General features: G+C 41.3%; 3 protein-coding genes and 1 non-coding gene across 11 annotated transcripts; 2 read left to right on the plus strand and 2 right to left on the minus strand.

Annotated features, from left to right (window-relative positions):
* Positions 1-7,364: 7,364 nt before the first annotated feature.
* NEK11 (NIMA related kinase 11) lies at positions 7,365-291,210 on the minus strand. Its single transcript, XM_060099965.1, is given in 16 exon segments — positions 7,365-7,543; positions 95,724-95,784; positions 122,723-122,786; positions 122,788-122,875; positions 180,636-180,750; positions 185,190-185,283; positions 187,081-187,200; positions 189,788-189,873; positions 193,415-193,493; positions 193,587-193,736; positions 214,122-214,277; positions 215,213-215,275; positions 226,774-226,892; positions 248,466-248,631; positions 288,273-288,537; positions 291,088-291,210. Coding segments are annotated over 15 exon segments (1,710 nt in total). The 5' UTR covers positions 288,443-288,537; positions 291,088-291,210.
* Positions 35,755-35,861, plus strand: LOC132491537 (U6 spliceosomal RNA). Its single transcript, XR_009532743.1, has one exon. It is a non-coding gene; the product is annotated as a U6 spliceosomal RNA (small nuclear RNA).
* Positions 291,211-291,395: 185 nt separating the features above from the next.
* ASTE1 (asteroid homolog 1) lies at positions 291,396-312,227 on the plus strand. Of its 5 annotated transcripts, none has more exons than XM_060099039.1 (7): positions 291,396-291,843; positions 292,454-292,625; positions 292,770-293,504; positions 293,859-294,092; positions 306,746-306,956; positions 308,724-308,913; positions 311,755-312,227. In XM_060099039.1, the coding sequence occupies exons 3-7, from the start codon at positions 292,788-292,790 to the stop codon at positions 312,077-312,079; spliced, it is 1,677 nt and encodes a 558-aa protein (XP_059955022.1). In that variant the 5' UTR covers positions 291,396-291,843; positions 292,454-292,625; positions 292,770-292,787; the 3' UTR covers positions 312,080-312,227. The 5 variants fall into 5 exon arrangements, with proteins under 5 accessions (XP_059955022.1, XP_059955023.1, XP_059955019.1 ...); XM_060099040.1 differs by having other exon boundaries at positions 292,770-292,930; positions 293,318-294,092; XM_060099036.1 differs by having other exon boundaries at positions 292,770-294,092.
* A 12,140-nt stretch (positions 312,228-324,367) lies between these two features.
* On the minus strand, positions 324,368-435,314 carry ATP2C1 (ATPase secretory pathway Ca2+ transporting 1). Of its 4 annotated transcripts, none has more exons than XM_060099031.1 (29): positions 435,076-435,166; positions 434,637-434,818; positions 397,601-397,664; positions 396,217-396,327; positions 394,647-394,763; positions 391,735-391,824; positions 389,704-389,739; positions 386,390-386,451; positions 385,717-385,825; positions 374,127-374,282; positions 373,304-373,372; positions 372,241-372,316; positions 369,349-369,415; positions 358,053-358,177; positions 356,621-356,718; positions 353,170-353,265; positions 352,991-353,080; positions 350,993-351,097; positions 346,179-346,335; positions 342,980-343,150; positions 341,795-341,892; positions 333,232-333,282; positions 332,129-332,295; positions 330,787-330,855; positions 330,039-330,155; positions 329,084-329,231; positions 328,463-328,558; positions 326,868-327,009; positions 324,368-325,156 (listed from the first exon to the last, which is right to left on the minus strand). In XM_060099031.1, the coding sequence occupies exons 3-29, from the start codon at positions 397,634-397,636 to the stop codon at positions 325,026-325,028; spliced, it is 2,790 nt and encodes a 929-aa protein (XP_059955014.1). In that variant the 5' UTR covers positions 397,637-397,664; positions 434,637-434,818; positions 435,076-435,166; the 3' UTR covers positions 324,368-325,025. The 4 variants fall into 4 exon arrangements, with proteins under 4 accessions (XP_059955014.1, XP_059955015.1, XP_059955016.1 ...); XM_060099032.1 differs by having other exon boundaries at positions 434,637-434,704; positions 435,076-435,160; XM_060099033.1 differs by lacking the exon at positions 397,601-397,664.
* Between the last annotated feature and the right edge of the window lie 135,578 nt (positions 435,315-570,892).

Consider the following 570,892-nt stretch of genomic DNA (forward strand, 5'->3'; position numbering starts at 1 on the left):
GAGGGACCCAAGGGAAAGCAAGATGGGATCCATGTCTTTTATGACCTAGTTTTCAGAAGTCATACATGACTGCTACAGGAATCTCCTGGCCATAAGGCCACCCCTGATGCCACGTGAGAGGGAGTTGCACAGAGCAGGATACCTTCCAGAGGTGAGGACCACTGGGGCCAACTCAGAAGCCGGCCACACACCTTCCTCTCAAACCTGCCGTGGTCACCCTTACACTTGAACCACCAGCACAAAAAGATGGCACATTCCTGGAGCCCACAAGGCTTTGTGTTCTTCATGTCTGTAAGATCTTTGTCTCCTTCTTTCTTGCCTGAAATATTTTCCCCAGCTTTATTGAAGTATAATTAACAAATAAAAACTGTATATATTTAATTGATATACATATACATTGTGAATTACCACAATCAAGCTAATTAACATATCTATCACCACACATATTTTATGTGTGTGGTGAGAACACTTAAGCTTTACTTTCTTAGCAAATTTCAAGTATACAATAATACAGTATTATTAACTATAGTCACTATGTAAAATCTCCAGAACTTATTCATTCCATATAACGGAAACACTGTACCTTTTAACCAACTGTCCCTGTAAGTTTCCTGCTCCTGAGTGATCACTCAGCCAGAACAAGTTCAGTGGCCAAACTCAGAGTCTGAGGGTAAGGAAATACTCTCTTCCCATGATAGTGGGAAGAACTATGAAGTTAAAAGGGAGCAGTCAGCGTCCAGGGAGGGGTGAATTGGAACCAAAAATTCAATCTTTCAGAGAAGGAAAAAGCATAATATTTTGGAAAAAAAATGTTCTAGCTGTTGGAAGTTTGTCTCCCAACTAAACTTACAAATCTACTTTGCAAATACTCTGTTGGAGTCAAGCTCTCCGTTCTGCATAAATGTTAACAACTCTGATACTCTTAATGAGTATTTATGAATATATTATTTCATAATGTATATTTGTTGGACTAAATTTCTGAATTTCCTTCTGGAGTTAGGGGAGAACTGAGCGTCCTGAGGGCACTGGGGATGCTGCTTACTCTGGGGTCCCACAGGTGGGTTCATGAATGTGAAGTGGGTTGAGGCCTGGTTGGGGGACGCAGCTGGTCCTCAGCACAACTCGGTTGCCTTTTCAGAGCTGCTTTCTTCATGGCCTCTCAGCCGACTGTGAGCAAATTTTTAATCAGATGCTGGCTGAAAATGGCTAAAAGTGTTTACTTTTGGGGTGTGTTTGCGTGTTAGTACTAGAATCTTAGCTGCCTAAGGAAGTCTTCAGGGATGAATCTCCACTGATGGGAGATCAGGCAGCCTAACAATAAATAATTCCTCCTCCAAAGTTGAGAGCATCTTAACAGCGTTTAAAGCATACCCACACATTACCCCCAACCCCATGAGCAATTTCCTGCGATTCAACATATGAAATAATCTTGCTTATTTTTTATGGCTACCTTCAGACAAAGGCAGGAAACTGAGACTCAGAGGAAATGACTTGCCCTGGATCACACAGTAAATGACAACAGTGGGGCCAGAATCCAAGTCATCTGGGAGCAAGTTCAGTTTGTTTTCCTTACACGAAGGAAGATCATTTTAAAACACTCTTTGCTGTGTGTCCACCCCGCCCCTCCCCCGGCCCCCTCTCTCTGTCTCTGTCTCACCCCTTCTCCTTCTCTTCCTCATTTTTCATTCTTTCTCCTTTATCATCTTGGTGGCCTGGTCCCCTTCCCTTCTGACACAGTAGTTAACACACATGAGTTACCCATCATCTTGAAAGAGGAGCGGGGTGTTTCCATCCCCCTCCCTTTGAGTTACTGTCTGATTTGTCTGCCCCCTTTATCCTGATCCCATATAATGGACCTAGAGCTTTCACTCCGGCCTCAGCCCCAAATACATTAAATAATTAACTCCATCACTCTCCTTTGTGTGCCTTATCTCTGCATCACCCAAAATAGCTCGTGGCATTTCCTCTGCATAAATAGAAAGCAGAAAGGTCAGCTGGCATTTGTGAAATATATATATTTTTTACAAAGCCGAGAGCTAGCAGGGCTTCTTTATTCCCTCATTCCTGTGCCTGATCCATAACAAGCAACTTCCTAGCTCTCCAATTCCTCAGTCAGTTTCCACTCACCATCTTGCAATTTGGTCAGTGATTAATACCCACACTGAGTATGGCTGCGGGACAAAGCATTTTCCCAATGGTAAAATGAAAAAGGAATTTTCTAGTCATCTTAAATCCTGTTCTGCCACCCCCAGTGAACCAACTAGAAGGTAAACACAGTGAGTTTCTTTTATAAGACATGGAGCTCTGATCCAAGATGGTGTTTCTTCCTAGCTTTCCTTTCTTCGATGCCTGATACAGTGCACAGCACAAATCCTGGAGGATAAGGTGTTCTCCTTCTGCACCTGTCTTCCTAGCCATTGTAGGGGACCAGAATAGGCCACTTCCAAATATGCCACTTTGGCATGAGGATTATTTTGAGCTGAAAGTAAACAGTAGATGCAGGAAGAGCCCTCTGCCTTCCCACGTTCTGCCTAAATCATACATTTCCCATGAGAAAAGTGCTCTCCCTGGACCAGGGAGAGGAGAACGTTCTTATCGCTGGAGATGGGGCACCAACGCTGAGATGAATCTGTACAAACAGACCTACTAACCCAACCCTTATCTTCCATCAGCTTCCCCGTGTGTCTCCTAGTCACTGCCCCACAATTTACCCCTCCTCAGAGCTCAAATCTCTTTTCCTTTGTTTTGTCACATCTCCACAAATTGATTACTGCTCTTTCATCAAAACAGTACATAAGCTGTCTGGCTTGTTTCTCTGGTGTTTTCACTTCTTTCTAGAAAGCACCCCCCTCACCTCCCCAACCCCGTCACATGCCATGTAAAAACATTAAGATCAAATAAAACGTGTATCCTTTTTCTCCTGCTGTCTGTTGTCAGTTTATTTTGTAGGCCCCAGCTACAGCACCTAGGAGGGTAGAGGAAGTCTTTTCTTCCCTCCAACATGTTCTTAAACCAAGGATGTTGTTCCCTGGACATGTTTATTTGTTTGTGAAATATTTGAGAATCTAGCTATTTCCTCTTTTGACCCAGCAACTCACCCAAGTGTCAGGGAGGAAGAAATTTCCCCTCTGCCCCTCTTGAGTTCTTGTGGCTGGACTAGTAATAAAATTAACACCAGACAGATTAACAGGAGAAAAAGAAACACATTTTAATTCATGTGCCTGAAGGTCCCATAGAAATGGGACTTAAGGAGTGGGGCAGCTTTTATACTTTTTAGACAAAGAAACAATACATTTGTTTGTTTGTTTGTTTTTTGCGGTACAGGGCCTCTCACTGTTGTGGCCTCTCCCGTTGCGGAGCACAGGCTCCGGACGTGCAGGCTCAGCGGCCATGGCTCATGGGCCCAGCCGCTCCACGGCATGTGGGATCTTCCCGGACCGGGGCACGAACCCATGTCCCCCGCATCAGCAGGCGGACTCTCAACCACTGCGCCACCAGGGAAGCCCAAGAAACAATACATTTGTGAGGAACTGACAGGACAAAGAAACTTCGTTTGGGGTGCCCAATTAGTGAAGAATCTAAACAGAGCTTGCGCTTGGGTAGTAAACTAAAAGAAGTGGTAAGGTTTGTTTATACAGGCTTCTCTACCATGTTCCCTACCTCTGGTGATAAAGGTATCCTTCTTCCAGACGCAGGGAGGGTACCTTTCATATGAGATTTATTTCCTGCTTTTCAGGGAGACGCAGGAGGGTCAGAGTTTCTTTCTTGCATCAGCTGCTTCTCAAGCAACTTTAATTCAAAATCAACAATCTGTCGTGGTGGCATAATTTAGGGCTGCCCACCCTGAGCCCCAACACAAATATTCCATTCTAACATGAAAACCATCAGCAAGGAGATTCAGAAACTTTTATTAACTTGGTTGCTACCCCTCTTTCAGATGTAGTTGAATCTGTTTGGTCATAAAAGAGCATGGGAGCTACAGGGAGCTCCTCCTGGCGGTGAGGGCTCTTCCTTGTTCGCACGAGGGGCATGTCCGCATCTGTTACCCTCAGCAGAGTGGTCACGTGCTCCATCCATCCCAGGCTTCCCAGGGCAGACGTGGCTTTCAGTGTTCCCCCCTGGAAACAGCCACAGTTTCTGGATTTTGATGTGAGCAATGTGCTCAAGTTCAGAATTCTGCTAAGTCTCAGATCCCACCTGCAGGGAAAGAGGGCAGAACGGGCATCTTTGGCTTTGGGAAGAGGCAGGATGAAGATCTATGGTGGCCCTCGTACTGGGGTACAGAGGCTGAATCTCAGAGATGGAGTTTTGGGTGGAATAGAAAAAAATACCTTTATTGCTTTGCCAGGCAAAGGGGACCACAGCAGGCTAATGCCCTCAAAATTCTGTCCCCCGACCTGGAGCGGGTAGTGAGGAGTTTTACAGTAATAGTTCAAAGAGGGCATGATCATCTCATGGACATTTTTCTGATTGGTTGGTGGGGAGGTAAGTGGGAGTCAGCATCATCAGCCTTCTGGTTCCAACCAGTCTGGGGTCTGCATGCTTATGGGCAGCATACAGTTAACTTCTCCCACCTGGTGGGGGCTTCAGTATCTGCAAAACAGCTCAAAGATATTGTTATGTGTATCTCTTGAGGGGGAACCAGGACCCTGCCGCAAGGCTGCACTGTTGTTTCTTGGCTGCTCCTCCCTTGTCTCTGCACTCCCTCCCTTCCCTGATTAGCAACTGTTTGAACCTGCCCGTTGGAACCCAGGGAAGGTCAAGGAGACTGAATGAAGCCTATTTCCTGTAACCAAGAAACAGGGACACAGAAAGACTTTCGTGCCCAGGAGCCCCACAGGGTCCTGCTCGGTTCCAGCCCCAACACCTCTTCATAGGGCACTGGAGTTGGAGGGAACACAGAACAGTGATGTTCACAAGCCCTTGATTATTGAAGTCATGGCTCACTTGGGTCCCCATGATTCCTTGGGTTACTGGGCAGAGGTGGGAATGAGGCTTAGAGCACAGCCACTAAGCACCCTTGTCCTTAAACTGACCGCACCAAGTTCCCTCAAGTTAGTCACACTCACCTTTTTCGTCTCCATCAGTACATTTTGAGAGTATTCACAGTGAGACATCTGGAGTCTTTGGGCTCTTCCTCCCAATCCTCAAACCACCTTCAGAGATGTAAGCAGATGAATTATGCCCCAACTAACAGGAGAAAAAGTTACTGCTCCAGTGAAGGGAGGTGGGGAAGAGGGCAGCAGAAGGAAGGGTCTGGAACAATGGTTCTGATTGTGGTCCTCAAGCAGGCAGCATCAACATCACCAGGCACTCGTTAGAATCTCAAATTCTCAGGCTTTGACCAGATCTTTTGAATCAGAATTGCTGGGTAATCTTTTTTAACAAGCCCTCCAGGTGATTCTGATGCTCAGATTTGAGAAACACTTGCCTAAAAGACCATGCATTGAACTGGGGACACAGCCCCATCCATAACGGGCTAATAAGGCAACCATCCCTTCTGTCTTAGTGTCCTCAATCTGAGGCAGGAGCAGAATAGTGAATCTCAGTGCTTCCTTGCACCAGATTCACCCAGGCAGCTTGGTAACAAAAGACAGGCTTTGGTCCCTTATCTTCCCAGAGAAAGGGAGGAGATTGGGACTGGGTATTGATAAAGATTCTCTCCTTGACCAATCCTGGAAGCCCTATTTTTTTTTTAATATTTATTTATTTGGTTGTGCTGGGTCTTAGCTGCGGTGTGTAGGCTCAGTTGCAACACATGGTTGCGGCAGGCGGGCTCCTTAGTTATGGCATGTGAACTCTTAGTTGCAGCATGCATGTGGGATCTTGTTCCCTGACCAGGGATCGAACCCGGGCCCCTTGAATTGGGAGCGCAGAGTCTTACCCCCTGGACCACCAGGGAGGTCCCTGGGAGCCCTCTTTTGACTCCTCAACCTTGGACCCTGTCTTCAGCCTCGTAAGTCAGTTTAGGGAGAACCCCCCACCCCTGATGTCTGATCACCTAGTCTGCCTCCAGCAGGAACACCGTTAGGTCAGTTTAGCAACAATCCCCCCTGCCTTGGATGTCTTCTCTTAGTAACCTTCTACCCTGGATCCCCACCAGTGCCCCCACCCCTCCTTAGCTGTAAATGCCCTGCTGTCTTTGCCGCATGAGGAGGTGAGTCTCACCTGTCTCCCTACTGCAACAGTCTTGGCACCTGGTCCTGAATAAAGTCTTCCCTATGGGTGTAACAAGTGTCAGAGTAACTTTTCCTTTAACACATTTTCTTAAACGTGTGCATGTGTAAGAAGCTGCTCAAGCAGGTCTGATATAGCTCCCTGGTCAGAAACCCACATGCACTGTGGTTACGAGCTTGGACACTGGAGTCAGACAGATCTGGGTGAAACCTAAGCTCAGCTTCTCTGGACTGCACGACCTGACTGGTTACCTAACCCGAGCATCGTCAGCTGCAGAGTGGGGAATTTCTCTCTCCCTCCCTCCCTCCCTCCCTCTCTCTCTCTCTCTCTCTCTCTCTCTCTCTCTCTCTCTCTCTATCTCTCTGGTGAAAAGATTGAATGAAGTAAGGTCCTTACAGTAGTGAGCACAGCACTGGTCCATAATAGGCAACAAACAAACCAAATCTTAGCTGCTTTAAGTAATAAATATCCTTAGATGGATGTGCTACATTCAATAGGATACTTCTGGATAAGGACAGGGTAAAATAGGTGATTTATTTTGTAACCACGGAAAATGTATTTATTATGAATAAAAGTCTTCAATACTCCATGGATGAGTCTGGGGAATAAATCACAGAAAGGAATCACTTTATCCTTACACATATGCCCTTCTTGCTTTTTAAGCATTCAAGGGCAAAAGCGGGTCAAAAGCAGGTCACCTGAGACAGGTACATCTGACCCACGGGCAGCAGCCCAGTGTGGCTGAGGCTGGGGTCCAACATCCTTCAGGGGCAGGTGCCCACAGACTGTGGAGACCCAGAGCAGTCGGGTGCTGAGCCTGTCCTCCAAGTGGAAACAGTGAAGAGCAGGTACTTCTCCCAGGCCAAGGTCAGGGTGGTCCAACCCCGCTGGAAACCCCAAGGGCACACAAGCGGGAATGCTTTTCAGGAAGCCAAACTTGACCCATCTCACAGTATAGACCCAACAACACTAATTAGCCCAGGTTTACTACTCCCTAAAGGAGTCATTCCATTTGACAAGGGATTGAGAGTAGAGACAACAGCTCCAGCTCTGTACCCAGTTCCCAGAACAGAGTCCAGCATATGTGCTGACGGATGCTCACAGGCATTTGTCCACTTGAAGCTGCTTGTTTCTGACATTTGCTTTGCGATGGTTCTGGAGAAGAGTGGCCCTTTCTCTGCTTGTGATCAGCAACTGCTCCTCAAAGTAGAGCCACTGGTCAACCTCAGAACAATCACTGGCTCGAGGCACGACTGTTTCCAGAGCTGCCCAGACCTCTGCCTTGCTGGCTTTCTGCTGCCTTGCTCTCTTGAAGTAATTGTAGACCTCCTCAAACACCTCCATCCCCAGCTTCTGCACAGCTGATCTGCCAAGCAAGTTAGGAAAGAGTAAGAAGTGTTACATATTGAGATCATTTTAGAGAAAATGTACTGTCAGCCCTCCATGTTGCGGGTGGTTGAATCTGGGGGTGCGGAACCCGAGGACACAGATGGCCGACTGTGCTGCCATTTTATACAAGGGAATTGAGCATCCGTGGATTTTGTTATATGTGAGGAGAGTTTCCTGAAACCAATCCTCTGTGGATACCGAGGAACAACTGCATTTTAAAAGCATTTAATACACAAATAACATTGTAACCCTGGGATTTAGAGAAAAACAAGACCTTGAACACTCAACAATATTCAACAAATACTTCTTGAATGTTTATTACATGGCAATTACCCTTCTAGGAACTATGAATACAGCATTCAACAAGTGAGGCAAATTCCGGCCTTCATGGAGCTTACCTTCTAGGGCAGTGGCCCCCAATCTTTTCGGCACCAGGGACCGGTTTCTTGGAAGACAATTTTTCCATGGACGGGGGTGGGTGGGGATGGTCCAGGCAGTAATGCGAGCGATGGGGAGCGGCAGATGAAGCTTTGCTTGCTCGCCTGCCCGCCGCTCACCTGCTGTGTGGCCCGGTTCCTAACAGGCTGCAGCCCGGGGGTTGGGGACCCCTGTTCTAGGGTAGAGAATAAACAGGTAACTAATAAGATGCATACATAATATAATATGTGGTGCTAAGTGCAATGAAGAATAAAGCAGGGTGAGAAATGGAGAAGGTGGGTGGACACGGCAGCCCTCTCTGAGGAGGGGTCGTTGACAGAGACCCACAGGAAGTGAGCCAGTATTGGTGGGAAGAGATGAGGGGATCTTGAGGCTGAACCGTGCAGAAGAAATGTCCAGAAGGCGAGTGTGTCCAGAGTCAAGCAAACAAAGGGAAGAGGATGGTTGGGATATGAAATCAGAAATAATGATAATGAGAACAATCAAATGATAATGAGGAGAGAGAGGCAGAGGAGGGGAGAAGAATAGTCCTATTACCCACCCGCTAGGCACTTTTCTACCCACTTACCCTTTACAACAGCTCTGTAAGGGAGACATTTTTTAAAATCCCTATTTTACAGATGAAGAGACTGAGGCTTAAAGGCTTAAAGGTAATTTGACCAAGTTCCCATGGAGGCCAGCGCTCACTTCCATACTTGCCCCAGTCCTGGTCCATGTGGAGCCACAATCTGTGTTATAATCATATTGCCACACCTGGAATGTTTATTTTGCCTCTGTTTCCCCTCATCTCTAGCCAGGGTCGTAAACTAAAGGCTTATGGGCTAAGCTTGGCATGGGACGTGTTTTTTTCCATCAGCACCATGTTCTATTTTCTCCTGTTTTATTCATATTTTTTACACTTGAATGTGAAAATCTTCAGGCTGGGCCTGCCCTCCACACTCTCTATTTTCTGCCTCTTCTTCACTCACCTCCCTCACTCCTGACCATTTTATCCTAGGCTGCGTCCACCTGCCTGACTCAAGGGCACTCGAGTGTCGAGAATTTTGTTTTACAGTTCACAATTGTTAATGGTTCCATACTGCTCCACTGAATCTGTGTGCCGACACTTTCCTAATCACTCCTCCACCATTCATTTAGTTTCTTTTCACAATAACACTGTATGGACACCCTTAGGAACATAGCTTTTTCATTTAGGGGAATCTTTTCTGGCATCAAACTTCTAGAAGTGGAGCTAATTACATAAGTGTGTCCACCCCTGTGAAAATTCATATATACACTTATGATTCATGCCCTTTTCTGTATATGTATTGAGTTTGATTAAAAAATAAAATATTTTGTGAGAACAGATTAGGTTGATGTATATAGAGTCATCCCTCAGTATTGGCAGGGGATTGGTCCCATGACTCCCTGCAGATAACAAAACCCATGGATGCTCAAGTCCCTTATATAAAATGGCATAGTATTTGCATATAACCTACCCACACATCATCTCTAGATTACTTAAAATACCTAATACAATGTAAATGCTATGTAAATAGCTGTAAATACAATGTAAATGCTATGTAAATTGTTGCTGGTTTGCAGCAAATTCAAGTTTTGCTCTTTGGAACTTTCTGGATTTTTTTTTTCAAATATTTTTGATCCCCAGTTGAAGTCACGGTTGCAGAACCCATGCATACTAAGGGCCAAGTATAAATATTTTTATAACTTTAACTGTGAATAAATGTTTCTTTATTCTTCATTTCAATGGATTTGGTGAAAAGAAAAATCAGAGGTTGTTTTTTGTTTTCCAAAATTTTTAAAGCATTACTGCTAGACAGTAATGATGGTAATGTTGACAATAACATTGAAGGCATTAATCACAGACGCTTTCATTCATTTTTTATGCCCTTGTTGTACAGTAATATTCAACCTTGTAATCCCTAGAACACAAGGATCTGGGTTAGGTATTGTGGCAGATAAAAAGAAGTAATTGATCCTGCTCTAGTTTAGAGACTTGTAATTACAATGCAAGATATATGCATCTTAAATTTTTTTTTTTTTTTTAACTGGTTTTTTTTTTTTTTTTTGCGGTATGCGGGCCTCTCACTGTTGTGGCCTCCCCCGTTGCGGAGCACAGGCTCCGGACGCGCAGGCTCCGGACGCGCAGGCTCAGCGGCCATGGCTCACGGGCCCAGCCGCTCCGCGGCATATGGGATCCTCCCAGACCGGGGCACGAACCCGTATCCCCTGCATCGGCAGGCGGACTCTCAACCACTTGCGCCACCAGGGAGGCCCGCATCTTAAATTTTAACTAACATTTTTATAGCACTTCAGAACTTGCAAAATGCTTTTACATTTATTATCACAAATGACCCTTGTGAACTAGACAATACATTGATCATTTATCTCCATTTTACAGATGAGAATAAGTAGGCTGACTTTCACAAATTAACACAACCACTAGGTTGATGGAACTTGAACTCAAACACAAGTCTTGGAACTTCAAGTGCTAGAGAGATAAGCAGCCCTAGGGCCCCACATCCTCCAGCTTGTGTAGGTTTCCCAACTCTGCCAAGAGATTATCAGAACCAATCCCAGGATGCCTCACATCCCTAGTCACCTCAGCCACTCGCAGAAATCCAAGCTTTCCTTGCTGACATGCACCAAACCATGGTCAGATCCTACCACTTCCCTGCCTCACAGACTCATATAACATTAGGGTCTGATCTCTTCTCTACTCTCATTTATCAGGTTGTGTATAATCTGTCTCCTGCTTTCTTCCACCAACCTGCTCTGTCTTGTCCACAGTCTGTCTTAGCCACTAGGCTCCAATCACACCTATCTCCTTTCTGTTCCTTAAATACAACCCAAGCCTTGTTCCCACCTCCAGGCCTTTGCACTAGCTGTACCCTCTTCCCTGAAATGCCTTTCCCTTTGATCTTCACATAACTGCCTCCTTCTTGCCATTCAGATCTCAGCTTACATATCTCCTTCTTGGAGAAACCATCCTTGACCACTGAGTCTAATGGATCCATCCAGTTATTCTACAGGATCACATTGCCTGAACCATTTGCACAGCACCTGTTACTCTCTGGTATTTTTCTTCTATCTTTTTGTGTATATTTGTTTACTGTTACTCCCCTAATTATCCTACTCCCCTAATTAGCATACAGATTCCATAAAGGAGGGACTCAGTACCTAGAACAGGACCAGGCATGCAGTAGGTGTTCAGGCAATACTTGGGGAATGAAGGAACAACCCAGACAGCCACTAATTATCATCAAATAGTGTCTCATGAAAGTTTACTGTTGGGAAAATCAGGGAACACCCAGTGGAGGAGAAGGGGGCACTGTAACAACTGGAGAACTGTGGGTGGGAGCCAACCGTGGGAGCAGTGGGAGAACAGTGAGGCGGCCTGGCATGTACGGAGGATGCGCGAAGAAGAGGGTGAGAACCACATGAACACAGCATTAAAGAAACCTTAGCATGTAATTATTAATATTAACCATTGATGATAAAGAAGCCCCAAAATGTTCCCTGAAAACATAAAAAAATAACTAACAGTTCTTGAGTTTTCTCTGTGTGCCAGGTTCCATTCTGAGCATTGTCTCAGATCATCCTTTTAAATCCTCATAACAACACTATGGATAGACATGATCGTTATTGCCATTTTACAGGTGAGATAGAGGAGGGTATTAAATAACTTGCCCACTGCCACCTAGCTTTGAAGTGGTGGAGCTGGAATGTGAGTCCTAGTAGTTTCACTCCAGAACTCATTCTTTTCATCACTATGATATGGACTTTGGATTCAGAGAGACCAGAGTTGGATCCTGGCTCTCCCTTTCACTGGCTGTGTGATCTTGGGCCAGTTACTTGACCTCTCTGAGCCTTGGGTTTTTCATATTTAAGTGGAGGTTACACACACACAGACACACAGACACACAGACACACACACACACACACACACAGATTTTAGCAGAGTACCTGTCACCTACCAGGAACCCGATAGCCATTGTTTTTACTATCATGTACATTATTGTTGCTTTCCCAATGGTGAATTGCACAGTAATCCTATTTCAGTTTAACTGGAAGTTTCAAGTAATTTTGTAGTTCTACTGCCAGTTAAGACACTATTTTAGGGGACTTCCCTGGTGGTGCAGTGGTTAAGGCTCTGCACTCCCAATGCATGGGGTGGGGGTTCGACCCCTGGTCAGGGAAATAGATCCCACATGCATGCCACAACTAAGGAGCCCACCTGCCACAACTAAGGAGCCCACCTACTGCAACTAAGGCCTTGTGCAACCAAATAGATTAAAACAAAAAAAGATACTATCTTAAATATTTTTTATCTTTTCTAACTGAATTTGAAAAAAAATGACATAAAAAGTCTGGTAGCAGTGGGAGTTTAAAAAAGAAGTAATTTTGTAGAAGTAATCATGAAAATCGAGTTTAGGAGAAAGCATTAAGAAACACAGATTATTCTTCAGACAGTTTAAGGAAACTTGAAAATGACTTTACAGAATATAAAAATTCCTGCACATCACATATGTATGAGGTACTGCAGGAATAGAATGGCGCCATGAGCTTTCCCTTTAACACCTCTATCTTAATGATCACTGGTGCTAACAAGTACCAGGAACCTTTATGAAAGATAGATTTTGTACCCCTTCTCTCCATGTCTAGTATTTCAAATGGCTGTCTATGAATCTGGTGGGCAGAGACAGGACAGATCTCTGCACAGAGACAGATGACGGCATTTTCCATGCCTGGGCGACATGTGGCACCCCCAGATGGGACGTGTGACTTTCAGGCCCTTTGTGAAAATGGTATTGCCTTCTGCTCTGTGCCCTGGGCACAGATTCTTGTTTGTTGGGTACCCTGCTATAGCTAATCATTCCTGGAAGGGTTATTTTATTTGTGATCTAAACATCTTCTAGTAAATGTAGATGAATAAACTGTCTAAAAAGCAAAATCCATCTAGGTATAATTTATGAGACACACATAATATATAGGGCATTGAAAGGTTGAGAGTAAACAAATCTAAAAAAAAGGACATGCCAGGCAAATAATAACCAAAAGAAATCTGGGGTAGCTATATTAATATGAGACAAAATAGATTTTAAGGGGAAAAAAGCATTATTAGAATAAAGAATGCCACTAGACAATGAAAACCATTCAACTTACCAGGAAGAAATACGAATTCTAAACTCACACGTATCTAATAAAGTAGAATCAAAACACATCAAGCACTACAGGGAGAAACTGTCAGTTACATCCTCATAATGTAGGATTTCAATACACCTTGCTCAGTTATTGATGGAAAGCATTTGAAAAATTAGTAATAGAAAATCTGGATATACTTAATAAGCTAAATTTAATAGATATACATAGGGCCCTCTCCCTCCTGATGATTAGAGAACCTACACTCTTCCCAGACTCTCATGTAACATTTACAAAAACTGACCATATACTAGACAATTCAAGTCTCCACACATTTCAAATAATTGATTTTATACAAGATCTAGTTATCTGACCACAATACAATTGTTAGAAACCTGTAACAAAAATATGGAGTAAACAGTTCTGTTTGTAAATTTATTTATTCTAAATAAATTGTGGGTCAATCAAGAAATTAGGCATGCCATTAAACAAACTTATTTTAAGCCAAAAGAAAAGTGACAGGTGTGTTAGCATTGTAAGATTGCAGCATAAATTTACTTTGACACTCGGAAAATAGGCTGTAATATTTCTGCAATGATGTGTTCCAGTATTTTAGGAATCATAAAATAGAAAATTCTATTTAAGGGGACTCTCTTGCTGTTATCTAAGATTTGGAAAGAGAGGGGAGTGTTCCTTGTGTTGTTTAAGGGGAAAAGGGAGTTCTAGGTTTGTTTTTTCAAAGGGAGGGGGGCAGGAACCATCCCTTTAGTTAGGTGGCTATCTCAAATAAAAAGAACTTACATTTTCAAATGAAAAAAAGTATATTTTAATCCTTTTTCATCTATTTGTCCTACGCTTCATATCCTTGATCAATGTTATCCTCTTGTTCAAAGTATTTTAAGTGTTTAAGAGATCCTAAATATCATCTTAGTCCAGATGGTTCATTTACAGGCTGGTGCTCTTTGGGCTGGATCACCACCCTGCACAGGCCAGTGGCAGACACAGGGGAGCTGAAGGAAGCCTCCTACGGTTCTAAAGAAGCTCCAGCAGCCTGGGGAAATCCACAGTATATATATTTGGCTGATTCTCCAGCTGAAAAACCATTAAACTGCAGGGGAGCACTTCGGCCCTCCCCTGCCTAGCTCCTCCAAACTCAATCTCTCATCCCCCAAACTCCTTTACTGACCTCTTCTCATGTTTACTTGTTCTTTGTAAGCAATATATTTATCATATCTATTTATTTTCCCACCAGCTATTGATTGCTCTGTGTGCTCTCTATCTCTCTCTCAGGGGCTCTAAAGAAGAGGTCTGTGTCTGTGTAGTTCTATAAGGATGGCAAACAAAATGTCCTCACATTTTAAATATTATTTTAGTTTGGAAGCCGTCTCACACTTAGAGAAGAGTTACAGGTATAGTTCAAAGAACACTTTTTTGACTTAAGCCTTTTGAGAATAAGTTGCTGACCTGATGCCCCTTTCTCCCATACTTCGTGTGTATTCTTTACAAATAAAGATACTCTCTTACATAATCACAGACCAGCCATCAAAATCACGAAATTACCACTGATATATTACTGTCATCTAATTCTCTAATCCATTCAGGTTTCCCCAGTTGTCCGGTAATGCCCCTTATAATAAAAGGATCTGGGTCAAAATAATTATGTTGCATTTATTCGTCAAGTCTCTTTAATCTCCTTTAATGACCTTGACACTTTCAAAGGTTTGAAGCAAGTTGTTTTGTAGACTGTCCATCAATTTGCATTGTCCTTGCCCGTGGGACTTACCAAGTCTAGCTATCCCTCCTTTTACATATTGGCCTGAAAGACAGGAGTAGAGCCTTCTATTACCTCAGGGCATTCTTTGAGAGCTCCACCTGCACCCCTTCAAGAAGGTTCTCTCTTCTCTAGAGTCCAAAAAATGCCCTGGTGGTAATAGTATCTTGGTGCTTAGTTCATGATTCCTCCCTACAGCTTTGTTCCCAGTGTCCTGTGAGAAATAAGGGATCTCCTAAGGGAAAGGAAGCAGCTTGTGAAGTAAGTTTCCAGACATTCAGGAAAGAATTCCCTGAACATTCTACCCACTTGATATCTCCACTTGAGTGTCTGGTAGGCATCTTACAGTTATCACGCCCAGTTGAATTGCTGATCTTCCCTCCATATCATCCTAGTGCTGCAGCCTTGCCCATGTCTGTTCATGTCAGTTCCTGCCTTCCAATTTCTCAGGCCACAAACCTTTAGGTCACCCTTGATTTGTCTCTCCCTGCCACACTCCAATGGTCCACTGTCTCTCATAATCAGACCAGTTATTAAATCCTATTGGCTCTCACCATTTCCATCACTACCACCCTGGTCCAAGCTGCCATGCTCTCTCACCTGACTGCTTCAATAGTCCCTCAACTGGTCTCCTGATTCTACCTTCACTCCCCTAGAGTCTGTTGTCAACTCAGCAGCCAGAGTGACCCAGATCCCTTCCTCCTCTGCTCAAAACCCTCTTTTGGGCTCCCCATCTCACCCAGAGTAAAGTCAAGGCCCTTCTGGTGGTCTAGAATATCCTGAACGATCTTCCCGCCATACCTCTGCAAACACATCTCTTCCCTCCCTCTCCTCACTCACTCCATTCCAGCTACACTGACCCCCTTGACCTTCCCTGAACACACTGGGCACATCCCATGCCAGGGTCTTTGCACTTGCTGGTCCCTCTGACTGGAATGCTCTTTCTCCAGATATCCCTATCTCTTTTCTTCATCATCTCCAAGTCTTTGCCCTGGTGTCATCTTTTCAGAGACCTACCCTGACCACCTTCTTTAAAACTGTAAACTTTACCCCCATTCTGCACTGCCAGTCCACCCTGCCTGCTTCGTATTTTCTTCTTAACATTGTTACTTTCTACTGTACTCTGCTTCCCCTTCATGATTTGTCAATCACCCCATTTGAAAATAAGGTCCACAGGGCAGGGATTATTTTCACCTTTTTTGTTCACTGATCCCACTGCTTGGAATAGCCCTGGCACAGAACAAGTACACAATAAATACTTGTCCGATGAATGAATATATACCTTAAAAGCCAAGTAAGGAAGGAATAAGGTGATGTTATACAATTTTATTTTAAAATATTTGCATCTGAGGTGGGGGTCAAGGTGGTGAAGTAGGAAGACCCTGAGCTCCCCTCCTCACGTGGACACACCAAAGTTACAGCTACTCACAGAGCAACTACTGCTGAGAACAACCTGAAGATTAGCAGGACAAATTTTCCACAATTAAAGACATAAAGAAGGAACCACAATGAGCTGGTAAGAGTGGCAAAAACGGGTCCAGCCATATCCCCTGGTCGGTGACCCACTGGCAGCCACAAGCCACTGGGCTGCACAGCCAGCAAGGGGTCAGCCTGCTTATGAGCATGATCACAGTGGTAGGTCCCACCACATCAGAAGTGCACACGTGGCTGACGCAAGGAGCACCCCTAGGGCACATAGGTCCGAGGGGAGTGTGCTGCTGGGCTTCACAGGACGTCTCCTGTAAGGACGTCTCCACTTCTCCAAGATCAGAAGACATAATGGACCTGCCTGATACATAGAAATAAACACAGAGAAGTAGGGGAAATGAGGAGGCAGAGGAATATGTGCCATATATATATATATACACACACACACACACACACACACACACACATACACACAATGGAATAGCCACTGAAAAGAATGAAATCTTGCCATTTTCGATAACTTGGATAAATCTAGAGGGTATTATGCTACATGAAACAAGTCAGACAGAGAAAGACAAATGCCATATGATTTCACTTACGTGTGGAATCTAAAAACAAAACAAATGAACAAACAAAAAGAAAACAGACTCATAGATACAGAGAACAAACAGGTGGTTCCCAGAGGGGTGGGGTGGGGTGAAATAGGTGAGGGGAATTAAGAGATACAAACTTCCAGTTATAAAATTAAAAAGTCTCAGGGAGGTGTTGTACAGCACAGTGAATGTCATCAAAGGTGCTCTAATAGCTTTGTTTGGGGACAGATGGTTACTAGACTTCTTGGGGCCATCATTTTGTAATGTATTTAAATGTCGAATCACTATGTTTTACACTTGAGACTAACATAATATTGTACATCAACTACATTAAAAGATAAAAATAAAAATATATGCATCCCTAGTATTTGTTCTAAGAATTAGCACATAGTGAAATTACAACCTAATTCTGCAAAGTGTAAGATTACTTCTGTGATTCTTTTTTACTTCTGTGATTTTTACTTGTTTTCCAAATTGTTTTTTAAGATAAAACTCTGATCAAGTGTAGTTTTCAGTATTTCTTATGTTATTTTCATCCTATTTCAAGTGGATTGGCTTTATGGGGCCTGTACGATCATCTGTGGATAAAAATGACCTCATATTTCTCTGAGTGGAAAGGAACAAGCTTTGTTTTTTGTTTTTTTTAATTTATTTTTTTAATTAATTATTTTTAACATCTTTATTGGAGTATAATTGCTTTACAATGGTGTGTTAGTTTCTGCTTTATAATAAACTGAATCAGCTATATGTATACATATATCCCCATATCCCCTCCCTCTTGCGTCTCCCTCCCTCCCTCCCAATCCCACCCCTCCAGGTGGTCACAAAGCACCGAGCTGATCTCCCTGTGCTATGCGGCTGCTTCCCACTACCTTTCTATTTTACATGTGGTAGTGTATATATGTCCATTGTTTTCTTAAAATAATTCTGTGTGGAAGGGGCTGTGTCCCTGCCGTCCTCTTTCACACTTTCACACCGCGGCATCTGGAGAGCTGCTTAGCCGGCTGCCCCGCCGCACGTGCGAGGCCTCGGAGAAGGATGGAGGGAGTGAGCAGCCGAGGCGATGCCCTTCTACCGCCGTCACCCTCTGCCGTGAGAGTTAAATACGGCAGAGAGCAGCAGCTGAGGGCATTATAGCCTCCTGTTCTAAACGATATTTTAGCTTAGCAGCAGAAAATGTTTGACACTATCCCCCCTCCTAGAAAAATCACAAGCAGTTTCTGTTCAGGGAGAAGGAATGAGTTTCCACCCGTTCCGCAGCATCATCAAAGCTCCCTTAGCTCTGTCCCTTAGTAAGGACTAACAGGAAAGTCTCTCTCTTACCTTGGGGTTGATTTGCTTTGCAAACCTTTCCTCTGCCCAGTAGAAGTTCCCCAATAATGGCTACATTTACATTTTTGTTTCCAGATTAATTAACCACGTGAGGAGTGTAAAACTGAAAACAGTTTTCTGATCTGCTCCCTCACTGGGCTTGGGGCCCCCTGTGGACAGAGGGCCTTTCTTAGTCATCCTTGTACCCAGCATGGTCCTGGCACAAACCTGCCCCTATGTTATTTATTCATTCAGCAGATTTTTTTTTTTTTTTTTTGCAGTACGCGGGCCTCTCACTGTTGTGGCCTCTCCCATTGCGGAGCACAGGCTCTGGACGCACAGGCTCAGCGGCCACGGCTCACGGGCCCAGCCGCTCGGCGGCATGTGGGATCTTCCCAGACCGGGGCACGAACCCGTGTCCCCTGCATCGGCAGGCGGACTCTCAACCATTGCGCCACCAGGGAAGCCCTCAGCAGATTTTTAATGAGTGCCTAGCACATGCCAAGTTCTAAGAAGCAGCCATAAGCCTGTGACCTCACAGAACTCATAGTTTAGTGGCAAGATGACAGATATTAAACAAATAAACAAACAAATAAGGTAATTTCAGATTTTTGTCATTGCTGCAAAGAAAATAAAACAGGGAAATGGAAGAGTGAGAGCAGTGTGCCTAGAATAGGGTTTGAGCCCCGCAGCAAGGTGGCGGCAGACAAGGCGCTTCTAGGGGGCCTGGTACAGGCCGCTTGGTGACTGCCAGGCCCTGTCATTTTGAACCAGCTCCCCCATCTTCTTGACTGACCCTCATGCAGAGGAGGCAAGGCCCACCACGAACATTTGTGGGGATACAGCAAGAGGACCAGTGGAGGCCCACACATCTAAATATTTATAAGTTATGAACCAAGCTAACAAACTGTTAAATAAAATATGACCTACCTTCTTACCCTGACAAATTAACTTCATAGAGACCTAGAAGGCCAGCTTCAGTATTCTCGGACTCCTCCAAGTTCTGCAATGGAATATGACAGAGCTGGGTGTGCCAGCCCCCCCGACCCTCATCCCTAGATGTACATCCCGACCCTGCCCCCATCTCTCCCCAGCCTGGCTCTATCTCCCACTGTGAGGGGTCTCTGCACACACATTTGACACCTCAGCCCCTACGTCCAAGAGCCATTGATGCCTTCTGCAGATAGCCAGCCACCTCAGACGTCGGGGTGTGCAAACCGGCAGCACAGACCACCCCGGGGGGGAGGGCCCTGAGTCAGAGGCCCGCAGACTCTGGAAATGAACTGAGGTCATTTGGGCCTAAGAGAATTGCAGGGTTCCAGGTGACTAGGGCATGGTCTAGAAGAGGAGACACAGGCCCTGAGTATGCAGGTCCCCTTGGCCCCATGGGCTCCTTGCTCCATGGGGAGGGATAAGGCTGGAGGATGACCACAGTGGCGGCCTCGACAGCCAGGCCCAGGGCCTAGGGATGGTACTAGAAGGGAGGTTACCTTTGCCAATGTAATTAAGGAAGGCCCCTCTGGGGGGCAGGCATAGGAACGACATTTGAATGGAGACTTGAAAGGTAGGATGAGTCATCCAGGCCAGTATCTGGGAGCAGGGCATTCCCAACTGAGGGAAAAAGAAGTGGCCAGGCAGGTGAAGCTCTGTACGGAAGAAGACTGGGGTGGCTGAGGCCTAACTCAGGGGAGAAGAGTGACAGGAGATGAGGGCAGATGGTGGGGCAGGGGCAGCGACCTTGGAGGCTGAGGTAAGGAGTCCTGCCTTGACCTGGGTGCACGGGAGCCTCTGAAGAGCTGACACGATCTGAGCCCTGTTATAACCAGATCACTCTGGTGCTGTGTGAAGTGGATGAATCACAAGGAGCCACTGTCAAGGGCAAATCAACAGATTTGAGCACAACGCAAAATGCTTCAGTGCCTTTGATGTAAGGATCCTTGGGGTTAATTCTTCCCCAAATTTTCGAACCAAGAAAACTCTCCTACTAAGCTGGCTGCTGTTGACTCAGAGGGTTTCTCCTCTTGTGTAGGCTGCCTGCCAGCTCAGAGCTGAGTTGGTGCTTATTTGCAGGGTAAACTGTTCATTTATCAATCTGGCATCCAGTCTCAATTTTATATCTCCTACCCATATACATGTTTTCACAAACTTGTCTCAGAATAGCAAAAATTATAAGTAAAAAACAATAGTAGTTAGAAACATAGGGAGATTTGAGAAGATGGCAGAAGAGTAAGACGTGGAGATCACCTTCCTCCCCAAAGATACATCAGAAATACATTTACACGTGGAACTGTTCCTATAGAACACCTACTGAACGCTGGCAGAAGACCTCAGACCTCCCAAAAGGAAAGAAAGTCCCCACGTACCTGGATAGGGCAAAAGAAAAAAGGATAAACAGAGACAAAAGGATAGGGACGGGACCTGCACCAGTGGGAGGGAGCTGTGAAGGAGGAAAGGTTTCCACACACTAGAAGCCCCTTCGCGGGCGGAGACTGCGGGTGGAAGAGGGGGGAAGCTTCGGAGCCACTGAGGAAAGCACAGCAACAGGGGTGTGGAGGGCAAAGCAGAGAGTCTCCCACACAGAGGATCAGTGCCGACCGGCACTCACGAGCCTGAGAATCGGTGCCGACCGGCACTCACCAGCCTGAGAGGCTTGTCTGCTCACCCGCCAGGGCAGGCGGGGGTTGGAAGCTGAGGCTCGGGCTTCGGTCGGATCCCAGGGAGAGGACTGGGGTTGGCGGCATGAACACAGCCTGAAGGGGTTAGTGCACCACGGCTACCCGGGTGGGAGTCTGGGAAAAAGTCTGGAGCTGCCAAAGAGGCAAGAGACTTTTTCTTCCCTCTTTGTTTCCTGATGCGCGCGGAGAGGGGATTAAGAGCGCTGCTTAAAGGAGCTCCAGAGACGGGCGCGAGCCGCGGCTAAAAGCGCGGACCCCAGAGACGGGCATGAGACGCTAAGGCTGCTGCTGCCGCCACCAAGAAGCCTGTGTGCGAGCACAGGTCACTATCCACACCTCCCCTCCCGGAGCCTGTGCAGCCCGCCACTGCCAGAGTCCTGGGATCCAGGGACAACTTCCCCGGGAGAGCGCACGGCACGCCTCAGGCTGGTGCAACGTCACGCCGGCCGCTGCCGCCGCAGGCTCGCCTCTCATCCGGACCCCTCACTGGCCCCGGCCTGAGTGAGCCAGAGCCCCCGAATCAGCGGCTCCTTTAACCCCGTCCTGTCTGAGGGAAGAACACACGCCCTCAGGCAACCTACACGCAGAGGCGGGACCAAATCCAAAGCTGAACCCTGGGAGCTGTGCGAACAAAGAAGAGAAAGGGAAATCTCTCCCAGCAGCCTCAGGAGCAGCGGATGAAAGCTCCACAATCGGGGCTTCCCTGGTGGCGCAGTGGTTGAGAGTCCGCCTGCCGATGCAGGGGACACGGGTTCGTGCCCTGGTCTGGGAAGATCCCACATGCTGTGGAGCGGCTGGGCCCGTGAGCCATGGCCGCTAAGCCTGAGCGTCCGGAGCCTGTGCTCCACAATGGGAGAGCCCACAACAGTGAGAGGCCCGTTCACCAAAGAAAAAAAAAAAAAAGCTCCACAATCAACTTGATGTACCCTGCATCTGTGGAATACCTGAATAGACAACGAATCATCCCAAATTGAGGAGGTGAACTTTGGGAGCAACATATATTATTTTTCCCCCTTTTCCTCTTTTTGTGAGTGTGTATGTGTATGCTTCTGTGTGAGATTTTGTCTGTATAGCTTTGCTTTCACCATTTGTCCTAGGGTTCTGTCTGTACGTTTTTTTTTTCTTTTAATAAATATTTTTTATTTTAATAACTTTATTTTATTTTACCTTACTTTATTTTATTTTATCCTCTTTCTTTCTTTCTTTCTTTCTATTTTTTCTCCCTTTTATTCTAAGCTGTGTGGAGGACAGGCTCTTGGTGCTCCAGCCAGGAGTCAGTGCTCTGCCTCTGAGGTGGGACAGCCAACATCAGGACACTGGTCCAAAAGAGACCTCCCAGCTCCACATAATATCAAATCGTGAAAACCTCCCTGAGATCTCCAACTCAACACCAAGACCCAGCTTCACTCAACGACCAGCAAGCTACAGTGCAGGACACTCTATGCCAAACAACTAGCAAGACAGGAACACAGCCCCGTCTATTAGCAGAGAGGCTGCGTAAAATCAAAATAAGGCCACAGACACCCCAAAACACACCACAAGATGTGGACCTGCCCACCAGAAAGACAAGATCCAGCCTCATCCACCAGAACACAGGCACTAGTCCCCTCCACCAGGAAGCAAACACAACCCACTGAACCAAACTTAGCCACTGGGGACAGACACAAAAAACAATGGAAACTCCAAACCTGCAGCCTACAAAAAGGAGACCCCAAACACAGTAAGTTAAGCAAAATGAGAAGACAGAGAAACACACAGCAGAAGAAGGAGCAAGGCAAAAACCCAGCACCTAACAAATGAGGAGGAAATAGGCAGTATACCTAAAAAATAATTCAGAATAATGATAGTAAAGATGATACAAAATTGTGGAAATAGAAAGGAGAAAATACAAGAAATGTTTAACAAGGACCTAGAAGAACTAAAGAGCAAATAAACAGAGATGAAAAACACAATAAATGAACTTAAAAATTCTCTAGAAGGGATCAATAGCAGAATAATTGAGGCAGAAGAACGGATAAGTGACCTGGAAGATAAAATAGTGGAAAAAACTACTGCAGAGCAGAATAAAGAAAAAAGAATGAAAAGAATTGAAGACAGTCACAGAGACCTCTGGGACAACATTAAATGCACCAACATACGAATTATAGGGGTCCCAGAAAAAGAAGAGAAAAAGAAAGGGACTGAGAAAATATTTGAAAAGATTATAGTTGAAAACTTCCCTAATATGGGAAAGGAAATAGTTAACCAAGTCCAGGAAGCACAGAGAGCCCCATACAGGATAAATCCAAGGAGAAACATGCCAAGACACATATTAATCAAACTATCAAAAATTAAATACAAAGAAAATATATTAAAAGCAGCAAGGGAGAAACAAAAAATAACACATAAGCGAATCCCCATAAGGTTAACAGCTGATCTTTTAGCAGAAACTCTGCAAGCCAGAAGGGAGTGGCAGGACATATTTAAAGTGATGAAGGAGAAAAACCTACAACCAAGATTACTCTACCCAGCAAGGATCTCATTCACATTTGATGGATAAATTAAAACCTTTAAAGACAAGCAAAAGCTGAGAGAGATCAGCACCACCAAACAAGCTCTACAACAAATGCTAAATGAACTTTTCTAGGCAGGAAACACAAGAGAAGGAAAAGACCTACAATAACAAACCCAAAACAATTAAGAAAATGGGAATAGGAACATACATATTTATAATTACCTTAAATGTAAATGGATTAAATGTTCCCACCAAAAGACACAGACTGGCTGAATGGATACAAAAATGGATATATGCTGTCTACAAGAGACCCACATCAGACCTAGGGACACATACAGACTGAAAGTGAGGGGATGGAAAAAGATATTCCATGCAAATGGAAATCAGAAGAAAGCTGGAGTAGCAATTCTCATATCAGAAAAAATAGACTTTAAAATAAAGACTATTAGAAGAGACAAAGAAGGACACTACATAATGATCAAAGGATTGATCCAAGAAGAAGATATAACAATTGTAAATATTTATGCACCCAATATAGGAGCAACCCAATACATAAGGCAAATACTAACAACCATAAAAGTGGAAATCCACAGTAACACATTCATAGTAGGGGACTTTAACACCCCACTTTCACCAATGGACAGATCACCCAAAATGAAAATAAATAAGGAAACACAAGCTTTATTCCATCCAAAAACAACAGAATACACATTTTTCTCATGTGCTCATGGAACATTCTCCAGGATAGACCATATCTTGGGTCACATATCCAGCCTTGGTAAATTTAGGAAAATTGAAATCGTATCAAGTACCTTTTCTGACAACAAGGCTATGAGACTAGATATCAATTATAGGAAAAGAACTGTAAAAGATACAAACACATGGAGGCTAAACAATACACTACTGAATAACGAAGTGATCATTGAAGAAATCAAAGAGGAAATCAAAAAACACCTAGAAACAAATGACAATGGAGACACAATGACTCAAAACCTATAGGATGCAGCAAAAGCAGTTCTAAGAGGGAAGTTTATAGCAATACAATCCTACCTTAAGAAACAGGAAACATCTAAAATAAACAAACTAACCTTGCACCTAAAGCAATTAGAGAAAGAAGAACAAAAACACCCCAAATTTAGCAGAAGGAAATAAATCATAAAGATCAGATCAGAAATAAATGAAAAAGAAATGAAGGAAACAATAGCAAAGATCAATAAAACTAAAAGCATTTTCTTTGAGAAGATAAACAAAATTGATAAACCATTAGCCAGACTCATCATGAAAAAAAGGGAGAAGACTCAAATCAATAGAATTAGAAATGAAAAAGGAGAAGAAACAACAGACACTGAAGAAATACAAAAATTCATGAGAGATTACTACAAGCAACTCTATGCCAAAAACTGGACAACCTGGAAGAAATGGACAAATTCTTGCAAATGCACAACCTGCCAAGACTGAATCAGAAAGAAATAGAAAATATGAACAGACCAATCACAAGCACTGAAATTGAAACTGTGATTAAAAATCTTCCCACAAACAAAATCCCAGGAACAGAGGGCTTCACAGGCGAATTCTATCAAACATTTAGAGAAAAGCTAACACCTATCCTTCTCAAACTCTTCCAAAATATAGCAGAGGGAGGAACACTCCCAAACTCATTCTACGAGGCCACCATCACCCTGATACCAAAACCAGACAAGGATGTCACAAAGAAAGAAAACTACAGGCCAATATCACTGATGAACATAGATGCAAAAATCCTGAACAAAATACTAGCAAACAGAATCCAACAGCACATTAAAAGGATCATACACCATGATCACATGGGGTTTATTCTAGGAATGCAAGGATTCTTCAAAATATGCAAATCAATCAATGTGATACACCATATTAAAAAATTGAAGGAGAACAACCATATGATCATCTCAATAGATGCAGAGAAAGCTTTTGAGAAAATTCAACACCCATTTATGATAAAAACCCTCCAGAAAGTAGGCATGGAGGGAATTTACCTCAACATAATAAAGGCCATATGTGACAAACCCACAGCCAACATCATCCTCAATGGTGAAAAACTGAAAGCATTTCCACTAAGATCAGGAACAAGACAAGGCTGCCCACTCTCACCACTCTTATTCAACATAATTTTGGAAGTTTTAGCCACAGCAATCAGAGAAGAAAAGGAAATAAAAGGAATTCAAATCAGAAAAGAAGAAGTTAAGCTGTCACTGTTTTTCAGATGACATGATACTATACATAGAGAATCCTAAAGATGCTACCAGAAAACTACTAGAGCTAATCAATGAATTTGGTAAAGTAGCAGGATACAAAATTAATGCACAGAAATCTCTGGCATTCTTATACACTAATGATGAAAAATCAGAAAGTGAAATTAAGAAAACACTCCCATTTACCATTGCAACAAAAAGAATAATATATCTAGGAATAAACCTCCCTAAGGAGACAAAAGACCTGTATGCAGAAAATTGTAAGACACTGATGAAAGAAATTAAAGATGATACAAATAGATGGAGAGATATACCATGTTCTTGGATTGGAAGAATCAACATTGTGAAAATGACTCTACTACCCAAAGCAATCTACAGAGTCAATGCAATTCCTATCAAACTACCTCTGGCATTTTTCACAGAACTAGAACATAAATTTCACAATTTGTATGGAAACACAAAAGACCTGAATAGCCAAAGCAGTCTTGAGAACGAAAAATGGAGCTGGAGGAATCAGGCTCCCTGATTTCAGACTATACTACAAAGCTACAGTAATCAAGACAGTATGGTACTGGCACAAAAACAGAAATATAGATCAACGGTACAGGATAGAAAGCCCAGAGATAAACCCATGCACATATGGTCAACTTATCTTTGATAAATGAGGCAAGAATATACAGTGGAGAAAAGACAGTCTCTTCAATAAGTGGCGCTGGGAAAACTGGACATGTTAAAACATGTTAAAGTATGAAATTAGAACACTCCCTAACACCATACACAAAATAAGCTCAAAATGGATTAAAGACCTAAATGTAAGGCCAGAAACTATCAAACTCTTAGAGGATAACATAGGCAGAACACTCTATGACATAAATCACAGCAAGATCCTTTTCACCCACCTCCTAGAGAAATGGAAATATAGACAAAAATAAACAAATGGGACCTAATGAAACTTCAAAGCTTTTGCACAGCAAAGGAAACCATAAACAAGACCGAAAGACAACCCTCAGAACGGGAGAAAATATTTGCAAATGAAGCAACTGACAAAGGATTAATCTCCAAAATTCACAAGCAGCCTATGCAGCTCAATAGCAAAAAGAAACAAACAACCCAATCCAAAAATGGGCAGAAGACCTAAACAGACATTTCTCCAAAGAAGATATACAGATTGCCAACAAACACATGAAAGAATGCTCAACATCATTAATCATTACAGAAATGCAAATCAAAACTACAATGAGATATCACCTCACACCAGTCAGAATGACCATCATCAAAAAATCTAGAAACAATAAATGCTGGAGAGGGTGTGGAGAAAATGGAACCCTCATACACTGTTGGTGGCAATGTAAATTGATACAGTCACTAAGGAGAACAGTATGGAGGTTCCTTAAAAAACTACAAATAGAACTACCATATGACCCAGCAATCCCACTACTGGGCATATATCCTGAGAAAAACATAATTCAAAAAGAGTCATGTACCACATGTTCATTGCAGCTCTATTTACAATAGCCAGGACATGGAAGCAACCTAAGCGTCCATGAACAGATGAATGGATAAAGAAGATGTGGCACATATATACAATGGAATATTACTCAGCCATCCAAAGAAACAAATTTGAGTTATTTGTAGTGAGGTCAATGGACCTAGAGTCTGTCATACAGAGTGAACTAAGTCAGAAAGAGAAAAACAAATACCGTATGCTAACACATATATATGGAATCTAAAAAAGAAAAGAAAAGAAAAGAAAAGGTTATGAAGAACCTAGGGGTAAGATGGGAATAAAGACACAGACCTACTAGAGCATGGACTTGAGGTTATGGGGAACGGTAAGGGTAAGCTCTGACCAAGTGAGAGAGTGGTGTGGACATATATACACTGCCAAACATAAACTAGATAGCTAGTGGGAAGCAGCCACATGACACAGGGAGATCAACTAGGTGGTTTGTGACCACCTAGAGGGGTGGGATAGGGAGGGCGGGAGAGAGGGAGAAGCAAGAGGGAAGAGATATGGGAACATATGTATAACTGATTCACTTTGTTATATAGCAGAAACTAACACATCATTGTAAAGCAATTATACTCCAATAAAGATGTTAAAAAGAAAGAAAAGAAAGAAAGAAATATAAGAAGTTGCAACTCAAAACACTGGTACCTGACCAGTAATTCTTTTGGCAATGTGTACACTGGAAGTTGTTTGTTTCTTTTGTTTTGATTGTTTGGTATATTGTAATTGAGGGACAGGTAGCATGGAGCTTTTAAATGCACGTTAACCTTTGCTACTAAAAAATTATAGCGACTTGTTGAGACTCAGTTTCTAATCTTTACAAGCAAATGAATGCCATGGCTTTTCATAACTCTCCCAACTTTATTACAAGAATGTCATAAAATATTTTAAGATATACAAAAATGTGTAAAGTATAATACAATGAACACTTACATATCCAACTCCCAGTTTAAGAATTCAAGCATTAGCAAAGGCAGCTGAAGCTCTGAATTCCCTCCCTAATTATAACCCCTTCCCAATCCGCACTATTCTGAATCTTGTGCTTTATCACCACCAAACATTTAAAAAATGCTTTTATTATATATGTAAGTATGTAACCTTAAAACAAGTAGCACCGTTCAGTGTGTTTTTACACTTTAAGTGGTATCATACTTGGGTTTTTTCTTGCCTTTTTTGCTCAAAATTTGTGATATTTATCCCCTTTGATGCTGGAGCTCACTGATTATCTGTATGCCATTCCATCACTATTCTGCATTTGTTCTCCTGATGAAGTACCTTTCACGTTGTTTCTACCCCTCCCCCACCTCCCTATCACTTTTACTTACAAAGCTGCTGGGAACATTCTTTTTTTTTTTTTTTTTTAAACATCCTTATTGGAGTATAATTGCTTTACAATGGTGTGTTAGTTTCTGCTTTTAACAAAGCGAATCAACCATACATATACATATGTTCCCCTATCTCCTCCCTCTTGTGTCTCCCTCCCACCTTCCCTATTCCACCCCTCTAGGTGGTCACAAAGCACCGAAGTGATCTCTGTGCTGTGCAGCTGCTTCCCACTAGCTTTCTATTTTACATTTGCTGGGAACATTCTTGCATACCCTCCTTGGATTCATTATACCTTAAACTACAAAATATACACATGCATGGAAAACTGAGCCTTTCAAATACAGTTCCTACATAAAGTCATTATTTTCAGAGTGATTTACCATCACTCATATTTGATCCTTTATAATGGCTCCAAAGTGGATATTTTATAAGAAGATGCAATCCACAGAGGGATAGAATGATTTAAAAGTCAGAATTATGGAACTTTTGAAAAGCCCTGCAAAGTACCAAGGAGTCTATCTAATCGAACACCTTCATTTTATAGACGAGGAAAGTGATTGCAGGATGGGGAAGGGGCCTCCCCAGTGGTGAGCACTGGGCTTCAGAGTGGATCCTATACTGGTCTCCACCATGATGGACATACATGTGAAATAAATATAATATAAGTAAATCCCTTGCTTTTTCTTCTGTTCTCTAAGACCCACTAAACAATGCATCATGAGACGTGGACCACTCGTAAGTCCTTCCCGGCTGAATTATGACTGTGCTTCCCTTGGTCAATTCAAACCACATTCTTAAATTTTCAAAAGTCAATTCCACCCTAGCTTTGCTGGAGTCGAAGCAAACATCAAAGATAAAATAGATTTTCTAATCAAACACAAGAATAATTGGATTTGCAAAGGGAAATAAAATCATAAAGGAAAAGAAATTAGAACATAAATATGTTTGGAAGAATTTCTCAGAACAAGAGTTATTACAGTTGGGAAACTATGGGTTTCCTTGGAGAAGAATGAATTTTAAAAGCTGCCTGTCATTTGATGAGATTCCGTAAGAATTCCCTCTTTGACTAAACTTTAGTCAGGCTCCTCTGAGTCCATCCTTTCCTCAACAAGGCCTCATCCTCGGCTGCAGTCTCTGTCCCACTGGGCCCAGCTCAGCAAGTATTCCCATGCCCTTCATACCTAACCAATTCCCCTTAGTAATCTTCCATCCACTGACCCCTCCCTGCCCACTGGCTACACATCCACAGCTGCCCCTGTTGTATTCAGCATGGAGGTCAATCTCTCTCCCTTATTGCAACAGTCTTGAGTAAACTCTTCCTTGCCTGTTTGATTTCTGTCTGGTGCAATTTTTCTTGGACAGATTCATGTCTCAATGCCAGAATGTCACTGGGTCCCAGAATACAAACTGCCTATAATTAGGAGGACCGTGTCTTGGTTAACCTGAAAAGGTTTTAATTTCTCCATCAAATCTGAATGAGATCCTTGCTGGGTACAGTAATCTTGGTTGAGGGTTTTTCCCTTTCTTCCCTTTAAATATGTCCTGCCACTCCCTTCTGGCTTGCAGAATTGCTGCTGAAAGATCAGCTCTTAACCTTATAGGGATCGCCTTGTATGTTATTTGTTGTTTTCCCTTGCTGCTTTTAATATTTTTTCTTTGTATTTAATTTTTGATAGTTTAATATGTGTCTTGGCATGTTTCTCCTTGGATTTATCCCGTATGGGACTCTCTGTGCTTCCTGGACTTGATTGACTACTTCCTTTCCCATGTTAGGGAAGTTTTCAACTATAATCTCTTCAAATATTTTCTCTGACCCCTTCTTTTTCTCTTCTTCTTCTGGGACCACTACAATTTGAATGTTGGTGTGTTTGATGTTGTCCCAGCGGTCTCCGAGACTGTCCTCCATTGTTTTCATTCTTTTTTCTTTATTCTGCTCTGCAGTAGTTATTTCCACTATTTTATCTTCCAGGTCACTTATCCGTTCTTCTGCCTCAGTTATTCTGCTATTGATCCCTTCTAGAGAATTTTTAATTTCATTTATTGTGTTGTTCATTGTTGCTTGTTTCATCTTTAGTTCTTCTAGGTCCTTGCTAAATGTGTCTTGTATTTTCTCCATTCTGTTTCCAAGATTTTGGATCATCTTTACTATCATTACTCTGAATTCTTTTTCAGGTAGACTGCCTATTTCCTCTTCATTTGCTTGGTCTGGTGGGTTTTTATCTTGCTCCTTCATCTGCTGCATATTTCTCTGTCTTCTCATTTTGCTTACCTTACTGTGTTTGGGGCCTCCTTTTTGTAGGCTGCAGGTTCCTAGTTCCCGTTGTCTTTGGTGTCTGCCCCCAGTGGGTAAAGTTGGTTCAGTGGCTTGTGTAGGCTTCCTGGTGGAAGGGACTGGTGCCTGTGTTCTGATGGGTGGGGCAGGATCTTGTCTTTCTGGTGGGCAGGGCTGCGTCCAGTGGTGTGTTTTGGGGTGTCTGTGAACTTAGTATGATTTTAGGCAGCCTCTCTAAATGGGTGGGTTGTGTTCCTGTCTTGCTAGTTGTTTGGTTTAGGGTGTCCAGCACTGTAGATTGCTGGTTGTTGAGTGGAGCTCAGTGTTAGTGTTGAGATGGAGATCTCTGGGAGAGCTCTTACTAATTGACATTACGTGGGGCCGGGAGGTCTCTGGTGGATGAATGTCCTGAACTCGGCTCTCCCACCTCAGAGGCTCAAGCCTGACACCCAGCCAGAGCACCAAGACCCTGTCAGCCACACGGCAGATGAGTGGTTTATTACCGAGGATATTAAAACACAGGAACCAACAGCCAGATGAAGAGATTCATAGGTGAGATCGAGAATAAAGAAACTTCAGTCCTCTTGGAGTTTGGAGCCCAACACTGTGGCACATGGAGGCATGCTGCTTCACCAACCTGGAAGTTCTCTGAAACCCCTCCTTTTGGATTTTAATGGTGGCTTCACTACACAACATGGTTGATTAAATCCCTAGGCACTGGTGATTAATTCAAACTCCAGAACCACTTGGTTAACCTGAGATGGTCTCAGTGCGTGCCTGACACAGAAGCACTATCACCAATGTTGCCCGTTCCATTGTCAAAAGGATCCTGGTTTAGACAATAAATTATATGGCCACCCACATGTGATGTGAAATTTACTGGCTAAACTGTCACTGAGAACCTTAATGACAAGAGGACCTGTTGGACTTAAAAACGGTGTTACAGCAACTACAAAGGACACAAGAAAGCAGACTCTTTAAATGAGAACATTCGTTTTTAGTCCTGACTCCCTAGGCATAGTTACATCTGACTTTATGTCCCAAATTAAAATGTTTCTCCATAAATAAAAAATGATTTTCCTCACTTCGTATTTCAAACATGTTCACCCATTGCCTTTATTATACCTCTCCCTTGATGACTGCAGATGGGTTTATCACAGTACATTTTACGAGACATGCATTCCCGAGTGAGAGGGAGGGAGGGAGGAGATAGAGCCTGGGAAAGCCCATGAGGCACAGGTCTTAGGAAAAACAGTGGCGATAAGGGAAGCACTACCTCATTCTCCACTATCATTAAAGGACTGAAATGAATTTGCAAAACAATAACTGAAGCTGACACCTGCTCTTGACAGGTGGGAGCAGATCAAGATTGAGCTGTGCTTTTACTGCTGTGGAAAGAGGGCCAGGCAGGAAGGAATCCCCTACTGCCTCCCACCTGGAAACGCTGCGTTTCTTGTCTTCTTTCCTAACACCAAAGGAGGAGACCCCTCATTAAGGTGAGGTTTGTGAGAAATTTTGAGCAATGTTTTTTTTAGTTACTTCCACTTATTTGAAAATATCTGCAAGAGACCCTTATCCTGCAGAGCTCTCCCACATCCGATGGGATGGGGTGAGAGCTGCACACCCTGTAGGCAAGACCTCAGGCTCTGGCTTTAGGGTACAGATGGGCTGGGGGGTGGAGGGGAAAGGGTTGGATTAGGATAATCTCCAAATTTCCTCCTACCAGGAAAGTCTAAGATTCTCCCCTCTGCTAGGTTTGTTCGCCCCATTTTACAGGCAGGAAGATTTGAATGAGGAGAGCGCAAGGTCACTGAGGGGGACCTCTTGACTTCAGTGTTCAGTAAGTGACCTGCAGGACAAGATTGCCAGTTTAGAAAGAGGAACAAAAGCCGTCAGAAGGGTGTTTTACCCATGCTACTCAAAGCACGATCCTGCCCACAGCGTCACCCCTCACAGGAGCTGGTTGGAAATGCAGGCTCTCAGGCCCCACCCAGACCCGCTGGATGAGAATCTCCGTTTAACAAGACTCCAAGTGATTCGTATGCACTTTAGAGTCTGAGAAACACTGGCTGGAGCTGTGGATTACACTTTGAATAGCAGGACTCCAAAAAGCATTTCAAGCTATGAAATAGCTTTTGAAGAAAATTCTGATGCTTTTATGGGATCAGGCCAGCTTTCCAAGCTCCAAGGCATCACTTCCCATACCAGCACCCTCTACAGAATTACTAAACTTAATTTTTTACAATATGAATTTAAATCTGATAAGAGCAATAGAAAGGGGGCCTTCATGAATTTGGGGCTAAGCGTGTGCTCTCTCTCTCTCTCTTTCCCCCTCTCTCTTCTCTTTCCTTCTCCCTAAATCTCTGATGTACAGCTTTGCATTAGTAATAATCTTGGATTCATAGCACACTCTTAGCATCGTGTTTGTCTTAAGAGGAGGACGCCAGCCTTGTTTGGGTTGGAGATTATGAATTATAGTTTGTTTGGCAGTTTGCTGGGTTTGCTTGCCCATGTTTGCCCCTGACTCCTAATTCTGCATCAGCTAGAAGTCTCTTTGCTTAAATAAGCAGGAAACCTCTTTCCCTTCAATTTAGGAAATACTGTATTCTAATTTTATCTTACTGATCATCTGACTAAGGAGTGAAAACCAAGCATAAACCTGTGTTAATAATTTTCCCACCTTTTCTTTATATCTGGGGGCAGATACTGCAGAAATCATTTGGTGTGAAATGAAGTTTCAACTAGTTCTAATATATGGGTAGTCTTGGGAAGAAACAGGAAGAATTATTTGCAGGTTTTAGTTGAACTACATGAAATTGCTACTTTTACAAGTTAAAAAAGTCAAATATTGGCAATTTCCTTTAGTCAACCTAGTTAAAATGTTTCAGTTAAGAATTTCTTGACCTAAGAAATATTAAGAGAGTTGACAGTGCTATTTGTGGACCCTGGGTTGTCTCTTTTATTTGGAGATATTTTTTGGAAGTTGGGGCAAATGTTTTGAAGACTAGACAACCATCTTTCTATTCTAAGTAGGCAGGGAGACGTGGGCTGTGGGAAGGTCAAATTTGGTTATGGATTCAGGATGAATGTATGTGTCCTAGAAGGAGGCTTATAACCCTCTGCATCTGTGAAATATGTAAGTGGTGACACAGAAATATAGATAGTTGACACACAAACTAAGGTAAGTTTATTTTCTACTTCCTTTTTATGTCAGGTGTAGTTAATACTTGAACTCTGACAGGGGTATGAAAAGAAAACTCCCTCCTCACTACGTTAGCATCAGTCTTTAGCTGAACGTGAGAGAAGAAGCATCAAAGTGAAGTGTAAGAATCTCATCCCTTTCTGGGTTAATTGTCACAGTTACACTATAGGCCTGCTGTGTTCCATGGCACGCTGGGCATAATTCTGTGATCGGCCAAATTGCATCACATTCTAATTATGTGTCCTGTCCTGGGATCACACTTTGAGTTGAAGGTGGAGACCATGTCTTATTCATGATGATGTGCCCAGTGGCTTCAAGGCAGCTTGGCACACAGTAGTTATCAATAACTGTTTTATGCCAAATTTTAAAATTTGTGGAACAAATGATAACTTTTAATATCTCATCACATTAACAAAAATTGAAAATATTACATTAAAAATCTTTGTGGATTACAGAAACCAAGTTGGCAATAAATATCAAGGGTCACATCCTATGAACAAATAATTATAATAAAATCACATACCCTATGAACCAGTAATTACAAGACATTTATCTTAGGAGAGAGCCTGAAATTCAAAAAAATACATTAGGTAAAAAAAAGTTTGTCAACATTATATATGAGTTCGAAAACCTGAAAACAAGTTAAAAACCCAAGAGTAGGATATAATATTATAGATAAATGATATTTTGGGGAATATTTAATAACATTGGAAAATGCTCAAGTAAGGAGGGGAAGAAAAACCATGACAGTAATGTCCTTTTTTTTTTTTAAACTTAGCATCACATCACAAAGATGTCCCAAGTATTCAAAATTCTGGCAAAGTAGTGTTTGTAATGGTTTTAGAATTCCATTGGATACAAATACAGTAAGTTAGTAACTATGTTTTATAAACGTACACATGTACACACACACTAAAAATAACATTCATGGGGTAATATGCATATTGTCTGGCACCTTCTTTTTTTCAGGTAACAACATAATCTAGACAGCTCACCACAGAAGCACACGCAAACCTTCCTCAGTTCATTTTCGCGCCGGGATACTATTCCATTGCAGAGACATGCATTGATTTTTCAAAACAACTTGTATTGATACTTTCAGCTCTTTATAGCTTTTTGCTATTAAACAATCCTGTGGTAGATACTTTTGACAAACATTTCTGTGCATTTATGCAAGAACATTTGTGGGCTAAATTCTGAAATTGCTGGATCAAAGAGAATGTTCACTTTAAGAACTTGAATAAACTTTGGCAAAGTGCCCTCCAAATTGTTACACCAATGAACACTGTCTTGAACACTGTATGAAGGCACTGCTTCATTTTAAAATGGAAATAGGGGATGGGATATATTTGTGTGGGTGTATTTGAAACAGAGCTCATGAGCTCCTGCAACACATGGAGCCATGACAACTGGGTCTCCCTCCCTCCTTCCCTACGCCCTTGTCACTCTGTCTTCCCTCCCTCCTTCCTGCCTTTTTTCTTTTCTTCCATCCTTCCTTCTCCTCCCCTTCCTTCCCTCCACGTTCCTCCCTTCCCTCCCTCTCTCCCTCCTTCCCTCCCTTCCTTTCTTTCTTCCTTCCCTCCACATTCCTCCCTTCCCTCCCTCCCTCCCTCTCTCCCTCCCTCCTTCCCTCTCTCCCTCCCTCCTTCCCTCCCTTCCTTCCTTTCTTCCTTCCCACCTTATTATTTGATCTAATGGGAGGAGAGATGGGGGAACATTAGAGTGAAGACCAGTGAAGAATTCGTGTGGCAGTTAGAGAATTAGAAGAGAACAGGAAATGGGCTTAGCTGGAGGTAGGGTGCTCCCTCTGGGAGGACATATGCTGAAACTGGACCCACACAGAGGAGGGCAGCATGGCCCCTGCCTAAGGATGACGTGCAATTCTGTGACGTGTTCCGTATTTTACAGTAACTGTGAGGTGAGTGTGCGCTCACTAACCTTATTGTGGTAAGTGTATCAAATCATGACGTACATGTATCAAATCATCACCTTGTACATGGTAAAAGATAAACTGAGGCATATTGAACACTTTAAGAGTTTATTGAGCAAAAATAGATTTGAATGGAGTGGCGTTAAATCAGAAGTGGTGAGGAGCCTCCACTGACAGGAGCTCAGGGAGATACTTTACAGCGAAAAGGTGGAAGCACAGTGAGGAAATCATTGACTGGCTACAGCTTCAAGCCTGATTGGCAGTTTGTGCTCGGTTGTCCTTAGGTTTCAATTCCGTAACCTTGAGGCATTTACAGGATTAGATTTTGGTTTGCTGATGTTGGCTGCATCAGCATCAGAGCCACCACAGACTAATGACCTATTAGTTTAATTCTCTTAGTGTACACCTTAACCTTACACAATGTTACATGTCAAATATATCTTGAGAAAGCAGGAACAAAAGTCGGAAGCAGACTGTTGGGGGGAATACAGTGCACAGAAATCTGCAGTGTGGACAAGTCGGACATGGGTGAGGACAATTTGGATGTGTCTCTAATTTTCATGGGCATAGAAAGGATTCGCGGAGGATCCTTGTTTACGATGCAGATTCTGATTCCGTAGTACTAGAGTGGGGCCTGAGATTCTGCATTTCTAATGGGCTTCCAGGTGACACTGATGCTACTGGTCTGGGCCCACACTTTGAGGAACAGGACTTAGTTGACAAAGCTCCCTGCCAGAAACAACAAGCAGAAGCATCAGCAATCAGTGGGGAGCAGGTGAGCATTACTGTTTAGAGCTGGGAACGCCCCCTGCAAATGTTACAAGGTGATAAAATAATGAGCTGGCTCAGCCTGTCACTGCTGCTTCATCCACCAGATCCAGCCTGGCCCACAGCAGCACAAGGACCAAACAATATTTCATTAAACCTATGCTTACTTTCCCCACTCTTACAGGAACCCTTACTTTTAAATCAGATCGTATTTTATTTGCTTCATCTCCAAAAGTCAATAATAACTTCTGTCACACAGAGTCCTTCAATATTTCCTTGATTCGTGTAATACCTGGTATTGCTGACACTGCCCCAGGTTTAAGTGACAATTACCTGCCTTTGGTTCAGTCGAGGGTGCCCATAGCCTGCAGCTGGAGGGATAGAGGCCCCGCCCATTACTTTCTTTATCGGATGAGAAGAACAAAACGGAGCTACTGCCCAAAGACCCAGCATTAATGTGTGTAGTTTCAGTTGGGCTTTACAGCACTGCAACTTCCCTTGGGATTAAACCACTTGAAAGCTCCTCCACAACCTCCCCGGGTTCCACCGAGATATTTTCTGAAGCGTTACATCCGGCAAAGCTAAGGTTGTTAATGTATGTTTAGGAACCAACCAGGATGCGTTTATATTTAATTCTTCCTGTGTGATCATTTCTCTACCATCAGTCCTTGCAAAGCAAGAGAAGTTTAAACGCTACAAAAATTCACAAGCTGCAGTTGACAGGAACATTTTTCACCTCTCTGATCCAAGCCAGACAAGTACATGATGCTGGCAGGCTAGCTGTTCCCTCTCTCAGCTCCTGCCCAAGGATAGGGAGCCCAGATGATACCCAAGAATACACACACACACACACACACAATCACTATACAAACAAGAGCTCCGGGTTGAAGCCTTAGGAAAACTAGTTGATGCTTGTTCTCCTTTTCAAAACATAATCAAGATGACAAGACTCAGACAAGCACAGGTCTTAAGAACTCTGTCATCTGATGAAGCTCTTCAATGTATCCTCTGTGCTTATACCTAGAAAGGTGTTTGCATTTAAGAAATAGGTTTGATGTGAGTGAATGTTGTATTCCTCTAAAGCCTTGGGGATATGCAGGGTCAGCTTTCTGAGTGATAGATACAAATTAAGGATCCATGAGAAAAAGTTTCTAATGTGCTTGTATTCACTTTAAATTTTGCTCTAATTAGGGATCATTAAAATATATGATGGTTAGCAGTTAGGTTGTTTTATGCTTGATTCATGCTTTCATTTGCATTAAAAAGTTCTATTTAAGTAGAAAATCAGAGAGGCACAATGTTTCTTTCCTTTTTCAAGAAATTAGGATGTTTGAACTCTATGTTTATAATAACCACACAACGATTGTCTACCTGGTGTAAGAAAGAAAACAAACAGCTTGTGTGTGTGTGTGTGTGTGACACTTAGGATTTCATTAGTTTAATTTAGCTCCTCACTCACAGAGCAGACCACAGTATCAAAAGTATTAGTCCACGGGAGATAGCATTTAGAAGAAAATATCTCTCTAAATTCCTGTTATCGTTTCAAATTCCCAAAGGTAAATTTTCCAGCCTTCTGAGAGAAGTAGCATATCTGATGTTGCCAAAACCCAGATGCAAATAAATATATCAATATAGGCGCATTTTACACATAATTGAAACTCTTATTTTTCAATAATTTCATGACACCGAATACAACATTTAAAATGTTGATATGTGTTCAACATTCACTATGATCTTCCTTTTTTTTTTTAATGTGGACCACTTTACTTTTAAGTCTTTATTGGATTTGTTGCAATATTGCTTCTGTTTTATGTTTTGGTTTTTTGGCCATGAGGCATGTGGGATCTTAGCTCCCCAACTGGGGATCCCCTGCACCAGCACCCCCTGCATTGGAAGGCAAAGTCTTAACCACTGGACCACCAGGGAAGACCCTACTATGATTTTCTTAATGAGGGTTTTATAGTGCTCAACACCCTTTTCTACCCTCAAAATAATAAGACAAAAATGAAAGAAATGGTGATAAATATATGTGTGTGTAGTAGACTAGTAAGTCATTTCTTGACCAAAAAATTAAAAGTTTTACCATTATTATTGCAAAATATTTCTATAAGGAACATGAGCAATACCAGAGAAACTGGCAACCTCTTACCCTCAGTGTGAAAAACAAACAGCTTTTTTAGAGTTATCTTTACATATACACACATAGAAAGCCATATAGGTCTTTATGCCTTTATATGGATGACTTAAAAGAAATATGAAGGGGGAGCGTAGAGAAAGGCCTGTCCCAGGACCACTGAATGTCAAGGCTCTTTTCCACTAGGATGCTGAAGGAACTGCTCAGGTTTCATGGAGCAGCAAGAAGCACATAACCCAGGTCCGCTCCAAGGACGCCTCTGCCTCGGTGGCTGGAAAACTGTCCAGTTACAAAACTACTGCCTCAGCTCCAAACCCACTCCTCCCTCCTCTGCATTAGGATGCTAAGCCCGACTCTGCTGACCATATTTTCGCTTTGCCAGCTGCTCCCTACTAGGCTCCGCCTGCAGGGGGTGCCAGAGGGAGACAAGTGAGTGGCAGAACTTACCTCCCATCCCTGTGAATGTCAGGCCTACGCCGCTCCCCGCCAGCAGCCAGTGAATCCATTTCTGGTTTCTCGGACAGTTTGGAAGATACACACTGCTTGAGATGCGTCATTATGTTGTTACACAGCTCCTGTATTTTCTGTATTTGTCATTTTTTTCTGCACAGATACAGACTGTACTTCCTTCTACTGATGTTCAGAAGCAGCCAAGAAACATCCCGCTGCAGCTGACACTCAAAACGTGCAAATGCCAGAGCCTCTGACATTGCTTTTCACTCTTAAGTTTGAAAGGGTAGTTGTCATGTACAAAGTAAAAGTTAAAAATTAAAAAAAAAAAAACCACTGAGATGCAAGAGATTAAAGACAATACAATCTTTAGAAGGTAATAGCTAAGTTGTTCATCAGTGAATTCGTCTATGAAATCTCTCCCCATCTAGTCCTGAGAATTCATCTTTGAGGCCCCACTGTCTCCTATGAACACCCCACGTCAAGCCTCACATGAAAGCCCTGCTCCTTACTGCAGCCCTAAGTATTATCCAGAGAAAACAAACCTCTGGTTGTCTGAAAACTGCCCTTAAAGCCCATTTTCCTTACGTGTAATCACAGTCCATCTAGGGGATTATTAGAGATGAGTGAGCAATCTTTTGGAGACTTGGGGATGCCATAAGGAAGAAATCCATTTGTTTGATGCCTCCCTATTTCATTCATTCATCCACTCATCCTTTAGTTACTTATTGAGTACCTAATCTTTGTGCCAAGGGACCAAAGAATCCTGTCTAAATCATCTCTGTATCTTTTTTCCATGGACAAAATGTAATAAGGAAGTCATATAATCATATCTGCCTTTCAAAATATACTGTTTCACCCTCACATTTCTGAACATGAGGGGAGTTTTCTTTACAATGCTCTTTAGGCTGTCTGGCAAAAGACTCACCTCCTAAGTTAATTTACTCACCACCTATCCTTCCACTTAGGCAGATAATCATGTCACACACACACACACACACACACACACACACACACACAAATTACACAGCACTTGCCTTGTACCCAAATAACCTAGTCTAAAAGAATCTTGGTATGATTTGGGGGGTAATGAAACCTCATTGTCTGGGAGATGTGTTTAATGAGAACACTTTCCTGGTCTTCCTCCCTTGTTTAATGGGGTCTCACAGCCAGCATCATGGTGTCCATGATTGTGGGAGATCAATGTTAGCCTGCATCTGAACTAGGAAATGACTCATTTATGACTTTTTAAAGTAATCCAAGTAACAGCTTCAGAAACCAACTTCGTGTTGCTTTGGTTTTCCCAAAGACTCAGTTGGGAAAGAATGTATACCAGTGAATTTTCATATGTTTTTCCCAGTACCATGGCAGGCAAAATATTCACACAGAGACCAAGAGTCCTGATATTCTGGAGAGATACAGGTCAAGCAAATAGCAGAAAGCATTCTGGGGGAATTAAGTAGCACCTAACATTTTACAGAGTGCATTAGAGAGGGCAGAGTTATAAAAACTAGCCAATAGTGACTGCACTTAAATTGAATTGGTAAATCCTTAGGTGCAAATATATACTTTTACAAATTATATAAAGGGCCCTGATACAAAGAATAGATCATCTCAGTCCAGAATAGAGTGGGACATGCAGAAGACATGTAGCATACAAGGAGGAGAAAAATCTGTACTAGACTGGACAAGTCATGCTGTAAAAGGGTAATTGCCAAGTCCTAGGGAAGGAGGTGGAAATGTACTGTGCTCACTCCATCTTGTCCTCTGCACCCTTTCATTTAGCCATCAGATTTCTGCATTCATAAATTGTTCACATGCCAAAGGTAAAGGTAAAGTTGATCACATTCCGCAAATACGTGAGATGCCTTTAGACAGTTCTGAGTTAAGAAACCCCTCCATGCTTTAATATATCAAGACTTTCTTGGCTATTATGGATAACATATATATATATGTATATACACATATATATACATATATACGTATATATATATATATATATATATATATATATATATATATATATATATACGTGTATATGTATATGTATGATAAGTCTTACATGGATAAGGCCTGAACATTGGCCAACCAGCACAGCAGAAGCCCTTCCTGAAGACTGATGAGGCTCCACATTGAGTTACTGATGGATGTTATTCTGTGTCCTGCTTATCTTAGAACATCTATAATAGTGATTGTACTTTAGCACTCCTTGATTAGGAATTGACCATAAAAATAGAAAGTCAAAACACAGTTAGTTAATTAATGCATGGCAGTAGGGAAACATACTCATCAAATCAGCCAAGGGCATCCCTGTCATTTATTCCTCAGAGACTTCAAATCAAAATCTGCCTTCAGTTTTGCTCTTAACCCTTCTTCAAGGGTCACATATTTTTAATAAAAAAAGTAGAAGGAAACATTTAATTCTAATTAAAATTGACAGATTGTAAAGTCTCTAGGTACTCCTAGTCTTACTTTTGAACACAGTTAGATCTCCTAGAAGACTATGTGGTCTAGTTCATCATATGACAGCTTTTTATCACCAAAGAAGCCACATTTATGGACTTCATATCTGCATTTCCTGCAGGATTGTTGAGGATGTGACTTCACTCAGTATGCTCTATATGGAGACAAAAGCTCTGTCTTCCCTGAGGAACCAGTAACAGTCACATTATTGATAATGAGAACTAGTAACTCTGTCATGTTTCTCTGTTTTCACTTGGCTTCCTGGAAGCTCAGAGCCATACCGTACACTAGCCACAGCAACTATGGTCATACATTGACTACCCCTCACTTCTCTCTGATCTTCATTTTCTATACATATTATTTTATTAGATGCTTATTGTATATTGCATTTGATGTAATCATGAATTAAATAAACTTCTCTCGGGTGTAAGAGGTAAGCTCTGATCAGCAAAACATGCTATTCACATGTATCAACTGGTAACTCGATTTTCAGATCCTTTGACAAAGAGTTAGAGAATAAATAAAGTTTTAAGTAAAATTTCAGTCTCTCATCAGCAAAGCCTGTGTCTCCTATTTCTGTCTTCACTCCATCATTCTCTGCAAAGAGCAGGGGCTCAGTAAATGCTACTGAAGGCAGTAAGGATTAACATTGCTTATTGAGGGTTGGGTTCATACTTCTTGGAATTTTATGTGAACTGGGACTGGAACTTGATTCCAAAATAAGAGGTATAGGATTAGAAGATAAGTGGAGAAGATTTTAATTTCCCCTCTGAGGAGTCCTCTGATCTTATAGAGTTGTGAAGACTTGTGGAAATCTGGGTGCATGATTACAAGCTGTCCTGAGGCTTCTGCATCAAGGGCCTGGTGGAGTTCCAGAGAGTTTGGCAGCATTACAGCAGCAGGGGACAACCCTTGGCCCAGGACTCTAATGGACAATAGTCCAGGACCAATGACTAGAGCAAGAGACAAGAGAGACAGAGCCCTATGCCTGAGCAACAGCCTACACCTCTGCAAGCTGCATTCTCTCACCTGCCCTGCTCCCCTCAAATCTCAGCCAGTTCTCTGCTTTTCTCCATGACGTACATTGGAACACTGCTGTTGAAAAAATACACTAGAAAATAATCCTTTCTTCTTTCCTCTTGTGAGATAATGCAAAGGCGGAGGTGCCCTGCCTTGTCTGAAATTCCTTTTGTCAGTCTCATTTCTGCCCTGACGTTGTTGAAGCTACACAGTTTGACAAGAGTAAGACAGGACCACATGAGCTCAGCTTCCTGCCCATGTTGCTGTCCAGGCTGGCTCTGTAATCGAGCAATAGAGCAGGGCTCCAAAGCCATGGCATAATCAGCACTGCAAAACAGAGAGGCTGAGACACCTCTGACATGCTTGAGAAAAATCTATTCCTGTGTCTAACATGATTAGTCTGTGGAGAGACCTGGTTGATGAGTTGAAAAGATAACTGTGCCCATGGATTAATTACTATTGTTAAAATAACCACACTACCTAAGGCAATTTACAGATTCAATGCAATCCCTATTATAATACCAATGGTATTTTTCAAAGAACTAGAACAAATAATTTAAAACTTTGTATAGAAACACAAAAGATCCCAAATAGCCAAAAAAATGTTGAGAAAAAAGAACAAAGCTGGAGGCATCATGCTCTGTGATTTCAAACTATACTACAAAGCTGCAATAATCAAAACAGCATGGTACTGGCATGAAAACAGACACATTGAGCAATGAAATAGAATGGAGAGCATAGAAATGAACCTACACTTATGTGGTCAACTAATCTACAACAAAGGAGGCAAGAATACACATGGAGAAAAGACATCATCTTCAGTAGATGATTCTGGGAAAACTGAACAGCTACATGCAAAAGAGTCAAATTGGACTGCTTTCTCATACTATATACAAAAATAAACTCAAAATGGATTAAAGACTTAAACATGAGACCTGAAACCATAAAACTTTTAGAAGAAACATAGGCAGTTTTTCTTTGACATTGATCTTAGCAATATTTTTTTTTAGATCTTCTCTCAGGCAAGGGAAACAAAAGCACAAATAGACAAATGGGATTACATCAAACTAAAATGCTTTTGCACAGTGAAGGAAGGAAACCGTTGACAAAACCAAAAGACCATCTAATGAATGGGAGAAGATATGTGTAAATCACATATCCAGTAAGAGGTTAATATCCAAAATATACAAAGAACTCATACACCTCAATATCAAAAAGCAAACAACCTAATTAAGAAATAAGCAGAGAACCTGAATACACATTTTTCTAAAGAAGACATACAGATGGCCAAAAGACACATGAAAAGATGCTCAACATCACTAATCATCAGGGAAATGCAATTCAAAACCACAATGAGATATCACCTCACACCTGTCAGAGTGGCTATTATCAAAAAGAAAAGAAGAAAGGAGCTTCAAGATGGCAGAAGAGTAAGACATGGAGATCACCTTCCTCCCCACAAATACATCAGAAATACATCTACATGTGGAACAACCCCTACAGAACACCTACTGAATGCTGACAGAAGACCTCAGACCTCCCAAAAGGCAAGAAACTCCCCACGTACCTGGGTAGGGCAAAAGAAAAAAAGAAACAACAGAGACAAAAGAATAGGGATGGGACCTGCACCAGTGGGAGGGAGCTGTGAAGCAGAAAAGATTTCCACACACTAGGAAGCCCCTTCATGGGCGGAGACTGCAGGTAGTGGAGAGGGGGAGGCTTCAGAGCCACGGAGAAGAGAGCAGCAACAGGGGTGCAGAGGGCAAAGCAGAGAGATTCCCGCACAGAGGATGGGTGCCGACCAGCACTCACCAGCCCAAGAGGCTTGTCTGCTCACCAGCCAGGACCGGTGGGAGTTGGGAGTTGAGGCTCAGGCTTCAGAGGTCAGATCCCAGAGAGAGGACTGGGGTTGGCTGTGTGAACGCAGCCTGCAGGGGCTACTGTGCCACAGCTAGCCGGGAGAGAGTCTGGGAAAAAGTCTGGAGCTGCCAAAGAGGCAAGAGACTTTTTCTTGGCTCTTTGTTTTGAGGTGCATAAGGAGCTCCTCCACTTAAAGGAGCTCCAGAGATGGGCACGAGCTGTGGCTATCAGCACAGATGCCAGAGATGGGCATGAGACACTAAGGCTGCTGCTGCTGCTGCAGCCACCAAGAAGCCTGTGTGCAAGCACAGGTCACTATCCATACCTCCCCTCCTGGGAACATGTGCAGCCCGCCACTGCCAGGGTCCCGAGATACAGGGACTACTTCCCCAGGAGAACACACGGCATGCCTCAGGCTGCTGCAAAGTCACACTGGCCTCTGCCACCGCAGGCTGGCCCCGCATTCTGTACCCCTCCTTCCCCACAGCCTGAGTGAGCCAGAGCCCCTGAATCAGGTGCTCCTTTAACCCCATCCTGTCTGAGAGAAGAACAGACGCCCTCAGGCGACCTACACGCAGCAGTAGGGCCAAATCCAAATCTGAACCCCAGGAGCTGTGCGAACAAAGAAGAGAAAGGGAAATCTCTCCCAGCAGCCACAGCAGCAGTGGATTAAATCTCCACAATCAACTTGATGTATTCTGCATCTGTGGAATACCTGAATAGACAACGAATCATCCCAAATTGAGGTGGTGGACTTTGGGAGCAACAAAATATATTTTTGTTCCCTATTTCTCTTCTTCTGAGTGTGTATGTGTATGCTGCTGTGTCTGATTATTTCTGTATAGCTTTGCTTTTACCATTTGTCTTAGGGTTCTGTCTGTCCTTTTTTTGTTTGTTTTTTGTTTTGTTTTCTTTATTTTTGGAGAGTTTTTAGCGCTTATTATCATTGGTGGATTTGTTTTTTGGTGTGGTTGCTCTCTTCTTACTTCCTTTCTTTCTTTAATTACTTTAAAATTATTTTAATAATTATTTATTATTTTAATTATTTTATTTTATTTCATTTTATATTTTTACTTTTCCTTTCTTTCTTTCTTTTTCTCTCCCTTTTATTCTGAGCCGTGTGGATGTCAGGCTTTTGGTGCTCTGGCCAGGCATCAGGGCTGTGCCTCTGAGGTGGGAGACCCAAGTTCAGGACATTGGTCCACCAGAGACATCCAGCTCCACATAATATCAAACGGTGAAAATCTCCCAGAGATCTCCAACTCAATGCCAAGGCCAAGTTCCACTCAACAACCAGCAAGCTACAGTGCTGGACACCCTATGCCAAACAACTAGCAAGACAGGAACACAAGCCCACACATTAGCAGAGAGGCTGCCTAAAATCATAAAAAAGTCACAGACACCCCCAAAACACACCACCAGATGTGGACCTGCCCACAAGAAAGACAAGATCCAGCCTCATCCACCAGAACACAGGCACTAGTCCCCTCCACCAGGAAGCCTACACAACCCACTGAACCAACCTTAGACACTGGGGGCAGACAGCAAAAACAACGGGAACTATGAACGTGCAGCCTGCAAAAAGGAGACCCCAAACACACTAAGGTAAGCAAAATGAGAAGACAGAGAAACACACAGCAGAAGAAGGAGCAAGGTAAAAATCCACCAGACCTAACGAATGAAGAGGAAATAGGCAGTCTACTTGAAAAAAAATTCAGAATAATGATAGTAAACATGATCCAAAATCTTGGAAATAGAATGGAGAAAATACAAGAAACATTTAACAAGGACATAAAAGAACTAAAGAGCAAACAAACAATTATGAACAACACAATAAATGAAATTAAAAATCCTCTAGAAGGAATCAATAGCAGAATAACTGAGGCAGAAGAACAGATAAGTGACCTGGAAGATAAAATAGAGGAAATAGCTACTGCAGAGCAGAAAAAAGAAAAAGAAAAAAAAAAATGAAAAGAATTGAGAACAGTCTCAGAGACCACTGGGACAACATTAAATGCACCAACATTCGAATTAGAAGAGTCCCAGAAGAAGAACCGAAAAAGAAAGGGACTGAGGAAATATTTGAAGAGATTATAGTTGAAAACTTCCCTAATATGGGAAAGGAAATAGTTAATCAAGTCCAGGAAACACAGAGAGTCCCATACAGGATATATCCAAGGAGAAACATGCCAAGATACATATTAATCAAACTATCAAAAATTAAATACAAAGAAAAAATATTAAAAGCAGCAAAGGAAAAACAACAAATAACATACAAGGGAATCCCCATAAGGTTAACAGCTGATCTTTCAGCAGAAACTCTGCAAGCCAGAAGGGAGTGGCAGGACATATTTAAAGTGATGAAAGGGAAAAACCTACAACCAAGATTACTGTACCCAGCAAGGATCTCATTTAGATTTCATGGAGAAATTAAAACCTTTACAGACAAGCAAAGCTAAGAGAATTCAGCACCAGCAAACCAGCTTTACAACAAATGCTAAAGGAACTTCTCTAGGTAGGAAACACAAGAGAAGGAAAGACCTACAATAACAAACCCAAAACAACTAAGAAAATGGTAATAGGAACATGCATATCGATAATTACCTTAAATGTAAATGGATTAAATGCTCCAACCAAAAGACATAGACTGGCTGAATGGGTACAAAAACAAAACCCATATATATGCTGTCTACAAGAGACCCACTTCAGACCTAGGGACCCATAAAGACTGAAAATGAGGGGATGGAAAAAGTATTCCATGCAAATGGAAATCAAAAGAAAGCTGTAGTAGCAAGTGTCATATCAGCCAAAATGGACTTTAAAACAAAGACTATTACAAGAGACACAGAAGGACACTACATAATGATCAAGGGATCAATCCAAGAAGAAGATATAATAATTGTAAATATTTATGCACCCAACATAGGAGCACTTCAATACATAAGGCAAATACTAACAGCCATAAAAGGGGAAATCGACAGTAACACAATCATAGTAGGGGATTTTAAAACATCACTTTCACCAATGGACAGATCATTCAAAATGAAAATAAATAAGGAAACACAAGCTTTAAATGATATATTAAACAAGATGCACTTAATTGATATTTATAGGACATTCCATCCAAAAACAACAGAATACACATTTTTCTCAAGTGCTCGTGGAACATTCTCCAGGATAGATCATATGTTGGGTCACAAATCTAGCCTTGGTAAATTTAAGAAAATTGAAATCATATCAAGGATCTTTTCTGACCACAAGGCTATGAGACCAGGTATCAATTATAGGAAAATTTCTGTAAAAATTACAAACACATGGAAGGTAAGCAATACACTACTTAATAACCAAGAGATCACTGAAGATATCAAAGAGGAAATCAAAAAATACCTAGAAACAAATGACAATGAAAATACAATGACCCCAAACCTATGGGATGCAGCAAAAGCAGTTCTAAGAGGGAAGTTTATAGCAACACAATACTACCTTAAGAAACAAGAAACATCTCAAATAAACAAGCTAACCTTAGACCTAAAGCAATTAGAGAAAGAAGAACAAAAAAGTTCTGAAGTTAGCAGAAGAAAAGAAATAATAAATATCAGATCAGACATAAATGAAAAAGAAATGAAGGAAATGATAGCAAAGATCAATAAAACTAAAAGCTGGTTCTTTGAGAAGATAAACAAAATTGATAAACCATTAGCCAGACTCAACAAGAAAAAGAGGGAGAAGACTCAAATCAATAGAATTAGAAACGAAAAAGAAGTACCAGCTGACACTGCAGAAATACAAAAGATCATGAGAGATTACTACAAGCAACTCTATGCCAATAAAATGGAAAACCTGAAAGAAATGGACAAATTCTTAGAAATGCACAACCTTCCGAGATTGAACCAGGAAGAAATAGAAAATATGAACAGACCAATCACAAGCACCGAAATTGAATCTGTGATTTAAAATCTTCCAACAAACAAAAGCCCAGGACCAGATGGCTTCACAGGCGAATTCTATCACACATTTAGAGAAGAGCTAACACCTATCCTTCTCAAACTCTTCCAAAATATAGCAGAGGGAGGAACAAAACTCATTCTGCGAGGCCACCATCACCCTGATACCAAAATCAGACAAAGATGTCACAAAGAAAACTACAGGCCAATATCACTGATGAACATAGATGCAAAAATCCTCAACAACATACTAGCAAACAGAATCCAACAGCACATTAAAAGGATCATACACCATGATCAAGTGGGGTTTATCCCAGGAATGCAAGGATTCTTCAATATATGCAAATCAATGTGATACACCTTATTAACAAATTGAAGGAGAAAAACCATATGGTCATCTCAATAGATGCAGAGAAAGCTTTAGACAAAATTTAACACCCATTTATGATAAGAACCCTTCGAGGAAAACATAGGCAGAACACTCTATGACATAAATCACAGCAAGATCTTTTTTGACCCACCTCCTAGAGAAATGGAAATAAAGACAAAAATAAACAAATGGGACCTAATGAAACTTAACAGCTTTTGCACAGCAAAGGAAACCATAAATAAGACGAAAAGACAACCCTCAGAATGGGAGAAAATATTTGCAAATGAAGCAACTGACAAAGGATTAATCTCCAAAATTTACAAGCAGCTCAATATCAAAAAAACAAACAACCCAATCCAAAAATGGGCAGAAGATCTAAACAGACATTTCGCCAAAGAATATATACAGATTGCCAACAAACACATGAAAGGATGCTCAATATCACTAATCATTAGAGAAATGCAAATCAAAACTACAATGAGTATCAACTCACACCAGTCAGAATGGCCATCATCAAAAAGTCTACAAACAGTAAATGCTGTAGAGGGTGTGGAGAAAAGGGAACCCTCTTGCACTGTTGGTGGGAATGTAAATTGATACAGCCACTATGGAGAACAGTATGGAGGTTACTTAAAAACCTAAAAGTAGAACTACCATAGGACCTCGTACTAGCACTACTGGGCATATACCATGAGAAAACCATAATTCAAAAAGAGTCGTGTACCACAATGTTCCTTGCAGCTCTATTTACAATAGCCAGGACATGGAAGCAACCTAAGTGTCCATAGGTAGATAAATGGATAAAGAGGATTTGGCACATATATACAATGGAATATTACTCAGCCATAAAAAGAAACGAAATTGAGTTATTTGTAGTGAGGTGGATGGACCTAGAATTTGTCATACAGAGTGAAGTAAGTCAGAAAGAGAAAAACAAATACCATATGCTAACACATATATATGGAATCTAAAAAAAAAAAATGGTCATGAAGAACCTAGGGGCAAGATGGGAATAAAGACACAGACCTACTAGAGAATGGACTTTAGGACACAGAGAGAGGGAAAGGTAAGCTGAGATGAAGTGAGAGAGTGGTATGGACATATATACACTACCAAATGTAAAATAAATAGCTAGTGGGAGCAGCTGCATAGCACAGGGAGATCAGCTCCGTGCTTTGTGACCACCTAGAGGGGTGGGATAGGGAGGGTGGGAGGGAGACACAAGAGGGAAGAGGTATGCGGATATATGTATATGTATTGCTGATTCACTTTGTTATAAAGCAGAAACTAACACACCATTGTAAAGCAATTATATTCAATAAAGGTATTTTTAAAAAAAGACAAGAAATGACAAGTGTTGGTGAGGATGTGGAGGAAAGGGATCCCTCGTATACTGTTTGTGGGAGTGTAAATTTGTGCAGCCACTATGGATAACAGTATGAAGTTTCCTCAAAAAATTGAAAATAGAACTACAATATGATCCAGCAATTTCACTACTGGGTGTTTACCTGAAGAAAACAAAACACTAATTTGAAAAGATATATGCACCTATGTTTACTGCAGCTTTGTTTACAACAGCCAAGATATGGAAGCAACCTAAGTGTCCATTGATAGATGAATGGATAAAGAAGATGTTTATATATATATATTATATATATATATTTATAAATATACACACACACATATATATATACACACACACATATATATACACACACACTATATATATATAAACATTATATATATACACTGTATATATACATTTTATACACATATACATATACAATGGAATATTACTCAGCCATAGAAAAGAATGAAATCTTGCCATTTGCGACAACATGGATGGACCTTCCTTGAGGGTGTCATGCTACGTGAAATAAATCAGATGAAGAAAGACAAATACCATGTGATTTCACTTATATGTGGAATCTAAAAAACAAAACAAATGAACAAATATAACGAAACAGAAACAGACTCATAGATACAGAGCACACACAAGTGGTTGCCAGATGGGAGGGGGTGGGAGGGATGAGTGAAATAGGCGAGGGAGATTAAGAGGTATGAACTGCCAGTTACAAAATAGACGAGTCACAGGGATGAAATGTACAGCACTGGGAATGTAGTCAATAGCTATGTAATATCTTTGTATGGCTACAAACGGTAACTAGACTTATCATGGTGATTATTCTGTAACATAGAGAAATATCGAATCACTATGTTGTGCACCTGGAACTAACAGAGTGTTGTGGGTCATTTATACTTCAACAAACTCATAGAAAAAGAGTTCAGATTTGTGATTATCCGAGGTGGGGGGAGGGGGAACTGGATGAAGGCAGTCAAAAGGTACAAACTTTCAGTTATAAGATAAATAAGTACTGGGATGTAATGTAGAACATGATGAATGTGATTAACACTACTGTATGTTGTTTATGAAAGTTGTTAAGAGTTATCACAGGAAAGAAAAAATTTTCTTTTTCTTTTATTTTGTATCTGTAAGAGGTGATGGATGTTCACGAAACACTGTGGTCAAATTGTATGTAATTCAAATTGTTATGCTATACACCTTAAACTTATATAGTGCTGTATGTCAATTACAGCTCAATAAAAATGGAAGAAAAACAAATTTTAAAAGAATTTGATTATATAAATGTGCAGTGTTTGGAAGGCATTCAAGAGTGTAATTAGTAATACACTGTCTACTCAAATGTTTTAAATTGATATCTAGCCAACTGAAATAAACTGGGTCTTTCGAATGAAAAAAAAATGATGAGAGTCAAAACTCAACAAATATAGCAATAAACATGAGACTTTCTCCTTAATCTGTGGTTCCTGGTGGTGTTTAGGGTTTTCAGCACTGAACAGACTGTAGATATTTCAAAATAATATAGAAACAGCTGTGTTAATTCATTCTAATTTTATCACAAACATGCTTACTTGTTTCAAAATAATGCCTATTGCCTCCAGCTAGGAGAAGTACAAGTTAACTATAATTCAGGCATGGTCTTAATGGGAATCAAAGACATGGAACATATTTGATTTATGGACCTAAGAAGAAGAAAACTTGAACAAGGGAGAGTAACCAGGAGACACCGGGAAGACTGAAGAAGCCTTGGTCCATGAACACCAACATGGCCTCAGAAGTCCTTGAACTTGTGCCCCCCCTGCACCCCAACCCTGGACATCTGTTCTGAGGTTGCCAACAGCTACAGGGCCTCTTCAGGATCATTTGCTTGGAAGCAGGATTTCAAATCTGTGAAAAATATTTTGTGAAAAAATCTAACAGAACAAGCATTTTCACTGTCAATTAAACACAACCTCATAAGTCAGGGCTGTAGAGTGGCAACTGGAAGGTCAGGAAAGAGGTTTGAGCAGGGAGGCAGGGTGTCCACTGAGTACTCAGTAGAGCGCTATTTGATACCCATGCTAATGATGCTTCCATTTCACAGGTGAAGAAACTGGGGCTTGGAGGCAACCTCTGATACCTCCCCCTGTTACTGAAATAGGACAGATGGAATTAAGGTACAAGTGTGTTAAACTTCAACTGGTACACACACACACACATACACACACACACATCTAGAAAAAACAGATACAGAAGACTTCTTGGGGGAAAATGAGATCCTGAGGACACAGGAATGAGCAAAAGCCCAAAAGCAGAAGGAAAGGCTGAGGTGCTGGCCCGAGAACATTTCATTTTGCTCCCAAGAAAGGGAGGAAAGCAACAGATGCCAAAAAATGGGGATTGGAGACCCCTGGGGGGCACAGTGGACACTGGTCTGTACCTCAAGATCCCTCATCAGGAGAAAAGTCTGGTTTCCCAGCAGCCGGGAGCACCCTGGCAGTCAGCCCTCTTGGGGAATTGCCCTCAGCTGAGCCCAAGAGCTGCCTCGTCAGGGCTCACACCCTCCCTGTGTTCCTGCAGCTGGTGACTGGTGGGTACAGGGCTCCTGAGCTGAGTCCCCTCAAGCCAATGTGGGACAATTTTGCAGGCAGGGCCATCCCAGCTTCAGTGCACCCCATACACCGGACGTGGCCTTGCTGACCCCAGCTCAGCTTATACCTCTGTCCAATCTTGCTTCCTCCCCTCCCCATCACGTGTGGATCCAGGGAGCCGGCCCCCGTAGGAAAACTTTCTGCAGGAAGATCATCTCAGAGCCTGCTTTGCAGTGAGTCTACCTGTAACAGGAGGCGAAAGAACATTTTTAAGAACAGGGATGCCTAATGATTATTTGAAGTTGCTTAAGTCCTTGTGACATGAAGCCTTTACCACTAGCTTCCAAATCATCAAAAAAGGTCCAGTGCCTTTGTGGATGACTTGGGTGAGTAAGAATGTTAAGGTAAATGAATAAAGAGGCTAGATTTTCAGTCTAAGCCAATATGGAACAGAATGGAGGCAACAGAGAGAAGATACTCATGATACCCAAGGACTTGCAGATGTCTCAGGAAGGGCTGTGAACTACAACAAGACACGGACTTAGGACTTGAGCCTAAGCTGCCCAGACCCTGGATGAGCAGGACAAGCTGGCTGACACCTGGGTTACAGCTATGGGGCTGAACCTTGCCTTCATAGAAAGGGGAAAGCCATTCCTAGGGCAGGCAACAGGCACAACAGGTCCACTTGAGGGAGAAGGCATCAGTTGAGCAGTGCGAGGGCCTGTCCATCCCTTTGGAGGAGATGAGCCCCGCCTCTGAACTTCCTGGGTGTTGGCTCCACTTGGGCAGCACTTGGCATTCACCCTAGTCTTGTGCATCACACTCAGGGTGTCCAATCTCCCTAGGCAGGGTGTAAGGTTTCTCCCTTATGAACCTCACGACACTTAGAACCTTGCATCTCACAGACCCTCAAGAAAAGCACAATTAGTTGATTGCAGACCTTGGGACAGCTGAGTAGGAGGAAGCTTGGCTGGCTCTTTATAGGATCTCTTAAACCTTACATGTATATTTGGAAAGGCTGCTCTTTGGGGAAGGAGCCCTTGTTTGCCTGTCACCAAGCCTGCCTTACACACAAGCTTTTGTTTGTTGTTTTGAAATTGAAATGTTGGTTTCAATCAGCAGTTCCTTCAGAAGTGCTGCCTGACACCGACCTTTTATTAAAGAAATGGAATGTTGGAGGCATAACTAACACCTCTTCGATGAGATTTGAAAAGTGGAGGAGAAAAGAACTATTGCTTCATCTATTTCTCCACTGAAGGGTTATTTCAATCAGTCAGACAGAATGAGCTTTATTCATAAAGCACTTGGAAAGCCTCAAATAGTAAGTTCTTTGTGTTAAATACCTACATTTATTTGACATGGAGAAACCTGAGCTCAGGAAATAAGATGCTGCCGAAATACAAACATCCACCATTCCTTCAGCTCTATCATCTCCCACCTCCTCTCCCTCCTCCAGCCAGTAACTCTTCTTGCCTGTTCACTCGGTGCCAGCCCCTGTATGCCAGTACTGTACTACTGTACTTTTCAAGGTACTATACTGCAAGATTAAAAATGTTTTCTTTACTTTTTGTGTTTGTTGTTTTTTATGTATTATTTGTGTGAAAAGTATTATAAACCTATTACAGTACAGTACTATATGGCCGATTGTGTTAGTTGGGTACCTAGGTTAATGTTGTTGGACTTAGGAACAAATTGGACTTACGAACATGTCTTGGAAGGGAACTTGTTCGTATGTAGGGGGCTTACTGTAAAGCTTCCTAAATTCCAAAAAATTTACCAAAAGCAAGTAACATAGACCCCACAGTGAAAGACTACATTTACAAAAAAGATAGACAGACAGACATAGAAAGATAATATAAAATATAAAATACAAAGGTTTGATGTACTCTGTGGGGAAATTGAAGAGAAGGCATTCTCATACATTACTGGTAGGAATGCAAAATGACATTTGGAAATGTCTACCAAAATAATACTATGCATTTTTCTTTTGACCAAGCAATCCCACTGACAGAAATCTCTCTCAAAGAGAAACTGGCAACAAAACAAAAAAGCTGAATGCACAAGATTATTCACTATAGAACCATTTGTAACAGCGAAGGACTGGGAAACCCATATGTCCATCTAGGGGACAGGGTGAATAGACAGCAGTCCATCTGCACAAAGGAAACGTTGAAAGCTATGAAAAGGAATGAAGTATACTGCTATATACTACTACGAAGTAACCTCCAGGATACACTCCTAAGGGAAGCCGACAAAAGTGTGTATAATGTGCTACCAATTTCTTCAGAATAAAAATATTTGAATATATTTTATAAATGAAAGAATGAGCCATAAAAGTTTTTTTTTAATTATTCCTTTTTGGGAAAGGGAGCCATTAGGGTATGGACAGAGACTAGTCTTCATTAAATATGCCTTTTTATGAATTTGACTTTGGACTCATGGAAACACTTTACATAATCAAGAAACAAAAGTAATAAAATAAAAGCAGTTTCTAAAACTTTAAAACAAATAAGTCTTTGTATACCCACACAGAAACTAATGATACGGCTCAGTAGAGATCAGTATGTGTGCGTGAGGGAATCACTGAGGGGAAGGAAATAACAGTGTGAGTTAGAGAGAATAGTGCTTGGAGCTCACACAGGGCCAGGCCAGTGCCTCTTCATACCCACCAAGCCAACCTGATAATTCACTGGCCACTGGGTGGAATACACAGAAGTTTCTTTCCTCGGTCATGGGCAATAATCAGGGATAGTTTAATCGCTGCTCTGGTCCCACATAACAAAGCTGAATCAAACTGGTTCTAAGTAACTTAACTGAAACCTAAAACAAAGGTCAAGACTCTTTACTGGAATACAAAAATATCCAGGACCCAACAAGGAAAAATTCCTGACATTCAATAAAAATTACCAGGCAGGGCTTCCCTGGTGGCGCAGTTGTTGAGAGTCCGCCTGCCAATGCAGGGGACACGGGTTCGTGCCCCAGTCCGGGAAGATCCCACATGCCGCGGAGCAGCTGGGCCCGTGAGCCATGGCCGCTGAGCCTGCGCATCTGGAGCCTGTGCTCCGCAACGGGAGAGGCCACAACAGTGAGAGGTCCGTGTACTGCAAAAAAAAAAAAAAAAAAATTACCAGGCATACTGAGAAGTAGAAAAATATGATCTATAATAAGGAGAGAAATAAACTAAGCAAAACCAACCCAGATATGACACCAATGTTAAAATTAGCAGACAAGGACATAAAATAGTTATTATAACTGTATTCTCGTTGTTCAAATAGAGGAAATATTAAACATGTTAATCAGAGACATGGAACATATTTTTTAAAAAGACCCAAATCAAACTTCCTGAGATGAAAACTACAATGTCTGAGATAAAAAATACACTGGATGGGATTAATAGCAGTTTAGACGTTGCAGAAGAAAACATTAAATTGAAGACATAGCAATAGAAACTGTGCAAAATGAAACAGTTGGGGGGAAAAGCCTAAAAAAAATTGACCAGAGCATCAGTGAGCTGTGGGACAACGTCAAGAAGCCTGATATCTGTGTCATTGTAGTTCCCAGATTGGGGATACACAATGCGTGCAGACAATAGTTTGTTTTTCTTGTGCTCTCTGTATGAACTGGCAATGCAGAGGTGATTCAGTGTTATGGTCCCCACAAAAGGATCCTACCTCTCCAGGGCCCAGATATTTTTCAGGGCATCAGCGTCCAACAGGAGAAATGGGCTCAGAAGACCCCCTGAGACCTTCAGGCCTTCTCCATGGCTTTTCCTTCTTAGGCTGGTTTTAGTGAGGTGGATCCTAGCCCTAGAACTTGGTCCCACTGAGCAAGATGGTGGAGGTCACTCTTACCCCCAGTGTCCCCAGGCACTAAAGCAAGAGCCTGACAGGCCCCTCACAGCAAAGTTCAGCCTCAGAATTTCCTGGGTAGTGAGTCTCTAACATTTGGCTTCTTGGGTCCAGAAACCTTAGGGATAACTGTTCTGAGGGGCCTGAGACTTAACCCCAAAACTGTCTTTTTGTGACAATTCTGTGGAGAATAAAGGGATTCAGAACAACAAGGGTCTAACACATGACTATTCATAGATCTGCATCCATGTCCACAACTACTATCAGTTACATTTGGAGCCTATGATGTAAGTGATGAGCCCACTTATGTGATTTTCTGCAACAGGCAACACTACAAGGACAGAAAACAGATACATGGTTACCAGGGGCAGGGATGACAGGAGAGATGGACTGCAAAGGGGGAGCACAAGGGAAGTTTCGGCAGTGAGAAAACCATCTTTCAGTCTCGATGGTGCTGATGTTTATAAAACTATAGGTACTTATCAAAATTGATAGAACTGTATAATTTAAAAAGTGAATTTTATTGTATGCAAATAAAAGAGTGATGAATTTGTCAAACCTCATAGAACCATACTCTAAAAAGGGTGAGTTTTACTAGATATAAATGATCTCTTCCTTAATAAAATAAATGGAAAACAAGTAAACAAAAAGTCTAAAAAATTGAGGCCTTAACAACATACATATATAAATATATTTTTATATAATACTTGGCTTTTGTTAAGATTGAGCCCAACTCACATTCTGGTAATAAACTCTCCCAGGGTGAAATCCTCTTGAATCAGTGCTTCTCAAACTTTAACATGTACGTGAATCTCCAGAGAGTTTATTAAAATGCAGATTCTGATTCTGCATTTTTCACAAGCTTCCCAGTGATGTCAATGCTGCTGGTCTGTAGGCCACACTTTAAGTGGCAAGGATGAGGACACCAGCAAGGTCACCTGATATATAAAGGCCAAGAGAATCATTCACTCAGATTGAACAAGCCCTTCATGCATGACTCACTGCCTTGGCCTGTGTGAGTTACAGGATTTGTCCCTTGGCAACAGTGTGTCACTTACACACTCAGTGCTGAAAGCTGACCAGCTGTCATTCCATAGGTCCTCCTCTTTAGCCTCCAGTGGAAGCCTGGGGCCAGGCCTGGAACTGAATGCAGTTGACAGTGGTGAAGAAAGCTCTTCTTAAGAGAAATCCAGAAACTCCTGCCCTGAAGGTAGAGGCTTCAGGAGGTCCATGAAGGGGAGGCCCAGATTGTAGTACAGAGGCCCAGCCAGCCAGCCACCCATCCTTCCAGCCACCCATCCATCTATCCATCTACGTATGAATAGCAACATCTCTTCAAACGTCCATGGAAATTACTCAGCCAGAAAGGAAGTCCACATTTATTTCTTGTGATTCTGCAGATATTCAAATGACTTTGATTGGCCCCCCACCTAACAGCTGCTCAAAGTGAGTGCTGCCTGGGCCCCAGCAGGGGCGTTCCATTTGTGGACAGTCTCCCAGCAGGAGTAAGAAGTGGCCCTGACAGGAAGCCAAGTGTTGGAGGATGGTAAATGGCTGGCTTTTATATTCAACAACTTCATGACATTTTCCCAGCAAATTGGCACTTCTTTTTGCATGCTAAAAATAATGCTCTATAAATGGCTTCACAGACAGCTTTTTTGCTCACAGATGCTCTCAGGTATGAAACATCACTTAGCAGGCTAACACATTACAACACCTTCAGATATTTGCTTAAGGCTTTTCAAAAGGAAGCAACCACATGTATATCCAGAGTCTATTTTAAGTCATTAACATTTATTGAGTACTTACTATGTGCCGTGAAGTATCCTAAGTGCATTTCATACAGTCATAATCCCAACGAATACTCAGAACAACCTCACGAGGTAGGAGCCATCACATTTTATAGATGAGAATTCTCAGGCACAAGGAGGTTGGGTACCTTGTCCAAGGACACACGTTAGTAATGAGAAACAGGGGCATAAATCCCAGCAGCTACTGTCCCCTGCCCTGGTCTTCCCTCCTGACCACTATGCTAGGGTCACCCTTTGCCTGACACTGCATGTATTTATGCTCACTAAGCCCCAGGGCTCCCAGCTGAGGGATCATGAAGGAACACTGCACTACAATCATCACCTGTTCCTCCCCACTTCCTTACAGAGCCTCACTCTCACACAAGGGAGGATGAAGCCATTTGTCTAGTACCCTGAAGCCACACACACTGGAAGGTTTGTTCTTACCTAGGTCCTACCTTTCTTATGTAAAGATGGGGAAAGCTGTAGAGGAAGTAAACTTGGTTCAGGAAATCAGGAGTTCAGTTTTGAACATGCTGAGTTTGAAATGTTTCATTAACATCCAAGGGAAGTAAGAGCAGGTTAAAATTCACATATTACTGAAAGAATAATGGATGAAAAGATGTGCTGTCATACAGAGTGAAGTAAGTCAGAAAGAGAAAAAATAATACCGTATTCTAACACATATATATGGAATCTAAAAAAAAAAAATGTCATGAAGAACCTAGGGGCAAGATGGGAATAAAGATGCAGACCTACTAGAGAATGGACTTGAGGATATGGGGAGGGGGAAGGGTAAGCTGGGACAAAGTGAGAGAGTGGCATGGACATATATACGCTACCAAATGTAAAATAGATAGCTAGTGGGAAGCAGCCGCATAGCACAAGGAGATAAGCTTGGTGCTCTGTGACCACCTAGAAGGGTGGGATAGGGAGGGTGGGAGGGAGATGCAAGAGGGAAGAGATATGGGGACATATGTATATGTATAACTGAGTCACTTTGTTATAAAGCAGAAACTAACACACCATTGTAAAGCAATTATACTCCAATAAAGATGTTAAAAAAAAAAAAGTTGTGATGGATGGTACGTTCTTAAAAGCAACATGGGAGAATAGATGGGAGTGGAGACAAAACAAGGTTTGCCATGAGTTGATTGTTGAACTGGCTGATGGGTCCGTTGGGATTAATTTGACTACTCGGACTACTCCTGTATATGTCTGCAACTTCCAAAAATGAAGTTGTTAAAAATTCAGAAGGACACAGCATCACATACAGGATACCATAAAAAATGTGTAACTTGGATCTGATCATGAGGAAATGCCAGACAAATCCAAATTGAGGGACATTCTACACAACTGGCCTGTACTCTTCAAAAATGTCAGTATCATGAAAGATGGCAAGTAACTGAAGATCTGTTCCAGAATAAACGACACCAAAGAGGCGTAACAATGAAATGAAACGTGTGATCCTGGTTTGTATCCTGGATCAGAAAAAACAATTGCTATAAAGGCCATTATTGGGGCAATTGGTAAAATTTGGATATGGATTGGTATAGCAAATAGTATATCAATGTGAAATTTCTTAAATTTAATAATTTACTCTGATTATATAAATGAATGTCTTTGTTCTTAGGAGCTGCACATTTAAATATTTAGAAGTAAAGAATTATGGTGAATGCAATTTATTCTCAAATTACACTGTAAAAATAATTACAATAATTTATATATATAATATAGATATAGAGAGATTGTGCAAATGTGGCAAAATAATAATCGGTGAATCTAGATGAAGCAGACATAGGTGTTCATCATGCTATTCTTACAACTTTTCTTAGGCTTGACATTTTTCAAAAAAATTTAATTTGATTTACCTGATGAAATTAGTATCCCTATAATACACCCCTTGCGTTCCCTTCCTTACAGCCTTTTGAATAAAAAGCTATCTTCTTTACTCTTTAGAGATGGGTACCAAATACTTGATTCTTCTTTAAGAATGCCTCTCTTATGTATCAGTTTTACATGCATTAAGTCACTGACTCATCTCAGCAGGCCCTGCACATACTCCCCAGCTGCTGGGGGGTGCCCCTGGGGGTCGGCCCTCTGCCGTCAGCCCCTGTGGGGATTGAGTTGGCTGAGTAATTCCTTGTCACAGTCCCTTTCTGGGGTAGCCCACATCCAGTGCTTGGTTGACCTGGGATCATATAGGCCTGACCCTCTCACCCCCAACTCAGGGGAGCCTTGCAGGGCTAGCCCAGCTTTACAGCTCTCTGCAGAATCAACAGAGGCCTCCACTGAGACCACATCACAACTTGGTGTGTCCCTGTGCCCAGTCTGCATACTTTGCCCTCCTTTCTGAAGATGTTGGACTCAAGGACATCCCCTCACAGACCTCCTGCACAGAAATCCCCAACCTTAAGTCCACTTCCCAGGTACTCAGCTGTGGCAATAATATGATGACCATTTTGCTATGAGAAAACTGAACCTCAGTAAAAACCACTTGTCTAAGCTCAGAAAGCCATCTACTGGTGAAACTAAGACTCGGACTCCAAATGTGCTGGCCTCCAGTTCCCCCCTTCTCTTTACCCTTCAAATCCTACATCTCTGTTAAGGCCGAGGCCAAGTTCCCTCTTCCCCCAGAGATATCCTCAACTTCCTTTCCTCACCTTGACGCTCTCACCACCTGCTCTGTTTGGCACATGGCTATGGTCCCACTTGGGTACTTTTTTTAACCATCACCTCAGATTACATAACCACTGTGTTGTTATTTAGTTTTTCAGTTTGAAGTTTGGTGCTTTCCCTGCATTATAATCTCCTTGGGGACAAATGTCATTTATTGTTCTTTGCATCCCGACAGTTGCTGTCCACATGCTGAGGCTGTGGCCAGTACATTACCGTGTAGGGAAAGAGCGCAAGATTCCACCTCTTCTGACTGTCCTCTAAGTCTTAGAACCTGAGGAAACACAACATTCTCAGAAGATCCTCAGCCCTGCAGCCTCAACTTCCTCTTCGCCTTTTCTGGAATGGTGTGGGGCTTCATGACATGGAATATAAGGGGATGGCACGTTATTCTGCCAGAGGAGCAGTACCATCCATGAGGGAGTAGCCCAAGCTGAATCCGTGAGCCAGAAAACATTTGGTCAAATTCAGTCAAACAGTAAGGAAGAAAACAGCAAAAGGGGAAAAAATTCATTGGAATGAATCTTGGTCACTTATTTTGGCAAAACTGCTTTCATTTTAATTATGTAAAGCATTTTGTAATGTGCTAGGAAGTGAGATGTTGTATACTTTGCAAAAGCAATGAAGTCTTAGATAAAAAATCTGACAACACCACATTATTAAATTTTAAGGGCGAAATAAGCGAGTTGCTTTTCTTGTCTTTGAAAATTATCGACAGGGAGCTTAGCAAAAGCCTTCAACATAATCTCCTCCCAGCAAGGACGAGTGGAATGAGGAAGGGGTGGGAAAGTTTAGTTCAAACTCCCTCACTTCCAGATCCTGGGAATCTCTTGTTGCCATGGTAACTGTGTTACTAGGTTACCACTCAGGTACAGGCAAGACTTGAAAACAATCGGCATCTAAACACATTATCAGCTTGAGGTTTGGAAATAATTTTCAACACTTTTTTTCTCCTTTGTTTCCAAACATCAGCCTATATGATGATGTGTTGCATTGCAAGAAAAATATCGACTGAAAAATAATTTTTGCCAAACTTCTTAACTATTCAACCAGCACCAACAGAGGAAGTAGATTTTAGAGAGAAGCTTCTGAGTTGGAACATCTACAGGAGGGGTCCACAAACCATATAGCCCACAGGCCAAATCTGACCTGCTATTTGTTTCTGTACATCTTGTGAGTTAAAAATTGCTTGAACGTTTTTAAATGATTGAAAAAAAATCAAAGTAAGAATAATATTTTGTGCCACCTGAAAATTATATGAAATTCATTTGCAGTTTGAAAACTATGTTTTACTAAATCACAGCCATACTCATTAAGTCACATGGCTGCTTCTGTGTTATAGGAGCAGAGTTGTAATGGTAACAGAAATCATATGGCCCATGGAACTTAAAATATTCACCATCTAGCCCTTCACAGAGAGTTTCCCACCCCTCATCTGGAGACATGGAGAAGTTAGACTAGGAGGTTGGGGTCCCTTCCCTGCCAAGAAGTTTATAACAGGTGCTTAGTCTGTTTGGGTTGCTAGAGCAAAGCAGCACAGGCTGGGTGGCTTATAAACAACAGACATTTTTTTGCTCACAGTTCTGGAGGCTGGGAAGCCCTAGGTCAAGGCACCAGTGTGGCCACCTTCTGGTGAGGCCCTCTTCCTGGGTCATAGCTAGGGCCTTGTCATATGGCAGAAGGGGTGGGGATCAATCTGGAGCCTCTTTTATAAGGCACTAATCCCACTCCTGAGGGCTCCACCCTCATGATTTAAGTACCTCCCAAAGGCCCCACCTACTAATACCATCTTCTTTGGGGGTTAGGATTTCAACATGTGAGTTTGGGGGTAACACGTTCAGACCACAGCCAGCACCTTGCATGCAGATTCAGGCCTCTTCAACTGAGCTGTGCACACCCCATTCACTGCTGCTTCTAGAAAAGCACAGCTGTGATTTTTGTGGTGAACGAACAGAATGGCGCCACATGACTGACCACATTCTGTCCATACGTTCTACCACTGCACTCTCCATGGGGTCAGGTCACAGGCTAATTACTCCCACAGGCATTTCACCGTGGCCCTGGCCGCTGCACTGTTGAAAACTGGTGGTCCTGCTAGTGTGTCTGGAGCTGAGCTGGTGACACTCCTTGTGCCTGAAAATCAATGCACAGCCCTTACTGAATTCATCAGCACATCAGCAACTTCAAGGCAACAGTCAAGGGCAATAAGAAGACAGAAGGTATCACAGGTGAATTCTATCAAATATTTATAGAAGAGCTAACACCTATCCCTCTCAACCTCTTCCAAAAAATAGCAGAAGGAGGAACACTCCCAAACTCATTTTACGAGGCCACCATCACCCTGACACCAAAACCAGACAAAGATGTCACAAAGAAAGAAAACTACAGACCAATATCACTGATGAGCATAGATGCAAAAATCCTCAGCAAAATACTAGCAAACAGAATCCAACAGCACATTAAAAGGATCATACACCATGATCAAGTGGGGTTTATTCCAGGAATGCAAGGATTCTTCAATATATGCAAATCAATCAATGTGATAAACCATATTAACAAACTGAAGGAGAAAAAACATGATCATCTCAATAGATGCAGAGAAAGCTTTTGACAAATTCAACACCCATTTATGATAAAAACCCTCCAGAAAGTAGGCATAGAGGGAACTTTCCTCAACAAAATAAAGGGCATGTTGGACAAACCCACAGCCAACATCATCCTCAATGGTGAAAAACTGAAACCATTTCCACTAAGATCAGGAACAAGACAAGGCTGCCCACTCTCACCACTATTATTCAACATAGTTTTGGAAGTTTTAGCTATAGCAATCAGAGAAGAAAAAGAAATAAAAGGAATCCAAATCAGAAAAGAAGTAAAGCTGTCACTGTTTGCAGATGACATGATACTATACATAGAGAATCCTAAAGATGCTACCAGAAAACTAATAGAGCTAATCAATGAATTTGGTAAAGTTGCAGGATACAAAATTAATGCACAGAAATCTCTGGCATTCCTATATACTAATGATGAAAAATCTGAAAGTGAAATCAAGAAAACACTCCCATTCACCATTGCAAAAAAAAGAATAAAATATCTAGGGATAAACCTACCTAAGGAGACAAAAGACCTGTATGCAGAAAATTATAAGACACTGATGAAAGAAATTAAGGATGATACAAATAGATGGAGAGATATACCATGTTCTTGGATTGGAAGAATCAACATTGTGAAAATGACTCTACTACCCAAAGCAATCTACAGATTCAATGCAATCCCTACCAATTTACCACTGGCATTTTTCACATAACTAGAAGAAAAAATTTCACAATTTGTATGGAAACACAAAAGACTCTGAATAGCCAACGCAATCTTGAGAAAGAAAAGCGGAGCTGGAAGAATCAGGCTCCCTGACTTCATACTATTCTACAAAGCTATAGTAATCAAGACAATATGGTACTGGCACAAAAACAGAAATATAAATCAATGGAAGAGGATAGAAAGCCCAGAGATAAACCCACACACATATGGTCACCTTATCTTTGATAAATGAGGCAAGAATGTACAGTGGAGAAAGGACAGCCTCTTCAATAAGTGGTGCTGGGAGAACTGGACAACTACATACAAAAGAATGCAATTAGAACACTCCCTAAGAGCATACACAAAAATAAGCTCAAAATGGATTAAAGACCTAAATGTAAGGCCAGACACTATCAAACTCTTAGAGGAAAACATAGGCAGAACACTCTATGACATAAATCACAGCAAAATCCTTTTCGACCCACCTCCTAGAGAAATGGAATTAAAAACAAAAATAAACAAATGGGACCTAATGAAACTTCAAAGCTTTTGCACAGCAAAGGAAACCATAAACAAGACAAAAAGACAACCCTCAGAATGGGAGAAAATATTTGCAAATGAAGCAACTGACAAAGGATTAATCTCTAAAATTTACATGCAGCTCATGCAGCTCAATATCAAAGAAAAACAAACAACAAGAAGATACACAGATTGCCAACAAATACAGGAAAGAATTCTCAACATCTTTAATCATTAGAGAAATGCAAGTCAAAGCTACAATGAGGTATCACGTCACACCAGTCAGAATGGCCAACATCGAAAAATCTACAAACAGTAAATGCTGGAGAGGGTGTAGAGAAAAGGAAACCCTCTTGCCCTGTTGGTGGAATGTAAATTGATACAGCCACTATGGAGAACAGTATGGCAGTTCCTTAAAAAACTAAAAATAGAACTACCATAGGACCCAGCAATCCCACTACTGGGCATATACCCTGAGAAAACCATAATTCAGAAAGAGTCATGTACCACAATGTTCATTGCAGCTCTATTTACAATAGCCAGGACATGGAAGCAACCTAACTGTCCATAAACAGATGAATGGATAAAGAAGACATGCCACATATATACAATGGAATATTACTCAGCCATAAAAAGAAACGAAATTGAGTTATTTGTAGTGAGGTGGATGGACCTAGAGTCTGTCATACAGAGTGAACTAAGTCAGAAAGAGAAAAACAAATACCGTATGCTAACCCATATATATGGAATCTAAAAAAAAAAAAAAAAAAAAAGTTCATGAAGAACCTAGTGGCAAGACGGGAATAGAGACACAGACTCATTGGAGAATGGACTTGAGGATACGGGGAGGGGGAAGGGTAAGCTGGGACAAAGTGAGAGAGTGGCATGGACATATATATACTACCAAACCTAAAATAGATAGCTAGTGGGAAGCAGCCGCATAGCACAAGGAGATCAGCTTGGTGCTCTGTGACCACCTAGAGGGGTGGGATAGGGAGGGTGGGAGGGAGGGATATGCAAGAGGGAAGAGATATGGGGACATATGTATATGTATAACTGATTCACTTTGTTATACAGCAGAAACTAACACACCATTGTAAAGCAATTATACTCCAATAAAGACGTTTGAAAAAAAAAAAGAAGACAGAAGCTAATCCACCTTGGCCACAGGGTAATTCCTCATTAATTAGAGATAAATTCAATTATGACATGCATAATAAAGAGTTGTATTCCTAATGACAAGATGATTTACAGTTTTAATATGTACAAGGAATTCCAGGACAAAGCCTCTCTCAAAAAGTACTATTTAAACAAACACAATTATTTAAAAGATGAGCTTTTTGTACACAGGGGAAAATGCATCTATAGAAAAGAAAACATTCTTGGGGAGCCCTTGGCCAGTATCTTTCAGCAGGTTTGCTCTGATGACTGAGGAATTTTTTCTGATAAGCTTTGTTTTCCCTTTATCTTAACCTCACACCTGAGCAGTAGCTTTTTTGCAGTGGAAGGCAAGGTGCTGACCAGAGGGTCATCTGCAGCCTTGAACTTCAGCAGAATGGAGCAGAAGGCCAAAGCTGGGTTCAGAAGGTAAAGAGTTGTTAATGAAAGCTGCAGAGTTAGGAAATCTGCTGAGAGAGCCACAATTTTTACCAAGATACCCTGGAAGTTCTTACAGAACATGTTGGAACTGATGGGAAAGAAATAATCCACCAACTGAAACAACATTCCTTTCCCACTAAGAAGCTAAGGCTGCCCCCAAGTGAGGGGCTGGGTCATCAGAGCTGGATCTTCATGTGGGCTGAGGGAGGGGGGCAGTGTCCTGTTTCTCCATCTCTTAGACCTCAGCCCATCAGGAGAAAACTTTGAGCCCTAAGATTCATTTATAAACTACTGTATATCCACATAGTTGCTTTGTCTGAGAAGATACCCACGATGTGAAACTCCAGCTTTTCCCTCATATAACACATGACTGTCTGCTTTGGGGACCAAATGAGGAAGTGAGGGCCAACTCTCATTTTGTGTATTAGTAAAGCCTTTTCCCTATATTTTTAAATTAAAAAGATTAAATGCAAATTCTATTATTTCTTACACTGCCCTTCTTTGTACACCCGCTTGGGGGCATGCACCCCACTTTGAACTTCTTGTTCTTACAGACACCATCAAGATGAATACTGTCTTACTTCACTTTGTCAGAATCTCTGGTCTTTCCTCAGGCTCCATCTCTAGATGCCAAATCACTGGTGTGAACTTTGTAAAGGGCACGTTACAATTAGCTAAGTAAACAACACGTCCTTCCTGGTATATCACAGGTAGGTCCTGGCACCTGACAGCTCCCCTTGCTCTCAATCGGGAGACCCCCCCCCCGCCCCCGCCCCCGACTCCGAGAGAAACCTGCTTCAGCCTCTGTCACCAGAAATGGCTCCATGGCAGCGTCCTCTCCCAATGGCTGTGGCCCGATGTTTGCTTCTCTCCAGGGAAGGCTCTTGTGAAGGGGGTGACTGGGAGGCACAAAGGTTCATTTCATATTCATGTTGGTTGCTTTTTATAACCGTCTTTCCTAGAACCTGAAATGTTACTAAAACAACAAGCATACCATGCCAAATAACATGCAAGCTCAAAAATCAGTTCTGCCAAGATGGAAAGAAAGGCGATGTTTCCCCACCTCTCCTAGAGAGAGCTGGCAATCCTTAGGACTTATGCAAATAAAGGTCAGAGCAATTTCCCCAGAGCTGCAGTTTATTTTAATATGGCTACTGTTCCCCTCAGTAAGGCTCTCAGCATCACGGGGAAAGATGCTGAGCCTTGAGCCCAAGCAAGGGTAGAGGACGGGGCAAAGAGAATTTCAAGCAACAGGCCTGGCAAAGCTTGGTGCTCAGAGCAAATCCTTTTTCAGTGTTTCTTACTGACCAGCCTTTCTCCTTCCGTCCCACCTTCCAACATGAATAGCACTTGCTTTATTGTCAAAGAAAAGGACAGCACATTCAACATGAATTAGATGAAGTCACAGGCTTCATCTAATAGGAGGTCACTGAGTCCCAGAGTACATTCTAGGCCACTGCTAGAGATCCTGCTAAAATGTGATATGAATCAGCTAGGGATTCTGTTAAAATGCAGATTCTGACTTAGTAGGTGTGGGTCAGGACTGGGATTCTGAATTTGTAAATGCTCCCAGGTGATACAAGTGCTGCTGGACCTGGGACCACATTTTGAGTAACAATGTGACAGGCTAGCTAGTAATCCGTGGGATCCAGTGCTAAATGACAATGCAGGGTCCATTGTTCAAAAAGCAAGGGAAAAGCTGGTTTCTTTTTCTGCATCTATCTTGGGACCTGCCATGGTGTTTCTTACAGGATATTTACTTCATGTCATCTTCGCTCGGGAACTGGGCTAGATGCTCTCAAGGAGTGAAGACCCTCACAAGGACCCAGGGGCCTCCCTGATCCCATCCTTCCAGAAGTCATGCCTAGCCGCCCCCTGCCCAGGGAGTAGAGGGCAGCAGTGGGGGGAGGGAGGGGGGAGGGGAGGGTAGTATCAGGGAGTAGGTGCTGGTCGGAGGACTCTCTCCAGGGAGCCAGCTCCTGAGCAAGGCTCCAAGGCCCTGCTATGTATTCCACTGTCCCATCAGACTTCATTTATAAAATACAAATTCAAAATTTAAATTATTAGGAATTGCATTAAACCCCAAGTGCAGGCCCCCCTCCTGAGCCTGGGGCCCTACGCTTGTTGCACGCACGTGAAGCTCTGATTCCAGAGCTCTGCTGTCTTAGATGTTTTTTAAAAATCAATGAATCCTCAATCTCTATGTTGATTTTTTTACAATTAATTTTCTCTTTGTTAATTTCAAGAGCATTTTCATGCCCTTGGAAACAGCATGTACATGTGAGATGCCCACACAATGTCAGGGGCACTGATGGTGTCACAGATCGGGAACTCTGTACTGTCACCTCTCGCAGGGCTCTCTGAGCCACAGGCTGGGGACCCAGCCTTTCTACTGAGTCTGTCCCTTTCTGACTACCTTTGATTGATCCTCACCTTTGCTTCACCTCCAGCTCTTTCTAAAGAATGTGAATCCTGACAAGAAGCATTGTTTAGACAGCACTCTCCTCCTTTCAGGGTTTCTAAGACTGAAGAATGTCCACCAGCCAGTCATCAAACAGAGGTTATACCAGTGGTGATTTTTAAAGGTGGATGTGTGCACAGCGGGGGGTAGATTTTAGAGAAAACTGACCACTCTATCCTGCCTGTGGGAAGTTCTGAAGATACTTGTCTCTGTGCACCTCTGAGAAAAGCCCTGCAGTGCGTGCTGTGTGGTTGGGACCCAGTGGGTCTTCCCTGGCTGTGACTCCAGCCAGAGGGCAGCAGGGGATCAGTCTGCAGCCAAGTCCTACCACGTCCTGCCTCTTCCACCCACTCCTTGCCTGGGCTATCTGCTTCTTAAGAGGAACTACGAGCCCATTAAAATACAGGGAGTGACCAATCACGCTGCCTGAGCAGAGGAGGGCACCGCGCTCACAGCTTACCATAGGTCAGCATCAAAACAGAGGGCCAGATGTTCGGAAAAGAAGGCGGTGACAGGAAGTGTCACATGGACAATTTGAGCATTTGCTCCCTTTTCCCTCCCCATCGTACTTCACTGGAGCAAGAGGACCTTCCGCTCTAGGAAAACGTACCTGCAGGCAGATGTCAGGACTTGGTGGTTCGTGATGAGTTTTCTCGAAAACCAACTCCCCTCTCCTCTCCTGTGTCCCTCAGCCTGGGGCCTGTCCCCTGCACGTTCTACTCCAATCTGTTCACCATCATGGTCGGCTCCCTCTGTTCTGCCCTTTCCTTGGTCCCATGTGTCAACTGTCGCCCCCACCTTTCCATCCTGGGTTCCTCCACCCTCCTGTCCCGGGGGTGTGACTCGTATTTCTATTGCCTTTTTGAAGGGTCATTTCTATACAAATTCATTCCAATTCATCATGAACAACAGCACAACAGCAATAACGGCTAAACATTTTTCGGTGAATAAGTGCCAGGCCCTGGGCTAAGCATCTTACCTGCTCTCATGGAAGGTTCCTAGGAAGTAGGTTCATTTTTCAATGAGGAAAGAGGTTTGAGATGTTCATTTCACACAATTGATAGCCTACCCAGCTGGAACTTGACACCAGGCCTAGATGCTGGCCACCCATGTTTAATCGTCCTAGAGGGAATACCCACTCCATGGCGACCACTGCGCTGGGTGTCAGCCAAGGTGCTCCTCACCAGGTTCTGTTTCCCAATACTCTTCACTCCCTCTCCACTCCCCTACCCTTTTCAACTAGCTAGTAACTCCTTGACCACAGAGATTATGTCCTGTTCATCTTTTTTTTGAACTTCTTAATCCATTTTTAAGGGTACAACTCAATGGCTTTAGTACATTCATGATGTGTCTATCTCCAAAACTTTTTCATCACTCCAAACAGAAACTCTGTAACCATTAAACAATAACTCACCATTCTCCCCTCCCCAACCCCCTGGTGATGTCTAATAGGCTTCTGTGTCTGTGAGTTTTACTGTTCTAGATATCGCATGTAAGTGGGATCATACAATATGTGTCCTTTTGTGTCTGGCTTATTTCACTGAGCATGATGTTTTCAAGTTCACCCACATTGTAGCCTGTGTCAGGACCTCCTTTTTATGGATGAATAATATTCCATTGTATGTATATATCACTATTTGTTTATCCATTCATCTGTTGATGGACATGGGCTGTTTCTACAACAACAGATGAATGGACAGACAAAATGAGTGTTATGAGTAATGCTGCTGTAGGTATTTTCACAGAGGTTCTTTGTCAGGTTTAGGAAGCTCCTTTGTATTCCTAGTTTGTTGAGTGTTTTTATCAAGAAATGGTGTTGGATTTTGTCAAATGCTTTTCTGCATCTACTGAGATGGTCATATAGTTTTTGTCCTTTAGTCTATGAACATGGTGTATCATGTTCAATCAATATTATTGATTTTCTGATGTAAAACTATCCTCACATTCTTCAGATAAATCTCACTTGGTCTTTCTATGTAATCCTTATAATCATTTTTCTATTGCTGTGTTTACTTTACTAGTATTTTGTTTATGATATTTGCATATATATCTACAATGAATATTGTTCCATAGTTTGTTGTTTTTATTTTTTCTTGTGATATCTTTGGTCTTAGTATCAAAGAACGGCCTCACAGAATGAGTTGGGAAATGTTCTATCATATTCTATTTTTTGGAAGAGTTTGTGAAACTGGTATTAATTCCTCTTTGAGTGTTTAGTGGAATTCACCAGTGAAGCAATCTGGGCCTGGTCTTTTCTTTGTTGGAACTTTTAAAATTACTAATTTGACCTATTTGTTACAGGCCTATTCAGGTATTTTTTTCTTCTTAAGTCAGTTTCAGTAATTTGCATCTTTCTAGAAATTTGTTCTTTCATCTAAATTATCTAATTTTTTGGCCCTTATAATCATTTTAATTTCTTTAAAGGTGGTAGCAATGTCTCCCCTTTCATTCCTGATTTCTTAATTTGAGTCTTCTTTCTTATTTTCTTGGTCAGTATAGCTAGATATTGATCAATTTTTAATATCTTTTCAAAGAAACAATTTGTGGTCTCATTGATATTCTCTATTGTTTATTTCATTTATTTCCACTCCAGCCTTTATTATTTTCTCCCTTCTGCTTGCTTTAGGTTTAATTCGATCAAGTTTTCAAGTTTCTTAAGGTAAACCATATATTTTAGATGCTCAGTAGGTGGGAATTAAAATCAAAGGTAATGTAAATAGTAGCTGTGGTCCTTAACCTGTAAAGGGCTTGCAATCAATTGGGGAAGGCAGGATATCTATCTAGATAATCAGCAGAATTAGAACTGAGGAGATGTACCCTGGTACAGGGACTACAAAGAGGTATAATGAGGATCTATGGAAAAAGCACCAGCCTTCAGATTAGGGGACCACAATTATCATTCTATTTCTAACATCACCAGCTGCATGGACCTCCAGTCACCTCTCTGGGCCTCAGTTTCCTCACTGTATATCTAAGCATTTCACTAGACTAAGGGTCTTCTTTCATTTCAAACATTCTATGATCTGGTATAAGACATATCCCTGGACCTCCAGGGTTACAGACTTTACTTGGGAAGGTAACATTTACACTAACAAAGATAAAGAGCTATCAAAGGGACCAAATGTTAAGAGGCAAATGGCTGGGACCAACAAGAAATGTTACGGGCATTATAGAACATCAGGCACCACCATCCTGAAATTGTTCCTGTGGAAATAGGAACAACTGTGGAATATTGGCTAGTGAGGCTTATAACACTTGATACCACCCATGGGAGTGTTTTGACAATGAGATGAAAACAAAATGATATAAAGAGACATTAAGCAACTAGAAGCTGTGTTTCTTTTTTTTTTTTTTTTTTTTGGTGATATGCGGGCCTCTCACTGTTGTGGCCTCTCCCGTTGTGGAGCACAGGCTCCGGATGCGCAGGCCCAGCGGCCATGGCTCACGGGCCCAGCCGCTCCGCGGCATATGGGATCCTCCCAGATTGGGGCACGAACCCGTATCCCCTGCATCGGCAGGCGGACTCTCAACCACTGCGCCACCAGGGAGGCCCGAAGCTGTGTTTCTTAAGAATGTAAAGCACAGCTCATGATAGTAATATTGTCAGGATCCCTCCTACTTCTGTGGTCTCTTACAGCAGAGCTATTTTCCCTGAAGATGTGACAGCTTGATGATCCTGACATTTCACCAGCAGAGAGAAATTCTTCTCTCATTTCTTCCAAAATCTCCCTTTACTCATTCCAGCTGCTGGACAAATGACCTTGATTGTAAAACAAAAACCTGTGTTTACCCTCCCTGCTAAACAACCTACCATGTGGGTAATGAAGAGCTGATGCAGGCAGTGCAGGGGTGGATATTTTGGCAAACGAGCTCTCCCTTAATCTCCCAGCACATTGCTTAGTCAGGAATCCTTGCAGACACTGCCCTTGGTGCACAGCACATTCAGAATGCTTCTCACCTAATCTCCTTCAACCATCCTCTTTCTCTCAATTGCCTACAGAATACTCAGCGAATAGCAATTCCTTGACAGACAACCCTCTTTGCCCAGATTATTGCAACGGCACGTCTTCATAGCCCTCATTCATTCTCCTCCTACTCGTTAGAATGGCGTGTGACCAAAGATTTGCTTAAGGGTTGGCAAACTTTTTCTGTAAAGGGTCAAGTAGTAAATATTTTAGAATTTGCAGGCCAAAGAATCTCTCTTGCAATGACTCAACTGAAGACAGCCACTGGCAACAGGTAAATGAATGAGCATGACTGTGTTCTAGTAAAATTGTATTTATGGAAACTGGTAGTGAATGAGATGTGGCCTGTGAACCATAATTTACCAACCCCTGGTCTAGATAATGGAGAATCATCATGATTCTAAGCTGGAGGTGACCACAGGCCTCTTCAAGCCAAATTCCCTCATCTAACGGATGAGGAAACCGAGGCCCAGAGAGGTCAATGTCACAGAGCTGTAAGGGGAGGGGCAAAGTCAGGACTAGAGCCGTGATTTCCTGACTCCCAGGTGAGTGCTCTTTCTAATCCCCCACAGAAGCGCCACATCCAGATAAGGATTTTCATGTGCTGATTTTGAAAAGTCAGGAGATCAGCAGACAAAACCCCTCCTCCAAAGGCTCAGATTTGGAGAGAACATTATATCTGTCACATCATGTCTCCTCCTCTCCGATGATGGCCCCGTGGCTTATTATAGGAGAGGCTGTGAACAAGCAGGATGCTATGAGAGCAGTTCTACTTATTGAGAGGCTTAGCTGACCCATGTCTTTGTGAAGACTTTCCTCAAGCATCTCCTATGATGATAATGGACCTCAGGATGTCAATACAATTGGCTAAGAATCTTTGAAGCAGGCTGGTCTCCATCTTCACTGTGTTACCCCAAAACCCAGAGATGGAGTTGTACCACCCAGATCTCCTTTCAAGGAAGGACATGTTGCCCAGCTTCCAGGAGTGGGGGACACAGGCAGCCTGCAGCTGTGGTCCCTGCAGAAGCTGCCTCAGCTGCAGAGCTGCCTTGCCCAAGATCACACCTTTCCCACGTGGCCCACACTTAACAACTGGTCATGGTCGAGGTAGAAGCCCTGGTCATTTTGTCCTGTGCAAACAATCCTGAGTCCTGAGCTCCCCATGATTTCGGGTAAGGCTTGTCAAGCCCCACTGCTCTGCGACTTCTCCTCTGCCTCATCCTGCTTTCCTCCTCTCCTGTCCACAGGGGCCAATCCTGCATAAATGTCCTGCCCACTCAGCTCCATGTCAGAGGCTGCTTCCTGAAGAACGCAAGCCATGACACATGGGGACTGGGGCTTGGTGGGGGGGCATGGAGGTGGTTGTCTTGGAGCCTTTAACAAGCTGAGTACTTGATAAGAGTGATAACAAAAATGACAATGTAACCATCCTTACCCTCCCCTCACCCCCCCGCCAGCCCCAGCCTTTCAGAGAATTGTTTCTGTAGGAACAGGGCAGAAGTCACAACCTAAGGAAGTTGTTGCTGACCCTGCAGCAGCAGCTGAGTCCCAGCCAAACCCCAGGAGGAGGCTGGAGAAGAAAGCAAACAAGAGGAAAGGGAAGAAGACGGCCTAGGAGAGAACAACCTCCAGATGCTTCCAGTAGGAAGGGAGCCAGGGCACATAAGGATGAGTGCTTGAGCTGCCTTAGGGGACTGGGGTCTGAATCCTGACTCCGTGATGTTTGGTCAGTTACAAAACTTCTATGACTTAGTTTCCTCACCTGTACAGAAACAAAATCTGATTTTTAGGGCTCTAGCAAAGCTTAAAAGCAATGATCTCTGTGAAGGTATGTTGCTGTCGGTAAAGACTGAGGTGTACGAGGACACTGTCTCTCTTGTCCCCAGGGCACCCACCCCACTGCTCTGCACAGGGTAGCTTTTCAATGAGTGAACAGCACTCACTGCCTCTACCAGAATTAATCAGTTGGAAAAAAGGTGGGCCAGCTCGGAAAAGGAAACCTGCTGCTCATGGGGAGATGATAAATACCAGAAGATAGGAAATAAATAAACTTTCTATTTTTACTCCATGGTTATTTCACACAACAAATATTCAACTGAATTGCATGGAAAATTAAAAACAACAGGAGTTCAGGGGTTTGCAAATGTTCATTTCCTTTTGAATACACAAGAAGACACCTCTAAGAATAGTACCTATCAATTAAAAAAAAAGGGGGCTGTCTATTTTAGGATTGAGGCACAGCAATTAAATGTGCATTCAGGGTAAGAGGTGTGTGGAGGCCAGACCCTAACTATTTCAATTGTGCTTACCCTGTAGCCAGTGTTTGGGAGTTTCATTATTCTGGGCTGCCAATGGTGGAGAATCTTGGCTTTAGAAACAAAACCCGCTTTTCTGTAACAGCAGATTGGGCTGGCTTCACACTGACTCAAATACTTAAGGTAAGTACATCGGCACTCCCCTCTTCTTTCAGTAGAAGAGAATCACAGAAGTCATCCATGGTCATTGCAGATAAATTAGAAAACATGGAAGGAGAAAGCTCCTCTGAGAACCATTATTATCACTTTGGTATTTCCAGTGTGTGTGTGTCTATCAACTATAGTTTATTTATAACACCTTTCATGCTAATGAATATGTAACTACATCATCATTTTTAATAAACTGAGAAGAACTTCTTTGTTCTAGAAGATATACCAGCCCCCATTGCTAGGCATTTATTTTGATTCTCAATTTTTACTATTGTAAACCACACTGCCATGAGAATCCTTGTATATATTTCTCCTTACACACAACTCTGGTTATTTCTTTAAGATAAATTCCTAGACATAGACTTGCTGAGTCAAAAAATATTTTATTCTTTCAGGTTAGTTTAACCTAAATGTTGAAAGCAAACCTTTTTCTAGGTTGTAAGTAACATTCTCTTCAATGGGGTCATAAATATATTAAAGAGGGAATGTGAGACATCCTTATTAAAAACTTGATTCAATTTATGAAAATGTCCAATATAAGCATTGTCTTTATAAAGCCTTGGCTGGATGTGAAAGACCAGTGGTTCTCAAAGTCCCTGGACCAGCAGCATCAGCATCATGTGGGAAATTGTTAGAGATGCAGATGTCTGTGCCCCACCCAAATCTATTGAATCAGAATCTCTAGGGGTGGTGCCCAGCAATCTGGTGATTCTCATGCTGCCCCACCACCTGGAGTTCATCATTTCCTGCCTGGAGTTCTAGTCATTTGGTCTAGAGATGGTGATACCCCTAATAACCTGAAAGTTCCCCAAAAACATGAACTATGTCTGATACTGCTCTGTGAGTCCTATGATGGTTTTATGCCAGGAAACTCTAGATAAATGTATCATCGTTTGCGATGCAGCCTTACATTTCCAACTTTTCGCATAAATAACCTAATAGAACTTTTAAATGAACTGCATAAGAAACCCTCTGCCCTAACAAATGAGTAGACAGTCTCCAGCCAGTGACACACTTTTACTGACCCAACCAGAAGTGGCCTCAAAAAGCAATTGGTCTGGTGTATAATCACTGCGGATAGAATAGCTTGATGTTGCTCCTTGGAGAATGAGTTGTCTAAAGTTCAAATGACTAGGTTGACTTGTCATTTACTAGGGCCACTAACAGCCACCTCACCCAGGAAGGCACGCCGATGGCCGTCTGTGCTGCATGCAATCAGACACACCGAGGAGCATTACTGAGCCTCTTCTGGGGTTGAGATGGATGACAGGGGACCTTGTCCCTTCCTCCTCTTCTAAGCTGATGGTGTGGAATTTGAGTCTCAGCTGAGGACTCAGCTAAGCAGATTCAGGACCAGGCTTTTTGCTTCTGCAGGCAGGCATTCCATAGTGCCCATTGCCAGTTGGCACTGCTGTGGTCCTCTGTTCAGGTGAGAGCACAGGACAGCTTCTCACTTTTCCTTAGAGTGTCAATCCTGACAACTGCTGCTGAAACAAATGGCTCCCCCTGCAGTCAGCAGCACAGAAGATAAACTGAAGAACAACCACCTGGATCATCTACTCCTGTGAAAACCGAAAGAGGAATTGTTTCCATAGGACAATGCCAGGGCCATCTCTCCACATCGCTAGGCATTTTTAAGACCTATCCTTATCACAAGAAAGTTCATTACCATAGTAGATAGTCATTATTATTTTGGGCTTCGCATTCCTCTTTCCTGTTTAGGAGAACCTTCTCCTTCGTGAGGCAGAGGCCAGCTCCCACTAAAGCAGCTATAGATGCCTGACTATAGATCCCCAGCCTCCGTGTTGTCAGGGTGCAGGCATGCAGCCAGCCTCTGATGTCCTCCCCAGACTTACTATCAGAAGCTTGTATTGAGGAAGAGTGGAGCTCGAGGAGGCCGTCCAGGCAGGGATGGGGCCCCAGCCATGGGCAGCCTAGTAGCCACACCCCACATCCATCGCTAGTGGCCTTGAGGATGCTCAAGCCACCCTGTGAGGAGCTCCATGTGGAGGGGAGCTGAGGCCCCAGCCAACTCGCTGTGTGAGTGAGTGAGTTGCCCGGGAAAGGCATCCTCTGGCTCCTATCAAGTCTTCCCATGATTGCGGTCCTGACAACATCTGACTACAACCTTGCAGGAGAACCTGAGCCAGCACCCCACAGCCAAGCCGCCCCTGGATTCATGACCCGCAGAAACCACGAGAGGTAATAGAGGACTACTGTTGTTTTCAGCTAGTGTGTTTCTGAGTAGTTATTAATGCAGCCATAGTTTAGGCACCAAGCTTTTACAGAGGGTCAGGATAAGAGACTAACATATGAAAAATGTTTCTGCATTTACCTTAAAACAAGTTTTTTGTTTGGTTTTTTAAAATTAATTAATGTATTTATTTTTATTTTTGGCTGCATTGGGTCTTTGTTGCTGTGTGTGGGCTTCCTCTAGTTGTGGCAAGTGGGGGCCACTCTTTGCTGTGGTGTGGCGGCCGTCTCATTGCGGTGGCCTCTCCTGCTGTAGAGCACAGGCTCTAGGTGCGTGGGCTTCAGCAGCTGTGGCACGAGGGCTCAGCAGTTGTGGCTCGTGGGCCCTAGAGCGCAGGCTCAGTAGTTGTGGCGCACAGGCTTAGCCACTCAGCAGCATGTGGGATCCTCAGGGACCAGGGCTCAAACCCATATCCCCTGCATTGGCAGGCAGACTCTTAACCACTACACCACCAGGGAAGTCCCTTAAAACCAGTTTTGAAATCACTGTTTGTTGTGTTGCTTCATGGTCACCGTAGAAGAGTATGGTGTTGCTAAGTGTTAGTAAAGACCTTAATAGGAAAAAGTAGGTGTCCTTTGGAGCTGGATAAAGAATCTTAAAATTCACGTGGGAAAATGAATGTCAGAGGATAAGAATATTTGAAAACATAAGAAAATTAGAAGATAACTGTCTTATCAGACATTAAAACATTCCATAGAGACAGTGTAATGAGAACACTGTGGTATTGACAGAGGATTAAGAAGCTAGATCAGTAGGCCAAAAATAGAGTCAGAAACAAATAATATCTGGGAGTTAGAATATAACAAAAAAGAATTTAAATTAAATGGAAAAAAAGTAGATTTTACTCGTTTAAAAACATCAAGTGTGAAAAATAAGACAATAAAAATTCTAGAAGAAAATTTAGGAGGCTATATATAAAACACTCTTTAGGGATGAGGGGGAAGATGGCGGAAGAGTAAGACGTGGAGATCACCTCCCTCCCCACAGATACATCAGAAATACATCTACACGTGGAACAACTCCTACAGAACACCTACTGAACGCTGACAGAAGACCTCAAACCTCCCAAAAGGAAAGAAACTCCCCACGTACCTGGGTAGGGCAAAAGAAAAAAAGAAACAACAGAGACAAAAGAATAGGGACAGGACCTGCACCAGTGGGAGGGAGCCGTGAAGGAGGAAAGGTTTCCACACACTAGGAAGCCCCTTCATGGGCGGAGAATGCGGATGGCGGAGGGGGGAGCTTCGGAGCCGCGGAGGAGAGCGCAGCAACAGGGGTGCGGAGGGCAAAGCGGAGAGATTCCCACACAGAGGATCGGTGCCAACCGGCACTCACCAGCCTGAGAGGCTTGTCTGCTCACCCGCCGGGGTGGGAGGGTCTGGGAGCTGAGGCTCAAGCTTCGGTCGGATCACAGGGAGAGGACTGGGATTGGTGGCGTGAACACAGCCTGCAGGGGGTTTGTGCACCACAGCTAGCCGGGAGGGAGTCCGGGAAAAAGTCTGGACCTGCCAAAGAGGCAAGAGGCTTTTCCTTCCCTCTTTGTTTCCCTGTGCACGAGGAGAGGGGATTAAGAGTGCCGCTTAAAGGAGCTCCAGAGATGGGCGCGAGCCGAGGCTATTAGTGCAGACCACAGAGACGGGCATGAGACGCTAAGGCTGCTGCTGCCGCCACGGAGAAGCCTGTGTGGGAGCACAGGTCACTGTCCACACCTCCCCTCCCAGAGCCTGTGCAGCCCGCCACTGCCAGGGTCCTGGGATCCAGGGACAACTTCCCCGAGAGAACGCATGGCGCGCCTCAGGCTGGTGCAACGTCACGCCGGCCTCTGCCGCTGCAGGCTCATCCCGCACTCCGTGCCCCTCCCTGCCCCTGGCCTGAGTGAGCCAGAGCCCCTGAATCAGGGGCTCCTTTAACCCCGTCCTGTCTGAGTGAAGAACACACGCCCTCAGGAGACTTACACGCAGAGGTGGGGCCAAATCCAAAGCTGAATCCCGGGAGCTGTGCGAAAAAAAAGAAAAGAAAGGGAAATTTCTCCCACCAGCCCCAGAAGCAGCAGGTTAAATCTCCACAATCAACTTGATATACCCTGCACCTGTGGAATACCTAAACAGACAATGAATCATCCCAAATTGAGGAGGTGGACTTTGAGAATAAGATATATTATTTTCCCCCTTTTCCTCTTTTTGGGTGTGTGTATGTGTATGCTTCTGTGTGAGATTTTGTCTGTATAGCTTTGCTTTCACCATTTGTCCTAGGGTTCTGTCTGACCGTTTTTCTTTTGTTTTTTTTTTTTTTTACTTAAATTTTTTTTCTTAATAATTGTTTCTTATTTTTTACTTTAATAACTTTATTTTTTATCTTACTTTATTTTATCCTCTCTCTTTCTTTCTACTTTTCCTCCCTTTTATTCTGAGCCATGTGGATGAAAGGCTCTTGGTGCTGCAGCCAGGAATCAGTGCTGTGCCTCTGAGGTGGGAGAGCCAACTTCAGGACACTGGTCCACAAGAGACCTTACAGCTCTACGTAATATCAAACAGCGAACATCTCCCAGAGATCTCCATCTCAACACCAACACCCAGCTTCACTCAACGACCAGCAAGCTACAGTGATGGACACCCTATGCCAAACAACTAGCAAGACAGGAACACAACCCCACCCATTAGCAGAGAGGCTGCCTAGAACCATAATAAGGCCACAGACACCACAACTCATACCACCAGATGTGGACCTGCCCACCTGAAAGACAAGATCCAGCATCATCCACCAGAACACAGGCACTAGTCTCTTCCACAAGGAAGCCTACACAACACACTGAAACAAACTTAGTCACTGGGGGCAGACACCAAAAACAATGGGAACTAATAACCTGCAGCCTGCAAAAAGGACACCCCAAACACACTAAGATAAGTGAAATGAGAAGACAGAAAAACACACAGCAGATGAAGGAGCAAGGTAAAAACCCACCAGATCTAACAAATGAAGAGGAAATAGGCAGTCTACCTGAAAAATAATTCAGAATAATGATAGTAAAGATGATCCAAAATCTTGGAAATAGAATAGAGAAAATGCAAGAAACATTTAACAAGGACCTAGAACAACTAAGGATGAAACAAGCAATGATGAACAACAAAATAAATGAAATTAAAAATACTCTAGAAGTGATCAGTAGCAGAATAATTGAGGCAGAAGAACGGATAAGTGACATGGAAGATAAAATAGTAGAAAAAACTACTGCAGAGCAGAATAAACAAAAAAGAATGAAAAAAACTGAGGACAGTCTCAGAGACCTCTAGCACAACATTAAACGTACCAACATTCGAATTATAGGGATCCCAGAAGAAGAAGAGAAAAAGAAAGGGACTGAAAAAATATTTCAACAGATTATAGTTGAAAACTTCCCTAATATGAGAAAGGAAATAGTTAATCAAGTCCAGGAAGGACAGAGAGTCCCATACAGGATAAATCCAAGGAGAAATACGCCAAGACACATATTAATCAAACTATCAAAAATAAAATACAAAGAAAATATATTAAAAGCAGCAAGGGAAAACAACAAATAACACACAAGGGAATCCCCATAAGGTTAACAGCTGGTCTTTCAGCAGAAACTCTGCAAGCCAGAAGGGACTGGCAGGACATATTTAAAGTGATGAAGGAGAAAAACCTACAACCAAGATTACTCTACCCAGCAAGGATCTCATTCAGATTTAATGGAGAAATTAAAACCTTTACAGACAAGCAAAAGCTGAGAGAGTTCAGCACCAACAAACCAGCTTTACAACAAATGCTAAAGGAAATTCTCTAGGCAAGAAACACAAGAGAAGGAAAAGGCCTACAATGACAAACCCAAAACAATTAAGATAATGGTAATAGGAACATACATATCGGTAATTACCTTAAATGTAAATGGACTAAATGCTCCCACCAAAAGACACAGACTGGCTGAATGGATACAAAAATAAGACCCATATATATGCTACCTACAAGAGACCCACTTCAGACCTAGGGACACATACAGACTAAAAGTGAGGGGATGGAAAAAGATATTCCAGGCAAACGGAAATCAAAAGAAAGCTGGTGTAGCAATTCTCATATCAGACAAAATAGACTTTAAAATAAAGACTATTACAAGAAACAAAGAAGGATACTACATAATGATCAAGGGATCAATCCAAGAAGAAGATATAACAATTGTAAATATTTATGCACCCAACATAGAAGCACCTCAATACATAAGGCAAATACTAACAGCCATAAAAGGGGAAATCGACAGTAACACATTCATAGTAGGGGACTTTAACACCCCACTTTCACCAATGGACAGATCATCCAAAATGAAAATAAATAAGGAAACACAAGCTTTAAATGATACATTAAACAAGATGCACTTAATTGATATTTATAGGACATTCCATCCGAAAACAACAGAATACACATTTTTCTCAAGTGCTCATGGCACATTCTCCAGGATAGATCATATCTTGGGTCACAAATCAAGCCTTGGTAAATTTAAGAAAATTGAAATTGTATCAAGTATCTTTCCTGACCACAACACTATGAGACTAGATATCAATTACAGGAAAAAATCTTTTAAAAACACAAACACATAGAGGGTAAACAGTACACTATTTAATAACGAAGTGGTCACTGAAGAAATCAAAGAGGAAATCAAAAAATACCTAGAAACAAGTGACAATGGAGACACGATGACCCAAAACATATGAGATGCAACAAAAGCAGTTCTAGGAAGGAAGTTTATAGCAATAAAATCCTACCTTAAGAAACAGGAAACATCTCGAATAAACAACATAACCTTGCTCCTAAAGCAATTAGAGAAAGAATAATAAAAAACACTCAAAGTTAGCAGAAGGAAAGAAATCATAAAGATCAGATCAGAAATAAATGAAGAAGAAAAGAAGGAAACGATAGCCAAGATCAATAAAACTAAAAGCTGGTTCTTTGAGAAGATAAACAAAATTGATAAACCATTAGCCAGACTCATCAAGAAAAAAAGGGAGAAGACTCAAATCAATAGAATTAGAAATGAAAAAGGAGAAGTAACAACAGACACTGCAGAAATACAAAAGATCATGAGAGATTACTACAAGCAATTCTATGCCAATAAAATGGACAACCTGGAAGGAATGGACAAATTCCTAGAAATGCACAATCTGCCAAGACTGAATCAGGAAGAAATAGAAAATGTGAACAGACCAATCACAAGCACTGAAATTGAAACTGTGATTAAAAATCTTCCAACAATCAAAATCCCAGGACCAGATGGCTTCACAGGCAAATTCTATTAAACATTTAGAGAAGAGCTAACACCTATCCTTCTCAAACTCTTCCAAAATATAGCAGAGGGAGGAACACTCCCAAACTAATTCTACGAGGCCACCATCACACTGATACCAGAACCAGACAAGGATGTCACAAAGAAAGAAATGTACAGGCCAGTATCACTGATGAATATAGATGCAAAAATCCTCAACAAAATACTGGCAAACAGGATCCAACAGCACATTAAAAGGATCATACACCATGATCAAGTGGGGTTTATTCCAGGAATGCAAGGATTCTTCAATATACGCAAATCAATCAACGTGATACACCATATTAACAAATTGAAGGAGAAAAACCATATGATCATCTCAATAGATGCAGAGAAAGCTTTCGACAAAATTCAACACCCATTTATGATAAAAACCCTGCAGAAAGTAGGCATAGAGGGAAATTTCCTCAACATATTAAAGGCCATATATGACAAACCCACAGCCAACATCATCCTCAATGGTGAAGAACTGAAACCATTTCCACTAAGATCAGGAACAAGACAAGGTTGCCCACTCTCACCACTCTTATTCAACATAGATTTGTAAGTATTAGCCACATCAATCAAGGAGAAAAGGAAATAAAAGGAATCCAAATCGGAAAAGAAGAGGAAAAGCTGTCACTCTTTGCAGATGACATGATACTATACATAGAGAATCCTAAAGATGCTACCAGAAAACTACTAGAGCTAATCAATGATTTTGGTAAAGTAGTAGGATATAAAATTAATGCACAGAAATCTCTGGCATTCCTATACACTAATGATGAAAAATCTGAAAGTGAAATTAAGAAAACACTGCCATTTACCATTGCAACAAAAAGAATAAAAAACTTAGGAATAAACCTCCCTAAGGAGACAAATGACCTGTATGCAGATAATTATAAGACACTGATGAAAGAAATTAAGGATGATACAAATAGATGGAGAGATATACCATGTTCTTGGATTGGAAGAATCAACATTGTTAAAATGACTCTACTACCCAAGGCAATCCACAGATTCAATGCAATACCTACCAAACTACCACTGGCATTTTTCACAGAACTAGAACAAAAAATCTCACAATTTCTATGGAAATACAAATACCCCGAATAGCCAAAGCTATCTTGAGAACGAAAAATGGAGCTGGAGGAATCAGGCTTCCTGACTTCAGACTATACTACAAAACTACAGTAACCAAGACAGTATGATACTGGCACAAAAACACAAATATAGATCAATGGAACAAGGTAGAAAGCCCAGAGATAAACCCACACACATATGGTCTCCTTATCTTCGATAACGGAGGCAGGAATGTACAGTGGAGAAAGGACAGCCTCTTCAATAAGTGGTGCTGGGAAAACTGGACAGGTACATGTAAAAGTATGAGATTAGAACACTTCCTAACACCATACACAAAAATAAGCTCAAAATGGATTAAAGACCTAAATGTAAGGCCAGAAACTATCAAATTCTTAGAGGATAACATAGGCAGAACACTCTATGACATAAATCACAGCAAGATCCTTTTTGACCCACCTCCTAGAGAAATGGAAATAAAAACAAAAATAAACAAATTGGACCTAATGAAACTTCAAAGCTTTTGCACAGCAAAGGAAACCATAAAGAAGACCAAAAGACAACCCTCAGAATGGGAGAAAATATTTGCAAATGAAGCAACTGACAAAGGATTAATCTCCAAAATTTACAAGCAGCCCATGCAGCTCAATATCAAAAACACAAGCAACCCAATCCAAAAATGGACAGAAGACCTAAATAGACATTTCTCCAAAGAAGATATACAGATTGCCAACAAACACATGAAAGAATGCTCAACATCATTAATCATTAGAGAAATGCAAATCAAAACTACAATGAGATATCATCTCACACCGGTCAGAATGGCCATCATCAAAAAATCTAGAAACAATAAATGCTGGAGAGGGTGTGGAGAAAAGGGAACACTCTTGTACTGCTGGTGGGAATGTGAATTGGTACAGCCTCTATGGAGAACAGTATGGAGGTTCCTTAAAAAACTACTAATAGAACTACCATATGACCCAGCAATCCCACTACTGGGCATATATCCTGAGAAAACCATAATTCAAAAAGAGTCATGTACCACAATGTTCATTGCAGCTCTATTTACAATAACCAGGAGATGGAAGCAACCTAAGTGTCCATCATCAGATGAATGGATAAAGAAGATGTGGCACATATATACAATGGAATATTACTCAGCCATAAAAAGAAACGAAATTGAGTTATTTGTAGTGAGGTGGATGGACCTAGAGTCTGTCATACAGAGTGATGTAAGTCAGAAAGAGAAAGACAAATACCATATGCTAGCACATATATATGGAATCTGAGGAAAAAAATGTCATGAAGAACATAGGGGTAAGACGGGAATAAAGACACAGACCTACTTGAGAATGGACTTGAGGATATGGGGAGGGGGAAGGGTAAGCTGTGACAAGGCGAGAGAGAGGCATGGACACATATACACTACCAAACGTAAAATAGATAGCTAGTGGGAAGCAGCCGCATAGCACAGGGAGATCAACTTGGTGCTTTGTGACCACCTAGAGGGGTGGGTTAGGGACGGTGGGAGGGAGGGAGATGCAAGAGGGAAGAGATATGGGAACATATGTATATGTATAACTGATTCACTTTGTTATAAAGCAGAAACTAAGACACCACTGTAAAGCAATTATACTCCAATAAAGATGTTAAAAATAAAATAAAATACTTGGTGTCAAAAAAAAAACACTCTTTAAAAAAATTGGGACCGATAAATTAGGAATTTGCGGTTAACATATACACACTACTATATATATAATAGATAACCAACAAGGACCTACTGTATAGCACAAGGAACTATACTCAATATCTTATAATAACCTATAATGGAAAAGAATCTGAAAAAGAAACAAAATACACAAACACACACACACCCTCACACACACATTTAACTGAATCACTGTGCTTTGCACCTGAAACTAACACAAGATTGTAAATCAACTATACTTCAATAAAAAAGGGGAAAATATATCGAATTACTATGTTGTATGCTTGAAAAAAATTGTACTTTTATTTTGATAACATTTAGATTATACTTACATCATTTTGGTCAGTTGTACACCAATAATATTTGAAAAAACAAATCTGAAAAAACTGTTTAAAAAAAACAAACGGAAAAGCTAGAATTTATAAAAGTTGAGTCACATTTGCCTACTTAAAAAATAAAAAATTTCCCCCACCAAAAATCCCAAAGAAACCATAAACGAAATTAATAGACATAAAACAGACTGGAAAAATTTTGCTGCACATATGATAGAAAAGGGAGTAGTAATGTCTTTATGATAATTTACCTTAATACATTGAGCATTAAATCAAGTGCAATGGCAGTGACTATTTCTCTCCACACAAATGGGTATGGGATATTAAAGATCCTAGTAAACACCTTTTACAAGGAAAACACTTTGTTTAGGAAAAATAATAAAAATTAGCTACCAAGATAGTTCATTCACAGTGTGATTTGAACTGCTCACCATTCCCGGTCAGCCTGTTGCTGCTGCCTGTTCCTGTCTCTGTGTTTCTCCCTGTCCTGTCCCTTCCAACTTCAGGGCCTTCCTCCCCACCTTCCCATCGGCACACCTATTCTCATATCAGGAACGATCTCGGACGCTGCCTTCTCCTTGAAACGTTCTTGATGACTTCCATCCCCCAACTAAAGACAATCTCCCAACTTTCTGAATCCTTACTCTCTTGTTGTATGGCTATTTAGGCCCTTGTCTTGGTTCTATTCTGAAATCATAAAACTTTAGCAGGAGGATCCAGGCCTAACACATCATTGCCACCTAATACCATTCCTCTACAAAGTATATTAACTTTGATGAAATCCTAACGTGTGAGTAAGGAAGGAATGCACGATTGCTGAGTTTCTCTCTTAGCTAGGTAAACTTGATTCCTGAAGCTTTTTTCTAGGTAATAGGAATATACAGAACGTTCTTTGCTAAGAGTGTGCTACTAAGAATGATTAATAATATTGTTTTAGGAATTTATTTAAATTACAAAGCCTTTCTCTACCTCCTTCCCATCACTACACATCTGCCAAATGAATGTGTCTGGCATGTGTCTGTAAATTGCCACTAATCCTGAATCTATTGCAGCCTTTCAAGTTTTAAGAACTTCTAGAAACTATTAAATTTCTGTAAGACATAAACAGAAGAGATAGTGGCAAATTTTGTGCATTCACATCAAAATGATCCAAGTGGTTTTTGATCCAAAATATCCCCTCTCTCCCCCAAATGCAGTGGTTTTAATGTGTCAGTAACCAAAGATAAGACACTATGTTGAAATCACTCTAATTATTATAAGAAATTCTTTTCTGTCAAGGTGAAAAACACAATAGTGCAAGGTTAAATGGCTGTCAGTTATCCCTACACTTAACAGCTTAGAGTTTGAAGAGCTTAAGCAAAGGAAGTTTCAAAGGGATTCAGAAACTCTGATGTCTTCTCTGGTCTGTATCAGTCACATTGTTTAGTAGAGATTAAACAGTAATTACCAAGGTTCAATGGACGATTTGAAGGGTAACAATTTTCAAAAAGCCAAACTGATCAGACGTGTCAGCACACTAAAGAAATCATAATGGGCAGAGAGGTTTGGAAGAATCTCTTGTATTCTAATAACTTCTGTGACAACATCCTGCTTGGATGTACAAAACAAGCCTTTTTACAAATAGCTCACCCAACTTGTATCATTCTGCTGATGACTTCTCTCTAGAAGTACAGCTAATTTCCCAATCATTAAAAAGTGCTAAACTTCATATGTTGCCTTGGTTCATAATCTGATTACTAAGAAACACAGAGACAGAATTTTCCTTTTTAAGGGAAAACAAAGGTCATCTTCTGCTCCTACTGGCTAGTGATGGGCCTGAACAGTTACTATAGCAACACCATCTGTTGTCTGTAGAACGAAAGCCCATTACCAGTTCCCCAACTCAAGTCACTTCTTTCAAAGCATCCTCCTTATTGTTTGTTAAAGCTAATCTTTTCTGACCATGCTTAAGAAAAAGTGGTATCCTAGTCCACTGGATAAAGTTCAATCTCATTAATCTGGCACCAAGGTTCCACATGGCCCTGGCCCTGTGTATTCAGATTTGCTGATCCCTTCCTCACACCTTACATTCCAGGAGCACCGGCCTTCTTGATAATTCCATGAATACATCCAGTTGTTTCATACTTCTGAACCCTCCACTGCTCGATCCTTTCTAAAGGACACTTCCTCTTCCTGACCACTTGGCCGCTCTACTCACCTTTCCATTTATTCATCTAATGATTATTGAAAATTACTGTGTGCCAGGCTATGTGTTAGACTCTGAGAACACTGTCATGAATAAGACCTTGTCCTGCCCTCATGGACCCAGGCAATCACAAGCCTCCTCCTCCTCTGTGGAGCCTTGCCCCAGCTGCATGCCCACAGTGGACCCCTCCCCTCCACTTCCCTTGTTCCCAGTATGCATTGTCCTCATCACAGTGCCCTGTAATTACCTGCCTCCTTGGCTAGACTGGAAGTTCATCAAGGCAGGGACCTTGTTTTCTCCATCACTCTGTGATACCTGGCTTATGATATGTGCTTTATAAACATTTGTAGGGAAGAAAGGAGGTGGGGAAGAGAGACTGCACATTTCAACCATGGAAATTTCATGTTTTGAAGTATCTGCCCTCAGTGAAATGGCTACTGCCTGCATTCTTGGCTGTACGCAGAGACCCCATTTCTGGCCTTTCCTGTTCTGTTAAAAAAAAATGTTTTGCTCTCCTTTCCTCTCCTAATTCTACCTGGGATCCCTCAGCATCCTGTTCATGACTGACCTTTCTTCTTACACCCCATGGGAAATGTTGAGGGGAATTTAGGGCTTCAGAAATGAGGTGCCTCCATTTGGGAGGATATGTCCTCCATGTGTTAAAGAAGCACCTAGTGGGTGATATTGTTACAAAACTTTGCACTGATTTGTCCAGGACCCCACTTGGTGGCTGGGACCATGTTTCAAATAAGCTTCAGCATCTGAGTCTTCATACAGTGTCTTGAACCCACCTAAATGTCTGACACAGATGCTGAGGATGAAGAAAAAATACAATATTGGTTCCAAGGAAGCTCAGTAACTCTTGTATATAGTGCCAGATAGCCCAGCTCACACTGACATCACCACAAAAAGAGAGAAAAAAATTCTAGAAGCTGTTTTCATTTTGGCTTATAAGCAAGTGCTCTGTAATTTTAAGAAATAAATTTTTTATTTTATACTTTAGTAACATTTTGTTTGAGTTATAAATGAGGGTGGGTGTGCACGATAAGAATCTCAGGGCTTAAGGGCATTAAAGCCATGGCTCTCAAAGTGTGGTCTGGACCCAGAACACAAGCATCACCTGGGAACTTGTTAGAAACAAATTCTGGGGCACACAGAACACCTGCGTCTTCCCAAGTGCTCTAAGTGATCCAGATGCCTGCTCAAGTGTGAGAACCATGGGTGTAAAGGCTTTAACCTGACCTTGATGTACAGAGGAGACTCAGATACTGAACCTGTAATTCAAAAAGCCATCTTCTAATTCGGAATCTCTTGAAACTCCACAAATGCTACCTCATTAACCCTCTCTACTCCCCAGTGACCCAGGAAGGGGAGGCATCACTGCCCCTGTTTCACATGAAAATAAAACTGAGTCTGGGGTAAACTGGCCACCAGCAGCATTTTCAGGGCTACAAAGTTACGACTTTCTTGGTCCAAAGAACCAGAAGGACATTTGCATCTGTAGTTCTCTCCTCTCTTGTTGAGGGTTGGAAGAAGCTCTTGAAAATGTTTGTGGAAGATAATTACAAACCTGTCATGCTCAATGGGCCACTGGATATTTCCAAGATGCATAGGCTGATGCTGCCTGTAAGTGAAGCATGGCTCAGTCGTGGAGGGTTCCTGCTTAAGTGACAAGGCTTATACTCTGACATATTGAAGTTTCAATTGTCCCTTGGATCCTGTTAACATTTGGATGTATATCAACAGCCATGATGGTTAATAAGCTCTAACTATTATTGCAGCTGGTGAATCTCCCAAAATGTAGTTAGAGCAAAGCAGCTACTGTCTACTTGAGCAATCTCATGTCCAATGACACTACGTGAGGGGATTTCTTCACGGCTCCTATGCAAAGACAGAGAAGCACCTGGAATCCAGAAAGCCATCATACTCTCATCTGTAATGAGTACCTCCCCAGACAGGTGTTTCAAAAGCTTGCTGCCCGTCATGTCAGTGTCCGCCAGTCCACCCCTCCCTGTCCTCCTTCCCACACACACTTAGGAGTTTAGCTGTCACCTTTCTCTGTCGCTGAATCACTCACCACTCACCCATCAGGTTTCTGCCTTCCCAAACTCACTAACAGCACTCACCTGGCTCCCAACTTCTCTCCTGTTCCCTTTGTTTCTGCAGATGTATATCAGCTTTATTCGTTTGCTGTCACTTTAGTGGCGCTCCAGGCAGAGATGAATGTGTATTTTTATTCCATGTTCCTAAAGCTCATTTTTATAAAATCATACAGTCTAGAAGGGAATTTAGATATCATCTATCCAACCCAGTACTTTTTTTTTTGCAGTGAAATCTTTTTTAACACAATCTTATGTAGAAGTCTAATTTATAAAACAAGTAAGAGTGAAACTGTTTTGATTGAAGATGGGAAAGGAGCACAGTCTGCATCTAATTTCTCTTAAAATATTTAAAAATATTTGTTAAGGGGCTCTTCTGCACCAGGCACCATGTTAGACAGGGCTTCTGTCCCTGTGCTGCTCAGGGTCCCCCTTCCCACTTGCTAGCTCCTGGAGGTCCCTAAGGAGCCCAGTTTGAAAATTACTGAGCTAGTCTAACTGAGGTCCAGAGAGAGAGTGAGTGCTTGGCCAAAGGACAGCCCTCCTGGTCTGCAAATTCTAACTTGGGATAATTGTACCTCATAAGTGTTACTGATGTACAATTAAACAAGGCACAGGGTGATGGCCAGGAGAAAAAATTGGGGAGCTGTGTTATAAGTGAGGCTTCTCACACAGAGATGTGGAATATGCTAGAAAAACGTTATAAATTGTGCATAAACTCCTAACAAAACAGTGGTGAATGCTGGCACTCCTGAAAACTTCATCTTTATTCCTGCCATTCCCTTTTTTTTTAACTTTTTATTTTATTTTATTTATTTTTTTTAACTGATATATTCTTTTATTTTATTTTATTATTTTTTTAAATTTTTTTATTAGTTTCTGCTTTGTAACAAAGTGAATCAGTCATACATATACATCCGTTCCCACATCCCTTCCCTCATGCATCTCCCTCCCTCCCACCCTCCCCATCCCACCCCTCCAGGCAGTCACAAAGCACCGAGCTGATCTCCCCGTGCTCTGCGGCTGCTTCCCACTATCTACCTCACGTTTGGTAGTGTATACATGTCCATGCCTCTCTTTCACTTTGTCACAGCTTACACTTCCCCCTCCCCATATCCTCAAGTCCATTCTCAAGTAGGTCTGTGTCTTTATTCCCGTTTTACCCCTAGGTTCTTAATGACATTTTTTAAAAATTCCATATATATGTGTTAGCATACGGTATTTGTCTTTCTCTTTCTGACTTACTTCACTCTGTATGACAGACTCTAGGTCTATGCACATCATTACGAATAGCTCAGTTTCGTTTCTTTTTATGGCTGAGTAATATTCCATTGTATATATGTGCCACATCTTCTTTATCCATTCAGCGGATGATGGACATTTAGGTTGTTTCCAGCTCCGGGCTATTGTGAATAGAGCTGCAATGAACATTTTGGTACATGTCTCTTTTTGAATTATGGTTTTCTCAGGGTATATGCCTAGTAGTGGGATTGCTGGGTCATATGGTAGTTCTATTTTTAGTTTTTTAAGGAACCTCCATACTGTTCTCCATAGAGGCTGTACCAATTCACATTCCCACCAGCAGTGCAAGAATGTTCCCTTTTCTCCACACCCGCTCCAGCATTTATTGTTTCTAGATTTCTTTTTTTTTTATTTTACAAATTTAATCAGTTATACATATACATATGTTCCCATATCCCCTCCGTTTTGCATCTCCCTCCCACCCTCCCTATCCCACCCCTCCAGGCAGTCACAAAGAACCGAGCTGATCTTCCTGTACTATGCGGCTGCTTCCCACTAGCTATCTACCTTATGTTTGGTAGTGTATATATGTCCATGCCACTCTTTCACTTTGTCACAGCTTACCCTTCCACCTCCCCATATCCTCAAGTCCATGCTCTAGTAGGTCTGTGTCTTTATTCCTTACTCCTATGTTCTTGATGACATTTTTTTCCTTAAATTCCATATATATGTGTCAGCATACAGTATTTGTCTTTCTCTTTCTGACTTACTTCACTCTGTATGACAGACTCTAGGTCCATCCACCTCATTACAAATAGCTCAATTTCATTTCTTTTTATGGCTGAGTAATATTCCATTGTATATATGTGCCACATCTTCTTTACCCATTCATCCGATGATGGACACTTAGGTTGTTTCCATCTCCGGGCTATTGTAAATAGGGCTGCTATGAACATTTTGGTACATGTCTCTTTTTGATTTATGGTTTTCTCAGGGTATATGCCCAGTAGTGGGATTGCTGGGTCATATGGTATTTCTATTTGTAGTTTTTTAAGGAACCTCCATACCGTTCTCCATAGTGGCTGTACCAATTCACATTCCCACCAGCAGTGCAAGAGTGTTCCCTTTTTTCCACACCCTCTCCAGCATTTATTGTTTCTAGATTTCTTGATGATGGCCATTCTGACTGGTGTGAGATGATATCTCATTGTAGTTTTGATTTGCATTTCTCTAATGATTAATGATGTTGAGCATTCTTTCATGTGTTTGTTGGCAGTCTGTATATCTTCTTTGGAGAAATGCCTATTTAAGTCTTCTGCCCATTTTTGGATTGGGTTGTTTGTTTTTTTGCTATTGAGCTGCATAAGCTGTTTATAAATTTTGGAGATTAATCCTTTGTCAGTTGCTTCATTTGCAAATATTTTCTCCCATTGTGAGGGTTGTCTTTTTGTCTTGTTTATGGTTTCCTTTGCTGTGCAAAAGCTTTGAAGTTTCATTAGGTCCCATTTGTTTATCTTTGTTTTTATTTCCATTTCTCTAGGAGGTGGGTGAAAAAGGATCTTGCTGTGATTTATGTCATAGAGTGTTCTGCCTATGTTTTCCTCTAAGAGTTTGATAGTGTCTGGCCTTACATTTAGGTCTTTAATCCATTTTGAGCTTATTTTTGTGTATGGTGTTAGGGAATGATCTAATCTCATACTTTTACATGTCCCTGTCCAGTTTTCCCAGCACCACTTATTGAAGAGGCTGTCCTTTCTCCACTGTACATTCCTGTCTCCTTTATCAAAGATAAGTTGACCATATGTGTGTGGGTTTATCTCTGGGCCTTCTATCCTGTTCCATTGATCTATCTTTCTGTTTTTATGCCAGTACCACACTGTCTTGATTACTGTTGCTTTGTAGTATAGTCTGAAGTCAGGGAGCCTGATTCCTCCAGCTCCGTTTTTCGTTCTCAAGATTGCTTTGGCTATTCGGGGTCTTTTGTTTTTCCAAACAAATTTTGAAATTTTTTGTTCTAGTTCTGTGAAAAATGCCAGTGGTAGTTTGATAGGGATTGCATTGAATCTGTAGATTGCTTTGGGTAGTAGAGTCATTTTCACAATATTGATTCTTCCAATCCAGGAGCATGGTATATCTCTCCATCTATTTGTATCATCTTTAATTTCTTTCATCAGTGTCTTATAATTTTCTGCATACAGGCCTTTTGTCTCCTTAGGTAGGTTTATTCCTAGATACTTTATTCTTTTTGTTGTAATGGTAAATGGGAGTGTTTTCTTGATTTCATTTTCAGATTTTTCATCATTAGTGTAGAGGAATGCCAGAGATTTCTGTGCATTAATTTTGTATCCTGCAACTTTACCAAATTCATTGATTAGCTCTAGTAGTTTTCTGCTAGCATCTTTAGGATTCTCTATGTATAGTATCATGTCATCTGCAAACAGTGACAGCTTTACTTCTTCTTTTCCAATTTGGATTCCTTTTATTTCCTTTTCTTCTCTGATTGCTGTGGCTAGAACTTCCAAAACTAGGTTGAATAAGAGTGGTGAGAGTGGGCAGCCTTGTCTTTAAAACTTTTTATTTTATATTGGAGTATGGCTGATTAACAATGTTTTGACAGTTTCAAGTACATGGTAAAGAGACTCAGCCATACATACACATGTATCCATTCTCCCAGAAACACCCCTCCTATCCAGGCTTCCATATAACATTGAGCAGAGTTCCCTTTGCTATACAGTAGGTCCTTGTTGGTTATCCATTTAAAATGTACCTGCCATTCCCTTTGAAGGGACTACTTTTGGTCAAACAACTGTGGGACATATATACAATGGAATGTTACTCAGGAATAAAAGGAACGAAATTGAGTCACTTGTAGAGACATGGATGGACCTAGAGACTGTCATACAGACTGAAGTAAGTCAGAAAGAGAAAAACAAATATTGTATATTAACGCATATGTGTGGAATCTAGAAATATGGTGCAGATGAACCAGTTTGCAAGGCAGAAGTAGAGACACGGACATAGAGAACAAACGTATGGACACCAATGGGGGAAGGGGAGGTGGGATGAATTTGGAGCTTGGGTTTGACATATATATGCTAATACGTATAAAATAGACAACTAATGAGAACCTGCTATACAGCACAGGGAACTCCACTTTGCTGTACAGTAGAAACTAACACAACATTGTAAAACAACTATACACCAATAATTTAAAAAATTAAAATAAAAATTCACTGTCAGATTTCAAAGAAAAAAAAATCTCACCCCTTTTCACCCAGGACCTATAAGAATAGAGTCATCCATCCTTTGGTATCCCTGAGGCATTGAGCCCCTGTGAATACTAAAACCTGTGGCCTCTCAAGTCCCCTGTACACAGAGGCCTAGTACAGTGAATACAGATGGCCCTCAGAGCTGAAGGAGCTTCTGTCCAGGGCTGGTTGAATCTGGGGGAGTGAAACCCACAGATAACAGACTGTATCCTCTGCTATTCCATCTGTGTCAGGTGACAATTTATCATCCAATGCTAGAAGTTATCACAGTTGGGTTTGTTGGGTTAAAAAAAGAAGAAAATAAAAAATAGCATTTTATCCTTGAAGCACAGCAATCCCATTTATAGAGACCAAGAATGCTAAAGAAATTTTGGCTTTGTTTTTCAGACCAAATCTCTTCTAGTAACTGGCTGACCTTCAGAGTGATGGTCCTTTCAGCTTGAATGAATATAGTGTTTCTATAGGACGAATGAGGTAGAAAGATTCCTCTCCCAGGAGACCTATAAAACCTATTATTGTGCCCTGCCAGGCCACCATTGGATCACAGTGGACCACTGAATTTAATGATTTCATCCTTGGAGATCCAGGGTCACTGAACAACAAGGATAAACAATTCTTCTTTGCATTTCCTGGCCCATGGGCCAGACATAAAACCTCTGTTGGCCTCAGTCTCCTCATCTATCAAATGAGGTTGGATTGAAATATGTATGAGATTCTTCCCAAGCTTTCTACTTGTTGAATATTCCATTAGAATCAGTAGGTATCAGTATATTTTGGAATCTAAAGAGATTTACTCACCTAGAGTGGTGCAGCCCAGCACATACTCCAAACATCTGGCCAGTGCTTCAATATCACTGTCCTGTCAGAACAAGAGAGAATTACTTCTGTGGGTGGTAGACATGGAAAAATGTTCTCGCCACACATAGGCAAGACAAAACACAAAAAAATCTAGTTGCAAACTCATTGTACAATATGACCCTATTTTTTAAAAGAAAACTCTGTATCTATAGTATATCTACTGATACATCTCTTCCCTCATATAGATATTGCTCTATCTCTCTGATGGGAAGATTATACACTAAAAATGTTAACCGCGGTTTGACTGCAAGGTGGGATTAAGGGGGTATCTTTATTTTCTTCTTTGTGTGTTTATGTCTTTTGTAAATTTTTATAATAAACAAATATTACTTATTTAAACTATAAAAACAGTAAATAATATTAGAATGAAGAGAAAAATTTCTATTCAATCTATAATCAGTACAACAGGAATCAAGTAAACATATTTTCTTGGAGAGCATCTCTACTGCTCTTCTTTGGATATTTATGGTCTTCAAGGAGACATAAATCTAAGAATCGTACTTCTTATTTACTTTAACCCTCAATAAAAGTCAGGCACCCACATGAGGATTTGAAGGGGCGGGGATCCCAGAACTGTATTTGATAACAAATATTATCTTTAGTGCAAAATAAGTATCTGTCCAGGAGGCTGGAAATATCCAAAAAAGCATCATAATGATCGGGGGAAATGTAAGCTCTTAATTATTTTCAGGTTTGTGGTTATAATGAGAGAAATTAATAATTTATGGCTCACCTGCTCTATATCAAAACAAGCAACACATTTCATATTGTAGTAATTGTGGATTTTAGAAAAATGCACTGTAGTAAATAGACTACCCTAAAACGTTACAAAAATGTGTTGGGTTTCATTTTATAACATCAGGTAGGGTTTGGGCAGCCACTTTTTATGCATGTGGTAAAACCTAGCATCACTTCATTTTCCAACGTATAGAAGAGGAGTGATGCTGAAGGCATCCCTGGTCAATACTGGTCAATGAGGCCAAAGCAGTAATGGGAGACTCCAGCGCCCAGCCCAGGAATAGAGGGCAGGCACCAAGCATAGAAACAGAAGAAGGAAAAACAGGTCCCTCCCTTCTTCTGTACACTTGTGGTCTCCAAACTTAACAGGGGCAGCCTTGAGTCAGACAGGAACTTGGCAGGAAGAAAAGCTAAGCACACATCTGCAAATGCAGGTGATGATGCCAACCAGACAAGCTGGACCTAAACCTGGCTTCTCCACTGACTGTGCTGGTCAAGGCCAAGTGGCTTGACTTCCCAGGTCTTAGTTTCTGCATCTGTGAAACTAGTGGTTAAGTCAGATGATGGTTAAGGAGGCTTCCAGTGCTCAAACCCTATTTTTCTGGCTAAAGAGCCAGATGCACAGAGAGTGTGGTAAATTGCTTTCAAAGCCCATCCTCGTGCTCCTATGCCATTCCTCACATCAAGAGGTGGCGATCTTCTGCCATCCCTGGAGCTGGCCCTGTAGCTTGCTTTGGGCCACAGCACAATGCAGAAGTAATGCTGTGACTTCTATAACTAGGCCTTAAGAGGCATGTAGCTTCCATTTTTTACTCTCTTAGAAACCAACAACCACATAAAGAAGTCCAGGCTGTCCTCCTAGAGAGATCATGTGGGGAGAGTCCCTGGAGCATGAGAGGCCATAGGAGGAAAAGAGAGGCCCCCAGCCAACAACCAGCACTACCGTAGGACACACGAGTGAGGCCACTGTGGACACCCAAGCCAACCTCTCAGCCAAATGCAGCCTCAGGAGAGACTCTACACAGTATCACGTGGCTCAGAACAGCTGTCTTGTGAGCCCTGGCAATGCGCAGAGTCAGGAAAAACAAGAAGTCATCATTTTAAGCCACTAAGTTTTGGGATGTTTTGTTGTACAGTAAAAGATAACTGAGGCATGACTTTGAGTTCACTCAAATCAAATACTCATGTATTTTCTGCTCTTATGTCCCAGCACCAGCACAGACCCTGCCATGCAACAAACGCTAATTCTCATCTGTTCGGGTCTCCTCCAGCTTCTGTGATTTGCAAGGAAGGAAAACAGAAAAATGGCAGGAAATCTGGGTTCTCCCCTACTCAAAGTATTGTACTTCATTCCTGGGAGAGTGGAGGAAAAACACACTGCTTCTTAATTCTGCATCCTGGTCAAGTCAGTTAACCTCTCTAAGCCTCAGTTTCTTTAATTATAAAGTGATGAGAATAACAGTCTCCATCTCACACAGGGCTCTATGAGACGCAAATGAAATAATACAAAGCCTTTACTAGAGTGTATGGCTCACTGGAAATATCCAGTCAATGGAAAAAGAGAGTTCAGTAGAAGAGAATGGGATGGGGAAGGGACAGAGACATGAATGATAAAGAGGTTCCACTCACTGTGCGGGCCACACAGCATGAAAAGTCTCAGGAAGCAATTGAGTGGAACCAATGCAACAGAAACAAAAGAACCAGAGACAGGGCTGCAGGAAGCACCCAGATGGCTGTGATACATCACTCACATCTTCCCAACACAGAGGTTAGGAACACTGTCCATGGGTGTGGGAAGGGCAGAAATATTTCTAATATTATAGAATGAATGAATGAATACTAACTTTTATTAAGGTCTTAATATGTGCTATTGTTGTACCAGCTTACATCTATTAATTCATTTAAACTCTATCAGGTTTGCTATTTTTCTTCCCATTTAACAGTTGAGAAAACTGAGGCACAAACAGTTTCCATAATAGACCAAGTACACGCAACTAGTTAGAGGTGCAACCGGCAATGTCTCCAGGGCCTGACCTCTTAGCTACTCCACTACACGTACACAGAGTAGAAATCAGGGCTCCAAACCCAGAGCAGCCCACGATATTGTTGGAGGAACTAGGGTATAGACTCAAGAGAAGACCTAAGAACAATTCCTTGGGAGATATATATAAAATAGAGTGCAGCCTGGAAACAAGATGCAGCTAAAGGAGGGGAGGTGGGAAGGGTGGGTTCTTCATCAACAGATTCCAACTTCATATTAAAAGAGCAGTTTAAGCAGAACAGCGATTCTCTAAATATGGCCTCGACCCAAGGGGTGTGCCTTCTCACGGTGGAGCAAGCAATTCCAGCCGTGATCCAGGTGGGCATTTGGGACCTTTGCTGACCTCCCTTCCTGCCCCTGAAGACAGTAACCCCAGAGGTCATGGGCAATGACTGAGCTGAACCTTCATTCCCAACAAGGGACAAGTCATTTTCTATCTCTAGGCTGCAGAACAGGGTAGTACAATTTAAACTGCCAACTACACCCATTGAAGACTTTGTAAAATTTTGAAATAATTTCAGACTTACAGAAAATTTGCAAAAATAATGTGAAAACTCCCACTTACCTTCCTCCCTGATGTCATTGCTATGCCATATTTATGTTATCATCCCCCATCTATGCAGACACACCAAAGTTTCTCAACCTGGCACTACTGATGTTTGGGCCGGATAATTCTGGCTGGTGTGCTGGAAGATGTTTAGCAGCATCCCTCCCCTCAACCACCAGATGCCAGACACTCCCATCAGCCCTTCCTTTGACCCTGAAACTAAAAAACCAAAAATGTCCCCAGACACTGCCAAATGTCCCACCAGGAAAAAAATCTCCCCTTGTGGAGACCCACTGACATACATACATCTCTATCTCCACATACATATTTTCTCTACTGGTTAAATCTGGAACAGCTTGAGGATCAAAATAAGTGATTTTAATGGGTTATAAGCCATAGGATTAAAATAAGAAGCCAATTGTACCTTTTAACATTTGAATGAAATTTTGTCTATTTTGACAAAGAGACAATTTATAACATAGATCAGGTTCTACACTTTTCACATTAAATAACATTTAGGAAAGGAGTTAAGGAGCTTGTTTTACTGTGTTACGACTTAATGTGGCAACCAGCTCATTCCTAGTGTTCCAGAAATTATCATTTAATGAATACGAATGACCTCAATAGAAATACACTCATCCCCATGAGTAAAGGGGGAAAATGGAAATGAACTGCATGCCTTTCTAAAGATGTTTCCTGGGTCTGCACTATGTTTGCGCTTAGCAAGAAGTTCAGTCATGGAAAAGACCTTTCGGGAGTGTATCATGGCAGGTGCAATGTGGGGATTATGCTGCTGATTGGAATTTTTGCATTTTCTCCTTGTTTCACAGTTTAAGTTGATCTCTGCCTGAGCTCAGTGGCCTGTGGAACACCCGTGTCTCCCTGGGGGCCACATTACAGTGTCACCAGCCTTCAGTCATTCCAGCCAAATGCCAGGAAGCTCATTTTCAAATGTTTTGAAAATAACCTAATGGTTCCTTGGCTGATGAACTTAGATGTTCTTCAAGTTTCCTTCCCTCCTAACCATCAACCTCTCTAACAGGAATGTGCCTTAGAGGCTCGAGAAATATCTTTTTAAGATTCAGCTCTGAAAAACTGTCCCACAGATTCAAGTTCAGTCAAACACCCAGATTTGTTTCAGAAACAGATGCAGTAATTTGGCTAATTAATTAGAAATTGCCTCTAAGGGGGAAAGGGTAGCTGTTATAATATGTTCTCTAATAACTCATATTTATTTTTTAATCTGGAAAATATAGAAAATTATCAAAAGAAAATAAATATCACCCCAAATTCCATTACTATTAACATATACACCAACAAAAATACACACACAGTCTTTTCTAGGTAGATCTATCTTTTATATATTTGAGATTATACTATATATGTATGGTATACATAGAATACACAGACATATACACTTTTGTTTGGATTTCTATCCTATGCTATTAAAAATTCTTTAGATACATAATTTTAATAGTTACACAACATTGTACTATAAAGCTATATGAATTTATTTATCTATGTCCCTGTCATTGGACATCTAGATTGCTTCACTTTTTTTGTAAACAACATTGCAGTGACTACCTTTGCACCTAAATCTTTGCCCCATGTTTACAGTTATTTCTTTAGGTTAGCCATTCAGAAATGAAATTATTGAGTCAAAGAGTGTGAACATTTAGAAACCACCCTCTTTCTCTGCTCTGGCCCTTTTCTTCACGTTTCCACCCACCCCAAGTAGCTTATTTTCTCCACAATGAGCTTCGATGCCTTCATACTTTTTTCAACCTTTATAAAATGTGCTTTCCTTCAAGAAAATATATGATAGATTCATTATTGCAAAGATGATTGATAAGGCTTATATGTTATCTCGGGATACTTGTGTTTCAGTAAGGGATATAGCCTCACATCAGAGGAATTAATTTCTAATAGCAGGAGTGTAGGCAGCAGCAAGCAGGCATGTCAGAGGAGGAAGTCAGGTGGTGTGTTCACAGAGTTGGAAAAATCACATTTTTCCATTTAGTTATCAGCCAGTTCTGTCTGACTAAATAATCCAGATTATCTCCTCACTTCAGAGCTTTCACCCTAGTCGTGGTGAAAGATTTAGTTTATACACATGTGCGTACCATGTACACACACACAAAGCCACTTTATTACTCAGTTTTGTTCAATTCAGGTAAATTGTATTAAATACCAATTATGTTCCAAATGTATACAAAGTTGAGGGAGACAATATGGCCACAGCCCACCATTTTGGGACAGATAATCCATTCCATATCCCTGGGGTACTCCTGCCAGTACCCTAGTGACTCATTGCTCTTTCGGCAGTAAATTCCCCCATCAAATCCTCCTTTGATGCATGTCCTCCATGCTGGTAGGATTACACAAGCCGGGTTGAGAAACCCATTAAAATCAAACAAATATAAACCCAACAGCTACCCTAACTCAAGGCCATTTCTTGCCTGGACCACACATCAGCCTCCTTACTTCTCTTTCTGCCTCCTCTGTGGCCTCACTTTAGTCCATTTCCTTCACAATAGCCACAACTTCGTCACTATGTACAGAATAAAACCCAGACCCTGGGCTTCCCTGGTGGCACAGTGGTTGAGAGTCCACCTGCCGATGCAGGGGACATGGGTTCGTGCCCCGGTCCGGGAAGATCCCACATGCCGTGGAGTGGCTGGGCCCGTGAGCCATGGCTGCTGAGCCTGCGCGTCCGGAGCCTGTGCTCCGCAATGGGAGAGGCCACAACAATGAGAGGCCCGCGTACCACAAAAAAAAAAAAAAAAAACCCAGACCCTGCCTCCCTTACAGATTAAAGTACTATCACAGCTGGCCACACCTTGCATGACCTACCTCCTGATGATCTTTCCAACATCATCTATTTCCACTTCTCCAACCAACTGTGCTCCAGCCATGTTGATCTCTTTCCTTCAAACACAGTAAGATCTTTCCCGTCTTGGGGTCTTCTCACTGGTTGACAGTGCTCTTGCCTCACATGTTACATGACTGTCTTTCTCATCCTTCAGATCTCAACTTTAGGTCACCTGCTCAGAGAGTCCCCCTATTTGAATTAGGTTTGTTTCTACCATCACTCTGGTCGACATATCATAGTGTTTGTTTCTTTCTTTTGAGGAACTTAGCCAAAGATATACTTAAAAGTTTTGTTTGCTAGTATTTGCTCCATGAGGGCAGGGACCATGCCTGTTGAGTCATTATTAACTCAGAGCTGACAACCAATAAACCCTTTCTGAATATGTTGATGAAAGAAAAGCAAACATTGGGGTAACGAAGTCAAACAAAATATTCCTCTGTTTCTACCTCACCAGCAGATTCTACCTAAATTCATAGCTTCTCAATCCTGCGAAAACTTCTTTTTTAATGTCTTTATTGGAGTATAATTGCTTTACAATATTGTGTTAGTGTCTGCTGTACAACAAACTGAATCAAATATATGTATATGTATACATATATCCCCATAGACCCTCCCTCTTGAGCCTCCCTCCCACCTCCCTATCCCACCGCTCTTGGTGTCACAAAGTACTGAGCTGATCTCCCTGTGCTATGCAGCAGATTCCCCCTAGCCATCCATTTTACATTTGGTAGTGTATATATGTCAGTGCTACTCTCTCACTTCGTCCCAGCTTCCCCTTCCCCACCATGTCCTCAAGTCCATTCTCTACGTCTGCGTCTTTATTCCTACTCTGCCACTAGGTTCATCAGTACCATTTTCTTAGACTCCATATATGTGAGTTAGGAATATATATGTATTTGTTTATATTTATACATATATATCTATCTGTTTTTCTCTTTCTGACTTACTTCACTCTGTATGACAGACTCTAGGTCCATCCACCTCATTATAAATAACTCAGTTTCATTCCTTTTTATAGCTGAGTAATATTCCATTGTATATATGTGCCACATCTTCTTTATCCACTCATCTGCCAATGGACATTTAGGTTGCTTCCATGGCCTGGCTATTGTAAACAGTGCTGCAGTGAACACTGGGGTACATGTCTCTTCTTTTTTTGTTTGTTTGTTTTTTCTTTTTGCGGTATGCGGGCCTCTCACTGTTGTGGCCTCTCCCGTTGCGGAGCACAGGCTCCGGATGCGCAGGCCCAGCGGCCATGGCTCACGGGCCCAGCCGCTCCGCGGCATATGGGATCCTCCCAGACCGGGGCACGAACCCGTATCCCCTGCATCGGCAGGCGGACTCTTAACCACTGCGCCACCAGGGAGGCCCCATGTCTCTTCTTGAATTATGGTCTTCTCAGGGTATATGCCCAGTAGTGGGATTGCTGGGTCATATAGTATTTCTATTTTTAGTTTTTTAAGGAACCTCCATAATGTTCTCCATAGTGGCTGTATCATTTACATTCCCACCAACAATGCAAGAGGGTTCCCTTTTCTCCACACACTCTCCAGCATTTACTGTTTGCAGATTTTTTTGATGATGGCCATACTGACTGGTGCGAGGTGATACCTCACTGTGGTTTTGATTTGCATTTCTCTAATGATTAGTGATGTTGAGCATCTTTTCATGTGTTTGTTGGCAACCTGTATGTCTTCTTTGGAGACATGTCTATTTAGGTCTTTTGTCCATTTCTGGATTGGGTTACTTGTTTTTTTAATATTGAGCTGCATGTCCTGCTTGTATATTTTGGAGATTAATCCTTTATCAGGTGCTTCATTTGCAAATATTTCCCCCCATTCTGAGGGTTGTCTTTTTGTATTGTTTATGGTTTCCTTTGCTGTGCAAAAGCTTTTAAGTTTCATTAGGTCCCACTTGTTTATTTTTGATTTTATCTCCATTACTCTAGGAGGTGGGTCAAAAAATATCTTGCTGTGATTTATGTCATAGAGTGTTCTGCCTATGTTTTCCTCTAAGAGTTTTATAGTATCTGGCATTACATTTAGGTCTTTAATCCATTTTGAGTTTATTTCTGTATATGGTGTTAGGAAGTGTTCTTTTTTTTAATTTTTGAATTTTATTATATTTATTTTTTTATACAGCAGGCTCTTATCAGTCATCAATTTTATACACATTAGTGTATACATGTCAATCCCAATCGCCCAAATCATCACACCCCCACCCTGCCGCAGCTTTCCTCCCTTGGTGTCCATGTTTGTTCTCTACATCTGTGTCTCAATTTCTGCCCTGCAAACCAGTTCATCTGTACCATTTTTCTAGGTTCCACATATGCATTAATATACAATATTTGTTTTTCTCTTTCTGACTTACTTCACTCTGTATGACAGACTCTAGGTCCATCCACCTCACTACAAATAACTCAATTTCATTTCTTTTTATGGCTGAGTAATATTCCATTGTATATATGTGCCACATCTTCTTTATCCACTCATCTGTTGATAGACACCTAGGTTGCTTCCATGTCATAGCTATTGTAAGTAGAGCTACAATGAACATTTTGGTACATGACACTTTTTGAATTATGGTTTTCTCTGGGTATATGCCCAGTGGTGGGATTGCTGGGTTGTATGATAGCTCTATTTTTAGTTTTTTAAGGAACCTCCATACTGTTCTCCACAGTGGCTGTATCAATTTACATTCCCACCAACACTGCAAGAGGGTTCCCTTTTCTCCACACCCTCTCTAGTATTTACTGTTTTTAGATTTTTTAATGATGACCATTCTGAATGGTGTTAGATGATATCTCATTGTAGTTTTGATTTGCATTTCTCTAATGATTAGTGATGTTGAGCATCCTTTCATGTGTTTGTTGGCAATCTGTATATCTTCTTTGGAGAAATGTCTATTTAGGTCTTCTGCCCATTTTTGGATTGGGTTGTTTGTTTTTTTGAAATTGAGCTGCATGAGCTGCTTGTAAATTTTGGAGATTAATCGTTTGTCAGTTGCTTCATTTGCAAATATTTTCTCCCATTCTGAGGTTTGTCTTTTTTTATTGATTATGGTTTCCTTTGCTGTGCAAGAGCTTTGAAGCTTCATTAGGTCCCACTTGTTTATTTTTGTTTTTATCTCCATTACTCTAGGAGGTGGGTCAAAAAGGATCTTGCTGTGATTTATGTCATAGAGTGTTCTGCCTATGTTTTCCTCTAAGAGTTTTATAGTGTCCAGTCTTATATTTAGGTCTCTAATCTATTTTGAGTTTATTTTTGTGTATGCTGTTACAGAGTGTCCTAATTTCATTCTTTTACATGTAGCTGTCCAGTTTTCCCAGCACCACTTATTGAAGAGACTGTCTTTTCTCCATTGTATATCCTTGCCTCCTTTGTCATAGATTAGTTGACCATAGGTGCATGGATTTATCTCTGGGCTTTCTATCTTGTTCCATTGATCTATGTTTTTGTTTTTGTGCCAGTACCATATTGCCTTGATTACTGTAGCTTTGTAGTATAGTCTGAAATCAGGGAGTCTGATTCCTCCAGCTCCATTTTTTCCCTCAAGACTGCTTTGGCTATTCAGGGTCTTTTGTGTCTCCATACAAATTTTAAGATTTTTTTGTTCTAGTTCTGTAAAAAATGCCATTGGTAATTTGATAGGGATTGCATTGAATCTGTAGATTGCTTTGGGTAGTATAGTCATTTTCACAATATTGATTCTTCCATTCCAAGAACATGATATATCTCTCCATCTTTTGGTATCATCTTTAATTTCTTTCATCTCTGTTTTATAATTTTCTGCATACAGGTCTTTTGTCTTCTTAGGTAGGTTTATTCCTAGGTATTTTATTTGTTTTGTTGCAATGGTAAATGGGAGTGTTTCCTTAATTTCCCTTTCATATTTTTCATCATTAGTGTATAGAAATGCAAGAGATTTCTGTGCATTAATTTTGTATCCTGCAACTTTACCAAATTCATTGATTAGCTCTAGTAGTTTTCTGGTGGCATCTTTAGGATTCTCTATGTACAGTATCACGTCATCTGCAAACAGTGACAGTTTTACTTCTTTTTTTCCAATTTGTATTCCTTTTATTTCTTTTTCTTCTCTGATTGCCATGGCTAGGACTTCCAAAACTATGTTGAATAATAGTGGGGAGAGTGGACATCCTTGTCATGTTCCTGATCTTAGAGGAAATGCTTTCAGTATTTTTGTTTGTTTGTTTGTTTGTTTTTGCGGTACATAGGCCTCTCACTGTTGTGGCCTCTCCCATTGTGGTGCACAGGCTCCGGACACGCAGGCTCTGTAGCCATGGCTCACAGTCCCAGCCACTCCATGACATGTGGGATCCTCCCGGACATGGGCACGAACCCGTGTCCCCTGCTTCAGCAGGCAGACTCTCAACCACTGCGCCACCAGGGAAGCCCATGCTTTCAGTTTTTCACCAATGAGAATGATGTTTGCTGTGGGTTTGTCATATATGGCCTTTATTATGTTGAGGTAGGTTCCCTCTATGCCCACTTTCTGGAGAGTTTTTATCATAAATGGGTGTTGAATTTTGTCAAAAGCTTTTTCTGCATCTATTGAGATGATCATATGGTTTTTATTCTTCAATTTGTTAATATGGTGTATCACATTGATTGATTTGCATATATTGAAGAATCCTTGCATCCCTGGGATAAATCCCACTTGATCATGGTGTATGATCCTTTTAATGGGTTGTTGGATTCTGTTTGCTAGTATTTTGTTGAGGATTTTTGCATCTATATTCATCAGTGATATTGGTCTGTAATTTTCTTTTTTTGTAGTATCTTTGTCTGGTTTTGTTATCAGGGTGATGGTGGCCTCATAGAATGAGTTCGAGAATGTTCCTTCCTCCACAATTTTTTGGAAGAGTTTGAGAAGGATGGGTGTTAACTCTTCTCTAAATGTTTGATATAATTCACCTGTGAAGACATCTGGTCCTGGACTTTTGTTTGTTGGAAGATTTTAATCACAGTTTCAATTTCATTACTTGTGATCGGTCTGTTCATATTTTCTATTTCTTCCTGATTCAGTATTGGAAGGTTATACCTTTCTAAGAATTTGTCCATTTCTTCCAGGTTGTCCATTTTATTGGCATAGTGTTGCTTGTAGTAGTCTCTTAGGATGCTTTGTATTTCTCCGGTGTCTGTTGTAACTTCTCCTTTTTCATTTCTAATTTTATTGATTTGAGTCCTCTCCCTGTTTTTCTTGATGAGTCTGTTAATGGTTTATCAATTTTGTTTATCTTCTCAAAAACCAGCTTTGAGTTTTATTGATCTTTGCTATTGTTTTGTTTCTATTTCATTTGTTTCTGCTCTGATCTTTATGATTTCTTTCCTTCTGCTAACTTTGTGGGGGGGTTTTGTTGTTCTTCTTTCTCTAATTGATTTAGGTGTAAGGTTAGCTTGTTTATTTGAGATTTTTCTTGTTTCTTGAGGTAGGTTTATATTGCTATAAACTTCCCTCTTAGAACTGCTTTTGCTGCATCTCATAAGTTTTGGGTCATCATGTTTTCATTGTCATGTGTTTCTAGGTATTTTTTTATTTCCTCTTTGATTTCTTCAGTGATCTCTTGGTTGTTTCATAGCATATTATTTAGCCTCCATGTGTTTGTATTTTTTCCTGAAATTGATATCTAGTGTCATAGGATTGTGGTCAGAAAAGATGTTTGATATGATTTCAACTTCCTTAAATTTACTGAGGCTTGGTTTTTGACTCAAGATGTGATCTATCCTGGAGAATGTTCCATGATTACTTGAGAAGAAAGTGTATTCTGTTGTTTTGGGATGGAATGTCCTATAAATATCTATTAAGTCCATCTGGTCTAATGTGTCATTTAAAGCTTGTATTTCCTTATTTATTTTCTGTTTGGTGATCTGTCCATTGGTGTAAGTGGGGTGTTAAAATCACCTACTATTATTATGTTACTGTTGATTTCCCCTTTTATGGTTGTTAGCACTTGCCTTATGTATTGAGGTGCTCCTATGTTGGATGCATAGATATTTACCATTGTTATAGCTTCTTCTTGGATTGATTCCTTGATCATAATACAGTGTCCTTCCTTGTCTCTTGTAATAGTCTTTAATTAGGGAAAATAACACAGAACAACAGAAAAGCAAAGCTAAAGTAGAACTGCATAAAAAAATAAAAGTAAAAAACAAAAATTATGTTATAAAACACGGAGATCCCAAAAGACTAAAAAAAATAAAAGAACTAAAACAACAACAAGCAAAAAAAGATAGAAAAAGAAACCAAAAAAAATAAAAAGCCAGACCCAACTACAGAATGAATCAAAACATAATAAAATTTATAGTAATAATTATGTTTCCCTGGGGTCTCAGCTGTAAGTGTCCTTGCACACGCCATGAGGCACAGCCCACCTCTGTCTCCCCAAGAGGCTTTCCTGCCTCTGGGCTGGTCTCTGGACCTGCTGTGGTACCTCTGGCGACCCCTCAGACTCTGATCAGGCCCAGTTCCTGCATGTGCTGCCCCCAGAGTCCACAGCTGCCAGAGCTAGACCGTTTGCTTTCATGGGAACACTCATTGTCTACTCAGATATTCGATAGACACAGGGGCTACCTAGCTGACCCCGGGGATTTAACCTGCACATTGTACAGCTGCTGATGAAAAGATTTTCAATCTTCTTCCTCAGTCACCCCATCCCTGGGGTTCAGCTTTGGTTTATCCCCACCTCTGTGTGTGGTCGACCCACAGGAGTCTGGTCCAGAGGCTGCCTTGGATCTCTTGGGTCTGCCCCAGTGAGGACAGGGCACAGAGGTAGTATGAGTGCTTGGATCGTGGGAGCCCGGGCAGTGCCAAATGCACAGGGAAGCCTGTGGCCATGGGCGCAAGAGATGTGGCCCAAGTGAGGCCTTTTCTAGTGCCCAGCATAAGGCCCATGAGGGCCAGTCCTGGCCGGGGTTTTACTTGCACCCAGCAGCAGGCGTGCAAGGGTCATCCTTGAGTGGGCTTATTCTTTTAATTGCCCTGCAGCTGGCACTTGAGGGCCAGCTCTGAGGGAGCTCTTTTTTTATTGTTCAGCAGCCAGCATGCAAGAGCCAGCCCTGAACGGGCTTCTTTTATTGTCATTGGCAGGTGCCTGCGTGTGGGGAGAAAGAGGCTACAATAGTGGCTCCTCCCACTGCATGTGACTCAGCAGTAACACCCTGCTTCCATGGCAGTCCTGTCTTCCTCCATAGGCATTCCCTGTTGTGGCTTTCCTCCCTCCCGTCCCCTCAGTCTGTCTCCCCACAGCCAACAGCAGTTCTCACTCTGGGCCTGTTCTCCAGTCCCCATGCACCAGCTCCCAGCCTGCTTGCACACCTGTGAACACACGTCCCAGTCGGGACACGTAGGGCCCGGGTACAGACTGTGTATTTCTCACTCTGTCCCGTCTGCCACAGATCGGCCGCTTCAGCAGCTTCTGACAGCCTCAAATGCTTCCCTTCTGTCCGCATCGATTTCCCCATCGGGGGTTTCCCCAGTGGAGAGGGGGTTTCCCCGAATTCAGGAATCTCTCCTCTGCGTCAGCTCCCCCACCCTGGGGTGCAGGTCCCATCCCACTTCCTCTCCTCCTCCTTCTCCCTTCTTATTTTCCATCCTACCCACTTATGCAGGAATCTTTATAGTCCTTTCTGGTGTCCAAGGTCTTCTGGTAGTCTTCAGCTGGTGTTCTCTGAGAACTGTTGCATCTATAGATGTATTCCTGACGCATCCGTGGCGAGAGATGAACTCCACATCCACCTACTCCTCCACCATCTTGAATCTTCCACCCCCTGAGAAAACTTTGGATACATTTCTCCCACTGAATTTTTTCAGAGGCGTTTATTTGCAAAGCTTCATTCCAAGCCAGCTGACTGTGTATCTTCTGCTTCCATCTGCCCTTTCTTCTTGGTTCCCAGTTGTTCTATTATAAGGCTATTTTCTGCCTGCTTCTGAGGTGACCCCAGAGGCAGATATGACCTCACAGTCTCCCCACAAACTACAGCTTCCTCTGGTGGAATCCTTGTCATGAGCCTTCTGGGAAACTTTCTGTTGCAACCTCCCAAATGGTCCCCAATGAGGAACTTTGCCTTTCAGAAGATGGCCACTCTGTGGGTTGCAGTCATTGCTACAAACTTTCCTCCCCTGTGGCCACCACAGGGCATACACCCTCAGGCACTGTGGGACGCACAGCTTTTTGGGGGATAAGAGCCACCTGTGGGGTGCCTGAGCAGCAGGCTCAAGAGTTCTCAGCCCAATTCAGCTTTGTACTCACTGGTCTCCCAGGCTTTCCTGGCTTCATGGCTCATCCTCCCTGGAGCAGGTTCACTAATCTTCCCACTTCCACAATCTAGTAGACCCTATGTTATTTTTCTATAGATCCTGTGATCCTACAGATCCCTACAGACCCAGGAACTGGACCCCTTATTGTCTGGGTCACAGATTTATCCACCTTGGCCTCAACCATATATGTATGCATACATATAATTAGAGGATTCTGATTCCTGGAAAACATAAAAATCTCATAAAGAATTCAGTGGTGTAAATAAGCAATCCAGGAAGATTTTCTATGAGCAGTATTTTGTTGTAATATGACACCTGTATAGACACAATGGACCAAATTCTCAAAAAAATTCTCATCTGGATGATCTGTAACAGAACATGAGAGTAAACATATAAATAGTTAAAAGGTTAATACCAAATCAGAGCTACACAGCATCTTACATTTTTATCTTTAGTTCTTAGAGGCAAGCCCCAAATACTGTCATTTGTACATATCACAAGCATTGTTTTGCTCCTTGAAGTTTCAACCTTCGATCTGAAAGTTGCTAAGATGCTGTTTTGAAAATATATAATTAAACTATTATTCAACCATAGTTCTATATCAATATTCTTGCTAGAAAAAAAACCCCACCTTATTTAGCATCTAAATTACCTAAAACAGTTTCAGCTACAAGTAACTGAAAACCTACATAAAATAACTGAAACAAAGAGTCCTAGTATGTTACTTTTCAAGTATTCTCAGAGCCCTCTCTTTCCCAGGAAAATATATCCTCATACTTTATGGCCAGAATCAATTGCATGTTCATCTTAAACCAATTGCTGACAAATGGAGCCTGATGGCCAGACTTCTAGAATGGAACAGGATTTACCTAAATCATGAGGGAAGGGTGGCCACTGGCACAGAGCTGAGACTCTGACTGAATGGACCAGAGGAGAGGGGGCACAGCCTAGTGGTTCAGAGCCTGGATTTTGGAACAAGACTGCCTGAGTTTAAATCCAGCCTTGCCACTTGCCAGCATGTGTCTTGAATAAATTATTTAACCTATAGGTGCCCCTATTTCCCCATCTGTGTGATGGGTTGTTGGGAGAATTAAATATGTTAGCATTTTTAAAGTGTATAGATATGTGCCTGGTACATATTAATATGTGTTTGTGAAACAAAATGCTCAAGAATGTGTGCTGGGTGCACAACAAATATGCACAGCATCTTGGCATGAACCTGGTTTAATTTTCTGCTCAAGCTGTTGGAATGGATCACGGCAGTTGAAGACATTTCTTTCTGAAGAATTTTGTCTCTCAAGCTGTTGCTGATGGTCATGTATCCAAGAGACTCCGGTCATGGTGTGCAGGTCAAGCTGAAACCCGGTTTCAGAGGAGAAAGGTGAAACAAGGGCGGAAAAGAGGCTCTGCCATCCCCTTAGGGAACAAAGCAATGAGAACCCACACAGAGAAGCCTAGTCCCATGAGGCATGTCTGTCCTGACTGTCAAGACAGTTGGCCTTCGTGTGGATGAAGAGGAGATGACCGAGGGACGAGCCAAAGAGAGGCCAGGCTGGGGACGTCAGATGCTGCATCCCTCACTCCTCCACTTGCCCTAATGAATGCCTTCCTCTTGTTAAATGAGAGAAAAAGAACTGTAAGTTGGCTAAAAACAAAGCATCTGTTTAAGAGAAATTTTGAGCAACTCTGAAACTTAACGAGTTGGAAATAAACCAATGGGAGAGGCTTTAGTTATAAAGTTGGGTGAATGAAAACAATTTACACAGCTCTCTTTGAGGCTGAATATATGGATAAAGAAATAAAGCATTGTTATCAGTAAAATGGTAACTAGTATACCTGTCCCTCAAGGAGTGAGCAGTGAATAAATGAGTGACAGGCAACCAGCTGCCATATGACCTTAGTTTGGGAGCAGTTTGGGCACCAATAGCCCCTGAGTGATTGTACATCTATTTTCGGACATTCTCAAGAGCCTCTTGAGGCTTCTGCTTCCTGCTTCCACACCTTGAGGCTTCTGTCTCCATCCAGTGCCTTCCATGCTCTCTGGGCAGGCAGCCAAGCTGACTCCCAAAGATGTGTCTAAGGAGGTGCACTCTAACCAACACAGACACAGACAGTTTCACAGCTACAAAGTGTCCTGTTTCCAGAGGCTGAAAGCTGCTCCAAGCTAGTGGAAACAGACACCTTCACGTGCTGCCAGGCCTGAGACCACAGTCTCCGTCTGCTGAACAATCCCAAGCAGCAGAGATGTATAAACATAGGTACAAGATGGATGTAACCTTCCATTTCAGGTCCAGCCATTGAGAAAAGCACAGCCAAGTCCATCTCACTCAGACCCCCAGGCATGTCCTCCTGTTTAAAGGTCCCTATGTCCGCAGGGGTGAGGGGCAAAGGGGCTGATCTCCTTCACCTCCTGGTCACCTCCCTTCTGAGAGCCATCCCACAAGGTGACACGAAACCATACAGAACCCTCTTCCCTACTCACCCTCAGTCATTCTGGACCTGCTTTCTTCCTGAGATATCTCATTTGAGGGCACACAGGAACTCCTCCAAGCTGAAAAGTCACGCTTGGGCCACAAGCAGCCAAAGAAGTGACCATGATGCAGGCTAAGGACTCACACATCTCATTATGTGTATATGAATATCATAAATCTAGTGTAGTTCTTTTATACTTTTTCTTCTACAAAAGAAAATGTAGAAGAAACGTGTTATTTTTACTGAAGTAAAATCTGCATTCAGTAAAATGCCCAGATCTTAAGAGTACAATTTCAAAAATGTATATACCCATGTAGCCACAGCCCAAAACAAGATAAAGCACACCTCTCTCATCCTGAAAGTTCCTTCCTGCCCCCTTCCAGCTAATCCCTACCCTCTGTAACCACAGTTGTTCTGGTTTCTATCACCATAGATTCACTTTAAGACTTTATTTCAGTTGCCCGTCACTGGCTTGGCCTTTCACTCTCCTTATCGGGCCTTCACGATGTAACTACAGCTGGCCTGACATCTCCAATCTCAGCCACCTTCTTGCTCACCCTGCGGTTTCTCCAACTTGCTGAGCCCTTTCACGCCCAGGGCCCTCCCACGTCCTCCTCCCCTCTCTGGGGTGCTCCTCTCCCAACCCCCTTTCCATACATGGAGGGCTGCCTTTTCCCATCCTTCAGGTCATGGCTGAAAAGTCCTCTTCTAGAAACTTTTCTGACCCCTTTCTAGGTCTCCCCATGCCCCCAGTGCCCAGTTCCTCTATTACTTCAATTTCTTCCTTTCCTAGTCACGCTCATCTGTTTGTGGATGGGCTTATGCGCTACCTGTACCAATAGGCACTCATTCATTCATTTATTCCACAGTATCTACAGAGTATTTGCTCTGGGCTTTCTAAGCACTAAACTAAACACTGTTCACGATGCTGGGAATATAGCAGTGAAAAAAAACCCAACCAGAATCTCTGCCCTACTGGCTTGCATTCTAGTGGGGGGGGAGACAGACCATAAATGAATAAGCAAACAAACAGTGGTAACTCAGATGTGGATAAGGATTTGAGAGAAAAACAAAGCAGGGAAGGGAAAAGGGCATTCTCAGGCCAGCAAGTGCTATTTTACATAAATTAGTCAGAGTCCTCCCCAGTAAGATGGCATAAGAGGACTTGGAGGCATAGAAGCAGCAAATCATTTGTGTATCTGGAGGGGAGGGTATTCCAGGCTTCCAAAGGCAGGAACATGCCTGGTGTGTTCCAGAAACAGGAAGACGGTTAGAATGGCTGGAGTGGGGTGAGCAAGGGCAATTTTCATAGCGATGGGAGGATGGGGAGCTAGAAGGCCTCCGACCACACTCTGCCTCTTATTCTGAGTGAGGTGGGGAAAGCTCTGGGATACCAGTTAGAAATTACCTCAGTGATCCACTGGGGAGGTGACAGTGGCTCTGGCAGTGGCGTAGAGGTGCTAAGTGGTGATAATATTCTAAACACACCTTAAAGGTCCAGCCAAGAGGTTCTGCCTGTGGACTGGATGTGGAATGTGAATGAAAGGGTGTGAGTCATGGCTGGTTCAAGAGGCGCTGATTGGGACTGAGGCTGGGTTTTATTAGTCGACTTTGGGATACTCTTAGTTCAGGACGTCCACTAGAAGTCCACATGACTTCTAACCCCACTCCAGGGCAAACTGGAGATGTGAGTCTAGGGTTCCAGGGAGACAGAACTGAAGAAGACACAAAAGGGGGAGGTGACAGTCTGTGGATAGGACTTAACTACATGAGGGGGCGTGAGATGCCCATGAAGGTGGAGCTGTGTCTGTTTGGTTCACCACCATACATCCAGTGCCCAGAACACTCAAATAGGTGATGTATAAAGGAATGATCCGAGCAAAACCCCACCCACTTTCTTTTCTGCAAGTTGCTTTATTAAGCTATTGTCCATCTCCTTCAAACCAGATCCACAAACAGCCCTGAAAAATGTCGCTAAGTTACAGAAACCAAAACACCAAGGTGACCTTATCCATTTTCTGCACACTCAGATGAACCTTTGCATCTGAGTTTGATCTCATTAGAAGCCGAGCCCTTCCTCATCTGCATTCGTAATACATAGGAAGACAGTAGATGCCGTTCAGCACAAAGCCATAGGCCAGAGCTGATGGCACCTTTGTGGAGGCTGCCCAGAAATCAGGACGCTGATGTCCTAACTCATATCTCACTGCCAATGACCACCTTCTGCCCAGGAGAAAGGCCTTAAGGAGTGTGTATTGATGGGAACAGAGCCACATCTGCAAAGCTCAAACTGCAAACAAGCCCCGCCCCCCAACCCAGCTCCTGTAACACCGAACGTGCCTCTGTCACTGCATTGGGGACCGCTGGATGTGACTGTCAGCGTGTCCATATTTCACCACTAAGGCCTGTTCCCTCTGCATTATCAAAGCCTCCTAACTGCAGTGTTGCTCGTCATTGCCAGGTTCGCGGCAAGTCGGCATCGGCGGGTTGCTTTAGGGTTTCACAGACACTCATGGGCATCCACTACAGAATTCTCAAGACATTCTGGGTTACAGTCGGGAATGTAAAGAATGGAGAGAAGAAACAAGAAAGCGGGGCTGATGGAGTGGCGCCACGACGCCTACCCGAGACCGTGGGCAGCGGGGTTTTCAGGAGCTGGTGAGGAGGGTCCTCCCCTTGCTGCCCCTCCCCCGTTTCTAGAGTTCCAGCAGCTGGAGGGGAGCCTGCCTCCGTCACTCCCCTCCCTCCCAATAGCTCACAAGCTCTTAATGAACTGCTTCTCTCACCACAGCCCAACAGTCCCAAGGAGAAAGTCCTGCAGTTGAAGGAGGGTTGACTGGAACAGAGAGAGAAAGAAGGTCATGTTCCGAAAGGCAGCCCTCGCGACACACACTCCCTTACTGCAGATTCCTATTTCTGACTCCAGTTCTAGCTTTCTTCCCATATAAATCCCAGAGAGTAAGCAGGAACTTGGCCCTGTGTTTTGAACATAATTTTAAATCAACAGATGTTCCATTTTCACACATCCTGGGACCGTCCCTTAGGTCCCAAGCATCTCCTTATCATCTCCTTTACCAAATTCCCCAGTAAGTGCTATACTCACCCAGAACTCATACCAGTGGACACAGGAGTGTTTACTGATTCGAATTCCAGCTCTGGCAATGCACTGAGTGGCCTAGGAAATTGGTTATTTTTTCTGCTTCAAGTTTCCTCATTTGGAAAATGGGATGAAAGATGTTACTCCCAGAAACTGCTGGTGAACACACCATGGGGCAAGGCACATAAAGGACTTATCACAGCACCAAGCGCGCTGCAAGGTGGCTGTTTATTCACCACAGCAGTCGCTTTCTCTGGTACAATGTGGACCCATGTGCTCCCAGATCAGCAGGTTAATGGAAGGATAGCACCTCCAACAATATCCCAGGTGTGTCACGCCCCTTTCCTCCCAGACTGAACACCAAAATTCTCTCTCCAGATGTAGAAACTATTCAGAAAATAAAATTAAATTTCTCTGTGTAACTGAATCACAAAACAGTGGGCTGGGCCTTTTGTTTGCAAGGGCTGTTTAGGAGGATTTTCCTATCCTTTGCAGGCTCTCTTACACCCGTGTGGTCAGGGCACTCCAGCTCTGACAACAGAGAGGGACAGGAATTGGTGTGTGTACGTGGAGAGGGGGAGGTTGGAGAGAAAAGCCCCGAAGGTGCCACTGCAAGTCAGTCAGTTTTGCGAAAACCTGCGCAAACCTCTGCACCTCTGACCCCAGCTCCAGGAGCAGCGCGGCCGAGCACCGTGCAGGTCGTTGTCCCTCGCTCCCCATCTGCCTGTGCGCCTCAGTCACCCACCGACAAGGAGGTGGCAGAGGGGGTGAGCTCTGGCCCGTACCCTGGAAGGATCGCACAGACCCTGCCCTCCTGCCCAGTGTGCTTTGTCTTTATCCACCTATCGCCTCCCTTGCCTCTGTGCTTTGGCGTCAGGGTGAAAAGTGTAGGTGTGATCCTAAGCACAACAGTGGATCTAATTTCAAAGATGCTGGGACTACACTCTTCTACATGCCCCCTGTGCTGTGCCCCAGACAAAAGCAAGGTTTTGCTGGCCGCTGTCTGACAAGCAATGAGCTATTCTTCAACCTGGACCAGAAATGGTAGAGTGAGAAGGGGGAATGACCATGATGGATATGAGGGCTGGAATAGGGGCAGGGACAGAAACTGTCACATCAGGGTCACTCCTTCAGCAACACACATTGGGTCTACAGACGCCTGTTACCTGGAAGGTATGACACCTAAACTGTGAGTTCACTAACGCTTCAGCAGGGCTGGCTGCTGTATCGCCTGGGCCACAGGCCAGGGGATATTGATGGGGAAATGATTCAGCAGTAGGGCTGGCTGCTTCTTAGAAGTGATGACGACTGAGGTAATTCAAGACAAGAAGTGTTTCCTCCCATGCATAAAGCTAAATTAATTAGGTCTGATTATGCAAAATAAGAGGTAAATCGGTCCTACTATTTGGACTCAAGAGTTCTGGCACCTTCTATAAAAATTTTAAAAAATAAATAAAAAGAGTAGGAGGAATGAAATCTGTATCCCATAACAGACATGGGAGGCAGGCTCATTTTATTTCTAATTTTCATAACTCAGCACTTTTCCTAGAACTGGCACCAACTTTGCCTTGTACACAGGTCAGTAATTCTCTTCAGTAAAACAGGTCTCAGCTGAGGACCAGATAATGCAATAGCCCCTTAGCTAGTCCTTCAGACGATTGAGTACAGTGCATTTTCTCAGTCATCATGCAGGAGCAGGGATTGTTATTGCTGTGCAGGAGAAGACTGTGTAAAGGAGAGGCTGCAACTAGGGGCAGAGAGTCCGGCTCTGCTACTTACTGGCTGTGCCACCTTAGAGAAGCTCCTGGACCTCACCAAGCCTCAGTTTCCTCTTATGCAAAGTTAGGATAACACAACGGTTTCATCTTTCAAGGGACCTGAGTTTTAAAGTCAGTGCTTCATACAATAATCAATTATAGACAAAATACTCTGTTTCTTTTTGAGCACCAAATGAAATAGCTAGCTTGCGCTTGGGGAGTGTGTTGTATGAAAAACATGTGTCCTTAAATATTATAAGTCTTGGGTAATAATTCAAAGCACCAAGAGGTTCACAATTGGAGAGACACACAGGATCTGAGGGGCACTGGGGACTCTGAATTTATAGCTCTCAATCCGGGACATTCCCTTTATGACGGAATTGTCAGGCAGAATTGCCTGGAGTCCCTAACTTCTTCCTACTTCAGCTTCTTCATCACCCTCACGTTCTCCCCTATTTGAATTCCAGCCAGTGAAATTCTAGTTTGATTGACTTCAACCAGAAGACACATCATCACATACACTTGCATTGAAGGGTTGTTGCAAGAACTGAATGAAACAATGGGTCTGTGGCAGCCACGGAAGGGCCCCTGACCTGTCTCTTTGAGGGCAAGCCTACAACCGGTTGTGCGGAGAGTTGACAGCCCCCAGCTGCTGCCGCTTCAGAGTCATTGCACGTTCATGCCAAGGCCACGCTCTTCCTGGGCAGCTCCCAGCCACTGCGAGCATGGCCGACACACCAGAGCCAGGCCATGTCTGCCCATTTTGAGCTCCTCTAACGGGCAGTCTCTGCCCTGGGGCACCCTCTCGGTGCAGCCAAGGGTTTTTTCACAACTGCATGGCAGGCCAAGGCTCTCACCCCATCCTTTGTTCTCCCCTCCCACCCTTGTCCTCAAAGATACAGACCAGCATCACAGCTTGAGGCTCTTCCTGCCCATCTCACAGGCTTTTCTCTCATTTCTAGTTCCATCTTGTCACCTGCTTCCCATAGGACCTAAACTGACATAGCACATAAAGTACTGAGCATAGAATGAAGGTTCTGGAAACGTTCGCTCTTATTGTTATAATAATTATGGCTTGATTAAACGAATGACTCCACTAACAGAAGATGCCCTTAGAGGTACCTACTCCCATGACAATCTGCTCCAAGAGTCCTCAGTGGAATCTTACGCTTTGCTTAGCCTGTACCCATATCTCTGCCCCTGTGGTGCCATTCCAAGGTCATTCTTGCTTTTTCTAATGCTTCACTGTGCAGAGAGAATTTCAGAGTCACTGGAGGATTTGGTGAAAATGTATTAAAAATTTAAGAATTAGCTGGGAAATGGGCCTCTACAGCTCTTCATCTTACCAAGAACAAACACCATGGTCCTAAGAGCCTTCTCCAAACGAGTGTCAATGAAAGCCACATTCACTAAACAGCAGAGCCTTTCCCAAGGGAGTTCTGAGTCACATCATTATGGCCCACCTCATATGTGCCTCACCGGTGCATGCGGGACATTGGTTAGTCATGGAGAGGGAAATGACGGTCAAGGGAGGAAGGGAAAGACGTAAAGTTCTACAGAAACACCCAGCAGTCCACAGCCCTAAAACATGTCCATTACGGCACATGAAACACTTTTCAGTGACAGGTCCCACAAATACTGTTGAGAACCCTGTTATGATGACAGCTATAAATTCCATTCTCTTGAGATCTGAGTGGCTGGTTCCAATTCAGTGACCACAGACTTCACAGAGGAGCCATCAACAGCATGATAAGGGCTGGTGATAAAGGGGCTACTGTTGCTGTGCTTATTGAAGCAGAGAAACAACTGACAAATAGGTGTTTCACAAAAGTGCTCTGGAGAAACCGCTGCTGAAAGATTGTCTTGGGTGGCACAAGGGACCCAGCAATCCAATGAAACCCATGGCTGTCTTTCTTTTTGAAAGTACTTCTTCCATTAAAATGGAAACCATGTGGGGCTTCCCTGGTGGCACAGTGGTTGAGAATGTGCCTGCCAATGCAGGGGACACGAGTTCGAGCCCTGGTGTGGGAAGATCTCACATGCCACGGAGCAACTGGGGCCGTGAGCCACAACTACTGAGCCCGTGCTTCTGGAGCCTGTGCTCCACAACAAGAGAGGCCACGATAGTGAGAGGACCGCACACCGCGATGAAGAGTGACCCCCACTCGCCGCAACTAGAGAAAGCCCTTGCACAGAAACGAAGACCCAACACACCCAAAAATAAATAAATAAATAAATAAATTAATTAATTAAAAAAAACATTTCTAAAACACTAATCTTAAAAAAAAATAGAAACCATGTGACTTCTGTTCCATTTGAAGGAAGAGGATATCAACTCTGACCTGATTACTCACATAAAAGCCACAGGTATGATGACCACCTAAGCAGACCTTGGGTGCTTGGGTCAAGGGAAAGACTAGGGAAAGGGGAGAAGAGGCAAATCCCAGAGAGGGCTGCAGGTATCACCTAGTTTACAGAGCCAGCAGTGACTGGGTCTTAGCACACGGTTCTATAACTGTAATTTGTTGTTGCTAATAAAATAACCTAAAAAGAGAAGGGTAAATACCCATCACAACCTCACACTCTCCACCTTTGGGGAAGGGGAAATTATATTGAAAAACAAATGGGGCTGTAATTACCTGTCTCTAATACAAATTACTCACTCGACATGTCCCCCCCTGCTTCTGTTATGCCAAGTTCATTCTAGGGTGATATATTTTATGTACTAGAAAAACCACTGGCTTGGAAATGTGACGGACCTGGGCCTGAAACATGGTTCTGACCCTTTTCCAGCTGCGTGGCCATAGGCAAGTTACTCCCTCAGAAATTCAGTTTCCTCATCTGGAAAATAGGAATAAGAGTAACTACCCAAAAGGGTTTTGTGAAATAAAACAGCAACATATATGTGAGAGGCCTTAGCATCTTGTCCCAATAGATTATTTAAAATCAGTCACAATCTATCAAACCACATGTTACAGAGGCAGAGCCCAGAGAGCAAAATTGCTGCCCGATATTTATCATTGGCCCTAATAAATAAGAAGGGATATTTTTTATACTGCAGTTGTAAACTCTCACTTTAGTATTAAAGAGTTTTGGAAGTATCATAAAAAAGCCACAAGATGGCTACATAGCTTTATCATAATAACAGCTAATATCTCATGATTAATTACTTCATTAAATTCTGGGCACTGTACTAAGTACTTTTTTGAAAATATTTTATTTATTTATTTATTTGGTTGTGCTGGGTCTTAGTTGTGGCCGGCAACCTCCTTGGTTTTGGCTCGTGGGCACCTTTGTTGCAGCTCACCAGCTCCTTAGTTGTGGCACATGAACTCTTAGTTGCAGCAGGCATGTGGGATATAGTTGCCTGACCAGGGATCGAACCTGGGCCCATGCATTAGGAGCACAGAGTCTTAACCACTGTGCCACCAAGGAAGTCCATATTCTAAGTACTTTACATTGATTACTTCATTTAATCCCCAAAACTATTCTGTGAGGTAGGAACCATTATTCTCTCTTTTTACAGATTAGAAAACTGAGGCACAGTGGAGTTTAGTAACTTGCACAAGGTCACATGACCCACAAGCAACAAAGGCTAGACTCGTACAGGCAGTTCGATTTCCAGCCCTGTGTTTTAACAAGTTCTCTAAAGATGGGACTTCTGGAGGGGCTGGCAAAGTTCTACTTCTTGACCTGGGTGGTGTTTGCCATATATTTAATTTCTTTGTTTTCTGAAGTCAGTTTTATTTTATTTAAAACATTTTAAAGTAATAATATTAGTAGCTAAAATTTCACCACTTGACTCTTTGGACAGAAATAGAGGATGTGTTTTGCACATCATGTGCCTTGCAAGCACAGGCACAGAATGAAGTTTCTGTAATACTGTAATGACGTTTGTCTCTGTTGTTTAGGACAGTGGCACAAAAGCTAATGAAAATTGTAATTTCAATTCGTGGTAGGAGGTGTTTCTGTTCACAAGTCCATTGGAAAAAATGGGGAAATGGTATAAAGAAAGTGTTTTCATTTTGGTATGCTGAATCCCCACTGCCTGGACTCTTTTTCTCAATATTTATTTGTTTCTCTCTTCATGTATTTGTCTCTCAGTTTCTCTCTCTCATCCTTTCTCTGCTCAGCCCCATATCCATACCCTTCTATTCCCTTCTCCCTGCCTCTCTCTCCTTTTCTTAAGGAGAATTTGAGAACACTTCTTACTGGCTTTATTTATTAAGTATTATGATGAATTGCTTAGTCTTCATTAGAAAGGACTGAATGGATTGTGTACCACCTTCAGTTAATCCTCCTGAATTAAGTCTTCGCTGACATAGGTGCCCTTTGATTGACTTTTATCTTACTAGCTTAATGGTTCCCAGTTAGTTAAAAGCTTCTGTACCTTATGGAAGTTTAGGACTGGGAAGATTATCAAGTTATGGCCTAAAAAGAAAATCAAGTATATGAACATAAATTGCCCAACGTCATCTGCTTTTTATTCATGTAACTCTTGCTTTGCCCCTCTCCTGCAGCCACCCAACAGTGAAATCACATGCAGGGCTGTTTCTTGGCCTATGACTCAGATGGGTCTAAGTCTTGTCATTGTTACAGAATCTATGGCAAGGACACAGACTCAGATATTCCAGCACTGTATGTACCGGGGGACCTCAGAGGCTGGAGTGGCCAGGAAGACCATCTCCTAAGCCCAGGATCTCTGGGCCTCATCCCCAGAACTGATTAGTGCACTGAGACATGATTCATAAATCTGATTACCAGACAGAAAAGTATTCAGTATAATTTCAAATATCCTCTTCCCTCTTCTAAAGACACATGTGCAATGTTCATTCGACAGCTGTATGTGGGGTGCTCCTCAGTGTGCAAACAGTGTAGTGTGTATCATCACCTGAATCAGTACTGGGTGCTCCAGCCCTTCCCTCATCAACATATCCAGACCAGATGCGTAGAATTCCACAGGGCCCTGCCTACCCCTCAGCCTTGGAAATCCAGGCACATCACGTGGAGCCTGTATAACAAACACTAGTTCCCCATCCCCTGCTTGGGTTCTAAGACTTTCTTGACTGTTTCTGGGAAGTCACAGCCTGCTCAGCACCTTGGACAGCCCCACCACCTCTACTGGGAGCAGCGTGTACCTGTTGGTTTGTCCTGTAAGCAGGCTGGGGTCCCTCATCCTCGAGCTCTTGAAAACACTGTTTTTTCTTCCTCCCCCTCCTTACTTTCTTCAGAACAGGAGTCAAATGTATCATCATAATACTCTTCAGCCACAAGTGGGTCTTCTAGGATCTCTGAAATAAAGAATAAACAAAAATCAGGTCCCACCAGTCATTAAAATTATGATGAGTCTAGGACCTCCCTCATGTTTTCCCAGAGACGTATATTTTGTTTGCACTGACAAAGCTTTCATGGAGTGTAGAGCTGAATCTTAGCTTCCTGAACGTACCTAGTGGAATGTAATAAAAACTCAGCACAGTTAACCAGTGGAGGAAAGGAGGGATGACTCTATTTGCAACCACTCTTTGAAAGTGGAAGAATAAAACCATGAAAAGAGAAGAAATGATCTCTTCTAAAGTCTTTACCTTCAGAGGCATGAATCATTATTACAAACGAGGGGATTTAGGAGCAAAAGCAGGGTAAGATGCCTTAGCTGCAGGACCCTATTACACACTCACATAAAGTTTTTGCAGAAACAGTTGGAGGGGATAAACGTCAGCACTCTTCCTGGGAATTTCTTTTTTTAAAGAGAATACTAGTAGGGAGACCAGGCAAGAGGGATAGGATATATAGCAATGGCATTTTGGTAAGCTGAGGAAAACGTTAAAATTCTTTTCTAGCAGGCTATGAAGGCTTTTGAGATGGAGTTCACTCTGGGGTATTACTTACTCATATTGATATGCAGCATTTATTAAAAAAATAAGTAAAGGCCACCCAGTTAAGCTGATACCAAGAAGTGGCTACCTAAGTAACTGATGCAATATTATTACTAACTAAAAATATAGTTGGTGCTTATAATGGTCTTCAACCAAGAAAGGCCAAGAATGGATCACAAAAAAAGCATAGTGACATCAATTTCAGTTTGCTAATGGGGACCTAGAAATAGAGAAATATCCTTGGGGAGGGGAGAACACTAAATAATGGTAGTCTCTCTACCTCCTTAAAACCATGGGCATTTTAGGCTTTGCACCATACTCTGACTTATAAACAAAATTATTCTAAATTGTAACACAGAGCACTGTTTTTCATCCCATTGTTGCTATTTTGGGGGGTCAGAGAATCAAGGTTTGAATTTAGCTCTACAGCCTCTTAGATGAGAAACTTGGGTAAGGGATATGAACTAGCTGAGCTCTAATTTTTCCAGTAAAGCTGACATAAGGGTAATCTAACAGGGTAGCTATGAAGATTCAATATGATTCTTATGGAAGCATCTGTGTGTAGGGAAACTTTATACAAATGTTCCCTTAATTTCCACATCTGTAAAAATGAACTTTTCATTAACTGATTCCAGAATCCCTTGAAAGTAAAATACTTAGTGTATGTAGAAATCCCTGACAAAAGGATACTTTAAAATCTTTGCTATCTATAGTTTCCCATAGAACACAAGAGGCAGTACCAAGGCATCACAACTGGTCAGCTCAAAAAACAAAAATTACATATATTCAAAACTGCCTTTGCCAGTTCTTTAGGAAGGATCTTACTGGGAATCTCACACTTTCTCTTAGTAACGCCAACACAGCCTGTTCTCCCCTCAGATCACCTATTATCACTTGAGCAACAGATGAAACAGACTATTTGTATATAGGGGCCATGTTTAATACAAATCATTATTTGACTCACACTCAGAATGACAAGAGGATCACCACAAGAGAAGTATATAAAAACCAAAATCTACCAAGAGGACAATTCAGGTCTCCAGTGTTGCCCTCAAGCAGCGGCACATGCTCACTGAGTGGAACGGTGGACAGAACCATGTGACTTCCTGCATTTTTCTCCCCCTTGGCCTCTCCCTGAGCCTCTGTGTCTCTTTCACAGAGATGTCCATTCTCTCTGTCTCCCCACTTCGTCTCAGTTCCTCTCCCATTCCCTGAGTCTCTGTCTCTCTGACAGTTGTGCATTTGCTGACTCATTCATATTTTCTCCCTCTTTTTCTCTATCCCCCCAGCCCCACTTTCAGGCAAGAATATTTGCTTTCAAGTTGACTATGAAAGAGTAAGAAATATCATTTACATTGTTGCCCAGTATACAGAAATTTGCTTGGATTTGTGTATATATAAAAACATCTTTATAGTTAAAACAAAATCTTCATGCATCAAAATTTACCCATACTACAAATGATATACTCTGACATTTCACATTCTATTTAATGTGTTTTTGGGGTTTGTTTTGTTTTGTTTTTTTAGAGTCACTATTTTTCTTTAATTTTTAAAAATTGAAGTATAGTTGATTTACAATGTTGTATTAATTTCTGCTCTACAGCAAAGTAATACAGTTATACATATATATACATTCTTTTTAAATATTCTTTTCCATTATGGTTTATCATAGGATTTTTTGTGTGTGTGGATGATTTCTGTGTATATATATATATATATATATTTTTTTTTTTTTTTTTAACATCTTTATTGGAGTATAATTGTTTTACAATGGTGTGTTAGTCTCTGCTTTATAACAAAGTGAATCTGTTATACAAATACATATATCCCCATATCTCTTCCTTCTTGTGTCCCTCTCCCTCCCATCCTCTCTACCCCACCCCTCTAGGTGGTCACAAAGCACCAAGCTGATCTCCCTTTGCTATGCAGCTGCTTCCCACTAGTTATCTATTTTACATTTGGTAGTGTATATATGTCCATGCCACTCTCTCACTTTGTCCCAGCTTACCCTTCCCCCTCCCCATATCCTCAAGTCCATTCTCTAGTAGGTCTGTGTCTTTATTCCCGTCTTGCCCCTAGGTTCTTCATGACCTTTTTTTTTTCTTAGATTCCGTATATATGTGTTAGCATATGGTATTTGTTTTTCTCTTTCTGACTTACTTCACTCTGTATGACAGACTCTAGGTCCATCCACCTCACTACAAATAACTCAATTTCGTTTCTTTTTTATGGCTGAGTAATATTCCATTGTATATATGTGCCACATCTTCTTTATCCACTCATCTGTTGATGGACACTTAGGTTGCTTCCATGTCCTGGCTATTGTAAATAGAGCTGCAATGAACATTTTGGTACGTGACTTTTTTCGAATTATGGTTTTCTCAGGGTATATGCCTGAGATATTGGGATTGCTGGGTCATTTTTAATGCTAGTTGCAACTTGCTAAACTGATCTCTCAACGACAATTTGAAAAACACTGGTTTAGAATGCTGACTTTGGCATCAAAAAGACCCTCATTTAAATTGAGACTTTGACATCAGCTTCATAACATTAGGCGTTATTTAAACTTTCTGCCCTTTGGTTTTCTCATGGGGATGGTGGCACCCGTCTCATAGAATCGTTGTGAACATTACATTGTATGATGGATGCAGTGTGCAGTGCACATGATATGTGCCCAATAAATGTGGGTTACTGATATTTAACATAAAACTCTGTAGTTTTGTCTGTAATGCTCAACACCAGGAAGAAAATAAATATAAGGCAATCACAAATAGATATCAAGTTAAAAATTTTAACAATATTTTAAGTAGAATCGCGTCTCAAAATCCATATGGTACCCAACTCAAATGGCTTCTCCTGCTGCCCTCCCTGCTGCTGGGCCCCAGAGGGGCCCTGGGCATTTCACACCCTCCTGTCCTCCCATTGTCCTTCCTGTCCATTAATTGGTTCCATCCCGGCTCCCTCCAGGCCACTCACAGGGAAACTCTACAACAGGGGTGAATGAACTTGTTCTGTAAAGGGCTGGATAGAAAAAGTGTTAGGTTTTGCAGGGTATACAGTCCCTGTCACAACTACCCAACTATTTGTAGTCTGAAAGCAGACACGGACAATACATAAACAAATGAGAGTGGCTGAATTCCAATAGAACCCTATTTACAAAAGCAGGTGGTGGCCAAATCATACCACAACTCTACCCCACAGACAGATGTTTCTCTTGTTAAATATTGAGCCCCACCTCCCATAACATGGCTCCCTCCATAACAGTCAGTCCCCTTCCCTCTCCTACCAAGGATCCCCTCCCAGGGAGGGGAGGAGGGAAGAAATGGACAGGGAGAAAGTGACTAAGTCATGAAACAGACCTGGATGAACCCATCTCCAGTGTTTCTTAAGCACGTACCACTAACGTGGTGCAGCTCAGAAAAGGGTGCATTTTCAAAGGGAAAAGTCCAAAGAAATAAGTCAGCTCAAACTGTGTGTGTCGAACCCTGTGTTTTTCTGGCCCTGGCCCAATGTGAAGCCTTGTTAGGCTAAGGCTCATTTCTGCTGTCATGAGGGGAAAGTGGTCTGTGATAAATAGCTTTCATTTTTTCGCACCCTGAAGTCAGCCTCGTGACAGATGCTCAGGAGTGGCATCTGGATCTCTACTTCACTGGGCGGCAGTGACGGAGCATGTTTATGAAGGAATCCAACAACGGCTGCCTGATCTTGAACGCAGCTGTTGCAAATCCATGCTGGAGAAAAAGAGAAGCAATTACCCTGTTCCAGGAAAAGGATGCTCTTTGTCAGACCCTTCAATTGAGAACCTAATAAAGCCCTTCCTCTAAAACTAAAGCAAGTAGCAGGATCACCTGCAGGGCTTGTTAAAACACAGAGCTGCTGATCCAGCAGGTTGGGAGTGAGGCCTGAAAATGTGCATTTCTAACAAGTTCCCAGGGGATGCCGGTGCCTCTGGTCTGGGGGCCACACTTTGAAAGCTACTGCTCTAGGATGTGACTATTTCAAATAAAAGTACTATCATATACTATTACAGAAGCACCATAATAAGATGTATAAGACTCTATAATATCTCTACATCTTCTAACATTTATATGTTAGACAAAAAAATGAAGAAATACGCTTTACTTTAGAAGAGCTCAAATTGTTGTGCCATTAGTTGTCTCCACGACTCACAATCTCTGTGGAGTTATAGGGGACTATTCCCATTTCATTGATGAGGAAGAACAAAACTGAGTCAGCATTCCAAAGTCACAGCACTTTACAGATTGTAAAAGCACATTCTTATCCGTTATTCCACTTGATCATTGTAACAGTGATTCAAGTTAGACCAGGACAACATTTTTATCTCAATTTTTAGATAACTAAAGTGAGACTCAGGCTAATAATAAACCACAGGTCACACAGCTGCATGCATGGCAGACTGGAATGTAAATTACCTGAATCCTATCTTTATTCCACTGCATTAGTGCTATTTGATGGTTAGCTAGGAGTTTTCATCTTTATTGGTAAAACCATGTCATATATAAAAATTGTGATTATCTTCCTCATAACTCTGAAAGATGTTAGACAACAAGGGATATACTTTTGACTTAATGAGATAGAAAAATTGAAGCTTAGTCATCCTGGTAAATTATCTGAAGGCAGCTGGCAATAGTGAAGGCCAGGGGCCCTCGCTCAGACTCAGTCCAACTGTCACTCAGCCCAACTCTCTCTCAGATGTGCTCAAACTGGACCGTGGGTCAGGATCACCTGGAGGCCTTTGTAAAACAGATTCTTGGCCCCAAAGTCCAGTGTTTCAGATTCAGCTAATCTGAGGTGGGGCCTGAAATTCTACTCAATGATGCTGCAACATATTCTGAGAACTACTGCTCTATCTTTCGGAACTTCAAGGAGAAAATGACATACAAGTGCAATTGTTTAACGATAAATTCCCCAATACTTCGTCTGTTATTGCACCTGCTCTTTAAACTTCTAAAATGATCAGGAAATGCAATAAAGAAATTTTTTAAGAGCCAATAAGATAAGAACTTTGCCTAAAGGCAAAACCAAATTTCCTTTAAAGGAACTTAGTTATGTGGGAGGGATTTCTCAGCCTGTGAGCCCACCATCACCCTAAATGATTCTAGCCATCCATATGCCTTGAGCAAATGCGGGTAACAATCTTAGCAGAATGGTTCTCAAAGGGTGGTCCCCAGAAGAGCAGTAACAGCATCACCTGGATCTTATTAAAAATGCAAATTCTTGGGCCTCCCAGACCTACTGAATCAGAAACTGCACTGAGGGTCCAGCAATCCACATTTTAACAAGTCCTCCAGGGGATCCTGATGCACACTTAAATTTGAGAACCACTAGTTTAGCACAACGTAAATAGTATGCTCCTGGAGGGCAGGAGTCCACATCTCGTTCATCATGGTATCTCCAACCCACGGCTCAAAGCAGACACTCAAACTTCTTGTTGAGTAAATGAATGTCAACATCTCTAAGAGAGAGAACTTTCAAACTACCACATAGTATCTCATGCAAAGAATTTCCTAATGTTTATTTTTGGGAGGTGCAGGAGAGGGGAGGAGAAGATCGGGAGGAGATATGGATTTTTTTCCCAAGAGCCCTACTCTCTCCCTCTCTCTCACATCCTCTGATCTTATATCTCAGATGGAGTCATAACTCCAAACAGTAAAATATGTCTTCCTCATACTACCATCTCCAGCTATATCCCACAGACCTGCCAAGTTTGAGGCCTCAGTTTAAGATTGCCCAGCCTGTGACAGCACTCGCGTTGGACAGTGGCTTTCTCCAGGTGCCCCAGACTCTCCTCCAGCTGCAAGAACACCCTGCCTCTCTCTGTATATCTAACAATACTGTCAGAATTGATTAACGTTTCATGACCAAATGACTTGTGATTTGGGAAATCCAACAGACTCACTTGCACGTTTCTGCCTCTTCTCCGAGGAAGTCAACAATATCCACAAAATACTTTTTAAAATGGTTCTCGCTATATCCTCTACACAGGGAGGGTGGGGGTGAGAATTGCTTCATAAAGAGAGGATGCTCTGTATTTGAGCTATGGTGAGGCAAGCTGGGGATGAGTATGGGACCTTGGTAGCAGGCAGCTGCCCAGAGATGCCCTTCTTTATTTTTTCTTTCTTTCAGAGTTTTCTGAGGAGGCAATGGCTTTATTACACTGAACCAGAAAATACTGAGCAAAGTTATAATAAAAATAAACTGATTTATCGTAGATCTTGATGTGGCCACTCCAAAGACCATGTTCAGTGACAGTTCTCAGAATGACAACAGTCATTATTACACTGACAAGGCAGATCTCATAATTTCTTATTATCCCAAAAATGGCATTTGTGGATGTGAAAAAGATTGCCCTAGTTCATTTTTTAATAAAAACATTTTAAATAAAGACATCGTCTCACACGCAGGGAAAACCTGTGATTAATATGCTACAACATTCTCAAACAACAGGGTAAAAGACAATGCCTTGAGAAGGCACTTAGATGCAGACATTGTCTTTGCTGAGCTGGCTTGGTTTCCCCAAGGAGCTCCATCTTGGGGAAGGTGCAGACAAATTAGGGTAAAAAGACAGAAATGGAGCCCAAGTTAACTGGTGATGTCTGCTGCTTCTGAGAAAGACTGCAGAATACTGACTAGGAGGGTCAGCTATAGAGTTAGACAGAGGTTCAAATCTGTTGCTCATTGACTGTGTGACCTTGGGCAAGGCACTACACCTTTCTGGTCACAGTTTTCTGATTTATAAGTGGGTGTAGTGAATGCTATTGTTGTCCCACCCAAAGCTCCTTATCAAACACCCTCCATCCACTAGTGTTACCCGGCTCATCCTCCAGCTGCTATGAGCACCGACTGCTGTGCTAGTCTTCTAGGTTTGCCACGACAGAATGCCACACACTGGATGGCTTAAACAACCGAAGTTTATTATCTCATAGTTCTGGAGGCTGGAAGTCCAAGATCAAGATGCTGGCAAGTTTGGTTTCTCCTTGGCTTGCAAGTAGTTGGCCCTCTGTGCACTGGTGTCTCTCTTGTGTCCTAATCTCCCCCTCTTATAAGGACACTAGTCAGAATGGATTTGGGCCCTGTCCTAACAGCCTCCTTACAATCAACTTAATCGCCTCTTTAAAGGTCCTATCACCAAATACTGTCACATTCTGAGGTCCTGAGGGTTAGGGCTTCAACATATAAATTTTAGGGGAACACAGCTCGGTCCATACCAACTGCTAATGGAGTACAGATGCCCCCTTCTCCACACAACTGCTCTCAGATCAAAAAATTTCCTTACCAAAGAGGTTAGGTCTCACCTCCACCCCAGGTGCAGTTCTGGCCAATGACTGACTGATTCAAGGTGGAACCAACTCTGTGGTGTCATTCATGCCATGAGCTACTATGCAGCTGGACCACATCCTTGCTCAGCAACTTCCACTGCCCTGTGCAGACATACCCCCCACCCATCCCACCCCACCCAAAAGACACATACGCCAGAGTGACCATCTCAGCCTCTGCTTCTAAGCAGCCCAACCAAAGACTTGGGGTATTATAATAATAATACCTTAACTCATAGCTACAACATACAATTTTATAAAAGCTACGCGAGGCTATACAGTAATGTAAACACCCCTTAAAGGAAAGTAGCCAGATGCCAGCAAGATTATATTCTATTACATATTTAATCCTCAGACTTTCTAGAAAACAATAGAGCCCATTCCCATGGATACTTCTAAAGGGAATCCTTTGTCGGCTATCAATTATATCTCTGACAGCTAAATTTTTTAATCTCTTGAGGTCTAGTCTACCTGCCCTGCTTAAGGTCTACTTTTTTTTTTTTTTTTTTTTTTTGCGGTACATGGGCCTCTCACTGCTGTGGTCTCTCCCGTTGCGGAGCACAGGCTCCGGATGCGCAGGCTCAGCAGCCATGGCTCACAGGCCCAGCCGCTCTGTGGCATGTGGGATTTTCCTGGATCGGGGCATGAACCCGTGTCCCCTGCATCGGCAGGTGGGCTCTCAACCACTGCGCCACCAGGGACGCCCCCAACTTCTGTACTTTTAAGAGCGCTCTCTCCTCCTAGAATTGCCTTGTCCAATATGGTACCCATTAGACACATGTGGCTATTTAAATTACAATTAAATAAAAGGAAACAAAATGACAAATTCATTTCCTTATTCACACTGGCCACATCTCAAGTGCTTGAACGTCTCCTGTGACAAGATTATAAAGCATTTCCATCCTCGTAAGACATCTGCAGAACAGCGCTGTTCTAGAGGCTCCTCCCCTGCTGGGTGGCAGCCTCCAGTTGGAATTTGGCCAGATTGCTTTGAAGCCCTAGGATGTGGGTCCCTTCACCTATCAGACCCTCCATCCCTCCCCTGACCAGCACGCCCTCCACCACCACCAACCCCACCCTGCAAAAGGGAAGGTGGAAACACAGGCCCCCTAGGGCCTCCAGCTCTCACAGTCCTGGGCTCAGCAGGGCCAGGCAGTGGCTCCATCCCATCTAGTCTCAGCCTCCTTCGCCTGCCCTTGGAACCATGTCAGACCGAGCCTTCTCATCTGTGCCAAGCTTCTTTTACACAGTGTCTACAAGCGGGGCTTTAATAGATGTCCAGCCCCCACTCTTCACCCCAGAGAAAGGCAGCTCATGGACCTCCCAGCTCCCCACAGCAGACACTGTCTTTCACGGCACAGCAGGGATTAAGTCCACTTTACTAATTATATCACTAACTCTAAGTGGAACTAAATCTCAAATACAAACAATACATTTATATTCCTGGAGGCAGATGTGCAGCAGTTGCTTGGTTTTATATCTTTTTGATGCTTTCTTCTCTCACACAATAAGCTATAGGTTAGTACTAGTACCGTGCCCTTTTCTAAAATAAACCCTCAAAACTAAGGCTAAAATTAGCCATGCTCATTAGTTTAGCCTGCAGCATCACACATGAGGCTGTGAAAAGAAATAATTTTCTTAGGCAAAATACATATTCATGACCCTTTCTGCATGGAGGGCTAAATTAAGTACAGTACAGTGCCACGTATAAATATATGCAACAGCAGGTTCTGCTGTAAGTTTTTCTTCAAGAGACACCCCTCTATATGATCAAGTGCACCAAAGGGGCTACACACACACACACACACACACACACACACACACGACAGAAAGAAGCTCCATGATACATTTGGAAGCAGGTCTCCCTCAAGCTCTCAAGTCTATGCTTTTTTTTTTATAATAGATCTTTATTGGAGTATAATTGCTTCACAATACTGTGTTAGTTTCTGTTGCACAACAAAGCAAATCAGCCATATGCATACACATGTCCTCATATCCCCTCCCTCTTGAGCCTCCCTTCCACCCTCCCTCTCTCACCCCTCTAGGTCATCACAAAGCACCAAGCTAATCACCCTGTGCTACGCTGTTGCTTCCCACCAGCCAACTATTTTACATTCGGTAGTGTATATATGTCGATGCTACTCTCACTCCGCCCCATCTTCCCCCTTCCAGCCCATGTCCTCAAGTCCATTCTCTATATATCTACCTCTTTATTCTTAACATGCAATTAGGTTCATCAGTACCATTTTTTTCTGTTTTTAAGATTCCATAGATATGCGTTAGCATACAGTATCTGTTTTTCTCTTTCTGACTTCACTCGGTATGACAGAACACCTCACTACAAATAACTCAATTTCATTGTTTATGGCTGAGTAATATTCCACTGTATATATGTGCCACATCTTCTTTATCGATTCATCTGTTGATGGACATTTAGGTTGATTCCATGTCCCCGCTACTGTAAACAGTGCTGCAATGGACATTGGGGTACATGTCTCTTTTTGAATTATAGTTTTCTCAGGGTATATGCCCAGTAGTGGAATTGCTGGGTCATATGGTAGTTCTATTTTTAGTCTTTTAAGGAACATCCATACTGTTTTCCATAGTGGTTGTATCAATTTACATTCCCACCAAGAGTGCAGTAGGGTTCCCTTTTCATCACACCCTTTCCAGCATTTACTGTTTCTAGATTTTTTTATGATGGCCATTCTGACTGGCTTGAGGTGATACCTCATTACAGTTTTTATTTGCATTTCTCTAATAACTAGTGATGTTGAGCATCCTTTCATGTGCCTCTTAGCCATCTGTATGCCTTCCTTGGTAAAGTGTCTATTTAGGTCTTCCACCCATTTTTTAACTGGATTGTTTGTTTTTTTGATATTGAGCTCCATGAGCTGTTTGTATATTTTGGAGATTAATCCTTTGTCTGTTGCTTCATTTGCAAATATTTTCTCCCATTCTGAGGGTTTTCTTTTTTTCTTGTTTATGGTTTCCTTTGCTATGCAAAAGCTTTTAAGTAAGTCCCATTTGTTTATTTTTGTTTTTATTTCCATTACTCTAGGAGGTGGGTCAAAAAAGATCTTGCTGTGGTTTATGTCAAAAGATGTTTTTCCTATGTTTTCCTCTAAGAGTTTTATAGTGTCTGGTCTTACATTTAAGTCTTTAATCCATTTGGAGCTTATTTTTGTGTATGGTGTTAGGTAATGTTCTAATTTCTATGTGCCAAAATGATTCTCCCTTAGGCAAAACTATAACATTTCTCTGAAACATCTTTCCTGGTTTGGAGAGCAAAAGCCAAAATAAGTAGATAAAGTCTGTCTTTTCTCCAGAAATGAATATAGACCAGGAAATCCACTCTCTCAAAGGGAAATATAGGGAGATTGAGCAGACCCTGAAAAAGCTGGTATGTATGGCTTGATACTGTGTTTTTGGCAGAAGACATCAAGTTCTGTGACTTTAGGCAACTGGCTTAAGCTCCCTGAGTCTTAGGTGTCTCATCTGTAATATGCAGATAGTAATAACTCACCAGTCTAAGAGCAGGAGTCCGAACTAGATGATTCCAGCTTATTTTCCTGCTCTAAGTGTTGCAAAATATGACATGGAGTAACAGACCAGACCAGTGTGTGTATGAATCGCATGGGGAACTTGATGAAACGTGGATTCTGATTGGCAGGTCTGTGTGGGGCCTGAGAGTCAACATTGCTGACATGGTCCTCAAACCACACTTTGAGGAGCCACCAAATGTTTGTCAAGAAGTGAGATGACAACTAAGACTTTCACGAAGCTGAAGAATTTAAAGTGCTGTCAAAATGAAGCCTCTGCCTTTTCTCTGATTTTCCTTTGGCAGTGTTTCCTCATTAACAAGAGGCTTGGGTACCTCAGAATGCATTTAGTGATTGGTTTATTGGCGGAGAGAACACCTTGTGAGTCTGATGAAATCCTGGAGTTATAATTTCTCTTTTCCACCTCATTTCTCCTGGAAAATATTTGTTTCCCCCTGGCAGTGTCCCTCTGTTATCTGTCCAGCTGTAAGTAGTCAGGAAACTGCCAGAAGATGTCTGCTTGTGCTAAGATGCTCTGGGCTTGCCAACGTGAACAGGCAAACTGAATACGGCAACATGGGCCAATGATCACAAAACACAAGGGAAATCTACTGCATTGATACGGTGGACGTGTCTTCATTTAAATGTTTTTAATTAAAGGAAATGCATATCATACACATCGGTTTAGAAAAATCTTCGTGGTCCTACTCAGGAAAAGCTTCTATCACAACTTTGGATTTTCCTGTGTGACTGGGTACTTCCTGTTGAATGTGATATGGTCTTGGAGAGCAAGGTAAACTCAAGTTTAAAATGAACTCTTTCCTGGTCTGTAAAATCTAGAAAAGCTTCCATTTACATGTCCCCAAGTATTATAATTAATAATAATATTGACTTCCCTTCGTATGACCCTCCATGATTCACAAACTGATTTCAAATATATTCTGTCACCTCAGGCTCCCTTACTACATGGTGTGAGATGGGTGGTGTTATCCCCTCGTGTCCACACAAGGAACATAAAATTTAGGGTTCCTTGACCTCTTCAACTTAGTTTGAAAGTGGCAGACCCCAAACCATGTCTTCACATTCTAGATCTAGTGCTCACTTGTATCAAATCATATTGATTACATAATTCTGCTTGGCTACTCTCTGAAGGTGAACACTCAATTTGGTCACATACTTACAAATGCAACCACATCTGCATAATGTGACATTAAAAGTTCATTGCAACTTCTACCTCTTTTCCACATGCCAGCTTTCCCTTCTTTTCAACCACTATCCATGCCACACACACGCCACTAACTACTACAGAGCACCTTCAAATAATATCTAGAACCCTGGCCAGAGGTTAAAATGTGACTTTTTAAAATGTGAAGTCACTAGAAAGAGCCTTCGATAAAAACTACTTGCATTAGTTATCTATTGTTGTGTAACAAATTACCCCCAAACCATGGCTTAAAACAATAAAAAATGTTTATTTTCTCCACATTTTCTGTGAGTCAGGAATCCAAGAGTGGCTTGGTCAGGAGGTCCTGGCTCAGGGATTGTCATGAGGTTTTGGTTAAGAAGTCATCTGGGGCGATAGTCATCTGCAGGCTTAATGAGGACAGGAAGATCCAACCCTAAGTTCACCCACGTGGCTCCTTGCAGGAAACCAGTTCCCAGCACGCGGACCCCCCCCCCTCCAAGGGAAGCTTGAGTGTCCTTGCAACATGGCAGCTGACTTCCCCCAGAAGGAGTGACCCTAAAGAGCAAGGCAGAAGCTGCGCTATCTTTGCCACCTAGCCTTGGAAGACACACTCTGCAATTTCTACACCATCCTATTGGTGTCATGGGTCAGCCAATTTAATGTGTGTGGGGGGAACCATACAGGGGCGTGAATCACTGAGAGCCATCTTAGAGGCTGGCCACAAAAAATAACCTAAAACTTTAGCTTTTCTTTCTTTTTTTTTTTTTTTTTGAGAAAAATATTCATTTTATCTTCATGTATAAAAAGTTGGGTTGTTATACTGAGGTTACATAATGAATCAGTGACAGACTTTACACTAGAACTTTCTCCCAATATCCAAGTTGGTGAAACTTCTACCTTTAAAAGACAGTAAATAGAAAAACATATATGTAACAAGATTGGGTTCATAATTAGGACAAATATGGACTTGAACAGACAGATCCTATTGAAATTTCACATGGTTCCCCAAGTGGTCAAAATCATATTTAGGGGAGTAAGTATATAATTATTTTCAGCATCACATCATATTGCTAGAACACTAAGTATTCACATAATTATGGGGAGAAAATAACACAAAACTAAGATGTACTGCAACCTACATGAAAGTGAACATGGACTAATTAAACAGAGAAATGTCCAGAACAAGGGATGCTGATCAGGGACATTTAATGTGATCTGTATTAGTCACAGTATTCCAGGGAAACAGAACCAATAGGATGTGTGTGTGTGTGTGTGTGTGTGTGTGTGTGTGTGTGTGTGTGTATAGAGAGAGAGAGAGAGAGGAGGGGATTGAGAGACACAGAGAGAAGCAGAGAGATGGAGAGACACAGAGACAGAGACAGAGAGACAGATTTATTTTAAGTAAGTGGCTCTTGCAATTCTAGGGGCTGGCAAATCCAAAATCTGCAGGGCAGGTCAGCAGGCTGGAGACCCAAGCAAGAGTTAATATTGCAGTCTTGAATCTAAAGGCTGTCTGGAGATAGAATTCCTTCCTCCTCGGGAGGCCTCAGTCTTTTCTCTTAAGTCCTTAGACTGGCTGGATGAGGCTTGCCCATACTATTGAAGGTGATCTGCTTTTACTCAAAGTCTACTGATGATTTAACATTGATCGCATATGAAAAATACTGTCGCAGCCAACATCTAGACAGGTGTTATACCAAACATCTGTGCACCACAGCTTAGCCAAGCTGATACATAGAATTAACCATCACAGGATCTAATACGAGTATTCTTTTCCAATTTGGATCTGACAGAGAGGGTGAATGAAGTTGGCAAAGAGAACTCAGATCTCCCACTCAGGCTGCAAATGTCCCAGAGAGTAGGATTCCAGGCTACTTCCAATACTGAGGGACATCTGAACACCTAAATGCTGACTTGGGGACCAGTCAATCCAATTCTTAGGTTGGATTCCCAAAAAACAGATGCTGGTTTTCATCAACGTTTTTTGTTAGAAAGGTTCCCAGGAGAAACTGGCAGGGGTGGGAAGGGGGACAGGGAGGAGCAGGAGGCCACACAAAGAGGCAGGACGGAGCAGAGTCCCACGAAAGGTGACCTTGGCTCAATCCCATAGAGCTCAAGAGACAACTGAGACAACCGGCGGGAGGCACTGGAGTGTTTATATGCTTGCACACAGTAGCCGCTTTAAAAATTCTGCCTCCAGGGGACTGGAGGGTGGGAGCAGGATGTGGATTCCCAGACACTCTGGCTCTTACTGAGCAGCTTGGGGAAATGCAAGAGAGTTTTGCAGGGCTTTGGGGGCAACAAGTAGACTTATGAGAATCTAAATTCACACTCCTCATGTGCTGTAGGATTTCCTAAGACATTAACACTAAATTGGTGTGGAGCAAATATACAAGATGCCTGCCAGAAAAAAAAGAAACAACTCTGAAGGGACATTTCTACAATCTGACGTTTAACGTTTTCTTGGAGAAAAATCCCCTCTGAAGATAAGCCCGCAATACAAAATTACTTGCATGTTCAAAACAATGTTGCAATGAACATATAATTTTGCAAACTTGTAGGGGTATTTCTAGAGGATAAACTATTACACGTGAAAATGCTGGGTCAAGAGCATTCCAGTTAGAGAAAATCCTCCCAGACTTGTGCATGGTTTGCTCTCTCATTTCATTCAAGTCTCTATAAAATGCTACCTCCCAAACAAAACAATAAAAAAGCAATATAAGGAATAAACATAAAGCAAATACTTATAAAACTACTATCTAGGCGGAGGCGTGACTGCTGGGCTTGGCGCTGCCACAGCACAGCCAGCTAGACCTTTAGCATACAGTTCTGCATTTCCAGCTGCTGCACGGCGGAGAGGTTGTTGAGGCCCTGCAGTTGCTCCTTCTAGTTAGTGTGGAAGAACCTGTACTCTTACATGTGCACCACCACCTGACTCAGGTCCAGCACATCAAATGCTGGGCATGGGCGGTAGGCCAGGCCCAGGCAGAGCTAGGAGACTGAGAAGCAGGCTGCTGAGGAGGCCACATTGCAGCAGGACTGTGACTGCGAGTGGAAGCTACTCATGCCACAGACCCCAGAGAGACCCAAGGACAGGCACAAGCTGTCTCTGAACACCTTGTGATAGAAGGAGGCAGTGCACAGGTAGTCCTCAGAGCTGAAGCTCATGATGCCTGGACCAGGGTCGGGAGAGCGCTGTGGCTGGAAGAGGAGAGCTAACTCAAGAATGGTGTCCACGGGTTCGTGCCCCGGTCTGGGAAGATCCCACATGCCGCGGAGCGGCTGGGCCCGTGAGCCATGGCCGCTGAGCCTGCACGTCCGGAGCCTGTGCTCCGCAATGGGAGAGGCCCGCGTACGGCAAAAAAAAACAAAAAAAAAAACAAAAAACAAACAAAAAAAAAGGGCCTCCCTGGTGGCACAGTGGTTGAGAGTCCGCCTGCCGATGCAGGGGATACGGGTTCATGCCCCGGTCTGGGAGAATCCCATATGCCGCGGAGCGGCTGGGCCTGTGAGCCATGGCTGCTGAGCCTGCGCGTCCGGAGCCTGTGCTCTGCAACGGGAGAGGCCACAACAGTGAGAGGCCCGCGTACCGCAAAAAAAAAAAAAAAAAAAAAAAAAAAAAAGAATGGTGTCTACATCAATCTACAAGATCTCTCCCAGATATCTCCATATCAGTGCTAAGACCCAGCTCCACTCAATGGCCAGCAAGCTCCAGTGCTGGATACCCCATGAAAAACAACTAGCAAGACAGGAACACAACCCCACCGATTAGCAGAGAGGCCGCCTAAAATCATAATAAGGTCACAGACACCTGAAAACACACCACCAGATGCAATCCAGCCCACCAGAAAGAGAAGATCCAGCCTCATCCACCAGAACACAGGCACCAGTCCCCTCTATCAGGAAGCCTACACAACCCACTGAACCAACTTTAACCATTGGGGGCAGACACCAAAATCAACGGGAACTACAAATTGGTAGCCTGAGAAAATGAGACCACAAACACAGTCAGTTAAGCAAAATGAAAAGACAGAGAAACACAGCAGATGAAGGACCAAAGTAAAAACGCACCAGACCAAACAACTGAAGAGGAAATAGGCACTCTACCTGAAAAAGAATTCAGAGTGATGATAGTAAAGATATCATGTCTTGGGTCACAAATCAAGCCTTGGTAAATTTAAGAAAATTGAAATTGTATCAAGTATCTTTTCCAACCACAATACCATGAGACTAGACATCAATTACAGGAAAAGATCTGTAAAAAATACAAACACATGGAGGCTAAACAATACACTACTTAATAACAAAGTGATCACTGAAGAATTCAAAGAGGAAATTAAAAAATACCTAGAAAAAAATGACAATGGAGACACAACAACACAAAACCTATGGGACGCAGCAAAAGCAGTTCTAAGGGGGAAGTTTATAGCAATACAATCCCACCTTAAGAAACAGGAAACATCTCGAACAAACAACCTTACCCTGCACCTAAAGCAATTAGAGAGAGAAGAACAAAAAAAACCCAAAGCTAGCAGAAGGAAAGAAATCATAAAGATCAGATCAGAAATAAATGAAAAAGAAATGAAGGAAATGATAGCAAAGATCAATAAAACTAAAAGCTGGTTCTTTGAGAAGATAAACAAAATAGACAAACCATTAGCCAGGCTCATCAAGAAAAAAAGGGAGAAGACTCAAATCAATAGAATTAGAAATGAAAAAGGAGAAGTAACAACTGACACTGCAGAAATACAAAAGATCATGAGAGATTACTATAAGCAACTCTATGCCAATAAAATGGACAACCTGGAAGAAATGGACAAATTCTTAGAAATGCACAACCTGCCAAGACTGAATCAGGAAGAAATAGAAAATATGAATAGACCAATCATAAGCACTGAAATTGAAACTGTGATAAAAAATCTTGCAACAAACAAAAGCCCAGGACCAGATGGCTTCACAGACGAATTCTATCAAACATTTAGAGAAGAGCTAACACCCATCCTTCTCAAACTCTTCCAAACAATTTCAGAGGAAGGAACACTCCCAAACTCATTCTATGAGGCCACTATCACCTTGATACCAAAACCAGGCAAGGATGTCACAAAGAAAGAAAACTACAGGCCAAAATCACTGATGAACATAGATGCAAAAATCCTCAACAAACTACTAGCAAACAGAATCCAACAGCACATTAAAAGGATCATACACCATGATCAAGTGGGGTGTATTCCAGGAATGCAAGGATTCTTCAATATATGCAAATCAATCAACGTGATACACCATATTAACAAGTTGAAGGAGAAAAACCATATGATCATCTCAATAGATGCAGAGAAAGCTTTCGACAAACTTCAACACCCATTTATGATAAAAACCCTGCAGAAAGTACACATAGAGGGAACTTTTCTCAACATAATAAAGGCCATATATGACAAACCCACAGCCAACATTCTCCTCAGTGGTGAAAAACTGAAACCATTTCCACTAAGATCATGAACAAGACAAGGCTGCCCACTCTCACCACTCTTATTCAACTTAGTTTTGGAAGTTTTAGCCACAGCAATCAGAGAAGAAAAGGAAATAAAAGGAATCCAAATTGGAAAAGAAGAAGTAAAGCTGTCACTGTTTGCAGATGACATGATACTATACATAGAGAATCCTAAAGATGCTACCAGAAAACTACTAGAGGTAATCAATGAATTTGGTAAAGTAGCAGGATACAAAATTAATGCACAGAAATCTCTGGCATTCCTCTAAACTAATGATGAAAAATCTGAAAATGAAATAAAGAAAACACTCCCATTTACCATTGCAACCAAAAGAATAAAATATCTAGGGATACACCTACCTAAGGAGACAAAAGACCTGTATGCAGAAAATTATAAGACACTGATGAAAGAAATTAAAGATGATACAAATAGATGGAGAGATATACCATGCTCCTGGATTGGAAGAATCAATATTGTGAAAATGACTCTACTACCCAAAGCAATCTACAGATTCAATGCAATCCCTACCAAACTACCACTGGCATTTTTCACAGAACTAGAACAAAAAATTTCAAAATTTGTTTGGAAAAACAAAAGACCCCGAATAGCCAAAGCAATCTTGAGAACGAAAAACGGAGCTGGAGGAATCAGGCTCCCTGACTTCAGACTATACTACAAAGCTACAGTAATCAAGACAGTGTGGTACTGGCACAAAAACAGAAAGATAGATCAATGGAACAGGATAGAAAGCCCAGAGATAAACCCACGCACATATGGTCAACTTATCTTTGATAAAGGAGACAGGAATGTACAGTGGAGAAAGGACAGCCTCTTCAATAAATGGTGCTGGGAAAACTGGACAGGGACATGTAAAAGTATGAGATTAGATCATTCCCTAACACCATACACAAAAATAAGCTCAAAATGGATTAAAGATCTAAATGTAAGGCCAGACACTATCAAACTCTTAGAGGAAAACATAGGCAGAACATTCTATGACATAAATCACAGCAAGATCCTTTTTGACCCACCTCCTAGAGAAATGGAAATAAAGACAAAAATAAACACATGGGACCTAATGAAACTTAAAAGCTTTTGCACAGCAAAGGAAACCATAAACAAGACCAAAAGACAACCCTCACAATGGGAGAAAACATTTGCAAATGAAGCAACTGACAAAGGATTAATCTCCAAAATTTATAAACAGCTCATGCAGCTCAATAGCAAAAAAACAAACAACCCAATCCAAAAATGGGCAGAAGAATTAAATAGGCATTTCTCCAAAGAAGATATACAGACTGCCAACAAACACATGAAAGAATGCTCCTCTTGGTTTCCTGGTGCGCGAGGAGAGGGGATTAAGAGCGCCGCGTAAAGGAGCTCCAGAGACGGGCGCGAGTCGCGACTGAAAGCGCGGAGCCCAGAGACGGGCGTGGGACGCTGGGGCTGCTGCTGCCGCCGCCAAGAAGCCTGTGTGCGAGCGCAGGTCACTGTCCACACCGCCCTTCCGGGAGCCTGTGCAGCCTGCCACTTCCGGGGTCCCGGGATCCAGGGGCGGCTTCCCTGGGAGAACGCACGGCGCGCCTCGGGCTGGTGCAACGTCACGCCGACCTCTGCCGCTGCAGGCTTGCCCCGCACTCCGTGCCCCTCCCTCCCGCCCGGCCTGAGTGAGCCAGAGTCCCCGAAGAGGCTGCTCCTTTAACCCTGTCCTGTCTGAGCGAAGAACAGACGCCCTCCGGCGACCTACACGCAGAGGCGGGGCCAAAATCCAAAGCTGAGACCCAGGAGCTGTGAGAACAAAGAAGAGAAAGGGAAACCTCTCCCAGCAGCCTCAGAAGCAGCGGATTAAAGCTCCACAATCAACTTCATGTACCCTGCATCTGTGGAATACATGAATAGACAACAAATCATCCCAAATTGAGTAGCCAGGAGTCAGTGCTGTGTCTCTGAGGTGGGAGAGCGAACTTCAGAACACTGGTCCACAAGAGACCTCCCAGCTCCACATAATATCAAACGGCGAAAATCTTCCAGAGATCTCCATCTCAACACCAGCACCCAGCTTCACTCAACGACCAGCAAGCTACAGTGCTGGACACCCTTTGCCAAACAACTAGCAAGACAGGAACACAACGCCACCCATTAGCAGAGAGGCTGCCTCAAATCATAAAAAGTCCGCAAACACCACAAAACACACCACCAGACGTGGAGCTGCCCACCAGAAAGACAAGATCCAGCCTCATCCACCAGAACACAGGCAGTAGTCCCCTCCACCAAGAAGCCTACACAACCCACTAAACCAACCTTAGCCACTGGGGACAGACACCAAAAACAACGGGAACTACGAATCTGCAGCCTTCAAAAAGGAGACCCCAAACACAGTAACATAAGCAAAATGAGAAGACAGAAAAACACACAGCAGGTGAAGGAGCAAGATAAAAACCTACCAGACCTAACAAATGAAGAGGTAATAGGCAGTCTACCTGAAAAGAATTCAGAATAATAATAGTAAAGCTGATCCAAAATTCTATTTCCAAGATCCAAAATCTTGGAAATAGAATAGAAAAAATGCAAGAAACAGTTAACAAGGACCTAGAAGAACTAAAGATGAATCAAGCATCAATTAAAAACACAAAAAATGGAATGAAAAATACTCTAGATGGGATCAATAGCAGAATAACTGAGGCAGAAGAATGGATAAGTGAGGTGGAAGATAAAATAGTGGAAATAACTGCTGCAGAGCAAAATAAAGAAAAAAGAATGAAAAGAACAGAGGACAGTCTCAGAGACCTCTGGGACAACATTAAACGCACCAACATTCGAATTATAGGGGTTCCAGAAGAAGAAGAGAAAAAGAAAGGGACTGAGAAAATATTTGAAGAGATTATAGTTATAAACTTCCCTAATATGGGAAAGGAAATAGTTCATCAAGTCCAGGAGGCACAGAGAGTCCCATACAGAATAAATCCAAGGAGAAATACACCAAGACACATATTAATCAAACTGTCAAAAATTAAATACAAAGAAATCATATTAAAAGCAGCAAGGCAAAAACAACAAATAACACACAAGGGAATCCCCATCAGGATAACAGCTGATCTCTCAGCAGAAACTCTACAAGCCAGAAGGGAGTGGCAGGACATAATTAAAGTGATGAAGGAGAAAAACCTGCAACCAAGATTACTCTACCCAGCAAGGATCTCATTCAGATTTGATGGAGAAATTAAAACGTTTACAGACAAGCAAAAGCTGAGAGAGTTCAGCACCACCAAACCAGCTTTACAACAAATGCTAAAGGAACTTCTCTAGGCAAGAAACACAACAGAAGGAAAAGAACTACAATAACGAACCCAAAACAATTAAGAAAATGGGAATAGGAACATACATATCAATAATTACCTTAAATGTAAATGGGCTAAATGCTCCCACCAAAAGACACAGACTGGCTGAATGGATACAAAAACAAGACCCATATATATGCTGTCTACAAGAGACCCACTTCAGACCTAGAGACACATACAGACTGAAAGTAAGGGGATGGAAAAAGATATTCCATGCAAATGGAAACCAAAAGAAAGCTGGAGTAGCAAGTCTCATATCAGACAAAATAGACTTTAAAATAAAGACTACTAGAAGAGACAAAGAAGGACACTACATAATGATCAAGGGATCAATCCAAGAAGAAGATATAACAATTGTAAATATTTATGCACCAAACATAGGAGCACCTCAATACATAAGGGAAATATTAACAGCCATAAAAGGAGAAATCGACAGTAACACAATCATAGTAGGGGACTTTAACACCCCACTTTCACCAATGGACAGGTCATCCAAAATGAAAATAAATAAGGAAACACAAGCTTTAAATGATACATTAAACAAGATGGACTTAATTGATATTTATAGGACATTCCATCCAAAAACAACAGAATACACATTTTTCTCAAGTGCTCATGGAACATTCTCCAGGATAGATCATATCTTGGGTCACAAATCAAGCCTTGGTAAATTTAAGAAAATTGAAATTGTATCAAGTATCTTTTCCGACCACAATGCTATGAGACTAGATATCAATTACAGGAAAAGAGCTGTAAAACATACAAACACATGGAGGCTAAACAATACACTACTTAATAACGAAGTGATCACTGAAGAAATCAAAGAGGAAATTAAAAAATACCTAGAAACAAATGACAATGGAGACACGACGACCCAAAACCTATGGGATGCAGCAAAAGCAGTTCTAAGAGGGAAGTTTATGGCAATACAATCCCACCTTAAGAAACAGGAAATATCTCGAATAAACAACCTAACTTTGCACCTAAAGCAATTAGAGAAAGAAGAACAAAAACATCCCAAAGTTAGCAGAAGGAAAGAAATCATAAAAATCAGATCAGAAATAAATGAAAAAGAAATGAAGGAAACGATAGCAAAGATCAATAAAACTAAAAGCTGCTTCTTTGAGAAGATAAACAAAATTGATAAACCATTAGCCAGACTCATCAAGAAAAAAAGGGAGAAGACTCAAATCAATAGAATTAGAAATGAAAAAGGAGAAGTAACAACTGACACTGCAGAAATACAAAAGATCATGAGAGATTACTATAAGCAACTCTATGCCAATAAAATGGACAACCTGGAAGAAATGGACAAATTCTTAGAAATGCACAACCTGCCAAGACGGAATCAGGAAGAAATAGAAAATATGAACAGACCAATCACAAGCACTGAAATTGAAAGTGTGATTAAAAATCTTCCAACAAACAAAAGCCCAGGAAAAGATGGCTTCACAGGCGAATTCTATCAAGCATCTAGAGAAGAGCTAACACCTATCCTTCTCAAACTCTTCCAAAATATAGCAGAGGGAGGAACACTCCCAAACTCATTCTACGAGGCCACCATCACCCTGATACCAAAACCAGACAAGGATGTCACAAAGAAAGAAAACTACAGGCCAATATCACTGATGAACATAGATGCAAAAATCCTCAACAAAATACTAGCAAACAGAATCCAACAGCACATTAAAAGGATCATACACCATGATCAAGTGGGGTTTATTCCAGGAATGCAAGGATTCTTCAATATACGCAAATCAATCAATGTGATACACCATATTAACAAACTGAAGGAGAAAAACCATATGATCATCTCAATAGATGCAGAGAAAGCTTTTGACAAAATTCAACACCAATTTATGATAAAAACCCTGCAGAAAGTAGGCATAGAGGGAACTTTCCTCAACATAATAAAGGCCATATATGACAAACCCACAGCCAGCATCGTCCTCAATGGTGAAAAACTGAAACCATTTCCACTAAGATCAGGAACAAGACAAGATTGCCCACTCTCACCACTCTTATTCAACATAGTTTTGGAAGTTTTAGCCACAGCAATCAGAGAAGAAAAGGAAATAAAAGGAACCCAAATGGGAAAAGAAGAAGTAAAGCTGTCACTGTTTGCAGATGACATGATACTATACATAGAGAATCCTAAAGATGCTACCAGAAAACTACTAGAGGTAATCAATGAATCTGGTAAAGTAGCAGGATACAAAATTAATGCACAGAAATCTCTGGCATTCCTATATACTAATGATGAAAAATCTGAAAGTGAAATCAAGGAAATACTCCCATTTACCATTGCAACAAAAAGAATAAAATATCTAGGAATAAACCTACCTAAGGAGACAAAAGACCTGTATGCAGAAAATTATAAGACACTGATGAAAGAAATTAAAGATGATACAAATAGATGGAGAGATGTACCATGTTCTTGGATTGGAAGAATCAACATTGTGAAAATGACTCTACTACCCAAAGCAATCTACAGATTCAATGCAATTCCTATCAAACTACCAATGGCATTTTTCACAGAACTAGAACAAAAAATTTCACAATTTGTATGGAAACACAAAAGACCCCGAATAGCCAAAGCAATCTTGAGAACGAAAAACGGAGCTGTACAGTACAGTGGAGAAAGGACAGTCTCTTCAATAAGTGGTGCTGGGAAAACTGGACAGGGACATGTAAAAGTATGAGATTAGATCACTCCCTAACACCATACACAAAAATTAGCTCAAAATGGATTAAAGACCTAAATGTAAGGCCAGACACTATCAAACTCCTAGAGGAAAACATAGGCAGAACACTCTATGACATAAATCACAGCAAGATCCTTTTTGACCCACCTCCTAGACAAATGGAAATAAAGACAAAAATAAACACATGGGACCTAATGAAACTTAAAAGCTTTTGCACAGCAAAGGAAACCATAAACAAGACCAAAAGACAACCCTCAGAATGGGAGAAAATATTTGCAAATGAAGCAACTGACAAAGGATTAATCTCCAAAATTTATAAGCAGCTCATGCAGCTCAATAGCAAAAAAACAAACAACCCAATCCAAAAATGGGCAGAAGACCTAAATAGACATTTCTCCACAGAAGATATACAGACAGCCAACAAACACATGAAAGGATGCTCAACATCTTTACTCATTAGAGAAATGCAAATCAAAACTACAATTAGATATCATCTCACAGCAGTCAGAATGGCCATCATCAAAAAATCTAGAAACAATAAATGCTGGAGAGGGTGTGGAAAAAAGGGAACACTCTTGCACTGCTGGTGGGAATGTGAATTGGTACAGCCGCTATGGAGAATGGTATGGAGGTTCCTTAAAAAACTACAAATAGAACTACCATATGACCCAGCAATCCCACTACTGGGCATATACCCTGAGAAAACCATAATTCAAAAAGAGACATGTACCAAAATGTTCATAGCAGCCCTATTTACAATAGCCCGGAGATGGAAACAACCTAAGTGTCCATCATCGGATGAATGGATAAAGAAGATGTGGCACATATATACAATGGAATATTATTCAGCCATAAAAAGAAATGAAACTGAGCTATTTGTAATGAGGTGGATGGACCTAGAGTCTGTCATACAGAGTGAAGTAAGTCAGAAAGAGAAAGACAAATACTGTATGCTGACACATATATATGGAATTTAAGAAAAAAATGTCATGAAGAACATAGGGGTAAGACAGGAATAAAGACACAGACCTACTAGAGCATGGACTTGAGGATATGGGGAGGGGGAAGGGTAAGCTGTGACAAAGTGAAAGAGCGGCATGGACATATATACACTACCAAATGTAAGGTAGATAGCTAGTGGGAAGCAGCCGCATAGCACAGCGAGATCAGCTCGGTTCTCTGTGACCGCCTGGAGGGGTGGGATAGGGAGGGTGGGAGGGAGACGCAAAAGGGAGGGGATATGGGAACATATGTATATGTATAACTGATTAAATTTGTAAAATAAAATAAAAAAAAAGAAAGAATGCTCAACATCATTAATCATTAGAGAAATGCAAATCAAAACTACAATGAGATATCATCTCACACCAGTCAGAATGGCCATCAACAAGAAATCTAGAAACAATAAATGCTGGAGAGGGTGTGGAGAAAAGGGAACACTCTTGCACTGCTGGTGGGAATGTGAATTGGTACAGCCTCTATGGAGAACAGTATGAAGGTTCCTTAAAAAACTAAAAATAGAACTACCATATGATCCATCAATCCCACTACTGGGCATATACCCTGAGAAAACCATAATTCAAAAAGAGACATGTACCAAAATGTTCATTGCAGCTCTATTCACAATATCCCGGAGCTGGAAACAACCTAAGTGTCCATCATCGGATGAATGGATAAAGAAGATGTGGCACATATATACAATGGAATATTACTCAGCCATAAAAAAACGAAACTGAGCTATTTGTAATGAGGTGGATAGACCTAGAGTCTGTCATACAGAGTGAAGTAAGTCAGAAAGAGAAAGACAAATACCGTATGCTAACACATATATATGGAATTTTAAAAAAATGTCATGAAGAACCTAGGGGTAAAACGGGAATAAAGACACAGACCTACTTGAGAATGGACTTGAGGATATGGGTAGGGGGAAGGGTAAGCTGTGACAAAGCGAAAGAGAGGCATGGACATATATACACTACCAAATGTAAGGTAGATAGATAGTGGGAAGCAGCCGCAGAGCACAGGGAGATCAGCTCGGTGCTTTGTGACTGCCTGGAGGGGTGGGATGGGTAGGGTGGGAGGGAGGGAGATGCATGAGGGAAGGGATGTGGGAACAGATGTATATGTATGACTGATTCACTTTGTTATAAAGCACAAACTAATTTAAAAAATTTTTTAAATGCAAAAAAAAAAGAAACTAATAAAAAAAATAAAATAAAATAAATTTTAAAAAATAAATAAAATAAATAAATAAATATTTTTTAAAAAGAAACAAGAAACAACTCAAATAAACTACCTAAACTTACATCTAAAGCAATTAGAGAAGGAAGAACAAAAAAATCCCAAAGTTAGCGGAAGGAAAGAAATCATAAAGATCAGATCAGAAATAAATGAAAAAGAAATGAAGGAAACAATAGCAAAGATCAATAAAACTAAAAGCTGATTCTTTGAGAAGAGAAACAAAGTTGATAAACCATTAGCGAGACTCATCAAGATAAAAAGGGAGAAGACTCAGATCAATAGAATTAGAAATGAAAAAGGAGAAGTAACAACTGACACTGCAGAAATACAAAGGATCATTAGAGATTACTACAAGCAACTGTATGCCAATAAAATGGACAACTTGGAAGAAATGGACAAATTCTTAGAAAAGCACAACCTTCGGAGACTCAACAAGGAGGAAATAGAAAATATAAACAGACCTATCACAACCACTGAAAATGAAACTGTGATTAAAAATCTTCCAACAAACAAAAGCCCAGGACCACATGGCTTCACAAGCGATTTCTATCAAACATATAAAGAAGAACTAACATCTATCCTTCTCAAAATCTTCCAAAACAGAGCAGAGGGAAGAACACTTCCAAACTCATTCTACAAGGCTACCATCACCCTGACACCAAAAACAGACAAAGACGTCACAAAGAAAGAAAACTACAGGACAGTATCACTGATGAACATAGAAGCAAAACTCCTCAACAAAATACTAGCAAACAGAATCCAACAGCACATTAAAAGGATCATGCACCATGATCATGTGGCATTTATCCCAGGAATTCAAGGATTCTTCAGTATACACAAATCAATCAATCTGATACACCATATTAACAATTTGAATAATAAATACCATATGATCATCGCAATAGACGCAGAAAAAGCTTTCAACACCCATTTATGACAAAAGCCCTGCAGAAAGTAGGCATAGAGGGACCTTAGCTCAACACATTAAAGGACACAAATGACAAACTCACAGCCAACATCATCCTCAATGGTGAAAAATTGAAAACGTTTCCACTAAGATCAGGAAGAAAACGAGGCTGCCCACTGTCAACACTAATATTCAACATTGTTTTGGAAGTTTTAGCCAAAGCAATCAGAGAAGAAAAATAAATAAATGGAATCCAAATTAGAAAAGAAGAAGTAAAGCTGTCACTCTTTGCAGATGACATGGTACTATACATAGAGTATCCTAATACACTACCAGAAAACTACAGAGCTAATCAAAGAATTTGGTAAAGTAGCAGTATACAAAATTAATGCACCGAAATCTCTGGCATTCCTATACACTAATGATGAAAAATCTGAAAGTGAAATTAAGGAAGCACTCCCATTTACCACTGCAACAAAAAAAATAAAATACCTAGGTATAAACCTACCTGAGGAGACAAAAGACCTGTATGCAGAAAATTATAAGACACTGATGAAAGAAATTAGAGATGATACATATACTTGGAGAGGTATACCATGTTCTTGGATTGGAAGAATCAACATTGTGAAAATGACTCTACTACCCAAAGCAATCTACAGATTCAATGCAATCCCTATCAAACTACTTCTGACATTTTTCACAGAACTAGAAAAAAAATTTTACAGAACTAGAACAAAAAATTTCACAATTTGTATGGAAACACAAAAGACCCCAAATAGCCAATGCAATTTTGAGAATGAAAAACGGAGCTGGAGGAATCAGGCTCCCTGACTTCAGACTATATTACACAGCTACAGTAATCAAGACAGTATGGTACTGGCACAAAAACAGAAATATAGATCAATGGAACAGGTTAGACAGCCCAGAGATCAACCCATGCACATATGGTCACCTTATCTTAGATAAAGGAGGCAAAAATATACAATGGAGAGAAGATAGCCTCTTCAACAAGTGATGCTGGGAAAACTGGACAGCTACCTGTAAAAGAGTGAAATTAGAACTGTCTAACGCCATACACAAAAATAAACTCAAAATGGATTAAAGACCTAAATGTGACGACAGACACTATAAAACTCTTAGAGGAAAACATAGGCAGAACACTCTATGACATAAATCACAGCAAGATCCTTTTTGACCCACCTACTAGAGAAATGGAAATAAAAACAAAAATAATCAAATGGGACCTAATGATACTTAAAAGCCTTTGCACAGCAAAGGAAAACATAAACAGGACGAAAGGACAACACTCAGAATGGGAGATAATATTGCAAACGAAGCAACTGACAAAGGATTAATCTCCAAAATTTACAAGCAGCTCATGCAGCTTAACATCAAAAAAACAAACAACCCATTCCAAAAATAGGCAGAAGACCTAAATAGACATTTCTCCAAAGAAGATATACAGATTGCCAACAAACTCATGAAAGAATGCTTAACAACATTAATCATTAGAGAAATGCAAATCAAAACTACAATGAGATATCATCTCACACCAGTCAGAATGGCCATCATCAAAAAAATCTAGAAACAATAAATGCTACAGAGGGTGTGGAGAAAAGGGAACACTCATGCACTGCTGGTGGGAATGTGAATTGGTACAGCCACTATGGAGAACAGTATGGAGTTTCCTTAAAAAACTAAAAATAGAACTACCATATGACCCAGCAATCCCACTACTGGGCATATACCCTGAGAAAACCATAATTCAAAAAGAGTCATGGGGCTTCCCTAGTGGCACAGTGGTTGGGAGTCCGCCTGCCGATGCAGGGGACGTGGGTTCGTGTCCCGGTCCAGGAGGATCCCACGTGCCACGGAGCAGCTGGGCCCATGAGCCATAGCCACTGGGCCTGTGCATCTGGAGCCTGTGCTCCATGGAAGGAGAGACCATGGCAGTGAGAGGCCCACGTACCACAAAAAAGAAAAAAAAAAAGAGTTATGTACCAAAAAGTTCATTGCAGCTCTATTTAAAATAGCCACGAGGTGGAAACAACCTAATTGTCCATCATCAGATGAATGGATAAAGAAGATGTGGCACATATATACAATGGAATATTACTAAGCCATAAAAAGAAACAAAATCGAGTTATTTCTTGTGAGGTAGATGGACCTAGAGTCTGTCATACAGAGCAAAGTAAGTCAGAAAGAGAAAGACAAATACCATATGCTAACACATATATATGGAATCTAAGGAAAAAAATGTCATGAAAAACCTAGGGGTAAGACAGGAATAAAGACACAGACTTACTAGAGAATGGACTTGAGGACATTGGGAGGGGGAAGGGTAAGCTAGCACAAAGTGAGAGAGTGGCATTGACCTATATACACTACCAAATGTAAAATAGATAGCTAGTGGGAAGCAGCCGCATAGCACAGGGAGATCAGCTCGGTGCTTTGTGACCACCTGAATGGGTCGGATAGGGAGGATGGGAGGGAGGGAGATGCAAGAGGGAGGAGATATGGGAACATATGTATATGTATAACTGATTCACTTTGTTATAAAGCAGAAACTAACACACCACTGTAAAGCAATTATACTCCAATAAAGATGTAAAAAAAAACTACAATGAGGTATCACCTCACACCAGTCAGAATGGCCATCATCAAAAAAATCTACAAACAGTAAATGCTGGAGAGGTGTGTAGAAAAGGGAACCCTCTTGCACTGTTGGTGGGAATGTAAATTGAGACAGCTGCTAAGGTGAACAGTATGGAAGTTTCTTAAAAAACTAAAAATAGAACTACCATACAACCCAGCACTGCTGGGCATATACCCTGAGAAAACTAATTCAAAAAGAGTCATGTACCACAATTTTCATTGCCGCACTATTTACAATAGCCAAGACATGGAAGCAACCTAAGTGTCCATCTACAGATGAATGGATAAAGAAGATGTGGCACATATATAAAATGGAGTATTACTCAGCCATAAAAAGAAACAAAATTGAGTTATTTGTAGTGAGGTTGTCTGTCATACAGAGTGAAGTAAGTCAGAAAGAGAAAAACAAATACTGTATGCTAACACATATATATGGAATCTAAAAAAAAAAAAAGAAAGAAAAAAAGTTCTGAAGGACCTAGGGGCAAGACAGGAATAAAGAAGCAGACATAGCATCAGCCCCGTGCTTTGTGACCACCTAGAGGGGTGGGATAGGGAGGGTGGGAGGGAGATGCAAGAGGGAGGTGAAATGGGGATATATGTATAGGTACAGCTGATTCACTTTGTTATACAACAGAAACTAACACAACATTGTAAAGCAATTGTACTCCAATAAAGATGTTTTAAAAAAGAAAGAATTGTGTCTACTTCTACACTGAATTTTTAAATAAATGTTTTATTTAGATGTAAAAAAAAACTGCTATCTAGGTCAAGAAATTTAGAATTAATGAGTGCCCCAGAAATACCACTCACATTCATATATTCCATATCCCTTCCTGGTTATAACCCTGCTCTTCACCTTAGAAATAACCAAATATTTTTACTTTTATGGTAACCACTTCCTTGATTTCCTTTAGTTTCTAAACTTTACATAATTCTTAAATGATATAGTTTGATGTATCTGGTTTTGATGGTTATGAAAAAAGAATTATACTTCAGGGATTCTCTTGGTTTTTGCTCCTCTTATGTTTACAAGATTTATCTGTGTTGTCACAAACAGTTGAAGTCCGTTTACTTTTATTGTTGTATAGGATCCTATTGTACCAATATACAACAATTTATTTGTTATACTATTAATAAACATTTGCATTGTTTCTAATTTGGGGCTATTACAGCATTCTTATGAATGTCCCAGTGTACACATGCGTATAGATTTCCAAGTAAGAGCCCCAGGAATGAAATTGCTGAGCCATACAGTGTGCATATTTTCATCTTTATTAGATGATGCAGAGTTATTTTTCAAAGAAGAAGCACCATCACTCCAGTATTGGAAGTGTTATTTGTCCTTGCAGTTTCACATCCTTGAGAACACTTGGTATTGTCAAACTTTAAATTTTTGTCCATCTGAGTAGTATGTAGTGGTATCTCAGAGTGGATTTGAGTTTTCATTTCCTGATTTACTCTGTATGGAATTGTAAGTTGGAAGTTATTTTCTTTCAGCACACTGAAGATGCCAATGACTTATGCTGTCGTTTATTGCTATTAAGTCAACAGTTAGTTAACTGTCACTCCCTTGAAGATAATTCCTTTTTATTTCCCTCTGGACTCTGAATTTCTGAAACTTTGGTTGTCTGAGGTTTTAATATAATGTATCAAGCTGTAGATTTCTTCTTGTTTTCCTACTTGGTATTGGTGGATCTCTTGAATCTATTGAATGATTTCCATCATCAATTCTGGAAAGTTCTCACCTATTATCCTTGGTTATGTTTCTTTCTGAAACTCCAATTAAATGATTTGAGATCTCACTGTATCCTCCATGTCTTTCACCCTTTCTTTTGTAATTTCCATGTTTTGTCTCTCCATGTTATAGTGTCTCCAACTTCTCTTTCCATTCTTTAATTTCTGCTTTAGCTGTGTCTAATCTACTATTTTTTTATAACACCTTGATTGGAGTATAATTGCTTTACACTGGTGTGTTAGTTTCTGCTTTATAACAAAGTGAATCAGTTATACATATACATATGTTCCCATATCTCTTATCTCTTGCATCTCCCTCCCTCCCACCCTCCCTATCCCACCCTTTTGGTGATCACAAAGCACCGAGCTGATCTTCCTGTGCCATGCAGCTGCTTCCCACTAGCTATCTATTTTACGTTTGGTAGTGTATAAATATCCATGCCACTCTCTCACTTTGTCACAACTTACCCTTCACCCTCCCCATATACTCAAGTCCATTCTCTAGTAGGGTGTGTCTTTATTCACGTCTTACCCCTAGGTTCTTCATGACATTTTTTTCCCCTTAGATTCCATATATATGTGTTAGCATACGGTATTTGTTTTTCTCTTTCTAACTTACTTTACTCTGTATGACAGACTCCAGGTCCATCCACCTCACTACAAATAACTCAATTTGGTTTCTTTCATGGCTGAGTAATATTCCATTGTATATATGTGCCATATCTTCTTTATCCATTCATCCGATGATGGACACCTAGGTTACTTCCATCTTCTGGCTATTGTAAATAGAGCTGCAATGAACATTTTGGTATATGACTCTTTTTGAATTATGGTTTTTTCAGGGTATATGCCCAGTAGTGGGATTGCTGGGTTGTATGGTAGTTCTATTTGTAGTTTTCTAAGGAACCTCCATACTGTTTTCCATAGTGGCTGTACCAATTCACTTTCCCACCAGCAGTGCAAGAGTGTTCCCTTTTCTCCACACCCTCTCCAGCATTTATTGTTTCTAAATTTTTTGTTGATGGCCATTCTGACCAGTGTGATAAGATATCTCATTGTAGTTTTGATTTGCATTTCACTAATGATTAATGATGTTGAGCACTCTTTCATGTGTTTGTTGGCAATCTGTATATCTTCTTTGGAGAAATGTCTATTTAGTTCTTCTGCTCATTTTTGGATTCGGTTTTTCTGTTTTTTTGTTATTGAGCTGCATGAGCTGCTTGCAAATTTTGGAGATTAATCCTTCGTGAGTTGATTCATTTGAAAATATTTTCTCCCATTCTGAGGGTTGTCTTTTGGTCTTGTTTAGGGTTTCCTTTGCTATGCAAAAGCTTTTAAGTTTCATTAGGTCCAATTTGTTTATTTTTGGTTTTATTTCCATTTCTCTAGGAGGTGGGTCCAAAAGGATCTTGCTGTGATTTATGTCATAGAGTGTTCTGCCTATGTTTTCCTCTAAGACTTTGATACTTTCTGGGCTTACATTTAGATCTTTAATCCAGTTTGAGCTTACTTTTGTGTATGGTGTTAGGGAGTGTTCTAATCTCATACTTTTACAAGTAGCTATCCAGTTTTCCCAGCACCACTTATTGAAGAGGCTGTCTTTTCTCCACTGTATATTGTTGCCTCCTTTATCAAAGATAAGATGACCATACATGCGTGGGTTTATCTCTGGGCTTTCTATCCTCTTCCATTGATCTATATTTCTGTTTTTGTGCCAGTACCATACTGTCTTGATTACTGTAGCTGTGTAGTATAATCTGAAGTCAGGAAGCCTGATTCCTCCAGTTCCATTTTTCGTTCTCAAGATTGCTTTGGCTATTCGGGGTCTTTTGTGTTTCCATACAAATTGTGAAATATTTTGCTCTTGTTCTGTGAAAAATGCCAGTGGTAGTTTGGTAGGGATTGCATTGAATCTGTAGATTGCTTTGGGTAGTAGAGTCATTTTCACAATGTTGATTCTTCCAATCCAAGAACATGGTATATCTCTCCATCTATTTGTATCATCCTTAATTTCTTTCATCAGTGTCTTATAATTTTCTGCATACAGGTCTTTTGTCTCCTTAGGTAGGTTTATTCCTAGTTTTTTTATTCTTTTTGTTGCAGTGGTAAATGGGAGTGTTTTCTTAATTTCATTTTCCAATTTTTCATCATTAGTGTATAAGAATGCCAGAGATTTTTGTGCATTAATTTTGTATCCTGCTACTTTACCAAATTCATTGATTACCTCTAGTAGTTTTCTGGTGGCATCTTTAGGATTCTCTATGTATAGTGTCATGTCATCTGCAAGCAGTGACAGCTTTCCTTCTTCTTTTCTGATTTGGATTCCTTTTATTTCCTTTTCTTCTCTGATTGCTGTGGCTAAAACTTCCAAAACTATGTTGAATAAGAGTGGTGACAGTGGCCAACCTTGTCTTGTTCCTGATCTTAGTGGAAATGGTTTCAGTTTTTCACCACTGAGGAGAATGTTGGCTGTGGGTTTGTCATATATGGCCTTTATTATGTTGAGGAAAGTTCCCTCTATGCATACTTTCTGCAGGGTTTTTATCATAAATGGGTGTTGAATTTTGTCAAAAGCTTTCTCTGCATCTACTGATATGATCATATGTTTTTTCTCCTTCAGTTTGTTAATATGGTTTATCACGTTGATTGATTTGCGTATACTGAAGAATCCTTGCATTCCTGGAATAAACCCCACTTGATCATGGTGTATGATCCTTTTAATGTGCTGTTGGATTCTGTTTGCTAGTATTTTGTTGAGGATTTTTGCGTCTATGTTCATCAGTGATATTGGCCTGTAGTTTTCTTTCTTTGTGACATCCTTGTCTGGTTTTGGTATCAGGGTGATGGTGGCCTCGTAGAATGAGTTTGGGAGTGTTCTTCCCTCTGCTATATTTTGGAAGAGTTTGAGAAGGATAGGTGTTAGCTCTTCTCTAAATGTTTGATAGAATTCGCCTGTGAAGCCCTCTGTTCCTGGGATTTTGTTTGTTGGAAGAATTTTAATCACAGTTTCAATTTCAGTGCTTGTGATTGGTCTGTTCATATTTTCTATTTCTTTCTGGTTCAGTCTTTGCAGGTTGTGCATTTTCAAGAATTTGTCCATTTCTTCCAGGTTGTCCATTTTATTGGCATAGAGTTGCTTGTAGTAATCTCTCATGATCTTTTGTATTTCTGCAGTGTCAGTTGTTTCTTCTCCTTTTTCATTTCTAATTCTATTGATTTGAGTCTTCTTTTTTTCTTGATGAGTCTGGCTAATGGTTTATCAATTTTGTTTATCTTCTCAAAGAACCAGCTTTTATTTTTATTGATCTTGGCTATCGTTTCCTTCATTTCTTTTTCATTTATTTCTGATCTGATTTTTATGATTTCTTTCCTTCTGCTAACTTTGGTGTTTTTTTATTCTTCTTTCTCTAATTGCTTTAGGTGCAAACTCATTCATTGTGTTCTTAATCTCAGTGTATTTTTGTTTTCATTTTTACAAGTTCTATTTGGTTCCTTTTCCAAAAGTCTATATGGTGTTTATAGTTTCTTTTTTCTTTTTTTTTAACGTATTTTTTGGGGTATAATTACTTTACAATGGTGTGTTAGTTTCTGTTTTATCACAAAGTGAATCAGTTATACATATACATATGTTCCCAAATCTCTTCCCTCTTGTATCCCCTTCCCTCTCACCCTCCCTATCCCACCTCTCTATAGTTTCTTATTTCCTTCACATATGTTCTAGCTTATTTCAGCATAGGAAGAATCATTTTTTTATAGACTGTGTCAGATAATTCCAGTATCTTAAGTCTTTGAGGGTATATGATATATGTATGTCTAGCCTAGTGAACACTTGTTGGTACTAACAAGCCTGCATTATCAGAAGCAGAACTCCATTGTGTTTTATAATCATATTTTATTTTTATTTGTTTTTTGAAATTCATTTTCTAACTTCTCTTCTAGAATGTTACATTCTGTGACTTAAATTTTTTTAAACCACTTTATCCTAAACATCTAGAATATTCCTTTGCACAAAATTTTTAATTTGTTTAATAAAAATATCAATTATTTAAAAATACTATGTAATATTTCTTCAGAACTCTTATGCCATGTTACCAACAATGTATTTAAACATTCTGTTTTTTCTTCACAGTTTTGGTAACACTGTATATTCTCAGTCTTGTAAATCTTTGCCTGTTTCACAAAAAGTGACATTATTGTTTTAATTTTTATTTATTTAATAGTTAATGAGGTGGAATCCATCTTATTAGCCATTTGTGGCAGGTCTTCATGAAATTGATAATTTCCCTTGCTCATTTTTCTTTTTTTATTAAGTATAGTTGATTTACAATATTGCGTTAGTTTCAGATGTGCAACGAAGTGATTCAGTTATACATTACATATATATTTTTTCAGATTATTTTCCATTATAGCTTATTACAAGATACTGAATATTGTTCCCTTTGTTATACAGTAAATTCTTGTTGTTTATCTATTTTATATACAGCAGTTTGTTAATCCTAGATCCTTAATTTATACCTCCTTCCTTTTCCCTTTGGTAATCATAAGTTTGTTTTCCATATCTATGAGTTTGTTTCTGTTTTGTATATAGATTCATTTGTATCATATTTTAGGTTCCACATATAAGTGATATCATATAATATTTTTCTCTGACATACTTCAATTAGTGTGATATTCTCTAGGTCCATCCATGTTGCTGCAAATGGCAATATTTTATTCTTTTTATGGCTGTGTTAAGATTCCATTGTATATATACACCACATCTTCTTAAACCAGTCATCTGTTGATTGGCATTTGGGTTGTTTCCATGTCTTAGCTATTGTAAATAGTGCTGCTATGAACTTTGGGGTGCATGCATTTTTTCAAGTTAAGAGTTTTTGTCTTTTCTGGATATATGCCTAGGAGTGGGATTGCTGGATCATACAGTAGCTCTATTTTTAGTTTTTTAAAGGAACCTCCATACTGTTCTCCAGACAATACTACAATTGGCAGGGTTATGCCTCCAACTTTGTTCTTTTTCCTCAGGATTGCTTTGATAATTCCGGGTCTTTTGTGGTTCCATATATATTTTAGGATTATTTTTTCTAGTTTGTGAAAAATGGCATGGGTAATTTGATAGGGATTGCATTAAGTCTGCAGATTGCTTTGAGTAGTATGGTCATTTTAACAATATTAATTCTTCCAATCCAAGAGCATGGGATATCTTTCCATTTCTTTGCACCATTTTCAATTTCCTTTATCAACACTTTATAGTTTTCAGTGTATAGTTCTTTCACCTCCTTGGTTAGGTTTATTCTTAGTTATTTTTTGACACCATTTTAAATGGGAATTTTTTTAAAATTTCTATTTCTGATTTTTCATTGTTAGTGTAAAGAAATGTAACAGATTTCTGTATATTAATCTTGTACCCTGCTACCTTGCTGAATTCATTTATTAGTTCTAATAGATTTTGTGTGGAGTCTTTAGGGTTTTCTATATAGAGGATCATGTCACCTGCATATAATGACAATTTTACCTCTTCTATTCTGATTTAGATAACTTTTCTTTTTCTTGTCTGATTGCTGTGACTAGGATACCCAGTATTACATTGAATAGAAGTGGTGAGAGTGGGCATCCTTGTCTTGTCCCAGAATTTGGTGGGAGGGCTTTGAGCTTTTTACCATTGAGGATAATGTTGGCTGTGGCTTTGTCATAAGTAGCCTTTATTATGTTGAGATATGTTCTCTCTATGTCCAGTTTGGTGAAGAGAATTTATCATGGATCAATGTTGAATTTTATCAAATGCTTTTTCTGCATCTATTGAGATGATCATGTGGTTTCTGTCTTTTCTTTTGTTGATGTGGTGTATCACATTGATTGATTTGCATCTGTTGAGCCATTCTTGCAATCCTGGAATGAATTCAACTCGATCATGATGTGGTGTATGATCCTTTTTATGTATTGTTGGATTTGGTTTGCTAATATTTTATTGAGGATTTTGCATTTATATCCATCAAATATATTGGCCTGTAATTTTCTTTTTTTGTAATGTCTTTGTCTGGATTTGATATCAGGGTGATAGTGGCTCCATAGAACGACTTTGGGAGTGTTTCCCTCCTCTTCAATCTTTTGCAATAGTTTGGGAAAGATAGGTATAAGTTCTTTGTATGTTTGGTAGAATTCCCCAGTGAAGCCATCCAGTCCTGGACTTTTGTTTGCAGGGAGTTTGGTTTTGTTTCATTTTTTGTCAGCAGTGCCACATTGCTTGCAGGATGGGTTCTCAGTTCCCTGACCAGGGACTGAACCTGGGTCATGGTAGTGAAAGCTCAGCATCCTAAGTACTAGGCCACCAGTGAACTCCCTTGCAGGGAGTTTTTTTTTATTATTATTATTTTTATTACTGTTTCTATTTCACTTCTAGTGATTGGTCTGTTCAAATGATCTTTTTCTTCTTGACTCAATTTTGGTGGACTGTATGTTTCTTGAAACTTGTCCATTCCTTCTAGGTTGTCCAATTTGTTGGCATATAACTGTTCAGAGTATTTTCTTATGATTTTTAAAATTTCTGCGGTATCAGTTGTTATTTCTCTTCTTTCATTTCTTATTTTGTTTATTTGTCTTTTCTTCTTGGTGAGCCTAGCTAGAGAATTGTTGATTTTGTTTATCCTTTCAAAAACCAGCTCTTGGTTTTACTGCTCCTTTCTATTTTTTATCTATATTTTATTTATTTCCTCTTTGATCTTTATTATTTTCTTCCTTCTGCTGACTTTGTTCTTCTTTTTCTAATTCTTTTAGGTGGTAAGTTAGTTTGTTTATTTGAGGATTTTTTCTTGCTTCTTGAGGAAGGCCTGTCTTGCTATGAACTTCCCTCTTAGAACTGCTTTTGCTGCATTCCATAGATTTTGTAAGGTTGTGTTTTCTTTGTCATTTGTCTCTGAGTATTTTCTGCTTTCCTCTTTGATTTCACTGTTGACCCACTGGTTTTTTAGTAGCATGTTATTTAGTCTCCATGTGATCTTTTATTTCCCATTTTTCTTTCTGTGGTTGATTTCTAGTTTCATACTGTTATGGTCAGAAAAGATGCTTGAAATAATTTTTATCCTTTTAAATTTGCTGAGGATTGTTTTGTGTCCTAATATGTGGTCTATCCTAGAGAATGTTCCATGCATGCTTGAAAAGAACGTGTATTCTGGTTTTTTGGACGTGGTGTCCTATAGATATCAAGTCCAACTGTTCTAATGTGTCATTTAGGATCTCTGTTACCTTATTGATTTTCTGTCTGGAAGATCTGTCCATTGATGTCAGTGCCATGTGAAAGTCTCCTACTATTATTGTATTCCTGTCAATTTCTCCCTTTTTGTCTGTTAGTATTTTTTTATATATTTAGGTGCTCCTACCTCGCTCATTTTTCTACTGGGTTATTTTTCCTTTTCTTAGTGATTTATGAATTGAAATATAGATAGATATCATGTATATTTTATATATTATAGATTGTAAACCTTATAAGAATTATAAATATTTCTTAATTTATTTCTCATTTGTCTTTTAATTTTGTTTATTATGGCTTTTGCTATATAAATGTTTTTGTGTTTTTATATAGGCAAATCTGTATGTCTTTTATGCTTTCTGGGTTTATTTCATAATTATCAGAAATTTCTTACTCCAAGATTATGAAATTATTCTCCAATAATTTCTTCTTTGATTAATGTTTTATACTTTAAATTTTTTAATCTATTATAATTTATTTTTGTGTTGTATAAGGCAGGAATCTAATTTTGTTATCAAACATGCAATTGTTTCAAGACCACTTATTTAAATATATTTTTCTTCACTAAATAAAGCAATGCCATTTTCATACACTAAATTCACATAATTTCAACTTACAAAGGGCCTTCAATATATTACTTCACATAATAGTCACCATATGAAACATGTGTTTCCATTCATTCATTAAGAAAATGTTTACTAAGCACACTTTACACATGCAGGGAAACACTTACTTACATTTACCAGTTTATTGTAAAAGGATACGAAAAATGACAGAGATAAACATCCAGATGGAAGAGATTGTAGGGCAGTCTCATGGGAAGGGACATGGAGCTTCCATGCCCTCTCTGGGAACCCCACTCTCCAAGAACCTCTGTGTGTTCACCACCTCAGAAGCTCTCTGAACTCCATATTTTTGGGACTTTTGGTGGAGGGGGGATTAACTCTATTTTCAGCCCCCTTTCCCTCTCTGGACAATGAAGGGTGGGGCTGGAAGTTCTAAGCTACTAATCATGGCTTGGTCTTTCTGGTGATCAGCCCCCATGCAGGAGACCACCAAGAGTCACATAATTAGAAAAAAAGACATGCCCATCTGCCAGGAAATTCCAAGGGATTTAGGAGCTCTGTGTCAGGAACCAGAGTCAAAGAACAAATATTAGAACAAAAGATGCTCCTAGTGCTCTTTCACTTAGGAAATCACAAGGGTTTTAGGAGCTCTGTGCCAGAAATCAGGGCAGAAATCAATCCATATATTCTATTCTTTGTGGTTATCATATAAAAACAAAGTTGAGAGGATGCATCCAATTGAATGGTCCTAGGTAGGATGAAATTTTCTTAGAGAAATAAAAAGGGAAAATATATTTTGTATTTTGTAAATCATTGTGGTCTCTCCTATGTAATCAGTTAAAGCTACATTTAAATCATAAGCAAAATTCACAGTTAAAATGGTACAATAATTATTACCAAAATATTTAACTAGAAAAGACAGTTTATACAAGTTTTACAAATGCAAATAGCGTGAGTATTATATTGCTTCACTCAATAAAATGAAAATGATTATTTTAAACAATGGGGAAGGGGAAAATGATCAGTGTTAAAGTGAAAAAAAATGTTATGCATTTCTGAATTAGATCTGAATTAACAGGGCTTTTCCTACTGAAAAGCCCCAAGGAAACTTATAGGATCTAATAAATCTTGTCAATGGATGAGGTGTATATATGGAAATACAAATTTGGACCCAACAGTGCTTTTGCTGTGCATCCAACTAGAAAACTAAAATTGTATTTATTTCATCAGTACATTAGGTACCTTTGGCAAATGCACCTAATTTTTCACAGGCCATTCAACTAAAAATAACTTTATATCTTCCTGAGAGAAAATAAAACAAAATAGGAATATATTCATTTAAGAATATAGCTAGATAAACTAAAACAGAGATAGCTATATGTATACTTTATCAACGATGACATAGAAAAATCCATCAAAAGACATGCTGTAAAATCCCATGCCACCAGAGAAAGAGCACATTTCACTGTTCACCATAACTCCCAGTGTCTGAAGGTTTTATCTCCATGACAATGAGAGCTAGAAATTAACCTGCTCTAAAGCATTGATTGCATGTGCTGATGCTACAGCTCTCCAAGGACAATTTTTCCAAAAAGTTGAAGAGTAACACAAAATAATTAATTAGACAATTTGCATTGTATTTGGGATTCCTCAGTAATGAAAAACTGCTCACTGAGCAAATGCTGGAGCACAGAGTTTGGGTGAGTGGTTTAGAAACTCCCAGACTCTTTGGAGGAAATATGTAGTATGTGAGTGTGCTGCAGCACACAATTAACCCTGCAGGACAGTTTCAAGATCTTGCATCCAGTTAGCACATAAAATGATGTCGATTAAAGCATAAAAGTGCATCATCTCAGTAAGATTGCAGATTTTTATGACCATTACAATAACACTGGCAACATTACTTCTGCTTTTTAATGATTTCACACCCATGAAATTCAAATAGAGTAGGGTTTTTACCTTAGAGCACCCTATTCATGAAAAGGGCTCCTGCTGCTTCATTATCTTTTTTCTAGTTTATTAAAAATTTATTTAACAGGGCTGTACAAATGGAGAAATTATTCATGAGATCCAGGAATATTTAATGATCACTCTTTCAATGTCTCCCTTTATGCCCAGAGGAACAATTCTCACAAATGTGGTCCAGGAACACTGAGAGTCCCTGACAACCTTTCAAGGGATTCCAAAGCTAACTTCATAACAATAGCAAGACGTTATTTTCCTCTTTCACTCTCATCCGCTCAGGTGTACACAGTGGAGTTTTCCAGACACTATGTGACATGTAACAACACGATAGTCTAAATGCAAAGCAGATATGAGAATCCAGCTGCCTTCTATTAAGCCAGTTACTTTTTTTAAATTATGAAAATGTAAACAAATGTTGCCCTTCTCAATAATTCTTTTTGGAAATTATAGCTAATTTTCATAATATGTGACAACGTGGATAAACCTTGAGGACATTATGCTAGGTGAAATAAGCCAGTCACAGAAGGATGAATACCATATGACTCCACTTATTTGAGGTTTCTAAAATACTCAAATTCATAGAATCAAAGAAAGAAATGGTGGTTGCCAAAGGCTGGGGAGAGGAGGATATGGGGAGCTACTAATAAATGTGCCCAGAGTTTTAGTTCAGCAAGGTGAATAAGTTCTAGAGATCTGTTGTATGACACTATCTATGATCTACATTAGTATACTGTACACTGAAAGCTGTGTTAAGAGGCTAGATCTCCTGTTAATTGTTCTTCCCATAATAAAATAAAATTTAAATAATTAAGATAAAATAGGGAAAAACTCTAATAAACAAACAAATCAATAACTAAAAGCAACAAATGAGTGTAGGTCCTACCAAATAGTTAAACATATCATGCACTACAATCATAACAGATTTTTAGTGAGGGAATGAAGCCTCATATTAATGTAAATATACAAGCAGGAATTTGATGTAAAAAACTGGTGTATATTTCAATTAGACATGGAGAAATAATCACTTATCAAACAAAAAATAATTTTAAGAATAAATGCGCTATTTTTGTGAACATGCAACAGGTTTATTATTGCTATTTTTAAGTGGCTATTGTTTAAATTCTCATAGGTATAACCACATAAACAAAAGCTCTTTGGTGTCCTGAATAATTTTTAAGAATGTAAATGTGTCTTGACATCAAAAACTTTGAAAACTGCTAGCCTAGGGTTTATTAAATAGCTGGCTCTGGGCTGCATCTGTTATTTTGTTCATCATCCCTGAGAACAAATTCCCAAAGCAGATGGTGGGAAGAAACTAGGCTTCTGCATCAGGTAAAACTAATGTCAAATTCTGGTTTTGATATTACTGGCTGTGTGACTTCATGCGAATCATTTAACCTCTCTGAACCATAGTCACCTCATCTAAAACAGAGGTGATATCATCAAACTATTTCCCACAAGAAATTTGCCAATTACAAAAAAAAGAAAGGTACGTTTACAGGAGACACCACCTTCTGCAAGGAAGACGCCACCTCATCCAAGTGATCAAGGGTGGCACATCAACATCACGTACTCTACCCGACATTATACACTGAGGTCATGTCACTTCTATGTTAGTCTTTTCCAGAATGTGTAACCTCAATCTAACTGAGAAAACGTCAGACAAACCCACAGTAAGAGATATGCTACAAAGTAAGTGACCATTACTTATCAAAAGTACCAAGGTCAGGAAAGAGGCTGATAAACTGAGGGCTGTCACATATTGAGGCAGATGAAGGAGACACAACAATAAGTACCTTTGGGGAGGGGGGGACTGGTAAAACTGGAATAAGATGAGTATTTAGTTAACAGTATTGTTACTTTTCCAGGTTTTGATTACTGTACTTTGGCTAAGTAAGACGTTAACTTTAGGGGAGCTGAGTGAAGGGGATACAGAAACTCACTGTACTATTTTTTGCAAGTTTTCTGTATGTCTAAAATTATTTCAGAATAAACAGTTAAAAAGTAAAGTAGTCAAATGGAGGCAATCATGTCTTCTATACAGCACAACGTGGGTTTAGAGGTAACCAGTGTAAAATGTTTTCCACCGTACCTTGCCTACAAATGGAGGTTTTTATTTTCATTCTTCTTTTTTGTTCAGTAGTGATATGCTTAATTTTTTCCCCTGTGACAATTCTTCATTTTATATTTTTAGCATTTGTTGCAAAGCTGGTCTGGTGGTACTGAATTCTCTTAGCTTTTGCTTGTGTGTAAAGCTTTTGATTTCTCTGTCAACTCTGAATGAGAGCTTTGCTGGGTTGAGTATTCTTGGTTGTAGGTTCTTCCCTTTCATCACTGTTAATATAACATGCCACTCCCTTCTAGCCTGCAGAGTTTCTGCTGAAAAACCAGCCGAGAGCCTTATGGAAGTTCCCTTATATGTTATTTGTTGTTTTTCCCTTGCTGCTTTTAATATTTTTTCTTTGCCTTTATATTTTTTTAATTTATTTATTTTTATTTTTGTTTTTTTTTGGCTGTGCTGGGTCTTCATTGCCGTGCACAGGCTTTCTCTAGCTGCAGCAAGTGGGGGCTACTCTTTGTTGTGGTGTGCAGGCTTCTCATTTCAGTGGCTTCTCTCGTTGCGCAGCATGGGCTCTAGGCAGGCGGGCTTCAGTAGTTGTGGCTCATGGGCTTATTTGCTCTGCAACATGGGGGATCTTCCCAGACCAGGGCTTGAACCCATGTCCCCTGCATTGGCAGGTGGATTCTTAACCACTGTACCACCAGGGAAGGCCTGTCTTTAATTTTTGTCAATTTGATTACTATGTGTCTTGGCATGATCCTCTTTGGGTTTATCCTGCCTGGGACTCTCTGCACTTCCTGGACATGGGTGACTGTTTCCTTTCCCATGTTAGGGAAGTTTTCAGCTATTACCTCATCACATATTTTCTCAGGTCCTTTCTCTCTCTCTTCTCCTTCTGGGACACCTATAATGCAATGTTGTCCCAGATATCTCTTAGACTGTCTTCATGTCTTTTCATTCTTTTTTCTTTATTCTGTTCTGTGGCACTGATTTCCACCATTCTGTCTTCCAGGTCAATTATTTGTTCTTATGCCTCAGTTATTCTGCTACTGCTTCCTTCTAGTGTATTTTTCATTTCATTTATTGTATTGTTCATCTCTGTTTGTTTGTTCTTTAGTTCTTCTAGGTCTTTGTTAAACATTTCTTGTGTCTTCTCAATCCTTGCCTCTATACTTTTTCTGAGATCTTCAGGATCATCTTCACGGTCATTACTCTCAATTCTTTTTCCAGTAGGTTGCCTATCTCCACATCACTTAGTTGTTCTTCTGGGGTTTTACCTTGTTCCTTCATCTGGGACATATTCCTCTGCCATCTCATTTTGTCTAACTTTCTGTGATTGTGGTTTCCATTCTGCAGGCTGCAAGACTAGTTCTTCTTGCTTCTGCTGTCTGCCTTCTGGTGGATGAGGCTGTCTAAGAGGCTTCTGCAAGTTTCCTGATGGGAGGGACTGGTTCCTGCCCACGGGTGGGTAAAGCTGAGTCTTGTCCCTCTGATGGGCAGGGCTGTGCTCAGGAAGACTTTTACCAGCTTGTCTGCTAATGGGTGGGGCTGTGTTCCAGCCTTGTTGGTTGTTTGGCCTGAGGCATCCCAGCACTGTAGCTTACAGGTTATAGGGTGGGGCTAATGGCAGCCTCTGGGAGGGCTCACGCCAATGAGTACTCCCCAGACCTGCTGCTGCCAGTGTCTTTGTCCCTGCCATGAGCCACAGCCGCCTCCTTGCCTCTGCAGGAGACCCTCCAATACTAACAGGTAGGTCTGACCCAGTCTCTTATGAGGTCACTGCTTTTATCCCCTGGGTCCTGGTGTGCATGGAACCTTGTGTGTGCCCTAGAAGAGTGGAGCTTCTGCTTCCCCCAGCTTTCAAAGCCAGATTCTCTGGGGGCTCCTCCTCCCATTGCCATACCCCCAGGCTGGGAAGGTTGACAAGGTGTTCAGGACTTTCACTCCTGAAAAGTGTTGGAACTTCTGTGGTATAATTGTTTTCCAGTTTGTGGGTCACCCACCCAGCAGGTGTGGGATTTGATTTTATCACGATTGCGACCCTCCTACTGTCTTGTGGCTTCTTCTTGCCTTTGGATGTAGGGTATCTTTTTTGGTAGTTTCCAGTGTTTTTTCATCGAGGTTGTTCAGCAGTTGGCTGTGATTTTGGTGTCTACTTAAGAAGGGGTGAGCTCAAGTCCTTCCACTCTGCCATCTTGAGCTAATGCCCTTTACTTTTAAAATTTTTCTTTTATATTGAGTATAGTTAATTTACAATGTTGTGTTAGTTTCAGGTGTACAGCAAAGTGATTTAGCTATACATATGCACATATCAATTATTTTTCAGATTCTTTTCCCATATAGGTTATTACAGAGTATTGAGTAGAGTTCTCTGTGCTCTACAGTAGGTCCTTGTTGATTATCTATTTTATATATAGTAGTGTGTATATGTTAATCCCAACCTCCTAATTTATCTCCCCCCACCACCCTTCCCCTTTGGTAACCAGAAGTTTGTTTTCTAAGTCTGTGAGTCTGTTTCTGTTTTGTAAATAAGTTCATTTGTATCATTTTTTAGATTCCACATATAAGTGATATCAAATGGTATTTATCTTTCTCTTTCCGACTTACTTTATTTAGTATGATAATCTCTAGGTCCGTCCATGTTGCTGCAAATGGCATCATTTCATTCTTTTTCATGGCTGAGTAATGTTCCATCGTATATATGTACCACATCTTCTTTATCCATTCATCTGTTGATAGATATTTAGGTTGCTTCCATATCTTGGCTATTGTGAATAATGAGTGCTGCAATGAACATTGGGGCACACGTATCTCTTCAAAGTATGGTTTTCTACAGATATATGTCCAGGAGTGGGACTGCTGGATCATATGGTAGCTCTACTTTTAGATTTTTAAGGAACTTCCACACTGTTCTCCATAGTAGCTGCACCAATTTACATTCCCAGCAACAGTGTAGGAGGGTTCCCTTTTCTCCACAACATTTATTGCTTGTAGACTTTTTGATGGTGGCCATTCTGACCAGAGTGAGATGATACCTCGTTATAGTTTTAATTTGCATTTCTCTAATAATTAGCAATGTTGAGTATTTTTCACGTGATCTTTGGCCATCTGGATGTCTTCTTTGGAGAAATGTCTATTTAGATCTTCTGCCCAATTTTTTTTTTTTTTTTCGGTACGTGGGCCTCTCACTGTTGTGGTCTCTCCCGTTGCAGAGCACAGGCTCCAGATGTGCAGGCTCAGTGGCCATGGCTCACAGGCCTAGCTGCTCCATGGCATGTGGGATCTTCCCAGACCGGGGCACAAACCCGTGTCCCCTGCATCAGCAGGTGGACTCTCAACCACTGTGCCACCAGGGAAGCCCCTGCCCATTTTTTGATTTGGTTGTTTGTTTTTCTGATATTGAGGTGCATGAGCTTTTTGTATATTTATTTTCATTGTTCTGCTCAAAACCTTTCAGTGGCCTCCCATCCTTTTGTGAGAAAAGTTTCTATTTCTTAGACTAACATACTCAAGATTCCACATAGCCTGACTCCAAATTATACTTATAATTTTAACTAGTTTTTTATTGTGGTAAACTAACATAAAGTTTACCTTTGTAAGTGTACAGTTCAGTGGTATGAAGTACATTCACGCTGTTGTGCAAACCATTACCACCATCTACCTCCAGAGCTTTTTAATCTTCCAAAACTGAAACTCTCTATGCATTAAACAATAACTCCCTATCCCCCTCTACCCCAGCCCTTGGCAACCACGATCTACTTTCTGTCTCTATGAATTTGACTGCTCTAGGTCACTCATATAAGTGGAATCATGCAATTTTTGTCCTTTTGTGTCTGGCTTATTTACTTAGCATGTCTAACCCTGTATGACCGTGTATCCCATAATCTGACTTCATCCCCCTCTGCCCCACTCCTCACAACCTCCCTCCAGCCCACTGGCCCTGCTGCTCCTTGAAGACGCCTGGCAGACTCTTGCCTTGGACTTTGCACTTGATGCCTCCTCTACCAGAAACACTCATGCCCAAGACGCCGAATGGCCCACTCACCCACTTTCTTCAAGTCTTTATTCAAAATTCAACATTGTGGCCCATCTAAAATATCAACCCCTCCCTGAAGCTTCCTTTCCCCCTTCTTGCATCATTTGTCCTCTTGAGTACTCATCACTTTCCCACGTGCTATCTATTTTACATATTTATCTTATTTACTGTCCATGCCACACACACACCCCCATTGAATACAGGTTCCACAAAGGCCAGAATATAATGGCACCTATGAGGGTACAAAGATAATGGCAATAGGAAATTCCTAAAAGGAGCAATTCCAGAATTCCTAAAAGGAAGCGCAGAAAGAAGGGAGGAAAAGTAGCTTTGAAGTTATTTTTTCAGAACAGATAAGGCAACAGCTTTTGAAGCTCAGGGAAGCAAACTGCCACTTACAAAAATAAAGTCTATTATAATAAATCTTTCAGAGGAAAAGAAGCACTACTGACTAGTTTTTTGATCGCTGTAAAGAACAAAATTTCAGTCACATAGGAACTGAAATAAAATGGATATTGTTTAGGCCACACAAGCACCTTGGAGACAGTAACTCACAAAGCACACTTCTACATTCCAGGCTATGTATCGATAATAAACAGACCATCACCTAGCAACACATAAGAAATACACCTACCGTGGTGGCATCCCAGGCCAGCTCTTTGCTGGCTGTACCATCAAGCCTCTATCTGCCTATCGAGGCCTCATGAACTCAGGTTTTGGTGACCTGCTCCACAGATGTCACTAATGATTCTTAACAATTTCACCTGACACTTCATCTCTAATTAAATCCTATTTCCTCTTTAGTCTTGTGTAATCTGCTGTTGGAGCACTCCTGATTCATTGATATGACCCACTGGTTGGGAGGGAATTATTAGATAAAGTCTGAAAGACCTCCGGGGCCTTTGCTTGCCATACATTTCATCTGAGGCAAGACAACAGTCTCTCAGACCTGGGCCCTGATGTGATCTGGAGATGATACCATCACCAAACACCTGTAATAACATTGTCTCCTTAATGGAAAGCTGTCACAACACAGAGGAGAAACCTCTGGAGTGAAAGAGTTATGGGCTTGGGGCTGGATCCCAGTGCAAGTTCAAAACCTCTTCTATCTTTACCTCTTTCCACTTTCCCTCAGCTGTAAAAAAGGGTCATTAATAGGTGTTGTCAGTATTTGAGAATTTCAGCAAACTGATCCTTCTTCCCTAGTAAGAACTAGAAAATGGGAAATACAGAGTTTTTTGTGTTTGATTTTTAGAGAGCTGAAATATAAGATCAACATTTAATAACTGTAGTGATCACTGAAACAGGCTTCTCACCAGAATTACCTGTGGAACTTTAAAAACAATTTAGGTGCACAGCTTTTATCCTCGGGCAGTGCTGTCCAATGGGACTTTCTGTAATGATGAAACATTCTAGAAATGTGCGGTCCAGCACAGGAGCCACTAACCTCATGGGACTCTTAAAGCACCTCCCCCCATTTTATTGAGATATAAAAGACATATAATATTATATTAGTTTAAGCAGTTGAAGTGTGACTAATGTGATTGAGGAACAGATTTAAAATTTTTATTTACTTCTAACTAATTAAAATTTAAATAACCACATGGGCTAGTGGTTATCAAACTGGACAGCATAGTTTTAGACAAATTCTTCTGAGCGTGCGCTCCTCAAACCAGCAGCAGCCGTGTCACCAGGGAACTTGTTAGAAATGCAGACTCTTGGGCCCTGTCCCAGACCTGCTGAATCAGAAGCTCGGGGGTGGGGTCCCACCCTGGTGTGCTGGTGAGAGTTTAATGAAAGAGAAGCACTGATTAGTAGCATTTGCCAATGCTCCTGGTGTAAATACTCAGCATAGCAGATTTCAGGCAATCACTGAACATGAGATTGGCTGGAGAGGTACCCATGAGCTCTGAGAGCCCATGCGGGCTAACTCCTGCATGCCACCAAGCCAGTAATCTGTATTTTAGCAAGCTCTCCAGGTGGTTCTGATGTTTGGTTGAGAACCACTGATGTAAACCAGAGCCTAAGAAGACAGAGACCATGGCGTTTGTGTTTTACATTTTTCATGAGGGATTTCAATGAGCAGCCTGTTTGGAAAGCCTGACTCAGAATACATACGAGCAAGGGCACTTGAGGAACCAGGTGGCCTCCTCAGCCTCCTGTACATGAGGCAGCCTGACACAGACTATTAAGACCTGCTCCCTCCTGAGCCTCGGCCCCTCAGATGGAGGGTCACAGCCAGGCTGCCTTCCTTTCCCTTCAAGCGGCCATTCCAAACCCCCCACCTTCTGATATGATGAGCGACATCACAGGCATAGCCCACTCTAGGGGCAGACCCAAGGTGTAAGCAACCCTGGCCCTCTAACCACAGCTTCTGCTTTACTCTCCCACTTAAAAAGAGGATTGAGAATCATATTATTACTAGGATAATCTAGAATTTTTACTTTAAGAAAATATCTTACAAATTTCAGAAAATATCTGAAGATACCTTATAGTTGTTTACATATCTGAAGATACCTTATAGTTGTTTGGACATACAAGAGTCCAAAAACACTGTTTTGAAAAAGCTACTATGTCACATCTAGGACATACATGCCCTTCTTTAAAATAAATATGGCCTGCCTGTCTCACCAGATTTGTGGTAAGAATTAAATGATTTAACTATGCACATAAAATCATATCTGGAATATTCTAATTCCATGTGCAGCCAGCCCTAGGGAGGCAAAATCATACATTCATTAGAAATGAGCACAGACTCTTCCCTAGTTTAGCAATCTATGCTATGGAAAAGCAGACTGCTGAAATTCCTTTATATTCTAACTAAAGGAAAAAATAATAGAAAGAATTCAGAGCAACTTGTCTAAAACCAGGAGGTCATTCATACATACAACCTCCGAGGTAGAGTACAGAACAAATCCCTGTGATTCAGAAAAGCTCCCTCATTTCATTACAAACCCGGAGCAGAGAGTTCCATTAAAATAGCTGCATGTGGGCTTCCCTGGTGGTGCAGTGGTTGAGAGTCCGCCTGCCGATGCAGGGGACACGGGTTCGTGCCCTGGTCCGGGAGGATCCCACATGCCGTGGAGCGGCTAGGCCCGTGAGCCATGGCTGCTGAGCCTGCGTGTCCGGAGCCTGTGCTCCACAACAGGAGAGGCCACAACAGTGAGAGACCTGCGTACTGCAAAAATAAAATAAAATTTTAAAAAACTGCATGCGTTACTTGAATATTTCATTGCAAAAGTCATATAGTTATGCCTACCAAGCTCTTTATTTTGATATACTGAGTTTGGCCTAAATCCCAAATGAGACTACAGTGGAAAAAAGAATGTATATTCTTGTCCTTATTATGCTCCTTAGCACAAAATATTTTTACATTTATAATGTTTTTAGAGAAAATAGCTAGAAATTTTAGCCGCCAGTTTACAGGCTCAGGATGGCTGGCAAAGGAGCATCTTTTAAAGCAGTAACTTTGTCCTAGGTTCTGCTTCCTGGTATAACAACGGCACCCCTGCCCCGTGAACAGGAGAACACACATATCTGTAGAGACTCAGCTTTGGCTCTGGGGGCTGCCTATGGTCTTGACAGAGAAAGTAATTTTTCTTGGTGCTAAACTAACTGGTCCAGATGGACATAATTAAGGCCAAATTAGGGGAAACTAATGAGCCTGAGTCATTTTACATTTCCCATATGCAAAAACTAGAGCAAAAAAAGTATTGTATTCCAAATCATACTTAATTCATAGAGTGAAGGTGCTTATAAACTAGAATCAGAAGGTCTCCTGGGTGGTTAAAAACTGAATTATCTCATCACCAATTGCAAAGGTTTTATGTGGAACTTGAGAAAATACCGCAACTTGCTTTGATGTGGTATGTTTTCAGTAAGAGATTGTTGTGCACTTTCTATGTTTCATGTACTATGCTAAGTTCTTTGTGTATCATCTAATTTATTTCTCACTTAACCCCCAAAGATTGAGTATTACTATTACTCCCATTATATGGATGAGAAAACTGAGGCTTGGAAATATAAATTTTTTGCCCAAGTTCACACAGCTGGTAAATGACAGAAGCGGGGAAAAGATAAAGTCTGGTTCCAAACCTCTTTCAATACACTCATTGCTTCCAGTCCAGTGGGGTCTTATGAAATATCTGTGGTTATTCCAGAAGTTTCAGTCATTCTTACCTTGAACATATTGGAGGTAAGGTTACTTGAAGTTAGAGAAAAGTATTGAGTTATAGACTGTTTACCCAAATACTATTTTTGTCACCTCAAGCATATGGATGACTCAGATGAACTACTGCTGTCGCATCTACGGAGAGTGTCTCTCAGCTCTCCTCCCACAAACTTGCTGCTTAGCTGCAGCACATGCAGCGGGCTGTCAGACTCCACCTGCAGCATCTTGGGGTCCTGCTGAGCACTGGAGCTGGTGGCGATGGTAAGGCACAACATTTCTGCCCAACGCAAGATTCCTCTTTGGGAAATCTTTGATCTAAAAGCTCCCCATCTTGCTGATGGAGGCTGTCTCAGAACTTTAATGAAGTCTGAAGCTCTTCCTACCCGTCTCCCTCCTTCCTGCCCACCTTTCCAAGGTATCAGACCTGCATCACAGGCTCTCTCTGCCTACTACTGATCCCCTTCCATTTTTCTTCCAGCAGACGTTACCCTCAATACATCTCTTGTACTTCTACCTCAGTCTCGGGGTCTGTTTCCCAGAGGACCCGACCCACCAACCATGAAAAGTATTTTCATATGGGGGCCTGACCAAACCTGCTATTAAAAAAGAAAGAGTAATCCACCAACCAATGCCTGCTCACACTGTCACACAAAGTTTGCCATGGATTCCATGGGGAGACTAAACAGATGCAAACAAGAGATGTGTGCCCCTGTGACACAGACTATGCTTCCCAAAACCCCGCCATTCCCTTTAGTGGGAATACACTCAGCAAATATGTTAAGGAGTCTGGGAGGATTACCTTATGGTGATGTGACCACTTTTATTAAACTAAATACTGATCTATTATTATTGCAGAAGAAGAAACCATATTTTTGGCACTGTTGGTGGCTTCCGTGAGAGATTTTTTAAATGTAGGAGTATCTATAAAGAAAGAGGAAAAGGTTAGGCTACTTAAAAAGCAGACATGGAGGATTTCTATTCCCAGGTCTCCAAAACACCTCCTTTATTTTTCATCTTTCCAGTATCCATCTGGGAAAATTAGATTACAATCTCCCTCAAGAAGAAGGAGACAAAAATTATAGGTGAACACCAATGTACACAAATTAGCCTCTTCTGGTAACTTGTTATTCTACCGTTTGCCCAATTGAATTAATCTGTGCAAGAAATGTATGCTGTTTATGACAAAAAGCATTTAGTGTTCTTATAGGATTTTCCCCCTAGATTTAGTCATTCATCCCACAAATATTTACCAAGCATCAACTCAGAGCCAGTCAGCGTGTCTGCAATTGAGAATAAAAAGATAAACCATATAGCACAGGGAACTATATTCAATATCTTGTAACAAACTATAATGGAAATGAATCTGAAAAAGAATATATATGTATACATACACACACACACACACTCACACACACTTGTAACTGCATCACTTTGCTGTACACCTGAAACATTGGAAATCAACTACAATTTTTTAAAAAGTCATGGAAATACAAAAAAACTGAAAGATGAACCAGAAGGCATGGTCCACACGCTCACTGAGCTTAGAGCCTAGCCCGGTGCTCTTCAAACTTTAATGTGCAGACGAATCACTGGGATTTTGCATCTTCTGATCCAGCAAGTCTCGGATGGGGTCTAAGATTCTGCATTTCTTACAGGTCCTCAGGATGGCAGTGATATGAGTGCAGAGACCATGCTTTAAGTAGCGAGGAACCAGCTTACTAGCTCTCAGATGCGGGGCTGTGACACACTCCTGTATGTGAATGCTTTTCAGGGGTATCATCAAATGTGAATCAATGAATATTGTCAATACAATAGAAAACATATACTCTCACCAGGATACCTACTGGGTGGAATTCTGAACTGAGATCAACAAAATGTAGGTGTATGATTTACTGAATAAAAAGTAGGAGACGAGGTATGGAATGACATCAGGATGGTGCCAAAGAACGCTGGCATTACCAGGAGCAGTAGCGAACATGGCCTATGAACATGACTGCACAGCCAGGGCACTGGCCCACGTTCTTCATCAATGACACAAAGCTCAATTTTAAGCATTTAAAAATTTTCCCCACACCTGCTTTTTCTTAACCACTAGGCACTTTCTAGCCCTCTCAAGTACACCACTAAAATTTCTCATCCAGGGCACCATAAACACACAAAGGTTAGCCTTGTTCAAAATGTGTAATCTTACAAATAAAAGGAGGCCAAATGTATAATTAGAGGCCACATGTCATAAGCAACTGCTTGTGCAAACTGTCAAATTATATCTTAAAATGGGGTTGTGGGGAGGTGGAAGGTAGAGGGAAAGAGGGGAGTTAATTTAATTCTAAGCTGTTTGAAGCCAGGAAAACAGGCCACATGGAGTTAAGCTGGGGAGAGGAGTTGGGTTTGCTCATTTTTCCTAGATTCAAAAGAGAAAATTAATCCAAGATATAAAAACAGTAAAGTCACTTTGATCTCTACAACCCCAAAAGTCCAGGTGCAAAATGTAGTGAAAAATAGCAGGCATCTTAAACTCATCTACAACTCTGTACTTAGCCAGCTCATCTTTAATAGTAAAAAGAAACTCCCATTAATAATTTAAAGGAGCCATGCCAGAAAAAGTAACCCAAACAAGTCCAGAGTTAGCAGGAAAGGATGGTCAAGGTCAGCTGTGAAGTGGGGTGTGTAGGGTCACACTACACATTCATGATTCGTATGACATGCAGTCTGCCATGAGGATGCCAATGCACAGAACGGCAAGGGGAATTTACAAACACCCCATCCTGCAACCTCAGAAACGAGTCCAGCTGGAGAGCTCTAAATGCTGACAACATCACAAACATTCTGAAGACAAACATGGAAAAATGGTTTTTTTAAGAGTAAGTCAAATTCATATTACCGCTCACACACAGACATACTACTTTGAAACATGACAATCATTGTGGATATTTTTGTAGGTTTCCTGGTTTTCTATTTTGAAAAATTTTTTTAGAAGCAAGAGAAAAAGAGAAGTCAATGGAAAATGCTGCTAGTCATGAGTGACAAAAGGAATTAGATACTGCTGTAGTTCCTTGCCAGAAAGGTTTTGTTATTGGTTTTTTTTTTCTGGATATATGTTATTTCACTTGGAAAAAATGAAAGTTTAACAAGCAACTCTAGAGCTGATAGTGAGGAGGCCCTCACTGCCACAAAACAGAACAGAAAGCCCCTTTACAAAGATCAGAGACGACAAATTTAAATGACTATTACAAATAGCTAAATTAAAGTCTGGCCTTAACCCAGAAGCAGAATATTTCAATCACTTAAACAAAAAATTAGCATATGAGTCAAAGACACTCGTGTGACTTGGAAGTAGGCACTGTCCAGTATTGCTGTGTTCATTTCCTATGGCTTCTTAACTTCCCTTGGGTATCATGACAATGCTCTTCAGGGTGGTGTGCAGGAGCCCTGAGCACAACTGTGTAATTGCATGCATGGAAAACAATTTCATCGACTAAAGGAAAACCACACCATGGTATGTCCAAAATGCTGTCTGAAACACATATTATATGAGGTTTTAGTCTATTATATTTTGTGTCTATCTTACCTTAAAGCCATGATGGATGCTTATTTAATTTTCTGCTTAATTGATTCATTCCAAACCTGAACCATGATAGGGCAAGGCAAAAATAACCAAAAACAGATGCTCTCTGCTCTACCAGCAGAACCCTTAGGTTAATAACTACTGTCTAATTTATGTTTAGCTAAGGGGTGGATCATGGAATCCACATACAGCTTTCCCAGGTGAGAACATTATTTTGAGAATGTTATTTTGAGAGGTCCATGTTGTGGGGACTGCTTTTCCTCTTATTTCTATTATGCCTGCTTAGGACACAACAGTGAAGTAGCTGATTGGGCAGGTGTTATTCTGCATCCACTTCAATTTTTCAATTGGTATATAATCTTTCACATTTCAACCAGAGGTACCTACCCAGCTTATCATGCAGAAGAAGCACTCTGAATTATTAATTATGCCTCAGGGTGAGGAATCAGCACATCTTCATTTGATATTAGCTTCATTCTAATTATCCTCTAGAGCTCAGAAAATTAGGAAGTGACTGCAGGGGCCTATTCCTGGGAGTAAATGTGAGAGTCAGCAGGAAACACAAATGTAACTCAGTGGAATACATGACAAATATGAAACAGAATCACCATCCATTTGTATTCATCAATCAAGTCTCTAAGATGGTTAGAGCTCTGGAAGTGATGGGACATCTGGAAACATGGACATGGCCTCCAGCACGTCGTCGTCTTTTCCGAGGGCTGACAGGCCAAGCAGACCCACCAGTGTCTCTGTCTTGGGTGGGTTTGGAGTCTGGGCTGTTATGTTTTGTTCAGTTATCTCAGGCTGCTTTCGTGGGTCCTAGGTCTTCTTAGACCTATTGGTATGGGTCCGCAACCACACCAACATGAGCCCTCCAACCAAAAAGACTGAGAGAGTAGCCAAGTGATTCCAGCCCCTCATCTTCTCATTTCCTGAGAGAAGACCCCAAACTCTATTAACACTCCTTGTGGAAGACAATGTTGCTCGGTTGACATTAGAAGAAAACCCCATGAGCATTTTATGGACTAAGGATTTTGTGTCCCAAATAACATCTAGAGATCCTCTTGGTTGCCTTCTAGCTCCACGACTTCAGGCCAGTCTCTCTCAGCCATTCATTAGCTAAAATGTAGGCTAATAAACATTACTCATGTTTCCTTTTTCCTTTTTTTTTCTGGATATTATATCAATATATTTTTTAATTCATCAACCTTACTGAGGTATAATTTATGGACGATAAAATGTACTCAGTTAAAGTATACAGTTCAATAAGTTTTGACAAATATATACATATGGGTGACCATCACCACAAGAGGCTCCTTGTGCACTTTTGGAGTCGATTTCCAACACCACGATCCCCAGGCAACCACTGGCCTCATTTCTATCACTAGAGATAAGTGCTGCTAGTTCTAGAACTTCATAGAAATACATAGATACACACATATCCACATATATAAAAATATTCCCACGCGTCCTCTCTTGTACAATATTTATATGTAAACATATTCCATAGGAATTCTTTTGTTTGTGGCTTCTGTCTCTCAGCACAGTGTTTTGATATTTACCCACGTTTGTGTGTATTGATAGTTTGCTTATTTTCATTGCTGAGCATTACACTGTATGGATAAACTACAAGTTTGTTTATCCGCTCACCTGTTGATTGACACGACTTGTTTCTACTTTTTGGTACTATAAATACAACTGCTAAGAACATTTGTGTTCAGATCTTCTTGTAGACATGTTTTCATTTCTCTTGGTGACTATCTAGAAGTGGAATTGCAGTAAGTAAACATTTTCTTTTTTTAAATTAAAACAATAAAAATATATCATTGTCTGACAGAGTTCAAATCACCTTAACATTTAAAGAGAAGAGATGGCACCATAAGTCATAGGTCAGCCTACAGCTAAAATAGGGCATGTGGTCTTCCTACGAGCAAGCAAATTACTACCCCCTTGAGGTCTAAGCTTTCTCTGAGCACAGTGAAGGGGCTCAGGACTTGCTCAAGGAGTGGCTTAAAAGGAAATTAAGGAAAATTTAGATTTCCTTAAAAGGAAATCTAAAACTCATGTTTGGCTGACAGCTCTGAGCACTTTTTTTCTGGTTCATGAGGGCCACGGAAACAACTTACTTCAGAGCATTCACAGTCTTACACATGTTAGTAGTGATGCTGTTTAACTCATGTAGAAGGGGAGGTCCTTCATCCGGTGTGAGTTTCCAGCTCATCTTCATTATGACAAAGAAGACAAGAGAGGATGGACAAAGCCCTCGGCTTCTCTGCTCTTCACCACAACAGCCCAGCTCTGCCAAACTGATGGAAGGTGGCTACATACACCCAAGGCTGCTCCCAGAGGCCGGCCAGGCTCACTGGAGGGTCAGCCTCACCAACGCACATGTCATCCAAGGGCAGCTTTCTGCAGGCTAATGCAAACTCATACCATGATCTGCAAGGTCAGCTACGGTGTCCTCTACACTTGATCCAAGTGCGCCAAGGTCCAGGGAAGGAATGGGCTGAGACTCAGGCAGGTTCTCTGAAGCTGGGTCATCAAGTTCCTTGCAGAAGGTAATGAACAATTCATGAGAAGCTGATCAGAGGAAACAGCATTACCACAAATGAAACCATATTCTTGTTTAGAAGATGATTTAGAAACAAAAGCCTACCTAATCCTTTCCCTTAAACATGATAACATTTTCAAATCTCAAGAAGGCAGCTTGGGATGAGAGGAACAGCTCTGAATTAACTCAGTAGGTGACCTTGGGCAAATCATATAACCTCCCTTGGCCTGAGTGTCAGGGTCATAGTGAGTGTGAGGTGGACAGGATGTCCAGCCCTGCTCAGCTTCCTCATCTCAAGACTAGAGGTGCTGGCTTCGATAATGTCTTTTAAAGCTCTCCTCCAGCTTTAAAAGCTCTGTGATTCTATGAATTTCAATTTCCTAAGAGAAAGAGATCTAAGAGGTGACATGAAAGAGTTTCCACTTCAAAAAAATAAAAGTTAAACTTCTCAAATGTTTCAATAGGCATGTCAACTAATCACTCTGTGTGTGTGTGCGTGTGTGTGTGTGCGTGTGTGTGTGTGTGTGTTTGCCACCCAGAGCTAATGCTGAATTGACCTGTTTTCCTGGATAAATGGCTTTCATGGAGAACTATTCCAAGAGCGTCTTCTTATCAAAAGGAGAAAGTTCAAACTAATCTTAAATGAATAAGTAAAACATAGCTGTGCTACACTGTGATGTGGCATCTGTGGAAATACAGTCATAAAATATTTTTAAGAAGTCCATTTTTTGTACTGTATAATAATTGTTACAGGAGGTGAAACTGGCTCCAAATTTCAAAGGATCACTGATAGTGCAAAAAGCAGAGACTGCACGAAATGTGCCTTTGTGTGTACTTCAGAAATTATTTGAAAACAAGTATTTAGACTCTCAGTTGACTTTGATTTTCTGAGGTTCTCTCTGAAGAGAACAGAATTGTTATCATTGCTTCTCTTAGAAGGAGCAAGATTTGATCTGCTCTTTGATCCCCAGGTCTGTTTCACATTTGGAGGCCTGATCTGCCACACAATTTTCACAGAAACCATCACACCTGCATACACCCCAGGATAAAAGAAAGACTGGGCTTAGTGTGTGCATCGTGGTATCTAGTTGTTTTAAGCTACCATCCTTTAAAGAAACGGTGCCAACATGATTCCACAGTCAACTACGCTTCAAGATTTCAAAGCCCAAATTCAGTGGAGCAGAAAATTCCTGCCAGCGTAAAAGTCCCCATCAGTCAGGTTCTGAAAAACAAAGCAAGCCACTCTCCTAAATGCCTCAAAGAATTGTTATAACATTTAAGAGGTGACACGGCCAGCCTGTCTCTCCCCTAACAGTGATTCTATCTCCTACAACTGCTTTTGAAATATAATGAGGTTTGCTTCAGCCAGACAGACAGAAGGAAGAGGACTAAAGAACAGAGCTCCAGCGAGAGGAGGAAGAAATTAAACCACAAATGTGCATCTGGGCAAAGACGGGAATGTGTGCCTCTTCCTTCTTTCCTTCTTAATCATGTTGTTCTTTAGCCTCTTGCATCTGATTAATCCAGCTTATTTCTCACATTGTATTTCATCCTTTTCAGCTCACTGGTGTTTTTCCGTGAGATGTCTAGACCCTTCAGTCCACCTGCAAAGTGTCAGCTACCCCTCCTTGGTTCTCTGAATATACGACGCCTGCCTCACTCCTGTGCCTGTGAATGTGATCAGACTGGTCTCCTCTCTGCCTGGCCTCCTCTCTCCATCCTCCTCCAGGGGGAACAAGAAAGCCTTCCCTCAGGTTGCCCCTCCTTTTCTTCAATTCCCATTAAATGCTCTTTTTTCCTAAAGAGGTTATAAGAAGGTCCGCTCATCATGGCTTTTCCAGATCCTCCTTCATCTGAAGCTATTTTCAAGAACCCCAATTTCTGTCCATTACTAATCAGTGTGCGGTCCTGGCCCAGCAGCATAGAAATCACCAGGGAGTTTGTTAGAAATGCAGCATCCCAGGCCCCACCCCAGACCAGCCAAATCAGAATCTACACTTCAAAAAGACCAAGAGGTGATTCAGGTACATTTTGAAGTTTGAGAAGCATTGCTAGAAAACGTAAGAATTTGGAGGAGGGCTAGTAGACTGTGGACCTGAGAGGTCAAAGACGGTTCTCCTGAAGAGGCGGTGACATTTGAAAGAGAGAAAGTGGGATGCTACTGATGGGTCAGAGGGAAATGGCTGATGTAACTGCACAAAGGAGGGTGAGAGACCTGGGGTGCTGAACAACCCTGCACGCTGGCCAGAATCAGCTGAAGGAGGGTCTTCTCTTCAAGAGCCAGGGGCTGCCTGGAGCACTTCCTGCCTCCATCAATATGCAACTTAGGAAACTTGCTTCTGGAAAGCCCAGAACCAAAGATGTTGGTGATACTGAATCTTACACGACCAAAGAATGAACCACCATCTCTGGTCAAGACAGCGGCAGGCACCTCCCTCCTGCCTTTGCTCCTTGCTGATGGACGGGGGTGGAATTGGGAGAAACTAGGCAGACACTGTGGAGGTTATGAGTTGGGACTTCATATAGTCTCTGTGAAATCCTCACTTTCCTCATTTGAACTGGGCCAAGATCTGGACTCCCATGTTCTGTAGGATAATATAGAGCTAATAAAATCTTAAGCGACTTTAGGATCCCCCAAGGGCCCTAATTTTTAGAAGGGACAAGACCTCATACAGTGTTGTTGCTTCACACTAATAGTAATCATATTGGAAATGAAAAAGAACACAGAAATGATTCTTTTTAAGGCCAATGAAGAAAAGCAAAGAAGTTAAGTAAGTTATCTAAGTAAGTTATCAGAAATTAAAATGTAAGATCGTACTTGAAACTACATTTTTATTTGCCATATGCTAACTTTAAGAATAAAGTTATTTAGGCTTTATAAAACAAAATATTATCATGTCTATACTTCTCAATCTCCAGTCTCTGGGGGTAAAATCCCTTAGAAGCAGGGGACCCTGAGCATTCCAGAAAAATGTCCTGGTTTTAATCAGCTGAATAAACAAGTATTTTACACATATTAACAAATGCAGAATTCTTATCATCATGCCAGACTCTTGTTGGGGATGTGCGGGAATCTGCAGCCTCAATCCTGAGGGGAAGATGACATACCTCCACAAGTCATCACTCCAGGGCCTCGAAAGTATCTGGGGAGCTGAAGGAGGGTGCTCAGTGTTTTCAGGGGGCTTGGTGGTATCAAGACCCTTCCCCGAGTAGGGGTCTGACACTGCTGCCCCTCAGCTGGCAACTTCTCCACCCTAAGGTTCTGTGAACAGGAACCATCTCACCCCCACACCTCTGGGGCCAGCCTCCCTGGGAGTGAGAGATGGTGGAGAACAGGGGTTGGGATGGAGCAGCGTCAGCACCCACATACTGTCTGCTAAAGGGCCCGATGGACAGAGACTCCTAAGGTCAATGTAGGCTGGGCCCCCATCTGCTCCATCTTTGGGTTTTCAGAACTCTAAAGCACTACCAACCACTAAGTAATTGAGAAAAGTGGATCACCAATCAGAGGGAGGCAGAAAACAACGTTCCCATGCTCTGCCTTGTCTGCGAGTGAGCTCTGCCCAGGGCTCCGGCACACCCCAGGGTGCGGAGCCCTCTGATTACTGAGCTACAGTAGAATAAGCATCCCCAGACCTCAGGGATCATCCCCACAGCCTCAGGGGCTTGGTTCTTCCTGCTAAAGGAAAGAATCTCCCTCAGATACAGGAATCACCAATGAACAAATAACCAAAATTTGAGACGATAGAGTTTTCCATAAAAAGGACTCCTTCCCAAATTGCTTTTACCAAAGAGCTAGGAGGTTGGTGTTGGTGTCTATTATCCAAATCCAACCCTGAAGAAAGACTACCTTAAGTATCAAAGTCCACACCAAGGCCAATGAAGATATTTTTAACCATTAGGGGATGGTATTCAGAGGCTTAGGATGCAGAGGACATGAATTTGGGGTGCATTTCATGTGAGTCTGCAGCCATATTATTGGATATGTATGATAATTCTCCAAAGTTTGAAAGGGGTTATTAACACAACGCACGATGATATGGATGGGAGACAGAAAATAAAGAGGGAAGGAATGACAGAAAAAGGACAGTGGACTAAAGGAGTAAAGCAACAATAGCACGGCTGAAATTCAAAATTAGATAGACACACATTTGTTCTGCAAAGTCATACTTCTAACTCCTCAGTTGTTCATTCAGTGCAGATTAAGTCATTCTTACACAGCAGGCACTTGGTACAGCTGCTTTGAATTAGTGCCATCACTAATTGTTGGCCTACGTTCTAAAACAAATCCCAGTCCAGCCTGGAATTGGGCAGAGTTGGTCTGGATGCTTTTTTTCCCTACCTTGTCCCTTTTCCTACCCAACTGGCCCCATGAATCTGAAGAATCTGAGGCAAGAAAAGGTCTTTTGTAAAATTTAAAACAGAAGCACACTCACGTGGAGCACATCCACAGTCAGCTGCTGGAAGTTCCAAGATCTCAGTTCTTGCATTCGTTTGTTGTTTTCTTCATATTTTTCTTCCAAAAGCTTTCTGCATAAAGTGAACATTAAAAAAGAGCTGCAATTTGCTAAAACCACATGTACGTTACTCAAGTGTGATCCCTGTTTCAAAAGGCAGACTGGGGTGTAGGGCAGCCAGGCCCGCGGTCTCTCCCTCATCACGTGAGTGCGGTGTAGCCCCACTCGATTTCCTTTAAAGCACACAGGATGTTCACCCTCAAGAACCCAGAACTCAGGGGAAGAGGGTGGTGTCATCCTTGTGTGCTCTCGGCCTGTGCTGACAAAGGACAGGAGTGTGTCTCCGATGCCTGGTAGAGAGCCCAACACATATGAATAACTGGGTAACAAACCCATAGATGCAGAAAACAGATCTGCATTTCAAAGAATTTATGGAAAAGAATATGAGAGCCACTGTGAAGGGGAATTTTTCTCAGACATTTTCTATTTCCTCTACAATAGAAAAGTTGAATTTAATAGACCTGCTATTAAACTGGAGGAAAGATTTGAGTTCTTGTGATTAGTTGTATGCTAATTTATCCTTAGATTTCTTGAAAAATCACTGAATACCCCTGTAGTCAAATTTTCTTGTCTAAAAAAATTTTTTTTTTCTTGTCTATAAAGTGGGTACATTATAACCCTCATAACAATGGAGTCATTTTCTACCTAAAACACATGACCCTTCTCAAATCCTAGAAACAATAATCAAAACCACTCCAATGCAATTCATTCATAAAATCAAGAACAAACTTATTTAAAAATCATTGCCTCTAATAACAAAAATATTAAATGCCATGAGGAAGATCTATGACTTTTTTGCATATTAAAAAATAGTTTTAATTTGAAAAATAATTTGTAATGTGCAAGTTATTAATTTGCCTTTTTAATCTCTTCCTGTCAGAGATTTAATTTTCCTTTCACCCTCAACCAATGACATGAACCATGGTACCGTGGAAATATTGCCATTCCTGAGGTGTTAGAAATAGATCTGGGACTGTGAGTTGATGCAACAGTCCAAACAACTTTCATGACTATATTTCTTCAGCAAAATCCACACTTAGTGGTGTACTGGTTTGCACATATCTTCCAACTGAACACTGAATGATATCACGTTGGACAGATTTAAGTTTCAGGTCCTTTTTTGTCTCTCTAGTTCTTTGTTGGGGCTTCTAAGCCACCAAAAAATTGGCAGAGGAAGAAAGAAGAAGAAAAATTAGACAACTGGGTCACATACCAGCTGAAAAATCAGTCTTTGAGAAATTGGGAGTTTGGGGCTCTTTGGAACCCCCTTTTCATGTGTAAACTCTAAACACTTGTGATCTCTCACACCAGCAGCATGCCCAGAGCAGACTGTGAAGGGCTTTACCTGACGGAACAGAGTTGTTTCCAGGCTCCTTGCTAAAGCCAGCAATTTCCTGCAGGTACACAGCAGCCAGGGCTCTGGGCAGAGGGGTTTAGCAAACACCTGGGGAGTGTGCAGAGAATAGTGAGGCCACCTTATCACCCCCTCACGGTGCTGTGTACAGAAGGTGTCAGTAACAAAGAGGCTTCGTCTGGAGGCTGACCTTATATTTTCATTCCTAATAACCTCCCTGATATTCAATCCTTCTTTTCACACAAGTCTGAAAGCCTGCTATTAATAGTGCCTGGCATCCAATAACCATCTATGGCTCAATAACCATCTTTTGAGGGAATGAGTGAATGAATAAACTGATAAATATATAATGAGAATGTGCATTTTCTTGTTGTGGTTTTTGCTTTTCTTCAGCAAGTTCCTCTAGAGCCCTGGAAAGCAGCCCAGGGCCCAGGGCACTAAGGGAAGGTCACTTACCTTAGCTTCCTGGCCTCCTCATCAGCTGCCTGGACCTTCCTCAGCTGCATCTTCTCTCTTGGTGTCACCTTCTGTACCTCAGACAGCGCCCACAGGGTCTGCAGGTGGATCTTTTTCTGCCTATAGATAATAAAGATTCCCATGTGCAACCCATCCCAAACATGCTCAGAAAAATTAAACAAGTATTTTACAGAAGTATCATTACACTACTGAGAAGGGAAAAGCATCTCAAGGCATGCCAAGTGAAAACAAATAAACTCTGGGTAGATAATTAGCCAAGAAGGACTGTGGTTAATTGGCAATATTTTTTAAACTAGATTTTTGTTTAAAAGCAAATTATGTACTTTGCAAATTTCTTCTCATTTCGTTGCCTATGACTGGTTTTCATAGTGCAAGACAAATTAGGATCTTGGTCATTAAGGAGTAAATAGACTGACAGACTAATTCAACCATGTGGATAAGACACAGTTTTGGAATTAGGAAGGGTTTGAATCCCATCTCTACCACTCATTAGCTCTGTAGCCTTGGGCAAGTTACTGAATTCCTCTGAACTCCAGTTTTCTCATCTATAAAGAATGGGCTATCCTGAGTATCATATGAGATAATGTATGTACAGTGCCTGACATATAAAAGTATCCCAGAATGGTAGTATTATAACAGCTAAAAGTTATTGAATATGCCTTATCTTCTAGGCTTCATACAGTAGGTATTTTTATGGCAGCATGGCATAGTGATTAATTGCACAGTTAAGAACATTCTCTAGGTTCAAATCCTAGCTCCCAGGCTACATGTTCTATGCCTCTGGGCAAGTTACTTGACTCTCTATGGTCGTTAAAATAATAATAATAATAGTACCTAATTTGTAGGGTTGTTGTGAGTTTAAATGAGTTAATTCATGCAAAGAGCTTATAACAGAGCAAAGCGTATGGTCAATACCCCTGAAAATGTTAGCCAATATTATTCGAGAACCTCTTTCTTCAGTTAAAGAAATGTGCTTACATTAACCATGTATTGAAAGGTCTGCAACCACATTCTCAATGGCATTTGTTTCTGTGCCTGTCTTGGTTAGGGCCCAATAGCGGAATGCCTTTTGCACTCAACTCCCTCCTTAAGAAACTCTATGAGGGCTTCCCTGGTGGCGCAGTGGTTGAGAGTCCGCCTGCCGATGCAGGGGACACGGGTTCGTGCCCCGGTCCGGGAAGATCCCACTTGCCACAGAGCGGCTGGGCCCGTGAGCCATGGCCGCTGAGCCTGCGCGTCCAGAGCCTGTGCTCCACAACAGGAGAGGCCACAGCAGTGAGAGGCCCGCGTACCGCAAAAAAAAAAAAAAAAAAAGAAAAGAAAAAAAAAACACTATGAGGAAACTGTAATGACGGTTGTAGGCAGTTCTCGTCCCTCTGGGATACAGTTCAGACCAGAGCCTCCAGGGACCATGCAGTTTTCAAGAATCCACATGCTTTGTTTTGTAAAACCAGATACAGCCCCTCAAAACAGTCATAGATCTTGAAAATAACAGTGACGATTTGAAATCAATATCTCATAATGTGAAAGATCACCCGAAGAACTGGATTCAAGCACACTATAATTGTAAGCACAGTCAGGCAAACTGTTTCAAAACTGCAGTACAAAATGACAGCTAAAGTTAGTCCAGTATTTTAAAAATAAGATACCTACTACTCTCACATATCTTGTTAATAAAATAAAATGAGAAGTTCCAGGCATTGCTGAAAAAAATAGGTAGTAACCCAAGAAAACTAGGTTATAGGGGCATGCCTAAAGATTTATCTCCTGAGTTGCAGGGTATTTTACCTGGAGGTCATGCATTAAACAAAGACTGAATACCTTTGATGGACCAATTCCCTCAGCTTGAATGTGGAGATGGAAAACAAACATGGCACAGTTGAGAAACCACTGAACTGAGGGTTAGAGAAGCATATTTGTGTAATTTGGCCTTGAAGATCAAGCTGATGAGGGCTACCATTCTCACTTCACTGCGCTGCACAGCTCTGGGAGGGACTGTCATTCTCATTGGGACAAAATTAAATAGCGTTCCTTCAGCAAAATTATAGATTTGGTCTTATCAGTGGTGCCCCCTGGAGTTGTGCAGTACACAGCCTGCACAGCTGCACATGGCTGTTCTGACATAAACTAGTATTCTGGGCTCTTGTAAGTTATGGCACAGAAATTTTGAATGAGGTAGGAGAGACAAATGAGATCGGGAAAAAATTATGGCTCTTTGTGAAACACACATTCTCTAGTTCTTATGTATATCTCAAGAAAGTAAATTTTGGCTTATTTTCAATTGTCCCAGGACTCCATAGTGTCAGCTTTTCAATAGATACTCTGCCAGTTCCTGTTAAACAACCAACATGTGAAAGCCATTTATGCTTAATCTGAATGTTCATTAGCATAAATATCACTAAACGTTTGAGAGATGAATTTCTCTATATACTTACAATGCAACTGCAGAGCTACCCTGCAGATCTGTAAGCTGTGCAGAGGTTTAAACTTTTATGATTTCAATTTGCTACCACCTGGGGCAAAGGGCTTTGGCACATCAAGTTACTGAAGCTCCTTAATTTCTTGGCAAGACTTAAGTGAATTCTAGGATACTCCATGCTGTCAGCTTAGCACTAATAGATTTTTAAGACAAATGCATTTAACATTTACACTCAGTGGGCTTTTTAAAAACAAAGCAATTACTTACACAGCATTAATTATATAAGCTGCCTCCTTCTGACGATTCAAATTCTTGTCTTCCAGGGTCATTTCCAAATATCCGCACATCAGGTGCTGAAAAAAAGAACAGCCGTAACATACCTTAAAGTCTCTTCGGGGATGAAGAGGCATAAAATGACCAGTAGCCTTTTCTGATGTGTAGTATTACTGACCCGTGTCTGAGGCTTGAAATCAAACCCACTGGTAACTATTTTTCCTTCTGTAACAGGTTTAAAACATTACACAGCAGCTCCTGTGGGGTCAGGCTCCTGTCCATCTTTCCAACTTCATCTTGCTCTGACTGCTCTCTTGCTCCCGGTCACCCAGCCACAGGCAGGCCTTCCCTCAGCTCCAAGAACACACAGTTCTCTCCCACCTCAGGGCCTGTAGTGGACGATGTCTCCACTCCCAGTGAAACCGAACAGGACCCTGTGAGGCTCCTGGGCACAAAAGCCTTTCTGTGTCCCCTATTTGCAGGGAATAGGCTTCAGCCTCTATGACTTTCCCTGAGTTCCAAAGGGCAGGTTCAAACATTTGCTAATCAATGAACGGAGGGAATGCAGAGAGAAGGGAGGAGCAGTTAAGAAATGATAGTGCAGGGACTTCCCTGGTGGTGCAGTGGTTGGAAGTCTGCCTGCCAATGCAGGGGACGTGGGTTCGTGCCCCGGTCCAGGAAGATCCCACATGCCATGGAGCGGCTAGGCCTGTGAGCCATGGCTGCTGAGCCTGCACGTCCAGAGCCTGTGCTCCACAACGGGAGAGGCCACAGCAGTGAGAGGCCCGTGTACCAGAAAAAAAAAAAAAAAAAAAAGAAAAAAAAGAAACAATAGTGCAGCCTTGGGACAGGGTCCTGGTTCCGCCTCAAGGGATACGCATAACAATACCTTTGAGTTCTTCTGCAGAACTAAAACCCCCAACAAATGGAAGATGTTAATTACTTGATGAAGCATTCTTCATTCCAGAGAGAAGGTCAGAGTTTGATAACCTGGAGAACCACAGAAGCTCATCAGAAGACCACCTGAGGCCAGATTAAAGGAGTGCAGGCCCTGCACACACCCTGATCCTTAACAGCAACTCTGCCCTTGAACCACTGCTATAAAACTCCTTACCAAATCCCCCTGAGTTGGAACACACAGTTTTGAGGGCATGGGTCTTCTGTGTCCCCCTTTGCCTGACAAAGCAATAAGCTATTCTTTTCTACTTCACCCAAAACTTTGTCTCCAAGATTTGATTCAGCACTGGTGCACAGAGGCTGAGTTTCGGCATCACCAGGGCCAGGACTAGGGTGAGACCAGCAAGGCACTCACCTCAGGTACAAAGTTAAGGGGCACAAAAGACTCAGTAACCAAGATAAATAATATTTTAAGGCAGTATTATAAAAAAACCTCACCATTAATGACAAAAAGCCTTGGAGAATACAATAGCAAAAGTTTAAAAAGTGACAAGACCCGGTCCTGAACTTGCACCATTCTACTTCAGTTTCTAACCGAGCTGAACTTCAGTCTGCTTGCCAGCAAAGCCAATTTAATGATACCAGGTCATGGTGAAGGAAAGTACAGCGTTTATTACAGGGCACCAAGCTAGGAGAAAGGGTAGCTAATGTTCAAAAGACCCGAACTCCCTGATAGCTTTCAGGGAAGGGTTTTTAAAAGCAACATTTGGGGTGAGGGTTGCAGCTCATGGACTTTCTTCAGATTGGTTGGTGCTGAGGTAACAGGGTGGTGTTTTAGGAATCTTAATCATCAATCTCTGGTTCCAACCAGTCTGGGGTCTACATGCTGGTTGTCATCATAGAGTCACCACCTGGGTAGGGGTCCTAGTTTCTGCAGAACAACTCAAACATATGCATTGCATTAGATTATTATGTCTATCCCTTGGGGAGGAACTAGCATCCTGTTTTATCACTGAACTGTTGTTTAGGCTATCATTACTCTTCTTGCTCAACTGCTTTTCTTTTGTTTCTGCATTCCATCAATTCTCTAATTAGTAGCTACCTGAGTCTGTTTCTTGGAACTCAGGAAAGGCTTAGAAGACTAAAGCCTTTTTCTACAAACAGTGGACACTGTTTCAAGAAACAGTGGACCTGGAGGGACTTTTATACCTGAGTTGGCCCTGCAGGGTCCTGCTTGGTTTTAGCCCCACTTTCATCCTAGCCCCATTGGATCCTGTCCTTGAACGTTTGATATTTTGTTACTATGGAATTTTTTTTAGCATTACTTTGGATTTTTTTAAAAAAACACTGCATTACAATATTATTTATCTGGATTACTGAGTTTTTGGTGTCCTCTTTAATTTTGCACCAGGGCAAATGCCTCATTTGTCTCACCTTAGTCCCAGGGGATCTATTGGATGCCTTTTGACTTTTTTGTTTGTTTGTTTGCTCACACACCCTTCATTGTGGTTTTGATCCCAACAACCAGCCTCTTTTCAGAAGTCTGCCCTCAGGCTAGGGGAGAGCTATACTCAGGGAGAGCTGAAAGCACCGTGGAGCTCCCACCACTTCCTCCTCTTGTCCTGCTCACCTCAAATCTTTAGTGCTTCCCCCTACAGGGGACATCACCTAAGTCAGAGTTTTGTACCAGCCACTCCCCGTGATCACAACACTCTCCCTCAGGCTCTTTGTAGGGCGAGCTGCTTCTCACCATCTCACTGATGTCACAATGTCACCTGATCCTTCTCTGACCACCAAAGCCCTTCCCTTCCCTTATTTCACAGCATGCTATTTTCTTTCTTCCCAGTTCTTCTGATAGTTTACAATTATTTTATTTACTTGCTTACATTTTCTTGGTTACTGGGTCCTCTTACTAACAGTCAAGCTTCAAAAAGACAGGAGTCGTATCTGTTCCTGTCATTTTGGCACCCCCCCCACCCAGTGTCAGTACAGTGCCAGAGCTCAACTAATGACTGCACATCAAGTCAGCATCCCTGTTTCCTGTGCCTGAGAACTGGACACTGATGAAAAGGTGTGCCCATTTGTGAAGGTGAATGACTGCTCTGTGGGTCCACTTAAAACTATTCATAAAAATTAAAGGAAGTCTGCCCAAGGGATTTGTATTGTAAAAGCCTACGAAGTCTAAAAACAAGAAAACAAACAAACAAAAAAAATCCTGAGAAGACACCATTTTCTTTTTGCTTACCATTGAAGGCAGATTCTCTGCATCAAATTTTTTAATCTACAAGAAAACAAAATAAACTCAGCTAATTGATAAAAAGTATTAGTAGGATACAAAATAAGGAATGGAATAATAAAGGCCCAATGAAACCCCCAGATTTTGTATCATTAGTAGTACATTCTTGCACTAGCAGGGATACACTTACAAAGTGTAGAGGTAAGATTTGTAAGCCAAGAGCTCTAAGAGTGGATGCTGCAGTTAGGCAAAAAATCACAATCCAAACTTCTCACATCTGGGGCACCAGGGAACTGGAGTTCACACACCTTCCTTGGCAAAGAGATTGCCTACTAATAATTTCCCCCAGCTTTAAAAAAAAAAAAAAAAACTCGTTTCTCCTTTCTGACTGATTCTTACTGCATCTTATTTCCACAGCACATCTACAAGTCCTAGAAGGTATATAAATGCTAATATGTGCTTCCAGGTATCCCTTTCATTTTAAATACCTGTAGTTGTTCAGCAGTGTAAGGAATTTAAAAAATTTCTATAGCAGATGGTCTCAATGAAGGACTCTTGTTCAACATGCTGTAATGTTTAAAAAGAAAATTATTGTTCAAATGAACTAAAATATAAGTACAATTTAAAATTGCTTCTGCAGCAATACATTTCTTTCCGTACCTTTCCATGATGGCATTCAGCTGTCTTGGGTAACTCTCAGGGAGAGAAGGAGTGTCGCCTTCAACAATTTTTAAAACGATGGATAAGAAATTGGAGCCAATGAATGTATGAATCATGCAGCACATCTCATACAAAATGCAAGCCAGAGACCTGAAAACACAAAGAATTTGAATGAGGAATAAATGTCCTCTTTTAAATTTGATCATCATACAAAACCTCATATGTATTAGGGCATTGGTTGTGAGGCATTAACATACACTTCGTTTTCTATTTAAATACATGTTTACTGAAAAAAAAGGAAAAAGTGTAAAAAGAAGGCACAAAATGTAAGTCTGAATGAACACTTTTTGTCAGAGGAGAGCAAACAATCCAACAGGAATATGCCTACACATAGTAGGGACTCAATAAATATTTGATCAAGGTAGTAAGAAATTTTTGAATCCACCTCTCTGAAGGAAAAGTAAAATGCAGGTAAATATTGTCTTCCTAAGGCAGTTCAATTAATGTTATATATGCAAAATAAAATTTAAATTTATTAGCCTAGCCTTCCCTCTAATATGTATCCAAGCATTCTGAAAAGGAAGCTGGCATCTTTATTAGTTTTCTAAATAGAATCCGTTTGCAAGTAGGGTGGGAGAGTGGTTGCCTGCAGCACACATTAACTGTATAATTCTCCCTTCAGGAGTATGAAACAGAATATTAAAGTTCTAGATTAGTCCAACACTAATTTGTGTTAACTATGCAAATCAGTCATCTCTAAACTAGCAGAAAAATCTTTTAAATAATCTACATCATTAAGAAAACCAAGGAGAAATTTCTGCCTGAACTTAGTGTTAAGAAAGAACTTTTCTCCTGAATAATGGGCTATTTTTATCTTCTAGCTATTCTGAATTATGTAACTAGCCAGGTCTCCCTTTTCTTATTATTTGCTTGAAAGATCAGAAATAAATTTGCCATTGACCTTGTGTAAGCTGTGTTTTATGTAACTTCACACACTGTCCTGCTTTCTCGTGAAAGGCAAGGTATATATCCATCCATACATACATACATGAATACCATCATTTTAACCATTTTGTGGGTGTTCAAGAAAATTCTGGATATATACACTGAAAACGTTTCTGTTCCAGTAAATAATAATAACACTAAAAATTTCAAACGGATTGGTACTTTACATATTACAAAGCACTTTGATATTTATCTCAACAGAGCATCATAACTTCCCAGTGTAACGGAGCCAATATTATATTTTTCCCATTTTATACATGACAAAACTGGCTCAGAGCAGTTAAGTGACTTGGCCAAGGTCACACAAGTGACCCTGACTGACTCTTGAGTTATGTATTTTTCTTTCCAAATCTGAGACTATTTCTATTATAGAATGCTAGAAAGAGGCGGACATTAGGAGAAATCTCACGATATTGACTAGAACACCAAGATCAATGTCAACCTTATAAATTATGAAAATTATTTGAAGCTCAATAAATTTTCATCCATCTGTAAGACTATTAAATGGTATTTGGTATAGTAGCACATATTTAGATTTATATACCCAGAAAAACAATTTCCTTCAAATAAAGGTGAAATAAAGACATTTTTAGACCAAGAAAAACTGAGAGAATTCATGTCAGCAGGAAAGCACTAAAATCCTAGAAGGGAATTCTTCCAAAAGAAGAAAGATGATCCCAGACAGAAACAAGGAATGAAAAAAGGAATGAAGAGCACTGGAAAAATTAATTTTCTGAATATATTTAAATCAACATTAACTCTATAAAATTTAACTATCTTATGGGATTTTAAATTATGTGGAATAACCTTTCATGACAAAAATAATGCAAAAGACAGAAGAGGGTAAATGGAGTTAAAGTATCATAAGGTCCTAATATTACTGGGAAAGTGGTAAAAGCAATAATTTTTACTAGACTGTAATAAGTCAAGAATGCATGTTATAACTGCTAGGATTACCACCAAAAGAATAGTAAAATAAGGTATAACTGAAAAGCATAAAACTAACAAGTTACTAGAGGGAAAAAATATCAAACAACAAAATTCAAATTAAAAAAAAAGCAAGAGGGACTTCCCTAGGGGTGAGTGGTTAAGAATCCACCTGCCAATGCAGGGGACATGGATTCAAGCCCTGGTCCAGGAAGATCCCACATGTCACAGAGCAACTAATGCCTGTGCGCCACAACTACTGAGCCTGTGCTCTAGAGCCTGCGAGCCACAACTACTGAGCCTGTGTGCCACAGCTACTGAAGTCCATGTGCCTAGAGCCCATGCTCCACAACAAGTGAAGCCACCGTAATGAGAAGCCTGCGCACCAAAGAGTAGCCCCCGCTCGCCACAACTAGAGAAGGCCTGTGAGCAACAATGAAGACCCAACACAGCCAAAAATAAATAAATAAATTTATTTTTAAAATTAAAAAATAATAATTTTAAAAAGCAAGAAAGGATAGAAAAGGGAACATAAAAAAGTGGTATGTGAAGATTAAAAAAGAAGAAAAACTGTCATTAAGCATTTCAACATGATTGTATACATTTAAAAAGTCAAAAGACACTACAAACTATTAGAATTAATAATCGAATTTAGCCATTGTTAGATACAAAGGTCATTTCTATAAGCCTGCAGTAAACACATTTTAAAAACAAAATTTTAAATGTCATTTACATTAACATCACAAAATGTCAAATACATAAGAATAAATCACACATAAGATGTGCAAGACCCTACACTGTAACCTCAGTACACTGCCAAGAGAAATTAAAGAAGATCTAAAAAAAAAAAAAAAAAAAAAATAGGGAGGGATAGATCCACACTCTTGGATTGGAAGATTCAATTTATGAAGATGTCCATTTTTCCAAGAATGACCTAGTGCAATATCGATTCAAATCCTAGCACATTTTTTTGTGGGAGTTGACAAGCTGATTCTAAAATTTACATGGAAATGCAAAGGAACAAGTGTAGCCAAGGCAACTGAAGAAGAACAAATTTGGAGGTCTTGTATTACCAAACAGCAAGATTTATTATGAAGTTTCATTTCTTACGAAAGTATGATATTGGCAAGGAAGAAAAAATAGACCAGTGGAAAAAAATAGAGGGCTCAAAAACAGATCTGCATATATTCAATCACTTGACTAATGCAAAGATGACTGCACTGTGGTAGAGGAAAAGATGATCTTTTTAATAAATTATGCTAAGCCAATTGAATATCCATATGGAAAATATTGTATATTGACTCATGTCTCACATCATACACATGCACAAAAATCAATTATAGGTGGATCTAACTGAAAGATAAAATCATAAAATTTTTAAGAGAAAACAGGTAAATGTCTTCCTGATCTTGGCATAAGCAAAGATTTTTTAAATAAAATGCAAAAAGCACTAACAATAAAGTTAGGGACTGATAAGATGGACTTCATTAAAATTATAAACTTCTGTTCACATAAAAACACCATTTGGAAAGTAAAAATGAAGATACAGAGTGGGAAAAGATATTTGCAATTCAAATATCCATCCAAGACTGGTATCCAAAAAATTCCATAAATCAAACAATCAATCTTCTACAAATCAATAAGAAAAAGGAGAGAATCCAAGAGAAAAATAGACAAAAGATTTGAAGAGACACTAAATGGCCCCAAATCATGAGATGTTTAACATTATTAGTCATTAGAGAAATGAAAACTAAAACCACAGTGCACAGTCATCAGAATGGCTAAAATGAAAAAGGCAATTATCAAGTCAGTACCTGTTAGGCTATTGAAAAAGTTTTCTTGAAAAGAAGAAAGGGTAGGGCTATACACTAATATAATCATCAGATTGAACCAAATACTTTTACCTGTGTGGGTATGTGTAAAATATTGGTGTGCTGTGAACTGCCCCAATATACTTCTTATTTCCCCAGAGAAGAGTCTAATTCTAACTTCAAGAAGTTTTCTTATACTGACACAATATAGAGCTACAAGGGACTCTCAAGATTTGCTAATTCCGAACTCTCACTGTATTGATGAGAAACCAAAGCTCAGAGAGCGGGAAGGACTTTGCCTGGAAAGGTGCCATGTTAGATCAGCTTGTTTGATACTGGTACTAGTTCTCATTCAATATTTCTTAAAAATGTTTTCTAAAAAATTTATATTGACTACCCCCTGCTATATAATCTATTGTATAGGTAATAATTTGAACACTGAAAAAAAAAATAAATTAAATTCTTAGGTCCAAGAGGTAGAGGCTATCCAGGCACCCACACATACTCTTCTGAGGATGCCACTCAGCCTTGTGGGCTCTGAGTCTTCTTCAGGACTTGGGTTGAAGCAGAACAAAGCCAGACAATCTCTCCTGGCTCTGACAGGTCTGAACGGTTAGATGAGAGCAATGATCCCTGACCCAGGACACTTTGAGCTGTCTTGGGAGCAGACTTTTATATTGTTTCCACCCATAATACAAATGGCAACAATAACAAGGATGATAATAATGAAAATGATAGCTGAAATTTTAATGAAATTTTAATGATGGTATTTACTATAAGCCAGGCACCATGTTCTATGTTCCTTACATACTCAAACTTATTTAATCATCCTCACAACAGTCCTAATGAAGTAGGAACTATTATTATCATTCCCATTTTCCAGATGAGGAAACCCTAAAACTGGGTAAATTGTTCAAGGTTCCATACTGAGTGGGTGGTAGGGCTAGTACAGCAACACAGGCTGTCTGACTCTAGAGACAGAAACTCTATGCTATCCTGACTTTCAGTGCTATACCAATCAGAGCATTTCAGGTCCTTAAGGATGTCCTTCAGTAGGAAATCTTGACTAGCCCTGAGAGAAGCCTTTCAGGCAGGGGCTGACTTCCCTGATTTCAGGTCCCATCTGGAACCATAATCCACCATCAAAGATCCCTGGGGCTTTAGACAAGCCATGCAGGGTATCAGACCCTGGCAAATATAGAAAACACAGACAACTAGATGTTCTGGGGCAGAAGGAAAGGAAGGCAGGCAAGTTTGGTCTTTGCTTTTCTGTTGCTTGGCAGGGAAAGAGGGTTAGTTGTCTATTAAGGCACAGTGAGTTGATCACAAAGTCAAACCCTGGTTTTATGGAGACATAACTCTACCTGAGTCATACTTGATGAATGTATTGAGGATTATAAAAGATGTGGAATTATCTGGCTAGACAGACTATAGAACAATTAGATCTAGAGGACAACTCAGTAATCAATTTTGATGCAAAACTATTCTTTTTTGGAAATCCTCTCAGCTACACTGAAGGCATGCTGCTTTCCATTTACCTATTTTATTTTGATCTACTGATATTTGCTGGGCTGGAGCACATGGAGAAGACTTCATTTATTACCCAGTAACTTGTGGAAAGGGACCTGCTATGGTCCCAGTGCACATGCCTGGCATGGGAGCCAGTAACTGAAATATGAGACAATCTGATTGTAGAAACTACCATGACACTTGGGGAAAAAGATTTTTTGATTATCCTGTACCAGTTTTACAATCTATTTTCTATGTATACTTTTTATTCTAATAACTATATGTCTGTGTATCTGTATCTCTATGTTTTTATTTTCTCCAGTTTCCAGCCAGGCATTTCTACATGGGAATGATTACATTATCTCAAGCTCATCAGTTCTATTCTTTTTGAAGACTTTTCTCTTGTTTGACTCCCAGGTCTTAAATATGGCAATGCAAGAGCAGGGGAGGGTGGGGGGCGGGGAGACGAATTGAAAAAAACAAGAGGTATATTTAACTTAGAAGTCTGTAATTTGCATTCCTTTCTTTTTCCAAAATAGAGCCAACTGTGAAGAAGTAAGCAAATAAATCCCTGAGGGGGTGAATGTGGCAGTGAAAGGGAAAGCTGGGATCAGGTGTGAACGAAGCAAATTATACCTGAATTCCATAAACTTGCCATCTGTCAAAGTCCACCAGAGCTGCCCAGCGGATTTCTGAAGCACAGATTGCTAATGAATTGCAAATTTAACTCCGATTTTGTCTTGTCTCAAGGTAACTAAATTTACCCTTTGAAATCTGCCCTGACTCTGCAAAGAGAAACCTACCACACAGTGGTGCATGACTCTGGTTAGGGAAATTTTATTGAGCTTCTAGATAATATTTTTACTTGATGTAATCCTAACATATCCATCTAGAAAAGAGTATACATAATTCATGCAGGCGAATAAATAGAGTAATAGAAATTTAATACAAAGACTAGCAGGTTTTGCTTTAGTGCGTGTTACCCTAAATAAAAGTCTTTACCGTGGTAATGTTGAATATCAACATAAACTCAGTCTAGATATGATAAACAACACTGAGCTGCTTGAACAAATTTTAAGAAGCATATTATGTTAATAACTAATGTTTATTAAGGGCCCATCACATCCCAGAACCTCTATCAGTTCTTCCCAAGCTTTAATATGCATACAACAAATCTCCCAAGGAATTTGTTAGAATGCTGATTTTGAGTATTTGGGGGGAAATGGTGGTTACAATGGAGCATAGTTTCTGTATCTTCCTTGAATCCCCATGTAAAACAGAACAGCTAGATAGAAAAACTATAAACCAGGGCCAACATTTTCAACAAAGTTAGGTGACAGTGTGTCTCCTTGAATCTCAAGGTACAAGTACATGGAGACAAACCACAATTGCCACGTGACCTGCACAATATCAGCAACTGTGTGAGAAGAAGCAGAGAGAGTCAATGGAGTGATTGGAAGACCCAACAGTAGAAGACCCTCAAAAGAGTCAACAGGTACTCACTGAAAAGCACAGGGGGCCAATCTAAGAACAGCAGCCAAAACTCATAGGAGTTCTGCCCAATCCAAAAGCAGGGTGAATGCAAGAAAACCTTAGGGTAAGGCCTGAAGGGGCTGGAGCAGAATAGCTCAGGACTATCCAGTAGAACTTTCTGCAATGATGGAAATGTTCTGAATTTCTGACTACAATAACCACTAGCCACATGTGGCCATTGACCACTTAAAACATGGCTAATGTGTCTGAGGAACTGAATTTTTTAAAAAGCATTTAAAAGGAAAAGTGAATGCATGTGTGCTCACCCCTTCTTACAAGAACACTGGAGTCACAACTAACTGCTGAACAACCATTGATTAAAAAAACGCTGGAACCTACCATTAAAGACATCCAAAGACAAAGAAGCAGCCACAACAAGATGGTAGGAGGGGCACAATCGCAATAAAATCAAATCCCATACCTGCTGGGTGGGTTACCCACAAACTGGAAAACAAATATACCCTAGTTCTCCCACTGGCGTGAAAGTTCTGAGCCCTATGTCAGGCTTCCCAGCCTGTGGGCCCGGCAATAGGAGGAGGAGTCCCCAGAGAATCTGGCTTTGAAGGCCAGTGGGATTTGACTTCAGGACTTCCACAGGACTGGGGGAAACAGAAACTCCACTCTTGGAGAGCACACACAAGTCTTGTACACACCAGAACCAAGGGAAAAAAAACAGTGACCCCATAAGAGACTGGGCCTACCTGCTCAGCAAACCTACCTGCTAGTATTAGATGGTCTACTGCAGAGTCAAGAGGTGGCTGTAGCTCACAGCAGGGACAAAGACACTGGCAGCAGCAGTTCTGGGAAGTACCCATTGGTGTGAGCCCTCCTGGAGGCTGCCATTAGCCCCACAAAACAGCCTGTAGGCTCCAGTGCTGGGACACCTCAGGCAAAACAAGAAACAGGGAGGGAACACAGCTCCATCCATAAGCAGACAGGGGATTAAAGTTTTATTGCGCACAGCCCTGCCCACCAGGGACAAGACCCAGCTCTACCCACCACCAGTCCCTCCCATCAGGAAGCTTGCACAAGCCTCTTGGATAGCCTCATCCACCAGAGGGCAGACAGCAGAAGCAAGAAGAACTACAATCCTGCAGCCTGTGGAACAGAAACCACAATCACAGAAAGTTAGAAAGAATCAAACGGCAGAAGAATATGTCCCAGATGAAGGAACAAGATAAAACCCCAGAAAAACAACTAAGTGAAGTGGAGATAGGCAACCTTCCAGGAAAAGAATTCAGAATAATGATAGTGAAGATGATCCAGGATCTTGGAAAAGAATGGAAGCAAGGATTGAGAAGGTGTAAGGAATGTTTAGCAAAGACGTAGAAAACTAAAGAACAGACAAACAGAGATGAACAATACAATAACTGAAATTAAAAATATACTAGAAAGAATCAATAGTAGAATAACTGAAACAGAGGAATTAATAAGGGACCTGGAAGACAGAATGGTGGAAATCACTGCCATGGAACAGAATAAAGAAAAAAGAATGAAAAGAAATGAAGACACTCTAAGAGATTTCTGGGACAACATTAAATGCACCAACATTTGCATTATAGGCATCCCAGAACAAGAAGAGAGAGAGAATGGACCTGAGAAAATATGTGAAGAGATAATAGCTGAAAACTTCCTTAACATGGGAAAGGAAACAGTCAACCAAGTCCAGGAGTGCAGAGAGTCCCAGGCAGGATAAACCTGAGGAGGAACATGCTGAGACACATAGTAATGAAATTGGCAAAAATCAAAGACAAAGAAAAAATATTAAAAGCAACAAGAGAAAAATGACAAATAACATACAAAGGAACTCCCATAAGGTTATCAGCTGATTTCTCAGCAGAAATTCTGCAGGCCAGAAGGGAGCAGCACATTATATTTAAAGTGATGAAAGGGAAGACTCTACCCAGCAGGGCTCTCATTCAGATTTGACAGAAAAATCAAAAGCTTTACAGACAAGCAAAAGCTAAGAGAATTCAGCACCACCAAACAGGCTAATGTCTAAAGGAAGTTCTCTAGGCAGAGAAAGAGACCAGCAACTTAAAACAACCTTGCACATATATAGACTGCTATATCGAAACCTCATGGGAACAGCAAACCCAAAAACTACAATAGAGACAGACACAAAAAAGAAAAAGCAACCCAAAAACCACACTAAAGATGGTCTTCAAACCACAAGAGAAGAAAACAAAAGAGGAATGGAAGAAAAAAGGCCTACAAAAACAAACCCAAAACAATTAAGAAAATGGCAATAGGAACATATAAATGTATATGGATTAAATACTCCAACCAAAAGACATAGACTGGCTGAATGGATACAAAAACAAGACCCATATATATGATACCTACAAGAGACCAACGTCAGACCTAGAGACACACACAGACTGAAAGTGAGGGTATGGAGGAAGGTATTCCATGCAAATAGAAATCAAAGGAAACCTGGAGTAGCAATACTCATATCAGACAAAATAGACTTTAAAATAAAGACTGTTACAAGAGACAAGGAAGGACACTACATAATGAGCAAGGGATCAATCCAAGAAGAAGATATAACAATGTAAATATATATGCCCCGACATAGGAACACCTCAATATATAAGGCAAATGCTAACAGCCACAAAGGGAGAAATCAACAGTAACACAGAAATAGTGGGGGACTTTAACACCACACTTTCATCAATGGACAGATCATCCAGAGAGAAAATCAATAAGGAAACACAGAACTTAAATGACACATTAGATCAGATGAACTTAATTGATATTTATACAGCAATCCATCCAAAAGCAGCAGAATACAAATTCTTCTCATTTGCACATGGAACAATCTCCAGTATTGACCACATGCTGGGCCAAAAAGCAAGCCTCAGTAAATTTAAGAAAATTGAAATCATATCAAGCATCTTTTCTAACCACAATGCCATGAGATTAGAAATAAACTACAAGGAAAAAAACTGTAAAAAAAAAAAAAAAAAAGAAAACACAAACACGTGGAGGCTAAACAATATGCTACTAAACAACCAATGGACCATTGAAGAAATCAAAGAGGAAATCAAAAAATACCTAGAGACAAATGAAAATGAAAGTACAATGATTCAAAACCTGTGGGATGCAGCAAAAGCAGTTCTAAGAGGGAAGTTTATAGAAATACAATCTTACCTCAGGAAATAAGAAAATGTCAAATAAATGACCTAACTTTACACCTAAAGCAACTAAAGAAAGAAGAACAAACAAAACCCAAAGTTAGCAGAAGGAAAGAAATCATAAAGATCAGAGCAGAAATAAGTGAAAAAGAGACAAAACAATAGCAAAGATCAATGAAACTAAAAGCTGGTTCTCTGAAGAGATAAACAAAGTTGATAAACCTTTAGCCAGACTCATCAAGAAAAATAGGAGAGGACTTAAATCAGTAAAATTAGAAATGAAAAAGGAGATGTTACAACTGACACCATAAAAATACAAAGGATCATAAGAGACTACTACAAGCAACTGTATGCCAATAAAAGGGACAACCTGGGAGAAATGGACAAATTCTTACAAAGGTACAATCTCCCAAGACTGAACTAGGAAGAAATCGAAAATATGAACAGATCAATCACAAGCACTGAAACTGAAACTGATTTTAAAACTCCCAACAAACAAAAGGCCAGGACCTGATGGCTTCATAGGCAAATTCTATCAAACATTTAGAGAAGAGCAAACACCTATCTTTCTGAAACTGTTCCCAAAAATTGCAGAGGAAGGAAAATTCCCAAACTCATTCTGTGAGGCCACCAACACCTTTGGTATTCTATGAGGATACCAAAACCAGACAAAGATACTACAAAAAAAGAAAATTACAGACCAATATCACTGATGAATAGAGATGCAAAAATCCTCAGCAAAATACTAGCAATGCAAATCAACAATACATTAAAAGGATCATACACCATGATCAAGTGGGATTTATCTCAGAGATGCAAGGATTTTTTGATACCTGCAAATCAATCACTGTGATACACCACACCAACAAACTGAAAAATAAAAACCATATGATCATCTCAATAGATGCAGAAAAAGCTTTTGACAAAATTCTACACCAATTTATGATAAAAATTCTCCAGAATGTGGGCATAAAGGAAACCTACCTCAACATAATAAAGGCCATATACAACAAACCTACAGCTAACATCATACTCAATGGTGAAAAGCTGAAAGCATATTCTCTAAGATCAGGAACAAACAAGGATGTCCAGTCTCACCACTTTTATTCAACATAGTTTTGGAAGTCCTACCTATGGCAATCAGAGAAGAAAAAGAAATAAAAGGAATACAAATTGGAAAAGAAGAAGTAAAACTGTCACTGTTTGCAGATGACATGATACTACACATAGAAAATCCTAAAGACACTACCAGAAAACTACTAGAACTCATCCATGAATTTGGTCAAGTTGCAGGTTACAAAATTAATACACAGAAGTCTGTTGTATTTCTATACACTAACAATGAAAGATCAGAAAGAGAAATTCAAGAAACAATCCCATTTGCCATTGCATCGAAAAGAATAAAATACCTAGGAATAAACCTACCTAAGGAGACAAAAACCTGTAATCCAAAAACTATAAGACGCTGATGAAAGAAATTGAAGACAACACAAACAAATGGAAAGATATACCATGTTCTTGGATTGGAAGAATCAATATTGTCAAAATGACTATACTACCCAAGGAAATCTACAGATTCAATGCAATCCCTATCAAATTACGAATGGTATTTTTCACAGAACAAAAAATCTTAAAATTTGTATAGAGACACAAAAGACCCCGAATAGTCAAAACAATCCTGAGAAAGAAAAATGGAGCTGAAGGAATCAGGCTCCCTGGCTTCAGACTATACCACAAAGCTACAGTCATCAAAAGAGTATGGTACTGGCACAAAAATAGAAATACAGATCAGTGGAACAGGATAGAAAGCCCAGAAATAAACCCATATTCCTATGGTCAACTAATCTATGACAAAGGAGGCAAGAGTAAACAATGGTGGAAAGACAGTCTCTTCAATAAATGGTGCTGGGAAAACTGTACAGGTACATGTAAAAAAATTAAATTAGAACATTCTTCAGCACCATACACAAAAATAAGTTCAAAATGGATTAAAGACCTAAATGTCAGACAAGACACTATAAAACTCTTAGAGGAAAACATAGGCAGAACACTCTCTGACATAAATTGCAGCAATATCTTTTTGACCCACCTCCCAGAGTAATGGAAATAAAATAAATAAACAAATGGGACCTAATTAAACTTAAAAGTTTTGCACAGCAAAGGAAACCATAAACAAAATGAAAAGACAACCCAAAGAATGGGAGAAAATATTTGCAAATGATGTGACCAACAAGAGATTAGTCTCCAAAATTTACAAACAGCTCATGTGGCTTAATATCCTCAAATCAAACAACCCAATCAAAAAATGGGCAGAAGACCTGAATAGATATTTCTCCAAAGAAGACATACAGATAGCCAAGAGGCAAATGAAAAGATGTTCAACATCGCTAATTATTAGAAAAATGTAAATCAAAACTACAGTGAGATATCACCTCACACCAGTCAAAATGGCTATCATCAAAAAATCCACAAACAGTAAATGCTGGAGAGGGTGTGGAGAGAAGGGAACTCTCCTACACTGTTGGTGGGAATATAAATTGGTACAGCCACTATGGAGGACAGTATTGGGGTCCCTTAAAAAACTAAAAATAGAGCTACCATATGATTCTGCAATCCCACTCCTGGGCATATATCCAGAGAAAAACATGGTTCAAAAGGATACATGCACCCCAGTGTTCATTGCAGCACTGCTTACAATAGTCAGGACACAGATTCAACCTAAATGTCCATCGACAGAGGAATGGATAAAGAAGATGTGGTACATATATACAATGGAATATTACTCAGCCATTAAAAAGAGTGAAATAATGCCATTTGCAGCAACATGGATGGACCCAGAGATTGTCATACTGAGTGAAGTAAGTCAGACAAAGAAAGAGAAATATTGTATGTTATTGCTTATATGTGGAATCTTAAAAAAAGATACAAATGAACTTATTTACAAAACAGAAACAGACTCACAGACTTACAGAACGAACTCACGTTTCCCAGGGGAGAAGGTTGGGGAGAGATAGTTAAAGAGTTTGGCATTGATTTGTACACACTGCTATATTTAAAATGGATAACCAACAAGAACCTACCATATAGCACAGGGAACTCTGCTCAATATTATGCAACAACCTAAATAGGAAAAGAATTTGAAAAAGAATAGATACATGTATATGTATAACTGAATCACTTTGCTGTACACCTGAAACTAACACAACATTGTAAATCAACTATAGTCCAATAAATTTTTTTTAAAAAAAGATAATTTACACTTTGAGTGAACAGCTTTCATCATCTTTGATAGTCTCCAGAGGCTCTTTTAAGATGGACGGAGCCTCAGAAGTAGCAGAATACCCCAAATTAACAGAAGGCCTGCCTTTCTCCCATTTTTCTCTACCAGACTTCTCCCCATTACTGTCTGTTTTCTGTCGCAGAGCCTGGTATCACTATAAGACCGTCTTTCCTGGTAGATTGCCTACTCTTTGCAAATATCCCTTCCCCTTCCTTCTCCTGGGGCGTGGGCTTCCTTCCTTGTTGATATTGGGGTTGGCCACATGATCTACCCAGTCTCTAGTGTGAGATATGAAGGGGAAGCTTCACATGCAGGTGCAGATATAGCACAGCCCCTGCTCTCTGTCTTACCACTAGGCAGGCTCATTCCAGACCAGGACACAGCTTGAGTCCTGGACCTGGGGCACTGGAGCAGGAGCAGAGCAGTCTTGCAACCTGGAACAGAGGCTCAGGTAACGTGTAGTCCTCATGTAACATGAAAATGAAATACATTTTATAAGTACCTGAGATTTTTGGGGCTCTTTGTTATTTCAACAAAGCTGACTTATATACCATCCCCTTGTTTAACAGCTTTCAGCAGCTTCTCATCCCACAGAAGGTAAAGTCCAAGCTCCTTTGCATGGCTCCATGGGTCATTCACCACGTGAACACTGACTGTCTCCTCAGCCTCGTGTATTTATTGCCACACACACACACACACACACACACACACACACACACTTCGTCCTCAGTGAGTCGGAGGACACCGAGCATTACTACACTTCCATGTCATTACAGTGCTCCCAGGGGCTTTCAGGAGTCAGAGAAGGCCCAAGTCACTTGCAACTACTTTCAAATTCTCAGTGTATTTTCTAAAATGAAAAAATACCAAAACAGAGTTTCAAAAAGTATGATATATTATGAAAATTTTACATTTACTAGATTAACACCTTTAACATATATAAACTCATTTGGATATAACTGCAAACACATACATTTGAGGTCCATTGTGAGGGAGAAGGCTGAGGGGAAATGGCTCTTTGGGCCAGCCTCTTTCCCTGCACAGCCCACCCCTCCCCCCAAAGTGGGCATCCCCTACCTTCAGTGATGGGCACTGGATCTTTCTTCCTGAAAGGCATTTTGTCAAACTTTTCTCCATCCTTCCCTGTCCTAAGCAGCATTATCCACACTCTGAGACTGTAGCTGATGCTCTGCACCCTCACCCTAGAAGTGAATCACTCACTCCTTTACACACCAGAGCAATGCACACACTCCTTGTATTGCACTATAACAACATATGACAATTTGTTTGTGGCTGCCAATCTTTTGAGGACAAAGACCAGAACTTACACATCTTTTTTTTTTAATTGGAGTATAATTTCTTTACAATGTTGTGTTAGTTTCTGCTGTACAGTGAAGTGAATCAGCTATATGTATACATATATCCCCTCCCTCTTGGAACTCCCCCACCCCATCCCACCCATCTATGTCATCACAGAGCACCGAACTGAGATCCCTGATGATCTACAGCAGGTTTCCACTAGCTATCTATTGTACACATGGTAGTGTATATATGTCAAACCTAATCCCCCAATTCGTCCCACCCTCCCCTTCCACCCCAGGTTCACATGTCCATTCTCTACGTCTGTGAAGAACTTACAAGTCTTGATATTTCTTTCTTTCTGTGAACAACCCATGGGCAAGAGGTAAACTGGCTTTCTGGGTGGAAAGGTATAACCTGATTTGTAGCATTTATTGATTTCTGTGGGGTTGAGAAGAGATGTGGATAGCAGAGCCTTGCGAGCTGGTCTGAGTTGGCTGCCACATGCCACTGAGTTATGTGAGTGATGGAGAGATGGTGCTGGAGTCAGAAGGTGGTCCAGGGCTGGGATGAGCGGGAGAAGGGAAGCCAGGTGGAGTGGTGGGAGAGTCTGAGGCACATGGAAAATCTGCTGGTCCAGTCTCTCAACTGAGGCCCAGGTTCTCGGGATCCATCCATCAAATGCACTTGCAAGGAGGGTAGTAGACTGCTTTCCTGGCACAAGAAGTGTGGCCTCCTCTCCAGCCATTTCTTGAACTTCTCAAAATAAAGAAAATGAACAGTGCCAGCTTGTCATAACGGAGACCCAGACTACAGGCTGTGTCTCAACTCTGCTTATTGTCCTCCTGACAAAGCCCTGTTCTACTCACCACTATAAATAATAAAGCACCTCAAAACTTAGTGCCTTAAAACAACAAGAGTCGGGCTTCCCTGGTGGCGCAGTGGTTGAGAGTCCGCCTGCCGATGCAGGGGACACGGGTTCGTGCCCCTATCCCGGAAGATCCCACATGCCGCGGAGCGGCTGGGCCCGCGAGCCATGGCCGCGGAGCCTGTGTGTCCGGAGCCTGTGCTCCGCAACGGGAGAGGCCACAGCAGTGAGAGGCCCGCGTACAGCAAAAAAAAAAAAACAACAAGAGTCAATAATTTTGCTCATGAATCTATTCTCTCAGAAATTGACAGGAAGGTCTTGAATCTTCACCCCACAGCATTTGCTGGGCAACCTCAGTTGAGGCTGGAAGATCCATTTCCAAGTCACTCACATGATTGGCTGATTGGTGTTGGCCATTATGTAGAAGCTCAGCCAGGGCTAAAGCCCAGAGGTCTTGATTCCTTCTACACTGTACTCCCAGTCTGCTACACAGACTTCCTCACAACACCATAGTTGAATTCCAAGAGCAAGGATCTCAAGGGAATCAGACAGAACCGTTGTCAACCTTTTATGACCCAGACTCAGAAGGCACATAGTAATTATTTTGCCATAATCAGTCTTACCAAAATTAAAGGGGTTTATTCACTAGGTGAATAAACAAGCAAATAATAACAAGCCCCAGAGAGGTGGGGGAGTGGGGAGAGTAAGTGTCCAGAGTTGCTCCAATATATCATCTAAAGTGTCCAGTTTTCACCAATTATGAGACACGCAAATAAACAGGAAAGAATGATCGATACGTGGGGGAAAACAGCAGGCAACATAAACTAACTGAGAGAGCTCAGATGTCAGATTTAACAGAAAAGGATTTCCAAGCAGTCATTTTAAATATGTTCAATGAACTAAAGGAAACTACTTAAAGAAGTAAAGTATGATAAAAGGTCACATCAAATGGAGAATATCAGTAAACAGAGAGAAATTATTTAAAAAATCAAATAGAAATTCTGGAGTTGAAAAGTACAATAACTTAAACAAAAAGTTCCTCAGAGGGGCTCAACAGTAGATTTTAACTAGCAGAAGAAAGAATCAGTGAACTTGAAGATAGGCTGACAGATATTATGCAATCTGAAGAACAGAGAGAAAAATGAAGAAAAATGATCATTGCATCAGAGCATGTGGGAAACCAGAAAACACACCAGCATACACACAGTGGGAAAACCAGAAAGATAGGAAAGAGGGAAAATAGGAGAAAAAAATACTCAAGAAAAGAAGGGCTGAAAGCCTCCCAAGTCTGATCAAGTTTGATGAAATATGTTAATTTACATGTCCAAGAATCTCAACTAACCCCAGGTAGGATAAATGCAAATCCACACCTAGATACATCAGGTAAAAATGCTGAAAGACAAAGAGAAATCTTCAGAGAAAACATTAAGGTCTTGGTTGAATAAACTATTGTGTCCAGGAATAGAATACTATGCAAATATTTAGATGATATGTATATATATTTTCTTGCTACATAGCAATGTTCTATTTTGCTAAATGAAAAAAGAAAGTTATAAAATTATACATAGTGTGTTTTTTTTTGGAGTAACAAATAAACTTAGATAAGTACATGAAGAATTTAGCACATTAAATGTCAATCATGGAGTAAGCACTCCACAGAGGGTAGCTATTCCTGGTTCTTTTGCTGCTGTTGTATTATGATACCCTTTTAAAAATCCAGCAGGCCAGGCTAACATTATCTGCAGAGTTTGTATCAATCATTTCATGCTCATCATTGAAAAAAATATATTAATACTCAAATTTACTGCCACTGACTTAAGTGTTTCCCTACCTCAGCTTCTGCTGAGTGAAAATAATGATGCCAGTGCTCACTCCCCAAGAAGGCTCACTCCCCAGGAACGTGAAGAAATGCCCAGAACATGGGCAGGTGAGAACTTGTTTCACCGAGGGGCAGCTGATGGGGATCCTGGCTGCCAGCTACTTGAGGTCCCACATTAGTTACAGAACCTGCTGTCAGGTTGGCCTGTTTCTCCCTTTTCCTAAATCCTTCACCAGAAAACAGGTTTGTTTTCCTCTCTACCCCCTTACCCTGTCTACCCTGGGAATGCTCTTCTGTGAGGATACTTTCTTAGCCCTGGCAGACCAGGCAGGTGCTGGTTCCTCTTTGTTTTCTTCCACCTGAAGCTAAGCCTTGTCTAACATTTCCGTCCAAGGTCACTACACCCTGACTCCAATGTTGGGTGTGAACTAGACTCCTCCAGTGTCCCCTACCCAGCCAACTACCATACCAGACCCCTGAACAAAACTTTGAGAGCATCCCATTATACTTTCCCCACCACCATTAACTCCACTTAAATCACCCAAAGAATGTATGGCCATCTGGTGACCTCTCACAACATGACAAATAAGGCCAACAATGAATAGTCTGTTTCCTTTCTGCTTAATTACAGTACCATTATTCCAATAATATTGTCATTGTCCTTTATTTGTTTCTCTTACAAAAGTAATAAGTTCTAACTATTCATAGTTTAAACCAATTTAAAGAACTAGTCTAGGAACCCAACTCATATATTATACTTTTCCTGTGGGGGGAAAAAATGTTCAGCAATAGCTTATACAAATCAGCCATGTTCAAAGTATTTTCCTCAGTGAACCTAATTATCCTAACTTTCCAAATAATTGTTTACAAACTTTGAGAACCTAACCCACTTTTAAGAAAGGGACTTCCTGTACTTGATTGCTGTAAATAAATGAATCCCAAAAGCTTTAAGCAGGTTGAAGGAGGAGGACAAGGTTACATATGGGCAAGCATTAACAGATGAAAATATAGTTAGTATTATAACAATTCTTCTTCTTTAAGCATTATAAATAAATATGTACAGCCATTAATGCTAAAGCAAAACACCTGTCAATTATTCATAAGTGTTTCCAATCCTAAGACAATATTCCACAGTAAACAGGTGCTACACACTGAGATTCAGTGGAAAAATTCTCAACCCCATTCAGTCTAAATTTTCTAAGAGTGTCTCCGAAAGATGACTCACTACACTTATATATCTGCCACTATAATTTATATTTCTCTGTTATTCTTTCCACTTTAGGTTCAACAGTAGACATTTCATTACCAGATAAACCCATTTTGATTTGGATACAACCAAGGTAATTACTAAATTCATAATAAGGTCATTATTTGGGGTCACGATGATGATAAATCCTTGCCTAGAACTTGCTGAGTAGTTGGTAATCTCTACAAGGAGAGCTGACCTAATGCTTGCAAAAATATATTAAAATTCCCCTGCATTTCTATATTTGGGAGGTGTTGGCTTTTTTAAGTTTTGCCTGAGTCAGATATCATTTTTGTAAGCCTAAAACATTATAGCAATACTGTCTGATATTCCTATGATTCTTCATGCAATACTAGGAACAGTTTTTTGTTTTAAGTTTTTGGTTTTTTTTTTAAGAAGTAAGACAGACACAACTGAAAGAAAAGACTCTACGTCCTCCTCTCTGTGGGCTCCTTTGCCTTGGTTTTCTAGGTGACGTCCATCCGATTTGGCAAGCAAATATAGACACCTGTCAAAAGGAGTCAGCTTTCTTGCTATACGTAATACCAAGGACTTAAATGATGAGCTTCATAAAATTAATTTACTCTTCATTCAAATGACATGATGTAACATCTTCCTGAGATACCATGTAAACTTAATCATGAAGACATTTTATATTTAAATCTATTTTTAAATGTCCATAATAATAATAAAAAATAAGTGTGAAGAGAGATTTAGGTATGTTAACTCAAATTCAATCCAAAGCCCAAGACTAGTTTTTCTCTAACTGGAGAAAGGTACACCAAAAAGAGCAAGAAGATTTTTCCTAAGGGTCAGGAATCCTATCACTTTTGATTTTATATGTTAAGGGCTGTTGAACAGCCATGGGCAAATAGTAGATGTTCAATAAAGCAAAGTTTAAAGAAACTCATTCATCTGAACATACTTTTGTGGGTTTTGTCTGGTTTTTGTTTTTGTTTTTGTTTTTGGAGGGAATCAGGGAACGTCGTGATTGAGAAAAGATGATAGGTGAATTGGAAAAGACCACCAGGGAAGAAACTAGTTAACGATGAAAAAAAAAAACTGAAGAACCTAGAAATGTGTAATCCCAAGAGTGATTGAAGGGGCAGGATGGATAGGGATCTGCCCCAGCCAGACCTAATAGTGACAGTGTTCTCTCCCACTTGGGAGGGACCAGAGCAAGAACAGGAGTAATGACCTTGTTGAAAATCCCAACGCATAACCCCTGCTGTGCTTATTTTTCCCTAACCAGAGAAAAGGTAATTTTCTACTTTATCTTCTTGAGAAGAATGAAGCAGGCACAATATTTCACACGGCTCATCTTTGAAAGCTCAGAACTACTTAAGTTGATTTGCATACAATAATTATTTACTTAATTAACAAGTTCTCAGCTAAATTGTCCTTTCAACCCTTATCAAGTTGAAAAATTATATAAAATTCTTCTTCAAAGGAAAGGAAATTTTCCCCAATTAGGATCTATTGCTATCAACAGAATACAATTTTCCACATGGCTTCTTGCACTGAGATTTAAACTGATTCCCCAATGAAGAAGGAGAAATTCCTTTGGAACAGAGCTCAAAGAAGCTGAGAAATCTCAAATGTATCTGTCACTGAAAACCCAGAATTTTTTTAATTTAAGTTGATCCTTAAAGCTAATATCTTTAGTAAAAATTCTTAAAAGCAACAAGAAGACAAAAAATAAAGGTAAGCTATATATTCCCCACAGAGGTGGAAGTTAACCCTAAAAAAAAAAAAAATAAAGCACAGTGTTTAGAATTACAAATGCTTTATGTAATAGACTAGCAGAAACATATCAAAATTTAATGTTTGTGATACATTAGGAACTTTCCCTCATGGTTCAAGAAGAAAAAATCCAAACCAACCAGTTAATCTATGAATAAAGAGAATTTTTGAAATCAATTTAATGGAATATATCAAGTTTCTAATCCAAATGACCTTCTTTTACACTGCTCACAGAATAATTAATATTTAAAAGGGATAAAGTGAGTGGACGTAGTAAGTAAATGGCCTAAAAACAAAATGCACCATCTCTCAGGGTAGCAAATGAATAAGGAGCCTGGACCAGCCCATGCCCACTCACCAGATATCCGATTTTGTGTCATAGACTTGGTGTTTCAGAGCCTCCGGGCTCATATAATGGGGAGTTCCAGTTAAAGTGGTGGCTAGATCACAGGATCCCATTAAGAGTCGAGAAACTCCAAAATACCCTTGAAATAATAATTAATTTTTATGAATACTTTAAAACACAAAAATCAATACTGTACTGGAAATTAACAACTGTCTAATTTGACAATTTTAATATGCAATGATTCATACCATTTTAAAGGGAAAGAAAAGTCACACATTTTAAATTATACAATACTGGTGAATAGCTTTAAAAATAAAAGCCTTATAGGAGAAAGAAGACTTTGAAGACAGGAAAGTGAATTATGTAAGCTAAAACTTTTTTTCCTGGAATTATGGAAAACCAGCAACTTGAAACAAAAAGCTATTTCAAGTCTGAATAACAACAAACAGAATGATTCTGGAAGCATTGAATATAATGATTTGCAATTTTATCTGGGGGGGAGACTTTGTTCTTCATTTACAATAAAGAAATTTTAAACAAAAAACCTGAGACTTTTCAAGAACATGACTGTAAAAATTTGAATCTATCAGCTTCAGTATACTTGCCTAATTAGTTGCATGCTTTTATGTTTCCCCCTCTAAGAACACCTACATAAGATCAAACAATCCAGTAACTGTTATGAGTGTAAGTACAGTTCTAAAGGAGAACTAACTATATCAACATTTTAATTATCTGTGATAACTGCCAATTGCTTGTGATAAAATAAGTGGGAGTGGGAAAACTGTAGTAATCAAACTAATAAAACAAGACTAATCATTTATTAATGGTTAGTGCGTGGCATGGAATAGGAACTCAAAAGATATTTGTTGAATCTATCTAATATGTAGCAAATGTTTTATACCTCAGTTTATATCAGATAATCAGAAACAAAATAATTGGGTTTTTTGTTGTTGGGCACAACCAATCAAGAACAAAAATTTAGTAAGTTTGAATAAACCAATGATTATTCTAACACTTTTAGGTACTTTATACTCCAATTTGATATATTAATAACATCTAGAATATCCTCTCTCATAGAATACATAGTCTTAAAATCTTACCACTTTTTAAGTAGATTATTTTTCAGAAATATATTCTTTGACTTCAAGTCTCGATGAAGTATCCTCCTACAAAAGGAAAAAAAGGATATACAATTCCATGCAAATATAAAATTTTAAAATTCAAATATAAATAATATATATGAGTGAATGTGAAGTGATTCACACATAAATATACACTCTTAGAGATATATCTTTCAATGTTTAAAAGCTTCAAAGCCACAACATTTTCTAATTTCACTGAGATAATCAGAGTTTTAAAACAAAGGTTTTAAAGACAGAGAAATATGTAGTTGAGAGAAGGGTGATGTACTTCCAATTATTTTAACAGGCCAGATTTTATTGTGTTTTAGTAGCATGATCTACATTGTACTATCCAGTAACCATACACCCAGTTCACAGAGGAGTTATCACAAAGCTTTATAATCTATTATATACTATATATAATCTATTACATGCATATATACCTTTATATTTATAATATAATATATATATTATAATCCAAATGTTCACATTTTATAGATATGTGGAAATAATGTTGATGATGTTATTTAATAATAGATAATACTTAACAAGTTTTACTGTAACCCAGCAATGTAAATTATGTGTTAAGACTTTCATTTCTGAAATTATGAAAAATCAGACAACTTGAAAACCTTTGCCTAAAGAAACACCCAGAAATGTTGAATAAAGTATGTAAGTTTCTTCACATATAACACAATTGAACCCCCAAGAAAATGAGGCAAATCCTTTGGGATTATACAAAAAGAAAACTGAAAATCAGAGGGAGCAATAGGTGCTGATGTGTCAGCAGCCCGAGGAACTCAGAACTCACAGCAGCCAAGACCTTGAGGCCATGTAATGTGGAGAGTTGGAACTAATATAAACACCTAAAGTCAGAATCCTATATGCAGTCCATATCTTAAGTGAAAATATGACCCAAGAAACATTCACTCACAAGTAAACAAAATGGAGAAAAGAAATCTCTTCCTTCATATTTTGCAACCATGTCTCTCTGCTCACTTACGTTTGGAATTCAAATATGCAGTAGCTGTATGGCTTAAGACATCCCAAACCAAGAAATTAACATAAAAATTGGTTCTCAACTGTCAATACCCTCTTGAGGCATCTGGCAGAAGCAAATGCGAACTGAATCAGCAGATAATATATAATAAAACTATACTTCAAAGCTAGCTACAGTAATCAAGACAGTATGGTACTGGCCCAAAAACAGAGATATAGATCAATGGTGCAGGATAGAAAGCCCAGAGATAAACCCACACACATATGGTCACTTAATTTATGACAAAGGAAGCAAGAACATACAGTGGAGAAAAGACAGCCTCTTCAATAAGTGGTGCTGGTAAAACTGGACAGCTACATGTAAAAGAATGAACTTAGAACACTACCTAACTCCATACACAAAAATAAACTCCAAATGGATTAAAGACCTAAATATAAGACCGAACACTGTAAAACTCCGAGAGGAAAACACACTTTGACATAAACCACAGCAAAATCTTTTTTGACCCACCTCCTAGAGTAATGGAAATAAAAATAAAAATAAACAAATGGGACCTAATTAAACTTAAAAGCTTTTGCAGAGCAAGGGAAACCATAAACAAGATGAAAAGACAACCCTCAGAATAGGAGATAATATTTGCAAATGAAGCAACAGACAAAGGATTAATCTCCAAAATATACAAACAGCTCATGGAGCTCAATATCAAAAAAACAAACAACCCAATTAAAAAATCGCAGAAGACCTAAATAGACATTTTACCAAAGAAGACATACAGATGGCCAAGAGGCACATGAAAAGCTGCTCAACATCACTGATTATTAGAGAAATGCAAATCAAAACTACACGAGGTATCACCTCACACAGGTCAGAAAAGCCATCAACAAAAACTCTACAAACAGTAAATGCTGGAGACAGTGTGGAGAAACAGGAACCCTTTTGCACTGTTGGTGGGAATGTAAATTGATACAGCCACTATGGAGAACAGTATGGAGGTTCCTTAAAAAACTAAAAATAGAACTACCATATGACCCAGCAATCCCACTACTGGGGATATACCCTGATAAAACCATAATTCAAAAAGAGACCTGTACCCCAATGTTCATTGCAGCACCATTTACAATAGCCAGGACATGGAAACAACCTAAATGTCCAACAATAGGTGAATGGATAAAGAGGATGTGGTACATATATACATATGGAATATTACTCAGCCATAAAAAGGAATGAAATTGGGTCATTTGTAGAGATGTGGATGGACCTAGAATCTGTTATACAGAGTGAAGTAAGCCAGAAAGAGAAAAATAAATATCGTATATTAATGCATATATGTGGAATTTAGAAAATGATATAGAGGAACCTATTTGTAGGACAGGAATAGAGACGTAGACGTAGAGAACGAACATGTGGACAAAGTGGGGAAGGGGAGGGTGGGATGAATTGGGAGATTAGGTTTGACATAAATACACTACCATGTATAAAATAGATAGTTAAGCAGAGCCTGCTGTAGAGCACAGGGAGCTCAGCTCGGTGCTCTGTGATGCCCTAGATGGGTGGCATGGGGGGTGGGGTGGGAGGGAGTTCCAAGAGGGAGGGGATATAGGTATACATATAGCTGATTCACTTCATTGTACAGCAGAAACTAACACAACATTGTAAAGCAATTTTACTCCAATAAAAATAAATAAATAAATAAACCCCTGAGAATTTCTGATAACTTAATAGGATATAAACTATAAAATAAGTATATATCAAATGATTAAAATAATAAAGAATAGAAAACACAAGATAGAAACAGAATATTATCAAAAAAAAGATGATGCTGATTTCAAAACAACCAAATAGAATATCTCAAGGGAAAATGTGACCATTGAAATAAAAAACTCAAGATTAAGACCTCAGCTTCCAACTATGATGAAGTAAGCTTATATCACACTAAATCACCCACCTTCCACAGTTGTATCGAGACCACTGCAAAATTTAAACAACGTAATAATGGTTAGTGAAAAATATTCAGTCCAAGTAATGAAAAATAATATTGATACTTAGAGTAGGCAAGTAGAAGATGAGTTATAGATATAATACATTAACAGTCCCCACATATATAAATATGTAAATAAGTAAATCACCACTAGGTCTTTTAAGAACAAGGCAAACAGTATGTTAGAAAACAGTTATGGGAAGTAATTGGCTGGTGCTGTGGTAATAGAACAATAAAATATATGCAACAGACCAGATATCAAGCTACCTGATAAATTTTTTAAGTATAATTTGACTTTGTGGCTACAGTAAGCAAAAATGGTTCCAGAAAGAAAGTCCCTTCATGTGCTTTGTTAATATCTTTTCCTTTGAAGTATTTAGAAATCAAGTCCAAGAAATAACAAGGTGACTAGCAATACAGACAGTTGACATAAAATCTTTCTTCTAAAAAGCTCAAGTAGCTCTCCACCGATGTCCCCATAATTTCTATTTTCATGATGCCCAAGAGAGTTAAGTGCCCTGATTAAGAATGAATGACAGGGCCTCCCTGGTGGCGCAAGTGGTTGAGAGTCCGCCTGCCGATGCAGGGGATACGGGTTCGTGCCCCGGTCTGGGAGGATCCCATATGCCGCGGAGCGGCTGGGCCCGTGAGCCATGGCCGCTGAGCCTGCGCGTCCGGAGCCTGCGCGTCCGGAGCCTGTGCTCCGCAACGGGGGAGGCCACAACGGTGGGAGGCCCGCATACCGCAAAAAAAAAAAAAAAAAAAAAAAAAAAAGAATGAATGACAGTGGTGGTCAAACCCGTGGTCGAGTTCCTGCCTCCAACTCCCCATCAGGCCATTGTCCAAACCCTCAGCCTCCAGGACCACAGCAGAGTGAGGTCTGTGGAGGCAGCCACAGCAGGTGTTTCTCAGGCCCCGAGCCAGAGTAAGACTGTGGAGGTAGTATGGACAGTTTAACCTTCATTTCCCCTTAAGCCCTTATCTGAGTAGTTTCTGAAACTTCAGCTCCCTCCCCACAGGTCTGTATTTGTCCGGCAGGGTCTCAGGGTGGCCTGCAGACTCTTCCTGCCGAAGGTGCTGGCATGAGCAATGGCTCCGTGGTGATGCACAGCCCAGGCAGCTCCTGTTGCTGGTCTCTGCCAAGTGGCCTTCGTCCTAGACTCTGAGGCGGCTCCTGCCTGGCTTCCTCATTGGTGTCCTGGGCCCCCAGAACCATGATAAGCCCTCTGTGCTATAAGCCAAGGGTGATGCCAGGTCCTTCTCAAATGTAGCTACACAGTAGGAGTTTCTGACACCTGGTACTGGAGTGGGGTCTCCTTAAAAAAGTGACCTCAGGACATACCAAGAAGTGGGAGCCAGGAGAAAGCAGGAATCTCCCACAACACCACAGACACAACTTCTCTCTGCTTTTCCATCTCCAGACCTGGGGGAGCACACCTCCATCCCCTGTCACATTTAGTAGGTCCTTTCCCTGGGAGCCTCACTACGTTAAAAATGAATTCCCCATACCACCTTTTGGGAAATGTTTAGCCATTCTAACACAATACCTCACCAAGTGGCTGGGGAAAGGTGTGGGTTGCAAGGTGACAAGGCACTCATCTTAGGGAAATTGCCCCAGCCCTGATCTCTCCTCCACTGTGAAAGCACCAAGAACACCAGCAAATGAGATCCCTGCAGAGAAGCGGCTCTGTGCTTCATGTTAAAAAATCTAGGCTAATTGAACAGAACCCCTTCAACAGAAGTGAGTTGGGTGTGTGTGTTTGTTTTGTTTTGTGTTTTCCTGTGTTAGCACTGGGGGCAAAAAAAGGAGGAGACTTTTTGCCCACAGAGCCTTCTTGTCTCTGCCCCTAAGAAGTTCCCTCATGCCCAGTTCTGCTGTGGCAACCAGAGACTACATTTCAAAGATTAGCTAATTAATTGGTCCAAAAAGAAGAAAGGCTCTAAGTCACTCAAATACTGGCCCAGTTTATGGAGGCTTGGGGGACTTGGTGACAAGCCTCTGGACACAAACAGCTTTAACAAACTTAGCTCTGTCTACTTGCCAGAGGTTCAGGCCCAGGGGGGAGGAAGGAGTCTTAAAACCACATTCTCAAGACAGCTTTCAGTGAACTGTGAAAATTCTCAGCTTTTAACAACATTATTTATAAGTGTGTATGCCATATGCCATAGATTTAGAATATTACAAATGTATAAATAAACCAAATTAAAATAAGTACAGGAAAGCTCCAAAGGAGTAAACAAAATCTTCATTTCTTCTGTAACTTCATTCTTCTTAGTTTTTCCAGGGTCTTCTTTATCTCCTCTGCTGCTGCACTGTATTAGTCAGGGCTCTCCAGAGAAACAGAACCAATAGAAGATACAGATATGGATAAAGATACAAATGGAGATTTATTATAAGGAATTGGCTCAAGAAATTATGGAGGCTGAGAAGTCCCAAGATCTGCTGTCTGCAAGCTGAAGACCCAGGAAACTGGTGGTATAATTCAGTCCTAGTCTGAAGGCCTGAGACCAGGTGAATCAATGATCTAGGTCCTTCATTCCAAGGGCATGAGACATCCCAGCTCCCCAGTGAGGCAGGAAAAAGGGGGCAAATTCCTCCTTCCTCTGCCTTTTGTTTTTTTCAGACCTTCAAGGGATGGATGTGTCCAACCACACTGGAGGGGGCAACCTACAGAGTCCACTGATCCAAATGCTAATCCTGTTACCGAATCCAAGCTCACTCTGCTCGCTGCCAACAGGCCAATAAATCAGGAGACGAGGTATTGAGGTAAGGAATAGCAACTTTATTCGGAAAGCTGGCAGACTGAGAAGATGGCAGACTAGGGTCCTCCCGGAACACTATCTTATCGGGGTCTGGATGCCAGTTTCTTTTATAGAATTAGAGGGGGAAGTAAAGTAAAAAGGCAGAATAGAGAGGGAGAGGTGGGGAGGAAGTAAAAAGGGCCAACAGCCTTGCAAAACATCTCCTGGAATGGCCAGCCTCAGGGAGGGGATGTGTAATTTCTTCTTTCTTGCAGCCATTCACACGTGGGTAGGGTTCCTGAGGCAGGCTATTATGTGTGATTACAGTAACAAAAGCAACAAAAAGCAAAGGCTGAAGTCAAAGAAACAGATCCAACATGGAGTCAAAATTGGCTCTTCCCTGTTACAATCCCATCTGGAAACACCCTCACAGACACACCCAGAAGCAATATTTAATCTGGGCAACTCACGGCCCACTCAAATTGACACATAAAATTAACTACCACATGCACTAAAAAAATTTGCAAGGAAATTTGCAACAGAAGAGCCAAATCCATCTTCTTCTTTTTTCCAAAGTAATTTCCTAACTCATTTGTAAGCAGTCTATGTAATTTTCAAAATGCATTTGAATATATACTCTAGACCAATGGTCCCCAACATTTTTGGCACCAGGGACCGGTTTCGTGGAAGACAGTTTTTCCACGGATGAGAGGGGTAATGGTTCTGGCAGTAATGAGAGCAATGGGGAGCAATGGGGAGTGGCAGATGAAGATTTGCTCGCTCGCCCGCCATTCTCCTCCTGCTGTGTGGCCCGGTTCCTAACAGTCCACAGACAAGTACAGGTCCATGGCCCAGGGATTGGGGACCCCTGCTCTAGACCATAAGAGGAAAGGGCTGGAATCATGCTTCATAGACAGATCTATTTTATTGGTTATAGTTTGACAGATTTAAGTAGAAAGCTGAGGGAAGCACTGTGGTAGGCTGTATTCTTGTTCCCAAATATTTGCACTTCTTGTGCCTGGTAGCAGGTGTCTGCCTTGGGAGGAAGAGGCACCTCCCCTGGGCTTGGTCACGTGACTTGCTTGGGTCAATGGCATGCAAACAGACCAGGCAACTGTCATGCCTGAGCAGAATTTTAAGAACCATTGAGTGTCTCCCCTAACTCTCTTGCTTTTCCCTCTTCCAGGAGAAAGCATGTCCCAGACAAGAGCTGCTCCCTCAGAGTAGGCAGTGGGATGGGAAGACTCGCAGCTGATCTGCAGCCAAAGCAAGAAATGACTGTCCTAAGTCATCGAGGTTGGGGTTTTGTGTTAACACAGCATGATGAAGGAATGTTAGTGCTACAGTCTCAGGGTAGCTTTGAGTGAACTGTGACTATTCAGCTTTATACATTATTATTTATAAGTGTCCATGCCATATGCTAAACAACAACACATGGCCCACTCAGATTGACATAAAATTAACCATCACATGCACAATGACAAGTCTTTCTGTTTCCCCAAGATCTAGGTCCTCACTTCCAACGTTTTCTTCTCCTTCTCCTTGCCCTTCCCCTTCCTCTGCTTTCCCTCCCTCTGTCTCCTCCTCCTCCACCTCCTTCTTTTCCTCCTTCTGTATCTCTTTCTCTCTATATTCCACTCAGAATATTTATAATTAAACTCAGCACTACTGGTTCAAACCTGTCTTTCCAACTTCTTGCTCACCCTCAGGTGATGAACAGGTTCATCTTTGACCTTCTCCTAGCACATCTCACAACCCGTTTAATGTCAAGTTTGGTCATTTCCGCTTGTCGAGTTCACTCTCACCCTTCCATGCTGCCCAGTGCTGTCACCTTGGCTCAGGTCTCACAACCTCAGGCATGGATTTTATAAAGTTTCCAGGTTGATAACCTAAGTCCCCCTCTCTCCCCTCTATAATTTATCACCTAATCCTCCCGAAGGTCTGGTCACACTACAGCTCCATTCAGAAGGCTTCTGTGGTATCAATGTCTATGCTACAAAACAAAGCCCTCTACAATCTGACCTACTCTGATCAGATCTACAATCTGATCTACCTTGACTCACAGCTCCATTCATGTACTCCAAGAGCCTTTCTGATGGGACCACTCATCATTCACCCTAAAAGTACCATGTTTTCCCAGCTCTGTGACTTTGCTCACTCTGTTCCCTAAGCCTGGAGAGTTCTGACCCATCTTCTACCATATTCAAAATGCACCGTGGTTCAAATATCACTCCTTCCAAGAAGCCTTCACTGATTCTCCCAATTATAAGCATTATTCCCTCTTCTGAGCTCCTATAGCAAGGATCCTCAACCCCCGGGCCACGGACCAGTACCGGCCTGTGGCCTGTTAGGAACTGGGCCGCACAGCAGGAGGTGAGCGGCAGGCGAGCGAGTGAAGCTTCATCTGCTGTTCCCCATCGTTCACATTACAGCCTGAACCATCCCCACCCACCCCTGGTCCGTGGAAAAACTATCTTCCACAAAACTGGTCCCTGGTACCAAAAAGGTTAGGGACTGCTGTCCTATAGCACTTAAATTGTACTTTTCTTGGCACTCTTATCACCTGTTTTAAATTAGGAGTATAATTTACATTAAAGTATATAAATCTTAGGCTTGATGAACTTTTACATACACATCACACTTGTAATCCTCCACCCAGATCAAGATGTAGAACATCTCCAGCATCCCAGGAGGTTTCTTTGTTCCCCTTCCAGTTGAAATTCCCTTCCAAACATAACCTCTATTCTGATTCACCCCACATTGGTTTTGCCTGTTTTTGAACTTCATACAAACGGAGCCATAAAGTACCCACTCTTTTGTGTCTGTTTTCTCTCACCCAACATCATATCTCTGAGATTCATCAGATTGTGCATATCAATCATGTATTCTTTTTTATTGCAGAGTACCCCATTGTATGACTATACCATAATTTATTTAACAATTCTACTGTAAATGGACATTTTTCTATGTTTTGGCTATTACAAATAAGGCTTCTATGGTCATTTTTGTACATGTCTTTTGTTGGATATAGGTACTCATATTTCACCTCACAAATAGAATTACTGGGTCATAAGGTATTTAAATGTTTGTCTTTGGAGGTATCAATACTACCAAACATTTTTCCCAAGTGGTTATACCAATTCACACCCTAACAGCAATGTAAGAGAATTCCAATAGCTCCACCTCCTTGCCAACACTCATTATTGTCAGAGATTTTTAACCCTTTCTGGTGGCTAGGCCCTCATTCTATATTGAATTACAACCACAAACGATAACACTTACACAGGGCTTGACAGTTTGCAAACTTTCTAAGTGTGTAATATCTTAAAGCATATTCCCCACAGCCCTATAAAGTAAGCAAGGAGAGTCCCATTATGACCCCTATTTTATAGATGAGGAAACAAAGGCTCAGAAAGGTTAAGCAGATCACCCAAGGCCATAAGCCACACACAGTAGAGACCATGAACTCTGTATATCCACCATGCTATACGGTTTACAGTTATTGGGGGACATGTTTTATCTCTGCTAGTTTACTAACAGCTCTTCGAGGTTAGGCTTTATTTTAACTTAACGCTATTTAATAAATGAATGAATGAACTTAAATATAAAATTGAAATTTCTTCATCTATAGAGAAAAATTTTACAATAATTGGTTACAATAACATAATGAGAGACTTCCCTGGAGGCGCAGTGGTGAAGAACCTGCCTGACAATGCAGGGGACACAGGTTCAAGCCCTGATCCAGGAAGATCCCACGTGCTGCAGAGCAACTAAGCCCGTGTACCACAACTACTTAACCTGCGCTTTAAAGCCCGTGAGCCACAACTACTGAGCCCACGTGCCACAACTACTGAGCCCGCGTGCCACAACTACTGAAACACACCTGCCATAACTACTGAAGCCTGTGTGCCTAGAGCCTGTGCTCCACAATGAGGAGCCACTGCAATGAGAAGCCCCCGTACCGCAACGAAGAGGAGCCCCCGCTCGCCGCAAACTAGAGGAAGATTGCAGGCAGCAAGGAAGACCCAACGCAGCCAAAAATAAATAAATAAATTTATTTTAAAAATAGTAATAATAACATAATGAAAGAAGCATCATCATTTGTTATCTGAATCACAAAGGGTGGTATATCAGATCCACAGATCCACAAATACTGATACATTTAGCCCTATTTAATGACTTTCTTAGAATGCTGAAGGTTTCAAAACAAATTTAAATCCTCTCTTTGAAGGATTTTTTTAAACACTTTTTTCTTTTTTTTTAATTAATTTATTTTTTGGCTGCTTTGGGCCTTCGTTGCTGCACACGGGCTTTCTCTAGTTGCGTCAAGGGGGGCTACTCTTTGTTGTGGTGCGTGGGCTTCTCATTGTGGTGGCTTCTCTTGTTGCAGAACATGAGCTCTAGGCACGAGGGCTTCAGTAGTTGCAGCACGTGGGCTCAGCTGTTCCGCAGCATGTAGGATCTTCCCAGACCAGGGCTCAAACCCGTGTCCCCTGCATTGGCAGGTGGATTCTTAACCACTGTGCCACCAGGGAAGTCCCTTGAAGGATTATTTTAAACTCATTTATTTTAACTATTACTAAGCAGACCCAAAATGTATCAAAAAATGTTTGGGTTCCTAAATCAACCAGATTTCAGTTTTATATTTTGCACACTGAACACCAAAGTTGGCATCTTTGTATGTGTTGTTTTTCTTGTGTCTAAGTTAACAAATATGCCAAGGAATAGTAGAGAAAATAAAAGGAATACGAATATAACTGTATGCACACAGAAGTCTTATATTCAGCAGCTTTGGTAGTTTATTAAAAGATTATTTGATATTCTTTTATCATTGTCTCTTAGGATAGTTTGACACCATTCAAAAGATTGTTGTGAGTTGTCAATAAGTCAGTGGCTATCTGTCTCATCGAGCATGTGTTTCAGAAGATACACGGCAAAGCACAGAATAATTGGACTACTTTTTATGCCATCAGAAAGCACAGATGACACGTTTAAGCTATTTGACATTCATGGACAGCCAGGCCTTGGTGTCCCCTACAAACTCCCACTTTTGTTCAAGAAGAATGTTATGTCCTGCCCCATCCTAAGTTGGAAGTTAACATGGACCCCTCACAGCTTCTACTTTTATTTGTCTATGTATGTTCATCTTTTCAAATGCATTCATATCATGTTATGAGTCTATAAAACATTTAACATCAAAAACATCTTGCTTTTGACCTGTGAAAAAAATACTAAAATGTTTGAAAACACACTTTTGAGGCTGAGATTGCAAAGGCAAATTATAAACAGCTGAACCATAAGCATAATTTGACCTTCTTTATCAGATATTTAATGTCAAAACTGACTGGTCTGAACAATTATATCTTCTTCCTCAATTCCTTTAGCTCCTCTTGGAATGTGAGCACAGCTAGATGTGCACTGACACACTCCAAAATAACCCCGAAGTCTATCTGCAGCATGCTAGGGTATTCACAGCTCAAGCCTGCTGGAAGATGTAATAAATTCATAGCAAGCTAAAGGTATCTGAGAATTGCTTGTGGCTCACAGGATAGGATCAGATATAGAGGAATTTGTTTAATACAAGTTTCTGTCTTGCATTTAAGGCCAGTTTGATTTCTAGAACAACAACAAAAAAGGTAATCAAATAAATCCTCTAGATATAATCATTCGACAGTTTCCTATGGAAAAACATATCATAGATGTTTAACTACTGTCATTTACCTTCGGACTTGCTTCCTTTCAATTCTACCTCCCAAATTTCATTTTTCAAGTTCAGATGTGACTGTTAAAAAAACACTGTCCCTCAGTAACAAATGAACATACCTTTCATGCATGTAGTCAACTCCCAGCAACAGCTGGATAAACCATTCTATTATTTGACTCTCTGGAAAGGTTTTTCCAGCTTCTTTATATTCCTGAATTTTATAGTCCAGATCTTGGCCCTGAAACAAAATAGCATAAGTTTTCGTATTTTCCTTCAGTTAGGAATTTAAAATCAATCTCTCTTAACAAGAGCTGACGCACAGTGGCCATTGTTTACAACAGCACAGTGGGGTCCCACTGGCGCTTGGGAACTATCACTGCACAGACTCTCTCCTGACCAAATGCTGCCAGCCTCCTGAGCCCTCTTCTCAACCAGGCATCCACTTTCGCTTATAAAGGCTTGAACAAATGCTAACATATTTCTAACAGCTCAAGGTCACATCCCTAGGATGACACTCGTCCCCCTTAAAGTGCCTGCTTGAGAAAAGTCAAGGCTGCCGAAGGAACTATTCCAGCCATACCTCAAGATGGAGCCCCTGTCCCCTGCTCTGGGGAGGGCAGGAGCCCAGTTTCAGTAAGTGCCAGTTAGCAAACCCAGGCGGTTTCACAGGAACCAACCCCCTTCCCACTTTCTGTAATATGTCAGTCCCCTGACTCTGCTCAGGCCCCCTGTCTGCATTGCCTCCCCTGCCCCCCACTTCCTCCCTCTCCCTTTAATTCACTCAATTACTTTGCACACAGCACAGTGGAGCTCAGCTCTTTCCCCTCCTGTCAGTGGTTACTGAGGAAGCTCTGTTTTCAGTGCTTTAACTATTGCCTGGCTGTGTTTATCTTTGGCACCATGCAAGAACAAAATCCTTCTAAAGGGCCTTAACTTTTATTACATTACCTAAATTCTACCTAAAAATTGTCTTTATTATATTACATTACATATTTATATGCACTTGCATAAAACTAGGAATAATTCTCCTTATGCTTAGAGTTTTATGTAACTATAGAACACTAACATGTATACAAATTAAAAACACAAAGCCAATAAAATTCAAATTAGTGAAGTTAATTTAGTATCAAGTGGTGATGTTTTGGTGCTTACATTGTGCATATGGTGCTGGTGCTGGAGTATCGATTCTTTTCAGTTTGTCAAGCCCTGACTCTTGCGTCCTGGAGATGGCCTATCTCTCCTCTTCTCTATTTAACTACAGCAGATCTCAGGAATACAGCACCTGCTGATTCCTGCGGGGCCCACACACATCATTTAAGCATTAGCAGTCTCTGTCCTACTACTCACTGCTGTTCAGTTAAGGAGTAACACTTGGTGCCAAAAACTAATCCAGATCACAAATAGCAAACACCTAAAATTGCCTGGCAATGTCTCATACAAGACTCTTTCTGATTATGCTATTAATATATCTAAACTACCATAGAAATGAAGACACAAAATGTTAAATTCTCTTAGAGAACTGCTATACCTTATCCCTTTTACCTTAAAACACTGAAAAATTAGAGACAATTCAAAAAGCTTTCCTCTGAAGAAAAGGCTGGGTTAAATGAGACCGTGTTTAGTCTTTGGAGGATGCCAACAACACAGGCCCACAAAGAGAAGAAGTACTTGCTCCACCCATAAGGAGCATCAGAGCCAAACATTAAGCTACTCAGACTATTCCTGACAGAGTCATCATCACTAAATGCAAAGGAAAAGGATTCATCGGCAATGAAACAATCAAAGAAAAATAACTTCTAATTGAACAACATCAGGTCAACTGACTAACTCATGGGTAATGCATTTTTATTTCCCTTCAGTGCAATGTACAAATATTTGCCTAGCATTTTCTCTCCTTCTACACAGGGCATGACACGTCAAAAGTGGCATATTAAACAACTCGCACCCTCACTCAAACTCGATATCTGGCTGGATTTTCTGGGCCAAGGCTATCAAAGTTTAAGGAATGAATTGAATATTTGACTCCTTGTCAAAAAGACCTGCATTTCCTTCTCATTCTCCAAACCTGCCTTTATAGCCTCTCTTTTTAATCCTAGAGTTTATCAAAATTCTGTTGGATCATACAAGCTGTAGTGTCATAATGTTTCTAGAAGTTGCACAGAACTTTTTTTTTTTTTTTGCGGTATGCGGGCCTCTCACTCCTGTGGCCTCTCCCCCCGCGGAGCACAGGCTCTGGACGTGCAGGCCCAGTGGCCACGGCCCATGGGCCCAGCCACTCCATGGCACATGGGATCCTCCCGGACCAGGACACGAACCCGCGCCCCCCGCATCAGCAGGCGGACTCCCAACCACTGCGCCACCAGGGAAGCCCAGCACAGAACATTTTTTGACATCAGATTATTATAGCATTCTGTGAAGTAGACACTGAAAAGTCCTTCAGATGAAAGATGAGCTGTAAATGTATGTATTTTTCCAAACCCAGATTTCCTGTTCTACCCAAGAGGACTCTCACACAAAAAAGAAAAAAAAATTTAATAAAAAAACAAGAATCTCCTTTCAATATCCCATTTAGATTCTCAGAATATGATAAAAGAACTTCAGTGGCAAAAAGATAATTATCTACATGTTGCCATCCCCTTCCTGAATAGCTTGAGATAAGAAGTGACAGAAAGAAAGCCAAGAAAGCAGGAAGGAGGGAGAAAAAGAAGGAAGGAAGGAAGGAAGAGGGAGGGAAGAAAGAAATGAAAAGAAAAAAAAAGAAGAAGAGCTTGCCTTAAAGAAATATCAATGAAGTTGACAGCTTCAACCCAATGTTTCCTACTTTAGGAAGGTCATACATAAGTACAGTCACCCCTATGAAAATGGCCCTTGTGACATAATTGTCTGCCTCAATAATACTGAACTTTGGAGAAATTTGTCTGTATGTTCAAATAACATTTCTTTCAGGAATTTGTCTCCAAACCTCAATGCTGCTTTTCGTTTCCTATGGTCATTTTAAAACTATATTAGTTAAAGAAATACAAGTTCCTACCACATTTGTATCAGCTTCGGTATTGTTTTCCTTGTGAGTGAGCAGAATTACGCTCCCTGTGAGTCGTCTTGCCATAGACGCACGCACTCCCTGGGTGACATTCACTGTTAGTCTGACTATCACCTCCTTATGCTCCCCCCCTCAAGTAGTGAGTAGAGGTTGCTTATCTGTTTCCTGCATTGATGTTAAGTGTGTGCACATTTCCTGTGACTAAAGAAATATATACTTAGACTACTGGGGAGGAAAAAAGGAATAGGGCCTTCAATACTAGGTCTCAAAGTGAAATGTCAAAAGAGGGTACACAAACACCCCCTTCTCAGGTAGAACTGTAAGAAGAAGAAATGTACTAGTTCTTAGTGTTAAGCAAGGGACATGTTCTATTGACAAGAGGACAGAATGCCAAAAGATCAAATTAATTGGAGAGCTGGGTCTTATCCTCCTCAAGTTACTGCCCCTGCAGTTTTCATTCTGCATGTTTATCTGCAAGAAAAACTATTTGTTTTGTATTTACTTTGTTCTTTAATAAACACTCTGTAGATTGTCTCAGGATTTAATTAAGGTAGTCAAGTCACTCACAAATTAAGACACAACAAATTTCATATAAAAAAGCAACAAGGGCTTCCCTGGTGGCACAGTGGTTGAGAGTCCGCCTGCCAATGCAGGGGACACGGGTTCGTGCCCGGGTCCAGGAAGATCCCACATGCCGCGGAGCAGCTGGGCCCCTGAGCCATGGCTGCTGAGCCTGCACGTCCGGAGCCTGTGCTCCACAACGGGAGAGGCCACAACAGTGAGAGGCCCACGTATCACACACACAAAAAAAAAGCAACAAATTTTTGTGAAGCAGTCTGATTTTAATTCAGCAATACGAAAAGCATTTATTTCTTTTGCCAAGCCATCATCAAAGTAAAAATCAAACGTTTTGGATGAAATGGCACACCTTGGTTTAAGAAGTTCTTATTACAATATCTGTAGGCTCATTCTGTTTCCTTGCCTTTGAGAAATATTTAATGATGACTTTATTGCTAAGGCAACTCTAATGAAAAGGGTATTGACTTTAATTTGAACCAATATTAATATTGCCCTAAATCTATACTGCTGACAGAAAATGCTTTCCTTTCCTAATATCACCCCTCGAAAGTTTCAATAAAAGTCTTGATGTTAATGTCTAAGGTTTCAAAAATCTGTAACCCAAAATGTGCCATTTGATGGGTTAATGGTCTTGCCTTCTTCTTCCATCCAAGTTAGCCAACATCAGATGGACTTTGAAACACCAAGACCTTGAAGAAATGAAGAGCAACTCAAATACACGGTCTGAACTCCATCTTTAACTGACATCAAAAAGTTTTAGGGAGCTCAGGGGAAGATGGCAGAAGAGTAAGATGCAGAGATCACCTTCCTCCCCACAGATACACCAGAAATTCATCTACATGTGGAACAACTCCTACAGAACACCTACTGAACACTGTCAGAAGACCTCAGACCCCCCAAAAGGCAAGAAACTCCCCACGTACCTGGGTAGGGCAAAAGAAAAAAGATAAACAGAGACAAAAGGATAGGGACGGGGTCTGCACCAGTGGGAGGGAGCTGTGAAGGAGGAAAGGTTTCCACACACTAGAAGCCCCTTCGCGGGCGGAGACTGCAGGTGGCGGAGGGGAGAAGCTTCGGAGCCGTGGAGGAGAGCACAGCAACAGGGGTGCAGAGGACAAAGCGGAAAGATTCCCGCACAGAGGATTGGTGCCGACCAGCACTCACCAGCCCGAGAAGCTTGTCTGCTCACCCGCTGGGGCGGGCTGGGCTGGGAGCTGAGGCTCAGGCTTCAGTCAGAGCGCAGGGAGAGAACTGGGGTTGGCGGTGTGAACACAGCCTGAAGGGGTTTAGTGCACCATGGCTGGCCAGGAGGGAGTCCAGGAAAAAGTCTGGAGCTGCCCAAGAGGCAAGAGACTTTTTCTTCCCTCTTGGTTTCCTGGCATGCAAGGAGAGGGGATTAAGAGTGCTGCTTAAAGGAGCTCCAGAGACGGGCGCGAGCCGCGGCTAACAGCGCGGACCCCAGAGACGGGCATAAGATGCTAAGGCTGCTGCTGCCACCACCAAGAAGCCTGTGTGCGCGCACAGGTCACTGTCCACGCCCCCTTTACGGGGAACCTGTGCAGCCCACCACTGCCAGGGTCCCGGGATCCAGGGACGGCTTCCCCGGGAGAACGCATGGCGTGCCTCAGGCTGGTGCAACGTCACGCCGGCCTCTGCCACCGCAGGCTCGCCCCACACTCCGTGCCCCTTCTTCCCCCCGGCCTGAGTGAGCCAGAGTCCCCGAAGCAGCTGCTCCTTTAACCCCGTCCTGTCTGAGCGAAGAACAGACACCCTCCACGACCTACACACAGAGGCAGGACCAAATCCAAAGCTGAGACCCCGGAGCTGTGAGAAAAAAGAAGAGAAAGGGAAATGTCTCCCAGAATCTCAGAAGCAGCGAATTAAAGCTCCACAATCAACTTTATGTACCCTGCATCTGTGGAATACATGAATAGACAACGAATCATCCCAAATTGAGGAGGTGGACTTTGAGAACAAGATTTATGATTTTTTCCCCTTTTCCTCTTTTTGTGAGTGTGTATGTGTATGCTTCTGCGTAAGATTTAGTCTGTACAGCTTTGCTTCCACCATTTGTCCTAAGGTTCTATCCGTCCATTTTTTTGTTGTTGTTGGTTTTGTTTTTTTGTTTTTTAATTTTTTTTCTTAATAATTATTTTTTATTTTAATTATTTTATTTTATCTTTATTTTATTTTACTTTATCTTCTTTCTTTCTTTCTTTCCCTCGTTCCCTCCTTTAGACAACAAATCAACCCAAATTGAGGAGCTGGACTTTGAGAGCAAAATTTATGATTTTTTCCCCTTTTCCACTTTTTGTGAGTGTGTATGTTTATGCTTCTGTGTGAGATTTTGTCTGTATAGCTTTGCTTCCACCATTTGTCGCAGGGTTCTATCAATCCGGTTTTTTTTATATAATTAATTATTATTTTAATAACTTTATTATATTTTATCATACTTTATTCTACTTTACTTTATCTTCTCTCTTTCCTTTTTCCATACCTTCCCTCCTTCCTCCCTCCCTCCCTCCTTTCTTTCTTTCTTTCCTTCTTTCTTTCTACTTCTACTAATTCTTTCTTTCTACTTTTTCTCCCTTTTATTCTGAGCCGTGTGGATGAAAGGCTCTTGGTGCTGCAGCCAGGAGTCAGTGCTGTGCCTCTGACGTGGGAGAGCCCTTCAGGACACTGGTCCACAAGAGACCTCACAGCTCCACATAATATCAAATGGCGAAAATCTCCCAGGTACCTCCATCTCAACACCAGCACCCAGCTTCACTCAATGACCAGCAAGCTACAATGATGGACACGCTATGCCAAACAACTAGCAAGACAGGAACACAACCCCACCCATTAGCAGAGAGGTGGCTTAAAATCATAAAAAGTCCACAATCACCCCAAAACACACCACCAGACGTGGACTTGTCCACCAGAAAGACAAGATCCAGCCTCATCCACCAGAACACAGGCACTAGTCCCCTCCACCAGGAAGCCTACACAACCCACTGAAACAAGCTTAGCCACTGGGGACAGACACCAAAAACAACAGGAACTACGAACCTGCAGCCTGCAAAAAGGAGACCCCAAACACAGTAAGATAAGCAAAATGAGAAGACAGAAAAACACACAGCAGGTGAAGGAGCAAGATAAAAACACACCAGACCTAACAAATGAAGAGGAAATAGGCAGTCTACGTGAAAAAGAATTCAGAATAATGATAGTAAAGATGATCCAAAATTTTGGAAATAGAATAGACAAATTGCAAGAAAGAGTTAACAAGGACCTAGAAGAACTAAAGATGAATCAAGCAATGATGAGCAACACAATAAATGACATGAAAAATACTCTATATGGGATCAATAGCAGAATAACTGAGACAGAAGAACAGATACGTGACGTGGAAGATAAAATAGTCGAAATAACTGCTGCAGAGCAGAATAAAGAAAAAAGAATGAAAAGAACAGAGGACAGTCTCAGAGACCTCTGGGACAACATTAAACACACCAACATTCGAATTATAGGGTTCCCAGAAGAAGAAGAGAAAAAGAAAGGGACTGAGAAAATATTTGAGGAGATTATAGTTGAAAACTTCCCTAATATGGGAAAGGAAATAGTTAATCAAGTCCAGGAGGCACAGAGAGTCCCACACAGAATAAATCCAAGGAGAAATACGCCAAGACACATGTTAATCAAACTGTCAAAAATTAAACACAAAGCAAACATATTAAAAGCAGAAAGGGAAAAACAACAAATAACATACAAGGGAATCCCCATAAGGTTAACAGCTGATCTTTCAGCAGAAATTCTACAAGCCAGAAGGGACTGGCAGGACACAGTTAAAGTGATGAAGGAGAAAAACCTACAACCAACATTGCTCTACCCAGCTCATTCAGGAACTCATTCAGATTTGATGGAGAAATTAAAGACTTTACAGACAAGCAAAAACTGAGAGAGTTCAGCACCACCAAACCAGCTTTACAACAAATGCTAAAGGAACTTCTCTAGGCAAGAAACACAACAGAAGGAAAAGACCTACAATAACGAACCAAAAACAATTAAAAAAATGGGAATAGGAACATACATATTGATAATTGCCTTAAATGTAAATGGACTACATGCTCCCACCAAAAGACACAGATTGGATGAATGGATACAAAAACAAGACCCATATATATGCTGCCTACAAGAAACCCACTTCAGACTAGACACAAATACAGACTGAAAGTAAGGGGATGGAAAAAGATATTCCATGCAAATGGAAATCAAAAGAAAGCTGGAGTAGCAATTCTCATATCAGACAAAATAGACTTCAAAATAAAGACTATTAGAAGAGACAAAGAAGGACACTACATAATGATCAAGGGATCAATCCAAGAAGAAGATATAACAATTGTAAATATTTATGCACCCAACATAGAAGCACCTCAATACATAAGGCAAATACTAACAGCCATAAAAGGGGAAATCGACAGTAACACACTCATAGTAGGGGAATTCAACACCCCACTTTCACCAATGGACAGATCATCCAAAATGAAAATAAATAAGGAAACACAAGCTTTAAATGATACATTAAACAAGATGGACTTAATTGATATTTATAGGACATTCCATCCAAAAACAACAGAATACATATTTTTCTCAAGTGCTCATGGAACATTCTCCAGGATAGATCATATCTTGGGTCACAAATCAAGCCTTGGTAAAGTTACGAAAATTGAAATTGTATCAAGCATCTTTTCTGACCACAATGCTATGAGACTAGATATCAATTACAGGAAAAGAGCTGTAAAAAATACAAACACATGTAGGCTAAACAATACACTACTTAATAACGAAGTGATCACTGAAGATATCAAAGAGGAAATCAAAAAATACCTAGAAATAAAAATGACAATGGAGACACGACGACCCAAAACCTATGGGATGCAGCAAAAGCAGTTCTAAGAGAGAAGTTTATAGCAATACAATCCCACCTTAAGAAACAGGAAACATCTCGAGTAAACAACCTGACCCTGCACCTAAAGCAATTAGAGAAAGAAGAACAAAAAAACCCCAAAGTTAGCAGAAGGAAAGAAATCATAAAAATCAGATCAGAAATAAATGAAAAAGAAATGAAGGAAACGATAGCAAAGATCAATAAGACTAAAAGCTGGTTCTTTGAGAAGATAAACAAAATTGATAAACCATTAGCCAGACTTATCAAGAAAAAAAGAAGAAGACTCAAATCAATAGAATTAGAAATGAAAAAGGAGAAGAAACAACTGACACTGCAGAAATACAAAAGATCATGAGAGATTACTACAAGCAACTCTATGCCAATAAAATGGACAACCTGGAAGAAATGGACAAATTCTTAGAAAAGCACAATCTGCCAAGGCTGAATCAGGAAGAAATAGAAAATATGAACAGACCAATCACAAGCACTGAAATTGAAACTGTGATTAAAAATCTTCCATCAAACAAAAGCCCAGGACCAGATGGCTTCACAGGCGAATTCTATCAAATATTTAGAGAAAAGCTAATACCTATCCTTCTCAAACTCTTCCAAAATATAGCAGAGTGAGGAACACTCCCAAACTTATTCTACGAGGCCACCATCACCCTGATACCAAAACCAGACAAGGATGTCACAAAGAAAGAAAACTACAGGCCAATATCACTGATGAACATAGATGCAAAAATCCTCAACAAAATATAGCAAACAGAATCCAACAGCACATTAAAAGGATCATACACTATGACCAAGTGGGGTTTATCCCAGGAATGCAAGGATTCTTCAATATACGCAAATCAATCAACGTGACACACCATATTAACAAACTGAAGAAGAAAATCCATATGATCATGTCAAAAGATGCAGAGAAAGCTTTTGACAAAATTCAACACCCATTTATGATAAAAACCCTGCAGAAAGTAGGCATAGAGGGAACTTTCCTCAACATAATAAAGGCCATATGTGACAAACCCACAGCCAATATCATCCTCAATGGTGAAAAACTGAAACCATTTCCACTAAGATCAGGAACAAGACAAGGCTGCCCACTCTCACCACTCTTATTCAACTTAGTTTTGGAAGTTTTAGCCACAGCAATCAGAGAAAAAAAGGAAATAAAAGAAATCCAAATCGGAAAAGAAGAAGTAAAGCTGTCACTGTTTGCAGATGACATGATACTATACATAGAGCATCCTAAAGATGCTACCAGAAAACTACTAGAGTTAATAAATGAATTTGGTAAAGTTGCAGGATACAAAATTAATGCACAGAAATCTCTGGCATTCCTATATACTAATGATGAAAAATCTGAAAGTGAAATCAAGAAAACACTCCCATTTACCATTGCAACAAAAAGAATACAAAATCTAGGAATAAACCTACCTAAGGAGACAAAAGACCTGTATGCAGAAAATTATAAGACACTGATGAAAGAAATTAAAGATGACACAAATAGATGAAGAGATATACCATGTTCCTGGATTGGAAGAATCAATATTGTGAAAATGACTCTACTACCCAAAGCAATCTACAGATTCAATGCAATCCCTATCAAACTACCACTGGCATTTTTCACAGAACAAGAACAAAAAATTTCAAAATTTGTATGGAAACACAAAAGACCCCGAATAGCCAAAGCAATCTTGAGAACAATAAATGGAGCCGGAGGAATCAGGCTCCCTGGCTTCAGACTATACTACAAAGCTACAGTAAGCAAGGCAGTATGGTACTGGCACTAAAACAGAAAGATAGATCAGTGGAACAGGATAGAGAGCCCAGAGATAAACCCACTCACATATGGTCACCTTGTCTTTGATAAAGGAGGCAGGAATGTACAGTGGAGAAAGGACAGCCTCTTCAATAAATGGTGCTGGGAAAACTGGACAGGTGCATGTAAAAGTATGAGATTAGATCACTCCCTAACACCATACACAAAAATAAGCTCAAAATGGATTAAAGACCTAAATGTAAGGCTAGACACTATCAAACTCTTAGAGGAAAACATAAGTAGAACACTCTATGACATAAGTCACAGCAAGATCCTTTTTGACCCACCTCCTACAGAACTGGAAATAAAAACAAAAATAAACAAATGGAACCTAATGAAACTTCAAAGCTTTTGCACAGCAAAGGAAACCATGAACAAGACAACCCTCAGAATGGGAGAAAATATTTGCAACTGAAGCAACTGACAAAGGATTAACTCTCCCAAATTTATAAGCAGCTCATGCAGTTCAATAACAAAAAAACAAACATCCCAATCCAAAAATGGGCAGAAGACCTAAATAGACATTTCTCCAAAGAAGATATACAGACCACCAACAAACACATGAAAGAATGCTCAACATCATTAATCATTAGAGAAATGCAAATCAAAGCTACAATGAGATACCATCTCACACCAGTCAGAATGGCCATCATCAAAAAATCTAGAAACAATAAATGCTGGAGAGGGTGTGGAGAAAAGGGAACACTCTTGCACTGCTGGTGGGAATGTGAATTGGTACAGCCACTATGAAGAACAGTATGGGGTTTCCTTAAAAAACTACAAATAGAACTACCATATGACCCAGCAATCCCACTACTGGGCATATACCCTGAGAAAACCATAATTCAAAAAGAGTCATGTACCAAAATTGTTCATTGCAGCTGTATTTGCAATAGCCCGGAGGTGGAAAGAACCTAAGTGTCCACCATGCGAAGAATGGATAAAGAAGATGTGGCACATATATACACTGGAATATTGCTCAGCCCTAGAAAGAAACGAAATTGAGCTATTTGTAATGAGGTGGATAGACCTAGAGTCTGTCATACAGAGTGAAGTAAGTCAGAAAGAGAAAGACAAATACCGTATGTTAACACATATATACGGAATTTAAGAAAAAAAATGTCATGAAGAACCTAGGGGTAAAACAGGAATAAAGACACAGACCTACTTGAGAATGGACTTGAGGATATGGGGAGGGGGAAGGGTAAGCTGTGACAAAGCGAGAGAGAGTCATGGACACATATACACTACCAAACGTAAGGTAGATAGCTAGTGGGAAGCAGCCACATAGCACAGGGAGATCAGCTCAGTGCTTTGTGACCGCCTGGAGGGGTGAGATAGGGAGGGTGGGAGAGAGGGAGACGTAAGAGGGAAGGGATATCGGAACAGATGTATATGTATAACTGATTCGATTTGTTATGGGGCAGAAACTAACACACCATTGTAAAGCAATTATACTCCAATAAAGTTTTAAAAAATAGTACTTACTTTAAAAAAAAGAAAAGTTTTAAAACCTAGAAGTATTTGATTTTAAAAATTAATCCGTGTTTTTTAAGTCATCAATAGAAGCACTTACATCCAGTTTAAAAGACAGAGGAGAGCCTTCTCAGAGCCTGAATACAGTGTGACTGCAATGCTCCGAGCATACACAAAGGGCAAAACAATCTCAGGATTTCAGGGCTGGAAGGAGCTTGAGAAATTCTTCTGCCCTACTTCTTCATTTTAAAATGAAAACACTGCCCATGATTAATTCTCTTGGCTGACATCTTAAGATGCAGTTCCCTCACACTCTTCATCTCCTTTGACTAAGATTCTGAGACATCCTTCCAGTGGACCTCAAAATTTTGCATGTATCAGACACATTCAAGTTGCTTGTTTAAAATGCATATTCCTGGGCTGTATCAACAGAGACTCTGATTCAGTAAATTAGGAGAGGACCAAGGAATCTGTATTATTTTTAATAAGTTTATTTATTTTTTTATTTTCTTTTTTGGTTGCGTTGGGTCTTCCTTACTGCGTGCAGACGTTCTCTGGTTTCCGCAAGCGGGGGCTACTCTTCCTTGAGGTGCATGGGCTTCTCATTGCAGTGGCTTCTCTTGTTGCAGAGCACAGGCTCTAGGCATGCGGGCTTCAGTAGTTGTGGCACGCTGGCTCAGTAGTTGTGGCTTGCGGGCTCTAGAGCACAGGCTCAGTAGTTTTGGCACCCGGGCTTAGTTGCTCCACAGCATGTGGGATCTTCCTGGACCAGGGCTCGAACCCATGTCCCCTGAATTGGCAGGCGGATTCTTTTTTTTTTTTTTTTTCTTTTTGCTGTATGCGAGCCTCTCACTGTTGTGGCCTCTCCCGTTGCGGAGCACAGGCTCCGGATGCGCAGGCCCAGCGGCCATGGCTCACGGGCCCAGCCGCTCCGCGGCATATGGGATCCTCCCAGACCGGGGCACGAACCCGTATCCCCTGCATCGGCAGGCGGACTCTTAACCACTGCGCCACCAGGGAGGCCCGGCAGGCGGATTCTTAACCACTGCGCCACCAGGGAAGCCCAGAATTTGTTTTTTTTTTTTTTTTTTTTTTTTTTTTTTGCGGTATGCGGGCCTCTCACTGTTGTGGCCTCCCCCGTTGCGGAGCACAGGCTCCGGACGCGCAGGCTCAGCGGCCATGGCTCACGGGCCCAGCCGCTCCGCGGCATATGGGATCCTCCCAGACCGGGGCACGAACCCGTATCCCCTGCATCGGCAGGCGGACTCTCAACCACTTGCGCCACCAGGGAGGCCCCAGAATTTGTATTTTTTAACAAGCATCGTAAGTGACTCTGGGACAGGCCATAGACTGCACTTTAAGAAAGTGCTGCTAGATAATAACACAAATGGGCCAAATACTTAATATCTCACCTATTAATGGAAACATTTTGTCCAATAGTTTGAAAAATTCCAAAGGCAAAAGATGTATTTGAGAAAGTCTGGGTTGAACAAAAATTATTTTATAATATATTTTTTAATTTGTAAATGGAGTTCATAAAAAGTGGGGAAAATATCAAACCATGTTATGCTCTTAAAAGCAAAATAAGAAGATCCAGTTTCTAAATAGTTACTAAAGAATGCCATGTAGTATCATGACATTTGTGTCTTGATTATATAACTGAGCACTCTTAGGTTTAGTTGCTAATTTTCTTTCAAATTCTTTTAGAGTAAGTTTTCTTCCTGCTGAGGTAAATTGTACATAAATAAGAATAAAGTGGTAGAATTTATTTTTTCTTAAGAAGTGAAATAATGCTTTCACCTATAAATCACTGGACTGTTTTTTTATTTTTTTTTTATTTTATTTTTTTAATTTTTTTTTCTTTTTGCGGTATGCGGGCCTCTCACTGTTGTGGCCTCTCCCGTTGCGGAGCACAGGCTCCGGACGCGCAGGCCCAGCGGCCATGGCTCACGGGCCCAGCCGCTCCGCGGCATATGGGATCCTCCCAGACCGGGGCACGAACCCGTATCCCCTGCATCGGCAGGCGGACTCTCAACCACTGCGCCACCAGGGAGGCCCTGGACTGTTTTTTTAAAATAAACTATTTGGAGTGGTTTATTCTGATTCTATTTTTGATCACACATTTATAGAAGGTCATATATGATAGCTAAAACCACACTCCAAATGCTAGAAGTTCTACTGGGCTTATGAATTGCTTGATATTAGTGCATTCATACATTTCTCTTAAATGAAACTAGTTTTGTTTTTCAATTTTTACATCAACAATTTTAAATAAAAATCAGTGGCCTTAGTTTTAAACTTTTTTGTGTGAAAAGCTTAAAATATTTCATAGTTTAAACAAAGAAAGTAAATGGAACAAGTCAAATGATTTTACTTATGGTACTTACAAAGATCATGAACAGATCAGTTTAGGTGTATAAAAACACAAGATACATATTATTTACCATCTTCTTTAGCTGAATAAAGTCTAGACCCATAGAACTGGCACAGTGAATTCAGGGAGACCTACATAGCCAGGCAGGAGCTGCCCAGGAAAACCAGAGGGCTCTGATGGGATGCACCTCTCTGAAGATAACTCTAGTTCCCTTAATCAGCAGCAATCCCAGCAATGCAGACCACTGAAGACAGCCCTGATGTGTTGACACCTGGAGCTCACACTGGGAAGGATAATGCTATAGACAATGTTCGTGTCCCCCAAAATGCATATGTTGAAATCCTAACCCCACAGTGTGATGGTATTAAGAGGTGAGGCCTTCTGGAGGTGAATAGATCATGAGGGTAGAGCCCTCATGAATAGGATTAGTGCCTTTATGAAAGAGACCCCAGAGAGTTCCCTCCCAGCTTCTGCCATGTGAGGACACAGCAAGAAGACGGCCATCTACAACCAGGAATTGGGTTCTCACTAGACACTGAATCTGCCAGAACCTTGATCTTAGACTTCCGAGCCTCCAGAACTGTGAGAAATAAATGTATGTTGTTTATAAGGCACACAGTCTACAGTATTTTGTTATAGCAGCCTGAACGGACTAAGACAGAAGGTCACTAATCAATGCCACAAAGATCAATATACCAAGAGTGTCTCTCATCCATGGCCTCAGACAGAGCTTCAGCAGTGGCTTTGAAGGACAACAAAGTGTTTGTCTCTAACAGTAGACCCAAGACATCCAGCATGAAATTGTAAGGACCCTCTGAGAACCAGTAAGCCTGGTGGTGCATGTCATTGCCAAATTCACTTGCAAGAGTCTACAGAGACTCACTAGAATTTCAACATTATAAAACTCAAGCCACTTACTTGGTTTATTTAAACAATTTGCATAAATGAGAAACATAAGAGGAGATTAAAAATGTTCTTTTTATGTTACAAACAGATCCTTAGAAAGTATTTGCTTGAATGTTGCTATTGGACCCATTAGTGTGTAAAATTTTCCATGTTTCCTCCTTCTGGCATGAATCCTCACACTAAAGGCTGCAAGCCAAAAACTCAGAGGTAAAAATTAGCTCACCTTCTAGAAAACAACCTGGGGGGAGAGTGAGGTCACACTGAAATAATGAGCTATTATAAAGACAGCTTCCGTTGTTCACAGTCTATTAGGAGGAAAGGTCTGATAGTCCCTTTTTTAACTTTATTTTAACTCATAAAGTTAACAAATTAACTTTATTATTTCAAATACCTATAAAAACCTAATAATATACTAGGTGTTGCTTACTCTATCTTAAAATTAGGATAGGGGTCAGAAAAATGAAATAACTTGTTCAAGGAAATGGACCAAGATTTGAACAGAAGTCAGTGTGATGCCAGAGTCCACACACTTTCTACTGTTTCAAACCCTATCTAGTCTACTATTGATAGAAAATACAATAATTAATTATATTATCATTACATTAAGACATATGTGTGTGTACAAATTGATATATATGTGTTTTTGTGTCTATGTTTATGTATGTATTATATAGAGAGGGATAAAGATACAGAACATAAGTGAGAATAAGCCAAGGGAAGGAGCATGTTTCCCATAAAACAGGATGATCTGGTGGACATGTGCACTGTGAGATGATTACCACAGTCAAGTTGATTGACACATCCAATATCTCACATGGTTCCTTTGTGTGTGTGTGTGCGTGTGTGTGCGCACGTGTGTGTTGAGAGCACTTGAGATCTACTCTCGTGACAAATTTGAAGTGTCTAAGTGCAGTATTGTTAACCACGGTCACCATGCTGTACATCAGATTCCCCAGAACCTGTTCATCTTGTAAACGAAAGTGTTAGCTTTATATTTTGCATAATTCACACAGATAGGCTTGAATAGTGTAAGTGTGTTAAAATCTATGTTTAGTTTAGTGCCACCATCTGAAACATGTTTGGTTAACATTGTTGATATGAACAATAAAACAATCCATCTCTATTGATTCATGTCCAGGTAGAAGTAGATAATTTCATGCTTGGGAAGGTAGGCACCAAGAACTATTTGGTTGAATCTATTAAATATATTTTTTTTCTTTTTTTTTTTTTTTCCGGAACGTGGGTCTCTCACTGTTGTGGCCTCTCCCGTTGTGGAGCACAGGCTCCGGATGCACAGGCTCAGCGGCCATGGCTCACGTGCCCAGCCGCTCCACGGCATGTAGGATCTTCCCAGACCGGGGCACGAACCCGTGTCCCCTGCATCGGCAGGCGGACTCTCAACCACTGCGCCACCAGAGAAGCCCTGACTCTATTAAATATTAAGGGAGGAATAGGAGCAATCCAAGTAAAAGAAAAACAGGAGCAGCTTTCCCTATACCCCTGTGATCCTGGTCCTGGTCCTGGATGAAATCCAACATTCCAGCCATGTGATTGCCAGAAAATCACCTCTCTGGGGTCCCGTTTCCTCATCTACAAAATATAGTTTATAGATAAGAATCCACTTCTCCTTCAAAAAGGATAGAGGCATGTTTAGAGGACACAGGAGCCAATCTGAAGGAGCCCCACTAGCCGAAGCTGGACCAATTTGAGAAAGAAAATTAATAATGACAGCATTGGGCTATAACCCATAGAAAAAAATAAATATCCATGAGTCCATACTGATATAAATAATTGAATAAAGACATCAATGGAGGAGAAGGAATAGTGGAATAGCTCTTTCTAACAGGAGAACCCTAATTAGTAAATGTAGAAAGAATGAGGGAAATACATAATCACCATTAGGCAAATATCACAGTAAAAACTGCTCCAGGCAACTACCACTGGAAAAATGCTAAAATCAGGGCATGAAAGTTTGAGGAAAGACAGGATAGAAGGTTGCTCAGGGAGCCCGGAGAACAAGGCAGGTAATTTTCATGAATAACAGCACCCAGCTGGTGGCCTGAGCAGAAAACCACGCCCACCAGCAGAGCCAGCCAGACTCCCATGTTCTCAGCTGAGCCTCATCTTTGCTCAGTGCTCCATAAACACTGACATGGTTTTCTTCTATGACTATATTTTTCTGTTTCCACACTGGCCATTCTCCCTTTTTTTGCAGTTCTCAGCCCTGGCTGCCCATTAGAATCACCTGGAGAGCTTTCAAAAATCCTGATGCCTGGGTCATTCCCCAGACCAATTAAATCAGACTTTCTGAAGGAGGGCCTCAGCCCTCATTAGTTTTGAAAGCTTTTCGGGTGATTCCAGTGTGCAGCCAAGGTTAAGCACTACAACTATATTGATATAATTTTTTTTTTTTTTTTTTTTTTTGCGGTACGCGGGCCTCTCACTGTTGTGGCCTCTCCCGTTGCGGAGCACAGGCTCCGGATGCACAGGCTCAGCGGCCATGGCTCACGGGCCCAGCCGCTCCGCGGCATGTGGGATCTTCCCAGACCGGGGCACGAACCCGTGTCCCCTGCATCGGCAGGCGGACTCTCAACCACTGCGCCACCAGGGAAGCCCTATATTGATATAATTTTTATTTAGCTATGTTAATATCACAGTGCAGGAAACAGACAAGTCCAACCTTCCCTGCTTTCTGACAAAGTGCTTTCAACATATATGACAGATAGAAGGATCCAAAATTTTACCATCAGCATTTGACAGAAATAAGGTGAGAGGCAGCTGGAAGCAAGTGGTAAAGAATTCATCAAAACAAAAGAAATTTCCTGAGTACTAACATTTTTGTGGCTCATTACATGGGTTCATGATGCGATACAAAAATGAATCAGAAAAAGATCAATCCCACACGCTGAGAGTCTGATCTGAGATGGATGATACTATGTATAATGTGCTGTGTGTCACCAAGTTGAAATGTGATGAGAGTCGGGGATCGGGTGAGGAGTGATTTCCAGCCAGGAGATTATAGGAATCTTTGTAGAGTGGGTGACTTTTCAGCGGGCCTGGGAGGATGGGTGGGAACTGAAAACATGGAGCCAGAAGGAAGGACATTCTGAAAGGGCACAGATGAAGAGGTGGGAAACTGTGGAGGAGGGACAGGGGACAGCAAGTTGCCCCATTTCCCTGGCTGGAGGAGAATGGAAGGTACCAATACCTGAAACATTCTGTCACTTTGGTAGTTTGGGTACTATTCCCCATCAGAGATTTGGTTAGATCTTGACAAGAAGTTGTGAGAATTGGGTAATTTGCTTTTTACACTCATAATCTGATGTGATGTGTCCAAAGGGTTGGGTGGTGGACATAGAGGCCTCGTGAATGTATTTATATGTGTGTATTTCAATCTTGCAAGGCCCCAAATTAAATTACAGAAGAAACTTGGGGATTAAAAAAACCAGCTATTTCAATGGTGATAACATTTTTCTGTGAGGTGCAAGTCTGGCCATCTGCCATTTCCAGTATTATTACTTTACCTCAATAAGAAGAGGATAATGCCAGGTTTGTGTGAGTTAAGCTCATGAAGATGAGAAATATCTCGGTTAGCAAGGAGAACTAGCGACCCACACATGTCATTCCTCAGGGAAGCGCGTCCTGCCTGACAGCTCAGCAGGTGGAACAGGGAAGCCCAGCAGCTGCTCCCCGGCCAGCAGCCGTCACCATGGCAACGCCCCGGGGTGGGAGGAGCAGCTCAGCCCTTGGAAACCGCCAGCATTTAAAAAGTAATGCAGCATAGCACAGGGAGATCAGCCAGGTGCTTTGTGACTGCCTGGAGGCGTGGGATAGGGAGGGTGGGAGGGAGGGAGACGCAAGAGGGAAGGGATATGGGAACAGATGTATATGTATAGCTGATTCACTTTGTTGTAAAGCAGAAACTAATACACCATTGTGAAGCAATTATACTCCAATAAAGTTGTAAAAAAAAAAAAAAAAAAAAGTAATGCAGATGATCCTGGATTGGATCCTGCACGAGAAAAAGACATTCTTATAGAAACGTCCTTTCTAAAGACATAACTGGGACAAATGGGCTCAATTTGAGTGTGAATTGTGGATTAGATATGTGGTTCTCAAACTGCAGTGTGCTTCAGCCTCACCTGGTAGGCTTGTAAAAACACAGCCAGATCCCACCACCAGAATTTCTAATTCACTGTGGCTGTGGTGGAAGCTAACAATCTGTATCTCTAAGTAAAGATCCCAAATGATGCTGATGCTGCTGGTCTGGGATCACACACTGAGAACCACTGGATTACATACCAGCATTGCATCGATGTTAATTTCCTGATTTTGATCTTCATACTGTAGTTATGTTAAGAAAATGTCCTTGGCCTTAGAAAACACTCACAGGAGGATTTAGGACAAAGGGGCATCATGTCTGTGACTTACTCTCAAGTGGTTCAGGAAAAAATAGGTAGATAGATGATAGATAAAAATAATAAATAGAATAATAAAGCAAATGTGAAAAAATAACAATTGGTAAATCTGGGCAACGTGTATATGGGAGTTCACTGTGTTCTGTAACTTTTCTAGTAGATTAAAATTACATGAAAATTAATAATTAAAAATTAATATAAGGAGAGAAGTTATAGCTTATCATCTAGCTCTGTTCAATATGGAAGCCACCAGCTACACATGGTTATTTACATTTAAAGTAATTAAAATTAAATAAAGTTTAACATCCAGCTCCTCAACCATACTAGCCATATTTCATCAGGTGCTAAAGGGTCGTATGTGACTAGCAGCTACCATATTGGACAGCACAAATATAGAGTATTACCATCATCACACAAAGTTCCACTGGACAGTCCTCACTACAGTGAAAAATATTTTAAGATCGTGAGAGTCTCTTTGGAAAATCCAGTGTGCCGAGAGCAGCAGCAGAGGTAGCAGTAATAGGCATAAGCAATAGGAGTCAGTTGCTTCCCACATAAGAGTTTATTAACTGAATGGGGCAAAAAGAAGAAAATGATTAAGTTATAGCTGTAGGATCATAGTGTAGTTATATTTGTAAATCCCTGGGTTTTGCACAGATCAGTGACATATTTGCCAGAGCAGCTGTTCTTACCCATGCTCTGCGCACCTCATCATTTTACTGATTTTCTTAAAAATCTGTTGGATGAAGGAGAAGTAAACACCCAAATGTCCTGGTTCTTTTTCTGTTTTTCCCCCGCTTCTCCTTCAAGCAGAGGAGGGGCAAGACTGGATGGGGAAACTCCCACCAAGGCTGTGCCAGGGATACTGTCCTGAAGGGGAACAGCCAAGACCTGGATGATATCAAATTTTCAGATATTCTAACTTTGCTACTGGTTTCATTTTGGATGACACATCAGCTACCATGTAAAGCACAGCGAGGCTGGTTTTTGTTGCTATCTTTACTCCTTCTGATTTGTTTCTCCTCCTTCCTCTTCTTTTCCGCACCTCAGACACCCAGCACCCTCTGACCCAAACAGCGTCATTTCTCTTGGGCCCCAGCAACACCCAGGTGATGAACTGAATACATTCTAAAGTATGAATAGAACCAGATTCTCCCAAGGTACATTTGGCTAACACTAGCTCTCAGAATGTTCTGGGAGATACTGTCTGAGCAAGGGCATGTTTGGGTATTCTCTTTCTGACCCAAGCCCTGTAACTCCCCTCTCCCTATCCTCTCAGGAGTGACCGCCCAGACCCACATATGCTGCACCTTGTCAGCCCCAAGTCCCCTCCACCCGGCACCTTTCTCAGAAGCTTCATGTTCACTTGGGCTCAGTAAAATGCACAGCTATTATCACTTGGGGAGAACATGGAATGGCAGGGAAAACTGCAAATACCTGAAGCCATAAATCACAAATCATTTAATATGAAGGATTTTCATGGGGAAAATGAGCCATATTCCCATTTCCAAGTTTCCATTGGGGAAAATGAACCAGAGTTAGAACCCAGGACTCAGGAGGTGTCCCTCTGCTCTGTCCAGGCCTCTGTTACAGCATTTAAATGTCCATCTAATAATCGAATCATTGTCGGAGGCTTGAAGAATGCACCCACACACACACACATACCAAAAATAAACATGCTGGATTGTTTTTCTGCAGCAATTCCTCCTTAAAATACATTCACTCTAAGTTTTCCAAGAAAGAGAAACCCTTCATCAGAAACAAGTTTGTCAATTACATAGAGATGATCACTCTTAGCAGCAAGACACAACATCACAGGTATTTATAGTTCACCTTGTGGTTGGCTAATTAAACTGCTGAGATGTCTCTTTACAGACAGCTTTTTACTATGAAATATATATATATATATATTTTAAATTTATTTATTTTATTTATCTTTGGCTGCATTGGGTCTTCGTTGCTGCGCGTGGGCTTTCTCTAGTTGTGGCGAGTGGGGGCTACTCTTGGTTGCAGTGTGTAGGCTTCTCATTGTGGTGGCTTCTCTTGTTGTGGAGCACAGGCTCTAGGCACACAGGCTTCAGTAGTTGTGGCACGTGGGCTCAGTGGTTGTGGCGCACGGGCTTAGTTGCTCCGGGGCATGTGGGATCTTCCCAGACCAGGGCTTGAATCCATGTCCTCTGCATTGGCAGGCCCGCTGTGCCACCAGGGAAGCCCTGTGAAATATATTTTTATTAAGATTTCAAAAAGAGAAGGAGAGTCTCACCTCACAGTACTCTGTGATAATTCAGAAATTATCTTGCTCCACAAAGTTCGCATGGAACTTGATAATGGCTGGATGGTCCAGCTTGGAAAGGAGCTGGGTCTCCAAAGTGGCCTGCACAGTCTCATTTGGATTGAGTTCTCTAGTAGAGATTTCCTTCAGGACCTTTCTGCAGCCAAAAAAAAAAAAAAAAAAATTTAATACATTTAGAACTAAAAAATATGTTTAATAGACGTGAACAGTGGTGCAGGACCATCTAATTAATGCCCAGGCTGTGACCTACTCAGAGGCGTGTTATCACCGGTGACTCCTGGGCACCCTGGGTCTGCCTCTGTCCTGGCAGTGCCCTCCACACCTGTGGCCCTAGTTTGGTCATACGGGGCAGAGACAGGGCTAATCTTGAGTGGCGTGGCTGAAGCGGCTCTTCCTCAGCCTCTAGGTGTCTCTGTTTCTGTCTTTTTCTGTCTGTTTGTGTGTTTTCTCTCTCTACTTATCTGTTTTCCTGTTTCTGTCTGCTTTTCTATTTCTCTCACTATTCCTATCTTGGTATCTCTCTGTCTCTCTCTCTGTCTCTCTGTCTCTCTCTCTGTCTCTCTCTCTCTCTCTCTCTCTCTCTCTCTCTCTCTATATATATATATATATATATATATATATGTATGTATGTGTGTGAATATAATATAATTTAAAAATCTGTCACTCTGTCTCTCTGCATCTGTCTTATTCTCTTTTTGACTCTCTTTTCCTCTCTGACTCTCTCTCTGCCTCTGCATGTGTGTATAAATACACATGCTTCTCTCTGTCTCTCAGCTCTAAAATTTTCCAAATCTATCAACTTAATATCAGCAGAATCAATATCTACTTATTTTCTTTTTAAAACTATCCTTGGCATATCATACTTTATTGCTACCAGTATTTAGGAGAAGAAAAAAATCTAAAAACATTGACAGAGGTATTCAAGCATGTATAAATGGAACAAGAGCTCATTACATCTCCAAATTATTAATTTAAAAATTGTGATAACTAATGAGGAGTGGACCAAAACATTATCTCTTCCCATCTACGGAAAGAAACAGACTGATGACCAAACCAATTACAGTGCCACGGTGTAAACAGATTGCCAGGAAAAGCACTTTAGAGCACCAATTATGTATGCCGACAGATTCCACTGATTATAAGTGAGCCTTAGCTGTTCATTAAGTTCTGCAGGACCTGTACTAGAAGACATTTTGCAGTAACGTTATTTAAGATTAACTACTTATGCATATAAATGAAAATGTATTTATAGTAGAAGCTCTCTTAATTAAAGGCCCTTTAACCAAATCCTAGATTAACCAGAGCTCTGCAGTCCTTTCTAACAGATGCCAATGGCCACCTTTGTGTTGGGGACGCGGTGGCCAGCAGGTGCTCTCTGGGCCACCTTCAAGTTGAGGTGTTTACCCAAGTCATAGCATCTATTTCCAAACCTGTTTATGCCACTCGTGCCCAGTATTGTAAATCTGTGACTTAAATATGACAAACAGTTGTAGGGTGAGTGAGTGTTGTCTCTGCTAGAAAAACTAAGTCAAACGCTTACCACAAAGCTTAATAATGACAAGTTGCAAAAAAAAAAATGCTGTTAAAGAAGTAATTGATAAGACAGTTCTAAAACGTTGGTTTAAAAATGTAAAAATCTAGCATTCTGAACTGAGATTGCTAAATTCTCATTCTACTTTAAAGAAGGTAAACTTGGAAAACTTAATCAACTTAACATGGGTAAGTTTATGCAAGAAAAGATGAAGCGACCTCTCATCAGAGGACATCAGATGTTGGCTGCACAACAAAAATGAGAGAAAATGTACAACGATATGTTTTAAGTGGCTATAAACGTTTTAGTTATGTCATTTCATTTTAAAATTGTTCCCTTATGTAACCAAGGACCAGCCCCAATAACACTGGACAGGGATCATCACAATTGTTTTGTTAGGTCTTGAACGCCCCACCAGGCCCCTACTTGATAATGGAGTGGATTCTGGAGAAATTCTTGCTTGGTAACGTGTTCTACAGAGAGACTGTTCTAGCAAGAATTTGGTTAAAAATGACCTCATGTTATTAAGAGTGGCGTCTCAAACTGTTTGGTATAATAAAGGAGCTTGAAATGACAGATGCGGTTGTTTTCCTGTAACTTCTAAAAATGATAAAGCTGTAAGCCAAATGACATATTCATGGTACTTTTCCAGTACTTACTGTGCCCCAGCCAACGTGCAGTTGTAAAAGTCACAGTGGTTAATTTATACAGCACGGGGATATAAAGCCTCACTCAAACTTGCAATATTCTCTTGCTGTGAAGGAACAAATGCTATCAAAAGCTTTAAGATACTTATTTTTTCTTACAAACATCAACTATTGTGCAACAGGGCATGAGATTTTACATATAGTTACCTGAGCCCCGTCTGGCAGCCTGATGATAAGGCATAAAATCTCATTTGCTCACAGCTTAGCAGATGAAGGTAGGGCTATCAAGACAGGTGATATCTAATATAATCACCTCTGGCAGACGCGGAGATATTCCACCTTCCTTACCTAAAACTGATAGAGGAAACTCTCATGGCGTGTCACATAATGTGAGAGCCTTATCAGACGAGCAGAGCACAGAAACTGACCAAGTCAAGGAAGCTTGCCCCTGGCTCAGTGACACTCAGCCTGTCACCCTCTCCTAAGTAACAGGAAAGATATTTACTTTATCAGAACTTCAGCTGTTCAGGAGAAACTTTTTAGCAGCTGCAAAAACAGGCACTCACTCATTTTTCAAACTTTCTGTTGTCTTTCCCAAGTGACATGTTTCTTTCTAGAATCAGTAGTGAACTGACAAACTTTGGAGAGTGACTGGAAATTTGGGATAACTATAGCTAATTTCATTCCCTTCAAATTGGTCCACCTTCCACACAAATGGGGGAGATGATATCTTTGAGAAGTTCAGGGTTATTTTCCCCAAATTTCCCTGTAGTCTTTCACATATTTCAAATTGAACAAGCAGCATAGGCTGCCTCAGGAAAAAGATGACATCACAAACTACAGAGAATTTGAGTCAAATCCCTGGCTTTTGATTTTCCAAAGGAGAGACCAAGGCCAAAGAGAAAAGATCTGAAGGAGCACCTGACCAGGGGCATGAGTGTCCTCCCTGCCCGACGTGAGAGAGACCCTCGGGACCAGCTGCAGGGGAGGCAAGAACATTAGGCACTGCTGAGCCCTGGGAAATAGTTCATGTCCCCCAGGCTGTGTCCTGGGGGACAGAACTCCCAGATGGGGAGAAGAGCCCCAGAGCAGAAGCCCTGTTATATTTCCAAAACAGGAACCTCACATTTCCTTGTGTCCAGCAAGGGGTAGGAGTGAAAGAAAGGTCTTCAAGGGGCAAGTAAACCAAGGGGTCTAAGAGTTCTGGAATCTCAGTGAGGACTGCTGTGTGTGTAGTGGTGTAGTGGGCTCTGAGAATTCGTCATCCCTGCCCTTGGGTCTCCTGAGGAAGACAGATAGTAAGCAGATCAGTGTGCATAAATGTGTGTATGTGACTACGTTTGTATTTTCTAAAACTTCAAATCGAGCTGGGTGCTACAAAGCTAGTGTAATTGATGTCTGAGGCCCTCCTGATTTAAGCTGCCGTGACTCTCTAATTTGATCAGCAGCTACTGCACCCACTGAGGGCAAATCCACAGGAAACAGATTTTAACTGCAGCTTAAATAAGACAGTAATACTTTTTGCTTTGTAAAAACTTCAGTATTCACCTGTTTAACAGATTATTAAGTCTGCTCAGGACTTTCAAGGTAAGAGTTTTCATCCATCTAGCAAGGCTGCAATTATTTTAACTAATCCTTTCTTAAATGGTCAGCTCTCATTTTTTCTAATTTACAAGGAAATATAGTTTTATTACAGAAAAATTTGAAAACAAAACATAGTCCACAATCCACTACAGAGATCATCAGCAGTAACAATTTTGTGTACTTCCTTCACATCTTTTTGCTACACATTTTTTTAACACTAGAGGCCAGTTTAGACGATTTGCCTGCTATTTTCATGAGACAGTATCAGCAGAAATCTGTCATTTGTGGCTGCCCAGTGTCTTTCGACAGCCTCCCTGCACTGTAGTAGACCCCTGGGCTGTGGGTCCTGCCTTCCCTAGATAAAATCAAACAGACAGACAATTCCTCATCTCCCACCTGCCTTGAGTTGGGGTGCCAGTGTGGGACCTGGGTTCTGCCAGTCAGCTGGACCAAGCCGGGACCTTGCCTTGGGTGTGAGCTGTGTGGAGGGACAGGGCAGGCACAGGACCTCCCTTCGCTAATACAGGTGTCCTAAGAAAGAGCGTGGGCCTGGGGGCAGTGGCAGTGGGCCAATTCCAGGCTGACATTCCTGGAAATCTAGCCTCCCTGCCCCGCAGCCTCCCGCCGCTGTGAGAGCCACCTGTGTGCAGAATAAATCCCCTTCTGCCTCAACCGTGCAGAGGGTGGTTACTCACATCTGCGTCTAGAGCCCTGACACACGCGATTATGCTTCACAGAGCACTGCGAGGTGTTCCCATGAAGCACTCACTTTGGGATAATGAAAACTGAACCTCCAAAAATTTGACTCATTTAGGTTAATTTTTATTCATTTATTTGAGTCTTAAAACTTAGGATCTTCTGAGGGATTTAGGGCCTTTTATGGGTAGAAGTATCATGAGAGTGGAAAAACATCCTTTTAAAAGTTACTTAATCCCCTTTAATATGATATATAACTTTAAAACGTAAAGGGACATGAAAAAATGGCAGTGATATTTGTTCCAAAAAGTGGCACATTAATAAAAGATGGGAAAGCCGGGAACTAAAGGTACCTAAAGGAGTAGCTGAAAAAACATTGTAGGTGTTAGTGGAGGGTATACTACAGATGGAATTTTATTTTCTTTCAGTTGTTTTTCCTTCTTTCAGCAAATCAGAAACATTTTTAATGTCTGTGGCCAGAGAAAAGGATAATATTATTTTATGGATCATCATCATATGCCATAATCTATGAGCTGCCTTTGTTTTTAACAATTAAATCCCTGATTCCAGCTTGTTTCAGGGTAAAAACTCTGATTCATCTGATCTTTTCCTCTCCACCCCTGATCACAGGCATGTTGCAGTTTTTGGACACAGACGGAGCTCAGATGACATCACCATACAGTGCAGGGACAGCAAGCCTCAGGTGCCCATGGCAGACACCAGCAACTAAGGAGCAAAATCCTTCTGCTGAGCCTGACTTCAGACTCCACACAAGGTGCCAGGCAGCCACTGCCAAATACCTTCACATCGAAAGTTCTACATTTCTGTTATTTCACCATCTACTGACTGCCTTGGGTATGCCAAACACAGTATCATGTTCTGGGGATAGAAAGATGAAAAAGATAAAACTTCTGCCCTCCAAGAAAGCTCAGTCTCATGGGGAAGGCCAACAAGTAAAAAAATAGTTGAACAACTTCACGATAAATGCAATAATAGAGCTGGGGATGGGGTGAGGACCCCTAGCTCTCCTTTGAGAAGAGAAAAAACGTAAAATCTATAGACTAGAGCCCCAGGACATTCACTTTTGCACACGGAAACTACTTTGTAGTAAGCTGAATTGCCTTCTCCCCAGGTGGATTCCAAGTAGCAAAAGGAATGAATTTATCATTCTTTACAATTTGCCCTGTATAAACTAATAGCCAGTAGAGGGACAGCTATATTTGCATTACCTGAAGAGGCTACGAAAGTTAATAAGCAGGTGACTTTTCAAAAAAAGAAAACTGCTTGAGAATTTCAATATCTATATATCCTTCTTTAGAGTCACTCATGCACAGACACACACACAACCACAGTATACATTACAGAACGACGAATGAAAATGTTACAGGGAGGGGTGTTTCTTAAAATATCTAAAAACCTGGCAGGTTCACAAAACACTCCTTCCTTCCTTCCACCCCCTGCATCCCCCCCTGCTCCCCGCCATTTATCTATCCCAATTTTTAATCAGAAAAAAGCATTTGAGCTATATATAACTATATTTTAAAAGATAATGTATTGAGCCATGCTCTGCTCTAGAGGACTCCCTCAGTTTGGGGTCCCCAGGAAGCAAACGCTGAGACAGGATTTGAGGCAGGTGATCAATTTGAGCAGTAAGAAGAGGGGTAGGAAAGTGAGGTGAAGGGAGGGGAGCCATTCAAGGGCCTGTTATCAAGCCAGTTACCACTGTGGGCAACTGGGGCTTAACTGTGGAGGAACCCTAGGGGCAGGCATAGAACACACCTCTGGGCTCCTCTGCCCGAGGGGCGGGGACTGACTCCCTCATCCACTGACTCAGGCTGCTCCTGGGAGTATCAACTTCCCCACTCTCTGCCCCACTGGAGCACAGAGGCCCTGGCAGCCAGGGAGGCCTCAGGCAGAGCTGCCCCTGCCACAGGTGGAGGCTGGGTCCACGAACAGGAAATGCTAATTGGCCAGGGGACATGGGTGGGGTCCCAACACCATCTGCCACAGGGATGAAAATAAAGGCAATTTTTCTCCACTTTAAATTCTGCTCTATTTTACCTTTACTCCTAAAGATAGCTAGGATATAGTGATTCTGAGACACAGTGTCTGTAACACTGAATAATGAAACTGCAAATCAGTTATAACCTACAGATAAATTCCATCTCCTATGCTTCTGGAGACTTCATTTACAAACACATTAGCAGCATATGGGAGTATTATGTACAGATAATAAGCAAAAATAACTAATAATACAGATAAAAAATGAAGAACAAATAACAGAAGTATTTCAGACATTTTTGTTTGGCAAATATGTTATTCCTGGCTCCTGTTTAGATTATATTTTCATTTGTGGTAACAAGTTCCATGCAGTGTTTCAATGCTGGTACCATAACAAATTAGGCAGGTTGCCTTTTATTTTTAAGGAACAGAAAAGAGTAAACAGAAATTTCAGGAGCAGGAGTTTTGAAGATAAATATTGCCTGAATAAAAAGTTTCTAATAATCATGTAAATTCAATGACTCTTCCCATCTGTATAAACTTAAAAAACAGAAATGGCTTGAACACACGTCTCAAGGCTGGAAATGGTGCTGGCGCTCAGTGGAGGTTCTCTGCAGGGAATCTCTGGTGTCAGTGCAAGAACAGAACTGGCTTCAGGACAGACCCCAACCAGCCCTTTCCCAGGGGGGCTCCCTGGAGGTGACAGAGAAGACACAAAGTGTCTAACTGCTCTGCTGTGCAAAGCTCTCCTCCCAGGGCTTGACAGACTCCACAGCCGAGCCCAGGAATCCATGAGTGAGTGTGAATTGGTCGGGTTGGGGTGGGGGGTAACAGAGGGCAGCCTGGGTATCTGTGCCCTCACGGCCAGGCAGCCATCTCCTCCCTGTGTCTAAGTCACAGCCTCTACCAAAGCTGCTGGGACTGTCTCCTGAGAGCTCACTGAGAACAAACTGCCCTTTCCTCTCCTTTCAGCCAAAAAAATGAGTGGGTTCCATTCACGGTGAGCAGCTTCCTGGAGCTCCTTTCCACAGCCTTGGAAAGTTCTCTTTACCACCAGGATGTAACGCAGCCAACTCCAGTTCCCCTGAGAACCAGTGAGGGCTCTTCCCCCACCCTCCTTCTCCCACACACCTCCAGACAAGTGGTCAGGCAGTTCTGTCTTTCTTATTTATACAGACGAGCACAGTCATTAAATATTGTGGCTTAATTATTTTAAGAGAGGGTGGCTGTCTCCCCCTCTCCCCAGACCCTGGGGTGAATCATAACTGATCTAAGCCCACCATGTAATCCTAGTCCCCTTGCCAGTGATCAGTCTAGACATGTGGTGTAATTCTGGCCTGGGAGATGTGGGGAGGGCTCATGATGGTTTTCTAGGAAAGATGCTCCTCACTGATAAAAAAGGGAAGCATAGGAGGAGAGTCCCCTTCCTCCGTCTCTGCAACGCTATTACTCGCCTGTGACTCCTTTGACCTCGGCAGCCAGCTGGCGTCCTGAAGGAACTGTCCTGAGACGACAGGCTGAGTGATGGGAAGGCACCAAGGCCCCTGACGACTTCATCACGGGGATCTGCTCTCCCTCTGGACTTTTTGTTAGGGAGATGAGTCTTTCTTATTGTTTAAGCCAGCTTGGTGGCCAAAGATATCCTGATACCAACACTTTGCTACAAGAAGAAAGAGGAGGCTTTTAAAGAAGAGATTAGAAGCAGAGGTGGAGGATGTGGTGAACACTCCACACATTTGTATGTGCTTCAGGCTGTGAAAACCCAAAGGAAGGGAGTTAGGTTTAGCTGTGCAGTACATAAAGATTAGAACAGAGATAAGCCCCTTGAGAACAGGGGCTATGTCTTATTTCCTTAAAAAGTGCTAAGTCTCCTATTTTAAACTGGAAAAGATAACTTGGTTCTTTTCTACTTGGACATTAATACGAATCTTCAAAAAATTATGACAAAGTAAACTACAATGAACTATACAAAAATGGATGTATAGTGAGAAAAAAACTATTTGAATAAAGGACTAGAAATTATTTGTTGTTAGTGAATCTGGAAAATAAGATAACATGGGATTTCTTTAAATAATTTGAAAACCATTTTATTCGTTGATTCAAAATTCTCATGTGTCAAAAATTTTAGCAGTTATCAAAAAGTATCAGGATTCAGAAAGATTAAAATTCCACCGCTGTTCCCTTCCTTCCCTTGGGCAGAGATATTGGAGTTGTGATAGCAAACAGGAGGTTTCTAAAATGAGGGACAACGAGGAAAAGAGGGAAGTAAAGGGCACAGTTAATACAGCAATCAAAAATAAGACAAAATATACAAATAAAAAAATACTTCCCACCCCTTCTCCCTCCTCCAGTCAGTAACGCTTCTTGTCTGTACACTTGATACCAGCCCCCGTATGCCAGCTGTTGTACTGTACTACTGTACTTTTCAAGGTACTGTACTGTAAGATTAAAACTGTTTTCTTTAAAAAAAATATATTGAGATGAAAATGACCAAGAAAAAAAGAATTTCTAAAAGATTTGGTCTCTCTCCTCTCCTGCCCCCCCAATTAAGAAAACATACTTTAATAAATAATAATAAATATACATTTTTCTGTAATTCTCTGGAGATAGAAAAAAATGTTAGTATAAGGAATTACTTTGTTTTACATAGTCTGAAGCTTCAAACTTAAGAAATTAAGGATGAGGTCATTAGGTATTAGAGGCACAAGGTTGATCATTATAATTTTTAGAAGGTAAAACAAAGTTCCAAGAACTGGAGGTGATGTTTATTCGCATGGCAGCCTTGTGAGAAGCCTCCATCCAAGAGAAGTCTCTCTTGACCCCTCAGGGGTAGGATAGGGGCCCCTCCTCCAGGCTCCCATTGCCCCCTGTGATGTCTACTCACATAGGAGGTCCCGTACTGGCCTGCAGGCACCCAGAGCCAGCTCAGTCCATTCACTGTGGGATTCCCAGCACCTGGCAGTATGTCTGAATGAAACCAAGCTTACACACTCATTACCATTCAAAATTCAGCTCCTTCACTACCTTCACCATAAGAACTCTGACAACTGTGTCTTTCCATATGTATTTCTTGGTCTCCATCCCCAGACTGAGAGCAATTACATTTTGTTCCTTTCTGTATCCTCGGTGTCTAGCACAAGTCTTAGCACACAGTGGATGCACCATCAACGTTTATTGACTATTACATGATCAAAATTAACACCCCACCAAGCACTGTGATTACAGGTGGTGAGAGACACAACCCCTATGTGTGATTCTTCCCCTTATGGAAGCACATCAGCCTACATGCTGGGCATCCATCAGAAAATGAAAGTTTATAAAAACTGCTTCCAACATCCTTGCTGGAATGGCCCTTATCCGGAAGTGACTTATCCATGGGAGCTGACAGTAACACTTGCATAGACAGAGAAAAATGGCAAAAAGATATTTCATCCTGGAAAATGGTTCTGCTCAGAGGTTTCCTAACATCTCAGAGATGATAACTCCCACTGGATGACCTGGCCCATGAGAAGCACAAAGCTGCCCAGTTTCTAATCCTGTCCCCTCGCTCAACCTCTTCCCCAATCTTGGGATGGATTTTATGTACTTATAGAATTTTAAAGCTAGACAAGACCCTCAAGAGTAGATCCATCAAAGCAGCCCAACCTATTAAGGTCCTCAGGATTGAGTAATTTTTTTTGGCTGTCATTTTAAAAAAAATTTTATTGGAGTACAGCTGATTTACAATGTTGTGTTAGTTTCAGTTGTACAGTAAAGTGAATCAGTTATACATATACATCTATACACTCTTTTCTACATTCTTTTCCCATATAGGTCATTACAGAGTATTGAGCAGAGTTCCCTGTGCTAGACAGTAGGTCCTTATTAGCTACCTAATTTATATATAGTAGTGTGTACATGTGAATCTCAATCTCCCAATTTATCCCTCCCCCACTTACCCCCTGTAACCATAAGTTTGTATTCTACATCTGTAACTCTATTTCTGTTTTGTAGATAAATTCATTTGTACCATTTTTTTTAGATTCCACATATAAGCAATATCTATGGTATTTGTCTTTCTCTGACTTACTTCACTCAGTATGACAATCTCTAGGTCCATCCATGTTGCTGCAAATGGCATTATTTCATTCTCTTTTATGGCTGAGTAATATTTCACTGTATATATGTACCACATCTTCTTATCCACTCCTCTGTCGATGGACATTTGGATTGCTTCCATGTCTTGGCTATTGTAAATACTGCCGCAATGAACACTGGGGTGCGTGTTTCGAATTATGGTTTTCTCCAGACATGTGCCCAGGAGTGGGATTGCCAGATCTATCGTAGTTCTATATTTAGTTTTTTAAGGAACCTCCATACTGTTCTCCATAATGATTGAACCAATTTACATTCTCACCAACAGTGTAGGAGGGTTCCCTTTTCTCCACACCCTTTCCAGAATTTATTGTTTGTAGATTTCTTTTGATGATGGCCATTCTGACCGGTGTGAGGTGACACCTCATTGTAGTTTTGATTTGCATTTCTCTAATAATTAGTGATGTTGAGCATCTTTTCATGTGCTTTCTGGCCATCTGTATGTCTTCTTTGGTGAAATGTCTATTTAGATCTTCCATCCAATTTTTGATTGGGTTGTTTGTTTTTTTGATATTGAGATAGCTGCATGAGCTGTTTGAATATTTTTGAGATTAATCCCGAGTCGGTCGCTTTGTTTGCAAATATTTCCTCTCATTCTGTGGGGTGTCTTTTCACTTTGTTTATGGTTTCCTTTGCTGTTCAAAAGCTTTTAAGTTTAATTAGGCCCCATTTGTTTATTTTTGTTTTTATTTTCATTACCCTAGGAGGTGGATCAAAAAATATATTGCTGGGCTTCCCTGGTGGCGCAGTGGTTGAGAGTCCACCTGCCGATGGAGGGGACACGGGTTCGTGCCCCGGTCCAGGAAGATCCCACATGCCGCGGAGCGGCTGGGCCCGTGATGGCCGCTGAGCCTGCGCGTCCAGAGCCACAACAGTGAGAGGCCCGCCTACCGCAAAAAAAAAATATATATATATATTGCTGCGATTTATGTCAGGGAGTGTCCTGCCTATGTTTTCTTCTAAGAGTTTTATAGTGTCCAGGACTGACTAATGTATCCAAGGTCATAGAGAAGTTACAGCAGAGCCGCCATTCACCTCTTGAAGGAGGAAACAGACCACAACTCCAAAGAACAGAATTCCGTCTCAAAGTTTAACATTTGCCCCTCTTTCATTTGTGTATAGGATCTGCAGTGTCTAGCAGCTAAGACAGCCCAAAACTTTCTCATTTTTCAAACCATTTTTCAAAGAACAAAAACACCCGTCACCTGCTCTACTCATCCCCTCCTTAGCATCAAAGAAGAGAAAACGAAATGACTAGAATAACAGTCTTGCTCCTGATGAGGCACTGGTGAAGCTATGTCTGTTTTTATTAATTATCATTTGAGTGCTATGGAAAATCTTACCGATAATCAAGAGTTTGTGCCAGTTACAGAGCCCCAGATATGGAGGTTTGGAATGAGACCACACAGAAGGGGAAGACAATGTTTCCGAGGACTTACCTTTCCTAGCATTAGATTACATTTCTGAGGTTGTCCTGGGTACCACATCCCCGCAGGTGTGACTGTGTGTGTGTGAGGGCCAGTTTTCAAAAAGCTGAATTGTGCAAAACTCACTTGATTCAAAATTGTTCAACAATGCAGTAACATGCCTTGAGAACAAAAATATCAATAACGTAAGATTCAATGCAATCAATCACTCATTCACTCTATCACACTTTGAAAGGTACTGAGCTTAGAGCAAACCAAGGTCCTGTTTGTGTCAGCAAGGAAGTTAAGGAGCATGACAATGTCAGTAAGGATGTGAAAGAATAATTTACCATAGATAATAGGTTAGCTCTTGTTATGACTGTTCTATGCTCCAAATTTGCAATTACTGTTAGATTAATATTCAAAATGAAAAATTCTGATACATAATTCATGTCAGGTTTTTATTTTGAACATTACAGAAAAAACCTAGAATTGCGGATTGCAATGAGATAATCAGATGTGATGCAAAGTCTACCATGAAATCAAGACGGGAACAAATTGAGTTTTAAGAAGCAACAAAATCTGATTAGCTCCATTTCCCTGACTAGGTAAAGCCAACAAAGGATAAACCCTGTGTAAAGTAAAATTAAATTAAGATCCAGGCAAGAAGAAAGTTGGTGCTCCAAAAATAAAACAAAAAAAAAATCTAGGGTTTCAGTGAAATAAGGTCTCCTGATCTTATCTGTAGCAGGTGTTGGTTGGCCTCAAGTTAACATGAAGACAGCCAAAATGGAAAAAGGTTTGTATTTCCAGATTTCAGTCTCTATTTCATCATCACAGTAATTATAACATAGGGATTTGAGCTACAACTCTCTCTTTAACTATAGCACAAAGCAGTTGTTACTGTATTTAACTTTGAGATAGAAAGGGAGGGAATCGAAGCTCTGGATTAGCATACTCCCATTAGAGGGTTTAAGCAACAGATTCTGGGTCTTATGTTTTTGCTGACTTGTGCTGAGGCTGAAACAAATCTGTTTTTATGACCAGAAAGCCAGGGCTTAACCTACTGACAGAGCTCAAATTAGAATCTACTAGTAGAAAGGATCCAGTTTCCCTGAATGACAGCTTATGGGTTTAGTCAATGATTTGTCACACACGAAAAAGTCACAGTGGGCTGTGTAAGGGGAGGAAGGGATGGGGGACACGGGGCTGGCCTGCCTCTGATCACACAAGGCTTCACTTCCCAGAGTCAGGAGGCTGAGGGGAGCCTGGCTAAGCCAAGTGCTCTGCAAACGTCACGGCTGCTGCTTCTCCCAGCGGTGACTGTGCCGGGCTGTCCCACTTGCCCACGGAGTCCGCAGGAGCTCGGCAGGGAGGCCAGCTCCTCGGGAAACCACGCTGAGCAAAGGAACCTGCAAAAGAGTCTTGAGCGAGGTTTTCCACCAGCACTGTTTCAGGAGAGTCTGGAACTTATTTGAGGATAAATCAAAGTGTTTTCATGTTCATATAATGAAAGGAAGAAGAACTGTTAGACTCATAAAGTGTGATATCTGAGGAAGCCTCAAAGGAGGACACGGCATCTGAGAGCAGTCCTTCTCAAATTGCGCTGTGCACACAAATCACAGGGATCTATCCCAATACAGTCCAGGGTGGGCCCAAGACACATCTCTAACTAGGTCCCAGGCAGCACCCTGAGTGGCTAGTCCAGGGAGCACACTTTGAATAGCGAGCTTGGGAGCGGGGAGGGGTCAGAGGGCTGCTGGTGCTGCGAATGCTGAAGGCCCCCAGCGCTCTTGAGAGGCTGGGGGGTTGGAGGGGGCTTTGAAAAGCAGCCCAAGCAAGAGGGCCTGTGTGCCCCTCCCACTACAGGAAACATGAGAGCTCCTCCAGCAGCAAAGGTTTGGGACCCACTGCTGGCCCAGCCCCTCACTTTCCAGATAAGGCCACTAGAAGCCAGAGAGGCTGTGAGACTCGACCACATGCCCTCCTGAGACTCTGCAGCCAACACCCACCGGACCCAGAAACTCCAGTCAGGGTTAAAACACCATGAGGAAAATCACCCTTACACTTTGGGCTCACGTCCTAAAAACTGTGGTTTGTGTGGGTTACCACTTTTTCTGTTCCCAGAAGTGATAAAGTACAGCTGCCCACTGACCCTCAGAACATGTCCTGCTACATAGTTTACTACTTGAATGGATTTGTACTCAGCCTCATTCCACAGAGGATTTGACATAACTTATATAATAAAATAGAAAACTGAGACCAGCAAGGGTAGGTGGAAATAAGAACGAGGAAAAGAAGAACACAGATGTACTGGCCAAAACTTGTTGCTATGGTTGAGCTTCAAATTCAATTCCCAACTCCTTGGAATGTATGATGATGATGATTACTATTACTATTGTTGCTGTCATTGGTGGTTATATCGTAGATGTAAGTCTTGCCTATTACTAGGGGGGATCTCAATCTCTGAATCCTTTGTGACATAAAGCGGTTTTCACTTTAGTCACATAGCAATGGAGGTGTCCCCAAGGAGACATCAGTAATTCTTTTAAATAGAACTCATTCCGAAACAGAATTCCAACTTACAACAACACTTTGATGTTGAACTTATGAGGAAAGCTTCTCAACTCTTACCTCAATTCTAGTCTCTAAACTTGGTACCTGTGTACAGAGCACCTGAGCTGTGCAAGACACTCTCCTTGTCCAAGGCACAGCCTCTGCCCATGCAGGCTTTGCAATCCAGAGGGAGCGCAGAGACAAAGCATAACAAGCTATCAGAAAGTGTCATGTACCTTAAAGGGATGAAATGAATATCCTAAAAAGAGAACCAAAACCAAGATATGAGCCAATCCTGAGAAAACATCCAGCCACTAAAACAGTGACACTGGTGTTAACTGTGACAACAGCAGGTGCCTTATGAGGAGCAGTTACTTGGCACCACATCCACTGTGCTAAGAGATTGTTACAATCCTCATTTTTGAAATGAAGAGACTGAGATACAGACAGGCTAAGACCCTCTCTTAAAGGCACATAGTTGATTGAGGGACCACACCTGGTAATAATGAAACTGAGACCACCCCCCGACTTCTGAACTCTGGGCCCCTCACCACCCTGGGATCCTGCCTTCTGAGTTTATGGAGTCAGACCCAGGTGAGCTGCATGCCAAGAACACAACTTGAAGATACATTCTCTGCACCAAGGTTGATAATCTGAATAATCAGGAAAAAAGGGAGAGGTGCTCCCCTGCCTCCCCCTACCAAAAGAGTATTGTTCTGATTTTCAGGAAAAGTGTCTTTCAGAAATTGTAGAGCAATAAGCCTGACACCAATCTCTGGCCAAGTCAAAGAACTGACAAACAGACAGCTTGTAAGCATTTAGAACATGAAGCAGTGGCCAACAGAGGCTCACGTGGGCTTACAGAGAACAAGCCATACTAAATTAACCTAATTCCTTTCTGTTAGAGGGTTATTTGATTGGACGATCAGAGAGAAGCAATTAGTCATGGGATATCATGATTCCTGCCCATCTGATGAAGTCATGTTAACAGCTGTCAATGAGAAGAGTCTTGTGGCATCCTTTAACATGGGAGAGGTGCAGTCTCCATGTGGACCCATGGCCGGCTGAACAAGCAACCCAAACATCCTGGAGTCTTGGGTCTCAGGCTGTTTTGCAGGTACGCCCTCTTGTAATGCCCTCGGTTCCATCCCTAACGATATCTTCACCAACATTTTACTAATGACTAAGACGAAGATCCCAAAAGACATATTTACCAAGTTTGCAGAAGATGCAAAGCCAGGCAGCATCATCAATAGACACAGGCTGAGTCAGTTTTCCAAAGTGATGAAAGAAGCTGAAATGTGATCTGGAAACCACCCAGGTTGGACTTGCAAGGCTAAACCTGAAGTTCTCCAGTCACAGGTGGGAAAATCAAATCCGCAAATCAAAGATGAGTGAAATGTGGCTGAAGAGTAGACTATCTCATCTATAAACATTCTGATGGTAGTGTGTGGGGAGGAGAGTAGTTGCCCCCCAAAGTTCAATACGAGACCGTAATATGATGGGACCACTAAAAGAGGTCCTGAGACTCTAAGATCATTTTGAAATGTATGAAAGGTTTTAGCATCAATATACTTGGTTCCATCCAGCCCCTTGTGTTCAGGCCTGGGAACCTCATTTCAAGGGGTATATTGTCACCAAAGAATGACAGTTACAATGTTCAGGGTTCTTAAATCAGGTTACCCAAGGAATAGAGGAATGAGAGGGAACAGAGCTAATATATTTTGAGCAGTAACTTATGAGAATGTGCTAGGGATATTTCCTGTGTCATTCATTTAATACTTATAACCATACAGAGTAGTTATTACTTTCCCCATTTTACAGATGAGAAAACTGAGAGTTTAGGTTACTGTCCAAAGTATGTGGAGAGACTGAGATACGAACGGAGGGGAATCTGACTTTAAGGCCAAGGCTCTTTCTACTTCGGGACTAATGTAACCTCCAAGCAGCAGTTGAAATATTGATAATATTGAGAAATTAGAGTAAGATAACTACATCATACAGTCCCTGTATATGCCAGGGTTCCATGCTATTTCCTTTGCCTGGGACACCCTCTCTTTGCCATTTTTCTGGCAGATTCATATTTGTCCTGTAAGACTTGGCTCCTACACGCCCTTCTGCAATGTCTTCTCCACCCTATAAAAATAGGGTAAGTGCACCAGTGTCTAGCAGGTCCTGCAAGTGGTTGAAAGTGCCTATTTACAACCTGGTTGGCCTGCTTGGCCTGTAAGCTCCTTAAAGGCAAGAGCCGTGTCCAATTTTGTTTTTATTTTTCCTTCCTAACAGCTTTATTGAGATATAAGTCAGGTACCATAAAATCTATTCTTTTGAAGTGTACAGTTCACTAGTTTTTAGTATACTCTCAGAGGTTTGAAACTATCACTGTGTAGTTTCAGAACACTTTCATCATCCCTCTTATGGACTGAATTATGCATCCCCCTCCACCAAAATTCACAGGTTGAAGTCCCAACTCCCAATACCTCAGAAGTTCTTTAAAGAGATGATCAAGCTAAAATGAGGCCATTAGGGTGGGGCCCTAATCCAATATGACCAGTGTCCTTATAAGAAGAGAGAAAGAGAGAGACACCAGGAGCATGCTACAGTAGCACGCAGAGGAAAGTCCACATGAAGACAATGATGAGGTTGCCATCTACAAGCCAAGGAGGGAGGTCTAGGAAGAAACCAATCCCACTAGCACCTCAACCTTGGACTTCCAGCCTCTAGAACTGTGAGAGATACATTTCTATTGTTTAAGCCACCCAGTCTGTGATATATTGTTACAGCAGCCCTTGAAAACTAATTCAATCCCCAAAGAAACCCTTCACCATTAGCAGTCACTCCCATCTCCATGCCGCATGGTTCCTGGCCACCACTGATCAGTGATTTCTGTCTATATGGATTTGCCTATTCTGGACATTTCATATACATGGAATCATAAGACATGTGGTATTTTGTGACTGGTTTCTTTCACTAATGTTTTCAAGGTTCATCCATGTCGTTTTGGTACTTCATTCCTTTTTATGGCTAAATAGTTTTCCATTGTATGGATAGACCACATTTTGTTTACCCATTTGTCAGTTGATGGACATTTAGATTAGTTCTACTTTTTGGCTATTATGAATAATGCTGCTATAAACATTCGTGTACTAGTTTTGGTGTGGAGATGTTTTTCTTTTGGAAAACATATTCTAGGAGTAGAATTGCTGGGTCATGTGGTGATTCTATGTTTAACATTTTGAGGAGCGGGCAGGTTGGTTTGCAAAGTGGTTGCACCATTTTACATTCCCATCAGCAGTGTATGAGGTTTACAATTTCTCCACATCCTCAAGGACACTTTTATTCTAGCCATCCTAGTGGATATGAAGTTATCTCTCATTGTGGTTTTGATTTGCATATCTTTGATGGCTAATGATGTCGAGTATTTTTTCATATGCTTTATTGGCCATTTGTGTATCTTCTTTGGAAAAATGTATATTCCTATTTGTTTTTACTCCAGCCCCTGGTCCAAACTGGGCATACAGTGGGGGCTTAATAAATAGAAGTCACAAACCACTTATAGCAGAATCACCCAGGTCTCTTAGGTCCCAACTGAGACCTACCGGGTCAAACTTTCTGGCCTCAGAATCCACATGTAAACAACGTCCTGGGGAGGTTTCCACCACACACTGAAGTTTGACAGCTACTACCTTAACTGAACTAAAGATTCTTTAAACATCTGAAGAGCTGGGATGTATTCAGAGGTAAACATGGGATCTATGCTGTTCTAGATTGCAGGCGTGGGGCTGATGGACAACAGTCACAGGCAGGAGGACGTCACCTCATTACGTGGTATCGACCGAGCTTGGCATTTGGCTGGTCTATTTGCTATGAAAGTTGCAGAAGTGAGTCGCAATTGGCTGAGATGTAGAACAGCGTGTGGTCCTTGTAGGGAAAGTACCATGTAGATTCCATTAATTTTTAAATATTCTGCCTTATGATAACATATCCTGGTATTTGCTGTATCTAAAATGGACTGAGTCTCTACTAAAGAAGAATCTGTATGTTTTTCCTCCCTCTGGATGTTTTTTCTATGTCTTGCTTTTCTCTGATTCCCCCAGGCCCACACAAGCTATCTCACTCTAGAGACCATAATACTTGTGTACTTATGTTCCTGTTGTCTGCCAGGTTTCTTGGTTCCAAGCAACAAAATAAGACTTGGCTGAGTGAAGCCCGGAAGGAATTTATTACAAACTTAGTGGGTGGGTCACAGAGTCACCAGGAATTTCAGGAGGACCAGAACAGGGACAACCTCCCTGCTGACATCACCAGCCCCAGGAACTCCAGCTTGCTGCCACTGCCACCACCTGAGTGGCCTTCCTGGGCCCCTGATTCTTGATGTCATCGGTACCTAGTCCCAAGTCCAGGGCATCAGGTTGTAGAGCACACAATGTTCAATCGATGGATGACTGAGTTGATAATGCGTGAATTTAATGGGCACTGGGAACACTGGCTGCCATGGGGCATGTAAAAAAACCTCAAGAGCCCAATTCATGTCTTCTAGGAGCTTAGATTTTAGGTGAAGAGCTGCAGTGTACAAAAATTGTTGTTAGGAAATAATTACAAGGTTCTCCATAACTACAGAGCACAATTTAAGGTGACAGAACATATGTGCAGCAGTGGAACTGCAGTGAGGTGGGGTAATCTGTACATCGCTATATAACCAAGGGATAGATGGTAACTGGCAGCTCGCCATCAGTCTTGGGGCACTCTGGTCACCAAAAAGGACATTTTGTAACCTTGTGATCTGAACCACAAAACCTTCCAAGTTAAAGGCTAAAATGCCTTTGCACACTCTCTCCTAGGAGTGTGGGGAGGGGAGGTGGACTGGTCATGTTGAAGAATAATGACTAATACAGTTCAGACAGAGAGAGAGGGTCCAGCTGACAGAATGCCTTGAATATGAGGCTTAATTTAAATTTTGTCTGACAGGAGAGATTCAAGATCTGTAAGATCTTTAATTTAGCAAGAGTGTGACATTATAAAAACAGCATTTTGAAAAAATGGTTATCCTTGAGCTTGAGGAAAGAGTAGAGTCGCCCACAAGCCAGGAAGCTACTACAGATGTAAAATTACAAAGGCTTATAGTAAGGTGACAGTGGAGAATAAAGGTAAATTTTGCAGATTCTTAAGGAAGAACTGGCAGGTGACTGGCCATGTGGTGGGCAGAGAAGGCAGTCACATGTGATGCTACTTACCAGTCTTCAGAATTGGGAGTGGTAACTACCGGAAAAAAAAGGATGCTTTCCATTTCATTCGCTAAATTTCAGACATTGCCTAGATATTCAAATGGAGATTTCCTTTAGACCCTAGAAATATGAAACTGCATAACAGGTGAAGGAGCAAAGCTAGAGGTGTAGGCTTTGGGGTCATTTGCTCTCAGGTACCAGGGAAAACAAGGAAAGTAAATGGAGCGAATGTGAAACACCACCTATGCTTAATCTATCATCCTTCACGCCAGAGAACACTGTACCAGATAAACTTCAGCTTAGTTAATCATCAGAAGGCTAGATAAGTTGCCTCAATGAGGAAAGAAATGAAAGCCAGTTAACAAGGATAAGACAAAGCATATTTTCTCTCATTAGAAAATGGCCTCCCAGGTCTTTATGTCTAAGATTTCATGTGAGGTTATAAAGATACATTCAAACAAGATGACTTCACCCTTGCTAATTATCTTTAGACCCCTGGAACTAAAATAGTAACTACTTTGAAGCTATTAAACTATGCCATGGGGTCTGTCATATGGGGGAGACTCTATTTGCTGCTCCTCCCCACATGGCAATCTCCATGCTATCCTGTGCTCAGGGCTGGCTTCCTGGGCACAGGGCCTGTGCAGGCACACAGGGCCCGAAGATTGGAAGGGCCCTACACTTGGCTTAATGCTCTGTTATCACAGGCTTGAAATTCTTAATAATTTTTTAACAAGGTGCTCTGCGTTTTCATTTTGTACTGGGCCCCACAAAGTTTGTAGCCAGTCCCACCTATAATATTCAAACATAAAAGCTATTTATAATTGGTTCATGCTAAACTAACCAACCTCATTCTTGGTCACTGGATCAATTTTGCTTTTACACGTTTGATAAAGTGAGGCAGGGCTCAACTCTGTCAGTTCCCTATGTGTCCGTCGCTGCTGTGAATGTTCTTAACATGGAAGGGCTGTGAGACCATGGTCACAGATGAGGAAGTCAGGAAGCCATAGGAACATCTACGGGAACTGAAACATCTTTATCTGCCGATGCAAATCAGATACTTAGAGCAACGCTACAACCAGTGGGCTCACTTAAAAATTGACTTTCTAAAGTCTGTAGAAAAGGCCAATCAAACAGGAATCAACTATGTGCACACTTTGATACAAGCGCTATTAAACACATATAACTCATACCATGTGGATAGATCTTAAGTTGGTTCAGGTCCTAAAGGGACTATATGGAAGGGTTAAATGCACATTGACAGAGCTCCCATGAATGATGAGACTCTGATGGGATTTTTATTACACTTCAAAATCAGGTTTTATTTCTTGTGGGTTGCACTTCTAAAATTCTAACTTATGTCAGGGAAATATGACTATTAAGTTAGAATAGTTTTACCCTAACTCTTTAAGAATGTAGGTAAAAAGCAAAATTAATGTATATAATAAAATTTCCTCTTGTATATGAATCTCCAGCTTCAGAAAAAGTATCTTGAAATAAAACTGAAGCAATTCACAGTAGTTTCAATGAGGTAAAATCTATTTTCATGAGGACCAAGAATAATAATGCTTCTCCTTAAAATAATCTGAAAATGTATTTTTAGTATTAAGGGTTCTCCTGAACAAGAGATCAGTAATACCTTGTAGTTTACCTAGAATTATTTTTTTAAAACTTTTTATTTGAAGCATCCTCATTGAACTACTGAAAATTCAAATGAAATGATATTGTTGAAGTACTTTGTTTTTTTCAAAAGAAAAAGTAACACTATAATTAATGGGAAACAATATAGAAAGACAAATTTCTGTGATTTTCGGGATCAACTTTGATCAACTTTATATTCATAGAAAGTTATGACAAAAGAAAATCAAATACTTCATCCTTAATCAATTACAGAGTTTGTTTTCAAAATGTAATGGTTAAATCCTCAGTTACAATATTCTCGGCTCTCTAGCACACCCTAGAGCTACGCCCATCACCTCTCCTCAGTGACCTCAGCTGTAGTAAGGGAACTGTGATGGAGGCTTTGGGACATTAGGAGATGAGTCCATGTGTTTCATTTATATAGAATACAACAACAAGCAATATCCAGATATTATATCAGCAGCTTTCAGCCCTAAGCCTGAAGAGATTCTTCAGTGTCTAAAAAGCCCTGACCCAGAGTTGGTTTGGCTTTCCCTGAGACTGGGGGCCTACGACAGAAGGAGGTGCCCACCTGTGGAAGGCATCAGCTCTGGCGCCCTTGGCTATCCTTTTTCAAAGCAGAGATGGGGGCCCACGTCTGGAAGCACAGCAGCGAGGCCAGCACCATGGACGGCACACTGGCCAGCTTTCCCACCGCGAGGGGCTTCGCTCCGAGGGAACATCAAATGCTGCATGCTTTTCTCACTGCAGGGCACAGCCCATCTTCTGGGAGGGAGGCACCCATATCTCGGGGTGACACTTAAAAATAAAAAACAGTAGTCACTGAGCATTAGACCCATGTGCTCCCCAAGAGAAACCATTAATGCAAGTGTCTGGAGACTTTCAGGCCCCACATGGAGGACTTCCTGAGGGCCTCCATCACTGTCCCTGATCATGGGAAAACACACAGCATACTGGCTGTTGCTGGAGGCACCGCATGAAGCTGAATGCCCCTCTGAAAACACCCACCTCCTAACATACCCCCTCCCTACCCAAGGGCGGGGGGGGTGGTGGGCTATCTCCTTTGAGATCTCTCCCAACCCAACACCACAGCACCAATCAACCATGTGAAATCTCTTCAGCAGAGAAGGACACACACGGGCAGAGACGGTGAGAACCAGCCAGAGATTTCATAAACATCTCCACTGAACCTCAAGGCAGTGAAATGAGGTTAAAGCCCTTCAGAGGAAAACTCAAGGGCCATTTCCCCCACCCACAGTCATCCTTCTTCCCCTGTAACATGGCTCCAACCTCCAGAAAAAGGAACTGAATAACACGGTCTTTCTGCACTATTGCCCAGACTTAGAAACACAAACATATGCAAAAATGTTGTATCCCTCTGCTACTGGGAAAACAAGAGCTTTGGTGACAGGTTTTGCTCCAAAATTCCTTCTGATGGTCTTTTATCTTGGCTTTTTTTTTTTTGTCAGAGTCACTACTGATTACCATTCTAATACCAAACATAATATGAACCATGGACGAGCACACCCAGCACTCCCATCCTCTTTCCCCGTTTTATTCTTTCTATAGCACTTAATCACATTCCAGTGCATTATATAACTTGATTTATCCACTCTCTCTCTCCTTAGCTCCACCAGAATGTACCCCCCTGAGAACAGACTTTGCTGTGTTCACTGCTGTATCCCAGGCCTAGAACAGCACCTGACACAGTGAGCAACCCACCCACTCACACTGCGGGTTACTTAAGGTACACACCACTTCCTAACTGCACTGAATGAATGACTGTGGCATCAAGCATTTGGCTGATGTAAACTGGATCACTGTACTTTTTCCTGTGGGACTCGGTGAGATATATCCTCAAATCAAGAGAGTGACCCCCCACACACACCCGGGAACAGCAAGGCATCACTGCCTTCCTGTCCCCGGAAGGGACATAGTCCAGGCAGTTAATGAAGACATGAGCCCTGCTCTGCTACATCTGGAAAAAGAGGCAAAGCCTTGAAGCGAGAAGGATGGAGGGACAGGGTGGAAAGGCTGCCCAACTGAACCTCTGAAGGGTCATCAAACTGGTCCCATGTGTCAGCAGACACCCGTCAACCTAAGCTACAACCTTTCCCTAGGCTGTCTCAGCAATTCCACACCCATCAGGTGGGCCCTTCCCTGGAAGAGCCTCTCCTCCCTGCAGCTCCTCTGGGTTTATCATTTGCATCAATGCTTCTCATCAAAGTGACCAAAATGGCCTTCTGCTCAGGACTGGAGATTCTTCAAGGGCTTTGAACGTTGACTCTTGACCAGAGCTCCAAGACAGATTGTACCCTCTGTCACAAAGACACACTGACAGCTCTGAAAGATGTTCTCACCCAACTTTAAATGTATTTCCCATTTCTGGGCCACTCCAGCTATAACACACTAGGAATTAGAATTTATAGTAATTCTATAATTATCTTGTGAGTATAGTCACATTGCATTGCACTTTTGCATGTTAAATTTTTGGTGTTTAAATTTAAAACATACCCCATTTTTGTTGCCCTGTTTTACAAAGTCTCATATTTAATAGACCTCAAAAGAATGAAGTGGCCCAGATCTCTCTCAACCTCTAAGAAACCCTGATCCCTCCCACCCCATGGCCCTTCTAATAGAGCTATCTGCACTCAAATCCTATTTTCAGCCCAATACCAGTTCCTGGAGGACAGTGGCCATAGCGGCTTCATCTCCTTGATAGCCACCAGCTGGATGCTTGTTGAATGAAGCTGCTCTTGGCCATTCTCAAGGACAGTGGAGAGTGACATTTAGTTAAATATAGGGCTTTTTCTTTCGATATAGAGCATGCATACATCTTCGTGTACATCGAAACTAGGAAATGTCCACCTAATACATAGATGGCAAGAAAAAAACAAACCTATTTCATGCCAGTTAAAAGTCTGTGAAGATAAAAAGATTTTTCCAAATTTATTTCTCAGCTGACTTGTGCTCTTCCTATGAAGAAATTAAAAATACGTTAATGACCTATTCTTAGCCTTTTATTCATTTAACCAGGGAAATTAAAATATTGGTAGACTGTAACCAAATGAAGATGACTTTATGGACCTGAGTTAATCCTGCCCGTAGAGATGCTGCCCCCTCGGGAGTTGGTCTGCATGTCACTTCAGTACCACCTGCTGGTCATGATGGTCAGTGTTAAAACAGTGACTTTCATTCCAATTCCTCTTACTGAATCTCTTGTAAATTTAAATACCACATATGCTTGTGACCAATAATTTCAACATGGTGGCACGGTGTCCAACATGGGCAGTAACTCCTAAGCCGGGCTCCTCAGAACACCAGTGCTAATCAGAGGGGCCTGGGGAAGGGAGTTCAGTGGCTGAACACATTTGGGAAAAGCTCTTGAAGGGTCACAATTTAGCCAGCAAATTTCAGGCTCTGAAGAGTTCCTCAGCAAACAAACTGGTTTAATTTTGTGGAGCCAAGTGTTTTCCAAACTCATTTAATCATGGAACTCCTTTTTACACAGAACATCTATTAACATTTTCAGGTACTCTAGGGCTTAAGGTCAGAGGGCATTGAGGCTGTCCCAAAATATCATAGCTGTAAATGTTTCATTGTATCGACTGCCTGCCTACCCACAAACTAGACAATTTTACAATATGATTTTTACTTATAAATAACTTGCCAACAGATTTACACCCTTCACCTCCAAGACACACAGGATGGCAAAGTGACATTGTCATCACTTCACAGCCAAGTTATTTTAAAAAGTGAAAAATCATCCCACCACGAGGCCTCAATAACAAGTTTCCAGCAGTGCTTCTCAAACTTTTCCATCAAAACACCCCTAGTAGCAAAGAAGGAAAAACTCATACCCTGGAATAGGACTTCCAAAAGCAGAACATGTCTCTGAAATCTCAAGCTTTATTTTAAAAATTCATGCAAGAAATAGTGACATGTTTGTGAAAGGACAAATGTTCAGGGTTATACACTGCAGCAGTATTTTTAATAACAAGAGATTAAAAACAACCCAAATATATATCAACAGGAAAGTAGCAGCCATACAATAGAATGTACTATATAGTTGTTAAAACAAAGAATGGGAACGTTCTCTTCATACGGACATGGAAAGCTCTCCCAGATATTTTGGCATATGAAAAAACCATGAAACAGAAATATGTAATACGCTAGTTTTTATCAGAAGGAGACAAAAATAATCTATATTCCAGAGTCACTTATAGATGCACAAAGCAACTCTGGAAGGCTCCACAGGAAACAAATTGGTTATGTCTTGGGGAAGAGAATGGGAACTCAGAAAAAGGGGGACAAGGATGAGAGACTTTTAACAGTACAGCTTTTTATATTTATTGAGCCATATAAATATGTAACCTATTAAAATTATAGTAAAAATTCAAAAATTATGCAAATTTTTAATTCTACTCCATGACATTCACACTTGTCCTAAATTTTTTTTAATTACCCATATATTTTCACAATAGTGAAATAGTAAAACTAAATCCATATTTAAACTCCTGCTTGGTGGGTCATCTGGGACACCATATGTATGGTCCAGTGTGAAAAGTATGGGTTCAGGCCATTTAAATCTTGTGTAAATATTTAGCCTTCATTTCATTTGGAGAACCAACGTCAACACAAAAAAATCTGGAAATGCTACTAAAAAATGCTTGCTCGACAGTTTGGGATTTTTATCTACAGGCTGGGGTTTTTAACCAGGGAAAGGTTAACCCCAGCATCTTAGAACTCTTATGCTCAAAACCAGTACTAACCCACCTTTGGTAAGAAAGTGACACCACACTGAGATGGTGCCCAGAGTGTGAAGCTCACAAACTTCTGCCCATTCTTCAATGACAGTGAGTCCAGGGGCAGCCAAACCCCAAAGGCAAACCTCTGCTTTACAGCCAAAGTAACTGGAATTTCAAACTCTCCAACAATTTTCAACACATTTTTAAAAGCTTGGTGATTAACTTTTAAATTAATCAGTCTGGCTTAAGTCAATTTCCTATTATATTTCCTTAATAGAAAAAATAATTAGGCTTCTTTTGTTTGGTTTTTTGTTGTTGTTTTTTTGCGGTACGCGGGCCTCTCACTGTTGTGGCCTCTCCCATTGCAGAGCACAGGCTCCGGACGCGCAGGCTCAGCGGCCATGGCTCACGGGCCCAGCCGCTCCGCGGCATGTGGGATCTTCCCGGACCGGGGCATGAACCCGTGTCCCCTGCATCGGCAGGCGGACTCTCAACCACTGCGCCACCAGGGAAGCCCTAGGCTTCTTTTGGTTACACTTTCACACCACTTTTTTTTTAATTTATTATTTTTTTTTTGCGGTACGCGGACCTCTCACTGTTGTGGCCTCTCCCGTTGCGGAGCATAGGCTCCGGACGCGCAGGCTCAGCGGCCGTGGCTCACGGGCCCAGCCGCTCCGCGGCACGTGGGATCTTCCCGGACCGGGGCACGAACCCGTGTCCCCTGTATCGGCAGGCGGACTCTCAACCACTGTGCCACCAGGGAAGCCCTCTATTTCTATTTAAAACAGGTCACTGTTGCTGCCGTGCAGAGAAGAGGCTGTAGGGAGACTGGGATGAAAACAGGGAGCCACCAGGGAAGCCCAAATTTATTTTTTTAATTAATTTATTTTTGGCTGCGTTGGGTCTTTGTTGCTGCATGGGTTTTCTCTAGTTGCAGCAAGCAGGGGCAGGGTGTGCGGGCTTCTCATTGTGGTGGCTTCTCTTGTTGCGGAGCATGGGCTCTAGGCACGCGGGCTTCAGTAGATGTGGCACGTGGCCTTCAGTAGTTGTGGCTCGCAGGCTCTGGAGTGCAGGCTCAGTAGTTGTGGCACACGGGCTTAGTTGCTCCACGGCATGTGGGATCTTCCTGGACCAGGGCTCGAACCGGTGTCTCCTGCACTGGCAGGCAGATTCTTAACCACTGCACCACCAGGGAAGTCCCACAACACTTTTATTAAAATGCTTTTTATATAACATATGTGAAAAACAAATGGCATTCCTTTATACGAAAGATATGGGCTAAAAAATAAATAAAACACAACTCAGATATAACTCTGATGCAACAAGCAAATGTAGCATGACTAATGTCAATAAAATGTACTATAGGTACCTAGTGCATTTTATCCCAGGAAAGATATTCTAAGGACAAGTTTTGCATCCTTGTTTACCTCCTAGGAGTGGTTTAATAAACCAAAAGTGCTATAAATGTCTCTTAAATTCTCTCAAACTGAAATTTTATTTCTAGGTGTAAATAAGGCCAGAATTAAAAAGACAAACAGCGTGAAGAGATGAAGCAGTGCAGCACAACCAGCAGGGAGGCATGTGCTACTGCTTTCATCCACCCTGGTTCCATTTCAGAAGGCTGTTCTCTCTGGGATCCCTTCAGAGAAACAAACAGGCAGTGGGGACCATGAGGACTTAAAACTCTACTGCAATCTCCTGATGATCTGTTGGATATTCATGAGGTGCAGAATGATTCCATCTTTAGGTTTTATTTCAGCTGTAATAATGAGTTATGAATAATTGATCTCTAGGTAATAAATTATTCAGGTAGGCACACAGTTTCCAAGGAATCCTGGAGAGAGTCTAGCTAATGGCATAAGATGAGTCAGAGGCAGCTGCCGAGGGGACATCCCACAATCACCCCACACAGCAGAGGCAGGGTAGTCAGGGCCTCCCAGCGGGGGCTTTTCAGTGAGTGGGCCATATTAATGCCTTTTGAATAAAGTGGAAGTCCCCACAGGGCACTCCACTGTCTCTCCAATGTATGAAACACTGAGCCCTGATCGCTTCATTCATCAGACCAGGATATTTCTTATCAGCTAAGTACAACCTCTGCTGCTGAAACTAGTGCTGAACTGAAAAACTGTGTACGTATGTGAACACACACACATACATATATATACACTTGTGTGTTTATGTGTATATATACAGATATACATAGTTTTTGTGTTGATGTACATATATACAAAGACATACATACACACAGGGAGTTCTTATGGTTGTGCAGGGCTAGCAAAATAATGCTAAAATAAACTTTACCTGGAGGAAATTATCTACTGTTCTTGGTCTTCAAAACCTGTTGAATATACCTTACCCCTTCTGAGCTCAAAACTCAACCTCCTTAAAGATAGTAAGCCTTACTTCAGGTTTGTGTCAAGTCACATCCTTATCAAATATCCAAATGCTTTACTTCCTAAGTAATGTTAAACTGCCTTGCAAATAACATGTCATTGGACCTTCTTATAATTTTCATTTCTAAAACAATTCTAAAAATAACAGAAATTAAGTTAGAACTCAATAATCATTGTACTGAAATATCTTTCAAAGAGCACATTAAATAAAAGCAGCTGATCAACAAACTGCAAATCTAATTATTGTAAAAACTGCATTGGCTGATCTTGCCCCCAAACCCACAATATCTGTACTTGTGTGAGGCCCATGAGATGGAAGACGTAAGGAGACAAGGGAGAGAAGAAATGAAGGGCTGCCAATCTTCCTCAAATCTCTCCTGAGGGAAGGCAGATGTAGCTACATTAGGTTTTTAGAGGTTTCTCCAAACTCAAACTAATAGAGAAGTGGAAACATCAATCAAACTTTAATTAAAATGCTGAATGCCAACTGCATATGGGAAGTTGAGAAAACTAACACCCAAACACATTCTAATCAAAGCTGCAATATTCCAAATTTTCTACTGTAAGAAATTTGGAAACCTAGACTATATGAATTTAAGCTTCCTTCCTCACTTGCTCAATAAAGGTCATGAAAAACAAAGCCTATGATTTTTCTCTGATCTAAAAACAAGAAGATTGATTGGTCTGAACCCAAAGATTAAAAAGCAACATTAAGTTTAAGCTACGAAATTTCATAATGATTATCACTAGCAACTACAAAATCAACCAGTTTAACAACCTTAGAGGTTTCATATATCATGGTCCATGGTTCATATTCCCTAAACACATTTATTAAGGTATAACTGGCATTGATACACTGCACATATTTAAGGTATATAATCTGATAAATTTTGACATATGGATATGCCCAGGAAACCATCTCCACAATCATGACAATGAGCATGCACGTTAGCTCCAAAAGTTTCCTCATGCCCAGGGTTTGTTTTTTCAATAACTAAAATTTGGGGTGGATTTTTTACATGATTACTAAATAGTAGCACTGCTGTCCTATTAAGTATGTTCTACAATATGTAAAAGGTTTCATAACTGTTCATTCATACTTACAATTATCAGGTAACAGAGGCTATGAAAGCAGCTGAGAAATAAAAAGTGATTGTATCCCTGTTAAACTATGGAACAGAAATTCAATTTCATAGTATTTTAAAGCAGTGAGGTCACATGATATTAACTGCTTATTTTTAATACTATATGAAATTATACAATGCAATATAAATTGTATTATTTATACAATTATTTATACAATTTATACAATTGTAGTGTAGTACACAAGCTACTTTTAGAAATCTTTGGTATTAACTATATCTACTGATATTTCCCATATAAATTTACAAATCACTAGTTCTAGAAATGAAGCTTAGGAATAACTGACCAAGAAGCTAATAGTAACATAAGCGTTATTGTTTTTCTCCCTTGTTGACTTTTAAGTCACCTATGTCATGCTAAGTTCACTGTTTAGATATGGATGTCATGGCAACCAAACTTTTTTTTTTTTTTTTTAGTATGCGGGCCTCTCACTGTTGTGGCCTCTCCCATTGCGGAGCACAGGCTCTGGACGCACAGGCTCAACGGCCATGGCTCACGGGCCTAGCCGCTCCGCAGCATGTGGGATCTTCCCGGACTGGGGCACGAACCCGTGTCCCCTGCATCGGCAGGCAGACTCTCAACCACTGCACCACCAGGGAAGCCCAAACAAACTTTTTCCCCAGGAAAATCTGCTCAAGATAATAAAGTAAGCCAGAAACTAATTTTAACCTGAGAGTTTTCTGCCTTCTCATTTCTTTGACGATTAACTTATAGATGAATCTCATTTTCCAAGTTATTTAAAGGTGGATGGTATCACAACTCAAATTTTCAGCTCAAAATATTAGAAAGGTGGGTACTAGCCAAAACTGCCCATACCTCCTCCCAGGTCAGTGCACGTGTCAAAAAAGGAAATGGACCAGTTCAGAAGGGAAAGGACTGGGAAAAGAAGATGCCCCTCAGATGGTCCTGCAGGAACAAGTGACAGTACAGGGAACTGCCCACTGTGTGGCAGGCCCAGCACTGGTTGGCTTGTCCCGCCAAAAGCTGTTGGAGGAAAGGATCTCCCAAGAAGGCCGCTTGAATAGAACCAAGAACAAGAAGGGCTAGTTACAAATTATACTCAACGATGTCATGCTTGCTTTGGCATCAGGAAACTAAAGTTAGCCCGAAAAATATTGGATTTGGTCATCGAGGTTCCTCTGGAATCTATCAAAAATCACCTCAGTCTTTGCTATAACACATCTTGCTGGAAGAAAAAGTCCTTTATTTGTTAGGGGATAAAAACTTGAACTGTCCTATGCCCATAAAGTTTTGTTCTTGCATTTTGTACTTTCATCCTTAAAGTATTTTGTTTTATTTATTGAATAAATGAGACAAAAATCACATTTAAAGTAATAGGCTTACACAAATCTCCTGTTTTTAAAACTTGGGGTAGTCAACAATGACAATGTAAAGGGACCAGCATATCCAATTACATTTAAAAATTATTATTTACTAAAATAGCTTAGATATTCCTCTCCCCATCTCATACACTTATGAAGAATAACATTCCTTATTTCCTGGGGGTATTATTCAGTGTTAGCAAAACGATTAACTTCCCTACTCACAAATCCACCAAAACAATACATTGGAAGAATAGAGTGGGATAAGGAAAGAATTTAAACAACCAGTCTGAAAATCTAATAAATATATTACAGTAATTTATCTACACTCTTTTCCTGTCAACAGTCGTATTTTAAATAAATCACTTTTGTTTTCTTTCAAACAATAGTAATGTAAGAAAAAAGCATTTTTAAAAAGGCTTTTTGTTGCTGTTGTCTTCCTTCTAAATGCTTCTTGGTGATTCAGTCTTCAAGCAGGCTTGTTTGGCCCCCTGCCCAAGCCAAAATGAAATGGAGGGTTTCCCTGCATCCTACTCATCCTAAAATATTTTATTTATTAGTCATCTCTCATCCATAAGTATTAAAAACTAGATAAAAAGCTCATTGCTTCTTTTATGCTAATACATGCAGCCAAGCAGCCTCAGGAAGATGTAAATCATTTACCCCAGAATGTCAACCTCGTTACCATGATTGAGGTAAGTCAGTGTGCACCCCGCCTTCAACCTCGTTACCATGATTGAGGTAAGTCAGTGTGCACCCCGCCTTCTCTTCTTTCCTTTTCCCTTCCAGCTCCCAACCCTTACATGTTGCAAAATTGCCAGAAGCTCAGAGGCTTGAGTTACTGCAGACCAAGAAATGGCAAAGCCCAAAGTGAAGTCTAAGTTCAAACTTACCCTGTCCGGATTTACCTAGGTGGAACCTATACACAATATCCTCCAGAACATGAACTATTTTAAAAGAGATTTTAAGATGCACTCATAAGCTCTATTAAAAGACTGAAGATTTTAAGGGGAAAAAGACATGATCACTACAATAAAAAAATGAAGAAAACTGTATTTTCTGGTAGGGAAAAATAGAAAGAAATCATTAGTTCCCTCCAAATTGCCTTCATAACTCTCCACTGCATAAACCACTGAATCCTATTAAATTAACTCAGCCCACTCAATAACCCAATTCTACCATCACAGATACCCACTGGGGAGAACTCCTGTTAATACTATAGAAATAACAGCTTTAATAAGAGTGCAGAGAACAGGCTCAAAGCTGGACTCATTAAATCTACTGTTTTATTTAGAATGACTCAAAACTGAAAGGATATGTTAAAATAATTAAGTAAATCAGACAGAAAATCCATAAATAGGTGTTAGTAGGTGCATAGGTGTTAGCAGGTGCAAAATATAAGCAGTAGCTATGCTGAAGGCTATCTGCTATTAAATAGCAGAAATTACTGTCACATTCTGAGTCACTGAAAGCTGTTTCAAATATTATAAAATCTATGCATTCTAGTTAAGAACTATTACTCATTTTTAATTATTTTTGACACTGGTAGGCTACTATAATTAATTTATTAATTCTCTAAGAGGAAATAATGTCCTTTTTTGTAAACAGTGAAAACCTATACACAGAAAGGGAGGCTTTTTAATTTAGTTCATTCCTTATAATATGAAAACTGATTTCTCCATTTCTCAATGTGTCAGAAATAAACTTGAAAATGGATGAAGTCCTTTTTCTCTAATTACAACTGAGCATCTGAGCAAATGTGGCCATAATCCATAACTGGCTCAAATATTCTTCAACCGAATGCACAGAATGCCCATCACTTCTCAGTGACTGGAGCTCAGTTATTCATTAGTTTTCCAGACTTATACCATTGACAGAAAGGATATGATGAAACAATCATTACATCAAATCTCTGAGGATGCAAAAAGGCACAATAGTTTTTTACTTCTACGTCAAAGAGAGCACCAGAATCTACATAGCCAACAAGAAGGAGCTAAATGATATTAAAGCCATATGGTGGACTATTATGCAGGCATTTTGTATGATGCTTTTAAGAATATTCGATAAGATGGGAAAATACTTATATTTTAGTGTTTCCAAAAAAAGATGCAAAATTATATATACACTGAATGGAAATGTTCTCCCATCCTTTTGCCTAGTTCAGTGGTCCTCAAACTGCAGTTCTCAGGCCAGCGGCAACAGCTGTTAGAAATGCAAATTCTCAGGCCCCACCGAGACTTGCTAAACCAGGAAGTTTGGGAGTAGAGCCCAGCAATCTGTGTTTTAACCTGCCTTCCAGTTCTGATGTCCAATAACGCGTGAAAAACACTGGCCAGTTCTTAATCATTCTTGAGGTCTCAGCTGAAACGGCATGTTCTCAGGGAAGCCTTGCCTCACCAAAGCTCATCCTGCCATCTTAGACAGGTCTGTTGTACCTATAGCAACCAAAACTTTTCTTTCACAATACTTAATGGCAGTTTGTAATTATTTACTTTTATGATCATACAACTAGTGTTTTTCTCTCCCACTAAAGCAGATACTCAAGCCTAGCTATACATTCAAATCACCTGGAAGCTCTCAAAAATCCAGATGCCTGGGGTGTGGCCCAGTTAAAACAGAACGTATTGGGGTGTGGCTCAAAGGTGTATTTATAATATTGTTATTTTACTGTTCAGCCACAATTGAGAACCACCCAAATCAAAGTTCCTTAGAGACCAAGTGAGCAGAAAATGGGGACCAGATTTGTTGAATGAATATGTGAAGTTTCTTTTGCTTTTATTATGTGGATTTTTTTCAAGCTTGCCCATGGCATAAAATTCCAAATGTACAAAAAGTGTTCAATGAAAAGCAAGTCTCCTTCACTCCTCGTCCTCAATCCCTGAGGCAACCACCATGACCAATGCCATATGTTTCCTTGAAGATTAAATAAATGTCAGTGCTTACAGAAAAGACCAGAAGTTCGATGGCAGGATTACAGATCATTTTCCTGCTTTACGCACACCTGCACTTTTTGTAAAACATGTGCACATTACTTTCAATATTGGAAAAGGAGGTAGACTAGGGTTACCTGTATGTACGTGCCTCTGGAGTTGTTCAGCAGACACACACTGGCGCTGAGGGTCCCCAGGAAAACAGTCACTTGGAATGATATTCTGTGCTATGAAGAAGAGACCCTTTATCTGGCTAATCAAATAACTGTCTAAATTGTCCCACCTATTTTGTTTTAGTTATATTTTCACTTCTGATTAGATATTCAGCTTCTCCAGACTCACACCAGAAAACGGTGGAAAGGTACATGAAAGGAGATACTTATTCATTCTAGGCCCAGAATTAAGAAGTGGCATCCTGATTTATAGATTCATCTTAACTGAATTTGGTTAGCATAAGCCCCTCACCAAGACTGACCATCTCGAAGTATATTAAGATGAAAAGCTGAGGAATGGATCCTAATGTGGTGGCTTAACTATGGCTCTGTCCTTCAAAAGCCCTGACTCCCACCGCCCCACCCCTGTTGTTGGCTACTGCTCAACACAACACTTTGGAAATGGGCTGTAGGCCTGAGATGTCCTCAGAAGGGACTGGGCTAAGGAGAGCCATTTTGCTTTACAATACAGGACCCAGACTGTTGTGGGTTTTTTTATTACCTCTTTATAACTTTTCACCTCCTTTACTCTTAAGGTCTAAGGCCACTCCTCTCTTGCTGTCAGTGTGACTAATTCTATCAGCAGCCCCCAAACCCCTCTCCTCCATATTGTCTCCATGGCTGGGTGGGAAATCTGCTTGTTAGGACTTTTAAAAATCCACTCTAATACAAGCCCAAGAGCTCTCCTGGGAGGCAGGGTCCTAGGCCTCAGTGTGTGGGCTTGAGGACACTTCTCTAAGGAATTGGTAACCTTTCCTATTTAAGATCCTCATGCTGGGAAGAAATGTCCTGTGGAGAGAGAAAGCATTTCCATGTTAACCATGTCGACCATATATAGGCAAAGACCAAAGTGTAGGTGCACAGTTAAGGGGGGAAATATTTACATATTATATGGACAGAACCAAGGGGGAAAAGAATGAAAGCTCTAACAATGTACAGATACCAGTAAGGTAATTACCGTAAGTAGCTAAAAGGGAGCTGGGCAGTGGCCATTCTAACATCTCTAAGAGCAACCTGCCACACAGATGCTAAAGCACTGCACTGGCTGCTGGTTGTTTTATGTATGTTAATTCTGCCTCTCTTCTAGACTGGAAGTTCCTAAGGGCCAAGCCTTGTATCCTATTGCTTCAGTTTCCTCTCTGGTACTCAGTCCAAAGCAAAGGTTTATTACATAAATTGTATTAAATACTTGAGTTGACAAACTAAAAGACTAGAGCAGAAAATCATCTTCACATAATGTCACTGTATATTAAGTGTGATGAAATTTTTTTAAAACCAGCATCCTATGCTGATAAGATTAATGTTGAAGTTCACCAACTGTGGCCATGACTCATTGGGTATTTTAATCATGTACAAATAATCATATAATTCAGGGTAAGCCTATTTCCTTAACATCTCTTTTCTATTAAATTACACACAGTATGCTAAGGGCCAAAGTAACTTACTAGCTTATCAAAATCTTGTAGGTTTGCTTAATAAAAAATTGGCAGCTTACATATACATGGAATCTAAAAAAAAAAAAGTGGTCATGAAGAACCTAGGGGCAAGACAGGAATAAAGACGCAGACCTACTAGAGAATGGACTTGAGGATACGGGGAGGGGGAAGGGTAAGCTGGGACAAAGTGAGAGAGTGGCATGGACATATATACACTACCAAATGTAAAACAGATAGCTAGTGGGAAGCAGTCACATAGCACAGGGAGATCAGCTCGGTGCTTTGTGACCACCTAGAGGGGTGGGATAGGGAGGGTGGGAGGGAGGGAGACACAAGAGGGAAGAGATATGGGTATATATGTATATGTATAACTGATACACTGTTATAAAGCAGAAACTAACACACCATTGTAAAGCAGTTATACACCAATAAAAATGTTTTAAAAAACCTGACAGCTTAACAAAAATATAAAATTATGAGCTAGAATTAGAATAATCTTTAGGAATATGAGTTAACATTATCACACCTTCACATCCATTAGTCCAGAGTTTCCATAATTATGAAAGAAAATATTCCCAAATACTGTTTTATGAATTTCATGACCCAGAATATAATAAAGTAAAAACCTCTATCTCATTCACTAATCATTTTAAGCTTAATTTTATTCTACTGTGATAACTAAAAAAAGAATACCAGATATATATATTTTTTTTTAAATAAATTTATTTATTTTTGGCTGTGTTGGGTCTTCGTTTCTGTGCGAGGGCTTTCTCTAGTTGCGGCGAGCGGGGGCCACTCTTCATCGTGGTGTGCAGGCCTCTCACTATCGCAGCCTCTCTTGTTACAGAGCACAGGCTCCAGACGCGCAGGCTCAGCAGTTGTGGCTCACAGGCCCAGTTGCTCTGCGGCATGTGGGATCTTCCCAGACCAGGGCTCGAACCCGTGTCCCCTGAATTGGCAGGCAGATTCTCAACCACGGTGCCACCAGGGAAGCCCCAGATATTTTTATGCCAAAAAAAAACCCCTCTCTCGAAACATACATTAATCAAGTGTAATGCCTGTGGCCTTTTTTTTTTAATTCCATAGCGAATGCAGAAAGTTAATAAAAATGCAAAGGAATGTGGTATTTACATTGTAATTAAAATTCACAACATCATAGTATATGAAAAATGTTGATGGTAGAGTGGTGCCCTCAAGTGGCACGGTGATAAATTGCAACTGTCTAACGGGAAAGTTCTTTGATTAATTAAATCTAAAGTGCATATCGCCTGGACCTAGAGTTCACAGAGGCTGGTAACAAGTGTCCTACAGACCAGCTGGGGCTCACGGTCTACCTAAGTCCCTCCTTTAACAAGGGCACCACGGGGTAGTCTGGCATGTAAAGGTACCATACACTTTCCTTATTATCTCAGAAGGTTAGGGGTGTGTCTGCAAAACGTGAAGAGAGTCAGATCTACTCTGATCTGTTAAGGGAGCAGCATTCATAACATTACAGAAATCTTTTTAGAAGGTATTTTCTATCCAGCCCTTAACCAATATCCTAAGTTTGTGGCCTAGTATGTAAAGCAGAACTTAAAACCTTATCTAACCAAATTGCTTGAAGAATGGGTGGTACTTGTTGATGTGCTTTGATCACAAACCAAAGGTTCACCTGTCAACACTCTCAGGAAAGGATCCTAAAAATATGAGTTTAGTTTCCTGCCTCCGTATATGCATTAAACACAACAATCGCTAATGAGCTGCTGCCTTACACAGCTAAAAGGTCAACATTCTGAGGACCAGTTTTCTTCCAACAGCCATAGAGATATGAAAGAAGAGATATGAAAGAAGAGATGGCAACAGAAGCGTTACAATCTCAAGAAAGATTCTAGAAGAAGGTTTTAAAATCACATACCTGACATCACATTGCTTTGCTTGGGAGACTTTCCTCTCTTAAATGTGTAATGTAAAAAGAAAAGCTTCCATTTAGTAGAGAGTTCCAGTTGCAGTTATTGGGTGGTGTCTAAGAAAACTGAAGCTCAGATTAGGAACCTGCATAACCTTAATCTCAGTTAAGAACAAGACTGGCTTTACTTCCTGACCTGTTCACCTTCAAAGCCTGTGGTCTTAACCTGTGACACTGTACTGCCTTCCTTTGAGCATTCTAAGATTTTGTGGGCAGCCATATCCATGATTCTTCATGATTTCAGCAGTTCTAAAAGTCAAATGTCTACAAAAGTAGGCAGGTAGTGGAAAGCCGTTAAGAAATGGTGAGGAGTGGCGGGAACGTGGTGAATCGGAGAGGAGTCCAGGGTCTGCCTAAAGAGGGCCGCTGCCTGCAGCTCCAGCCCACACTGGCTACACAGGCGGCAGTGTTAGCAAATATTTTGATTTTTTTCAAGAGAAGATGAAAAGCTCAATTTTATGAAAGCGACCCATTTTTAAATACTGGCAACTAATTTAGATTTAAAAAGAAACAACTCTGCAAGCCAAACAAAGACATCTGAAAGTTGAATGTGACCAGTACGTAATATGTTGTAGAGATTCTGATGATGAATGATTCCTGTCCAAGAGATTTTAGACTAGACTTTTGGTATCAAATGATTTGTCAATTATCCTCACTATTGAATTTACTCTACACACCTAGGCTTCGTCTGCCATCTTCAGCTCAAGTCATACGTCCTGAGATGAGTTCAGGTACAGCGAAGGTCACTAACAAATCACTTCCCATTCAACTGGCCCCAGCCCCCTCATCTCTCTCATTCTCCTCCCACCTCCCTACACACACACACACCCATCACCTCAAGTCTGAAACTTTCAAGTTTGGTCTTCGTACATCTTATGTCACATCCTTTTAATCAACTTTTTTTTCCTATTCTCTTAAATTCTTCACATTCCTCATTAGTTGAAGAAACCAAAATTGGATACATTCTTTACATTATGATTTTTATAACTCTTGGGTCAGATTTAGGCCTTACTCTTAATGTTTCCATAAAGAGTCTCTAGTAATTTTCATAAATTTATCATCCTGTTCTAAACAGCTGGAAGAGTACCTCTAGGATTTAAGGTAAAAAACTACTCTTTGGTAGAAGTCATAAAGCATGTTCAGGACACCAGAAAAGTGCCAGCATTATTCCCATTCTTCACATAGGAATTTATCAAAAATTATGAAGTCTAGATAACTACTTTTTAAAATTCTGGACACAGAGACCATTTAAAAGGCTGATTTTTAAATAAAATAGTAGCATCAGTAACATTTGCTTTTATAGTTCCTATGACATATTAAGAAGTAGAAAAGTTTATCACACCGATTTTAAACCCACAGTCCTATGGGCAAAAGCTGGAAGAATTTAGAGTAGCCTCAAAACCTCTGAATGAAAGAGTAGATTATGGGATGGAAATCTGTTCTTCTCAAGGGCTGATTTCTTGGATCACTCTTCCTTCTCCTTTCTCTTCCTCCTGTGTTTGACGTACAAGTTTCTTATCCTAACTTCAGTTCCAACTAACTTTTCACTGCAGCAAATTCAAACAACTTTAAGCTAAAAATGAAGATTCATCCTTATTTGTACGAGATGTACTGTCCAACAACATTAGAGTTTTTCTCTACCATGAAAGTTTATAGGGTTTGATTAAAATAAAAGGAAAGGAAGTAACAAGAGGGTCATCAATATAAGATAATTTTAGATGGGAGCCCCTGTGTGGTTTAAATGTCTAATTTGAGGGCTGTATGACTACAGACTTTGAAAACCTCCTCCATGGGAAAAAGCCAAGCAAAGTCAATACTGTATTTCCTTCAGTACACTCTATTCACCTCAAATGTGAATGACCATCGATTTGTATTTCCTAACATTTCTAAAAATGCAGCCATTATAAACAATTCTTATTTCCTCATTCAAGTCCCAATCAAGTTAAGTGGAAGCAAGGCTGTAATTGAGACTTTGGTACGCATAAAAATCTTACTTTCACATAATCTACCCCATTTCCCTACTCTAGGTCACTTGGGTACTTCACTCACCTGCTGAAATGCCTTTAAAAATCTCATCTGAAGACAATCATTCAAGGAGATTTTCTCTTACTAAATTCTTACTTTAATGCAAAAAGCAAAGTAAACAGTACCCTGTGTTTTTAATCAGCTAAGAGCTGCACACACACAGCAGCCAACTCAAGATTTGCATGAAGTATTTTTTACTTACAATTCCTCTCCTTGTTTGGCTTTCTTGTCTGACACTAAATAGACGGTTCCAAAAGTTCCACTGCCAAGTTTCTGTTGAAGTGTGTATCTTCTTGCGATCAAGGGCTTTGGACACGTGGAAACAGCTATTGATCCACTCACACACTTAGCAGCCTCTTGGAATTTCAGCATTGCTCCAAACAAGAGAGAACTGTTTGCTTATCGAAACTCAACATGCAAGTCTCCTAGGAGATGGTCAAATGCATCCAAGTAGTGTCGGTCAATGCCTTAAAGAGGAAAAATCCAGTGGTCAGGTTTAACGGGTGCTGAACTATTCCTAACAAAAAGTGTAAGTTTCTGACAGTGATACCTGTACCTTGATTAGTGGACTAAGCAACCCAATATTGGTTAACTTTAATTGAGAAAATGTTAAAAGGTAGAGAGATACTGCAGATTCCAATAGAAGGCAGTCTTTCACAAAAACAGAGCCTTCCCTCAGGCATCTAAATTTGGCAAAACTGAGTAACAGTCAAATTTCCCCAAGTTCTGAGATGTATATATGTTTTCCAGTCAATAATCTGTTTAAGATTTTATACTCCCTACCTACTTTTTAAAAAACATCCAAGTACAAGAACTTTATAATTTCCTAAAATCTACATATCTGCATCAAGCTTTATGTATTCTTTCTTCCCACCTTACGTCTATTTTGATTAATAAATGGTGAGTTAGGATTAAACCAGAAATTAGCACGTTGCTGGTTTCTTTCGATTTTTTTTCTGTAGACTTTAAACAATGATATTTGCATTTATTAGATGTGAAGAGGGATATGGATTCGAAATGAATTTTTTCCCATCCTAAGCAAATTCTGATCCAGTTTCTGAAGTTTTTTATTATGCACACTGTGTATAGAGTAATATCCCTGGATTGGAAACAAGAAGTGTCACAAATGCAGTTCAAATCTAAAATTGTATTTTAATGTTAGCTGAACATAAATTTGTTATAGGTAAATCTGTAATTCCTCAAAAAGCTATAAATGTACAGCAGAATTATGAAAGGCAGGACTGTTTCATATGAGTATGTGATGTGCATGGTAAAGTCACTTTTATTTCATCAAAATGTAAAATGTTTTGTTAGTAATTATGAAAAGTGGTTTTATTTTAAATCTATAAGAAAAACATGATTTTAATAACTAATGAGAACAGACTGTGTAGTACAGGGAACTCTATTCAATGCTCTGTGGTGGCCTAAATGGGAAGGAAGAGGGGATATATGTACACATGTGGCTGATTCACTTTGCTGTACAGCAGAAACTAACACAACATTGTAAAGCAACTATACTGCAATTTAAAAAAAAAAAGGAAGGAAAACATGATTTTAAATTGAAGACTGTGCTCTGGAGTCAGGTCAGTCCATATTCAACAATTCCAAAGCTATAAGATAAAAACCTATTGTGCATAATGACAAAACAAGATGCTATCTGTGTACTTTGGGGTACATGGCCAGCGGGCTTCAGCATGGTGGTGGCCAATTACAAATATCCTTGGAACAGAACATAAACAAGGAAATGTCTATTTACAGCATTTCCCTTCTTGAAATAATGTATTAATCAGTTAAGTTTCACCTAATGCCAGTGAGAAGGAAAACTAGTAATCAGAGAAGGAAGGAAAGGAGGGAGGGAGGGAGAAACCAAATCATCTAAGTGGCTATGTGATCACGACAATACTAAAACATCAGCACTGGGTTGGAACTTCAGAGCTGGGGCCCATATGTCAAAATGCCTGAATTATGTGGATTATCAAGATTACAGAAAATATTAGTGAAATCTACTGCTGAAAAAACAACTCGAGAGCAGGGCTCCCAATGTGTCTTTGTGTGCTTCCTCTGATCACATAAAAGTGATGCTTTCTGGCCAAATTAAGCTGTTAAGAAAAATGTATGGACTCATGGCCTTTTCATCTGTACAGGACCCTTTCAGTAATCCTCCTTACTGGAGATAAAGGTCCCTGTCTAGGGAAGGTCAGAATAGTTCTGAGAAGTCCAACTTCCCAGGGGCTCTCATTTGTAAATGAGCGTTTAAGCCCAGCAGTGTCTAAGCAATGTGGCAAGGCTACAGAGTACCTCGGGACTAGGCTCCCTCTGGCCCAGCCTCCCAGTCGCAGCCCGGCCGCCCCCTCCCCAGACCACTCAGTCTCCTCAGTACGACCACAGAGCCACCCGAGAACTGGTAAGCGTCCACTCGCCCCCACCTCACAGAGGTTGTGAAGGAACCTGAGCGCAAGGAACACGCCTTCTTTATCTCTGTGCCCTCGGTGCCTGGCACACAGTAGGTTTTCAGTAAACTCTGTTAGGGCAGATAAGCGTCCAGCAGACCAGCTTGCTGCCCAAGGTGGGCGGGGGGGGGGGGTGTATGTGGTGGGAAAGGGAGAGACGGTTCACAAAGCTGCACGTTGACCCTTAGGGGTGGGACTGTGTGGCTGGGGGCACAGACAGGGAAGGACAGTGTTTACCAGTCTCCTCCTAGGTAACAACAAACAAGAGGAAGCAGATCTGACACCGGATTCTGCTAAAGTAAGAATCTAACCTTAAAGATAAACCTTAACCCTAAGGTTAAAAGAATAATTCCTTGCCTCAAGTATTTTAAATTTACATTTTCGCAAGGCGGGTTAACACAAACGGAGGAGGCACAAGTCACACATCCTCCCGGGACGGGAGCAGCTCCGGGAGGTAAGAGCCGAGGGAAGTGAGGAAGCGTGGGCTCGGAGGCCCGGAGAGGCGGCCCTGAAACCATCACCTTCCCGGCGCCGGGAGCCCGCGAGCCCCGAGAAGCCTCCGCGTACCTTTCCGGGTGAAGGGCGAGGGGCGGCGGCGCCGCGCGCGCCCAAGGGCCAGCCAGTAACCCGGACGCCGGAAGAGCCGCCTCAAATTCTTGCAGCGGCGCCAGCGAAACTCGGGACCTAGGTTGCGGGGGCCGTTGCCAGGGAGACGGCGCGGGGCGTGCCGGGAAGTCGAGCGCGGCCGCTGGGCGCCGTTGCCAGGGAGACGGCGCGGGGCACGCCGGGAAGCCGGGGAGGCGGCCCCTAGCGGGTCACGGAGGCGGAAGTGTGGGCTGACCAAGGTGGGCGGGGAAAAGGAGGCCGGCCCAGCGGGCCTCGCTGCCCTAACCTAACAGCAGCCATTCGGAGCGTGCTTTCCAGCCTTCCTGGGCCGACCTCACGCCAGGCCCGGGGGCACCTCACCCCTCCGCGCAGTCGGCGCCGCTAGCTTCCTGGAATCGGGCTCTCGTGACGTCATACGCGGAGACTTCCGATTCCGCTCGGGAAGTCGGGCTCACGTGCCGGGAGCTCCTGGTCTCCCCCGGCTCCTGCTGGCTTGTGGTGGAGGGGCTGGTCTTCTGGGAGGACGGAGCAGGTGGGCGCTGCAGCTGCGGGCCCGGGGGGCGCGGTTTGAAGGCCTGTATTTGAGGACTTGGAGCAAATCTTTTGCGCGCCCTCCTCCTGTGTAGCGCGCATTTGTTGAACATCTTCTGTAACTAGCTTCGGCTGAGTTGACGCGGTCTCTGCTCGCATTTGCTGTACAAGACAGACTTGAGAGAAGTAGGTACCCTACAGGGTAAGGTACTGAGACAGGGCCAAGCCTAGGGTGAAGTGAGTTGGGCACTAAATGCAAGGGGAAGCCCCAAAACTCTGTGATCAAGATAAATAAATTTTAACACAATATCTTTAAAAAATCAAAACTAACGCAAAAAAAAATACATGCTTGACAAAACCTCACGATTTTAAATAAAGACAGGATCAGTAACTGTGCCATGCTGAGCCATGTTGGAGCCTGAGGCCAAAGGAGAAACCAGTAATACTTATCCTGTGACTTAGCCAGTTGGGGAAGGCTATCTTCAGTTCCTGGGACGTATATGCCAAGACAGATGAGAAGAGCCTCTGGTTAGCGTGAAACTGGAGAGTTAAGTTCCTCCAGGCTTGAAAGTTAGAACTGTGCTAATTAAGACGGGCCCGTAAGCCAAGGCCTCAAAGAAATTCCCAGACTCTGATAATCAAAATAGAAAAACTGGATCCATATCATTGACCCTACACACTTCAGTTAACTGAAGCCTAATGCTTTCTGTGCTATTAATTATGTTATTGAGGTTATCATTTTTATAGCTTAGGATCTTTTACGCTGACCCCACAAAACAAATATTCTGTGTTGTAGGATGGTGACTGTCTCAGTATCAAAGTCCGCAGAAGTTCAATACGTCAGCAGCCTCCGTCCCTGTCCAAAGAGCAGACTCCATGAAGCCATTGAGTTTGTGCCTTGTAACATATGGGGAAAGCGAGAGAGGATGAAAAAGCGCTCAGCTAGGTGATATTGCTTGAGAATCTAGGTAAGGACTAAGATGTTGACACCTAATGTGTTCTATTTAAAGAGCTCTTCACAACATTTGCTGTTGATTTGATGGTGCTAGAAACAGTAGCTTGGTCCCCCATAAGCAACATCAATTAAAAGTGTGTTCTCTTGTTTTAAACAGGCAATTCTTCAGACAGTCATGGGTATCCGAGGACTAATGAGTTTTGTGGAAGATCATATTAATGAGTTCTTCACAGATTTGAAGTTGCGAGACACAAAAATTATCATTGACGGCTACGCCCTCTTCCACCGGCTTTGCTTCAGTTCAAACTTGGAGCTCCGGTATGGAGGGGACTATGATTCTTTTACAGATGTTGTAGAAAAATTCTTTGAATCGCTTTTTGCTTGTAAAATCTGCCCATATGTTGTTTTAGATGGAGGATGTGACATTTCTGATAAAAAGCTTAACACTTTAAAGGATCGAGCTAGGGAGAAGATCCAGATGGCCCATTCCCTTTCTGTTGGCGGGGGTGGTTATGTGTGTCCCTTACTCATCCGGGAAGTATTCATTCAGGTTCTGATCAAGCTGCGGGTGCGTTTTGTCCAGTGCTTTTCAGAAGCAGATCGGGACATTATGACCCTTGCTAATCGCTGGAATTGCCCCGTGTTATCGTCTGATAGTGACTTTTGCATTTTTGACCTGAAACGTGGGTTTTGCCCATTGAATAGCTTTCAGTGGAGAAACGTGAACACTATCAAGGGCACACGAGACTGCTATATCCCTGCCAAGTGCTTTTCCCTTGATGCGCTCTGCTGTCACTTCGGCAATATGAACAAAGTTCTGCTGCCTCTCTTCGCGGCGCTGTGTGGAAATGACTACGTTAATCTGCCCGTCGTGGAGACGTTCTTAAGTAAAGTATGTCTTCCTCTTGGGGCTCCCAGTTCTAAGGGGAGGAGACACCACCGGGTGCTGGGACTTCTGAATTGGTTGTCTCGTTTTGCTGACCCTACCGAAGCATTAGACAACGTTCTGAAACATCTCCCCAGAAAGAGTCAAGGAACCGTGAAGAAGCTTCTCTGTGGCTCCATGGGGGAGTACCTGCAGTCCCAGGGGAGGCTGCAGGACTTCTTCCATCATGGTGCTTACGCCTGCCCAGACACCTGGGATCCGGGTTTACCGCCTTGGGTCCTCGCGGCCTTGGCCAGAGGCCAGCTGTCCCCTTTCATCAGCGATGCTCTGGTGCTGAGACGGACCATTCTCCACACACAGGTAGAAAACATGCAGCGACCAAACGCCCACAGAATCTCTCTGCCCATCCGGCAAGTCATCTACGGGCTCCTTGTGAATACTCCTCCAAATCCGGGAAATGTGGCCTGGGATGCACTGCCTCCTCAGCTGCCAGCTTTCAGCGAAGTGGAAAGGATTAATAAAAATATCAAAACATCAATTGTTGATGCAGTAGAACTGCCCAAGGATCATTCTGACTTAAGCAAATTGACTGAGGTAAGTGTTTGTAATACCACTGCAATTTCTATAAAGCATTTTACAGGTTACAAAGTGCTTTCATGTGTATTATCTCTCTTAACAAACTGAGGTTGGTTGCTATATTGCCCCCATTTCATAGCTGAGAAAACTAAGACTCAGCTAAATCCTTAGCCAGGGAATTATCCATGTGAGGACTCAAACCTAGATCTTTTAGCTCCAGATTTGCCATTTCCACCGTACTTCAGTAGCATGTGTTAATCTTTGCGGTTATTACTACTACTCTTGTTGTTAACTAGCTATCAGTAGAATGGGGTTAGTGACTAAAAATAAAGGAAAGGGAAAAAAATTCTGAGCTGCAGAAAAAAGAAAGCTTGCCTTTAGGCCTTGATCAAAGGCACAAATAACATCTCAGACTGCATTGGATTGCAATTAACAGGATTAATACTGATGCTTAGGCCTAATTTTTCTTTTTATTGATGAGGACTTTTTTTTTACACTTGAGATTTATGGCATCATGGTGATTTGCTTAGTTTGATACTGAAAACTTGACTCTTAGCCTAACTCAGTGTTGATTAAACCTGAGTAACAGACCAACCCCCTTTTCAAGGTAAAAGAAATTCTCATGGATCCCAGTGTTTACTTAGTTTTTTAAATAATATTACATAAATATATTAAAAATTACAAATAGATGTGAAGCTGCTTATGTAAATTTACAAATTAAATGCAGATAAACTGAATTCCAATTGCAATGGTTATTGGAGGTTTTTTTGTTTTTGTTTTTAAATTTATTTATTTATTTTTGGCTACGTTGCATCTTTGTTGCTGCCCAAGGGCTTTCTCTAGTTGCAGTGAGCAGAGGCTACTCTTCACTGCAGTGCATGGGCTTCTCATTGCGGTGGCTTCTCTTGTTGCACAGCATGGGCTTTAGGCGCGTGGGCTTCAGTAGTTGTGCTGCGCCCGCTCAGTAGTTTTGGCATGCTGGATCAGTAGTTGTGGCTCACGGGCTCTAGAGTGCAGGCTCAGTAGTTGGGGCGCACGGGCTTAGTTGCTCTGTGTCATGTGGGATCTTCCCGGATCAGGGATTGAACCCTTGTCCCCTGCATTGGCAGGCAGATTCTTAACCACTGCGCCACCAGGGAAGTCCCGGGGGGGTTTTGGATCCAACTCAATATTCAGACTCAGGAGACTCTCTCAGGCCACTCAGGGTGCAAGTCTGCTCCAGGATATAGGGCCACGTAACAGCGTCCGCAAAGGTTTGAATCAGGAGTGGTAGTCCTCCCAACGGTCTACACCATTGATTCTCCTGGGGGTGATTTTTCCCCCCAGGAGACACTTGGCAGTGTCTGGAGACACTTTTGATTGGCAGTACTTGAGGAGGGGTGGCTGTTGCTACTGTCACGTAGTCAGGAGGAGCCAAGTATGTTGCTAAACATCTTACAGTTGACAGGACAGTGCCCCCAGCCAAAATTTATGCAGCCCAGAATGCCCACACATGTGACCAGGAACTAGCCCTTTTAGCCTCCCCATTGGTGACAGCTCAGGCAGGAGGAACAAGATTCACATCGGTGGGTCCAGGAGCCTCCTTGGCAAGGGGGAATGACTGCTATTAGGAACAGGGTTTCTTTCTGGGGTGATGAAATGTTCTGGAATTAGAGATGGTTGCACAGGCTTATAAAGAAACTAAAACTACTTTAAAAGGGTGAATTTTAGGGCCTCCCTGGTGGCGCAGTGGTTAAGAGTCCGCCTGCCGATGCAGGGGATACGGGTTCGTGCCCCGGTCTGGGAGGATCCCATATGCCGCGGAGCGGCTGGGCCCGTGAGCCATGGCCACTGGGCCTGCGCATCCGGAGCCTGTGCTCCGCAACGGGAGAGGCCACAACAGTGAGAGGCCCACATACCGCAAAAAAGAAAAAAAAAAAAAAAAAAGGGTGAATTTTATGACATGGAAATTATATCTCAATTAAAGAAGGAAAAAGTCCCACTGGCCTCCTTCCCCACGGGATCTAATCTTTCTTGTAACAATTCCATAGACATAGCTTCTGAGGTCCCTGCAAGGGACATGCCTGATTACAAGTCACTGCACTCAGGGAAGCCCCAAGATAGGGCGTCCCCATCCGGTTTGTACAGTTCATTTATTGTGTAAGTCTAGATACAATTTTACAGGAGTCATTCTTATCATGCTAAGTAGCACAGCTGACTAACTTTATCATGTTTCCAGGTTTAAAGAACTGGAGAGTTGAGCATAGGTCAGATTCCAAACAAGGAATTTATTAAAACTTTACCCACACCAGAAAAATTCAAATTAGCAACGGTGTGGCTATTAGCACAACTGACGCTGTCCCGAGCCCTTACAGCTCTTCCTATCCTTTCACTGACCCTACCCGGGACTGTACTGTGCCGTCAGTCACTCCTCTGCATCAAGGGCTTTGTGGTTAATAGAGACTGTTTAATAATCATTAGGACCAGGTGGCCTCTATGCTCTGTTAGTCCCCAAACAATGAAAACCTTTTCTGACGTACTCACGGCACTCATGAGACTGGCTGGCTACCCATTCATGAATCTTGACTTAGGAATGCACGCCCTGTTTCCAAACACCACCACCCCCAAAGGTTAACTATAAATTGTCCCAGTGGCCCCGCAGCCATGTGCAGTGCATTTGCACATGCTTCTGATTAATCGTTGTCCACCAGATCCCAATCCCTCCCTGACTACGTTACCCGCTGATAAACTGATCCAATGACTACATGGAGCTGCCGGCCTCGTTTTTCAGTCTCAGGATGCCTTCTCAGTTTGGTGGGCACTTATTGCCTCCACCCTCCAACAGCAACATTCTGAAGGAGGTTTTGCTGAAATTACATTTCTCCTCACAACATAAATGGTGCTATGTTGGAGGGCTTTTTTTTTTTTTTTTACTTTTTTATGGCTTTATTGAGAAGTGTTTTTAATGTGCATACTCTGATGAGTTTTGATGTACATTTACATCCATGAATCCATCCTACAGTTAAGATAATGAATGTATCCATCAGCCCTAAACATTTCCTTTGCCTCTCTGCCCTTCATCCTTCCCTCATTGTGTACACATAGCAAAGTGCACAGATAATTTACACCTTGATGAGTTCTTACCAGCTCAACAGTTCCATGTAAAGGGCACCCGGATGAAGATTCATTATCAGCACCCCTGCTTTCCCCAGTGTGGTTACAGTCACTCCCTCCCTTACCCCTTGTACTCACTGTTCTGATCTCTAACAACATTGAATACTTCTGTTTTTACACTTTATAAATCGTCTGGCTTCTTTTATTCAACATGGTGTTCATGAGATTCATTCATATCACTGTGCATAGTTGTAGATCTTTCATTTCTCATTGTTGTGTATTTTTACCTTGTGGGAATATACCACAATTGATTGTTCCATTTTATAGCTGATGGGCATTTGTGCAGTTTGCAGTTTGGGCTATTATGAATAGTACTATGAACATCCGAGTGCACAGCATTTAGTAAAAATACGGTCACCTTTCTGTTGCACATATAACTAGGAGTGGAGTTGCTGGGACATAAGACACATGTATGTTCAGCTTAGAAGACACATTGCCAAGTGCACAGTGGTTTTACCAATAAATATTCCGACCAGCAGTTTATGAGAGTTCTTCTTACTTTATACCCTTGCCCTTACTTGGTATCTTCTATACTTCTAAAAAATTTTAGCTTGGGCTTCCCTGGTGGCACAGTGGTTGAGAGTCCGCCTGCCGATGCAGGGTACACGGGTTCGTGCCCCGGTCCGGGAAGATCCCACATGCCGCGGAGCAGCTGGGCCCGTGAGCCATGGCCGCTGGGCCTGCGCGTCCGGAGCCTGTGCTCCACAACGGGAGAGGCCACAACAGTGAGAGGCCCGCGTACCACAAAAAAAAAAAAAAAAATTTTAGCTGTTCTTTTTTTTTTATTTAAACAGATTTTTATTAGCTTTATTCTTTTTTTATTTATTTTTTTATACAGCAGGTTCTTATTAGTTATCCATTTTATACATATTAGTGTATATATGTCAATCCCTATGGCCCAATACATCACACCACCACCACCCCACCGCTTTCCCCTCTTGGTGTCCATACGTTCTCTACATCTGTGTCTCAATTTCTGCCCTGCAAACAAGTTCATCTGTACCATTTTCCTAGGTTCCACATATATGCGTTAATATACCATATTTGTTTTTCTCTTTCTGACTTACTTTGCTCTGTATGACAGTCTCTAGATTCATCCACATCTCTACAAATGACCCAATTTCGTTCTGTTATATGGCTGAGTAATATTCCATAGTATATATGTACCACATTTTCTTTATCCATTCATCTGTTGATGGGCATATAGGTTGCTTCCATGACCTGGCTATTGTAAATAGTGCTAAAGTGAACATTGGGGTGCATGTGTCTTTTTGAACTATGGTTTTCTCTGGGTATATGCCCAGTAGTGGGATTCCTGGGTCATATGGTAATTCTATTTTTAGTTTTTTAAGGAACCTCCATACTGTTCTCCATAGTGGCTGTATCAATTTACATTCCCACAAACAGTGCAGCGGAGTTCCCTTTTCTCCACACCCTCTCCAGCATGTGTTGTTTGTAGATTTTCTGGTGATGCCCATTCTGACTGATGTGAAGTGATACCTCATTGTAGTTTTGATTTGCATTTCTCTAATACTTAGTGATGTTGAGCAGCTTTTCATGTGCTTCTTGGACATCTGTATGTCTTCTTTGGAGAAATGTCTATTTAGGTCTGCCCATTTTTGGAACGGGTTGTTTGTTTTTTTAATATTGAGCTGCATGAGCTGTTTATACAATTCGGAGATTAACCCTTTGTCCGTTGATTCGTTTGCAAATATTTTCTCCCATTCTGAGGGTTGTCTTTTCATCTTGTTTATGGTTTCCTTTGCTGTGCAAAAACTTTTAAGTTTCATTAGGTCCCATTTGTTTATTTTTGTTTTTATTTCCATTACTCTAGGAGGTGGATCAAAAAAGATCTTGCTGTGATTTATACCAAAGAGTGTTCTTCCTATGTTTTCCTCTGAGAGTTTTATAATGTTCAGTCTTACATTTAGTTCTCTAATCCATTTTGAGTTTATTTTTGTGTATGGTGTTAGGGAGTGTTCTAATTTCATCCTTTTACATGTAGCTGTCCAGTTTTCCCAGCACCACTTATTGAAGAGACTGTCTTCTCTCCATTGTATATCCTTGCCTCCTTTGTCATAGATTAGTTGACCATAGGTGCATGGGTGTATCTCTGGGCTTTCTATCCTGTTCCACTGATCTGTATTTCTGTTTTTGTGCCAGTACCATATTGTCTTGATAACTGTAGCTTTGTAGTATAGTCTGAAGTCAGAGAGTCTGATTCCTCCAGCTCTGTTTTTTTCCCTCAAGACTGCTTTGACTATTCGGGGTCTTTTATGTCCCCATATAACTTTTAAGATTTTTTGTTCTAGTTCTATAAAAAATGCCATTGGTAATTTGATAGGGATTGCATTGAATCTGTAGATTGCTTTGGATAGTAGAGTCATTTTCACAATATTGATTCTTCCAATCTAAGAACATGGTATATCTCTCCATCTGTTTGTGTCATCTTTAATTTCTTTCATCAGTGTCTTATAGTTTTCTGCACACAGGTCTTTTGTCTCCCTAGGTAGGTTTATTCCTAGGTATTTTATTCTTTTTATTGCAGTGGTAAATGGGAGTGTTTCCTTAATTTCTCTTTCAGATTTTTCATCATTAGTGTATAGGGGTGCAAGAGATGTCTGTGCATTAATTTTGTGTCCTGCAACTTTACCAAATTCATTGATTAGCTCTAGTAGTTTTTTGGTGGCATCTTTAGGATTCTCTATGTATAGCATCATGTCATCTGATAAGTGACATGTTTTACTTCTTCTTTTCCAATTTGTATTCCTTTTATTTCTTTTTCTTCTCTGATTGCCATGGCTAGGACTTCCAAAACTATGTTGAATAATAGTGGTGAGAGTGGACATCCTTGTCTTGTTCCTGATCTTAGACGAAATGCTTTCAGGTTTTCACCATTGAGAATGATGTTTGCTGTGGGTTTGTCATATATGGCCTTTATTATGTTGAGGTAGGTTCCCTCTATGCCCACTTTCTGGAGAGTTTTTATCATAAATGGGTTTTGAATTTTGTTGAAAGCTTTTTCTGCATCTACTGAGATGTTCATATGGTTTTTCTTCTTCAATTTGTTAATATGGTGTATCACATTGATTGATTAGCATATACTGAAGAATCCTTGCATCCCTGGGATAAATCCCACTTGATCATGGTGTATGATCCTTTTAATGTGTTGATGGTTTCTGTTTCCTAGTATTTTGTTGAGGATTTTTGCATCTATATTCATCAGTGATATTGGTCTGTAATTTTCTTTTTTTGTGGTATCTTTGTCTGGTTTTGGTATCAGCGTGGTGGTGGCCTCATAGAATGAGTTTGGGAGTGTTCCTTCCTCTGCAAATATTTGGAAGAATTTGACAAGGATGGGTATTAGCTCTTCTCTAAATGTTTGATAGAGTTCACCTGTGAAGCCATCTGGTCCTGGACTTTTGTTTGTTGGAAGATTTTTAATCACAGTTTCAATTTCATTACTTGTGATTGGTCTATTCATATTTTCTATTTCTTCCTGGTTCAGTCTTGGAGGGTTATAGCTTCCTAAAAATTTGTCCATTTCTTCCAGGTTGTCCATTTTATTGGCATAGAGGTGCTTGTAGTAGTCTCTTAGGATGATTTGTATTTCTGTGGTGTCTGTTGTGACTTTTCCTTTTTCTCTTCTAATTTTATTGATTTGAGTCATCTCCCTCTTTTTCTTGATGAGTCTGGTTAATGGTTTATCAATTTTGTTTATCTTCTCAAAGAACCAGCTTTTAGTTTTATTGATCTTTGCTATTGTTTTCTTTGTTTCTGTTTCATTTATTTTTGCTCTGATCTTTATGATTTCTTTCCTTCTGCTTACTTGGGGTTTTGTTTTTCTTTCTCTAGTTCTTTTAGGTGTAAGGTTAGATTGTCTATTTGAGATTTTTTTGTTTCTTGAGGTAGGCTTGTATAGCTATAAACTTCCCTCTTAGAACTGCTTTTGCTGTATCCCATAGGTTTTGGATCGTCCTGTTTTCATTGTCATTTTTCTCTAGGTATTTTTTGATTTCCTCTTTGATTTCTTCAGTGATCTCTTGGTTATTTAGTAACGTATTGTTTAGCCTCCATGTGTTTGTGTTTTTTACATTTTTTTCCCAGTAATTGATTTCTAATCTCATAGCATTGTGGTCAGAAAAGATGCTTGATATGATTTCAGTTTTCTTAAATTTACTGAGGCTTGATTTGTGACCCAAGATGTGATCTCTCCTGGAGAATGTTCCGTGTGCACTTGAGAAGAAAGTGTAATCTGCTGTTTTGGGATGGAATGTCCTATAAATATCAATTAAATCTATCTGGTCTATTGTGTCATTTAAAGCTTGTGTTTCCTTATTAATTTTCTGTTTGGATGATCTGGCCATTGGTGTAAGTGAGGTGTTAAAGTCCCCCACTATTATTGTGTTACTGTCTATTTCCTGTTTTATAGCTGTTAGCAGTTGCCTTACATATTGAGGTGCTCCTGTGTTGGGCATATATATTTATAATTGTTGTATTTTCTTCTTGGATTGATCCCTTGATCATTATGTAGTGCCCGCCCTTGTCTCTTGTAACATTCTGTATTTTAAAGTCTATTTTATCTGATATGAGTATTACTGCTCCAGCTTTCTTTTGATTTCCATTTGCATGGAGTATCTTTTTCCATCCCCTCACTTTCAGTCTATATGTGTCCCTAGGTCTGAAATGGGTCTCTTGTAGACAGCATATATATGGGTGTTGGTTTTGTATCCATTCAATGAGCCTGTGTCTTTTGGTTGGAGCTTTTAATCCATTTACATTGAAGGTAATTATCAATATGTATGTTCCTATTACCATTTTCTTAATTGTTTTGGGTTTGTTTTTGTAGGTCCTTTTCTTCTCTTGTGTTTCCCACTTAGAGAAGTTCCTTTTGCATTTGTTGTAGAGCTGGTTTGGTGGTGCTGAATTCTCTTAGCTTTTGCTTGTTTGTAAAGCTTTTGATTTCTGCATCGAATCTAATAAGATCCTTGCCGGCTAGAGTAATCTTGGTTGTAGGTTCTTCCCTTTCATCACTTTAAGTGTATCATGCCACTCCCTTCTGGCTTGTAGAGTTTCTGCCGAGAAATCAGCCATTAACCATATGGGAGTTCCCTTGTATGTTATTTTTCCCTTGCTGCTTTCCATAATTTTTCTTTGTCTTTAATTTTTGCCAATTTGATTACTATGTGTCTTGGCGTGTTTCTTTTTGGGTTTATCCTGTATGGGACTCTCTGCACTTCCTGGACTTGGGTGGCTATTTCCTTTCCCATGTTAGGGAAGTTTTCTAGTATAATCTCTTCAAATATTTTCTCGGGTCCTTTCTCTCTCTCTTCTCCTCTGGGACCCCTATAATATGAATGTTGTTGCGTTTAATGTTGTCCCAGAGGTCTCTTGGGCTGTCTTCATTTCTTTTCATTCTTTTGTCTTTATTCTGTTCCGCAGCAGTGAATTCCACCATTCTGTCTTCTAGGTCACTTATCCGTTCTTCTGCCTCAGTTATTCTGCTATTGATTCCTTCTAGGGTATTTTTCATTTCAGTTATTGTATTGTTCATCTCTGTTTGTTTGTTCTTTCATTCTTCTAGGTCTTTGTTAAACATTTCTTGCATCTTCTGATCTTTGCCTCCATCTTTTTTGGAGGTCCTGGATCATCTTCACTATCATTATTCTGAATTCTTTTTCTGAAAGGTTGCCTATCTCCACTTCATTTAGTTGTTTTTATGAGGTTTTATCTTGTTCCTTCATCTGGTACATAGCCCTCTGCCTTTTCATCTTGTCTGTCTTTCTGTGAATGTGGGTTTTGTTCCACAGGCTGCAGGATTGTAGTTCTTGCTTCTGCTGTCTTTCCTCTGGTGGATTAGGCTATCTATGAGGCTTGTGCAAGTTTCTTCATGGGAGGGACTGGTGGTGGGTAGAGCTGGCTGTTGCTCAGGTGGGCAGAGCTCAGTAAAGTTTTAATGTGCTTGTCTGCTGATGGGTGGGGCTGGGTTACCTCCCTGTTGGTTGTTTGGCTTGAGGTGACCCAACACTGGAGCCTACCCAGGCTCTTTGGTGGGGCTTATGGCAGACTCTGGGAAGGCTCATGCCAAGGAGTACTTCCCAGAACTTCTGCTGCCAGTGTCCTTGTCCTCACAGTGAGACACAGCCACCCCCCACCTCTGCAGGAGACCCTCCAACAGTAGCAGGTACGTCTGGTTCAGTCTCCTATGGGGTCACTGCTCCTTCCCCTGGGTCCCAATGCACACACTACTTTGCGTGTGCCCTCCAAGAGTAGAGTCTCTGTTTCCCCCAGTCCTGTTGAAGTCCTGCAATCAAATCCCGCTAGCCTTCAAAGTCTGCTTCTCTAGGAATTCCTTCTCCCGTTGCCGGACCCCCAGGTTGGGAAGCCTGACGTGGGGCTAAGAACCTTCACTCCAGTGGGTGGACTTCTATGGTATAAGAGTTCTCCAGTCTGTGAGTCACCCACCCAGCAGTTATGGGATTTGATTTTATTGCGATTGCGTCCCTCCTACCATCTCATTGTGGCTTCTCCTTTGTCTTTGGATGTGAGGTATCTTTTTTGGTGAGTTCCAGTGTCTTCCTGTCGATGATTGTTCAGCAGTTAGTTGTGATTCTGGTGCTCTCAGAAGAGGGAGTGAGAACACGTCCTTCTACTCCACCCAATTTTAGCTGTTCTTATGGTTGCCATCATTTTAGCCAATTTGGTGGGTGTTAGTTTGCATTTCTCTGATGACTTATTTGAACACCTTTGCATGGGTTCACTGGCCATTTGCATATTCTGTTAAGTTTCTATTCAAAGTCTTTTGCCCATTTTCCTGTGTTTTGGTTTATTTCTATATACAGGTCCTTTGTCACATAACATTGTGGGAGCATACTGTGGGTTGTCTTTTCACTCAAGTATGTTTTGCTGAACAAAAGTTCTTAATACACTCTAATCTAAAATTTTGTTATTTATGCCTGTCACTTTTGTGACCTACTTAAGAAATTATTGCCTGCTCCAAGGTCATGAAAAATATTTTTGCCTTTTACACTTAGATCTGAAATCTATCTAGAATTGATTTGTTTGTGTGTGTGTGGTGTGACATAGGGGTCAGGACACTTTTCCCCCACATGAAAATCCAGTTGAGTCAATGAGTACAGCAGGTGGATTATACTCCTGGCTCAGTGGAGGTGACAGGTGTTCTCATCACGTACTTGTGTTCAAAGTGGGGTGAGATTTTAGTTCAGTGTCTGTGCGGTGACATCATTTGGCTTTCCCTTGGCACCATCAATTCTGCATTTTAGCTCAATGTTGTTAGCTCTAATTAGCCCATGCTAATTCTAAAGGGAATCAGGTGCAAATATGATTCCAAAGGTGTGCAGGTACAAGTATGGAGACTTTGTGATAACATCTTCATTTTGTATGCTTCACATGATGTGACAGTAATACTTCATCTGCTCTGTGCCAGTTCTTGGAATAGAAAGTTGATGCAATCTCTCATTTATTTCCCACAGTAACCACGTAGGGTAGAGTTTCCATTTTGGCTGTGTCACTTGCAGTGGACAGAGCACCATTCAGGTTAACCCGTGAGAGGCTAACCATAAGGAGGATGGAAGGGACCATTCTTGGGGAGTAAGTCAGTGCCAAGCCCCGCCTCCCTCCGGGCGCCTCTGCCTCTGAGGCAGCTTCTTCTGCAGACTTGTCACATGGGATGAACCCTAACTAGATTTAAGGCCTATGAGCTGAGTAGTCCCCCTTGGGGAAGGGAACAAGATCTAGTGGGTTCCATGAAACATCTGTGTAACTCATTCTAGTGCCCATTTTACAGATGATCAGACCTGACTGTAGAAAAGCTCAGAAACTCGCTCAAGGCTGCAGAGTTAGTGAGGGCAGAACCTCTCTGAAGTCAAAGCCCAGACTCTGCTTGGTTCATAGAAGTTGTAACTTGGCTAGAGAATTCAATAATTTAAGCATTATATGTCAGAAAAGAATTCATGTATTTTCTTAGCTTTGCATGGTAGGTCTTTCTATCAGTTTAGATTATGAGGAATATATTTAAATTTAAGAAGTTAATGCTCCTTCCCATAGGGGTGATTGACTGTACTGTAAACCAGTTTGCGTATTTCTAATTTTTAAATTTTTAGGACAGTATCAAATTATTAAAACCAGTACCTATAAATCATTGTATTAAAGTTGTCATATTGATGATGAACCTGTTTTGTCAGTTACAACGTGTTTTACTTCAAGTTAACATCTCTGTTTTCAGCTGTCAACTCACTTACTTACTGACTAGGTGTTAGGTGCCAAGAAATGTGCCAGACTGTCTCATCCTTCCAGAAAATTAAGGAAATACAAACTATTTTTTTTCCTCTTAGAGTTTGATTGTGAAGTCGCCCAGAGATGCTCTTTTAATAGCCCTAATTTCCTTATCTGTAAAAGTGTGTGACCTGCAAGGTTCCTTACGGTTCTTAAATCTTAAGATTCATAGTAAATCAACTATACTTCAATTTTTTTAAAAAATGGAATAAAAATCAACAAAAAAAAAGAAGAAGAAGAAAAAAAGATTCCTTAAGGCAAAATTATGTCAACCAGAAGCCCGAAGCCCTCATAGCTGTTTACTTCCTTTTTTTTTTTTTTTTTTTTTTTGCGGTATGCGGGCCTCTCACTGCTGTGGCCTCCCCCGTTGCGGAGCACAGGCTCCGGACGCGCAGGCTCCGGACGCGCAGGCTCAGCGGCCATGGCTCACGGGCCCAGCCGCTCCGCGGCATATGGGATCCTCCCAGACCGGGGCACGAACCCGTATCCCCTGCATCGGCAGGCGGACTCTCAACCACTTGCGCCACCAGGGAGGCCCCTACTTCCTTTTATTTGAAGCCTGGAGTGAAAGTTGGTGTGGTATGTTATTACAAGGACAATGCGGGCAGCCCTTAAATATTCCTATTTGCTGGAATATACCTGCCACTAGAAGCGGCCGCCCTGGGACAATCCCCGTGCGGGAGAACACAGACAATAAGACATTCAGCTGGGTTGGGACATGAGTCAGGACCCATCCCAAGCAGAAGGCTGCATGGGATGCTGCAGAGGATGCACGTGGTTGAAGTCTGCCTTCCGGAGGTGATTGGTGATGGCATCACAGAGGAGGGGGCCCTGAACAGTCACTGGCAGGTAAGGGTAGGGTTGAGTATAGATCTTTGTTTCTTAAAGCAGAAGAGTTAAAATGCAGATTCCTGGGCTCCCCTCATTTACTGAATCAGTTTAAGGGGTGGGGCCTGAGGATTGCTTTAACAAGTTTCCCAGGTGACAGGCACACTGCAGATGCCCAACAGCGTGCATGGGGGATGGACTGACGCGAGCAAGGGCTGTGCAGCGGGAAGAGACAGCACGTCCAGCCAGTCACCGCATTTATTACGCCCCTTTGAAGGTTCTAATTTTGAGTGTAGCTGATTTTTTTCCACAGGAAGATAAGAAACCGACCTAGAGAATGAGAAAGAAAGACATTCTCCAAAGTAACTTACGGAATGTTTGGTGTATATTTTCAGCTCTCCTTGGCTAGACGGCAGATACTTCTGTTAGAAACGCTGAAAGTGAAACAGAGCATCCTGGACCCAATCCCTGCTGCGTTGAAGTTGCCCATCGCCGTCAGCTGCTACTGGGTGCAGCACACGGAGGCCAAGGCAAAGCTGCATCATCTGCAGGCCTTACTTCTGGGAATGCTGATGGGACCCTTGCATGCCATGATCAACAGCCCTGGTAGGTATCTGGAAGTCCCAAGAGTATGTTTTTGCATGTTACTTGCATGTAATCAAACGTTTAAACAAACAAACAAAAATTCTCGGATTATTTACTTCCATCAGTTATATCAGAACTTAGAAGCGGGGCACCAAAATGTCACTCATTCCTTGTAGATCTTTCTGAGTGTTCCGTGTACCAGGTCAGTGCTGGAGGGCTTGACCTCCAGGGCACAGCAGTGAAGATGCGCTGATGCCTCACCCACCTGTCCTGTGGCACCTGACGCTTAGTCTGTAAAGCGTGACCATGATGTACATTTTGTGCTCCGTGTTCCCTGTCCTTCTCTTCAGTGCAGCAGCAGCATTTCCCCTGGAGACTTAAGTAAAATTGCCCATTGGTGAAACTTAAGAATACCTACAATTACTGTAAACATTCATGCTTGTGCTGTTTTGTGTTGTTTATTTTTTTACTTTCTTTTTTCTCCACTGTAAGTTTCAATTAGTATATGAGTTGTGATGGTAGAAATGGTAACTTCTCTTTCTATTAGAGAAATACACTTCGAGGCAGTTTCATCTTTATTTAAACATCAGGTGAAATAAAGATGCATTGGAGCACTTCAATCCTCTAATGGGATTATTCTCTTTACAAAATTATGAATGCTTTATCCAAACATGTATAATAGTTGTCACACTCTAGAACAGTACTAACGTGATAGCTACTAGCCACAGGTGGCTATTTAAAATTTAAAATTCAGTTTCTCAATGCACTTGCCACATTCCAAGTGCCTAGTAGCCACAGGTGGCTAGAGGCTGCTGTACTGGACAGCACAGATGTAGAACATTCCCATCACTGCAGAAAGTTCCGGACAGCACTACTCTGGCATTTACTGTTTAAAATAAGTTCATGAAAGGATGAGCCAGCACAGACTCCAGGACACCCCAAAGTGGAAGAGCAGCTGTCAGAAGGGACTGTTGCACAGCAAGTTAAGTTCCGGCCCACTGCTGGTTAGGACACAAGTTTAGGGTGTTTCCTCTCATTGAACATAAATATAGTTTAAGAAAATTCTCAGAGCACCAGTCTATTAAGTTTTTACCTGAGTCAACCAGAAGGGGCATGTCAAGGGTCTGTTTCTTTTCTTTTAGGAATGTGGACCCCATACCCAGGCAGGCTCAGTGCCTTGCTGCTCGCTCATTGGTAAAAGGTGGGCCTCCTTTTCCTTCCTTCCAGGTTGGTCCGGAAGGCAGGCTGCACGTGGAGCCGGGAACACGCAGGTTTCCTGGGGTGGCTGCTGCTTGTCCTCTACCACTGAGGAAGTGGCTGATTTGCCCCATTCTCTATGAGTCATATCTTATTCTCTTCCCATAAAACAGAAGTTAAAGCGTGTTTTGAACACACGGCTGTTTCTTTAAGGAAATGTAGTGAAATAGAACAGTAAAGGGAAGGGGATTTTTCATAGAGACAGATTTAGGGTTTGGAGAGTTCAGATGCAGATGTGTTTAAAGTCAGGTAGTCGATTAGAGGAAGAGATACTATTTTAAGGAAAAAGAAAGAATTTGGGGTTGAATAAAGTTAGGTTGTCATTGAAAGGGCATCTCAGTATAAATATTTCAGTTAATACATTGAAAGGCTTTTACATTGACATGAAAATAGAAAAGAGCCAAAAAAGAAAAGCATTTTGGTTATTCAGTTTTTTTTTCTTTATGGAATTTGAAGTTTTATATATGGAGAAAATTACAAGATGATACAGTGTGTTTGGAAATACTGCCCTTGGGTCGTGTCTTTATCTAGATGAGGAAGCTCTGCAGGGCGGTGGTGCTGAGATGCTGTATGAAGAGCTGCAGAGAGTGAAGGCACAGCCGGGCCTGAGGCTGGACTTAGACACAGCTCATGTCTTCTGTCAGTGGCAGTGCTGCCTTCAGATGGGGCTGTATCTCAACCAACTGCTGTCCACGCCTCTCCCAGAGCCAGACCTAACTCGGTAAGCACCCAGGAAACTAGTGCAGGTGGCTGCATGTAGAAGTAAATACTTCAGTTTACATTTAACGCAAAGAAGTTTTTTTTAAAACAATGAAACTTAGTATATAACTGGTCTTGGATCACTGTTAAAGCTGAAGAGCTGTAATATTAAATTTTTAAAATATTAAATTACCTCCATATTTCCAAAGAAAGTTTCCATGATTTTTTTAAGTTTTCCAAATTTAAAAAAATCGGTTCATTAAAATAAAAATAAGAGGCACAGTTGTTGGTAGAATATAGCTCTTTCCCTCATTTCTTTCAGGTCTTTATTCAAATATCACATTATAAAGGCTTTTTCTGATCATCCTACTGAAATAGTATTCTCTGCTTCCAATTTCTCTAGTCCTATTACTCTTCTGTATTTTTGATGGATAATTGCATTTCTAACCAGTCAGCATATTGTTTACTCATTCATTGATATTAAATGCTTACTCTGTGCTAGGGCATAGTGAGCAAAACATTTAAAAAGTCTGTGCTGTCACAGAGCTTTTATTTTAGTGAGGTGACTATTAGATGCTTATGTGTATTTTTTTTATTTGGGGCTTTTGTTTTGCCAGGCAGGTGTGAAGAAGGGAGAGACAGCCTGTATGCCAGAAGTGGTTTAACATTCAACTATAGAGTGTAAGCTGCGTAAGAAGGAAAGGATAGCAGTAGGGTGTGAGCCAGTAAAAAGGGTGGTAGGATCAATGGATTGGACATCATGATGATTATCCGTTCAAGGGGGTGAGTGAGGAAGATAAAAGGGAGATGGTTAGAAAATGGAGTTGATATTACATACGTGCTTTGTCTCTTCACTTGAAGATAAGCTCTGGGTGTGTGCTGGGACTTGCCTGTTTTGTTTACCGTTGTAGTCCCAGTGCCTAGCTTTAAGTACTCAAATACTTGTTGAATTAATGAGTGCTATATGGAGGCCTGTCATATATGCTAGTTTGACTTGAAATATTTCAAGTTGAAAGCTTCCTAGCAGTACATAGTGTTGTTAATGTTACTGAACGCAAGTCTGTGTGTCTGACCCACAGTGAGGCCAAACAGTACCAAAACATTGGAGTTTGGAGCAGAGAAAGGTTTATTGTAGGGCCCTGCAAGGAGATGGGTGGCTCATGCCTTAAAAACCCCAACTCCCTGAGAGCTTTCAGCAAAGCCCTTTTATAGGAAAGGTGAGGGAGGCACATGGTTAGTTGTTGCAGACTTCCTGGTGTCAGATCCTCTGTTCTTGAGGTCAGGTCACCATGTTCCTATAAACCTCTAACAAAACAAATGTTATCCTCCGTTCTAAAGGGAAAGGGAAAGGGAGGCATTTAATTCTGTCTCCATGCCTCCTTGTGGCTTTTAACACTTAACAAATCCCAGAAGCGAAGTGACATCATTACCCTTCATTTTACCTGTTCAAAGTCCCAAGGATCGACTTTCGCCCTCCTAGGTCCAGGCCCTGGCTAAGAGGAGAGGGGTCCCTGCGGGGGCTGGTTACCCTGCCCGGAGCGTTCGTCTGTCCGGCACCCAGTCTGGGTCCTCCTGCCAGTGCCCAGGCCCAACGGGAGAGGCAGATCTCAGCTGGCGGCGCCCTCAGGGCCTGGCCCCCAGACCCTGCCCAGCCGGCATCACTGAGGGAGCCAGGCGCCCAGGACCCCGCCGGCCCTCAAACTGGCCCCCAGTTCCCCCAGCTCACCCGCCAGCCCCAAGGCCGGCGGGCCTAGGAGCCAGGGAGAAGGCTGTGATCCGCCTCTCACCGCACTCGCTGTCCCAGCACAGCTGCGAGCTGACCGCTGCTGGAGGGGGACCGCTGTCCCATCTGCCAGTCCTGGCTAAGGGCTGCCTGCCCACCCCGCCCCCTGTACTGAGCGTGGCGCCCCCCCCACAGTCGGCCCGCCGGGCCTGCCAGCTGAACACTCGGCAGCACTAGGGCCTCAGCTGCCCCAAGGCCCCCCGCCGGCTCCTTGGGAGCCGCCTCCACACGCAAGTTCCCAGGAACGAGCTGCAGCCACAGGGCGGTGTGGTGTCCGCTGGCTGAACCGGTGCTGCAACCTGGGGCAGCCACGCAAACCTGCCGGCCCTGCCCCTATTACATTCCTACACCCTAGACCTCTCTACCAAATAAGATTGATTGGCGTTTGACCTATGGATTCTTTATTCCTTTCCTTTACTAATTTTGATCATCCTTGACTGGATCCTCTCTAGTGACCACAGATCCCTATAAAACAAGACAGCGGAAACAGTTCCCTCGATAATGATTTCAGCAGGAGAGTTGTTCCTGCATCTCAGCATCACCAAGGCTCTTTAAATGATGATTTTACACTGAGTAAATGATGGTTCTCCATCAGTTGCTAAGGTACCAGTCAGTCAACCCTGGAAGTAAGTTAATATGTTAAATCTGTGGCTTCCAGTTCTTCCCAGCTTATGTTTGTGGAGTTGGTTTTTAATCCAAGTGAATGAATGACCTCGCAAATGATACGATTAAATTTTCTCATATTTCAACAGACTGCCTGTTTGTCCTATCAGAGGCATTTTTAACTCCTTGTCTTTGAAGTGTTAAGAGGCCTGCTCAACTTTGGGCTAGTTGGAGAACCAGCAAGCATCCATCATTTAATTTGTTGATAAAAAGTTCTAAGTATCATTAGCCAAGAAGTAATCTCTGTAACAATTCAGTTCCTTCTTTCAAGAAACAGATTATTCTTGAGTAACTTTAATAATGATTTTATAGAAGCAGCGCTCTCAGTGTTTGATGCGTCTGTTGAAGCCACGTTAGTGAGTTGTCCCAGTGCAGGAACCTCTGCTGTAACGACACCCTCTTCTCTCCCCTGAGCAGACTGTACAGCGGGAGCCTGGTGCACGGGCTGTGCCGACAACTGCTGACGTCGGCCTCGGTGGAGAGCCTCCTGCACGTGTGTCCTGAGGCCCAGCAACTCTATGAGCGTATGTTCAGTGCCACTAGGTCGTGTGCCCCTGCTGAACTAGTCCTACCAAAGGGTAAATCAAAAAAAAGAAGGCAGAAGAAACGAGGTACCCCCTGGTCAGAGAACAGAGTGGGGACCACCTTGAACGCTAGGAGTTGGCATGAGGGAGGCAATCGGTTTGAGCTGTTGATGGTGGGGACCTTGGAGGAGCACATGGAGGCCCCGGAGCTCACATAAACTCAGTTGCAACCAGGTTGGGATTCTTACCGAAAATTTGTATTACCTCCCTTGAAATGATTGACTTTCTTTTAGAATTAAATCTGTTAAAGGATAAACACTGCAGTATTTTGAATTCCAAAGTACTTTGTATTCTGCTTTTAATAAATACGTGGTTTAAGTAAACTTCTATATTTTTTCAACACGTGAAAGAAAACATGTTTGCACTTGCCATGTTCCACTTTAGTAAGTTAATAATGGTCTATAACCTTCAAATTGTGGCAACTCAGCCAAGCTATGTTTTCAGAAAGAACAAAAGTCCTACATCAGTTACTTCCTATAAGCTGAAGCTGGGTTATCATCATTTAACACAACCTTTTTACAACTGTCTCCCCTTCATCCCTTATTATGAAAGGTCTGGGCCCCAGAAGATAGACCTGAGGAAGCCAGACAGAAAAGGAGAACTTTAAGTACTTTGTCAAAGAGCCCATGGCAGGGCTGATGAGCATTTTAGATGTGCTCCAGTTTTTATTTTACTTATTTTTTAAATTTCTTTTAATTTTTTTTTTTTTTTTTTTTTTTAGTTTATTCATTTTGGGCTGCGTTGGGTCTTCATTGCTGCGTGCGGGCTCTCTCTAGTTGCAGTGAGCGGGGGCTACTCTTCATTGTGGTATGCGGGCTTCTTATTGCAGTGACTTCTCTTGTTGTGGAGCACCGGCTCAGTAGTTGTGGCGCACAGGCTTAGTTGCTCCGTGGCACGTGGGATCTTCTTAGACCAGGGCTCGAACCCATGTCCCCTGCATTGGCAGGTGGATTCTTAACAACTGTACCACCAGGGAAGCCCTATGTGCTCCAGTTTTTAGAAAAGAAATTGAAACTGTAATGGTTCCCAACAAAAGAAGAAACAGCATCCCATTAATGGGATGTGCAATTAATTTGATGTCATAACCAGCATTTTTAAATAATATATCAGATATGCATTTCATAGATTAGATGGTTGTGCAAAGTGTTATTTCTTACTGTGGACTGCAGTCAAGACTTTGAAAGGCACTGCTGTGGAACACACTGAGGCTACTAACATTACAAACACCTGTTACAGAACTGTGAGGGCACGGCCAGTTCCAAATAAAGAACTTGAAAATAGAAAAGCAAGTGGAATGAATATATTTGGGCAAGATATGAAGATTTGAAAGTACACTCCAACCTTCATTTTTTTATGTATTCATACAAATTGTGTTCCTCCTTTCTTTTTACTCCCTCACTGATACATTCCATCAGCAGCTAAATGTGGTTTTCAGCTATTTTTTGAGTATTTTTTGAGCAGGCCTGTGTTCAGTAATTAACATCTGGTAAGCAACTCTCTGCACTTTCCTAGAGGTACCATACCATACTAAGCCCAAACGTCCCAAGGGCTAACTGGCTTTAGCCATTTACAAAAGGCAAAAACAAAATCTCACAGGCTCCTAAAGCTTTCAACCCTAAAAGACTGGCTTCTGTTTCAAATAAGTTTTTTTGTGGGTTTTTTTTTTTTTTGCGGTACACGGGCCTCTCACTGCTGTGGCCTCTCCCGTTGCAGAGCACAGGCTCTGGATGTGTAGGCTCAGTGGCCATGGCTCACGGGCCCAGCCACTCCGCGGCACGTGGGATCTTCCTAGACCCAGGCACGAACCCGTGTCCCCTGCATCGGCAGGCGGACTCCCAACCACTGTGCCACCAGGGAAGCCCCAAATAAGAGTTTTTGAAATAAGGAAATTTTTGTTTAAGAGTGCATGGGGCTCCACAGTAAGGTTGTTTTCGTCTCTAAAGAGATGGTTATTCCCAGAAGAATCAAGAAAAGAGCAGTCATATGCATCGATTTTTGAGAAGACATGTATTTTTCCAGCAAATAACGGATCTAATGGGGGCTATAAGCATGTAAGATCTTTGTAATATCAAAATTGTCTTCCTTGATTCCTGGAGCTGGGGGCCAATCTGGAAATTATACCACTATGAGTGTCCTATTTCCTGGCTCATCCACACTGCTTTTTAAAATCACCAACCTTGGGCTTCCCTGGTGGCGCAGCGGTTGAGAGTCTGCCTGCCAATGCAGGGAACACGGGTTCCAGCTTGGGTCTGGGAAGATCCCACAGGCCGCGGAGCAGCTAGGCCCATGAGCCACAACTACTGAGCCTGCGCGTCTGGAGCCTGTGCTCCGCAACGAGAGGCCACAACAGTGAGAGGCCTGCGCACCGCAATGAAGAGTGGCCCCCACTCGCTGCAACTAGAGAAAGCCCTCGCACAGAAACGAAGACCCAACACACCCAAAAATAAATAAATTTACTTTTTAAAAAAGAATATACTTATAAAAAAAAAATCAGCAACCTTGCATGAAACACTATTCCTTCCCAGTTCCACTTTGCCAAGTGACTGGTTTGATAGGCACCAAACTGAAGAGTGTAGGGCTATGGAATTTAAAGTCAATTGAATTATATCATTCACGTTTTTCTTTCATTAACAGGAATTTTTCAAGCCAAGGGGCCTTCATTCAGTAGACATAAGAAAACAGGTTCCTTTCTCTAACTGTTGGAATCGGGCAGGGCCATTCACTTGAAACTACCCAGCTTTGCAGTAAAGGAGTTAAAATCGAATGTCCATTAACTCTTACTCTCTGAGAATTCAGGAAAGTTACCTACCCCGGTATATATCTTCTCCTGTATATATTAAGCGAGAGGTTGCAAGCACTCCACAAGACATCTGAGGGGCTTTACCAAAGAAACAGGACATAGTACCCAACCCCCAAAAGTCATGCTTGTGTAAGCTGTCTGGGGAGGTAAAACAACGAAATAACGAGAGAACATTTTATGATGCAATCCGCCAGGTGCAAATGGCAAACTGCACACTGAAGGCTATAATCAGCAGTCCCAAGGACGAGGAGGCTAAATCAGAGGATTCTCAGATATGGCTTTTGAGCTTGACTTTAAGAGACAGGGATGTGATTGGGATGAGGTACAGGAGGCAGTAGGAGCACGTGTGTAGAACGTCCCAACTTGGAAAACCTGTTTCATTTTTTAATCAAGTCTTTAAACCTTGTTCTTTCTGATTCAGTTCTAGCTAATGAAATCTCACCTGAGTCTTTGGGGATGTTAAGTCTTCAGTTAGCAATTTAAGTAACAAAAAGAACTCTGGACAGCGAAGATCAATAAATTTTAGGAATAAAGTTGGAGAGAGAAGAACACTATAATGTAATCTTCTGTGTTAGGCTGTGATTAAACTTTTATTTGTACAAGTCCTTTTTGAGATACCTGGACCTGGAAAGTTGAATATGTATATCCTATAAATATAAATTCTAAAGGCCTTTCATAATAATTATGACAAAAAAGAATTCAAATTAATTTCAGTATTTGCATTTGGATTTCTAATTCAAATTAATTAGTTTTAGAAGATAAAGACCTTTATAGCTAGAAAGATCTTACAATTATCTTTTCCTCCTTTGTGCATAAAATAAATGAATCAGTGACTATGCCTCAGTTACCCTATCTGTAAAACAGGGATCAGAATAATTCAAGTTGTTGTCTAAGGATTAAATGACATGTATTTTAAGTTACTTAGAACAGTCGCTGGCACTAAAAACATGCCATAAATGACAGTCGTTGTTACATCCACACATGAAAGCCAAGAGCAAAGCAAGGGATCTGGGAGAAGTGAGGGTGCTGGGCAGAAACATAAGGCACCATGAGACCAGTGGCTGCCAAAGCTCATGGCAGAATTTTGCAGAGGCAAAGCAGGTCAACACTATTAAATATGGCTGAGATGAGAAAAGCAAGAATGTGAGAACATTAAAGCAGCTTCAGCAGAGTTGCCAGGCTGCAGCCACACTGAAAAGTGGAGAAGTGCCAGGAGAGTGTGGACAGGCAGCCAAGCTCAACCTCAGGAAACAATAAAGACCAGAAGGAACTAGCCCTGTGTGAGCACTTTGCCCCTTGTCCTTTTTTCTTGTTACCAAGGAATTTTCTGTAGTGTTTTTAAACCCAATTTGAAAGAGTTTGGGATATGTTTAGAGACAGGAGAAAATTAAGAGCAGGTATTACCTCTTCCTGCAGCTGCAAGGGTTATATCCTGGCCCTACCCCATAACCCTAAGGAAACCAAACACGGTCTCCCCAGTAGTGAGGTTTCCAGAGTTCACCGGGCACTGCTCTCTAGCACATGCTGTTTGGCTGGTTGGCACACCATGAACCCAAGCAGCATCCAGCAAGCAGTCACTCCTAAGACCAGGAGAAATAATTCCACTTCTGTAAGAGGACAAACTTTCACTCCAGAGATAGTGACCTTGTATTCTTAGTGCAGTGTTTGTGGGGGTACTCGGTATTTATCTCATAATGTCTTTCATTGGTGCATTTCAGTCAAGGCAGCTAGAAATGATTCTGTATTTGTATCACTTTGAAATGAAATACTACTTCTTTTGGACAGATGTATTAAAAAGATGCCTCTCCACTTGAAGCAACAGCTTTCTGAACCATACAGGATACGTTGCTCTGGCATTTCTTTCCAGGTCTGAATAATGCTAAAATTGAAGCCCATCCAGCTGTAAAAATTCTAAGATGAGAACCTCATGCTGAGGAAGAACGTTTTAAACTTCGAAGGCATGGACTGCCCTCAGGCAGCATACCAGTCTGTTATAATGGGAGAAAGAAATGAAGAGGTAATACATGGAAAAGTGTTCCAGCTAGTTTCACTGGATTCAGTGTTCGGGGAGAGAAATTTCACATGAACATGTTGCAATGCACATGCAATCACCTTTTTTTTTTTTTTTTTTGGCCTTGCTGCACAGCTTGCGGGATCTTAGTTCCCCAACCAGAGACTGAACCCAGGTCACAACAGTAAAAGTGCTGAGTCCTAACCACTGGACTGCCAGGGAATTCCCCCACATGCAATCACTTTTATTCCTAACTAGTAATAGGTAACATTTTAGGTATCTGGTTAATACAGCTAAATCTTTGGTTGAAACAGCTAAATCATACATATTTTAAGAAATTTTCTCACTACCACTTTAGGAGATACTTGGGAGATTTCTGTGTACAATGTTAACACACTGTCATGAGGATCAAGGAATACCTAGGAATGTTTTTGCAAAAAAACAAAACAATCAGAATATTTCAATACTGCATTTTTGATACTTTATGAGACTGAATCATTTGACTCTGTGAAAACATTGGGTTGGCCCCAAACTTTTTGGCCAACCCAATACCATCACGAGCTAGCATACAAGATTAGGAAAACTTTCCAGGTGTGTTGATACATATAATTAGCGCTTCTTGGAGGATTAACTGACGTGCTGTTTCTTCTTGAAAAACTGCCATGTGTGTATCCAGCCATCACTCCCCCCATATCTTCCTGTGTCTGGTTCATGTGGCTTCCTCGTAACGGGGGAATAAATCAAAGGATGTTGACAGGAAATACAAGTCTACTCTTCAGTGTCTCAGTGCTTGCTGTGATGGATACACAGTAATGAGCTCTATTTCATAATGGAGGACGTGGATTAATCTACCTGTTAAGGTGAACTTGCTCTGACGTGGAAGCCTTTGAGTAAATACATATTAACATTACTCTAAAAAAATAGGGTTTATAAACATACCAATGAGAAACACTACAAATTGCTAAAATTGCTAAAAACAGCATTTTATGCTTTCATTAAAAGACTGGAAAGAACCCTCTGTTTTCAGATTTCCTATTCAGTTGTCATTCATTTGTGTAGGATGGGGTGTAGCTGGGAAATGAGGGAACCAGGGGGTTCTGTTGGGGATATGTTAAACACAGCTTTTAGGCGCTTAAGTGCTGAGAAATAGCTGCTAGGCAGCTGGATATATGTCTGGAGCCTAGATTAGGCTTTGGGTGTTGAGATTATGAAATGTTTTCCTCTTCTATTCCTCTGTTTACAAATATCTCCAGTGAGTATGTTGTACTGTTATAATCAGAGAAATGTTTGTATAGTTGAAGACTCTAGGAAGGATGGCATCAAGAGAGCAATCTTCTGAGGTTCCCTTGTCTTTCCCCCCAAAACTAAGGAAAACAAGGTAAAAATGGTGGGCAGGGGGCCTTTGGTATTGAAATCTGGGAATGGTGACATCTACAAATCCAAGTTCCCAATCACAAAACACTGTAGCCCTTCAAGCTCCCAGATTTATGCAAGTTGTGTTTGTTTTTTTTAAACAAAGAAACTGACCCTATTATGTATAATAACCATAATTCATTCTGTAAAGCTATTTTGATAAGTCGGACAGCCAAGGGGGATTCACTAAGAAATACCGTCATAACTTTCCCTTAGAAATATAAATATTGTGCAAATATGTTTTGGTTTAGAAGGTTGTGTTCTTCCCTAAGACTGAACTGATAGTAAGCCTGCACAAACGACGACACCTGTTTCTGTGTGTTAGGAAAAAGCAACTGATGAGAGGGAAGCCCCCACTTCTGTCCATCCAAGGGGGTGGGAGGGGCAGGTGGATCAGAGAAGAGCAGACTCTGCAGTAGAAACTTAGGCGAGTTGTGTGTGTTGTGGAGCACAACTCAGATGGGACAACAGATCAGAACACCCCACTCACTGTAAGAAGAGGGAGCCTTGGTGATGAGGTGGGACAGACAACAGCTGGCATGTCCTTCCTGTTGATGACATTCTGAGAACAGACTGAGTCTCTGACAGCCAATCTGGTATCAGGGGCATCCATCCCAGAGAGAATATCCTGCTGGGACACTGGACGGTAGAGAAAATCGATGCCACTTCCTTTCTGGTCCACTGAATGCAATGCATAGGCCTCTTCTGCTCTTTGTAAATATCTATGAGTAGGCAATTTTTTCTTTCTATGAGTAGGCAATTCTTTCTCAGCATGAATACAGTGGTAACAATATGGAAGTGCATGTGCGTACCTGTGTTCCAATAAAACTTGTGGGCGGTAGTCTGTCATCCCCAAAACTAAATCAACAGCCCTATGTGGGTAAGTTAGGAAGGTATTAAAATAAGCTGTTTCCCTAACTTGTAACACCTCCAACTAATTCATGGGCTATCTAGACCTGTTCCACAAAGAAAGATGCTTATAAATTCTAATGCAATCTTATTATGCAACTATATGGATGAATATGAGAAAGGACCGTGAAGACACACTCATTTATAACTCGATCTAACAATGCTTAAATATAAAGTTTTTCATGTTTTTCCTATCAAGCATACATTTTTCTGCCATTTGTTTGGGGCCTGCTATATACTGCTCAAAGACAGTATTTTGTGAGACTCACAAGTTGTTTCATATTGGCTTTTAAGATGCAGACCTGATGAAAAAGAGTAAGTGGTCAAGGCATTATGGTATTTTATTCATGACCATAGATGACACCAAATTGTCACTTCTAACTATACTTATCACAGGGAAAGCCTTAATAGAAAATTGCTTTTAATATAGTTGAGTGAATTGGTATTTTAAAAAAAACAAAAAACACCTGTATCAAAGAGCACATTTTGTTTTGAGTTCAAAAACTGGAAACACTCAGAAAACAAAAATGGACTTCTATGGTCATGTAGAACAATGTGCCCAATTTCTGGCACTGTGTGCTCTCAGTACTGTGAGAGGTGGTTTCTACCCTTACCTAAGTAGAGCAGTGCAGTTACTGCTGAAGAAATACCGGTGTGACCTGGACTGATGCGTGAAGGCAGTTCAGCAAGGCTGACAGCCATGGGGCCGCTGCAGACATGGGGCCTTTGCCAGGGTATCTTATCAATATGGCTAGACTTGAACACAAAGGGAGCGGAACGGCGGAGCCAGGTGGGCCCTGTGATCTGCACAGGAAACACTGCCTGCCTGGAGCAGAGCAGACAGGAAGGCCCCACACTCAGACGTACACGGGGACGCTGGCGGGTCTGGATCAGAGAAGAACTTACAAAGGATCAAAACTAAAGCCTCCAAATATTTTCCTACCCAAACTTCACCACCTCAACTTACTTTGAATGAAAAGAGAAGATTATAGCAAATTTCTTGTCCAGATTTAGCACTTACATGGCTTGGACTTAAAATTTTAATACTTTCTAAAAAATAAAATCCCACAATTTTATGCCCAAACTTATGGCTGCATTTATTCTTAACAGTATTTACAAGAAACTGCACCCACACACACACACACACACACACACACGCACGCACGCACGCACCTTTAGAGCTACCTGGAAAGGCCATCCTGGTGGGCTCTTCAGCTGGACTTTGAAGAACAGGTAAGAACTCTGATTCTCAAATTGAAACAGAGGAAAAAGTATTTCAAGTTGAAGGAATACTGTCCAAAAACACCAGTAAGTGGATTGTGTTGGAACATCATGTGTGAGATATGAGGCTAGAAAGATCCAAGGAAGAATTATGAGTAAAATGGAAACGAAAAAAAACCAACATCGTTTCTACTTGCCTACCATAAATTCTTAATAACTAAAGAAATTACTTAAAAAAAATCTTACTCTGTCAAAGCTGAGTTTACATTCATTTATTGGTTTACTTTTATCAAAAAAAACGATGCTTGTAACAAGATATTATTAATATTTTCTTACTACCTCATAATGAGTCAGCCAGGGCTTTAATTCATTCTGTGCTAGAAACCTCATCCAACATATCCACTGGGAAAGGACATCACAAACTTCACACTTCAAATTGACCTGTGTCCCACTGAAAGTTGCTTGGCTCTGGTAATTCTCCCAACAGCTCTAGTAGCCAAGCCAGAAAGCCAGAAGCTGCAGTATCTTCCTCTTCTCCCATCAGGTCATGTCAATGCTCTCTCTTAGAAGGCAGAAATTCCATGTTTTTCTCTCCATACTAACTGCCACAACTTAGTCCCTCTACCTCATAAGCTTCTACAATTCTCTAATCAGTCTCTCTGTTTTGTCTTTACAGTCCACCCTCTGAGCTTCCATCAGCACGTTACAAGACAAAAATCCAAACTCTTATCACAGTCTCGAAATCCTACAGCAGGCTACAAGCCAAATGTCTTTACCTTCACCACCAGGCTCCTGCCTATCTGTCCAGCCCTCACATTATATATATTCTCCTTGCCCTAGCCCCAGACTCCTGTGGTTTTCACCTGTTCCTTCCAGACCCCACCAACACCTCTGCAGAGGCTATGCCATTTGGTTACAATATCCTGCTGTTCTCGGCTGCAGATTCTCAACTTAAGGCTTGATTCGGATGCCACTAGTTCTAGGAAATTTGACAGCCCCCTCCTATGAGAAGTTATTTCTCTCCTTTGGCTACTGCAGCACTTGGGGCAGCACTTACCACTGTACCACATATATTTCACTTTGGTTTCCAGAGTTAAGACTGAGAACTTCCCAAATCTAAACCTACCAAAATATTTGCAGACTATTATACCTACAATAATATCAAGGATTGGTTAACCACTATCCATTATTAACAATAACTAACTCTGAAAACCAAACCCCCAAACCCAACAAGAGTTAATAGTCATACCAAGTGCTAACTGATCTCAAGGAAGCTTAATTATCAGGATAATCTGTCTAGTCACATACCAGTTAGGATTAACATTTATCCACACCATGTTTTAGTATGCAAATCAGCTACTGTTTGGATTGCAGCTTACTCTAAAAAGGCATTTCAAAGATTTCCAAATGCCAATCTCAAGGGAAACTTCCAGTAAAATGTGTGCTGGCTTCATTTTACTGTATGTGTATTTTTTTTTAATTTTTTTTTAAACTAGATCCTTACTCTATCTACAATTTCCCCTTTCTTCTTTGCCTTTATTATTTATTTATTTATTTATTTATTTATTTATTTATTTATTTTTGGCTGTGTTGCATCTTCGTTTCTGTGCGAGGGCTTTCTCTAGTTGCGACAAGCGGGGGCCACTTTTCATCGCGGTGCGCAGGCCTCTCACTGTCGCGGCCTCTCTCGTTGCGGAGCACAGGCTCCTGACGCGCAGGCTCAGTAGTTGTGGCTCACGGGCCTAGTTGCTCCGCGGCATGTGGGATCCTCCCAGACCAGGGCTCGAACCTGTGTCCCCTGCATTAGCAGGCAGATTCTCAACCACTGCGCCACCAGGGAAGCCCCTGTATGTGTATTTTTAAAATAAATGTGCAAAGACCACTACTAAATTTCAACAGACAGCCTGTTAATAGTTACATCCTCAGCTCACCCAGTCCATGAACTCTTGAAGGGCAGGGATGCCACCACCTTTCTATTCCTAGTACATTCTAGGTACTAAAGAAAAGTTTACTGAAATGGCAATTAATTCATCCATTTAAACTGAGTGAGTCATACGTAGAAGTAAAATGCACCTGAATTGCCAAGTGACAAAGGCAGAAAGCAAGGTAAAGTTAATTAAGGTTCTTAGATCTTATATTTATTGCTTGCCACCAATTCATTTCACTGAGAAGCTGTTATATGGCCAGTTCTCACTTTACTTAGGTACTATATGAAACAGATCAAAACTTGAAATGACTTCACAAAGATTACCAATGTAAAAGATGTACCTTGCATGGGTATGAAAGGTAAAAAAATGTGTTTTATCCTTGTGGGTGTGGTTACTGCTATTAAATGAAGTCTGTGTCCTGAGGGGGTAAGTTTTTTAGGTTGCCTGGTTTCAGGCTGTTCCATTTCTGGGTCATGCAATGCCCAGCAAAAATCTGTGAGAACATGCTAAGCCTTGTTCCTCTGCCGCCAGTTTGAATCATTTGAGGATTATCTACCTAGTTGGTGAATTAAAGCTCCTTTTCTTCCCTGATATTTAATCACTTTGAAGTCAAAAAACTTCATGAGGTAGTCTAACAGGGAAAAATCACATAAGTTAGTATTGTTAGGGACTCTACCAAGTCCCAGGGCCAGGAAATGGAGAAATATTTAAAATTTAGATACTAGTGCATTTGAATTATCCATGCTAATTCTGATAATATGCTATGTAAAATACCCACACAGACCCTACCTAATTTGTTGTTTTACTATGGGAAATCTGTTATACAGATGTAGTATATCTGAACCGTACATTTCACTTCTTTTTAAATCAGAGATTCAATGTACTGTGAGTACTGCCTAATTTCTGTATCTTCAACATCCATATGATTTTAATGTTAACAGTCCCAACTGGAAGAACATTAACTTATAAAAATAAATCATTCTGGGGGAAGGTTTAAAATCTGAACAATAAGATAGGCACATTTATTTCATATGAGTCATACTATGAACCTAAAATGCAAAGCAAAAGATTGACGTGCACTTCATATTTCAAGTCCTTGTAACAGAGAAGAAAACTCATTACAAAACTTAGATATGATACATCACCATCATTAAAGATAAAGTTGATTAGACAATGGTTTCCATGTACATTTGACTATCTAGCCTTAAAGAGTAAAGCAGAATAAACTGCAGATATCTCAGGTCCTTATATTAAACTGTTTCAGTAACAAGACTCAAAGAACAGGTATCTTTCCTATCGTTAACAACAGTACTGCAGTGCTAACAGTGCAGTTTAATATTGGTGATAAAAACCAGAGAGCGATTTACCCTGACGGTTTAAAAAATTAATTATAAAATGCAAAATTCCGTAACTTCAGGAAGAATTAAACATGTAAGAATTTGAGACCCGTTTCTGTTTCAGAGAGAAATATTCAACAGGAAAATGTATTTCTAATTTTGAATTTCTGGCCCAAATTTGCCACACACTCAAAACAAATTACCTATACCTCATCCAGCTATAACAAAAACTGATGGCATTCCAAGAGCAAATCTATCTATTTCTCTAGCACGCCCAGTGAAGCAGAACAAGGCAGAGGACAATGGTGCAAGCAGGAGAGGGGCAGGCTCCAGGCTGTGCTGCAACCTAGGCCCAAAAGCTGCAGATACACAAAGAGTAAAGGTCAGCACAGAATCTTCCACTTATACTCTGCTTCAAAAACCATCTGTTTAGGTTTGGGGCTTTTTTATTCTTTAAGTTTACCACTCTATACTTCATAAGAAAGATTTTTTAAAGTACACATAAAAAGATATTAAAAAGTAATAAAATTCAGACATTTAGGTGAGGTACTTAGATTTATATTTAGGAGATGACTTTGTCAAGGTGCTGCTTGACAAAGTATGTATTGATATTTAACTCTAAAAGAAGGCATAACACATTAACATAATCTGCTATAAATATCAGCCCAACCAGTCTTAAATTTTTTTGACTCCATGACTAAGTGTTAATTACAGAAATGGCTACCCTACCTAGAATGCCACTCCACAGCCCTGTATTAACTGTACTAGACCAAAGACTCATACCAAAAACCAAAAGAAGAAGAAAAAGAAAAGGCAACCATTTACACTTACTAAGAAAAAGCAAACATTTACTTCAAATTGCAGTATAAGCTTTTCAATCACAAAAAGAAAGAAAAGAACAGTAATCTGACAGTGGTCACATCCTGTGCAAGAAAACTTGAGATAACAAAAATGGTAACACAAGGTAGCTGGGCTGCTTACACTGCAGGAAGAGGAAATACAGTAGCTGAAATATGGCACTCCTGGGAATCAACTTCTAAACCAAACAGAATGCCTTTGAAATGATTAAATTTATTTGTGTATTAGTAAGAAAGCCCCACCACCATAAATAGTACAATATTTAAAAATTAAAAAAAAAATCATATTTATCTAGGATAGATTGTGTATTTGAACTGTTAGACCTCTTTAAGTGCAGAAGGTGGTTCAGGTTTTGCCTGTTTTTTAAATTAAATAACTGCCCATACACTTTACGAAGTTCCACTCAATCGCAAAAGCCAATTTAAATCAAGGAATATGTTATCAAAGTTGCATAATTTCATTTGCGACTGTCAGCAGGTTAGAATCTCAAATCAAGTCTTCAACACTCATTTTTAGTCAATAAAAAGTTCAAAAGTTCTCAAATCTTCATTATCCTCTTGAACTTGCCCTTCTAAATGATCCTCAGACTGCAATTCCTAGTTTGCAAATAAAAGAATGCAATATGCATCATACTTCAAGAAAAGACGACGATGTCGAGCTAACAGGCTTCTGGATCTTCTCCCTGCTTCTTTCAACCTTCTTGATAATTTCTGCCACTATGCACACTGACGAGGTGAGACCCAGAAGAAACAGCAAATCTGCAAGAGAAAGTAAGTTGTGTTTTACAATTCTTTAAACTTACAGTTGCAGAGCTTAATAACTTATGTTTTTCTAGCATTTTACCACAGCTTTTAAAATACATTATTTCTCAACCATTCCACAAAGTAGCCACAATTGGCCTCAGTTTAAAAATAAGGGAAGTAGGGGTTTCCCTGGTGGTGCAGTGGTTGGGAGTCTGCCTGCCGATGCAGGGGATACGGGTTCGTGCCCCGGTCCGGGAAGATCCCACATGCCGCGGAGCGGCTGGGCCCGTGAGCCATGGCCGCTGAGCCTGCACGTCTGGAGCCTGTGCTCCGCAATGGGAGAGGCCACAACAGTGAGAGGCCCGCGTACCGCAAAAAATAAATAAATAAATAAACAAGGGAAGTAAGGCTCAAAGGCACTAAATGACTTATCTAAGGTCACACAGCTAGGACAGGCAGCAGCCAGAGAACTAGAACTCAAGTCCTGACTGCTTCCCCTGAACCATAACCGAGAACCACAACCTTTAACAGCAACACAAGAGGAGTTTTCTATTTAATAGATCACACAGCCTTTTTTAAAGGCTCTTCAAGCAGTGGTGACTAATTTGATTTTTTAAATGTCTATCTGAAGATTACTTAGAAATCTGCATCTTATTCCACTTGAAAGTCACTGTTTAAAGACCATATCTTTACAATGGTATCCACACTATCTCGTTCTTATTTACTGCTTCAAACAACTGCACCGGTCTCCTTAAAACTCCATTTTTTTTTAAAGAGGAAGGAATATGAATATGAAATTAAAATCTTGAAATTAAACTAGTTCAACTCGAAGGTAAACTTTAACTTACAGCAAAAAATACAGTGATTCGTAAATATCCAAATTACCTTTAAAAACCCAAGAATTAGAACTAGCATTATCATAAAATGCGTCCGTTCTCAACTTTTTTTTTTTTTTTTTTTTTTTTTTTTTTTGCGGTATGCGGGCCTCTCACTGTTGTGGCCTCCCCCGTTGCGGAGCACAGGCTCCGGACGCGCAGGCTCCGGACGCGCAGGCTCAGCGGCCATGGCTCACGGGCCCAGCCGCTCCGCGGCATATGGGATCCTCCCAGACCGGGGCACGAACCCGTATCCCCTGCATCGGCAGGCGGACTCTCAACCACTTGCGCCACCAGGGAGGCCCGGAAGATGAACTTTTAAATGTACTGTATGGTGATGCATTTAATGCACAGGCTGTGAAAGAATAATGACTGTCTTCACATCAGCTTAATAAAACTCTCTGCTATTAGGGCTGTTATTTCATAAAATAAGAATGTGCAAATTAGCAAATAAGAATAGGAAAATATTAGTTTAACAATCAAAATGGTAATTTTAAAGAAGAGCCATTTGGTTTTCAGTGAGCTTAAGTCTAGTTTCTTCTTCATACAAGATTAAAAACAATTACTCTGTAACACGTTTTGATTTGCTATCTTTCAGAATCACCAAATAGGATTTTGACAAGTGACAACCTATAAAAAATTAACAAGAAAAAAATTACAAAAAAAGTTTAAAACCTAGAGTTGGGAGAGTGACTCCCCTAAACATTTCCAAATGAGAAAACAGAGCACACACATTTTTCAAAGCAAGCCACTTATTTCACTTTTTAAAAGAAAATTTTTCTTAGAACAAATGCATTAGAAAATACAGCTCATTTATAATATGTAAATTATAAAGATAACATTTCCTTTACCCAGTATACTTAGGCTCTCGGTCTGAAAAACTTTCTGAAGTGGAGGAAAGTAAATAACTAATAACTGTCCCATGATGGATCCAAGAACTGCGTAGCAAAACATTTTATTACTGCAGAGTCCAATCTCAAACACAGATTTCGTCTGTTGGGAGAGCACAGAGTTCAGTTATTACTCCTTGGTCACAGAAACAACTTCTTTATTATTACACCCACCTCCAATTTTTAGTAAGCTGGACTGAATTCTACAATAGTAGTACCATGAAATCTCTAAAGTTTAACTATTATTTTGGAATAATACAGATGGAATAGGGTAAATTTTAAAGCAGCTTCTCTTCATCAGGGGCTTTAAGAGTGATGCTATTAAAAACATAAAGATCACAGAAAATTCTTTTAGTCCTCCAAAGCATAAGAAACTTTATTTGTATATGATAATGTTGCTAAATCATTTCTATCATTCATTAAGGTACATAGTCTAAAAACCTTTCTTGAAGAATGGACTTAGTTACGTGTGTAGCGAAAAAGTAAAAATGCCTTTCATAAAACAAAAACCAAATACTAAAGCTTCTTCAAAAATTAGTCTAAATTAATGACAATTCACTGTACTTGGGAAGTTCTAGCACGGTGAATGGTAATAGATATAGTTAAGGATTTACATGGTGCTCTTAAATTGAAATGAACAGTCAGCCTCAAATGTAGCTAGTTTCTAAGAACAACATGCTCTGAAAAAGTACCATGAGGTTCTAGCCCATTATTTTCTAACAAAGCACTTCAGTCAAGAGAAGGCAATCCAGGGCTTCCCTGGTGGCACAGTGGTTAAGAATCCTCCTGCCAATGCAGGGGACATGGGTTCAAGCCCTGGTCTAGGAGGTTCCCACATGCCGCGGAGCAACTAGGCCCATGCGCCACAACTACTGAGCCTGCGCTCTAGAGCCCGCGAGCCACAACTACTGAGCCCGCATGCCTAGAGCCTATGCTTCGCAATGGGAGAAGCCACCGCGGTGAGGAGCCCGCGCACCACAACGGAGAGTAGCCCTCACTCGCCACAACTAGAGAAAGCCCACGCGCAGCAACGCGGACCCAACTCAGCCAAGGATAAATAAATTAATTAATTTTCAAAAAAAAAAGAGAGAGAAGGCAATCCACCTAAAGATAAAGCATGGGAAGAAAAGAAAATTTTAAATGTCCTAAGCTTTGACACACTGATGGAAATAATGAGAAAAAGTTAATATGCACAAAGCTGTTCCTGGACTTCTAACAATACTTGCTTCTATAATGAGGTGAATACCATCTTAGCACAAGCCATGAGCTTTGTCCTATCCTCAGATAATGTTAACTTGAACCTGTCATATAGCTACAGATAATAAGAAAATGAAAAGAAGATAAATCAGGTGATGTCACCTGTGATTTACTTTGATCTCCTAGCCAAATGCCCCATCCCTCTTAGGACACATTTTGGAGGCACATGTTTGTAGGAAGGCTATATCCGGGGCTATAACCATGGCTACAAAAGCAAGCAAAGCTAAAAACCCTGCCTACTTACAATTAGAGAGTACCTTACCCAATTGAATTAGTCAGCTAAGATCACCTAAGCCTACCTGGGATCTGGAACTTAGTGCATTGAACATGTCAAAAAACACAAAGCATGTGAAGGTCATTGTTGTATCCCGAGGTGTTATCACATTGTCTCGCAGCTGTCGAGAGGAAAAAAGATTTTCAGCTGGCTGAATTTAATGAACAAATACTACATGCTTTGAAAGGGTTACTATTTTCTTCCTCTCAGAATGAAATAGCTTTAAAGACATAAAACGTATAAGCAACCTAAATTTCCCATATACCATTTAAATAAGTCACCTAATGAATAGCTGTAGTCTACATAAAGTAGAAAGTCTTTTCCCAAACCATAAACTGGATACTAAAAGAACTTTTTTGATGACATGAAAGTAGCTATATTAAAGACTCAGATTTTCTACCTTCTTCCCAAGTTTTCATGTTAATTTTATTGTATCTGATATTTCTCTGCAGATTTAAATAACTCTAATATATAAATCAGGAATTCTATTAACCCATAAATACTGAAATCAAACTATTTTTACATGTTTTTATTCTATTTTTGAAAGAGCTCTCCTAACTTCCAGCCTTCTGCTTAATACACAAAAATAACCGAGTCCTATTGTACAGAATGAATATTAATAAAGCAGCTTATCCAGTGAGTATACCTCTCGCCAGAAGACAAACAAAGTCCCACAAACAATGATTATTGAGGAAACAAGTATTTTAAGTATCAGGTTTTTGGTCAAAATGCTGTCCTTCCAGTTGCGCGGAGGTTTACGAATGACATCTTTATCCACTGGTTCTACTCCAAGGCTTCAAAACAAACAGAAAAGTGAATTAAAGTTTTAAGTAAGATTTGGATTTATTACTTTCACAACTTCATTGACCTCAATTATCCCGGAAACTAAATGTCTTCTTTTGGAAGCAAAATGTTGAATCATGAAGAAAACCTTGGCTATGATCACTTGAAAATAACCAAAGATTTTATCACTTTCCTTTTTTGTTTATTTGGCACAGTTTGGGAGGCGACTGATAATCAAATTCAAAAAACTGCCCTATTTCATTTACATATAGCTTTACTTATTCCAAATATGGCCTGAAATATATGACCTACCAACTGGACTTTGAACTATCTTTCATGCAAGGAAGTTTCAACTGGGATAATCTGTTGTAACGGTCGCTGACATGTATCACTCTGTGTTGGGAAAGCAACATCTAGGGCCCCATTATTATAAAAGAAGATACTTAGATGCTTAGGTCCTTCAATACTTTCCCAAAGTCTCTAAGACTGACAACAGAACCTTGGTAATAGCACTAAAGCCAGAGATTTCTCCATTACAACCTATTCTAAGAAACAAAAAGCTTACTTCGAGGACAGGGACTGCAACTGTTCCCTCCCCTGTTCTCAACTTAAGGCTGGGCATCTAACAGCCTAAAAGCTCAGATCATAATGCATGAATGAGCACTCCAAGAGAATAAATGATATGCTCACATCACACAATTTATAACAAACACGATGTTGCAGAGATTTCCAACGCTATCCGTGATGAAGTCTTAGAGCTTAATTATCAGGATAGCATGCCATCCTTGTCTTTCTAATTTACATGAGAAAACTCTCACCTCTGAGCTGGAGGTCCGTCCATAATAATATTGATCCACAAAATCTGCATGGCATTGAGAGGATTGGGAAAGTTCATTAATGTAGCCAGTGAGATTAAAGTTAATGCTGCTATACTCCTATCGAAAGAAAGAGTCATTTTAAAAAATGTGTCAGCATAGTATAATTCTTGCTAATTTTATGAAATCACTTTCTTAGCATTTAAAATTCTCATGTTACTACTGTTCTTTTAAAGGAAGCCCATATTTCCACGTAACCTACTGCTTCATTAGTGTGAACATTTTGAAGCTAAGAGTTAACCCTTATGATCCACAGCATTTTAATAGAGGACTTTCAAATAGAGGAAGATTTTTTTTTAATTAAGTTCAGATAACAGTTAACAGTTTCAGTGATATTTTCGTAACTGTTTTTGGACTACAGAAAAGCCCTTCTACTTTCGGAAAAAGATACCAAGAAGAAACATTAAAATTTGACACCCCTTTCTTAGTTATTTCAGGAGCTATTAAATAAGCCACAAAGGTTTATATATTTTGATGATGATACAGACAAATAATTATCACATTTAGAACCTCTTTATCGTGCCATTTTTAGATTTAGGACAGAATTCAGTTTTCACACTGGAAAACTTTTACATATGGACAACCCTCAGAAATAGAGCCCAAAAGCTTGTAGGCATTCTGCTTGAATTCTACTTTGCAAATAATTTATCTGTAAGACCCATAAGTTTGTCACAACTTCTTACAAACTTACGTGCTCAGCTGGAATCTAACAAAATTTTTAATGTTATTATAAATCCCTTTACCCTCCTCAATTGCAGACCTGAAAGTTAAAAATAAAATTAGGTGAGAAAATATTATCACAGAAAAATAAGGATATATCAATACTGTGGAACTAATTTTGAAAACAAATTTCCAACTGATAAAACACATACATCAATAAGAGAATCTATTATTTTCTTCACATAATTAAAACTAGGAAAAAAAAAAGGAAACACTACTGTGGCAAGGAATTGAAGTCTGGCCTGCTACACTCTACCGGAACTAATTTCATAACACAGTAATTTTTATTCTTAAAAAGACATTTCAACATTAAAATCACATCTTGTGTTTCTACACAAGAGACAATAATACACATTTATAATACTAAAATAATGATCTTCTTTACCCCTCCAAGTTTATTTTTCTTCAAGATACAAGAGGCATGCATGGTAAGGGGTTAATTTAATGTAGGTCAGAAATTAAAAGGCAATGAGACATATAAAACTTATAGAATTTAAGCCGTCTGTTGCCCCTACACACAGTCAGATATATGTTGTACCAGAATTATAAAAAGAATATGGTTTACAAAGATCCATGTAAATTCTCTCATTCATTTTGCTCAACCTAGGAAAATATGTGTTTTATAAACATATTGCCCTATCTTCCAAGATTTTTATACAATTCTAAGAATGGAAATTAAATATCTTATATCTTTTTAAGAGCCTAGCAATTCCGGGTCCGGAGGGCCCACATGCTCCACCTGAGGCCACAGTGGGTTAATGAGGCACACAGGGCATCACTCAAGAGGTGATTATCACGTGCCTCCACCTGGACACTGGGAAACAACCAGCAGGTACTGCAGAATCGTAAAGCAATTAGAAACTGTGGATGAAACAAATTTATTCAAATGACAAATTGCGTCATTAGTAACATGGACAATTCCTGACATAAGGAAACGGATATGGATGGGATCTTTATTTGTAATACTTACTGTAAGGCCAGGCACATGCTTATTCCTGTGAGCCTGAATTTAACTAGAATAAAGGCCACATGAAGGTTCACTGCTGTATCACAACACTAGTGGCCAGGAAATGTGACACTTGGCTGGTACTCAGTAATATTTCTTAAATGAATAGTCCTGCCACTTATTATGTCCATTCCATACAAGTAATTTTCCCCCAAACTACACACTAGTACACAAAATAAGATAATTAATCTAGTAAAAAAGTTTAGTTTATCCTATGTCTAAAACCGCTAAACTCTTTTCTACGAATGGGGTGCAAGAAAGGACGGGAGGAGACTCTCTGATGTGCATTCATTGAAGGAAAACTTACATGATGGTTTGGAAATCATCATCCACCAGGATCATGTCTGCTGCCTCTTTGCAAACATCTGTGCCAGTCTGACCCATTGCAACTCCAATGTCTGCAGCCTTCAGAGCGACTGCATCATTTACTCCATCTCCTGTCATGGCCACAACCGACCCGTTCTTCTGCAGAGACTGGGGGCGGGAGGGGAGAAGCGGGAGGGAGGAGTTCTGATTAAAATGTTGCTTCCACACAGATAAGGGGATAAACAAATCCTCTCTCTTTTTCTTTCCCACATAATTAAAGACTGGAAATAAAACAGACAGTCACTTTTTCAATAAACTTCAATAAATATATGGAGGTCTGAAGATAAAGCTTAGAGAAAGCTGCCATTAATATTTCCATGTGTGAAAATTCTATGTGTAGAGCCTGATGAAGAGTCAACTACACAGTTGTTCTCAGGGCAATTTTGTCTCCCAGGGGACATCTGGCAACGTCTGGAGACATTTCTGATTGTCATGACTTCAGGGACGCTACTGGCATCTAAAGGATAGGAGCCAGGGATGCTGCTAAACTTACAACACACAGGACAGCCCCTCACAATGAAGAATTATCCAGCCCACAGTGTGTCAGTGCCAAGGCCGAGAAACCGTGACCTCAGTACAACGGAGCACTACTGTGATTAATAAGTCCATGAACTGATGGTACCATGTCAGCTGCTTTGTATATATTTGACTAATATAAACAATCATAGCCCTTTAAACATTGTTCACACTCTCAAAACATTTTTTTCTTGCTGTGTTTATTCAGTTTCTCAGTAATTATTCCTATTCACACTGGGATGATTTGGCTATAGCCTCCTGTCAGAACATATTTCTACATTATTCAAATGTTTAAAGAAGGTTGTATTTGCAGATATTTCCTTAAAGTTTTCTTCTACATCTTCCTTTGCAAACTAAATTCTCTATTAATGTTTCCATCTCAGGCTTTAAAAAACCACCTGTTTTGCTTCACAATACTTCTGACTTTAATGCTCTATCAATATTCCCAGTAGTAATGCAAACACGATGAAAGACAAGCAGTAGCATTTTGGATACAGAGATAAAACAGTGTGATTCTTAGACACCCACCTTAATAATTTTCATCTTGTGCCTTGGACTAGCTCTGTAAAATACCGCAACCTGTTAAAACACGGGATACACTAAAAATCTTCAACATTAAGAAATATCAGAATAACCTATGCACTTATAACTAAGAATATTTTTTAAATTATCAATTTAAACTGTCTGTATTTTGCCACAGAGATCAAACTTAAGAATATGCCATACATGTGTTAGGACACTCATTTGACAGGGTCATTTCAAATTTTTAGGTACTATAAGAAATGCACAATCTAAACAATTTACCCAGTTTATCCCATTATATTTAAGCTCTGAAGAGAAAACAGCCTTATTCTTGAAACGTTCAGAGACAGACAAAGGAAAAACTCTCCTGCATCGGTTTCCTCGACACTGACACAACTAAAATGGCCTTTTCCCTTTGTCCTGTCTTCAGGAGGTTTAAAGAACAATGTCCCTTGAGCCTTTTTTTGTTGTTAAGCACCATGGAGTGTCTGCTCATGCTCTTCTACTCAGCTTAACTCATTAGGCTCTGTCTCTTCCACTGTGTCTCCACCTGCTTATACCATCTTCTCTCTCCAAAGAATATATTTAATCCCTTTTCCTGATCCCACCTCCTGGTCTCCTGAAACCCTCCCACTGTGCCCCAGTCATCGACAAATGCCCTGGCCCTCCACTCTTACCCACACTGCTCTAACCTCATTTATCCACAAGACAGGGACTGTTCCCACAGTCCTCTCCAATAGCACCACCAGGAGAGCACAGAGGGGGCAGGTGCCCTCCATTCCCTTCTTCAGTCACAAATCCTCGGTTCTGAACATCACAGAAGACTGTACTTCACTGCCTGTGCCCAGTCACTGCTCCCGAGGCCACCCTCCATGTTCCACAGGAATTTCTAACCACTGCCTCCCATCCGTCTTTCCAACACCCCCGAGCCAGGTGACCTTACTACCCACGTAACCCACCGTTCTCTTTCCTGCTCTCCTAGAGGACAGGTTACAATACATGCTTCCAATTTATCCCCTTCCCCAGCCTCACTCTCAGCTGACAACCTTGTTTTCTACTTCAAAGAAAAGAGAGTCTGGAGAAAACGTTCACAACTCCCACCATCCAACAGCTGTATCCAGACAGTATCCCCTCCTTCTCTCCTTTTACTACAAATGAACAACATGAATATGTTTCCAGTGCAGGTCAAATATCCCACCTTCTTACCAATCAGAAATTCTCCCCACCTTGTATCAAAATTTTTCCCTTGCTGCTGCACCTTTACCATCATTATACAAACATGTTGTTATTCCTTCCATTTAAAGAAAAACAAAACCAAAAACTTCCCTTCCTATCTCAGCTGCTACCCTCCTTTCCCCTTCTCTTTATAAGCGGAACTCCTCTCGGGAGCTGCCTGTACTGATGTCTCCCATCTCTCTCTTCCGCTCTCTCCTGAATCCCTCCTGATTAGGCTGCTACCCCCACCCCTGCCCTGACACCCCGCATCAAGAGCACCAAAGACTCCCCGCATTGCTGACACCAGTACCACTTCTCCCCTGACTTACCCCCGCACACAGCCGACCGCTCCCTCCTCCCGAGGCGCCCTCTCCTCCCGGCCTCAGGACCACCCTACACTCTCCTGCTCCCCCTCCTGCCCCTCCAGCTGCTCCGCTTGTGCAGGTTCCCCCAGGCCTCCCTGAAGTCTACACGCTGGAGGTTCTAGAACTCAGTTCTTGGGCTCTTTATAATATAAGAGGTCTCTCCCTAGGGGATCTCACCCCACCTTAGAAATCTGGCTTTTATTTATATGCCTTTTTGTCTCTTCTGAAATCCAGATTGATAAAAATAACCCACCTACCTACTCCACATTCGCTCTTGGACATCCCATCTCAGACTTCCACATGCCAAACAGAACCTCTGTTACTTCCCCAAACACATGCTCCCTCACATCCTCTGCCAATGGCAAGTGCACTCTTGCAATGGCTCAGGCTCTAGATCTGGGGAGCCACCTTGATTCCTCCTCTTCTCCCACATGCCACACGCAGTTAGGCCCCATCCTCAAATATATCCACACTTCAACCTCCTTACTCAAACATCGAAACCCACTGCCAACACACTGGGTTAAAAACACAAGTCAAACCACACTGTCCTCTGCTGAAAACCCTCCAAAAACCTCCCATCCCTCTCAGGACAAGCGAATGGTGCCCAAGTCTTTTACTGTCCACCAAACCCCACAGGAAGTGCATGCTCCCAGGTTAGTCTTCTCCCCCCACCGCACTACACTGGCCGCCTCATAGTTCCTGAAACATGCCAAGCGCACTTCCCTTGAGGCCTCTGCCCTTGTGTTCCCTCGGATATGACACAGCCGCCCCTTTCATCACACAGGACCTTCTCAGTGATGCCTTTCCTAGGCATGCTGCCTAAAGATCTCATCCTCTCTGTTCCCTGCTTTTGTCAGTGCTCTCCCCTCCTGCTCCCATACTACAGTGATTGTATTGTGTGCTTATCTTAAACCAGTATATTCCCCCCTTTTTAGCTGGAGAAAGACATAAAGATGAAAAGAGTATTAACAGAGGAATTTTCAGTTACCCCCAAGTTTAGTCCCAGCTCTGTGATAAAATGATACAGTTCAATTTTTAGACACTTCTGTGGGTTTTTTTTAATACCTAATTTCTTCAAGCCATAATTTGTGTCACTAAATTTCAATATTTTTATTCAACCAAAAAGAATGACCTGCTAATCCTGGTGCTTTAAGGAGAACTTTTACTCTGTGCAATGCTATACTCCACATGAGTCTTATCTCAGACTATAAGCTCCATGAGGCAGAGATTTTGGCCCAGTACATCCAGTGCTCTAGAAACACATGTAAGATGAATGAATAGATGACTGAATCTTAGGACCATCATAAAGACTATTCCCAGGTTCTCTCCCAATTTTAAAAAAGGTCTAAAACAAAAGAGGATTATATTCTTAGGTAAAAAAATTCAGTTGACCTGTGCTATCACGTTACTGACTACACTTAGTTCCTCTACGTACCATGAATCACATAACTCATATGTGGAAAGCATTCATTCTTCCTTTAAAACGGTTCAAAATCCATTTGGAAACTCTTTATCGTATCTTTAAAAAGTACTAAACATACAGATGGTCAAAAGGCACATGAAAAGATGCTCAACATTGCTAATTATTAGAGAAATGCAAATCAAAACTACAATGAGGCATCACCTCACACGAGTCAGGATGGCCATCACTAGGAACTCTACAAATAATAAACGCGAGAGAGGGTGTGGAGAGAAAGGAACCCTCCTACACTGTTGGGGGGAATGTAAATTGGTGTAGCCACTATGGAGAACAGTATGGAGATTCCTTAAAAAACTAAAAACAGAGCTACCATATGATCCTGTAATCCCACTCCTGGGCACATATCCAGAGAAAACTGTAATTCGAAAAGATACATGTACCCTAATGTTCACTGCAGCACTATTCATAATAGCCAAGGCATGGAAGCAATCTAAACGTCCAGACAAATGAATGGATAAAGAAGATGTGGTATATATATATAATGGAACATTATCGACCATAAGAAAGAATGAAATCATGCCATTTGCAGCCACATGGATGGACCTAGAGACTTTCGTACTAACTGAAGTCAGGCAGAGGAAGACAAATATCACATGATATTGCTTATATGTGGAATCTAAAAAACAAGAAAACCCATCAAAGTGATACAAATGAACTTATATACAAAAGAACTTATATACAAAACAGAAATAGACCCACTGACATAAAAACCAAACTTATGGTTACCAAAGGGGAAAGAGGGAGAGGGTAAATTAGGAGTTTGGGATTAACAAATACACACTACTACATATAAAACAGATAAGCAACAAGGACCTACTATATATTGATAACACAGGTAACTATACTCAATATTTTGTAATAACCTATAAGGGAAAATAATCTGAAAAAAAAAGATATATAGGAACTTCTCTGGTGGTCCAGTGGTTAAAAGTCCACCTTCCAATGCAGGGGACGCAGGTTCGATCCCTGGTCAGGGAACTAAGATCCCACATGCCGCGGGGCAACTAAGCCCACATGCTGCAACTACAGAGCCCACGCGCTCTGGAGCCCATGCGCTACAACTAGAGAGAAGCCCGCACACTGCAACAAAGAGCTCACGTGCCGCAACGAAAGATCCCATGGGCTGCAACTAAGACCTGACACAGCCAAAAATAAATAAATTAATTAAAAAGTGTTCACTTAAAAAAAAAAAAGATATATATGTATGTATAAATGAATCACTTTGTTATACACCTGAAACAAACACAACATTGTAAATCAACTACATTTCAATTTTTAAAAAATTTTTAATAAAATAAAAAGGACTAAGCTGCATACATATTTAAAATGTACTGGTTACCTTCTAAGTGAAAATTCTACATTACTGCAGAAATTAATCATGTAGCACACAGCACTGAGCAAAGACTGTGGATTTTACAGAATATTTTACAAGAGCATCTAGCAAAGACTGTGGATTTTACAGAATTTTTAAATAAAAGGCTAATTACTAATTACAAATACTCAGGTTATACAGAGTAAAATTTTGCCTTTGTTCCACTACAAATCATTCAAACCACTGCAAATCACTCCTTTACAGCCAATGCAGCTTATCACTGACAATGGCAATAATAATAACAAACCAACTGTTGGGCTGAAAACATACTTCTTTTGTATAGTAACAAACTACTTTGGCATGCATCCAGTATACCTATTACTTGATATAAATTTCAGCATTTGAAAGCTTTGATGGCAACTCAAAAATAAAAGCAGTTTCTTTGAGACTAAGCAGATCTCAATTCAAAGCTGACGAATCATGTGGAATATAATATTGCTCGGAGTAAAAATTCTCCTTAGAGCATCAGGACTAGCAGGTCAATCTTTTTGGTTGAGAAAAAATATTGAAATTTAGTGATACAAAATGATGGCCTGAAGAAATAAGGTATTAAAAACACACACACACACACACACACACAGAAAAGTGACTAAAAACTGAATTATATCATTTTATCACAGAGCTAGGATTAAACTTGGGGGTAACCGAAATTCCTCTATTAATGATCTTCTCACCTTTATGTCTGTTTCTCTACCTAAAAGGGGGGGAATATACTGATTTAAGATAAGCACACAATATAATCACTGTAGAATGGGAGCAAGAGGGGAGAAGACAGAATGAGGACAACAGGATGGTGAAAGGACAACGGGAAAGAAATAGAACTGCGTCAGCAAAGAGAGTTCAGGGAATATTACGGAGGGAAAGGGAGAAAGGCTGTGTACTTTCAGAAGGAACCTGCAAGAGGATTTTTCTCTTCTCATGGGTCCATCTTTTCAGTGTCATATTTGTGGTCAACACTCACAGTTCTTTTGATCAACATTAACAGAAAGTAAGTTATGAAGAGAAGAAAGTAGGTAAATATGAAAAGGAGAGGCTAATAGAAAAAAAATATTCCTGGCATTAAAATAACCTCCCAAAGGTCCCCAAATCTTCCAGAACAGATTAAAAGATACCTGATGCACTGCAATAAGTACTGACAACATACCAAAAATTAAACAGCACACAAATTGGGATTTTATTATAGGGACTTGGTTAACAGGTTTGGTAAAAACAAAAATGGAGGCAGTGCTATAAAAAACAAACAAGAAAAGAGAATGTCCATTTTTATCAACAGGAAATGTAGAACACACTCAAGAAATCATAAACAAAAAACACTGAGAATTCCCAGATGGACTTTATAAATAATTAAGCAAAATTCAGTTTCCATACTACTTTCTAACTGGCTCTAGGTCAAAAGGACAGAGAAATGTTAAGGGATTTGGAATGTGTGACAGAATTATGGAAACAGGAAAGCCAAAAAACGTTTTAATGAGGAACAGAATTCATTAATATGATTTTTAATACATGTGGGAAAACCTCAGTGAGCTGGCAATTTAGAAGTTTTGTTTTGTTCTAACACTAATAAAAGAAAAACTTTTCAAAATGATCTGAAGTAAAAGCATAAGACCAAGATTTAAGAGTTACATGAACACAAGATAAAAATGGGAAAAAAGACAAAGTAGGGGTTGGGGGACTAAAAGGACCTAAAGGAAAGAAAAGACCTGGGTTTTCAAAAGACACGATAAACCCGAAAAAAGCCCTGGTATTTATGGAATTCCTCCGCAGAGCAGGATGACGCCAAGCAATTCAATGAGCTTTTCTCTTTGAAAAGCATCAGAGCATCTGCCATTATTGATGCACAAAAACTCTTATTTGAAAATGACCAATGATGTAATTTGTCCAGGCTGATGATGCAACTTGTAACTTACTTCTTCCTTCCCTAACTGCCTTTACATTGGTTTTCAGAGTTCATTAGCATTTTTATCAGAGAGCTGAGAGTGAACTGAAGAAAGCAAATAAAATGAAATTTCAAATCTGTCCAATGTCACTACTTGTTAGCATCTCTGGGAAAAGGTTTGGAAGAAAAGGTTGAACAAAGGTTAATGGGAAAATGTTTAATTAACTGCAGATTTCACATATACTTACTAAATGTACATTCTGTCTCAATATCCCCAGGGAACTTAACACAGGATTTATTCTTTCAGAAATAAATGTCAGGAAGAAACTATCAGGATAGGACACACACACACACACACACACACACACACACACATAGATACAGAGTCCTGTTCAAATATGGAAAAACCTACCCCTAAATCTCAAACAAATCAGACACCCACACTGCTCCCAGATGCTCTGAAAAGGCATTTCAATGAAAAAAAAAAATGACAGTCTTTTCAACAAAAGGTACTGGAACAACTGAACACCCATACATAAAACAAATGAACCTTAACCCACTTCTCACACATAGACAAAAATAATTCAAAATGGATCACAGATGTTAGTGTAAAACCTAAAAGTATGAGACTTAAAAAAAAAAAAAAAGGAAAAAAATCTTTGTGACCTTGGGTTAGGCAAAGAGTCCTTAGATAACATATCAAAAGCATGATCCATAAAAGAAAATGATAAACTGGACTTCACCAAAATTTAAAACTTCTGTTCTTTAAAAAACAATGTCAATAGAATAAAAAAATAAAACCAGACTGGGAAAAAATATTTTCCAATCACATATCTGATAAAGAACTTTTATCCATAATATATAAGTAACTATCAAAATTCAAAAGTAAAACATTTTTTAAAAATAGGCAGGGTAGACTGTTCACTAAAGAAAATATATGAATGGCAAATAAGCACATGAAAAGGATACACAAAATCAATAGTTGTGAGGGAAATGCAAATTAAAACCACAATAAGATACCATGATACACCTATTAGAATGGGAGTGGGGAAACTGACAATGCCATGTGCTGGTGAGGATAGGAGCAATTAGACCTTTCAAACATTGCTGGTGGGAATGCAAAACAATAAAACCACCCTGTAAAACAATTTGGCACTTTCTTACAAAGCTAAACATACAGAACCATATGACTCAGCAATTACTCTTAGGTATTTATCTAAGAGAAATGAATATTTATTTTCATATAAAACCTATATACAAATGTTTAGAGTAGATGTAATCATAATCAGCAATAACTGAAAACAGTCCAAATGCCTTTAAACTAGTGCATAGGTAACACAAACCCAATACAGTGGAATACTACTCAGCAATTAAATTAATGCATTATGCTAAGTCAAAAAAGCAGATTCAAAGCCCTCCTACTATATGCCTCCATTTTTAGAGCATTCTAGAAAAGGTAAAACTATAGGGACAGAAAACAAATCGATGGTTGCCAAACAGTGGAAAAAGAGGGAGGAGCTGACCACAACAAGAGGATTTGGGGTGGGAGGAACCTGTACCCGACTGTGTTATGGTTACAAGGACCACACACATTTGTCAAAACTTAGAGCTGTACATTAAAAAGGAAGAAGTTTACTGTTTGCAAATGATATCTCAATTTTTTAAAAAGCATTATACATGCATTCAATTAAAATAGAACACAAGGGTAAGAAGTATGAAGTGGGCTTCCCTGGTGGCGCAGTGGTTGAGAGTCCGCCTGCCGATGCAGGGGACACGGGTTCGTGCCCCGGTCCGGGAAGATCCCACATGCCACAGAGCAGCTGGGACCGTGAGCCATGGCCGCTGAGCCTGCGCGTCCGGAGCCTGTGCTCCACAATGGGAGAGGCCACAACAGTGAGAGGCCCGAGTATTGCAAAAAAAAAAAAAAAAAAAAAAAAAAAAAGAAGTATGAAGTGATGGTCTCTCTCCACTCTGTACTTTATAAATACAAAACACCACTGTTAATTTCCACAGTACCTTCCTCAGAGGAAACTTGGCTCTTGCTAAAGTACTGATATTCCTAACAATCACATCATAAATACTCTCAATGATAAGACTGATTTCAATGATAAGATTTCATCTCATGATTTGGACCAACGAATCTGGTGGTCATGTCCCAACTGTTTTCAAATGTTTCAAACAGCTTCATTAACACAGCAGCAGAAGTTGTCTAACACCTAGAATAAGGCCTTTCAGTCTGAAAGGCTCTGGTTTAGGCCTACCTTTGGCACCATCTGTGAGAGCTGCTGGACATCCATCGCATCTATTTCTTCTCCTGAGACTGACTGGGAGGTTTTGGAATATAATCCCAGACGACTAGCTGAAGTGAAATGGGAAAGAAAACATAATTAACCAAATTGGTTTTGCTTGATAGGCTAGTCAACATAATGCTCACTTAATATGATTTGTTATCAACTCACTTTCTCTTTAAGTATAAAATGTCTTTATATGAAGGGATCACAAGACAGACAAACAGAACGGAATTAGTAAATACTGTGGCGTTTTCTGTTTGACTATTTTATTTTTGTTTAAATTTAAGAATAAAGAGTTTTCACAATTTAACCCACCACACCTAAGAACTGAAACAAGGCCAAACAGGCTCTGCTTGGGAGCTCAATTTTAATGAAGATCAGAGTGCATTTTAAATAAAGTAAACAAAGCCAGGCAAAATGGTGGCTCATCTGTGGTATCATGCAGTTGTATGTAAATGAAAATAAATGTTGAGAAGTTTCTCTAGGAACAATCTTCCCAACAATATTATGTTTCCAGTGACATATTTTTCTTAGATCACATAAAGTGTGAAATTCCTGTCTCAGTCTCTTTCCATATTAATAAGATAAGAATTAATGAACTTTAGCAAATTTTAAATTTATCAGTATGAATTATAGTTTACAGGTTCTGGGAGATTAACTTCCATGTCCATTTTATTTCCTTATACTTGTTAAGTAATCTTAAACAGCATTCAAACAACATAGGAATATATGTATTAGACAACAGAAATACAGACACAAGTTACTTTCTTTCAAATTAGGTACAAAGTCTGCTTTTAAAAAATTATACTCAAATTGAAAGAAAAAACTAAATTTCATATTTTCTTTCACATTCATGATCTAGCACTTTTATCTGTCAGCATCGTGGACTATGAGGTTAAAAATAATCAACTATTCTTTTGTAAATAAAATAATGTGATTTCACAATGCTTTAGTTATTTTCAACTAATAGTATTATTTTTTTAACTAAAATAAAATTTTGCCCACAATTTTAGAGTATGAGCAAACAAAAGCGTCAATTTTAACTGTATAACTCAGTATTATGTAAACACACTTCATGTCAAATGATTCACAAAACTATGCACTGCAGTAATTTAAGAAAAACTATGGAAAACAAAGGAAGCAGCCTAGTTATACCGATTGCAATTGCAGTCTCCTGTGAGTCTCCAGTAATCATTTTTATTGACACTCCCGAGGCAATGAGTGTTGTAACAGCTTCTTTCACACCAGTTCTAGGAGGATCAATGATTCCCACCAAGCCAAGGAACGTCAGTTCTCCCAATTCAGGACCAGAAGCCAAAGCAAGAACTTGGGAAATAATAATAAAATCCGAAAAAGAAAATGTGAATCACAAAACCATTAGAATTTACTTCACAAAAGCTGGAGACCATAACACTTCTCAGATAAATGACTTAAGATGACAATGTCATTGTGGTAATTACAAAAACTCTAAAAATCAAAATTATTACATGCAAAGATATTCTAGTTTAATGGTTCTTAATATGGGGTTGCTTTAACTTATTAAAAATTAAAAAGAATAAGACTAAAGAACTGTTAAGCAGAGAAGGCAAGTGAGGAGCAAATAAGAAATGTTTTCACATAGCAAACATGCAGCCCCTTTCAGCAGAAACTACTGACTCTTAAGAAAAATACAATTAATTATTTGGAAAACTATAGGTTTGTTGAGCTTTTTTAAAAAAAAATTTTTTTAATAGATTTGTTTTATTTATTTTTTGGCTGCGTTGGGTCTTCCGTGGCTGTGCACAGGCTTTCTCTAGTTGCCGAGGGCTTCTCACTGCGGTGGCTTCTCTTGCTACGGAACACAGGCTCCAGGCGCACGGGCTTCAGTAGCTGTGGCGCACGGGCTTAGCTGCTCCGCGGCATGTGGGATCTTCCCAGACCAGGGCTCAAACCTGTGTCCCCTGCATTGGCAGGCAGATTCTTCACCATTGTACCACCAGGGAAGCCCCAGTTTGTTGAACTTTAAAGTCAGTTTTAAACAGACACCTTTGAAGGTGGCTTCTCCTAATGTATCTTCATCTTTCCATCTTATAGTTCTCCAGAACAATTCAATAGCTTGAAGAGAAGGCTATATTAATTATACACAACATGTAATAATTTTGTACACAACGAACCCTGGGAGGTAAAGTTAATTTGTAAAGTGATTGTAAAACCACTAATACCAACAATCGTTTATATTCTTTCACTCTTTCTATAACATTAATAGGATTTTCTTATTTGTTACTTTGGTTCTCTTAAAACTATATAAATAATACCACCATACCATCATCTATAGTTAGTTTCCTGTCGCCCTCGGGAACTTAAGATATAGCACAAAGTACTGTTCATTTCCAAATACCATTTAGCTTTTTCTCAGAATTCGGGAACCTCTGGTAGCGACCTTATGAGCCAGAGGGATGTATCTCCATCTGGGATATTATAAGACTGAACAACTTACCAAAGAAAACACACCAAAAAAAGCACACAAACTAAACATATGTATCTCACAGGGAAACTGAAAAGTCCCAGAGAGATCACAGGAATTATCCATTCTTATTCAAACAGAAGGTATGAAGGATGAGATACATTTGGAAAACCATGGTTAGAGGCAAATGACTTCTATTTTTCCAGTGTACGAGTCATCCCTAACTATTTACGTAGATGTGAGCCCCAGACGCTTTCACTCTGGAGAGAATGAGCCCCTTGACAGTCCCTGTGTTGGAACAGAGGCAGAAGGCAACAGAAGCGGGGCGCTGAGTATCAATCTATGTGTCAGCAAAGCCTAAGAAAGGGACACCAGCTCCTGGCACTCTCAGTCAAGGGGTGGTATTAGCCCAGAGGTCAGTATCCTGTATTTATTTGTTTGCTTCTTTAGCACAAATGAAGATCTATTGTTACTGTTTGGGACAAAGGTATGTAGACCTTTTCTGAGTGGAGGGTCCTCAACTTCCTCCTTTATATTTAAAACATAAAAACGAAACGTACTCTAATTTTAAAATTAACGACATGTATTTTAAGAAACTTAAGTTTTATAAACTATAAAATAAGTTCATATCAAGTTAAACTTAAAATCTTTATTCATTTATTCTTTACTCTTCATTACGGTAACTTCAGCGGGAGGAGGAAAATGGAGCATAAGCAGAGAAGAGGAAAAGATGTGAAGCAAGGGACAAATGCCCAGAATGTTTCCCAAAGCCCTGTGAAACAAAGATGTTCTCCTCCACCAAGTCTTGTCTATTTCACAATGTTACGACACCAAACCACACATACACAAAGCTCCACAATCTTTCAGATGAAGAGAAATAGTCCAAAAAAAAAAACAAGTGTGAAACCTCTGTTACAAAAATTAAGGAAAACAGGGAGCACATACCAGACCTTTAAGACTCTCTAAATGCAAGCCAACTTTGAAACCCTTTTGCTGTGAGCTGCTAAGAATAACAAAACACTGCCCTCAAATGAAGCCACAAGAATACCTTTCTAAACCTATCTTATTATAAGAGCAGAAGTCCTGTAAATTATACTTGTTTCCTGCTCCCAGGAACTGTGGTGCTTGACTTCCATTTTGTAAATAACAATAAAATTAAGGAAGCCAACTCTTCCAATCTCCTTGAGAAAGACTACGTGTGTGTGTGTGTGTGTGTGTGTGTGTGTGTGTGTCTCTCTCTCTCTCTCTCTCTCTCTCTCTCTCTCTCTCTCTCTCTTCCCCACAAGCCAGGAGGTAAAAACCTGGTACGACCCCAAGCCCTGCTCTTCAACCCTATATACACACGATGTCCCTAGAAGAGGCGGCCGATGTGTGTGTGGCACAGCAGACCCCCTGTCCCTGTCACTGTCCAGTCAGCAGCATTTCACAAGGCAGAGTCTGGGCACCTCTTTCCTCTCTGGTGATCGGCAAGGGAAGGAGTCAGCAGATGAGGAACAAGTAAGTAACCACCTCAGTTTAAAGAATTAGAGGCTTAAGTCTTTAAATTAGGAAAGTATTTTAGATTAACAAACAAGAGCCAGTGATAACATAAGGAAGGAGTAACACAACCTTACTTCTATCTATCACCCTTCTCACAAGATAAACTTGTCTAAAATAAAATTTCTATCACCTGCTCAGAGACCACAGCAGGTCTGTAAGAACTAGAGATTTCATATTTTGCTACGTTCCCAACTTTTTATGTTTTGGGAACATAGAAACAATTAGCCAACTAAAACCTAACACTTCAGAAATGGCAGGCTTCTACGAACCCTGGAATAGAGCTGTGCAGCTCAGATGTGAAGCATGAATTCATCTGCAATTAAAAGAAGGCATTACCTCTCCACCTAGGGGACTGTGCTGAAATGGCCTTACCTCTGAGCCCTGCAGAGCCCATCTGGGCCTTCTCTTGTTGGTACAGATCTCTCTGCTGCTGGGTGAGTGTCAAGGTCTGCCCTTTGCTGTGATATGTAGTACAATACTTAATCACCTGTTCATAAGCACCCTTCATAAAACAAATCTCTGGTCTGTCCTAAGAAGAAAAAACACAGCAAATAAATTCAAGTTAATTTCAATTTGTATGTATCTGCCATCGGAATCAAAAACAAGTGGCATGCATTCCCATAATCCCCAGGGAAGTTACTCAAGCCTAAGGCTTTGAACAGCACTTGAACTCTGAAGATTAAAAGCTCACATGGGAGTTTTCTGCATCCTCTTTAGAACACAGCATCTACTCCACACCTTCAGCCCCACACTGAAGGCAAGGCTACACTCAGCTCCGCACTAGGCACTCTGAGCTCACGATGTAACAGGAAAGGGAAAAAGATCTAACGTCAGCCCACAAGCAATGGTTTAGGCTTTCTACTACTGCTATTATATGTATACATGTGACCCCATTTAATTCTCACAACCACCTTGCAATTAGGGGTATTATCAGACTTTTTATTTTTTACCCTAGTAAAGTAATAAACAAAAACTTACAATGAAAACCCACAGTCCCCTGCCCAAAACCTCCTCACCTCCAGTCCTACTCCACAGAGGCAAACCAATTTTATTTTATTTCTTTATAAATTTATTTATTTATTATTTATTTATTTTTTGGTTGGGTTGGGTCTTCGTTGCTGCACATGTGCTTTCTCTAGTTGTGGCGAGCGGGGGCTACTCTTCGCTGCGGTGCGCGTGCTTCTCATTGCGGTGGCTTCTCTTGTTGCGGAGCACGGGCTCTAGGCGCGTGGGCTTCAGTAGTTGTGGCACGTGGGCTCAGTAGTTGTGGCACACGGGCTTAGCTGCTCCATGGCATGTGGGATCTTCCCAGACCGGGGCTTGAACCGTGTCCCCTGCATTGGCAGGCGGATTCTTAACCACTGTGTCACCAGGGAAGCCCTTAATTATGTTCTTATTGCTACTTGTTCACTTACCAATTTTATACTCCGTCTACTGTGACCGTCTGGCCACCCCCACTATCTATTCCTTCTCCTCACTGTTATAATACATGCAGAGCAAAACTCACCGGTATTCTGCTCACTTTCTAACTCCTCACTGCTGAGCCAAGTGGCTACCAGAGCAGTTCACAAACGTCCCAGCTCTCCTTGCAGGCACACGGTAGAAATGTATTTCCCTGCACCTCTTACCACTTTGAAGTCAGATGTGATTTGCTTTGGCCAATAAACATGAGCAGTACTTGTGTCACTTCCAAATGGCAATTTAGGAACCAGTGCATAACGTGGTCCTCCTCTGCCTTGGTACGACAGTGTGAGCTCACGTTGAGAGGAGCGTCCATCTCTGTGGTCCCCAAGTGAGCAGTAACCAGATGTTACGGGGAAACAGGGAGCAGAAAGGTACGATGTTGTTTCCATGGCCTACAGAAGCCCAATATATTTCTTCCTGTTCAAGTTTTATCTTTCATAAAGTTAATAACTGTCTCTTTTTTTATTTGCTTAGTTTTCTTTACACCTATTACTCATTATTCCCAAGCTCCTCCATGTCATATAAAGCCCTTCTCAATGTATTTTTCACATGATCCAATAAGTAGGTAAGCCATTACTCCCATATTATGACTGAGACCTCCCTCCTCGGGCTGTGCTCTCTCTTCCTTTTCCAGTGTGAGTTGACTCATTTCCAGGCTTGCTGCATGACTGGCATCCAGGAGCTTCCCTCCACCCCTCTGCTGGTTAGAACTCACGAGGTTCTAAGTCTCCCTGTTCCTTGATTTATACTCTTACCTTGGAATAACACATCCATCAGTATCTAAGAAAAGCTGTGTGGGCTATACACTTTGAGACTTGTGTGGAAACATTTTTATTTTACCCCCACATATGTAAGCTCAGCTGGGAAGAGATCGCCTCTCAGTTGAAGGCTCTCCTCCATCATCTTCCAGCCTCCAGTGTGCAGAGCCGCATTTGGAAAGTCCTAAACTTTGGTGTAGGACCTCCTCCCCCTTGCCCTTCCTCCCACCCCACAACCTCTGGAAGCTTTTAGAATGCTAAGTGCCCTCAAATTACTTGATCGTGGGCCTTGGTGTGTTTATTCTCTCACCCCCACCCCTCTTTAACATACACATTGTGCCGAGCAGCTGGTGGGCAATTTTATTCTAGAAGCTGAAGTTCTTCCTCTAGAAAATTTCCTGATGTTATTTGCTAAAATCTTCCCATTTTCTGTCACCACTATTAGGTGGATATTGGATCTCCTACATCAATTTTCTGATTTTTACACCTTACCTTTTATATTGTCCACCTCTTTGACTTTTCTACTTTCTGATAGATTCCTTGACTTTATTTGAAAAACATTCTATTTAAAGTATCTTGTCATTTTTTGCAGTCTTTGGAAATTTTCTTCAGCATCCAGCACTATCTTTGTTTCTCTGAGACCCTTTTCTCTGTTGGCTTGGTCTGTGTCTTTCATACTGAAGACTTTCCCCAAGTATCTCGCAATCCCTGTCTGTCCATTTACATTCAAGATCAAAGCAAATAAAGGTCTAGAAACTCCATGGGCACTGCAGGGTTTATCAACTGGTAGCCCTCACAGTAGAGTGACAAGACAAAGACCAGGAGCAGGTAAACTCTACCAATGAGCAAAGAGCTTATTTAGAACTACTCCATACTGTAGGGATCTCCCCGGGACCAGTCAGCTTCTCTAAAACTCTGCGATCTTCTGACTTGGAGAATGAGGATATGGGGATACCTACCTGCAAGCATTCTGAGAAAGTGGAGTTAGGACCTAGGACAATGGCTTGCCCTTAATCACCCTGTGTTTAGTCTTAAACCTTAATTCTGCCTTCCATTCTTGTCCCCAAGGTGACATTTCTGGTCTGGCCTCAAGAAACAGAAAAGTAAGTGGGGGAGTTCTATTGGTTCCTTATTAGAATTTTAACCTGCTCTCCTCTTTTTAGTCCCATGCCTTAGGCCCCACCTTCAAATATACCTGCCCCCCTAAGTCTTTCCCATACTTCTTCTTTTTTAGTTCATCTTTTATTCGTTGGTTGTCATTTTGGTAGGTTCCAGGGAGAGAGCAGAGATAAATGCAGATTGTCATGTTCAAATGAAAGTCCTCTAAAGACAAACTATTTGAGCCTGGGGCTGTTTTTTGTTTGTTTCTGGCTGCATTGGGTCTTCATTGCTGCCCGTGGGCTTTCTCTAGTTGTGGTGAGCAAGGGCTACTCTTCTTTGCAGTGTGCGGCTTCTTGTTGCGATGGCTTCTCATTGCAGAGCAGGGCTCTAGGCACGCAGGCTCAGCAGTTGTGGCGCACGGGCTTAGCTGTTCTGCAGCATGTGGGATCTTCCCGGACCAGGGCTCAAACCCCTGTCCCCTGCATTAGCAGGCAGATTCTTAACCACTGTGCCACCAGGGAAGTCCCATGGGGCTGTTTTTAAATTGGTACATTTTTCATATCTGTGCCAGGCTGACCTCTTCTAGATCCTGAGTCAGGTCAGCGGGTTTGGGTTTTGTCAGTTACATCGGTTGATTCTGTTTTCTAAGAGAAACTCTTCAAGTCAGCAAATGGAAAGAATAATCACGCCCTTTCTATACTTATATCCCGCCACTCCCTACCCCTACCCACAACTGAAAAGACTCAATGTACAACTTTGGTGAGGTTAGATTCAAAATTGCTGAAGTCAAATCTTCAAACTTTACATGAGCCACATTATCTTGAAGTAGTGTGTGATCATATATAAAATGTAAAGAAATACACCTTCCAAATAAACTCATATATATATTCTTGCTATGTAACTATATAGACAAGGGACATCAGCTAAAAATTACCCAACTCTGATGCAATTTTTGACAGCTTTACATTACAAGGTTTAAAGTAATAGGCATTTTATTTTTAGAGTTTTGTTTCCAACTGTATCCCTTCCCTGAAGTTTATAAAAGTTTCTTTAAAGACTAAACAGAAATCTTTTTTCCCCTCAACATCAGAGTTCCTGGCACAAGTTCAATGTTGAGCAATTTAAAACCAATGTTTCCTACTTATTATGGGCAAGGGGGAATCCTCTCACTAATTCCCATCTACAGAGATGTAACTGGTTTCTAATGTTTGCTCACAGGTAAAAACACATAACTAATAAAGAAAATGTAAAAACAGCTATATATTTTTAAGGCCAAAGTAAGTGTAAGCATCAAGCTGGTAATAGCAACTATGAGTGATATGATTATACACTGTAGATAACTATTGTACATAACTCTTACTGCACTGTGTAAAAATTTCTAAAGTACCCAGAGATAAGGTAGTAGCTTGAAATATCAGTGCATTTCGTTTTGCCAGTTTGTAAGCTGGATCAACTAACATGAATTATACACATTTGGTAACCACGTTTCCACAAAATAACGTAGTCTTTGTTCAGTCTGAAGACAAGACATTCTTCAGTGAAAAAACACAGACAACAGACAGCAGAAACCTGTCATCAAGAACAAAAAAGATGTCGAAAGATTGATGTCACAATCTCCAGGAGACTGAGACCAGGCTCCAGGTCATTTGAGCTGTTTGCTCATGCAGCAAAACTGACATGTCTATGCATAAATTCAAAGAGAACATGAAAACAACCAGGGAGGAGTGTACTATGAATCATACACACTTCAGAGCTGGTCTGTGTTATGCTCAATGACTGCTTAAATCTTAAGGTGGATAATAAATGAAAAACAGTAATCTAGTTAAACAACACAGAGAAAGTTTTCTATAAATGGAAGGATACCTGCTGTGTTCGGTGCACACACTTAACAGCCATCCACTTCTGCTCAGAGCTAAAAGGGTATTCAGCTTTTCTGATATAATCCTGTTGAAGTCCATCAAGACCCATCTATATGGCACAAAAGGAAAGTTAATTCTCACCAACACGCAACTACTTTTTCCTTTAACGAAGAAACAAGGGTCACAACTTGTAGGGAGGCTGGCTAGAGATACCTGGATTATTTTTCAAACAGCTGTGCTCCATCTATACCTACCATATTTCCCTGAACAGCAGCACACATGTTCAACATGAAAGCCTAGGTGTTTGATAAAGTCTAGGGCATGCTATTGAACTATATACAGAGCAAAACTTCAACACTGACTATATTAAAATCTCAACTGGCTCAAACTCTGGAAGGAAGCAGGATAAATAAAGGTGCCCAGCCAATACATACTTTATCATCAATAGAAGCTTCAGATTCAACTCCTCGCTTCTCTGGGATTCGAATTTACCCTGCCTGCTGCTGCCATGCTACTCCCTTTCACCCCACCCCTTGACATGCCGACTACTACCAATGCCATGTAGCTCTTCTCCGTCCTTACCCTTTGCATTTCCCACCAAATATTCAAAAATATTCTCTAAACTATTCAAAAACCTGGCTTATTGCTTTTTACTGTCTACTGAAACGTGTTCAGACTCTCCTTCCTAGCTTTCAAAAATCCTCCAGTAACCCCCGACCCAGGCTACTTAACCACCCTCGGAGCCACTCAAACTGTTCACTTCATCCGGGTTAACCAATTCATAAGCCACAATCCAGTCCATGCTTTTTTATTTCTCTGTGCTTTTATTCTTGCTCTTTCCCTAGCTTATCCCCCCACCCCCATCTAAACCCTTCCTCCCCTTCGAAGTCCAGGTCCCAAGTCCAAATGTGCACTCTTCTTACATACGGCTTGATGTTAAGACTGTCTACTACCTTGGTCTGCCTTTTATTTGTTCCAAGCATGTCACTATTAACTCCCTACCTAAATTGTGAGGTCCCCACACATAAAGAGGTGGTTTCACACACTTTGTTTCTCAAAGAGAAAAAGTTAAATATAACACAATAAATACTTGTTAAGTTATTTAACTTTTGAATATCTTTTAAAAAGCTATACTATGCTGTTTTAGTTACAAGGAGAACAAATGATAAAGGAATGAGACTTTCTGTTAAGGAAACAGAAATAATATATATATTACAGAAATACCAATTTTACTTTATCAAGTTAAATGTTACAACAACCTACATTTCTATATTGAATCTCAATTCAAGCAACCTCATTTAGAGGCATCCTGTTTTATGTAAGTCTCCAAGTTTCCTAAGACTGCTCTTATAAGTAGGTTTATTTTTGTTATGGGAATGCCAGGTTGGGCTTTTAGGTTTCTCATTTAATCAACTGTAGGACTTAGAAGAGGAGATCAATTGGGACAGATAAAAGGGTCACTGAGAGCAGCACCCCTTCTCCCCAACACAAACTCTAACTCTACACTCATTGTAAGAAACTGATAATGAGGAAGGGGAAGGAAAGGAAATGGAAGACTGGAAAAAGAAAAGCTGACTTCTCATGCTGGCCTTAATACCTTCATGTGGAAATACTAAAGAATGCTGCCTCTTACGCATTTGAAAATTGGCATTTATCAGCAATTACGCACATTTATACAGCTTTTCACACTACACTGAATATTATGGAAGACAAGAACATTACTTCATAAGAACAAAACCGTCACTGGTCATTAGTTTGTATGCTGCATGTAGGAGATATAAAGTTATAGTGAAAAACCTCTATGCTCTGTATTTCCAGGAAGAATAAAATTGGTTTCCAAAAGGCAATAAAAACTATGAAATAATGTCATTCTTCTTCACTCTAATGTGAATCTTCTTCACTCTACACCTAAAAGCCAGTAATACTGAAATTTATGGCTTTACATTCTCTTGTGAGGGTGATATTTTCATATGTCAAAGAAGAGAGAAGACCAGGCACATACCTTCATTGCAAGAGCAATTAAGGCTCCTTCTGTTGGTTTCCCCATTAGAGTGTTGTTTCTAATTACAGCATCATTGCACACACAGCCCGCCTAAGAGAAATACACATAAACTATGAACCCGTCACTGCATCCTAAGTCATCATGAAGAGAGCCACTTTCTTAGAGAATGCAGTACTTACCTCGACAATTCTGCTAACAGATGGGTTATAGAATCCATGAACAACATCACCACCAACAATCACTTCCCCAAATGGATTGTAGCCAACTCCAGTAACCTAAGGAAAGTAGAGTCATAATACCAGCAGACAGTGACAATACTTACGAAAACCAAAAGCTATGAGTTGCGTTCATTTCATTTTATACATCATGACACTGTTAGTGAGTACACCTAGAAAAGCATTTAGATTTGTCTAAAACAACATTAATAAAAGAATATAGATAGTAATTTTCACCACAATGGTAAACCTACAGTTAATTATGCTAATAATTAACTACTAATTATGCTAATTAATAATTATAATGCATAGTATATTGTAAATAGAAACAACGTAATTGTTAATATAATTAATATAATCTTATATTGCGTCTACTTACAATATACTATAAAAAGGATAAATAAACCATGAAAATCTCTATATAAGAGTGAACTTAAATTTATATAACATTACATTTATGTAACATTACAATTTGCAAAGCATTCAAATCTATTACCACATCTAACATTCATGACAAACTTGTGACCTAGACAAAAGTAGAATTCTTTTTGCAAATATGCAGGCTCAGAGACAAGTGATTTACCCTAGCACTTACAAACTACTTTAACATAGTATATATTACATGCAAATTTTTAAAATCAGAGACAAGTCAGATACTTATCCTATACAGCTAGAACAAGCCAAGCCACATAAAAGTTAAATATCACAATAAAAATAGGACAGTTTAGAGGAATTAACAAACAGTTAATGTTTGTCATATAAAATTATGGGCTTAAAACAAAAGAGAAACCTGTATCTTACCTTTCATACCTGGACCATATAATATAAACACATGTAACCCCAATGACCCTTCTGAGTCATCCAGAAAAGGCACGTTCAACACAGCACTGGGTATCCTTAACCAAATCTAACACCATAAATATCAACAGTCTCATTTTAAGACCTAGTAAAATGGAATTAAATAGACCTAAGTACAACTTCTGTCAATTTGTGAAATGCTTCCTTTGCTCAGACAATTGGCTATAAATACATTTTTAAATACTGTTCCCATCATGAATAATGTTAATGAAAATTCCAGCCAGAAATCCCACAAGGTCCAATCCCAATCCAGAGATTGGAATGTGTCCTCACCCAGCTTCAAAATTAACCAACGCACATGCACTGACATGCACTTCAGGGGCTGCCAATGTATAATTTTTAAAGTAGATTAATTCATCCATTCATTTATTCTTTCGACAAGTATTTACCAGTATAAGGCAGACACTGGGCTGGGCAACAGAGTTCCTGCTCTATTATGTTGGGTTGGCCGAAAGGTTCGTTCAGTTTTTTCCCTTAGATGGCTCTAGTAGCACTTATTTGTCTTTAACTTCATTCAAAACAATTCTGTTAGATTGTATGTGATAGCTGTTATACCAGCGTGCGTTTAAAATAAGGCTTATCAAAATTGGTGAATTTTTGTGTAGCCATTTTAATACTGAAGATTGAAGGAAAAAAGAAACATTTTCAGTATATCATGTTTTATTATTTCAAGAAAGGTAAAAACGCAACCGAAATGCAAAAAAAGATTTGTGCAGTGTATGGAGAAGGTGCTGTGACTGATCAAACATGTCAAAAGTGGTTTGCAAAATTTCGTGCTGGAGATTTTTCACTGGATGATGCTCCACTGTCGGGTAGACCAGGTGAAGTTGATAGTGACCAAGTCGAGACATTAACTGAGAAAAATCAACATTATACCACGCAGGAGATCACCGACATACTCAAACTATCCAAGTCAAGCGTTGAAAATCATTTGCACCAGCTTGGTTATGTTGATTGCTTTGATGTTTGGGTTCCACACAGGTTAAGCGGAAAAAACCTTCTTGACCGTATTTTCACAGGTGATTCTCTACTTATAAAGAAAACATTCCGTTTTTAAAACAAATTGTGACGGACAACAAAAAGTGGATACTGTACAACAGTGTGGAATGGAAGAGATTGTGGGGCAAGTGAAATGAACCACCACCAACCACACCAAAGGCCGCTTCATCCAAAGAAAGTGATGTTGTATATATGGTGGGATTGGAAGGGAGTCCTCTACCATGAGCTCCTTCTGGAAAACCAAACGATTAATTCCAACAAGTACTGCTCTCAATTAGACCAACTGAAAGCAGCACTCGATGAAAAGTGTCCAGAACTACTCAACAGAAAACGCATAATCTTCCATCAGGATAATGCAAGACCTCATGTTTCTTTGATGACCAGGCAAAAACTTTTACCGCTTGGCTGGGAAGTTCTGATTCATCCACTGTATTCACCAGACATTGCACCTTCGGATTTCCATTTATTAAAGTCTTTACAAAATTACCTTAATGGAAAAAAATCTCAATTCCCTGAAGACTGTAAAAGGCACCTGGGGGCTTCCCTGGTGGCGCAGTGGTTGAGAGTCTGCCTGCCGATGCAGGGGACACGGGTTCGTGCCCCAGTCCGGGAAGATCCCACATGCCACGGAGCGGCTAGGCCCGTGAGCCATGGCCACTGAGCCTGCGCGTCCGGAGCTTGTGCTCTGCAATGGGAGAGGCCACAACAGTGAGAGGCCCGCATACTGCAAAAAAAAAAAAAAAAAAAAAAAGGCACCTGGGACAGTTATTTGCTCAAAAAGATAAAATGTTTTGGGAAGATGGAATTATGAAGTTGCCTGAAAAATGGCAGAAGGTAGTGGAGCAAAAGGGTGAATACGTTGTTCAATAAAGTTCTTGGTAAAAATGAAAAATGTGTCTTTTATTTTTACTTAATAACCAAAGGCACTTTTTGGCCAACCCAATACTTAAGAGTATCATGGGAGGAGGGACAGAGGATTTCACCTGAACTAAGAGGTATGGAACTATGAAAAGGTGTAACACGGGGTGAGTTCTGGGTGGTCAGCAAAGCTTTTCTGAAGAAGTGGGTTGGAAATGAGGTGCAAAGGTTGAAGAGGCATTAGACTGTCCTAAGTAGTGACAACAGCAGCAAAGGTCCTTTAGTAGGAGGAAGTTTGTCACACTGAAAGAACCATAAAGTCAATGTATTGGGGGTATGGCGAGCAAAGGAGAGATACAGGCTGAGGAAGGAAACAAGGGACAGAACACATAGGGCTGTGAGCAGCCCCATTTCAGGACCCTGGTCACAATGGGAAGCCACTGAAACATCTTCATTTAGGCATCCAGAGTCTGGTAATAGATGGATGTAGGGGAGACAGAAAGAGAGGTGTCAAGGGGGATCAACGTTTCTGGACTGCACAACTGGAGCGGGATCAAGACTTGGGAGAATCACGCAGGACAGAAAAGCTCAGCTGCTAACTTGCAGCCCTTCTAAAGACACTAGAATGGTTAGGAACGCTAAACACCAAAACTTCTGAAAGGGAATTCTGCTGTTAAAAAAAAAAAAATCTATAGAGTACCTCAGCATGCAGGCCATCCGAAGTAAATACGTGGGTAACAGTCATTTCATTCTTTGTCAGGGTTCCAGTTTTATCTGAACAAATCACATTACAGCAGCCTAAAGAATAAATCACAAGTCACCAAGAGTCAAAGAAAAATGCAAGTTCACATTAAAAACAAATCAAAGAGTCTGGAAACCTGCCCTGCTTCTATGAAATTTTGTACATATCAAGCTCATGGATAATTTTAGGTTGTTTTCTCTCCTGTGCTTACTTCATCATGAGGTATGAACAGTTTCTAGAATTAAAATTAATTAGATACTGATAAATGCTGACTTTTTATTTCCAGTTGAATTTCTACAAAGCTACTTGATAATAGCTTTATGTAGTGACTTTATACATTTTCTAGAAAGTTTCAAGGTTACCTTAATATAAATCCATATAATTTTTTCAGCCATTATTTTAAGGAATTTTTGCCTTCTCAATATTAAAATGCAAACTAGAAGTTAAATTCAACATTTTTGAATTCCTAAATAAAAAGAAGTTTCATGACATACATAAAGTTACCACAATTTTCATATCACACATAAAATTATGTTACAGCAATATAATTACTGTATGCTACTGTTCTTAATAAATTCAACTCAAGAATGACACTTTAGGATCTATAATTATCAATTATCTTCCTTGAGATGTCAAAAGAAAACATTTCTCTGTCACTCTATGGTTTCATTTGTTACTTTTTTTTTTACATGATTTAAGCATTAGAACAGTCCATGATGCAGAAAGATTTAAAGCTCCCTGACCTGAGTAATATGAATTTTTAATGACCTTTTTTTGGTTGTTAAAACCATACTCAAGGGCCTCCCTGGTGGCGCAAGTGGTTGAGAGTCCGCCTGCCGATGCAGGGGATACGGGTTCGTGCCCCGGTCTGGGAGGATCCCATATGCCGCGGAGCGGCTGGGCCCGTGAGCCATGGCCGCTGAGCCTGCGCGTCCGGAGCCTGCGCGTCCGGAGCCTGTGCTCCGCAACGGGGGAGGCCACAACAGTGAGAGGCCCGCATACCGCAAAAAAAAAAAAAAAAAAAAAAAAAAAAAACCATACTCAACATTGCTACAAGCCAGACACCACCATGTAAACCTCTAAGACAGGGGTCTCCAACCCCCAGGCCAGACCAGTACCAGTCCGCGGCCTGTTAAGAACAGGGCCGCACAGCAGGAGGTGAGCGGCGGGTGAACGAGCGAAGCTTCATCTGCTGCTCCCCATCGCTCGTGTTACCGCCTGAACCACCACCACCCTCCCCCCGTCTGTGGCAAAACTGTCTTCCGTGAAATTGGTCCCTGGTACCAAAAAGGCTGGGGACTGCTCTAAGACAAAAACTGTAAAACCCAAAGACCCCTGTTGATGTAAACTATCATGTCAATGGATAAGCATGCTCTAACCGGAGACTTACCCAGAGTTTCAACAATAGGTAGTTTTTTCACAATGGCCCTTTTCTTCACCATTCTCATAACACCAAGGGCTAGAGTCACTGTGACCACAATGGGAAGACCTTCAGGAATTGCTGCTACAGCCAAACTGTAACCAGTAAAGATATAGCATTGAAGTATAAATTCAGTAGTATCCATAGCAATAATTTCAATTGGCTGTTACTTAAAGTAGAGGTTAAAAATGTAAAATTGTTGCTGTCAAACCCAAAAAAGGCCTCAAAATGAGGGAAAACTGATTAACATTTATTGGACACCTACTAGCTACCAGGTTAAGCACAGTGGTTAAAGAATATAGGTTCTGACATCAGACTGCCTAGATTTGTACCCACAGGTTCAATTTTCACCTGTGTGACCTCAAGCTATTATGCCTCCACCTCTGTAGTTTAGTTTCTCATCTATAAATATAGACAATAACAGGTGTTCAGACAAAAACTTGTACATGAATGTTCATAGCAGCATTATTCACAATAGCCAAAAGATGGAAAGAGCCCAAATGTTCATCAACTGATGAATGGGAAACTGTGGTGTGCCCATACAAGGGAGTACTATTCAGCCATAAAACAGAATGAAGTACTGATTCATGCTATGAATGGAAAAACCTGGAAAACATCATGCTAACTGAAAGCAGCAAGACACATGTTGCATGATTTCACTTATATGAGATATCAAGAATAAGCAGATCCAAAGAGACAGAAAGCAGTTTAGTGGTCACCAGCTGGTAGGGAGAGGGAAGAATGGGGAATGACTGTAAAATGGGCACAGCGTTTTCTTTTGGGGGTGATGAGAAAGTTCTGACACTAGATGGTGGTGATGGTGGTAACATTATGAATGTATTTAACTCCACTGAACTGTATACTTTAAAATGGAAAGTTTTATGGTATGTGCATTTTATCGCAACAAAAAAATTAATTACTTCACTATTTCCCTTCGTAATACTAAAAAAGAAAAACCACCTCAAATTAAATCTCTACTTTTGTCCCATTCCATATCTCCTGATTCTGCTACAGATAAGGACAGGTGCATGCGTATCCTTCATTCTAACAATGCTCCCTGAACTCCCTCTACTGCCCAGTTTCTACAATATAATCTAGATCCAATGGACCTTCTCATTCCTTTTACATTTAAATCATTTTATAAATAACTTACAGAGGAATAAAATGGATTGTGAAAAAATTCAATAGAAATTTTCATTTAAATTTTAACCCCAAACTATATTCCTGGATTTGAAAGTATATATATCTGAAATGGACAATGCCCTTTGAATGCAACTGCTCAACTGTCATGAATAAACCTGGAACATATTCACCTTTTAAAACAGTGATTTCAAATTCAGAAACCATTTCTAACAAGTTTTAGCTTTATCAATTCTGGTTCTTCTTTTTGCATTTGTCTCTTCAAAATGCAACACTTCTGGGCCTCCCTGGTGGCGCAAGTGGTTGAGAGTCCGCCTGCCGATGCAGGGGATACGGGTTCGTGCCCCGGTCTGGGAGGATCCCATGTGCCGCGGAGCGGCTGGGCCCGTGAGCCGTGGCCGCTGAGCCTGCGCGTCCGGAGCCTGCGCGTCCGGAGCCTGTGCTCCACAACGGGGGAGGCCACAACAGTGAGAGGCCCGCATACCGAAAAAAAAAAAAAAAAAAAAAAAAAAAAATGCAACACTTCTGAAAATGTTAATGGTCTGTAACTTTTAGGACAGTCATCTTCTCAGTAATCCAATACTGCATGATAAATTCCTTGCTGTAGAATGACTAACTATAAGAGAATGCCTCTCCTTCCCTTTTCATCTTTAAAAATAAACAGTTCAGGGAATTCCCTGGCAGTCCACTGGTTAGGACTCGGCGCTTTCACTGCCAAAGGCCCTGGTTCAATACCTGGTCAGGGAACTAAGATCCCACAAGCCACGCAGCACAGGCAAAAAAATAAAAATAAAAACCCAGTTCACTCATTAAAATTCAAGAGTTTGAGAAAATCTAGAGGACCATCATCCAAGGATTCAGTGTTGAGATTACACATATATGATTCAATTTCACCTTCATCATTAGAGCCTACAGTGGTTGTCTCTTTGCAATCATCTTCTGGTTTGTCTAATAATTATGAAAATTCTTATGTCAATTCTTCTTTGCCATTATGGTAAAAAAAATTAAAAATTCTTAATTTCTCAATTTTGTTTAATGAATGCAAAAAAAAAAAAAAACTACCAAGATTTTGTCTCCAGACTTTTTTTATACCTTTTTAAATGATAATGTAATGCTTTGGGAAACATAATAAGAAAATTAAAGGATAACAGAATAATAATGATTTATTTATTATTAGAGTAGCCTTATAAGCTACTTATCCTTCTGCTTTCTCATTGTTTTACTCATTTTTAGCACAGTTGGAAATAATTGTTAAAATACTTGCTAGGGGAATAAAATAGCCAAGATGTTTCAAAACGCAGGAAAAATAAGTTCACTAAAGATCCCACATGTATTTTAGCACATATAAATGTACAGCAGACCCATATGGTTATTGCAAATTAGAATGAGTTTTATTTTATTAAAACATTCCTAAATATTTGGTCCTTTGGAAGATCCTGAGGTAGGAATAAAAGTCATGAGGTATTAATCTTCACAAATAGTCAGAACTGCTCCAAAAAAATACTCAAAAACATATGAGTCCAATAGATAATAATATGCCAACGGTTAATAAAATTCATGCCCCATTTTAAATTCATTTCATATTTAACCCAAGTCTCCTTTACACATATTTAAGACAAGAGTTTCAAGTTCTATTTTTGCTCCTCCAAGGACACACTATAGTCCTTCACTATATCACAAACATCTTTTAACTTCTTATTCATCCTACTTATTCCTTGTACTCCACTTGACTTTTTTTTAATCCATTGGTTTCTTTTCTCTTTCTTCCTTCTTTTTTTTTTTCTTTTTGTGGTACACGGGCCTCTCACTGTTGTGGCCTCTCCCATTGCGGAGCACAGGCTCCGGACGCACAGGCTCAGCGGCCATGGCTCACGGGCCCAGCTGCTCCACGGCATGTGGGATCTTCCTGGACCAGGGCACGAACCCGTGTCCCCTGCATTGGCAGGCAGACTCTCAACCACTGCGCCACCAGGAAAGCCCCAATCCATTGGTTTTTATTCTGAAACTTGAACTATTACTTGCTAGGCCTATTACAGAGCTGTCATCCAGGGTTTCTTTTCCTTAGAGGACTAACTGAGTTCTACTTTTTCTTACACCCTACACAACATCATCTTCCTTTCTTTCACCCTTGTTTTGCTGGAATTCATACAAGAATAGGTAAGGGATAAATTTTCTGATTACTTGCTTATCCATCTGTAATTACCTAAATTGATACTTTGGCTAGACCTAGATTTATAGATTTAAAATCATTTCCCCCCATACTTTAATTGTACTGCCCCACTGTCTTTTTTTTTTTTTTGCTTTATAACAAATTTAATCAGTTATACATATACATATGTTCCCATATCCCCTCCCTTTTGCGTCTCCCTCCCACCCTCCCTATCCCACCCCTCCAGGCGGTCACAAAGCACCAAGCTGATCTCCCTGTGCTATGCGGCTGCTTCCCACTAGCTATCTACCTTACGTTTGGTAGTGTATATATTTCCATGCCGCTCTTTCACTTTGTCACAGCTTACCCTTCCCCCTCCCCATATCCTCAAGTCCATGCTCTAGTAGGTCTGTGTCTTTATTCCTGTCGTACCCCTATGTTCTTCAGGACATTTTTTTTCCTTAAATTCCATATATATGTGTCAGCATACAGTATTTGTCTTTCTCTTTCTGACTTACTTCACTCTGTATGACAGACTCTAGGTCCATCCACCTCATTACAAATAGCTCAATTTCATTTCTTTTTATGGCTGAGTAATATTCCATTGTATATATGTGCCACATCTTCTTTACCCATTCATCCGATGATGGACACTTAGGTTGCTTCCATCTCTGGGCTATTGTAAATAGGGCTGCTATGAACATTTTGGTACATGTCTCTTTTTGAATTATGGTTTTCTCAGGGTATATACCCAGTAGTGGGATTGCTGGGTCATATGGTAGTTCTATTTGTAGTTTTATAAGGAACCTCCATACCGTTCTCCATAGTGGCTGTACCAATTCACATTCCCACCAGCAGTGCAAGAGTGTTCCCTTTTTTCCACACCCTCGCCAGCATTTATTGTTTCTAGATTTTTTGATGATGGCCATTCTGACTGGTGTGAGATGATATCTCATTGTAGTTTTGATTTGCATTTCTCTAATGAGTAAAGATGTTGAGCATCCTTTCATGTGTTTGTTGGCAGTCTGTATATCTTCTATGGATAAATGTCTATTTAGGTCTTCTGCCCATTTTTGGATTGGGTTGTTTGTTTTTTTGTTATTGAGCTGCATGAGCTGCTTATAAATTTTGGAGATTAATCCTTTGTCAGTTGCTTCATTTGCAAATATTTTCTCCCATTCTGAGGGTTGTCTTTTGGACTTGTTTATGGTTTCCTTTGCTGTGCAAAAGCTTTGAAGTTTCATTAGGTCCCATGTGTTTATTTTTGTCTTTATTTCCATTTCTCTAGGAGGTGGGTCAAAAAGGATCTTGCTGTGATTTATGTCATGAGTGTTCTGCCTAAGTTTTCCTCTAAGAGTTTGACAGTGTCTGGCCTTACATTTAGGTCTTTAATCCATTTTGAGCTTATTTTTGTGTATGGTGTTAGGGAGTGATCTAACCTCATACTTTTACATGTCCCTATCCAGTTTTCCCAGGACCACTTATTGAAGAGACTGTCCTTTCTCCACTGTACATTCCTGCCTCCTTTATCAAAGATAAGGTGACCATATGTCCGTGGGTTTATCTCTGGGCTTTCTATCCTGTTCCATTGATCTATCTTTCTGTTTTTGTGCCAGTACCATACTGTCTTGATTACTGTAGCTTTGTAGTATGGTCTGAAGTCAGGGAGCCTGATTCCTACAGCTCCATTTTTCGTTCTCAAGATTGCTTTGGCTATTTGGGGTCTTTTGTGTTTCCATACAAATTGTGAAATTTTTTGTTCTAGTTCTGTGAAAAATGCCAGTGGTAGTTTGATAGGGATTACATTGAATCCGTAGATTGCTTTGGGTAGTAGAGTCATTTTCACAATGTTGATTCTTCCAATCCAAGAACATGGTACATCTCTCCATCTATTTGTATCATCTTTAATTTCTTTCATCAGTGTCTTATAATTTTCTGCATACAGGTCTTTTGTCTCCTTAGGTAGGTTTATCCCTAGATATTTTATTCTTTTTCTTGAAATGGTAAATGGGAGTGTTTTCTTGATTTCATTTTCAGATTTTTCATCATTAGTATATAGGAATGCCCGAGATTTCTGTGCATTAATTTTGTATCCTGCAACTTTACCAAATTCATTGATTAACTCTAGTAGTTTTCTGGTAGCATCTTTAGGATTCTCTATGTATAGTATCATGTCATCTGCAAACAGTGACAGCTTTACTTCTTCTTTTCCAATTTAGATTCCTTTTATTTCCTTTTCTTCTCTGATTGCTGTGGCTAAAACTTCCAAAACTAGGTTGAATAAGAGTGGTGAGAGTGGGCAACCTTGTCTTGTTCCTGATCTTAGTGGAAATGGTTTCAGTTTTTCACCATTGAGGACGATGCTGGCTTTGGGTTTGTCGTATATGGCCTTTATTATGTTGAGGAAAGTTCCCTCTATGCCTACTTTCTGCAGGGTTTTTATCATAAATGGATGCTGAATTTTGTCGAAAGCTTTCTCTGTGTCTATTGAGATGATCATATGGTTTTTCTCCTTCAATTTGTTAATATGGTGTATCACGTTGATTGATTTGCGTATATTGAAGAATCCTTGCATTCCTGGAATAAACCCCACTTCATCATGGTGTATGATCCTTTTAATGTGCTGTTGGATTCTGTTTGCTAGTATTTTGTTGAGGATTTTTGCATCTATGTTCATCAGTGATATTGGCCTGTAGTTTTCTTTCTTTGTGACATCTTTGTCTGGTTTTGGTATCAGGGTGATGCTTGCCTCATAGAATGAGTTTGGGAGTGTTCCTCCCTCTGCTATATTTTGGAAGAGTTTGAGAAGGATAGGTGTTAGCTCTTCTCTAAATGCTTGATAGAATTCGCCTGTGAAGCCATCTGGTCTTGGGCTTTTGTTTGTTGGAAGATTTTTAATCACAGTTTCAATTTCAGTGCTTGTGATTGGTCTGTTCATATTTTTTATTTCTTCCTGATTCAGTCATGGCAGGTTGTGCATTTCTAAGAATTTGTCCATTTCTTCCAGGTTGTCCATTTTATTGGCATAGAGTTGCTTATAGTAATCTCTCATGATCTTTTGTATTTCTGCAGTGTCAGTTGTTACTTCTCCTTTTTCATTTCTAATTCTATTGATTTGAGTCTTCTCCCTTTATTTCTTGATGAGTCTGGCTAATGGTTTATCAATTTTGTTTATCTTCTCAAAGAACCAGCTTTTAGTTTTATTGATCTTTGCCATCGTTTCCTTCATTTCTTTTTCATTTATTTCTGATCTGATTTTTATGATTTCTTTCCTTCTGCTAACTTTGGGATGTTTTTGTTCTTCTTTCTCTAATTGCTTTGGGTGCAAGGTTAGGTTGTTTATTTGAGATGTTTCCTGTTTCTTAAGGTGGGATTGTATTGCTATAAACTTCCCTCTTAGAACTGCTTTTGCTGCATCCCATAGGTTTTGGGTCGGTTCTCCACTGTCATTTGTTTCTAGGTATTTTTTAATTTCCTCTTTGATTTCTTCAGTGATCACTTCGTTATTAAGTAGTGTATTGTTTAGTCTCCATGTGTTTGTATTTTTTACAGCTCTTTTCCTGTAATTGATATCTAGTCTCATAGCATTGTGGTCGGAAAAGATACTTCATACAATTTCAATTTTCTTAAATTTACCAAGGCTTGATTTGTGACCCAAGATATGATCCTGGAGAATGTTCCATGAGCACTTGAGAAAAATGTGTATTCTGTTGTTGTTGGATGGAATGTCCTATAAATATCAATTAAGTCCATCTTGTTTAATGTATCATTTAAAGCTTGTGTTTCCTTATTTATTTTCATTTTGGATGATCTGTCCATTGGTGAAAGTGGGGTGTTAAAGTCCCCTACTATGATTGTGTTACTGTCGATTTCCCCTTTTATGGCTGTTAGTATTTGCCTTATGTATTGAGGTGTTCCTATGTTGGGTGCATAAATATTTACAATTGTTATATCTTCTTCTTGGATCGATCCCTTGATCATTATGTAGTGTCCTTCTTTGTCTCTTCTAGTAGTCTTTATTTTAAAGTCTATTTTGTCTGATATGAGAATTGCTACTCCAGCTTTCTTTTGATTTCCATTTGCATGGAATATCTTTTTCCATCCCCTTACTTTCAGTCTGTATGTGTCTCTAGGTCTGAAGTGGGTCTCTTGTAGACAGCATATATATGGGTCTTGTTTTTGTATCCATTCAGCCAATCTGTGTCTTTTGGTGGGAGCATTTAGCCCATTTACATTTAAGGTAATTACCGATATGTATGTTCCTATTCCCATTTTCTTAATTGTTTGGGGTTTGTTATTGTAGGTCTTTTCCTTCTGTTGTGTTTCTTGCCTAGAGAAGTTCCTTTAGCATTTGTTGTAAAGCTTGTTTGGTGGTACTGAACTCTCTCAGCTTTTGCTTGTCTGTAAACATTTTAATTTCTCCATCAAATCTGAATGAGATCCTTGCTGGGTAGAGTAATCTTGGTTGCAGGTTTTTCTCCTTCATCACTTTAATTATGTCCTGCCACTCCCTTCTGGCTTGTAGAGTTTCTGCTGAGAGATCAGCTCTTATCCTGATGGGGATTCCCTTGTGTGTTATTTGTTGTTTTTGCCTTGCTGCTTTTAATATGATTTCTTGGTGTTTAATTTTTGACAGTTTGATTAATATGTTTCTTGGCCTATTTCTCCTTGGATTTATTCTGTATGGGACTCTCTGTGCCTCCTAGACTTGATTAACTATTTCCTTTCCCATATTAGGGAAGTTTTCAACTATAATCTCTTCAAATATTTTCTCAGTCCCTTTCTTTTTCTCTTCTTCTGGAACCCCTATAATTCGAATGTTGGTGCGTTTAATGTTGTCCCCGAGGTCTCTGAGACTGTCCTCTGTTCTTTTCATTCTTTTTTCTTTATTTTGCTCTGCAGCAGTTATTTCCACTATTTTATCTTCCACCTCACTTATCCATTCTTCTGCCTCAGTTATTCTGCTATTGATCCCATCTAGAGTATTTTTTATTTCATTTATTGTGTTTTTAATCGATGCTTGATTCATCTTTAGTTCTTCTAGGTCCTTGTTAACTGTTTCTTGCATTTTGTCTATTCTATTTCCAAGATTTTGGATCTTGGAAATGGAATCTTGGATCATCTTTACCATCATTATTCTGAATTCTTTTTCAGGTAGACTGCCTATTACCTCTTTATTTGTTAGGTCTGGTGGGTTTTTATCTTGCTCCTTCTCCTGCTGTGTGTTTTTCTGTCTTCTCATTTTGCTTCTGTTACTGTGTTTGGGGTCTCCTTTTTGCAGGCTGCAGGTTCGTAGTTCCCATTGTTTTTGGTGTCTGTCTCCAGTGGCTAAGGTTGGTTTAGTGGGTTGTGTAAGCTTCCTGGTGGAGGGGACTAGTGCCTGTATTCTGGTGGGTGAGGCTGGATCTTGTCTTTCTGGTGGGCAGATCCACGTCTGGTGGTGTGTTTTGGGGTGTCTGTGGACTTTTTATGATTTTAGGCCACCTCTCTGCTAATGGGTGGTGTTGTGTTCCTGTCTTGCTAGTTGTTTGGCATAGGGTGTCCAGCACTGTAGCTTGCTGGTCGTTGAGTGAAGCTGGGTGCTGGTGTTGAGATGGAGATCTCTGGAAGATTTTCGCCGTTTGATATTATGTGGAGCTGGGAGGTCTCTTGTGGACCAGTGTCCTGAAGTTGGCTCTCCCACCTCAGAGGCACAGCACTGACTCCTGGCTCCTCAATTTGGGATGATTTGTTGTCTATTCATGTATTCCACAGATGCAGGGTACATGAAGTTGATTGTGGAGCTTTAATCCGCTGCTTCTGAGGCTGCTGGGAGAGGTTTCCCTTTCTCTTCTTTGTTCTCACAGCTCCTGGGTCTCAGCTTTGGATTTGGCCCCGCCTCTGCGTGTAGGTCGCCGGAGGGCGTCTGTTCTTCGCTCAGACAGGACAGGGTTAAAGGAGCAGCCTCTTCGGGGACTCTGGCTCACTCAGGCCGGGCGGGAGGGAGGGGCACGGAGTGCGGGGCGAGCCTGCAGTGGCAGAGGTCGGCGTGACGTTGCACCAGCCCGAGGCGCGCCGTGCGTTCTCCCAGGGAAGCCGCCCCTGGATCCCGGGACCCCGGCAGTGGCGGGCTGCACAGGCTCCCAGAACGGCGGTGTGGACAGTGACCTGCGCTCGCACACAGGCTTCTTGGCGGCGGCAGCAGCAGCCCCAGCGTCCCACGCCCGTCACTGGGCTCCGCGCTTTCAGTCGCGACTCGCGCCCGTCTGTGGAGCTCCTTTAAGCAGCGCTCTTAATCCCCTCTCCTCGCGCACCAGGAAACCAAGAGGGAAGAAAAAGTCTCTTGCCTCTTCGGCAGCTCCAGAGTTTTCCCGGACTCCCTGCCGGCTAGCTGTGGCACATTAGCCCCCTTCAGGCTGAGTTCTCGCCGCCAGCCCCAGTCCTCTCCCTGCGCTCTGACCGAAGCCCGAGCCTCAGCTTCCAGCGCCACCCGCCCCGGCGGGCGAGCAGACAAGCCTCTCGGGCTGGTGAGTGCCGCTCGGCACCGATCCTCTGTGCGGGGATCTCTCCGCTTTGCCCTACCCAGGTATGTGGGGAGTTTCTTGCCTTTTGGAAGGTCTGGGGTCCCACTGTCTTCTAATTTAATCCAATGTTGCTGTGGATGAAGGTTTAATAAATGCTTTTTCCCTTCTGTATTTGGTTAAATAAATCTCTAGCTCTGTTCCCTTAGTGACGACAGTATAGCAACTATGTTGCTAGGCAACACTGCTTATGAAAAAAGGATCTCCTGACCGATAAATTATCCATGGACTGGGAGAATTATAATTATCTTACAGAAAGCTACAGCTTTGGGTTTCCTGAGTGTGGTGACTCTCATAACTGGGCATGTTTCTTGCAGGCATCCTGGAAAGTGTACATTTCCAGAGATGCTGGCTCCTGCGGATTATGAGGCATTTTAACCCAGGACAGCTCCTGCCCTTACATGGTCATCTCATCTGCTTGTACCTAAGCTGAACTGCTACAGGGACTGCTGTAGGAACTTTCTCAGAAGAGGACGTTGCCCTGTGGTGTTCAGGACACAGGTACCAAGTATGACCTATGAAAGTCTCGTGAGTTGAAAATCTTAGTAGAGCCTAAAAAGACCCTGTGGTGGAAATTGTAGTTGCTAATGAGAAGTATGATACCAGTCTAATTTTCCTTCCTGTACAGATGACTTGACCTGTTTTCTTTAGTCTCACAGTGATGTTATCTGGGTTGGAGTTTTTTTCGTCCTGCTTGGCATTTGGAGAATCCTTTCAATCTATAAAGATTCATGTCTTGCTTCATTTCTTATATAATTTCTTCTTACCTCTTTTTAAATCTTCTATTACTTAGATATGGCATTTATTGAATTATTCTTTGTCACTTTTATCTCATTCTCTGTTTTAGACTTTTTACTCTATTTTGGGGGAGACCACTTTGACTTTATATTATAGCCTTTAAACTGAATCTTTAATTCCAGCAATCATAACCTTAATATCTTAAAAATATATATTTTGGTTCTGTGATCCTTTTCTACAGCAATCTGTCTATCATGAATGCAGTTTCTTCACAAATCTCTGAAAATATGAACGCTTTCTGTTTATTATTAATTTTTCGTCAATTCTTGCATATTTGGTTTTCCTCTGAGATGGATTATTCAATTTCTATATTGTGGTCTTTCTCTCTCATGCTCCTAGTTTTCAGTTTGGCAATCCTTAATTGTCTATTTAAGTATAAAAAAGCAATATTGGGTTGATAATACCAGACATGTAGTGTGGGGTTTCTCCACTGCATATACACAGGTTTTCATTTTCCTGGAGCTCATTTCAACATATGAATTCTGAACTATTTAAGTAGAGTTAATATACTCTTATGTGCTCGTATAATACCTCCATAATGGAACATAAGCTATGACTAACAAAGAAATAAGAGAGGCCAAAAGAGACTTCAAATTATCAACAAACTATCAGAACTTACCTTACACTAATAGTAAACATTTCCAGGATATCTTTTCCTAGTAACCAGCCAACCAACATGATGATACCTGTAACAGAATCAAACAGCTATTTTTCCCTTTTATATAAAATCACCTGCGCATAGAATGGATAGAACAGAAAGCTGAGGGCAGCAAAGTCCCTTGATATAGAAGGGAAAGTTTATCAGGTCACAGTTATAAGATTTTACAAAAATCCATTAAGCAGATGAGATTAACTTAATCTTAAGTACGCATGCTCACACCTACAGTTTCACCGTTTGTTGCCACTGCTGCCACCCATCCCTTAAAGTAATAATATCTGAGAGTTCCCAATATAAGAGGACAGTATTTCCGTACAGTGGGGGGAAAAAAAGAAGGCAGCGTATACATATAGGTTTTCTCTTAACTATGAGGTTCGCAAAAATAAACCCTGGAACTTTACTTCTCATAACTCAATATGCAGACACTGCACATTAAGTTTGTACTACAAACCAAGGAGTACTTAGGACTTGGCTCAAAGAATGATATAAGACATTGTTAAGACAGCCAAACTGCAATGAACATTTAAAAATTACGACCTTTACAGTGTTTAAAAGTTAGAAACAAATTAACATAAACCAAACAGCTGATTCTTTACTCTCTTCTTTATCTTTGAAAAGAAGTGGGGGGGGCGGCGCAAGGGATGTACCACTGGTTTTGTGAGGAAAAACACTGTATCAGAGTTTTAATAAAATAACTTTGAGACTGTATTCTAGATCAATATGGACATTGAAAACAAGGTTTCCTTCATCTTTCTGAAACTACAAAATAATGATCCAGATCCCATCCCAAATACTATCCTGATAAAAGAAATTTTGTCCAGTGAATTATACCAGAGTCCAGCAAACTATACAATCTATGGCCCTCTTACGTGTTTTTGTAAATAGTTTGTTGGAACACAGCCACACCCACTGTTTGTAAATTGTCTGTGGTTGCTTTCGTGCTGATGGCAAAGTTGAGTATTTCCAACACAGAACATACGAACCAAAGACTGAAACATTTACTATCTGGCGCTTTACCAAAAAGTCTGCTGACCCTTCATTTTGATCTTGAACCTTCTCCTATTCCATATACTATCCTAACAAGAAAAATTATGTCCAATGCATTTAAAACCAGGTAACCATAAAGCTGAAAATTTTTTATCACTAAATTTGACGTGGTTTAATGGTACAGTGCTAATATAAACTGGAAAGATTTCATTGGTTAAACTGCCCTTCAATTTACCAAATTCACTATAAAGTCTAAAAAATAAACAGCAATAACCAAATGAAGGGAGCTATGAGAACATACACACCATTTAAACAAAAGAATGAAATACCTTCCCAGCTTCTACTGTATGTTTATGATAATGAGAAATGGATCAACAGGATTAATATTTAAGAAGTTATTTCACTGAAACTGTACAGCAGAAATGTTGTCTTAAAATTGCATTGTTATCTTAAAAGCTAGCAAGAAAAATTAAAATAACATATGGAAGAATTAAACAGAGGACTCTCTCGCAGAGTTCATCCACGCATCTTTCCGCACGTGCTCTGCTTTTCCAATAAACATTTTACTTTTCTCTTTAAAAAAGGAAAGAAAGAAAGAAAGAAACAGAAAAGACTCCAAAATTGATGTGTTTAATGTCATGATAAAGATGTTGTTTCAACTCAGTGAATTAAGAATGGACTATGGAATTGATGGTACTAGGATAATTAACTTTTGAGTAACAAAGTAATAACTCTACCTAAAGTCTTATACTAAAATAAATTCTAAATAAAATAGTAAAATTAAGTGTCAAAAGTAAAAACTAAAGTAGTATAGTGATGTTTAAATAACTATAAACAAAAAACATTCTCCCACATGGGGTTGGGAGAGCCTTCATGAATAGAACACAGACAGAAACTTAACTGCACTAATTATCAACAGGAGGGTGATAATCTCAGGCAAGAGACTGTTTTATTACACACATCTCTCCCCTCACTACCAAGTTTATTACACAGCCCTCAAAAGCAATTTAAAAATCAGGAGAAAAAAATACTTATAACTTAAACAACAAAAGGATTAATAGCCTACTTATACAAAGAGCTGTGGCCAATCTAAGACTTATACCACAAAAGAAGAGGGACAAAAGAAATAAACCAGCAGGTCATAAAATAAAAAGGACTAACACACATATGACAAAGTGTTCAGTTTCTCGAATAGTGAATTTTGAAATAAAACAATGAGAAGACTTTTCTTCACCTATTAAGTTAATGACAAAAAAGCTGGCAAGGGTGCTGGAAGAGAGACTTTTATCTTGTTGATGGAGGATATTTGGCAATATGAAACAAAAGCCTTTAAAAACATGCCAAAAATTTTAAAATCACACAGATACTCTTTGACCCAATAATTTCACTTTCAGGAATTTATCCTAAGGAAATGAGAGGTGTTTATAATAAGATACCTGCACTGAAGAATCACTTAACACAATTTTTTAAAACTTTAAAAACCTACACAAATGTCTAAAAGAGAACTGGCTTTTTATATATGTATACACACACATATTCACACAATGGAATACTATACAACCTTTAAATTTGTTTTAGAAGAGTAGTCATAACACAATACTATCATATTTTATTGAAGACTAGAAAGACAAATAGTAAAATGTTTATAGAAATGTTCTTTGATTACAGGAATTACAGAGTTCTATTTTATCTTTGTAGAAAAGAACAACAGCTGGGGATTAGTTTTATAGTTTAAAAAAAGTAATAGTAGCTGAATAAATGAATGAATGAATGGAATTTTTCTATGTATGTATCTAACTCCCCCTTCCCACTCAAAAAATAAACCTAAGTAAATATAGGAGATATACATACTCACTCTTCTCTTACCTATTATACCAAAGGAGTAAAAGGAAAGTTGTTTTCCTAAGAGGTCCATGCTCTTCTGCAGAGGGGTTTTTGGTGCCTTGACAAAGTGGAGAAGAATGTCACCACAATTACCCAATTACCTAAATCTAGTGAGCTTTACTAGGTGCCAGGGACTCTAAGTGTTTGACACACACATGCTCGTGCTTAACACACCCATGACATACACAACTCTCCCTTGAGGTAAGTTTTAGCTCCTTCACTGAGAAAACTGTGAGGCCTAGACTGTTAAAAACCCGTTTATTTGAAAAGGTCCGTGCTCTCTATGCCTCTATGAGGAAAAATCTGTTCTCCCTAGCAGCTTCCCCAGGACTTCATTATCATCAGCGGCCCCTCATTTTTCTACTCTTTCTCCTTACAAAGATGCTTGTAACCCAAGTCTTTTTACCCTGTTGGCTCCCTGATCTCTGGCGATCCCTTCACCCCCAAGCTTGGTACGGTTTTACACACTGCATCACATATGGGAGTCTTGGCAGGCTACCTGAGAAATCCAGATAATTTGAGAAGAAAATGATATTTGTAGAATGCAACTTCTTTTTTAAATATAAGAAGATATTTTAAATGAGAGAACTAATCTTCAATAACCTTCAACAAGGGTATCTTCCAAGTTATTTCACTTTGCAATCTTTTTTTCTCCAGATACTTGGAATTATGTAAAGTTGGGAATTTTGGTAGAAGACATGTTCTAAAGTACAAATATACTATTTAGTAATCTTTAAATTTAATATGATAAAGCTAATTTCTAAAAATAATAAGCCTTATAAATAACTGGCTAAACCTTCTTCTCCTATGAACAATCAATAAACATCAGAATATTTCAGAATATTACGTGTTAATTCAAACCCTTCCAATTACAGGCTTTCCAATTATGATTTTAAGCACAGACAACTGAGTGATATTCTGAATAAAATATTACCTCCAAAATTAACAAAATAATCCTCCAATATTCTCTTTTCCTCTACTTACAATGGAAAATATTTCGAATTTCAAACTAAAACATCATTAACAAACTAAGTTTGTTACTCACTTCCTCTGCTTGCATCATTTTAAAAACCTCTCCAAATTCAGAATTTTCTCCTGTTCCAATGACAATACCCTAAAGGGAAAAACAAGAAAACATATTTACATTCAGATGGAATCACCTCTCTCAACCAAAAAACAAAACCCCTTCATTCCCTTTCTCCAAAGCCACCCACAGTCAAGATGTCTGACATACGTATCCAAGGTTCCCTCAGCAAATTTACTTTTGATGTTACTACAGATTCTTGAAAACAAACATCTCATTAAACTTATTACTGACTCAATTCTGTGGCCCATTTCTTTGTCTAAGTTAATATTTCTGAAATTTGAACCTTTCTTATACTCAGTAGAGACATTTAATGTAGTTTCCCTCTGAAATGCTATTGAATGATGCTTTTTACATTTGTGTAATATTAAAATCCCGCAAATAAAATATTTGAAATCAATCAGTAGGAGAGTGATATGTAGTCCGAATATTATAGCCAGTATCATATCAACTAAATTGAAATTTTATTTAACCAATGGTGAACATATCCACAAGCCACTGGTTCTATCAAAAAAAAAAAAAAAAAAAAAAGAAAAGAACAGGTACTGAGGTCTATGATTTTACAGGATCCATTACCTGGTAAGTGGCAGAACTATGGATGTATTATACCTCAGGGACATGGCTTCTCCTTAGTCTCACAAATATCTGCCAAGGATTAGGTTCAATTCTGCCATTTCTTCGTCATATATTTTTAAAAGCTCCACATAAAATTAGCCAAAAAAGAACTGAGGAAATGGTTGAAAACAAAGGAACTGCTATCTTGAAAATGAGAAAGAAAATTTACCTTTGCTTTGCCACATCTGACCAGTGTTCCCATGAAGGCAATGTTACTTCTTGATGCAAGATCTCCATTAGTGGCAGCCGGCTGAGGAGCTGTCACCTTAGAACAAGGTGTTGTCTCTCCTGTCAAGCTGGACTCATCAATGGAAAGATCCACAGCCTTGGGGAACATAAAGACTCCAGTAAGTTCAAGTTTGAAGACTCTCTCTGCTAAACTTAACATCTAAGGAGTTTGTAACCATCACTCCTTCCACAGATATCCTCCCTTCTATAAATTAACCAAATCTTTTATCATATCCACTACTTTAAGACAGTAGACTAGACTAGTACAACCATATTTAAAAACGAAGCAAGGGACTTCCCTGGTGGCGCAGTGGTTAAGAATCTGCCTGACAATGCAGGGGACATGCGTTCAAGCCCTGGTCCGGGAAGATCTCACATGTCGCGGAGCAACTAGGCCAGTGTGCCACAACTACTGAGCCTGTGCTCTAGAGCCCGTGAGCCACAACTACTGAAGCCCATGCGCCTAGAACCTGTGCTCCGCAACAAGAGAAGCCACCACAATGAGAAGCCTGTACACCACAAGGAAGAGTAACCACTCCCCCTCACAGCAACTAGAGAAAGCCCGCACACAGCAACGAAGACCCGATGAAGCCAAAAAAAACAAACGAAGCTAAGTCAACAAAAGCTACATACGAAGTAGACAGAACCATGAGACAAAATGAGCCTAAACTTCCAACTACAACTAGGGAAAAGGAGACACTAGCTGAGACAATCTTTATTTAGAAAAAACTCGACTCTCATGAGTTCTAAAATTATTTCCTAATTTTGCCATATCCTAAAGTCCTGAAAATGGGTTTGACAGATTTAAACCAACTATAACAGAAGAGAAATATGACTGAAAGATATAAAAGGTACTGAGAAATAAATAATTTCATCATTTTGGGTTTAATTTTCATGAAATTGTTTTTGCTATACATACCTACATTTATTCTAAATTTATGTCAGCAAGAATCAAAAATGTATATAAATGTTTCCATGCAGATCATGAATATCATATCACCATCCAACTCTGCAATGGGGTTCAATACTGAAGGCTGCACTCCTAACGCAATTAAGAATTCACCTACCCAAGCATGAAAAAAAAAAATCATCATTTTATACGTGGAAAATACTGCAGATGTGACCTGGCTCTGTTTCTAAGTATGGCCCACAGAACAGTTCCAAGGATGTTAATAGGCATTGTGTATAGTGTTATAGATGATCACTGATAAACCGACACACACATATATACACATACATACAAGGGAGGAGTGCTCTGGTCAAGGAAGTTTTAGAAACACTGTGTTAACTAAACAGCTTCCCCTACCATAGTGCTTCTCAAAACTTACAATGCACCAGCGTGAGGCACCTCAAAAGGAATACAGATACAGCAGGGGTTGTGGAAGTGTGGTCTTAGCAGAACCAGCATCACCTCTAACACCTCAGAGCTTGTTAAGAAATTCACTGCCCTACTGCAAACAAGGAGGTGGGGAGAGTGAACCTAACAGACTGCATTTACAAGCCCTCCAGGTAATTCTGATGTTGCACTCAGGTTTCAGAATCAACAGAAGAGTGTTTTCCAAACATCTTTGATCCATTTTATTCCAGAAGCTCTAGTTCAAGGATCATTAGGAGGTTCTTTGGGAAACTAGAAACTAGTTTATGATTTTACTCATTTTATAGGTTCATTCACTCACCTAAGCAACATTTACTGACTACCTTAACTATGTACCAGGCACTGGGTTAGATCCTAGAAAGAAAACAAGATAAGAAAATGAACCCAGAGCAGTTAAATGTGCAGTCTCACTGCTATTATAAACTGGGCTGGTGTTCTGAATTGGGCCTCCTGATTGACAATTCCTACTATGTACCAAGTACTCTAAATTTAAATCCTGTTTTTTCTTTTTTGTGGGGTGGGGAAGGGGAATAAATCTCATCTATTTAAATGGTTATTTTGTTATGAACATAAATACCTTAAAAAAATCTCACAGAAAATAATTATTAAAAATTGAGTTCATGAATTCTTTCTCCCCATCTACATAATAAAACTTTTGACTTGATCAACGCCATTGATTCATTCACTTAAAAAGTATTTATTAACACTTATAATATGCCAGTGTGTACTATATCACACAGAGTGAGAATCAGCAGTAAACAAAGTTTACTGCTGCCCTCAGCTTTTATTCTAATGGGAAACTGATTTGAAAAAATAAACAAGAGTGGATAATACAATGCTTGATAGTGAGGGAAAATACATGGTAAGAATGGAGAGTGACACTTAGATAGAAGGAGAACATCTCTCAAAAGCAGATGACCCTTTTGCAGAGCCCTGACTGGCGTGAGGGCCCCAGGTTGGGCCATCATCAGGGAGGAAGGGTTCTAGGCAAAAGAAGCACAAAGTACAAAGCCTGTAGGGGCAGGAACATGCTAGGTGCGTTCCTGTGCTAGGCAGGCATGTAACACTGCAAATTTAATCCAAAGTTTATAACATTAGATCATAAAGTTTAAGAATGTTCAGAACAAAAATAAATTATACGATACAACTCCAGAGAGGCCAAACTGTGTTAGCATTTCCTGAAAGTTTAGTACCATGTAAATGTGATAGATTTTAGTATCAAAATAGGCTTATAAAAAGTATTCCTTAAAACACAGATCTGACAGTCCTTTAGTCTTTAAAAGGCTTCCCATTTTATATAATTATGTATGTAAAGATAAGCCAGGTAAATTTGGGTTCATTACTTCACCACAACTACAGATTCAAAAAAAAACACCTGCCATGTTCAAAAGCAATGAATTTTTTTTTATTAAAAGAACACAGTTATTTGACTCTTCTTCCCAAATTAATCTTAGGTCTATATAATTTTTCACACTAACATATTTATTACCAAGTAAGAAAAAAGTTAGATCTTTCTTCAAAGATGATGCTAATACTAAAAACAGTCAGTTGACACTTCCTTGTTCACTATCTGCTAGGCACCATGCTACACACCTATACTAAGTTATCTACTAACAGCTACTTAGCTACTAGCAACTCCAATGAGGCAAGCACTAGTAGTATTATCCCTATTTTACAGACATACCGAAGGATTAAGTGCCTCACCCAACATCACACAGCTTATAAACTATGGAGATGAAACCCAAACGTTAACAAATTAACTCCTATTCTTCTAAATTACAAAAAGTTTATTTTGTTTAGCAAGTTTCTCTTTAATGCTTGTTACAAAAATCAGAACTGCTTGTAATTTTCTAAGCTCTTAGTAAGAAAAACCTGCTAATATTTAAAAACAAATACTTGTATACAAGCTATAGAACTCCTTTGTCTGTGAGAAAGTTGAAATTTACGTTTTCCCACTGAAGAATTTTTATTTCAAATGTAAATCTTAAACAAGGATAAATACTAACATTAGGTGGTTGTCAAGGAATACAAAAAAAAAAATCTGACTTTTTAAAAAGAGGGGGTGGGCTTCCCTGGTGGCGCAGTGGTTGAGAGTCCGCCTGCCGATGCAGGGGACACGGGTTCGTGCCCTGGTCCGGGAAGATCCCACATGCCGCGGAGCGGCTGGATCCGTGAGCCATGGCCGCTGGGCCTGCGTGTCCAGAGCCTGTGCTCCGCAACGGGAGAGGCCACAACAGTGAGAAGCCCGCGTACCGCAAAAAAAAAAAAAAGAGGGGGGAAGCATGGCTTTTACTGACTCTGTCAGGGACCCAGCTCTTCAGTGTCAGCCTCAGCAGTGCAATAACCATTTAAGAGAGTAAGAATTTTTGTTCAAATCAGGTTTTTCTACAGAAAAGAGGCATGTAATTTTTTGTACAACAACAATCAGCCCTGTGTTAGTATACAAACTAATGTGGAAGGAAAGGGAGCTTTGGGTCCTTATCTTTTTTTCCTATATAATTATAAATCTGTTAAATTAACAACACATTATTAATGAAATCTGTCTAAATCATACATTGTAGCATAGCTCTCAACTGTCCCTTGAACAAGAGTATTTTCTAAGTGACAAGTTAGTTTCTCTTAATGGTGACTGCAAGTTTTCGCAGGATGCAGTTTTGAGAGAGTAAGGGGAAGGAAGTCATTTCTAAGAAGGGTAGTACCTTAATAAAGTAGGCAAGCCTAATTATTACACTTTAACAAAGTCACAATTTAATTCACCTGAGAAGAAAGACATTAGAGTCATTTATCCATTGCATTCATGAGAGAAAGGTTAGGATAAAATTAGTCACAATTTAATTCACCTGAGAAGAAAGACATTAGAGTCATTTATCCATTGCATTCATGACAGAAAGGTTAGGATAAAATTAAGTCAAAGAATCAGCCAGCTCCATGCCTTCCATCCAAGTTTAAACATAAAACCTTCAGAAAAGCTGTTAATAAGGAAACTGATTATGTTCTGCTTTCTCTTCATTCTTCCTCAGGCACTATGGTGGAGGTGTAAATAAGACACAACACAGTTCAAAAAGCAGAATGTAAATAAGAATCAAGATGCATACATAATCCCACAATCTGAATATTTAACACCTACAGAATTTAAATGGTTGAAAATAATTCACAGGATTATTCCTATAAAACATTAGGCAGAAATAAGGTAAATGCCAAAGTCACAAAGGTTTCCTGGAAAGCAAAAAGTGACTGCTTAAAAAAATTACAGTTAATATGGTACAACTGGTAACTACAAATAAGTTCATAAACTAGAGAACATCTTAGTATCCTGTATGCTGCTAGGTTAATCACCTCCAGTCCAGGATTAAAAGCAAATCAGAAATGGATTTCTTTCCCCAGAAATGAATCTTCCAAAATATTCATCTGCAACTGCCTGATCATGATAAAATTTCTTACTTATGCTCTCAAAAATTAAGATTCCTCTTACTGTTTATTCAAATGAAGGAAAATATAATTAAAAATTCTTCATGAGCTCTAGCTTATTAAGCAAAGCCCAACCAACCAAGTGTTACATGAAATGAATTTTATCCCATGGTAAATGCTTGCAAACTTGACTTAAGAGTATGGATTCAGGGACTTCCCTGGTGGTGCAGGTGTTTGGTCCCTGGTCCAAGAAGATCCCACATGCCACGGAGCAACTAAGCCCGTGTGCCACAACTACTGAGCCTGCACTCTAGAGCCGCCCCCGAGCCACAACTACTGAGCCCATGTGCCACAACTACTGAAGCCCGTGCACCTAGAGCCCATGCTCCACAAGAGAAGCCACTGCAATAAGAAGCCCGCGCACCACAACGAAGAGTAGCCCCCGCTCACCGCAACTAGAGAAAGCCCACGTGCAGCAACAAAAAGTGTACATTCAGTGGTTCTTATTTAAAAAAAAAAAAAAAAAGAGTACAGATTGAACTTGATCAGGTTGTCAATAATTTAAAGGCAATAATTTAAATTCGGTTAACAATGATTTATAGGATATTTCAGTAAGACTATTAAAAGGAACAAAATTTCAAAAGGGGGGCTTCCCTGGTGGCGCAGTGGTTGAGAATCCGCCTGCCGATGCAGGGGACATGGGTTCGTGCCCCGGTCCGGGGAGATCCCACATGCCATGGAGTGGCTAGGCCCGTGAGCAGTGGCCGCTAAGCCTGAGCGTCCGGAGCCTGTGCTCCGCAACGGGAGAGGCCACAACAGTGAGAGGCCCGCGTACAGCAAAAAAAAAAAATTTCAAAAGGGGACCTATTTTTGCAATAGTCCTTTCCTACCAATGTAAAATGATACTCTTAAAACAAAGACACTAAGTCTCACTTCTAACCCACCCATATTGTCTTTTTAAATTCTAGTGACTTACTGAAGAAAAAAAGAGTTATTTCTCTTCAGCATTTTAAAATGAATAGCATTCCTCAGCTCACAACAGTTTTTAACCACTGAACTATAAAAATCAGACAACAAAACACTAAGCAGAGCTCCAGCTTATACAATCTTAGAGAACGAACACTCCTATTGCTCTAAGTATGGAATGGTTTTCTCAATTGTATGATACTATTAAAGAAAAATACATCTTTTCCAAAGTCAAACACAAGTGATTATATCAAATAGCTTTTAGTGAATATGAATATTTCCACATTCCACAAATACAACATACACCTTTTCCAACATTCTAGTCAATTTCTTTCAACAGCTAATTTAAAATCTCTACTTCCTAAGATGTTTGTAAATTGCTTTTTTACAAGTATGTATATAAGTTTAATAATTCAGAAATTTAAAAGCGAAGTTTCAGTGATAAATCACAATAAGGAGGGAGCAACATACTATAAATCAATTTATCAAATTTACCTGCCAAAAAAATACACTGAAGTCAATATAAAAACTTACAACTCAGGAGTAACATCACAGAAAATAGTGGAGCACGGCACTCAAACAACTGGTCCCTCCACTAAAAAATCATAAGCTGGCAAAAACTGACAGAATAAACTCTGGAATAAAAAAGCAACCAGGGAAATGCTTGAGAAGAAAAAGGCATTTTTATTTGCCTGTCTGCTACGCCCCATTCCCAAGAGAAGCAGCAATAGCTGTGGGGATGGAAGCTTCTGTGCCTGGACCCTGCTCCTAAAATACTATAGTTGTATGTTTTGACCTGTATGGCAGGTCTCTGAAGGACTGGTGCAGAGGCTGACCTTTAATTCACATCCCACACCCCTTTAATTCACAACTCCAGCTAGAGTAGCTTTCTAGGTATCTGCCAAAAGATTAAAGACATATACTAGCAGGCAAACCACAGAACAGGGCAAGCAGCAGACACAACCAAAAGACTGAAAAGGAAGAGACTAAGGTGGAAGTTCTTTGAAGAAATAAAGGCTTGGAAGGGCTACCACATATACCAGGGAAGACAAAGTGTAAAATGCATACCAATTTAAGCATTATAAGAGTCCTAGAAGAAAAAAAACTAGAAATGGGCAGAAAGAATATTTGAAGAAATATTGGGTGAAAACTTCCCAAATTTAATGAAAGACAGGAATCTATACATCAAAGAAGACAAATACACTCCAAACAGGATAAACTCATAAACATCTACACTGAGAGATATTATAACCAAACTGCTGAAAGACAAAGAATCTTGAAAACAGAAAGAGCAAAGCAACCTATCATGTACAAGGGATTCTCAATAAGATTAGCATCCCATTTCTTATCAGAAACCATGGCAGCTAAAACCAGTAGAATAACATATTTAAAGTGCTTTAAAAAAATCAAAGAGAATTCTATATCCAGCAAAACTATCTTTCAAAAATGAAAAATTAAGACATTCCCATTTAAACAAAAATTGGGTTTGAAAAAAAAAGTGGTAACTGTACCCTGTGTGTAGATCTTGAAGACAGTTTCAAAGAATGATATGGGCTAATAACCCTAACACATGAGCCACAAAAGAAAGTATCAATAGAATTAATCATTCAGTACTCCAAGTGAAGGAAAATATTGCTACATTTCAGGCAATATTTTGGGTTTAGTTAAAAACTTAGAGCTAAGAGGTAAAATATTTTCAACAGCCAAAAGAAATCCTCTTTTCCTCTGACTCTTACATTGTTTTCCCTTACAAAGAATTCTTTGTTCAAATTTTGATATAGACTTTACCTGGAACATTATGGAAAATATGTTATGTTTCCAAAAAGGCAAAATGTACTGTTATGCAGATATGTATAGTCTATAAGATTGCTTCAACTAAAGTCACTGTCTGACCAATCCCTTGGCTGCCCCCAATTAACTAGCCAGAGGTATCTCTTCTCAATTACTACTAAAAAATTAAAATAAAAATCCTAAGGGAAAAAAATGGAGAACGTGCCCATAGCTCAATTCATCTAAGTTTTACTATCCCAGCTCCACAAATAATTCTAAGGTTCCTATGCTGGTAAGGTTACTGCCACCAACACATATTCGCTCATTCCTTGGCCATGGAAAACTGACTCAGGCAAGAAAACCAAATACAGAAATCCTTAAGTTAGCAATATTAATCTTCTTTAAAAAGGGTTTTACAAAGATAGACTCAGCCGGCTATGGACTGAATTCTGTCCCCCCAAAATTCATGCTGAAGCCCTAAACTCCAGTGTAATGTGATGATAACTGGAGATAGTGTCTTGGGAGGTAATCAGAGTTAAAGAAGGTAATGTAGGTGAGGCCCACATAATGGGATCAGTGGCTTTGTAAGAGGAAGAGAGATCACTCTCTCTACCATATAAAGACATAGCAAAAAGACTGCAAGACAAAAGAGCACCCTCACCAACAACCCAATTCTGCCAGACCCTGATTGTGGACTTTCCAGCACCCAGAACCATAAGATATAAACATCTGTTGTTTAAGCCACCCAGTCTATTGTATTTTATTACAGAAGCCTGAATTGACTTAAGACACAGCCAGAAAATACCAGATAAAAGTTATATAGCAGTGAGTCACTGAACTTGCTGACAAGATGCTACTACAGGCCCACGCAAGAGTTACAGCCAAAGTCTGAACCACTGAAATTATGACAGGAACCCTAGAGTTGCAGCAATGACAATGCTGAAGTGGCAACCTTGGCCATGGGCCATGTCCAAACGAAAAGAACTATACTGCAAAAGTCCTACGCTTGCTTTTTCCAAAGTGAAATCCATGTGCTTTATTTGTGAAAAATTAATATATCCCAAGGATAACTGAGGAGTCTTCTGTTTCCTTTATACTCTAACAAAGAGCTTGTTTCATGTAGGAACATCGAATAACCAGCTAGTCTTACATAATTATTCACCACAACCAGATTCAGCAAACAACACTACAATAAGCCAACTTAATTACAAAAAGTTAGTAACCTGTGTCCAGAAGAGAATTTCACCTTATCAGCTTTCTTATGTCTTCGGTCAGTACATTTAAATCTAGAAGCAGCAGGAAAGGCTCAATTCTTTTAGGAATGTTGTCTCAATCTACTATCAAAGTAGTTGCAAAAACATGCCTCTGGTACCAGGTAGGGGAGAGAAGTGACAGAAGGAATTAAAGATGTTCTACTATATATGTAAAGTGGATTAACTGGAACAAAATCAGCCTAAGCACAGCACTGCCAAATAAAACGTGCTGATGAAGTGTCTGAAAAGTTAACAAGTAGGGGGAAAACAATCACAACTGATCAATTACTCCACAAAGCATACACTTCTAATTTTTACAGTATCAAGCTTTAAAATGTCAAAAATCACTCTTATTAAACTCACAGTAAGTCTTCGATATATACTTGCTCAATGTATAAAATATGTACTAATCCATATTCTGACAAGTATTTTTCTATATGAGAAAATTAATTTTATTAATTATCTGAGATAATTCTCAATTAACCCTTGTTTAAATGAAACCCTTAAATACTTTACCAAGTCAAACGGTGTTTTGAAGTTTCTATGTCGTTATACTGCTCAAATTATTCAAACAATGGGAAAATCATCTTCTAACTATCCCACTGAGGAGGTCTGCTTCTGAATTAGAAGAGAAGCACTCCAGAATAAATGGTGACAAAAACTTCATGGATTCAAATTAGGGTTCTTTGGGGGAGGGGAGATGATTTATATCAAGTGACAGGCCTACTACATCTCTAAGGAAGAATAATTCAAGGTCTTGTCATTAACCAAATATTAGGGATAGGAGGAAGGGAGAAGAAATGAGTAAAAAAGATATAAAAAGACCTACTAAGAGGAGAAAGAAGGTAATAAAGTAAAATTAACATTCCCAATACTTGCTGTATTGTATTATTTGCACTCAACAATTAAAGCAATCTGATATCTTTCTAAGGATAAATTTTAAGTATTTGGAAGAAAGACCTTTCTTTATTTCAAGATTAAATGAAGCTTGTACTTATAACTCCAAATGTTCTTCAGGCTTTCCATAACCTCCACATGAGAATGCTCATGTTTTGGGACACACTAGGTATTCAAAGAATGACAGCTCTGTACATGTCAATTCCAATAACAGATGAGAGTGGCATTCTCATGGGCTATGAGGGCTTCTTATACTAGGTGCCTTCCTCCATCCCTTCAACATATTCTACACACGGTGGCAGGATTAAACGTAACATCATTGCCAGCTAGGTATGACCTTCAAAGCTAAATCCCAACCAATAAAATCTGAAGTGGAGCTTCATATCCAAGGCCCCCTGATTCTACCATACATTTTCTATCTTTAACATACTGCAGCTCTAATCACATACCAGAACACTCACAGGGATCTAAATACTGCTGCTGCTCCATCTCTGTTCAGTACTACCCTTCGATTATTAACCACCAGAGCAATGTTGTCTGAGGCATGCTCATTTCACTCAAATCAGAATTAACCTCTTCCTTTTCTAAATTTTCTACTCCATTCTTTGTAGTTCTCTTTCACTTACGCAGTTCTATGTTATGGTGATTTGTGTACACCAACAGTCTGCTCCCTGGGGGCAAGAACTCTATCACACCATCTTTGTGTCTCCCACAATGCCTGACACTCATTTCCATAAAGATCTGCTGATTTACTACATGGATACCTCAAAAGACTCTATGGGAAAAACAGATATATTTTAAGGGAAAAAAAATGTTTAGATCTGTCACTGTTTTAAATTGCATTTGCTTTTTATATCACTTTGATAATCTCAGTGTTTTAAGTGAATATTTAATCCATTTACAATTAAAATAAGCACTAATACAGTGGGGTTCTATAGCTCTTCCTACTATTTGTTCTCTATTTGACCCATCTATTTATTCTATGTTCCTATTTCTGTTCTTTTCTTATTTTTTGCCTTCTTTTAGATTAGAAAAGTTGTCTCCTCTCTTTATTAAATTAGTTATACATCTGTTACCATTCTTTAATTTTTTTATTTTTATTGAAGTATAGTTGATTAATTTCTGCTGTACAACAAAGCAATTCAGCTATACATATATATACATTATTTTTCCATATTGTTTTCCATCATAGTTTATTACAGGATACTGAATATAGTTCTCTGTGCTATACGGTAGGACCCTGTTGTTTATCCATTCTATATATAATAGTTTGTGTCTTCTAACCCCAAACTCCCAGTCCATCCCTCTCCCCCCCCCACCTTGGCAACCACAAGCCTTTTCTCTATGTCTGTGAGTCTATTTCTGTTTTGTAGATAAGTTCATTTGTGTCCTATTTTAGATTCCACATATAAGTGATATATGGTATTTGTCTTTTTCTTTCTGACTTACTCACTTAGCATGATAATCTCTAGGTCCATTGCTGCAAATGGCATTATTTCATTCTCTTTATGGCTGAGTAATATTCCATTGTATATATGTACCACATCTTCTTTAGCCATTCCTCTGTCAGTGGACATTTAGGTTGTTTCTATGTCTTGGCTATTGTGAATAGTGCTACTATGAACATAGAGGTGCATGTAACTTTTTGAATGAAGAGTTTTGTCTGGATATATTCTCTAGCCCCTTCCACCATGTGAGGACATAGCAAGAAGGCACCAGCTATGAACCAGAAAAAGGGTCCTCACTAGGATGTGACCATGCTGGTGCCTCGATCCTGGACTTCCAGCCGCCGGGACTGTGAGGAGTACATTTATGTGTTATTTTGTTACAGTTGCTCAAACAGACTAAGACATCAAACTCACCTCAAACAAGCGCAAGTCAGCAGGAACTCTGTCCCCAACAGAAAGGCAAACTGTATCACCTGGAACCAAGTCTCGTGCAAGTGTATGTTCCAATTTTCCTTCACGCACACTGTAACATGAAACAGAAACAACCATGGTGGAAGAAAGCAAGCCAGGCCACTTATTTTAAGAAATTCCTTCCAGTGGGCTTGCCTGAGGGAAAATATATTGCATTATCACCACTTCTAAGGAGATAAGTCAAATACAGAAACCAAGAAAAGACTTATTCTTGTGCTCTCGGTAATTAAGATGCTCAGATGAATTAAAAAAACAAACAAACAAAGCACTGGAAAAGCTATCCAGTTGCTCAAATGTAAAATGCGAAAATTGTAGCAACCTTCTCAATCACCAGGGTCTGATTATACATCACTGCACCCACAACAGTGCTTGGCACATAGTCACACACAGAAAGTAACTGTTGAATAAATCCATGTCTCAAGAATCTCAAAATTAGAAGTAACGGAAGTTTTAATAGTACTACTTGCTATACTGAATAGGGCATGAATTTTTCATGTCAGATTAATGGTTTCTACCTTATGTTTAAACAAATATTGGGCCACAATGTACACTGTACTAGTCACATTTAATTTCTACTTTTAAGAGTAGAAATCCATATCAGAAACGAGGATCATACCAATGGCATTCTGGTGGCATAAGTTTACTCAGTTCTTCAAGAGATTTTTCTGAACGATATTCCTATTAAAAAAAATTAAGAAAAAATATTTACAAAGAAATGCAAATATGTACATTCTTAAGAACATATACTATGTTAGACTTAACTAAATATTGACCCCAATCATTATTTTAACATTTCTCCCAATTTTTATCTTTTTCTTTACTTGCATTTATATTCCTACCCATAAAAGCTTGTCCCTTAGGTTAAATATATAGTGACCAATTTTTGATAATTAAGTATTCTCAATTTTATATATATATATATATTTATTTATTTATTTATTTTGGGGGGGCCGCACCACGCAGTATGTGGGATCTTAGTTCCCCAACCAGGGATTGAACCCACATCCCCTGCATTGCAAGTGCGAGTCTTAACCACTGGGCCACCAGGGAAGACCCTCAATTTTATATTTCAATATTCAATGTGCAAACCTAAGGTCAAGTTACTTATAAGAAAGTGAAGAAAACTGATTAGTGTGTCCAAAGAGTAGAGTTTTCAGTCATTAAAAGTTAAGATCATTGAGCCTCATAATTAAGATAACTTTACTTTTAGTGTTTAATGACCAAGGAAGTCAAAGACAATTAACTGCAAACAACACTGGCGTTGAGGATTCAAGCCCAAGGCAACTGTAAAGGTTTGTGGTATGTTAAACAAGGAGAGAGATGTGGCTGCCCTACCCTGGACAGAAACCTTTCCCATGACTGAATTACCTGGAAGGGGAAATTCTCAGGGGCCCTAACTCTGTGAGGCTCCAGCCTTCCTCCAACCATACAATCACAGCTGACAGTCAGAGACATCCTTCACCTCAGTAATGTGGGCTGTCTTGCGCTTCACACAACATCACTGCTATTTTTGTCTCATGTCTGCACTAAGTACACCAATCTTTTGATCTAAGGTTAAAAAGGGAGAAGAGGGCTTCCCTGGTGGCGCAGTGGTTGAGAGTCCGCCTGCCGATGCAGGGTACACGGGTTCGTGCCCCGGTCCGGGAAGATCCCACATGCCACGGAGCCGCTAGGCCCGTGAGCCATGACCGCTGAGCCTGTGCATCTGGAGCCTGTGCTCCGCGACGGGAGAGGCCACAACAGTGAGAGGCCCGCGTACCGCAAAAAAAAAAAAAAAAAAAAAAAAAAAAAAAAAAAAGGGAGAAGAAGGGGTAGGGAGAGTAGTGGGAGTGAAAGTCGGGGGGTGTTTTGAAATGACTGCAGTGCTAGCACTAATCAAAACTGCATACCCATCACAAACGTTTTCAAATAGAAAATGCAAAGCTGTATATGAATAACTTAGAACTAAATCTGTCTTTACTACTTAGGCAAGAGGAACAAATGTGAAAGTAAGGTAAATCTGTAAATATAAAAATCACAAGACACCCAGGGTAATATACAGCATAAGGAACATTACAATAATTCTGTATGGGGACAGACGGTTACTAGGCTTATGGTGATCATTTCATAAGGCATGCAAATATCAAATCACTGTACACTGCACCTCAAACAATACTGCATCTCAACTATACTTCAATTTAAAAAAAATTACAAAGACACCCCTCCCCCAATCATACCAAGGATATTAAGGAATTTGGAAGTTTTACCCAAAAATTCCATAGAAGGCTAGAAAACACTCACTACTCCTAGATCCTACTAATAAATGACATAGAAGCTGCCCAATCTTTACCTCCCTATTCAGACTTCTTAGCCTTTACTCCCTACAACTAAAAAGATACCTCTATATCAAAATGATCCTTCAACACAAACTTGACAGCCATCTAAAATGAACACCTAAAAGTTCAATTTTAAATTTATTGTAAGGTGGCATCAATATATGACTATACAAAACAATTAGCTATTTTTATGACTGCAAGGGTGTACAATGAGGATGGGAAATTGAGATTAGAAAGGGGGGAAGGCAGATGTAAATAATAAAAAGCATCCTCCTCCTAAAACACAGGTAAAAACACAAATATAAATAATGAACCTATCAAATGAACCTATCATAAAGATATCTGGCAGATGGTTTCAGCCACTACGTTTAAGGTGTGTAACACACTATCTTTGTGTAAAAGTCCACACTGAGTACGTTAAAATAGAAATTTTGTGGGATTTTTTCTGAGTAGGAGCTATTACCAAGCTACTAACATCTTCCATACAAAGTGATAATACTGTAAGAATACTTCTGAAGCAAGCCACTCCATACATCTGTAGCATTATTAAAGATGCAAAAGGGTTCCAGTTACTGGTCCAGTGCGTCGTACCACCCACATGACCAAATGAATAGCTATGTCCAATGAGGCTCAGCCTGGAATAACCTCTGCTAAACTAAGCCCGCCACCTGCCCTAAGGCAACTTTTATCTGTTCTAAGCAAAAGGATTCCCTAGATACAGGATCCCTGATGATGTACTGATGCAACTCACAAACTTGCTGCAGATAATCTGATTAAAACCGGCTTTTCTACACTGGGTGACTATAAAACAAATTACTAAATTAGAGATTACCACAGGAAAACTGGATGATGACAGGAAATACCCAAGGAATAAATCACAGATGTGAAAATAGCCACAGCCACTTAAAATATAGTCTTAAGATTCAAATTAACATGAATTTCAAATGACATATTAATTTTTCCCTAAACTAGAATAATTCTTCTAGTCTTATTAACCATGCTTTAAAACTTTCAGCTAATCAAATGACACCTGCCAACACTGTTCTAAAACCTGAAGAAGTTATCAGATATTTAAATAAACATAAAACTAAGCCCACGTTTTTATTTATATCTATACTTGTCAACAGAAATCCAGACATTATCTCCACATTATTCACATTAATTTTTTAAAGGGGGTTCCTTTTTATATATCTTCTTTACCGTTTCAATGTCTATGCTGAACAGGGAGTTCAATCCAGATCAGAACATCCCTTCCACTGAGGAATGAGGAATTTGAACTCTGGCCCAATTTTTTAACTGGAAAAAATTTAAAAGCCTACTGCTGGATTTTATTTCTATTACTGTACTTTTTGTTTCCACCTGCTTCGGTTATCTTTAACATCATCAAATAAAAAACTAGATTTTCTTCATGCCACTGCCTAAACCAAAGCAGTCAAGTTGGTTCCACAAACTTCCTTGGAGAGTTATTGCTTTTGAAATTATTTCAAAAACAAAGAATAAATTGTTCTGACCAACATACCCATTAACTATACATTTTAACATAAGCCACCTTGATTTTTTTAAGCAATTAACTAAAATACCATTTTTATGTCATCAAAATAGGCTACTTACTCACCTGAACAAAGGCGACCGTAACGACGATAAGTATTGCCTAAACAAAACAAACAACCTTTTTAAATAAGACATTGTAATAACTGTTAATCATATCTTATTTTTCTGACTCTATCTGCAGGCCCAAAAAACCAGACACTAAGCACGAAACAGCCAGGGAAGGAATCATAACTCCGCCTTGAGGCCTGTGGGGAAAAACGGACAACTGACAGGGACCTGCCTCCCCAGGAAGGCTTCTCAAACTCTTTGATCTCAGGATCCCTTTACGCTCTTACAAACGGATGACCAGCTTTTGTTTATGTGACTTCCAGCTATTGATATTTACCATATTAAATACTTTTTCAATCACTCAGTTTTAATTTCTACTTATTATCTAAAAAAAAGTAAGCCCATTACATGTTAACACATACATTTTTTATGAAAAATATATTCCCCCCCAAAAATTGTGGGAAAAGTGGCAGTGTTTTCAATTTTTCTATCTTTAACGTCTGCTTTAATACAAAGCCAGATTCTCGTATCTGCTTCTGCATTCAATCTATTGATATGTGTTGATTAGGCTAAAGTATATGAACAGAATTCAGCTTCATTCAGATACTGTTGAAAAAGGGAGGAGTATTTTAAAAGCCTTTTCAGATGATTGTGGATATGATTCTTAGCTACTACACAAAAATTAGACAACTGTTACTTTAAAAGTAATTTGCAATATAGAACCTAAAACTATATCAATGAACTTTTCATAATCTGTTATATTAAAATCTACTGATCTCTTTTGCATGTTGAATGGCTCTTTTGTCACCAAATATTTTGTATCATCATGCACTGGTCATTTAGAAAAGATTGATTCACTTGGTTATTCAAATCTTTCAAGTGTTGACACATTTCATACTAGTTAAAAAAAAATCACATTCACTACTGATCTCATTAGAATAAGGTCTTAAATACTGGGAAGCTGTCCAGCATAAAATAATGCATAAAATTTTTGCAAAATTCTAATTATCACTGAAAGCTTGAATTTTACCATTGGCAACAAATTCTGTCAGTTGTTTTTCTTGTAGTGAGAGGCTCATGTCACTCACTTTCAAAAAAAGTATGCCAGTTATCCAAGTCTTAATAACCATAGTTTGTCTATCAGTCATTCTTTCGAGTAAAAGGCTAGTTCAGCCCAGCACACAGCCTTTCCTTGAGACAACCATCATACTTCAATGCATACTTCCCATTTCATCACACAGAACATTAAAAAGGTATATATTTAAGGATCAAGACTTAATAAAATTAATTTTTACTGTTTTATGAAAAACACTGCTAAGAGAAACAGTGAAAGAAAACAATGACTACTAGACAGTTTGTTGCCATTATTTTGATTCAAGCTGAAGCTCTAACAGTTTTACCCGCCATCACTTTTGCACCACTGATGCAAATGTCTATAGCAAAAAGACAAATAATGTTTTTAGTTTTATGAAAGTAGTTTTGACCTCATATGCTCCCTTAAAAGAATCTCAGAGACTCCTGGGAGTCCACAGCAAGAGCTGGTGAATCACAGCTCTACGTTCATTTCTACTGTGTTCTTAAGCCTAACACACTTGCTTTAATCAATGCTTATACTTACTATAAATTTTTATACTACAATGAAACAGAAGGGCAAGAAAAAAAAAAAAAAGATGAAAGCCAGAATAACCTAACTGGAAAGATTAAAATACAGAATACACTGTTAAATAATACTTTTAATTTTTAAAATGTCAGGCTTCAGTTCACGGTTACTCAAATGTATTCTCAACTGGAAAGTAAAATAAATATTTAAATGGAAAATTATTATAAAATATTTCGTATCTGTGAAATTATCGTACTGTTAAATAATTCTAGGGTGCCAATCACAGACCCTTGAATATTACTTGAGATCACTGCAACTAAAACCAGAATTTGGATTTTAACAAAAAAAACCTGAAGAAGCATTAAGGCATGTCTCAATTCATCTTCAATAAAAGCCAATCCTAATTTATATGATTAACAATGTTTAAAAATATATATTTTTTCTTACCACAGTGATACTGACAGCATCATCAAACTGATGCATTAAAACACTGATGACTGCAGAAGCCAGAAGCAGCATAATAAGGGGATTTTTAAACTGAAAGTGAAAAAAAAACAGCAATTCAACAGTTTTGTATGAAAGACAGTTGTGTACCAGCACAGCAAAAGCCTAAAAAAAACAACTATCAGGGCATTATTACTTAAAACTAAGAATTTACCAATTCCTTATAGTACACATGTATTTTTAGTATACTATAAGCTGTTCTGAATTTCTACCTGGGCTAGAATAAATGGAAAATAACTTTTAAGCTAAAGGTTTACATTAAGCACTGGGTAGAACACCTAAATTATAAATTCCAAACATTCCTCAGCATTCCTATACTATAAGTAAGTGGGTGTAGATTACAATTCTGTGGTTGACCCACCCACCACAGGAATAACTACTCCCCACCAGGGGAGGGGCTGGGCAGCTAAGAGCAGACAGTAAGATCCTCACCACAGAAGAAGCTGAAGATTTTCCCAACACCGGTTTTCCTGACATCTAGCTAGCAGAGACAAAAGTATCTAAAGAAACAAACCACAGCACCAACTCAATCAGGCAGCTCTTAAATGACCAAGCACCAGAGCCACCCCAAATTCTTCCAGTTGGACATCCTAGTTAAACGTCAGAGCTCTGCTGCCAGGGTGCCTTCCTCTGATGAAACAGTGCCAAATGCCGCCAATGTTGCAAAGTAACTTTGCAAAGAATCCATCCTAGCAGAGAGCCTCAGCCCCTGGATATCATAACTCTGAAGTTAGACGCCACCACCTCCCACTCTTTATGGCTCCGTTCCTTGGCACAGTGGTTGCAACCCTGCTTCACATCAGAATCATGTGAAGAGTTTCCAACAAATGCCCAGGTTCACACCAGAGCAATCAAATCAGAATCTCTGGGCACAGGGCCCAGGCTTCAGCATTTTTAAAGCACTCCCCAAGTGATTCTAATGCACAGAGGATTGAAAGTCACTGCTCCAGCAAAATAAAAGTGCAACCACAATGTGGCTCAGGGTTGACAAACTACACACAAACTGAGCCAGAGTACCTGGGTTTGAATCCAGCTCCAATTTTGTGTGACCTTAATTTTTTAAGCCCTGGGGGTGCTTCCCTACCTTGTACCAAAAACTGTGGTAAGGATTAACCAAGAATATATATTAAATCACTGTGTAAACTACAAACACCTCAAACATTAGCTGCTATCACCACACTTTGAGAGCAAGGCCCATGATCATTTTATTTCACCCTAAAACAGCTGTGCTGTGGTACTAAGGAAACCACCTGATAGATGGTAGGCTCCAAATGTTTGCAGAACAACAAATTCAGTGTTCTCTGTAGAGGAGTGAGGAGTCGTCCAGTGCTTTATGATTAACAACTGATATTTACTGTTAATTACTGCTTGCACTTAACTACATTACAGGCACTATTTCATTTCATTCTCACAGCAATCTCATGATGCAGGTACTCTAGCTTTGAAACAGGATCAAGAAAGCAAAACATTAAAAATCATATTGCCTAGTGATAAGTCAAATCACTGTAATTTATAAATCCAGAGTAAACTTCTGAAGTTTTAGGTAATGTGGAAATGTGGTAAATGTGAGAATACAAATATACATATAAAAAATATTCCAGGGCTTCCCTGGTGGCGCAGTGGTTGAGAGTCTGCCTGCCAATGCAGGGGACATGGGTTTGTGCCCCGGTCCGGGAAGATCCCACATGCCACGGAGCGGCTAGGCCCGTGAGCCATGGTCGCTGAGCCTGCACACCCGGAGCCTGTGCTCCACAACGGGAGAGGCCACAACAGTAAGAGGCCTGCGTACCGCAAAAAAAAAAAAAAAAAAAAAAAAAAATTCCAATGAAAACAAGACAGATACAAGGTTCTTCTCTAAAAATTCAGTTTTTCTACTTTAGACAAATTCATTTAAATAAGTTAAAACTGATAAATTTTGGTTCATTAACAGGCAAGGCCCTTTAGAAAAGTTAAACAAAGATTTTTTTAAAAAAGAACCTGCAGCTTAGAAGGCATTAGAAAGTTTCTTCACTAAAAAGAATTTATTTGGGGCTTCCCTGGTGGCGTAGTGGTTGAGAGTCCGCCTGCCAATGCAGGGGATGCGGGTTCGTGCCCCAGTTCGGGAAGATCCCACATGCCGCGGAGCGGCTGGGCCCGTAAGCCATGGCCACTGAGCCTACGTGTCCGGAGCCTGTGCTCCGTAACGGGAAGAGGCCACAACAGTGAGAGGCCTGCGTACCGCAAAAAAAAAAAAAAAAAAAAAAGAATTTATTTGTTTGGCAAACTAATCCTACTACTTGAAAACTGGCCATAGGAGTTTTTTAGCTTTTCACTAATATACTTGTCATAAAGATAAGAAAAATCCTACAGTAAATCTTTCTGAAAAGATTAGGACATTAATAAAATATAATTAAAAATAGCTATCATCTATTGATAGCTTACTATCTCCTAAGATTATTATCCCCATTTTATAGATAAGGCTCAGAGGATAATAAAGAGCACAGAGCTAGTAAGAAATAAAGGTGGAACTTGTACCCAGGCAGTCAAATGACCTAACTTTTACTAATTAACTAAGCTAGCCATATTACTTTTTAAAAAAATTAGCATTTCCATAATAAAAAATATTTAAGTTAAGACACCTGCAAAGGAAACTACTGTTAATAGTATCACCTCCATGTAATATGTCCTTAAAGATTTGTACACTAAAATCATAGAAATTCCAATGTAACAATAAACTCTAACAAATGAAAAAATTTAGGTAAAAAACGTTTTTAAAAATTATTTCCTTTCTCCATAAATAATTTCACAAAAGTAAACAACTACATTTACAAAAATACATGTAAGTTACACAGCAGGAGAAAATAAAAATATCTCACCTGAGAAATATACTTCTTCCATAGTGGCTCATCTTCACTGATATCAAACTCATTCCAGCCATGGAAGGCTCTCCGATGACTTACTTCACATTTGTTTAGACCATTCTGAAGATCAGCCTATGAGATTTTACCCATAAAAGTCATTGAGAATATTAGCAGAGAAAAAAAAAAGAAAACACAAAAAAAGTACATACATATGATCACACTTACAGGAACTTCTATGACAGTCAAAACTAATCTATGGGGACAGAAAGCATATCAGTGGTTGCCTGGGGCCAGAGCACTGGGAGGGATTGGCTGCAAAAAACATGTGGAAGCTTTTTGGAGTCATGAAAATTTTCTACATCTTAATCGTGGTGATGGTTACATCTGTCAAAATGCAAACTGTATATTTAATATGAGTACACTGTATTTTATATAAATTATACCTCAATAAAAAAATTTTTAATGTAAGCAACAAGATAGAGTTTAATAAACAAAAAAATTATGATTTTCTTTGGAGAAAGAGAAATAACACAAACCAGTCAGGATGTACAGAAAGCAAAATACCAGTACATTTTAACTAGTTTTCTTCATTTTCACTGTTGTCTTGTTGTTTTCTAAAATTAGTTTCTCCAAAAGATCATGCATCTTTCTTGTTCTCTGAGTCTATCAAAATTCTGAGATTGGTGTTACCTTTTGTTCTTGGACTGTATATTTATTCCAAGCAGAAAATCTGTGGTTCCTAAATTACTCAAAATAATGAAGTTAACATGAACTGGTTCTTGGGATATTTTATGCCCTATGAACACCACCTACCTTCTTCAGTCACTGCCTCTCATGATTTATTATTTTAACTATCATTAAAGAATAAATTACTTGCATCTCTAAAATAATTAAGTTTCTCTAGCCAAAAGCTTTATAATAGAGTTCACTAATAGAGTCTTGTGACACAAATATATTTAGAGTAAGTGGTTTTAAAACAGAGTATAAATACAACTCGCCCCCCAAAAAAAACCTCAAAAAAAGGATACCCGATGTTTTTAATGCCATTGTTAAAATATGTGAATTCTGAAGGAAGAATTTTAAATATTCTTTTCCCCATGTTTCATTAGACTGTGCTTTTTTAAAACTAGGAAGAGGTTAAATTACATAAGCAAAGTTTATTTGCAGTTCTGAACTTGCACTTAGCTTTTACATTAGAAAACACATAAAAAAAAGATAAACTCCTAACTCTACTTATGTTAATAATTAAATTATTTTCCTAATCCAACTAATCCTCACACAGCACAAATAGTCCCTAGCAATACTAACGATCTAGAGTTGCACTGTCCAATCAGGTAACCACTAGCCTCATGCACCTATTTAAATTTCAATGAATAAAAACTAAATTAAATTAATTTCAGTTCCTCCCCTAAACTATCTGTACTTTAAATCCTCAATTGTCATGTTTAACTAGTGGCTACTGCACTGGACAGTGCAGAACAAAATATTTCTGTCATCACAGAAAATTCTGCCAGATAGCACTTATCTATAGAGTCTAAGTGACTCATTCTACTATCCACTCCCTTCCTCCCCACCAAGCACTTACTTGGAGAATGCTTGCAACTTCACTGACTGGTAATTCACTTGCTTTTTTTGATGTCAATACAGGAATCATTGTCTCATTTTCAGCATTAGGAATTTTTTGAAAACGTGCAACCTAGGAAATAAAACCAAAGGAAAAATATTTGAATATACTAAACAATTCTAATGCGGTCTAGAATAAATGAAAATTCAAACGTTCCCAGAAACCTTTTTTCACAGTTAGAAAACAAATATTTTCAGACTAATAATGAGTATCCAGTCCTATTAAGATAATTTTATACTAACCAGGTGCTACTCCAGAAAGCACATTTCAAAAATTAAGTCACCAGTGCTAGCTAGAACACAAAATAATTTTCACATTAAAAAAAAAAAAGATGCTATTTCTACACCAGTGTAATGAGTAAAAAGTAAAACAGATGTCCTGTCTAGCAGATCCCAATGATTACATGGAGTCATAATCCTCTAAACTCATTATGTTTAGCACGAGGGACAAGGAACAGCTAAGCTCACTCCATTTTAACTACTCCTGTTGACCAGCTCATTTCTTAACTATCCAGAAACGACACCAGGCTACTCTACCGAAGCACCATGACAGAACATCAGACTTACAAACCCATTCTCAAACGAGGGGAAACAGAAAGCAGAGAAACCAGACAAGCACAGGACACACAGGTGAGTGAAGGGGTTGTGAACAAGCAGAGTGAGTCACAGAGATGATGGTTGTAACCATAGCACCTACTTGATGCAGCTTCATAAGCAAATATCTACAGAAAAGTGTTTAACACATTTCTAGAAATAAATCCCCAGATTTGAATCTTTATAGACAAAAAGTTTTGAAAAAGTATGAGAAAGGGAGACAAAAGCTCCACGATGAAACTTTAGAGAAGAAAACATTTCAGCTGCCACACATCCACTGATGTAAACAATACTGAAAGTGAAGTGATCATCTTATTGCCAAGATACAAATCTTTAAGCTTTCAGGTGAAATGTTTTCAACCTTGGATAATCAACATATTTAGGATAAAATACTTCCCTAAAAATTGTTTTTGAGGCAGCACTTCTTTAAGACAACAAATAAGGTCAGAAAAATAATAATTTAAGTTTCTATTATTATTAAAGTATTATTATAGAGACCTGTATCCATTAAAAAAAAAAAAAAACTTTGTACTTACTCCAAAAAAAAACAGTAAATAGCTATGGAAGAAAAAAAAAAAAGGGTTTCCCAATGCGTCCAAGTTCTGGAATAATCATATACACATTTTCTAATCTCATCTATTACAAAGGCATTTTTAAATATTTAAGTATTTTAAAGAAAAGAGCATAAAGTATTTTTCTTTTAATGAGAAGATACTAGTGACCAAAAATTCTGAGGAAATTGGAAACATTACCTTTCTTGACATGTTTATTTTATCTTCTGAGATCATTAAGAAGGATCAAATATGTTTACACTGCCTGCAGTGACAATAAGATTAAGAAAACCTTTTATTTCTAAGATTCACGTACATCAGTTTCTTCATATATAATATGAGGATAGTGCCTAAAGTTGTTTGAGGATTACATCCATTAATACAGCATTTGACCCACTAGTAATAAACACTGAAATAGCTATTTTCTCCCAAAACTATTTAATATTTATACGCACATACTCAATAATATAATGAGCTCAATAAATTATTAAGGTTAGTAAAGCTAGATTTGCAGTAATTCTTCTATTAGACATACTTCTATTATTAAACATATCATTAATATATTGGAAACTGCCACCTCCGGTACAAGAGCCTTACTCATAAAAGTCTTTTTTAAAAGTTACCCTTTGGTAGTTGGTATATAAATAGGGTCTATGTTGGAACACACTTTACATAAAATCCCTCAGGAGCATTACATGGGCCCAAAAGAGCTCAAAAATCTCAACAGAAGGAAGTGAGACTATATTTCATTTAGTAAAGGATAAGATAACTCTCTACATATATGAAGGGCAAGAGGGCAACCCCAAACCCAAAGGGTGAGTTTACAGCAGACCAACTTCAGGACTTAGAATGAAGAGTGCCAGATGCTGTGGGTGGTGGCAGAGGCTGGATGGCCATCCACGATAAGGACCGGTTTCCACAACAGAGGGAGGCCACAGCCTAGTAAATTCTTGGCCAAAGGCAGTGATGCTAACTGTATTTATGCTTACTAGACTCTATATCAACTTAAAATTATGAAATCATTAAATTTTAATCCTATTTTCTTTTTAAGCAACTGTTACAGAGATTTACCAACTCAGATGGGTTGTTAGTTATATAAATCATAAGAATATTTTAATTTGTTCATTCATTTACTCTTTTAACAAACACCTGCCATTTACTGAGAATCTGATTCTGTGCTAGGCCCTTAGAATTTAACAGAGAGCAAAATAAGGGGGAGGGCAACTGGAGGGAAACAGAAGACAGGTATTAACAAAGAACAGCAAAAATGAATGGAAACTGACATGATCACTACTATGAAGGAGTCCATGGCTAAGGGCGCTTGCGATCAGAGACTACAATCAGGCCAGGAAAGGTCTGATGAGGAAGTGGTGCTTAGGGAAGTGAGAGGCAAGAAGTTGCCTGAGGGAGGGGATGGAAGAACAGAAGGAACTGAACATGTGAGGAAGGGCGAGCACAGCGAGAGTGAAGCACTAAAGATGGCCAACATTCATCCACTCATTCACTCAGTCCTTTGACACATAATCGATGCTTATTATTCTTGGTACTGGGTGACCAAACAGGTAATAACTCTATCCTCATGGAGCTACATACCAATAGGAAGCAAAAGACCATAAATAATACATGATAAATGTTCTAGAAAACAATTAAGAAAAGAAGGATAAGCAAGGGAGGAGTTACTTCATTTTACATGGTGGGGGCTGGTGGGCACCACAAGGAAGACCTCTCTGGTCAGGTGACATTTGGGCAGAGACCTGAAAGAAGCAAGGGAACCAGCTATTAGACATCTAGGTAGATATGTCCAGGAGGAAGGTGGGTACACGTGCACCTAGAAGAGGTCTGGGCTGAAGCAAGCACGTGTCGTCATGAGCATATAAATGGTATTAAACCTGAGGATAAACATACACACCAGCACAGAAGAAAGGGAAGAGATCTGCAGGCTGACCCTAGGGCATCCTCCCAACAGAGAGAAATCCAAGATGAGCAGTGACCAAGAGAAAAGACCAAGAAGGAGCAACCAGTGAGGTAAAAGGAGAACCAAGAGAGAAGCAAGTATTTCAAGGACAGTGTAATGGGCCGGGCCAAATGTTACTGAAAAAATAAGATAAGAACTGAGAACTGACCACAGGACTTGGTGACAAGGAGATAAATAAATGAGTTCAGTGTAGTATAGTGGGACCCAAAAATCAGGAGTGGGTTCAGCGGAAACAGAAGGAGAGAAGTTAAGAGACAGCCAGGTATAAGTAATTCCCATTCTGATGCAAAAGGGAAATGCAGGGAAATGGGATCATAGACAGAATGAAATGTAGGGTCAAGAGCTGGGTTTTTTTTTTTAAGATGGAAGAAATAACATCATGTTTGTATGTTGATTAGAATGATAACTGACAACGCAGAAGAGAGACAGGACAACTGATAAAGCGACATTCTGGACTAAATGAGAGGGGTGGAATCTGGCCCATTTCGAATAGGGCTGGCCTTAGATAAAGGGATGGACAGTTCATTCAGTTACAAATGGGAAGGCAGAGTAACACAAGTAGGATGCAGGCACGCTGGTAGCTATGGTGGAAGGAGCATATTGAAACACTCCTCTGAGAAGTATCTGGATTGAAGAAATCAAGACAACATACAAAGCAAAAACAGGCTAAAGAAGTGGGTGGGGATCCTACAGGGTCCTATGGGCCATACTGTAGAATTTCTATATTTATCTTAAGAGCAAAAGGAAGACCCTGAACTGTGGTCTGAAAAATAATAATAATAAATAAAGGCTACAAGTTGGAAAATAAAAGGAGTGGAGAGTAAGAGTGGTGAGAATACGACCAGTCTGGAACCTATTACATAAGTCTAAACAACAGCTAAATGTAGCTTGGACAGGGTGATGAGGTGCAGAAATAGTAGAAGTAGAGGTAAAAGTGACAGGAGATGATGATGAACTAGATTTCTAGCTTGTCTTATATGCTAAATAGTAACACTATTCACCCTGGTAAAGAATACTTGGAGACTCTTTTCAACAAATGGTGCTGGGACAACTCGATAACCACACAAAAAAGATTAAAGCTATACCCCTCCCTCACACTATATATAAAAATTAATTCAAAATGGATCAAAGACCTAAATGTAAGGGCTGAAACTATAAAACTCTTAGAAGACATGGGCTTAAATCTTCTTGACCATGGCATCCTAGACATAATGCCAAAAGTACAAGAAACAAAAGAAAAAGATTGCACATCATCAAAATTTTAAAATTTTGTGCTGCAAAGGACACCATCAAGAAAGTTAAAAAGATAACCCACAGAATGGGAAAAAAAAATCTGCAACTCATTTATCTGATAAGGGGCTTATATCTACAATATATAAACTCTTACAATTCAACAATAAAAGAAAAAAGGACCAATAACCCAATTAAAAATGAGTAAAAGATTTGAACATATATTCCTACAAAGAAGATATACAAATGAGCAATAAGCACAAGAGAAGCTCCTCAACATCATTAGTCATGAGGCAAATACATATTAAAACCACAATGAGATAATACCTCACACCCACTAGGATAGCTAAACTTAAAAAGACTGCCAATAAGAAGTGCTGGAGAGAATGCAGAGAAACTGGAACGCTCAGATGCTGTTGATGAACTGCTAAAAGGTGCAACCACTATGGAAAAGTTTGGCAGCTATTACGTATTATTGTGGTATTATGCAAACATTTCAGCTTAAAAACAATCTTTGAGTGATTTAGTAATGCTTCAATTTTGAGACTTATAAAATACAAGTAAGTTCACAGAAGTTGAAGGTAACCATCTTAACCACCTGAAATAAACCATTTTAAGAGATAATATGTCTTTCACATGTTATTTAGAAGTTCACTGTCTATAGATTCAGGTTTCAGGGAAAACTTCCCTGAGCTAAGCCATGAAGAATGGACAGCAGAGAATAGCTAAGATATGCCAAGGAAGTATTCCAAACAAGAGATGAACACTACTAAGAGTCACAGCAATAGAAATTTAATTTGTATGTAAGTAAGCCAATCTGGCTAAAATGAAAGAACTGTTTTATTATGTACCTCTACCTCTACTAAATGACTCAGATCTACCCAGACAGTAAGACAAGCTATAAATTTTTAATTGGATGCATTTAAAAACTGCAGAAACTTTCAGATCTTTAGGATGTTATAATTCAGTCAGATATGGGTCCTATAAACATAGTCCCCATAACAGACCTACTGAATGCATATTTCCATTTTACCAGGATTCCCAGGTGTTTCACTCATATTTTTGAGTCTAAGCACCATTATCCATCAGTTTCCAATTCTGATACAAATCAGAATTACATGGGGGTTGCTACAGACTGAACTGTGCTCCTCTCTATTCATAAGCTGAAATCCTAACCCCCCAAAGTAATGGCATTCAGACATGGGGCCTAAGGGAGGTAATTAGGTTATATGGGTGGAACCCTCATGATAGGACCAGGGCCCTTAAAACAAACACCAGAGAGAGCCTGCATGTGCATGAGCAGGGCAGGCAGGCAGGCTCTCCCCCCAACTCCCACCCTGCCCCACTCCCACCATGTGAGGACACAACAAAAAGATGACCAGCTGCAAGCCAGGAGAGGACCCTCACCAGCACCCTGATCTTCGACTCCCCAGCCTCCAGAACAATGAGCAATAAATGTCTGTTGTTTAAGCCATCCAGTCTGTGATAGCAGTCAGAGCAGACTAAGACAGGGGTCTTCTGTTTCTGCTTTAATCCAAGTGTCCAGGCCCCATCCTAGAGAGTGTGAATTATTAGGTCTGGGGTGAAGCCAAGACATTTATTTTTAAAAGCTCCCCAAGGCAGGTCTAATGTGCAGCCAATGTTGATAATCACTGGCCTAGAGAATGGGGCTGAAAGGCACAGTTAGATTAAATATGAACATTATAATATTTTATTTTTAAAAGGTAAATACCTTCTAAAATGAGCTACCACCAGAAGTTTATACACTATCCCTGGGGAAAATTCAGTTTTACAAATTCTGTTACTTCATTCAGCACATGAGCAGAAATCTGATTTTTAAAAGAAAGTCTGCAAAGGTAGCCCAAATTACCCAAAAGAAATCAAGTCATGGGGGAAAACTGAAAATACTTCATCCCTGCAAAGTTGGGGAGTTATTAAACAGAGTTATTAAAAGTTCTCAGGTCAACTCTTTGACAGTAAGCTTTCCAAGTTTCACTTGCAAGTAATCAGAAAGACCTCTAACGCCCAAGAAAATCAAGTCTGCCAGGCAGTGAACTTGAACGAACCAGGCACCTCTCCACAGTTGTTTAATAACTGTAGCATGGGAAAGCAGGGCTATCCTGGGAACTCTAAAGGCCAAACCATACAATGCTATTATAAAAATGTGAAAAAGGTATACACAGGCAGAAGAAAACAACAGTGACAAAGCAGTTCCAACAACACTGAGGACAGCAGTTCCAAGAACTGCAGGTTCACAGTGCTTTACAGAAATCAAGTAGACCTGCCCAACTGCTTCTTGATTAAAGCTAAAAGTGAATGAGACTAAACAATCCCACCTAGATGTGGTTGTAATTACTAACACAGAGAAGCTTATGTGCATAAAACACTCTCCAGGTAGAAGGGAGAATTTGCACTTTTGGTACCTGCAAGTCATAATTGTAAGAAAGGCCCATGATACTATCATTAGAAATAGTAGCGAATTTTGGTCCCAAAGGTATTGACCAAATGACTCCTAGTTTCTTTAACTGACCTTCTGGTTGAGAACAAGGCAGCCAATATTTTTCTGTAACCCTGTATAAGTGTTTATATCCACACCACACCACACTCAGCAGGCGGGGGGCGGGGCTGGGAGGCGGATAACAGTAGAGTACAGCAGGTATCAAACCAAACATGCCCTTCAGAATGGGAAGACAGGACAAGGTCCCATGCCCACTCCAACTTCAAACAATAGTTTTGTTTTTATGTATTCTATGTTTTAGCTTTGGGGGAAAATAGTATTTAAACAAAGAGTTTTACAGCTTTAAAGGGGGGGTTGGGGGAGGGGGTGAAACACTCTAGTACAGTGATTTTTCAAACTTACTAGTTTCAGGTCAACTCTCGACAATAAAAATTTTCCAAGGTTCACTTGCAAGTAAACAGAAAGACACTGGTAATCAGAAAGATTACTAGTGAACCTCAGAATCACCTGGAGGGCTTGTTAAAACACAGGTGACTGGGCCCCAGCCCGAGTTTCTGAATCAGCTGGTCTTGGGTAGGTCCAGAAATTACATTTCTAACAAGTTCTCAGGGAATGTTGATGATGCCGGTCCAGGGACCACTGCTCTGGTCAAGGTCAGACTTGACTAGATCCCAGTTTATAATCCCAATTCTACGTCTTGCCATGTCTGTGTCCCAGAACAAGTTACTAACTTCTCCGTGTCTTTTTTTCTCAGTGGAAAATCAAAATATTACCTACTTTCATTTCAATAAGAGCTAAAAGAAACACCATTTATAGAAGTGTGTAGCATGGTGCCTAGCATGTGGTTCCCTTCCCCTAAGGTTAACACTAGTGATATAACATTTATGCATCTGTCTCGCCCCCACTCTAGATCTTCACATGAGTATGACATGGTTTTTGTCATCTTGGTACCCTCTGCGAAGCTCTTAACAATATCCAGCATCAGAAGTACTATTTGAAAAAAAGAAAATACTGGGTTTTTCTTAATGGACAATGACACAGCAATAGAATAGTGTTATCCTGAGACATACCTATGCCTCTTAAATGATCTTTCACTGAAAGTACAAAAAGGTGACAGGACTGATCAGAAAGAGTGTATGTAATCATCCACAAATTTAGTCTACTGTCTTCTACAAGGACTAGGCAAGTCCATGTATTTCAACTTTGAAAGTGTTGAGATTAAGGTTTCCAACTGCCAGACACTGTATTTTATTGGCAAATGTAGCAGCCATGCAAGCAGGAAAAGTCCGCCTGTCCCGGATGAAGCTCTCCAAGGATCAGACTGATGGCACGGAGCGGAGCAGAAGCTGGCAAGGGTCTTCTGGTGGGCAAGTCTCAGTAACAAGTGAGGCGTTTATCAAGAATAGAGGTTCCAGAAGTATTCTTGGCAAAAAAATTAAAGCTGCACCCTGACCAGTGGTAACTAGGTCTAGGACAATGGTTCTTAACCCCAACTGTATGTTAAAATCACCTGGGGAGCTTTTAAAAATTCCTACAACAGCCAGAACTCCAGACCAATTAAATAAGAATCCACAGGAATGGTGGGTCCCAAGGATAGGTGGGTACCAGGGATATGGTTCCTTTTTAAAAAACTCCCGAAGCGATAACATACAGTCAGTGCTCTTATTAACCCATCCATCAATTTACAAGAAATACAGGAGATAGAGAAGCACATTAAATTACCTCAAAAGAATGTACTCAACAAATTCCAGGCTGTGGGAAAGTCTACAGAACAAACAACCTGATTTTGTAAACAAACTACAAGGAAAAGAAAAGAAGGAACATTTTTAGACTAAGAGATATTTAAGAGATATTTACGGCCCAATTACGGTGTGTGGGCTGTATTTCAATCTTGATTCGAATAAATAAACTTAGGGGGGAAAAAAATCAATCTGAGATCACAGTTGCATTTAACTGTTTTATCTCTTTCTTTAAATCTGGAACAGTTCCTCACTCTTTTTGTCTTTCAGGACCTTGACACTTTGGAAAAGTACAAGCAGGGAGTACTATAGTGATATTCTACAAACTACAACTTGGGTTTGATTTTTCTAAATGGATGCAAGTGATGCATTTTGGGGGAAAGGGAAACACCACAGAAGTAATGTTGTATCCTCCTCAAAACATCATTATCAAGAGGCATATGATGTTTATGAAAAATGGAACACTGTCTGCCATATCAGTAAACAAGGGATTTCAGTCATCACTGACTGCAGCCACCAGCCTACAGTGAGCTGGTGAGCCCTGAGGAAACTCCGGATATGAAGGCACAGGACACTGGCCCCAGATAGCTGAGGTACGTATCAAAGGAATGATTTCAGTGTGCCCAGACTCTTACATCTTCCCATACAAAGAACGGTGCTAAATTCCTTAATTTGGGATATCTGGCTTTCTTTCATTAATAATCATCTTTTGATGTTCAGAATACCTGCCCTTTGTTGCAAAACTCCTATATATCCTGGCTCCCCCCTCCGCCCTCCTCGGAGCAGTTCTCTCAGGGTTACTTGAGATGCTGCCTCCCAGACTTCAAGTTCTAAAAATTCCCACTTAATAAAACATAACTCTCAACTTTTAGGTTGCGAATAATTTTTAGTTGACATTTATTATCGATTTGTCTCCCCAGAATTCATATGTTGAAGCCCTAACCCCGACGATGTGACTATATTTGAGACAGGGCCTTTAAGGAGGTAATTAAGGTTAAATAAAGTGGTAAGAGTGGGGCCCTAATCCAAGAGGACTGGTGGCTTTGTAAGAAAAGGAAGACCAGAAGCAGGCACACACAGAGGAAGGGCCACAAGAGGTGAGAAGGCAGCTGCCTGCCGCCAGGAGGCCTCACCAGAAACCAAGCCTGCCAACACCTTGATTTTAGACTTCCAGTCTCTAGAACTGTGAGAAAATGAATTTCTGTTAAGTCACCCAGTCTGTGGTATTTTTGAGTACTTCCTAACTTTCTGGCACCAAAAGACGTTCAAGCTTATCTTTGCATCTTCCTTGCCCCTACGTTAGAATCAGCCCCTTCTCCAGGGAGCCTTAGTTCCTTTCATTGACAAACGTTATTCGGAAGTGTCATGGCGTTAAGGCCTTCACCACAGGCTGAGTTAAGGAATATATACATATATGCACAAACACATATCTATATTTTTATATTTATCTGTAAATATGTTAAAAACCATGAGTCCATACTGAAGCTGCCAATACCAATCTAACTCTACAGAAGTTCATTACAGCCTTTTCCCTTTCCTTATCTGGAACACTTTTCTCTTACAGTGAAAAACCTGACTTTCATTATCACCATTATATATATTTATTTGCTCTCATCTAGAATACACAGAGTAGTTTTGGAGTTCTAACCTATCACTGTAAAAAAAAAATCTAACTCGAGTACAGTATTTGTTCTGTCTTTAGTCTCAAGTTTGTTTATAGTTCTTTCGTCAACAGCCTTATATAGTCAAAACCCTGTATTCCTAAATGACTTAGGTTAGCTCTTCCCATGCCCACCCTTCAGTGTGGTTATATTATTCATTTGAAATATAGTTAGGTTCATTTGTTTCTGTTTGTATTATTCCATTTGGGATTTGGGGCGTATTTTTTCCCATCCTTGTTAATCTTATTTATTTGAGTATATAAAACATTAATTTAGTTCTAACAGTTAAAACTACTCGAAACAGGTTAAGTCAGAGAAGTGTCAAGCCCTTTCCATCCTTTCAATCTCTCTGTACCCCACCCTCTTTATGTAACCAATCTCGTTTCTAGTTTATCTTTCCTATGTTTCCTTCTGTTCAAATGAGCATATGTGTGTATATTTTATTTCCTCTTCTTTTGCTTAGAGTAACATAACCTATATAGATATTCTCTTTTATCCTGGAGATCAATTTATCAGTCAGAGTTCAGTTCAGATATCTTCCTCATTCTTCCTATAGCTGCATACCATTCTGTTTTACACACACACACACACACACACACACACACACTCTCTTCATACACCATAGTTTATTCAACCACTCTCCTACAAAGGAGATTGCACACAATGACCCATAAATAACCCTGCATATGGAATTTCATATATTTGGAGTTGTACCTTCAGGGAAAATTCCTACAGTTGAAACTGATAGGTCAAAAGGCAAATGCATATGTAGGGCTTTGTTGCATATTGCCAAATTCTCAAAAAAAGTTGTACCAGTTTGCCTTATCAGGAATGTATAATATGTGTCTGTTTCCTCATACCCCTGCCAATAGGATGGACTGTTATACTTTATTTTTGTCAATCTGACAGCTAAAACATGGTATCTCAGTGCACTTAGATTTGCATTTCTCTAATTATGAATTTTAAATCATTTCATATGTTAGGGGCCATTTTCATATGCTGGGGGGGGATTATCCTTAATGTATTTTGATCATTTTTCTATCAGGTTACTGTAGTATATTCTCTGAATTTTTAAGAGTTAATTATATATTAGAGATCTCAGCCCTTTATCTTGATATATTGCAGATATTTTCTTCTAATCTATCAGCTGTCTTCACTATACGTTTTTTGCCATGCAAAAAAAATTTCATTTTAATGTAATAAAATTGATCAATCCTGTCTCTTACTTTCTTTGTATTTTGAGTCATTCTTCAAAACTCAATATTAAGAACATATTTTAAGAGCTAAAATGCCCAGTTCCATGAACTATCTGGTACTCAATAACTAAGGGTATAATAACTAAATACTACACAAGGTAGAACTTAGAAAGTAACTGCCAAACTTAACAATACAGAATCTTTAAAGGAAAAAAAAAAAAAAGAGTATGTCTTGGTCATAATTACAAAATTCAATGATCTACCTCACACAATATACAAATATTAGATCAAAATGGATCAGCTACCTAAATGTAAGTACTAAAAGTCATAAAACTCTCAGAAGAAAACAGAGGATCAATCTTCATGACCTTGGATTCTTGACAATGGACACTTAAATAAGACACCAAAAGCACAAGTAACAAAAAGAGAAAAAATAGATAAACTGGACTTCATCAAATTTTAAAACTTTTGTGTATCAAGACATTATCAAAAAAATGAAAAGACAACCTATGGAATAGGGGAAGTTATTACAGATTATTTATCAATAAGGGTTTAATATCCAGAATATATAAAGAACTCCTAAAACTAAACAACAAAAATACAAAAAACCCCATTAGAAAATGGTCAAAGGACCTGAATAGACATTTCTGTGTATGTATAAATGGCCAATAAGCACATGAAAAGATGTTCAACATCATTAGTCATAATGGAATGCGAATCAAAATCATAATGACATACTACTTCATATATACTATGGTGGCCAGAATTTTCTTCTTAATTAAAAAAAAAAAAAAAGGAAAATGAGAAGTGCTGGTGAGGATGCAGAGAAACGGAAACCCTTGTTTATTGCTGATGGGACTGGAAAATGGTGCAGTTACTGTGCAAAACAGTTTGATGGTTCCTCAAAAAGCTAAACATACAAAAATCATATGACCCAGCAATTCTACTCTCAGGTATAAACCCAATATATAATTAAAAACAGAGACTCAGATATTTGTAGACCAATGTCTAACGCGATATTATTCACAACAGCCAAAAGGTGGAAACAACCCAAGTATCCATCCACAGATAAACAGATAAACAAAATGAGGTATATACATATAATGGATTACTATTCAGCCACAAAAAGAAATGAAATTCTGATACATATACAACATGGATAAACCTTGAAAATATGCTAAGTGAAATAAGCCAGAAACAAAAGTACAAATACTGTATGAGTCCACTTACGTGAAATATCTAGAATAGGCAAATTCATAGAGGCAGGAAGTAGATTAGTGGTAACCAGGGGTAGGAAAGCAGAGAAAATGGGAAGTTATTATTTAATAGGTACAAGAGTTTCTGTTTAAGGTGAGGAAAAAGTTTTGGAAATACACAGTGGTGATGACTGTAAAACGCTGTGAATGTAATTAATGCCACTGAATTACAGACTTAAAAATGGTTACAACAGCAAACTTTATATTAAATATATTTCACAATTTAAAAAATGGTTCGCACATAAAAATATTCCAATGATGTTACCACCCCTTTGAATCTAAAGACCTAGGTTACGACAGTTACAAATTAACCAAGTGAATCTAGCTTATTAGTCTGGCACACATTACTACAAATGTATGCAAGCAACAGAGAACGTTGATGGTTTGGTCAACTCCCTGTAGCTGAAACCTGCAATTCAGACTACACACACCATGGTCACTGTAACATCCTCAAATACCTAAGAGCCTAAAGGTAAAGGTTTGTTCTTCATGCATTCCTAAGACCTGAGTCAAAATGTAAAGGTGAAGGCTGTTCAAAATGAAAGCACAATCCGCAACAGTGGTTTCCATCAAAGTCCTGGTATTTCCTCCCCTAGTTCTATTCTTTCCAATTAAGTGTTTTATTGATAATTTAAATCTATCCACTCAATCTCAGTTTTTGCCCCACATATTACAACTTTCTCCCTCTCCCAAGGGAGACATTTTCATTGCCAAGCTTATCTATTAATTCATCGTTACCAGATTGCTACGTACTTTCTTAAAATAAAATATGTAAAAATAGTAAAGAATATGACAGCTACAATCCCACCAACCACCCTTTCCATGTATCTAGTTCATTATACATTCAATAATGTTTGACATGGTGGCAACTGTACTTTCTTCTGAGCCACTTAGTCAATGTTTAACTCTGGTATTAATGCTGGCAGCCCTCTGGCAATTCTTCTAACCCAGGAGACAGAATTCTTCTTGGTTCTTCCCTCCTTCCTTTGGCAGATATTTCTTATCCCATAATGACACAGAGCAGTAAAGAACAGAATCACTGACCCTTTTCAAGTTTACCTATATTAGCCGTATTACCTCCAACTTAAAAAAAACCTCCAAAATGTACACTTCTTTGAACAAAAGTGCTTCTTAAAGTGCTTTATAACGCATATTTGTAGCTTTTTTCCTGCAACAATGCTGGTAAAAAAAAAAAAAACAACAATCATACAGATTCTCCTGCCAACTTTCATCCATCTGATCCCAAGTTTTAGTAGACTTTTTAAGTGTCCAAGTAAAATAAGTGTTTCATTTGAATTTTCAGCACACAGAACTCTTTTTCTTTAGTATCTTTAGTATTTGACATAATCATAATACAACAATGAATATGTTGTACTATTCTATATAACGAAGTTATCCTGTTGTAGGAGAGAGACTATAGAAATAATTCACTGTTCGTAAGTTCAAACTGGGTTCAATACACACAGAAATATTTTTCTGGCCCTGTCCATTTAATAATCAAAAATTCTTGCCTTCAAAACTATGTGGTATAAAAGCAACTATACTCCAATAAAAATTAATTTAAAAAAATTAAAAGGAACGTGAATTCAAGAAAAAAAACCAACTATGTGGTATATATAGATTTTAGATAGCAAAAGCGAAGTGAGAAGACTCAAGCTTTTGTCTTGCTACTGAGAACTGATTCACCTTAGAGCCTTATACTTGCCTGTTTCCATCTCAGTTATCTAATTCTCAAACCGTTCTCAAAAAAGAAGCAAAAAGGAAAAAACAAAAAACAGGATAAAGGATTCAAAGCTCTTTCAGAAGGTGTAGGTAGATACACTCCCCTTTCCACTGCTTTTTCACCACTTAGGTAGGCTATTTAGTTCTCTTAAGATTTAACATTGGCTCACTATTTTTAAAAATATTTTTCATATTCATAATAAAAATTTCAGCAGTAAAATAATGCATGAACGCCTTATAAATATGCAGTTGTTTCCCATGCCATAAAAGTTTTTTTAACATCTTTATTGGAGTATAATTGGTTTACAGTGTTGTCTTAATTTCTGCTGTATAACAAAGTGAATCAGCTATATGCATACGTATATCCCCATATCCCCTCCCTCTTGCGTCTCCCTCCCACCCTCCTTATCCCACCCCTCTAGGTGTTCACAAAGCACTGAGCTGCTCTCCCTGTCAGCACACAGAACTCTTTAAGCAAGATTCAGAAATAGACTCTGGCATTCATTCCCAGCTGTTGTCTGTTGAATACTGTTGTAAACCATCTGTAATCCAACAGAGACTAAAGTCTTACATAAAAAACAAAAAACAAAAAAAAAACACCTCTTACCCTAGCTAGGTTTTTTTGGTTTTGTAAAATCCACTACTCAATACTTTGCTTCTGCTAACCACGACGGCAGCTGCTTCCAAGGACACAATTAGGGGAATGAATTCCTAATAATACACGCCAAGAAAAGCCATATTTTGAAAAACCAATCCCCAACATGAACAAGAAGAGCAGGCAAGAAAACACCATTTTCGTATATGGATAATAAAAAGATAAAGAAAACTGGGGGATCAAGTTACACAGAAAAGCTCAGACATCATAGATTCAGTCTCCCACTTCATTAGCCAGACAACTTGATTTCTGCACTGGTATCAGCTGTTTCTTTTCCAAGCCCAAAGAAACTGGTACTGCAGTAATGTACAGTAGTTTTGAAAAGCAAAAAGAATAATAATAATAATAATAATACAAGTCTAAGCTTTGACTAACTCCATTAAACAATCACATTCTAAGCCCAACCCCCAAGGAAATCATAGTTCCTACCTCACTTTAAACACTCACAACCCATGAGTATCTCTAAAGGGAATGTTACCCAATAGGAGACCATAAGAATCCTATTAGCTATAATTAAATATTTCATTGCTTGACACAATTAAGTTTGATTTACATGTCCTAATAATGCTGCCTAACAGAGGATATAAGAATGGTGTATCCTCTATTATTAGTAAGATATATAACTGATAAATTTAGTGACAACTGAATTTGGACTGACTCAGAAAGCCTCAGAGATAGCTAAATAAAAAGTCCAAACCCACACCTCTGTAAGTGGCCTACGTAGGCCAAGAAGTCTACCACTTAGTCCCCCTGCCTGAAATGCCTGCAGCATATCTCTACAGACAAGAGGAACCAGGTCCAGCCTGCATGCTCGACACCCCACTAAGCTTCAGACCCCATTCATTCCATGAGACTTTTTGTGACAACTCCTCACAACACTGAACTAAGTTACTCACCCCATAGTATCCTACTTGGCTACCACAGCTCCTCCAAATGTCTTTATCCCTCCACTACAATGTAAATTCAATGGCTTCAAGAACTGCAGGCCACACAAACCAGTATTGGCCATGCCTGGCACATACCTGGTTCTCAGTAACTGTTAAAAGGACAAATGAGGGCTTCCCTGGTGGCACAGTGGTTGAGAGTCCGCCTGCCAATGCAGGGGACACGGGTTCGTGCCCCAGTCTGGGAGGATCCCACATGCCACGGAGCAGCTGGGCCCGTGAGCCATGGCCACTGAGCCTGTGCGTCCGGAGCCTGTGCTCCGCAATGGGAGAGACCACAACAGTGAGAAACCCGTGTACCGCAAAAAAAAAAAAAAGACAAATGAAAAATTAACAGACTTCTTTTCTAACCATTTCAACTAACACTATGTCCCTAAACAAAAACTGGACACTCCTATAATTAAGAATTAATTAATCCCTTTAAGTTCATACTTAAACTTTCTCTTTCCTGATCTATACTGGGGGGAAACCCTCTTGTCATCCAAAGTAACTAATGAGTCAAAGAAAGATTCAGTGATCTAACTGCTTTCACTTAAATGTCGATGCTCTATTTGCTCCGTATTATAAACAGCTGCAGAATATTTAGATGGTTTTTACATTTGTTTATGAATAACTGGGCTTCCTTCTATTGAAATTCATGTTCCCATGCTAAAACTATGCCCTGGAGAAGAAAGGTGAAAAATAAAAGAAGAATCAAAATTCTCTTAAGTTCCTCAGCATCTCCTTGCATAAACCTTTTATAACTTCATCAGTAACTCACATGTATGTTTTTAATTCCTTGCTTCAATTTTCAATTCTTTTATTAAGGTGTAATAAAAGACACTCCAAAATGATACCACTGAACCCAAAGTGGCAGAAAGTAATTTCAAAAAGTAATTTGAATGAATTTTTAGTTGTAAACCTAATGGCTTTAGCCCTAAATTAAAAGAACAAAAATTTCCAGTTACGAGACTTTCGCAGTGCACTTTCACATTAAAAGATGAATTATTTGTCCTTAAAAGATCCACAAGAAATATGGTGTTTTTATTATTTTGAAGCTTTGAGTTTAAAAAAAGTCTAAAATTCCTGATACAGCATAATAGTTTATAAATGTTATCACAGTAGTAGTTGGAAGAGATATAACAGAAAAAGAACTAGTAGTAGTAAGAGTAAGGCGATACAAAACATAGAAAGAAACCAAAAGGTAATCCTGGAGCTCAAAAGTACAATAATTGAAATTAAAAATCCATTAAGGGGATTCAAAAGCTGATTTGAACTGGCAGAAGGAACCAGCAAACTTGAAGATATGACCATGGAAATTTAGAATTTGAGGAACAGAAAGAAAAAAGATCGAAGTGAACAGAGCATTAAGGACCTGCAGGACACCAATAAGAAGGAAAAGACAGAGAGAAAGAGCAGAGAAAATATCTGAAGATATATGCTCAATAACCTCCCAAATTTGATGAAACACATCAATATAAACATCCAAGAAGCTCAACAACCTCCAAGTAGAATAAACTCAAAGGGACACACACCAAGACACATTATAATCAAAAGATAAGACAAAGAATCTTGAAAGCAGCAAGACAGAAGTGATTCATTACATACAAGGGATCATTAATAATATAAACAGATTTCTCATCACAAACTATGGAGACCAGGGCCTCCCTGGTGGCGCAGTGGTTGAGAGTCCGCCTGCCGATGCAGGGGATACGGGTTCGTGCCCCGGTCTGGGAGGATCCCATATGCCGCGGAGCGGCTGGGCCCGTGAGCCATGGCCGCTGAGCCTGCGCGTCCGGAGCCTGCGCGTCCGGAGCCTGCGCGTCCGGAGCCTGTGCTCCGCAACGGGAGAGGCCACAACAGTGAGAGGCCCGCATACCGAAAAAAAAAAAAAAAACTATGGAGACCAGAAGAAGGCAGACTGATGTATTTAAAGTGTTAAAGAAAAAAACTAAACTAAGAATCCTGTATCTGGAAAAACTGTCCTTCAAAGTAAGGAAGAAATTAAGACACTCCTAGATAAACAAAAGTTGAGGGAGTTCACTACCACGAGACTTGCCCTACAAGAAATGCTAAAGAGAGTCCTGCAGATTGAAATAAGACGACACTTGACAGTAACTTGAAGTCATATGAAGAAATAAAGATGTTAGTAAAGGTAAATACACAGAAAATTATAAAACCTAGTATTGTTGAAACTTTGGTTTGTGACTCCACATATTGTTTTCTACATGATTTAAGACACTAACGTATTTTTTCATTAGGTTTTTGGATACACAATGTATAACAATGTAACTTGGGTACATCAACAACTGAAAGAAGTGTGGGTGGAGATGTGGAGGAGCAGAGTTTGTGTATGTGATTGAAATTACACTGGTATAAATCCAAATTATGGTGTTGTAACTTTATAATTATGCAGCACTCACGATAACCACAAAGAAAATAGCTAAAAAATATACACAAAAGTCAGGAAGATAGGAATTTCAATGTTTCACTACAAAAACATCAACTAAACAGGCAGTGGTGCAGGAAATAAGGGACAGAAAAGCTATACGGCATACAGAAAACAAATAGGAAAATAACAGGAGTCCCTCATCAGTCTGCCTTAAAAAGGAAGGAAGTTCTGAACTATGCTACAATACAGACAAACTCTGAGGATGTTATGCTAAGTGGGGTAAGCCAGTCACAATAAATGACTCCACTTATATGATGTACCTAAAATAAACAAATTCATAGTGACAAAAAGTAGAGGTTACCAGTGGCTGGAAGTAGAGGTTACCAGTGGTTACCAGGGGGCAATAGGGAGTTACTATTTAAAGGGTACAGAGTTTCAGGCTGGGGTGATGAAAAAGTTTTGGAAATAGTGGTGATGGCTGCACAACATTGTGAATGTACTTAATGCCACTGAACTGCACACTTAAAATGGTTAAAATAGCAAATTTTGTTATTCCTTACCTTACAATTTAAAAGAAATAATGTAATAATACCAAAAACCATTGACTTGTACATTTTCTTTTTATACATTTATTTATTTTATTTATTTATTTTTGGCTGTGTTAGGCCTTCATTGCTGCTCACGGGCTTTCTCTAGTTGCCGCGAGTGGGGGCTACTCTTCATTGCAGTGCACGGGCTTCTCATGATGGTGGTTTCTCTTGTCGCGGAGCACAGGCTCTAGGCACGTGGGCTCCAGCAGTTGCAACACGTGGACTCAGTAGTTGTGGCTCACAGGCTCCAGAGCGCAGGCTCAGTAGTTGTAGAACACAGGACTTAGTTGCTCTGCTGCATGTGGGAGCTTCCCAGACCAAGGATCGAACCCGTGTCCCCTGCATTGGCAGGCGGATTCTCAACCACTGTGCCACCAGGGAAGCCCAACTTGTATATTTTAAGTGGGTGAATTTGTATCTGAATTTACAGCTCAATAAAGCTGTTTTTAAAGAAATCTAGGACTTCCCTGGTGGCGTAGTGGTTAAGAATCAGCCTGCCAATGCAGGGGCAGGGGCTCGATCCCTGGTCTGGGAAGATCCCACATGCCGTGGAGCAACTAAGCCCGTGGGCAACAACTACTGAAGCCCGCGTGCCTAGAGCCCATGCTCCACGAGAGAAGCCACCGCAATGAGAAGCCCGAGAAAAGAAATGAAGAGTAGCCCCCCACTCGTCTCAACTAGAGAATGCCCACAGCCAGCAACGAAGACCCAACGCAGCCAAAACTTTAAAAAAATAAAATAAAATAAAAAGTAAATTAAAAAATAAAAAATCTAAGAACAAAGCTTCTTTATAACTAAAAACAACCTTGGTGCAAAAAAGCTTCTCATCCTCCCCCTCCCAATACACACCCAAAAAATCTTGAACAGATACAGAGATAATTTTTTTTTAATTGTGGAAAAGAGAAAACAACGACCATTTAAAAGCACTGCGTATCTGAGAATTTCTCACAAGGGTAGAATACTAATAAGACTGTACAGTCTCCTGATGCCAAAAAACATGATTTAAATTCTGTCACGTGCCAAAAACAGAAAACACATGGGCTAAACCTGGGTAGATTTCTGGCTAGGTGGGCCAAAAGTATTAATAACTCAGTGCCACTAGGTGTGCCACTAGGCTCTATCCGTTTAATAGTCTATCAACAACTCAAATACCTAAATAACATGCCTATCCAAGATGACATCAACTCAAAAGCCAGAGAGGGGCAGCCACCTTGCCTCATAACTCAAACAAGCTTATCAGGCTAAACCAATGGGTACAGACCATATACCACTATCTTCACATTTACAAAAGCATATATATACTTTATTAGAGATAAATGTAAAAACCAAAACTCAAAAACCAACTACTAGAGCACCAGATGCTAAGGCTCTATACTGCTGAAAAAGGTAAATAACATCTTAAACTGCATTATGAGAAGTACAACTTTTAAGCCAAGGGAGTAACAGCCCCAGAGTACTAACCGATCCAACCACACCCTGAGGATTCTATATTCAGTATAGAGCAACATTAGGGTCTGCCCCAAAGTGTGGCATACTATGGTGACATACTATGGAAGTGAGGTCTTAAGAAAACTGGTGGAATAAGTTAGGAATATTTGGCCTAGAGAAGAGAATTATGAAGGGCAGTGCATGACCATTAATTGGACTTCAATAAAAGTTTCTAAATAAATAAAGGATATGACAGGCACCTTCAAATATTTTAAGGCTGTTAAATGAAATACGACATTCTGCTGAGATTAAGGAAAGAACTAGTGTCAACAGACACAAGTGTAGAGTTTCCAATCACCAAAAACTTTCTAGGAGAGAATACTGGTGATTTTTATATGGGGTGGGAAGTTGGTCCCCCGAAGTCTAAAATTCGACAATTTGGAAAAGTGCAGGGAGATACCACTGCCTCCTATCGCCTGTGGTATACTAAGGTTTCCGACAATGAACCGAGGTTACTACCTCGGTTAAGGAAGATACTGTGAAATGGCTACCTTCCACACTGAACTTTAAGTTCCAGAACATGGACCCAAAGAACACTGGCACAATCAGCCTCCAATGTAGACCAACACTTACATATTGCTCATTTGACAAAATAAAAACTAGCACAATCGCAAATCCTATTTTTCTCCCATACTTAGAATATTTGGGAATGATACAGTAGGTTCTAAATGCTATTAAATATTTGTATCCAAGAGCTAATTCTAATCCATTTTCAGTAAAGCAATACAAATCACACACCAAAAAAAAAATCCATTTACCTCTGCAGACCAACAGGGATCATACACAAAATAATCAACTTGAGAGAAAAGGACAAATCTTTTACTCCTATACTAGTGTAAGTTCTTAACTATATTACTAAGTCATTTTTAATGATTTTTTTAAAAAATAAAAACCTGCTCATTCTTTTTTAGAGTCAAGTAATAAGAAAGGGTTTAAAATAAAAAGTGCATCTCCCCAGTCCTACTGCCCAGAAGTAACCTCTGTTAACTCTGTGTATACTGCCAGACATTTCTATGCCAATATGTTACAAGTTTTGTTTTGTTTTGTTTTAATTACAAATGGAATCACATAACCACAACTTGCTTTTTTCACTCAGTACATCTTGGACCTCTTTCTATTTCACCACACATACTGATCTGCCCCAATTTTGTTTAATGGCTCACAAAGCATTTCATTATACAGTACTGCCCCAGTTTAACTAGTCCTCCTGATGACAGACATTTGGGTTATTCCCATTTTTGCTATTATAAATGCTGCTATTATATTTATGTTATAAATATACTATATCATTATACAAATCTCTTTATATGCTTATTCAAGTACAGATACAAGATACATTCCTGAATGTGGAATTGTTGGGTGTTATTTTTTATTCTGACAGCTATCACTAAGATGCTCTCCAAAGGAATTGTGGCAAATGAACTCCCAGTATCTGTCAGGAGCTTCTATATTCCCTGCAATATAGCCAAGATTAAGCATAACCACATTTTTTCATCTTTGCCAGTCTGATGAGTGGAAAATGTTATTTTAATTCTCATTTCTTCATTACTGAAGTTGGTGACCTTCTCGTATCTTTTGGCCTTCTGCAACCTTTTTCAGTGAAACATTTGTTCATGTCCTTTGGCCATTTGTCCCTACAAGTTACTGGCTACTTCTTATAGATATAAAAAGCATTCTGTAGGAAGTAGACTTTTGTCATTTGTTTCAAGTGTTTTTATCACTGGTTTACAGTTTAGCTACTTACTTTTTTTTCTTTCTTTTTAAAATTTTATATGATCAATGTTTTGCATTATGGTTTTGGGGTTTCATCTCATGCTTAGTTTTTATAAAAAGCCTTTCTCATTCCAGCTTTACTTTTTTTTTTTTTAACCAGAAGTTAGCTAATTGTCCCTCCACCATTTATTGAATGATAGATACAGCTCCCCCCAACCCTGCCCGCTAACCACTAAGTAAGTTATTCTCTGGAGAAGAGGGCAAAGAAGAGAAGAATAAAATATTACTAACTCAAACTTTTAAAGCCATTCTGTACAGTTACCTAGAATAAAATGATACCCAAATGTTCAAGAAGATCTTCTTATGTTTGTACCTATGTAAGAACATTACATCCTTAAAGTAAAGGGCAAGTCAGCTCAATGCCTATGAAAATTCCAACTGCCTTTTTTATAGAAATGGACAAGCCGACTGATGTGGAAATACAAGAGGCTCAGAATAGACAAAACAATCTTTAAAAAAGAACAAAGTTGGCAGACTCATAATCCCTACATTCAAAACTTACTACAAAAGCTACACTAATACAAACAGTGTGGTACAGGCACAAAACAGACACAGGTCAATGCAACAGGACTGAGAGTCTAGAAATAGATCCATACATCCATGGTCAATTGATTTTTAACAAGGGTGCCAAGACAATTCAATGGAGAAAAAACAGTCTTCAACAAATAGTGCAGGGATAACTGGATATTCCATGCAAAAGAATGAAGTAGCACCCTCACCTAACAACATATATGAAAATTAACTCAAAATGAATCAAGTGAAAGCTATAAACTATAAAATTCCTAGAAGAAAACACAGATCTTTATCACCTTGAAGCAGGCAGTGGTTTCTTAGCTATAACATCTAAAGCACAAACAGCAAAAGAAAAAAACAGATAAATTGGACTTCATCAAAATTTTAAAAGTTTGTGCTGCAAGACACGAAAGAAAGTGAAAAGACAATCTAAAATGAGAGAAATAGCTCAACTGGAGACTGGAGATAAGGGTGGCAGGGGCAGCAGTCTAGAGAACCTTTCAGCATCACCCGGACCTACTGGAAAACCATGAACTCTTCCTACTCTCAGGAAGCCCTTTCCTAAAGCCCTCCCTTTCCCTCCTCCCCCACCCTTTCTCCCACAATTGCCCCTGCAGCCATTCTGGCTACAACTCTCGGTACAATAAGGCTGAAGCCAGAGGGGGAGTCATGCAAAGGCTGTCCCAGACACATAGAATTAGAATTCCTACGTGGGATGTAGAGCCAGGGAATGTGAATTTACCAAAAACTCTCCGGTGATTCTCATTTGCATGCTCTAGTGGAGGAAATTGTACCACACCATAAAAAGACTGGCAGGAACTTGAAAGTCAATTAAATATTTAGTTAAATGAAAATAACTGTTGTAAATATGGTTACTAAACTGAATGCAAAAATCCAAAGCCAAATCTTGAGAAAGAACATTTATATAATAAATATAGCATAATAATTGAGTTTTATGACCCCAGATTACATTAGTAAAGACAGGAATTTGTGAGATGTAAAAGCAAAAACAAAACAAACAAAAACAAAACCCATAAAATGAGAGAAATATCTGCAAATCCTGTGTCTGCTAAGGGTCTTATAAGTGCTGCAGTAAACACCTCTACACAAAACTGTTTGTATGCCTGTGCAAGTCCAGGTATAGTACATATTGTTACGCAGGATCCAGAATACAAAGAGAATCTTTACAACTCAACAATAAAAACCCAAATAACAAAATCAAAGGGGCAAAGAATTTAAATAAACATTTCCCCAAAGATATGCAAATAGCCAAAAAAGCACATGAAGAGATGCTTTGATACCATTAGTCATTAGGGAAATACAAATCAAAACTACAATATGATACCATTTCATACCCCATGTAATGGAAATTTTTTTAAAAAAGAAAGAAAATAACAAGTGTTGGAGAGGATGTGGAGAAATTAATCAGAGCCCTCAACACATTGCTGGTGGGAATGAAAAAATGATACAACCTCTGTAGGGGTTCCTCGATAAATTAAACATAGAATTACCATATAAGCCAGCACTTCCACTCCCAAGTACACACCCAAAAGAACTGAAAACATATTCACACAAAAACCTGTATAAGAATGTTCACAGCATTATTATTCATATTAGCCAAAAAAGTAGAAACAACCCAAATGTCCATCAACTGATAAATGTATAAACAAAATGTGGCATATCCATATAATAGAATATTATTTAACCAAAAAAAAATGAAATGATACATGCTATAACATGGCTGAATGTTGGAAACATGCTAAAATGAAAAGGGTGAGACACAAAAGGTCACATGTTGTATGAATCCATTTACATGAAATATTCAGAATAGGTAAATCCAGAAACAAAAAGTGGCTTAGTAGCTGCCAGGGTTGGGGAAAGGAGAGAACAGGAAGTGACTGCTCACGGGTAAGGGGTTTCTTTCGGGGGTGACAGCAATGTTCTGGAATTAGATGAATGCATAACCTTGTGAATATACTAAAAAACAATGAACTGTGTACTTTAAAATGCAGATTTTACAGTACATGAATTATATCTTAGAAGAGAAAAACAGTAAAGGACAGGATCCACAAAATAATTTAAGTCATGATTTACCCCAGCAATAAAAGAATTAGTATTCAGTCTGTAGGTGACTTTGGGTCTAAAACTATGCATCTAGAATAAAGAAGATTAATTGGGGGACTGATTTCAAGCACTTATAGTCATGGGACCATACACAGAACAACTTTCCAAGTGCAGATGTAGAAATGAGAGCTGTAACTAAGGAACCAGATGAGCAAGCCCAAGAGAATGATCTCCAGAGTACAGTTCCTTTCAAGTAAACTGCTATGAGCCAAAGCACACTACAGCTCTACCTAACTTTAATCAAATCCAGCCCTTTTATGAAGGTATATTCATTACAGACATGGAGGAGGGATATGATCACCATTTACTTCAAAAGGTTTAAAAAATTAAAAATCAAACAGGATGTGGAAAGAAACTAAAAGAGAATACAAACAGTTAATAAACATAATTTTATTACAAATGAGTAACACAACCTTACAGAAGTAGGTCGGGAAGAAAAGAACTAGCCTAAGTAACTTTGGAAAACAAATTTAGACTGTGTACTGTAAAGCTGAAGACAAATACTGTACTCTAGTTTAAAAATGTGTTTCTCAGACATCAGCAACATGGCAGAGTGAAAAGCTCCCTTTGTCTCTCCCTGTCAATCTACAACCAGTAAAACAGCCACAATACAACAAAAGTTGCCTCTGCCCAACACACCAGGACGCCAGAGAGTTCCACACATTAGTACATATAAAGGTGAGTGGACTGGAACACACAGGGGAGGTGTTGCCTGCAGCGCCCACCCTACCACCTCAGCAGCTGAGCCCTCAGCCCCAGAGAAGCCAGTAATAGCAGGGGAGGCAGTACACACAATACAATTCCAGCCTCCCGGCCTCAACAGTCCCCAGATTAACTGGGCAGCAGCAGCTGTGGGGCCTGAGATGATACCCCTCCAGCCACTGAAGCACCCATATCTCCACGCCCCACACCCTACCTGCAGTAGCTGAGCTCTCACACCTTACAACACCCGACACAGCAGAGGCGTCTGTGCAACCTCAGCTCCCCCCACCCACTTCCTTCCTCCTCCCACAGCAGCGGAGCCTGCAACTCAGGGGATCCCGGACGCAAACGACGAGCCCACCATTGGGGCACACCACCAGGTAGCGACACCGTAACACCAGTGACACTGTCAGAAGCAAGGTACCAACAACTCTGGAGGCACAAGAGGAAATAATGAGGGCACTGAAGCCACACCACTGAAGCCACACCTCCAACAGAGGTGGTGGAGGATGGAAAGTGCTCAGAATCCAGCAGAAAGGCGGTCACCACTTCAAATGCACTGGCAGAGGAACAACTCATCAAGCACCGTGAATAACCACAGTAACACTGTACCACGAAAAAGAAAAGGACTATTCTCTAGAAACCAAAATTAAAGTCACAGAATACTGCAATCTGGTAGAGAATTCCAAATAGCTGTCATGAAGAAACTCAATGAGCTACAGGAAAACTCAAAGCACTTCAATGAGCTCAGGAATAAAATCAATGAACGGAAGGAACACTTTACCAAAGAGACTGAAACTCTAAAAAGGAACCAAACAGAAATTCTGGAGCCGAAGAACTCAATAAATAAGATGAAGAATGAATTATAAAGCACTGGAAATAGAGCAGACCATATGGAAGAGAGAATTTCTGTCTCAAAGACAGAAATCTAGAAATGACACAACTAGAAGAGGAAAGAAATAAGATACTTTAAAAATGAGGAAATTCTACAAGAGCTATCAGACTCTTTTAGGAAGGGCAACATTAGGGTAATAGGTATCCCAGGAGAAGAGAAGGAGAAGAAAACATAGAGTTTATTTAAAGAAATAATAACTGAGAAATTCCCAAACCTGGGGAAAGGAACCAGATACACAAGCCCATGAAGCTAAGAGAACACCTAATTACCTCAATGCAAAAAGACCTTCGCCAAGAAATTATATTAAAATTGTCAAAAATCAGTAACAAAGAAAGAATTTTAAAGGTAACCTAGAAAGGAACCCCACTCAGCAGATTTCTCAGCAGAAACTCTACAACCAGGAGGGAATGGAATGACATTCTCAAAACACTGAAAGATAAAAACTGTCACTCAAGAGTACTCTAGCCAGCAAACTTATCACTCACATATGAAGGACAAATACTTTCCCAGACAAACAAAAGCTGAGGGAGTTAATCAACACGAGACCTGCCATCTACCAGAAACAAAAAGGCAGAAGTACACAGAACTTCCAGTAGGGTGACAGACTCAGAAAATTGCAACTCTTTATCAGAACAGGTTCTTAAGCACTTTATTAGAGCATAAAGGTTAAAGGGAGAAAAAAGGTAGAAAAAATAACTATAGCAACTTCAATTTGGTAACAAACTCAACATAAAAAGGGAAAATTAATTTGAGACAACAAAAACATTAAAAAACGATGAAAACTGTATACATAATTACTTCATCTTACTAGAAAAAAAAATTTTTTTAATATGTTTCTCACAGGGGAAAAGGTTAGCAATTCTAAAACTACTTTTGTGTGTGTACACAAAGATTGAACAAATAAGTAAATATACTGTGGATGAGAACAGATTTCTTACCTCTGGAGAAGGAAGTAAAAGCAAAGGGAAAAAGCTGGGGGGGTGGGGACTGGAATGAACCCTGAGGTATGGGATTGGAACTGGCAGCATCAGTATGGACTCATGGTTTTTAATCTACATGTAGATGGATAGATAACGAAATAAAAATATATTTTTATGTAAATTACAAATGTGTATTACTATACATGTATTTGCTAGCTCTGTCTACTGAGAAGACTTAGAAACAGTAACACCCCCAACAGTACTGAGCACACCTGGCACCCAAATCTTGGTTTCTAGATACCATTCTCCAATAAAATGAATCTGCCTCCTTTAGAAAAATGGTTGATTCCATGGCTGCTGCAAACAGGAAAAACACAAGACGCATGGGGAACGCACTGTGGTACCAGAAAGTGAATTAGTACTCACAAAATGATGGGTACGCTGTAGAAAGGACACAGCAGGCAAATTTGAATGTGTTCTCAATAACAAAAGCTGGAACAATTTGAGCAAAAAAGCACTGGATTTTAACCCATATGGTAAAATAAATATCCACAGATCCATGTAAATAAATAATTGGACCACTGGTAAATGGAGGAAAAAGGACAATTCTTCCTTAACAGTAGAACTGCAATTAATAAATATAGAAGGAATGAGGGTGTAGGAGTTCTAATAAGTCTCCCCAAGATGTGCCACTTTGGCATGTGAATTATTTTGAGCTAAAGGCAATAGAGGGACTTCCCTAGTGGTGCAGTGGTTAGGAATCCACCTGCCACTGCAGGTGACACGGGTTTGAGCCCTGGTCCAGGAAGATCCCACATGCCGCAGAGCAACTAAGCCAGTAACTGTGCACAACTACCTAGCCTGCGCTCTAGAGCCCGCGAGCCATAGCTACTGAAGCCCACGTGCCACAACTACTGAAGTCCACATGCCCTAGAGCCCATGCTCTGCGACAAGAGAAGCCACCAAGATGGGAAGCCCTTGCAACACAACGAAGAGTAGCCCCCACTCGCCGCAACTAGAGAAAGCCCACGCACAGCAACAAGGACCCAACGCAGCCAAAGTTAAATAAATTAATTAATTTATTTATTTTAAAAGAAAAAGTATGATGAGATGCAGGATGTCTGCAGTTTCAAAGTACCTCCTCACAAGAGGAAGATATTAATTACAAATGAATTATTACAAGTGAAAAATTACATTTATTATTAAACATACAACTACTGTTTTTTGTTTTTTTGGTGTTTTTTTTGCCGTATGCGGGCCTCTCACTGCTGTGGCCTCTCCCGTTGCGGAGCACAGGCCCCGGATGCACAGTCTCAGCGGGCATGGCTCACGGGCCCAGCCTCTCCGCAGCATGTGGGATCTTCCCAGACCGGGGCACGAACCCATGTCCCCTGCATCGGCAGGCGGACTCTCAACCACTGCGCCACCAGGGAAGCCCCATACCAACTACTGCTTTTTAAAGCCTTCAGCTAGCAACAATTATTTTACCAGTAATATCAGAATTTAAAAGACTGTGGTCTTCCTTTGTTAAAGGAATCACTGTCCTTGAAATCTATGGACTAGCCGGTAATTCAACCATACAAACAAATGGTAGATTCCTTAATTCCTTCTCCTACTACCTCCTACACCAATGGCATTCATTTCAGGCAGCAGTTAATTGATGGACTTAATTTTACAGGCTATGGCAAACCAACCCCTTATGAAATCAAAAACATGACTGTGGCCTTCTTCACACCCTGTACTTACCTGACCTACAGGGCTACAGGTACAACAGGGAGCTGTGCAAACCCTTCCAGCAATCTGTGGTCAGATACAACGTAATGGCATCAAAAGCTACCAACTTTGAATCCTATAGATTTAAGTTGAATGAGAATTTCTTTGCTGCCACGAAATCAGCTTTACTTTATTAATCTCATGTGACAGATGGGAAAATTAATGCATAGGGAGACAGAACTGATTTTTTTCCTAAAGGAAAGACTCCTCAAAGTACCAGCAAAGGACTCCTCAAAAATGAGAATGCCACACAACTATGTACATGTAAATAAACATTAAACACAGTAAGGCTATGATTAGAATGCATTTTCAAGGGAATGGTCTCTTGTATTAGAATTGAAAATACATGTGTCCCGTCCCTAACATGAGTGGAACAGACGGTGGTAATGTCCACACTTTACAAAAGAGAATAAAAAGGTACTTGACAAGCAAAAGAAAGCCACCTGGGCTTCCCTGGTGGTGCAGTGGTTGAGAGTCCGCCTGCCAATGCAGGGGACACGGGTTCGTGCCCCGGTCGGGGAAGATCCCACACGCCGCGGAACGGCTAGGCCCGTGAGCCATGGCCGCTGAGCCTGCGCATCTGGAGCCTGTGCTCCGCAACAGGAGAGGTCACAACAGTGAGAGGCCCGCGTACCGCAAAAAAAAAAAAAAAGAAAGCCACCTATCCACACCCTAAATAAGTAAATCTGAAGGAAAGTGCTGACTTCTGAGACGAGCCTACTTGAAGTTTTGTAAATGGTTAAAAAGGTAAAGGACATCACAGACATATGAGGTCTGGCATTTTCCAAAACAAGTAACTGAGAACATTTCAGTCTTAATTTCAAAGAACAGTAATACTGCTTTCAAATAGTAAAAGTTCTGAAAGCAAGGAAAATAATGAATTTAACCTATATGATTAGTAGGTAAAAACTTTTAATCCAGATTTTAACATTTTTGCCTACTGATAGAAACAAATCATGAAATACTCAAACCCCAAGCCAAAGTAGAGACAAAAATATAATTTGATGAAACCATGCGAAAAGCATTAAGATAATAAATGCAACTATAGTTTTGCTAGGCATCCCACTCTTCTCAGAAAAATATGTGAAGCCTTGAAATGAGAAGTTGTTTAAAAGACCAATGACAAAAATAATTTCCTCAAATCTACTCATCAACCAAGGTAAAGGAAATTAGTATTTCCTGAGCAGCTTTTTCATGCCAGGCACTTACACATCTTGCCCTATTTGATCCCAAAAAGCCTGAAGTAGAGTCATTACTATCTATTTATAAGTGAGGAAATCAGCGCTTAGAGGAGCTAACTTCCTTGCCTTTGGCTAGAACAGTGTTTCTCAATCTCAGCATCACTGACATTTGGCCAGGTAATTCTTTGTTTTGGTGAGGACAGGGGACTGTCTTGTCAATCACAGGATGTTTACCAGAATCACTGGCCCCTGCCCACTGGATGGCAGAAGCATCCTCCCACAGCTGTGATTAACAAAAACCTCTCTAGACATTGGAAATGTCCCACGGAGGGCAAAACTGTCCCCAGCTGAGAACCCCTGAGTTAGAGTGAAGAAGGCAGTATTTTCATTCAATAGACAAGGGCTACGTGCCAGACCCTGTTCAAACTGAATTAGGGACAACTGAGGGTCTTCGCCCTCAAGAGCTTGCTTTGAACCCTGGTCTTCTAGCCCAAGTGGTGTTCGATTTTAAAACAAACCTCTCTGCACACACAGACAGTGTGACCTCCAACACCCTCCCTCTGGCCAGTGCCCACATGAGCTCACTCCTTCAGCCAGTCAGCAGCACCTCCGCTCACCCATCTGCACTGGCTCAACAGTTTGTAGTCACTTCTGACTCAACCCTCCCCTTCATTCCCTGTTATCAAGATACTGCCCAAGCTCTGCTTGTTTTGCCTAGGAGTAAAATGTCTCTCTCATCCATCCCTATCCTCCATTCCCATCATTCTAATGTAGACACAAGGCCAACTCTCTGCCTTTTTTTCTACTACCAGTAGAAATCAGAAGAAATTCACCTCTCTTGGTCCCTCAAATGAATTAAGGGTATACATCAAGATATCATAACTGAACTACCAACCTCTAGGGTAGGGGGCTGGCAGATATCAAAGAGTAGTCAACAAAGACCACATCCTCTTTTTCTGGAGTGGGAAAGGAAATTGAAATTTCCCATCCCATCACAGACACTTTTACTCAGATGTTAACTTGCAGTAAGGAGCAGCCCTGACAAGCATTAAGAAAAGGACACAGGAGAGATTAGTTCACGTGACACGTGACATTAAAAAGTGGCTTGCATGCTATTTCTGGCACTTGTGCCATGCACCACTTTTGCCTGCTCCAAGGGAATGGAGAACTGACACTCAAGAGGGAAGTGAGGTAAGATTCCCAAAGAAAGCTTGAACCAACGAGCATTTCTGCCCCTCCCAATGTTTAAACCCAGAGGTAGGTACAGCAAACATTCCACCAGGGAAACTCTAAAACAGATACTCAAACAAAATCTAGTGAAATAACTGCATACTAACATATATATTTATATATTTATATATATATATATATATATACACACACACACACAACACATTCGTAACATAATATACAGCACAAAAACATTAATTTATTTATACTGTAAATGAAAGGCTTTAAGATGAGAAAAAAATCCAGGATCTGTTTTAAAACTGATCTCTCGGGACTTCCCTGGTTGTCAAGAGGTTAAGACTCCACACTCCAAATGCAGGGGGTCCAGGTTCAATCCCTGGTCAGGGAATTAGATCCCGCATGCCGCAACTAAAATCCCACACACCACAACTAAAGATCCCGCACACGGCAATGAAGATCATACGTGCAGCAACTAAGTCCCAGCGCAGCCAAATAAATAAATAAAATTTTTTTAAATAAAGTTTATCTGTCTCCTAGGCAGAGAACAGAACTTCATTATATTAATGGTTCTTAGGAAGTGCTTTGTCCTTTTTGACTTTAAGACACCACAATCAAAATAACTTTAAATCCAATATCTGAAATTCACAATCTAATCAAAAGTCTTAATTTATACTTCACAGTTTCAAAAAAATAATGATCAAGAAAAGTATTATGGGTAACATCCTAAATACTTCTGCCTTATTATTTCTGAGTTTTCCTGTAAAGAACTGAAATCTAACACCAGTACAGGGTAGCAAATATATTCAGTGTCAGGGTCCTACTGCTATTCCAACTTTATCAGGTTATTCATTTTATGTAACTAAATAAATAAATGAAAATAATTTCTACAAGGATCCTTCAACGTCTCAGAGTTTTCTGAAAGAATAAAGAATGTGTTGTGCTAAATTTCTATTATTTCCTCTTGGGAGACACAAGTTTAGGTCAGTAATTGATGAAATGATCAAAAGTCAAGCCAAAAGACCTCCCTTTACCAAGAAATTATCATTAACAGGAATATTAAAGACATAATTCCAATTCACACATTCTCTAACATCTGATGCAGGAAGAAAGAGATTGAAGTTGAATTAGATGCCCAGTTACAACCATCTTAAAATGATGTTTCTGACCCCTGCTATTACTGTCTTTCTCTGTCCATAACCTATGATAGCCTTGTAACATTTCATTCAATTTTTTTCTAAATGTATCCAATAAGCTTAGTCTAAACTAATCTAACTGAACACAATTTGAGTAACTCGATCCTCCTTATCCACAGGTTCTGTGTGGCAGATTCAACCAACTGCAGATCAAAAACACTAAAAAAAAATTCCAGAAAGTTTCAAAAAGCAAAACTTGAATTTGTTGCATGCTAGCAACTATTTACATTGTTTTTTACAACTATTTATATAGCATTTAGATTGTATTAGGTATTATAAGTAATCTAGAGATGATTTAAAGTGTAAGGGAGGATGTACACAGGCCATACGTAAATTACTACACCATTCTGTATAAGGGACTTGAGCATCCTCAGATTTTGATATCCATGGGGTTCCTGGAACCAATCCCCTGATACTAAGGAATGACTGTAATTCTAAGATGTATACCTTTGTCAATATTAACTTAAAACCTTGAAGACGGAAGACATATTAACCAATGCATATAAATACCAGCCATATAAAGGAAATTGCACTGATGGCCTGACATTTTTTTTTCTGAGAAATCCCTTCTTGTATGAAATGATGGCATTAACCTAGAGTTCATCCAACCAGTTTTTACTTTACCGCCTTTTACTAACACTTGTCCATATGAAAACTGTAAAAATAATCTTGTCACAACTGATGCCTGAAATCACTATAAAAAGAACCTGTTATTTAACAAAGTAAACATGGGAGGAACTTTTGAACTTACAAAGAGATCTCTAAGATGTTACATGTAACAATGGTGTAATTTAAAATTTTCCCAGCTAACTTTACCATCAAGCTAAGGTGTTCTTTCCAGCTCTAAAACAAAATTTTACCTTGTTAATAAACAGATTACGGTTAACCAAGATCTCAAAAGAAAATCAGCCTTGAGCTCCAAGGGGAATGATCCCTAGGAGACTATTCTGATTGATACTGCTTCAGTTAACAGAGTTGAGTTCTACTGACATTAAATGAATAATAAAAACATTAAGACAAATCATGTATTTAGGACTCAACTGTCAGGAGACCACTACTTACAAATATTCTCTGCAGCATCCTTCCTCTGGGTTAAATTACTACAGTTTATTAAATGCTATCACATAATCTTTTAGTTTCAACTCTTCTAGAAATACTGATTAAGAATATTATTTTATCAACAAAACTGCAAACATTATAAATTATATTTTCCACACCTAAAGATATAAAATATTTTTAAAACCTGGTTTCTTATTTTTAAAGAAATACAATTAATATGGTTTCTCATCCCTTTTTCCTTACAGTTCCTCCAACTATCCTAACACAATCTTTTCTTAACATATTTCTAGTGACTAACAATTTGAACTTGAGTAATAAACTATTTTAAAAAGTAAAGTGCAGGGGCCTCCCTGGTGGCGCAGTGGTTGAGAGTCCGCCTGCCGATGCAGGGCACATGGGTTCGTGCCCCGGTCCGGGAAGATCCCACATGCCGCAGAGCGGCTGGGCCCGTGAGCCATGGCCGCTGAGCCTGCACGTCCGGAGCCTGTGCTCCGCAATGGGAGAGGCCACAACAGTGAGAGGCCCGTGTACCGCAAAAGAAAATAAATAAATAAATAAATAAATAAATAGTAAAGTGTAAAGAAACGTACTATCATTTTCAAATGCTATCCAAAAAGATCAGGGGAATTTATTCTAGATGGATTAGCCATGCCTCTAACCTTAAATTAAGCATGTCCTAAAATCTTGAAGATTATTATATTTCTATATTTAAGGCTATGTTAAATAGTTTCATGTGCATTAAATTTATAGTGGTTTTTCTATGAAACAGACCAAATTTATTCCAAAGAAAAAAATCCATTACTGGGAAGGAGAAATTATTTGCAAATTTCTCCAGCTAGAAATATCTTTTATAATAAGCCATCCCTTTAAACATACAAATGATTAATTTTTTAAAAATCAGAAAAAGAGCCATTTACTTGTGCATCTCCAGTTCCTAAATGGTATCTGTTTAGATCTGTGATAAACATGCAAAAGGGAGCTCCAAAGGATGTGGATAAAATCCTAACCCATAAATGGAAGTCTAGAACCAGTCCCTGAAATTCCAGGAAACTAATACTTCAGATACTTCTAGTGACTGACTCTAAGTATTCATGATGCATCCTGGAGGCTAAGGCTAAAAACTGATCAAGGTTTGCCAAGAAAGTTTAAATGGGTCATGGGAGAAAGGTCCAGAAGAACTGAAACTGAAGTACCAAAAGAAATTAAGCACCGTGGCTGAAAGGAGCCACATGGATGAAGTTGTAGACACGACACACTCCCTAAGGACCTCCAGGCTCCCACTCCCAGGGCCACTAGCAATTCCATCCTATGCACACCTAGAGGTAGCTGGAACTTACCTACACACCAACTGGAGGAGTCTGTTTCTGGGGAACAGCAGCAACCACTCAGTCACTCGGCAGGCTAACTGTATCAACCATCCTTCTCTGGCACTTTACATACCAGGCTTCATTCTTTCCTCACACCCACCCTCCAAAAGAGGCCATTATCCCATTTCCAGATGGGAAAACTCAGCAGCTAAAACAGCTGAGAAACATAGTAACTCATGAGATATTTACGAGAGGAAAAACATTACCTATTCCGATTCAAATCCAAGCCTGTCTCTTTCTACACTGTCCTCTGGTTTGTTGGTAGAGCCCCAACATCTCTACGGGCTTAAAGCCTTACACTATAGAAAATTCTGCACTTAAGTCCACCCACTCCCTAACAATGAAAACTTCACACACAGCATTTTGGCCACTACTGTACCCCCTTTCAACATTCAATGTCATGGGCTTCCCTGGTGGCGCAGTGGTTAAGAATCTGCCTCCCAATGCAGGAGACACGGCTTCAAGCCCTGGTCCGGGAAGATCCCACATGCCATGGAGCAACTAAGCCCGTGCGCCACAACTACTGAGCCTGCGCTATAGAGCCCGCAAGCCACAGATACTGAAGCCCGTGCACCTAGAGCCCGTGCTCTGCAACAAGAGAAGCCACTGCAACGAAGAGGTGCCCCCGCTCACTGCAACTAGAGAAAAGCCCGCGCGCAGCAACAAAGACCCAATGCAGCCCTAAATTAATTAATTAATTAATTTATTAACCAAAAAAACATTCAATGTCGTAACAACATTAATGGCAGGTGGCATATTAGTATGCAAACACTGGGCTAGGCTATTTACAATTAACATTTATTGAGCACTACTATATATGCCAGATACTATTCTAAATGCTAACAACCTAAATGCTACTAATAGGGTAGGTTCTATGAATATCTTTATTTCACAGATAAAGAAATTGAAGCACAAAATGCTTTACTAATGTGCACAAGGCCAAATGATGGTAAGTGGGGATCCAGCATTCAAATCAAGTTGCCTGGTTCCACAGTGTGTGCTCTTAAATGCTAGCCATCCTCTCTCCCAAGAGAATTTATAGTTTCTCATTTAACCCTCCTAACTATGTAAGCCAAGTATTACCAATCCTGATGTATAGATGAGGAAACAGAGGCTTAGAAAGGTTAATTTGCTTAAAATCACACAACTTTTAGTGGTTAAGGTATAATTCCAGTCTGTTTTTGTTTCACACCCCTAAGATGTTACTATATCTCATATAAAAGAGAAGACTAACTGTAAAATGGAAAGCGACAGTAATCTATGTATTTCAAAATGGCCAATTGGTTTTGAAAATTTCTAGGCTATATACAAGTTCTTAAAAATGTTTAAGAAAAGAAAAAGAAGTGTTATGGTAATGAGAAACTGACAAAAATGGCCTCAATCATTATGAGGCGGAAAACCTCCACTAGTTTTTTTTTTTTTTTTGCGCTATGCGGGCCTCTCACTGTTGTGGCCTCCCTCATCGCGGAGCACAGGCTCCGGACGCGCAGGCTCCGGACGCGCAGGCTCAGCGGCCATGGCTCACGGGCCCAGCCGCTCCGCGGCATATGGGATCCTCCCAGACCGGGGCACGAACCCGTATCCCCTGCATCGGCAGGCGGACTCTCAACCACTTGCGCCACCAGGGAGGCCCCCTCCACTAGTTTTTAAGAATTGTATAATCTTTTACTATGAGGCCAAATCATTATTTGGCCATAGAGTACAGAGACTCAGACACAAGCGTGCACCATGCTCCCATCTCCCAACCACTCCCTACCACCTGAACAGACAATGAGAGCCAGCTTTATTAGTCATGCTCCTTTTCCTAAGAGATCAAGAAACAGAAAAGCAACATCTAACAATCCACTGACTTGAGGCTACACTCTTAAATCTGGTAACGTTCTAAAAGCAGAAGCTCAAGTTTAACATGTTATTTAAGATTCAACTACCAAGAAACAGGTATATGAATGCATTTAATATTCTTTGTCTCTTGTACAGAAAGGATCTGCCTTCCTTAAATCTATAAACTAAAAGACAAAGTGGAAAAAACCTCAGAAAACTGATTTTCCATACCACCAGACAAAAATTACTGCTTTCGAATGCTGTTTCTAAAGATCCAGTTAGACAGTGGAAGTCCGCTGCAGTTATATACATGAGTATTTCAGAAAATGTCTTCCACAAATTATCCATCCAGAGTAAAATTAAGCAAGATAATCATGCCTTTCATCATATTTCCCTCATATCCCAGGGGTCTCAGATAGCAAAACACATTATCGCATATAAGAAAAGTCTATTTTAAAATAACTAGTCCTACTTAGGACAATCAAGCTTACATTTTCAACAACAGAAAAACAAATTAGAAAGCCAGCAAGCACAACTGCAGCTCCTTTGTACCAGATATAGATTTTAAAAACCAAAGATACATGAAAACAAAATGTAATTTGTAAATATCTTTCATAGCAACTTACAGCCCCACTCAAAAAAAACAAGGAATAAATGAAAAAAGATTATCACACACAAGTCATTAGTCCAAAGAATAAGCGTGCTTGTTTCAGGACGGGAAAAACAACACTGATTCAGAGTTGTTCAATGCTTTTAGAAAATAATCAGTGTACGAAAAGCATTAAATATTTTATAAGGCCAAAGGAATCAAGTAACATGTGAATGATAATCCAGTGCAGTTGCAGCATACAGTGGACAAACAGATTCCACTGTCAACCTCCCAAAGCATGTTTTGAAATGAGGAGGAACTTTAAGAAATCACCTCATAATATTTCGTTAAAATCAGAATTGATTTTTGTGAACTGAAAAACAACGAATTTTTTTCCCCAAAGCTGCATTTAATAAAAAATAGTTTTCTTTGTTATAAATGAATCCAGCTACACCAAATCAAGGTTTGACATGCAAATATACAGGGATGCAATGCAGAGCCTTCCCTCCCCATCTCCACTTCCCCTGGAGTGATTCCTCTCTCAGAGACTATGAAAACATGCAGAGATGCCATCTGAAATGAAAACTTCCCTTCCATCCCCTAAGCTAAAGAAGCAGGTTCCTCGGGAAAGCAGAATCAAGCTCAGTCACCCTACAGAACCTTAATTTCCGAAACGCCCCATGTTACCAAAATAAAAGCTAGATATCCTAGGAAAGCAATTCCTTGGACACTTCACAATCAAAGGAAAAATAAAATCAGAGAATTAAAAAGGTGGCGAAAGACAGACAACTTAAAAGCCAACCACCACACCCTCAACTCCGCGCTGCAACCCGCCTGCCGGGGGCCTTTACCTTCATCTTCCATCGAAACTGCACTTGGGTTGATGGCTACAAAGTCTTTAGTGTCAGCCACGGCCACACTGGGAAGAGAGAGGAGAGGAGGACAAGAAGAGAGGCCCCCGGAATCCCAGGCCGTCACCCCCGCTCCCGGCCACGCGACCCGCGGCTGCGCCCACCACCCCTAACAGCGGCATCTGCAAGAGAAACCGGAGAAGCGGCGCTTACGGGTGCGGGAAGGGACGTCCGCCCACCACCACCCCGGCCCCGCGCCCGCCCCCTGGCTGCCCGCATCCCCCCACTCACGCCGGCGGGGCGGGGCACCCCGGAGACGCCCCCAGCCGGGTACCCCGGACGCCCCCAGGACCTGGAAGTTTCTAGAAACGGGGGACAAGAGATCACCCGGGCGCCCCCCAAAGCCCCAGACCCCTTTTCTGGGCTGCGGGGGACTCACCCGCGGGCTCGCGGGAGAGGCTCGCCGAGCGGCGGCGCCGGACGGGCGCCTCTCCCGGCGTGGGGGCGGCAACCGGGAAGGCGGGCGGGGCGGGAAGGGCAGCAGGTGAGGGGACTGGTCTCGGGCGGCCCGGCGGCTCGGTGCGGCAGTGCTGGTCTGCTCCCGCCTCCGCCTCCTGGGCTCCGCCCTCCCCACCGCCCGCTGCCCCGGCGCGCCCCGCACCCTGGGCCCGCCCCGCACTCCCGGGGCCAGGCGGACCGAGCTTTGTCGCCACCACTTCCGCCGCGAGGGGCGCGCGCGCAGGCGCACTTGCACGCCCGGGCACGGACGGCGGAAATGAGCGGAGCCCGCCCCAAGGGGCTTCGGTTGGGGGCGCCAGCCCCGGCCTCACCTGCCCTGCGGCGGCCCCTTGCCCATCCCGGAGACGTGCCCGGCGTTTCTGCGCACCCGCCGGGCGCAAGCGTGGGAGAGCTGCCAGCTCGCGCCCTCAGGAAGCAGCCGCTGGCCCAGACCGAACGGGCAGGCGCAGCCATGTTCTGGCCCCCCGAGGTGTCTGAGCGCCCCAACGATGCAGCGGGAAGCCGCTCCCGCTGGGCGGCCGTCACAATCTGGGCAGGTGACGCGGGGATCCCGCGGCCTCACTTGCAAGCCAGTCACGGCTGCTCTGCGCTGACCGCGGGGCGGGGCCCCGCGGGGCCACTTCCCAAAGTTCCATCCCGATGGGGGTTTGCCTCAGCGCCCACGAGCAAAGAGAGCCAAGAGCTCCGAGAGCTCAGGGGAGGGCTTCGCATCCGTTCAAGTGTGCAACCCGAGGGGCTGGAACAATTAAAAGCCTCTTGTCCCCAGATGGAAGCTGAAGAACGGGCATTACCTTCAGCCGCAGGTTCTCTTTTGCCACTTGAACTTTTCACTTGCTCAGCACCTAACCCAGACCCCCAACAGGTCACTTTTGATGGACGATTGAGTTTAATAATCCTTGTCAAGCCAGACACAGCAGACGTTGAACCTAAGTCGTCGCGCACCCAGATCCTCTAGAGGGCAGGTCTACACCTGCTGAGTTCCAGCGCATCCTGCAAAGAACTCAGGGGACAGGATAACAAACGGACCGGGTTACCTGTTCTGTTTGGCCCAGGTTAAGTGGAACTAGTCTAGGATCAAAAATCCTGGGCAGGTTTCTTGATTGAAGAAACATTGAGATTTTATTCGGCAAGGTCACTTTTAAATTTCAGAAGTGAAACCATAAAAATGAAGATGAAACATTTCGAGTCTCGGAATTACTATGTATATGACCACCTTTGGCTTGCATGCTTAATGATTTTTGTCCACTTAGTGGTGATACACATAAGGCTATGATTGGTACACAGTGAATGTGCTATCTCTTGCCCAGTGCTGTAATCAGTTTGTAATGATTATTACTATACTTACTGGACCTTGACACCACCACAGCATCACATTAAAAACACAAGAAAGCCTCTAAGGTAGGAAATGTATAGACATAGACGTTATTTGTTATTAACATATGATCTTACAAAATAGAGGGTAATTTTCTATTGGATTGCTTTAATGAGCTCAAACATTTTATCTCCGGCAACTTTTTAGAATTATCTGTTGTGAACTGCAATACTCCTGCACTGACACTGAATTCCTAATTACCCACCCGCCCAAGATTTATCACTCCATTGCTTATATCTAAAGTAACTTACACTGGAATTTTACTCTTTGGTTGCCTAAATTGTGAAAGCCATTATTCCTATTGCCAAGCCAAAAAAGAAACTGGATAACACCAGCTTTGTTCAGAAGAATTGTTACTTACTTCATGCATCACCTCACAAATTCCAAGGCACTGGAGCAGCAAAAACCCCTAAAGGATAGCTTTCAACCACTTAGCTGATCCTTAAGCTTCATCAACATATCTCTGCAGAGTGGTCTTCTGTTCTATGCCTGTACCAAGCTAGCTCCTCCACCAAGCTAGCCAATATAAGTAGCACCAACTTTGACTTCCTATGTATAGGAAAGGCAGCATTTATTAACAATATTCAAGCCAGAGCAGTGAGGAATGCTTGGGCCACAAGCTTCAGAAATCTTCCTTCTCCCAGCATTTCCTTCTCTGACCAGCTGACCCACCATGAAACTTTTGTGTAGCAATCTCCACTTCCTCATCTCGGGGAAAGAGGATTAAAATACAGGTACACTGCATTACATACACATACAAACATATATGTGTGTACACACATTCACATATATACATACATATATATTATGAGAATATATATAGATCTGGGCATAACAACTACCCTTTCTCCCTCAAAAGATCGTTGTGAGGATCTGGTAAAATGAAGACAGGTTGTGAATTATAAGCACTATAAAAGTTTAAGATTATCATACGGAGAAATAAGCAAAAGTATGGACTGTTATGAGGTAGAATGAGATTGATGGCAACGAAATGTATTATGTTCAAGTTTCCTCTCAATTCTTTAGAAATCAGTGCTCTAAAAATCTTTACTCCCATTTTGTTCTGAATATTTAACCTGCAAAATTAAAGAGATCTGATGCAAAAAGTGGACACGTGAGCAATAGAGGGGAAATTTGTCAGGCATCTCTGCTTAGGGAAATATTACAAATAGGGAAGATTGAGGAAGGACAGACGTGATGTTCTAATTTTATTTATACTGTGCCTTATTACACAAAGGTTGTGAGGCATCCTGTCTTAATATCAAATTTGATAGCTGGCATTTTTAGAAACCTGGATGATAAAGATATATGTGGCCTTTAGGATTTAAAAATTAACTTAGAAAAGGTTATTTTAAATCCTCAATGTCTTTTTTTACTGTTGTGGCCTCTCCCGTTGTGGAGCACAGGCTCTGGACGCACAGGCTCAGCGGCCATGGCTCACGGGCCTAGCCGCTCTGCGGCATGTGGGATCTTCCCGGACTGGGGCACGAACCCGTGTCCCCTGCATCGGCAGGTGGATGCTCAACCACTGCGCCACCAGGGAAGCCCGATCCTCAATGTCTTAAAGACTCTTTTAACATTGTTTTAAGTATCAAAGGTTAATAATTAAGGAATTTTACATAGCTGCTAGAAAAAATAAAGTCATCTTTTAAGTGGAATATTCTAAAAAATGTTGTCATATTTTAAGTGGAATATTCTAAAAGCATATAAAGACAATTCTTCATTTTGTAAGTCAACCTACTCCAACAGAACAACAGAAGTATTTTTCTTCTTATAAGATAAGGGACCTGCTACGGGTCAAGTCTGGGGAAATACAGTCTTCCTGCAAGAAGTGTCCTGTGAAATGAGTGTCATGACAACCACCTGCCAGAATTGCTGTACATCTTCTTGGTTCCATGTCTTAGCAGTACTGGAAGAGTAAAAACTGGAAGCAAGAATCAAAATCAAATGGGCTCAAAAATGAGCAGAAGAAACCTGGAAATGTAAAGTATATTCTTTTTATTTTTAAAGAAGTTTATTCCAAGTATGACTCAGTTTCCCCATTCAAGGGTTCTGAGCATGCAGTGACATTTGGGATCTTTGGTATGTAGTACTACCAATCTTCTGGGTTGGAGGTGAGGGTAGGTCAGGGGTGCAGGTGAGTGAGGGTTAGAAAGGGAAGGAGGAAAAGTGAGTGTGAGTTCATGTCCAAGAGCCAACTCTGCACTTCATTATTTCCATGGAAAATAGAATATTCCATATTACATACACCCCAAGATTTGAGATAAAAATGAACCCATTTAGGGCTTCCCTGGTGGCGCAGTGGTTGAGAGTCCGCCTGCCGATGCAGGGGACGCGGGTTCGTGCCCCGGTTCGGAAGGATCCCGCATGCCGCGGAGCAGCTGGGCCCGTGAGCCATGGCCGCTGAGCCTGCGCATCCGGAGCCTGTGCTCCACAACGGGAGAGGCCACAACAGTGAAAGGCCCGCATACCGCAAAAAAAAAAAAAAAAAAAAAAAAAAAAATTTGATTGTGCTAATTGTCCTCAATTCTGAAGAATGATTGAGAGCATATATCAGAATTTTAAACCTCCTCCAGCATTTTTAAATCATAAAGAGCTTTGAACTTTGAGTAATCACCTGTTGGCTTAAGACCAGTTATTTTAAAAGACCCAGGGAAAGGGCATTAAGACCTAAAAGAGATCATACTTCTCCCCTCTTAAGTGGCTCTGAGCATCACATCCGCATAGCCATGCTGGAAAAGAAGAGAACAGAAGTGCAGTGCAGTGGCAGTGGAGCTGTGGTTATGTTCCCAGCTATGAAGTCAGCCTTTGTTTTCCTATATCAGCTCAGGACCTTTGGAACAATGCTTCTTTGACCAGGTGTATCAGGCTTTAGCAGCACCAGTTAGATGAAAGAAGGGGGGAAAAAGCTTCATAAATAAAAACAGCCATTCTCTTGAAACAGTGTATTCCTCAGAGAAGCAGTTTCATCCCTCAAAAACAAAACAACAAGCTGTGTAACATTTCAGAGGGTATAAAAAAATTTTTTAAGTGCGTTGTACAAAAATTATATGTCGGGGGCTTCCCTGGTGGCGCAGTGGTTGAGAGTCCACCTGCCGATGCAGGGGACGCGGGTTCGTGCCCCAGTCCGGGAAGATCCCACATGCCGCGGAGAGACTGGGCCCGTGAGCCATGGCCGCTGAGCCTGCGCATCCAGAGCCTGTGCTCCGTAACGGGAGAGGCCACGACAGTGAGAGGCCCGCGTACCAACAACAACAACAACAAAAAAATTATCTGTCGTGCAGAGGGTGGTATTTCAACATTAGTGAAATAGGATTTTGCACTAATCAATCACTTTAAACAATTTGATTATGCACTCATTATATAAGACCAAAATATTTCTATAATATGCTTTACTTATTTTGAGTTGTACATATAGGCCATAGTCCAGTTTAGTGGTAAATATTATAGTAGGGTAAATGGTACAGGACACAATTATAAGGACAGTTACTCATAGAACAAAGGAAGAGGAGTAAGATGAATCAAGAGTTTCCACTAAAAGGAAAATGTACACAAGAAGTCTGGGTATTCAAATACATTACCAGTGAGAATAATTCAGTAAAGAAATCCAACATAAAGGTGATTTTATCCAGAGACAAGTTATAGTAACTATGTTATAATTGCTAATAACAGATGAGTTTACAAAAGCTTGATTACATCTCAATGAAATCTTAAAGTCTTTAGTGCTGCTATAATTTTTCTACTGTGTAGTTTTTTGTTTTTTTTTTTTTTTTTGCGGTATGCGGGCCTCTCACTGCTGTGGCCTCCCCCGCTGCGGAGCACAGGCTCCGGACGCGCAGGCTCCGGACGCGCAGGTACTGTGTAGTTTTTAACAGCATTAACATGCTCTTTCTCTCTGTGTATTAAATGGCCTGCTTGGAAGGATAGTAAATGGTGTATTTAATATTAATTAGACCAATATAGGAGTTTTGAGATCTATTGTATTTGCAAATAATCCCATTACAAATAATGTCTTTTGTAAATATAAATGGGAATGCGGGTGGGGGACCTTTGAGTTTTAGCAGTACCAGAACATCTTCATCTGCATGGTACTATTGACTATAGAACAAAATACACTGAAAGAATATCCTCTGCTTCATTCAGTGGGTTTGGGAGCTCAAGCTGCTCAGAACAGGATCTCATTCATTACTTTGGAATCCACCCTATGGCATGGACTCTTGCATATTGTAGCAAAACACCTTTTTGTTTGTTTTTTGTTTGTTTGTTATACCATTCTTCCAGAGCTGGATTTTCTTGGAAACCAAGGAAAATTATGTTTCAGGGCCCCTCACTTGCAGATGCCCCTTTTAAGGTCCTAAAAGAGACCCTAGCAATGGTCTCATGGTTTGGTAAAATTTGCAAAAGATATTTTAACTGCAGTTGATTATAGAGTACTCATTTTGCTGAATTTTCCCACTTCACACTTCTCCTATCATGTAGCACTGGAACAGCCAAGAGCAAAATTCTGGATCTGGCTTAAAGGAAGTTGAGATGGGGATATATTTAGATTTTATTTGTATTTAGTGATATATAAAGGTGATTTGTAGTCATGTCTGTGTATGGTTAGGTCAATGCTAGCTGTCCTGGTAGAGAAAGGACATCCAGGAATATTCCCACTACCTACTGTACTAAATCACAAGGCCTGAAATCTTTATATAAATGTGTCCAGTGGTGTCCAGCACCTGAAGTGTATGGCTGGTAAAGGAGAAACAGCCAGAAGCTAGTCTATAGAAATTTTCTAGACTCTAATAAAAACCAAGTATAAATTAACTATGCTAGGAGTATCTGAATTATCTTTCAATTATCGCCTTAGAAAATATTAGAAAGTCATTTTCACATAAAGTGGTGATTAAAGACTCTGAAGTCCAAAAATGTCGGAACAAGACACCTTAGGATGCATCCGTGAATTAGTAAAAATGCTTATTTTTTTTAAGATTTTGTGATATTTATTGTATTTGTCACCCAAATTTGTAATTTGTTGTGATTTCATTCTAAGGCTTCACTTTGTATCCAATTTAATATTTATAATTTTGTATTCTTTTTCTTAAAAGAAGTTTCCCCGAATTGAATAACCTTCAGACCTTTCAAAAACGTGGATCTCCACCTAAAAGGATTTAAGGTGTCTTTCCTGCACAGTAGTTATGGTGGTTTTATTTTTAAAACCCCTTTATCCTTAATTAATGAGAGAACACACCAAGGAAAAAGGGAGGAAAAGAAGGGAGGAGGCAAGGGAAAGAAGGAGAGAAAGGGACCCTACCTATGGGAGGTATCTCAGTTTGAGGCAATGAATCAGGCTGTAGAGTCAGACAGGCAAACCAGGAGCTAAGATCTTACTGCCATCACGTATAAGCTATGTACCAAGTTACCTTACATCTTGAAACCTCAGTTTCCTCATCCATGAAGTGGAGATAATACCACCAATTTTGTAAGGTTATTATGAAGATTAAATGACAATGTATATAAAGGACATTGCCAAGTGCCTGGCACATACAAGACATTTAGTAAAAATTTTAAATTCCTTATTCTTGAATGTATAATCCAAGTTGTGTTACCTGAAATAACCTTACTAATATGCTGCCTTTCGGATGAATAGGAAAGAGATAATTCCAGCATCTTTCCTCCTCTCTTCACAGCAAATTATGAGCAGCACAACATATGTGGGAAGTTCATTCCTTTTTCTGTTAAGACGTGGAACTATTTGTACAAGGTGAGAAAATATGTCATCTTCCATTCTGAACAAAAGTTAGCAAATAAAATGTTACAGACAAACTGTGTAAGAAATAGGATAGGATAGCAAATTTAGAAATCTGCATAAAAAGCTACAACGTGGCTCACAAAAAAGGGTTTTACATTTGAGTTAATGTAATTATTTCAAAGACAAAGGTCTTGGTGTTCATCCAGTTCATCCTGTGTTTCAAAGACATCTGAGCACAGTAGATTAGGAAAGTTTAGAAGCAGATAACAAGATTAGAAGTAGCTCAGAAGTTAACTCAGGGTCCAGGTGTCTCCCAGGCGTGTCTAACAGTTCACAGCTGTGACAATATGGACAAGAAGGGGGGAATACCTTCAAAAGGGACCGTAATAAGCAACTAGTTGTCAGCACTAAATGCAGGAAAAAAGAAAGTAAAAGAGGTTTTTTATATTAAGGAAAAAAAAGTGATTAAGATGCCACTTAAATAACCTGAAATTTCTCCGTGTACCTGTTCATCAATGACTGCATAAGTATACTTAGTTATTTACCTTTATACTGGAGAGGGTTATAAAACCTATAAAACTATGGGTACAAGTAGTTCAGTGGTGGATCAGGTGCAGAAAAGCTAGTCATTGGTGCATAAGCTTTTCACCTGAGGTGTTTTCTGGATGTAGCTATATTTCCCTTCCTTGATGGAGGAATACATGCTACCAGAATCTCCAAAGACGTTTGATTCTGTCTTCTTTGGCCTTAGATTCTAGAGCAACATGCTCAGATTGTGGAGTACTTACCACTAACTGAATAAAACAAGTGAACTCTAGCTGCTGCATCTGTGCCCACTCTTTTTCCTAAGGTGTCTGAATCGTCCATCTTTCTACTGCTCACTGCACAAGAATCTTGGGGCTGAAAGGGGTCTTGTGAGTCATCCAGTCTTCTCTTTCAAGATGCAGAAACTGTCACTACAACATCCCCTGAGGAGGGTCACATACCCCGCCCTGTGCAAAAGGTGGCCCATCTCTTTACCTCTCCTTTTTAGAAAGTCCAGCCTTATTATTGTATCACAACCTCCCCCTGCAGTTCAGCCCATTAGTTATGGTTATTTCCTCTGGAACCTCCCAAATGCACCTCCATTTTTCTCTACAAATTAGCCCTGTGTGTCTTGTGAAACACACAAAAAACAAATGCATACACAAAAAAAATCACCCCTTAAATTTCTTCCTCACAGAGCCTAACATTCGGGATTCCTTCAAACACCTCTGTCTCAGAATAGCATTCATTACCCCCTAGTCCCCTTGCCTCTGCCACCTACAGCACCCGGCCCCTGAGAGCTAACTCCACAAACTTGTTCTCAGTGCCTTCCATCCAATAGGTACTTTGCTTACCCTCCAGGACATTCTGGGAATCAAATAGTCCCACAAATAGGTGCACAATTGCTACTGGGATAAGTACAGCAACAGAGAGGCATAAGGTGCCTCCAAAGTACCACTGAGAGAGAGGACCAAGGTGGGAAAGTCAGAAAAGGCTGCCCTCAGGGACCTCATACTGAATTAAGATCAGAAGGAAGAGTAGGTATTAACGAGGGGAGGATAGTGAGGGGTCAGTGGGACAAAGGCCCTGACCAGGATGCGGCAGGGAAGCAGGGAGAGGAGAAGGGTACTGTACTTGGAGTGCAGAGAACAGAGGGAGGCCAGGCAAGTGTGCACAGCGCCCTGTGATGGGGAACTCTGTCTTCATCCTAAAAACAAGTAGAAGCCAGTGAAAGACCAGAAGCTTGGGTCTGGGGAGCTTCATGGTCAGGTTTGTCTCTAGAAGACCCCCCCACCACCACCACCGCTAGCTGCAGTGTGAAGAATTCATTAGACAGGACAGCAGTGGCTGGAGGGAGACCAACGAGAAGGCTATCACAGTACTTCGGACAAGAAGGGAGATGGCCTCTTGGGCTAGGGTGGCAAGAGGGAGCAGTAGACTGAATGATTGGAGGCACATTTGGGGATAAAATTGAAAGGATTTGCTGATAAATTAGATATTGACCGAGGCAGCAGAAAGTGCCAAAGACGACTCGAGTTCTCTGCCTGAGTAACAGGATGGATGGTGGTGCATTTTCTCAGGTAGAGAAGAGGTTTTGGGAGAGGGTATGAGTATGAAGAGTGGGTGCTGTGACCAGAAAGCCATTCATCTTCATGAAAGCCACCAGTTGCAATCCTTGGGCATTTACAGGCTATGGAGTGCTGCAGACTGAATGTTTGTGTCCCCCAAGTTCTTATGTTGAAATCCTAACCCCCAGTGTGATGGTATTAGGAGAGGGGCCTTTGGTAGGTGACAGGTCATGAGGACAGAGCCCTCATGAATGGCATTAGTGACCTTGTATAAATGAGAAGCCGGAGAGCTCCCTCCTCCCCTTCTGCCACGGGAGGACACAGCCTAGAAGTCAGCACCTGAAACCGGGAAGTGGGTCTCACCAGGCATCAAGTCTGCCGGCACCTTGATCTTGGGCTTTCAGCCTCCAGAACTGTGAGAAATAAATTTCCGTTGTTTATAAGCCACCCAGTCTATGATATTTTGTTACAGCATCCCGAACAGACTCAGGCATGAAGAAAACCATTGGAGACTTTTTTTGGTGAACAAATAGCTTTTTTTTTTTTTAATTTCTCCCTTCAGATAGAGGAGACTGTTGCATTTACCATGATAAAATAGTTCAACTTTTGTATCATATTTAATAGTCACAAATATTAAGGTTCAGCTTCGTGTTACCACAGCAATTTAACTGTCAATGTTACCTATATATAATCATGCAAATTCCTCCACAGAAATGGGGTAGAATCTCTGCCCTCTATCTTAAATTATACAAGGATCATCATTTTCCTTCTGCTTCTAAAGAAATAAAACTTTTTCTCTACCCAAGCACATGGGGCAAATGCCTTTAGTTTTACCCTGAGATGTCATTTGAGCATTTCATGACTTTTTTTAGAGGCTTTTAAAAATGGATAACTTCGGTATACTCTCAAGATATAACCAACACACTTACTTTAAGGAGCTAAAAACTCAACATTTCTTAAACCAAGCTGTAGTAAAATTTCTATCCTTTTACCTAGAGAGGAAAGCCTGCATCAGCAACCCAACACCCTATGCAGTATTCCAAATCTCAACATAACTTTTTGGGCGTGTGTAAGAGAAGTCCTTAACTTTTATATTGTTATTCAGAGCAGGTATAAGAGCCAAAATGAAGAACTAAGTTTCTAAGGTTCAAATTAAATCCAAATACGTATTTAACAACCCAGCACTGAGGTTAGCATTCACTAAGAAACAAAGCAAGAAATGAAACTTCAGTGATCCTGTTTGAACTGGAAAACTCTTCTTAAGCCATTGAAGGGAAACTTTAGAACAGCCTCCAAAACAAAATCTGGTTCTAATCCTTAATTAAAGTATAGCTACTAAACATAACCCCTGACCCCCAAAGACCATTCTCCTCATTTTAAACTATCAGGGCAGGTCTTGAGCCAGAAATACCTACTATGACTGCAGTGCATGGTTTTTGCCTCATATTATAAACACTTGAGTACAGCTCTTTCTACTAATTAGGACTGTAAGCATCACAAAGGGGTTACACTACACCTGATCCATTTTTACATCTTCATCACCTATAAAAATGTTCCACACACAATATATACGAAAAAACTTGCTTAATCATCAAAGGAATTTCACAAAACAAGATGACAAAGCAGAGCTCTGTTAGGGCAGTATTCAGTCCTATCTAGGTCAACATTGGTATCCATTATTTATATACAAGGACATCAATGGTAACATGATTGCATTTTCAGATAACAAGAATATGGAAAGATAGTAAAAAAAAAAATATGTGTATTAATTTTGTTGGAAGATGACATTATACTAGTTCAAAGGTCTAATTCCAAAAATATATCTTTATATATAGCTATTGTACGTGCCCTCTGGCCCCCAAGACCACTCTCCTCCTTCTGAGCAGATTTACCATTAAATAGGCAAGACATGGCAGATCAGGTCTTAGATCTTATTTCTTGTTCAGAAAGAAGTTTTCTATTCAAGAGAGAGCAAGGCACCAGATCATCCCAAGTTCTTGTCTATTAATTAGTCATCCTGTACTTTCTGATCCCTCATCTGTGGGACACATGGAAGAAGAGATTTAAGTTGATGAAGCCATAGCAGGGCAGTATAAGCTCTGTTGCTGTCACTAGATTGTTAAGAGATCGAGCATGGTAAAATGGGTCCAGTTTTAAGCCAGGCAGATGGGAATTCAAATTTGCCTTCAGTACTTTCTGGCTGGGTGGCCTTGGGCAAGGCCTCTTACAGTCTCAAAGTCTGCCTTCCTGTACCTTTGTAATGAGGATCCATCCCATGGGAATGTAAGGATTAGAGACAGCCAGTGCAGGTCCTAAAACCATAGGCATTACTAACCTCCTTTCTAACTTTCCAACAAGCTTCCCAAGGTTAGCCATGATTGACTCTGACCTCATTTCTCTAATTCTGTGAGACGTTATGCTGCAGAGCTGGTTTCAGAAAGGAATTGAATATGTTATTTTTCTTATTTTGTCCATTAGTTTATATAGCAAGTTAAGATATCAGCACAATGCTCATAGCTGTTCCAGGTCATCCCAAATGGTTGTCAACTGGGGAGGGGACCACCCATTCAGTCCAAGTCAGAGGATCCTGTTAAACTCTAATAGTCTTTGGTATGAATTTTGTAACATTTAAAAAATAAACTGTACAAGCAATATAGCCACATCTCTGAAAATTTATAATACTGAGAAGGGGTGGGGGGGAATCACTTAATCCACATTCCACAGTTCCAGCCCCATCATTTTAGCCTCTTCCCCCTCCCTGTTACTCCCTCCCCTCTCCCCATAATGAGGCCTGAAGGAGCCTGTGCCAGCGTGGCCAATCTAGAACAAGCACCTGGGTATCTGGCTTTCCACCTCAAAAGCAAGCACGCGCTGAGACCTGGAAACCAGGAGATCTCCTTGTAATCTCGACACCTTGCCTAAATAAGAGATAATCTGGACCAGCTTAGCTCCCTCCCTTAGTGAGCACAGTCTGAATTTCCATCACTTGTAAAATCATTAAAGCACTGAGTAAGAGCAGTTTCCCCTCAAACAGTAATAATAATTCTCATTTTCCAAATTATGCATCAACTTTTTGGGAAACCTGTCATTAGAGGATTTTCTGTCTGCTGACCTTTGCTTTCACATCTTGGAAGTGTTTTATTAAGTAGGGCATCTTGTTCAAATACAGGACACTGCCACTGTCTCCCATGCGGTTTTGCAGTTCTAGTTACAAGCATGATACACACGCAATTTATGACTCCTTGGGTCTTCGATGTGGCTACACATTTGTCCCTTACCACTGCCATCCTTTTTCCTAAGTGAACCACCAGATTTGAGTGAATCAGATACAGCTACTTCTTCTTACAATTTGGTACAATTCAGAAAAGCAGTTTTTAGAAATGCTTTTTTCATAGATTTTAAGGGATAGAATGATGTAAATCTCAAAACAATAAAATGAATGCATGGTTTTTAAAAAGAAGTGATCAAACATTTTAGCAGGTTTTTTAATATTTAAACTCCCACTTGCTAGTCTACTACTAGAAATTCTAACTTTTGATTGGCTAAGAAGACTAAAATCAGCAGTGCTCCATCCCCTAACTTCCACCAAAAAAGTGACTAATTACTTCTGAAAGATCTTCACAGCTCATTAGTGATCTGTTTAAGGCTATCATACTTACAGTCTACACAATGTTTTTTTGTTTGGCAAATCCTGGTGATATTAACATAGCCATAAATATATACAAAAAGACAAGTGTATTTCTAGGGCCTGCTATTATTCTTTGTCGAGATATTAATAGTTTAAAAATTTGTATTTGATGCCTGAGAAAATTTTCAAGGAATCCACACAATTTAACTCTGATAGTTTAGTCCAGCTATTCAGAGGAAAGGAAAGCAAGAGGTTGTTGTTTTGGGGTTTTTTTGGTTTGTTTTTTTTTTAACTGAACTTGAGCTTAATCTCAGGATCCAAATGTTCCAAGTTCAAATAAATCCCCCACATGCCGGCTTGCTCCTTTGCCAAATCTGAACAGCTGAAAGCAAGTGCCGACTTGTGCCTACAAACAGGTAAACTAGCAGAAAATAAATCACCAAATGACATAAAGGCAACACCCAGAATCCAACCCCCATTAACCTTAAAGGTAATGTAAACAAAATGGTACCTGTTCTTCGTCTCTTTGGTTTCTCAGCATCGATAAATATTTTCTAATTGCATGGAGGGGGTATTTTTTGAAATAAGAGAATCTTGACTGAGGCAACAGATTATCCATGGTGAGGAAAGCACGAAGAGCCTTATGTGCCCCTCCCTGTCAGAAACCACATGAAATCTAGAAGCTGCACAATTCCTCAGATGCCTAGAGATTTGCTTGTAGCTTGACCACTTTCCTGCAAACAAAGCAGACCTTCTCCGCGCTGCTTCCTCTTTTGGGTAGAGTTCTTGGTGAAAGCAGACAGCCACGTCCCAACGCCGTCCTAAAAGCATCCAGAAATGCAATGCCCAGAGGGCAGCAGGAGCCAGGAGGAATCCAGGGGCTGGTCCGCCGAATGCAAATTGCTTAGTGGTAGTGGTGCGACTGTCCTATTTCTAGCAACAGCATTCTGTTGCAAGCTATGTTAATATTAGGTAGCTGGTGACTTTCCACACCCACAGACTCTCATGAGGTTTAATCTTAATTCTTCTGACAGCCTTTCTAGCTCTTAAAGAGGACATGACACGTGTTTTTTTCCTGTTTCCTTCCAGAATTCTTATCAGCATGAGCACACACAGACAACCCTCAGCGGCATCTCAGCTCTAAAGTGTTGAATCATTCAGCCTTGAGAAGCATTGTTTCAGGGGATTTCTAAAAAAAAATTAACAAATTACTTCACTCTTCATTGTTACCAAGGAGTTCAATGTCAGCACTTAAAACAGTCGGTTTACACTGTCATGCATTATGCAACATGCTCAGTAACCAGATACTTTACGTCAATTGAACAATAGCTGCAAACAGATTCTGTTCTGAGTTAAAGGGCTCCTCTCCAAGAATCCTTATCGCAAAGTCACAGGCTGAATCCAGGAATATTCAATTTCCCCAGGCTTTATTCTGAGTTTAAGGAAGAAAAAATGTTATACATGTACTTTCTAACTGTTATAAAAAGGATTCATGCTTAAAAAACAGAACATGATAAGAGGTCTGTGGTCTTAGAGGACATGAAATCATAAAATTTGAAAGTTCAATATTTTCTTAATACTCCATAGAAGTCACAGGGTTTCTGAACAAAGTCCCCAAGTAGGCTTTGCTATTTTACTACCCTTTTTAACTTTGCAGTAGCTGGTTTATTTGATGAAACATTTGGCCACTTCTGTGAGGGGCTGTCATGTAGAGTCCAAGTGTACATCAGCCAAAAATCATGAGGCCCGGAGATTTGCTTTCAAGTGGAAAAGGAGAGCTGGTCTTCTCCCCTTCAGAGCTATAGCACTGCAGGCTTGGGTGTAGGGGACAAGCAGAGCTTGGGGAACCAATGTTGCAGCCTGCGCCGTCCCTCTGGACAGCTTCCCTGACACCCTGGCTGGGCCACTTGCCTTCAGGGAACACACTTGATCAGCTAGCATGGGCTGTGCTGTGAGTAGCCCAGGCCATCTGTCAGGCTGGCGTCAGCCCACTTGCAAGGTGATCTTCCAGTCTCATCAGGACCAGGCTGGAAATTCCGAGAAGTCCTTTGCATAATGCTGCTGGGGCCAGCTCCTCAGAGGAGGCCCTGCCCTCCTGCCCCCTCTCCAGGCACACAGCCACATGCTGACTGACAGAGGCTTTGGCAGCCCTGCTCCTCCGTAGGCTGAGGACAGCCAGCTCTAATGAGGGTCCCAGGGAAGCAGTGTGCTTTCAAGCCACCAGAATGCTAAGGGCACGTGTTGTGCCCTCCCTGCCGGCTCTGGCCCTGGGAAGAGGGGTGGCCCTGAGGGCATTGAGAACAGGCAGAGATCCATTTATACACACGCTCCAGGAAGCCACAAGCTGCCCTTTTGATTCTCTTTTTGAAAATATCTGAAACTTCAGAGCGGCCTCTTATCATGGGCAGAGCCACACCCTCACAGCACGGCTGGTGATCAAAGCCTCTTCCCAATGGAGCAGCACAAAGCAGACCTCATTTCAAATCGTTGTTTCACGGTCACCTTTTCCTGGGTTGAGGAGAGTGATGAAAAGAGAGGACGAGGGAGGAAAAAAAAAAAAAAAAAACCTAAACCCAAAACTCTATCCTGACAAGCATAAAAAGCATAAAAAGAAAAACTGGTGAAACAAATGCAACTAAAATTCCCTTAGGGGTTTAGTTGGTAATAAATACAAATCGTGTCTAATATTTACTGGGCCTTTGGGCCAGGCACTGTGCTAGATTCCTTACATGTATTATCTCATGTAATCCTATAGCACCCTCTGGGGCAACTGAGGCTCAGAGAGGGTAAACAACTTGCCAAGGTCACACAGCTACAAATCAGAGAAGGGATTCCAACCAAACAGCCCTGCCCCAGAGTCTCGGTTCCTGATCAGTACAATGCACAGCCTCTCAGCCCACATCCAGAAATGGATTCCTGAGGACCCCTCTAAGGATTAACCTGAAGAAGGAAAGGTGTGGATATGGCCTGTTAAAAGAAAATACAAATGTCGATGATGGGAATTTACAGACCAAGATGATTAGGTTAGAGGCCAGGTGCATCTTCACGAAAAATCCTGCAACTTCCTATCCTGGATTCTCTATAAATAAGGCTAATACTCATTATTTACCTCTTAAAGATTCCTTTATGAAAAGATTCTAGTGATCTTGAAGAGTTTGTATCTGTAGACGTAGGTTTTCTGCTTCCCAAGCTTGGAAAACTGCTCTAATCTCAGTTTCTGTTCGACATAGGTTGCAGTGGTCCATTTGTCTCAATATTTAACACAAATATGATGTGGGATTTTATATACCCGGTTTCTCAGGCGAGTGTCATCATCCCTTTGTTTTCACAGTGTGGCCACCTCTGCACCTCCACCTGGAGGGGTGCCGTGTCGATTGCCACTGTGACTCAGCTGCCTTGGCAAAAGGCAGTCGGCCACAGTGCTGGTATCTGCAGTGTGTGTCTGCAAGGACCAGAAGAGCTCAGTGTAGCTGCCTCAAGCAATAAGAGGTTTATCCTGCCCCCTGCAAAGTACACAGTAAAGAGCGGAATGATGACCTGTTATTTGTACAACTCCCTCCCACCCCTTGTCCTCTATTCAATAGAAACATAACCAGCAGAAACCACAAACCCGGGAAAGCCACTGATGGAGGCTGCAGTCCCACTGGGAAAGGATATTCCTGTGTTCTCTCTGATTTCTAAGAATTACCTTCTTTTTCACAAGTAGCTTAGAATACGGGGAATCTCAATCTCTTCACTTGAAGGGCAATATAAAGAGGCAAAACCAAAGCCGGAAAAAAGAGTTACGAGGGGGTGAAGAGAGAGGTTTTACAGTTTACTCCTTTGCAAATGTTGGAGAAGATGGGATGAAAATGTGGGTTTGTGAAGCCACCTAGCACCATGCGTTGCACACAGTAGGTATTTCATTAATGCATGCCAATGTATATTTATTAAAGGGGAAAGGCAAAGAGGAAAGAATGGGACCTAAGTACCACATTTAGGATGAGAAAAAGGAAAGGAAAACAGAAAACTTGTCTCTAGGATACCGTTAAGTTGGCGGAGTTTACACATTGCATCAGAACAAAAACTAAAACCCCATTAATCCCCTTCTCTTTTTCTTTCCCGTCAGAGCTGAGAGTTTCCATCAAGAAAATGGTTCCAGTCTCCGAGAATTAATCCAGCCCAGACATCAAGTGAAGGGCAGGCAATTAAGATGATGGAGAAGCAGCGAGCCCAGGAAACAGAAACCATTTTTCATTATGAATCTCACTGAGAAATCACTCTCTTCCCACTAGGTCTGTGGAAACTGGCCCAGTCTCCTGATCCCCCAAGGACAGTTTTTTTTTTTTTTTTTTTTTTTTTTTTTTTTTTTTTTTTTTGCTGTACGCGGGCCTCTCACTGCTGTGGCCTCTCCCGTTGCGGAGCACAGGCTCCGGACACACAGGCCCCGCGGCCATGGCTCGCGGGCCCAGCCGCTCCGCGGCATGTGGGATCCTCCGGGATCGGGGCACGAACCCGTGTCCCCTGCATCGGCAGGCGGACTCTCAACCACTGCGCCACCAGGGAAGCCCCCCCAAGGACAGTTTTAAATGAAATCAGGAGAGAGGAGAGGGAGACATTTACCGCTGATCACGCAACACCAACATTCTGCTTTTTTGTGCCATTAAAGCACTTGTGCTACTTCCTATGACATTTTCTCAGTGCCACCACCATGTATGGGGTAATTATATTTGCATATGGTGCATTTTTACTTTCCCAGAATGCATGTCCAACCCCCCCCACCCATGTTCCTATTATAACCACCGTTCAACCATTGTTGATGTTTCTAGCTGCTCTATGAGCTACACCATTTTTATGCCTTCTGCTTCCTGGTTTCAAGGATTGATTTCTCAGATTTAACAATGACTGGGAATTCCCTGGTGGTCCAGTGGTTAGGACTCAGCGCTTTCACTGCTGTGGCTCAGGTTTAATCCCTGGTCGGAGGAACTAAGATCCTGCACGCCACGCGCTCAGCCAAAAAACAAACCAAAAAAACACCAAAAACAGCACCCATGGGACACTTGTCTTCCACGCCCAAAAAAGAAACAGTTCTTTTCTGCATCATTTAGGACAAACTTGAACATGCCTCAGAATCACCTGGAGGGCGTGTGAAAGCCCCGCTTGCGGCCCCGCCCTCAGAGTTTCTGAGACGGTAGGTCTGGGGGGAGGAGCAAGGGTTTGCATCTGCAACAACTTCCCTGGTGAAGCTAACACTGCTGGTCTGGGGACCTCACCCTGAGAACCACTGGTTTGGGTGCTGTCAGGCAGGCACAGCGGCAGAGGGCTTCTCAAGTGGTTTCAAGGACAAATACCCTGTTTGCTGGAGCACTCTGAGAGCTCCCATCAGATCCACATCTTAAAATGCACTCCCCTGGTGGTGGTGGTTTTCCCTGGACCCATCTCTTTCCTTGTAGCCACTCTTCCACAAGGGAGCCCCTGCACGTGGCAGATTCCAAATGGGCCTCACACCAAGTCCTGTCTCCTCAGTCATATCTTGACTTGATGTCCGGTTTCTCTTAAACTCTCGCTCAGCTCCTCTTACCAAGTCACGGGGGGCACGAACGGTATTCTCAGCTCAGGTATCAACTCTCTCTAAGCCCAGGGCCAGAAACCACAGCCAGCTCTACCCAACACCCCCTCCTTCCCTCTTCTGCCTCTGACACCTTGTTCCCTTACAGCTGGGGAAGGAGGAATCTCACTTGGATCAGGAGCCCATCCCACCAAGAATCTCCCAAATCTCAGTCTTCCTCACACCCGCCCCAACTCTGTCTTCAGTGCAACTCTGTTTGGGGATGGATCCTCCCCTAACCCTGTCTCCTCTCATCCAGTCTTGAGTTTTCTCTCAGGATTTAACTGAAAACCATTCTTTTGTCAGAAACATGACACATCCCCAGCAAGCTGACTGTTCCTGGTGGGTTTGGGGCCACGTCTCTGGAGCCGTGTCACCTTCCCCTCAGGACACGGTTTCCTTCTAGCCTCCCCTTGGCCGCCATGCTTTGCTCCTTCTGAAAGGATGAGCACCAACCCAGGAGAAGAAGAAAGAGGAGAGCAGGGATGGGTCAACCCGGAGGAACTTTCAAATTGGTGGTTTTATACACAATTATAAGTTTATAATTGTGTATAAAACTAATAATATGGTTTTAGAAATAAGGAAAATATACATTTTCCTTAAGTAAAATAGTTCTGCTAAGTAGGAGGCTGGAGGGATGGGTGGGTGGGGCAGGATAATGTGTTCCGCTCTAACGCCTGGTGGTTGGAAAATTAAGGATGTAACTGAAAGCAGATGTATGATTGAGGTAGGCCTCCGTTGGCAGGTGATGGCCCTTGGGATAAAGAAGGGGTCTAACCCCGCTTTCCCATTTCTCTGACTCCATTGCCTGGGAAAAAAACTAAGGGGCCAGAGAGCATGGTATCTCAGATGGTACTCAAATTTGTCTTGGGTTCTGGTGGGGAGGCCCAGGCCTGAGGTGTTTATTTGGGTAACTCACCCAATTTGGTCAGGGGGTCTGCAGGAGGTGGCAGCCAATGTTTTCTAAAAGAAAGATAATGTGCATGCAATTTGGGGTAGAGAAATTTCTTGTCAGTGAGGCATATAAAGTCCTGTTCTTCCACACTATGATCCTTGATTTTTTTAAATAACAATACAAAAGGCAATTACCCTCCACAGTGGAAATATGTGTCTTTCCTCAGTTGGATCACCAAAGAGCATTAATATTGGTGTAACCCAGACGCTACATAGGGTATAATGGGTGATTATGACCAGAATGTAAATTTGTCTTTATTGCTAAAACCTTAGGTAGCAAAGTCAGAGGTATATGGGATCATTTATTTATTTATTTATTTTTGTGAGACTTGTTAAGTGTTTTTTTAAAAATTTGCCAATCCTTTGGTCTACAGACCAGCACTGTTGGCATCACCCGGTCCTGTAAGCTTGTTAGGAATGCAGGATCTCAGGATCCACCCTTGATCTCCTGAATCAGAATCTGAATTTTGACAAGATCTCCAGGTGACTCATATGCATATGAAAATCTGAGACCACCACCTAGGAATAAACACAGAACTCCTACACACGCCCATTGCACCCCACACATAACTTGATTCCACCACTTAACTCTCCAAGATGCCTGTTTCTTGTCTGTAGCCTCTTGGCTGGGAACTTCTTCACTGACCTCCTTCAGGCCAATGACTGTATCTTGTCCATTGTTACATCACAGGGGCTCAATAGGGTTTTGTTTAAAGATGAATGACTGGGCTTCCCTGGTGGTGCAGTGGTTGAGAGTCCGCCTGCCGATGCAGGGGCCACGGGTTCGTGCCCCGGTCCAGGGAGATCCCACATGCCGTGGAGCCGCTGGGCCCGTGAGCCGTGGCTGCTGAGCCTGCGCGTCCGGAGCCTGTGCTCCGCAACGGAGAGGCCACAACAGTGAGAGGCCTGCGTACCGCAAAAAAAAAAAAAAAAAAAAAAAAAGTAAAGATGAATGACCGATTGTACATGTAATGTAGCATTTGGGTATGAGCTGCCTTGAGTTTTCCCAGGTCCTGTTGGCCTCTGAATCCAGACTGGTTATGTTAAGAGTAACAGCCCTCTGGCTCATGTCTTCATCTGTTCACGTAGGCCTTCCTGTTGCTGCAAACTGCCACCTGACTATTTCTGGGAGCTTTCGGATGTGTGTCTCCTACAGTTTCAAGCAAATCCTGGCCAGCTGCCAGGTAGCATTCACTGTTCCCTGTTTCTGTTCTGGTGCCCCAAGCTGTTCACATGTCACTGCTGTTGTCACCTGGTATGTCCCCTGTGTACCCACAGTGAGGCCTTGAGGCTCTTGACGTCCAAAGCATCTTCCAGTCTCCTCATTTAACTCACTGCTCTCTGTCCCTGCACATTGCTGGTCAGGAGCAGTCCTTCCAGGGGTGCTCCTATTCATACATTCTTGGAAGGCTCTTCAACTGCAGCTCCCAGGACCCCCTTTCAATCCTCCCCACCCTTCTGTCTTCAGCACAGCTTAGAGCCCTTACTGTGGGTTCCTCACCTCACCAAACACCCTTCTGGGCAGAATCCCCTTTACAATGACTCCAGGCCAATATTCCAACCTCAGGTTCCACACCTGGGTCCTGGAATTAAATACCCATGACCTGCCACCAAAGGAGAACCAAGTTATTTGCTAGATATAGTCTTCAGCCATGGACCACCTCCCTTTTTCTCAGGGGCAAGTCACATCCATATCTCCAAGTGCTTCCATGAAAGTTTGAAGTGAGGGCCACACTGCCCCTTTCTCCCATGCTGAGGTGTAGACCCATTATCACTATAAGGGTCTCTGCAAAGTAATACATCTCACAGAATAATTTCTCTGCTTTTCCACTTGCTTGACTTTTTCTCAATTGACAAAGACTTGAGTCCTTGACCAAACTTGAGTCAGCTCCTTTGAGTTTTCACTTTAACTATGTCCCAACCTTGCCTGCTTAGTCCAGTTTTGGCAGAAGTCTTGCTGGGTCAGTTTAGATTAAATTTTTTATCCTTGATATCTTATCACCATGGCTTGTCTTCAGCAAGAATCCCGTTGAGTTGGTCTAGTAAGAATCCCGTAGCCTTGATCTTTCCTCTTAGTAATTTTCCATCCATTGACCCCCAACCCTGATCCTTGGCTGTTGTTGGGATGCACCGCACAGGCCTGCAAGCCTTGTAATTGCCCAGCCTCCAGACTGAAGAAACAGCTCAGAGACAGTGACAGAGACATCAACAGTTTATTGGATAGGGGATCTTACAGGTTTGAAACAAAAGGTCCTGGAGTGATATCCCACCATCTATGGCAGATGGGAGGCAAGACATGACAGCAATCTTTGCTCCTGTGGGAGAAGGAGGCTACCATTTATAGGGGCAATTGATGTCAGGTTGACTCATCAGTTACCAGGGAAACAAGAGGTTGGGCCAGGGGGCAAGCATGTAGGCAGTTACTGATTAATAAGCCCTATAATTAAGAGCATTGGATAGTCATGTGAGTGAAGCAGGGACTGGTCGAGAAGGGCATGTACAGAGAGCAAGAGAACAGCCATCTTGAGTGGCCTTACCATACAGCGATCAACCTCCACTTGTCCTTGGTATTTTCGGAGTTCAGCACTCTCTCTCTCCCCCACTGCCAGACCTCCCTTGAAGTAGTCCCTCTTGAATAAAGTCTCCTTTACCATCTTTAACAAGTGTCATGAATAAGTTTTTCTTTAACACAATAGGGGTAAGAGGCTCAAGAGGGTTGTAAAACATGTTTAGGTTAAAGCCTTTGAACCTTTTTATATGATTCTAGTACAGTGCTTCTCAATCTTTCTTGTGCATATAAATCACCTGGTAGGTCTGGCGTGGACAAAAGATTCTAGACTTCTGACAAGTTCCAGGGTAATGCTGATGTTCCATGCACTCCACTCTGATTAGCAAGAGTCCAGCACCTCTTTTGGAATGCAAAATCAACAGTATCACAGAGCCTCCATGGAAACTTCAATTTTAATGTCTTGTCACACGAGTGTCCCCTGTATTGTTCATCACAATTTGCTATTTTTCTATTCACTTGTTTCTTTTATTGTCTCCTCCCCTGGAATGTAAGCTCCACAAGGACAGGAAACACACCCACATATCACTCATCATTTTATTCCTAACACCCAGAGGAAACAGCAACAAAATTGGAAGCCGGAGCACAGGAGAACAAGTGACACGTGACTCAGCAGAACAGAGGAGCTGAAGCCTAAGGCAGCAACACAGAAAGCTGAGAAGAAATCCAACGCGTCCTGCAGAATTCCCCAGAGGCCCAGGAATTGGCAGAGCAAATAACTCTGGAAGTGGGGGTGGACACAGGAAGGTCAGCTGAAAAGCTGTAAGAAGCATTTGGACCAGATCCCTCCTGACTCCATTAAGGAAGGGACTGAAACTACCTTGCAGAAGATTGGTGATTATCTTCTCTTTTGTTCATTTGGTCTTTTGGGTTTGTGCCCCTCCTCCTTTATTTTAAAATACATTGACTCTTCTTTGAGAGGACACGGAAGGAAGATGAATCCTCCCCGTGTGCAGCTGCCTCCTCTTTCATTCTTTAGGTCTCAGCTTAAATAACACCCCCTTGGAGAGCGTTTCCATAGAATATCTAAAATAGGTTCTGTCTAGAATAGGTTCCCCCTGACTTTTTTTTCTCGCTAGCTGAGTCCTTTTCTGTTGTAACTGGTTCATTGAACACAGGGAACTCATAGGTTCACATAAAAAGAAACATTATTTTAGACGTTTACTGTCCCTTTAAATATGGTGTGTGTGTGTGTGTGTGTGTGTGTCTGTGTGTCTGTGTGTGTGTGTGTGTGTGTGTGTGTGTGTGTGTGTGTGTGTGTCCCTCACCTTCCTCTATATAGGAGTTAGCTTTTGGGCACTCCCCATGACATTTTTAGTTGCTCAAAGGAACTGGAAAATCCTACAGTAACTTTAATTCATGAGCACAATTTCAATTTGATACTGCCTAGTCTCAGAAAAAAGTTTTTAACCTGATTTACCTGTAAGTCTTCTCCCTTCCCTCCAGCTGAGACCTGCTAAGCTCTGACCACTTGCAATAGAAGAACAAGGAGTGATCCTCCTGCTCTCTTTCCCAGACTAACATTTCTCCTCATCCCCTAGCTTGCTAACTGAGATTTCTGGATCTGCCAGTGCAAAGGCAGGGGGTAGGAAGAGAAGTAATAAGGATGGAAAGTTCTCTCTTGCCTGGTGCTGCTGTGAGATGTCCTCATTCTCTCTGGGTGAGGTGGTTGTTTAGAACTTTATCTTCCCCTGATGGTTCTCCATTCATTAAAGCCTTTAGCACCTGGCTCAAGTTATCCTCTCCACCTCAGGCCTGCCACCATCCTGTAATGCATGTCAAACCTGTCAGTATTTTGGCTTTTGGGCTTTATAACTTGCTTAATAAGACTTCCCTAGCCCTGAAGTTGTAAAAGTATTTCTATATATTTTCTAATGTGTTTTATTTTTTTTACATTTAGATACTTAATACCATTTAAATTTTGTTTTTGTACATTTGTCCCTTGGCATCCATGGGGGATTGGCTCCAGGATCCCCCCCAGATACCAAAATTTGTAGATGCCCAAGTCCCTTATATACAATGGTGTAGTATAGTCAGCCCTCTGTGTCCGCACACTGCGCACCTGCATATTCAACCAACTTTGGATTGAAAACATTTGGGGAAAAAAATTCTGGAAAGTTTGAAAAAGCAAAAATTGAATTTGACATGCACTGGCAACTATCTGCATAGCATTTATATTGTATTAGGAATTATAAGTAATCTAGAGATGATTTAAGGTATATGGGAGGATATACATAGGGTATATGCAAATACTATGCCATATTATATAAAGGACTTGAGCATCTGCAGATTTTGGTATCTGCAGGGTCCTGGAAAAAATCCCCTGTGGATCCTAAGGGACAACTATATTCAGTTCTAATTTATACCTGTGTATTAGTTTGCTAGGTCTACCATAACGAAGTACCACAGACCGAGTGTCTTAACAGAAAAGTATTTTCTCACACCTCTGGAGGCTAGAAGTTTGGGATCAAGATGTCAGCAGGGTTGGTTTTTTTTTAACCCTTTCTTTTTGGCTTGTAGATGGCCATCTTCACCCTGTCTTCACATGGGTTTCCCTCTATAAATGATCTGTGTCTAAATGTCCTCTTTTATAAAGATCCCAGTCTTTATTGGATTAGTACATGTGCTAATGATCTCTTTGTAACCTAACTACCACTTCAAAGCACTTATCTCCAAATACAGCCACATTCTGAGGGACAGGGGATTAGGACTCTAACTTATGAATTTGGGCAGGTCTGGGGGTGAGGCAGGGGGACACAATTCAGTCCTAACTTGGATCTGTTTTCAGATGCTCTATTTGTCCATTTCTGTGTTATCACAGGTACAAATTTATAGAGTACTTAGAAAACAATCTACTACTTAGAAGTTAACTTTCCTTAATAGTTTAGTTGTTACATCCTTCGTAAAACTTTCCTCAATCTCTTCTTTCTCCTACTAGAAAAAAAAATCTCTCATTGTATTTGATTTGAACCTCTATTATAACAATGTTCCCTTTATAAAGAGGTGTGTCAACTTCTAGCTTCAAACTAGATTGCAAGCTCCCAGAGGTCAAATAATTAAATTTAAAATTACTAATTATTCATATTTGACATTATTAACAGCAGATTGTTAATGACTTACTATGCTGTAAACACTGTGTTGTGAGTTTTGCTTGCACCATCTCATAAGTACCCTGAAGTAGGAATAAGGCTCAAAGAAGTAAAATTACTTGCCTGAGGGAACATAGCATGTAAATGACCAATTGACAATTTCAACAGAGTTCTATTTCACTCCAAATCCCAAACTCTTAACCACTGCACAGTATTGCCTTCCTGGCTATTTTGTAACCTCCTCCATCTCCAAGCAGAATGCCTGGTGCACAGTAGGTCCTAATATATATGCTTATAAAATGAACTAAGCTGAAAAGCACACCAATCAATGTTTATGTTGTCATCCTTTCGTTTAAAGTCCTGTGACTAGTGAGCTATTTTAGGTCTGTATTACTGTGGTTAAAGTAACAGATATGTGGCTAGGGTCCTCTTTATCTCCATGACACATGGAGCCTGTACTTCCAAATAATGACAGTCACCTTTTCCTGTCTGTGCACTCCTGGTCTTTAACATAACTCTTGGCTCAAACCAAGCTCCATTACAGCTGTTTATTTAATGCTACCATTTCTCAGCACATCAATGCCATAAAAAGTTCTCATTTGAAGATAAAAAATAAAACAACTTTTGTGAAAGAGATTAGCACATAGTCAACCAACAATAATTCTCCATTATCACTGGAGAATTTATACACTGGTTTACCTATGAGTGGTATACTATATAACAATGTATATGATGTGGTGTGTATCTTAGCTTGGGCTGCCATAACAAAATACCACAGACTGGGTAGTTTAAACAACAGAAATTAAGTTACTCACACATCTGCAGGCTGGGAATCCAAGATCAAGGTGACAGCAAATCTGGTTTCTGGTAAGAACTCTTCCTGTCTTGTAAACAGCTACCTTCTCACTATGTCCTCACATGGTCTTTCCTCCGTGGGTGCACACAAAGACGGAAAGACATTGAGAGCGCTCTGGTGTCTCTTCTTAAAAGGACACTAATCCTGTTGGATTTGGGCCCCACCTTTTTGACCTTGTCAAAACATATTTACTTACTTAGAGACCACATCTTGAGGTTAGGCCTTCAACATATGAATTTTGTGGAGACACAGACATTCAGTCTATAACAATGGGTCAAGTTGCCTCAGGATGGAAACAGGCCCTGGAAGATCTTAGCACATTGTTGAGCTCAGGAAGTATGACCAGAACAATGCCTGTTTCTACCTAAACTGTTTCATCTTCCTACATGTAAGGACCCACATCTCTATAAAGTTCTGAACCATACTGCCTACTCAGAGTTTATTTATAATGCTTGAGTTTCCTGGATGAAAGTTCTCTGTATTACTTAATGGTGTAAAAAATTTAATCAAAATGAATAAAGTCTCCATTACTCTCTATCTTCAGCATTAAAATACTGATATAATTCTCATCCTCATTCACAGTTGTTTTATTAAAAAAAAATTTTTTTGAGTTATTTCCTTGAATTATCCCAAACAATTGAGACAGGCTGGGACCTGGGAGCCTCTGCTGCGGGGCTTTCACCTGGACAAAGCTCTCCTCAAGTAACAGAAGATCAATACAAAGAAACTCTAAGGGACTAAAAATAGCTGTATGCATGCACAGTTGGGGGAAATTATGGACAACAAGATACAAAAAGACCAAAAGCCCCCCAAAAACAGGGTGTTGGGAACAAAAGCAGGGTACTGCAATGCACCCTGCACACAGCACCACCAAGGGGGTGGGCAGACCATGTAAGCCACCCTTCCGGCCCGACCCATGGACCCACCCCTACACTCACCCCATATAAGGGACCAACTCACATCCTCTCAGGGAGCAAGAAAGGGCACCTGTTACTTGTTTTCGCTCCCTCGTGCTTTTCCTGTCTGTGCACTCCCGGTCTTTAACATAACTCTTGGCTTGAATTTCTTAAAGCCTTGCTTGAATTTCTTGTCTGGCCTCTTACCAATTTCTATTGATTAAGGAAGCCAAGAACCCTGGTCAGTAACATACTTTGTGGCGACCATGAAGGGACATTGTCCCCTTCCTGGGAGAGGACCTGGGCACCTCCAGGGTCATCGCATGTAGCTTCCCTGTGGGTGATAAGTGGCCGCCTGAACCTCTTGTTTCAGTGTCACCATGTTTGGTAGTTCTGCCTTTCTGGCCCCTGGGGGCCTCAGTACCCTCATTCAGGCAACGTTTTCCCCCTCCCATTTGTCCTTTTTTCCTCACCACTTTCCCTTTCCCTCTCCCAAAATCTCTCTACTTCTCTCTCCTCTCCTCTCTCTGTCCTATCCTTCCAAGAGAGTGGACGTCGGGCAGCTACAGTATCACTCCTCTCAGCTTGTGAGACCTGCTCCCTCTGGCCAGCAATGGCTCACCTTGACGGGTGACAAAGAGGTGGGAGAGGCTCGCCTCATACCGTGCAGATCTTGGTCCAGCAGGCTCTCCCTAATGGACGATTTCTGAGAGTGATAGAAGTTCAAACCTCATATCGTGTAGTGGCTGGAAGTCCAATCATCCAATATTCTCACCTTTATCTTCCTGCCGCCAAGAGAAGTCCCACTGGGAACGGGCTACAGCAGCAGAGATTTCTATATACTGGTGTGTGCGTGGGTGAGAGTCCCACCTGTAGGTTGGGGGCCCACAGACGATGTACAACTGTCTCTTTTCCAGGCTTGATCACCCCGGTGGGCGGTGGACAGGGTGCTCCCTCTTCCACTGGACTTTCTGGAATCGCACAGGTTGGTGCCTGAACAGACACCCTCGGGGGACAGGTCGAAATGACAGTCTCCTTCTGTCTCTTTCTCTTTTTCAGTCTTTTCTGTGCATCCTCCCTTTGCCTCTCCCTTGGTCCTCACCGCTACACTCCCATCCCCTTCATCCTAAAGACTACTTGTTTGTGTCTTTAAGTTTCTGTTATTGGTACATGTTGAGTCTTAGTGAAATTAAAAGGATCTTTGTTTTATGTAGCTTTGTTTGTCCAACTGCTCCTGCAAGTCTCTGCTGAAATTGTGGGCATGGAGGGGCACTAACGCAGCCCACGTTACCTGAGACTCCAGCCTTGGGTTACTTAGTATGAGTTTAAAGAACAGAAAAAAAAAAAAAAAAAAAAAAGGAGCTTGCATTTCTCTCCCCTGCGTTTAAAGTGTAACTGTTCTGTGGGGCTCTCAGGAACTATCTGATCCCCCTGTTGTCCCCCAGACTGAGGGGAAAAAAAAAAGGCCTTTTTAAACTCAGGTAGGAAAACTATAAAATCTCTGGTTCTGTCTGTCTTTATGTAAAAATTAACTTGTAAATGAGCTGTATTTAATTGGCTTAAAGGAAATTGAGCACTTATATACATTCTCAGAGATATAAAACAAACTCACCAGAGTACATTTCAGATTAATGTAAACATGGGAAACGCCCAGAGAATACCCCAAGGTTCTCCTCTGGGCTGCATTCTTAATAACCGGAGACAGTTTAAATTAGACAGTTTAAAAAGAAAGAAATTGATTTTCTTTTGCAACGCAGCCTAGCCCCAGTATGCCTTGAGTGACCAGGAGAAATGGCCACGGAATGGATCCCTTAACTTTAACAGCATTTTACGACTAGGTCTATTTTGTAAGCAGTCCCAAAACTGGGGAGAGGACCCATATGTGCAGGCCTATATGAAATTTTATCAAGACTCCAGTCTGAGGGATTCCTGTCATGTGTGTAGGCTCTATTCCTGTGCTGCCCCCAAAAGATTCAGAGCCAGACCTTCTCACAGACCCCCTCTTTCAACGGCCAACTAGTCATCGGCACACCCAGCCTCCTTCTCAGGCCCCCGTTTCTTCCCCTTCACCACCTTCTTCAGCTCCCAGACCCCCACCTTACCCTGTCAAATCAGAAACCCCCAAATCAGAGCCCCAGTGTTTTCCCCAATGGGGCTCCAATCAAGTTCAAACTTAGCCCCCACTTTTGCCCCACGAGGCCTTTACCTACTCCAGGAAGTAGCTGATGGGAACAGAGGGATCACTAGAGTGCATGTACCCTTCTCAGTGGGAGACTTAGGAATCTAAGGAGAGGTTTGGCAGGTTCTCAGAGAACCCTGACAAGGTTAGGGACAAATTTATCAGGCTGGGGTTGACATTCCTCTCACCTGGCAGGACATCATGGTTATCCTGGCCCACTGTTGCACCCTGGCTGAAAAGGGGCATATACTGAGAAAGGCCAGGGAACACGCAGATGGCCTATCGGCCACCAATCTGCACTGATCTCGGAGAGATAGCAGTGAGCAGTCCTAAAGAGAGATCTTAGTTGCCTGACCAAGAATTGGACCTGGGTAGCCTGGATGAAAACCAGGAATCCTAACCGCTAGTCCACCAGGGACTAGAGGTTAGAAGAAAAGTGGCCCTAACTCTTTCCCCCGTTTGAAAGCAAGAATGTTTCAAGGAGGCAAAAACTGTAAAAACAGGTACAAAGTTCATTATTAGAGACACAGCACAATGTATGGGAGAGCACACAGAGAAACAGTTTATTTGTTTAAGACAGAAGGAAGGCAGAAATACACACCCAGAGAAGAAGGGTATGGGCGGCCTCTCTAGTGAGGAGGAGCACAGTAAGTCAGAAACTACGCAGATATACATACCCAGAGAGGAGTGGAAGTGTGGGCGTCCTGAATGAGGAGAGCAGTAAGGAGGCGGTTTAAATCACTAATATGGGACAGTCCTTCCAGGTCTTTGTTTACATTTGGCCAATTATCTCGTTTCTCTTTTCACACCTGACTGGTCCTAGGACCCTCCCCAACATGCATGTGCAACTTTTTGCTAAGATGGATTCCACCACAGAGGCCTATGGGTGCATGTCCACACTTATTATGGAGTGGGGCCCCCTCCCTTTTTGACCCCCAAGGCGCCTTCCTGTGCATGTGCAGACAGGGAAGTTTTCCTTCCCTGTCTCAGGAGTGGGCACCTTTTCTCTTTACTTCAGCAGAGCTCAGCTTCTGCCACTAGCTTTGTCCTTGGAGTGTCTAGGTGAGAACAAAGCTTCAGTGTTACTCCACTTGACAAACGCCAGCTGTCCAGCCCAGGGGCCCATCTATCTTCTACCTCAGCACCACCAAATTTACCAAGTGGGTGGGGACACAATCCCAGAAAATGACCCACACTGGGACTATGAAGATCACGCAGGCCAGGCTAGGATGAGACATTATATTACTTGCCTATCATAGGGAATGAAAGGTGTGTGGTGAAGCCTGTAAATTATGATAAGGTCAGAGAGGTTACGCAGGAAAAGGTGAAAACCTGGCCGTCTTCCTGAACTGGGTGCAGAGGCATTCAGGAAGTACACCAATATTACAGACCCTGAGCTTGCAGAGGGGAGGACATTAGTAGCCATGCATTTTATCACCCAAGCTACTCCTGATATCAGGAGAAAATTACAAAAGCTTGAGGCTGGGCCCCAAACCCTGCTGTCGACCTTGGTAGAGGAGGGCTTCAAAGTCTATAACAACCAAGACTTAATAGAGGAGGCCAGTACCTTTTGGCTGCTCTGATTCACCCACCACCTCAAGGGGACCCTGGAGGGCTGAGAAGGCTGGACAGAAAGTCAAAAAGCTGCCTGGGCCCGAACCAGTGTGCCTTTTGTAGGAAAGGGGGGCACTGGAAGGGGGGGAATGTCCTGAGCGCCCTCCTGTGGGACGCCCAAGGGGCAACCCCGACCCACTCCAGTTCCTTGCGAATCTCTCAAATCTCTTGGATGAGAGATTCCCACACACCGACTGAGAGGCTTGAGTGCCTGCTCAGCTCCAGATCCTGCCTGATCCATCCTCATGACTCCAGCGGAGCCTCAAGTCACCCTCAGTGTGGCAGGTAGGAGAACTGAATTTCTCGTAGACACTGGAGCCACCTGCTTTGCTCTGACTTGGCCGGCTGGCCCCCTCTCCAACCGAGACTGTATCATGACGGGAGTTGATGAATGGCCAAAGGTAAGGCGATTTACCTGTGGAATCGGGTCCATTATTATTACTCACTCCTTTTTGTATATGCCAGAATGCCCTGTCACCCTCCTGGAAGAGATTTGCTAAATAAATTAGGAGCTAGTATATTCTTAGGACAGGGTGAAGTCCAAAGACGTAGAGAATTCAAACAGAGAATGCATCTATTAGCAGCCCCAGATGACCCACCTGCTGGTCATTAAAATATTCCCCAAGACATCCCCCAAGAAATTAGAGAACAAGTAGATCCTTCAGTTTGGGATACTTCAATGCCAGGAAGGGCAAAATGTGTTCCCCTGATAGAAATAAGATTAAAGCCTGGGGGAAAATACCCTGAAAAAGACAATATCCTTTAAAGCCTGAGGCAGTGAGGGGGATCCAACCGCTGCTCACCAAATTCCTAAAACATGGACTCATTAGGCCCTGCCAATCCCCTTGCGACACCTGATCCTCCCTGTTCAGAAGCCTAAAGGGGAGTATCGGTTTATGCAAGACTTAGGAGCATTGAATGAGTCAGTCATACCTATTCACGCACTGGTGTCAAATCCATACACGCTCCTTGCCCAGGTGCCAGGAAGCACTCAATATTTCTCTGTTTTGGACCTCAAAGCTACATTTTTCTGTCTTCCCCTCCATGCAGACTCTCAATACCTTTTTGCCTTTGAATGGAGGGACCCTGACACCCTGGAGGCTACCTGATATACCTGGACAGTGCTTCCGCAGGGTTTTCAGAACAGCCCCCATCATTTTGGAAACGTGTTAGCAAGGGAACAGAGGGAACTGAGTCTTTTTATTTGTTTGTTTATTTATTTATTGGCTGCATTGGGTCTTCGTTGCTACGTGTGGGATTTTTCTACTTGTGGCAAGTGGGGGCTGCTCTTCCTTGCAGTGCGCAGGCATCCCACTGAGGTGGCTTCTCCTGTTGCGGAGCACAGGCTCTAGGTACACAGGCTTCAGTAGTTGTGGCATGCAGGCTCAGCAGTTGTGGCTCTTGGGCTCTAGAGCACAGGCTCAGTGACTGTGACGCACGGGCTTAGTTGCTCTGCGGCATGTGGGATCTTCCCGGACCAGGGCTCAAACCTGTGTCCCCTGCATTGGCAGGTGGATTCTTAAACACTCTGACACCAGGGAAGTCCCAGGAACTGAGTCTTGAGAAGGGAACTCTGCTGCAATACATTGATGATTTATTGATAAGTAGTGAGACCAAAACATTCAGATGAAAATACTGTTAGGGTCCTAAATTTTCTGGTAAAAAAGGGATATAAAGTTTTCCCAACCAAGGCTCTGATCTCACAGCAATGGGTTCAATACTTAGGATTTGTTTTGACCCCAGGAGCACAAGCCCTGGCCATAGATCAAAAAACAGCAATTAGTGCATTACCATCTCCAACCACAGAGAGGGATGGCTGGATTCTGTTGTATCTGGATTCCAAATTATGGCCTTATAGCAAAACCCCTATATGAGGCTCTAAAGGGAGAGGAAAGGGAACCCCTTCAATGCAATAAGGACCACCAGCAGGGCTTTGAGACTCTAATGACTGAGTTGGGTGGAGCACCAGCGTGGGGGCGTCCATGTTTGGACAAGCCTTTTACCCTGTACATTCACGAGAGGTCAGGCATAGCACTAGGAGTCCTGACCCAAAAGCTGGGACCAGATCAGACACCAGTGGCTTACTTTTGAAAACAACTGGACTCAGTGGCTCTGGGATGGCCAAGTTGCCTGCGGGCAGTAACAGCCACAGCCTTGTTGGTTAATGAGGCTTCCACGCTCACCCTGGGACAACACTTAGATGTGTCGACCCCTCATCAGGTACAATCTGTGCTGGAAGTCAAAGGACATCATTGGTTGACTGGAGGAAGGTTAACAAGATATCAGGCCCTACTCATGGACACCCTTGCTATTACCTTAAAGGTGTGCCAAACCCTGAACCCAGCAACTCTGCTTCTGGCGGTTGAGAGTGGAGACTTATTACATCAGTGTACAGAGACCATAGAACAAACTTACTCCAGCAGGCCTGATCTTCTTGATGAGCCTCTTGACAGCCCTGAGGTCGAATGGTTTACCGATGGGAGCAGTTTTGTAGAAATGGGAACCCAAAAGGCGGGGTATGCCATAGTTAGTCTAGATGACATCATAGAAGCCAAGACCCTGCCACCCCAGACATCAGCCCAGCATTAATGAGAGCTTCGTAATTAGGGAAGGATAAGAAATTAAAATTTTTTTAATTTATTTATTTAATTTATTTATTTTTGGCTGTGTTGGGTCTTCGTTGCTGTGCGCAGGCTTTCTCTAGTTGTGGCAAGCAGGGGCTACTCTTCATCGCGGTGCACGGGCTTCTCATTGCAATGGCTTCTCTTGTTGCAGAGCACGGGCTCTAGGCACACGGGCTTCAGTAGTTGTGGCACGTGGGCTCAGTAGTTGTGGCTCACGGACTCTAGAGTGCAGGCTCAGTAGTTGTGGCATACAGGCTTAGTTGCTCCACGGCATGTGGGATCTTCCCGGACCAGGGATCAAACCAGTGTCCCCTGCATTGGCAGGCAGATTCTTAACCACTGCGCCACCAGGGAAGCCCAGAAATTAAATATTTTTACAGACTCTAAATATGGATTCCACATGCTACATGCTTATGCTGCCATTTGGAAAGAAAGAGGAATCCGCTAGAAATTCCCCCATAAAACAAAGATTTGATTCTGGCTCTTTTAGAAACAGTGCAGCTCCCTAGCAGGGTAGCTGTAATCCACTGTAGGGCCATCAGAGGGAAGGATCTTTTGTGAGCCGAGGGAACAGTAAAGCTGATCAAACTGCAAAATAGGCAGCTTGATTGCAGGAACCTGAACAAGTTATGGCTCTAGTGATTGGCCCCCTGGACTCCCTAGTCTCCTCCAGTATTCCCCACAGGAACAAGAAAATGCTGAGAAATGGGGCTATAAGCAAGGAAGCACAGGTTGCTATTAAAGGGAGGATAAGGTTCTAATCCCTGAGGCCCAACTATGGAAACTCACTAAGAGCTTACATGATGCCACCCACTATCGGAGCGATACACTATGGGACTTGACGCAAAAGGCCTTTTCAGGAAAGGGGCTTTAAAGAACAGTAAAACAAATAAAGCTTGCCTGTGATTTATGTGCCTGTAATAACCCACAGGCCCATCCAATCCCCCCTTCGTTATTCAGGTCAGAGGGACATTCCCTGGGGAAGACTGGCAGTTAGATTTCACCCAAATGCCTCCACGATCAGGATATAAATACCTTCTTGTGTTTGTTGATACGTTCACAGGATGGGTTGAAGCCTTCCTCGCACAATCTGAAAAGGATAATGAAGTCTGTAAGTCCCTTTTAAAAGAAATATTTCCTCGGTTTGTTCTTCCAAAGTCTCTCCAGAGCGATAATGGACCCTCTTTTATAGCCAAAATCACACAGGGGCTCACAAGGGTCCTAGGGCTAGAGTACAAGCTACACACATCTTGGCACCCCCAATTTTCAAAGAAGGTGGAGAAAATGAACCATCCTTTAAAGAAAACCTTAGCAAAACTCTGCCAAGAAACTCACGAACCCTGGACCAACTTGCTTTCTATTGTACTCCTCAGGATCCGTGTACCCCAAGCAGTGGTCTGAGACTCATTTGTAACGACCTATGGGAGGCTTTTTCTTACTACTGACATTCTACTGGATGAGGAAGTGAACCAGGCCCTGAGATAAATGATTAATCTAGGACAAGTTCAGAAGGCAATCCAGGACTAGGCCCACAAGGCGCTGATCAACTCCCAGTAAAAATACAGACGAAGGAGCAGCTCCCTTCGTAAATAAACCCCAGGGACCAAGTTCTTCTTAAAACCTGGTAAGAGGGGTTTCCTGAAGACCAACTATTGCCAAAATGAAAGGGCCCCTATAGAGTGATTTTAGGGACCCCCACGGCTGTCAAACTGCAAGGGGTATCTAGTTGGATACATTTGTCCAGACTAAAGCTTTTACCTCCAGAAACCCTGCAGGTCACAACAGAAAGACAATACACCTGTGAGCCAGCGGAAGATCTGAGATCCCTATTCAGAAGACAGGCCCCATCGACAGATAAGTAAAATGATGCTGTGGGTTGGACTCCTGTGTGCCATTCTTGCCATTGTATGCTTGCCTGCATTCTACCTGTTGGCTCAGCCACACCCGCCAGGGAAGGAGCTCCTTTGTCTGCACGGCGTTTAAGGGAAACATTCCACCACAGAAATGCTCCTCCTATTGACCCTGTCCACATTATTGGTCCCTGTAACTAGGGGACAATGGGAAAAAAAAATACAATTATCAACATTTCCAGAATCATATCCGAAGGGAAACATTTAAAAGAATGCTGGATACGCCATCAACACCTCCAGCTGGCTACTGGTTCTTGCATTTCCCCTGAACCTGCCAGGTCCAATGGTAATAATTGCCACTCTCTCGACTACTGCTAGTTACACTTGCACCTTCCAGGGGGCTCATCCAATGCTTTAATCTGACTCCCCCATACAACTTGACCGAGGCATGGGGCATGCTATGTTCAACTGCACTAATGGCACTTGTTTCACATGCCCCGAGAACCCCCTGAGGCATAATTACACCAGATATCTTGCCTCTTATATAGGGATAAACTATATCTACAACCTTACCCACTGATGCCCTGTTTCAGCTTATGGCCCCATATCCTTAAACAACGCAGAAGCAGAATGTGGGCGGTGGGGAGGAAACATCCCATTCGCCTGGTCAACCCAATTCAAGCCACCTGTGGGATTCCAGGCAAACAGGGATCTGGCCTATGGAGCACGACTGTCTGATGGGGTCAGCAGGATCATACACAAGCATCTTGTTAAACATGTTGTAAATCTTTATATGTTTAATTATCCACATAGTGGTCTGCGGTCCCCTAACTGTTTAAGTACTGACAACAGTTATGTCCTTCAAGGACTGTCAGCTCTTAACAACAGTGAGACAGACATCAGGTCTGTACCCCTGAAGGGTTTGTTTTCCTCCACAGACACCCAAACCATCATATGTTACAGAATTATGGTCAGGCCCTGTTCTATTTCCAACCAACCTATGACCTATAAATGCATTGATAATGTCCACTTCATAGAAGTGGAATAAGAGGGATTTTTATCTATAACAGCACCACTCAGGCTCACCACCAAACCCAGAGAGCACTAGGAATGATCTTAGCAGGGGTAGGGCTGGCCGCTCTATGGGGAGGCTTTACCTATCATGAAGCAACACTGAGAAATCTCACCAGACAGCTTGGTTTATGATGGAACAGACAGAAAAAGGCTTAATGGTAGTTAAGACCTCCCCTGTTTCTTTGGCTAATGTAGTTCTTGACAATCGTCTAGCTCTTAAGTACATTCTGGCAGAACGAGGTGGAGTTTATGTAATAACTAATCCTTCCTGCTGCACCTGGATCAATGCAACAGGACAGGTAGAGGTTCCTATTAAGGAAATATACACCCAGGTAGAATTTTGGCAACAATTTTGGCAGGGGCGATATTGCCTCTACTTTCTGGTCAACAGTTAAGGAAGCCCTCCCAAAGTTAACCTGGTTCCTTTCCTTTCTAGGCCCTTTGGTGGCTATTGTTGTTTTCCTCCTTTTTGGCCCTTGTTTGTTTAACCTTTTGGTTAAGTTTGTGTCTTCTAGGCTCCAGCAGTTTCAGGTAAGACTCATGATGGCTCAAGGAATTCAACCCATTCCAGAGAAGGTGGCCCAGGTCCCTACAGGTCCTTGGAACAGCCAGTGAGGGATTTCTACACCTCTAGGATAGGCTCTAGGATGGGTCTGTGGCCCCAGTCCAGCAGGAAGAACTTTCAGAAGAGACCTTCAACCCCTTACCCCTTAAGGATAAGGGTGCAGAGTCCCTCAGGGGTGAAAAAGACAGGCTGGGACCCAGAAGCCTCTGCTGCAGGGCTTGCACCTGGACAAACATCTCCTTGAGTAACAGAATATCTATACAAAGAAACCATAAGGGACTAAAAATAGCTGCGTGCATGTGCAGTTGGGGCAAATTATGCACAACAATATACAAAAAGACCAAAAGCCCAACAAAAACAGGGTGTTGGGAGCAAAAGCAGTGCACTGCACATGCCCTCTGCACACAGCACCACCAAGGGGGTGGGCAGACCACCTAAGCCACCCCTCTGGCCTGACCCCTGGACCCACCCCTACCCTCACTCCACATAAGGGACCAACTCACATCCCCTCAGGGAGAGAGAAAGGGCACCTGTTAATGGTTTTCACTCCCTCATGCTGCAGCAGGGGCCTCAGTAAAGCCTTGCCTGAATTTCTTGTCTGGCCTCTTATCAATTTCTATTGATTAAGGAGGCCAAGAACCCTAGTCGATAACACAATCTCATTCCTTCCTTAATATTAGTTTTCAGACACTTACATATAACTCTATCTCCCCCGAGGCCTTTGTTTATAGTTATAAAATTTTTATTGCTACAGAATTCCTTTCGGCTCTTTATGATTTCTTTTGCTTTGAGGTCCCGTCTGGATCTGACATCCTACGATTCTGAGATGCTCCGTGATGAAAGCAATGTTTTAAACTCTAGTCTTGTCAAGAGCAAAAAGAATGTAAGGATGAAACAACGACGAGAGCAACAGAAGTGCTGTTATTGTTACTGTTCTGCAGAATTGTAAAAGTAGCTCAAAATGACAGCACTGTTGAGTCCCCTTCCTTCACATAGCTGTAAATTCATAAACAAGTTGTTTTCCAAGAGCATGTCAAGGTTTTCTCCTTCCCAAGAATTTTCCCCCAAGTGTTTCTGATGGCTTCATACCATGCATATCTTATCATGTTACCATGCATATCTTATCAAGGAAAAACTGCCTCCCCGCCCCCTTAAGAGCAGGTGCTCAACTCTCTACTTCCGTCCTTGTTAGGAGCTTCCCTCCTTTGTTTTCCAGAGGCAAATTTGTAACAGGTGCCTTCACTCTGCAGGTTAACATTGCCAGAGCTGCTAGGTCCCCTGCAGCCTGTGGCTATGTTTCTTGCTATGGGTGCAAGCAAATGTAATACTGAGACTACCATTTGAATTTCAATATGCATCAGACTGACTATAATATCTGAATGAGGAATTTCATTTTGCTAATTTTAAACATGTAAGAGCTAAATAACACACTTAAAATTCTTTACTGGACAACACCTTTTCAGTAATTGTCCTAGCTTGGATGCTCTCTCCCTTTCTATCCCCAAATGCACAAAGTTCACCTTGTCCCTAGAAGAGAAGGGGTCACTATGATAGAAGTCACATTCTGCCTTCTTTTCTGAAAGTTTTACTGAACCAAACCTGGGTCCTCTTGCCCACATGCAGTAAAGCCCAATCTACTGACACAAGGTTGTGGTGAAGGAAAGTGGAGCGTTTATTGCAGGGCACCAAGCAAGGAGTCCAGGTAGCTAGTGCTTAAAAGGCCCTAAGTCCCCAAAGGCTTTCAGGGGAAGGTTTTTAAAGACATGGTGAGGGAGGGGCATTGTGGGGCATGTGATCAGCTCATGGACATTTTTCTGATTGGTTGGTGGTGAGGTAATTGGTAGTCAACAACATCAACCTTCTGGTTCCAGTTGGTCTAAGGTCTGTGTGCTTGTGGGCAGCATACAGTTAACTTTTGCCACCTGCTGGGGTTTCAGTAACTGCAAAACAGCTCAGAGGACATGGCTCAGAATATTATCTATAGCCCTTGAGGAGGAACTAGAGGTCCTTGACTTTATTATTATTTTGTCTTGCTTGACTGTTTTCCTTTCTTTCTGCATTTTCTCACTTCTCTGATTACATTTACTCTTTGGAAGTTGGGGAGAGCCTAGGAGGCTAAAGTTTTTCTACAGACAAGAGGCAGGCGGAGGACATGGGAGTGGGGGTCTGTCCCGGAAGGCCCCATAGGGTCCTGCTTGGTTACAAAAGCACAACCAGCTCCATAAGATCACCAGGCAAAATTTAACACAACCATTTCTTGGGACAACAATTCTTGATCAGAGCCACAGGAAGAGAACAATAAGATGCCCCCTTCTGCCCAGGCAGAGTGTGCCAGATATTATGTAATTGCCTCTCAACTTCAAACACATCATTCTATACTCTACTTGGTGATGCTGGGTTTCTACAAATCATTCTACCCCTTTGCCAACTATTCCACCATTAGGCTCTGCCAGTGGAGGGTGACGGCAAGGTTGAAGGAATAAAAATGGACTTGTTCCTTTCTGTTCCAGTTTTGCTTCCTGTTCTTGAGAATCACACCAATGATGCTCCTTCACCCTGACAGCAGCACTCTGGCAGCAGCATTTATTTCTATCATTTCTGTAGTGGATGTTGAATCCAGCTTGCCAATTTCCAGCACTCTCAGAATCAGCATCATTTTCCCTCTCAGAGGTATCAGCACAGCCAGATATGTCCTCCCCTCAGAGGTCTGAGTCCCAGCCTCTTTCCTAACTGGGTACTAAGAATGTTTGGTGGACCCAGACTTCTTGCATTTGCATGCATGAGATTGAAATTCAGGTCATTTCGTTGGAATGTTAAGGATAAGGACATCACAAGAAGGCTGGGGGACTTGGGGACATTCAGTTTACATGTTAATGACTCACAAAACTGTAACTATATGCCAGACATCTTTCCTGCGTTTAAACAGAGGGCCTATATGTGCCTCAAACTCAGAATGTCTACAATTAAATCATTGTTTTCCCCCTTAACTCAGTGAATGTTGATGCCATCTACCACTTCCCAGAAAGAATCACTTTTTACCTTCACAGACAGTCTCCAAGTAATGTCAATTTTACTTCCTAAATGTCTCCTAATCTCCATCTCTACTTCACAGCCCTAGTTCAGGTCCACTGATCTCACTGCATTACTGTAAAACCCTCCTATTGTCTCTTTGCTTTCAACTCTTTCCGTTCTAATCTGTCTAGAGTGTGTACGGCTTTTAAAAGATCTAAAAAGATAATAAAAATTTATCATTTCCAGGACATAATCCCAGATCTGTCCAGGGACTCTGAAAGACTCTCTTATAACTCCAAGTCATTTAAGATTTTGTTTTTTTTTTATCACTGGCTCCGAGCAACGTGATCATTTGTCTTGTGTTGTTTACTTCATGTTTCTTGTGCCTACTGTTCATTGAACTTGGATCTGTGGGTTTATAGTTTTCATAGTTTGAAAATTTCGGGGCCATCATTTCCTCCAATATTTCTTCTGTGCCCACATTCGGGGACTCCAATAACATGTATATTGGGCTGCTTGAAATTATCCCACAGCACACTGATTCACCCTTTTTGCATTCTCTTTTCTCCTCGAGTTTCACTTTGTATACCTTCTAGTGCTTGCTATGTTTTGAGTTCACTAGTCTTTTCTTTTGTCATATCTAATCAATCATTAATTCCAGTGTATTTTTCATCTCAGTCATTATTGTTTTCCTCTCTAGAAGTTCTACTTTTATTATATTTTTATATTTTCCATGTCTCTACTTAACATTTTGAGCATGTATAATACAGTTATAACAACTGTTTAAATGTCTTCATCTTCTAATTCTAAGGTCTATGTCAATTCTGAGTTAGTTTCACTTAATTGATTATTCTCCTCATTATGGATCATGTTTTCCTACTTCTTTGCCTGTTAATCTTCGTTTGGATGCCAGACATTGTAAAATTTACCTTGTTGCATGCTTAGTATTTTTGTATGCCCAGTTCTCATTCCTTTGACTACCCAGCATCTGTACCTTCTACTGAGGCAGAGCTTGTATCCCATCATAGAAACTGACAATGCCAGACCCATTGTTTTCCAGCTCCTTGCAATGAGGATGAAAGTCCATGACTTAACCATGACCATGACCAATACCAATACTTGTTCTACACTTTAAACAAGAAACAGGTGCAGGGAAGAAACAGAGATCACAGTGAGTTCATTCTAGGGACAGGAAGCAGCAGCAGCAGTAAGAGCATCTACACCCATTCTTTAGAGGCAACATTCCTAGTGACCATAGTCACAGTGGCCTAGCAGATGGCCATCTGGTACCCAGCAGCGTAGCAGTGGGGTTTTCACTAGACCTGTTCTGTAGTGAGATTTTGGGCTTTTTTCCAGCTGTGTAGTCTGCCAGCCTGGTTGTCGAGTTTTTCTAGAGATGCTGCAGGCCATCCAATATTCTTTAACATTTTTTATTATTGTGTGGACAAAGAATGTCTTTCTTGCAACATGTCTGATTTTTCTTTAATTAACAATAATCTTTTGATGTTCTGACTACCTGGGTTTTTTTTGCAAAAACCCCTATATATCCTGGCTCCTCCTTACCTCTTCGGACAACTCCCTCAGAACGATCTGAGAGGCTGCCTCCTGGGATTAAGTCCTCAGCAAGTCTGCCAAATAAAACATAATTCTCAACTTTTAGGTTATGCATTTTTTTCAGTCGACAATTGAAGTATATGTATGTGTGTGTGTGGTGTGTATAGTTATATTTATGTTTATATATATATTTTTATATATTATTATATATATATTATATATATTATTATATAATATATTTTATATATAAATATATAATATATATATTTATATATGTATATATATATATTTATGTTTATATATGTATATGTATATATATATCTCTCTCACATAATTGATGATTTTTCACAAACTGAATTTTCATGAACCAAACACATGTTTATAACCAATGCTCAAATCAAGAAACAGAATATTACCAACATCCTAGAAGCTTCCTTATTTCCCCTCCAGTCATTACCCTCTGCCATCCAAGAATAACCATAATCATGACTCCTAACATCAAAGATTAGTTGTGCCTGTTTTTTTAACTTTATACAAATTGCATCATACCACATATTCTTTTGTGTATGTCCACCATTATATTTATGAGATTCATTCTTATTGTTTTATGTAGTTGTGGCTTGTTTATTCTTGTTGGAATAGTAAAGCATTCCATTTTATAAGTATACTTTATAAATGCATTTATACGTTTGTGTTGAGGGTCCTGTGAACTAAAAATGCCACCTGCCGTCTCAGTAAACAAGGGATATTACAGCCATCAGCCTCTACAGCTACCCCTGACGGTGAGCCCTGAGGGAATAGCTGAGGTGCATATCAAAGGAATGATTTCAATGAGCCCAGACTCTTGCATCCTTCCATACACAGAAAAGCGCTAAATTTGGTGTTTTTAGCAACAATTTGGTCTTTGTTGCAAAAACTCTGTATATCCTGGCTCCCCCTTGCCTCTTCTGAGCAGTCCCTCAGAATGATCTGAGATGCTGTGTCCCGGGCTTAAGTCCTCAGTTTTGTCCACCAAATAAAATATAAGTCTCAACTTTTAGGTTGGGCATTTTTTTTCAGTCTCCAAGAGCACACTCATGTTCAACGATTTGCTAGAGAGACTCACAGAACTCAGAAAAGTAACTGTTATATTCCAGTTAAGGTTTATTACAGTTAAAGGATACAGATTGAAATCAGCAAAAGGAAAAGGTACATAGGGCTGAGTTCAGAGAATAACAGGCACAAGGTTCTAGGTGTCCTCTTCCAGTGCAGTCGCATGGATAGAACTTAATTTTTCCAGCCAGTATGGGTGACAACAGGTGCAAAGTGTTGCCAATCAGGGAAGCTTTTTCAAGACTTGATGTCCAGGGGTTTGGGGGGTTTCTTTGGAGATCAGTGACTATAGGCATGCGGTGCCCACATGACAGAGCTCAGCTACTCAGTCTCACCCTCATCATACATCATGACATAAAGGCTCAGGCATACAGAAACAGGCATTCACATGAGTCACATTATTAGCTTAACCTAACTGGCATAGCCCATGGCTTTAGGCATACAAAGACACACTTTTCAGGAAGGATATTCCATGGGCTCAGAGAGCTGCTCCCAGGATCCAAGCCAAGGGCCCATTCTGAAGACTCTGGGAATGTACAGGGTTCAAGTAGTCCAGGCTTGCAGAATTAACCCATTCTGCATACTATTATACCGTTGATGGGTATTTAGGCAGTTTACATTTTTTATTAATATGAATAGTGTTGCTATAAACATTCTGGTACATATTTTTGGTGAAGATTTGGTGCATTTATATTGGGTGGTTCCTCAGTAGTGGAAATAATAGGTCATAGGATATGTATTCAGTTTTCATAGACACTGCCAAATCGTATTCCAAAGTGACTATACCAATTTAAACTCCCACCATCAGTGTATGAAAGTTTTCAATATCTTTCTTTTTTGTGGGGGCGGGCCTGCTGCATGGCTTGCTGGATCTTAGTTCCCCAACCAGGGATTGAACCCGTGCCCCCTGCATTGGGAGCATGGTGTCTTAACCACTGGATTGCCAGGGATGTCCCTGGTTATCTATTTTATATATAGTGGTGTGTATATGTTAATCCCAAATTCCTAATTTATCTCCCCCGCCCCTTTCTCCTTTGGTAACAAATTTGTTTTCTATGTCTGTGAGTCTATTTCTGTTTTGTAAATAAGTTCATTTGTATAATTTTTTTAGATTCCTCATATAAGCAATATCATATGATATTTGCCTTTGTCTGATTGACTTCACTTAGTATGATAATCTCTATGTCCCAATATTCTCTCTATTCTTTTATTTTAAGATTTTTTTTTGATGTGGACCATTTTTAAAGTCTTTATTGAATTTTTTACAACATTGCTTATGTTTTTTTAATGTTTTTTGGCCCTGAGGAATGTGGGATCTTAGCTCCCTGAACAGGGATTGAACCCGCACCCCCTGAATTGGAAGGTGAAGTCTTAACCACTGCACCGCCAGGAAAGTCCCCCAATATTCTCTTAATGAATCTGTTTTTTGTTTAAATTAGCCAGAGTCAGTTTCTGTTGTTTACAAATGAGACTTCCTAGTTGATATAATCCCATCTTACATTTTCTTGCATTTGTGTCCAGCTTGGTCTTCTGCATTTCTTTTCATTTCGACAGATGTTTGCTGAGTATCTACACTGTGTGCTAGGAATGTAGACCCTGATCGTTGCCTGTGTAAGTCAGTTTGGCTGGACTCCAGGTCCTCTGACTGCAGCTTTGTCCTCAGGACTCCTGGTAATTCCACACTTCCTTTTATCCCCTATTGTCTGCACATTCTTCTTCTTGAACCCCTATAGTTCTGGTCCTAGTCCTTCCTGATTGGCATAGAACCAAACTCCCCAAGCCTCAGCTCCAACAGAGGGTTTCCTAGTGTTAAGAGGAAGGGTCTCTCCCTCAGATCTTAATTAAGTTGCATAGACCAGTGTTAGAGGTTCAACTGTGTCCTCTCCCCAAAAAAGATATGTTGGAGTCCTAACCTCCAGTTCTTCAGAATGTGACCGTATTTGGAGATAGGGCCTTTATAGAGGTAACTGAGTTAAAATGTCACCATTAAGGGGCAGCCCTAATCCAATATAATGAGTGTTCTTATAAAAGGGGAAATCTGGATGCAGAGATACAACTGGAGGGATGACAATGCAAAGAGACACGGGGAGAAGATGGCCATATATAAGCCAGGGAGAGAGTCCTGGAGAGAGTCCTCTTCCCTCACAGCCCTCCGGAGGAATCAACTCTGCTGACGCCTTGATTTTGGACTTTCAGCCTCAAGAACTGTGAGACAATATATTTCTGTTTAAGCTACTCCGTTCGTGCTACTTTGTTACGGCAGCTCTAGCAAACTAACAACCGGGTAAGATGGATCAGCTTTTCTTAATCGTTTTCAGATCACGTGGTGTACAGCAGCGGATCAGAGCATAGTGGCCACCCTTTTGGAGACACTGCTATAGAAACTGAGGTTGGGGACAGAAGAATTTGGGAAGAACAATCCCAAATCTAACTCCAGATTATCTGGCCATTCATGAGAACTTGAACAAGGCCTGGCTAAATCATGGAGTTCTACGCAACTTGTTCTTTCTGTTTTCACAAATTGATAAGCATGATTCACTTCTCAACAGCCATCTGTGGGAACACATGGACTGCTTCACTTAGTGGCTATTAACATCTGCTCCACAGTCTGGGGGGCACAATTTGGGAATGTTTTTCTCCCAGGTCCTTTTCTTGGGAACTTTTCCAAAACCAAAAGATTAATAAAATTTTGATAGATGCAGGTACAGCATGTCTTGAAAACTCCCTGAAACATCCTCTTCGCCTTTAATCTGGCAGGTTACCTTCAAAGAACTTCAAGCTGAATCCTTGTGAGGGATGGATTTTCCCTGTAGAATACTGTGACGTGTCAGAACTCCTATTTCGCTTGATGGTCAAACTGTTGATTACAGAGGGAAAAGCAGGAAGAAAGAAAATGACATAAACAGAACATACTTTGGGAATATTAAATGGATTCAGAGATGATGATTTACTGCCCTTCCAGCTAAACTTGGCAGTAAAGAATATAGTAAATGTGTCTCATGAGAAACTTCTTTTCTATTTCAAGTCCTTCCTTTGGCTATTTTCACCCTTCAAACTCCACCCCCTTTATTTTGGTCTTTAGGTCTGGATTTGAATATATTTCAGCAAAGCTGAATAAATGACCCACTTGGTTGAGCCTCAGGGGTCAATTCTGAATACTACCTAGAGGTGAACATGGTGACACACCCTCACGGACTTGTTCTGGTGACATTAAAGAGCATCTTGGTTTGCTGGAGATCAAGATCCTCTTCCACATCTCTGGTTCACTTCCTCTTGCTTCCAGGGACTAGTGACACTGCTCTGTCCACAGAGGTTACTTTGTTTCTTCCTCTTTTAAAATTGAAATGAAGTTCACATAACTTAAAACATACATTTTAAAGCATACGTTTCAGTGGGTTTTAGCATGTTCACAACGTTGTGCAGCCATCAGAACTGTCTAATTCCCAAACATTCCATCACCCCAAAAGAAACCTTGTACCCACCATCTGTCACCTCCTGATTCCTCCATCCCCTCCAGGCCTTGACAACCACTAATCTACTTTCTGCCTCTGTGGATTTGCCTATTCTGGACATGTTATGTAAATAGAATCATACAATAAATGGACACTGTGACTGGCTTCTTTCACTTAGCATGTTTTCAAGGTTCATCCATGTTGTAGCATGTATCAGGATTCCATTCCTTTATATGCCTGAATATTATTGCATTGTATGGATAGACCACATTTTATTTATCCATTCATCAGTTGATGGACATTTGGGTTACTTCCATTTTTTGGCTTTTATGAATCATACTGCTATGAATATCCATGTACAAGTTTTTGTTTGGATATATTTTCAGTTCTCTTGGATATATACCCAAGAGTAGAATTGCTGGATCATATGGTAACGCTATCTTTAACTTTTTAAGGAAATGACAAATGTTTCCCAGAGCTTTTTTCCAAGAGTAGGATGGTAAGACTGATCTCAGACACACTGTTGTTCAGGGGCAGCTTAACTATCAGAGAGAAATGTCCACCATAAAGTTGAAGATGCAGGAGTGGTGCCCAGATGAGATGCCAAAGTTGGATATTTCCACTTGGGCATAATGCAAATGCAGTGATTGTTAATGTTGCTGGGAGGTGAGGTCTCTGAGGGTGATAACAGGTGGAAAGAAGGGAATACAAGAGACGTATCATAGGCCAAACACTGTCTAGGATTGTGCCTTAGCTGTGCTGCCAATTTAATCACCACAACACAATTAAGTGGTTGCTATCATTAGCCCCATTTTTAGAAGGGGAAACTGAGGCTCACCGAGTTTAAGCATATGAACTGGTTTCCATAGCTTGTATAGAGCAGGGCCGGGACTTAATGCTGGCAAAGCCCATAGATACAACCTGAAGAAAAAATTAAGGGATTAGAGGTAAATTTTTAAAAAGAGAGTACCATTAAGTGTATCAGGATGTGATAAGTAACATACAGTGTTCTAGAATAAAAGAGAGGTTTTTTGTTTGTTCTTTATTTTAGGAGAAGGTTGTCAAATATGCCAGCTGTTACAAAGAGGTCAATTAAATGCAAAACATATGTGTATAATAATATCCAGTTGTCTCATTTCTGACCCATTCTATTCCATGGGATGTTTCCTCTTCAGACTTTAACTAATCCAGGCTGGGCTACATGCTGCTGGCCTATGTGCATTCCCTCTGCAGAGCACCAAGGACACCACTGTATCTCTATTATAGATAATAAGTGCATTTCAGAAGGGTTAAGGAAATCCATTATTTATAGAGAAAACAGTTTCACAAAAGCTGGAATTTCAAAGCAAAATGAGATTTTTCTCACATTAAGCCGTGAATCAAAGTTCGAGTGCATAAGACTAAGTAACTCAGTACTAGAAGGATAAAAAAAATTATATTGCAGTGTTGAAATAAAACCATATTTTATGGAGGGAGACCTTCAAGATGGCAGAAGACTAAGATGTGGACATCAGCGTCCTCCCCTCAAATACATCAGAAATACATCTACATGTGGAACAACTCCTACAGAACACCTACTGAACGCTGGCAGAAGACCTCCCAAAAGGCAAGAAACTCCCCAGGTACCTGTGTAGGGCAAAAGAAAAAAGGAAAAGCAGAGACAAAAGAATAGGGACGAGGGCCTCCCTGGTGGCGCAGCGGTTGAGAGTCTGCCTGCCGATGCAGGGGACACGGGTTCATGCCCCGGTCCGGGAAGATCCCACATGACGCGGAGCCGCTGGGCCCGTGAGCCATGGCCGCTGAGCCTGCGCGTCCAGAGCCTGTGCTCTGCAACGGGAGAGGCCACAGCAGTGAGAGGCCCGCGTACCGCAAAAAAAAAAAAAAAAAAAAAAAAAAAGAATAGGGACGAGGCCTGCACCTCTGCGAGGGAGCCGTGAAGGAGGAAAAGTTTCCACACACTAGGAAGGCCCTTCACTGGTGGGGACGGGGTGTGGCGGGGGCAGCTTCGGAGCCACGGAGGAGAGCTCAGCAACAGGGGTGCAGAAGGCAAAGCGGAGAGATTCCTGCACAGAAGATCGGTGCCGACCAGCACTCACCAGCCCGAGAGGCTTGTCTGCTCACCTGCCGGGGCGGCCGGGGGCTGGGAGCTGAGGCCCGGGCTTGAGAGATCAGACCCGAGGGAGAGGACTGTGGTTGGCTGCGTGTATACATCCTGAAGGGGCTAGTGCGCCACAGCTAGCCAGGAGGGAGTCCGGGAAAAAGTCTGGAGCTGCCGAAGAGGCAAGAGACCATTGTTTCAGGGTGCGCGAGGAGAGGGGATTCAGAGCGCCGTCTAAACGACCTCGAGAGATGGGTACGAGCCGCAGCTCTCAGCGTGGACACCAGAGACAGGCATGAGATGCTAAGGCTGCTGCTGCCGCCACCAAGAAGCCTGTGTGCGAGCACAGGTCACTATCCACACCTCCCCTCCCGGGAGCCTGTGCAGCCCGCCACTGCCAGGGTCCCATGATCCAGGGACAACTTCCCCGACACACGGCGCACCTCAGGCTGGTGCAACGTCATGCCAGCCTCTGCCGCCGCAGGCTCGCCCTGCATCTGTACACCTCCCTCCCCCCGGCCTGAGTGAGCCAGAGCCCCCAAATCAGCGGCTCCTTTAACCCCGTCCTGTCTGAGCGAAAAACAGACGTCCTCAGACGAGCTACATGCAGAGGCGGGGCCCAATCCAAAGCTGAACCCCAGGAGCTGGGTGAACAAAGAAGAGAAAGGGAAATCTCTCCCAGCAGCCTAAGGAACAGCGGATTATATCTCAACAATCAACTTGATGTACCCTGCATCTGTGGAATACCTGAATACACACCGAATCATCACAAAATTCAGGCGGTGGACATTGGGAGAAATGATATATTTTTTTTTCTTTTTTCTCTCTTTGTGAGTGTGTATGTGTATGCTTATGAGTTTAACTTTGTTTGTATAGCTTTGCTTTTACCATTTGTCCTAGGGTTCTGTCTGTCCGATTTTCGGGGGGCGGGAGGGTGGCCTTTTTTAAATTACTTTTTAATATTTTTTATTTTTAATAATTATATTTATTTTTTATTTCAATAACTTTATTTTATTCTATTTTATTTTTTCTTTCTTTCTTTCTTTCTTCTCTCTCTCTCTTTCTTTCTTTCTTCTTTCTTTCTTTTTTCTCCTTTTTCTTCTGACCTGTGTGGCTGAGAGGATCTTGGTGCTCCAACAGGGTGCCAGGCCTGTGACTCTGATGTGGGAGAGCCGAGTTTAGGACATTGGTCCACCAGAGATCTCCCAGCTCCACATAATATCAAATAAAGGAAGCTCTCCCAGAGATCTCCCTCTCAATGCTACGACCCAGCTCCACTCAACGACCAGCAAGCTACAGTGCTGGACACCCTAGGCCAAACAACTAGCAAGACAGGAACACAACCCCATCCATTAGTAGAGAGGCTGCCTAAAATCATACTAAGGTCACAGACACCCCAAAACACACCACCGGATGCAGTCCTGCCCACCAGAAAGACAAGATCCAGCCTCATCCACCAGAACACAGGCACTAGTCCCCTCCACCAGGAAGCTTACACAATGCACTGAACCAACTTTAGCCACTGCGGGAAGACACCAAAAACAATGGGAACTACGAACTGCAGCCTGCAAAAAGGAGACCCCAAACAGAGTAAGTTAAGCAAAATGAAATGACAGAGAAACACAGATGAAGGAGCAAGGTAAAAACCCACCAGACCAAACAAATGAAGAGGAAATAGGAAGTCTACCTGATAAAGAATTCAGAGTAATGATAGTAAAGATGATCCCAAATCTTGGAAATAGAATGGAGAAACTACAAGAAACGTTTAACAAGGACCTAGAAGAACTAAAGAGCAAACAAACAATGAGGAACAACACAATAAAGGAAATTAAAAATTCATAGAAGGAATCAATAGCAGAATAACTGAGGCAGAAGAATGGATAAGTGACCTGGAAGATAAAAGAGTGGAAATAAATACTACAGAGCACTGTAAAGAAAAAAGAATGAAAAGAATTGAGGACCATCTCAGAGACCTCTGGGACAAGATTAAACACACCAACATTCAAATTATAGGGGTCCCAGAAGAAGAAGAGAAAAAAAAAGGGACTGAGAAAATATTTGAAGAGATTATAGTTGAAAACTTCCCTAATATTTGAGGAGATTATAGTTGAAAACTTCCCTAATATGGAAAAGGAAATAGTTAATCAAGTCCAGAAAGCACAGAGAGTCCCATACAGGATAAATCCAAGGAGAAACATGCCAAGACACATATTAATCAAACTATCAAAAATTAAATACAGATAGCCTCATCCACCAGAGAGCAGACAGCAGAAGCAAGAAGAACTACAATCCTGCAGCCTGTGGAACAAAAACCACATTCACAGAAAGATAGACAAGATGAAAAGGCAGAGGGCTATGTACCAGATGAAGGAACAAGATAAAACCCCAGAAAAACAACTAAATGAAGTGGAGATAGGCAACCTTCCAGAAAAAGAATTCAGAATAATGATAGTGAAGATGATCCAGGACCTCCAAAAAAGAATGGAGGCAAAGATCAAGAATATCTTTGTTAAGCAAAAAATATTTAACAAAGACCTAGAAGAATTAAAGAACAAACAGAGATGAACAATACAATAACTGAAATGAAAATTACACTAGAAGGAATCAATAGCAGAATAACTGAGGCAGAAGGACAGATAAGTGGAAGATAGAATGTTGGAATTCACTGCTGCAGAACAGAATAAAGAAAGAAGAATGAAAAGAAATGAAGACAGCCTAAGAGACCTCTGGGACAACATTAAATGCAACAACATTCATATTATAGGGGTCCCAGAGGAGAAGAGAGAGAGAAAGGACCCAAGAAAATATTTGAAGAGATTATACTAGAAAACTTCACTAACATAGGAAAGGAAATAACCACCCAAGTCCAGGAAGCACAGAGAGTCCCATACAGGAAAAACCCAAGGAGAAACACGCCAAGACACATAGTAATCAAACTGGCAAAAATTAAAGACAAAGAAAAGTTATTGAAAGCAGCAAGGGAAAAATGACAAATAACATACAAGAGAACTCCCATAATGTTAACAGCTGATTTCTCATCAGAAACTCTACAAGCCAGAAGGGAGTGGCATGATACACTTAAAGTGATGAAAGGGAAAAACCTACAACCAAGATTACTCTAGCCGGCAAGGATCTTATTCAGATTCGATGCAGAAATCAAAAGCTTTACAAACAAGCAAAAGGTAAGAGAATTCAGCACCACCAAACCAGCTCTACAACAAATGCAAAAGGAACTTCTCTAAGTGGGAAACACAAAAACAAACCCAAAACAATTAAGAAAATGGTAATAGGAACATACATATTGATAATTACCTTCAACATGAATGGATTAAATGCTCCAACCAAAAGACACAGGCTCGTTGAATGGATACAGAAACAAGACCCATATATATGCTGTCTACAAGAGACCCACTTCAGACCTAGGGACACATATAGACTGAAAGTGAGGGGTTGGAAAAAGATATTCCATGCAAATGGAAATCAAAAGAAAGCTGGAGCAGCAATACTCATATCAGATAAAATAGACTTTAAAATAAAGAATGTTACAAGAGATAAGGAAGGACACTACATAATGATGAAGGGATCAATCCAAGAAGAAGATAAAGTAATTATAAATATATATGCACCCAACACAGGAGCACCTAAATACATAAGGCAACTGCTAACAGCTATAAAACAGGAAATAGACAGTAACACAGTAAGAGTGAGGGATTTTAACACCTCACTTACACCAATGGCCAGATCATCCAAACAGAAAATTAATAAGGAAACAGAAGCTTTAAATGACACAACAGACCAGATAGATTTAACTGCTATTTATAGGACATGCCATCCAAAAACAGCAGATTGCACTGTTTTCTCAAGTGCACATGGAACATTCTGCAGGATACATCACATCTTGGGTCACAAATCAAGCCTCAGTAAATTTAAGAAAATTGAAATCATATCAAGCATCTTTTCTGACCACAACGCTATGAGATTAGAAATGAATGACAGGGGAAAAAAATGTAAAAAACACAAACACATGGAAGCTAAACAATATGTTACTAAATAGCCAAGATATCACTGAAGAAATCAAAGAGGAAATCAAAAAATACCTAGAGACAAATGACAATGAAAACATGTTGATCCAGAACCTATGGGATACAGCAAAAGCAGTTCTAAGAGGGAAGTTTATAGCTATACAAGCCTACCTCAAGAAAGAAGAAAAATCTCACATAAACAATCTAAACTTACACCTAAAGGGACTAGAGAAAGAAGAACAAACAAAGCCTGAAGTTAGCAGGAGGAAAGAAATCATAAAGATCAGAGTAGAAACAAAGAAAACAAGAGCAGAGATCAATAAAACTAAAAGCTGGTTCTTTGAGAATATAAACAAAATTGATAAACCATTAGCCAGACTCATCAAGAAAAAGAGGGAGAGGACTCAAATCAATAAAATTAGACATGAAAAATAAGTTACAACAGACACCACAGAACTACAAAGCATCCTAAGAGACTACTGCAAACAACTCTATGCCAATAAAATGGACAACCTGGAAGAAATGGACAAATTCTTAGAAAGGTATAGCCTTCCAAGACTGAACCAGGAAGAAATAGAAAATATGAACAGACCAATCAGAAGTAATGCAATTGAAACTGTGATTAAAAATCTTCCAACAAACAAAAGTCCAGGACCAGATGGCTTCACAGGTGAATTCTATCAAACACTTAGAGAAGAGCTAACACCCATCCTTTTCAAACTCTTCCAAAAAATTTTGGAGGAAGGAACATTCTCAAACTCATTCTATGAGGTCACGATCACCCTGACACCAAAACCAGACAAAGACACTACAAAAACAGAAAATTACAGACCAACATCACTGATGAATATAGATGCAAAAATCCTCAACAAAATACCAGTAAACAGAATCCAACAGCACATTAAAAGGATCATACACTATGATCAAGTGGGCTTTATCCCAGCAATGCAAGGATTCTTCAATATATGCAAATCAATCAATGTGATACACCATTTTAACAAACTGAAGAATAAAAACCATATGATCATCTCAATAGAGGCAGAAAAAGCTTTTGAAAAAATTCAACACCCATTTATCATAAAAACTCTCCAGAAAGTGGGCATAGAGGGAACCTACCTCAACATAATAAAGGCCATATACAACAAACCCAAAGCAAACATCATTATCAATGGTGAAAAATTAAAGCATTTCCTCTAAGATCAGGAACAAGACAAGGATGTCCACTCTCACCACTATTATTCAACATAGTTTTGGAAGTCCTAGCCAAAGCAATCAGAGAAGAAAAAGAAGTAAAAGGATTACAAATTGGAAAAGAAGAAGTAAAACTGTCACTGTTCGCAGATGACATGACACTATACATAGAGAATCCTAAAAATGCCACCAATAAACTACTAGAGCTAATCAATGAATTTGGTAAAGTGGCAGGATACAAAATTAATGCTCAGACATCTCTTGCATTCCTATACACTAATGATGAAAAATCTGAAAGAGAAATTAAAAAAACACTCACATTTACCATTGCAACAAAAAGAATAAAATACCTACGAATAAACCTACCTAAGGAGACAGAGGACCTGTATGCAGAAAACTATAAGACACTGATGAAAGAAATTAGAGAAGATACAAACAGATGGAGAGATATACCAAGTTCTTGGATTGGAAGAATCAATATTGTGAAAAATGCCTAAAATACCCAAGGCAATCTGCAGATTCAATGCAATCCCTATCAAATTACCAATGGCATTTTTTACAGAACTAGAACAAAAAAAATCTTAAAAATTTGTATGGAGACACAAAAGACCCCGAAAAGCCAAAGCAGTCTTGAGGGAAAAAAATGGAGCTGGAGGAATCAGACTCCCTGATTTCAGGCTATACTATAAAGTTACAGTAATCAAGACAACATGGTACTGGCACAAAAACAGAAACATAGATCAATGGAACAAGATAGAAAGCCCAGAGATAAACCCACGCACCTATGTCAACTAATCTATGACAAAGGAGGCAAGGATATACAATGGAGAGAAGACAGTCTCTTCAATAAGTGGTGCTGGGAAAACTGGACAGCTACATGTAAAAGAATGAAATTAGAACACTCCCTAACACCATACACAAAAATAAACTCAAAGTGAATTCGAGACTTAAATGTAAGACCAGACACAATAAAACTCTTAGAGGAAAACATAGGAAGAACATACTTTGACATAAATCACAGCAAGATCTTTTTTGATCCACCTTCTAGAGTAAGGGAAATAAAAACAAAATTTTAAAAAGGGACCTAATGAAAATTAAAAGCTTTTGCACAGCAAAGGAAACCATAAACAAGATGAAAAGACAACCCTCAGAATGGGAGAAAATATTTGCAAACGAATCAAAGGAGAAAAGATTAATCTCCAAAATATATAAACAGCCCATGCAGCTCAATATTAAAGAAACAAGCAACCCAATCCAAACATGGGCAGAAGGCCTAAATAGACATTTCTCCAAAGAAGACGTACAGATGAATCATGAAAAGCTGCTCAACACCACTAATTATTAGAGAAATGCAAATCAAAACTACAATGAGGTATCACCTCACACCAGTTAGAATAGGCATCATCAGAAAATCTACAAACAGCAAATGCTGGAAATGGTGTGGAGAAAAGGGAACACTCTTGCACTGTTGGTGGGAATGTAAATTGATACAGCCATTATGGAGAACAGTATGGAGGTTCCTTAAAAAACTAAATACAGAATTACCATATGATCCAGCACTCCCACTACTGGGCATATACCCAGAGAAAACCATAATTCAAAAAGACACATGCACCCCAATATTCATTGCAGCACTATTTACAATAGCCAGGTCACGGAAGCAACCTAAATGCCCATCGACAGACGAATGGATAAAGAAGATGTGGTACATATATTCAATGGACTATTACTCAGCCACAAAAAGGAACAAAATTGAGTCATTTGTTGAGAAGTGGATGGATCTAGAGACTGTCATACAGAGTGAAGTAAGTTTGAAAGAGAAAGCAAATATTGTATATTAACGCATGTATGTGGAACCTAGAAAAATGGTACAGATGAACTGGTTTGCAGGGCAGAAGTTGAGACACAGATGTAGAGAACAAACATATGGACACCAAGGGGGGAAAGCTGTGGGGGGGTGGGGGATTGTGATGAATTGGGTGATTGGGATTGACATGTATACACTGATGTGTATAAAATTGATGACTAATAAGAACATGCTGTATAAATAAATAAATAAAATAAAATTTAAAAATTAAAAAAAATTAAATACAAAGAAAAAATATTAAAAGCTGCAGGGAGAAACAACAAATAACATACAAGGGAATCCCCATAAGGTTAACAGTTAATCTTTCAGCAGAAACTCTGCAAGCCAGAAGGGAGTGGCAGGACATATTTAAAGTGATGAAAGGAAAAAACCTTAAACCAAGGTTACTCTACCCAGCAAGCATCTCATTCAGATTTGACAGAGAAATTAAAACCTTTACAGACAAGCAAAAGCTAAGAGAATTCAGCACCACCAAACCAGCTCTACAACAAATGCTAAGAAACTTCTCTAGGCAGGAAACACAAAAGAAGGAAAAAACCTACAATAACAAACCCAGAACAATTAAGAAAATGGTAATAGGAACATACATATCGATAATTACCTTAAATGTAAATGGATTAAATGCTCCAACCAAAAGATATAAACTGGATGAATGGATACAAAAACAAAACCCATATATATGCTGTCTACAAGAGACCCACTTCAGACCTAGGAACAAACATAGACTGAAAGTGAGGGCATGGAAAAGGATATCTCATGCAAATGGAAATCAAAAGAAAGCTGGGGTAGCAATTCTTATATCAGACAAAATAGACTTTAAAATAAAGACTATTACAAGAGACAAAGAAGGACACTACATAATGATCAAGGGATCAATCCAAGAAGAAGATATAAAAATTGTAAATATTTATGCACCCAACATAGGAGCACCTCACTACATAAGGCAAATGTTAACGGCCATAAAAGGGGAAATTGACAGTAACACAATCAAAGTAGGGGACTTTAACACCCCACTTTCAACAATGGACAGATCATCCAAAATGAAAATAAATAAGGAAACACAAGCTTTAAATGATACATTAAACAAGATGGACTTAATTGATATTTATAGGACATTCCATCCAAAAACAAGAGAATACACTTTCTTCTCAAGTGCTCATGGAACCTTCCCCAGGATAGAGAATACCTTGGTCACTAATGAAGCCTTGGTAAATTTAAGAAAATTGAAATCATATCAAGTATTTTTCCAACCACAAGGCTATGATACTAGATATCAATTACAGGAAAAAATCTGTAAAAAATACAAACACGTGGAGGTTAAACAATACACTACGTAATAACCAAGAGATCACTGAAGAAGTCAAAGAGGAAATCAAAAAATACCTAGAAACAAATGACAATGAAAACATGACGACCCAAAACCTATGAGATGCAGCAAAAGCAGCTCTAAGAGGAAGTTTATAGCAATACAGTCCAACCTCAAGAAACAAGAAACATCTCAAATAAACAACATAACCTTACACCTAAAGCAATTAGAGAAAGAAGAACCAAAAAACCCCAAAGTGAGCAGAGGGAAAGAAATCATAAAGAACAGATCAGAAATAAATGAAAAAGAAATGAAGGGTGGGGGGGAAGAAAGAAATGAAGGAAATGATCACAAAGATCAATAAAATTAAAAACTTTTTTTCTCATCAAAAAAAGGGAGAAGACTCAAATCAATAAAACTGGAAATGAAAAAGGAGAAGTAACAACTGACACTGCAGAAATACAAAGGATCATGAGAGTTTACTACAAGCCACTATATGCCAAAAAAATGGACAACCTGGAAGAAATGGACAAATTCTTAGAAAAGCACAACCTTCCAGGACCGAACCAGGAAGAAATAGAAAATATAAACAGACCAATCACAAGCACTGAAATTGAGACTGTGATTTAAAAATCTTCCAACAAACAAAAGTCCAGAAGCAGACGGCTTCACAGGCGAATTCCATCAAACATTTAGAGAAGAGCTAACACCTATCCTTCTCAAACTCTTCCAAATTACAGCAGAGGGAGGAACACTCCCAAACTCATTCTACGAGACCACCATCACCGTGATCCCAAAACTAGACAAAGATGTCGCAAAGAACGAAAACTACAGGCTGATATCACTGATGAACATAGATGCAAACATCCGCACCAAATACCAGCATACGGAATCCAACAGCACATTAAAAGGATCATACAACACGATCAAGTGGGGTTTATCCCAGGAATGCAAGGAATCTTCCGTATACACAAATCAAGCAATGTGATACACCATATTAACAAATTGAAGGAGAAAAACCATATGACCATCTCAATAGATGCAGAAAAAGCTTTTGACAAAATTCAACACCCAAATATGATAAAAACCCTCCAGAAAGTAGGCATAGAGTGAACTTAGCTCAACATAATAAAGGCCATATATGACAAACCCACAGCCAACATCATTCTCAATGGTGAAATACTAAAACCATTTCCACTAAGATCAGGAACAAGACAATGTTGCCCACTCTCACCACTGTTATTCAACATAGTTTTGGAAGTTTTAGCAATCAGAGAAGAAAAGGAAATAAAAGGAATCCAAATTGGAAAAGAAGAAGTAAAGCTGTCACTGTTTGCAGATGACATAATACTATATATAGAGAATCCTAAAGATGCTACAAGAAAACTACTAGAGCTAATCAATGAATTTGGTAAAGTAGCAGGATACAAATTAATGCACAGAAATCTCTTGCATTTCTACACACTAATTGTGAAAAATCTGAAATAGAAATTAAAGAAACACTCCCATTTAGCATTGCAACAAAAAGAATAAAATACCTACGAATAAACCTACCTAAGGAGACAAAAGACCTGTATGCAGAAAACTATAGGACACTGATGAAGGAAATTAAAGGTGATACAAAGAGATGGAGAGATATACCATGTTCTTGGATTGGAAGAATCAACATTGTGAAAATGACTATACCACCGAAAGCAATCTACAGATTCAATGCAATCCCTATCAAACTACCAATGGCAGTTTTCATAGAACTAGAACAAAACTTTTCACAATTTGTATGGAAAAACAAAAGACCCTGAATAGCCAAAGCAACCTTGAGAAAGAAAAACAGAGCTGGAGGAATCAGGCTCCTGGTCTTCAGAGTATACTACAAAGCTACAGTAATGAAGGCAGTATGGTACTGGCACAAAAACAGAAATATAGATCAATGGAACAGGATAAGAAAGCCCATAGTTAAACCCACGCACAAATGGTCACCTTATCTTTGATAAAGGAGGTAAGAATATACAGTGGAGAAAAGACAGCCTCTTCAATAAGTGGTGCTGGGGAAACTGGACAGCTACATGTAAAAGAATGAAATTAGAACACTCCCTAACACCATACACAAAAATAAACTCAAAATGGATTAAAGACCTAAATGTAAGGCCAGACACTATCAAACTCTTAGAGGAAAACATAGGCAGAACACTCTATGACATAAATCATAGCAAGATCCTTTTTGGCCCACCTCCTAGAGTAATGGAAATGAAAAACCAAAAATAAACAAATGGGACCTAAGGAAACTTAAAAGCTTTTGCACAGCAAAAGAAACCATAAACAAGATGAAAAGACAACCCTCAGAATGGGAGAAAATATTTGCAAATGAAGAAACTGACTAAGGATTAATCTCCAAAATTTACAAGCAGCTCATACAGCTCAAAATCAAAAAAACAAACAACCCAATCCAAAAATGAGCAGAAGACCTAAATAGACATTTCTCCACAGAAGATATACAGATTGCCAAGAAACACATGAAAGGATGTTCAACATCACTAATCATTAGAGAAATGTAAATCAAAACTACAATGAGGTATCACTTCACACCAGTCAGAATGGCCATCATGAAAAAATCTGCAAACAATAAATGCTGGAGAGGATGAGGCGAAAAGGGAACCCTCTTGCACTGTTGGTGGGAATGTAAACTGATACCGCCACTATGGAGAACAGTATGGAGGTTCCTTAAAAAACTAAAAATAGAACTACCATGTGACCCAGCATTCCCACTACTGAGCATATACCCTGAGAAAACCATAATTCAAAAAGAGTCAGGTACCACAATGTTCATTGCAGCTCTATTTAGGATAGCCAGGACATGGAATTAACCTAAGTGTCCATCAACAGATGAATGGATAAAGAAGATGTGGCACATATATACAATGGAATATTACTCCACCATAAAAAGAAACGAAATTGAATTATTTGTAGTGAGGTGGATGGACCTAGGGTCTGTCATACAGAGTGAAGTAAGTCAGAAAGAGAAAAACAAATACCATATGCTAACACATATATATGGAATCTAAAAAAAAAAAAAAACGTTATGAAGAACCTTCGGGCAGGACAGGAATAAAGATGCAGATGTAGAGAAAGGACTTGAGGACACAGGGAGGGGGAAGTGTAAGCTGGGATGAAGTGATTTACTAGCATTGACTTATATACACTACCAAATGTAAAATAGATAGCTAGTGGTAAGCAGCCGCATAGCACAGGGAGATCAGCTCAGTGCTTTATGACCACCTAGAGTGGTGAGATAGGGAGGGTGGGAGGGAGACGTAAGAGACAGGAGATATGGGGATATATTTATATGTATAGCTGATTCACTTTGTTTTAAAGCGGAAGGTAACACACCGTTGTAAAGCAATTATACTCCAGTAAAGATAAAAAAAGAAGCTAAAAAAAACCAAACAAAACCATATTTTATGGGCAGTGAGGCTGTACTGTAATGTTCCCTCAGTATTTTTTACCTTGAGCTTTTGTTTTTTATTCTTCAGATGGTGATGAGTGGACCTGAGATTAAAGTACCATTATTTCAGAGCACTGGAGCAAAACCATGTAATGATGACTTCAGAAATCTCCTGCAGTTTCAGCCAGCAATCTCTTTTTCATTAGCAATCTCAGTATTGTTGGGGCTAGAATCTTTCCCTACTTCAGATTGTTGGTTTGCTTGACACTTGAGAATATTTTCAAGGATAAAACAAGGTTGGAGCTGGATCCATGTAAAGCCAGTCATGAAGCCCTTCTATGGAAAATTTCCATGAAAAGATCAGAAACAAATGTTTTTTGAAGAAAATTACAGTAAAAATAATATGAAATTGATGCCATAGTAAGTCTATATTACTCACAAGCCAATGGATGAATTGATTCTAGTAGTTGTTTGATTGTTTTGCTTTCTGCTCAGATAAAAACAGCTTCTTTATTTTTTTATTGAAGCATAGTTGATTTACAATGTTGTTAATTTCTGCTGCACAGCAAAGTGATTCAGTTATACATATATACTCACTCTTTTTTAAAATATTCTTTTCCATTTTGGTTTATCACAGCATATTGAATATAGTTCCCTGTGCTATACAGTAGGACCTTGTTGTTTATCTATTCTATATATAATAGTTTGTGTTTGCTAACCCCAAACTCCCAATCCTTCTTCCCCCCACCCATCCTCCCCCTTACCAACCACAAGTCTGTTCTCTATGTCTGTGAGTCTAAAACAGCTTATTTTTTATAGAAAGGATTCTGCTACATAAACACTTTCAAGTGCAGGGACGAAGGAAGCCTCTTTGGTCCTTCTCTGAGGTGACCTAGTATCTGCTGAGATGCACTCCAGAGGATGGCTTGGTTGCTGCTGCTACTGAAATTGCAGGTATGGGTGCCTAAGAAAGTGGATCCTTTCCAAGTTGAACTGTGGGAATACAGACCACAAATGTATGAGAGAGCATTGGAGAAGGACAGTCATTGCTGCTTAGGGTCCATGGCAATCAGATATCCCTACTTAACTCCTGAGAGGAATATACATCCTTTCAGAAGATCTCAATATTTAGTAGGTGAGAATTTACTGTGCAGAAAGACTCTGAGGTGGCCCTCCATGATTTAGGTTTCCTGGAGTTCACAACCTTGTGTAATCCTCTCCCCCTGAGTGAAAACGAGACCTGGGATTTGCTTCTAACCAATATGGTAAAAGTAATGAGATGTCACTCTCATGATTATGTTATGTTGGATAAGCCTCCGTCTTGCAAGCAGATTTGCTCTAGAGATGCTCCTTCCTGGCTTGATGAAGTAAATGGCCATGTTGGAAAACCCACATGGCAAAGATCTGCAGGTAACAGCCTCTAGGAGTTGAGGGCGTTCTCCAGTCAATAGCCAGCAAGAAACCGGGACCATCTTCCTTAACAACCACAAGTAAATTAATTCTGCCAACATCTGATTGGAAGTGGATTCTTCCCCACTTGAGCTTCCAGACGAGATCACAGCCTCACCCAACACCTTGAGTGCAGCCTTGTGAGATCCTGAGCAGAGGACCCAGTTAAGCTGTGCCTGGACTCCTGACCTACAGAAATTATGAGATAAGAAATGTGTGCTTTTTTAAGTCAGTGGGTTTGTGGCAATTTGTCACGCAACAACAGAAAGTTAATACATTCACATATTTTACCTACTGATCCATAAGCTTAATTGTAAGTTTAATAAACAATTCTATTCTTAGATAACAGCACTTAATGAGACCCATTACTTCTTTGAGTAAGCACCATAGCATTTCAGAATCAATAAGTAGATTCTGGGGGAGGTTTTCCCTATAATTTGTTAGTGGCCATGAAAAGGCTAAAGTAATGGGACATTGCTCTGTTCTAAATATGAAAGGGATGTTTGTATCAAACTGAACTAAAGGGGGATGCTGTAGGAAAAGAGAACAAGTTCATTGATGTCTTCCCATTGGTGGCCATTTCCTAACGTTAATTGCACCTATGTTGATTACTGCTTGTTGGCTATTCAAATTTATTCTTTCTATTTGGTTATCTATAAGTGGATTCCAGCTGTTACCCAAAGGGGATTTAGGGAGGAAAAATAGCTCTAGAACCAAGTTTAGGTGAACAACGGCAAAAGCTGTTAATGTCCTGTCATCCTGCAGAAAACAGGGACCATGAATTTGGGCAGCAGAGATAATCTGGTTAATACAGGACTTCTCAGAGGCACCTGTGTTCACTCTTCATCTCTTCTGCAGTCATCTTTTTCTTAAGGGTTGTCTGTCTTCCTGTCACTGGTTCTTTTCGGTCTGTGATCTATTTAATCTCTTCTCTAAGGTTTCATTAGAGTTTTGACCTCGCCATTTGATATTTTGAACATTTTGACATCTCTTCAACCTTTTAAACATTTGATTAAGTAAATAATTCTTCAGAATTATACAAGCACATAAAATTCACTGAGTAATCATTGAGTAACTGCACATTCAGATTAGTAGAACATTCTTATAAACATTGCATAAGTTCAAAATAGAAGACATATTTTGACGTATAACTCACAGAAAGTTCAAAACTAATTTTTAAAAGATTAAGTAGAGAAATGTGCAGGAACCAAGTTATTTCACATCTGTCACCTGCCAGTGCCTACAGTTATGAATGACCTAGTGTGATTTTCATTGCATTTGCATGCCTGTGCATGTACTGACCAGAATGTGAAACCACTCCAGCTAAACTTTGGGAGAAATCATGCCTGGCATTTCAGACAGAGAAGTCACCAGCCTAGGGAGAGAATCAACCATGATTTTTAATCTTTTAAAAAGATATTTCCTGGGGGAGTTCCCTGGTGGTCAAGTGGTTAGGATTTGGCACTTTCAATTCCATGGCCCAGGTTCAGTCCCTGGTCAGGGAACTGAGATCCCACAAGCCACGAGGCATGGCCAAAACAAAACAAAATCTACTGCCTGCCACCATAGGTGAGCTGATATGACCTAGGCCACCTAGACCACACCCCTTACCATGAGCACTTCTTGGCATTCAAGAAGACTCAAGATGGATATCTGGTCTCCTCTCCATTAGAAGGGCTAATGAGGCCTCAGCTATGACACTCAGGAAAGGGAATCATGGTACTGTATTATCAATGGGGAAATCAATCTACAATCAGCCCCCCGTGTGTCAGCTTCTGGGACCACTGTGAGAACTCCCTGCAGCCCTTGCATCTAGTCCAGAATCTTCTTTATAGTTCATGACAATGACACTGTTCAGCTCTAACTTCACAGATAAATATGTTTTAGCCAGAATTCCCTGTATTAACCACATTGTCTCTGCTGCCCAAATGTATGTACTTTACCTTCTGCAGGAGAATGGAACCCCAACAACTCTGAGGATTCCTCACCCAAACTTGATGCCAAAATTTTTTCCTTCCTAAATCCTCTTTGGGTGAGAGCTGGAGTCCAGCAATTGTTTTGGAGCATTTCATCTCCACAACCAGCCAGTTCCTTATCCCTTCTCCACTTCTATTCTTAGCCCTCCTTCAGCCCCAAGGATCTTTCTCTCCTCTGGATGGTCACCTTTGCCCTTCCATGATGACTGCCTAGCTGGCTCCCTTCATCAGAGGGAAATTTGACCACAGAGCACATAGTGGCTAATGCTCCATCCTCCTACCTGTACAGAGTCAGGTGACAGCCAAATCCTTTCCTTTTCCAACAAAGACAGAAATGATATTAGAGTTCAGCACTTGGGCTATTATTTAATAAAGAGTTCAGTGCTTCAGCACAATTGTCTGATCTTTATCATCACAATTCAATTTTCAGGATGCAGTGGAGAGAGAGGAAATAAGTTCAAGTCATCTTCCTCCTTGTACAGGAACATCCGACAAGAGCCTCCTTCTCCCAATTCCCAGAAGAGAACAGCAGCCCCCAAAGCTACTGCATGCCATCAGAAACATCAAGATCAGTCCCTTCAGTTTTGAGACTTGATGGCTTTGTATTTTTTCAGTCACAGAGAGCTGACCTGACTTTTCTTCTTCTGACAGCTTTCTGCAGTGCCCTGCAGAATAGCTTTGACTTTGATTACCCAGTGATTGACAGCCCTTCTCATTTGCTTCTCCTATGTTGTTTTCCCAGGGTTTAGGGATCTTCCCTCTTACCCTGTTGCCTCAAAGCAATTTGCCTTATCATCTTCCAGAAGTCCAAGACCCATCCTTTTTATGTCCTCTGATTCTCCTGAATAATGATTGTCTGTTTTCTTTCTCTTTCTTCCTTCTAACTTTTCTTTCTCCCTCCTGCCCTCCCTCCCTTCCTTCTTTCCTTCTTTCCTTCCTTCCTAACATCAGTGTTTTCATCATAGGGTCAGATATTTTATAAACACAAGTAGTCTCATTTTAATAATGATTCTTTAATAGAGAAAGAAAATAGCATTTTCTTATTCTCTGATTTGTCTGGTTAGACATCTGTAATTGTTTTTGTGGTACAGAGCTTTATGGTGAGAGTCACGTCAACATTCCTGATATGTTTGCAAAATAGTATGTCAACACTCAGATACAGAGACAAAGATTGAGCACATACAGTTTATTTGCAATATTGGGAGACGTAGGCAGAAGAGTGTGTGTGTGTGTGTGTGTGTGTGTGTGTGTGTGTGTGTGTGTGTGTGTAGTAATATAAGGAAGGGAAGGCAGTCTGTAAGGGGTACGCTATTTAGGCAGCTACCACAATGTGCAACTAAAGTTCAAACCTTTGAAGAAGTTTTGGGAAATGGTGCAAAACACATACTTCATTATGATCCTGTTCAAGGGGCAAGGGAGCTGAGGTATTCATACATACAAACCCTATAAATTATTGGTTAAGGGATGGCCCTGGTGAGTTACAAATTACCCAGGCACTTTGAGTTGCCCTTACATGCAGGCAGAATGGGTTCCAGCAGCCTAAGGACAGTCTTCTGAGAAAGTTGTAGGTTTTGGCTATTAGAAATCAGTTTGACATGCATAGAAGTGAGGGCATTATTTTATCTACTATAAGGGACCAAAGGCAAGAGCTTGGAGGGCTTAGTTTATCCCATGCCTACCTGATGAGCAGCCACTTTGAAAGTCACAGTGGTGGTAGCCCATGTTGTGATCCAAATGTTCTCCACAAACTAGTGGCTGAGGTTAGTGGTTGATCAGTATAGTAGACATTTGCCATTCTTCTGGGTGTCCAGCCCCTCAAATCTTTCCTATTTGGAGAACTATATGTCATCAAGGGACTTGGTAAAATGCTCTCACTCCAGAGGCCGAAAGGTCTGAATAAAGTTTTCTTTCCTTACCTCCTTGTAGTGGGTATAGGCAGGTGATCTGGCCTCAGGCCAGATCACCTGCCTGGGATTTTTTTTCTTAGTCAGTTCGGGTTGCCATAGCAAAGAACCATAGACTGGGTGGCTTATAAACAATAGATTTTTATTTCTCATAGTTCTGGAGGCTGAAACTCCAAGATCAGGGTGCCAGCGTGGCTGAGTTTTGGTTAGAACTCTCTCCTCAGTGTTAGACTGCTGCCTTCTTGTATACTCTTGTGGTGGAAAATGGGTGGGAGAGCTCTCGGGGTCCCTTTTATGAGGGTGCTAATCCTGTTTATTAGGGTTCCACCCTCAGGATCTAATCACCCCAAAGGCCTAACTTCCTCTACTATCAAATTGGGTGTTAGGATTTCAACATATGAACTTTGGGGGGATATGAACATTCAGCTCATTACAGACTTCCTGGCAACGCAGGAGCACAGGAGTCAGTGTGCAGACGTACCCGCATCCCTACCCCTGCCCCAGCCTGGCTCCCCGGGTTGGTACATGTTTCTCCAGCAAACTCATTTCCTTTCACTTAACGAGTGCTGGTTCCTACTGTCTGCAAGTCAGAACAATTGATCTTGACAGAATTATCAAAGTTTGAATGCAGACAATGCCCTGCTTTGTGCAGAGCACTTTTCTAGGACCTAGAGAGGAGGCTGAGAGGAACAAAAGCAGCAGGTGACAAGCATTCAGCCTTCAACAAACTCACAATCCAGTTGGACAGATAAGAAGTAAACTGGTGTGAAAATCCCTGAAATAAACACACTTACTTTATCTCTTTTACTCAATTATCTCTTATATACTTGGGATCGTTTATCATCAGTATCCCTGTATGGGAGGTACTATTCCGTAGGTTTTGCGGGGGAAGAAGCTGAGGCATGGAGGAATTAAGTCATATTCCCAGAATGACAAAATGGAGACAAGTGCCACCGTGTCTACTCTGTCATGTGTCCTTGCCTTTAGAGTTCTGTTCAGGAGTACCTGGCTACACATGGTCAAAGGGCCAGAGCAGGGATTGGCAACCTATGGCTCAAATCCAGCCAGCCAATTCTTTTTGTAAATAACACTTAATTGGAACACAGCCACACTCATTTGCTTATGTATTGTCTATGGCTGCTTTTGAGCTGTGACCACAGAGTTAAGTATTGCAACACAGACCACATTGTCTGCAAGCCTAAAATATTTACTACCTGGCCTTTTATAGAGAAAGCTTGCAAATCCCTATAGCTATGCCTTAAACAAGCTATGCCTTGTTTAAGCCATAGCTATAAACAATTTAGTTTCACTGAATCAAGCTTCTGAGAGTCTTCTACCTGGTGTCACTTGGCCTGCACTGTCCCAGAGACATTAATGATTACATGGTTAACTGAAATCTAAGTACAAAGCAATAGCCATTTTAATGATAATAATAATAACAACAGCTGTTATTGATGAGGAATCTCTATATTCATGTGATGAATGCTTTACTAACATAGTTTTACTAGCCTGATTCCAAGATCAGAATGGTTAAAGTCAACTTGTGCAGTGGCAGAGCCGGATTTATCCTACATGTCGTCTCTAGAGGCTGGGCTCTTAACCGCCACACTTTACGGCCTTCAAATCCATCATGAAGAAGAAATCAGGAAAAAGATGAATTTTCTAAGACTCTGTGGAGACAGGCAGGTAGCCAAGGACCCCCTCACTGGTGCTAATGAGACAGTAGACATCACGTTACCCAGAGCAGGAGAGTGTGTTCGTGATGGGCACTTCCACCTCTCAGGGTGTCAAGATTCCACTTGTAATTACCAGTGTTGCTTTCTATTTTCTCCGTGAAACATGTTGACAAGCCACTCAGGATAGTTTTATTGTAGACGCCTCACAAAAGGGAAATAGAAGCCAAAGCTGCTAGTCCCATATCCACTAACATTTGATTTTCAAGAGTTTCTGAATTTCTATATTTTGAATGACCAACCTCTCAAGTCTTTACAACTTCAGTAGTAAGACTGAGATTACCCCTGCTCTTTGCACAGGAGCACAGCAAGGGAGTGGGTCGTGAACCCTCTTAAAAGAGGGTTTAAAATAGGCCTGCCTTGTCTTGGAACATTGTTTACAGAGTGCCTGCCTTTGTTGGGAGACTCCAGCTGGTTTATGAAGTGATGCCAAGGTCCTACCTGATCCCCTTGACTTTAGCCCTGACCTTTTCCCTCTAGGTATGTTACTCACGTTCTACCAGGAAGCTCAGCCTTACCTACCCCAGGTGTCAGACAGCCAAGGATGCAAGCAGACTGAAAGCCCCCATTGCAACCCAAATATGCTGGAGCTTGGTGTTGGTTGCCCTCAGATTTTGGCATCCCAGAACTGAACACAGAACTGCAGCGTTAGTTTTGGAGCCTAACTTGTGGCCACCAGCCTGGGCACTCTCCAGGGCAGGGACACCCTCCCCTTCCTCTCAGTACTGCCTGTGCCTAGCACACTCCTGGGCACACAGTAGGTGGTCAGAAAAAGATTTAAGAGACCATGGCATCAGCCTTAGAGGGAGCTGAATCTGAAGGACAGCTGGCTGCCTTTCCCTTCACTCAGGCATGGTTTTCCCTGGGCACCTGTGGACTAGGCCCCAGGCTGGACTTTAGCTCCTGACACCCAGCCTGGTGCTCTGGGCCTCATTATTCTGCCCTGGTCTGGCCACAGCTCACATAACTGCCTGCTACCAGATTTTTCAGTGGCACCCATTCGGAATTCTGACTCAGGGTTTCACCCACCCATTAGGACTCAACCCTTTCCTCTCTGATCTTCAGTGCTGACCATTGGCTGTTGGATATATTGGCCCCATGCTTTGTTTGCCCTTTGCCCCACTTCTTCGGTTGGCCTGGGAGTAGGGCCATTTCCTCTAATGCCTGTCCAGCCATGTGGTATGTTTAGTAGGGCCACGTACCCAGACAAATAACTAGATTATTAATAATACAATAAAACAACTGCATGTTATCAAAAGCATTATTTCACTTGATGATTAAACCTACCTATAAGTGGGTATTATTATCCCTATTATACAGATGAGGAAACTGAGATTCAGGGGGGAAAAGCTTTCTCTAGACCGTTAACTTTCTGTTGCTGCGTAAAAAATTTCCACAAACAACACTCATTAATTACCTCAAAGTTCCCATGGGAGGCGTCTGAGCACAGATGGGTTAGGTCTTCTACTCAGGGTCTCACAAGGCTGTGTCAGGGTTTCAGATGGGCTACGTTCTTGTCTGGATGCTTGGCTGGGGAAGAGTCCACTTCCAAGGTCAGTCTCTTTGTTGGCAAAATTCATTTCTTTGCAGCTGTGTGACTGAGGGCCCCAGCTTCTTCCTGACCATCAGCTGAAGGTCACCCTCACTCAAGGCTTCACTCAAGGCCACCGCAGTTCCCTGCTGCATAGGCAGCTCATATGGCTGTTTGTTTTTTCAAGGCCAGAAGGAGAATCTAACATTCCAGTCTACTAAGATACAGTCTTATATAAGGTGACATCACATCACCTTTTCTATATAATGTACCAAAATTGCAGTGTTGACATCTCATCACTTTTACCATATTTAATTTGTTAGAAGTAAGTCATAGATTGTACCTGCCCTCAAGCGGAGAGGACTATACAGGGTGTGACCCTAGGGTGGGCCTGACACAGTCACAGAGCTGCTAAGTGGCAGATGGGGGACCAGAGCCCTGCCACACTGCCTCCCTGCAGGCCCAGGCTCCTTCCTTTTCCAGCTGCCTCTGTTGCCACATGCAACATTCTGTCTCATGAGTCTCAAGTTGTGCAGATTGGAGACACCTTTGACCTTGCCCTCAAAGTCATACTCACAGGTTTTGGGGGTTTTTTTGTTGTTTTTTTTTTTTGCTCTGTGCAGGCCTCTCACCGCTGTGGCCTCTCCCGTTGCGGAGCACAGGCTCTGGATGCGCAGGCCCCATGGCCATGGCTCACAGGCCTAGCCGCTCCGCGGCACGCGGGACCTTCCCGGACCGGGGCACGAACCCGTGTCCCCTGCATTGTCAGGTGGACTCTCAACCACTGCACCACCAGGGAGGCCCCCATACTCACAGTTTTTTATGATCAAGTCCTTTCAGTTTTCCAGTACAAAACATCTTGAAGAGGGTGTAAAATATGCCTGCTTGTTTTGGAATGCCGTTTACACAGTATTCAATCTTGTTGGGAGATTCCAGATTGTTTATGACAGTAAAACAACCAACAGAACCCTTGGAGCAGACCTGGGCAGATATACCATATAAACTCAATACTGTGTTACATGGGGCTGAATTCTATTTCTCTTGAAGACAGCTTCTATACATGCAAACAAAGACTTAACAAATATCCAAAGTAGAAGAAAAAGATGTAATGCTATTTTTCAATTTAATTCAATTCAAAAATACTTAAGTCTGGATGGAAATTAAATTCATTTCTCAACGAAATGCAAAGGAGATAGATTAGAGCTGTATCATCCATGAAGAAAATTGTCAACACATTAGAGACTTTTCTGTCACACTGTCACATTGTCCTTTATTTCTTAGGAGACAGACCCTGTCACCAATCCCACAAGACAACTTTATCATAGAGACTGCCACGTATCTGTGGACATGTCTGATTTCTTGGCCCTCCTTTGCTTTAATTTTCCAAATAATGATACAGTGGAGATCTGATATGGTGAGCAGACACCACAGAGAGTTTTGTCTACCGTTTATTAGTTTGTGATGAAAAACAACTCTGCAAAAACATAAAGTGTGTTCTCCTCCTGAGTCTGAGATAGATTCTAAGTTCATTCAAACCCATTTTTAAAAAGCTCAGCAAAGCAATAGCAACACAAGCCAGTCGTGTTAGAGAATCGGGGTTGCTTTAGTAGGCAAACTTTTTTTATTATGGTAAGTTAGGCTTCCCAAATACAATTGTTTAATATGCCAGCACATTGTTGGGTGCTTCCATCAGGCACAGCAGAAGAATGTCACCATGAAGACAGAGCATGGGGAAAGCAAGGAATTTAGCTGACCTGAATTTAACAAGTGCTATAGAAGCAGATATGAGCTGTGCATGCAAAGCTCTATTCTTAAAAACATGTTGTGCATGCAAGAGAAGACAAGATATTTATGTTTGGCCACCCAAACGTAAAAATAAAAAATATATTCCATTGACAAAAATGTATTGTTCTTCGAATTGCTTTTGAACTGGGGAAAATATTTAAGCAGGTTAAACCAAGGAAATAAATAACAAAAGAATACACAGTATTTTACACAATTAGAAGCTGGATTGAGTTCCATAAAGAAGGAGGATTAGCGACCTGGTCTGTGAGAAGTTGCTGTTACAGTGACCTCAGGTCACAGTGGGAAAATTTAGCTGTTGTTTTGGAAAGTGGCTCCTGATTCCTATAGGGGTCTTTGTTTTCTGAGCTCACTGGAGTTAGGGCAGGGCTTCATTGCTCCGAGAGAGCGCACGAGCGAGAGAGAGAGAGAGAGAGAGAGAGAGAGAGAGAGAGAGAATCCAGATGTGGAGAAAATTAGACCTGTAACTGAGCAATGGGCTCTTGTGCCTGAGAAGAGGGAAGCGGGCAGAGCGCAACCTTTAAAAGAATGGCATAGCCACTGAGGGTGCACAGAAACTGCTGAGAGCCGATTAGGCCCAAGATGCAGCAGACTCAACTTCCACGAGACCTTGAGCCTCAGGATATGCTCATCGTAATATATTAGCTAAATGACATGCCCACAGGTGCCATGACAGTCCTGAGGCTGACATAAAAGACCAAAAAGTGGGTGGTGGCCCAATTCCTGGAAATCCACCCCCCCTCCAAAATAGTTAGAATAATCCTCCTACTCGTTAGCCTATAAAATTACCTAGACCATAAAAGCTAACCACGCCATATTTCTGAGGTGGCCTACACCCTGTCTGTGGAGTGTGTCTCTCCCAGGGCCTCTCTCCTTCTGAGACGGACTGCATTCTGTCTATGAAGTGTGTATCTTTCTCAATAAACCTGCTTTCCCACTTAGTTCTCTGGGCAGAACTCCCTTGCCTGCCCGCTTCTCTCCCCCACAAGCGTCCTATATTAATGAATTTACTTCTTGCTTATCATTTTGCCTCTTGCTGAATTCCTTCTGCACCGAGACATAAACTGAGCTTCATTAAGTCCTGAGACCTGAGACCAGGTGTGTGTGCAGTTTTAGCTGGGAGATTGTGGGTTCCAGCCCCATCTGAGGTGCGATTGTGTTCGAGTCCCAATCTGAGGTGTGTAGTTTCATGCTCACAGCACAGAAAATCAAAATCTTGATAGCAGGTGTTTGCAGCCAAGTAAGGGTTTATTGCAGGGTGTCAAGCAAGGGAATGGGAGACAAGCCTCAGCTCCACTCTCACTTGGTCTTTGAGTTCCGAGTTTTTTAAAGGGGAAGAACAAAGAAGCTGGGATTAATCATCATCTTGTGACATTTCTTAATCTTAGTTTTGGTTTTTTTGGTTTTTTTTTTTTTTTTTTGCGGTATGTGGGCCTCTCACTGTTGTGGCCTTTCCCGCCGCGGAGCACAGGCTCCGGACGCACAGGCTCAGTGGCCATGGCTCACGGGCCCAGCCGCTCCGCGGCATGTGGGATCCTCCTGGACCGGGGCACAAACCCACGTCCCCTGCATCGGCAGGCGGACTCTCAACCACTGCGCCACCAGGGAAGCCCTGGCAGGCGGATTCTTAACCAGTGAGCCACCAGGGAAATCCCAAGGAATAAAGTTTTGGATAGAAACATTAATCATAAACTCAGTAAGGGAACTTGGTTTCACACACACTAAGGCTGGGCACCAGGTGAGGAGGTGAAATCATCCTCTATTCTCATCCCACCCCTTCCCCAGCCCAACACCAGGGTAAAGTTGTGGAAGAAAGAAAGAAAGAAGGTGAGGAAAGAAGGTAATCCCTGAGGATACCTTCTTATCTAGTAGAAAGCTAAATTGAAGCAATGAAATAATTTAAGCATCTCATGTAAATGTAGAGGAAGGAGGTCCCAGAGTTTCTTCAGCATCTCAATGTGAGTTGGTACTCTGGAATTCTCTTGGCTTTCCCCTCCAGCTGCAAGTAGGCAGCTGCTGCTCTGGGCATCATATCCTCCTGGAGTGGAGGTAGGGGGATGGGACACACAGAAACAGTAGCAGAGGTGAGTCTCACATGATCATGAGAAGCTAAAACACAGAGCAGAATTGGAAATGGAATATCCTTTTGCAAATGGAGGGAGTATGGGTGAGATTTAAAGAGGATGAGGGAAAGGGAGGAGAGGAAGGGGGAGTAATGTACAAATTCTGGTGAAGTGCTCTGATCTGTCTTTGACAGACCATTGTTTAGCGGAAGCCAAAGAGAAACCAATCACAAGCAATTTCCTTCCAATTCAAAAATTTGGATTTATAGAAAACTTGGACATGGGCCAGCCTGGGCAGAACGAGTTGACAGGATTGCAGTTAAGGCACGTCATCAGAGCGAGGAGTACAAGCCACACAATGGCTCAATTCAAACAGCTGTAAAAACTGAAAAGGAGTTCACTCCCATTATCTAGGCTTTCAGTAGAACCAAAAATTCCAGTTCACAAAGGCTCACAGTTTAATTCCACTCTGTGGTACTTGCCAGTTTCTCTTCCCATGACATTTATTTTCTTCTTCTTGTTAGAGCAACGCCATATTTTTCGGCCTTGTTTTTTTTCATTCTAATTTGAAGCCTTAGCTTTCTTCTGTCTAGTTCAGTAGTGATGCTGGCCCACTTTTCATGGAAACAAATTGTTTCCATATAAGTACAAAGTTGTTAGACCAAGCCCCAGGAACATTGTTTATTATCAGGAAGAGAAGTCTAGCATGCAGCTGTGGCCTGCATGCTTTTAAATTTTTCCACATGTTTATATATAAGAACGGATAAGCACAGGTGACAATAGATGAGCTTTCAGAGGGGTAGAATAAGGTGATGAATAAGAAATAAGAGCACAGACGACAGACACTTGGGTTTAACTCCCAGCTTTACCACTTATTCCTTATGTGACATTGGAAACGATGAAATTACAATGTCTCAGTTTCCTCATCAGGAACACAGGCATGCTGTTATTAGATACCTCATAGGGTTATTGGGAGGATTAAATGAGTTAACGTCTCCAGAATCCAACTACTTACTATCTCCATAACTACCTACCAATGGTGTCTGAGTCGCCATCATCTTGTCGGGGAGGAAGAAATTTTCCTCTATCCCTCTAGGTTCTTCTGGCTGCTCTATGAATTAAATTGACATGAGATAGATTAACAGGAGAAAATCAAGCAAAAGTTTAATAACATGTATACAAGGGAGAGACCCAAGAAAACTTTGTAGCTTGCCAATATGGCCAAAGCCCTCACCTTAAATACCATCCTCAGCTAAAGGCAAAAGAGGATGTTGAGGATGTTAGGAGAGGTTACCAGGAAAAGTACAGTAAACAAGGGTAAAGTCCTTATTCAGATTTAAGTCAGTGTCTTCTCTATTGTTAAGAGTTTCTGGAGACTTGGTGATCCTACTCTTCCTGGTACAGCAAGGGAGACACCCTTACAAATGGAGGTTTCCCTTACAAATGTGAATGTTTCTCCCAAAAGGGTAACTCCTACTTGGTTTTCAGAGTTGTCCCCATTTCTGCTGTTTCTTAGAAAAAAAAACAGCTTAAAATAATAAACATGCCAAAGAGACATATTTTGGGTTGGTAAATTCTGCTCCCCTACAATCTCTTTATGGATTACAGTCTCCAAACTAGACTCTCTGTCTCAACTTTTGACCTGCCATGCCATGGTCTATTTCCCAACATAGTATGTGATCTGAAACTGGGTTCTCCTCTTTTTTTTTTTTTTTTTTTTTTTGCGGTACGCGGGCCTCTCACTGTTGTGGCCTCTCCCGTCGCAGAGCACAGGCTCCGGACGCACAGGCTCAGTGGCCATGGCTCACGGGCCCAGCCGCTCCGCGGCATGTGGGATCTTTCCAGACCAGGGCACGAACCCGTGTCCCCTGCATCGGCAGGCGGACTCTCAACCACTGCGCCACCGGGGGAGCCCTGGGTTCTCCTCTTGATGGGTGTTGAGCCAAAAAACATACCCAAGCCAAAGATGGGGAGACAGAATGTTTTATTACTTACAGCAAGTAAGGAGAACACCAGGGATCTTTCCCAAAGCAGTGTCTCCCCAAACAGCAAACTTGGGGAAGTTTTAAGCTAAGGGTACATGCATATTCATGAAGGGGTGGGTGGTGTATGCATATTCATGAAGGGGCTTGGGCAATTGACAGAGTCCAAGTTTTAGCTGATTGAAATCATGGTCAGAAAAAAGGGAAAGAGAAGCAAGCATGGCTTTCTTGACATAAGAGAAGCCATTTTTGGCCTAAGCTATTTTGGAATCTGGCCACTATGCTTGCCCTTGAACAGGTCTCAGTAATAACAATCTTAAGGGAACAAAAGAACAAAGAAACAATTGTTATCAAGCAAGAGAAGTAACAATAGCAAAGATAACACATCAGTGGTAAGGCTCCCTGTTCTGTTTCAATGGTAAAGAGCAGTCTGAAGCACTTTCTAGAGCCGTTTGCAGAAGTTAAACCCTCTTCCAGCAGCTCAACCACCAGATCTACTGGAACCTAAGGGATGATGATGTTGACGTTTTCTGAGCCTCGTGGCTTCAATCAACTAAAGCTTGGACTCCGTCAACCTTTGCCCCAATTCTATGCTGAATTCTCCTCTGCTCAAGTCCCTTCATGAATATGCATGTACCCCTAGCTTAAAACTTCCCCAAGTTTGCTGCTTTGGGAAAGATCCCTGGAGGTCTCCTAACTTGCTGCAAATGATAAATCCTTCTTTCTCCTGCTCTTTGGCTTTGTTGTGTCTTTTGACTTGACATCCACCAAGGGGCAAACCCAGGTTTCAGGTAACAAATGTTCTTCCTTCAGATATCTGCACTGTTCACTCCATCGCCCCTCTCCTTTTTTTAAACAGCTTTATTCAGATATAATTTACATATGTAGTTGGGGAATGTCTCCTGTCATGTCAGTAAAGAAAGGATGCTGCAGCCATCAGGCCATCAGCCACTGCCGCCAAATCCAACTGTGCACCCTGAGGAGATTCAGGATGGAAAAGAACGAGATACTGGCCCTAGATAGTTAAGGTGCATATCAGAGGAATGATTTCAATGAGCCCAGACTCTTGCATCTTCCCATATATAGAAAAGTGCTAAATTCCTTAACTTGAGATGTCTGGTTTCTTTAACAGTAATCCTTTGATGTTCCAACTACCTGGTCTTTTTTGCAAAAGCTCCTGTGTATCCTCTCTCCTCCCTTACCTCTAGGGAGCTGCCCCTAAGAGCAATCTGAGAGGCTGTCTTCTGGGCTTAAGTCCTCAGTATGTCTGCCAAATAAAACATAATTCTCAGCTTTTAGGTTGTACATTGTTTTATTCTAATGACAGTTCTGGACACCATGAAGGGACCTAGAGCAGACTTCTCTCCTTTGCCTAAACTCCATGAGGATTCAAAGCCTGGTACCAACAGAGGCCTCTTGTGCCCTTCCGCCTCCTCCGAAAGTCCAGATGAGTTTGAGTGAGTCTTTCTTGGTTCTTGGATCTCCCGTTACTGGCTGCTGATTCTAAGTTTTATTTGGTGGTGCTAAACTTCTCTCTGGAGGAGTAAGTTATCCTTGAAACTTAGTTTCAAGAAGAGGTACCTGGGCTATCCTCAGGTGAAAGACACTGGGAAGATTTTGCTCAATTTTGATACAGAACGAGTTATCCTCAGTTAATTGGGAATTAAAGGAACTCTCAGAGACCTTCAAATGGCGGAGGAGTGAGACATGGAGATCACCTTCCTCCTCACAAATACATCAGAACTACATCTACACATGGAACAACTCCTACAGAATACCTACTGAACGCTAGCAGAGGACCTCAGACTTCCCAAAAGGCAAGAAACTCCCCCGCGTACCTGGGTGGGGCAAAAGAGAAAAGAAAAAACAGAGACAAAAGAATAGGGACGGGACCTGCACCAGTGGGAGGGAGCTGTGAAGGAGGAAAGGTTACCACACACTAGAAGCCCCTTCGTGGGTGGAGACCGCGGGTGGTGGAGGGGGAAGCTTCGGAGCCATGGAGGAGAACGCAGCAAAAGGGGTGCAGAGGGCAAAGCAGAGACATTCCTGCACAGAGGATTGGTGCTGGCCAGCACTCACCAGCCCAAGAGGCTTGCCTGCTCACTTGCTGGGGGTGGGGGTGGGGGCTAGGACCTGAGGCTCTGGCTTCTGAGGTCAGACCCCAGGGTGAGGACTGGGGTTGGCCACGTGAACACAGCCTGAAGGGGACTAGTTTACCACAGCTAGCCAGGAGGGAGTCTGGGAAAAAGTGTGGAACTGCCTAACAGGCAACAGACCATTGTTTCGGGGTGTGTGAGGAGGGGGGATTCAGAGCACCACCTAAACGAGCTCCAGAGATGGGAGCGAGCCACGGCTATCAGCGTGGACACCAGAGACGGGCATGAAATGCTAAGGCTGCTACTGCAGCCACCAAAAAGCCTGTGTGCAAGTACAGGTCACTCTCCACACCTCCCCTCCCAGGAGCCTGTGCAGCCCGCCACTGCCAGGGTCCCGTGATCCAGGGACAACTTCCCCGGGAGAACACACGGCGCACCTCAGGCTGGTGCAATGTCATGCCAGCCTCTGCTGCCGCAGGCTTGCCCCACATCCGTACACCTCCCTCCCCCCGGCTTGAGTGAGCCAGACCCCCAAATCAGCGGCTCCTTTAACCCCATCCTGTCTGAGCGAAAAACAGACGTCCTCAGACAACCTACATGGCATGCCTCAGGCTGGTGCAACGTCACGCTGGCCTCTGCCTCTGCAGGCTTGCCCCTCTCTCCCCACAGGCTGAGTGAGCCAGAGCCCCCCAGTCAGCTGCTACTTTAACCCTGTCCTGTCTGGGTGGGGAGCAGACGCCCTCAGGGAACCTACACGCAGAGGCAGGGCCAAATCCAAAGCTGAACCCCAGGAGCTGTGCGGACAAAGAAGGGAAAGGGAAATCTCTCCCAGCAGCCTCAGGAGCAGCCGATTAAATCTCCACAATAAACTTGATGTACCCTGCATCTGTGGAATACCTGAATAGAAAGCAAATCATCCCAAAATTGAGGTGGTGGACTTTGGGAGCAACTGTAGACTTGGGGTTTGCTTTCTGCATCTAATTTGTTCCTGGCTTTATGTTTATCTTAGTTTAGTATTTAAAGTTTATTATTATTGGTAGATTTCTTTATTGATTTGGTTGTTCTCTTCCTCTCTCTCTCTCTCTCTCTCTCTCTCTCTCTCTCTCTCTCTATATATATATATATATATATATGTCCTTTTTCTCTTTTTGTGAGTGTGTATGTGTATGCTTCTTTGTGTGATTTTTGTCTGTATAGCTTTGCTTTTACCATTTGTCTTAGGGTTCTGGCTGTCTGGTTTTTTAGGGGTTTTTTGGGGGGGTATAGTTTTTAGTGCTTCTTATCATTGGTGGGTTTGTTTTTTTGGTTTGGTTGCTCTCTTCTTTCTTTCACTTCTTTCCTTTTTTATTATTTATTATTTTTAATTATTTTTTATTTTAATAACTTTCTTTTCTTTCTTTCTTTCTTTGTTCTCCCTTTACTTCTGGGCCATGTGGCTGACAGGGTCTTTGTGCTCTGGCCAGTGTCAGGCCTGTGCCTCTGAGGTGGGAGAGCCGAGTTCAGGACATTGGTCCACCAGAGACCTCCTGGCTCCACGTAATATCAAACAGAGAAAGCTCTCCCAGAGATCTCCATCTCAATGCGATGACACAGCTCCACTCAACGACCAGCAAACTACAGTGCTGGACACCTGAGGCCAAACAACTAGCAAGACAGGAACACAAACCCACCCATTAGCAGAGAGGCTGCCTAAGATCATAATAAGGTCACAGACACCCCAAAACACACCACCAGATGCAGTCCTGCCCACCAGAAAGACAAGATCCAGGCTTATCCACCAGAACACAGGCACTAGTTCCCTCTACCATGGAGCCTACACAAACCACTGAACCAACCTTAGCCACTGGGGGCAGACACCAAAAACAATGGGAACTATGAACCTGCAGCCTGCAAAAAGGAGACCCCAAATGCAGTAAGTTAAACAAAATGAGACAACAGAGAAACACACAGCAGATGAAGGAGCAAGGTAAAAACCCACCAGACCAAACAAATGAAGAGGAAATAGGCAGTCTACCTGAATAAGAATTCAGAGTAATGATAGTAAAGATGATCCAAAATCTTGGAAATAGAATGGAGAAAATACAAGAAATGTTTAACAAGGACCTAGAAGAACTAAAGAGCAAACAAACAATGATGAACAACACAATAAAGGAAATTAAAAATTCTCTAGAAGGAATCAATAGCAGAATAACTGAGGCAGAAGAATGGATAAGTGACCTGGAAGATAAAAAACTGGAAATAACTACTGCAGAGCAGAATAAAGAAAAAAGAATGAAAAGAATTGAGGACAGTCTTAGAGACATCTGTGACAAAATTAAGCACACCAACATTCAAATTATAGGGGTCCCAGAAGAAGAAGAGAAAAAGAAAGGTACTGAGAAAATGTTTGAAGAGATTATAGTTGAAAACTTCCCTAATAAGGGAAAGGAATAGTCATTCAAGTCCAGGAAGTGCAGAGAGTCCCATACAGAACAAATCCAAGGAAAACATGCCAAGACACATATTAATCAAACTATCAAAAATTAAATACAGGGCTTCCTTGGTGGCGCAGTGGTTGAGAGTCTGCCTGCCGATGCAGGGGACACGGGTTCGTGCCCCAGTCCGGGAAGATCCCACATGCTGCGGAGCGGTTGGGCCTGTGAGCCATGGCTGCTGAGCCTGCGCGTCTGGAGCCTGTGCTCCACAATGGGAGAGGCCACAACAGTGAGAGGCCCACGTACCGCAAAAAAAAAAAAAAAAAAAAAGTTAAATACAGGGCTTCCCTGGTGGTTCAGTCGTTGAGGGTCTGCCTGCCAATGCAGGGGATGTGGGTTCATGCCCCGGTCCAGGAGGATCCTGTATGCTGCGGAGCAGCTGGGCTCGTGAGCCATGGGTGCTGAGCCTGCGCATCCGGAGCCTGTGCTCCGCAACGGGAGAGGCCACAACAGTGAGAGGCCTGCGTACCGCAAAACAAATAAATAAATAAATACATACATACATACAAAGAGAAAATATTAAAAGCAGTAAGGGAAAAACAACAAATAACATACAAGGGAATCCCCATAAAGTTAACAGTTAATCTTTCAGCAGAAACTCTGCAAGCCAGAAGCAAGCGGCAGGACATATTTAAAATGATGAAAGGGAAAAACGTACAACCAAGATTACTCTACACAGCAAAGATCTCGTTCAGATTCAATGAAGAATTTAAAACCTTTACAGACAAGCAAAAGCTAAGAGAATTCAGCACTACCAAACCAGCTCTTTAAAAAATGCTAAAGGAACTTCTTTAGGTAGGAAACACAAGAGAAGGAAAAGGTCTACAAAAACAAACCCCCAAAAATTAAGAAAATGGTAATAGGAGCATACATAATGATAATTACCTTAAAATTAAATGGATTAAATTCTCCAACCAAAAGACATAGACTGGCTGAATGGATACAAAAACAAAACCCATATATATGTTGTGTACAAGAGACTCACTTCAGACCTAGGGACCCATACAGACTGAAAGTGAGGGCATGGAAAAAGATATCCCATGCAAATGGAAATCAAAAGAAAGCTGGGGTAGCAATTCCTATATCAGACAAAATAGACTTTAAAATAAAGACTATTACAAGAGACAAAGAAGGACACTACATAATGATCAAGGGATCAATCCAAGAAGAAGATATAACAATTGTAAATATTTATGCACCCAACATAGGAGCACCTCATTACATAAGGCAAATGCTAACAGCCGTAAAAGGGGAAATCAACAGTAACACAATCAAAGTAGGGGACTTTAACACCCCACTTTCAAAAATGGACAGATCATCAAAAATGAAAATAAATAAGGAAATGCAAGCTTTAAATGATACATTAAACAAGATGGACTTAATTGATATATATAGGACATTCCATCCAAAAAACAAGAGAATACACTTTCTTCTCAAGTGCTCATGGAACCTTCCCCAGGATAGATAATACCTTGGTCACTAATGAAGCCCTGGTAAATTAAAGAAAATTGAAATCATATCAAGTATCTTTTCCAACCACAATGCTATGATACTAGATATCAATTACAGGAAAAAATCTGTAAAAAATATAAACACATGGAGGCTAAACAATACAATATTTAATAACCAAGAGTTCACTGAAGAAATCAAAGAGGAAATCAAAAAATACCTAGAAACAAATGACAATAAAATATGACTACCGAAAACCTATGGGATGCAGCAAAAGAAGTTCTAAGAGGAAGTTTATAGCAATAAAATCCCACTTCAAGAAACAGGAAACATCTCAAATAAACAACCTAACCTTACACCTAAAGCAATTAGAGAAAGAAGAACAAAAAAAACCCAAAGTTAGCAAAAGGAAAGAAAACATAAAGAACAGATCACAAGTAAATGAAGAAGAAATGAAGGAAATGATCACAAAGACCATTAAAACCAAAAGATGGCTCTTTGAGAAGATAAACAAAATTGATAAACCATTAGTCAGACTCATCAAGAAAAAAAGAGAGACGATTCAAATCAAGAGAATTAGAAAAGAAAAAGGAGAAGTAAAGATTGACACTGCAAAAATATAAAGGATCATGAGAGATTGCTACAAACAACTATACGCCAATAAAATGGACAACCTGGAAGAAATGGACAAATTCTTAGAAAAGCACAACCTTCCAAGACTGAACCAGGAGCAAATAGAAAATATAAATAGACCAGTCACAAGCACGGAAATTGAGACTGTGATTTAAGATGTTCCAACAAACAAAAGTCGAGGATCAGATGGCTTCACAGGCAAATTCTATCAAACGTTTAGAGAAGAGCTAACACCTATCCTTCTCAAGCTCTTCCAAAATACAGCAGACAGAGGAACACTCCCAAACTCATTCTATGAGGCCACCATCACCCTGATACCAAAACCAGACAAAGATGTCACAAAGGAAGAAAACTACAGGCCAATAACACTGATGAACGTAGATGCAAAATCCTCAACAATATAGTAGCAAACAGAATCCAACAGCACATTAAAAGGATCATACACCATGATCAAGTGGGCTTTATCCTGGGAATGCAAGGATTCTTCAGTATACACAAATCAATGAGTGTGATACACCATATTAACAAATTGAAGGAGAAAAACCATATGATCATCTCAATAGATGCAGAAAAAGCTTTCAACAAAATTCAACACCCATTTATGAAAAAACCCTCCAGAAAGTAGGCATAGAGGGAACTTACCTCAACATAATAAAGGCCATATATGACAAACCCATAGTCAACATCGTTCTCAATGGTCAAAAGCTGAAACCATGTCCACTAAGATCAGGAACAAGGCAAGGTTTTCCACTCTAACCATTATTATTCAACATAGTTTTGGAAGTTTTAACCACAGCAACCAGAGAAGAAAAAGAAATGAAAGGAATCCAAACTGGAAAAGAAGTAAAGCTGTCACTGTTTGCAGATGATATGATACCATACATAGAGGATCCTAAAGACGCTACCAAAAAACTACTAGAGCTAATCAACGAATTTGGTAAAGTAGCACAATACAAAATTAATGCACAGAAGTCTCTTGCATTCCTATACATTAATGATGAAAAATCTAAAAGAGAAGTTAAAGAAACACTCCTGTTTATCATTGCAACAAAAAGAATAAAATACCTAGGAATAAACCTACCTAAGGACACAAAAGACCTGTATGCAGAAAACTATAAGACACTGTTGAAAGAAATTAAAGATGATACAAACAGATGGAGAGATATACCATGTTCTTGTATTGGGAGAATCAACATTGTGAAAATGACTGTTCTACCCAAAGCAATCTACAGATTCAATGCAATCCCTATCAAACTACCAATGACAGTTTTCACACAACTAGAACAAAACATTCTACAGTTTGTATGGAAACACAAAAGGCCCTGAACAGCCAAAGCAATCTTGAGAAAGAAAAACGGAGCTGGAGGAATCAGACTCCTGGTCTTCAGAGTATACTACAAAGCTACAGTAATGAAGACAGTATGGTACTGGCACAAAAACAGAAATATAGATCAATGGAACAGGATAGGAAGCCCAGAGATAAACCCATGCACATCTGATCACCTTATGTTTGATAAAGGAAGCAAGAATATACAGTGGAGAAAAGACAGCCTCTTCAATAAGTGGTGCTGAGAAAACTGGACAGCTACATGTAAAAGGATGAAATTAGAACACTCCCTAACACCATACACAAAAATAAACTCAAAATGGATTAAAGACCTAAATGTAAGGCCAGACACCATCAAACTCTTAGAGGAAAACATAGGCAGAACATTCTATGACATAAATCACAGAAAGATCCTTTTTGGCCCACCTCCTAGAGAAATGGAAATAAAAGCAAAAATAAACAAATGGGACCTAATGAAACTTCAAAGCTTTTGTACAGCAAAGGAAACCATAAACAAGACGAAAAGACAACCCTCAGAATGGGAGAAAATATTTGCAAATGAAGCAACTGACAAAGGATTAACTTCCAAAATTTACAAGCAGCTCATGCAACTCAATATCAAAAAACAAACAACCCAATCCAAAAACGAGCAGAAGATCTAAATAGACATTTCTCCACAGAAGATATACAGATTGTCAAGAAACACACAAAAGGATGTTCAACATCACTGCTCATTAGAGAAATGCAAATCAAAAGTACAATGAGGTATCACCTCACATCAGTCAGAATGGTCATCATCAAAAAATCTGCAAACAATAAATGCTTGAGATGGTGTGGAGAAAGGGAACCCTCTTGCACTGTTGGTGGAAATGTAAATTGATATAGCCAATATGGAGAACAGTTTGGAGGTTCCTCAAAAAACTAAAAATATAACTACCATACGACCCAGCATTCCCACTACTGGGCATACACCCTGAGAAAATCATAATTCAAAGAGTCATGTACCGGGCCTCCCTGGTGGCGCAGTGGTTAAGAGTCCGCCTGCCGATGCAGGGGATATGGGTTCGTGCCCCGGTCTGGGAGGATCCCATATGCCGTGGAGCGGCGGGGCCCGTGAGCCATGGCCGCTGGGCCTGCGCATCCGGAGCCTGTGCTCCACAACGGGAGAGGCCACAACAGTGAGAGGCCCGCATACCGCAAAAAGAAAAAAAAAAAAAAAAAAAAGAGTCATGTACCACAGTGTTCATTGCAGCTCTATTTACAATAGCCAGGACATGGAAGTAACCTATATGTCCATCGACTGATGAATGGATAAAGAAGATGTGGCACATGTATACAATGGAATGTTACTCAGCCGTAAAAAGAAATGAAATTGAGCTATTTGTAATGAGGTGGATGGACCTAGAGTCTGTCATACAGAGTGAAGTAAGTCAGAAAGAGAAAGACAAATACTGTATGCTATCACATATATATGGAATCTTAAAAAAATAGTTATGAAGAGCCTAGGGGCAGGGCAGGAATAAATAAGCAGACATAGAAAATGGATTTTTGGACACGGGGAGGGGGAAGGGTAAGCTGGGACAAGGTGAGACACTAGCGTTGGTTTATATACACCACCAAATGTAAAGTAGATAGCTAGTGGGAAGCAGCCCCATAGCACTGGGAGATCAGCTCAGTGCTTTGTGACCACCTAGAGGGGTGGGATAGGGAGGGTGGGAAGGATCGCAAGAGGGAGGAGATATGGGGATATATCTGACTGTGTCAATACTCAGGGGCTTTTTGCCATCTTAACTTTCATCATGTCAGCCTATACAATGGAGGCCTTTACTTTCTTAGACTATTTTTGGAAGTAAACTTTCTGGATCTTGTTTATGTGGCATCCTTTGCACTCTTGTGGAGATGCCTCTTACATCTTATTGGTTTGAGTCACTATTATCTCGTTAATGGACAGATAATGGATCCTTTGAATTGGAGAAACTTCTAAATTGGTACATTTTTAGAGAGCTCAGTATAAACAGCTGTTTTATTTGTACCTACCAAGAAATTATGTGTATATATATATATGATGGTGAACCTAAAAACTCCTTTAGTTTAAAACTAGCAAATTATATTTAAAAGGTTGAAAGAAAGAGCTGAACAACAACTACTTTGGTCAACAGTTAGGCCAATTATTCAAGTTAAAAGATTGACAAAAGGGTCTGAGTTCCTTGGCTCAACCCCTCACTAGGGACCCCAGAGCCTTTTATACAATATAGATTAAATGGTTGGGTGATAAAAAGTAAGGAAAGCTTCTAGAACTCCTTATTAGACCAAGACTTGTTGATTGGGTCTTAATGGAAACTAGAGTTAAAAGTATAAAAGTTGATAGAATTGAGATGAAAGTTTATAAAAATTGGTATATTTAAATGGGCTTTATATAAGAAGGTTACATCTCTTTTGCTTAGTTATATTGTGGGATAGACATGTTTTACTGGGGAATGCTTCACCTGCTTGGTGTTATAAGACAGGTCATATGAATCTGCCCCTGAGAAAATACTAACTAAACATGCTAAAGGAAGCCAGTAGGGTTACCTGAACCAGTACAGTATAGAGTAAAACTGAGAGCTAATATTCAGAGGCTAATAAAAATATTAATAGAGATTTTGCTCTGGGTCTAACCTGTGCACTCAGTTTGAGGGCCTTTGGTGAATGCCTCATACAAGGCTTTGAAGGCATGATAAATTAAACCCTAAAGTTCTAGAACATGGAACTCTTCATTTTCAGTTTAGTTGGAAATATTCTCACCAATATAAAAAACAAATTAAAGAAAGTATAGTTGGGCAAATCAATCTTTTAATGTCATTTAGGCAGCAGACCAGTTCTTTGGGGAATTAAATGCAACTGTCTTTGTCTTGCAAATCTCAACAAATCAGAAATGTAAATACAGCCCATTGTAACTGAATCAGAGCCTAATTAGCTTAATCAGTTAAAACTGAAACCTAGAGGAAAAAAATAGGGAGGGGAAGAGCTTATTAAAACTCAAACCCCTGAAAAGGCTTCCTCACCCACACTCTAATTCATAGTCTCCTTAAGGGTTTATCAAGGACAAATACAAATCTTAAGTCTTTTCCACAAATAACAAAGCCTTAGTCATTGGAGAAAAACAATTTTAACTTACTCCAACTGTTTTTATAAACTAGTAAGTTTATACTGTAATAACTGATTCATAACAAAGTTTTTAAAGTGAAGCTATGAAATCTCTAGTTTTGTCTGTTTGTATGTCTGTGTATACATTATACATATGAGATGTCTCTACCTCCAGAAAATATTATCAAAATTAAATTTATAGAAGAGCTCTATTTAATTGATTTAAAAGTAAACACTTACAGGGCCTCCCTGGTGGCGCAGTGGTTGAGAGTCCGCCTGCCGATGCAGGGGATACGGGTTCGAGCCCCGGTCTGGGAGGATCCCATATGCCGCGGAGCGGCTGGGCCCGTGAGCCATGGCCGCTGGGCCTGCGCATCCGGAGCCTGTGCTCCGCAACGGGAGAGGCCACAACAGTGAGAGGCCCGCATACCGCAAAAAGAAAAAAAAAAAAAAAGTAAACACTTACAAATGAAATATTTCTAAATATGAAAGAAACTGGCCAGAATGAATTTCAGGTTCACATGATCTAGGAAATAGTCAACATTAAATTAATATCTGGTATTAAAGCTAGCTGTTTTTTTGTTGTTGTTGTTGTTGTTTTTGTTTTTTTTTTTTGCGGTACACGGGCCTCTCACTGCTGTGGCCTCTCCCATTGTGGAGCACAGGCTCTGGACGCGCAGGCCCAGCGGCCATGGCTCACAGGCCCAGCCGCCCCACGGCGTATGGGATCTTCCCGGACCGGGGCACGAACATGTGTCCTCTGCATCAGCAGGAGGACTCCCAACCACTGCGTCACCAGGGAAGCCCAAGCTTCCTGGTTTGATCAATGCAGATATGTCTTACTTTTATTGTCCCTAAGTTTACTAAAAGTCAATAAGGACATGTTATTTCTGTTACAGAGTTTGTCAATAAGAAAAAAACTTTACTTGGTATGGTAATATTTTACATAAGGTATAAAGTAAAGGTAAATGAGATAAGAGTTTTTAGGTGAACTCTTTAGGAATAATTATGTCTTGGGTACCTATCTAAAATAGTTTCTCCCGATTTTGGGTAACTTGAGTTTTGCTAAGTTAAGTTAAATGATGGGAATTCATTGACTATCCAGGTCATTTCAAATAAAAGAAAATACTGGAACATTAATTGCTAAACAGGTCTAAATTTCCCTAGTTTTGTCTCCTTACAAGAGGGAAACTAAAGATGTTTGGGTTTATTAGACACATGTCTTGTACCACATTAAGGAAAGAAATTATGGTATGAGAAATTTTAAGTTTCTAGAAGTTATGGGATAGTCAAATCAGGAAATGCTGATATGACAAACAGTTCACAATTACTTGCTGCTTGTCAGTTTTCACTAGAGATTAAGGTTTTTAAGGGTTAACATTGTAATATGTAATTAAAGCTACTAAAGATAATAAGGTAAACATTTCAGTATGCAAGAAAAGTAGAATGTGTGTTTTCAGCAAAGGAAGGTATGAGGAATGGACATACATTTTGCTAAGGGGAAGGAATAATTTTGTCTTAGAGCTGATTGTTTCCGGATGGAAAAATAAGGACCAAACTAATATGAATACAGAAAGTCATGGAAGGTTTGTAAAAAGGGAGCCCTTTAAAGGAGTTTTGTACCTGGTCAGGCTGGGATTAGATTTAATTAGGTAAATGGATTTTGTTATTAAAAGTAGGCTGGCTGCAAGACTGGATTTGGTTCCTCTCTCTGTTAAGAGGATAAAGTTTTCTTGGAATACTGCTTTTGGTAACAGATTGTGTGAGTTTCTTTGCCTTTAAGTAATCTGTATTTGTTTTTTGAACTGTTTTGTCACTTTGGTTAAGCGAATAATTATTGTTTCACAGTGACCTGTGATTCTATTTGACCAAGTTTTTTGAACTTTTTTGATAGATTGACAAATTTCCGAAATATCAAATTCTAACTAAAGTTCTTTTGACCTCCAGCTAACTCTGGGATGCTTCAAAGGAACCCTGAGACATCTCAGAGAGGAATATTAAACTAATTAGGCTTATTTGGTATGTTATATTCCTTGAGGAGCATTGTCAAGTGATTGAAGATAAACTTTCTTAGGTTATGTTGTATCGGTAAATGTCATTAATATAGATATTCCAAAATTTATACAGAATTCCTAAAAATCTGATATGTCTTAGTATAATGTCATAATTCTAGTTATCATCTTAAAATGTTGTATGTCACAGAAATATGCAAGTTTCTTGTCAATTGTATTTTAAACAGATCTTTAACTATGCCATTTTAAGTTTTTCATTTTTTATAGACAATCACTGTTTTACTCTGGTGCTTTTACAAAATGAATACCTTTAAGAAGATTCATAAAAAAGGTTTTTTTGACAAATATAAGTTTCTGATAACTTTTAGATCACTTCACTGAACTGGGTAAGAAATTACAAAACTCTAATGGAAAACCTGACAACTTCATCCAGTTAAACAGGAATTAATTACATGGGACTGAATGAACTGATAAATATGATTTATAGTTGTTTGACTTTTTTTCTGAAATATACTGGCTTTTAAACTTTGTTTTCCAAAAAACCTTTCCTCTAACACTAACTATGACCTACAAGTTGATAAAATATACCTTTGTAAACAAAGATGAAACATTTATCTTTTTCTCTCTACCTGATCCTTCCAGAATTTGGCTTCTCCAGCTGGCTCCCCGTGCTCCCCTGTGGATTTGATGGTTTATTGCAACCAGATTACAGCTAGTTATACTAATTATTGTTTTAATTTGTTCTCTTTGTTTTCAAATTATTTATGCTTTGTGTCTCTCTCTGCTGTACTATGACCTTATTAATGTTACTAGCTATATTGCTTATCCTGTCTATTTTATAAGATTGTCTCTTGCGTTACCCAATGGGACCAGGTCTCCAACAAAATTAATGATGGCTAAAAGTCTTGGGGCAGTTTATCATATATATAACTCTACATAGAATAATTTTAATAATGCAACTCTAGATATGGGAAGAAGCAACAAGGGAAAACATTTCCTAGACCATAATAGAATAGTAAGACAGGACCTGATCCAAAAATTAGCACTTTGAGTGGCCTATTAACAGAATTTTCACCTGATCTAGGAATGAAACTTCCTAGCACAGTGAGAAAAAATTGATCATGAAATGCTTCCCAAACATTGGTCAAATTTACGACCAAGAGGAGGAAATGTGGATTAAGAATGTCACCTGCCATATCAGTAAACAAAAGATGTTGTGGTCATCAAGCCATCAGCCACCATAAAGGCCCCTCATGGTGCACCCTGAGGAGATTCAGGATTTAGAAAAGCAGGATACTGGCCCTAGATAGTTAAGGTGCATATCAAAGGAATGATTTCATTGAGCCCAGACTCTTGCATCTTCCCATACATAGAAAAGTGCTAAATTCATTAATTTGAGATATCTGATTTCTTTAATTAACAATAATCTTTTGATGTTCTGATTACCTGTTTTTTGTTTGTTTTCTTTTGCAAAAACTCCTATATATCCTGGTTTCTCCCTTCCCTCTTCAGAACAGTCCCTGAGAGCTAGCTGAGGGGTTGTTTCCTGGGCTTAAATCCTCAGTGTTTGCCAAATAAAACATAATTCTCAGCTTTTAGGTTGTGCACTTTTTTCAGTTGACACATACCATAAAATTTACCTGTTTTAAATACATACTTCAGTGGTTTATAATTTTTTGTTTTTGTTTTTGTTTTTTGTGGTGCGCAGACCTCTCACTGTTGTGGCCTCTCCCGCTGTGGAGCACAGGCTCCGGACGTGCAGGCTCAGCGGCCATGGTTCACAGGCCCAGCTGCTCCGCAGCATGTGGGATCTTCCCGGACTGGGGCACGAACCCACGCCCCCTGCATCAGCAGGCGGACTCTCAACCACTGCGCCACCAGGGAAGCCCAGTTTATAGTATATTTACAGAGTTGTGCAACCATCACCCTGTTGGGGCCCTGGGTCAGCTGCCCCAAAATGTGTCTCAATGGTACATGGATTATTTTAAATAAAGTACTTAAGAAATGGCCAACGCAGGAGGGACACTCTGACCCTTCTTTCTGTCTCCCTGAAAGCAGGCAATATATCTCTCATGTGAAAAGTGCCCTCCTGTTACTGAACCAGGTCTGTTTGCCTGACGCACAACAAACCAAACACTGAGACACCGAGGTGCAGCTGAGAAAGGGTTTGTTCTCGAGGCAGCCAAGGGAGGAGATGGGAGAATAAGTCTCAGGTCTGCCTCCCTGAGGGCAAGGGCACTGGGATAGTTATAGGATGAGCATGGGGAAAGGTGATTGGAGATAGGGAAAAAGGTGAGGTAACCAGTGTTCTATGCCCATATGTCTGGGTTACATGCTTCTGCATATTCAAAAATGGAGGCCTTTAGCATGATCTGAGGGTGGAGTTCAAAAGGCCATTGTTGAGACACCTGTGCAGGCCCAGTTTTGGGGTTGGTGGTCCCAACCAGCCTTACCTGGCTTGCACTGGACAAGAGCTGAATCCAAATTCCTGTAAAACAACTGGGCTAGGTGAAGCTGGGAAGGTATCCAATTAAAGAGAAGAAAAAAAGGAAAAAAGAAAAAAATAACTACAGCGAGCTTAATCAGTAAGGCAGTTTACAAGTAGAGGGGTTTTAACAACTGGTTCCCCTCTCTGTTGCTCTGAAAGGCAAGCTAAAGAATTCCTGTTAGTCATCAGCTTCTGTTCACTCTATGGAGCATGGTTTCACTCCTTACATCTGGAGGTAGAAAGACACATTTATCACCAGAGGTAGGGAATGCAGGTGGAGAGGCCTGTATAAACAAACCTTTTTACTTCTTTAATTTACTACCCTAAGCCCAAATTATGTTTAGATTCTTCACTGGATGGATACCCAAAACCGAAGTTTCATTGTCCTGTCAATTCCTACAAGTGTATTGTTTCTTTGTATAAAAAGTATAAAGGCTGCCTGCTTTGGCCACTTCTCAGGTCCCTTTTCTATGAGACCTCCATGCATGGGACTAAAATTTGTTTCTTTTTCTCCTGTTAGTCCGTCTTGTATAAATTTTATTATTAGTCCAGCCACAAGAACTCAGAGGGGTAGAAGGGGGAAATTTCCCCTCCCTAACAACTTTGATCCATTTAAAAATATTTTCATCATCTCAAAAAGCACGCTGTACACTTTAGCTCTCATTGTTCTATTTCTCCCTCTGTCCCAGCCCCATACAATGTTTAATCTACTTTCTGCATATATATATATATTTGCCTATTCTGGACATATCATTTAAATAGAATCATACAAAAATGTGGCTTTTGTGATTGGTTTCTTTCACTTAGCATGTTTTCAAGGTTCATTTATGTTGTAGTTTGTATCAGTACTTCATTCCTTTTCATTGCTGAATAATATTTCATTGTATGGATATACCACATTTTATTTATTCATTAATCAATTCATTGATATTTGACTGTTATGGCTAATGCTGTTATGGACTTTGTGCATAGGTTTATGTGTACACACACATTTTCAATTGTCTAGGGTATATAACCAGGAAAGGAATTGTTGGGTCATATGATAGTTCTATATTTAACCTCTTGACGAACTGCCCAGTAATTACCCAGAATGGATGCACCATTTTACATTCCCAGCAGCAAAGTATGAGGGTTCCAATTTCTCTACATTGTTTCCCACACTTATTATTGTCTGACTTTTTGATTCTAGTCATACTAGTGGGTGTGAAGTAGTATCTCATTGTGGTTTTGAATTGCATTTCCCTAATAACTCATGATGTTAGGCATCTTTTCACGTGCTTGTTAGCCATTTGTGTTCCTTCTTGGGAGGAATGTCTATTCAAATTGTTCACCCATTTTTAATTTTGTGATTTATCTTCTTGTTATTGAATTGTAAGAATTCTTTACATATCCTGGATACAAGTCTCTTATCAGATATATGGTTATCAGATACATATGATTTGCAAATATTTTCTTCTAATCCATGTATTATATTTATTGTTTACTGTGTCCCTTTGCTAAAACATAAGCTCTACAAGACCAAACATCTTTTTCTGTCTTGTCCAATGATGTATCCCAAGTGCCTAGATACACATAGCCATTGTTTAATAAATATTTGTTGATGAATATATTAATCTATTCTTCAAATAGTAACTGCTATATAAGTTGTTGTTGTTGTTTTTCCTGCATGGAGAATGCAATTCAAAACATGGTGCTAAAATCATCCTATGAGTCAGATCCATAGACCCTTGCTAAACAGGCTCCTAAGCTCCTTAAGTGTTTTTTCCTTCACCTTTAGGAGCTTTTGTTTCATCATTTATAAAGTAAAGAAAATAATATCTCAGTATTTACTCCACAGTTGATATGTTCGTGCAGTGAAATAATGTATGTAATGTGTGATTCAAACTAGATAGAAGTTTATTTCTTACATAATAGTCTGAACAATCAAGTCTTTCTGCTCCATGAGAAGGCCCAGGCATCACATTCCTTCCATCGTGTTCTTCTTCCACCTCTTAGAGTATTGTTCCTTATATCAGTTCACTATTGGTGCATAAAAACTACCCCAAACTTTATGGCTTAAAACAATCTTTTTTTTTGCTCACGGTTCTTAGGATTGGGAATTTGGTTTGTGCTCAGGTGGGTGGTTCTTCTACTGGTCTCACCTGGGATCACTCATGCAGATATAGTCATCTGGTGGCCTGATTGTGGCTGGATACTCTAAAATTGCCTACTCACTTGTCAACTGGGCATCTCTCTCCATGTGGTCTCTCATTGCCAAGGAGGCTAACCCAGGCATCTTTACATGGTAGTCACAGGGTTCCAAGAAAACAAACAAACAAACTAGAAGTTGAATAGCAACTTGAGACCTAGGCTCAGAACACTGTTATTATCACTTGCAGCCCACTGTATTTGCCAAAGAAGATTAAAGCGGTGGAGAAAGAGACTTCTCTTTTGACAGGAGCAGCAGCAAAGTCACATTGCAAAGCGATATACAGATGGGATAAATTTGTGGCTACTGCAATCTATCACACTCTCTCCTCTGTATAATTGGAGTTATCTCTTTTTTTTTTTTTTTTTTTTGCAGTACATGGGCCTCTCACTGTTGTGGCCTCTCCCGTTGCAGAGCACAGGCTCCAGACGCACAGGCTCAGCGGCCACGGCTCACGGGCCCAGCCGCTCCACGGCATGTGGGATCTTCCCAGACTGGGGCACGAACCCGTGTCCCCTGCATCGGCAGGCAGACTCTCAACCACTGAGCCACCAGGAAAGCCCTGGAGTTATCTCTTGAGTGTCACATTTTCATTTCAATTCACCATAGATCTAATGAATCAGGAGCCCTGGAGTGGGGTCCTGCAATATGCATTTTAACAAGCTGCACAGGTGACTCTGATACACCCCAAAGTTTGAGAAGCATGCTCTGTTAAATATGGCAGTACTGGGCCCAAATAACTCCTTGAAGGCCAAGGTACCCATCCTCAACCTGCAGGGAATCTTGGCTGCTGACATAGTTGTGTTCCTCACTAGGAATTGCCCTCAATTTCAGGGACATGCCTTGCTCAAAGTTACAGTCCCTACCAGCACGTGGTCCATGGCCAATAATTGGCTGAAGCAGGGATGCAAAGTCCAACCTCTCGTCTCAAATTGAGACAACTCTAAAGAGCTTTCTCAACTCCAGAGCTCTCCATGGATCAGCTAAAACCTCAGTGGTGACCACATTGCAAGTCAGCTTCTTTGCCCAATTTTACAGGCATGCCTCAGAGATATTGTGGGTTTGGTACCAAACCACTGCAATAAAGCATATATTGCAATAAAGCATATATTGCAGTAAAGCAGTCACATGAATTTTTTGGTTTCCCAGTGCATGTAAAAGTTATGCTTGGAGTGGGATAGGGAAGGTGGGAGGGAGACACAAGAGGGAGGAGATATGGGGATATATGTATATGTATAGCTGATTTACTTTGTTGTAAAGCAGAAACTAACACACCACTGTAAAGCAATTATACTCCAATAAAGATGTTACTGTAGTCTATTAAGTGTGAAATAACATTATGTCTTAAAAAATTACATACCTTAATTAAAAATAATTTATTACTAAAAGGTGCCAAGCATTTTCTGAGCCTTCAGCTAGTCATAGTAGTAGCATCAAAGATCATAGATCACAGATCACCATAACAAATATAATAATAATGAAAAAGTTTGAAATATTGTGAGAATTACCAAAATGTAACATAGAGACTTGAAGTGAGTAAATGCTGCTGGAAAATGGCACCAATAGACTTGCTCAATGCAAGATTGCCATAGACCTTCAATTTGTGAAAAGCATAATATCTGCAAAATGCAATAAAATGAGGTCTGCCTGTACTTTCCTTACTGCCTTACAGGTGTAGCTCTTGAGAACACCTCTAATATGTCTTTTACACACAACTCCCATCTCACAAGACATGTTTGAAATAACATATGCACAAAGATTTATAATAGCAGAAGATTAGAAACAACTCAAATGCGAACAGTAGAGGACTGGTGAAATAAACCACGCAGTCTCTGAAGAGAATTACAGCTGACATGGAAAGAGTGCTGAAACTAATAATAATAGTGATAAAAGGTAATAAGTATATAGCACTTACTATGTACCAGGCACTGTTCTAAGGTCTTTATGTGTAGGTGCTCTTCCTGTACCCAGGTGAAGAGTAAAGAACAGATCAAGGAAGAATCTTCCAGGTAAAGGAGATTGCATATTTTGAAGGTCCAGGGGCAAGACAGGACTTGGAATATTTTTAAAATTCATATTATACACACACATACACAATATACAGTACAACAGAAGTATATAGTGTGAGTGGAAGAAAGACCAGAGATGAGGCTAGAGACTTAAGATGGAACCGGTAGGAGGATGTAGTGTGATTGGGGCCCTGGGACCAGTTAGGAGGTTGTTATTCTGGTCCCAGCAAGAGTGCCTTGGGTAGGATAGTGTTAATAGACTTAGGGAACAGATTCATGAGATCAAGTTAACCCAATCTGGTAACTTGAACCGGATGTGGGAGGAGAGGCAGATTCGGGTTTGTTCGTATGTAAGTAGTGAGCGTGCTTTCAGGAATTGGGTTTGAATATATTAAGTTAGGGAAATCCCTAGTAGGCATCCAAGTGAAACTGTCAAGTAAGCAGTTGGATATGTAAATTTTGGATTCAGTCTGAACTAGGGATTGAGTTGGCATTGAGTCCGTGTTATTTATAGGTAGAGATTAGATGAGCTTAGGAAATTAGTGTTGATGGAGAAGGCTTCCCTTCTGATTACCCTGAGGACTGACAGACCAGTCATTATATATATATGTATATGTGTGTATATATAGAGAGATAGATAGATAGATATAAATCTCTATCTATCTATATATATATAAATCAATATCTATGAATAAGTGAAACTCTGTGAAACCCTTACCTTTAAGGGGGAGATGGAAGAGAAGGAGCACAACAAAGGTGATTGTATAGCAGTGTGGAGATAATGAGAAAAGAGTGCTCTAGAAATTCAGACCAATTCAGAGAATTGGAAGCTGGGCCCTGGGGCTTGGTACTTGAGGTTATTAGTGATTTCAACAAGAGCAGTGCAGGGTAATAGAGACCAGACTGTGATGGCCTGAAAAATGAAGGTGAAGAGCAAAGGAAACAAGGGAGGAAGGGAAGGTGAGAGGAAAGGAGGGAGGAAGGAAGAAGGAAGGGAAGGAGGAAGGAGGAAGGGAGGGAGGGAGGGAGGGAAGATGAGTATGGTGTGTTTGGAAAGAGGTCATTTAGAAAGAAATATTTAATATTCAATGACAAATTTCCCATCTAAAATGTCTATTAAGAACGTAGCTGTATGACTTTAAACAAGACACTTAACCTCTACTTCACCTAGCAGTTGAGTATTAAATACTTTAATACACTATTAAATGCTTATAATAGTATCTAGTGCATACTAAGCACTTAAAAATGAAAATTCTTGAAATGAAATAGAAGCTATCATTATTATTCTTAGCATTATGTAACTATCACAAACACCACACTCTCATAAGACAGGAAGTGCGCCTATACTTGAAATAGATTTTTAAAAAATCTCATTAGTACCAAAAAAAAACATAGACAAATAATGATTAGAGAAGAGCCACAGGGGTGAGAATTTATGTCCTTATTACTTGTTATTTGTCATCCTAATTACCATCAATATTGTCTAACAGGTAGCCTGATCTCTTAGGGAATTGGGGTGACTGAGTTTCTGACTGGAAGTGAAATAAATGTTCACTCCTGGGAAGTGTTATTTCTTTCCACTCCAAAGAACCAGCTGGTGCTATGAAAAGAGTTAATTGGATTTAAGCTTCTAAAAGAGCTCATTTTCTTTTCATATGGGAACATCTTATTCACAAAAATCTTATTTTAGGGACTATTCATCTAGTCAATTCTTTAAGGAGAGTTTGGTACTCCACTTATTGTAGCCATTTTCTCCAGAATGAATGTAAATGATTGAATGATTTTCCTTGTTGGGAGAGAGGGGAAATGCTTGCAAGAAAGTCAAGACATATTTTTTTTTCTGAGTAGAAATAAATGTTACTGGTTCTGTGTACTGTAGACCTTACACAGAAAAACCATAGTTATAAGACCTCTATCTATATTGTGCTATCCAGTACAATAGTCACAGTGGAATATGGCTAGTGCAACAAAGGAACTGAATTTTTAATTTTATTTAATATTTATTAATTTAAATTTAAAAATGAATATTCAATTATGTTATTGGAAAATTCTTAAGTAAGTTTTGAACAACTGGAGTATCTAAATTTACTTTTTTTAACTGTAAATTTTATGTAATATAAATACAGATCAAGAATTTTTAATGAAATTAGCATCTGAATTAAGATGTACTGTAAGTGTAAGATACACAATGGATCTTGAAGACTTGTTATGAAGAAAAGAATGTATGATACCTTATTAATAATATTTCATATTCATTACATGTTGAAATGACAATCGTTTGAATATATGGGGTTAAATAAAATATATTATTAAAATTAATTTCACCTATCTGTTTTTGGCTTTTTTAAGATGGCTATTGGAAATATTTTAATTATACTTGTGGCTTGCATTATGTTTTTATATATACATTCCAAGCTTCATTGAAATCTATCAAAACTACCAGGTAAAAAGATTAAAAAAACAGGATGGCTATCATTTTATTTCAAGATAGTGAACTTTAAATTAAAGCTATTGTGCTAATTTTGAAGACATTTTTGGTAGGGACTACCTGAATCAGGCACATCTGAAATAAATTACAGTGGAATATTTGGGAATTAGCCCTAAGAAAATATCAAAATACAGAGAAAGTTTTATGTTAGATGAAATTCATGGTCCAGAAAAATATGTTAGAGTGAGTGGAAACATTTAAAAATTTCTTTTCATGAATGAAAATGTTCCCAGTAAATCACAATATTTGAATTGAATTAATTGGGTATCTCCATGTAATATAGGGTAAAGCTTCTTTTTCTTCTAAAACTGTACCATGGCCAAATGTTTTTCTCAGGGTCACATATCTTACTGACTCTATTCTGTTGGTGGTTTTAGAAAAAAAGAGATCAGAAAGGCTTTGGAAATGTAATGAGTGCTTTGATTGTTAGAAGAAAGGCCAGGTTAAGACTGTCAGAAACATTTGCAAATGTGTGAATGCATTCCACCTAAAGAGAGAAGAAAAAAAGTGTCACCAAGAGGATAATTTTGTGCTAATGTTGGGTGACAGCACCTTGGAGTTTCCCTCTCTTTTCATGACCAGATTTTTCATTTTTCTTGCTCCAGTTCATTCTGACAATGGTGTGCAGCCTAATTACTTTTTTGGGCATGGCTTTAATTGAGGCCCTTTGTCTCTTAAACTCAACCTTACATAATTGTTTGCATTTTTTTCCCTTTTAACCCCTTCCAATACTGCTTTATTTAGTGAATCTCTACTGACTTTGAAAGCAAAAGGTATTCATTTTCCTGTATTTTGAAATCTAAGTAACCTTGTCTAAAATCAGTTAATCAGCAAGACTTGAGGTGGTGTTATAAAAATTTTATTAGCATATGCAAATCATTAATCATTTCTATATTGTAATGCATTTGACCCATATCACTTCATAAACTTGGCTATAGAGCAGAATTAAGTGATCTGGGGGACACAGTCTGAATACTGAAGAAGGATAGTTTGTCTTAATATGTTAACCTTGGAATAATTTTCAGGTGACAGGCTTACAAGTACTGGTGCTGACATTTATACTTACTTTATATTTAAATAATGTGCAGAATAATTTTTATTCACCAATTATACTCAGCATTGCTCAAGCTTAGACCATCAGTGTTTTAGAGGCTGTTTGGCTTAATGGAAGGAAAGTAGGCCTTGGAATCACAGAATACTGGGTTCTAATTCAGTCCCTGCTATGCCATGCTTTAGGGCAAGTTACTTAACCTCTTTGAACTTCAGTTTCCTAAACTTTAAAATATAAGTAATATCACATATCTCATTGCATTGCTGTGAGTATTAAATTAGCTAAAGAATGAAAAATACATACACTTTACTGGCACATAATAGGTTCTCAATTAATGGTAGTGATAGCAAGCATTGGGTTACACTAGCCCAATGAGCTTGTTCCTCTACTTTAACAAGACATTCTGAAACACTTAAGAACATCCTGAGAAGAGAAATAAAAGTCCTGAAGTAGATAAATAGGTAATTCTCAAGCAGGTTTAAGAAATGAGAGGAACTCAAATTATTTGAAATAAATGTGTGACAATTGCATGCGTTATCTCATAGCCCTCTTCAGATACATGAGGGGTGTTAGGAGGGGAAAAAAGGAGTTCACGTCTTTCCAGATACATTTTCCAGAAAAATAAATTAGCTTAAATAGCAACAAGTGATTTAGGGTCAACAAAATGACTACTGTTTTAACTGTGAAATGTTAGAACCAATTCTTTTTTTTTCTTTTTAATTGAAGTATAGTTGATTTACAACATTGTGTTAATTTCAGGTGTACAGCAAAGTGATTCAGTTATATATATATATATATATATATATATATATATATATATATAATATATATATGTTCTTTTTCAGATTCTTTTCCATTATAGTTTATCACAACGTATTGAATATTGTTCCCTGTGCTATATAGTAGATCCTTGTTGTGTTAGAACCAATTCTAAGAGAGATTTCAGAATTTCCTGGGTGGATATGAGCAGTTGCTTACACAATGTCCATTTCCCTTACCCCTTTCTTAACAGTGTCCAGATTCTCTTTTGCTTATCTAACCCTCATTCATGCAGCCTGAAAATTTGGGGGAGGGAAGCTCCCTCTTTCCTTAGTTGTAGGAGTGGATTTGCAATTGCCTTATGATAATGAACATATCCATCACCCAGGCAGTCATGGGAGTTAACATGTCTAATCAGAGTGAAGTTTAGGACTCTTACTTGAATTGCTGGGAAATAACCTCTTTCTTCAAGAATGGTCATTGTATATACACTACAATATATAAAATATATATAATATATTTTAAATATATATGTGTGTATATATATATACATATATAAAACTGAATCACTGTACTGTACATTTGAAACTAACACGACATTGTAAATCAATTATACTTCAATTAAAAACATTGTTTTTTTAAGAAGTTCATTGTGACGTTCATATGGGAAGCCTGGAACTGTGGCAACCATCTCAGTATTATGAGAGAAGCCAGCCTAAGAGACGAAGAGTGGAGAGAGGCCAGAAGAAATTAGGACCCTGATGACATTGCAGCGCTGACCAGTCAAACCAACAGTAGCCCCCCTGACCTTTGGGCCTTGCAGGTACACAAGCCCAAATACCCTCTATTCAAGTGGTTTTCTCTTACTGCAACAAGAGGATGTCCTAAAAGTTACACGGTGGCCTTCCATTCTGAAGGTTTATCTCATTTTCAAGTGTTTTTCTTCACCTCCAAATGGGCTATAAGTATCCTCAGGAGTAGCAGTTATGAGTTATTTTGGATTTCCTATCACATCTAATATCCTGCCCTTTGTGCAGTAGATCCTCTGGAAATGTTTACTGAGGATAGTGGCTGACTGGCTTATCTTCAAATCATATTGTATCCTACAAATCTCAGCAGGAGCACAGATTGGCTTTTTAGCTTATCTTCAAACCCCCTTCCCACGTTGGGCTCTCATGTCATTATCTTTCAGATGGAAAACGTTTCAGCAAATGAGTTTGCTACCTCTCATTTAGCTCTCTGCCCTTCCAGTGTTAGCCAGAACCTGGACTGTCTGGAAAAAAAATAAAAGATTTTAGGGGAATTCTACTAAGACCATCACCGCAGTCACAGCTCATTTTAAGAATGTGCTAAATATCTATAGAAATAAAACTTCCAACTCCCAGAACTCTTAGAAAATTTATATTTTAATTCAACTTTATGCATGGCTGGCTATTGCCATATTATGTCAGTAATAGAAAAACTGAACCATTAACTAATTCTCCTTCAAGTAGCTTGTGATGTGAGCATTTGAAATATGTCTATGGTAGGAAAAATTATGTGTGGCGTATATGTGATTAGCATAGTTTATCACATGCCATGGGCTTCAAAAATCAGTGCTGGGTGATTATAAGATTCTAATCCTGTGTGGTTCCTAATGTCCTGCTATTGCTGGATGTTTCAGTGTCCCTGTCACTACTGTGCTTCTTACCAGTCTTCTCTTAAAGCTAAAGCATGGGAAGGCTTTCTTTTTCTCCTTCCAAGAACGCTCATGACCAAAAGCGTTTGTAATTAATTTATGCACATAATGATAATTTAGCTAACTCTTTTCATTTCTTTGAAGCTACTTTGACATAACAAAAGCTGTCTCCATTGTTTCCCAGTGAAAACAACAAACACCACTGAAATCACATTTCCATCCTTTCCCAAATGGGAGGCTCCTCTAGTTCCAGGTGGGAGCTTGTAGGACTCAGGACAGGTTACAGAAAATGTCCTGGTTTGTGAGACTCATGGTATTAACAGAATTGAAGTTCTTTGTGTTTGCATAGACTAAATAAAGAGCCACGGCTGACAAAGTGCAGGCTTATGGCCAAGTTTCTGACCTTTTTAAGACTTGCAAAGATGAGAATGTTTTCTCAAATAGTGAGGATTCAAGGCCACAAAGAAAAATGAAACTCAAATCTGACTGATTTTTTATCACAATGTCCACAGTCCTTTTCTGAAGATACCCAACAGCCTTTGGTAAGATCCTACATTAGTTCTGCACTTAAGCCTTTTTTCTAGCTCCCCATTTGATATAACTTGCCTGATTTTCTGGTCATGTAGCCCTTCCCCCCATACTACTTACAGCCTCCACCCTAAATAACACTTACATAAACTTTACCATATATGAACCACTCCAGCCTCTGCGCATGTATTGACTCAATCCTCCTAATAACCCTATGAAGTAGATACTATTATTAGCCCCAATTCACAGATGGGGAAACTGATGGGTTTGCCCAAGAGCATACAGCTAGCAAGTGGCAAAACCAGGATTTGAGCCCAGGAAGACTAGCTCTGGGAGTTTATACTTTAAACCACTGTGTTCCATGGTCTCACAGCTGACCTCAGCATTGAGAATCATACTGACCAGCAAATAGGAACAATTCTACAGCCAGATCAGCAACATGTCAAAGCTGCAGTTTTGCCTTGGACCTCAGTTTCCATGATCAGGCCAGTATCTTGATCAGGTCAGTACCTCAATGTCACCACTTACATTCCCAAGCTATGGTCTTTGTCAAATATAGCTAATCCTTTGGAACTGATGTCTGGGATAAAATTCCCAGGGCCTGATGTGGGAGCTGCCTGATCCTAGCTTGCTAAGCAGTCTTCACCTCCTCACCACCTTGCAGACTCTGCTGCTTACTTCTGCCTGTGTCCCATCACCAGGCCTCTCTGTACCTGACTTGGCCCAGTCTGCCCTGTTTGTTAGCATCTATCTTTCCCAGAGATGGAGGACAGCTCTCCAGGATTCTTTCATGCTTATGCTGGGAAATTCTCGATGTCTTGTCTGCCTAGTTGTAAGCAGATAGGTTAGAGGGTCCCCAGAGAAAGAGAACCAGGCACAGCTTTCTTGCCATAGGAAAAGCCAGTTTTGGCCTAAGCTATTTTGGGTCCTAAGCCTGGCCACAGTGCTTACCCTTGCACAGGTCTCAGTAATTAATGATCTTGAGGGAACAAAAGAGCAAACAAACAACTGTTACCAGGCAAGAGAAGTAACAGTAGCAAAGATAACAAATCAGGTATAAAGGCTCCCAGTTCTATTTCAATGGTAAAAATTAGTCTGAAGCTTAACCACCAGATCAACTGTAACCTAAGGGATGATGATGTTGACATTTTCTGAGCCTCGTGACTTCAATCAACTAAAGCTTGGACTCTGTCGACCTTTGCCCCAATTCTATGCTGAATTCTCCTCTGCTCAAGCCCCTTCATGAATATGCATGCACCCTTAGCTTAAAACTTCCCCAATTTTGCTGTTTGGGGAGACACTGCTTTGGGAAGATCCCTGGTGTTCTCTTTACTTGCTGCAAGTAATAAATCCTTCTTTCTCCTGTTCTTTGGCTTGGTTGTGTCTTTTGGCTCAATACCCACCAAGAGGCAAACGCAGTTTTCAGGTAACATAATGAGTTTGTATGGATTATGGCCCTTTGTTATCCTCAAAACTGACCCACCAGCCTTAGTTCTGACCTTTTTTTCTTGCTGGGTCTTTACCCCGTCCACCAAACTTTCCTCTCTCCACCTTTCGACCTTTCTTTGGAACCACATCATTTTCTGTCTTCTCTCCATTTTGCTTATTTTCCCAACTCTTCATAATATCAACTAGTTTGGTTTCTCCTACAAACATCCTATTTTCTCGTCGTATGTTCTCTTCTGATTTTCTCTGTTTATCTCAATTTTCACATGCTCTTCTCCTATTAATAACTATCTGGTTTGGAATCACCAATTTTCTAAGATAATAGATCATTCACCAACTCCCTGTATGCTAGAAAAACATCCATATTTTAGACTCATATTTGTCTGATTTGCAACTTTCAGAACTTCAGTTTCCTCATCTGTGAAATAGGATAATAATACAGAGATATAGTAGGAATCACACAAGATCATGCACTGGAAAGCACTTTGAAGACCGTATGACCCTAAACAAATGTTAGGCATTATTAGTTCAAAGAACACTAAGGAGTCTTTAAAATATGGAAAGAGTAAGTGATTTCCATTCTGCATCATAAACCAGCCCAAGAATTAGCCACTCTGTTCCTATTCTCTAATCTTTATAGCCAGTGTTGATATATAGAGCAGAAAGAAGCAAGTGCGTTAGGAAAACTCAGAGTTTATAACAGCTGAGAGGATTATACACACAGGTCTCTGGAGTCTCTCAGCATCTTTGTCAAATTCCTCAGCACCCCTTCCAAGTCTCTGCTTTCTTCACTAGACTGGGAGTAAAACTTAGATTAAGCCAGAGATTGCAGACTGGTGGTTTACTGGCTAACTCTGGTTTTCTGATAGACTTTGTCTGACAGAAAAATAACCTTTTTAAAAAGCTGCATGTGAGTGCATTTAGATAATATCGTAGGGTGGGTTTTCCCAGAAGCAGTGTCTTAGCCAAGGATTTGGGTACATGAGTGCTTCCAAAAGAAACTGATAAAGGGGTCAGGAAGCAGAATAAGGTAGTAGAAGAAGCCAAGGCAGGGTGTGATTTCAGGTGACACCCCAGACTCAGTCTGATCCTACAGGGAACACTAGAGCATAACTGATATTTTCTCCACCTAGGGTTTATACTTCCTAGAGGTACAGGATGTGGGCTTTTTTACAACCCACCTCATTGGCTATGGATGAGCAGGAAGAGGGGAGGCCATCATCTCTAGGCACTTCTCCTGTCCTTATCAGGGATTAACCCTAAGGCCCAAGAACAAACCTCTGAAGGTCACAGAGGTAAAACACTAGTAGCAAAGCATGTAGGAATTGGGAGATGGGCACACGGAGCTGGTAAAACTGATCTGAGTTTCCTGTTAGGGTGCCAGCAAGGGTCCACTACAGATGGGCTACATGCTCTCCAGTTTGCCAAAGCCCAATACTTGCCCTTGGTAGCTGCAGCTCCATGGTTTCTATAATGGAGGGTCTTGGGCATGGCACTGTGGTTGGAAGTGGGGTGCTGGGGTCAGGGACCCTGACTTGAGGTTATGTTTACTTAGCACTTTATACAAGATGAAAAAACGTCAGTTGTTCATGTCTAAGGATGGAAAATGTAATGGAGATCATGGGAGTTGGTACTAACGTCTTCTTTTCCCAATACCCACCCTTGTCTTCACCACCATATTTGGCACTTCATTTATTTGGCCTGGCCCCTTTAGGCATTTCAGTTTGGTGACTATATAACTTGTGTGATGGAAGATTAATGGCATCGTGGAAAGTGAGATCTAAAAAGACTTAGAGTTTTGGGTCCCTCCCTTAACTTTACAGATTTTGAAAAGATGTTCCAAGCAGTTGTGACTTTCATAAGGTCTCAGAGTTAGTCATGGGAGAGACCATGGTAGCACCCAAGTCTCCTCTCTCCATGGGGTTCCTTACCGGAAGGTGGCTTCATCCAGCGCCTCTACACATGGGTTAGTACACTGACTCCACAGGGAGACTGAGGGGGATGAACTTATTAAATTGCAGAACGCAATGTAAACGTTTGTGTGGTTATGACCTTGAGAATTATCTTGTCCTGCTGAAACTGATGAGTTTTGAGGGGTTGCAGCTACAGGTTATTACACAGAAAATGGAGGGCATTAAACCTAACTCTCTCTATGATGCCTTTCTAATATCTCCTAAATGTGTTTTATATCCTTAACTTTTCCCACAAATTCACCTGTGAAGGCCTTGCTTGATTTTAGTCCACTGCAGCTGATGACTGAGGTAGCTTAGGAAATTGGCTTATACTTTACATTTTAAAAATGTAAGTGATTGGGGCCTCCCTGGTGGCGCAAGTGGTTGAGAGTCCGCCTGCCGATGCAGGGGATACGGGTTCGTGCCCCGGTCTGGGAGGATCCCATATGCCGCGGAGCGGCTGGGCCCGTGAGCCATGGCCGCTGAGCCTGCGCGTCCGGAGCCTGCGCGTCCGGAGCCTGTGCTCCGCAACGGGGGAGGCCACAACAGTGAGAGGCCCGCATACCGCAAAAAAAAAAAAAAAAAAAATGTAAGTGATTCCATCATTGTAACCTTCTGAACTATTCCAAGCATTCGTTTGTTGAGGATACATCCCTAGAAACATGGAAATGCCAATTCAATGAGATAATGCCCAAACCAACATTTAGCACTTTGCTTGGCATTAAAAAAAAAGCAGCCGATAAAGTTTTTAAGCAACAGCAAAAATATGTAAAGGACCATGGACTTCTAATTTAGGTTGGAGGGCTATCCTCAGAGTCTGTTCATTTAAAAATTTTCCAAGATCTCCATGGGAAGTAGGAAGCTTGACTTGGCTGCTGACTGCGACTGTTATCAAGAGGAGATCCAGGGAGGTCTGACTGACTGGTAGACATTCTTAGAACCTGAATCCAGGACAAAGTAGATGATGATGATCTAGAAGGCAAGTCTGTGAGCTGAAATATGAGGGTCCAGTTTGACTGGTGGGCTGAAGCTGGAGATTGGATGGGCACAGCAGGAAACTGGGAAGGCACAGCAGGGGAATAGAAAAAGAGAGGCAGAGAGGACATCGATTCCAGCACTTCTGTAGCATGGTCCTGTTCTGGGGAGAGGGCTAAAAGCAGCAGGCTCTGGCCCAAAGAACTGAGGATCACACACTTTGAAAGCCTGCAAGTGAAGTGCTACCTGCAAATCCCCAGGTTATTTTAGGCAGCTAACAATTAGCTTGGCACCAAAAGCTCTCTCATTTATCTATCTTCACCGTTGACATCTGATGGACATTTGATTCACATCAAACTCTTTGACAAATGATGCTGGGTATGATTTATTTGGCTCTTAAACAATACAAGTGCAACAAACCCAGATGCATGGTCTCCCTCCCTTCCCCTTTCAGAAGGCACTATCATCTCAGCTACAGGGACAAGCAGAAGATTCCACACTACGAGAGCTGCCCCCAGAAACCAAAGTCTTTCCTTCTGTTCTGTTAGCCACCCTCCTCCTTCTGTGTGCGGTGCAGGTGTTTCTGAGTTTCAGGCACATGATGGGCTGAACTGGCATGAGGATTGGGTGGTTTAAGCCTTCCTTTTTTTTAATCTCCTACTTTTTTTTTAACATCTTTATTGGAGTATAATTGTTTTACAGTTGTGTGTTAGTTTCTGCTTTATAATAAAGTGAATCAGCTATACGTATACATATATCCCCATATCTCTTCCCTTTTGCGCCTTCCTCCCTCCCTCCCTATCCCATCCCTCTAGGTGGTCATAAAGCACCGAGCTGATCTCCCTGTGCTATGCAGCTGCTTCCCACTAGCTATCTATTTTACATCTGGTAATGTATATATGTCCATGCCACTCTCTCACTTCGTCCCAGCTTACCATTCCCCTTCCCCGTGTCCTCAAGTCCATTCTCTATGTCTGCGTCTTTATTCCTGTCCTGCCCCAGGTTCATCAGAACTTTTTTTTTTTTTTTTTTTTTTAGATTCCATATATATGTGTTAGCATACGGTATTTGTTTTTCTCTTTTTTTAACATCTTTATTGGAGTATAATTGCTTTACAATGGTGTGTTAGTTTCTGCTTTATAACAAAGTGAATCAGTTATACATATACATACATCCCCATATCTCATCCCTCTTGCATCTCCCTCCCTATCCCACCCCTCTAGGTGGTCACAAAGCACCGAGCTGATCTCCCTGTGCTATGTGGCTGCTTCCTACTAGCTATTGATTTTACATTTGGTAGTGTTTATATGTCCATGCCACTCTCTCACTTCGTCCCACCTTACCCTGCCCCCTCCCCGTGTCCTCACGTCCATTCTCTAGTAGGTCTGTGTCTTTATTCCTGTCCTGCCCCTAGGTTCTTCATGACCATTTTTTTTTTCGATTCCATATATATGTGTTAGTATACGGTATTTGTTTTTCTCTTTCTGACTTACTTCACTCTGTATGACAGACTCTAGGTCCATCCACCTCACTACAAATAACTCAATTTCGTTTCTTTTTATGGCTGAGTAATATTCCATTGTATATATGTGTCACATCTTTATCCATTCATCTGTTGATGGACACTTAGTTTGCTTCCATGTCTTGGATTGTAAATAGAGCTGCAATGAACATTGTGGTATGTGACTCTTTTTAAATTATGGCTTCTCAGGGTATATGCCCAGTAGTGGGATTGCTGGGTCATCTGGTAGTTCTATTTCTGGTTTTTTAAGGAACCTCCATACTGTTCTCCATAGTGGCTGTATCAGTTTACATTCCCACCAACAGCGCAAGAGGGTTCCCTTTTGTCCACACCCTCTCCAGCATTTATTGTTTGTAGATTTTTTGATGATGGCTAATCGCCTACTTTTAAAAAAATTTATTTTATTGAAGTGTAGTTTACAATGTTGTGTTAATTTCTGCTGTACAGCAAAGTGATTCAGTTATACACACACACACATACACAACACATCCTTTTTCATATTCTTTTCCATTATGGTTTATCACAGGATATTGAACATAGCTCCCTGTGCTATACAATAAGACCTTGTTGTTTATCCATTCTCTATGTAATAGTTTGCATCTACTAATCCCAAACTCCCAATCTATCCCTCCCCTACCCCTCTTCCCCCTTGGCAACCACAAGTCTGTTCTCTATGTCTCTGAGTCTGTTTCTGTTTCATAGATAAGTTCATTTGTGTCATAATTTAAATTCCACATATAAGTGATATCATATGATATTTGTCTTTCTCTTTCTGACTTACTTCACTTAGTATGATCATCTCTATGTCCATCCATGTTGTCGCAAATGCAAGCCTTCTTTTTTTGCCCGATAGATCACTCAATTGTCCTAAGACCATCAGACCAGGCCAAGCAGGTAGAGGCAAATTTCATTTATGAGAGGCACAACTTTATAGTGAAAGAAGGTGAAGAGTCAATTTCTTCCTCCCCTGGATGAAGGGGTGATGGGAAGGAATGCTTCCTTTTGGCAGCTCCCTGTGTGAGGTACAGACAGACCACTTCCTTTTTGTTAACAGGCCTGTTATACCAAGTACAGATAGATATTCCAAACACAGACATTCTCTTGGCAGACTGGGAAAACAGCCCTTTTTGAGGAAGGAAAGTTTTTTTCAATTAGCAAAAAATATTGTCCAGCCTTTGGAGTCAGTGGGCTCCACTAATTGTGTGTGGAAGTGCATTTGATTTCTGTTCTGCTCTGTTCCTATACCCACCAAAATAATATAGGAGCTGTATTATTAGTCTTTAATGACTAATTTCCCTTTACAACATAGAACTCTGGATTAAATTCTTTTGGTTCAGCAGTGGGGAGCTATTTTAATTCCTCTTTGCATCTGCAACACCCTAAATGCAAAAAAAAATGTTCCAAAAATGCTACTTATGATGTTAATTAGTAGGGGAGACTGACTTGGGTCTTTTTCAGTAATCATGCCTCTCATTTTACCAGTGCATCTCTTTCTGGAGAGCATTGGCTCTAGATTGAATTGCAAAATAGCTTGCTGTCTCCCAACATCACTGGCCGGGGGGCCTTTTCCCTCAGACTCTGGTGGTCTATTCCTCCCCAGTAAAACCTGCTCTTGGTTATGTGTAGTAGAATTCATAAGAGCTTAAAGAGGTACCCTTCCCAAGCCTGTGGTTAGCACAGAGGATCCCAACTAAGATTCTCATGGAGCAGACAGATGACTTAAGTTAGGAGATGGGGTGGATAGCTCCTCCTCAGCTCCAGTCAAATGTGACAGGAAGAGGATGCTGACCGAGTATTGCCAGGTCTTTTCATTTTTCAAGAGAAGCTGAAAAGCTCAATTTTATGTGAAATCTCCAAATTTTAAAAGTGATATATATATATATATATATAAAATATATATATATATATAAATTAAAAATTTTTTAATTTAGGTCAGTTAGACTATACATACAAACCCACTCCTAACTACCAACCTAAGAGAAATGAGTGGACATATCCGTTAAAAATCCTATACAAGAATGTTCAAAGCAGCTTTATTTGTAAAAGCCAAACAGGAGAAACAAGGCAAATGCCCCTTGTTGAATGCTGGCTCCTAAATTAGCACCAAAATCACCCACTGATGAGACAAAACTGAGTCAAGAGCTACCTTGATAACATCTTTGTCTCAGAGCGGGAAGGGTGAAGTCTAGATATTTACTGAAATTTTGAATTCTGCTTTAAGGTGAGTCTTTAAATGTAAGGGAGTGGGTCATGGCTAGGACCTGGGAAGGGTAATGATAATAGCTTAGGATTGATGGACACAGCCAGGCAAAACAAGGGTTTAAAGGGACTAAGAGTGTAAATGATCGTTTGATGAGTTTCTTTCAGGAAATTCCCAGAATGAGTAAAAAAGTGGTTTGCAACCTTTATCTTCCTGGACAAGAGTTTCCTAAAGCAGTAAAATTATACTGATGAAGCTAGTGGAATAGTTAAGTCGTGTTAACGTAGACGGTGATGTAGCTGAACGTAGATGGTTTGGGTTCTCACCTTGAACAAGAGAATGGATAAATTGTGGTATATTTATAAAATGAATGCTACTCAGCAATAAAAAGTGAATAAATGATTACACATAATAATATGCATGAACTTTACAGGCATATGATGAGGGAAAGAAGGCAGATGCAGAAGAAAACATACTGTGTGGTATGTTCAAGAGCATACTAAAAGTCCAAGAACAGGCTAAGCTATAGAGATAGGTGCCAGAAACCTGGCCCCTGTGAGGGGAGGAGCAGGTGATAGTCATGGTACTGCCGCGAAATGTTTCTTATGGGGCGTTGGAAATATTCTATGTCTGGGTGGTGATTACATGGAGATTCATTGAGCTCTATACCTAAGATTAGTATACTTTTTCATTTAAAATATATATATCTCTTAACCTCAATTTAAAAACATATGAACACATTCAAAGAAAAAGGTATGTAGTATATACATTAAAATAGTTGTCCATGGAGGGGGTAGGAGAGGAATGGGAGTGAAGTATGGGGATAAAAGGAAATTATGGAAACAAAAAAGGGACCTTGCAAGAATCAAACAATGCATCATGAATTACAACAGTGTAATGATTCACTCAACTGTCTCCTCTTGAGATCCAAAATTACGTACATTTAAAAGATACTTTTTAAGAAAAAGTAAAATCAACTCTGTACATGTGTCAAATACTTTGTCCATTTGTCCTCGTTAATGAGGTACCCAGTAAGGCATTACAAGCAGTTCAAGGGACAAGTTAAACAGCAGAGGTTAAAGGGAATAAAGAACTCTGCAATGAATTTCCAAGTAGATGCAAAACAGATCTATCCACAAAATGGATCTATCTATTCATCTATGTATAATTAATACATTTCACAGGATACAATTATTTTGCGTTTCTCTGGGCAAGAATCATTTATATTATCAGTTTTCTACTAACAGAATTATTTAAAAAAAGAAACAAAGATAGTGAAAGGAAGAGTTAACGTGGATGGGTGAGCTACAGAGGATACTACCATTTAGTATTTTAAACTTTTTCTGAGTATATATACATATCCATAAAAATATACACACACACACATAAATTTAACACTAGGAAGTCTGAATAAAACATATATACAGGTCTGTTTTAGCCCATGAACCTTGAGTTTTCAAGTGCTGATTTAGAATGTTAAAGGAACCTTAAAGATCATCTATTTTAAAAATGCCTCAAGCTACAGGAATGGCACTTTCTTGTAGATTCTTGGCCACCGATCAGCAGGATGGATACACTTTAAGAGACAGCCTGTTCTTCCAAATGTCTAGAAATCACCCCATCTCAGGCACCTCTCTTCCTGCTGGTGTGGTTGGCCCTGATTCTGGAATCTGGTTTCATTGTGTAGTTAAAAAAAAAAAAAAATCTCATATGAGAGGTGCTTGTGCAGATTTCTGATAGAATATAAAGATGCTGTTTTCATGGTTGTTTGTCTTGCTAGGTTTCTATCTCAGGCAGCAGGAGAAGGTGCAGCCCAATTCTTGATCACGAGCCAGAAGGAAAGGCAGAGCACACTCAATTTCACGATAGGAAAAAAGCTCATTTATAGCACAGCACTGCGCACGGTAGAATTTCATGAGTCAGTCGAAAAGGATAATTAAACAGTGTAGGTCAAGGACTAGACACAACCATTCAGCCTCCTGCAAATTCATTAGGCAAAATATTGGGCTTAAAAGCTGCAATATTTAATCATTGTTGCATTTTTAAACTTGCTTTATTGCTGCTAAACAATGTTGAGAAAATAATAAAAGCCAAAAATCCTCAGCAACATTACTTTGTCAAAAAATTATCTTCAAAACATAGCAATGATGTTTCTTTTTTCTCACTGCGTGAATTCCCTAATCTTCGGCTTTGCTCCTGTGGTTTCTTCTCCCTGGGCTGCCTTCTCTCTTCTCAAAATCCTTCTTCCAGGAAGCCCTCTCTGGGGATTGCAGCATGCTAATTTTTCCCCCTGTCCTAAATCCTGAATCCTTTTAGCATTTTTTAATACATAATTTCTTCTGGTACTTTTAAAAAATATTGACTTTACTGAACTGTAATTCATGTATCATAAAATGCACCCATACTGAATGTAAGTTTGATGGGTTTTGACAAATGTATACAACGCTATAACCACAACAAACAAGATAGAGAATATTTCCATCACGTCAAAAAGTTCCCTCATAATCTGTTTGTCTTCTGTCACTATAGATTAGTTTTTCCTGTTTCCAAGTTTCACATAAATGGAATCATGCAGTATATGCTTCTGGTGTCCAGTTTATTTGGCTCAGTTTAATGTTCTTGAGATTTATCTATGCTGTTGTGTGTGTCAGTATTTTCTTCCTTTTGATGGCTGGGTCGTATTCCATTGTACAAATATACCGCATGAGTTGGTCCATTCACCTGTTGTTGGAGATTTGAGCTGTTACCATTTTTTTGCTACTACAAATAAAGCTAATACGAACATTTCTTTGGACATATATTTTCATTTCTCTTTGGTATATACACACGTACACAGATACATACATATGATTGTATGGTAAATGTATGTTTAATTTTATAAGAAAACTGCTGAAAAAAAGTCGTACCATTTTCAGCCCCACCAGCTTCGTACTAGATATTCTGTTTTTCCACACCCTCAACACTTGGTATTGTCAGATTTTTAATCTTTTGTTACTCTAGTGGCCATGTAGTGATATCTTATTGTGGTCTTAATTTGCATTTGCCTGAATGCTGATGATGGTGGGTGTGTTTTCATATGCATATACCTTCCTTTGTGAAGCTCTAGAACTGTTATGCTTTGCAGCTCAAGGCCTTATGTTCTATGTCTTAAACACTTCTAGCTGGCTCCTCCTCACTCTCATTACCTTGCAGTGCATTTGCTTTGAAGTTCTTTCCCCAGATTGTCACGCACTGGCTCCTTCTCATCAGTGAGATCATGAATATCACCTCCTCAGAGAAGCATTCAGTTACTCTTCAGCACCTTACCCTGTCTGGTTGCCTTCATAACACTTTTATAACTGTCTGAAATTATCTTATTTATGTACTTATATTTGCTTATATTCTTATCATCTATCTCCACTGGAATACAGACTCCACAAGAGTGGGTCTTTTGTTTGTTTGGTTCATGGTCAATAAGGACAATTAAACAGTACAGATCAAGGGCTGGACACAACCATTCGACCTCCTGAAAACCATTAGTCAAAAGCCTGGGAAATATTCTTTAAAAGCTGTATATTAAATTGTTGGTACATATTTAAAAGAGCTTTATTGCTGCTACTAGTAAAGTACATGGAACCCTGTAGCTTTTCAGGGGGTATTTCCTGAACAAACAGCAGTGTCGGTGTCAAAAAGCATTCTCAAGGAGTCTCACTTCCATCATTCATTTATTCAATGCATATTTACTAAAAACTGTGGAAATACGCCAGGCATTGTGTAGATATAAGAAGAATAGGGATTCCCCTGGTGGTTCAGTGGTTAAGAATCTGCCTGCCAATGCAGGGGACACGTGTTTGAGCCCTGGTCTGGGAAGACCCCATATGCCACGGAGCAACTAAGCCCATGCCAGTGGCCTTGGTCTGGGGCCTCTCTCACTGGATGCACTTCCCTCCTCCCCATGGCTGGGACACGATCCACCCCCGTGTTGACTGAAGGGCACCTGGGTGGGTTCCTGGTGTAGGCAACTGTGAATAAATCACTCTAAGTACTTGGGTTCTCATCTCCTTGGGGTGACATTGCCCTCACTGATGATGCGTGCTTTGGGGTGAATGTCTAGCGGGGGGTGGCCGGCTTGTGGGGAATTTAATGACAAGTCACTGATTAGAAACCCACAGCTCTTCTCCAGGGCGGTGCCACCTTCCCTCCCCGCCACCCCGCATCCTCGCCAGCGCTTGCTACCGTCAGTTTTCTGACCCTTTACGTAAAGGGACACCCTGGGGTGGGGTCCACAGTGGCTGTATTCCTCTTCTTTTTCTCTGGCAGACCCCGATACCCTGATTTGCTGCCTGGTAGCCAGAGGTGGCCGTGTGCCAACCTGGCCAATGAGGTCAAACCAGACATTTCAAAGGGGAACAGAGGCTCTGTCGCTCCTGCTGGCTTCCTCCTATAACAGTGAGGTGATGACGTGATAGCTGCAGGGGCAGCCTCCTTGCAAACACGAGGACAAGAGTCATGAGCTGAGGTTGGCAGAGCACGGGGGACCCTCAGTGACATTGCAAGCCGCTCCAGCCACCAGGGCTGCCTGCCCCACCCTCGTGTGAAGCTTGAAGATGGAAAAAGTCTCTGTGCTTCCTTGGTGACCCCCTCACCTGAACACCAGCAACATGGGTACAGGAAAAGTGGGCCAGAAACACCATTAAGAACAGTTGTCTCCAGATGGCGGCATTTGGGAGATCTTGATTTTCTTGGTACACCTCTTTCATTTCCCACATTCTGGGAACACACAGGACCCCACAAATCTCCAGGGAGCCCACATTCTCTGGAAAGTAGAAGTTAGAAACATTTGAACGACGTGAAAAATGAAAATGATGCTTTTTTATATATAAATATATTTATGTATTTTTATTTTTGGCTGCGTTGGGTCTTCGTTGCTGTGCATGGGCTTTCTCTAGTTGCAGCGAGTGGGGGCTAGTCTTTTTGCGGTGCGCAGGCTTCTCATTGTAGAGGCTCCTCTTGTTGTGGATCACGGGCTCTAGGGCTCTAGAGCGCAGGCTCAGTAGTTGTGGCTCGTGGGCTTCGTTGCTCCTTGGCACATGGGATCTTCCTGGACCAGGGCTCGAACCCATATTCCCTGCATTGGCAGGCGGATTCTTTTCTTTTCTTTTTCTTTTTTTCTTTTTTTTTTTTTTTTGCAGTACGCAGGTCTCTCAAACTTGTGGCCTCTCCCGCTGCGGAGCACAGGCTCCGGACGCGCAGGCTCAGCGGCCATAGCTCACGGGCCCAGCCGCTCCACGGCATGTGGGATCATCCCAGACCGGGGCACGAACCTATGTCCCCTGCATCGGCAGGCGGACTCTCAACCACTGTGCCACCAGGGAAGCCCGGCAGGAGGATTCTTAAGCACTGAAACACGAGGGAAGTCCTAAATGATGCTTTTGATAAATACTTGATACCTTTGGGAATTGCCCAGGTTATAAGAAGTGAAGAAAAGATACAAGAATGTATAGAATCCCAATTTTGTAAAAGAAAAATAGAGGGGAAAAAAGATTAAGGGAAAAGATACAGATGACTGCCCTTGGTGACCGCTGGGTGGAAAGTGTGGGTGGTGTTGGAGGGCCTCCCCTGTCCTAAATGTCTGATGGGAAGCAGGCGTCAGAGCCATCCCAAGCCAGGAGCTCCCACCCCCACCCTGAGGGGCCGCCCCAAGCCTTGCTCAGGCCCCTTCAAGGGCACAGCCAGTTGGTCCCCGTCGCCGTGCCCTCGCCCTGCTGTCTCCCTGGCCCTGGCCCTGCTGGTGCGCCGGTGGGGAGGGTCCGGCCCCTGGGGTGTGATCCTCCCTTGGAGGCTGCTTTCATCCTCCCCGACGGTTGCCTCTGCGGAGCTGGATGGGATACGGGGCCCTGCCAGGCACCGCGGCCCTCGAGGCCTCCAGCGGGAGGGAGTCCTCATGCCAGGTTTCCGGAGAGCCAAGCTCTGCACGGCGCACCTGATTGCGTGTGAGTGACTTTGGCTAAACGGGGTCACGGGTTGGAGCCGTCAGGGCTGGTCCTGGAGGAGAGCAGGGGAAGCTGGCAGCGTGAGGACAGAGCTGCAGACGCCGCAGGAGTATATTCTCTGCAGCAGATAAAGCAGGGGTTGGGGAGGATGCAAATGTCCCAGCTGTACTCCAGGGACGGGGGATTTTAAAACTTGGGCATATTTTCCCCGACGTTTTGGGAAAACTGCTTGGACATCAGCCTGCAGGCCGGAGGGACTCACGCGTTTTGGAGCCGGGCTCCGTGCCCAGCCCTGCTCGGCGTCTATCCTGCAGGATTCGGGATTTCCTCTTGTGCAGGACCTCGCCGTAGGGCGGTCTTCCCCAAGGTCAGGCTAGCGCGGTAGGTTCTCCGTAGATGAGCGGCCACCCTCCAGGCCTCGCCTGGCCCGACGCCTTTCTGAGACGGCAGTGATGGCGGCGTCCCCCCGCGGGACCCCTGCTTTGCGGCACTTTACCCTGGTTTGTCGTGCGCTCAGCCGAGTAAACCAGACCACAAGCTACTGACTCTCCAGCCCACAGGGGTAGAGCCTGTCCTGCCCGAGGGATGTTTTCTGGCTGTCTGGGCTCACGGTGGGCATTGGGTGCACAAACGTGTTGAGAAGCTAAATGCTGGCACAAGGGCCACCACGTTGGGGCCAGTCACCGGTGGCCCTGAAGTTCAAGGGCAAGGCCCACACCTTTCTCTTCTCCTCCCAGCGGCGGCCGCTTCCCTGACCTGAAGGCACCGCATCTGCTGGTCCAGCCCCTGCCCCTTATTCCACCCGGCAAGGTGCCTGGGCCACCAGTTCTGCCTCAGCACTCGCTCGTGACCAGCCCGGTGCTCCTTCAAGGCCCGAGTCAGCGGCCGGGACTTTTGGGTGCCTGCCGACCCTGTCGGTACCTTTGTCGACCGCCAGCCCCACCCCCACCCGGGCCCACGTCTCTGTCATCCCCTGACCGTGTGCTGCTCCGTCCTTCCCTTCGTGGCCTCGGGCTTCCTGCTCGACATGGGGTCCTGTGCTGGAACCATCCCGGGAACGGGGTGCATCCGGCAGGCGTCTTCAGGCCAAAGGGCACCGATGCCCACACCACGCCGACTGCCAAGAAGCGGGAGCTGAGGCATCCCTCTCCAGACCCGACTTTCCAACGCGATGCCACACGAGGCAGAAAACCTTCTGTAGATGCTTATTCTACTTCAAGTAGCAAAGCTATGAAGCTCCATGTTTTAATGTACAGTGATATAATACTTTGCAATATAAAATACAATTTACAGAAATTTCTATCAAGTAAACCTAAACAAACACACTTGATTTTTTACATTTGTTGTATTTAAATTAGAAAAATTTTGTTTTACACCTAAAACAGCCTTCACATGTTGTTAGATGTTGGACCTCGTCGCCACTTTAACGTAACCTATTGACAGGGTCTCTAACACCAATCACTCCAAATTGCTAAGTTCTCGATGTTCTCATAACTTAAACGTTTGTGCTAGAAAGTGAAAAATCTGTAGTGATGTACAATGGAACAGACTCCAAAGAACAAATGAAATTCTCTAATTTTATGTTTGCAAAAGTCAGTTTATGAAAATATAAAAAAAATTATCAAAGTTTCTTTGTACAGTCAAATAAATGAGCAAGTTTTTTCTCTCTTTCGCACTTCATAAGTACTTAGAAAATACACATGACGAGAAGCGGTATACTGTGTCTCACCGTGAAAAGCTTTCTAGTTGGCAGTTCTTAAGCTAGTATCACTATTTTCATCTCGGCTTTACACAAATATTGTTCCGTTTCAACGACAAACGTTGAGATTTGTCACCTGACAAGTACCACAGTGCGGAGCTCGTGCACGTTTCCCGGGACAGAGAACGAACCGCTCAGATGGTAAAGTTCAACAAACAAAAACGTTCCTCATTATCCAAATCAAAGAAACCTACTCCCTCCACCCACCCTGCCTTTTAAAGTACACTTAATTGCTTTCTTTTCTCACTTTCTTTTTTTTTTTTTTTTGCGGTATGCGGGCCTCTCACTGTTGTGGCCTCCCCCGTTGCGGAGCACAGGCTCCGGACGCGCAGGCTCCGGACGCGCAGGCTCAGCGGCCATGGCTCACGGGCCCAGCCGCTCCGCGGCATATGGGATCCTCCCAGACCGGGGCACGAACCCGTATCCCCTGCATCGGCAGGCGGACTCTCAACCACTTGCGCCACCAGGGAGGCCCTCTCACTTTCTTTAGGCTGGTAAAATTTACACCTTTCAAAATAAATTGTTCTTTAAAATTCCACAATTTCTATTCAGATGTTGCTTTTAATCCTGTTTGGGGGTGAGGGGAACATGTAACGCCATACCTAAATACTGAGCAAAACCAAGAAATGTGTTTTTGTTTTCTGGTTGAAATTTGTATTTCAAATTTCTTCATGACAACAGAAAGATGAACCTGTAAGTCTGGTGTTTGTCAAAATTCCAGAGACGAGCTGACACAGCCATGCACAGAAACACACGGCCGGCTGCCCCAAATCCTGTGAAGTTAGCTTCTGGAAACAGGTATCACAGATGAGATGTCAGGAAAGGTATGGCTCTGAGGTCCACTAAACTCCCTTAAAATTTACAATAGTCAAGTTATGAGAAAAGATAACTTTATAATCTGAAAAAGCAATATGCTCTTGTAGGTACTTTCCCATTTCAGTACATTCAAATGGACATATTAAAGAGTTCTTAGTTTTTTGTTTTTATTTTAATGGGATCAGAATTGTAAAGGTGCCAAGACCACCTGCTTAGCACTTGAGCGCGGCTTCAGGGCATCCCTAGGTCTGGGCGGCGGGGGCGGCGGCGCGAGGGGCCTCGGCCTTGGTGTCCTGGGGTCGCTCCGGGCTCCGACTGCGGTCCCTGCGGTGCTCCTGCTCGCGGGCCTTGTCGCGTTCGTGGTCCCTGCTGCAGGACCTCTCCTGGTCACGTCTGTGGTCGCGGTTGCAGCTCCATTCTCGGGCCCAGGGCCACTCGTGACGCTTGTCCCTGCCCGCGTTGCGCTCGCGGCCCCGTCCCACTCGCGGCCAGTGTCCTTGTCGCGGTGTCGGTGTCACTCGAGGCTTCGGTCCCAGTCCTGCTCGCAGCTCCAGGTCCGGCCGCGTTCCCGCTCCCATGGCTTCCCACGCTCCCGCTCGCTCCGCCGGTCCTCGAGGGCCTGGCCGGGGGGCTGTTGGGCGGCGGGGCCTCGGGCTCCTCCGGGGCCTTGTCTCAGGGCCGCCCCTCGAAGCCTGGGCCTCTGTACTCGTGGCCCCTGCCCTCGCGGAATTCGGCCTCGGGGCCTGGGACCGGCGCGGCGGGTGGTGCGGGCGGTTGGCCGGGCAGCTCCAACAGCGGCCGGGGCGCCGGCGGGGCGCCGGCTTGGCTCCGGGGGTGGCCGGGCCCGGGCAGTGGAAGTGTGGAAGCACTGATTCGCTCTTCTCGGGGAAGGGAGTGGCCCCCCGGGGCCCCCCAAAGGGCAAGGCCGCCGGTGCCTTCTGGCCGGTGAACCTGGGCGGCGAGTGGACCCTCTGCTCTTCGAACCGCTGAGGCTGCCTCCCCCTGGGTCCCGGCACGGATCCAGGAGCTTGGCCCCGGGGGCCTTCAAACTGCCCAGGGTGTGGCCCCCTCGGCCCACAAAGGGGCCCACGGGGGGGCCTCTCTGACCTCTGAACTGAGGGGGAGGAGGGCCACCTCGGGGTCCTTTAAACTGGGACAGCAGAGGCCTCCTCTGGCCCCCGAACTGGAAAGGCGTGGTGCCCGCTTCCCAGGAACGGGGCCTGCTCGGGCCCCTCGCACTGCCCAGGGGGGCCCGAGGCCTCACCGTATGGGGCCTCCGGAAACTCCCTCTTTGCCCCGTGGGGGTCCTTGTGGTCTTCAAATGGAGGCAGCCCTGCTCCCTTGGGCGGCGGTGGCGACATGAGCGCGTCCGACACGGAGAAGTGGGCCATGGAGGCCCCGATGGCCGCCCTCTGCTGCCTGAGCGCCTCCTCCTGCTCCTCCACCTGCTTCTGCTGCTCCTCGATCTGCTTGGTGAGCTCCTCTATCATCTGCTGCCGCTCGGCCAGCGAGGGCGCCTGCAGGCCAGGCCCGCCGTGCGCGTCCACACACATTCTGGTGGGCAGGTCGTCGACGGTCACTTTGGCTTCTTCTAGGATCGTGTCGTCATCCGGGTCATAGGCCACCTCCTCCCGCTCAGCTGCCTCCGCCGCCTTGTCCGCCTCCTGGCGTCTCCCGCGGTCTCCGAGCTGAGTGTCCAAGGCTCTCTCAGGACCATACTCTTCCTCGGGGGTCATAGGGCCTGTCGTCTTCCTCCTCCTCCAGAGCTCTGTCTTTTGAGAGCTGACCAAACTGATGGACAATTGGGTCCAGCAGAGGCGCCGCCGGCAGCTCGCCGCCGGCTTTGGCTCTCGAGTCTTGGTGGGGGGCTGGGGCCGACTCGGCAGGCTCTTCGGTGGGGGTGTCAAACGCCTTCTTCTTCCCAAAGAGAGTCTGCAGGATATATTCTAGGGGTGAAGCTGTTTTTGAAGAAGAGGAAGTGACAGAGGAAGCGGCCACCGCAACAGTCACTGACGCGGGTGACGCTCTGACAGTGTTCGTGGCTCCTGGTTTGAGCGACGACAGTATCTGTAACCCGGAAGATGAGGCCGGCGCACCTGGTGCTTCTGGAGGAGGGGATGGGGGTGGGGGAGACCCCGGGGGTGTGGTGCTGACAGCCGCGTTCCCTGGGCACAGCGGGTACTTGTGGGACTGCTTCTCAGGGAGCAGGGCTGCTGGCATTCTGGGGTGGACGGCATCCATTTCTTCTTGTGTCTGAATACGGGGCCGCTTCTCCTCTGCCTTGTCTGATTCGCCAGCATTTGAAGGCTGTAGTTTTTGGGAGATTACTAACCCCAGTATTATGTTTGGACGCGGTGACTCAAGACCTAAAAAGCAAAACAGTTGTGCAAATTTTAGAATCGAATTGTAGCTTTTGTCCTTCAGGGGTCAACTCTGGGTGTGAAGGGCAGCGGGGGGATGGTTTCCAGAGGGAGGAGGAGGGGGAAATTCTGTGGCAAAATAGAACCAAGTGTTCGAAGACCGGCTGCAAAAGACGCAGACTGCACCGCGCACCTGCCCAGCCTGACGGGCCCACAAACCACAAAACCAAGGGCCCAATGCACACGCGCATTCGCCCAGTGCTAAAATTATTACAGATTTTCAATTATACACAACGCTAGGGTAGACGCGCGCTGGGGGAGGTGGGGAAGGCCAGCACGCACACACTCCAGGCCGTTCACCTACTGGGAAGGAAGCCTGTATGTACCAGGATGTTTGCTAAACAAACTCTTAGCTGTGTTCCTTCATTTGCCTCTTGCTACAAATCAGGAAGGCAGCACCCCCTTTCGACTTTAACTTATGAGCTGCAATATGTAAATTAAGCTATTCATACTAAAATTAAAGGTTCAATTAAGGACCAATTCTACAACTCAATGATAAGGATCAACAAAATTATACGGATCGATATAGCACACGCCCTTCGATAAGTTCATGAGTCACTGGTGTCAAAATGGCAATTGATGGGAAAAGTGATGCTGACCAAAATGCCTAAAACAAATGTTCTTGCAGGTTTAGAAAGACATTCAATGACCAGTAACTTCTCAAAAGCTACCGAACGCTCGGGTCTCTGTCAACACAGGACGTGCGGCTTAAAGCCCAAAGGTGTTCAGGACAGGGGCAACAGAGGTCAGACCACGCGCACAACACGCTGGGAATTTCAGAACATTGCACAGTTCTTAAAACATAATGATTTCTTAACAAATTCTTGGTCCACACATTCTGGATTGTGGTGCACTGGACCAGGAATGCTACTGTTTCTGTACGGCTCCGCCACCCTCACAGTAATAACAAACCTGGAATACCAACAGGGGAACAGAGAAGCCCACGTCACAGATCAGTAAGTTAGGGAGAAACGATAAACACGGCACCAAAATTTTGTTTCAACAGCATATTTTAAATGAATCAAATTGTATAAACTCAATTTACACATGAATCACTATTGTGTAAAAGACATTCATGCTATATATTTTTGGTGACTCACTAAAAAAGAAAATCAGCACTGTTTTTCCTATTCTTTCTGTGATTTGAAGTTGATCACAGATCAAAGAGTTGTCCCTAGACACCCATTGTGTAGTTCTGAGCGCCTGTCACCCTTCCTAAATTCCAACAGAGATGGGATGACATGCCGAGCACGAGGGTGGCGGATGTCCCATCCCGCCCCCGAGGAGGAGGAAGACCCGGCATGCCAGAGTGAGCTGGGCTGGCCCAGCATCCGCATGGATCGGCGAGGTACTGCTGGCCCCCCTCCCCACTGTGCTCAGCGCCTCGTTTCACAGGCTGACATTCAAGGGCTGAGGTGCCCATGAAGACACCCACTCGTGATAAGAGGAATGGCTTCCAGAATGTCCTCTGCCTGCCCTTCTAATGACAGTGGTGACTCAGGGGAAGGAGGAGCTGGGCAAAGGAGGGCGTGGACACAGGAAGGCCAGGCCCACTGCACTGAGCATGGCATCCAGATGGTTCTGCTCAGATGTGAAAGATACTCTATCAAGTTCGCTTTCTAATCAAAATGAATTATTTTAACTTAAAATAGTAAATCTCTCACTGTAAAAGCCACTTACTGAATAATTTACAGCTCACTAGTATCCAGTCTGGGGCATAGTCAATAGCTCAACTGGCTCTCGTGGCCCTCTCTGGACCGACTCTCACCGACACGGCCCCAGAGCTGGCAGAACAGGTCCCCAGCCGAGCCACAGGCTGGAGCGTTGGCCAGCCCCGTGAGCAGGAGCAGCAGAGGAATGTGCTCGGCCACGCGGGCGGGGGCGGGGAGGGCTGGGGAGCCCTGGCCGGGGGCGTCCCCTCAGCAGCCCAGGGCCCACGACTGTCCTCACTGTCCTCAATGCAGATGGGCTATGCTACCTGTGAAGAGCTTAACCTCTAAGGTGCCAACACCAGGCCTTGCGGCATGGATCACGTTTCAGGGCAAAGATGCTGTGTGTGGAGGCTAAGGCATTGCGTTAAACCCAGGGCGATGGGGTCCTGTCCTCGGGGGGCGCGCCAGCCCTACAGCTTGCAACAGCTGTATAGGCCTCCTAACAAAAACGATACACCCCAGACTTGGCAAAATTCTCTAGACTCTACCCTTTGTGGTCACAGGCATCACAGGTGAGGGTAGGATTCAATTACTTAACATTTACATGTGTTTCGAAAACAGTAAACTCCCTGGAGACCAGCATCTAACTAAGCAGCTACTATTTTTAAATGCTTTCAGCTCTCAACTACTTCATCTACACACACCCGTAAGCGTTCTAATAAAGCTCCAGAGTTGGAGGAGTGTTAGTTATGCATTTCCCCACTAATCTTCCCCAGGATTTGACATTTGAATTGGGCTGGTTTTGAAGCAGTCAAACCTTCTCTACTTCACCTGTGCACGTTATGGCTGCATGGAGACTTGAAATGTAACGAGCACCGTGGAGATGACTTACTCGTGGAAGAATACGATTCACTGTGCTACCGGGGTCTCAGCAGTGACCTTTAGGGAGGTGAGGGCAAGTCTGGCTCCGCCCCACTCCGCAACCTCACGACAGGCGCCTGGCAAGGGCACGCTGGCCACAGTCAAAGGGCTACTACCACTGGGGCGGTGGCAGGGGCAGCTTTCCCCCGAAGGCCCCATTTTCTGCCTGGGGCCCCTGTGGGCGCGCCCACTGTTGAGTGTGACCCCTGGAGAGGAAAGGGTGCCACCATTTGTCACTGGCTTATGCTAAACACCAGCTTTCCTTCTGGGCGTCTGGGATTTGGCCGCGTACCACCTAGGGAATACCCCCCACAACCAGCCCCCAGTAGGATCCATGGCCCCGAGTCTCTAAGGAGCTTTGCTGTCTGGGAACATGTCACCAGTGCTGGGGGGTGACAGGCATCCTGAGTGGCTCCACTGAGAGGTGTTCTGGGGAGCTGGCGCCTGGGGCCCCTAGACCTCTCCCAATGCGCCTCTGCTGACTTTGCTGGGTTCTTTGCCCAAAATAAATCAAAGCCATGAGTCCTCCTAATGAATCATCAAACCTGGGGGTGGTCTTGGCTACCCCCATCCACCTAGCAAAGCAAGGTGACCATTGACTCTTGCCAGCTTTCCCTCCCTTGAACACAGAAGTGCCTGCACCATTGTTTTCTACAAAAAGGTGCCTGTTACCAGCACTGACTCTCATCAGCTTGGCGTCTAGGACAACTGTATACCACCGACAGCACGCATTACCTTCTATCTCTTTCCATGCGGTTGTGCCTCTCCCTCCGCTGGGACCTGCCCCGTGGGGGCCCGCTCGGCCTCTGCTCCCCGAGGGCGGCCTGGGGCGACTCCACCGATGGCCAAGCACCCTGCGCTGCTGTGGAGCCTTCACCCACATTCCGGAGCTCTCCCAGGGTTCTTCGTTCTCTGTTTCTGTCCAACTGACGTATCCTACTGCGACTCCTCTTATTTCTTGCTTGTTTACATAGCGCTTCTTCTTTGCAAAAGAAGGAAAAAGTGGTATTTTAATTGTTTGGTTCTTCTAAACTTACCCTCGTGAATGCTGAATATATTTTTTGGTATTTTCGATCCAAGATATAAACATGAATGGGTAAGGAACACACAGAACCAAACAGGAAGCACTCCAAAATTCCATACAAACAGCTGGCACAAGGCTCTAGGTTTCAAAGTATAAAACTGAATGTAAATTAAATTAAAACACCCCAGAAGGCTTTCCTGGTGGCACAGTGGTTGAGAGTCCGCCTGCCGATGCAGGGGACACCGGTTCGTGCTCCAGTCCAGGAAGATTCCACATGGCATGTAGCGGCTGGGCCCGTGAGCCATGGCTGCTGAGCCTGCGTGTCCAGAGCCTGTGCTCCGCAACGGGAGAGGCCACAAGAGAGAGACGCCCACGTAGCGCCCCCCCCCCAAAAAAAACACCCCATTTGTTATGTAAGCAGTACAGTCAAAAGGCCCCCTTGTAAATCAGCAGGCATTTTAACTGTCATCTATAAATAAAAAAACCAAGAAGTTGTTTGATTTTTCTGATATTCAGAATGGGAAAAAAAAAACAAACCTAGAAATATTTTCTCCAAAAGATTTTCTTGATATGCAATTATTCTAATATGACACCTGATATTCTAACTGCAATGCTCAGAAGAGAACAAAACCTAAGTGGTTTAGGATTAAACATGCCCTCACCTTATAAGTGAGATTCCCCCCACAAAAGGAGTAATCACATCATAGCTTTGACCTGTGCTCCAGAAATATGTGAAATTTCTATCAAAGTACAGCAGGCATCTAATAAGTACCTGTGGTGATGTGCATTCCCGAGGTACCGTACAAAGTCAAACCCTCTACGGTGAAAGAATCACTTAACACACATTTCAGAATGGTGATAACTTTTCAAAAGACATAGGAATTCACAAGTATTGGTAATATTTTGGTTCTTCAGCTGAGTAGTCAGTACAGGGACTATTTTAATTTTAACCTTTATACCCTACAAATGCTAACATATATTTTCACGAGCAATGTCATAAGAACAATGGAAAATTAATCACTGGCGTGGGAGAAAGAAGCAGACCTCCATCCCTACCCTGTCTTTATCAGCTCTTGAAAAGCTGAGTGTAAGCTGTGTTATTGTTGGATAACTCGAAAAAGAATGTTTTCCAGGAAAAACGGATTGAAGGTTAACGTCAGGTGTAAGCAAAGTTTGCCTTCAGAAATTTCTTTCTTTCTAAGACTTTCTGTATCACCTTATGGCCTCTTGCTCCCAACTCAATTCTTTGCCCATCTGCAGATGGTCCCCTAAAGCTCTGAGCGGATTTCAGACTCCTGCCTCACTCATGAAGTATGAAATAAGAGACAAAAAAAAAAAAAAACCCTAAATTTGCTGTCAGTATCGAAAATGTACCTAAGTCTATCATGTTTCTGTTTAAGGAGGTTACTGTTAAGAAAAAGCAGCCCCTAAACTCAACGTTTCCAGGCCAAGGATAAACGTGATGTTCAAAATTCGCAAGGATGTTCCAAGTGAGGTGACTGGGCAGAGGGACAGAAGGATTCCTAAGATGCAAGCAGGCTTCCGAGATTCTTTCATTGGTTTATAAACCACCTCTCTTTCCTCCCCCAACCGGGGCCAAAAAAAGGGGGGGGGCAGAGACATCAGGCAGGAGGAGAAAGCACCTGCCAGCTTCTGTTTTATCGCTTACCTCCTACTTTAATCCGAACCTGCTCAGGCAAAGCTTTGTTTCTACTACCCAAAGTCTGTTTAGTGGATTCAATTTACTTCTGATAACAGAAAGAAAATGCTCTCGGCTATCCAATATCCTGATGCTTGGTAGCTTCAAGTACACAACATGAGTTACTAGAACTCTGGAAAACAATGAAGCAACAGGAACGTTATCAACAGGTGACAATCTCCTCTCTACGCACAAATAAAATGCACTTTAATAGAAGTAACGTCAAAGTTATTCACATGAACTTGAAGAACTTTAGGTGCACGAAGGATTTTTAAATATCCCCGAACCACATAAATGCTCTCGATTTTAAAAAGTTATCGAGCTCACTGAAAGAAAAAAAACATCCTTGGGACCTAACTAAAATACAATTTATCCATTTAACACAAAAGAGCAAAGCTTCGCAAATCATTTTCCCTACCTTTGTGAAAGATTAGAATTTCCACTAGTAGAGCAACTATTTGCAGTAAACAGAGGGTATGTAAATTGAAGAGCAGTAGTTGCAGCAGCTGTTTTATTTTTCACTAATGTTCTACATTTGTTTTGTTGCTGATGAAGAGGAACATTCATTAATTCGGATGGAGGGCCAATAAGAGTTACCAAACTGCCAAGACAAAAGAAACCCAGAAACACATGAAGAGTATGTGGCAGGTAAGTTTCCTGAAACACCACAATCACTAACTATCACACTCTAACGGCTAACATTTGATTTTCTGGATAGGAACTCGAATCTGTTACCATGAATGCCCCCCATCATGGAAATCTCTACAAAACAATTATCAGCTAGTGTTGTAGGGGACAAGTTCAAACTTTCTTCCTCACATTGGAAGGTGTGGCTGTGTATCATCTTTTAGTTACACCTCCCTTCCCATCACACTTCTGACACCAATCTCTGTTTTTTTTTGGCCATCCTCCAAAATCTGACGACTATGGGCAAAATGGGGAAAACTACAGGGTGGGGACAGACAGAAAGCTGAGGAGACACCCTAGCAGACAGGCTACTCCTCTCCGATAGTTGTTGCTGCGAGATCACTTATGGGCTGGCAGTCTGGCTGAAGGATGAAGCTGCATTTTACACTCAAAGCCTCACAACATGACGTCTGTCCTCCCAGGGGATGCATCTGTGCAAGATCAGGTCAGCCTCAACCTGAGTCAACAGAGGGGGAAGCAGAGGTCTCTCCTGATATTTAGGTGGGTGATTTGGGGACAAAACCTTTGTTCCTCAGGAACATGTGTGGACTTAACTCATCTCTCTTCCACATGCACACGCAGAGCGCACACCGCAAAGGTAATGCTGCAGGCTGTGTACTTAATATCTGCTTGCTGTGCCTGCACAGAGCACACAAACTTTCAGCTCAGCCTCCAGACCCACTGAGGTCTGCTCCTGGTTAAGATGCAAGCTGCAGTGAGGCCGCTGGCCTCTGCAGAAGACCCTGGTCTACATCCAGACTGAGGCTGGTGCTTCTCTGCACAGGACCCTGGTCTACACCCGGACCCAGGCTAGTGCCTCCCTGAAGAGTACCCTGGTTACACCCGGATCCAGGCTGGTGGCCTCTGCAGAGGACCCTGGTCTACACCCGCACACAGCCTGGTGCTTCTCTGCACAGGACCCTGGTCTACACCCTGACCCAGCTGGGCCCGCTCCCTGGGGGATGCACACACTTGTTGAGCGCCATGCCGGGCTCAGGGGGATCCGCGCTGCGCGGGGCTGGCGGGGGCTCGGCTGCTATGCTGTTGAAGCCGTCCTCCAGGCGGACGAGCACCGCCGACTTGGCCAGCGCCTTGGACGCGCCCGCCACGTTCTCCTTGACAGCGCCTGGACCGTCGGCGCCCGGCGACTTCTCGGCGGCGGGGGGCGCTCCCGCCTCTCTCAGCAGCATCATGCGCAGCTCCTGGAAGTCGATGTGGCCCAGGCACTGGCTGGCGCCTGCGAAGCCGCCATCGGCCAGCGCAGGCGAGCACAGCACCGGGTACACTGGCGGCGCGCCCCCGCCGCCGCGCCCCCGGCCGCAGCGAAGCCCCCCGCCGCTGCACCCGGCGCCGCCGCCGCCAGGAAGGCCGAGTTCAGGCGCGTCTCGAGCTCGCCGTCGGCCGCCGCCGCTTCCATGTGCGAGTAGAGGATGTGCTACAGCTGCGTGTACTCGATCTCCGTCATCTCCACAAGGCTCAGGTCGGTGGTCCTGAAAGGCAGCCCCGCCTCGCCGAGCGCCGCGTCCGCGCCCTCGGGGCCCGCCGGCCCCACCGCCTGCGGCTCCCGCTTCCCGGGGCCCCGACAGGCCGGCGCCAGCGGCGTGGGGCACGCGGGCCGGTGGGCTGGGCCAGGTCTGGCAGGCGGGGTTGCGGAAACCGCCGGCCGAAGGGTGCCTGCACCGCCCGCCCAAGGGTGCCTGCACCGCCCGCCCGCAATGGCAGGTCTGCCTTTGCGGACGGGCGGCGCAGCCGTGCTACGGCCGGCGATTTCCGCACCGTCCCCCACCTGCCATGGCAGACTCTCCCAAGCCCCGCCCCGCCTCGCCCCGCGGCTGCGCCCCGCGGCCCGGCCACACCCACCGCCCGCCAAGGCCCTGCCGCGGCTCCCTGGCTTGAGCTGGGCGCACATGTTGGGGGCGCGGTGTTCGGGCGCTGAGGCTGCCGCGCGGGGGTCCAGGCCGTCCAAGTCCTGTGCCTGAGGGGCCAGACCACCCGGGTCGAGTGTCCGCAGGGCCGGGCCGCCCGGATCCCAGTATCCAAGGGGCCAAACGCCCGAGTCCAGTGTCCGAGGGTCAGACACCTGAGTCGAGTGTCCGCGGGGCCGCCCGGGACCTGGCCGGGTATCAGGGCGCATGCAAGAGGCGCCTCTCTAGGTAACGCTTCACCATGAGTCCATGTATCCACGGGGTGCTCTGCGGTACCCCCCTTCTCGGGACACGAGGCCTGCAGTAAGCCCGAACAGTAGACAGGTGAGACAGCGGCCCCAAATACAGGTGTGACAAGGCAGGCTGTACGGAGGTGAAAACTCAGGCAGGTAAATCAATACACGTGGTGCACGGTTCCTCCTAGAACCGGCAGGGCTCGTGTAATCAATGCACTGGACAAACACTGGCCACTGATGAGCTGGAATGCACGTGCCATGTGGGTTCATCCTTTTAAAGTGCGCTCTTCGGGCTTCCCTGGTGGCGCAGTGGTTGAGGGTCCGCCTGCCGATGCAGGGGACGCGGGTTCGTGCCCCGGTCCGGGAGGATCCCGCATGCCGCGGAGCGGCTGGGCCCGTGGGCCATGGCCGCTGGGCCTGTGCGTCCGGAGCCTGTGCTCCGCAGCGGGAGAGGAAACAGCAGTGAGAGGCCCGCGTACCGCCAAAATTAAATAAATAAATAAATAAAGTGCGCTCTTCAGTGGTAGTGTGTTCACATGCCATCACCACAACCAGTTTTCGAACATTTTCATCACCCCAAAGAATCCCATACCCATTAGCACTCCCTCAACACTAACCTTCTTTTTGTCCCTATGGGTTTGCCAACCCTGGGTACGTCCTATAAATGGTATCATAGAATAGGTGGTCTTTAGAAGAATTATTTTTGAAGGCTCAAAATGATCACTGTACCCACCTCTCACCCTTACCCCCATCTCAACCAGTGGCTGTTTTCTGTATGGGAACCACGTGCTTTAAAGAAAGGCCTGTGATTTAGGCACAGTTTTCTTCCATCAGGCTCTGAATCGCTCATTCTGTCAGAGCTCAGACATCTATGGAGTGCTATTCATTTCTTCTGCAGTATCTTTTCTTTGAACAATGTAAGATCATCCTGCACTTCCCTGGAGGACCAGTGGTTAAGACTCCGTGCTTCCACTGCAGGGGGTGCAGGTTCAATCCCTGGTAGGGGAACGAAGAACCCACATGCCACATGGCACAGCCAAAAAAATTTTTGTTTAAAGTAAAAAGAAAAAATATATATATTTCCTTTTTTTTTGTCGACTTAATATGTCCCCAGTAGGAGAATGATGGACCACTTACTCAAGAAAAGGTATCAGGTGTGGGGGGGAAAAAAGAGCACTTTTTCTCACACCTAACATAAAAATTAGTTTCAGGTCATTGAAATACCTACATTTAAAAAGAAAATTAGGGCCTCCCTGGTGGCGCAGTGGTTGAGAGTCCGCCTGCCGATGCAGGGGATACGGGTTCGTGCCCCGGTCTGGGAGGATCCCATATGCCGCGGAGCGGCTGGGCCCGTGAGCCATGGCCGCTGGGCCTCCGCATCCGGAGCCTGTGCTCCGCAACGGGAGAGGCCACAACAGTGAGATGCCCGCATACCGCAAAAAAAAAAAAAAAAAAAAAAAAAAAAAAAAAAAAAAAAAGAAAATTATACAACTACTAAATATATAGGATGATATCGATAAAATCTTTGAGAAGATTCTAAGCGTGACATCAACCCAGAGCATAATGTGCACAGGTTCGCCCTGGGGATCTTGTTTAAAAGCAGATTCTAATTCAGAAGGCCTAGGTGGGACCCGGAATGCCACCTTTCTAAGGAGGCCCCAGCTGACGTGTGTGCAGCTGATCAGTTGACCCCACTTTGAGCAGCAAAATCACGCAGTATGGTGAAATTTACAATGTTTCAAAAAGAAAATAAAATCAAGATTATATGCAACTTGGTTTTTCGCTTATTGGAAATAAAGACCATTGGCACCTACATTGTTTTTTGTGTTTCTTGATTTGGGCGGATTCCTTGCAGATAACAGTTTTTGAGCCCTCTTTTATTTAGACATGAAATGTGAGAATGATCTGGCTTTAGTGGGACTTATTTTATAAATAAAATGTGAAGAAAATATAACACATGTTTTTTTCAAACTCTAAACGTGGCTCCAAGTGGTTCTGGTGTAGCCCTCCAGGGGTAGCCCTCCTTAGCTGAGGACCCTGGCTGTAGGGTCAGGCAGAGCCTGGCGGAGCAGGTCAGGGCAGGAGAAAGGCCCCACCTGGGCTCCACTGAGCTAAGAACTAAACATGCAAAACAATAAATCAATGAATAAGTAAACAGCATCATGGACCGATGCGAAGGGCTGGCTTTCGAGAACAGGAGGAGCTGCTCTGTGGACAGGCCATCGTGCAGGGGGAGACCCCCAGTGGGTGGCAACGTCAGTTTAGTGGCTCCGGACTAATGGCCAGAGACCCAAGCACAGTATCCATGTGAACCTCAGGGAATGCGGGCAAGCGTCAGACATGACACGGTTGTACAAATATATGGATTCGGTGAAACCAGCAGGGCTGGATAGCAAAACCAGATAGAGAATAGAGACATTACAGGAGATTAAAACTACAGGCAATATTGGACATGAACAGATAGGCAGACATTCTTAACAAAAACTTAGCAAATTGAATCCAAAAGATTTCTTAAAAGGAATAACTCATCGTAACCAAGTGGTGTTTATTCCAGGGATGCAAGTTTTGTTTACATTGGAAAACCAACCAATGTAAATTACTATATTCATAGAGCAAAGTGAAAAACCATATGATTACCTGAAAAATGAAAAAAAAACAAGAAGTGGTGGCAAATCTAACATCCATTCCCAATAAAAATTCGGCAAACCAAGCATGGAGGGCAAGTTCCTCAACCTGATAAAGGGCGTACATGAAATTACCACACTTCACATCATACTTAAATGGCAAAAGACAGAATGTTTCCCTCTCGATGAGGAAAAAGGAAAGATACCCACTGTCGCCACTTCTGTTCAGCCTTGTGCTGGAGGGTCTACTCGGCCTGGCAGGGCAAGAGAAAGAAGAGCATGCAGGTGGGAAGACGAGAAGTGGAACTGTCTATTTTCTCCCTAGGCAGCACGATGACCTAGGGAGAAACTCCTACAGAACCGACACAAAAACCAGTGAGTTCAGCGAGGTCGCAGAGCATAACAACATCCTAATACCAGTCATGTTCCTATACAATAGCGGTGGACATGCAGACCCTGCAATTAAAGTACAGTAGCACCTACCATCACTCAAGCGCACACCGAGGTGTGAGTTTAACAGAATACATATAGGACATGCATGTTGAATAGCATACGGGGTGCTTTCACTGCCCTAAATATCCCCTGTGCTCTGCCTACACATCCCTCTGCCCCTTTGCCCCCTGGCAGCTACCGATCCTCTTACTGTCTCCATAGTTCTGCCTTTTCCAGAGTGTCATAGAGGTGGCATCATGAGGCCTTTTCTGATTGGCTTCTTTCACTTAGTTAAATGCATTTCAGGTTCTTCTGTGTCTTTTCGTGGTTTGATAGCTGATTTCACTTAGTGCTGAATCATATTCCATTGTCTGTGTGGGACACCGTTTATTTATCCGTCACCTGCTGAAGGACAGCTTGGTTGCTTCCAAGTTTTGGCAACTATGAATACAGCTGCTGTAAACATCCGTGTGCAGGCTTTTGTGTGGACATGGGTTTTCGCTCCTTTGGGTAGGTACCAGGGAGTGTGCTCCTGGAGCGTATGATAAGCGGATGCTTCGTTTTGTAAGAAATAATCAAACCATCTTCCAAAGAGGCTGCACCATTCTGAATTCCCACTGGCGTGAACGAGAGCTCCTGTCATTCCACATCCCCAGCCCCATCTGGTGTTGTCAGCGTTGCATGCTTTGAGCAGTCTACGAGGTGTGCTTGACGGCCTTTTGAAGACTCAGTTACTGTGCCGGCTAGGTGGCCACCCCGTGCGGGCCAGGGCGGGGGCGATGTCTCCCGGGACACGGTCTGGGCTCCGCAACCAGTGGTGCTCTTGCTCCAGGATTGCTGGATCTGGAATCAAGGGGTGCGAATGGGGTGGCCCCTTTCCCTATTACCTCTCCTGATGCCCCGCAGAATCTGTGCTTCCTGTCCTGTGACTCTCGGTTCTAGAGGGCTCAGTCCCGAGGGGAAGAGAGCTTCCTCGCGGGGACGCAGTGAGGCTTCTTGCGGCCGTCGCTGGAGGCTGTGGCCTGGCCACTTGGGACTCTTCAGGCGCAAAGCAGGGGTGGCAGGGCCCGACTGTGCAGGTTGAGGAGCCGGAGAACCCAGGTCCTCTTCGTCCTCCAGGCCGGTGGACCGCCACAGCGATGCCCTCGGGCCCGACGGCTGAGGCTCAGGCCCGTTAGAAACAAAGGTTTGGGTCACCCACCAGGCCACGAACCCCCAGCAGCTGCTCGGGGCCCCAGGGAGCGTGGACGGGTTCATGGAGGAGGGTCATGGAGTGACGTCTGTGACAGCCGCCCCTCGTCCTGCCTCTGATGGAAACGTGCCTGCGTGTTTATCCACCGCACGCTTTTGTTTTCTCCTCCTTGCTCGTCCCTGGTCGAGTAGGATGCGATGAGAATGGCCGACCTTATTCCCATGGTCTGCAGGACCGGGCAGCCCACCGAGAAGTGACGGGAGGTCCAGTCCCCTCTTCTGGGGGCGGGGCAGTGGCGATGGGGGCGTCGCGTTGGGTGGGAGGTGAGTTTGTGCCTGTCTTCCTTTAGGAATTTGGCTCAAAGGGCGGCTGTAAGTAAGGCATGCAGGCGCGCGGGGGCCGAGATGATGGGCGCGGGGCGGCTAACCGGGCCCCTTTTCTTAGAAGCCCCTCTGCTGCGTGTTCGCGGTTGAGGGGATCAGCAGAGACAGTTCTGCACGAGATCTGGAGACCAGAAGGGAAGCAACAGCCACACCGATATTTCAACTCGGACGGTCGACCTGGGGTCACACGCGTAGCATTCGCCTTGTTGGGGGCAGTGTCCCCACTGGCCATGCCACCTCCCGGGCCCGCTCAGCCTCCCTCGGGCCAGGTGTGCCTGTAACCTCTATGACAACGTGTGCCAGCTTCTCAGGCCGGCTGTCCGCACTGTCCAGGCTGGAGGTAGAGAGAAACACGTGAGAGGGGCTAGTCCATCCTCGTGGGGCCCGGCCTGGCCTCACCTCGCCCTCCACGCCCTCCCCTCTGCCCGTCCTTCCCGTCCAGCTCTGGCCGCAGCAGCTCCCACAGCTGGGGCTAAGCCTGCAGACCAAGCCCTGATGCGTCCCCCCATCCCTGTCTTCCTCTTCTCTCCCTCCCTCTCCTCTTCTCTCTGTCTCTCTCTGATCCAGATAACGAAGAGACGGTGAAACCCACGGCACCGGCGTCTCTAAACCATTTGCTGCGCATCGTGTTATTGCTGTGATTTGTGAGTTTTGTTCGCTCCTTAAGGAGTAAAAGAATCGGAGAAACCTTTGTTAGAGATGTGATTTCAATCAGCGGCTTAGGAGAATGCGATAAAATACCTTTGTGACCGATTTCTAAATATTTGGAAAAATTGTTCAGTATTTAATTTGGTGTTTAAGTGTTCGATATTGTGTTTAAATATCTCTAAAAGTATTGTTTAATAGATTTATAGGACTGAGAAATAGGACATTGAACAAAATACAAGTTTCCTGCTGCTTGCTCGAAAGTTCCTCAGCTAATAAAGTATTGATTAATCACACACACACACACACACACATACGCACACGCACACGCAACGCACAGAAGGAAAGACAAACTAAAGGAAAGTTTGAGCAACTGCTTTTGAACTTCAAAGGAAATTAACGTGAGTTTGAGCTCGCGGGGTCAAGAGATGAACACTCCAGTGACGAGGGGCAGGGCAGCAGGAGTCAGAGGCCAGCAGAGGCAGGGAAGGGTCGAGTCTTCAGTTAAAACTGCAAAATCACAACACAGTAAGAGCAGCAAGTGGTGGAGCCTGTGCTGGAGAGAATCGGGTCCGAATGCCCAGCAGGGCGGAGGGATTCCAGGACTGGCCTAGAATAAGGCACGATGCAGCAGGACGCCAGAGCCAGGGATGCACAGGGCCGTCCTGACGGGGATGATAGCGTGGCTGAGAAAAGAAGCGGCAGAGGGACCCGAGGCCGCTGCACGGGGCTCCTCTCCTTCCCTCTGCCCTCCTCCTCCCTCCCCACTCCTTGTTTTCCAAACAAAAGGAAAGCTTTCCTTTACCACTTGACTACACGGGTGGGGATCTTTTCTGAAAACCAAGAGTGCGCCACTACAGATGAAAGGTGCACATCGTCCAGGGAGAGAAGCGTGACCGCGGCCGGTTCGCCTTCCACACTTGAGCTGCTTTCTTTTCGTTCCTGACACGTGTGGGTGTGCCAGTGTGTGAACACGGGTGTGCGTATCCGTGTGCATGTGTGTGCACGGGGGCTGGGGCTTATCCCTGGGAGCTGCCAGCCCAGCACTTGGTCTCCATGTGCGTCTGGGTGTTGCTCACGGTCAAAGTCACAAGTGCAAACAGCTGTGCCTGCAGCGCTGCCATCGGACAGGACGCCCCCGTCCCCCAGATGCCTCCCTCGTGCTGCCCCTTAGAGGCCCCCCCACCCCACCCTGTCTGCAACCTGCCCCCTCCAGCAGGTCCCTCAGGGGGTCCTGCAGCCAGTGGCCTTGGTCTGGGGCCTCTCTCACTGGATGCACTTCCCTCCTCCCCGTGGCTGGGCCACGATCCACCCCCGTGTTGACTGAAGGGCACCTGGGTGGGTTCCTGGTGTAGGCAACTGTGAATAAATCACTCTAAGTACTTGGGTTCTCATCCCCTTGGGGTGACGTTGCCCTCACTGATGATGCGTGCTTTGGGGTGAATGTCTAGCGGGGGGTGGCCGGCTTGTGTGGAATTTAATGACAAGTCACTGATTGGAAACCCGCAGCTCTTCTCCAGGGCGGTGCCACCTTCCCTCCCCGCCACCCCGCATCCTCGCCAGCGCTTGCTACCGTCAGTTTTCTGACCCTTTACGTAAAGGGACACCCTGGGGTGGGGTCCACAGTGGCTGTATTCCTCTTCTTTTTCTCTGGCAGACCCCGATACCCTGATTTGCTGCCTGGTAGCCAGAGGTGGCCGTGTGCCAACCTGGCCAATGAGGTCAAACCAGACATTTCAAAGGGGAACAGAGGCTCTGTCGCTCCTGCTGGCTTCCTCCTATAACAGTGAGGTGGTGACGTGATGGCTGCAGGGGCAGCCTCCTTGCAAACACGAGGACAAGAGTCATGAGCTGAGGTTGGCAGAGCACGGGGGACCCTCAGTGACATTGCAAGCCGCTCCAGCCACCAGGGCTGCCTGCCCCACCCTCGTGTGAAGCTCGAAGATGGAAAAGGTCTCTGTGCTTCCTTGGTGACCCCCTCACCTGAACACCAGCAACATGGGTACAGGAAAAGTGGGCCAGAAACACCATTAAGAACAGTTGTCTCCAGATGGCGGCATTTGGGAGATCTTGATTTTCTTGGTACACCTCTTTCATTTCCCACAGTCTGGGAACACACAGGACCCCACAAATCTCCAGGGAGCCCACATTCTCTGGAAAGTAGAAGTTAGAAACTTTTGAACGATGTGAAAAATGTAAATGATGCCTTTTTTAATATACAAATATATTTATATATTTTTATTTTTGGCCGCGTTGGGTCTTCGTTGCTGCGCGCGGGCTTTCTCTAGTTGCGGAGAGTGGGGGCTACTCTTCGTTGCGGTGCGCGGGCTTCTCATTGCGGTGGCTCCTCTTGTTGCGGAGCACGGGCTCTAGGGCTCTAGAGCGCAGCCTCAGTAGTTGTGGCTCGCGGGCTTCGTTGCTCTGCGGCACATGGGATCTTCCTGGACCAGGGCTCGAACCCGTATTCCCTACATTGGCAGGTGGATTCTTTTCTTTTTTCTTTCTTTCTTTCTTTTTTTTTTTTTTTTTTTTGCGGTACGCGGGACTCTCACTGTTGTGGCCTCTCCCGCTGCGGAGCACAGGCTCCGGACGCACAGGCTCAGCGGCCACAGCTCACGGGCCCAGTCGCTCCACGGCATGTGGGATCATCCCAGACCGGGGCACGAACCTATGTCCCCTGCATCGGCAGGCGGACTCTCAACCACTGTGCCACCAGGGAAGCCCGGCAGGGGGATTCTCAACCACTGAAACACGAAGGAAGTCCTAAATGATGCTCTTGATGAATACTTGATAA

This window comes from Mesoplodon densirostris, chromosome 5, assembly GCF_025265405.1.
Source record: "Mesoplodon densirostris isolate mMesDen1 chromosome 5, mMesDen1 primary haplotype, whole genome shotgun sequence".
NCBI lineage: Eukaryota > Metazoa > Chordata > Mammalia > Artiodactyla > Ziphiidae > Mesoplodon > Mesoplodon densirostris.

Excerpts from the sequence above, each read along its gene's own strand:
- ASTE1 (XM_060099036.1), top strand. The coding sequence starts at position 292,788 with ATGGGTATCCGAGGACTAATGAGTTTTGTGGAAGATCATATTAATGAG. Across the intron at positions 294,093-306,745 it reads ACTTAAGCAAATTGACTGAG|CTCTCCTTGGCTAGACGGCA; the intron begins GTAAGTGTTTGT and ends GTATATTTTCAG. Across the intron at positions 306,957-308,723 it reads TGCCATGATCAACAGCCCTG|ATGAGGAAGCTCTGCAGGGC; the intron begins GTAGGTATCTGG and ends GTCTTTATCTAG.
- ATP2C1 (XM_060099031.1), bottom strand. The coding sequence starts at position 397,636 with ATGATCTCAGAAGATAAAATAAACATGTCAAGAAAG. Across the intron at positions 358,178-369,348 it reads ATGTTTACTATTAGTGTAAG|TTTGGCTGTAGCAGCAATTC; the intron begins GTAAGTTCTGAT and ends TACTGGTTACAG. Across the intron at positions 353,266-356,620 it reads CGGATGGCCTGCATGCTGAG|GTTACTGGAGTTGGCTACAA; the intron begins GTACTCTATAGA and ends TACTTTCCTTAG.